At 36.3% G+C, this 534,784-nt stretch overlaps 113 protein-coding genes, 1 long non-coding RNA gene, 6 other non-coding genes and 3 pseudogenes across 186 annotated transcripts in view; 66 read left to right on the forward strand and 57 right to left on the reverse strand.

Moving 5' to 3' along the window:
* Positions 1 to 1,126, reverse strand: part of LOC105969028 (glucan endo-1,3-beta-glucosidase 12) — a 2,007-nt gene extending 881 nt beyond the window's left edge. Inside the window, exon 1 of the mRNA XM_012993750.2 lies at positions 1 to 1,126. This exon is cut by the window's left edge and continues 507 nt beyond it. Coding sequence (XP_012849204.2) covers positions 1 to 871 — 871 coding nt within the window. The 5' untranslated portion in view covers positions 872 to 1,126.
* A 3,609-nt stretch (positions 1,127 to 4,735) lies between these two features.
* Positions 4,736 to 5,490, forward strand: LOC105968573 (small ubiquitin-related modifier 1). Its single transcript, XM_012993202.2, has 3 exons — positions 4,736 to 4,938; positions 5,026 to 5,172; positions 5,264 to 5,490. Exons 1-3 carry the CDS (start codon positions 4,861 to 4,863, stop codon positions 5,339 to 5,341), a joined length of 303 nt encoding a protein of 100 aa, XP_012848656.1. The 5' UTR covers positions 4,736 to 4,860; the 3' UTR covers positions 5,342 to 5,490.
* Positions 5,491 to 6,640: 1,150 nt separating this feature from the next.
* Positions 6,641 to 8,045, forward strand: LOC105968525 (uncharacterized). Its single transcript, XR_001173754.2, has 2 exons — positions 6,641 to 6,992; positions 7,566 to 8,045. It is a non-coding gene; the product is annotated as an uncharacterized LOC105968525 (long non-coding RNA).
* A 642-nt stretch (positions 8,046 to 8,687) lies between these two features.
* LOC105968473 (small ubiquitin-related modifier 2) lies at positions 8,688 to 10,281 on the forward strand. The gene is made up of 3 exons (XM_012993109.2): positions 8,688 to 8,949; positions 9,744 to 9,890; positions 10,008 to 10,281. Exons 1-3 carry the CDS (start codon positions 8,854 to 8,856, stop codon positions 10,071 to 10,073), a joined length of 309 nt encoding a protein of 102 aa, XP_012848563.1. The 5' UTR covers positions 8,688 to 8,853; the 3' UTR covers positions 10,074 to 10,281.
* Positions 10,282 to 11,516: 1,235 nt separating this feature from the next.
* LOC105968956 (small ubiquitin-related modifier 1) lies at positions 11,517 to 13,731 on the forward strand. Its single transcript, XM_012993669.2, has 3 exons — positions 11,517 to 11,873; positions 13,161 to 13,310; positions 13,409 to 13,731. The coding sequence occupies exons 1-3, from the start codon at positions 11,802 to 11,804 to the stop codon at positions 13,475 to 13,477; spliced, it is 291 nt and encodes a 96-aa protein (XP_012849123.1). The 5' UTR covers positions 11,517 to 11,801; the 3' UTR covers positions 13,478 to 13,731.
* An 814-nt stretch (positions 13,732 to 14,545) lies between these two features.
* Positions 14,546 to 17,956, forward strand: LOC105968849 (structural maintenance of chromosomes protein 1-like; annotated as a pseudogene). Its single transcript, XR_016029027.1, has 4 exons — positions 14,546 to 16,295; positions 16,345 to 17,375; positions 17,461 to 17,670; positions 17,761 to 17,956. The product of XR_016029027.1 is annotated as a structural maintenance of chromosomes protein 1-like (transcript).
* Positions 17,957 to 19,304: 1,348 nt separating this feature from the next.
* On the forward strand, positions 19,305 to 22,853 carry LOC105968848 (endoglucanase 11). Its single transcript, XM_012993525.2, has 5 exons — positions 19,305 to 19,728; positions 19,851 to 20,063; positions 20,305 to 20,505; positions 21,045 to 21,299; positions 22,034 to 22,853. The coding sequence occupies exons 1-5, from the start codon at positions 19,486 to 19,488 to the stop codon at positions 22,679 to 22,681; spliced, it is 1,560 nt and encodes a 519-aa protein (XP_012848979.2). The 5' UTR covers positions 19,305 to 19,485; the 3' UTR covers positions 22,682 to 22,853.
* A 2,232-nt stretch (positions 22,854 to 25,085) lies between these two features.
* Positions 25,086 to 27,663, reverse strand: LOC105968782 (GDP-L-galactose phosphorylase 2). The gene is made up of 5 exons (XM_012993448.2): positions 26,895 to 27,663; positions 26,693 to 26,814; positions 26,549 to 26,608; positions 26,179 to 26,421; positions 25,086 to 26,092 (listed from the first exon to the last, which is right to left on the reverse strand). The coding sequence occupies exons 1-5, from the start codon at positions 27,007 to 27,009 to the stop codon at positions 25,304 to 25,306; spliced, it is 1,329 nt and encodes a 442-aa protein (XP_012848902.2). The 5' UTR covers positions 27,010 to 27,663; the 3' UTR covers positions 25,086 to 25,303.
* Positions 27,664 to 34,959: 7,296 nt separating this feature from the next.
* LOC105969206 (alpha-1,3-arabinosyltransferase XAT3) lies at positions 34,960 to 37,106 on the forward strand. Of its 2 annotated transcripts, XM_088811859.1 has the most exons (4): positions 34,960 to 35,179; positions 35,257 to 35,377; positions 35,459 to 35,569; positions 35,658 to 37,106. In XM_088811859.1, exons 2-4 carry the CDS (start codon positions 35,257 to 35,259, stop codon positions 36,821 to 36,823), a joined length of 1,398 nt encoding a protein of 465 aa, XP_088667985.1. In that variant the 5' UTR covers positions 34,960 to 35,179; the 3' UTR covers positions 36,824 to 37,106. The 2 variants fall into 2 exon arrangements, with proteins under 2 accessions (XP_088667985.1, XP_012849411.2); XM_012993957.2 differs by having other exon boundaries at positions 35,120 to 35,377.
* A 1,769-nt stretch (positions 37,107 to 38,875) lies between these two features.
* On the forward strand, positions 38,876 to 40,934 carry LOC105969205 (xylan glycosyltransferase MUCI21). 2 transcript variants are annotated; one of them, XM_012993956.2, is made up of 3 exons: positions 38,876 to 39,257; positions 39,400 to 39,516; positions 39,608 to 40,934. In XM_012993956.2, exons 1-3 carry the CDS (start codon positions 39,167 to 39,169, stop codon positions 40,759 to 40,761), a joined length of 1,362 nt encoding a protein of 453 aa, XP_012849410.2. In that variant the 5' UTR covers positions 38,876 to 39,166; the 3' UTR covers positions 40,762 to 40,934. The 2 variants fall into 2 exon arrangements, with proteins under 2 accessions (XP_012849410.2, XP_012849409.2); XM_012993955.2 differs by having other exon boundaries at positions 38,938 to 39,281.
* Positions 40,935 to 42,125: 1,191 nt separating this feature from the next.
* On the forward strand, positions 42,126 to 45,840 carry LOC148766096 (uncharacterized). Its single transcript, XM_088812161.1, has 3 exons — positions 42,126 to 44,105; positions 44,245 to 44,738; positions 44,828 to 45,840. Exons 1-3 carry the CDS (start codon positions 43,232 to 43,234, stop codon positions 45,611 to 45,613), a joined length of 2,154 nt encoding a protein of 717 aa, XP_088668287.1. The 5' UTR covers positions 42,126 to 43,231; the 3' UTR covers positions 45,614 to 45,840.
* A 7,405-nt stretch (positions 45,841 to 53,245) lies between these two features.
* LOC105968274 (alpha-1,3-arabinosyltransferase XAT3-like) lies at positions 53,246 to 54,436 on the forward strand (the record flags this gene model as incomplete). The annotated part of the gene is made up of 1 exon (XM_012992904.2): positions 53,246 to 54,436. A coding segment is annotated over one exon (1,191 nt), but the record flags the coding sequence as incomplete, so codon positions are not given.
* Positions 54,426 to 56,988, reverse strand: RTL2 (RNAse THREE-like protein 2). The gene is made up of 4 exons (XM_012993485.2): positions 56,512 to 56,988; positions 55,503 to 55,655; positions 54,945 to 55,312; positions 54,426 to 54,777 (listed from the first exon to the last, which is right to left on the reverse strand). The coding sequence occupies exons 1-4, from the start codon at positions 56,908 to 56,910 to the stop codon at positions 54,603 to 54,605; spliced, it is 1,095 nt and encodes a 364-aa protein (XP_012848939.2). The 5' UTR covers positions 56,911 to 56,988; the 3' UTR covers positions 54,426 to 54,602.
* Positions 56,989 to 57,224: 236 nt separating this feature from the next.
* LOC105968813 (cell differentiation protein rcd1) lies at positions 57,225 to 61,208 on the reverse strand. The gene is made up of 9 exons (XM_012993486.2): positions 60,695 to 61,208; positions 60,409 to 60,480; positions 60,205 to 60,294; positions 59,654 to 59,696; positions 59,201 to 59,307; positions 58,348 to 58,470; positions 57,849 to 58,045; positions 57,674 to 57,743; positions 57,225 to 57,582 (listed from the first exon to the last, which is right to left on the reverse strand). The coding sequence occupies exons 1-9, from the start codon at positions 60,851 to 60,853 to the stop codon at positions 57,475 to 57,477; spliced, it is 969 nt and encodes a 322-aa protein (XP_012848940.1). The 5' UTR covers positions 60,854 to 61,208; the 3' UTR covers positions 57,225 to 57,474.
* Positions 61,209 to 62,944: 1,736 nt separating this feature from the next.
* Positions 62,945 to 72,230, reverse strand: LOC105968273 (uncharacterized). Of its 7 annotated transcripts, XR_016028978.1 has the most exons (15): positions 71,677 to 72,223; positions 70,253 to 70,324; positions 69,361 to 69,450; positions 68,994 to 69,036; positions 68,771 to 68,883; positions 68,231 to 68,326; positions 67,468 to 67,658; positions 67,073 to 67,142; positions 66,912 to 66,988; positions 65,421 to 65,540; positions 65,169 to 65,270; positions 64,305 to 64,367; positions 64,083 to 64,176; positions 63,872 to 63,952; positions 62,945 to 63,775 (listed from the first exon to the last, which is right to left on the reverse strand). XR_016028978.1 is itself a non-coding variant. In XM_088811325.1 (11 exons), exons 1-10 carry the CDS (start codon positions 72,070 to 72,072, stop codon positions 65,447 to 65,449), a joined length of 1,242 nt encoding a protein of 413 aa, XP_088667451.1. In that variant the 5' UTR covers positions 72,073 to 72,223; the 3' UTR covers positions 64,691 to 64,894; positions 65,421 to 65,446. The 7 variants fall into 7 exon arrangements, 2 of the variants coding, with proteins under 2 accessions (XP_088667451.1, XP_088667452.1); XR_016028977.1 differs by lacking the exon at positions 65,169 to 65,270; XR_016028976.1 differs by having other exon boundaries at positions 65,169 to 65,540.
* An 816-nt stretch (positions 72,231 to 73,046) lies between these two features.
* On the reverse strand, positions 73,047 to 75,804 carry LOC105969123 (uncharacterized). Its single transcript, XM_012993862.2, has 7 exons — positions 75,414 to 75,804; positions 75,257 to 75,323; positions 75,091 to 75,137; positions 74,687 to 74,774; positions 74,211 to 74,344; positions 73,787 to 73,885; positions 73,047 to 73,364 (listed from the first exon to the last, which is right to left on the reverse strand). Exons 1-7 carry the CDS (start codon positions 75,801 to 75,803, stop codon positions 73,290 to 73,292), a joined length of 900 nt encoding a protein of 299 aa, XP_012849316.2. The 5' UTR covers position 75,804; the 3' UTR covers positions 73,047 to 73,289.
* A 335-nt stretch (positions 75,805 to 76,139) lies between these two features.
* On the forward strand, positions 76,140 to 91,057 carry LOC105968799 (uncharacterized). 6 transcript variants are annotated; one of them, XM_012993469.2, is made up of 29 exons: positions 76,140 to 76,571; positions 76,885 to 77,109; positions 77,231 to 77,261; positions 77,382 to 77,533; positions 78,157 to 78,316; positions 78,931 to 79,027; positions 79,712 to 79,881; positions 80,025 to 80,191; positions 80,680 to 80,868; positions 80,969 to 81,058; positions 81,524 to 81,604; positions 82,398 to 82,541; positions 82,769 to 82,851; positions 83,312 to 83,453; positions 83,566 to 83,649; positions 83,908 to 84,066; positions 84,148 to 84,235; positions 84,583 to 84,660; positions 84,851 to 84,917; positions 84,999 to 85,098; positions 85,794 to 85,910; positions 86,057 to 86,113; positions 86,200 to 86,266; positions 88,741 to 88,871; positions 88,972 to 89,055; positions 89,177 to 89,356; positions 89,462 to 89,602; positions 89,817 to 89,930; positions 90,414 to 91,057. In XM_012993469.2, exons 1-29 carry the CDS (start codon positions 76,458 to 76,460, stop codon positions 90,912 to 90,914), a joined length of 3,813 nt encoding a protein of 1,270 aa, XP_012848923.2. In that variant the 5' UTR covers positions 76,140 to 76,457; the 3' UTR covers positions 90,915 to 91,057. The 6 variants fall into 6 exon arrangements, with proteins under 6 accessions (XP_012848923.2, XP_088668217.1, XP_088668218.1 ...); XM_088812091.1 differs by having other exon boundaries at positions 76,364 to 76,575; XM_088812092.1 differs by having other exon boundaries at positions 76,364 to 76,575; positions 80,984 to 81,058.
* A 5,109-nt stretch (positions 91,058 to 96,166) lies between these two features.
* On the forward strand, positions 96,167 to 97,670 carry LOC105968481 (mitogen-activated protein kinase kinase kinase 18). Its single transcript, XM_012993115.2, has one exon. The coding sequence runs from the start codon at positions 96,222 to 96,224 to the stop codon at positions 97,668 to 97,670; it is 1,449 nt and encodes a 482-aa protein (XP_012848569.2). The 5' UTR covers positions 96,167 to 96,221.
* A 2,788-nt stretch (positions 97,671 to 100,458) lies between these two features.
* LOC105969158 (hypothetical protein) lies at positions 100,459 to 101,612 on the reverse strand. The gene is made up of 2 exons (XM_012993901.2): positions 101,100 to 101,612; positions 100,459 to 100,778 (listed from the first exon to the last, which is right to left on the reverse strand). Exons 1-2 carry the CDS (start codon positions 101,380 to 101,382, stop codon positions 100,612 to 100,614), a joined length of 450 nt encoding a protein of 149 aa, XP_012849355.2. The 5' UTR covers positions 101,383 to 101,612; the 3' UTR covers positions 100,459 to 100,611.
* Positions 101,613 to 102,483: 871 nt separating this feature from the next.
* AT-HF (HIS HF) lies at positions 102,484 to 108,039 on the forward strand. Its single transcript, XM_012993647.2, has 19 exons — positions 102,484 to 102,787; positions 103,065 to 103,147; positions 103,377 to 103,471; positions 103,731 to 103,834; positions 104,126 to 104,295; positions 104,402 to 104,516; positions 104,685 to 104,740; positions 104,822 to 104,860; positions 105,199 to 105,297; positions 105,398 to 105,460; positions 105,648 to 105,710; positions 105,965 to 106,047; positions 106,185 to 106,293; positions 106,381 to 106,434; positions 106,538 to 106,625; positions 106,805 to 106,842; positions 107,110 to 107,215; positions 107,379 to 107,545; positions 107,674 to 108,039. Exons 1-19 carry the CDS (start codon positions 102,595 to 102,597, stop codon positions 107,734 to 107,736), a joined length of 1,788 nt encoding a protein of 595 aa, XP_012849101.2. The 5' UTR covers positions 102,484 to 102,594; the 3' UTR covers positions 107,737 to 108,039.
* Positions 108,040 to 110,023: 1,984 nt separating this feature from the next.
* Positions 110,024 to 111,077, reverse strand: GRP5 (glycine-rich protein 5). The gene has a single exon (XM_088812170.1). It carries the CDS (start codon positions 110,932 to 110,934, stop codon positions 110,245 to 110,247), a length of 690 nt encoding a protein of 229 aa, XP_088668296.1. The 5' UTR covers positions 110,935 to 111,077; the 3' UTR covers positions 110,024 to 110,244.
* Positions 111,078 to 113,676: 2,599 nt separating this feature from the next.
* On the reverse strand, positions 113,677 to 114,731 carry LOC148766097 (uncharacterized). Its single transcript, XM_088812171.1, has one exon. It carries the CDS (start codon positions 114,361 to 114,363, stop codon positions 113,881 to 113,883), a length of 483 nt encoding a protein of 160 aa, XP_088668297.1. The 5' UTR covers positions 114,364 to 114,731; the 3' UTR covers positions 113,677 to 113,880.
* Positions 114,732 to 116,638: 1,907 nt separating this feature from the next.
* MSH5 (MUTS-homolog 5) lies at positions 116,639 to 125,972 on the forward strand. The gene is made up of 34 exons (XM_012993423.2): positions 116,639 to 116,953; positions 117,742 to 117,773; positions 117,887 to 117,981; positions 118,070 to 118,150; positions 118,232 to 118,304; positions 118,951 to 119,014; positions 119,626 to 119,780; positions 119,910 to 120,011; positions 120,150 to 120,177; positions 120,273 to 120,304; positions 120,388 to 120,445; positions 120,731 to 120,817; positions 121,057 to 121,113; positions 121,872 to 121,973; positions 122,101 to 122,145; positions 122,268 to 122,345; positions 122,463 to 122,513; positions 122,592 to 122,673; positions 122,761 to 122,834; positions 122,925 to 123,024; positions 123,266 to 123,362; positions 123,474 to 123,563; positions 123,651 to 123,715; positions 123,808 to 123,866; positions 124,062 to 124,138; positions 124,232 to 124,318; positions 124,526 to 124,587; positions 124,673 to 124,734; positions 124,845 to 124,898; positions 124,999 to 125,084; positions 125,237 to 125,268; positions 125,361 to 125,384; positions 125,585 to 125,700; positions 125,782 to 125,972. The coding sequence occupies exons 1-34, from the start codon at positions 116,918 to 116,920 to the stop codon at positions 125,878 to 125,880; spliced, it is 2,442 nt and encodes an 813-aa protein (XP_012848877.2). The 5' UTR covers positions 116,639 to 116,917; the 3' UTR covers positions 125,881 to 125,972.
* Positions 125,915 to 127,925, reverse strand: LOC105968760 (GDSL esterase/lipase At5g55050). Its single transcript, XM_012993425.2, has 5 exons — positions 127,461 to 127,925; positions 127,262 to 127,386; positions 126,777 to 127,016; positions 126,387 to 126,636; positions 125,915 to 126,279 (listed from the first exon to the last, which is right to left on the reverse strand). The coding sequence occupies exons 1-5, from the start codon at positions 127,741 to 127,743 to the stop codon at positions 126,059 to 126,061; spliced, it is 1,119 nt and encodes a 372-aa protein (XP_012848879.2). The 5' UTR covers positions 127,744 to 127,925; the 3' UTR covers positions 125,915 to 126,058.
* TRNAF-GAA (transfer RNA phenylalanine (anticodon GAA)) lies at positions 127,057 to 127,129 on the forward strand. Its single transcript has one exon. It is a non-coding gene; the product is annotated as a tRNA-Phe (tRNA).
* A 1,957-nt stretch (positions 127,926 to 129,882) lies between the features above and the next one.
* TRNAG-GCC (transfer RNA glycine (anticodon GCC)) lies at positions 129,883 to 129,953 on the forward strand. Its single transcript has one exon. It is a non-coding gene; the product is annotated as a tRNA-Gly (tRNA).
* Positions 129,954 to 132,164: 2,211 nt separating this feature from the next.
* On the forward strand, positions 132,165 to 136,168 carry LOC105968270 (uncharacterized). Of its 4 annotated transcripts, none has more exons than XM_088812596.1 (9): positions 132,165 to 132,744; positions 133,374 to 133,419; positions 133,527 to 133,581; positions 133,678 to 133,723; positions 133,813 to 133,911; positions 134,201 to 134,269; positions 134,364 to 134,697; positions 134,781 to 134,872; positions 134,974 to 136,168. In XM_088812596.1, the coding sequence occupies exons 1-9, from the start codon at positions 132,334 to 132,336 to the stop codon at positions 135,718 to 135,720; spliced, it is 1,899 nt and encodes a 632-aa protein (XP_088668722.1). In that variant the 5' UTR covers positions 132,165 to 132,333; the 3' UTR covers positions 135,721 to 136,168. The 4 variants fall into 4 exon arrangements, with proteins under 4 accessions (XP_088668722.1, XP_088668724.1, XP_088668725.1 ...); XM_088812598.1 differs by having other exon boundaries at positions 132,200 to 132,744; positions 133,530 to 133,581; XM_088812599.1 differs by having other exon boundaries at positions 132,200 to 132,744; positions 133,530 to 133,581; positions 134,784 to 134,872.
* Positions 136,169 to 137,414: 1,246 nt separating this feature from the next.
* LOC105969052 (autophagy-related protein 8C-like) lies at positions 137,415 to 139,648 on the reverse strand. 2 transcript variants are annotated; one of them, XM_012993775.2, is made up of 6 exons: positions 139,511 to 139,648; positions 139,333 to 139,401; positions 138,256 to 138,311; positions 138,096 to 138,148; positions 137,767 to 137,885; positions 137,415 to 137,675 (listed from the first exon to the last, which is right to left on the reverse strand). In XM_012993775.2, exons 2-6 carry the CDS (start codon positions 139,367 to 139,369, stop codon positions 137,578 to 137,580), a joined length of 363 nt encoding a protein of 120 aa, XP_012849229.1. In that variant the 5' UTR covers positions 139,370 to 139,401; positions 139,511 to 139,648; the 3' UTR covers positions 137,415 to 137,577. The 2 variants fall into 2 exon arrangements, with proteins under 2 accessions (XP_012849229.1, XP_088668726.1); XM_088812600.1 differs by lacking the exon at positions 139,511 to 139,648 and having other exon boundaries at positions 139,333 to 139,503.
* Positions 139,649 to 141,318: 1,670 nt separating this feature from the next.
* LOC105968463 (CASP-like protein 2D1) lies at positions 141,319 to 143,354 on the reverse strand. The gene is made up of 3 exons (XM_012993097.2): positions 143,011 to 143,354; positions 142,721 to 142,832; positions 141,319 to 141,706 (listed from the first exon to the last, which is right to left on the reverse strand). Exons 1-3 carry the CDS (start codon positions 143,172 to 143,174, stop codon positions 141,446 to 141,448), a joined length of 537 nt encoding a protein of 178 aa, XP_012848551.2. The 5' UTR covers positions 143,175 to 143,354; the 3' UTR covers positions 141,319 to 141,445.
* A 1,127-nt stretch (positions 143,355 to 144,481) lies between these two features.
* LOC105968936 (Galactosyltransferase family protein) lies at positions 144,482 to 148,186 on the reverse strand. The gene is made up of 11 exons (XM_012993638.2): positions 147,580 to 148,186; positions 147,020 to 147,116; positions 146,856 to 146,917; positions 146,553 to 146,764; positions 146,381 to 146,444; positions 146,113 to 146,185; positions 145,912 to 146,032; positions 145,643 to 145,730; positions 145,404 to 145,529; positions 145,214 to 145,323; positions 144,482 to 145,067 (listed from the first exon to the last, which is right to left on the reverse strand). The coding sequence occupies exons 1-11, from the start codon at positions 147,690 to 147,692 to the stop codon at positions 144,919 to 144,921; spliced, it is 1,215 nt and encodes a 404-aa protein (XP_012849092.1). The 5' UTR covers positions 147,693 to 148,186; the 3' UTR covers positions 144,482 to 144,918.
* A 14,801-nt stretch (positions 148,187 to 162,987) lies between these two features.
* LOC105968571 (heterodimeric geranylgeranyl pyrophosphate synthase small subunit 2, chloroplastic) lies at positions 162,988 to 164,229 on the forward strand. The gene has a single exon (XM_012993201.2). It carries the CDS (start codon positions 163,046 to 163,048, stop codon positions 163,973 to 163,975), a length of 930 nt encoding a protein of 309 aa, XP_012848655.1. The 5' UTR covers positions 162,988 to 163,045; the 3' UTR covers positions 163,976 to 164,229.
* A 395-nt stretch (positions 164,230 to 164,624) lies between these two features.
* On the reverse strand, positions 164,625 to 165,816 carry LOC105968546 (uncharacterized). 2 transcript variants are annotated; one of them, XM_012993175.2, is made up of 2 exons: positions 165,659 to 165,816; positions 164,625 to 165,554 (listed from the first exon to the last, which is right to left on the reverse strand). In XM_012993175.2, the coding sequence occupies exon 2, from the start codon at positions 165,549 to 165,551 to the stop codon at positions 164,973 to 164,975; it is 579 nt and encodes a 192-aa protein (XP_012848629.2). In that variant the 5' UTR covers positions 165,552 to 165,554; positions 165,659 to 165,816; the 3' UTR covers positions 164,625 to 164,972. The 2 variants fall into 2 exon arrangements, with proteins under 2 accessions (XP_012848629.2, XP_088668156.1); XM_088812030.1 differs by having other exon boundaries at positions 164,625 to 165,551; positions 165,659 to 165,809.
* Positions 165,817 to 171,924: 6,108 nt separating this feature from the next.
* LOC105968941 (ARM repeat superfamily protein) lies at positions 171,925 to 175,326 on the forward strand. Of its 4 annotated transcripts, XR_016029394.1 has the most exons (5): positions 171,925 to 172,016; positions 172,111 to 172,222; positions 172,386 to 172,415; positions 172,509 to 174,112; positions 174,212 to 175,326. XR_016029394.1 is itself a non-coding variant. In XM_088812547.1 (3 exons), exon 3 carries the CDS (start codon positions 172,528 to 172,530, stop codon positions 173,923 to 173,925), a length of 1,398 nt encoding a protein of 465 aa, XP_088668673.1. In that variant the 5' UTR covers positions 171,962 to 172,016; positions 172,386 to 172,415; positions 172,509 to 172,527; the 3' UTR covers positions 173,926 to 175,326. The 4 variants fall into 4 exon arrangements, 2 of the variants coding, with proteins under 2 accessions (XP_088668673.1, XP_088668672.1); XR_016029393.1 differs by lacking the exon at positions 172,111 to 172,222 and having other exon boundaries at positions 171,962 to 172,016; XM_088812547.1 differs by lacking the exon at positions 172,111 to 172,222 and having other exon boundaries at positions 171,962 to 172,016; positions 172,509 to 175,326.
* LOC105968942 (napin-1A) lies at positions 174,132 to 174,793 on the reverse strand. The gene has a single exon (XM_088812548.1). The coding sequence runs from the start codon at positions 174,791 to 174,793 to the stop codon at positions 174,302 to 174,304; it is 492 nt and encodes a 163-aa protein (XP_088668674.1). The 3' UTR covers positions 174,132 to 174,301.
* Positions 175,327 to 178,526: 3,200 nt separating the features above from the next.
* LOC105968585 (aconitate hydratase, cytoplasmic) lies at positions 178,527 to 185,951 on the forward strand. Of its 2 annotated transcripts, none has more exons than XM_088811350.1 (20): positions 178,527 to 179,244; positions 180,374 to 180,478; positions 180,698 to 180,858; positions 180,968 to 181,060; positions 181,317 to 181,502; positions 181,674 to 181,835; positions 182,147 to 182,291; positions 182,375 to 182,521; positions 182,621 to 182,673; positions 182,766 to 182,845; positions 182,945 to 183,020; positions 183,214 to 183,399; positions 183,501 to 183,568; positions 183,688 to 183,806; positions 183,929 to 184,050; positions 184,257 to 184,355; positions 184,486 to 184,965; positions 185,082 to 185,180; positions 185,268 to 185,510; positions 185,606 to 185,951. In XM_088811350.1, the coding sequence occupies exons 1-20, from the start codon at positions 178,905 to 178,907 to the stop codon at positions 185,672 to 185,674; spliced, it is 3,033 nt and encodes a 1,010-aa protein (XP_088667476.1). In that variant the 5' UTR covers positions 178,527 to 178,904; the 3' UTR covers positions 185,675 to 185,951. The 2 variants fall into 2 exon arrangements, with proteins under 2 accessions (XP_088667476.1, XP_012848668.1); XM_012993214.2 differs by having other exon boundaries at positions 182,375 to 182,517; positions 182,617 to 182,673.
* Positions 185,952 to 186,137: 186 nt separating this feature from the next.
* On the reverse strand, positions 186,138 to 189,608 carry LOC105968589 (RNI-like superfamily protein). Of its 2 annotated transcripts, XM_088811361.1 has the most exons (8): positions 189,472 to 189,608; positions 188,399 to 188,518; positions 188,178 to 188,314; positions 187,937 to 188,106; positions 187,703 to 187,780; positions 186,884 to 187,028; positions 186,344 to 186,732; positions 186,138 to 186,308 (listed from the first exon to the last, which is right to left on the reverse strand). In XM_088811361.1, exons 1-8 carry the CDS (start codon positions 189,479 to 189,481, stop codon positions 186,269 to 186,271), a joined length of 1,089 nt encoding a protein of 362 aa, XP_088667487.1. In that variant the 5' UTR covers positions 189,482 to 189,608; the 3' UTR covers positions 186,138 to 186,268. The 2 variants fall into 2 exon arrangements, with proteins under 2 accessions (XP_088667487.1, XP_012848672.2); XM_012993218.2 differs by lacking the exon at positions 189,472 to 189,608 and having other exon boundaries at positions 186,138 to 186,732; positions 188,399 to 188,528.
* A 132-nt stretch (positions 189,609 to 189,740) lies between these two features.
* Positions 189,741 to 270,094, forward strand: AUG4 (HAUS augmin-like complex subunit). 2 transcript variants are annotated; one of them, XM_088811357.1, is made up of 14 exons: positions 189,741 to 190,034; positions 190,142 to 190,189; positions 190,287 to 190,412; positions 190,655 to 191,008; positions 191,166 to 191,265; positions 191,644 to 191,689; positions 192,209 to 192,302; positions 192,439 to 192,510; positions 192,665 to 192,723; positions 192,868 to 192,936; positions 193,005 to 193,056; positions 193,286 to 193,363; positions 193,439 to 193,572; positions 270,009 to 270,094. In XM_088811357.1, the coding sequence occupies exons 1-13, from the start codon at positions 189,906 to 189,908 to the stop codon at positions 193,514 to 193,516; spliced, it is 1,305 nt and encodes a 434-aa protein (XP_088667483.1). In that variant the 5' UTR covers positions 189,741 to 189,905; the 3' UTR covers positions 193,517 to 193,572; positions 270,009 to 270,094. The 2 variants fall into 2 exon arrangements, with proteins under 2 accessions (XP_088667483.1, XP_088667481.1); XM_088811355.1 differs by lacking the exon at positions 270,009 to 270,094 and adding an exon at positions 194,241 to 195,205 and having other exon boundaries at positions 193,439 to 193,658.
* LOC105968590 (Translation initiation factor SUI1 family protein) lies at positions 194,647 to 195,205 on the forward strand. Its single transcript, XM_012993219.2, has one exon. The coding sequence runs from the start codon at positions 194,647 to 194,649 to the stop codon at positions 194,983 to 194,985; it is 339 nt and encodes a 112-aa protein (XP_012848673.2). The 3' UTR covers positions 194,986 to 195,205.
* CPK33 (calcium-dependent protein kinase 33) lies at positions 195,039 to 198,282 on the reverse strand. Of its 2 annotated transcripts, none has more exons than XM_088811351.1 (9): positions 198,091 to 198,282; positions 197,244 to 197,969; positions 196,710 to 196,853; positions 196,475 to 196,627; positions 196,172 to 196,284; positions 195,878 to 196,045; positions 195,636 to 195,763; positions 195,438 to 195,537; positions 195,039 to 195,332 (listed from the first exon to the last, which is right to left on the reverse strand). In XM_088811351.1, the coding sequence occupies exons 2-9, from the start codon at positions 197,935 to 197,937 to the stop codon at positions 195,249 to 195,251; spliced, it is 1,584 nt and encodes a 527-aa protein (XP_088667477.1). In that variant the 5' UTR covers positions 197,938 to 197,969; positions 198,091 to 198,282; the 3' UTR covers positions 195,039 to 195,248. The 2 variants fall into 2 exon arrangements, with proteins under 2 accessions (XP_088667477.1, XP_088667478.1); XM_088811352.1 differs by having other exon boundaries at positions 197,244 to 197,951; positions 198,091 to 198,249.
* Positions 202,486 to 204,827, forward strand: LOC105948883 (NEP1-interacting protein 2). Its single transcript, XM_012972133.2, has 5 exons — positions 202,486 to 202,809; positions 203,045 to 203,196; positions 203,517 to 203,600; positions 203,728 to 203,895; positions 204,429 to 204,827. The coding sequence occupies exons 1-5, from the start codon at positions 202,671 to 202,673 to the stop codon at positions 204,549 to 204,551; spliced, it is 666 nt and encodes a 221-aa protein (XP_012827587.1). The 5' UTR covers positions 202,486 to 202,670; the 3' UTR covers positions 204,552 to 204,827.
* LOC105948723 (uncharacterized) lies at positions 207,294 to 208,101 on the forward strand. The gene has a single exon (XM_012971952.2). The coding sequence runs from the start codon at positions 207,371 to 207,373 to the stop codon at positions 207,743 to 207,745; it is 375 nt and encodes a 124-aa protein (XP_012827406.1). The 5' UTR covers positions 207,294 to 207,370; the 3' UTR covers positions 207,746 to 208,101.
* Positions 209,020 to 211,929, forward strand: LOC105948804 (Rho GTPase-activating protein). Of its 2 annotated transcripts, none has more exons than XM_012972032.2 (5): positions 209,020 to 209,551; positions 210,288 to 210,927; positions 211,015 to 211,249; positions 211,500 to 211,562; positions 211,662 to 211,929. In XM_012972032.2, the coding sequence occupies exons 1-5, from the start codon at positions 209,221 to 209,223 to the stop codon at positions 211,749 to 211,751; spliced, it is 1,359 nt and encodes a 452-aa protein (XP_012827486.2). In that variant the 5' UTR covers positions 209,020 to 209,220; the 3' UTR covers positions 211,752 to 211,929. The 2 variants fall into 2 exon arrangements, with proteins under 2 accessions (XP_012827486.2, XP_012827485.2); XM_012972031.2 differs by having other exon boundaries at positions 209,056 to 209,551; positions 210,285 to 210,927.
* Positions 212,399 to 213,701, forward strand: LOC105948722 (1-acyl-sn-glycerol-3-phosphate acyltransferase). Its single transcript, XM_012971951.2, has 5 exons — positions 212,399 to 212,643; positions 212,759 to 212,908; positions 213,009 to 213,107; positions 213,190 to 213,282; positions 213,397 to 213,701. Exons 1-5 carry the CDS (start codon positions 212,419 to 212,421, stop codon positions 213,646 to 213,648), a joined length of 819 nt encoding a protein of 272 aa, XP_012827405.2. The 5' UTR covers positions 212,399 to 212,418; the 3' UTR covers positions 213,649 to 213,701.
* LOC105948805 (AT hook motif-containing protein) lies at positions 214,391 to 218,389 on the forward strand. Of its 15 annotated transcripts, none has more exons than XM_012972037.2 (3): positions 214,391 to 214,540; positions 216,981 to 217,874; positions 217,994 to 218,389. In XM_012972037.2, exons 2-3 carry the CDS (start codon positions 217,008 to 217,010, stop codon positions 218,120 to 218,122), a joined length of 996 nt encoding a protein of 331 aa, XP_012827491.2. In that variant the 5' UTR covers positions 214,391 to 214,540; positions 216,981 to 217,007; the 3' UTR covers positions 218,123 to 218,389. The 15 variants fall into 15 exon arrangements, with proteins under 15 accessions (XP_012827491.2, XP_012827489.2, XP_088667495.1 ...); XM_012972035.2 differs by having other exon boundaries at positions 214,401 to 214,540; positions 216,977 to 217,874; XM_088811369.1 differs by having other exon boundaries at positions 214,401 to 214,540; positions 216,977 to 217,874; positions 218,003 to 218,389.
* Positions 218,494 to 222,451, reverse strand: LOC105948803 (polyadenylate-binding protein interacting protein). Of its 2 annotated transcripts, none has more exons than XM_088811354.1 (12): positions 222,049 to 222,451; positions 221,508 to 221,629; positions 221,257 to 221,408; positions 220,939 to 221,050; positions 220,701 to 220,751; positions 220,580 to 220,610; positions 220,102 to 220,301; positions 219,714 to 219,971; positions 219,476 to 219,577; positions 219,332 to 219,382; positions 219,087 to 219,174; positions 218,494 to 219,008 (listed from the first exon to the last, which is right to left on the reverse strand). In XM_088811354.1, exons 1-12 carry the CDS (start codon positions 222,248 to 222,250, stop codon positions 218,836 to 218,838), a joined length of 1,542 nt encoding a protein of 513 aa, XP_088667480.1. In that variant the 5' UTR covers positions 222,251 to 222,451; the 3' UTR covers positions 218,494 to 218,835. The 2 variants fall into 2 exon arrangements, with proteins under 2 accessions (XP_088667480.1, XP_088667479.1); XM_088811353.1 differs by having other exon boundaries at positions 221,257 to 221,404; positions 221,504 to 221,629; positions 222,049 to 222,392.
* On the forward strand, positions 223,084 to 227,903 carry LOC105948807 (DEA(D/H)-box RNA helicase family protein). The gene is made up of 8 exons (XM_012972038.2): positions 223,084 to 223,614; positions 224,716 to 224,991; positions 225,113 to 225,436; positions 225,928 to 226,119; positions 226,201 to 226,356; positions 226,471 to 226,895; positions 227,053 to 227,210; positions 227,351 to 227,903. The coding sequence occupies exons 1-8, from the start codon at positions 223,246 to 223,248 to the stop codon at positions 227,695 to 227,697; spliced, it is 2,247 nt and encodes a 748-aa protein (XP_012827492.2). The 5' UTR covers positions 223,084 to 223,245; the 3' UTR covers positions 227,698 to 227,903.
* Positions 228,431 to 231,158, forward strand: PAP18 (purple acid phosphatase 18). The gene is made up of 5 exons (XM_012972039.2): positions 228,431 to 228,898; positions 229,290 to 229,958; positions 230,301 to 230,489; positions 230,586 to 230,674; positions 230,759 to 231,158. The coding sequence occupies exons 1-5, from the start codon at positions 228,761 to 228,763 to the stop codon at positions 230,976 to 230,978; spliced, it is 1,305 nt and encodes a 434-aa protein (XP_012827493.2). The 5' UTR covers positions 228,431 to 228,760; the 3' UTR covers positions 230,979 to 231,158.
* LOC105948721 (RNA-binding CRS1 / YhbY (CRM) domain-containing protein) lies at positions 231,370 to 233,383 on the reverse strand. Its single transcript, XM_088811359.1, has 5 exons — positions 232,759 to 233,383; positions 232,160 to 232,287; positions 231,785 to 232,010; positions 231,580 to 231,707; positions 231,370 to 231,480 (listed from the first exon to the last, which is right to left on the reverse strand). The coding sequence occupies exons 1-5, from the start codon at positions 233,330 to 233,332 to the stop codon at positions 231,403 to 231,405; spliced, it is 1,134 nt and encodes a 377-aa protein (XP_088667485.1). The 5' UTR covers positions 233,333 to 233,383; the 3' UTR covers positions 231,370 to 231,402.
* LOC105948720 (DTW domain-containing protein) lies at positions 233,909 to 235,275 on the reverse strand. The gene has a single exon (XM_012971949.2). The coding sequence runs from the start codon at positions 235,273 to 235,275 to the stop codon at positions 234,172 to 234,174; it is 1,104 nt and encodes a 367-aa protein (XP_012827403.2). The 3' UTR covers positions 233,909 to 234,171.
* LOC105948818 (protein FATTY ACID EXPORT 5) lies at positions 235,324 to 237,696 on the forward strand. Its single transcript, XM_012972051.2, has 3 exons — positions 235,324 to 235,837; positions 236,940 to 237,027; positions 237,444 to 237,696. The coding sequence occupies exons 1-3, from the start codon at positions 235,639 to 235,641 to the stop codon at positions 237,514 to 237,516; spliced, it is 360 nt and encodes a 119-aa protein (XP_012827505.2). The 5' UTR covers positions 235,324 to 235,638; the 3' UTR covers positions 237,517 to 237,696.
* On the forward strand, positions 237,955 to 241,071 carry LOC105948817 (cytochrome P450 716B1). Its single transcript, XM_012972050.2, has 4 exons — positions 237,955 to 238,567; positions 238,983 to 239,424; positions 239,509 to 239,696; positions 240,611 to 241,071. The coding sequence occupies exons 1-4, from the start codon at positions 238,073 to 238,075 to the stop codon at positions 240,905 to 240,907; spliced, it is 1,422 nt and encodes a 473-aa protein (XP_012827504.2). The 5' UTR covers positions 237,955 to 238,072; the 3' UTR covers positions 240,908 to 241,071.
* Positions 240,944 to 244,468, reverse strand: LOC105948816 (uncharacterized). Its single transcript, XM_012972049.2, has 7 exons — positions 243,962 to 244,468; positions 243,040 to 243,180; positions 242,586 to 242,951; positions 242,264 to 242,509; positions 242,062 to 242,154; positions 241,493 to 241,693; positions 240,944 to 241,380 (listed from the first exon to the last, which is right to left on the reverse strand). Exons 1-7 carry the CDS (start codon positions 244,268 to 244,270, stop codon positions 241,162 to 241,164), a joined length of 1,575 nt encoding a protein of 524 aa, XP_012827503.2. The 5' UTR covers positions 244,271 to 244,468; the 3' UTR covers positions 240,944 to 241,161.
* LOC105948841 (fatty acid desaturase 4, chloroplastic) lies at positions 244,964 to 246,238 on the forward strand. Its single transcript, XM_012972079.2, has one exon. The coding sequence runs from the start codon at positions 245,160 to 245,162 to the stop codon at positions 246,072 to 246,074; it is 915 nt and encodes a 304-aa protein (XP_012827533.2). The 5' UTR covers positions 244,964 to 245,159; the 3' UTR covers positions 246,075 to 246,238.
* LOC105948842 (Pollen Ole e 1 allergen and extensin family protein) lies at positions 246,552 to 248,132 on the reverse strand. The gene is made up of 2 exons (XM_012972080.2): positions 247,706 to 248,132; positions 246,552 to 247,013 (listed from the first exon to the last, which is right to left on the reverse strand). The coding sequence occupies exons 1-2, from the start codon at positions 247,860 to 247,862 to the stop codon at positions 246,730 to 246,732; spliced, it is 441 nt and encodes a 146-aa protein (XP_012827534.1). The 5' UTR covers positions 247,863 to 248,132; the 3' UTR covers positions 246,552 to 246,729.
* LOC148766100 (small nucleolar RNA R21) lies at positions 249,203 to 249,282 on the forward strand. Its single transcript, XR_016029455.1, has one exon. It is a non-coding gene; the product is annotated as a small nucleolar RNA R21 (small nucleolar RNA).
* On the forward strand, positions 249,504 to 249,580 carry LOC148766101 (small nucleolar RNA R21). The gene has a single exon (XR_016029456.1). It is a non-coding gene; the product is annotated as a small nucleolar RNA R21 (small nucleolar RNA).
* Positions 250,796 to 253,036, forward strand: LOC105948739 (putative serine/threonine-protein kinase PBL23). The gene is made up of 5 exons (XM_088811360.1): positions 250,796 to 251,204; positions 251,423 to 251,604; positions 251,680 to 251,869; positions 251,974 to 252,365; positions 252,569 to 253,036. The coding sequence occupies exons 1-5, from the start codon at positions 250,967 to 250,969 to the stop codon at positions 252,809 to 252,811; spliced, it is 1,245 nt and encodes a 414-aa protein (XP_088667486.1). The 5' UTR covers positions 250,796 to 250,966; the 3' UTR covers positions 252,812 to 253,036.
* Positions 253,809 to 255,854, forward strand: LOC105948888 (hexon). Of its 2 annotated transcripts, XM_088811897.1 has the most exons (3): positions 253,809 to 254,124; positions 254,757 to 255,355; positions 255,470 to 255,854. In XM_088811897.1, exon 2 carries the CDS (start codon positions 254,835 to 254,837, stop codon positions 255,306 to 255,308), a length of 474 nt encoding a protein of 157 aa, XP_088668023.1. In that variant the 5' UTR covers positions 253,809 to 254,124; positions 254,757 to 254,834; the 3' UTR covers positions 255,309 to 255,355; positions 255,470 to 255,854. The 2 variants fall into 2 exon arrangements, with proteins under 2 accessions (XP_088668023.1, XP_012827594.2); XM_012972140.2 differs by having other exon boundaries at positions 254,757 to 255,854.
* Positions 256,809 to 256,880, reverse strand: TRNAM-CAU (transfer RNA methionine (anticodon CAU)). Its single transcript has one exon. It is a non-coding gene; the product is annotated as a tRNA-Met (tRNA).
* On the forward strand, positions 256,944 to 258,237 carry GDC1 (Ankyrin repeat family protein). Its single transcript, XM_012972075.2, has 2 exons — positions 256,944 to 257,290; positions 257,851 to 258,237. The coding sequence occupies exons 1-2, from the start codon at positions 257,000 to 257,002 to the stop codon at positions 258,106 to 258,108; spliced, it is 549 nt and encodes a 182-aa protein (XP_012827529.2). The 5' UTR covers positions 256,944 to 256,999; the 3' UTR covers positions 258,109 to 258,237.
* CHL (chloroplastic lipocalin) lies at positions 258,203 to 260,414 on the reverse strand. The gene is made up of 5 exons (XM_012972074.2): positions 260,136 to 260,414; positions 259,611 to 259,737; positions 259,190 to 259,423; positions 258,684 to 258,974; positions 258,203 to 258,592 (listed from the first exon to the last, which is right to left on the reverse strand). Exons 1-5 carry the CDS (start codon positions 260,198 to 260,200, stop codon positions 258,314 to 258,316), a joined length of 996 nt encoding a protein of 331 aa, XP_012827528.2. The 5' UTR covers positions 260,201 to 260,414; the 3' UTR covers positions 258,203 to 258,313.
* Positions 263,071 to 265,586, forward strand: LOC105948735 (septum-promoting GTP-binding protein 1). The gene is made up of 6 exons (XM_012971963.2): positions 263,071 to 263,759; positions 263,849 to 263,969; positions 264,056 to 264,152; positions 264,283 to 264,322; positions 264,801 to 264,884; positions 265,225 to 265,586. The coding sequence occupies exons 1-6, from the start codon at positions 263,397 to 263,399 to the stop codon at positions 265,387 to 265,389; spliced, it is 870 nt and encodes a 289-aa protein (XP_012827417.2). The 5' UTR covers positions 263,071 to 263,396; the 3' UTR covers positions 265,390 to 265,586.
* On the reverse strand, positions 265,560 to 267,346 carry LOC105948719 (putative F-box/LRR-repeat protein At1g56400). The gene is made up of 3 exons (XM_088811926.1): positions 266,343 to 267,346; positions 266,087 to 266,259; positions 265,560 to 265,991 (listed from the first exon to the last, which is right to left on the reverse strand). Exons 1-3 carry the CDS (start codon positions 267,277 to 267,279, stop codon positions 265,695 to 265,697), a joined length of 1,407 nt encoding a protein of 468 aa, XP_088668052.1. The 5' UTR covers positions 267,280 to 267,346; the 3' UTR covers positions 265,560 to 265,694.
* LOC105948718 (disease resistance protein RPM1) lies at positions 268,922 to 273,551 on the forward strand. The gene is given in 3 exon segments (XM_088811374.1): positions 268,922 to 269,290; positions 269,292 to 270,011; positions 271,366 to 273,551. Coding segments are annotated over 3 exon segments (2,829 nt in total). The 3' UTR covers positions 273,106 to 273,551.
* A 112-nt stretch (positions 273,552 to 273,663) lies between these two features.
* LOC105948814 (tryptophan synthase beta chain 1) lies at positions 273,664 to 276,449 on the forward strand. Its single transcript, XM_012972047.2, has 5 exons — positions 273,664 to 274,090; positions 274,772 to 275,128; positions 275,344 to 275,786; positions 275,864 to 275,958; positions 276,125 to 276,449. The coding sequence occupies exons 1-5, from the start codon at positions 273,755 to 273,757 to the stop codon at positions 276,298 to 276,300; spliced, it is 1,407 nt and encodes a 468-aa protein (XP_012827501.1). The 5' UTR covers positions 273,664 to 273,754; the 3' UTR covers positions 276,301 to 276,449.
* A 174-nt stretch (positions 276,450 to 276,623) lies between these two features.
* Positions 276,624 to 280,091, reverse strand: LOC105948815 (glucose-6-phosphate/phosphate translocator 1, chloroplastic). Of its 2 annotated transcripts, XM_012972048.2 has the most exons (5): positions 279,041 to 280,091; positions 278,656 to 278,881; positions 278,128 to 278,350; positions 277,562 to 277,775; positions 276,624 to 276,981 (listed from the first exon to the last, which is right to left on the reverse strand). In XM_012972048.2, exons 1-5 carry the CDS (start codon positions 279,548 to 279,550, stop codon positions 276,970 to 276,972), a joined length of 1,185 nt encoding a protein of 394 aa, XP_012827502.1. In that variant the 5' UTR covers positions 279,551 to 280,091; the 3' UTR covers positions 276,624 to 276,969. The 2 variants fall into 2 exon arrangements, with proteins under 2 accessions (XP_012827502.1, XP_088667484.1); XM_088811358.1 differs by lacking the exon at positions 276,624 to 276,981 and having other exon boundaries at positions 277,550 to 277,775; positions 279,041 to 280,085.
* A 1,443-nt stretch (positions 280,092 to 281,534) lies between these two features.
* LOC105948891 (F-box/LRR-repeat protein At4g14103) lies at positions 281,535 to 284,265 on the reverse strand. Of its 2 annotated transcripts, none has more exons than XM_012972147.2 (5): positions 284,075 to 284,265; positions 282,524 to 283,496; positions 282,284 to 282,439; positions 281,927 to 282,211; positions 281,535 to 281,789 (listed from the first exon to the last, which is right to left on the reverse strand). In XM_012972147.2, exons 1-4 carry the CDS (start codon positions 284,080 to 284,082, stop codon positions 281,936 to 281,938), a joined length of 1,413 nt encoding a protein of 470 aa, XP_012827601.1. In that variant the 5' UTR covers positions 284,083 to 284,265; the 3' UTR covers positions 281,535 to 281,789; positions 281,927 to 281,935. The 2 variants fall into 2 exon arrangements, with proteins under 2 accessions (XP_012827601.1, XP_012827599.2); XM_012972145.2 differs by having other exon boundaries at positions 282,524 to 283,531; positions 284,075 to 284,185.
* A 1,034-nt stretch (positions 284,266 to 285,299) lies between these two features.
* On the reverse strand, positions 285,300 to 285,986 carry LOC105948717 (aspartic proteinase CDR1). Its single transcript, XM_012971945.1, has one exon. It carries the CDS (start codon positions 285,984 to 285,986, stop codon positions 285,300 to 285,302), a length of 687 nt encoding a protein of 228 aa, XP_012827399.1.
* Positions 285,987 to 287,253: 1,267 nt separating this feature from the next.
* Positions 287,254 to 292,683, forward strand: LOC105948715 (AP-5 complex subunit zeta-1). The gene is made up of 16 exons (XM_088811468.1): positions 287,254 to 287,544; positions 287,664 to 287,804; positions 288,060 to 288,151; positions 288,867 to 288,963; positions 289,211 to 289,254; positions 289,425 to 289,513; positions 289,608 to 289,699; positions 289,787 to 289,933; positions 290,232 to 290,379; positions 290,524 to 290,600; positions 290,830 to 290,901; positions 291,309 to 291,356; positions 291,445 to 291,572; positions 291,694 to 291,850; positions 291,941 to 292,142; positions 292,281 to 292,683. The coding sequence occupies exons 1-16, from the start codon at positions 287,434 to 287,436 to the stop codon at positions 292,328 to 292,330; spliced, it is 1,695 nt and encodes a 564-aa protein (XP_088667594.1). The 5' UTR covers positions 287,254 to 287,433; the 3' UTR covers positions 292,331 to 292,683.
* A 4,332-nt stretch (positions 292,684 to 297,015) lies between these two features.
* LOC148766103 (uncharacterized) lies at positions 297,016 to 298,283 on the forward strand. Its single transcript, XM_088811838.1, has 3 exons — positions 297,016 to 297,785; positions 297,890 to 297,949; positions 298,073 to 298,283. Exons 1-3 carry the CDS (start codon positions 297,357 to 297,359, stop codon positions 298,160 to 298,162), a joined length of 579 nt encoding a protein of 192 aa, XP_088667964.1. The 5' UTR covers positions 297,016 to 297,356; the 3' UTR covers positions 298,163 to 298,283.
* A 1,700-nt stretch (positions 298,284 to 299,983) lies between these two features.
* ETFALPHA (electron transfer flavoprotein alpha) lies at positions 299,984 to 303,088 on the reverse strand. 2 transcript variants are annotated; one of them, XM_088827516.1, is made up of 9 exons: positions 302,926 to 303,088; positions 302,399 to 302,581; positions 301,773 to 301,984; positions 301,512 to 301,675; positions 301,189 to 301,350; positions 300,960 to 301,012; positions 300,563 to 300,703; positions 300,226 to 300,383; positions 299,984 to 300,139 (listed from the first exon to the last, which is right to left on the reverse strand). In XM_088827516.1, the coding sequence occupies exons 1-8, from the start codon at positions 302,998 to 303,000 to the stop codon at positions 300,306 to 300,308; spliced, it is 1,068 nt and encodes a 355-aa protein (XP_088683642.1). In that variant the 5' UTR covers positions 303,001 to 303,088; the 3' UTR covers positions 299,984 to 300,139; positions 300,226 to 300,305. The 2 variants fall into 2 exon arrangements, with proteins under 2 accessions (XP_088683642.1, XP_088683643.1); XM_088827517.1 differs by having other exon boundaries at positions 300,563 to 300,723; positions 302,926 to 303,084.
* Positions 303,089 to 304,023: 935 nt separating this feature from the next.
* LOC105948860 (protein disulfide-isomerase 5-3) lies at positions 304,024 to 310,817 on the forward strand. The gene is made up of 15 exons (XM_012972108.2): positions 304,024 to 304,362; positions 305,878 to 305,968; positions 306,168 to 306,262; positions 306,414 to 306,471; positions 307,235 to 307,419; positions 307,539 to 307,596; positions 307,744 to 307,784; positions 307,896 to 307,970; positions 308,622 to 308,678; positions 308,924 to 308,990; positions 309,160 to 309,303; positions 309,442 to 309,666; positions 310,107 to 310,256; positions 310,352 to 310,429; positions 310,532 to 310,817. Exons 1-15 carry the CDS (start codon positions 304,322 to 304,324, stop codon positions 310,607 to 310,609), a joined length of 1,443 nt encoding a protein of 480 aa, XP_012827562.2. The 5' UTR covers positions 304,024 to 304,321; the 3' UTR covers positions 310,610 to 310,817.
* Positions 310,818 to 311,372: 555 nt separating this feature from the next.
* LOC105948838 (rab GTPase-activating protein 22) lies at positions 311,373 to 316,861 on the forward strand. Its single transcript, XM_012972077.2, has 12 exons — positions 311,373 to 311,955; positions 313,087 to 313,182; positions 313,707 to 313,810; positions 313,996 to 314,168; positions 314,268 to 314,363; positions 314,467 to 314,589; positions 314,930 to 315,018; positions 315,178 to 315,283; positions 315,578 to 315,675; positions 315,873 to 316,133; positions 316,254 to 316,337; positions 316,586 to 316,861. Exons 1-12 carry the CDS (start codon positions 311,866 to 311,868, stop codon positions 316,598 to 316,600), a joined length of 1,335 nt encoding a protein of 444 aa, XP_012827531.2. The 5' UTR covers positions 311,373 to 311,865; the 3' UTR covers positions 316,601 to 316,861.
* Positions 316,862 to 316,876: 15 nt separating this feature from the next.
* Positions 316,877 to 318,984, reverse strand: LOC105948837 (serine/threonine-protein phosphatase 7 long form homolog). The gene has a single exon (XM_012972076.2). The coding sequence runs from the start codon at positions 318,746 to 318,748 to the stop codon at positions 316,946 to 316,948; it is 1,803 nt and encodes a 600-aa protein (XP_012827530.2). The 5' UTR covers positions 318,749 to 318,984; the 3' UTR covers positions 316,877 to 316,945.
* Positions 318,985 to 319,408: 424 nt separating this feature from the next.
* Positions 319,409 to 321,320, reverse strand: LOC105948714 (uncharacterized). Its single transcript, XM_012971943.2, has one exon. The coding sequence runs from the start codon at positions 321,299 to 321,301 to the stop codon at positions 319,535 to 319,537; it is 1,767 nt and encodes a 588-aa protein (XP_012827397.2). The 5' UTR covers positions 321,302 to 321,320; the 3' UTR covers positions 319,409 to 319,534.
* Positions 321,321 to 322,098: 778 nt separating this feature from the next.
* LOC105948769 (COBRA-like protein 10) lies at positions 322,099 to 324,684 on the reverse strand. The gene is made up of 2 exons (XM_012971996.2): positions 323,782 to 324,684; positions 322,099 to 323,719 (listed from the first exon to the last, which is right to left on the reverse strand). The coding sequence occupies exons 1-2, from the start codon at positions 324,350 to 324,352 to the stop codon at positions 322,299 to 322,301; spliced, it is 1,992 nt and encodes a 663-aa protein (XP_012827450.2). The 5' UTR covers positions 324,353 to 324,684; the 3' UTR covers positions 322,099 to 322,298.
* A 387-nt stretch (positions 324,685 to 325,071) lies between these two features.
* LOC105948773 (DDRGK domain protein) lies at positions 325,072 to 327,749 on the reverse strand. Its single transcript, XM_012971999.2, has 8 exons — positions 327,478 to 327,749; positions 327,192 to 327,309; positions 326,253 to 326,359; positions 325,979 to 326,080; positions 325,730 to 325,891; positions 325,584 to 325,640; positions 325,464 to 325,500; positions 325,072 to 325,376 (listed from the first exon to the last, which is right to left on the reverse strand). The coding sequence occupies exons 1-8, from the start codon at positions 327,592 to 327,594 to the stop codon at positions 325,171 to 325,173; spliced, it is 906 nt and encodes a 301-aa protein (XP_012827453.2). The 5' UTR covers positions 327,595 to 327,749; the 3' UTR covers positions 325,072 to 325,170.
* Positions 327,750 to 328,431: 682 nt separating this feature from the next.
* Positions 328,432 to 330,459, reverse strand: LOC105948771 (pectinesterase). Its single transcript, XM_012971997.2, has 2 exons — positions 329,327 to 330,459; positions 328,432 to 329,241 (listed from the first exon to the last, which is right to left on the reverse strand). The coding sequence occupies exons 1-2, from the start codon at positions 330,288 to 330,290 to the stop codon at positions 328,550 to 328,552; spliced, it is 1,656 nt and encodes a 551-aa protein (XP_012827451.2). The 5' UTR covers positions 330,291 to 330,459; the 3' UTR covers positions 328,432 to 328,549.
* A 2,220-nt stretch (positions 330,460 to 332,679) lies between these two features.
* On the reverse strand, positions 332,680 to 334,775 carry LOC105948772 (thiamine thiazole synthase, chloroplastic). The gene is made up of 3 exons (XM_012971998.2): positions 334,168 to 334,775; positions 333,127 to 333,687; positions 332,680 to 332,987 (listed from the first exon to the last, which is right to left on the reverse strand). The coding sequence occupies exons 1-3, from the start codon at positions 334,516 to 334,518 to the stop codon at positions 332,841 to 332,843; spliced, it is 1,059 nt and encodes a 352-aa protein (XP_012827452.2). The 5' UTR covers positions 334,519 to 334,775; the 3' UTR covers positions 332,680 to 332,840.
* Positions 334,776 to 335,461: 686 nt separating this feature from the next.
* On the reverse strand, positions 335,462 to 336,980 carry LOC105948774 (protein translation factor SUI1 homolog). Its single transcript, XM_012972001.2, has 5 exons — positions 336,851 to 336,980; positions 336,403 to 336,511; positions 335,999 to 336,204; positions 335,851 to 335,904; positions 335,462 to 335,718 (listed from the first exon to the last, which is right to left on the reverse strand). Exons 2-5 carry the CDS (start codon positions 336,437 to 336,439, stop codon positions 335,674 to 335,676), a joined length of 342 nt encoding a protein of 113 aa, XP_012827455.1. The 5' UTR covers positions 336,440 to 336,511; positions 336,851 to 336,980; the 3' UTR covers positions 335,462 to 335,673.
* A 1,846-nt stretch (positions 336,981 to 338,826) lies between these two features.
* LOC148766104 (2S seed storage protein 1-like) lies at positions 338,827 to 339,252 on the forward strand. Its single transcript, XM_088812491.1, has one exon. It carries the CDS (start codon positions 338,827 to 338,829, stop codon positions 339,250 to 339,252), a length of 426 nt encoding a protein of 141 aa, XP_088668617.1.
* A 1,590-nt stretch (positions 339,253 to 340,842) lies between these two features.
* On the forward strand, positions 340,843 to 341,627 carry LOC105948729 (2S seed storage protein 1). Its single transcript, XM_012971956.2, has one exon. It carries the CDS (start codon positions 340,932 to 340,934, stop codon positions 341,403 to 341,405), a length of 474 nt encoding a protein of 157 aa, XP_012827410.2. The 5' UTR covers positions 340,843 to 340,931; the 3' UTR covers positions 341,406 to 341,627.
* A 1,808-nt stretch (positions 341,628 to 343,435) lies between these two features.
* On the reverse strand, positions 343,436 to 344,113 carry LOC105948753 (2S seed storage protein 1). Its single transcript, XM_012971980.2, has one exon. It carries the CDS (start codon positions 344,049 to 344,051, stop codon positions 343,578 to 343,580), a length of 474 nt encoding a protein of 157 aa, XP_012827434.2. The 5' UTR covers positions 344,052 to 344,113; the 3' UTR covers positions 343,436 to 343,577.
* Positions 344,114 to 346,277: 2,164 nt separating this feature from the next.
* LOC105948713 (uncharacterized) lies at positions 346,278 to 346,912 on the forward strand. Its single transcript, XM_012971942.2, has 2 exons — positions 346,278 to 346,432; positions 346,528 to 346,912. The coding sequence occupies exons 1-2, from the start codon at positions 346,343 to 346,345 to the stop codon at positions 346,774 to 346,776; spliced, it is 339 nt and encodes a 112-aa protein (XP_012827396.1). The 5' UTR covers positions 346,278 to 346,342; the 3' UTR covers positions 346,777 to 346,912.
* A 2,308-nt stretch (positions 346,913 to 349,220) lies between these two features.
* On the reverse strand, positions 349,221 to 351,499 carry LOC105948795 (polyubiquitin). Its single transcript, XM_012972023.2, has 2 exons — positions 351,298 to 351,499; positions 349,221 to 350,825 (listed from the first exon to the last, which is right to left on the reverse strand). Exon 2 carries the CDS (start codon positions 350,823 to 350,825, stop codon positions 349,452 to 349,454), a length of 1,374 nt encoding a protein of 457 aa, XP_012827477.2. The 5' UTR covers positions 351,298 to 351,499; the 3' UTR covers positions 349,221 to 349,451.
* Positions 351,500 to 351,633: 134 nt separating this feature from the next.
* Positions 351,634 to 354,548, forward strand: LOC105948796 (uncharacterized). The gene is made up of 5 exons (XM_012972024.2): positions 351,634 to 351,779; positions 351,922 to 352,019; positions 352,193 to 352,292; positions 353,658 to 353,840; positions 354,189 to 354,548. Exons 1-5 carry the CDS (start codon positions 351,723 to 351,725, stop codon positions 354,309 to 354,311), a joined length of 561 nt encoding a protein of 186 aa, XP_012827478.2. The 5' UTR covers positions 351,634 to 351,722; the 3' UTR covers positions 354,312 to 354,548.
* A 426-nt stretch (positions 354,549 to 354,974) lies between these two features.
* LOC105948847 (protein NDR1) lies at positions 354,975 to 355,858 on the forward strand. The gene has a single exon (XM_012972091.2). The coding sequence runs from the start codon at positions 355,130 to 355,132 to the stop codon at positions 355,760 to 355,762; it is 633 nt and encodes a 210-aa protein (XP_012827545.2). The 5' UTR covers positions 354,975 to 355,129; the 3' UTR covers positions 355,763 to 355,858.
* A 205-nt stretch (positions 355,859 to 356,063) lies between these two features.
* On the reverse strand, positions 356,064 to 363,388 carry LOC105948845 (F-box protein At5g49610). Of its 8 annotated transcripts, XM_088827523.1 has the most exons (6): positions 360,761 to 360,825; positions 358,274 to 358,348; positions 357,851 to 357,910; positions 356,645 to 357,772; positions 356,511 to 356,551; positions 356,064 to 356,343 (listed from the first exon to the last, which is right to left on the reverse strand). In XM_088827523.1, the coding sequence occupies exons 4-6, from the start codon at positions 357,765 to 357,767 to the stop codon at positions 356,308 to 356,310; spliced, it is 1,200 nt and encodes a 399-aa protein (XP_088683649.1). In that variant the 5' UTR covers positions 357,768 to 357,772; positions 357,851 to 357,910; positions 358,274 to 358,348; positions 360,761 to 360,825; the 3' UTR covers positions 356,064 to 356,307. The 8 variants fall into 8 exon arrangements, with proteins under 8 accessions (XP_088683649.1, XP_088683647.1, XP_088683650.1 ...); XM_088827521.1 differs by lacking the exon at positions 360,761 to 360,825 and adding an exon at positions 363,110 to 363,337 and having other exon boundaries at positions 356,645 to 357,910; XM_088827524.1 differs by lacking the exons at positions 358,274 to 358,348; positions 360,761 to 360,825 and adding an exon at positions 363,110 to 363,251.
* A 217-nt stretch (positions 363,389 to 363,605) lies between these two features.
* On the forward strand, positions 363,606 to 369,191 carry FIE (Transducin/WD40 repeat-like superfamily protein). Its single transcript, XM_012972135.2, has 14 exons — positions 363,606 to 363,971; positions 364,104 to 364,169; positions 364,271 to 364,393; positions 364,525 to 364,605; positions 364,768 to 364,860; positions 364,959 to 365,034; positions 365,746 to 365,825; positions 365,942 to 366,013; positions 366,346 to 366,405; positions 366,493 to 366,589; positions 366,698 to 366,761; positions 366,845 to 366,904; positions 366,998 to 367,073; positions 368,952 to 369,191. Exons 1-13 carry the CDS (start codon positions 363,795 to 363,797, stop codon positions 367,059 to 367,061), a joined length of 1,113 nt encoding a protein of 370 aa, XP_012827589.1. The 5' UTR covers positions 363,606 to 363,794; the 3' UTR covers positions 367,062 to 367,073; positions 368,952 to 369,191.
* Positions 369,192 to 370,325: 1,134 nt separating this feature from the next.
* On the forward strand, positions 370,326 to 372,669 carry LOC105948828 (putative galacturonosyltransferase 12). Of its 2 annotated transcripts, XM_088827546.1 has the most exons (6): positions 370,326 to 370,536; positions 370,683 to 370,738; positions 370,831 to 370,986; positions 371,053 to 371,643; positions 371,720 to 372,022; positions 372,105 to 372,669. In XM_088827546.1, the coding sequence occupies exons 1-6, from the start codon at positions 370,326 to 370,328 to the stop codon at positions 372,387 to 372,389; spliced, it is 1,602 nt and encodes a 533-aa protein (XP_088683672.1). In that variant the 3' UTR covers positions 372,390 to 372,669. The 2 variants fall into 2 exon arrangements, with proteins under 2 accessions (XP_088683672.1, XP_088683673.1); XM_088827547.1 differs by having other exon boundaries at positions 370,831 to 371,643.
* On the reverse strand, positions 372,635 to 375,693 carry LOC105948829 (transcription factor ILR3). The gene is made up of 5 exons (XM_012972065.2): positions 375,242 to 375,693; positions 374,027 to 374,089; positions 373,576 to 373,653; positions 373,331 to 373,493; positions 372,635 to 373,123 (listed from the first exon to the last, which is right to left on the reverse strand). Exons 1-5 carry the CDS (start codon positions 375,376 to 375,378, stop codon positions 372,854 to 372,856), a joined length of 711 nt encoding a protein of 236 aa, XP_012827519.2. The 5' UTR covers positions 375,379 to 375,693; the 3' UTR covers positions 372,635 to 372,853.
* A 1,828-nt stretch (positions 375,694 to 377,521) lies between these two features.
* PNSL3 (PsbQ-like 1) lies at positions 377,522 to 378,704 on the forward strand. The gene is made up of 3 exons (XM_012972102.2): positions 377,522 to 377,936; positions 378,024 to 378,313; positions 378,433 to 378,704. The coding sequence occupies exons 1-3, from the start codon at positions 377,666 to 377,668 to the stop codon at positions 378,529 to 378,531; spliced, it is 660 nt and encodes a 219-aa protein (XP_012827556.2). The 5' UTR covers positions 377,522 to 377,665; the 3' UTR covers positions 378,532 to 378,704.
* A 347-nt stretch (positions 378,705 to 379,051) lies between these two features.
* TRNAA-AGC (transfer RNA alanine (anticodon AGC)) lies at positions 379,052 to 379,124 on the reverse strand. The gene has a single exon. It is a non-coding gene; the product is annotated as a tRNA-Ala (tRNA).
* An 81-nt stretch (positions 379,125 to 379,205) lies between these two features.
* On the reverse strand, positions 379,206 to 380,245 carry LOC105948857 (HSP20-like chaperones superfamily protein). The gene is made up of 2 exons (XM_012972103.2): positions 379,842 to 380,245; positions 379,206 to 379,662 (listed from the first exon to the last, which is right to left on the reverse strand). The coding sequence occupies exons 1-2, from the start codon at positions 380,173 to 380,175 to the stop codon at positions 379,424 to 379,426; spliced, it is 573 nt and encodes a 190-aa protein (XP_012827557.2). The 5' UTR covers positions 380,176 to 380,245; the 3' UTR covers positions 379,206 to 379,423.
* A 1,747-nt stretch (positions 380,246 to 381,992) lies between these two features.
* On the forward strand, positions 381,993 to 386,832 carry LOC105948812 (formin-like protein 5). 2 transcript variants are annotated; one of them, XM_012972043.2, is made up of 7 exons: positions 381,993 to 382,851; positions 383,335 to 383,992; positions 384,077 to 384,761; positions 384,853 to 385,052; positions 385,261 to 385,496; positions 385,586 to 386,469; positions 386,572 to 386,832. In XM_012972043.2, the coding sequence occupies exons 1-6, from the start codon at positions 382,684 to 382,686 to the stop codon at positions 386,450 to 386,452; spliced, it is 2,814 nt and encodes a 937-aa protein (XP_012827497.2). In that variant the 5' UTR covers positions 381,993 to 382,683; the 3' UTR covers positions 386,453 to 386,469; positions 386,572 to 386,832. The 2 variants fall into 2 exon arrangements, with proteins under 2 accessions (XP_012827497.2, XP_088683652.1); XM_088827526.1 differs by having other exon boundaries at positions 382,036 to 382,851; positions 386,583 to 386,694.
* A 126-nt stretch (positions 386,833 to 386,958) lies between these two features.
* LOC105948813 (histone H2A.6) lies at positions 386,959 to 388,068 on the reverse strand. The gene is made up of 2 exons (XM_012972044.2): positions 387,768 to 388,068; positions 386,959 to 387,453 (listed from the first exon to the last, which is right to left on the reverse strand). The coding sequence occupies exons 1-2, from the start codon at positions 387,954 to 387,956 to the stop codon at positions 387,241 to 387,243; spliced, it is 402 nt and encodes a 133-aa protein (XP_012827498.1). The 5' UTR covers positions 387,957 to 388,068; the 3' UTR covers positions 386,959 to 387,240.
* A 4,252-nt stretch (positions 388,069 to 392,320) lies between these two features.
* On the forward strand, positions 392,321 to 394,312 carry LOC105948867 (uncharacterized). The gene is made up of 2 exons (XM_012972116.2): positions 392,321 to 393,424; positions 393,520 to 394,312. Exons 1-2 carry the CDS (start codon positions 392,737 to 392,739, stop codon positions 394,149 to 394,151), a joined length of 1,320 nt encoding a protein of 439 aa, XP_012827570.2. The 5' UTR covers positions 392,321 to 392,736; the 3' UTR covers positions 394,152 to 394,312.
* Positions 394,313 to 395,812: 1,500 nt separating this feature from the next.
* LOC105948743 (NAD(P)-binding Rossmann-fold superfamily protein) lies at positions 395,813 to 397,980 on the reverse strand. Its single transcript, XM_012971971.2, has 6 exons — positions 397,801 to 397,980; positions 397,057 to 397,224; positions 396,749 to 396,966; positions 396,512 to 396,671; positions 396,216 to 396,426; positions 395,813 to 396,111 (listed from the first exon to the last, which is right to left on the reverse strand). The coding sequence occupies exons 1-6, from the start codon at positions 397,931 to 397,933 to the stop codon at positions 395,961 to 395,963; spliced, it is 1,041 nt and encodes a 346-aa protein (XP_012827425.1). The 5' UTR covers positions 397,934 to 397,980; the 3' UTR covers positions 395,813 to 395,960.
* Positions 397,981 to 398,748: 768 nt separating this feature from the next.
* CRLK1 (Protein kinase superfamily protein) lies at positions 398,749 to 401,910 on the reverse strand. 2 transcript variants are annotated; one of them, XM_012972173.2, is made up of 8 exons: positions 401,531 to 401,910; positions 400,634 to 401,006; positions 400,259 to 400,412; positions 400,036 to 400,162; positions 399,830 to 399,915; positions 399,666 to 399,737; positions 399,360 to 399,563; positions 398,749 to 399,286 (listed from the first exon to the last, which is right to left on the reverse strand). In XM_012972173.2, exons 2-8 carry the CDS (start codon positions 400,948 to 400,950, stop codon positions 398,954 to 398,956), a joined length of 1,293 nt encoding a protein of 430 aa, XP_012827627.1. In that variant the 5' UTR covers positions 400,951 to 401,006; positions 401,531 to 401,910; the 3' UTR covers positions 398,749 to 398,953. The 2 variants fall into 2 exon arrangements, with proteins under 2 accessions (XP_012827627.1, XP_088668006.1); XM_088811880.1 differs by lacking the exon at positions 401,531 to 401,910 and adding an exon at positions 401,084 to 401,386.
* A 10,610-nt stretch (positions 401,911 to 412,520) lies between these two features.
* On the forward strand, positions 412,521 to 415,208 carry LOC105948853 (scarecrow-like protein 21). Its single transcript, XM_012972099.2, has 2 exons — positions 412,521 to 412,812; positions 413,207 to 415,208. The coding sequence occupies exon 2, from the start codon at positions 413,320 to 413,322 to the stop codon at positions 414,985 to 414,987; it is 1,668 nt and encodes a 555-aa protein (XP_012827553.1). The 5' UTR covers positions 412,521 to 412,812; positions 413,207 to 413,319; the 3' UTR covers positions 414,988 to 415,208.
* Positions 415,209 to 418,185: 2,977 nt separating this feature from the next.
* On the forward strand, positions 418,186 to 418,939 carry LOC105948763 (desiccation protectant protein Lea14 homolog pseudogene; annotated as a pseudogene). Its single transcript, XR_001172043.2, has one exon. The product of XR_001172043.2 is annotated as a desiccation protectant protein Lea14 homolog pseudogene (transcript).
* Positions 418,940 to 427,087: 8,148 nt separating this feature from the next.
* LOC105948712 (germacrene-D synthase-like) lies at positions 427,088 to 429,685 on the forward strand (annotated as a pseudogene). The gene is made up of 7 exons (XR_016029073.1): positions 427,088 to 427,283; positions 427,524 to 427,803; positions 427,930 to 428,316; positions 428,423 to 428,641; positions 428,794 to 428,932; positions 429,026 to 429,280; positions 429,395 to 429,685. The product of XR_016029073.1 is annotated as a germacrene-D synthase-like (transcript).
* Positions 429,686 to 430,579: 894 nt separating this feature from the next.
* On the reverse strand, positions 430,580 to 433,143 carry LOC148766106 (germacrene-D synthase-like). The gene is made up of 7 exons (XM_088811747.1): positions 432,928 to 433,143; positions 432,523 to 432,811; positions 431,992 to 432,376; positions 431,689 to 431,907; positions 431,382 to 431,520; positions 431,031 to 431,285; positions 430,580 to 430,941 (listed from the first exon to the last, which is right to left on the reverse strand). Exons 1-7 carry the CDS (start codon positions 433,063 to 433,065, stop codon positions 430,657 to 430,659), a joined length of 1,710 nt encoding a protein of 569 aa, XP_088667873.1. The 5' UTR covers positions 433,066 to 433,143; the 3' UTR covers positions 430,580 to 430,656.
* Positions 433,144 to 434,869: 1,726 nt separating this feature from the next.
* OCT4 (organic cation/carnitine transporter4) lies at positions 434,870 to 438,714 on the forward strand. The gene is made up of 2 exons (XM_012972017.2): positions 434,870 to 435,794; positions 437,210 to 438,714. The coding sequence occupies exons 1-2, from the start codon at positions 435,350 to 435,352 to the stop codon at positions 438,367 to 438,369; spliced, it is 1,605 nt and encodes a 534-aa protein (XP_012827471.2). The 5' UTR covers positions 434,870 to 435,349; the 3' UTR covers positions 438,370 to 438,714.
* Positions 438,715 to 440,373: 1,659 nt separating this feature from the next.
* Positions 440,374 to 441,925, reverse strand: LOC105948792 (RNA-binding (RRM/RBD/RNP motifs) family protein). The gene is made up of 4 exons (XM_012972019.2): positions 441,679 to 441,925; positions 441,238 to 441,306; positions 441,016 to 441,122; positions 440,374 to 440,669 (listed from the first exon to the last, which is right to left on the reverse strand). Exons 1-4 carry the CDS (start codon positions 441,839 to 441,841, stop codon positions 440,577 to 440,579), a joined length of 432 nt encoding a protein of 143 aa, XP_012827473.2. The 5' UTR covers positions 441,842 to 441,925; the 3' UTR covers positions 440,374 to 440,576.
* A 967-nt stretch (positions 441,926 to 442,892) lies between these two features.
* On the reverse strand, positions 442,893 to 444,740 carry LOC105948790 (large ribosomal subunit protein uL2). Its single transcript, XM_012972018.2, has 2 exons — positions 444,187 to 444,740; positions 442,893 to 443,414 (listed from the first exon to the last, which is right to left on the reverse strand). The coding sequence occupies exons 1-2, from the start codon at positions 444,624 to 444,626 to the stop codon at positions 443,069 to 443,071; spliced, it is 786 nt and encodes a 261-aa protein (XP_012827472.1). The 5' UTR covers positions 444,627 to 444,740; the 3' UTR covers positions 442,893 to 443,068.
* A 2,230-nt stretch (positions 444,741 to 446,970) lies between these two features.
* BGLU41 (beta glucosidase 41) lies at positions 446,971 to 450,171 on the forward strand. Of its 2 annotated transcripts, none has more exons than XR_016029025.1 (13): positions 446,971 to 447,342; positions 447,456 to 447,522; positions 447,660 to 447,718; positions 447,944 to 448,019; positions 448,134 to 448,205; positions 448,315 to 448,402; positions 448,510 to 448,765; positions 448,863 to 448,978; positions 449,057 to 449,280; positions 449,381 to 449,412; positions 449,490 to 449,557; positions 449,677 to 449,785; positions 449,876 to 449,916. XR_016029025.1 is itself a non-coding variant. In XM_012972124.2 (13 exons), exons 1-13 carry the CDS (start codon positions 447,199 to 447,201, stop codon positions 450,063 to 450,065), a joined length of 1,536 nt encoding a protein of 511 aa, XP_012827578.2. In that variant the 5' UTR covers positions 446,971 to 447,198; the 3' UTR covers positions 450,066 to 450,171. The 2 variants fall into 2 exon arrangements, 1 of the variants encoding a protein (XP_012827578.2); XM_012972124.2 differs by having other exon boundaries at positions 449,490 to 449,592; positions 449,876 to 450,171.
* On the reverse strand, positions 450,055 to 451,809 carry LOC105948874 (Uncharacterized conserved protein (UCP012943)). Of its 2 annotated transcripts, none has more exons than XM_012972125.2 (4): positions 451,338 to 451,809; positions 450,963 to 451,065; positions 450,690 to 450,783; positions 450,055 to 450,599 (listed from the first exon to the last, which is right to left on the reverse strand). In XM_012972125.2, exons 1-4 carry the CDS (start codon positions 451,682 to 451,684, stop codon positions 450,310 to 450,312), a joined length of 834 nt encoding a protein of 277 aa, XP_012827579.2. In that variant the 5' UTR covers positions 451,685 to 451,809; the 3' UTR covers positions 450,055 to 450,309. The 2 variants fall into 2 exon arrangements, with proteins under 2 accessions (XP_012827579.2, XP_088667683.1); XM_088811557.1 differs by having other exon boundaries at positions 450,963 to 451,080; positions 451,338 to 451,801.
* Positions 451,810 to 453,103: 1,294 nt separating this feature from the next.
* Positions 453,104 to 454,174, reverse strand: LOC105948736 (uncharacterized). The gene is made up of 2 exons (XM_012971964.2): positions 453,649 to 454,174; positions 453,104 to 453,426 (listed from the first exon to the last, which is right to left on the reverse strand). The coding sequence occupies exons 1-2, from the start codon at positions 454,073 to 454,075 to the stop codon at positions 453,371 to 453,373; spliced, it is 483 nt and encodes a 160-aa protein (XP_012827418.1). The 5' UTR covers positions 454,076 to 454,174; the 3' UTR covers positions 453,104 to 453,370.
* Positions 454,175 to 456,627: 2,453 nt separating this feature from the next.
* On the forward strand, positions 456,628 to 463,857 carry LOC105948827 (pyrophosphate-energized membrane proton pump 2). 3 transcript variants are annotated; one of them, XM_012972063.2, is made up of 15 exons: positions 456,628 to 456,866; positions 457,315 to 457,630; positions 458,422 to 458,625; positions 459,754 to 459,905; positions 460,052 to 460,199; positions 460,292 to 460,424; positions 460,551 to 460,723; positions 460,936 to 461,056; positions 461,654 to 461,841; positions 462,015 to 462,452; positions 462,540 to 462,704; positions 462,806 to 462,961; positions 463,044 to 463,155; positions 463,241 to 463,460; positions 463,550 to 463,857. In XM_012972063.2, the coding sequence occupies exons 2-15, from the start codon at positions 457,538 to 457,540 to the stop codon at positions 463,647 to 463,649; spliced, it is 2,403 nt and encodes an 800-aa protein (XP_012827517.2). In that variant the 5' UTR covers positions 456,628 to 456,866; positions 457,315 to 457,537; the 3' UTR covers positions 463,650 to 463,857. The 3 variants fall into 3 exon arrangements, with proteins under 3 accessions (XP_012827517.2, XP_088668683.1, XP_088668682.1); XM_088812557.1 differs by having other exon boundaries at positions 456,741 to 457,016; XM_088812556.1 differs by having other exon boundaries at positions 456,790 to 457,007.
* Positions 463,858 to 464,653: 796 nt separating this feature from the next.
* On the forward strand, positions 464,654 to 467,016 carry LOC105948731 (P-loop containing nucleoside triphosphate hydrolases superfamily protein). The gene is made up of 5 exons (XM_088812561.1): positions 464,654 to 464,767; positions 465,779 to 465,873; positions 466,007 to 466,049; positions 466,168 to 466,247; positions 466,344 to 467,016. Exons 2-5 carry the CDS (start codon positions 465,858 to 465,860, stop codon positions 466,754 to 466,756), a joined length of 552 nt encoding a protein of 183 aa, XP_088668687.1. The 5' UTR covers positions 464,654 to 464,767; positions 465,779 to 465,857; the 3' UTR covers positions 466,757 to 467,016.
* Positions 467,017 to 476,161: 9,145 nt separating this feature from the next.
* On the reverse strand, positions 476,162 to 478,612 carry LOC105948852 (indole-3-acetic acid-amido synthetase GH3.6). Its single transcript, XM_012972098.2, has 3 exons — positions 478,090 to 478,612; positions 477,088 to 478,004; positions 476,162 to 476,996 (listed from the first exon to the last, which is right to left on the reverse strand). Exons 1-3 carry the CDS (start codon positions 478,422 to 478,424, stop codon positions 476,410 to 476,412), a joined length of 1,839 nt encoding a protein of 612 aa, XP_012827552.2. The 5' UTR covers positions 478,425 to 478,612; the 3' UTR covers positions 476,162 to 476,409.
* A 9,974-nt stretch (positions 478,613 to 488,586) lies between these two features.
* LOC105948880 (Transducin/WD40 repeat-like superfamily protein) lies at positions 488,587 to 491,774 on the reverse strand. Of its 2 annotated transcripts, XM_088811689.1 has the most exons (5): positions 491,422 to 491,774; positions 491,041 to 491,208; positions 490,002 to 490,486; positions 488,910 to 489,356; positions 488,587 to 488,773 (listed from the first exon to the last, which is right to left on the reverse strand). In XM_088811689.1, the coding sequence occupies exons 1-4, from the start codon at positions 491,714 to 491,716 to the stop codon at positions 488,946 to 488,948; spliced, it is 1,359 nt and encodes a 452-aa protein (XP_088667815.1). In that variant the 5' UTR covers positions 491,717 to 491,774; the 3' UTR covers positions 488,587 to 488,773; positions 488,910 to 488,945. The 2 variants fall into 2 exon arrangements, with proteins under 2 accessions (XP_088667815.1, XP_012827584.2); XM_012972130.2 differs by having other exon boundaries at positions 488,587 to 489,356.
* A 6,416-nt stretch (positions 491,775 to 498,190) lies between these two features.
* On the forward strand, positions 498,191 to 500,961 carry LOC105948907 (transcription factor bHLH123). 4 transcript variants are annotated; one of them, XM_088812560.1, is made up of 8 exons: positions 498,202 to 498,597; positions 498,703 to 498,759; positions 498,793 to 499,351; positions 499,550 to 499,654; positions 499,793 to 499,858; positions 500,057 to 500,122; positions 500,230 to 500,280; positions 500,412 to 500,961. In XM_088812560.1, exons 1-8 carry the CDS (start codon positions 498,284 to 498,286, stop codon positions 500,559 to 500,561), a joined length of 1,368 nt encoding a protein of 455 aa, XP_088668686.1. In that variant the 5' UTR covers positions 498,202 to 498,283; the 3' UTR covers positions 500,562 to 500,961. The 4 variants fall into 4 exon arrangements, with proteins under 4 accessions (XP_012827623.1, XP_088668686.1, XP_088668685.1 ...); XM_088812559.1 differs by having other exon boundaries at positions 498,203 to 498,597; positions 498,700 to 498,759; XM_012972169.2 differs by having other exon boundaries at positions 498,191 to 498,597; positions 498,700 to 499,351.
* Positions 500,962 to 503,716: 2,755 nt separating this feature from the next.
* On the reverse strand, positions 503,717 to 506,534 carry FQR1 (flavodoxin-like quinone reductase 1). The gene is made up of 4 exons (XM_012972126.2): positions 506,253 to 506,534; positions 505,038 to 505,131; positions 504,255 to 504,517; positions 503,717 to 504,146 (listed from the first exon to the last, which is right to left on the reverse strand). Exons 1-4 carry the CDS (start codon positions 506,273 to 506,275, stop codon positions 503,915 to 503,917), a joined length of 612 nt encoding a protein of 203 aa, XP_012827580.1. The 5' UTR covers positions 506,276 to 506,534; the 3' UTR covers positions 503,717 to 503,914.
* A 2,523-nt stretch (positions 506,535 to 509,057) lies between these two features.
* On the reverse strand, positions 509,058 to 509,809 carry LOC105948726 (calcium-binding protein KRP1). Its single transcript, XM_012971955.2, has one exon. The coding sequence runs from the start codon at positions 509,525 to 509,527 to the stop codon at positions 509,162 to 509,164; it is 366 nt and encodes a 121-aa protein (XP_012827409.2). The 5' UTR covers positions 509,528 to 509,809; the 3' UTR covers positions 509,058 to 509,161.
* A 653-nt stretch (positions 509,810 to 510,462) lies between these two features.
* LOC105948861 (G-type lectin S-receptor-like serine/threonine-protein kinase At4g27290) lies at positions 510,463 to 514,001 on the reverse strand. The gene is made up of 7 exons (XM_012972109.2): positions 512,480 to 514,001; positions 512,246 to 512,383; positions 512,030 to 512,160; positions 511,707 to 511,917; positions 511,360 to 511,597; positions 511,123 to 511,273; positions 510,463 to 510,875 (listed from the first exon to the last, which is right to left on the reverse strand). The coding sequence occupies exons 1-7, from the start codon at positions 513,762 to 513,764 to the stop codon at positions 510,567 to 510,569; spliced, it is 2,463 nt and encodes an 820-aa protein (XP_012827563.1). The 5' UTR covers positions 513,765 to 514,001; the 3' UTR covers positions 510,463 to 510,566.
* Positions 514,002 to 514,619: 618 nt separating this feature from the next.
* On the reverse strand, positions 514,620 to 517,985 carry LOC105948862 (G-type lectin S-receptor-like serine/threonine-protein kinase At4g27290). Its single transcript, XM_012972111.2, has 7 exons — positions 516,466 to 517,985; positions 516,248 to 516,376; positions 516,023 to 516,153; positions 515,727 to 515,937; positions 515,382 to 515,619; positions 515,159 to 515,312; positions 514,620 to 515,078 (listed from the first exon to the last, which is right to left on the reverse strand). Exons 1-7 carry the CDS (start codon positions 517,733 to 517,735, stop codon positions 514,770 to 514,772), a joined length of 2,442 nt encoding a protein of 813 aa, XP_012827565.1. The 5' UTR covers positions 517,736 to 517,985; the 3' UTR covers positions 514,620 to 514,769.
* A 2,983-nt stretch (positions 517,986 to 520,968) lies between these two features.
* Positions 520,969 to 522,211, forward strand: LOC105948711 (B3 domain-containing protein At1g05920). The gene has a single exon (XM_012971940.2). It carries the CDS (start codon positions 521,133 to 521,135, stop codon positions 522,051 to 522,053), a length of 921 nt encoding a protein of 306 aa, XP_012827394.2. The 5' UTR covers positions 520,969 to 521,132; the 3' UTR covers positions 522,054 to 522,211.
* A 983-nt stretch (positions 522,212 to 523,194) lies between these two features.
* LOC105948762 (uncharacterized) lies at positions 523,195 to 524,361 on the forward strand. The gene has a single exon (XM_012971988.2). The coding sequence runs from the start codon at positions 523,384 to 523,386 to the stop codon at positions 524,281 to 524,283; it is 900 nt and encodes a 299-aa protein (XP_012827442.2). The 5' UTR covers positions 523,195 to 523,383; the 3' UTR covers positions 524,284 to 524,361.
* A 2,844-nt stretch (positions 524,362 to 527,205) lies between these two features.
* LOC105948734 (uncharacterized) lies at positions 527,206 to 527,822 on the reverse strand. The gene has a single exon (XM_012971962.2). It carries the CDS (start codon positions 527,602 to 527,604, stop codon positions 527,332 to 527,334), a length of 273 nt encoding a protein of 90 aa, XP_012827416.1. The 5' UTR covers positions 527,605 to 527,822; the 3' UTR covers positions 527,206 to 527,331.
* Positions 527,823 to 529,756: 1,934 nt separating this feature from the next.
* LOC105948764 (uncharacterized) lies at positions 529,757 to 531,218 on the forward strand. The gene is made up of 2 exons (XM_012971990.2): positions 529,757 to 530,071; positions 530,437 to 531,218. Exons 1-2 carry the CDS (start codon positions 529,877 to 529,879, stop codon positions 530,941 to 530,943), a joined length of 702 nt encoding a protein of 233 aa, XP_012827444.1. The 5' UTR covers positions 529,757 to 529,876; the 3' UTR covers positions 530,944 to 531,218.
* Positions 531,219 to 531,821: 603 nt separating this feature from the next.
* LOC105948889 (Met-10+ like family protein) overlaps positions 531,822 to 534,784 on the forward strand; it is a 4,106-nt gene continuing 1,143 nt past the window's right edge. Inside the window, exons 1-6 of the mRNA XM_012972143.2 lie at positions 531,822 to 532,736; positions 533,428 to 533,526; positions 533,923 to 534,042; positions 534,157 to 534,323; positions 534,408 to 534,478; positions 534,706 to 534,784. The exon at positions 534,706 to 534,784 is cut by the window's right edge and continues 64 nt beyond it. Of these exons, the coding sequence (XP_012827597.2) occupies positions 531,885 to 532,736; positions 533,428 to 533,526; positions 533,923 to 534,042; positions 534,157 to 534,323; positions 534,408 to 534,478; positions 534,706 to 534,784 (1,388 nt within the window). The 5' untranslated portion in view covers positions 531,822 to 531,884. The remainder of the gene's footprint in view (positions 532,737 to 533,427; positions 533,527 to 533,922; positions 534,043 to 534,156; positions 534,324 to 534,407; positions 534,479 to 534,705) is intronic.

The raw sequence follows: 534,784 nt of genomic DNA on the forward strand, positions 1-534,784 counted from the left end.
CGGCGTTGTCGACTCCGGCGCCGATTTCGTTCTCGTCGCCCTTCGACGGCCAGCCGGTTTCCGATATGACGATTTTAACGTCCTTGTAACCCAAGGCGGCCGCCGCCGCGAAAACGGCGTCGATTTGGGCTTCGAAGAGGCTCTTGTAGAGGAGGCCGTTGTTGGAGTCCGGGTTGCCGGAGTTGTTGCGGAAGACGGCGTAGTCCAGCGGGATGGTGTCGGTGTTGGCGATGTATGCGAAGAATGGGTAAGCGTTGACCATGAGGTACGAACCGGTTTCTTTTAAGAAACTCAGCATCGGTTTAATTACCGGTTCGATTAGTTCGGGTTTGAACGAACCGGAGGAGGAAGGGTATGAATTTTCGAGTGCGCTGAGCGCAATCGGCGAGGACACTTTGATGGAGGAGGCGGCGTTTTTAGAGAGAGAAGCGTGGACGTTTTTCATGGCGGCGACGAGGTATTGGGTGGTGTTCGCCGGATCGACGAAGACCTCGTTGCCGACGGCGATTGCTTCGATGATGGTGTTCGGGTGGTAGGCGAGGATGTTGGACTGGACCCAGGCGTCGGTGAATGAGGTTCCGGCGGCGGCGGAGGCCAGCTGCTCGTTCGGGAGGGCGACGGTGAGGGCGATGCCGGAGCCGGAGAAGGCGGAGAGGACGTCGGAGTTTGTGTCGTAGAGTTTCACTTTGGTGATACCCTGCGCTTTGAGGAGCTGCACCACCTGCGGCGGAGATGGCAGATTGTCGGCGATGCGGCCGTAGTTGATTCCGATGGTGCCGGAAGCGGAGAAGACGGATACGATTGAACTCGAAGAGCAAACGAAGATGAGAAAAGCGCAGAGAAAGTGTGATAACTGTGTGAAAAACTCCATTGCAAAATATTTTTGTAGAAATTTAGAAGAATTAGAGCGCTCTTATATAGAGCGTCGATTTTATTTTTTTACAGTGGTGGAGTTAGTGAGGGGGGTGGGGGTGGTGGGGTGCGCGTGGGGCCCACCCTGTATGTAAATCTGTTTTACTAGCTATTAATTATACCTAATTATGAGTAAACCGAATATTAGGTGATTATTTAGTGTAATTTAAGGAAATTTACCAAAATTAATAATTAGAAAGTTAATATTGGTTTATCAAAATTGTTTCTTGGTGAACGTTGAGGATTTTATTGCAGTTTTTATTAAGTTATAAGATACTACTATAAGATAAGAAGAGAATATTTGGTTAATTAAGAATTTTTATTTGCCTCTCTCAAAAAATTAAAATAAAAATTGAATTTTTATTTGCTTAAAAATATCAAAATAATTAATTAAATAGTTTTATTTCCATGTAAATTAAAAATAAAAAAGGAAAATCAAAGAGCGGAATAATACCCACTAAAAATCATCATGGTAATGTGGTTTATTCTACACGATCCCCACTTAATAAAATTGACCGTGCGATATATAATTATTTACATAAATTAATTAATTAAAAATAATTATAATTACTTAAATAGATTTACGTGATATATTAGCTATTAATCATCATGGTAAATACCTAATACAAAATGTAACTATAGGCTTGGATTTTGGTGGCCTACCTTGTTGTTCGATGTGGTCAATCCCACCGGATCCTTCCCTTTTTTTCAATCAAATCTTATTTATTTTATTTTTATTAAATGATGGTTATTGCATGCATTATTTTTTTTCCCTAATTAAAAAAGAAAAATAAAAAGAAACTGGGAATGATGAAGGCAGTGAATATATGTTGATTGGATTTAATTTACAGGAAATATGAACGTTGGAGGTGCCAGATAGGCATGATTATTTATTCATTATTATATTACGACAAATGTTGTCATATCTAAGATGGGGTCAGTGTACGGTATGTTCTTATTACAACGGGTTTTAGATTCTGACAGAAAATGATATATTCATTTTCTTTTTGTTTTATTTTCTCAGTTTTTGTATCTTTATAATTTTTTTCATATTAAAATCTTTAAATTTGATGTTTTATTCCATTTAAAACATTCAAGAAATTCTTCTATACACTTTTTTTTTTTTAATATCGCCAATTTTATTTATAGTTTCTCTATGCAAAATAACTTGGTGCGACATGAATTTATCAAAATTTATAATGTTATTTCAAATAATCAAACATTAATTCTAATGTAATTGGACTATAAATATTATGGGCTCAACCTCATACGAAAAGATAATGGATTCGATTACATGCACATACCAAATATGCAAAATTAAATTATTGTTGGGCCATCATAAATTTATTTTATTACCGCATACCCTTAATTAGATTAATGTGGTATTGAAGCGTATAGAGATTACCTTGATTATTATTGAGACAATTAATTGATTTTTAAGCACTTTTCATGCTTTATGAAAATCTTCTTTATTTTCTTTACATTTTAGGGTGACTTAAGTAATAGAGAGTTTTCGTGCGAGTAAGGGAGTTGTCGACCCTAATGTATGGGTGTCCCTATTTAACCAATTGAAGATTAATTATCGATTAGGAAAATATATTGACTGCGTCGAATTTCTTACTCACGATGAAGAATGATAGCTTTAACAATATGAGAAAAAAATAAATAATATCATACTAGTAATTTATGAGGTGTTTGCATAAGTTTTTGAAAATAATTTATGAGGTGTTTTTGGATCATAATTCATTCATCAAAAAACTCTGCAAACGCCACCTCTTTATTACTAGACTTCAATATATGTATGCAACACGAAAACTTATCGAACCATCATTTAAAAGTCTTGCCAATAATTAATTTCATGTGTGTTGAATGTTGATAAGTAATTACCCACATACATTCAAGCCAATTGGTCAATCTTGTAACAATAGAGGTTAGCATTGTTGCTTATACGGTGAGAGGTAGATGCTACATTTGACTATATATATACTCGGTGAGTGTTTATCGTAGATAAATCTAATTATAACAAACAACGAAGTATACGTACACTTGAATACGTATAATTAAGTGCAAATCTACGATTAATACTTACCCATTGCATATAACTCGATGATGCATCTAGATTGTCTTATATACATGACTAGTAGTCGGTCTAGAATACTACTAAACAGGGGGCCCCCTCTACTATACCCATTTCAAGTGCAAATTAATATTTAGCAACAAGTCAAATTCGCTTTGAATTCATCACTATAAATTTAGCATAACAAAAATGTAATAGTCAAACCCAAAAACATCGATTGAATGGTTACACGTATGTATTACCAGAAGAAAAATGACAAAAGGGAATGATATAATGAGTAAACACGCTTTTGACGTATTGTTTATTGAATTTAGTTTATCTACTCTTCATTTTTTCGCGTAAAGTTCATTAACTTTTCAATTAGATCTTCTTTCTTATGGATAAAGACAGCGTTAGTTGATTGCAGTTGAGACTTTTGAGGAATGAGATAAACACTATCGAGCCTTTGTGCTCTCATTAATACAATTAAATGTATAAAATAATTTGCAACCACTAGTGAAAACATGTTCACTCTCATATAATAATTTATTTGAGAAGCTCGACTTAAAAAATGTTCGACAATGAAATTCAGAATCGATTATGACAAGCTGAACTATTATCTTTTTTTTTTTTTTTGATAAATAATGTTAATAGTCGACCTCTTTGGCATTATTATATATTATTATTTTCTTAGAAGAAATAAAATAATTTGAGATATCGGGAAAGAAAGCTGCGGCGTTATATTAATGGTTGGTGCAATAAGCATGCATGAAGTCGGCAGTTGTTTCTGTTCACCAAAACCATAACACGCTTATAGGTCAAATTGTGGTTGAAACATATGGATATACTGTAGGCGGTTTGAATTTCGATTTTCTGCGTAGGACATTTCATATTTAAAAATATCCTCAAGGTTCCGATATTTTCAAGTAGGGTCTCGTTTAATTGTCGGGATAAAATCAACCAATTAAAAATCTCCTTCAAGCAAAATAAGACAACATAAACCATGAATTATAACAGAATATATACAGATCAACCCAATAAGTTATTGGGGATACCAAACACCAAACGAAGTTCGACTATTTAGTTAACAACGACTAATCCCCAAACAAACTAGCCCTAGGAGTAATAAATAGTACTAATAGAAATTCTTCAAACCACCTACTTAATTATTTTAAATGCTTATTAATTTTTTTATTTTTTTTTGAGTAATAAATGCTTATGAATTTGTTGTAAAATTTGAAGTTTTTGGGAAGCAGTTAATATTAATTTTTCTAGGTCTATGGGTTGGGCTTTGATTTGCTTTGGACTTTTTATATTTCGTGAGCCTCTTAATTTAAAAAATAAACTTAATGAGATTAGGCCCATTTAGGCATATAACCATGATCACCGGCCTAATCTACAATAAATAATTAAATCAATTTTCTTTAATTTATTTTTTATTGGTTTAAAATACATCTCACTTAAAATCTAGAACCAAAAATTAAACTCCAAACATTAAAATTTTATTAATAAATGTAAAGTTGCTAAATTAATAGGTGTATTTTCAAATAAAGTGAGAGTATTTTGCCTACAAAAAAATCTTGTAAGTAAAAAAAAAGTGAAAATTGGGAGCCGATGATGTAAGGGTGGTTGCGTAATTTCCAGTGGTTAATATCTACATTAATTGCGTTTAATCTGCAGGACAAATGCAGATTCCCCATTGGCTGTTTCCTTTATACACTGCACACGTCGAACAATTAAACGCATGCTTTTACTGTCAGATGAGAATCTAACGCATCCCCACCGTCAATTAAAAAATAGTACTTGACACTGACTTTTCAGTGAAAAGTCAAAACCCTCCCTCGAAAAACCCAGCAGAGTAAAACATCGCCGGCGCCGGAGGAAGAAAAAGGATGTCAACTTCCGGCGAAGAGGAAAACCAGAAGCCCATTGCACAACCGGGATACGTCAACATCAAAGTCAATAGCCAGGTATAACATTAATAAATTTGTAAACTTCAAAAAAATAAAATTAAACTGATGTTGTGTAATTCATGTGTTGGTGAAAAATGAATGAAGGATGGAAAGCAAGTGTTCTTCAGGATAAATAGAAATACACCGCTGAAGAAACTAATGTGCGCATATCGTGCTAAGGAATCTCTGGATAACTCCATTGTCTTCCTTTTCAACGGTGGCCGTATCCGTGAAACGCACACCCCCGATAAGGTCTCTCTCTCTCTAGATTTTCTCTGTTTCTCTCTCTAAGCATTATATTATTATACTGACGGTTTAATTTGTTTTAATATATATTATACAGCTGGAAATGAAGGATGGTGATGAGATAGATGCTATGTCTAACCAGATTGGAGGTGCTACTTCTACTGATCATGCTTAATTAATCATCCCAGTTTCTCTCTCTCTCTCTCTAGATCTCTCTCTCTCTCTGTAATCCATCAAATTTGGCTATTATATATGTTGTATCCATCTTCATATGAACATTCTGGAATATATATTTAATTATCTATTTATTCTAAAATGTTGAAACTTTGACCAACTTTGCCATTCCACGTGATATTGGTATTGTTGTGTGCATTATTTGTATTGCAATTTCACTATTTAACAATTTCCTTATTATATAAAAAAAAAATATTTTGAATTTTTAAGCATTTTAATTAATAAAATATTGTCCCGGAGATATTATCTAGTGACTGCTCAGGCCAAAACCATACTTCTTAACTTCCAACTAGTTCACTGAGGTGGTGCTTCTAAAAGTTTTTGAAAAGTGATTATGAGTTTTTTTTTTCACAATTATTTTTGCTTCGTTTTGAATGCTAGTTTTTACTTCTACTTTTACTCAAATAAGTTGATTTAATCTAAAACATAAGAAGCACTCTTGCAGCAACTTTTCTTTAATAACTTGCTCAAAGATGAAGGTTGATTGTCATGGAATTTGCAAGTACCCTTTAATTTTTAGAAATAAATTAATACTTATCATTAACTTAATTCATAATCATCAACTTTTGTTTTGCCAAAAACATTTGCAAACATCACTGTAATGAAATCTAAAAATGAGCTCATATGCTTAGTGATTTGCATTGAAGTATAAAATGGCCTAGAATTATTTTGATAACTTCCATTTTGAACAAATCGAAAGCGGAACTCGAAAACTCAAAATTCGAAAATCGAAACCGAGACCGAGACCGTACATGTTAAGACATCTAATCATGTACAATGGCATCTATTGTTTATATGTTGTCAAACGTCATCTAACTATTTGCAATGGGCAAAATTTAATTTTGGCCCCAAACGTGACCTTATTGTTATTTTTTTTTTGTAGGTGGAGGGGGGTATGAATTACAATGATTAAATTTGAGTTTTATTTAATTTTGCTAAATTCGTGTTAACTAATGTTATTTAATATATGTTTGCATAACATAAAAAAAAGAAAAAACTAAGAATCAACATAAGTTAATATTTTAATTTTGTGATTACAATTTAAGATTGAATATAATTTTTAGGGGAAATATGCAATACCCCCCTCACGTGGAAAATATTTTGAATTAAACCCAATTGATTTTAAAGACTTTTCCCATAACCCAAATCCCAATTTAAATTAGTGAGACCCCCTCACCAGATATGATAAGACTAAAGTGCCCCTATGCATTAGGGTTTTAATTTTATTCCACATTCTTTTATCACTCTCACGTTCACACGCATTCTCTCTCTATATCTCTCTCTCACACGTTCACTCTCCCTCTGTTCTTTTCTTCTTTTTTTTTTTTTTTCTTTGCAGATCTGTAACGCTATCCTTCGAGATTTACACCAAGGCCATCGTTCTCCTTCGAGATTTACAGGCTGCCGTTCTCCTTCGAAATCTACACCAGGGCCGCCGTTCTCCTTCGAGATTTACACTAGCGCCGCCGCCCTCCTCCCTCTTTTTCACACCACCGCCATTATCGACTCAACCCACCACCGATCACAACGGTCGCCTAGGGTTCTGCCGTCAAACCTCCCAACAAATCACTTTATCTTATATGTATAGATATGTGGGTCTGTGTGTGTGTGTTTTGTATTTGTGTGTGAAATATTCTCTCTCTCACTACCTCTCTTTCTCTCGTGTTTTTTTTCCTTTAGATCCGTCTCTTGTGATTTTGTATGTGGGTCTTTAGATTTGTCTTGTGATTTTTTTTTTCTTTGTATATTTCCCTTGTGATTTTTAGATCTTTGGATCTCTTGTGATTTTGTGTGTGGGTCTGTGGGTGAAATGTATGTGTGTGTGTGTATGTGTGTGTTTTGTATATGTGTGCGTTGTGTGTGTGTGTTTTATGTCTGTATTTTTTTAATTTTTTTTCAGATCTGAAAGTATAGTTTCAGATTTGAACAACAACAGTAATATGACTATAGTCATATTCGAATATGACTATTGTTGAATATGACTGTAGTCGTATTCAAATATGTTCTATTTTATCGTTTCACTCAACTCTGTTTATCTTTTTGTTTTTTTTTTCTGCCGTCTTTTGAGGTGCTTGACTATTCAATATAATGGAATCATAATTTATTAGTTAATGTATTTGGAAAGCTACTCTCTCTTAATTCTTGTGATTTTCATTTTGTGTCAGGTTCAAAATTCACACAATATAAAATACAGTGGTACCGTTCAAGGCTTGAAGTATATATATAGAGCTGAAGGCTTTAAAGGATTGTTTAAAGGCAATGGCACTAATTGTGCTCGTATTTTCCCAAATTCGGCAGTAAAGTTCTTCAGCTATGAGCAGGCATCCAAGTACGGCCCTCCAACAGCATAAATGTTATAACTTCTTTTGGTTATTATGACAGATTTTGCAGTCAGTGCTGATTATCTTTACACTTCTTTGTTTGTGAATTTTTAAGTGCTAGTCTGCTAGATGATTTAATTTTCAGTTCTGATGGTTTAAGAAAGGGTGGATTGATCTTGTCCTACAGAATGATTGGGGAGAATATTACTAGGTAGAAAAGTTATATTCGAATATGACTATTGTTGAATATGACTGTAGTCATATTCGAATATGTGTGGATGTTGATTGGATTGTTTTCGTAAATAATATTTTTTCTAGATAAAACAGCAGTAGTAACATGACTTTAACATGACTATAGTCATATTCGAATATATGACTATTGTGAATATGACTACATCTATCTAAACTTTTCAAATTGACTTGTAATAATAAGATTCAAATTGTGATATTTTGTGTGGATGTCGATTGGATTGTACTACATACATAATCGGAATTTTTTAAATTAAAATGTAAAAAACTGCAAGATAAAGAAAGAATATGACTACAACTTATATAGTCACATATAGTCATATTCAACTATAGTCATATTCGAAGTAGTAAACCTGTGGAGAGAAAAAATAAATCAATTTTTTGTTTAAAAAAATATTTTTATTAAAAAGAAATGCTAAATAATATTCGAAATAATAAAAAATAAAAAATAAAAAAATTCATTTTTTTTATTAGGTTACAGATTTTCAGCAATTAGGAAAAAAAAAAGAAAAAAAAAAGGAAAAGGAATAATTGGGACAAAATGTGCTAATTGATATAAGGGTAGTATTGGGAATAAAATTTCTAGGGGGTTATCACAAAGAAAGATTTAAGGGTCGGATATATCACAATTTATTAGCGATATGAGGGGCTTATCACTAATGACCCCTAATTTTTAATGTAAATTATTTTTATATATTTATTAAATAAAAAAATAAAAAAAGGAAAAGAAAAATAAAGACGCACGGTAAAGCTTAACAGTAAACCCTCATTCAAAAAAGCAGGAGAGAAGAAAAAGGGCGGAATTAGACAAACAGCGGCGTCGGCAACAGTCGTCGTTCACGATTAATCTCCGGGAGCAGAAAATCGTCGCCGGAAAAACCAAATGTCGACTCCGGGAGAAGGTGAAGAAGTGGAAGATAAGAAGCCCATAGTTCAATCTCGATACATCACCATCAAAGTGAATAGCAATTATAAGCAGGTCTCACTTTTTTTTTTTTTTTTTTTTTATATCCTTTTCTCACATTTTCTTTTTTTAAATCCTGATTTTTTGATTATTTATAAATTATCCTCTGTTAATATTGCATGATTTTTTTTTAATTATTAATTTTCCTGGACTTTCCTCTTTATGTGAAAATTAGCAAACCACCATTTCGTTCTTCATCAATTATGGGCTTGTTGACTGATTTTGACCAAAAAAAAAAAAAGAAAAAAAAAAGTGTTCTTGAAATCGAAGGGTGGGGTTGAGGATACATTGCTCTTGATGCACTTAGGAGGTTACATACTTCCATATGAAATAAATTTGATTAAGGTCCCATTTGGCTAAACTTATTTTAAACAGTTGATAAGCTCTTACAGCTTCTTGTCTTACAGTTTAAGAGCTGATAAGTTGTTACGTCTTAATTTTTAATTTTTAAGATTATTTAAAAAAAAAATTACCAAACATTCTGGAAGAGCTTATAAGCTCTTAAACATGTTATAAGCTCTTTTTAACAGTTTATAAGCGTAGCCAAACACCCTCCAAGTCTTGTTAAACCAAAATCAAGAAAGAATGATCTACATCTCCTAGCTAAAGATTAGATTTTTCCTTTCTTCTTTTCATGAAATTGTCTATTTCGCATCGTTTTGAAATTTTTTAATCAAGTGTTTCTGTTGTTTTGATTTTGTTAATTCATATACTTGTTTAACTTGAATAAAATATGACCGTTCGTTCGTTTAAAAAATGTTGCAGAAACAGTAACTTTGTTATTTTGTGTTGTGTTGTGTTGATTGAAGGATGAGAATGCAGTATTTTTCAAGATAAAGAGAAACGTAAAACTGAAGGTACTCATAAGGGCTTATCGTGAGCGACAGTCGGTGGATGACTCCATTGTCTATCTTTACAATGGCACCAAAATCGGAGATGAAGATACTCCCGATTCGGTATCTTTATCCACTCTACTTTCTCTCTCTAAAGGATGCACTATCCCCACGTTTTTAGGGTCATGAGTTTTGAAATGATTTTTTTTCTTCTCTCCCGTTTTTTTTCTTTCCGCACAGCTGGAAATGGAGGATGTTGATGAGATAGATGCTATGGCCGCCATGGATGGAGGTGCTTCAGATTAGAAAATATTTATAATTTAAATTATTGAGTAGCCCAGAATCTTGTTGATGACATTCAACTTTGAAATTGTACGAGTAACTTGTTAGTTTCTTCAGTTATGGTGTCTGATACTCGATCTCGCTTGTTCGTGTTCTTGCCGTTTCTGATAACTCATCTCTCTTTTTTTGGTTCCTATGAGGAATACTGAATGAAGTTATTTTAAACCAAGTATATATCGATCCCTTGTCCTGCAAGGTATCGCCTAGCGGTTGCAGCAAGTGAGCGTCAATTGACGCAAGTTTGAATCTCCATGTTAAAGGTGGCTAAGTGAAGTTTGTCACACATGGTTATTCTGTGGTTTACGCAAAGTATATGCCTCTGTTAAAAAAAAGGCGTTCTATCATCTCCGATTTTATGTTTATATTAGTACTTTATTTGAGTCCAGTCCTTACATTTTTGTTAAATTTATTTTATTGAATTTGAGTTTTGGTGTCATAATGTAGTTTCTGAATTTTCTTTTTATGAAATTAAATTAAATAATTATTTGTTATTTTGTTTCAGAAAAATAGATGTAATTGGTCCATCACTTTCGGCACTTCAGCTCGGCCCATTGCTTCAATTAATTCCTGGGCATGCACCAATTGGCTGGGCCTATAAAAAAATAAAATAAAAAAATCAGCTCATTCATAAATTTAACAGAGTTGACACTAAAAAAATAAAATTTCAATTAATAAATTCAAGATTAATTAGTAAAAGCTCTTTTAAATTTGGTTTATTAACATGAACATATGATCCGTTAGATAATATATTGAATTCAACTTGAACAGTATGAAAAATTGGAGTAAAATACATTCAAAATTAATATATTACTGGTTCTTGTTTATTTTACCCGCATTCAACCATATACGTGCACTGAGTAAATCTACATTCTCGTATAATAATTTGGAAACTATAAGAAAGACGTAAATCGTACTAAGCTAATCATGTGTAATAAGTCTGACCTAGCAACCGTTAATAATGAGATTCAAACTTGAATCAACGAACACAAGCTCACTTGCTCGAACCGATAAGCTATCCCTTGCGGAACAGAAGACCCGACGGTCAAAGAATTAATTTCATGGAGAGGTTAGCAGTAAATGAAGGGTTTAACTCCTTTAAGATATTGCATTGTATTTTTTTTAAAATTGATTTATTTGGGCGATTGGTGTATGGTGTGGTGTACCTATATCTAAATAATAATAATTTGGTTTGAAAAACAAAATGAAACGTCATATAAAATATAGGGACTAAAATGCAAATCGTTGATATTAGAGGGACTATTCGCATACCCCACCCGGGCCGGGCCACCCAAGTATTTGGGCCAAATTCCAATAGATAAAAGATAGCTTACAAATTACGCAGCGTACTTTTCTAGGTCTGAGGATTCGTTCTTAAAGGCGGGGAAACGTAAAATTCCAATCTGACGACATCGTATCGATCCGTAACAGACTTAAATTCCTGTCCGTCCATCACGCATTAGAACCATCTGAACCGTCAAATCAATCCCCCCACATCACCCTCAATTCCTCGGCTACTCCCAATAAATTAATAAAAAAAAAAAGTTTATTCGAAAAGAAAAATAGATAAAAATAAAATAAAAAAATTCAATATAAAAGTGGTGGTATTTTGTGCGTGTCCCATATCAAACACTCAGTCGAAGAAAATAAGGGCAAAAAAACCGGAGGAGAATCAGACTAATCGGCGGCGGAACAATGTCCGGTGTTGAGGAAGATAAGAAACCCGCCGATGGTGCGGCGCACATCAATCTGAAAGTCAAAGGCCAGGTTTTACTACTACCCCTAATTTTCCCGCCGTCGATTTGTCGAACCGAATTTATTCGTTGTGTTTTGTGTTTAATCGTGTGTTTTTAGGTTTGGGAATTGTTGCTACGTTTAATTTTATTCTGACAGCAATTTATTTTTTTAAAATAAATCGTGTAATTGCTATTGTTTGGGTCGATTTTTGCCACTCTTTTCAGTTGTATGGTGAGATTTTGTTGAAATTGAGTAGAAATGATTTCTTATTGGAGGATTTATGGAATGGTTTTTGGTATATGAAGTTGGACTCAGTGGTTTGGAGTTTCACCGATTTTTTCGTGTTTTTGAAAATTTTACGCTTAACAATATGTTGATATTGCTTAAATGCTTTGTAAATCAGAATTTAGGGTTTATGGGGAATCTCAAGTTCAGTGATCCGTCGAAAACCCCATCCAACTTTTTCAACAGAATAAACCTCAATTAGACAATATTTTGAAAATATTGAAGATCGGAGATATTTTATTTCTTAGTTAATTTAGAAGTCTACAGAACTATTACGATATTATCTGGGCATATGCTTTGCTGAGTCTTGTCGGGTCAGAATTCTGGCTATGAGCGTCTTTTCGACTTTGTCTTAATATCTTTTGTTGGGTTATTACTTGGTACTATGTAGTCTCTGTGACTTGTATAGTGATTTATGGTTTTTAAGGATTTTTGAAGTGGTTTTTAAGGATTTGTGAAGTGGTTTTTAGACCTTCGTCTAATCCGGGATGTTCATGCAACTCGATTGTTTTCTTGTAAAGTTGTACTGATTAATTCAGTAGATTATTATGTGTGTCTATAGCTAACTTGCTGCCTCAATATGTAAAAGTTCACTTCTGTTTGGAAATTCTGAATATCATGAGTTTGTCTGTTTTCTTTTTTTTTTTCTCTTAATTTCATTTTGTTCTAACTTGTATAGTGCAATCTTGTGTTTATATTATGCATGCTATAGTATTTGGAAATAATCAAGCTTCTTGAGAAAGAGCTGCACCATACTTGTGATTTAAAATTTAACAAAACACACTGCTGAAAAGTAATTTTTTGAAATTTTCATTGGAAAGTGTTTATCCGTGGCGTTCTTTATCTTCACTGAAAGCACTGCATCATTGCCATACTAAGTTTTATATACTAAATGCTCCTTTTGATTGGTTTTATTGATAAAGTTTCACGATAACTTTGAGATCTTCTAGTAAGAGATGTATCATTTGGTATATTAATTTTTATTTTCTCGAAGCTGGTTATTCAACTTTAATTGGTGATGGTTTTTGGTAGGATGGGAATGAAGTTTTTTTCAGGATTAAGAGAAGCACACAACTGAAAAAACTTATGAATGCCTATTGTGATCGTCAGTCAGTGGATTTCAATTCCATTGCTTTTCTGTTTGATGGGCGTCGCCTCCGTGGGGAGCAAACCCCCGATGAGGTCATCTCTCTCTCTCTCTCACACACACACACACACACAAAAGAATACTTGTCTTAGCAAAATACGGTGAATTAATTATGGAATTTTGCGTTTTTCAGCTGGAAATGGAGGATGGTGATGAGATAGATGCAATGCTGCACCAGACAGGAGGGTATGCAAGCGCTTAAATGGGAGCATAGAAAGAAAGGGCGGAATTGTAATATAAATTAGTTTTTCTCGAGACTTTGTTTTTTAACACATGAGAGTTCTAGATGTTTATGTCATTAGTTTTATTTGGTTTTAAGAAAACATATTATGGTCTATCGACACCACATCCGCCGCTGAAAATTGAACTTGTTCTCCAGCATGGTGTTATTAAGCTACATTGTTTGCCCTGACTCTTTCGTTTCTGTTTGCAATGAGCCCATTACTTAACCATTCATTCCATTTTGTCAGTTTATTGTTCATTGCTTTTTTCTCTTTGCGCAGTAGATAGACAGAATGCTGTGATGGAAACTTCATGAGTTTCGCAAGAAAATTTATGCCATTCGTGATGCGAATGCAACTGAAGTTGAACTAGTGGCTACATTACAGCGGTGGAGCCAAATATAGGTATACGAGGGCTATGACCCTCGGCTGCTTCTCGATTACATGTTCTATTATATAGATTATTTATTTTGTTCGATATGTGTAGCAGCATTGTTTGCCTGTTATAATTATTTTATCGCATATTGGTCCCCCTAGGGGTGAAAGTTGGAAGAACCGAAGAAGTGGATAGGTAATGACATTTTTGGAAGATTTCGGGTGAAAGTTGGAAGTAGATAGGTAATGACATCTTTGGAAGATTTCCATTTTTATGGGAACTACAAAATCACTTTCAATTCCAAAAATCTTGAAATGTCATTATGATTTCAGAAATTTTGGAATTTTACAAAATCACTTTCAAGCATGTCGGACCTTTGACATAGGCAATTTAAGCAAGTAGTGGTGTAAACTAGTCTAGCCGAACATGTGGCTGTTCAAGTTTGTTTGATTTTTTATTGAGCTTTTAAAATTGTGTTTGAACTTGGTTTGATAAGCAATGTTTTTTTTTTTTTTTACGTATTTTGTCATTTTGTTCTAATTGAACTCAAGGTCAAACCGAGCTTCTTAAGTGTTATCAAACGAAAAAATGTTAAAACGAGCTCTGAACAAATGATCTAGAATTGAGTGTCGAGTAGTTTGGTTCGAATTTCAGCCGTATAAGCAAGCTCCTAAGGGCCCCTCAAAATTTTAGGTAACTTTTACAATTTAAACAAAGTTATAGGACTTACTTAAAAAAGGGAAGAAATGTAAATAAACTATATCCGTGATTTAACCCATTTCAGAATCCCGCCTTTGCCGTACAAGTATACTCAACTCGTCAGTTTCTGCGATTATCGCCGCCAAACTGGTAACATTCAAATCCTAGGGTTTCGCTTTCCCCCCAAAATTCCTGAAAATGCCCATCGCCGGCAAAATCATCCGGCTAGAGCTGGAGAACTTCAAATCCTACGAAGGCCACCAGATCATCGGCCCCTTGTACGATTTCACCGCCATAATCGGGCAACAACGGCGCCGGAAAGTCCAATTTAATGGACGCCATAAGCTTCGTCCTCGGCGTCCGCACCGGCCAGCTACGCGGCACTCAGTTGCGCGAACTCGTTTACGCGTTCGACGACCGTGAGAAGGAGGAGCAGAGTAGTGGACGACGCAGGGCACACGTCATGCTCGTGTACCGGATGCCCGACGGGTCGGAGATTGAGTTCACCCGGTCAATCACCGCCGCCACCGCCGGTGGCGGCAGCGAGTACAGGATCGGCGACCGCATCGTGAATTGGGATGAGTACAGCGCGAAGCTGATGTCACTCAACATCCTTGTCAAAGCTCGGAATTTCCTCGTCTTTCAGGGTGACGTGGAGTCCATTGCTTGTAAGAACCCTAAGGAACTGACAACCCTTGTTGAACAGATCTCCGGCTCCGAAGAGTACAAGTGCCGGTACGAAGAACTCGAAGTGCAGAAAGCTGAAGCCGATGAAAACGCCGTGCTTGCTCACCGGAAAAGGAAAACCATTTCAGCGGACAAAAAGCAAAAGAAATTGCAGAAATAGGAGGCTGAAAATCATCTCAAATTGCAAGAGAAACTTAAATTGTTGAAGCGAGAGCATTTTCTGTGGCAACTGTCGAACATACGGAAAGATATCGAAAAGGCGAACGAAGAAACGGATGCAGAAGGCAATAGCCTGAAAGGAGTTTTGCATGAATTGGATAATTATAAAGGTGAAGCAAGGGAAAAGAATAGAGAAACAAGCTGGATATATGAAAGAGATTGAAAAATGTTGGGGAAGGATCACGGAGAAACAAACTAGGGTCGGGCTCGATAATTACCGATCGGAGCTTGTGAAGTTAAAGGATGAGATTTCTTGTATTATGCCGAAAATGAAAAGTATTGATAAGGAGATGAATAAGAAAAAGTAAGAAAAAGGCCTTATCATCGGATTAAAGAGGAGGCCTGGACTAAAACTGCGATACTAAATGACGAGAAAAATGTTTTAGACAGGCAACAGAAATCCGATATCGAAAAGAAGAAGAATTCGGAAGAAAACGTTCGGCAGTTGGGAAATCGAAAGCTGGAGCTAGAGTTGTAGGAGAAACAAATGCGAGCCAGGCTCGTGCAAAATTCTCGATTCGGTCGGAAAGGATAATGAAGAAATCACAAGAGTGCGTAAGGAACAACTCAAGATGAAAGATAACGTTGCGAGATCTAAGCGCAGATATTATGCGTTGAACGCAGAAATGAATGATTTGGAAAATCGGCTATGCGAATTGAGGGCTTATAAGCGTGAAAACGAGAGAGATTTTAGGTTATCTGAGACGGTTAAAACCCTCAAGCAACTCTTCCTCCATGGTCGAGCTCTATAGGACAAGGCAAGAGAGGTACGGGTTTGCTGTCACTGTTGCTATGGGCAGATTCACGGATGCTGTAGTAGTGGAGGATGAACGTACGGGAAAGGAGTACATTGAGTATTTGATAAAACAACGGCTACGCCGAAATGACATTTATACCCCTACGGTCGGTGCGTGTGAAGCCAGTAGCAGAGAGGTTGCGTACGCTTGGCGGGACTGCGAAACTGGTCTTTGATGTCGTTGAATTCGACCGTGCGTTCGAAAAAGCCGTTGTTTATGCTGTTGGAAATACTTTAGTCTGTGATGAGATTAGTGAAGCCAAGCGTCTTAGCTGGAGCGGGCAGGGGTTCTTGAAAGTTGTGACTATTGATGGTACCTTGTTGACTGGATCTGGTACAATGACTGGCGGCACAAGTGGCGGCGGCGGCGTCAAGAAAGCGGAAGCTTTTGCGAGGCTTAAAAGGAAAAAAGAAGATCTGGAGGTGGAATTGGAAAGGCTTGGCTCGGTAAGGGAAATGCAGCTGAAGCAATCCGAAGCGCAAGGAAAAATTATCAGCCTTGAAGAAAAGATACGTTAATCAGAAGTTGAGAAGAGAAGTATCAATGATAGACTGAATAATTTGGAGGCGAAGAAGCAAAATATTGAAGATGAAATTGACAGAATTGTCGGATTTGAGTTCTTCGCTACTGTGTGAAAGCGAAAGGGATAAGGTGGAAGCAGAATTCAGACAGAAAATAGATTCCTTGACGTCTGAAATAGCGACTAGCGGCACGAATATGAAGGCGGTGGTTCAGTACGAGGCGGTGTTGGAAAAGGAAAGAGAGGCGTGCAGAGAATGTGAAGAAGCTAGATACGAACAGAAGAGAGTGAGCGGCGACTACAACAACGTTTAAGATTACGAGGCATGAGTTGTTTATGGATGCTTTTAACCACGTTTCGAGCAACGTAAATAAAATATACAATGAACTGACAAAGAGCAGTAGTAGTACACATGAAGTAGGTGGAACCGCTCATATGAGCTTGGAAAACCTAGACGAACCGTATTTATACGGGATTAAGTACACCGCAATGCCGCCACATAAGCGATATAGGGATATGCTACAATTATCTGGCGGTGAGAAAACTGTCGCTGCACTTGCATTGATCTTCTCCATTCACAGGTACTCATTCATTTTCTTTTATTTTTGTGGTTATTTTTTTTTAATTCGTCTTGTTAAAATGCGGGTGCGATCGATCGGCATGCAGTTTCAAGCCTTCGCCGTTTTTTATACTGGACGAAGTGGATGCTGCGTTGGAAATCTCAAACGTCGCAAAAGTTGCTAGGTTTATCAAATCGAAACCGCAAACGGATGTTGGATCGGGAACCGGATTTCAGAGCATTGTGATATCGTTGAAGCATAATTTCTACGATAAAGCTCAAGCTTTGATCGGCGTTTATCGGGATTCCGATAGAGGGTGAAGGAAATCTATCTTCTGTTGCCCTTGTTTCATTTCTTCAGTTACAAGTTTCTACTAGTTGAAATTGACCAGTTTATGTTGTTCCAGGTGCTCCAGGACGTTGACCTTTGACTTGTGAAACTACCCCGAGTCATGACAAAAAAGTCAATGACATATGCTTCTTTTATCTCCCTCTCTCTCTACATATATTATTACACGTTAGTATTATTAAGTGGTTCAAAAATGGTTTTTTTACAGAATGAAACTAACTCTCTATGTTATTATTTTTTGGGTAAATTACAAACACCCCCCTGAGGTATGGTCAAATTACAAAAACCCCCCTCTTGTTTGGATAATTACATCTACCCCCCTCAACTATGATTTTTTCTTACCTTTATGGTGCCAAATTCAACATAGTCATCTAGATTCCGTGAAATGTGCTCTAGTTTGTACTCTTTGTGTAAAAAATATAGTTTTCGATGCACCACAAACTGATATATACAAGCTAAAAATCACATATTATGGTCATCTTGCTTCATAATGTAGAGTTTGAATGGGATAAAACGGTTACAAAAGTGATAATATTCCATACAATCTCGAAGATTCCATTAAATTTTGATGAGTTGAGGGGTGGTTGTAATTATCCAAACAAGAGGGGTGTTTTTGTAATTTGGTCATACCTCAGGGGGGTGTTTGTAATTTACCCTTAATTTTTTTTTTTCTTTTTTGGGTAATATATAATATATAAACATGGCAGCTTAAAAAAGAAAGGGCCGAAGAATCTGGGCAGGGCCAAGACCCGGGAAATCGTATCTGGTAATCAGCGGTTGAGAATTGGCGGTGACATTTCAAATTGGCCCACGCCATTTAGGTATTGCCCTAGCTACTTCTATTACCCTGTTTCATCTCTCTCCTTTGTTGTCTGTCGGTGGCAATACCAAAAAAATTAAAACACTTTTGCCAAAATTAGATTAGGAAAATCGAATTCACGTTTGAAGTCAAAACGATATTAATAAATAAATTTGAAACGACATTTAACATTTCAGATATATAAATGACATCTTGAGTATGTTTTATGCATAGCATATATTGATGAAATGCATACGGGACAGAGTTCCAAATACTTTTAAACGTAATACTACACGAACGGTTATTTCTATGCTACACCCAACGAATTTTCTTACCATTGATTTACGTACACGAATGTGGGTGTGTGTGTATATGAATGGTAAAAATCTAGTCATTGTATTTTATCAGATGTAGCATAGTATAAACCTGACACGAACATCTACATACTCCATACGGTCAGTTGCACACAAGAAAAAGGTGCATTAATTCGATTCTACAGCTAGTAAATGCTTTTTATTTTTTTCTTTCTCTGAAAAATATAAAATAATGTTGTAGAGTTTGAGTATTAAAATTTATGGAATAAACACAATAGCCCATTCATAAGGTAAGAATCAGAATTTTCCTTTACTGGGCACAAGTGTTAAATTTCACTTTACGCACATGAAACAAAACATTCACAAGTAAATATATATTATATATATAATATAGTTATAAAATTAACATTGACTACTAGTCTGTGTCGGTCAATGCAAGAATCAATTAATTAAACCACCACCCCAACTCCATACAATTCTGACCCTCATTAAGTAACCAAAACACGATTTACTCAACTAATTCAGCCAAAAAAAATGTAAAATTATTAAATTATTATTAATGATCTCATGCAAGAATCCCCCAATGTCACGTGCCTTTCGTACTATATAAAGAGGGCCACTATCAAAGCAGAGAGAGAGAGAGAGAGAGAGAGAGAGAGAGAGAGAGAACATGAGAATTGGTTCAATGGCGGAGAAACGGAGTTTCAAATGCAAACCTTTTACAGTTTCGAATTTCGTCGTTTTGGTTCTTTCCCTCTTTCCGAAGATATCCTCATCTCAATCCTATAATTACGGAGATGCCCTCTCGAAGAGCCTCCTCTACTTCGAAGCCCAGCGCTCCGGCCGCCTCCCTTACAACCAGAGAGTCGGGTGGCGCCACCACTCCGGCCTCACCGACGGCCTCGACCAAGGGGTACTACAGTCATTCCCACCTAATAAAATCACCTTCTCGCAATCAATGCATTTATTTTTTGTACACGTGTTTATTGATTTTGGAATATTTTTTTTAATTAATATATATAAATATTTATGTAGGTTGATTTGGTGGGAGGATATTACGACGCCGGAGACAATGTGAAGTTCGGTTTGCCGATGGCTTTCACAATGACGATGCTGTCGTGGGGCGTCATTCAATTCCGGGATCAAATCGCCGACGGCGGCGAACTCCGGCATGCTCTTGAAGCTATCAAATGGGGGACTGATTATTTCATCAAAGCTCACACTCATCCTAATGTTCTGTGGGCCCAGGTCTTTTTTCTTTATTTTTTTAATTTTTTTTAATAAATATTAATATTTAATCCCCCAATCACGCCGGAGAATTATTTGAACGTGCTATTTTTTGAACAAAAGTAGCAGCAGTAAAAATGCCCCTGATTTATGCGGTGGGGTCCGGAATTTCGAAAATCTTGTTTTTCCGGTGTCGGTTTGAAAAAGCAAAATTTAAGAGGCGCATTCAAGAAATTAAATATTATTTTATTATTTTAATCAGGTGGGTGACGGAGATACCGATCACCTGTGCTGGCAGCGGCCGGAGGACATGACGACGTCGCGGCGAGCATACAAGTTGGATGAGGAGAATCCCGGATCGGAGGTGGCGGCGGAGACGGCGGCTGCCATGGCTGCGGCGGCGATTGTGTTTAGGACAACAAACCCACATTACTCACACCTTCTCTTGGAGCACGCGCAGCAGGTATGTTAGTTAATGCGGTTGTTATACAGCCGTGTCTGGGTTTTATTTTTATTAATAATAAATTATTTATTGGATTATTATTATTAAAATGGCTTTGACGTAATCTTGCTTAACTAAACTGATTTAAAATACAAACTAGGATTAGGAGAAATGGAGAGAGAATGTTTCAAAAATAGAGACAAAGCTCTTCCTTAAACAAAACAATTAGTTTTAAGTAATTATGTGCTAATTATGTGTGTATACTTACTACCTGATAATATCTAGATTAAAGAAAATCAAATTTAAACTATTGCAGTTGATTTATGTATTTTAAAAGCTATCAAAATATAGGTCATGCTTTTTAATTATTAGCACATGATGACAAGTATAGCTATAAATAAAAAATGATCGCTCAGAGTAATTAATGAAAACCGATGCCTAGGCCACAATATCTACTAGGTAGTGTGGTTTATTTGATTTGACGTCGAATCCACTAAAATACACCAGGTGATTATTAACCGTTGATCTATTAATTGTACATATATGTTTGTTATTTGCAGTTGTTTGAGTTTGGTGACAAGTATAGAGGTAAATATGATGAGACGATAGAAGGGGCAAAAGGGTATTACACATCGGTGAGTGGCTACAAGGATGAGTTGTTATGGGCAGCATTGTGGTTATATAAAGCCACCGACAATTCAACATATTTGAATTATGCAATTCAAAATGCCAATGCTTTTGGTGGGATCACTTGGGCCATTTCTGAATTCAGCTGGGATGTTAAATTTGCTGGTCTTCAACTCATGGCCTCTTTGGTAATTATTTTTCATTTTTATTTTATTTTATTAATTCTAAGATTAATAATTGGGAAAATAAGATTAAAAAAAAATGAAAAATAATACCCATCATGCTTCTTATTGATTATTAGTTTAGTTGGCATTCACTTCAATGGGACAAATTGGGTGACCCTCCACACTCAATTGAATCTTGACCTTCTTCCACTAATCAATCACCAACTCATTAATACCAAATCATTTATAAAAATAAAAGGAAAAAAAAAACTTTTCTTTCCCTTCTTGCCCTTTTGCTCTTAGGTAATGGTGAAACCAACATAAAACATAAAGGTCGTGTGATCCTCTTAAAATCTTTTAAATGTATGCTTAGTTGATGCAATGATAAAATTTTGTCTCCGCCACTTCCTATAACAGGAGGCTCATAAATAATATATGTTACACTCAGTGAATTGTACACATAACAATGATGTGAATACATGATCATGACACACTCGATCTTACGAGAAATATATGGATTGAAGATTTATGGATTTCATTGTAGTGTAATTAGTGGAAGTTTGAATCAAGAAAAAAAGCGGCAAAAGGGTCTTGTCCTAATGGAATGATCACTAAGCCTTGTCCCTTAAATGGAATACACACATTAATCTAGTTTTGTTTTTTTTTCTTGCCAATGAATAATTATTTTAATGGACAATTATTTATATTTTTCTTAATTTAATTTTTCAACTTTTTTTTTTTTTTTTGTATTGTTTCAGTTGCCAATGGAAGGTAAAAACGAACAACAAAGGCAAATCCTCCAACAGTACAGGTCCAAGGCAGAACACTACCTCTGCGCTTGTCTGAACAAGAACAACTCCACTAACGTGCAACGCACCCCGGGTGGCTTACTGTACACCCGCCAATGGAACAACATGCAGTACGTATCCACCGCAGTTTTCTCACTCACGGTCTACTCCGACCACCTCCAATCCACCAATCAAATGCTCAACTGCCACAAGGATTCAGTGGGCCCCACCGAGATCCTCTCGTTCGTCAGATCACAGGTGGACTACATTCTGGGCTCCAATCCTGTGGGAGTGAGCTACATGGTTGGATACGGAGCAGCCTATCCCAAGAAAGTCCACCATAGAGGCGCTTCAATGGACCCATACAGAGATAGCAAGGTTTTTGTAGGGTGCAAGCAGGGGTATGATAGTTGGTACGGTCGCCAGGATCCGAACCCGAATGTACTCGTTGGAGCCCTAGTCGGTGGGCCCGATAGTAAAGATGGTTTTACTGATAGAAGGGGTAACTTCGTGCAGACTGAGGCTTGCACGTATAATACTGCCCCACTGGTTGGTGTTTTTGCCAAATTTAATGCACTAGAGAAGAGTAATTCCAGTTCACTAGTTTCTTCCATATAAAATAAAATAATTACGAAAAAGAAAAATGTATAGAAATTCGGGAGTTTCTTTCTTTCTTTTTTTTTTTTTTTTGGGTACAGCCAAAAGGCAAATGTATTTCTACAAGAAAAATATTACCGTGAAGAAATTACAAATACGAAAGAGAAAAGAAAAAAAAAACATTTTTGTTTTTCGTTTCTGGTGTATCTGAAATGCAATAACATGGGCATGGAGATTGCAGCATTGCACACAAGGAAAAATGTATCAAATAATAGGTATAGTTTTTATATATATTCGAAATTATTTCGTGACAATTTACGAGGAGAGCAACAGGCGAAAACCAGGTCTTTAATATCCATCATAAGCTGGAATAATAATCTAGTATATCTTCCTTGGCTACTTGTTTTATTTTTATTTTTTTAAATATTATGATTCCCTATTTATTTTGGTGAATTTTCTCCAAAGTCCAACCAACCGAAGCATTTATGACATACTACTATCTTGAATACCGAAATGAAGCCCAAACTAACAGTCGTTGTTCACCGACAGATAAAAACTACTAACGAAGTTGCAGACAACTACACATGGGTTGGGGGCATCATTCATTGTTCTATCACTTATGAGGTGAAGATTACTAGACATGCCTAACAAAGAATAATTGATAAGAGTAGGGTTCGTGAAAATCGGGCGAAAACATACACCGAATATTCAGGATTTTTGCCCCTAAGTACGTGTTAAATCGTAATTGGAACTTCATCGATCAATGTTTAACTTTCGTATGAGTTCCAAATTCGATGTCTCTTTCGGCATGTGGTACATATGAAATAAATACACACAACTAGTGAACCGTGTAACTAAGAACCAACACTGATTATGCACAACTTCAAACTTAAATTTTTTAACCATCTCTACTAAATTTTGAGTTTATCGAAATAATCGAATCATATTAAAAATCAATTAAATTGTATTAAAATGTACTTTAAAACTAAGCTAACCGTTCATGAATTTCAGCAATTGCGAGGAAGAATCAGTCGCCGGAGCAGAATGATGATTCGGCGGTGGAGATTGGTGGTTAGCATCTTTCCGCTTCCGTGGTTTGTGCATTTCCTCTGTCTCGATCACAACCAACTTTTTCGCCTAAATTCGCCCAATTTTATTTTTTTTAATTTTCTGTAAGATAATTAGAAATCAATTTTCCACCAATCAAAATGTTGCAAACAGTAAAAAAAAAAATATGTAGGAACCTGCTGAATATGACGTGGCGCAATGCCTCTAACGTGCGCCGGTGGATCCGCCGGGCAGCAGACTGGAAATTTCTATTTTGATCCTCTTTGCCCTAGCAAATGAATTTGCTCAGTAAATTATTGCGCGAAACTAAGATCGGAAACAAGAGGAGAGTTGCTGATTGAGTGAAGAAATGAACGGAATAAAACAGAAGGCTGCCGGAGAAGAAGGAAGCCTAATTGACGGTGGGCGACGGAGATATCAACGGTGACGTGACGTCATCTTTGTGATCGTAATTGGGCCAAAAAAACTCAGATTTTCGTGAGGCTGTTTGCTATTGGACAGAGATTCACCGAATTTGGGCCAAGTCCCATGAAAACGGGTTGGGCCGGGTCAAAGATAAAAGAATATGTATATGTACACTTTTCTCCGAGTATCATTTATAACATTTACTTTCAGCCGACTCATCAAGTTTACCCGTAGGCTCGACTCATTTACGACCCCTGTATAATTGTGACATAAATTATACATTATGGGTGCAAAGTGTATTTAATGCTTTTTATAAAAGAACATAATGAGATCAATTAATGGTTGTTTATTGTCTTTCCCATTTCTTTAATCTAAAATCATATAATCGATGGAGGAATATTCACGTGAGAATCATTTGGATTCTCCCTAGTCACATGGTGGTGGTCCAACTCGGACAATGCCCTCAATTATTTCAAAATGAAACCAAAATGTTTAATAGTAACCATTCATTATTAAATTTTATCACTTTAGCAATTCGCTATCACAAAAAAGTATTGACGTTTTTTCTGCAATGGACTCAATTTATCTCTATCATGTCATATAACTTCTCAATCAATTTTTTTTTTTTTACGTTTGTGTTACTAATAACTCAATCATATGATTAAATTTTGCGTTTCTTGATCTTGTAACTGCTCCTATATTTTACGAAGCACCAATTTATGATTTATTTAATATTTATATTATAAATTTTTTATAATGATTTAACTGCATTTGTGATTTATTTAATATTCGAATACATTAATTTATAAAGACGTTAAATTTTAATAAGTTGTTCGCTAAATACAAGATTGTAATCTATAAATACCAACAAAATAAAAATAAATAAATAACAATAATAATAATAATCTGAAAAAAAAAAAAAAAAAAAAAAAAAAAAAAACTAGAATGAATCTCAAGATAAAAGACCAATCTTATAAAACAAAACACACATTAAATAAAAAAACATCCATAATACACAAAGTTTTACATAAAATCCATAAAACCACACTTATAGTACACAAGTTAAAACACATAATCCAACAAACAGAGCAAAACACAGTTTGCATTATTATTCATCCAAATTAAAAAAAAAAACAAGAGAGAGAGAGAGAGAAAACCATTACTTCATCTCTACACATGCACCATTGCAGGTCCACCAGAGCCTTTCAGTGCATCTCCATCTTCACAAGCTTCACCCAAATCTTCAGACGACGCCGTCGTCGCCACCTCAGCTACAACCTTATTCTCCTCGACATTGTTGCAGCAGCTAACGGCTTCAAATATAAGCTCCTTCACTTCATTCAGCCTCTCCTCAGACAGCGACACCTCAGCCAACAGCCTCCACGCGTTTTCCTCGGACGCCCCATCGTAATCCTCCTTCCTCTTCAGCACCATATGCCCACTAATCTCCCACACCGCCGGATTCACCTGCGTATCGAGCAGCTCCGCGCTCACTTCCCCGAGCGCCTGCTTCTCCGCATAGCACTGCGGGAAGAGGAAGACTCGTTTCCCGGAATCGGCGATGAGTACGTTGTGAGGGATGTTGTTCTCTTGCAGGCAGATGCACGATTCAGACACCGCGTTGGATAAGTCCTCGATATTGTCGCCGTGCTCGAAAACGAGGCCCCTGACGGGGTAGTTGAGGATGTAAGAGATTTCGACCCCATTACTTGTGGTGGTTATCTTTTTGGAAGGAGCCCTTTCTATCGGGAAAGGCGTAGCTAAGTAATAGGCTTGGAAGTGAAGGTGGTTGATGGTTGCAAATGCACCCAAGCTATTGTAGCCCAATCGGAAGTAAGGGTTACCCGCTTCGACTGCCATGTGGAGAGCAAGTAAGAAGCTCTCGCGGTCGATCCTCTGTGGCAAGCACTCGAAAATTCGAGGGATTAGCAGAACGTGTCCGTATTCAATCGGACTAACCTGTTAAATCATCAAGGGCGATAATGATTTAAATTACTAAAACAAAAAAAAAAGGATTCTTGATAAGAAGAAAACCGGAAACGTACGTTAATGGCGACGACGCTAGGTGAATTCTCGAGATCGATGGGTGCGTTTGGAAAGAATTGAACATGGTTGTTCTCACTGGGCTCGAATTGAAAGAGAACCTCTTCTTGGCCAACTTTTGTGAAGTTGAACTTGGTTTCGTCGAAGGGCTGCAAGACCTTATCCACACGAAACTCGGTAGGCCTCTTCTTGAGGTGGCGGCCCTCGTTCAGCTGTGCAATAAATCCATACTTGCCAGGTATCACCTATGTAAATATTATTATTATTAACAAGCAGTTCGCATATATGCATAAACGCCACTGGATAATTAATTCGGTACGACTTTCGTTACAGATTAGATAATACGAAGAAAAAGGCGAACCAGAGACAAACCTTGGTTTCGCAAGCAGTGACATCATAGCGGAAAAGTCCTCTCTGCACACGATCCTCCCACTAACATCCAGAATAACCCCAATTTCAGACAACTATTTCACTAAGAGAATAATTTACAAAAAATAAATAACATTAAATTTTTACCTCCCCAAGAAGAAGGGCGTCCAAGAACTCAACAGGAGGCTCTTTGTTCACAGAATCAAATGAACCCTTTTCACAAACAATCTTGTTCGCCTTCTTAAAAGCATACAGTGGCAGCTTTGACCCTAATTTAATCAAGATCGGGGTAAAGTTTGATTCTTTTTACAGCAAAAAAAAAATTAAAAAAATGGAGTGAATAAATTACCTGGAAGGCAGCAGCTCCGGAGGCAATTGCGGCCGCAGCCGGCGCCGCCTTCCTCCGCGTCCTCCTTTTGGTAGTTGGAAACAACAGTAGGAACCCTCTTAATCTTTAGCATCATCTTTCTTACAGAATATACTCCTTAATTCTAGTTAAAAAGCAGACAGATTCGAAAAGCAAAAGCAGACAGATTCTTAATCGAGCAGCAGAACAGAATATAAGCCTACGATAGTTTATATATATATAAGAAAATATATATCTACAGAGGGGGGGGAGGGGAGCTAGCAGACGGAGTGACCGCCGCCGGCGAGGAAGAGGAGGTCGGAGGGGCTGCCGCCTTCGGAGGGGAGAGCGCCGCGTCCGCCGTGCGGCGAAGGGTTGCTCTCGCTCACACAACCCTTTCGTCGTACAGAGCGGACATGTAGTATAGGCCGATTTACGCTTGATATAGCCGTGATTGTCGACAACTTTTTTTCCGGGTTTTACCCCCCTTTTCAATTACAAAGCTAAAGAACAACCCCCACTAGATTCTACTTAAAATCCAGGGTTTCTGCTGATCGAGATTTCGGAATTTATCCGAATTGTGAAGACGAAGGGAAGAGGGTTTCTCGAAATTGTGGAAAAGACGCTCGTCAAATTAAAAGCTAGCTCTCTCTCTCTCTCTCTCTCTATGTTAACAATGGTGGTTTGGTGGGTGAGGTGGATATATATAGAGAGAGAAAGTGTGTGTATTTTGACAGAGAGGATGGAGTGAACGTGGTTGTGGTTGAACCTGACCCTAATGTGCTCTAATTGGTTCGTTTATGCAACTAGACTCTATTCGGGTTACGGGTTATTTAGGTGGATCGGGTTCAATAATATTTTTAAAATTTTAAATAATATTTTTTTTTTGTTAAATTGCACTTAAACCCCTGTGCTTTTGCAGATGATCTCATTGTGCTCATAATATCAGCACATAACTCCCATTGTGGTTTATGGGGATAGCATCTATTAGTTTTTTCCTTAAATTTAATCTCGTATGTCAAACTTCAAGGGGGTCATCTGCAAAAATAAAAGCACAAGGGAGTTATCTGGAAAAAAAAAATACTTTGACGCTTGACACGTGTTGTTAAGTTTGATAAGAAAAAAACTAACGAAAACCTCATCATTAACCACAAAGGGGGTTGTATGCTGATATTACAATGACAAGATGTCATGTGCATTAGCTTGTAACTATATGGGGTTAAGTGCAATTTAATTTTTATTTTTTTTAATCAAACATCCACCAAACGAGATGGGCCCTCAAGGCCTCAACTTGTTTACAGGTACAAATTAAATTAAAGAAGAAAAAAAAAATTCATAAATGTGTTGGCTTAAAAAAAACAAGATTCCCTTCCTTTGGTGGCCCAAACATAAAACGAGGCTTTTTACATATATATATAATCAAATTATAGTACTTATTACTATTTCCTACCAGATATTTCTTATTTAGATATATACAATATGAATATATATTAATAGAGATAATTTCGTTATTATTTCATTTACATATCGAATTTTGAAGGTTTTAGTAAATTATTTCAAAATCCGTGGAATCTCCAACCTATCTCCAATAAATATCAATTTAATCATCTATTTAATATTTTCTCCAAAAAAAAAACAAATCTCTATTTAAATATCCTTTAGAAAACGAGGTTATGAAATTCAAAGCATTAAAAATTGAGTGCAGGAAATAAAGGCTAGTTGGAGTATTTCTTCACCAAACTTGTTTATTAAAGATTCCATCAAGACGTAGTACTGTAGTAGATACAGAAGAATCCAATCCTGCAATTATAAGATAATTAATTACAATTTAATTACAATATTGTGCCTTCTCGCACCTAGCTAGCTACAATCGTGCCATTTTTTCTTTTTTATTTTAATTAGATTTCGGTTAGAAACAAAAATATAACTTTATTTCTAAATTCATACAAAGTTTCTCCAATTAATTGTCAATTGTAAGTGTTCATATTATAGAGATCCACATGTAAACTCTACGTTCTGCATTATAGTAACAAATATTTCATTTTAATTTGTTTTCTAAATAGTTTTCTCTTTTCATATTTGCACAAGTATTAAGAAACACAATAAAATTAAAACAGGATAAACCATAGATCTTTCCCATATTAAACCGATGTGGGACATTGTTTGCACCTCAACAGGTTTAAACAAAGTCGACATTGGTACAAATTACGCATGAGTCTATTTTATGTAAAAATTGTGGTAGCTAGCTAGTTGACCTGGACAATTGTAAAGGCACGTGTGAGATTAATTTTTCATGTAATTTTATTTTTATTTTTCTAATATATTGTTTTAGTGGTGTTGGTGTTGAATAAGTGGCCAATTTTTGTACCTTAATTTTTTTAGGGAGGAAAAGGGAAGATGAACTTAACTCGAATAGTGGTTATATTCCAATATACCTGTTGGTATTTATTAATCTGAATATCATTGTCAATGATACATAAAATTAATAGTTACTTGGCTAAAATAATATTATTAATTACTTCTCTTATGAGCAGCCACCGTACCCGAAATTCATATTATATTTCTTTAATTTGTTTTGTTGTATATTAATAATCACTAACTGCACTTTAAACAATTGCATAAACAAAATAAGTTTATAATCATTTTTCGTGTGACGAATTAAAGCTCGAGGACCAACCGAGATTCGATTATTTTTTATGTTAATTATTTGCATCGATGATATTATTATATGCCTAACTTTTAAGTTAGTAAAATATTTCCATCCCATTAAGTTCGAGTTAGGTAGGGGCATAATGGGAAATTTATATTTAAGCTCAGATGGATGGTGCTGGTTCTGGTTTTTACATTTATTCCACAGGTTGAATCCGGGATATCATACTAGCTAGTTTTTCTGTTTCTTCCTTTTTAATAATAATAATAATAATAATAATAATAATATTGTTTATACTTTCTTTTTCGGGTAAGGAACCAAATAAATATTGTTTATAACTAAATATTGTTTACAACACTAAATTAACAAGAATCAGTTATCAATCAACTACTAGAAAATAGACAAATGCCAACATAATGACATATTCGTTGCTTTCATGTTTTTATTTTTTCGGGATTTTTCGTTTAAATATAATTGAAGGGTTTCAAATAAGCTTTAGATATTAGTCACGTGCAACAAGTTCGATTTGAAAAATGTTGACAAGAGATATCGAACTCGAATTATTAGACATTGCCCTCCCGTTACTTCGCCAACTAACCTCATTTCCAGGCAACTTTTTGAATTTATTTTAAGATTAGCAATCACTAGAACTGCAAAATCCACTTTTTACCAATAGAGATAAAAAAGAAATAAGTAAAAAGAAAAATTCGGAGATTGATAGTCATATTTATATATAATTTTTGTCAACGTCGAATTATTAATTATAGTTTATATTGGGTTTAGCCATCCAATAATAATATATTTAATAAAGTAGTTATGGTAATGTAGGATAGCAGCCATTGCCACGTCTTAATATATTCTAGGTCACAAATAATCTGAGTTTGATAATCATATTTTAAAACAATGAATGTTTATGAAAACTCTTCGCTATCTAATCGACGTGAGATTTGTCGAATTACTTCCAAACGAACTTTACGATATTTGGTCCGGTCGACAAAATATCGTAACAACATGTACAATAACGTACAGATTATCGTTTATTGTTTATTGTTATAGAGTAATAGTACTTTCTAGAAGATTGGGAAAATATGAAATACAACCCTAATTATGTTTTTTTAATCAAATGGTTGAAGAATCATAAATGTTACTATGTTTTAAATTAAATGCTGCATTTCAAAGTTAATATTTGCAACCAAAGACCCACAAGACAACAAAAACTACATATTTGTCCTTTTATTTTATTTAACCTAATTTTGCTTGACAAAATTATCACGAAAACCTCAAACAAAACCTAATCTTCTCGAAAGACTATAATCTTGTTTCCTTATCAGCGTACAGCACCCACGAGCCAATAAGATACAGACAGCTGTCTCCTTGTCTTAGCTTGTCCAATTATATACACGATTCCCAGTTCTTTGGGGGACCTCTAATTTTGCTCAACCCTAATAAGTAATAACCATCCTCATTTATGCTTGATTATTTTTATTTTAAGTTAATATTTTTTAAAAAAAATTGTGATATAAATTTTCAAATTTAATTGAAAAGTAAATAACCTCAAGTTTTTTATTTAATTTTATTTACACATTAGTCACTATTGTTTGAATAATTAATTAATTCACAGACGTAAGATTCCAAGGATTATGGGCCAAGAGTTTTCACGTGAATGAACATGTCTCGTGTTTGTTATGGGTGGTGTGGGACCACGTGCAATGGAAATTATGGATCAAATAGTTGCATTTCATATATAGTGGATAGGATTAAAAAAAATTGATAGTTCATCAATTTTAAAGATTAGGGTACAAAATTCAAAATGGACCATCGAATATTACTTGTTTGATGTTAGATAGATTAATAGTAGTTATATACAAGCTATTCGATGATTCCATTGAAGTTGCTCTTACAGTTAGCAATCAACAATCGTGATTTTACTCTTTATATTATAATTATCACTTACTTACGAGTTTAATCTTCTTAACATACACTCTAGATTAATCAAATGTATATGTTATATCGTGACTCGTATCGACATACACAAGTAATTTTTGGTAAATTATGGATGTTTTAATTTTTTGCAACAGTTCATAGTGTCTACTTAATCTTGATTGTTTTGTGGTTTAATTCACAACAATATATACATACATATATACACACATGGATGTGTAGAATAAGATTCAATGCAAACGAATAAATGTAGTTATGGATGTAAATTGTAATGTACCCAAGTTCAATTTTTTAAAGGTCAAAGTGGCCCAATCTAATGGACTTTAAATAATTTACAAGTGTACTATTGTGTAAGCCCATGCATCTAAATTTTGGCCCAACATGTAATTAAAAAGCATCTAACTTTTTGGTAATTTAGTGGCCGAATTATGAGATTCCATTAGCAAAGAAACAAAATAAGTGGTCATCGAATCTTGGTGTATCGAATATTATTATTAGGTGCGCAAGTGTGCAACTATATAGACATCAATTTGTATTAGTTATTAATAAGTTGTATTAAATAATTGAAAATTTAATTTTTTCTTAAGTAAACTAAAAATTTCATTAATGTAAAATATTTCACTCACAAACATATTATATTTTTGTGTATTTTTCGTAGAGCCCACTTGTATAAGACCAGGCAATAAATGAAACATAAGTGGGAAATAATTGAGATAAGACATCATTCAAAATCACTTGAGAACTTGTAATTTATTCCATACTATGTCATGTAAATTAAATATAGAAAATATCTTCATTAACAATTTAACATTATTATGTGTATCATCAAATAATAATATAAATGCATGATCATCCAAATTCAAAAGTAGGATTATAGTATTACATATAGATGTCCCAGCTGACCTAATTACTTCCACTCTACATCTTTTTAACTAATATTAACAAAGAACTAATAATCATCATTCATCACACTTCGGAATTAGTTATCGATTTGAGTCGACACATTTACTTCAATGAGTCAACTCAGTCGAGTGGTCGTCGTGGGCATGCAGTGGCGGATCTGGTGTAATCCAAGGGTTAATATATAAAATGAAATTAAATTACATTTGACAATTGGGATGAAAATTAAATGGAAATGTTAATAAAATGCATGTTTGAGGGAGTTTGCACTTTGCACATGCATGAATTTAATGGATATATATATATATATATATATATATATATATATATATACTTACATATTTTATATTTGCATGATAATGTACGGATGGGATCGTCCTAGAGTTGCGGATCGGATCCAGTAATAAATAATATAATGTCAAACTTCTTGTGCACGTTCAATCCAGTTCCATGCACAAATATAATTACCACTAAATATTTATTCACCAGTTTTATTGCTGCTGTTAATGTTACACTATCTTAAAATTAATAAACAGAAAAAAAAAATTTATGAACCGGAAAAAGGAAAATAAAAATAAATACGAGATTTGTTCTTTTTTCTTTGATAAGCAAAATAAATACGAGATTATTTAGTCATTGCCGTCGGTCACGTATAATACTTGCAGACTATTGTACGAAAATGAAAACATATACTTTATATGTGTTACGTGTTACTCCTTTTGTAAAATACAAATTTGTAATTATTTTCACATTTTTCAATTATAATAATTGGAACAATGTGAAGGGAAATTCCATATATGCAAACAAAAACGTCAATATCTTAATGCAACTTGCTCACGCTTTTAGTAAATAGCAATCTTCCCTTTTTCTTTTTCTTCTTTTTCTTATTTTTTATTATTAATTTTTTTTTAATTTTTTGATGATTGAATACTCTATTACTTAAAGCGTGTTATTTATACTATGACTAATTCCATTCCTCATTTAAATAAATAAAAGTAATATGCACTAAGTCTATAATGACCAGACACCACTCCTTGTTTTAGAAAAATATATACTTTTCATATTGAAATATTTATTCTTGTCGAATGCGATTTTTTATTTCCATTAAAGAATTATTATAATTTTTTAAAATTACATTTAAGGGATTAGCAATCAAAATTTATCAATTATTATCAAGCAAATTATTTGATTATATATCTGAATTAAAAAAAAAAAATCACAGCATATACCACTAATCAAGCTAAGAATCTCATAGCTGTCACGCCTATTAATAAGAAAATTAAATTCTTAAATTTATTTAAAATATGTATATTAATATAATAATGACAAAGAGCATGCCGATGTTAACATCAACAAATTAAACAGCACCCCTGGCCTTAATTAATTTTTTTTGCCTTATATATGATATTCTAACTATTCCAAAAAATAATAAATAAAAGAGTTCTTCTTCTTGTATGTTCCCCCAACATATAAGAAGGTTGCCTGCCAATTTTTTGTTTGATTATTTTAATGAAAGTGAAATAGGAGAATATTTTTTTTTTAAAATTTTATATTAAAAAGTGAAAAATAAAATGAAGTAATAATCATCAATTAATCATGCTTGTTTTGTTTACTGTCAACATTCAGCAGCCCAATTATTAGTAGATTAAATTAGTATAATTAATTAGCTGATTTCATTTTTAGCTATACAGCCAGTAGTGATACCAAACATTTGCTTCCGTATTCAAGGTAACAACAAAAAATAAAAAATAAAAAATAAAAAATAAAAAATAAAAAATAAAAAATAAAAAATAAAAAATAAACAGAAAAAAGTTGCTAATCGGGGTGTTGATTATGTGCATTAATTATAATTTCTTCATGTGATACTAACGTGGTTTCTGCTAGTTTTGAAGCATTACAATTTTGACTTTTAATTCTGAAATCCCTTAATTAATTTTATGTTTATACTTGTGCACGAACATGGCCTAAATTAAAATATATATAGATTTTTTTTATATATATATATATAACAAATAAAATAAATTGGATTGAAGAAGTCAAGGCACTAGCTACTAGCTGCTCATCCATCTAGCCAGTAACGGACCTAATTTTGGGTCATGGTGGGATTAATTTATTTGACTTTTTTTTTATATATAAGAAAAACTCTATGTTATGCATGTTATTATTTGTAACTTTTTAATTAATTAAATTTTATTAGTATTACTTGCTTGATTAACTTATTTAAATATATGACACTAACAATTGTAGTAGGAAAAATATGCTCAATTTGTAATAGTTCAAGAGCTCATGAGTTGGGCTCGTGTTTATTACTATTAATGTATAATACAAATATGAGCAATAATATAAAAAATTCAGAAAATTAAATTTCTCGAATTTTAGAAAAAATGTATCGATATGGGATTAGCTTCTTCTGCTAAAAATGCAATGTAAACAGAATTTTTACCAATATTAATAAGACTGTAATTTTTTTTTTTTAAGCAGCTTGAAATTAAGATAAGAAGTTTTATTTAATACTATTTTATATTAATCCCGGAAATGCTGGCTACTAAAGAAAATGTGTAGCCAGTGTTCAAAGACGACTCTTACTGGTCAAAATAAAATAAAGATAGTTGGATGATTAATTAATTAATTAATTAAATAATAACAATTATTAAAAAAAAAAACACAAGAATAACAGAAGAGAATAACAGGTTAATTAATAAGGAACATGAAAGTTGAGAGAGGAGTTAAATAAATGATGACAGATCATTAGCTGAGAATAATAGTTCACACTTCAGAGATTGCAGGCTTCATCACAGTACTTAATTCGTCTCTTTCATTAACATGCAGAAATAAAAATAAAACTTTTTAGCTAATTATTTATTTTGTATGAAGATGGAGAAAGAGCCTAAGAAGCTGGTCTTTGGAGCCACTCCAATTTTTCTCCTTCTTTCTCTTCCTCTGCTTTTCCTCGGCGTCGATTTCTTCTTGGGGAACAAAATTCCATTCGATCGATGTAATATATTTATATATATCCCTTTTTTTTCAATTCGTAGCTCGTATAATTGTTAAACTTACGGAATACAAAAATTGTCAGGGATGCAATATTTTTCGATATCGGAAAGCAGCTTCGGAGGCAGAAGAGCGATCAATAGAACAATTGAGGAGCAACAATTCATGAAGTTTCACTTGGCAAGATTAGTTAGAGGTATGTGGTTTTTTTTTTTCTCTCTCTCTAATAATTTACAAAATTTTTATTTTATTGCTAAAATTTTGAAAAACATGGAAAAAAACAGGGGAAGACCGGAGAAATCTCGATGCTACGGGTTTCGCGTGCGACAAATCCGTCCACTCGTACGTATGCGTGTCAAGCAAGCCCGTAACGATTCTTGTGAGCAACATGACGATCTACGTACCGTCCGATCGCGACGAACCAACGGTGGCGGTCCGCCCCTACGCGAGACAAGAAGAAACCCTCAAAGACATCACCCCAGTCAACATGGTCCGATACTCCACAAACACCACCGCCCCGCCGCCGGCGTGCGACTTCCACCACCAAGTCCCGGCGGTAATCTTCTCCTCCGCCAGCACGGGGAACATCTTCCACGAGATGAACGAGATAATCATCCCTCTCTACATCACGACCAAGCACTTCCAATCGCGCGTGCAGTTCATCCTCGAGGACTACAAGCAATCCTTCATCAACAAATACGGCGTCGTTTTATCCCACCTCTCCGAACATGACGTCATCAACCCGGCCGATAACCTAACCGCCGCCCACTGCTTCCCGGCGTCAATCGTCGGATTGAGATACCACGACAACCTCGCCCTGAACTCAACGGAGATTCCAGGCGGATATTCGATGCCCGATTTCAAGCAATTCCTCCGACAAGTATTCAACCTGAAATTCTCGCACGTGTCGCAAATACCGAAACCCAGGCTAATGCTCCTATCCCGCACGAACACGCGGAGATTCCTGAACGAGGAAGAACTCATCGCTCTGATCAAGGAGATCGGGTTCCAGATAATCGTGATCAGGAGATCGAAAATCGTGTCCAATCTAACGCGATTCTCGCAGCTGATCAACTCGTGCGGGGTGCTGGTGGGGGCGCACGGCGCGGGGCTAACGAACGAGATATTCCTGCCAGCTGGCGGGGTTATGATACAGGTGGAGCTTCTCGGAACGGGGTGGGGTTCGGATACTTACTACGGGAATACCGCACGTGCGATGGGCGTGAGGTATTTGCGGTACAGAATAGAGGCGGGGGAGAGCTCGCTGCAGAAACTGTACGGGGAGAATAGCACCGTTGTGACGGACCCGGATTCCGTTTACAGGAACGGAGGGTACAGAGCGGCGAGAACGGTGTTCCTGGATCAGCAGAATGTGAGGCTTAATTTGGTGAGGTTTAGGGAGACGCTTGTTGAGGCGTTTAGTATTATTACTGATTGGGGAGGTAAGTAAATTAGTTAATTGATTGATTAATTAATTAATTAATTAGAGGTTAATTTTTTTATTTTATTTACTGAGGGTAAAAAAGTAAAACCATATTATTGTTTGTGTACATACGAACTACGATGGGTAATTGAAAACGTATTGCCTCCAAAATTTCGAGGCATTACATTTTTTTTTTGGGCAAGTGTGTGCAAGTTAAAGTGGTTTGTAACTAACTGTGCATGGCTAGTAGCTATTGTAGCAAGTAATTTTGCTATCTAGATATTTATTCACGAAAGTTGAATATTTTTTTTTTAATTTATGTTTTCGTAGTGTTACTGTATTTGTCGTTCCGTAATAATTGTCTTTGAAAAAAAAAATGTTCGATATTATTTGTCACTTAGGATTTCCAATGCTGCATTTTTTTTCTTTATATTTTAACTTTATTAATTCAACTATAAATATTAACTCATACTTGTTAAAATGATTAAGGCTATTTTAGTTTTTTAATGCATTTTTTTTTCTAAAATCATGACACATTTATTGACATTCGAATACTTTCCTAAAGCTAAAAACGAGAGTTAATTGGACACAGATGGAGTATTTATTAATTGAATTTCACTATTCATGTAATTTTATGCCAGCTTGAAGCATTAAGTCAAGAAAAAAAAAAGGTAGAGTCTTGATTGCTACAATATGAAGACAATATTCATCTATATTATAGTATAATTTTTACATTCATTGCTTGGAATGTCAGTAATCGTCCATATACCTTTTCTTTTTCATATTGACTAATTTCTAGTTATTGTTACATTAAAAAAAAAACCGTAAAAGAAAAAAAAAACAAATTAAAATTAAAATTTATATGTACATGTCATAAAATAACAAGTAGACATTTTTGGGATTTGATAGAGGTGAGTGAAGCATCTAATCATGATCTGATCTTAGTATAAAAGAGTAGCAAAATTATAGTCAATATAGTTTTCTTGCACGAAATGCCAACATTATATTCCAACCCAACAATATTTTTCTTTTTTTTAAAGGAAAATTACAAAAAAAAAGGTGAAAAAGACAGACGAACTATGAGGCAAAGAGGGAGGCATCAAAATTATTGACTTGAGGATAGAGAAAAGTCTAGATTCTTAATTATATTAAAATCATCGCAAATTAAGGAAAACGTGTCCTCGAAATTTTTAAATCAGACAAACTTATGTAGCTAGCTGTGTATAAATACTATAAATTAATTCAATAAGTGCGGATTACGATCCAAATCTGGTCTTCATTGACATAATACCTTTTTTTTCTTTATTATTATTATTATTATTATTATTATTATTATTATTATTATTATTATTATTATTATTATTATTATTATTATTATTATTATTGACAAGCTAAGAGAACACGCAAGAAATAGGTAGTTTTCATACATTTGATATATTGACAACATTGCCCCCAATAATCCAGCGAATGTAGTTTTCAAGACCAAAAGAAAATTCAAAGTCTAATGAAAAGAAATCAGAACAAAACTTTCCAAAAAGGCTAGTCAATTCACAAATCTCCACTTGTTAATTCTCTAATCCAATTTTCTAATTTTTCCTTCTTTTTACAAATTATTAATTAAAAAAAAAATACAAAAGGCAGGCGGCTCCAAAAACAGGATTAGAATAGAAAAATTGGAATATAATTACGACCACAGCTTAATTAGCGAATACTACTAATAATATTCCTCTTTAATTACCGACATTTGTTGAAATAGAAGATTCAAAAACCGAGGGAGTTGTCTTATTTAACTATATGGATCTCGTATAGCTGTCAAAATAGATTATAAAATTTGGCATTATGTTACACTAAACGCCTGTTAACTCCAATTAAACTTTAATTAATTGTAATTAGCATAAGGGTTAAAAGGCCCTCAAATAATTGTTAAGCATGTGTTTTGTATTATGCTTTGTATGTTACTATCACTCCATCACTAGCCTCAAGTATTATATTGGCTTTGATTACTTTTTCCCCTAAGTGTTTCTACACAAGTTGGCATATGTAGATTAATATAGGTACAAGAAAGATTAATTAATAATTAATGACTCATTAATCCGAGACAAACAAAAATATTAAATAAAAAAAATATGTTCTTGAATCTTGAGCTGTACTTATTTTACTAAATATATGCCTCAATCCTGCAACTTAGTAAAAGTCTCCTCTTTAGAAGAAAATAATAATAATAATATTGAAGATTATTAAACAAACTGTTTTTTTGACATCTCATCAGCTTGTAATTAAATTAATTAATATTTTATTTATTTTAGCAATTTTTTCCATCGTTGAATTAATGCATTATGTGCAAGAACATACACACAAGGTGAAAAAGCAATGGAGAAGGAGCCAAGGAAGCTGGTTTTTCGTCTAACTCCCTGGATTTTCTTGCTTATTCTACCTTTGATCTATATCGATCTTTTATGGGGTAACAATATTCGAATCGAGCAACGTACGGTTGCTTTTTGCTACATGTTTAATTATTTCATCATCATCATTGTATATATCAATATTGAACTCAATGAGTTTGTAATTATTTAATTTTGTTTCGATTTTTTCGGAACTTGCAGGATTTCATTATATCTCCGGTCCCGAAACTAAATTCCTTAGCAGCAGTAGAAGAGATATCACGAACGCAGTCGCAAAACAAGAATCACTCGATTATCTTCTTTCGAGATTAGTGAAAGGTAATTTAGTTAGCTTCCAAATTTCGTGTAATTAATGAAAATTTCCTTTTTATTCATTATATATAATATGTAATTATATAAAATGTAACAGATGAAGATCAGAAGAGTTTCAAAGCAACAGGCTTTGCTTGCAACACTGAAATATACTCCAAACACTGCGTAGCTAATAAACCTCTGCGAATCGACACAACAACAATGTCGATTTTCGTTCCCGATAACCGATCCGTACAAGAGGAAACGGTGATTCGTCCGTACGCACGACAAGAAGACGAAGTTCTTCTCCAAAGCGTTACTCCGGTGAAAATACTGCAGGGAAACATCACCTCACCGCCCTGCGAGTACACGCACGAATCTCCGGCGGTGGTGTTCTCGACGAGCGGCTTCATCGGTAACGTGTTCCACGAAATCAACGAAATACTCATCCCTCTCTTCATCACCACCAGGCAGTTCAAATCCAGGGCTGTGTTCGTCGTAGAGGATTACCGCCCGTCGTTTATGAAAAAGTACGGCGACGCAATTTCCAGGCTAACGAAACACGAAATCGTGAATCCGTCGCTGAATCGGAGCGTCCACTGCTTCCCCGGAGCGGTAGTCGGGCTGAAATTCCACGGCCACCTCTCCCTGAACCCCGCCGAAATTCCGACGGGGCAGTCGATGAAGCAATTCCGGCAGTTCCTCAGGGAATCGCTGTCCCTGAAGTACAGCCACGTGTCACAGATCGGAACTCCGACGGTGATGTTCCTATCGCGGAGAACAACGAGAAGGATCATCAACGAAGACGACGTCGTTTCCATGATTAGGGATTTAGGGTTCCGAGTAATCGTCGTCGCCCGATCGAAGGTCATATCGAACTTAAACGTGTTCTCCAGTATGATTAACTCGTGCAGCGTGTTCGTCGGAGCGCACGGCGCGGGGCTGACGAACGAGCTGTTCCTCCCCGACGGGGCGGTGATGGTGCAGGTGGACCTAATCGGGCTGGAATGGGCGGCGGCGACGTATTACGGTAACCCGGCCCGAGAAATGGGGGTCCGTTATTTGAGGTACAAAATTGAACCGGAGGAGAGCTCGTTGATAAAGATATTCGGAAGCAGAAACCATTCGGCTATTACCGACCCGAAAAAGTTACCGGTTCAAGCCGGGAAGGAGGTTTATCTGAACGGTCAGAATGTAAGAATTAATATTGACCGGTTCAGGGAGACCATGGTTGAAGCCATGAGTCTTGTTACCGGAGATTCACCTCTCTAAAAAACCGGGGTTTCATTATTTTTTTTCAATTTTATTTTTTTAAATTATTCATAAAGCATATATCAGGGCGGGCAATTTTTTTATGTTAACATTTTTTCTTTATATAATATTATAATTGTACAAACTATGGAGTTTTCAGAATCATGGTTTTGGGGTATTTTTGTAATTCGTTACCTCGATATTAAGACAAGTTATCTTTCTTCCTCTAGCATTGAGTAGACAGTTTGAATATCACTAACATGAGTTTGTGCATGCTGTGTATAATTAGTATTTGACCCGGCCCGATCAGCAATATAGTTTACAGGTTATTGCATGAGAGTGTAGTTTATTCGGGTGGTAAAAATAGGATATAACTCACCCGCAAGGGTGGCCTAGCGGTTGGAGCAAGAGAGCTTGGGTCAATTGACCCAAGTTCGAATCCCCTTGCCAACGGTCGCTAGGTCGAGCTTGTCACACATGGTTAGCCTAGTGTGGTTTACATCTCTCGTATGGTTTGCAAGCTATTATACGAGAGTGTAGGTTTACCCAGTGCACCTATATTGTTGGCTGCGGGTTCCTGCATTATCAAAAAAAAAAAAAATAGGATATAACTCTAAGAGTTTGACTATATGTACTCCATTGATTTAGTCAAATGAAGCAAAGGGTTGTAATGTAATTTTCTCAATATGAACTAACTGGCAGTAATATAATATGTCATCAGTACTAATTGTAGGTACACAAATAGTATTTTTATTAATTTATATTTGATATATTCTTTATCAAATTTCATACATTTTTTTTACTAAGCAGCAACAATTGAAAAAAAAAAACACGGAACAACATCAAAATATTTGAATTTCGTTTACCGTGTGGCGAAGAAAAAAAAAATCAAGTTTCTCCATGATACCCAGAAAATCCTACAAGTATATCAGACGCTATCAGTCGTTCTATAACTAATTGGTGGTAACTGTAAGGTGTATTCAACAGGTGCTCATTGCAACTTGAACCATGTCAGATTTTGATTTCAAATAAGATGCTTAAAAAATAATTAAAAACATTAAACAACTCTTGGGTTATTATTTACCTCAAGACTTGCTCTTACCTCCAACTCAGTAGACACATATATGATATATTGTAGTACTAATTTACATTAATTAATAAACGAATCAAGGATTAATTAAGGAAATCGAGGAAGAGACCGAAAACCTAGAATGAGTTGACTAATTTGTTTACCTAAACACCACTGTTCTTTCCCATGGAGTGAAACAGCAACTTCTGTATGGAGAAGTGTAGGAGAAGGCTGCTCCTAGGTGCAACTCCCGTAACTTTCTTTCTCGTCATCCTATTGCTTTTCGCCTGTTTTTTCGTCGGCAACATTCTTCCGTTTTGATTTGGTCCGTAGGTCTTCGTCTTCCTCAAGCCAGCTCCGTCCGTACTCCGGGTGAATAAACCTGCAACGCCGGGAGGGGTTCCCGGCGAGAAAGCTCCGACGATCAAGTCAGTGATCGGAATAGAAGAGAAAATGTATATGCAATATAATAATGATTAGTGTAAAAAATCCCATCCCCTTGTGTGTGTGTTGATTCTCTTATTTATAGATGAGGAAAGCTTGGCCTCCAAGGCTTTCCTTTTTTAGGGTTTCTCTTTTCCCCCAAGTCATGTATCTTGGGCCTGTATTGTCCTGGGCTCGCCTTACCTTGTTTTGGTATTAGGCTAGCGAGTTAAGGTACTCCCACGTAGTTCCGGAGTTCGCGCCATACGACGACTTCGCTCACGGTACCGAGCTAAGACATCATGGGTTCTTCATTATGGGCCTATCGTATTGGGCTTATCCTAATGGGCTTATGTTTATTTGTTAATTGTCAAACAAGCCCGTATCAACTACTCCCCCCTACTCCTTACTTATAAAACAAGTCGGCTTTTCTTTACCTCGTTTTATAAGTACGGAGTACGAGGCATCAGTTCGCACTTCGATTTAGATTTACGTCGGCATACGCAGCCCCTCTTCCTTTCCCTTTCCTTAATTGCTCTGACACCCCGCGTGGTCGGTTCAAGTTCCCTAGGTCATCATGAGAAGATTTCCATCAGCGCTTTTTGTGCTAGGTTCGAGGTAGTCTGCATTAAATCTTGTCCGTTCGGGTGGGCGGTTATGATTGCTTTTTTCTCTTTCCTAGGTCATTACTAGGGGAGTCCAATCGACACTTCTTGCGCCGAATTCGAGGCGACCTACTTTGAATCTCGCCCGTCCGAATAAACGGTTGTGATCAGGGTTTCCACTTTTCCTCCTCCTATAAGTATCTGACTTCCACGAATTTTCAGAATTTTTTCCTCTTCTTCACCTCTACGCTTCCCCTATCCTTGTTTACCTCCGGCGACTTTGCTTCTCGAGAACCAAGTTCTTTCCTATCCGTGCTTGTTTTCTTCTTCGACAAAGGTACTACTTCTTTCCCCCCATCTTTTATTACCCCCGCCTTTACTCTTCGAATTGATAATGTCTGCCCGTTCGCCTGATCCTTTCGGCCAAAAGATGCCCTCTCCGGAGGGGGGTGAAAACCCCGCCTTTTCTATTTCTTCTTCGTCAGAGGAAGGACCCTACTTCTCCCCTTCGGGCAAGCTCTTAGAACGGCCCAAGAAAAGGGGCAGAAAAGAGGTTTCGTCTTCTGCGAGGAGTGGTTCTCCTTCCTTATCTGAAGGACGAGATCCGGATGACCAGTGGGGACCTAGTACCTTGAGCGAAGTAGATCTAGCTAACTTAGTTCGTGACATAGGCCTCCCTACCGATGTCGAGTTAATTCTGCCCTCGCGAGATGATCGCCCTCTAAACCCTCCTTTAGGCTTTAGTACCTGGTTTTCCGAGCAGTTCTACTTTGGTCTTTCTTTCCCTATCTCGCCTTGGTTCTCTGAAATCGCCCAACTATGTAATGTATCCCTCAACCAATTCCATCCTCACGCTATAATCATCATGACCGGATTTCGCATGCTGTGCGCCTGGTCGGGGGTGATTCCCACACCAGCTCGCTTTCGAAGCATCATGGTTTTAAAGAATTCGAGTCCCTTCCATATCTCCATCTCGGCCCGTCCGGGTTTCAAAATACTGATGCCACCTAACAAAACCGATGGGTGGCAAGGTCACTATTTCTTTGCTAGGAACCCTGTTGACACCCCCTATTTGTGTCCTTGGCTCGCCACCCTGCCCGAGAAGAAGAGGGGGAAACCTTTGGCGATTGACGAATGTTTATTAAAAATGATAACCCACTTTCAACCGAGCTACGGCGTCCCGGATAGCCTCACTAGCTTTCCGCCGATGCTTCGCCACTTCTATTTTCACGACAACGGCACGTACTCCCTAACCCGGGAAGATTTAGGTGGGTTTGATTGCGATACATGTCTTTTATCCCGGTTTATTGTGTTATCTCGGATACGTATTTCCGTCGTCTTATTAGTTCCTTGTATATTTGTTCTGCGCCTCATTTACTTATCCTATTTTCCCAATTTTGTGGGCAGATTTAAGGATGAAGAGGATGTTTCGAGGCGACAAACCGGCCACTCGTCCTTCCGAGCCGGAGCCTGGGTTCGAAGCATCCGAGTTCCAGCGCCCTCTGGTCGCTGAATCTGAAAAGCACTCCTCGGAGGAGGGATCTTTAAGACCCAGGCCTCCCAAGAAAAACGCCGCACCTCCTCGCGCCCGAAGTGGACCACGGATTGAGGATTCCGAACCTCCCCGGCGGTCTTCCGCCATAGTTCTGGCCTCGTCGCCACCTCCTCCTCCGACCGAAGAAACGGTGGAAAAAGAAACCGCTCCGAAGAAGCGGAGAACTGACCTGGCCCTTGGGGCGGCTGGATCGTCTTTGCCTGCCGGTTTTGGGCTTCATCTTTGCCAAAACGCGGAGAACGCCATTGCCGCATGTCGGTCTTTGGCCTTTCCCACCGACATTGCCCATTTCGGGCAGATGAGTAAAGGCGACCGTCTCGAGCTACTTCTTCACAACATTACGCAGGTTTGTCTGATTTCGGATTATTCGAACCAATTCCTTAGCTTCATATTTTTATCCAAGGCTAACCTTGTTTGAACTCTTTGAACATGTAGCAATTCGCCATCGCTTTCTCGGGTCCCTTGGGGTGGGATGATGTCTCGCGTGAGGCATACGATAACCAAAAGAAGGAGGTGACTCAACTTCGAAAGGAAGTTCGAGGCCTGAAGGAAAGTTTGGCGATGTCTGAATCGTCGAAGGAAGGGCTGTTCTCCGAGGTGAAGAGGTTGCAGGAGAGGGAGAAGATCTTACAGGCGGAGAAAGACTCCCTGGGCTCTCACGTCGCCAGCCTAGAAGAAAAAGCCAAAGGACTTTCCAACGAGCTGTATGCAGCCGGGGTTCAGGCCTCTACTAATTTCGCCGAGGGGGTGAAAGAAGGACAGAGATTGTTCCCGGGGTCGCCCGAAGGTCTCCGTTTTATCGAGGAGTTCGTTCGTCGTTTCTTTCACCGGTTATGGCGTTCGACTACCTTCACCCGAGAAGCTTCGGGGTTGGCTCGTTTTTTCTTCTCCTCGGCGGTTGCAGCCGTTCGAAAGAGGTTATGTGGCGCCGGCATCGAGTTCCCGTTGGTGGAAAGTGAACTGGCCGAAGACCTTCCCGATGACGTGATCCCGGGTTTTGAGGGGGATGTTAATGAGGATCCTAACTTGGAATGGTGGAGGCCGGTTTACCAGGGTCTCGTTGAAGAGTTTACCCGTCAAGGAGCCATTACGGACTTTGTCGGGGACATTGGGGCCCTTGGAACGGTGGTTAGTTCCGAAGAGGCACAGCCAAGCCTCGTTCCGCCGCCCCCTCCGGATGCTGAGAATCGAAGTGAAGCGGGTGCAGCAGTTCCGAAGTGAAGACCATAAAAAGACTTAACCATTTTTTATGTTTTGTACTTTGAATATGTATTTCTTTAAACATTACGTCTCTTATTTCCTTTGGCCTTGTGTCCTTAACAATTTCTCCGTTTTTCCCATATGCTTGGAATGTCTTTATTCGCTTTTATGCCTGTGTTATTCTGGACTTCAGACTTAGTCTGTCGATATCCCCACTAATCTGCAGTGGCGTTTACTTCTTAAGCTTATCCATTAGTTCAATCTTGTACCATTCCTATATTTTAACTTAGCACCCACTCATAATATTTTGCTTATGAAAACGCGAGTTAACGCCACAATGAAACACGCGAGTTAACGCCCCAGTAAAACACGCGAGTTAATCGCCACAGTAAAACACGCGAGTTAACGCCACAATGAGACACGCGAGTTAACGCCACAGTAGAACACGCGAGTTAACGCCACAGTAAAGCACGCGAGTTAACGCCACAGTAAAACACGCGAGTTAACGCCACAATGAGACACGCGAGTTAACGCCACAGTGAGACACGCGAGTTAACGCCACAATGAAACGCGCGAATTAACGCCACAATGAAACACGCGAGTTAACGCCACAATGAAACACGCGAGTTAACGCCACAATGAAACACGCGAGTTAACGCCACAGTAAAACGCGCGAGTTAACGCCACAATGAAACACGCGAGTTAACGCCACAATGAAACACGCGAGTTAACGCCACAATGAAACACGCGAGTTAACGCCACAGTAAAACACGCGAGTTAACGCCACAATGAAACACGCGAGTTAACGCCACAATGAAACACGCGAGTTAACGCCACAGTAAAACGCGCGAGTTAACGCCACAATGAAACACGCGAGTTAACGCCACAATGAAACACGCGAGTTAACGCCACAATGAAACACGCGAGTTAACGCCACAGTAAAACACGCGAGTTAACGCCACAATGAAACACGCGAGTTAACGCCACAGTAAAACACGCGAGTTAACGCCACAATGAAACACGCGAGTTAACGCCACAATGAAACACGCGAGTTAACGCCACAGTAAAACACGCGAGTTAACGCCACAATGAAACACGCGAGTTAACGCCACAGTAAAACACGCGAGTTAACGCCACAATGAAACACGCGAGTTAACGCCACAGTAAAACACGCGAGTTAACGCCACAATGAAACACGCGAGTTAACGCCACAATGAAACACGCGAGTTAACGCCACAGTAAAACACGCGAGTTAACGCCACAATGAAACACGCGAGTTAACGCCACAGTAAAACACGCGAGTTAACGCCACAATGAAACACGCGAGTTAACGCCACAATGAAACACGCGAGTTAATGCCACCATGAAACACGCGAGTTAACGCCACAGTTATAACTTAAGTAAATAACACAAGTACTTTTTTAACGTGGAAACCCTCCAAATAAGGAGAGAAAAAACCACGGGGCCTAGCCCAGATCGGAAAATGGATGTTTATTAATGGTTGTTTTGCCTGTACAAGGTGTGTCTCGATTTCGCTGGCGTAATTGCCTCGATTTCCTTTATCTCTTTTTTTTTTTTTTTTTTTTTTTTTTTTACGCGAAGAAGCGTTTCAGATGTATTATGTTCCAAGCCCGAGGTAACGGCTTCCCGTCGATGTCTGCCAACTCATATCCTCCGCCGGCCAAACACCTGGTGACTGTGTATGGTCCTTCCCAATTAGCCTCCAACTTTCCCGTGTGTTTTAGCGCGTCCGCTCGTCGCAAGACGAGGTCTCCGATCTGGAATGAGCGGGACCGCACCCCCTGATCATACCGAGCTTTAATCAAGTTTTTACTTCTTTCCATGTGCAAATACGCCGTTTCCCGAAGATCGAAAACTTCGTCCAGTTGTGATCTTAAAGCATCATCGTTTGTTACTTCGTCAAATGCGGCGATGCGGAGCGTGTCCATTGCCACTTCGACCGGTATAACCGCTTCAGTTCCGTAGGTTAACCGGAACGGTGTTTCGCCAGTGGCTGCTTTGGATGTGGTCCGGTAAGACCATAGGACGGAGGGCAACTCGTCTACCCAACTTCCACCCAGCTCGTCTAACCTTTTTTTCAACCCATTGACAATGGTCCGGTTTACGGACTCCACTTGTCCATTGGCCTGGGGGTGCGCTACTGCTACGAATTTTTGTGCAATTTTCATCTCTTCGCACCACGCTCGAATTTTCTTGCCGTTGAACTGAGTGCCGTTGTCCGATACAAGGCTTCGAGGTAGGCCAAACCGACAGCAGATATTTTTCCAAATGAAGTGCATGACCTCGTCTTCTGAGATTTTCGATAAGGCTTCAGCTTCAACCCACTTGGTAAAGTAGTCTACCGCGACAATGATGAACTTTTTTCGACCCGTGGTTTGAGGGAATGGCCCCACCAGGTCGATTCCCCATTGGGCGAAAGGGCATGGAGCACTCATGATAGTCATTTCCTCCCCCGGCTTGTGGATGAGCGAGGCGTATTTTTGGCATTGTATGCAGTGTTGAACATATCGGTACGTGTCCTTCTTCATGCCAGGCCAGTAATATCCGGCCCGGTGTAGTTTCTGCATGAGGGCCCGAGCTCCTCCATGCTCGCCACAACCACCTCGATGCACTTCATCCAGAACATGCGTTACCTCCTGCTTTCCCAAACACCTTGCGTCTACTGTGGTGAAGTTTCTTTTATATAATGTCCCATGCCGTACGTAAAAGTGCCTTGCCTTATATGCCAAACGGTGCTGTTCTCTCTTGGTGCCAGCTCGCTCTCCTCTGAAGTATTTGAACAAGGGTGTTCTCCAATCCGGCTCTTCGTCTATTGTCATTATCCCCGGTGTTGGGGTGGGGGCAATAAGGATAGTGATCTTTCTTTCAATGCAGTCAACGACTGACGACCCAACTTTAGCGAGGAAGTCGGCTCGCTGGTTGTCGTTTCTCGGAATTTGATGCATGGTGCAGACTTCAAAAGTTTCTTGCACAGCTCGGGCTTTATTTACATAACTCTTCATTCTATCGTTTTTTGTTTCGTAGTCTCCTTCGAGTTGATGTATTACCAATTGAGAGTCGGAGTATATTCGCACCACGCGCGCTCCGAGCTCTTGGGCGATCTCCATACCTCGGATAAAGGCTTCATACTCTGCTTCATTATTGGAAACTCGAGGTAACCTGACGGCAAACTCGACTTCCGTTCCGGTGGGATCAATAACTATTATCCCTGCCCCCGCTCCCGAGGTTGTAGACGAGCCATCCACGTAAATTTTCCACTCCTTTTCGATGGGTATCCTGGTGGTTTCTCGGATGAAATCCGCTAACGCTTGTCCTTTGACCGAGGTACGGGGTTGATATTGGATCTCGTATTGTCCCAGCTCGATGGCCCATTTAACAATTCGCCCTGACGCGGTAGGTTGACCTAGGGTCTGCCGAAGGGGTAAGCTTGTGCGAATCACCATGGTATGCGACAGGAAATAAGGCCGGAGTCGTCGCGTAGTGAGGACCAGTGCGTACGCTATTTTCTCGACTTCAGAATATCGGCTTTCCGACGTAGTGAGGATCTTACTAGTATAGTAGATCGGCCTTTGTTGATTATTAACTTCCTTGAACAACACCGAACTGATGGACTCATCGCCCACTGACAAGTATACAAACAGGGTTTCGCCCTTTTCAGGGGTGCTAAGGATCGGCAAGCAAGTGAGAGATCGTTTTAATGCTTCGAATGCGAGCTGGCATTCGGTGGTCCATTCGAACTGAGCTGTTTTCCTTAGTACTTTGAAGAAAGGCAGGCTCTTATCAGCCATTCGCGATATAAACCGAGCTAGGGCTACAACTTTTCCTGCCAAGGATTGGACTTCCTTGATGGAGCGAGGAGGTGTCATCTGAAGTACGGCCTCCACTTTATCTTGGTTTACCTTGATGCCTTCCCGATTAACAATGTATCCCAGGAACTTTCCAGCTTGTACTGCGAATGCACACTTAGCAGGGTTCAACTTCATCCCATATAAACGAAGAGTTGCAAAGGTCTCAGCTAGGTCTGCGAGATGCGTAGAGCGCCTCTTGCTTTTAACTAACATGTCATCCACATAAACTTCAATGTTGCGTCCGAGTTGGGCCCGAAACATCCTATCCATTAATCGCTGATACGTGGCTCCCGCATTTTTCAGGCCGAAAGGCATCACCACGTAACAGTAAGTCCCCGTGGCGGTGACAAAACTTACTGCTGGCTGGTCCTTTTCGTCTAGTGGAATTTGGTGGTATCCTTGCGAGGCATCCATCATACTAAGTAGCTCGCATCCAGCAGTGGCATCTACAAGCTGATCTATGCGAGGTAAAGGATAATCGTCTTTCGGGCAAGCCTTATTTAAGTCCCTGAAATCGATACACATTCGCCATTGGCCATTAGCTTTCTGTACTAACACCGCATTGGACAGCCATGTAGGGAACTGAATTTCCCGGATGTGTCCGATTTCCAGAAGTCGTTGAACTTCCTTCTGTATGATTTCGTCTTTTTCGGTACCGAAGTGTCGCCGTTTCTGCTTGACGGGCCTGCACTCGGGTCGTAAATTGAGCCTGTGTACAGCAGTTCGCGGTGATATGCCGGTCAAATCACTTGGTTGCCAAACAAAAATATCTTCATTCGACCGCAATAACGCTATCAACTCATCCCGAAGAGGTGGTTCTAAATCCTTACTTATCCGGGTTTGTTTCATCATCCCAGGGACGAGGTCGATTGTCATCAATTCGTCCATGGGTTGTACATGATTAACTTTATCCTCTGGATCAACTCGGGGGCGCTTCTCGTCTCCCAAGTCTTCTTTTGTGAGGGTATCACGTCGGCCCTTCTCTGCTATTTTAACCATTTCGACATAACACGATCTCGATTGGGCTTGGTCGCCTCTGACCTCTCCTACCATCCCACCAACCGGGAACTTAAGCTTTTGATGAATGGTCGAAGGGACCGCCCGAAAGGTATGTAACATTGGTCGTCCTATCACGATGTTATATGAGGTCGGCGACCCCTCGACGATGACAAAATTGACAGTTTGAGTGCGTGTTCGAGGTGGAGTTCCTATAGTGACAGGGATTTTAACTTGTCCAATCGGCGTCAGGGACCCTCCTGTAAACCCAAATATCGCTGTGGTGACGGGAAAAACCGGGAGGTCAAGCTCCATTTGCAGGAAACACTCGTAAGATATGACGTCCACCGAACTTCCGGGGTCAACGAAGGCGCGAGCGACATCGTATCCTCCCACGTTAATCGTGATGAGGAGAGGATCACAGTGAAAATCATCTAGGTCTGTTTCATCTTCAGGACTGAACGAGATAGTGGGATAGTGACGATACTTCGGTGTAGAAATTTGGCAAACTTCATGATTATTTTTTAGGCTACCGAGATGACGTCTCCTAGCCCGGTGAGTATCTCCTCCTGTAGGACCTCCTGAGATCATCTGAATGTACCCTCTTTTCGGCGCTGGCGGTGGGGGCGGTGCTCGTGGCGGGTTCCCGAACTGGGCTTCACGTTTTTGCCCCCGAGGTGAATCTATCTTCACAAAATCCCCAATCTTGTTATCCCTGATGAGACGTTCCACTTCGTCTTTCAGATGTGCGCAGTCGTCGGTCGTATGTCCGTATTCGTTATGAAAACGGCAGAAAGTACCCAATGTCGGATCTCGACGGGGGGCTCCGCGAGCGGTTCGAGGCCACCGCAGATCGGCTCTCTTCTCGATCGCGTATAGCACCTGGGATAGAGGAGCTGTAAGGGGCTGGTATGATTGGAACCGAGATCCCTTAGCATCCGGGACAATACTCCGACTAGGAATATTGGCATCCCTGCGAGGTAACATGGGCTCCTTGCCTCTCTTTACTTCGCTGACCCGTACGTTTGTGGCTTGGTGAGATTCCTCCACTTTCTGTTGGCGGGCTTCTTCTAAATTAATGAACCTAGATGCCCTTTCTAATAAGTTATCGAAGTCAGGTGATGGCTCCAGCGCTAGAGCTCGGAAAAATTCATCATCTCTCAACCCTTGTGAAAGGGCCGCCATGAGCACCTCGTCACTGGTAGTCGGGACTTCCAGGGTGGCCGAGGTAAACCGTTTGATGTAACTCCTGAGGCTTTCCTTCTCCTTCTGGCGGATGCTGAACAACGATAGGGAGGTTTTCTTGCACTTTTTCGAGCTGACGAACTGGTTCATGAAGGCCTTAGCAAATTGTTCGAAAGATTGCATGCTCCCGGAAGGTAACAAACCGAACCAGGCCTGCGCAGGCCCGGCTAGGGTGGTGGCGAAGGCACGACATCTCACCCCTTCCGTGAGCTGATGAAGTGATGCCGTATTGTTGAAACGGCTTAGGTGTTCGGCGGGATCCGATGTGCCATTGTACTCGAACGAAATGGGTCGGTAGCTAGCGGGTATGGGATCGTCATCGAGGTGTTTTGCGAAAGGGCTAGACCCCACGAGATCTCGCATTGACCTGTTCCGTAAGGCCTTTAATTCGTTCATATCACGTCTCAGGCTGTCTACTTCGGTCCTGACTCCATGACTGTCGCCTCCTCGATTTTCCGAATAACTGTCGCCTTCATCATCAGTTCGCCCCTCGTTCAGAGAGCGTCTCAGGTCCCTTTTGGGTCGGTTATCCTGAGGTAAGGATTGGGCGTAATTGCGGATGGCCGTGGTGATCATGACTTCTACTTCATCTCGGGTGTACGTGCGCTCATCAGGGGGTGGAGCCGGTGCTGCAGCCGGTCTTTTCGAAGCAGCTCCAGCGCTCTGAAATTCAAAAGAAGGGCTTCCTGAAAAGAGAGGGACTCGTCTCTCTTTCTCGGGCGTGAGCAGGCTGTACCCGGACTTCTCCCTCGAGGCAGGCGGCGGATCAACGCCAGGTGTATCGTGAGCTGCTGCTTCCAGCTCCTTCTGTAGGTTTCGGGTAACCGTGTCTTCTCCTTCCATTTTTTCTCCACGTTCTTAGCTCAGATCTGGACTTCCGGGGGTAGATCTGATTTTTCCCGGAAGCTGTTTTCCCAAAACTTCAAGATTTTCCCACAGACGGCGCCACTTGATTTGGTCCGTAGGTCTTCGTCTTCCTCAAGCCAGCTCCGTCCGTACTCCGGGTGAATAAACCTGCAACGCCGGGAGGGGTTCCCGGCGAGAAAGCTCCGACGATCAAGTCAGTGATCGGAATAGAAGAGAAAATGTATATGCAATATAATAATGATTAGTGTAAAAAATCCCATCCCCTTGTGTGTGTGTTGATTCTCTTATTTATAGATGAGGAAAGCTTGGCCTCCAAGGCTTTCCTTTTTTAGGGTTTCTCTTTTCCCCCAAGTCATGTATCTTGGGCCTGTATTGTCCTGGGCTCGCCTTACCTTGTTTTGGTATTAGGCTAGCGAGTTAAGGTACTCCCACGTAGTTCCGGAGTTCGCGCCATACGACGACTTCGCTCACGGTACCGAGCTAAGACATCATGGGTTCTTCATTATGGGCCTATCGTATTGGGCTTATCCTAATGGGCTTATGTTTATTTGTTAATTGTCAAACAAGCCCGTATCACGTTTCGTCACTTATCCAGTCCGCAAGCTGTAGAGAAGCAAAAGCCATTCGATTCCCTTCTAGCAAGACTTGTCCGAGGTTAGTTTCTTTGTCTGGTTAAACTGCTACTTATTGTTCTTTCAGACCAACAACACTGAACTCGTTCGTTTATGTTCGTTTCTTGTCAGGACGAGATCGAAGAAACCTAGAGACAACAGGCTTCGCCTGCGACAAAGATGAGAACTCTCTTGTCTGTATATCGAATCAACCCGTAATAATCGACACCCGCAACAACATTACAGTTCACCTTTCTTCAGCTAGTTCTGAGCAAAAAGAAACCAATATTAAGCCGTACGCTCTGCAAAAAGACAAGTACCTTCTCCAATACATCTCACCGGTCAAAATCTTGCATGGAAAAAAACCCGTTTGCCAATACAATGACGACGTTCCAGCTGTAATCTTCTCATCCGGCATATCGAGGAACTTATTCCATGAATTCAACGACATCATAATCCCACTTTATATCACAGTTAACCACTTCCAATCACGCGTGCTTCTAATCCTAGAGGATTACAATCCCTCTTTCGTGACCAAATACAGCAAGATTCTATCCCGACTCTCCAGCTATCCTGTAATGGACCCCGCTTCGAACCGAAGCCTGCATTGCTTCCCAGGAGTGATTGTCGGCCTCAAGTACCACGACAATCTAGCTTTGAATGGAGAATACTCGATGCCCATCTTCCGGAAGTTTCTAGAAGAAACGTACGATCTCAAGTTCAAGCACGTTTCCCAGATCAAGAAACCCACAATAGTCCTCATGTCACGCGAGAAAACGAGGATATTCCTCAACGAAGTCAACATGGTCAACATGATGAAACGGCTCGGATTCAGAGTTGTGATCGCCCGAGAGGATGAGGCGGCTGACCTGGACAAATTCGCCGCCACTGTCAACTCGTGTGGGGTTTTGGTGGGGGCCCACGGGGCGGGGCTCACGAACGAGCTGTTCCTGCCAGCTGGCGCGGTCGTGGTCCAGGTGGAGCCGCTGGGCCTCGAATGGGCTTCTTCCCGTTATTACGGCGACCCGGCCCGTGCGATGGGCTTGCGTTACCTACGGTACGAGATTGAACCGGAGGAGAGCTCGCTGGTGGAAATGTACGGAAGGCATCACTCTGTTGTAACAGATCCGGAGTCGGTTTACGCAAAGGGGTACCGAGAAGTTCGTGCTGTGTATCTTCAACAGCAAAATGTGAGGGTTAATATAGTCAGGTTTAGGAAGACAATATTCGAAGCACTTCTATTGGTTAAGACTTAAAACAAAGCGTTTAGCTTTTTATTATTGCTGTTATCAACCATGAATCGATAATCTTACATGTGGGTAGTTTGAGTACTGAATGAAAAGTAGTTGTATAACTGGATTCAATGATCCATTTATATGATATAAATTAACAACTCTAGCCACAAGTCCAATACTAGAATACTTATTTGTACTTGGAGTCCTTTAGAGCAAGAAGCATTGCAGAAGCTGCTGAGTTATCTGCCTCTTTTAGTCGTGACTTTTCGTTACCAATCACAAAAAGAGTACCTTCACTGATTTCAATTTTGACGGAGCTTAAATATCTCTTCTCGTGAGCACGACCAACTTCTCTCTCGATTCTGCACAAACATTTGTGACAGGGATCAAAGATCTAACGTAATGCGAAATAAAGATGAATTAAAAATATATATTCTCATCTTTCACAACTAACTTTTTGCTAAATCGTAAGGAGAAAACAACAAGAGGGGAAAAAACACCAACTTAACGCAAGAAGAAAAAGGCTTACTTGTAATTAGGTTTAGGCCATTTCTTCTTGCCACACAGCTCGTGCAGTTTCTGTTTTGCTCCTTCAATTTCATTGTCCACGTTGAGTTGGTCCGCCACATTCATTATCTCATCAGATTCATAGGACAACTTCAGCAGAGCAGCCTTTGCAGCATGAAGTTTTGCATTCTCTTTTTGCTCAGAAGAAGCCGACTCAACAAATTGCCCGTCAACATATACACTTGCAATATTTCTCTCTCCTTCTCTCCGATACCTTATTTCAACTTTCTTCCCATCCTTTTGACATAGTTCAAAGAGCATTGTAACGGGTTGTGGTTGTTCTTCCAGCTCATCAAGCATAATAATAGGCTCTAGAAGGTCACTAAAGATCTAAACAAAAAACAGAAGTAAACTTATAAGCAACTTAAGCCCGAAATTACACTTTTAATTTGAATATATAATGAATTTTTTATATTTTTCTTTCAATACAATTTTAGCCAATTATCACCACATAGATCATACAATATAATATAATAAACATGTTTAACAATTTAGACAAGAAAACGCAGATAGAACTAACCATCCACATATCCTTCAAATCAAAGTTACAATCAACATATACAGCAGCTGCCACCGATTCCACAATGTCTGCGAGAACTTTTGGTGCTTTAGTAGAGCCCCCGTAAATTTCTGCTTCACCCTCCTGCTCTACCGCCGTCACAAATTCCGCTACCTACAACACAAGCAATGAATGTGGCAAAAGGGACACGATTTCGATAGAGTTCAAACTGGAAAAGTTGGCTTAGTTTCCCAATAAGCACTTGATAATACATCTCAATAAATGGAATAATTCTTAGGTCCACCTAGCGCAATTCACTACCTCGTTACCACCAAAAGTGTGTAGTACACTCGATATACGTAAGAATTTTTAGCCATTATTGAACCAAGTGATATTATCCAATGTAATGTTTTATATCAATAGTCGAGTGCTTATTAGATAACTCATCCAACTTCACCAATTTTCAACTCTAGCAAAGCCATGCCCAAAAGAAGCCACAAATTGAAATTTAAATCAATTATAAAACCATGAGATATTTGAATACTGTGCACAAGAATCGTATAACTATAAGGCCTCGTTTGGTTGGGAGGATTAGCCATGAGTTATGACTAGTTAAATAATTGGACTTTGTTTGATGTTTGCTAAACCCAATAATTTTCCAGGTCGACCCGGAAATATTATTTTATCATGTCCTATGTTTCATATGTTTCCTTCTAGGCCTCGTTTGGTTGCGACCTGGCAAGTTATTGAGGATACCAAACATCAAATAAAATCCTATTATTTAGTTAATCATGGCTAATCTCCCAACCAAATAAGGCCTTAAGAGATTACTTATTGGACCTCCCATAATCCAATGTTACAATTGGATTTAGATACGATTATTTAGTCTAATTTTGGCTAAATTTATCTTATCAACCAAACGAGGCCTAAGAATATTATCAAATTGGGGAAGCCTTTTGGTTCTATCTGCCACATCCGAAGAAAATCGACAAATTCAGAATACAGAGATTTAAAGAGAAAGAGCGGATACATTTTTCCCAAGCGCGGCCACGTTGTGGCGGACGTATTTGTAGAGCTGGTGGCGGACGGCAACGCGCGCGAGCTTCTCGGTGCTGATGTTGGCGGCGCGTACGAGCGAGAGCTTCCCCGGGTCGACGTCGGGGTAGCGGAGGTAAACGTAATTGGAGACGGCCAAGCCGAGAGCGGCGTCGCCGACGAACTCGAGGCGCTGGTAGGAGGCGGAGCCGGTGTAGGAGGAGTGAGTCAAGGCCTCTTCGAGAAGCTTCTTGTTCCTGAAGCTGTACCTGAGAAGATTCTCCACCGCTCTCACCGACGCATCCATATCGGAGATTTCTCGATTCGCCTCAACCTCCTTCCGCGGAGGCGTGAGCCTGCGTTTCTTCGTCGGTGTAATCACCGGCTGCAGCATGTTCGAGGTCTCAATTTTAAAATAGGATTTTATTTTTCTGTTTTCTTTTAACGGTGTTGAAAAGAGTGTTCCTCTCTTTTGATAAAGTTGAGGAGAGTTGTGTCAGAATATATATACAATAATAATTAATGCAATATTCGTTTTATTATTTTTTTGGAAAAAATTAATACCAAAACGGCAGTTTAAAACAAGAGTGTGTAATTACTAATTAACACAATTTGCATCTTGTAATATTTCCAATTGGTCGAAAATTAATTACCTAATATTGGCAAAAAAAGTAATTAATTAAAACGATTTGATATGATAAGAAAACATTTCAAACATTTGACCATTAATATTAATTTCAATTAGACCTTGTTCTAGTACATGAAAATTCATAACAAGAGAGAATAATAATCATAATACCCATCGAAATATTATTGGATTTTGAAGATAAAAATAAATAAATAAATAAAATAACTAACAAAATTGCCGGCCAAAGTAACAAAATCCAGTCATACTAGCATCTGAAGCAACTCTCGAACGTGGCGAAGCTAAACCGTATACGACTTATTCAAATTTGAACTAATTGACCATCATATAATCGAAGCCACCGCCCGCTTGAGCTATACGACCCCCTTGGTTGATATTAACAAACAATTGTTGTAACCATCTTCTTATCGTGGGATCTTCCTGCAAACAAAATTCCCCGTATCACCGTCGATCAACAAAAAAAATGATCATTATTTCACATCACGAAAAATGAAACTAAACTAACACCTACATGAAAGCAGACATTAAACGTTGTATCTTTAAGCTTCTCCGGCACATTATTCCTAAGGACATCACAAGCTCTGTCAAAAAAAAAATATAAAATATTAAAGAAAAATCAAACCATTGATGTATATACACATAAATTTAAATAAAGGAAGATGAGTCGAAAACAAAATTTGAGATACCTCGGATTATCAGACAATCGAAGGTAGCACCTGACAATGTGCTTTAATAGACGAGTAGAAGTCGAAGGGTGGTCAGCAAGAGAATTAACCATGATTGTCAACACCCTACTTAGAGCAAAGAACCTCTCTGCTGAGACACACATGTACTCTAAGCCGATATCATCTAGCAAAATCTTCTGCACAATAAATGTTGCTACCTGCCAACAATCTTTCTCCATATAAAAAAAATATTTAAATAATTAAATTGAGACAAATCAATCAAATGGGGCGGTATCTAAAATGGGATGCCTATGCCCAAAAACTCCGAGTTCTAATGCTGCATTAGATGAAATCATCTAAATTTTGCAACATCTGGTTCTGTTAAAAAGAAAACGATACAAAATCAACATCGACATGAAGAAAACATCATTTTTAATACAGCTGCGAAAAGCAAGCAATGATTTATGAACTTTGATACATAGGTGACGTGATTGTAAAAATTGCTTCGAAAAAACTCAACTGTTTTGGAAAGTTCACTTCCCAACTCCATTGTCCGCAAGCACAAGGGGATAATCTCAGTAGAGAGAAGAAAATTGATAACTTCCATGTCATCAGACTGAGAACCGAAATCGGAACCACAGACCTGTAGATAGACTAATCAGTTTGTAATGAAGAAAAGCAAAACCCCCCAAAAATTAAAAGAAACGGAAAACGAGGAGTAACGCTAACATAGGAACACATCAATGCACTACTGCGTAAGCTAAACATCATCTTGGTCGGATGTATGACATTAAAACGACCTTATAAAGCATATAAAACTCAGTCTTGGTTTGTACCAAGCAAATTAGAAATTTGAATATAAATGAAAATAATAGTGGTACAAAACTTTGTTCTAATTCTGGGAACAGAACAAAATACATCTGTGACGATTAATCAACAAATTGAAGTGCTTGTAGCAAGTTTTCAATTCAAAAGCAAATTCCCGTTCACTTTTCAGCCTCGTATCTTTCCTAGTTAGGTCCTTGTATTTTATGATTAGTTTCTTGTTTGGTTGTTTCCTTCACAAATTCTATGTATCCATCTATTAAAGAGATTTGGAAATTGCATATAGGATGCATATCATAAAGACATTATCGACACGACATTGGTTGTTTATCGAATTCAATCACAATCATCCATGGGAAGGAGAGATGAGAGAAGTACAGAAACTAATAAGCATAACGAGACAAGGAAGCTAGTTATATACATAGCTGACATTATTTCCAATAGATAATAGAGAGCATAAGAGGCAATGAGTTCCTTAAACAGCCTAAGAGGCAAAGCTTACTTTTTGAGAATAATATCAGAAAGTTAAATTGATGAAGAGGGCATACCTTAACCAAGGCACCAATGACTCCTAAACTCGTAAGCCTCAAGTACTCAAAGGACCTATTTTTGCAGGTTGTATTAAGGAAGTGATACAGGTACAGAGGGATGTGGGCTGCAGCAGGAAAACATCAGATCAAAGGCCCCATTTTTAACGTGCTCACCATATATATATATTTAAATCCAGAAAAGACAACAGTTCCATTGACCTCAATTTTACACGTACAACAATGAGAACTATAGAAACTGGAAAATATCAAACAACAAAGACTGAAGTGGAAAGATAAAATCTCATCAGTAATAGTCAAACGGAAGCAAACATAAACTGCTGAAGGACCTTCCAGGCCCCTCCTATCGTGAAAAGTGTCTGAAATTGAAATTCCCTATATAGATACACAAAGAAAACATAGATACAGAAAGAAAACATATACAGATCCATATAATAGAACCACAAAAAATACCATTGAGGAACGACTTTCTAGTATCCGGGTGCGAGGCCACACACTGCAAAACATTAAAATTGTTATGTTAACTCCAACACAAAGGGGAATATTTTTGCATGTTCTGGTCATAAGTTAATTCACTTACTTCTATACAGATGAACAGAACCAAATTTACTAATAATCAAATTTCCAGGAGCTAATATTTTTCTGTTGTGGAAGAGAGTTTAGCAAAAACAAATGAAAAAAAAATGAAGAAGCACGTAGACATAAACATGCCACTAAAATATCCACGTGCAAACAGAACATATATAAGAAGCTACTCATCACTGCAGCAACATTAACGCAAACCAACAGTACGTAAATTCAGTCTCAGTTATACAATGAAAAATGTGTACTTGGTTACATAATATGTAAACAGAAACAAAATCATAAAGAAAGGCAACTATAATAGTTTATTACAGTGGCAAACAAAGTACATTACGATAAACCATCTCATCTACGGTTATAAACTCCCATAACCAGCCAATAAGAAAACCAGAGTTAAATTGCACAAACAAAAAAAATGATACCTGAAGAAGAGCAAGTGCATTGCAAACTCGGTTTGATTGTGTAGAAGATAGGTTTGGCGGCGATAAAACTGGGTAAACAGCAACTATTTCCTGCAAGAGGTCATAAAGATAAAAAATCAAAGTCATACTAATATATTCCGGGACGTAAAATATGCTCAAAATATACGATGAATGAAATAAGGCAATCAGAGCTTAAACACGAACCTGCAGAAGAATAGCCATTATACCATAGGAGTTCCACATGATCGGAGCTAAATCTTGAAACATTTCCCTCTTCTACTTGAACAGAAACAAAACAGTGCGTTAAGACACGGAAAAACAATTTACCAAATGATTAACAAGCAAGGTGAGGCCACGGCCCCCGGAGCACACTTACTTAAAATTTTAAATAGAAAAATCTCAAAACAAATAAATAAATCAAAAAAATCAATACTGAAAAACACAGATAAGAAATGAATTAGGAAATAACGAAAATAAAATGATTGAAAACCTTAGAAAGTTCGTTTAGGGCTTTTTCCCGGAGATCGGGATCGTAGAGGTCTACAATAAGCTGCTCCACCGATTTAGGTTTCCGCTCGGGGGCAACAATGGTGCTGCCGGCCTCAAAGGGGACGGCTTTCGTGTTCAGAGACGGATGAAAGTTTGCCATTTATATTCTCTCTCAGGCCTTTTCGCGCCTTCCGATTTCCGTTTCGAGGATTCTGTAGAGGTTAAAACTGCGGGATATAAGACGTGTTTCGGAGAGGTCCGGCGATGATCACCGGCTGTATGTGCGGTTTTCGCCACGCGCCGCCGCCTGTAAGCAGTAACGTCTTTGCGAATTGATTCGATTCTGCAATGGCAAATGCAAATCAATGTAATGTAACCGTGGAGGACACGATTTTCCCACCGCGAAAATTTCTGCACTTGTGGGCGGTGTTTGCCAAAAGTTTTGCCGAATTTAGAAATTGTTAATTGCGAGGAAAACGTTACATGTATTTTTGTAGTTAAATCAATTTTAGTGTACTCTGGAACAGTGCACATCATACTTTTTTAAGTTTTGTTTACATTTAGCTCCATAATTCATGCAAAATATCTAGAATGCCCTCACTTTGTATTATTATTACAACTACATTTCTTTTCCAATTAGACAACACTACTCATAAAGATGTCGTATTGGCGAACACGTTTTCAACATATTTATTTCCCTCAAAATATTTTTCAAGTATTGTTTATTTCACCAAAGCACATTTTCCAAAAACGTATTGCTACAAGAGCAACTTTAAATTCGAAATCATTGTAAGTTAAAACATTATGAATTCCCGTAGGAAAATCGAGGAGAAATCGATGGCAAAAAAAGACCGAAAGACCAAAGAAAAAGAAAGAATAGAAGAATGACAAATTCTTGTTACAGTAGCCGATGCGTACCATATTTTGACGGTTCAATCTCTTGTTCTTAACATATTAATGTTGAAAAGTAGTTCAACTTGTAGGCTTCGAACGTAATTTACTAGCTGAAAAGTTGAAGGAACATGCAGAAAATAACGATCGTTTAGATGACATTTGTAGATTGAACACACTGTTAGTTTTTAATTGTCTTTTATTCTCAAATTCAAGCAAGACAAGCGAAAGATTTATATTTCAGTATCTTGATAATTTACAAAATTTTGGATAGCATAATAGTGGGGCGACTTATTTTAGCGGATGCAACATTGCGTTGCTGGCATGGTTGCATGAGAGGATCCCTTCTTCGGGGGAACGACGGTGTATGGATAAATTTCCTCGATTTCTTCGATAGAGCGACACAATGATCCCATGTGACGAGCATCAAACTCAGCTAGAGTTTCATAAAAAAAAATTTATTGTTATTATTATTTTTTTTTCTTTCGCCTTTTTGAAAAAGGAGGATACTTGCTGATTCCCCAATTCACAGTGTCTCGAACCCATGGCCAAATAGTCATAGGTGTTTACCAACAGGCTACCTTATCTTGACAGTTTTATAAAATCACAAGGATGAAAGTGAAGAAATTCTATAGATGACAGAGAAACTTAAAGATACCATGAATATATCTACCACCTCTAAGGGTCAACTGATTGCATAGTTGAAAAAGCAAATTGAAGACATAGAAAAAGTGGACACGGAGAATGAAGAAGATGAGGCGAGGGGGAACGAAGAAGTCACAACAACGGTAAACTCAATATATACTCTATATTGGCTGGCTGAATACATGACGTAAAAGCTTATTTTTAGAATTAATTTTTGAATAGTTAGCTTATATTATTTTTACTCATTATAATCTTAAATAAAAAGATGGGGCATAAGTATTTTTTTTAACTGTTATTTATTCTCTTGCAACTTATTTTTTAAAAATTTAAAATATTTTTTAAAAGAAATCATCAAACACTTTGAAAGAGATATATATCATCTTATAAGCACCAAAATACCATCTAATACGAATTAGGACATCAAAATAATTCCTAACAAAGACTAAAAGGGAATTAGGAAATCAATCATACTAAAGACTAAAATACCCCTTCATATCCAGTTTACTCCATAATTCATCCCAAAATCGTAATTTAACCAAGATTGCGCATTGACCTTAATTTTAACAAATATGGTCTGAGGTATCGGAAGCCGTATAGCAATGAACCCAGGAGAGCTTCCTCTGTAGTGTGATCCGCACTTGCTTACCTCAGGCCAAAAGAAGCAAAGGAATAATCGTAAACTTAAAAGAGTAAGCGATGTGCAAGAAAATCCAGATGAGTACACAACCAGGACTACTTATCACCATACCACTGTACAATTAAAACACATTACAAAATAAAATGGAATACGGTCAATAAGTAATGCAGAAACAACTAAATCCAGCACTTGCATCATTACCAAACCGCTGAAGAAAATCCAGTGCTCCCTAAATTCTTCATACTGGTTCGATTTTTCATCATCAATCACAGTTAAAGATTTTTCATCATCAATCACAGCTAAAGATGAACAGCAAAAGAATATGATTTCTTCAGAGTTCAAACAGGAAATGAAAATTTCATGGGATATGTACTAATCAACTTAATTTACATAGTACGAAGACAGAAATGCATAATGACAAAAGATTTTATTGTACCCTTCAGTACACAGAAATGTCCGGATTCCCTACTAGTGAGGGAGTTCGTCATGAAAGAAGTAATAAATTAACATTTACTATAATAACAGCTGTCTTGTCAACTGTGTTCAAGATATAAACTGCTCAAAGAGTTGCAACGTTTTCATAACTAACAAAGCATCAACAATAATTATTCACTTAGCCAACTTAATGATTGCAGTTGCAGAGGAAGTTATCTTCTAAGGAAAGAGATAATATTAAATAAACAGAAGCATTGAGCATCGAGATCTGCATTCTATTTCCCTTTCAGAATGGTAACGGTATATTGCTTTTTGATTCTTTTACAATTTCTCCTCTTTACTTTTTTCCTTTTTTTTTTCTTTTGGATGGGTGGAGATGCAATGTACTCAGAGATAATTATCGTACCTTCAATGATATAAAAAAAAAAAAAACCTGTACTTTCGGCGATTAAACACCCATGAGCAATCATAATTCTGCAATAACAAAATTACACTCTCGTTCATTTGTCATACTGCCAAAATTAACTGAAAATAACATAAATTATCTGAGAAGTCGAGTGTGAACCCTACCACTAACATAGGGATCCAAAGAGTAAACTTATCCCAGCTAAAACTTTCTCTTCTTTTATTTTGTAATTTTGAGTTGCCAAACTGGAATAATGGACAAGAAATTTTAGTGGGTACCAACATTACCAAATAAAAAGATAACTCTGCAGAATTTTTATGAAGATATTAACAAATATTATACTTCATAAAGCTAGCAAGAAAAAAAGAAACTTACGTTTTATATCTTTTATTCAAGCAATAAACAGAACATGAGTCGTGACAAGTAAGATAACCCGATGGAACACTAAAATGGTGAAGGTCTCAGATATCTGGCAAGTAAGAAAAATACCATCCAGTGTTTTCTATCATATATCACATATAAATAATTACAATAATAATTTAGCTCTCAACAAAAAACAAATAAATAAATAAAAAGAAAAGAAAAGGAGAATTATACCTGAGGAGGCAGGAGAACTGGGAAAGCATTTGAAAGAAAATCTGGACCGATCGTACGAACATCCTGAGAAAAATATCAACAATTTACAATGAGCTTTCAGACCAAGTAATGATTTAAGAAATTAAGATCATGTATGCACATAAATTAGAAATCCTAGAGTGGATTATAGAGATTAAATTAAAGCAACCACATTTACAGATATTATGATCTGCAGAAATAAATAAATAAATTTAGATGAACCGTATATTTCACGTGTACCATAAAGCAACTGGATGGGGCTTGCGCATTAATTAAATATGAGATGAGGTTTATTTCCCACGCATAACAAAACCGTAAATTTCAAACTAGAGAATTAACAGATAAACAAATCGTATAAGGGCTTATACCTAGGCCTCGTTTGCTAGGTTCGATTGGCCTTGATGTATTACTAATCAAGGCCATTTCGTAGTATGGCAGAGACTTATGATTTATTATTGGGCCACGACATAATCAACCAACTTGTTTGATAATAGGTCAAGCCAATAGGACTTGATCCGGTATCCACTATAATGATGTTTCTTATATTACAAACGAAAATGGCAAATATAACCCTGCATTTGGTAACACCAATTATTACGAGGGGACAAATTTGGAAAATAAATATTAATCACATCTCAAACTCAATTCACCAAATAAAAAATATGATTAGAATTCACAACTTCTAATACATGCAACCAAACACAAATATAGGTACCAGTACTTGTAATACATGAGTACGTATCCAATTGAATCACATATTCCGTATTAAATGGAGCCCTAATAAATTGGATACATGAAGTTCCCAAAAAGCAATAATCAAGAAATGATATTATTACACCTATTTACCTTATACAGCTAATTTCTTCGTTTTGGCAGTGGTTTATAATTGCCCACGGCATAAATAGCAGATGCCAGATGTCGCCAGGGCAAGTGATAACTGACATTGAACTATACCTCAAGAGTAACATTTATAAAACTAATCCATAATCATATCTCAAATATAACAAGAAAATAATCCTATTGAAAGTAAGGACTATTATAGTCACCACTCTCATATAGATGTAAAAACATGAAACAGCATATTAGGATGAAAATTACCTCCATGGATCACAGTCCACCATTCACTACACTCGAAAAGTTAACCGAATAGAACTAACTGCTCGCCAGAAGAAAATTAGTACAAGCGTTGTCACGACTTCTCGTAATTGCTTCAACGATCTGCATTTTCCAGAAGAGCAATGAATGAGTACCGTCATTAAATTATTAAGAGCAATGCTAGGCGTAATCAAATTTCTAGATCATTAAGAGCACGTGTACGTCATGCAGTATGCGATAATACATAACGTATCCATAATAAATTATATAGAACTTTTTGGACTAGAGACTGTAGATTATCCGGGAAATAATGCTAGGTGCACATTTTACTCCACAAAATCCTCACACGTGGCGTCAAAAAATCAAGTTCCAATATCTATTTGACACAGCTGACTTGACATCAAGGATAGAAATTAATGAGGAAATTGTACTGTGTTTTTTGCTTGAATAAAAGGATATAATTTATTTGAAAAAAACTTGGTTGTTGGCAGAAAACATAAATTAAAACAATTTTGAATTTGAAGCTACAGGGTCCAAGTACAATAAGAATCTAACACAGCAGCATTTTTCTTGCTGGTGATCTTTCTTGTGCAGGAAAAGCAGCAAACTCAGAAATATTTGGAGAAGGAAAAAGAGCGAAGAACTAGTAATCACAACAAATTAACAGAAGGAGATGCAAGCCATAAGGGGTGACAATCACCATAGTTAGAATAGATAATAAGTTTATTGAATAATTTCATTATTATTTAGAGATGGGAAAAAGAGAGTGCAAAAAGATAGAAACGAATATCATACATGTTATCTACCTAAATCTCCTAATTCTTATCTCAATACACCCTCTCAAGTATGAGCATAAATATCAAATGTTAAAATAGGAAATCCAGGGCCAGGTAATAATTTTATTGAATGGTCCTATTCTTATATAGGGATGGGAAAATAGAGTAAAAATAAAAAAAGGGCTCCGAGAAAGTATAAATAAATCTCCTAAATACAATCTAACAATCATCTTTAGTAATATATGTAAATCTAACGGTATATCTGCTTATTCCCACTTCCTAGTAAGGAACTTTCTAATACTAAATCCAACACGGCTCAAAACTAATGGATTTTAAACATGAAAAAGCACTCATACTGAAATATACTTCTAGTTTAGATCATTTCATCTAGGGTAATAAATTTGAGTCATAATTGGAACTTCAACCAAATAAACCATGTTTAGAAAGAAAGAAAAATAAGCCGGTTTAAAGTTGATATGAAATTAGTCCTCACAACATATCAAAGACACTAAGAAAATTTTGTCATTGTTAGCTAATATAATTATGTTTTTAGTTTGATACCTGTGATGGCTATACAAATATTCATGCATCCTTTTGGATTTAAACAGTAAAACCACTTAATTCATGCAAATAATATGAAATAAAACTGATAATTAAACAATGGTTCGGTCAAGCAAGGAGGAAATAGCAACTGCATCCTTATCACAGATTCTCCCACCTAGATGGGTAAGGAACCGGAGGTCCTCGAACATTGTCCAGCAGCTGTTGTAGCAACATTCTTGCCCTTTGTTCTTCCTAGATATATGCAGAGAATAAAGATAAACACTAAAATATAAAAACCAATTTCTGATTATTTCTGTTGGAAAAAAAGATACTCACACGAAGACAGTGATCGAATGTGCCATCGGTAAGCGCCTTCGGGAAGGGATTTCTCATTGTCCAGTGACTTCTGCAAGAATATTTTGACTAAAGCCTTAAAAAAATTAATGGAAGTTACTGGTGATATTAATATTAACATTAAATGATTATACTCTTTTAAGACTTTAGTGCAAACTGGAGGTACTGATATTAGAGTCAGGCAAAATGAAAGGTCCTGAGTTGGCACCCCACCGCCACCCATTTCAAATATTTCAAGTGCAAGATTTCAGGTGTAATTTGTCTCCACTTGAGGGGGCTTATTGGAGCGTATTGAAGATATTACTATTAAATGATTCACTTCACTAACAGCTTAAACTTTAGGTTCAGGTGGTTTACATTAAGTATATGGTTCGTACCTTTCATCATCGAGGAAACGATGATAACACCTAATGACATGATTTAACAGCTGAGCAGAGGGCGCTTCAGCGAGTAAAGCAACCACATTTCCCAGTGCATGACATACAGGAAATAACCGCTTCGGCAGATGACAAATATGTTGGAAATAGTCATTGTTTAGCAAAAGCTTTTCCACAATGAATGCCGCGAACTGCCAGTAGTAACAATTTTGATCAGAAAAACATGAAGAAAATCGAGCAAAATATCAAAGACAAGGTTTTACTATGGCCTGCCGCGGACTTAAAACTTATCACATCTATATATTATAAGGGAACCTCAAAGACTTGGTGACAATTAGAATTCATTTACACCATCATGAAATGCCTTGAATTGGTATTAGTCTAGATGCAGCAAAATCAGCCTGTTAGATCAGCACATTCGATCTAATAAGTACCTTGTATCAGAATTAAACAATGGAGACTCATATCTGAACTGCACACTGAAGCAGATGCTACAAATTTTTTTGGGGTAATTCATTGGTAATTTTTGGGTTTAGCTATTTGGTGAATATCTCATCACTAAGAATGTGTGTTGGGGTAGTTATTTTTGGGATACTTCAATATAATATTGTAAAACATGGGACCTGAATTTATCTTTTTAACCTGTTGTAGGCAAGTGTGGGCAGAAACAAGAATCAAAATACCCATTTTTTTCCATAGATCTAATGTAAAACACAATAAAAACAGTTAAAGCCAATGGGGTAATTTTAGGAAGACACTCAACTGGTTTTGACATAACACTTCCACACTGTAAGATTTGAAGGCACAGCGGCATTATTTCTGAGTAGAGAATGCAATCGATCACTTCTGTGTCTGGAACCTGGTACAGAGGAAAGTGACACGGTCATTAGTATAAGGTGTCAAAGAGCATAAAGACCATAAAGATTCAAAGCAACCAAGAAATAGAGAAGGAAAGGATGAAGAACTAGTAGCAAAGACTGTCCCTCCAAAGAAAACTGCAGCCAACTCATGCACCAAAAAAGAAAAGGACACGTGCATGAAAGATAAACGAGAACTACCGTAATAACTATGAAAAAGTGCAAGGTCTATATAAGCACTAGTACCCTAAGAAATATATGAACAATTAATCTAAAAATGTCAAAGAACATCTTCTGATTATATATAAACTATTCAATCTTAAAATATCGAGACCAATATGAAAAATGTATAAACTATTAGTATTAGAATAATCATCCTACGAGAAATGTATAAGATATTGAAGAACGTAAACCTTCAAAAAAAATGACCGCACAGATTAAAATACCTTCACCAGAGAACACATGGCATCCAAAGTAGCAAGCCTCAGGTGCTCAAAAGGCTCGGATAAGGAATCATCAATTAGGTCGAGGATCGCGCATAAATAATATGGTATGCGTGCTGCAAATATGTCCGGAAATTTTACATATCAGCTATAAACAACTTGAACTTGTACTCAAATCTCTATTCAGATGCATAAAAAGTATAGATAAATGAACCAACAAAAGTACCTTCAGCAAATAAAGGCCTAGTAGTTGGGTGAGAGGTAATACACTGCACCATCCAGATCAAACAGAAGAAATGAGGAATTGAAATAAGTCGAGTTTAGGACAGTAAGTGTACAATACTTAGTCAACTACCACTTGAGTATTTCAACCTTCATTGGCAAACAGAACACTCTTGTTCGGATTATTAGATTACAACATACAAAAATAATGTAAACTGAAAATAATAATATGTTTATGCAAACCACCATTGATCAAAATGTAAAATGAAATATGATACTGTACCTATTAAATCAGAAGAAATATCAGAGAAATAAATTCTGAATACGAAGAATAAATTTTGAGTAAGGATTTCAAAGGAGAAATATCAAACCTGAAGAAGTACAAGCACATTGCACGCTCTGTAAGATTGTTCTGGCGATAGGCATGGAGGAGACAAGAACGGATAGATGTCAAGCAGTTCCTTCAGGAAATGAAGATAAATAACATCAGCCATAAGCAACAATACAGAAGCATTGCAGAATTGTCAAGACATGAAAAGCAAGGAAAATATTTGATAAACTAGAAGAAAATTTTAGAGGGTTCTGCGAAAAAGTTTCCTGTCCAAATTTTAATGCCCTAATAGTTAAAACAGTGTGCAGGGAAATGTAGACAACAATACATGGACTTCCGACTTTTTGTCAAATATAATAAAAACATGATACGCTTTTCATTGTGCACGTATAAAACTTGCTTAAATGTATAACACATTAAGGCCTTGTTTTGGAACTAGGATTGGACTTGATAGACAACATAATCAAGTTTGGCCAAATGTTTGGGTTTTAGGTTTCAAGCCCATGATTGAAAAAAAAAAAGGAAAAAAAAACTACCCAGGTATTTAGCACAAGATCAACCCCTATTACAACACAATCCTACTTTCATCTTCTGATTTCATTAAATTGAATAAGCATGTGTGCACCCATATTTTAAAATTAATGCTAATAACTAATCTACAAACTAGGTGTGTTTTAAACATTTTATAAATAGTCCAATGTAATCTTTATTCCCGAACAATAGATAGTCATATATTACAATATCCATGAATAATGTAATCCTAACCAATCTAACCAATCTTAACAATCATATCAACATTCCCAAACGAGTCCCAAAGGGGAAGGTGAAATTAGCATGTTTCAAGAATGATTTTATGATAATCCCAGCGTATATCCTTACTGAGAGATCTGACAAACGATAAGTAGATGAATGTTTAACAAAAACCTCTTTACCTGAAAAAGTATAGCTATTGTGCCAAACGAAAACCATAGGTAAGGAGCAAGATCTTGGAACACAATTCTCTTCTGTTATAATAGAAAGAGGAACTTTGTTAATCATACAAGCAAATTGAATAGTTTACTTGAGTAGAATTTTTTATTAAAAGATGTATTACAATCCAGAACTACAAACATGGGTAGCATTGAAATAAAACATTAAACAACTTCAGAAAGGTAGCTCTACACTTGATGCAACTGCAATCTGGCTAACTTGGAAGAATGAAAAACGGGATTTTCCAGGATCAAATTGCTTTTAGTCAATGTAAAGAAATTCAGTTATCGAGCTTCATCTTACCGGTTTCGTTTCAAATAAGCTCAATAAATAAATAAGCTAGCGATCTCGTTTCATATAAGCTACATAAATACCTGTTAATTCATATTGTGAAGCAAATTCTCGGTCAACACATACTGTCATATCAAGTGGCTTGTAAAGCTTGTACCGTAAGCAAGCTAAATTATCGAGCTGACTAGAAAAATGATAACAAAACTTAAATTTCACAAGCACTAAATTTTGCAGCAAAAATTTTGCAACCAAGTTAATTAAGTCACAAAAAGGAACGCCAAAAGAAATATATGACATTGCATTTAAGACATGTTAACACAAAGTGGTTCATAAAATATTACTTCTAGCCTATAGGATGCTTGCCTAAAATTTTAATTCGTTATAAATATTTATATTCCTAGTCATATCAAAGACATTAAGAAAATAGCATCTGCACTATCAAGGAAAGTTTTTAATTCAAGTAAATAGTCATTAAGGGATTGCTTGGTCATAATTACAAGAGACATTTAACCCTTAGTACATTTACTTTCAATCATCATGCATAGATCTCGTGAATGTGAATCTGTCAGAACCGATATGCTCTTCGGCAGATGAGGCACAAAGAAATGCAAATCAGTTAAATCAGTTCAGAATTCTTCTATTTTATAAAAGTAAAGAAAAGAAAGAAAAATAAGCCAATACAGTAGGTCACACCAAAGACAAGTTCCATAGTCAAAAATTGTTCACAAACAAATATACCAAGCTGGAACCAATGACCACGGTCAGACACGAAATATATCTAGATTACTTAAATCAGTCGGACCAAATCAATATATGACGCAATATGTAGTCAAATATAACTAGATTACATAATATTCATTTACGGTCAAAATCCCTAAAAAAATCTAAGTTCTTCACTTCCAACCGAGGTTTATGCCCGATCCCGATAGCATATGCAAATTGTGGAATGAAACAAATACTTGATTTACATGGAGTATGAACTGGTAATACTACATTTGCAAAACAAATAATCCCTTAAGCACTCAATTTGTATTTAATTATTCTTAGCGGTTTAAGATGAATTAGATTCGAATTTTTGGGGGAGAAATTTACGAACCAGGCAGAGTTGCACAAGAGCAGCTCCGCGGAGTTCAGGGTCCATGAGATCGAGGATGTTCCTTTGAACCGACCTCACTAGATCATCCCGGCTGGCTTCTCGATATTCTCCTGAGGGAATGACTGAAGGCGGCGCCCCGACGAAATGACCGGGACGAACATACGGCGGAGGCGCGACGGCGCCTCGGTGGGAGGATGGGAAAGACCTGTCGGTCAGAAAAGTGAACGACGAACTAATAAAGTTGGAAGGGATGGGTGCGGGGATGGGGACTGGAGTGGGGAAGGGGGCGGGAATGGGAGGAGGAGTAGGGGACGCGGCGGAGGAAGGAACGTAGATGGGGGTGGTGGTGGTGGTGGCGGCGGCGGCGGAGTTGACGGGGACGGATTTATCGGCCATTTTTTTCTTTTTTTTTTCACTCTTTTTCTTTCTTCTGTGTATTTCTTCAGTGAAGGGTTTTGGAGTTATTTGTCGATGAAAAAAAGGGGATGGGGGGCAAAAAAGCTATACAGTGTTTCCGTTGCAATTTCGAATCACGTTGACACGTGTCTGTCTACACGTCAGCACTCCCGAAAAAGGTATATTTGTACTCTGGGTTATGGGCCCTATCATGGGCCTACTGGAATATGAATCAGACCAGCAAATAATATGGGCCTCTGGAGATTTGAATTTCTTTTTCTCACAAAAAAAATTAATTCTGAATATTGTCAAAATTAATTAGTAAGTATCAAAAGCTAAACTTTAGTAGTGTCTTGATTATAACAATAGTTAATATTATTTTTTTCAGATAGTAATTATTAAATATTTAATTTATTTATTAATCATTTTTTTATAATGTACATTTATTATGTATATAAATAATGGAATGTGATTTACAAATTGTTTTAATTAAATATTATTAATCATAAAATACAGGATTTGTAAGATATAAAAAATGTTGTTGGTGTTAGTGGTTAGAACTTGGTGTGTTAAAATACTTCCATCTGTTATATACTACATATATGAACAATCTTAAACATCTTTACTCCATAAAATTTCTGAGTTGAGAGAAAAACATGTAAAAAAGACATTGTTGAGGAGCAACGTGCAATTAAGTATAATTCATGGGGCGACGTGCTATTTACTCATAATCCAGTTACATTTTGTTATGTTTTAGGGATAAAATCGTCATTTTTAGTCAATATGGCTATAAAACTCGAGAGATGGGCGCTACTAATTTTATGAATAGTAGTAGTATTCAAATAGGGGCTTCAATTTTTATTGCGGCTCTAAATTAGTTCGAAAATTACAAATCAACCATGTTGCTAGTCCTCCTATTTAGTCAGTATGACTTAATAACGATATTCAAACTCTCCTCTCACCCAGTAATACTATTTGTTCGAGCTCGATAAATGAGCTATTATGTACTCTACTGCTCAAAATACGCAAAATCCTCACAAAACCGTTTAGTTATCATGGTATTTGATTTACAAAACATTCGTCATTATAGTATACTCGTGCATATACAAAGCGCAAACCGGTTTTCTTTTTGACCCGTTTTGCTACACCATAATACAATAGTAGGAATGTAGGATCCCAGCCAATGAATATTAATACAGTGCAAACATATAATAAACTCATTTCTTCTTTGAATAGTCCCTTGGTCCGAAAATGGTTGATCCAATTCTCACACTAGTACTGCCCATTTCAATCTGCAGGCACCAAACAACAGTAAAAAAGTTGCCATGTCAATAATCCACCCCGATTTCTCTCTCCGAAATTATTTATTGACAAAAAAAAAAAAAAAAGATAGCCCTGGAATTGCGTCTGATCTCAAGTAGCATTACATTCATCACTCTCGCCAAGCAAAGATGACGAAACTGTTAAAGCTCGTCTCAGTTTTTGTATATGAGTTATGGAATAATACCAGTTGAGATGCAAATTGCACATAGTTCGGTCATTTTTCACATATAGTGTACGACACAAACAAAAAATGTATACTACATTTATAAACAATATCTGCTTGTGAGAAATCAAGGAAGACGTGAACCTTTGATTCTAATTATAACATCAATTAAACTTGTTAAAAGTGAAAGAGTAAAGTAAATTAACATAAGTTGAATCAAAGGCTTACCGCTTTCTCGAAGTCACCGGACATGCCCATTGACAGCTCACACTGAGACTCTATCAATCCTAGTGCCTTGCATACCTCAGCTCTACAGTTATATAAAGTCTATGGCATTGCAACGAAATTTATCCATCAGTATTCTGAATAACGAATAAACAGAGTGTAATAGTGACAGAATTATCAGACACTCGCTAATTATAACACCTTCAACGCAATGGTCTATCACATAGCAATTGAGTCAAAAAGCTCAAGACATCAGTACCGTTTAGGCAACTGTCACAATTACAAATAAATCGTCTATTTATTCCAGAGAAAACAAAAAGGGTGTGGGAGCTAAGATCTAATTTAGGAAGAAAACAGTAACTCATTGACAAAGAAGAATATGTATGTTCTCAGAGAGCAAAAAATCAACGAGGAATATGAATATCACCTTAAAGTTCTCAGGGGTTGATGTGTAATCCGGCATCCCTATTGTCATTAATCCAGAAAACTCGAGGTTCGGGCAGCCTCGCTTGACATGCTTCACAAGATCTAAACATTCTGATGGATCCACACCAGATTTCGCTGTATAATCCATTATGCATGATAATCAGTGCCATGCAAAGATTTGGTTCATAAAAAAAATGCTTTAAACAGAATCCTAAAATTTCGCAAGTTAATTAGAAGTAGCATCCTCAAATTGTTCGACATTAATGTGTATATCCAGAATCATGTTCAAGCAAAAGAATGGAAGTTTCAGTCTTTTAAAGCCAATCAGGAATTTTTTGCAAGCAATATGATGTGATCAATCTGCCATTCTGACTTTAATAGCATGGACAAGTCAAAATTGTATAATATTTCTTCAAGGTCGAACTAATCTTATCCACGGAATATTGCAATTGAAATCCGACATGATTCATTACTCACATACTTCACCGCTGGTGTTCACTTGAACCAAAACCTTCAAAGGCTGCCTTCCAATATTCGAAACTACACGATCAAGATTATTGGCGACCTGTGCATCGGAAAACACCGCAACACTGTGACTGGTTTAATCTTGGAGTTGTGTCAAACTTACAGCAAAAGTAAATTGAATAATCATCAAATGTCTATTGGAGAACAACAACAAAAAGAAAAATATCTAATGCAAAGCAAGATCAAAGGCAAAATTCACCAAGCCAGTAAACGATGGTACGGAATCATATCGTACAGTAAAGTATAATCAAGTACTGTATTAAAAAAAATAAAAAACCAGAACAGCTTTTATTCAGACTGAAAAGCTTTTTTCCATGTTTGAACTATAAAGAAAGCACATAATTAAGCGGTTTTACCTTCTCATTATCAACACCCTCGACCATGGTTAGATTTGGAACAGCAGCTGTGCATAATCGAGACAAATAATTAAATCATTGAATTGATTTTACACACTTAGTATAATTGTATAATTGAATTGAAAAATGCAGTACAGTAATCACTGAATCAATGCTGTGTACATACTCAGTAGCGCTTTCACTTTATTGCTCTGCAAATGCCCGATGAAATGCCACTGAATATCCTCAGGCAGCTGCAAACCCAAAACACGCACCAAAAAAATCAGCAAAATAATCCAAAAATCCGCTCAATTCCGATTGAAATGTCAGAGAAGATTACGAACCTGAGGAGCTTTTTCAATAATTTCCTGGACGTAGTTTTCGCCAAAACGACGGTGCCCGGCGTCGTAGAGTTGGTCGATGAGGGAGGCTGGCTTGGTCTTGCCCACGGCCACCACCCTTACATCATCGGCGCGGCGGCCGGACCTCTCTGCCGCGAGCCTGACGCGGTGCAGCACCGCTCGTAGCGCCGTCACAGTTGCGCCTTCCACTGCCGGAGCTGCCATTGTAGATCGGGATTTTTTTTTTTTATAATTTTTTAAAACTCTTTTTCCACAATGTTTATATATGTATGGAAAAATACAAACCCCAGAAAATAGGAGGCCGAAAATCAGTTTCAACCTCTGTATCAGCTTACTAGATAGATGAGTTTTGACATCAACGTTAACCGGCATAATTTCTTCGGCAAATTCCACTTTCCACCTTGTATTCTCGATCGGGATTATTTTACACCTTTTACTTTCAATTATATCAATTTACCCCTTTTATTTTTAAAATTGTTCCATTATTGTCCTCATCGTTAGTTTTCTGACTTTTGACCTTGACACCAATGTATCATGGTCTGTAAACTAAAAAAAAGCCAACCCCTCTTAGTTGAATCGACCGACTTTCGCTAACACATCCATCTTCCACAATTATCAAATTACTAAATAGGGGTGCAAGAAAGCACTGCAATTTCAAAACTTAGGCAGTCATTTTATATCTACTCAAAGTTATTTTTATAATAAGGTAGATAACATTTATTCTCTATGGTTTAAAATTTGTGCACATGATCTTCTCCTATTTTTAATACATCACACGATTTTCATATATTTTAATATAAGCACATAATTCCTTTTATTTAAAAAAAATCATGGTCGAACATGATTATTTATCAAATAAAATGTAAGGGGTTATACACTTATAGTAAAAATATAAGGGGTTATGTGCAGAAAGTTCAAACTATAAGGAAGTTAAGTGATTATATTAAAACTAGAGGGCTCGTGAGTCAAAGGTTAAACTACAGGGTTTAGTTTCTCGAACGGTGATCTAACTCGACTACTCGAGTGATGGGGCTTGAATTCAGACGGCGAGATTACAGAGCCGAAGAGCAGGCACACTTGCTCCGGCGAACACACGCCGACAATCACCCTCTTTCCTCCCCTTCTCCCTCACCTCTCCAGGTAGGTACGCGTAAAAAAATTTACCAATATTCATTATGATTTTCTACAAAGAGATCGCCATCACTACTTTTGGATTCCGTTAGAGATTAAGAAAATATGAGTTCATCAAGGCAGAACTTGCGATTGTAGAGTAGAATCACTAAGAAAATAAGTAAATGCCGCATATTATTGCCTGTGGTGCTGTTGATTCTATCGAATTCATTGTTTACATAATGCTTTTTGACTTCCTACTGATTTGTATATTTAGCCTTAGTTCGTTCATTTTTTTTTTCCAATTCTATATGGTGATGAGTTTAATGGCACTGGATTGAAGGCGGATGAATCGAACTGTAGAAAAGAGGATTTCTCCGATCCACTCAGGGCAACGGATGGGACAACTGAAATATCGGCCGATGATATTCAGCACGAATATATTAATTATGAGCCGACAGTGCCCCGTGACAGCTCGGCTCAACTCAGAGCAAGGAAGGAATGGACTCCTTTTAAGAAAATTTTGATGCAACGTTTTCCTGTTTCTAAATCAAGTTCTGTATCCATGGTAGGTACCTATATTCACACATTCTTATATTATTCAATTTTATTCTACAGAAACTAAGTACCATTTGTGTTTTGGATGGAGTGACTGATATTAACGAGTTTCTTAATGTTGCTCGCAACAGGGGTCGAATTTGCTTGTGAAGGGTACCAAAGGTCTACTATATTTTGCCATCTTAGTTTTTAATTTTTTTCTCTTTCCTTTTGATTGTTGCGTGCATTTAATTGTTAAGAGATTGACAGCAATTGAGGAATCATTATGAGATTTTCATTCAGGGGAATTGGATGATCAGAAAATATTTGAAGAAGAAGACGTGAAGGTTATCAGCCAGCAGGAGTGTCTCTCAAAGTTGCAAGAACTCAAAGATGAAATCAATCGGTCGTGGTCTGCAGATGACCGTGTAACATCTTTAAGGTTGTCAATCAAGGTGAATTAATGCTAGGGTATTATAGTTTTTTCCCTTAAATCTAGCATTACAACATATATTGCTGCGAATATTTGATACAAGGGTCTTTCAGTCTCAAAAAGAAACATTGTTTTTGTGTAGCCACTTTGTCTGCCATTTATATGGCTGACATCAAATTTTACGATAAGATCAACAGTTAAGATCTGTTCTCTAAATCCCTAAACTCTTAAGTAACCTTGGTTGACTTGTCTTGTTATATTTGGCGAATCGAACCACTTATGTAAAATATCTTATCTATCCATGTTTCTATTACGCATACTTCTATATGTGTGCATGCATGTCTATCACTATTAATGTATATTTATAATGGACTAGAAGGATTTTTTCCATTTTTTCCTATTTGTTTGATTTTAGTTTCTAAAGTATCCAATTTGAACCAAGTTGGTGAAAACAGTAGCCTCTTGAACAGTTAAAATCAGGTAGTGGGTAGGGGAGTTTTACAGATGATCTCAACCCTCCTTGGAGGAATAATGATCAGTAACAGTGTCATAATAAATGACCAGGAAGAAGGCAGGGGGTTATGTGAAGTTCTTATTTTTCCTTTTATCCGTTAACTACATTCTTTTGAAACAATGTATTTGCAGGTTGCAAGGCTTCTAACAGAAACATCTGTAATCCAATTTTATCCAACCCTTTTTATTCTAGCCACTGATATAATGGACTTGCTTGGTGATCTGGTGTGGAACCGCATCAAGCAAAAAGCCGAGTTCACTGAAGAAGGGGAATATATATGCTCTTTACCCGGTTTGTCACGAGGCTATTTAACTTCTTATTTGTTTTTGGTATTATGACGTTGACTTTCTTTAATCTCCATAATTTCTCTTCCGAAGATCACTCTATGCTGCGCTCATACTCACTAAGTCAAAGCACACACAGCTAAACTATGACATAATGGTTTTAGATGTCCCTGTACACAAGAAGGCAATCACCTTTTTAATGGAAAAAAGAAGACCACTGTTTCAATTTGATTGACGAGCGTCTGTTAATTGTTTTTTTTTCATTTCTATGACATCATTTTAAATTGCTGTATGAGTGCTTAAGTTACAGAATCTTCTGTAGCTGAACACATAAGAGGTCAACCTTTTGCATTCTTTTCTCGAAAGGGGGGTTGGGTTGTGGAGTAATGTCATGGTTGTTAAATATCTGGTGAGAGGTAACATGATGTTTTATATATAAGTGAGATGGACATTTTATCCAGTAAAAGACTGCAGATCACTGTGGTGTGGATTAATTGGATCTAACAAGAAATATAGTCAAAATTTGAAATATATGGCCCCCTTTTCCAGATACCATTTGTAACTCAGACAGCCCGAAATTTGTAAGCTGAAAATCCATACATGCCTTCTCGTTGTATGCAGATAACTTCAAAGAGAGTGATATATGCTTTGATGCCAAAGAAACCTGCAATAACTGGTTCAGCAAAATTGGCTCTGTTCGTGAGCTACTCCCTCGCATGTGAAGCCCCTAGTTCTCTCGTTATTTCTGTATGCATTAACAACATCTTTAAGATCTATCTGCTGCTTCCTTTCTGTGAGTTCTATGATAAGTATCCCTATTAACTGTTGTGTGTGAAATAAATGTCAGTGAACATCCATACAGCATGAAGTTGTAGAATTAAAAAAAGGAAATTTCTAAATATGCAGGCAATGAGAGATTTATTTTTTTGGTGAATCAGTTATATAACCTGTATACTAATTGGATAACAAACTAGAGTAGCATTCTGCATTGGCTTTGTATTGAACATTTCCTTGTCATTCTAGATTTGAGTTGATGTATTCAATTTAATATTTGAATTAAGGTTTGTCATTTTGTTCATTATTGGTAGAATTTTCAACAATTTTCTGGTCGCTGTTGCTTCCAAAGTTGTATTGATCATTGGATGTCAAGCACTCGCACAAGGAATTGGAGCAGTTGTCTCAATTCAATTGTGAAGGAAATTACAAAATGTGCTATTTTAAAATACTTTTCTCCTGGCCTTTTTAAACTCTTCCAGGGTTGTAGAGATGACAAATGTTAAAGCTTTGTTTGACCAGTATTGAAAGTTTCAGTGCCTAATCTTTTATCTTCATTATTTGTATGACCTTTATGTTCTTAATTTTTCCCAGGCCTGATAATTATTTTCTAATTATTGTTCTGCAGCTATTTGGAGCTTGCAATATTGCCTTGCTGGCGGTTCCTTGACAATCATCATGAAGATGTGCTTCAACGTTTGGTTATGATGACGAGGGGCATTGCTGATCCACTAGCATCGGCATATTGCCGCCTGTACTTGGTTCAATGTGCTCAAAGGTTGCCAGAACATGAAACAGGTGCTAATTTTTTGTCTTTATGCATGCGTAAAATGGGCGCCTCTATGTGTTCTCTGTAGATTTCTTCTTTATATTCACTTTCCATTTATTTTGTTTAAAATTTCATGTATCTCATTAGCAACTGAAACTGCATCTCGTGACAGGTTTTCTGATCACTTGCATGAATGATATAAAACTGCTGTTGTTGCGCCTCACACCAGCGAGAGAGGCCGTGGATAGGGACCTTTCTGGAACCAGTGAAGTACTTCTTACCCTGATTGAACCCACTATCGAATATATCATGAGATGCTTATTCAAGGATCTAAGACAGGTTAGGCCGGATTGATGTTCATATTCTGCTACTTTGCTGGTCTACTGATATGGTTGGATGTATATGGTGTCACTGGATTCGTATTTCCCTTAAAACCCTTGTCTCTGTTACAGATTTTAGGCACACCATAATTTTAATGGGACGGGCTGCGTAAGATAGAAGGTTATGTTTGTGTGTTTGCTCATTATAGGTACACCAGAATGCATGCCTCTTTAAAGTCTAGTTCTCCCCTTCTGTGTCATGCTGTTCTTCTTGCTTTCACGATGATGTTGGGTGTTTATCTTTAGTTAAAACCATCCTTCATCTTTCAATGTACCTGTTAAACACTATCTATTTTGTAACTGAGGCCTGTAGGAATGGGTTTCTTTAAAGCAATATGCCTTTAGTTTTAGTTTATCTTAGAATAGTTAATTAAATGTGATTTCGTTCTGAAAATGTTTATCTTTCTCTAATATTTTGAATGATTGATCGTGAATATTTTATGGCAGATGGAAATTAATGATATGCTTTTGGCACTTGGCATGGGGATTAACCCATCAATCTTGTCCGAAAATTGCTCGTGCGTCTCGATTATCCTTCATTATGTACTGAAAGAACTTCCAATTGGATTCATTTGTTGCAACGCACTGGAAATACTACATCTGGTCGAGTGTGCTAAAGATAGCTCTTTCCTTCAGGTACATGTCTCAACATTTCATAAAATAATATCTTGTGTTTGTGGTATTTCATATGCACTTCTGGAAGTTATTATCTGGTATATTAACATTTTGCATGCAGTCTTTGAATTTCAAGTTGCTTGGACATAGGCTATGTGAAAGGGTACCTGAAGTGAGCAAGGTCCTTTTGGTAGTGGATAAAATTTTTCAGGTATTATATTATTCTTTGTAGAATGGTATTATTTAGAATGCTTTGGCTAACTTTGCATGATGACATATTGCATTTTTTGGGACTTCCTGGTTTCTGTTTTCCCTATTTTTTGTTCAAGATTAGATCTTTCGATATGCTCCCATTTTTGTTCTTCTGTTGCCTTTTTTTAATTGGATGACTGTTTTATGTAACGTTAGAAATTGCGCCCTGAGCCTCCTGATATTCATATGATATATAACTTCATTTGAATCCTAATCCTTCATGCACCTTAACTCTAGAAAAGAAGGGACAGAAAAAAATCCTCAAGTTCTATTTATATGTCTTTTGTATGTGATGCTTGTCTTTTCTATTTTTCATTTGTCTAATATTTACAGGTATTATTTTCCAACTCGTGAGTTAAAACTGTTCAACTTTTCTATTATCAGGTTTCCATTATTGATGATTTAATTGCATCTACCATTTCAGGTTCTCTCTTGTTATGACAACCTTGATGCATACTTGATGGTTGCAGATGCATATTTGGATATTATCCTGGAGTCTCACTTGGTAATTTCAAGCTTTATTAATAAAATATCTATTCCTTACTGTTTATCTGATCAATATTCTTATATATTCATTATTGTTTTTCAATTAAATTATTGTGTTGATTTTAAATTATTTCCTGACACGGTTGCCGAGAGAAAGTTAGGATTTGGGGTGTGGGTATTTTATTCTTGGCAATTGATTTGGTTTTGCCAGTTCTATGAGGGTAAATGAAGGCTGAAGATGTTTTTGGTACTGGCCTAAGATCTTCAGAAGTATATGCACGAATTTGCTACTTGAATATGCAATTTATGATCTCTTGACATAGTTGTCAAAAAAAGACTGCCATTTCTTTCCCTAACAATTCTCTGGTGCAGTCCGTAATGTCAATAAAGTCATCGAATAATATCTAAAAAAATGTCACTTTGCTGAATGATGATAAAGCGAAATAGATGGAAATGAATTCTTCCCTTTTGATTTGAAGGGCTATCTGATAATGTTTTCCATTGGCCGTTAAGACTAGATAAAATGAGCTGATTGCATGATCCATTCTGGCTGTGAAGGTGACTCGTTCTTATAGGTTTTAGAAAAGCCCCAGAAATTGCAAACTTTTTAAAGATTGATCTCTAGTAGTTCTTCGCATATCTGTTTGAAATAACTTCACTTCTATTTTGATTTTGATTTTTCAACTTGGGAATTTCAAATTCCATATGATTTGAATGCGTTTGCTCCCATTCCCGAGGATGATTCTTTTTTGAATCTTTATATTGCTGGATGACTTAGAGGAGACAACTCCCTCACTCCGATCCATTTTCAGGGTACTTACCTAAATGTTATACTGGATGGAATATTTGAACGTGTACGGGACGAGAAGATTGGTGAAAATGAATTGGTGATCCTGCAGTCAATTTTTTCGAAAATTGTTGCTCATTTTGCCAACATAGAACACATATTAGCACTGGTATGCTTCTGACCTAGTTTAAATTTAATTTTTGTACAGTGTAGGATTTTCTTCTGTGAAATAATGGCTGCGTTTGTTGTTGATGACATTTCTGTTCCAGCTCCCCATTTATTTTTAAATTGAATCAGAAACTCTGTATCTCATGACTACACTACATTATGGTCTTGTGGCATAAGATTCTTATGATCTATTTTACTGACTTGCATTAAAATTTTATGTTTTTATAGAACCATTTTGTTGACATCTTGGATATGATGCGCGGGAGCTCAAGAAACGTTATCAGTACACAGATTCTCAGTATGGCAGCAAGGTACCATGTCTCCTTCGTATTTATTTGATCAAGATGAGTGCAATTTAGTTTTCTGTCGTTGACACGTACAAGCATTGGTTAGGCACATTTGCATGCTTTAATTCTTAGAAATTATTAACAAATTTCGAGCCAAAGCCGTAAAACAAAAGCGGTGAATATAACTCATAAATGAGTTCTGAAGAGAGAACTGCTGGATCATGTGGGGCAGTACTGCACGAACTTAAGCCTCCATGCTTAAATTGTTTTTAGTTGTAGTGTTAGCTGAAGAATGTATCTTGTTTTGCACTTTGGTTATTTTTTCTTCAGTATTTCTGTGTGAATTTGTGCGACTTACTAACAAACACTCATTTCCAAATTGTTTGAATTATTTCTTATATTATATTATACATAAGTATCACTGAGTTTCTAGTCTTTTTTTTTTTGGTTCACTGGGAGCTTAGTTTATTGATAACTTTTACAGGAACAGTCAAATTCGAGATCCAACTGTCATTGAAGTTCTACTTGAAATTGCTCAGGCCTTGTATGATGGCTTAGACTTCTCAAATATGAGAAAAGATGATTATCAACACCCTTCTCATGTGATAGCCCGCTTTGTATATATGGTAACCTACTTTTAGTTGCAAAAAGGTTTTCTCAATAATTTGTAACTCAATAACGATGGCTATGACTTTAGTACGAATTAGTTGCTGACAGATCTGCGCTTGTTACTATTAGGTTGACCATGGCACACAGCTTGAAAGCCATTTAAGATTCCTTGCTCAATGCCGTGGAGCTTTTTCTAGCATTAGTGAACTCCAGGTCTCGTACCTTTTTTGTTGTTACTCTTTTGTGTACTCTCATTACGATTCTCATCAATAACTTGGTCAAATCAATTCAGATGAAATTAATTAAAGATCTTGATGTTTTAGTTGAACAAACTCACATTCATGTTTTAGTTTGTTTACTTGTGTGGACTTTGTCTCACATTCTTTACAGGTTGATAATTTCAATTTGCTATACTGCGCTTGCATAACAATATAAAAAAAAAATCTCATATATATTATTTCTAAAATGCAGGAGATTCTTGTTCATTCCAGCAACAACTTAGCCGTTAGAGCAATGAGAGATGGGAATAGTTGTAACTTTATCAAATCGTGTCTGGCATTCAATGAAGTTACTATACCGGCTATCCCTACTAACTTGAGACAATTGAACTTGTATCTTGAAACTGCCGAGGTCCAATTTCTTCTTCAGTCAAGTTTGCTATCATATCATTGTCATCATATTCTACAATCCCTTCATCTTTCTATGTATCAGGTAACACTACTGGGTGGCTTTATTTCTCACACAGATGGACTTATAGATGCAGCAGTAAATTGTTTGCAAAATGTAGACTCGGTCAACGGTTAGATAAATAACTTCCTTCACCATAAAATACAGCAGTTACTAATTTTTTCCTGACAGAATTTTGCTAAAAAAGGATCTTCACTTCTAAGAGTTGATATTCAGGTGATAGGAAAATTTTATGGTGTTTCATGGCATGAATGTGAAAATTGTTGCTTAATACCCATTACAGAATATGCATGTCACTTATACAATCAGTTGACCTGAGTCTTTTTGCTGTAATTCCTTAATTATCCCTTTCCATGTTTAGTAACTGAAAATTTGCACTACCGCACCTTTATTACATATCTTATTTCAAGTTCCGGTGTAATACAAAATTTAAGTGCTGAATCAGTGTACTTCCTGTAGGCACTCGGTCAATGGAAGATCTCAGTTTGCTCGTTTCATTATTATGCAAGTTATGCTGCATGTTGGTGATGGTTCCAGGTCTTACTTCTACCCATTGTTATATTTTTTAAACTCCACGCAAATTAGGTTTCTTTTACTTACTTTCGCATGTCAACTGCGAACACTTGTTTGTAACAGTAGTGATGTAGGTCTGTCTTGAATCACTGATTTGGAAGTAGCTTTGAAATTTTCACCTCTTTAATTTTCCTTGCATCGTTTCTCACTGAAGGTAACCTTGAACAAGGAGTGACCAGGATTCCCAAGCATATATTGTCTCTCATAGAGTCCCAGTCATGGTGATGCTTCCATCAATTTGTTTGTTGAACTTAGTTTTCATTCTCTCGTTGGTGTTCATCTGTTCTCGATACATATCGCAGGATATTGCCCAGAATGAAGATCAATGTATTATCTTCGGTTATTTACTTGTCAGCAGCATTATCTCAGAATCAACTCCCGTACCATGCTGTCAGCGGACAGGTAATTCTGCTAGATTGTTAGTAGACTTAACTACACATGCATTGATTAAAAAAAAAAAAAAAAAAGAACACAGAAATAACCTCTATAGACTAATAGATCATGGGGAAATAAATTCCGTAGGGAACTGAACCGTAAACCTATCTTTACGATACATTAGGCTTCTAAAGGGATATGGATTAAATGGTAACAATCCTTTCCTAGGGGGGTGTTAGGTAACCCTCCGTGTTATCTGGTTTATAATAGAAGAAAAGGGAAAGTCAATCCATTTACTTGTAAAAAAAGAAACCATACCGAAATGTTGAAGATACTTGTGCTTGAAAGTCAGTTTCTCATCCGATTAGGAGAGACTGAATATTGTGCAATAAGGGATTGCCTCACTTCTCTCGTTCCCTTTCCCTCCATTTTCTTGTTCTTACAGAACGGAAAGACATGTATTTTGCCTCCTTCTGACTTCCTCAATAGCTGAACACTCTAGTTTAATTTCCATCCATGATACCGTGTACGTCTTTTATATAATAACTAAATATATCCTTTGCACTTTGGATGTTAGTCTATACATTGTCTTGGAACATTCTAGTGTAGCCTCGCTCATCTCTTGCTCAATCTGCAATCATATTTGAATACATGTTGGTTGTATTGCTCATTTGCTCACCATAACTGTTTTTTTTTTTTTTTTATATTTAAATTATTTTCAGGTAATTGGTAATTACCAATTATATTTTGATGTTCCGTCTTATCATCAAGAACTGCTGTCGTTGTCTGGCGTAATTCTTCAGGGCCTTGTAAATGTTGTGATGCAAGAGTCATCTGTGGTAAACTTGTCTTTAGTTTTTTTTTTTTTTTTTTTCCTATTATAAGTTCTGTGAATTCTCTGTACTGTATTACTGGTTTATACGAATTTAAGTCATTACATTTGGGGCGATATATTTATCGCAAAATTTTGAATGGTGGTTCTCAGGCTGTTCGTGGGAAGATGGCTCTTGAAGCTAGTAACTGTATAGCTTCTTCCTTCGTGGTAAGTACATGGATATATTTTTTTTCTGGAGGCATTATAATTTAATCGTGATTCTTAATTGTTGAAAATTCTTTGTGCACTCGTAGATGTCGGATGAAGCATTAGAAGCATGCTCAAAATTGATGGAAATTGCCAAGTCTTGCTTGAGTACAGGTGACAAATTTCTGCATTCTACTTTGAAGGTTTTATATTTGAAAAAATAAATAAATCGAGAACGAGATTGAAACAATGTAAAATTTGAATAAGTAACTTTGAGGCGTTATTTTCCTAAAAACCAACATTTTTTATCAATTAAATCAATTACTTGAGCATTGAAAAATGATTCATTTAATTAAACGAGGTTATCAATTTATCGAGGTTGGACTATATATATTCATATAATTAATTCTAAATTGAGAGGAAAGTCTTTAAGACAAATAATGTTGGTCTCTTCCATTTCCTTACCATTGTCAACATCAGGGCTTCACTTTTTCCGTCCTCGTTCCAGAACCTGATCCATTGTTCAACTACAAGACTTATTTGCCTCACCCAGTAATAATTACCTTTTAATTGTCATAAAAATTTGATTTCATTTATTTACGAAATTCAATTTTATATATTTATTTAATATATGATTGTGTGAGCCAGAGCGTGTGTATGTGCAAAATGCATGCAATTATGTGCATGCCATGATTACTTTTCCGAGACTTATGATAAGGGGTTATTCAATTGAAGACTATCGGAGTGTGGCCCCCACATGAGAAAAGGTCTCCACCTATTAATTGGTTGACTTCATGTTTATCACGTCATAGAGTTGAAAAGACTTAAAACGCATAATATATATATATATATATATATATATATATATATATATATATATATATATATATATATATATATATATATATATATATATATATATATTAATCTTTTGATTTTGAGATTACTATATTGGGATGGGAGAGTATGTTCTTTTGAAAGTTCTTAATAGCGGTGTGGAAGCCAGTCTAGGGCTAAAGGTGGCTATGTACCCCTCCTCAAATATTAATTTCTTTTCGTATTATATAGTATATACTTCCTCCGTTCCTAAATAATTGTCACTTTTCACTTTTCACAAGAATTAAGAAACTAAATAAATATATCTTGATTTTAGAAAAATCATATAAAAATGACTAAAACAACCTTTATTATTTAATGATTTATAAGAGAAAATTAATGAATAGAGCTTCATTAATAAGGTTAAAACAAGAAAAATCCATTTAATGCAGTATAATTTATTATCTTTGTATTGCTCATGTAATTTTTAACATTTTATTTTTATATAAAAAATAAAATTAATTATTTTTAATTGAAGTGAACAAAGAAAATAATAAATGAATCCAATAAGTTGGATGACAAACTTATGAATTGTGGCTTGGAATCAAGGGCGAGTACACAATAATTGAAAAACGATCCACTATATTATACCTATATATTTATTTAATTCTAAAAAAATCTAAATTAATTTATAAAAAGTCATAAAAAAAATTTATTTTCATATCTTCTGGTTTTATAAAAAAAAGTTCTAATTTTTTATCGGGGGCGCTAACCTCGGAGCCCTTGCAAATTTGGATTCATCATGTAACAAAATCCTAGACTCGCAAATTTTAGACCAATCATTGTTCCCTATAATTTTGTTCAAAGAGTGCTGAGTCTATTGGTCCAAATTTTCAACTCCATGTAAAAAAAAAGTTTTGAAAATACTGGAAATATATATATGAATTTTCACAATCTATGATGAAAAATATTGTTCAAAATAAAAAATCTTCGGATCCAAATGAAAATTAAAAATTAAAACAGAAATCAAAATCTAACACTTATTCCAAAATTTCAATTCCATGATCAAAATAAGTTCGAAAACACCGGAGATATATATGAACTTACAAAATTCATAATGAAAAATATTATTCAAAATCAGAAGTTTCCGGATCGAAATCGACGGAATTTGAAAATCCGGTTCAAATTTCAACACCTGTACTCAAAGCACAAAATTATAGGGAATATGTTGAAGGGTATTATTAATTAGAGTTTTGACTTTTGACAAAGGGATAAAAAAGAAAAAAAAAAAAAAAAAAAAAAAAGTTAATAGTATTTGTAAAAATGGTTGACTCGCTCTTTCGCCTCCTCTTCCTTCAACTTCTCACATGTAAAACCGCCGCTCCAATCGCAGTTGGCGGATTCAGAACAAGTCAAACTCACTTCCTCCCACCCCACCGCAACGCCACCTGTACACTCTACGCACCATCTTACCTCACTACTCCTTTTACTACATATATTCTTCAAACCTTCTTTCTTATTTTATTTATTTAATTACTTAATTATTATTCCTATGCTTCACACGTTTCCCATTTCTCATATCCTTTTCACATTAGACTCCGAAGACCAAACACACACACACAAAACACACTCTTAGAGAACTCGTTTGATGTGTTTTTGATCATTTTATTTTCTCCTTTTTTCTTTCTTTTCCGGGCAGACCAGATCATATATAATACATAAATTACTGGTTTTTTTTTATAATTTTTTTAATTTCTATAGTGAGATCTGAGTGTAGTGCATGTTGATCATATAATTAATGGGGTTTGATGGAATAATTATGGAAAACGCAGCGTTTGATCATGGCGAGAAAAGGGTTGTCTACGAAATGGATTTCTTCGCCGATAAGAATGACGGGACTTCCAACGTTGAAATGTTCGACGCTGCTGAAACTGAACAAGAGAATCATCAACAACATATAAACGTATGTATATACACTTAATATATTTTTCTTCATCATTTTCTAATTTATACTATTTTTAGTGTGCTTTTATTTAATTTTCGGGTATGTTTTGTTTATGTAGACTGGTTTGAATCTGTTGACAACCAACACAAGTCTCATTGACAAACCCACAGTGGATACTACTAATAGATCTCCAAATTCAGAAGTAAGATCAATATATATATTTATTCTAAATAAATATATTAATTAATTTGTGGATTAATATATGTTATATCCAGTTTTGGTGACTGATCTTGTAATGAGTAGTATTGGTAATTGGGGTGCAGTTTGTACTACTGATGAAGGCGGAGCTTGATCGGGTAAACACGGAAAACGAGCGGTTACGAGAAACCCTAAATCAAGCGAACGACAAATATCATTCCTTGAAGATGCATATCATCTCACTCTTACATCATAAACAAAACCCTAATGATGAAGCTCCAAATAAATCAGAACATCATCACAAGGTTTATTTTTATTTTTTTAAATTTAATTTGATCACTTTCTTATATGTATAATTTATTCACTTTTTTTTTTCTGATTTGATTTGTAAGCCCGTGATCAATTTGCAGAAAAAACTAGGGGCAGAAAGCCCGGAAAAGATTGTAGAGCCCGAAACTGATCCTGAAAAGGATGTTGATCGACACAAAGCTGCAGAAGCCGTCATGAAAAAAGCCCGTGTTTCAGTTCGGGCCCGATCAGAAGCACAGATGGTACAGTACTCAAACATGAATTGTGTGTGTTTTATAAGCTCCAATTACTCAAATGCAAATGGATATGCAGAAAATTAAACCCTAAATTTCTTGACTTGGTTATAATGCAGTCAGTCAACAATATCAGCATTCTTACCTAATTCAGAAGAAAAAATTGTAAAGAAGAAAAAAAGGAAGGATTTTATTTTTTTATTGATTTGAAATTTGCGTGTAGATTTCGGATGGATGCCAGTGGCGAAAATACGGGCAGAAAATGGCGAAGGGAAACCCATGCCCTAGAGCTTATTACCGGTGTACGATGGCCGCCGGCTGTCCGGTTCGTAAACAAGTATGACTTTTTCTTTGACTTTTTTTTTATTATCAATCAAACCCTAATATAGGGAACCGAATATTAATTAACGATGTATCGAAATGATTACGAGAGCTTATTACCGGTGTACGATGGCCGCCGGTTGTCCAGTTCGTAAACAAGTGTGACTTTTTCTTTGACCTTTTTTGTTATCAATCAAACCCTAATTTAATCCCTCATAATCATTTCGATACATCGTTAATTAATGTTCGGTTCCCTATATTGAATTAGTTTGGATTAGAGATGAGATTGAATTAATTCATATTTCGTACCGACTAATAAATATTTAGTTAGTAAGATATTCAATTTCTTAGATTAAATCTTCTATTAAATTTGTTATTTTTTTGGTTATTAAGTACGAATATTGTCACACGAACAGCTTACACTAGCCACTACTATTTAGTCAGTAGAACCTAATAGTAAACGAGCCTTTAACTAATTGATTCATGTGTTCGTGCACAGGTGCAAAGGTGTGCGGAAGACCAGTCGGTACTTATAACCACATACGAAGGGCGGCACAGCCACCCGCTACCGCCGGCAGCTATGGCTATGGCGTCCACCACAGCCGCCGCCGCCACAACATTGTTGTCGGGGTCAATGACCAGTGCAGACGGATTATTAATGCACAACTCAATCAATGTGCCGCCTTATTATTCACAGAATTTGGCCACGATATCTGCCTCCGCGCCATTTCCGACCATCACATTGGATCTTACGAACAATAACCCCGCCTCCGCCTCCACCGCCGCCCCTCAGCCCATGTTTCATGCCCCATTTCAGAGTCATCAAACACAAGAGATTATGAATGCTGCAACAGCGGCGGCAATTGCCGCAGACCCTAATTTCAGCGCGGCACTGGCGGCGGCAATAAGCTCCATTATAGGCAGCGCTCGCGCAAATAGCGATGGCAGTGATGATCGAATAAGTTCGCCGGAGAGTAATATGAGGGATATTGGGAAATAAGAGCTTTTTGTTTTGATTTTGGCATGGTTACCTAGTGATCCAACATACATAAAAATATACAAGAGGTTTGAATTATAATAATATTGACGTTTAAATTTTGATGAACGACTTATTCAATAAATCAAAGCTAGAACCTATATACATGTGATTATGTTGAGGCAAGTTTATTTTTTAATTTTTTATGGTCTTCAATTCTTCATTACTTATCCCCTCATATAATTTTTTTTTTTTGATTATTTAGTCATTTCTTTGGTGAAAAGGGTTTTAAAAACTATTTAAGTAAATTACATTAGGCATATAAAATCTGATTCAAATCAGATGGGAGAAGAGCTAGAGAATGCTGTTAGGGACAACTTATTTTGGACCTAACACTTGCCATTTTTCCATGGAGCCAAGGGCTAAGTTTAATCATCAAACAAGTCATTTGTAGAGATCTTTTGAGGATTTTAGAAAATTTCCTAGACTCGTAAGTTAATATTTCGTAGGAAACCATGGAGTGTTCTAGAAAACATCTCCTAGCCATTATATCAAGTTGACCACTATTGTTGTCATTGCGGAGCTGTAGTTGTATAAATAGGGGTAGCTCGTTCATTTGTAAATCACCCAAAAATCTAAATAATGAAGTATTCTTAGCTTATTTGATCTGAAGTTCAAGTCCGTGACCGATATGCAAGCATATTACAGTGTCCCTCGGTTAAAGAACAAAAAATCTTCATGTTGGATGGCTGAGATGATTTGGAGTCATTCAACGAGCAATCACTCTCCTCTCAAATATAATTTTTTTCTTCAGGATATAAAATTTATAACGACCATAATCTTTTCTTGAGTGGATCTTTTTTATTGTGCTTTGTGTATTTATCAAATTTATCATCTGAACTAATTTGATATGATTACATTTACAAGTTAATTAAATTTATTACTTCACTTGCATATTTAAAAAAGAAAACTTAGGCAAGATAACTACTTGGATGGGACTAATTTGATATGATTACATTTACTAGTTAATTAAATTTATTACTTCACTTGCATATTTAAAAAAGAAAACTTAAGGCAAGATAACTACTTGGATGGGTCGAGAGGCTATCGATGACCTGACAACGATGACCTGACAAGAATTAGTTATTTGGTAAAGAATTGAATGTGATGAGGAAATATAAATCTGAACTTGGAAGTAAGGAATTATGAAAACCAAATTGTCCCTTTCTTCAAGTGTGCAAATCAGTTGCATACAATAACCGAAAGAAACGAAAAGTTGGGGAATTATTCCACAAAAGGAAATCCATCATACCAAAAAGAGCTAGCTAATTCACACTTTGTTTTTTCTTCGTTTCTTGAATCCTACATTTGCAGCTATGTTTATTTTATTTTATTAGTCTTAATATTTTGAATAAAATATCAGTTTAAGTAAGTATGAGATATGCATTTTTTTAATATATTATTTTTAATTTTGTGTTTGGGTTTGCTTGAGGGGTACACATGCATTGAGAAAACCTGGATTTTAAGGTAATGAGTATCACCGCCTACCATTACTTTAAGCACAAGGATCATCATTTAACTGTTAACGCCCACTATACAACCTTTTCCTGCTCGAAATAGTTGGGCGGTTGCCTTGTTTTTTTTTTTTCTTTTTTTTTAAAAAATTTAAAATTAGCCGAGGAATCTTACTTTATGAATGGTTGTTGCAACCTCCTTTGCTACCTTTCTTTAATTTGTTCCTTCCCCACTTGGATATATATCTATATATATTTTTTTCACCTTTGGTCCAGCGCACAGTTTTATTAAGTCTATGAGATGCTATATTTGGTGAAAATTATTCGATGATTTTACGCAATAAATCCTATACAAATAACTATCCACCAATATACATACATACACAGGGGCGGACCCAAGGCTTGTGTTGGGGGCCCCGCCCCTGCAGAATTTTTTTTTTTTTTTTTTTTTTTAATATTTTGGTTATTTATGTATTCATTTATACACTTTAGCTCTCCAAAGTTAAAATTTTATACCATTTTACCCCAAAACCTTTTTTTTGCCCCCCACCCAAAACCCTCTGGATCCGCCCTTGCATACACATGAGTGTGTGTGTATATTATTATGTGCGGATTAATGGTGTAGGATCACCCGATGTATTTCATGTAACGTGTGCAAAACCATCTTTATTATTGAATTAGTCCCTCACAATAAATAAGGTGATTTGTTATTTGGCCGCAATTTATGACCTTTCTTCAATCACTTCTCAATTTCACCAGGCTCCTCTTTCAAAATATTTATGGCATTGAATTTTAGCACCCGTGTTACGAAAATCAATGGAAACAAAATAAGAAAAAAAGAGTTGTACCATGTAAAAAACATTCCACTCAATTTCCATCTGGATTATTGGATTGTTCATAAATGTTATTATGATTTTCACCCATAATATTATACATATACATATTTCATATAAATAAATATAAAATTACTTTCGAAACTAAAATCGGACTAAGAATAAAGTTAAAAATAAAAATGAAAATCCCGTTATGATTTCCTATACCCTCAACACCAATTATCGTTTTTCAATCTTTAATTTACGCGAATATATTTACACACGTGTATAATACGATACAATTCAGTGAAATTCAACGAGCGTACATAAACGCCTAGGCCCTAGCTAGTAGCTAAGGAGAGCTAGTCACAAAATTGATGGCTAATTAACAACCTGTCAATTGCATTTAAACATAATACTATTTCATGAGAGGGTTAGTTTGGTTTGAAAAATAATGAAAAACGAAGATGTGAAATATAACGTGGCTAGTGAACGAGTCACAAACTCAGTGCAAGAAGGTGTGTTTGAACCATGTGCCACCTCGTAACTGCATTCACATCATATTGACTCTTTGATTAATTGTTCGGACAACATACTTTAATCCTGCATTTACTCCTTTTGATGCCTACCTCATTTAAAGTTTCACTTTTATCATTAATTATATTAATTGCGGATGGTAAGCTTAATTAAGTGCCTAATAAATACAGAGGGACTCCTTTTACTTATTAGGACTACTTCTCAAACGTCCAACTAAATATCTATTTATCTTGTTGCCCAATTAGTAATTAATACTCCCTACTTCTCAAATTTATTTATCTTTTGTCAACATTTTTCAATTTCATACTCCATTTGTTACCTTTTAATAGTCGTTTTTAGCTTTGCATACGGATTAAGGATTTCATTAAACGTGTCTTGATTTTATGAAAAATATATGTTTTTAGACTAAAATAACATTATCTTATAATTAATAAGACAGAGAAATGAATTAAAAAAAGATCATTTAAAAGTGTTAATAATGATATAAACTGAAAATTAAGTAATTAATGCAATATTAGAAAATCTAAAGTGAGAGATAGTGTGGAATAAAATATTTAAAAAAAAAAAACAGTTATTATGAAACCGATTGAGTACTATAGAATTCAGTCGGGCCGGGTTCGAGTAATAGGGAGGCCGGAATTGACACGCGGGGAGGCAGGTCCGGGTTCGAACCGGATTTTTCAATAAGCAGCACCAGGACTATACAAAATGAATACGAGCATGATAATTAGAAAAAAATATTGAGACTAAACATAATATATTTTCAATCTCTGAATTCACCTTTTAACTCGTGCTATTAAAAAACAAAGAACTTTATTTAATTTGTGATATATATATATATATATATATATCTCGTGGTATTCGATCGTCCAGCTAATTATAGAGAAGCATTGTTTTGCCGGCAAACAGTGAAATAAATACACAATTAAAAAATTTAATTTGTTGTTCCTCATCCAGCTCAATCTCTTCTGTCCCATTGCTCTACTCACCATTTCAACACAATAAATATCAAATCATGTGAAAATCCCATTTTTTTTGTCCCCCTTTTTTTAATAATTATTATTATTTGCAACCTAAATTAAAAAAAAAAAAAAAAAAGTCATTTTCTCGTTGCTGTCAAATTCATTAATAACCGTGTTGCAAAGTCGAGTGTCCTTGGTAGTTGTACCTAGCATAATCCGAAACAAATGAGATATTTAAAGACCGCCGCAATTGTTTTTTTTTTTTAATTAAAAAAAACCATAAAATAAAAAATAAAAAAAAAAATAGAAAAAAACGGTTTGTTTGGGTTGCCCGGTTCGTGATTGCGTAGTAGTAGTAGTAGAAGAAGCAGCAGCGATGATAGCGGCGGCCAGTGGCACGTGCTCACGTGCCATCATGTGGGACGGCTTCTTTTTCATACTTAAGCTAAACGCGCCGCTCACCGTCGGCCGATTCTCTTTGCCCTCTCTCCTCTCGCCACGTGGCCCTCTCCCAGCTCAAGTATTCTATACCTCCTAATCTTAATTACTTCCAACAAATAAATTAAGATTAAGAAAGATATAAAGTAGTCTTATTCTATAATTCGTCGGTTTCCTTTTAGGTATTGCTTAAGTTTGATTAAAAAAATATTAAATACATTAATGTTTTGGGTAAAGTTGGAAAAACAAATTAGTCTTTGCCTTCAAATACTAAACCGGCACTTAATATATAATAAATAATTCTACCTAAAAAAAACTCTCTCAAATATTAATTCTTTTCTTTTTAATCACATCATTTAATTTTGGACACATTACAACCACCTAGATAATGTCAAATTATAAAAAAAAAATCTTCTTATTTGGATAATTACAACCATCCATTCAACAATGAATTTTCTTACACATTCATCTTTATGGTGTTAAATTTAGTGAAATCTTTTAGATTATGTGGAAAATTCTCCAGTTTATATCCGTTTTGTGCAAAAATACAGTTTTCGATGCATCATAATATGATATTAAGAAATCAAGAGACACATTTTATGATCATATTGTTTCAAAATTTAGAGCTTCAATGTGGTAAAATGGATACAAACTGGAGAATATTCCATATAATCTAGAAAATTCTACTAAATTTAACAATATTATAGAAGCAAACGTGTAAGAAGATTTATAATTAAGGATGATGGCTGTAATTATATAAACATAAGGAGTTTTTCTTGTAATCTGAATTTATCCAACGGGGTTGACCGTAATTTATCCCAAGTATAAATGAATAATTAGATATATGAAAAGTATATTACCGAAGAGAGGAATACTCAAAGAAGATTCTGTCTTGCATAAACACCCACCAAAAAGAGAAATAAATAAATAGTCCATGTTATAACTGTTCACATCTACAGTAATTACATTTTTCCTCATATAAATATACTTCCAACCTTCTCTCTACCGCTCCAACACTTCAAACACAAACAATTTCTTTTTTTGTTTTCTTTTTCTCTCTTCTCTTCCATGGAGTGGAAAAGGGGTCCCATATTAGGCCGGGGTTCCTCCGCCGCGGTGTCTCTCGCCACCACCGCCGGCGGCGGCGGCGATCTATTTGCTGTTAAATCGGCTGATGTTTCTTGTTCCGCGTTGCTGGAGAACGAGCGGTGCTTGCTTTCTCAGCTCTGCTCCCCTTTTGTTGTCAAGTGCTTCGGCTCCGACGTCACGTGCGAGAGAGGTGACGGGCACGTTTACAATCTTTTCTTGGAGTACGTTCCCGGCGGCACGCTTTCCGATCTGATCAGGAACCACGGCGGTTCTCTGGAGGAGGAGGCGATTCAGTTCTACGCGCGGCAAATGCTGCTGGGCTTGGATTATCTCCACCTCAAGGGAATGGCGCACTGCGACGTCAAGGGGCAGAACGTACTGATCGCCGCCGACGGCGGCCTGAAGATCGCCGATTTCGGATGCGCGAAGTGGGCGGAGTGCGGCGGCGGCTCCGCAACGAAATTCGCCGGAACGCCGGCGTACATGGCTCCGGAAGTCGCGCGCGGCGAGGAGCAGAGCTTTCCGGCGGACATATGGGCTTTGGGGTGCACGGTCATCGAAATGGCGACGGGATCTAACCCCTGGCCGGAGATGAAGGACCCCGCGTCAGCTCTGTACAGAGTTGCTTACTCCGGCGACACGCCGGAAGTTCCGAACTGGTTTTCCGGCACCGGCAAGGATTTTGTCGCCAGGTGTTTGATGAGGGACCCCAGAGAACGGTGGACTGCAGCTGAGCTCTTACTGCATCCCTTTTTCGATTCCGTGGGGAAGAAGAACACAGAGTTCGCCAGGAAATCTCCGACGAGTGTAATGGATCAAGGCTTTTGGGATGCTATGGAGGTTTCCGATCCTTCTCCGAATCCGACGGATTTTGCAATGTCGCCGGAAAATTCTCCGGCGGGTCGGATCATGGATTTGATCGGGGATGAATTTTCTTGGAATTTGAATTTCCCCGAGTGGACGGATGAGGGAGATTGGGTGACTGTAAGGGGAGATAAACTCGAAGAATATTGTTCGACGATTGATCAACAGCAAATTGAAGAGACGAACCAAGATAACGAGAGCTTGGTCGATGAAGAAGGGGTGACTCAAACTTCAATCGCCATCGAAAATTCATTGTTAATTAGTTATGTTAATGATGAAATTAGTGTTAATGATTTAATTAGTAGTTTTGAAGTTATTCTTTGTGAGAGTTGGAAAGATGATGATTCTGTATCAACAACTGAAATGGTTATGAATCTTTTTCTGATATATTCAGCTCAATTCTCTCTCTCTCTCTCTCTCTCTCTCTCTCTCTCTCTCTCTCTCTCTCTCTCTCTCTCTCTCTCTCTCTCTCTCTCTCTCTCTCTCTCTCTCTCTCTCTCTCTCTCTCTCTCTCTCTCTCTCTCTCTCTCTCTCCTGTATTTTCTTTCCAGGCATTGTTCTTGATTGCTTGTTTAATTTTGAAGATCGGGTAAATATTTTTATCTATGTTTCAAAAAAAAAAAAAAGTAACAGTCAACAATCCATTAATAAGTAACTTAGAAACTAAATGCTGCAATATGTTTGTCTTGATTCGAAGTTAATGAAACTAGATAAAAGATGTATGCCAAATAAATTTGATTATTATTATTTATTATTATTATTTTTTTTATGCGTGATGACATAAAAAATAGCTCATCCTCGAGGTGCTTTGATTGGTAGTAAAATCTGAAAATACTAGAAAGTTTAAACAATGATTGGGCCATGTGGGATTGGGGACTTTGGATCTCATACAAGCTATTCATAAACACACAAGATTCTCTTTTCATTTACTAAGTTTTGCCAAAAGAAAAAAAGAAAAAAGGAAAATCGGTTTATTAGTGTTTGAGCGGTGTTGGATGGAGAATCCGGTCACAATAAACGGTGAAGGGAAGTTGATGGAGCCAGCATAGAGTCGGGGGGCCACGGCCCCTCCTTAACATTTCTCAAATCTCTATTATTTACATGAAAATATAAAAAAAATCTTGGCTACGCTAATGAACTGAAAGGATTAGACGAGGTCGGGTTGACTATTTGTGAAATGTGAACAAGTAAATGTTGATGGAGTTGGTAAAAATAGCCAACGCGTGGCCTGTGTTCAGACAACCAGTGTGAACATGGAAGACTTCGAGAAGCAGGTAAGAAAATGTTGGTGTCAAAATGGTTGTGCTTTTGGAATTAAGTCAACCCTTCTTTTATTTTAAAATGATTTTTTGTCAATAATAAAAACTTGATTATATAGTCAAGTTGAAAAAAAAACTAAGTCATCAGCACAGACGAGCCCACCTTTGATATTTTCAAATAAAGTTTGGGTGTTAGTACAAGACTTGGATTAGTTAGTAGTTGGATCAAGAATCAAGAACTATTCAAATCTATTAGTTAGAGATATACTAGGTCATTTGTATTTTGTAGGTGTTTGAATGTGGGGGGTTAAGAAAAAAAGGGAAGTTGTGTAAGGTGGAGATGTTGCGACTTATGACGAAACGAACCCGTTTTGTTTTTTATTTTTATTTTTAAATTTTTATGAATATTATAATTATAATAATATTCTTCCTACGGAACAACCGATTCCCAGTTTCCCAACCGTAGAAACCGTAGAAGCGGTCAATTTGGGCGAAGTTCATCGCACGTCGATTGGAGCATGATGAACTTTGTGAAACATGTAAATTTCAGCAAATGAAAGAATTTGAAATTTTACCTCACTATCAAACATATTATGCTGAAATGCTTGACAAGATTTTAGTGATCTAGGCGTGAAGCAAAATTACCACCGGTTTTGACATTCGAAACGTGGAAATTAGCCAACAAGATTGTGATTTACAAGACTGTAATAAGTAATAACCGAAAACCGACATACCCTTTGCTTTCATCTTTGGGCATTAAACAGAGTAGCTTTTTCCCTAAAGCCAAAGTGCTTACCGAAAAAAGCTAAAACAAGAAGGAATACTTATCCTCGGGTCGATTCAGACCAAAGTACCCTGCAACTTTAGATGACACTGTAGAGTATAGTAGCTATGTCAATGCTCACTCATTCGTTTTAACTTCTCTTCTTGAAAAACTTTAGCGGAGAGGAGCCCGAATTTCAGCTCCGCCTCTTTGGTTTTTTTCTTTTCTGTTTTTTTTCTTCTTCACTGCCTATTGAGATTCACCATGTGGTTTTACATCGCAGATTTACACACTATTACACACATAAATGTAGATGTATGTAAAGTAGATATTAGACAATACACGTGTATTGTTAAATTACACTCGGTGAAATCCACGGAGTAAAAATTCAAACCCTATGTTGCCTTTAATTGGGGAGCGGGAGCACACACAAAAGCATCACTTCTTCACATGGGAATTCCACTCACTCAATAATGACTTCATTTCATCCCATAGATTGACTCACATACAACCAGTCTTAGTGCGCTCACATATGAATCTTCTCTTTTTTGTTAGAAAATATCTCAACCATTATACCATATATGCTCCTCTAAGCCTATTTGCATTTTATAAGCATGTACGTTTTATACAACCAAAAAAAAACATTGAAAAAATCGGAACGTTTCAGAAACAGTAAACATCTGTGTCTAAATGCCGCAGTAGTTATCAAGAAAATGTAATGATATGCCAATCACACAAGTACTAGGTTAATTCTTGATCCATATGTTATCCACCTCCGGCTATAAGTTAAATGAACTGTCAATTTGACAGAATTATTTCTGCGCAAAGCCAAATCCCACAAGGAAAAATACACATTTCCCTAATAATCGAAGACAAGGACTCATAATTTCACATGATTGATCATGGTTTATCTTACCAACCAAACAAGGACTGATGAACCAAACAACCGAATTACAGTTCCTATTAAACCTTATCAAGTGCAAAAGCCAGGTCGGTACTCACCAAGGGCAAAAGATAAATGAAGACAATGATCTCCACAGCAGTTCTACATCGAAGGGATTTTAAAACTTACGCCTACTATGCCTTGTGTATGTATACTGTATACCTTGTTTTGCTTTAACCCTTAGAATCAAATATATGCCAGAGCATAATTTCTAATTTCTGACTGGACATATTTACCCTTTAAGACCAAATATTATCCCCATGGCAATGCAACACAAAACTCCGATTTTTCATCCCAACATGCATCACTCCATTAATCATATTTAATGCAAAAGCATATACTAAAACCATATATGCAATCAAAAGAATTTAGGTACGCACATAAAAATCAGCAAATCGTCATTGTCATAATATTTAAAACGAAATAAAATCCCCCCCAAATTAATTGTCTTCCCACCAACATTCCTAATCAATACAAATAAAAATGCCGATTTATTAATCTCGTTCTCCAGTGTATTCCTTATCAAGCTTAGTGTTAAATTTAGTCATCTTCCTCAACAACTTTGTTCTTACCCTTGTCCTTGATCTTCAATTCCTCCGACTCTTGATCCGACTTCTTTATAGCTTCCATATGCTTCCTCAGCATGCGAACCTCTCTGATGTAGTAATGGATTCTGTCGATCATCAAAGCCAAGAACAGAGCAAAACCTGCACTCATCAATTGAAAATTTAGCTTCTCAACATTTGGGGGATTTCAGTATCTACAAATGCTGATATAAAGTACTACGAAATCATCAAATGATTCATATAATAGCTAGATGAATTTCCTAATAAATAACATCAATATCAATATCAAATTACATTAGTGCTCTATTTTCATTTATATAAAATTCAAATGCACTTTGTGAATATAACATATTGATATTTAACAAAAGGGAAAATCATCCAAATATCCAATCATTTTATTTATTGAATTTAATTAAAATTGGCTGAAGACAAAAGGATCAAGGGAAAGAAGAGTGATTTTACCCAAAAGAGAAGCTTCGAGAAGCTGATTGGCCAAGAGAACCTGGTCCGTCGGATTAACGCCGCCAGCTTCGAGAGATCGGTTCTGAATAGTGGTGATGTTGTACAATAGGGACACCATTATCACAAACAAGGTCCCGCCGGCGGTGGTGGCGACCACCGGTCCCCTGCCCTGCTTCAGCCGGTCCAGTAGAATCAGAAGCGGCTTTCTCAGCGGCGTCCGGAAGAGAAGAACCAGAATCACCGCCACTTCTCCGAACACCAGGGCGTACAGAGGCTGAATCATCGTGCCGAGACTGCGGATTTTTTCCCTGGAATTTCAGATGCGATTTCTAGGGTTTGCTTGCTGTGTTCAGGTGATCAGAAAAAAAAAAGATGGTTTCGATGTGGGGTGAAATTGAGTTTTGAAGGACGGGTGGCAAATGGAAATTAATTGGACGAAGAAAAGAATCAGGGATGGACACGTGGCAGTGGCTGGCCCCTTGCCGAAAAAAGCATTTGAAATTCTCTTCTTTCAATCTAAGCTAACATAGGGATTAGGCCATGTTTGGGTGTTATTTTTATTTCGAATATGGAACAAGGGTTTGACTTTTAAGAATTTTTTTTCTTTTTTTGAAATTCGACTTTTAAGATTTTAAGAAATAATAAAATAATATTTATTTGTAGTTTTAGAAAAAAAAAAAACAATTACAATTTCAAATTCTGTCTAAATATGTTGAAAGAAAAGTATTTTGAAAAATAAAGTGATATTTTTTTATATTTTAAATAAAAAAAATTGTAATTTAGAGACAAATTGTTTATGTGGTGTGATGAATGTCGTTTCAATTTTAATAATACCGTTTTGACTCCGCACGTAATTTTGACCATTTTAAGTCTGAATTTTGCAGAATCTACTTAACTTGTAGTTTCTTGAGTTAACTTTCTAATTTAACTTGAATCATCAAAATTGGATGTCGAATTAGAAATGTATGCATGAATCAATGAATGTTGCCCACAACTATGATGTTTTGAGTTATCTAAAATTCAAAATGTAACCCAGTCATGCATAAATTTATCACACGACATCTAATCTAGCTGATTCACATTGCATTAGAAAACTAACTCAAAAGATGACAAATTCCGTGTTCTGAATTTTGCTAAAATTAGATTAGAAAATGGTCAAAATTACTGTCGAAGACATTCTAGATCGCGTATGAATGAAAGAGAAAGAGAAACATCCGAACTTAATTTAAAAAAAAATTGAAATCTAATTTTAAAAAATTTAACAAGTATAATTTTATTTTGGGAGAATAGTGGAAAAGATTTTACAACAGGGCCAAACATAACATAACTTAAGTTATTGGGCTTCCCCAATTTATTGATGGACCCATTGCTTTTAGTTTTAAGAGGGTCAACATATGGAATTGAAAGCCCACTGATGATTCTCACTGAAAGCGCAGTCTGACTTGATTTAACGACCAAATTTGAGACGAGGGTGGCACAAATTGCGGCTAACCAAATGGCGGCGGCGAAAGGGGCGGCGTTCGCTTCTGCTCCACAATTCTCTGCCGGAGGATCATCATCCTCATCCGCTTCCACTTACTCCGGCGCTTCCCATTCTCTGCACTTCCCGCAATTAAACCCTCTCAATTTCAAACCTTCACGAACCTTCTCAATCCGCGCGTCTGCTTCTTCTGCTTCAGATGACTCTGGTACAGTGGTACTCTAACATATATATAGTATATACACGCATTTATATGCCTGAGTATATACGTATATGTATGTGTGTGTGTGTGTGAGAGAGAGAGAGAGTCTGTCGTTTGTGTTTTTTTGTGACTGTAAACGCACGCATATATGTATATCTACTTACGAAATGCAATGTTCAGGCTGACTGTTTGATTACAAATTTCAAAGTCAGTATTCTGCTGTTCTGGTTTCAATTGATTTTTTTCTGAGGTTTATTTTGGTTCTCTGTTGAATTCCCAACAGCGGTGACATTGCTTGATTACGGAGCGGGAAATGTGCGCAGTCTCAGAAATGCAATTCGCTTTCTTGGATGCGAAATCAAAGATGTAAGTTTTGTTTGTTAGCATTTCCTATCCTGCCTCCATTTACAGGTCCAACTATTGATTTTTATGTTGAATTGATATGAATGTAAGAGAAGTCATGAAATGATTTAAGAGAATAGAATTCATTTTTTCGTTGTTGTTTCTGTAAGAGAATTAGAATTGAATAACTAGAAGTTCTAGTTAAAGCTGTATATGGTTTATTTGCTTTTAATATTTATTGTTTTCATTATAGGTACAATCGCCAGAAGATATTCTGAATGCCAAACGTCTTATTTTCCCTGGTGTAGGTGCATTTGCACCTGCCATGGATGTTCTTAACAAGAAGGGGTAAGCTTCTTTATTTGCAATTTATCGTTCCACTTTATGCATTTCAGAATATGATTAAGTTTTGTGTGTGATGATATTTCTTCAGCATTTTTGTCCAATTTGTATGCATATGCCTTGAAATTTGCTGACAGTAGGTTTTTTGCTCTGTTCTGTTTGGAAATTGTCTGTCAGTGTTGTACTTTTTCCAATGAAACCAACTAGCATCTATTTGTAAGTTCGGCATAATGCCAATGAAAACTAATTCACTGAATATTTTTAGGCTGGCTGAAGCGCTCTGTGCTTACATTGAACAAGATCGCCCTTTTCTAGGCATTTGTCTTGGGTTGCAACTGCTTTTTGAGTCAAGTGAGGAAAATGGACCAGGTAATAATTTGATACTCCTTTTGTTGTCATGTAGGCAACGTGTTGCCAAAATATTTAATACCCATCTTCATTTGCTTAGTTTTCTCACGAAAAGTATACTTATGTGGCTAGTGCTGTACTGAGTTATTGGTTGAATTTGGTTCATTTTGAATTGCCGAAGTCGAGTCTATGCTTTTAATTATCTTAATACTAGTGTCTAGTAGGCATTTTTCAATCTAAGACTCTAAGTCGCATACGGTCATGTTTCTCTTCTCATAGTCAAACCAATTTCCTTCACATTTTTTTTTACAGTAAAAGGCCTCGGTTTGATTCCTGGGGTGGTTGGACGTTTCGACTCATCAAATGGTTGCAGAGTACCTCATATTGGCTGGAATGCCATCAAAGTGAAAAAAGAATCCCAGATTCTGGATGATATTGGAAGCCAGCATGTCTATTTTGTTCATTCTTATCGTGCAATCCCGGTAATGTATATTTATCTCCTCTGTCGTAACTTGATCATTGACATGTTTTATTCAGTTTCACACTTCTTTTCTCACACTGCCAATTCCCTTCTTTATTGCTATGCAGTCAGATGATAACAAAGAATGGGTGTCTTCTGTCTGTAATTATGGGAATGAGTTTATAGCTTCTGTAAGAAGGGGAAATGTCCATGCAGTTCAGTTTCACCCAGAGAAGAGCGGTGGTAAGAGTTTCTGACATGTTTTGCACTCAAAACTAGAAATAAATATGGATATATCTCAGCCTCTAGGAGAACAAAAAGGGATGAAATTGAAATGTATCTTTCGTAGTCTGCTTTTGTTTCAACAGTGGAATTATTTGTTGCTTACACTCTTGAAGACGAGTTTTGCAGAAGTTGGGCTTTCTGTTCTGAGAAGGTTTTTGTACCCCAAGTCCGAAAATGCAAAGGTATCAATCACCAGAATATTGTATTCAGTTTCTCCAAGTAATCCACGGAATCTAATAGGCTGATACTTTATGTGAAGACAGGTGCCAGTCAAAGGAAAGGCGTCTAAACTTGCAAAGAGGGTAAGTAATGTAGTTAGTGGTAAAATTGCTCTGTAATAATGTATCAGCAACTCTGTTAGCTCTCTAACCTGGTTTTTCATGAGCAAAGAAAATAACCTTAGTTCTCCTTAATATTTGAGAAAGTGAGAAAATATACATGAAAGATATTTCTACACCATATTTAACGTTCAAAGATAATTGGCTGGCTCCTTGAACCAAATATATTTTTCTTTATTACTTGTGTAATTGATTATTAATTAGCAAACAATTATTTCAGAGAATAAGAGCGTCCAACTTATTTGTACCCGACTGTTCTCTTACAGATGAACATGGCTCTTTCTTTTTTATCAATTTTTCAGGTCATCGCCTGTCTTGATGTGAGGGCTAATGACAAAGGTGATCTAGTTGTAACTAAGGGGGATCAATACGATGTAAGAGAGCAAACCGAGGAAAATGAGGTATTTCCATATATACATGCTTGAAGTTCGGTTGTGTTGTATTATTTTGGCTGTTATTCTACACATTTTTATCCACTTTAATTGATTGTTTTTCTTGAAGGTGAGAAATCTCGGCAAGCCAGTTGAACTTGCTGGACAATATTACAAAGATGGCGCTGATGAGGTATGTTGCTCTTGAACAATCTGACCGGAATTTGCTAACATCTACATAAAGACAAACCCGCAGTAGAACTCATACACTAACAAAATGAGAATATTGAAGTGACGTAGAAAGAATGAACAACCTAGATGAATTCTGCTATTAAATTATACGGAATGATAACTTAGATTTTCTCTTTCACGTGTTTCAGGTCAGCTTTTTGAATATTACTGGCTACCGTGACTTCCCTCTAGGCGATTTACCAATGCTGCAGGTCTGTTATCTTGGTAATGTTAATAATAATAATATGTTTCTCAATGCAGCTTCCTATGTACTGTCATTTGCTTTGGCGAATAGGATAGTAGGACAATGTTTTGACTTTTGAGGCACTGGTATCTAGTTTGTGTTGTCTACTCCTTTTGTTTCATTACAATTTAGTGTTGACCTTGGAAAAATAAAATATGGTTGCTCTTGCAGTAACGGTCGGAGATTTAAAAAATATTGACAGTTGCCTGTATATTCTTGTAGGTACTGCAATATGCTTCAGAAAATATCTTTGTGCCACTCACAGTTGGAGGCGGTATTCGAGACTTTACTGATGGAAATGGCAGGTAAATGTATATCTTGTCTCTACAGTTTTTTGCTCGTGTTCATAGAAAAACATACAGGCTTTAGTTTTGCAACAAAATTTTCTAGTGATAGATTTATTCATATTGATTCGAGTGTTAATTGAGAAAATGCTTCACAGGTACTACTCGAGTTTGGAAGTTGCTGCGGAGTATTTTCGATCGGGTGCCGACAAGGTTTCTATTGGAAGCGATGCGGTTTATGCTGCAGAGGAGTACTTAAAAACCAAAGTACTCCCGTCTTAATCTCTTAAAAATCTTCTGTATATTGTATGTAACTAGAGTACTAGACTTTATGTTGCTTGGTTTTATTTTAAGGTGAAAACTGGAAAGAGCAGCCTAGAACAAATCTCCAGAGTTTATGGAAACCAGGTGAGGTTTATCATCAAACTAGATTTTCGCTTTTTTTTGTTTTTGTTTTTTTTTTTCTGCATAACACAAATATCCTTCATTGTTCTATCTTTTCATAATTTAGGCTGTGGTTGTAAGCATCGACCCTCGTCGGGTATACTTGAAGGACCCCAATGATGTAGAACTCAAGTCAGTGAGAGTTTCAAAACCAGGTAAATAAGTGATTTGTGAATCTACTCTGTTTAGCTTTCTTTTTTTAAGATTTCCACTTATTAATAGCAATTCTTTTACTTCGCATGACGTAGCTTTCTGAAACAGGTAGTCTTGCATGTTTTTGCACACGGTACTTGTACAAAATATGTGCGTAATGGGCTTTTTTTCTTGGTTACAGGTCCTAATGGCGAGGAATTTGCATGGTACCAATGCACAGTAAGTATTTGCTGCTTTATTTGTTGCTATAAAGCAATATTTCCACGCTTTCTTAATCAACAGCCACTGCTCGTTTCATCTTATATGTACTAGCAGCAGATTTAGATATATGATAATCATTAGTCCTGTCTTGTAATCTGATACTCCCCAGTCCTATACCTTTATATAAGGACTGAAGGCCTCCTGATTTTTATCATAACTTTTTTCTTTTTCCTTTTCGAGATTATTTTGAATGCTTGAATTGTTATTTTACTGATTGTTGTGTAGGTGAATGGTGGGCGAGAAGGTCGACCAATTGGAGCATACGAGCTTGCTAAAGCTGTGGAAGAACTTGGGGCTGGAGAAATACTCCTAAACTGCATCGACTGTGATGGTATGCTTTAATGTGCTTTGACTTCAAATTTCCCGATAGTGTTTGTGCATTCTTCGTTTAATATGTAAAATTGACTTCAATTTGTGTTGTATCTACACTAATTATTTTGTAAGAAGATGTGACGTAATTTCTCACCATTTTACCGCGGTCTCTCTTAACTCAGGTCAAGGGAAAGGATTTGATATAGACCTGATTAACCTGATATCAGATGCTGTCAGCATTCCTGTGATAGCAAGTAGCGGTGCTGGTTCCGCTGAACATTTTTCCGAAGTTTTCGCCAAAACAAAGGCATCTGCTGCACTTGCTGCTGGTATTTTTCACCGTAAAGAGGTAAAATTTCAAGAAAGATAATGAGAAACTTCTTTCTATCACATTCCGATATACAATGTATTTAGACAGTTATTTCTCGTGTTATTTTGGCTGATTTAGTTATATTAATTGTTTCATGTGTTTCGCAGGTGCCTATTCAATCTGTGAAAGAGCACTTGCTAAAAGAAGGCGTGGAAGTTAGGTTGTCATAGTTGTGAAATTTAACCCGTTCGAGATAGATATAATCAGTGTCTCAAGGTACTACTGTTTTCATTTTCCGCAGACAACTTTGTCTTGATTTGATTTCTTTGGTTGACTTCATTTTTGTTTTCGACCATATCTTTATACATACCTATGTATGATGTATTATTTCTAAATTTATATGCTCCATTATGAGTGCACTTCGGAAAGTTTCCGGTTGTAGATGTTCATGTGATGCGACTTTATTCCTGTAAACTCTCGACTTTCCTTATTCTTATCAATAAATTAAAAACAGTTTTTTTTTTTCAACAAAATGGAATATGTTCGATTCTCTTGAGGCGTCCGGATAAGATTTCACTATACACGTGTATTGTTAACTATCCAGTTTGCACACATCCACTGATTCACATTTATGCGTGTGCAATTGTGTGTGGATTTACGATGTAAAACTACCCTGCATATTTTATTAGGTGTAGCATCTACAAGAACATATATGCGAAAATTATATATATTTTGAAAATTAAAAAAATAATAAAATTGATCTTATATTAGTTTTTTGAGTTATAAATTATTTTCTTTAAAAAGTAAAGTAAAAGAAAATAGAAAATATTTTCATAAGCTTGATAAAACATGCATAGAATGATAGCTTCAAGAGTTGGTCTTATTTATTACATTGCCTGCTAATATTACAATCACTGATCATCGTTAAACTGCGAACACAACTCCTGCTCGACATCACGGCGTTACCGCTCCAGATCCACCATTCACTCCGCCGCCGCCAGCCCTGTTAACACCACTCAGCCCCACACTTGCATTGTCACCGCCACCTCCAAAGTATCCACCGCCACCTAGACCACCACCTACGCCACCGCCAAACCCCGCATCTATCCCCAGTCCACCACTCCCAATGTTAACATCAATCCCAGCGCCAAAACTGCCGCCTCCACCTCCGCCAACACCTGCACCAAATCCTGGTCCTCTGCCGCCAATTCCACCGAATCCACCACCGCCGCCGCCTCCTTCGCCGCCAATATCCGCAGGATGATCTTCTAGTTTCTTCTCGGAGATACCGCCTTCACCTGATAATAATGTTCTAGCATGAATAGCGTTACAGAGGACACAAAAAAGGAGAAAAAGGATACAAGTAACAGATATCTTCATTGTGAGAATTAATAATGTTAAATCTTGTTTAAATTGAGAGACGTATGGGGGTATTTATATTAGATGATTTGGGCAAATTTAATTATTTATAACCCCCTGAATCTAACTGTATTCTTGTCTGGGTTATTAATTAAGTATATGACTATCATACAAAGATTCTGATAACCACGCATATTGGAAAATGGGCAATGCTGAATAGTTTCTTGGCTTTGACTCAATTAAGTCAACGCACTGTCTGAATTTTGCAATTTGTTTACAACAAAATTTCTTAGTCCCAACAATACATAGATTTTTGGTTTGTCTACAAAGTACAGACATGAGTTTTACGACAGACATTGGTCTTCTTCCAGTTTTATTTGTCGGTTTGAGCTGATGCACACTAATAAAATAACGATAAAACTCTCTCTCATTAATTGTTTCACCATATATCAATTATTTTTCGATAAATTAAGAGTATAAGTGCAAAATTTGAGAAAATACAATATTTGTTTCGTTGGAATCCTGATTTAAAGTTTTTTTTTTTTTTCTTTTTATGGATTAAAAAAGATATTGAAGATTAAACAATCAAACTTTTTGTATGCAGTATTAGAGATCATACCATATATCACGTTATTAACACTAAAAAAACAGTTTTGTATGCAGTATTATAGAAGACCATACCATCACGTTATTATCAATATACCATCACGTTATATTATCATGCACCATCGTTTTTGTAACTATATATAGGAACACAATTTATATTATTGGTATATTTTTGGAAAAAAAAATCTGAAATTTTTGAATTAAGTTTAGAAATTAAATTGGATCAGAAATCAGAAATTCCATTTTTTTTTATATAATTCCAATTCCAATAAAAAATATTGGAAAATATCAAAAATTGGGATTTTGAAAATCGAAATGAAAAAAGTTGTTCGGGAATCGGCGGAAATTGGAAATTTCGTTCCATCTTTCACCCTTAAGAGTGGTAATAGTTAATTTGTTAGTGGCAATAGACCAAAAATTAAAGATGTGACTAAATTTAGAGCCAAAAATTAATTTTGTTTTATTTTACCAAATGGAAAATGAAAGCATTAATTTATTAGACAAAAAATAAAGGAAAAGGAAAATATATATGAAAATGAAATACTACATATAACACAATTTATCATCTTAATTGTGATAGATAAATTTAAATACACAACACAATATTATATATTGAAGAGCTATTGTCTTCATAAATATATAATTTGTAATACAAATTAAACACCAATAGTAAAACAAATGACTCCATGCAAATATATATAGTGACTACGTTTATTAAACGACAACGTTTGATTTTTACTATACGTAGAAACTAGCAAACAAATTAAAGAGCTTCAAGGAAATCCACCTCCTCCAATCCCACCACCAGCTCCTCCGCCAAATCCACCACCGGATCCTCCACCCAACCCACCTCCACCGCCACCGCCACCTCCACCTCCACCTCCTCCTCCTCCTCCACCAGCACCCCCTCCAAGTCCAGATCCACCACCAAAACCACTTCCAGCACCTCCTCCAAATCCAGAACCACCACCTAGTCCTCCTCCACCACCTCCTCCAAACCCTCCGCCGCCTCCGCCTCCAAGGCCACCTCCACCTCCAAGACCTCCTCCTGCACCGGCACCTCCACCAAAGCCAGAACCAGCACCTCCACCTCCACCAAGACCTCCACCACCACCACCTCCGAGACCACCTCCTCCTCCAAGACCGCCACCGCCTCCGAGACCACCTCCTCCTCCAAGACCGCCACCACCTCCGAGACCACCTCCTCCTCCAAGACCGCCACCTGCACCGGCACCTCCACCAAAACCAGAACCAGCACCTCCACCTAGACCTCCACCGCCACCACCTCCGAAACCACCACCACCACCAAGGCGGCCACCTGGACGACGGAAGAATGTCTTTTGATCATCGAAAGAAGTAGCCTTAACAGAGGAGGCAGCAGTTAGCTGGCGTGCAGTGGTGGTGGTGCAAACAAGAGAACCGAGAAGAAGAACGAGTACTACTATAAACTTCGAACTCATCATATTTCAATTGATACCGTAAAAAACTATTAATTAATTATAAGTAGATAATATGAAGATGAAGATGAGAATGGGAGAGTACGTAGAAAACGAAGATTGTATATATAGAGGGATAATCAATTATTAAGAATTAAATGGCGTATCTTCTCATCCATAAACCGCGTATAAGCGATTCCTAATTAATGCAACCACCCGCTGGGCGGAACTTGTATCTATCTATCATTTACTATATATATATATATGATAAATTATTGACTTGTTCAACTTGATGCAAATAACTTTAGTCATATCATGCAAGACTTTTGATACACAACTGCACCAAAAAGAGTACTACTGCCCATTAGCTTCCTTTTTTCAAACCTAGCTGCTGTCTGCCTGGATTTTCAATCATATTATTTATGTTTGTGTGTGTGCAATTGGCATAATTTATATGCACCTGTACGTGCTGCTGTATGTGCATGGAGAGAGAGAGAGAGAGAGAGAGAGAGAGAGAGAGAGAGAGAGAGAGAGAGAGAGAGAGAGAGAGAGAGAGAGAGAGAGAGAGAGAGAGAGAGAGAGAGAGAGAGGGGGGGGGGGGGGGGGGTCGGGTTAACCACATCATATAATTCGTTATTTGTTATTTGTGTTATTAGGGATGATTTCATTTACACGATTATATTGGGTTAGATTTTGAAAGAATTTATGGTCCCGAATTCGTTTAATACAAAGGTGTTGTCTTAAGTGTTATGACACTTGAACAAACATGCAGCGGAAATAAAAAGAACAATACTCAGAATTAAAAATGTTCACAAGTAAATACTTGTGAACTTGCCCTTTACATGACGAAAAAGAATATATTCAAATCAGTATTCCAAGAATACAAATGGAAGAGGTGCGAAAACTTCTTCCTTACAAATGAATCATTCTCATGATCATTCTTACAATCAAATCTAGATACTAAAAGAAAAATATTAAAAATTCTAGATTTCAAAGAATGTACTCATAAGGAGGACGTACAACAGATCCTAGAAACACACTAAAATTCTCGAGATTAAACTTCAGCTCTCTTTTTGTTTCTTCGAAACCTGTACATTCTTGAGTCTTGAGTTTGGTATTTATAGACTTGCCAAGCTTCCACTCCTCAGCCCATGATCTGCAAGAAAACCAACCACAAGAGCACTCAAGAAAGTGGGTTAGTGGGTTAGTTTGGAAGTTAAGATAAATTCCTTAATTTAATCCACTAAGCACTACTTAACCCACTAACTAAAATTTAGTTTAGAGAGTAAGAAAGTTAAAAACACAATGTGGAATTAATCCACGTGTTTCAGATTTCATTTGTAGATCTGATTAAATAATCACCACTAAGTACATATACACATACGATATAGACCTGATTAAATAACCACTCACTAAATATATATATATATATATATATATATATATATATATATATATATATATATATATATATATATATATATATATATATATATATATATATATACACACATATGAGTTTGTGTTTGATTGTGTGTACATTTATGATTAGCTCAATATAAATAATCATGTCTAACATGTAATTACTTTAAATAATTATTGAAACATGTAGTTGTTTAAGGAACTCCAAAATCAATTGATTGTCATTGTGTGTGATCCTTTACAGATACAAATTAATCGAATTAGCCTTTACAAAGGTCTTGAGAGTTGTGATAAAGAATAAATCCAATATATATATATATATATATATATATATATATATATATATATATATATATATATATATATATATATATATATATATATATATATATATATATATAATATATATAATATCTGATATGCTAAATTCCACACAAATTTCACTAAATCAAAAACACAATTGAAATTTTTCTTTCTCTAAAATCTCATCTTCTCCTTCTCCACCCTTCTTCTTTTTCCCTAACTTTTTCACAAACTCACACACTAAAAACGTCCATATCATTCGAAGTTCGAATTTGAGAAAAATCTTCATTTGTTCAAACAAAAATAAAGTTGGAATTTGAGAAAAAAAATCGAATTGATATGAATTTAAATAACTAAAAAGGTATAATGAAATTGAAAAATATTAAATAAACCTAAACTCACTTTTTATGATTATTCACATGAAAGATTAACGAATTTTGAGTGACTTGGAAAAAATTATCATAGAAAAAAGTTAGAGATAATATAAGTAGAGATAATTTTTTTTTTTATTTATGTGTGGGATTTAGTAAATTTTAGTGTGAAATTTAGCATGCCCCATATAATATATACTCCATATATATCAATATACACCAATTATGAAGATTAGGTTAAGTGCAATAATTAGATGATGATCCCCATCCCCTGGGTCAAACATGTTTGACTTTTATCATGACAAAGACACTCATAAGTCATAACTAGGCTCTTATCCACAACTAATTAATAAATAAAAAAAGAGGCAAAATAAAAATACAAAATCTAAGTGGATTTTGTCTTTGTTTTTCTTTTCAATTTGACGTTTCATATTCATATCAAATGAAACTGTTTTACCAAGTCTCCGCAGCTCAAAATTATAATGTGAACTTGGGACTATTTGTCTACGAAATTACAATACGACAGCGTTTGGGAGGAGGTTTTGGGCGTGCAAATTATTGCACCTCCAATGTATTAATTACATGTTAAATAGAGACTATATATATGATCATACTAATGAAAATGACTACATATATATCCTCGTAGTATAGAGAAAAAAACGTACTTTCATTGATGAGAAGACCGCACTTCGGTATATAGTCGGAAAATCGTAACATTACTGTAAAATTAAACTATTTGAGTAAACATAATCAACACGAGAAAATACTATGATTCAGAATTTATGATCATTATTCAGTTTATAAGACTTCTAAAATTTAAAGAACATATTGTATATAGTCCAACTAGTGGTAGCAATATTGCTGGAAAAGGAAGCGCTCAATGCAATCCACCACCACCTCCTGCTCCTCCACCGAATCCGTAGCCACCACCCGAACCTACACCGCCGGCAGCTCCACCACCACCACCTCCACCCCCTCCTCCACCACCCCCTCCCCCAACCCCTCCAGCACCCCCAAAACCTGATCCTCCACCAAAACCTGATCCACCCCCTACTCCTCCACCAGAACCTCCACCTCCACCACCACCTCCCCCAAACCCCCCTCCACCTCCACCTCCAACTCCACCACCGGCACCACCACCAAACCCAGATCCGCCTCCAGCACCAGCACCACCACCCAAGCCACCACCGCCTCCGCCACCAAATCCACCACCTCCTCCCGCCCCAACGCCGCCATATCCCGGGCCGGGAAAGAAATTCTTCTGATCACCGAAAGAACCCTCTGACCCAACAAGCTTTCTCGCACCACCGATGCAAAAAACCGAACCAAGAAGAAGGAAAACAAAAACTCTGTTCACCATCTTCAACTGAAAAATCAGAACTAAATTTTTTTAATCTGATGAATAATACTGAATGCTCATCAAAATCAGGGAGTATATATAGATAGAGATTAATTTCAAAGGTACAAAATTTGTCAAAGGGATGGTTGAGTAGGTTTTAATTAATACGTTCACTTCTTTTGTTTAATCTTCTCTCATCTTTTCTTTTCTATTTTTTTTTTCTCAATCGATAGATAATTAATGCATGCACCACCCCATCTGTATATAATTTCTCTGAACAAAAGTCGGATTTTTTTCTCATCAATCACACTGAATAAACGTCATGTTGTTGATTGCTGTTTTCATTCTTTTGCATGACTTTTTCTTTCAGATGAGAGGATCACCATTTTCAGATTTTGACTTTATTTCTGGAAACGGATGGATTAATTTAGTATTTAATTTCATGCAACTTTTGGAGGGAATTCAGGTGCAGCTAATAGCTAATTCTTGTGATCTTGTATTTACTACTGTTCCCACTACCCATATTATAATAATTATTAATAATAATATTAATATGGGTAATTTACTGCAGCCACACCCTCCTAGATAAAGACAAATTATGAAAATCCCTCGTGTTTGAGTAATTACCAACGATCCCCTTAACTATGGATTTTCTTACGTATCCATCCTTATGATGTTAAATTTAATAGAATCTTCTAGATTCTGTGGAATATTCTCTAATTTGTATTCGTTTTGTGCAAAAAAAATGCAGTTTCTGATGCACCACAATCTGATATTTACAAGCGAAGAGGCACATCTTATGATCATCTTGTTTCAAAATGTAGAGTTGAAATGAGGTAAAACGAGTACAAATTTTAGAATATTTCACATAATTAATTTAAAAGATTCCATTAAATTTGACACCATAAGGGTGAACGTGTAAGAAGATCCATAGTTGATGAAAGTGGTTGTAATTACTTAAATATGAGGGTGTTTTTTGTAATTTAACCTTACCTCAAAGGGGTTTCCGTAATTTACACGAAAAATAATATAGATATATACCTTCACTTTATTTTATCCCCATTCAATTTTTTGCCTTTATGTTAATTGAAGAATTTGGATTCGAGAAAGGATATCGGAAAATTATATTAAATAACATTATTCAATCAACGATTTGGGATGAGCTACTCAAGATAAAGAGAAGTTCCAATGCTCTAATTGTAGAAAATATGGGCAACATTTTAATTAAAGAACTCCCGAGGGACGAAATAAGCAAATATACAACTCTATACAAAAATCGAGTCACTTTAATTGACAAATATACCCTTATGAGCCTACCCAGGCCCGACCGCCCAATACGTATCACGGCCCAGGCCCGCATTGTAAAACTAATTCAATCCAAGCCCACTACAGAAGCGGGCCCACGTGGCACATACCAACCAGACCACAATTCTCCCCTCCAAAAGCACATCACATTATCCAGACTAATGAGAACTGAGCTTCATAAAAATGAAGTGCATCACCTCTCGCTCTCTGCGCTCTCAATTATTTTCCGACCACAAATATAAACACCAAAATGAATTTATAAATCGCAATATTAATTACACCAATCGCAGTTTCTCCTTAGCGTTGTCGTTCAGGACAAGGTCTCTACCGGCAGCCTCTTCTATTTTTCTTGCAGCAAGCGCGCCGGTCGTCGGAGGAAAGCTGTCGGTCCTACTTCAGACAGGGTTCATCTCATTCTGCTAACACGATTTTTATTATTATTATTTTTGTAGGATATAATTTGTGATTTATAAAAAATGTTTGTTGTTGTTGGTGGCAGGGGTGTGTGTTTATTTGCATACTGGGTGGTGAATTTTGCTGTGCCGGAGTTTATAATGAAGGATATTCAGTCCAGAGTGGAAAAGGAGGATGGAGATAATCCATCGGAAGAAGATCAACGGTGAACCGGACAAGTTGGGATAATTCAATTTTTAATTAGGAGTTTTGGTTGAGTAATGATACATTAATGGTACTTACCAATTGTACTCAATTTTATGAATTTTAAATATTCTTTCTGCAAAATTGTGTTGGGTACTTGTTCAGATTGATACATAAACAAAACTCAGGAAAAAAAAAAACATAACTGGAAACTAGCACCAAATTACGTTCACTCAGTCTAAGATATCGTAGATTTACCTGATAACTATACTTAGTTGACTCACCAACATACGCACAATCAGTCAATAAATATTCTCACACTGTGAAGTTGGGTCGATAATTAGTTAACTAATGTACAATGTATACATACATATATATACACGCAAATGCATACAAAATTGATAATTATCGGTGATATACAAATATTATGAGAAATTATACTTGGACAAAGTTCATGAAATACATAATCTTAGAAATAGTCGATTTTTAATTTTATAAAATTTGAACCACCGACTATCTAATTTTGGAATAGAGTTGCGTTGAGTGACTCGAGTCGACCAAAAAGAGCGCGAACGTCTCTGGCATTTTATTTTGCAGATTTCTTCTTCTTCTTCGCTCTCTCTCTCGCTCGCTCTATCTCAGATTTGCCTACGAACATTCAGATCTCAAAGTAATGGAAGAAGTCGACGAAACAGATGCCGAACATCAGGTTTTACTTCTATCCGTTATCTTACAATATATATTTCCGTCGTATGGTTTCGGAATTTGTATATGGGGATAAAATCAATGGAATTTAACTGTTTGTAAACACAATCTCAGTACCGCTTCGTGATTATCTAATTCGACCATTTTTTTTGTGTATTCGACTCATCAGTTTGATTCTTCAGTTCTGCGTTTGGTTGAATAAGAGCAGCGTTTCATTGGTACAAATTATCGTTCCGGAATTTGAGAGATTGAAAATTTAATCAGTGATATATGTAATTCTAACTGCGATCGAGTGAAATTCATTTCTAAAACTTCGTTAGATTCTGTTTTTCCATGCATCCGAGCAATGAACCCTAGAAAAATGTGATGGACATATTTCACAGCTGTAATAAATTAGATTAGATTCTAAATTTCCAGAAGTAATCATAAACTCAATTTTGAGATTCAAAACTAGAAGTAGAATGGAAGGCTTATAGGAGGCAGAGTTAGCGACAAATCTATTAAAATATTTATTAATACGAAGGTGCGACGTAAAACATCTGAGAATTTCAGTTGTTTTTTAAAATTGTTGTTTGAATTGTAATGACTGACTCTATTTCATTTGTTGATAGCTGGATGCAGCCATTAGAGATGTCAATTTTATTTGAAACAGTAGTTAGACTTATACACATTAGTACCTCATTCTTCGTAATTATCTTACTTTAATAAGGTTCGCTGGTATGAATTTATTGATGTTACTGAAAGATTTATTTTCCATGTTTAATAGATTATCTCCCTGGATTTCTGTGACAGGTCTATATGGCGTGCATCATGCATGGTCGAAGGTAATGCTCTTTCTGCATTAAGGCTTTTATTAGGAGGTTGGATATCGTACATCTTTGTCAGAATTAGAGAGAACGTTAAACCGAATTGTTAATCTGAATTTAACTTTTTACAGAGTTGGAATCTCTTATTACGATTCCAGTATATGTCAACTTCATGTTCTGGAGTTCTGGGAAGATGACAATGAAAATTTTCCCTTGGTTGAGATGGGTACATGAAGGCAAAATGTTTAAGTAGCGTGTAGATCTTCTTTCATGATTTTTTCTACATAATATACTTTGGCTCACTGTTGATGTAGTGAAATATCAAGCCCAACCTTGCATCATCTATACTAGCACTAAGAGTGAAGAATCCTTCTTAGCTGCTTTACAAAAAAATGGTACACTGCTCAATAACTTGATATCTCATTGAACTTTCAGCTGCCTTTTTATTTATGTTTTTAATATCATGAGTTAAGCAGATGGGACAGCTGAAGCTCCAACAGTAAAGCTTGTAAAAAGTTCATTATTCAGCTACGAGCAAGCATGGCACAGGTACGGCGACATTATCAGAACTTTGTACTTGTATTTGCATCCAAAATTTGACTAGTTATTATAAAATAAATATCCGGACTCTAGAAACTGTAAGCTGCTGCGCCATATGCTCGTATTGACATCTGAAAAAGCTGTGGTAAACATCGGCATTCCTAATTTGTATATCCATAGGATATCAAATTTACATACTTTATAAAGGGATATCTTGATTGTGAACTTGATTAATGTATGAATGCTAAAAAGAAATCCATCTGACAAAATGATTTAAGTCTTCATGCTAGTTGTACCTCTGTACTTTGTTCTTCTTTTGAAAGATTTGCAAGCTGATCACTTTATTGAAGTACATCATGTGGGATGATATGGTTTATGGACTTTATCAGGATTGTATGTTGATTTTGTGGCCATCAGATCAGAATTAGACTAGATTCTCGTGACTCATGTTTATGGCATCTGATCATTTGTTGATGCTATCGGAAGGCAAAGAGCAGTATTTTGTTGAGGATTGTATCTTATTGTTTTCTGTTCACATATTGCCAGATGAATTTGTGGCATGTGATTTCAACATTTGGAATTTGTTGCCTCTTTCTACCTAACTTATTTTAGTACCGCATTTCTAATTTCTAATTTTTCTTTTGGCATAAAATAGATTGATATATCTGCAAGTTACTGGAATGCATGAAGGGCTGAACATCAAGGAAAGGGTTTCTTTTGTAAGTTGAACAGTTCGAGCTAGATTAATGCATTATTTGCCTGTTTTCCTTTCTCAACTCTGAGGACGTATTTCTGTCAGAGTAGAGATTGTCGTGTTATACCTATCCACTAGATTTATACACTGTTTTTGTGAATGACTCATGTTTTCAATGCATACAACCCATTTACATTAGATATCCTCCAAAGAAAAGGGAGGAATCTGATATTGCATATACTGTAAAGCAACTAGTGAGATAGCAATCATTAGACTGAAGAATGAAGACCTAGAATATCCACTTCTTGTTGAGAACCAACTGTCCTGAAACACCAATATGCCTTATCTTGTTTACTTTCAAAGATAGTTTCTTCATCCAACATCAATTTTATCCATCATTGTTAGCAGATTTCTGACAAGTGTCCTGGTTGTCAGAAATCTTCGTCTGGGTAGATACTAGCCAAATCTCCAATTACATACTTCAACTATATTTCGAAATGAGGTTATATGAACAAATAATGAAAACTTAGCATGAATATACATGTCTCTCGAACTCGTGATGTTAGAGTACACATTGGATCACATTCTTGGTTTAAATTTTGTAGCAAGTAGATATGTTCTTTCGTTTAATTTCAGCTTAGTTCCATGATGGACGTCCGAAGTGATGTTCAAGTTCGTGCCAGTGGGGGTCTTCTTGCCATATTAGAGAATGAGAGGATAGTAGACACCCTTGAACAGATGGAAAGTGGAAACACATCAATTGCAATCAATTCAGTTTCTGAGATTTCACTGTATCTTTTCCATCTTCCATCTTCCTTTTCTATTTAAGGTTAAGTTCTTTCCTTATGCTATGTGTATGAATCTTAGGGGTAAATATGGATTCAATATGATAAAATGTACACCTTAACAAACAAGACCAGAAACAATTTCCTCAAAGTTGATTCTGTTGCCCACGAGGCATTGCAAATTTTTCAGACTGACAAGCATCCGAGCCATATGGGCATTGGCAGATCAAAGGAAGGGTAAATCATGAAACACACTCTTGATGTTTTGTTTGAGTAAATATGCAATTCATAGAACATAGATCAATGGTGGAAAAGCAGAACATTCTGATGAAGTGGAGGTTTAAAAGAAATGTTCACTGGTATTTCTTATTGCAGGTTCTCTGTATATGGGATGATGAATAAGGTCCTGTGAGACTCCTGTCTTTTGTATCATATGATAATATCTAAGATGATGCAAAGAAATAAAATGTTGGGACTGATTCGTTTGCTTTCTTTTAGTGTGTAACGCCAATAGGGAGACGTCTTTTAAGGTAAAATACTTCCCATTGACATAATATTGTCATGACTGCCGTATCTTTGCTTGGTCCTTCACCTAATAGTGTTATTTATCTAGGAGCTGGTTCCTGAGGCCCATACTGGACCTTGAAAAGTTGAATATTCGTCTCGATACCGTATCCTTGTCCTAGTCACATGTACCATTGTTGTCATTTTTGCTTAACTTAATGTGTTCTGTTGATATTAATTTCAAGGTGCTGAGCATGTGCAAAGTACTACAAGGTCTGATAGAATCAAAATATTTTTAGAGGATGAATGTTGTAGTATGATTTTGGTTTTTAGGCATGAATGATGTATCCTTATTAGTACTAATAATTTACATCCACTGCTGGTTAAGCCAAATGTTTTGAAACACGGATGCAGTGCCCTTGTTACTTCAGTGTTCTTCTCAATGAATCAAGATATCTTTCTTTCTTTGCGCTGAAGAATTGTTGGTTTCTTTGCGTCAAACATTAAAGTCTGTGAAAGATATTCCTCACATACTCAAGGTGCAAAAACCTTTACTTAGCTGTCCTGATAAATGTACTTTAGCATTATTATTTATGATCAGTATCATTTAAAATATTGTTAAAATCAAAAATACCTACTATCTCATATGGCAAACCTCATATTCTTCTTTCATATGCTAATTTACACATTACTGCATTATTTTCATTTACTCTATGTTCTTTACCACTTATAGCATCTCTTTCCATGGTTCTAATTCAAATTATTGGAATTGCTTAAGAAAATCAACTCTCCAAGTTCTGTTTGCACAAGTAGTGACTGGACTGCATTGCTAAAGGTACGATACTGTTCTTTCTCAACACAACAAGTTATACCTTCACGATTTTGAAAACTTAAATTTTGGGAATAATTCCAGAGGTCAACATTCCATTCCCCGGAATTTTTTTACATAGATGTTTCTTTGGTGCAAAGATTTGCTCCTTCTTCTGTTCAGTCAATTTTCCTTTTTGATTCATTTCTTCACAGTAAAGGAGGGTTAAGGGTTCAGCTTGCATTTATCATTGCTTCAAATTGTTGAGATGCGATATTGTTCGTTCAAACTAACCACCTTGTGTCTCAAATAGCCTTTTTTCCCGCTTTATCTGAGAATAGTCCATTGTGATACGTTGCCAAGAGTTTCTTCAATAGAAAAATAAGGAAAATGGAAACTAAAACTCAATCATTGTTGCATATCAAATGCCCAGAAGTTCTGAAAGACATAAAATGGCATAGATTAGTATCAAAAAGCACACTCTCAATCTAAATAATTTCTATTTCCAGGACTTAGCGCACTTGATCCATTAAGCAGTTGAAGTCTTGACTGTGTTAAATCAATTCGTATTTCAGTATTCAAAATAATGCAACCTAATAATCTATAATTATGGTCAATGAAAATTTAGACACGGGGCAGCATTTGATGTATAAGGAAGACAGGAACATGCATCAACAGTTATTTCTGGATGCCAATAGTGTGACTCATATGTGTTATTCTTCATGTTCCCCGTTTCGTTATTTTTCTTGTTTGCAAATGTAAGACAATAAGAACTGTGTTTACAGAGCATATGTTCACTGCTGCACATCAATAAGATATTTGAAGTAGGCATTTCTGAAACGCTTCGAGAGCAATTGAACCATTTAAACTTGGATGTCATCGAGAAGGTATTACTGCTACTGATGTTTCTCTTCATTTTCACACCAATTATTCATTTTCTGTTATTGATTTGTTCTTTTACTCGTACCTCGTACCAACATTTTTATTCATTTATTGCATATATTTTCATTGTAGGCTGGTCTTTACATCTCCATGGATCTGGCTTATGTATATGAACTGGTGTGTGTGAATGCTAATAGTTCTTTTTTCTCATCATTAGTCATCTTGGTCTTCGTACACCATCTTTTATTTTATTTTATTTTTAATTATTTTTTTTTTGTGTTTGTTTCAACCTTTTGCAGGTAATTGGAGTTATAGATGTAAATCGAAGTAAGGAAAAAGGCTGGGAGACAATAGTGAAAGATGGTTTCTGCGGGGAGGTAATACATAATCACCGTTATGAAGCATATTAGGGTTTTAGTCTATATCCTTCAGTGCTTGCAATTCTCCTAGCATCTTGTTAGATCGTTGTGGTTTAGTAACTTTATTCCATGCAGTTGGATGAGCTACGGCAGATATATGAGGAATTGCCCGAATTTCTGGAAGAGGTGCTTTGTATTTAATTATCTTGTTCGGTGAAAATGTGGACCATGTACATGACGTGATGACATTACCTGCATTCACAGGTCTCATCTTTGGAACTTGCGCGATTACCGCATATGTCTAAAGAAAAATTCATTCCATGTATTGTCTATATACATCAGATAGGTTGGTTTGAGCTTTTGTGATGGCTTTTATATTTTGAGTTTCGAATCCACAATTTAAACAAACAATTGGTCTTTGTATATGACACAGGCTACTTAATGTGTATTTATGAAGAAAAACTGGATGACAACATACTAGAGAAACTTCAGGATTTTGAATTTGCTGTAAGTCGAAGCTTGCATATCAGTTCTGTCATTTTTCATATAAGGAGGATGTTTTATTTTCAATTCTTCTATTGGATTTAAAAATCATAGTTCTCTGACGAAGATGGAGACACCAAGAAGTTTTTCTATCGCACTGCAAAGACACGAGAACTAGATAATCTTCTAGGAGATATTTATCACAAAATTTTGGGTAAGCTGATACACAGTCTTTCATGAACATGTCTTTAAAATGAGCATAAGTATTATATCAACCTAGACCATGTGTGGCAAGACAATTCCTTTTAACAGCTTTCTTGTCATAATTCTTCTGCTTTTCAAGAGCATGTACTTTTGCATGTAGATACTTGTTTTGATGTTCTAGCGTTCATTTTACTTGATACTTTTTTTTTCTTTTTTTTCTTTTTTCTCTTCTGTTGTTTCTATATTTTAAGACATGGAGAGAGCAATTACCAGAGACCTTGTCATGCATGTTCTTGAATTCTCTGTTCCTTTACTCAAAGCTGTAACTTTTGCAGCTGAGCTTGATTGGTGAGCAAACTTTACTTTTATCTTTGATTAATTTCCCTTATTTTTTCCCGAGTTTCTCTGTGATTTTCCTTTTACTCTACCCTGTCCTGATCTCAATGTGATTATTTCTAGCTCGTTGTCATTGGCATTAGTTGCTCGACAGAACAACTACACAAGGCCCATTTTGACTTCAGAAAGCATGCTTGAAATAAGAAATGGAAGGTTGGAGCAGTTATGCAATATAAGTTACCCATTGGCTAGTCTTAACTCCATTGTGAAGATAGTATGAAGCTTTATTATTGCCATCAGACATGTTTTGCAGGAAATGACAGTTGATACATTTATTCCTAATGATACGAAGATTCTGGATGAAGGTATTTGTGACGAATTTGCCCTTTGAGTTGATCAGATCTAGATTTCTCACTCATTTTTATAACTAAGAGAGGTCATTGACTCGCCGGTTCAGGAAGAATCAATATCATCACTGGGCCTAATTATTCTGGAAAAAGTATCTACATAAAGCAGGTCAGTAAGAATGAACTTCCTCTTTCCAGACCCAACTAGTTTTAAATTTTGAATAGCATAGGGCACTTCATCATCTGCCTATTTTTTATTATTTGAAGCAAGTTTTCTTGGAAAATATGAAATTGAAGATGGCTGAATATCAGTTATTCTCGGTATTTCCTACCTTATTCACTTCTTTGTACATCTACATTTCAGGTCGCACTCATTGTTTTCCTTTCCCATATTGGAAGTTTTGTACCCGCGGATGCAGCCACAGTGGGTTTGACCGATAGGTATCATCCTTGCCTGTCAATCCTTCTCGTTTCATGGGGCGTTTTTTTAAATTATTTCGTAATTGGCAATAATGCTCTCATGCACCAAAATAGGATATTCTGTGCAACGGGAAGCAAGTTTATGACTGCTGAACAGTCTACATTTATGATTGACCTCCAACAAGTGGGCATGATGTTGAGGTATGCTAGAAAATTATAGACAGAGATATCTGTATTGAACTCTTGAACATTGATTTCTTTTACTAGCACTTTTTTCAGTGTTGTGACGTGTGGAGACATTATTGACGAGTGGGAAGAAAATATCGTTTGTGGATTATTGTAGGTGTTGTTTTGGACAGTGTATTACTATTTATAGATTTATCGTTAGTAATAGAATTTTATCTTCAGGCATGCAACTTCAAGGTCCTTATGTCTAGTGGATGAATTCGGAAAAGGAACTCTTTCTGAAGGTTTGCTACTGTTAGAATGCACACCTCTTTGTGCCTTTAGGTTGCAACTATTAGTGCCTAAGATTTGATACTTATCAATTTTCAGACGGGATTGGTCTCCTTGGTGGAACCATAAATTACTTTGCCTCATCTGATAATCCTCCAAAGGTTTGTTATTGTCATCCTCTCTATACGTAAGGTTTAAGAAAGGTGATTTATTACTCCCTTTGTCCGAATTTTGTTTCTTCAGTTTTCTTATTCCCTCGACTTTTCTGCAGGTTATGCTATCTACTCACTTAAGTGAGATATTTGAAAATGGCTATTTACTGGAGGTACCATATTTTGAGTTAATGGTTTACACTCACATAATAAAAAGCTTCTACAGCTGTCTACCTCTGCATTGCTACAATCAATATCATTTAATACCTGCAGTCAAACAAGATCAAGTATTACACCATGAGTGTGCTAAGCCCAGACGACAAAACCACAGAAGTCGATGACATTGTATTTTTATATAGGTAATATTGTGCTGCTTTTGGTAACAGATAGAATCTAATTATTATAAGAAACAAAAGAATTAATATCTCGATGGATTGTTTTATCCCCCTCTTGTTTATATAGGTAATATTATACTGTTTCATCTTTCTTGACTTATTCCTTTTGTTGGCAGGTTGGTTCCTGGACGTGCACTTCTTAGCTACGGTAAGTTGTTGAACCATCTGTTGGAGCCAAGAACAATTTACAATCTCTTTTCTCCAAAATCTTAATAGCCAATTCCATATTCTGTTTTGCAGGATTACACTGTGCACTACTTGCGGGTGCGTTTCTACTTTATAATATAATCTTGAAAAAACGAGATTTTATCCTACCATGGAAAATATATGCATTTAGAATATCATGGTATTGATTCTTAAGCAGTAGGTTTCATATATCTGGAGGATATGCCAATTCAAATTATAAGTTAATTATCGGTGTGCACTGTAGTTTGTTTCAAAGTTTTCTTGATCGATTTGTTTAGGAGTTCCTGAGGAAGTTATAAAGAGAGCAGCATCTGTACTGCTCACAATTGGAAATAATACAAATATTGAGAGACTTCTTCATGATAGTATATCCGCACAGGATCAGCAGTATAAGGTGTATATTGCGTGCGTTTTAATTGAGCCTTTATAACTTTTTTCCCGTGAACCCGTAATGAAGTATGCAAACTAAATGCAGGAGGCTGTGGAGAAGATTTTAGCTTTCGATACCTCAAATGGTGACCTGTCTCTTTTCTTTGAAGATATATTTCCTTCGCAGCTTTACTATCCTCAGTAGTCGATAAAATTGTATTTTGATGATTACACGAACCTATCAGAATTTGCTGCTTCCATATTGTATTGAAAATAAATAAACATTCTTTGCATATACACACAAAGCAAATGCAGAAAACTAACTACTAATCCAAGAATCGAAGGGAAAATTCATAATCCTCACTCATGGATCGTGATAGGTTTTATACAGCAATTAGCTGCTTGAGGGTTATCGGGGATACATAATCTGGCGAGCCAGCAAAAAGCATATCGATGAAAATTCGAGCAGCCGCTTCAGTGGGATGGTAAATGTCCCAGAAAAGATGAGCACTTCTGTTCGAACAATACTGAGAAAGAGGCGTGCAGGGAATCTTTGCCCTCAGTCTTCCCAGTCCGCAGCAAGCAGCTTTCGTCTCACTGAAACCTAAACGCCAAATATATTGATATTTTCTTATAATGTTATCAACATTCTATGATTTTTTTTTTGTTCAAGAAAGAGATTAGAACAGAAAACGAAGTTTGATGTAGTACCGTAAGCTGCTGGACTTTCGATGAAGTTGACGAATACACGATACACATCGAAGTAAGTGTAGTGGAAATCTTTGAGCTCTGATTTCAGAGCAGGCAACATCTGTGTGAGCTCTTCGTTGTACTTTTTCGACCAGTAGTTTACTTGGTTGTTGCATTCATTGGTCGTGTTCTTATATCTTTGCTTGGGCGCGCATCCTATTGGTGCTACTCCAATTACCAAAAATTTCCTTCCTCCTAGACCGTATATTCCCTAGATTTTGTTGACCGATTAGCAACAATGTTTTTTTTCCGGATGAATGAATGAATGCAACAATGAAGTAAACATTCTATGCTATTTTCTAACAATATTTTTTTTTCGAATGAATGAATGAATGCAACAATGTTGTATACCTTGAGCAGTTCTTTGAGGGTGGAAACCATTAGAGTAACATGTTGCTGAGGGGAGTTTTTCTCGGACAGGTCGGAGCCCGTCGTGAAATAGTTAATAATGTCATTGCTTCCAATTACGATGGGAAAGAATGATTTCGATAAGTGCTCCTGCACAGCATTTGACGACCCCATTGCTTTCACTAGAATCTGACGAACACTTGAGAAATGGCCCACTTGGTGAGCCATCGGGATCGTATGTTTCTGTATAGAAATAACCAACATAAGAAGAAATGTCAACAAAGCGGGGATAGCTCAGTTGGGAGAGCGTCAGACTGAAGATCTGAAGGTCGCGTGTTCGATCCACGCTCACCGCATTCAATATTTTTTATTTTATTTTTGGATTTTTATCAAATGTATTCATTTTTTATTTTATTTTTTGGATTTTTATCAAATGTATTCATACAGAAAAATCTAGATATTTTGAGCTAGTACATGATTTCACTTACAATGAGGCTCTCGCCCGTGGTGTTAAAGATTCCAGCTCCGCCTGAGGCAAAGCTTACACCTTTGAGAAAAACATTGTTTGGTTTGGATAGATACGGCGGCGGCGTTGTTACCCCCAATTTCTCCGCTGTAATTAATTTATCAGACCAATTATGAAGAACGTAACAATGGTACGTAATTATAATATATAAAATAAGGTACCAATTATGTCAGCTGCATTTTTGCCGTTGGAGAATCTGCCTGTGGGCTTGTGACCGGGAAAGTCAATACCGTTGTACGGAAAGTCAGCTTTGATAACAGAAAGTGGCAAGTAGTTGTTGTTGCCAACATCTACTAGTGAATCTCCAAACACGTACATTGCCGGTACAACCGTTTGATCAGCTTTCGATACATTACTACTGCACGAAAACAACACCGCCAAACAACATAGAACCACACAAGAAAAAAATGGTGACATTAATTTATCTCCCAAAAAGAATGCCATATATAATTAATTTCAGATATATTTTTCCTTATATGAATTTATTATATATTATATAGAAGAAACTAAGTTTGGGTTTTTATAGGGACATTGGAGAAAATCTAAGGCTGTGCTTGTATGATAGTGAAATGTGAACATGCAGTAGCTGTTTGCGTGTGTGTGTGTGTGAGATATCTGATGAAGACACCTCCTCAATGCCATTTTGACCTTTTTATATAATGTGTGTGAGGTGGACAATGGCGGAGCCAGAATTTGTTGCAGAGCATGGGCTAAATGTTCACAAGGGCTCGGGTGCAGCGCCCCCGGTTTTTTTTTTCCTGAACTATATATTCATAAAAGAATGGCACATATTAAATTAAATAAAAAAAAATGTATATTTTAATTAAATTGGATGAACTAAACTGTAAATTGTCTAAAATATAATTAGTGGAACTCTTTAAACTATACATCACAAATTAGTTGGGTGGTTTAATTAAATTGGATTAGCAATAAATAGTGTATAAAAATGAATAGAATGAATAACTTTTAGCTAGTTGCATTTGAATAGAATGATTTGGATTTTGTGGGACGAATGTAAATTAATGAATCTGTGCATGCCAAACTAGATATTATATTAACTTATGGAAATATCTGAAGAAATTAAATTAAGTATATATATATATATATCTATATTAATAAATATATATACCGACTTAGAAAAAATGAACGTGAAATGGGAACAAATATCATCATATCTCCAGCTGCAGTTGCACATCTCTTCTAGTGAAGTGATGTGGGCCCCGTTATAATTTTTGTTGGCATATGGAAATGTTTTCAATCCATAGAATTTCAGTAGCGTTCCCATTTTGCCCATCAACCAATTTTCAACATGTACATGTGATATACACACGACACAACATACTAATTAATTTCTTTTGATTTCTACATTAATTTAGAGTTATTTAAATTCGCAATTAACAAATATGTCCACATTAATCGTGAGTTTCTCGATTTTTTTTTTTGTCAGAAAATGAGTTTCTCGAATTAATTCCATTATTATTGGAGTATTATTATTATTATATATTGAATTTGAAATCCACTTAATGGCGATATTTTTCAAATCTCAACTCTTCATTTCATGAGTCTCTAACGTTTGATGGAATTCGATTTTTTTTTTTAATTATCATAAATTTCTTCAATATAGCCTCGTCTTAAAATTTTGCATGGTTTTATAAAATGATGATGAATGTGTGTATGTATTTTAGTTACATGTGAACGAAGAATGAAGAGTTTTAAAGATACATTGGAAATATATATGTGAATGGTGTGAATTAATAGTGGAGGTGCATATGCCATTTTGCGTACAAACTCGACCATCATTTTCAGGCTCGCCTACATCTTGTCGACCCCCTAATTTTGAACCAATTAACCAGATAAGAATTGATGTGACTCTGAATTCTTAATTGGGTAAATTACACCCACACCCCTGAGGTATGCTTAAATAACTGTAAGGTCCATGTGGTATCGATAATTACACTCTACCCCCTGAAAGGTAGTTAAAAACTTTAACGGGATAATGCATTGGATACATTATTCCGATAGTGTTCTAATGGATTCTACACGGTTTAGTTTTAATTCTGATAATTATTAAAAATTATAGTTAGAAATTAGTGGAGAAAAAATATTAAAAATAAATAATTACAGAAATACCATTAGGGTGTTTTAGGGTTGCCCATCGTTTCTTTCTTTTATATATAAGATTATTCTTCGATTTTTCTCCCAATGCCATTTAAGCTTGCAAGAAGGGCTAAATGACCTTATAAACTCTTCTAATACTCTAAGCAAAACCCCGTGGTCCCCGTCACTATAATTTGACAACTTATCGTTGACAACAATTTTTTTTTTTTGGGGGTTAATTATGCTATTATCAAAGTGCGTTTTACTTTATATTTTAAAATGTAGTTACGAGCAACCTTATTAAACTATTATTGCTAATGTAAATGTGATGTGCGTTAGTGATTTGAGTGGATCCAGCACTACATAAATTCGAGAGCGTTCCCTTAATTATTGACCCAGCGGACTTGTCTACACCAGGCCAAGGCCCAACTCTGCTCATATGTGTTCATTAATTCTATTAATAAAATTCAATTTCTAAGAACAACAGCACCAGTGGTCTAGTGGTAGAATAGTACCCTGCCACGGTACAGACCCGGGTTCGATTCCCAGCTGGTGCATTAATTGGGAAGATTGCTGTGATGATATCTCTGCGCTACACGTGGACATTGGGTTGCCCACTCGATCAGATCTTCTGGACGAAACACGCGCATCTGAGCTTCCTCTCTCTCTCTCTCTCTTTTATTTTTCTTTTTAAATATCAATTTTTTATATTTATTGATTTTAACTATTTAACCTTTTGTTTTCACCATTTTTTATCCATTTAATTCGTGTTCAAATGATTTAACATTTATCCATCGATTTTCTCTATTTTGATTCTTGTAACTCTTTTCTATTTTTTTTTTTTTATCAAAATTGGATTTCATTTCTCGCATCCTTTTAAATTTGTATTCCGATTCGATCCATCTAATTTATATCAATCAATTTAAAAAAAATAATCATAATGTCCAATAATTTTGATTATATCGTGGTATTCTGATTTTTTTTTCTTAATACTCTCACAATTAAATGATATGGGTGCATTTTGACACACGATATATAATTAATTAGAGACTTAATTTTGTCAATTTTAACATAGTATGGTGCAAATTGCCAATCAATAATACTTATGGGGTGCAAAACGTGATTTGGTGAATTTCTATCGGATATGAATTAGCATCTAATTTGGATCGACCCCGTGTAGGCCCAATGGCTTCAATAGGGCCCATTTCCCCCTCATATATTTTCCAATAATTTGTGAAATGAGTTTTATTTATAAATACTTATATGATAAAATGGTCTCTTATATAATTCTTTTTTCCTTTATATATTGTTGGATTAATTTTTTTCATAATTTTGGATTTACAATTCATCATAACTCTATACATCTACTTGAAAGATTTTTATTTTAGCAATCTTATGTAGTTATGAATTCACCTAGTTAATTCATCTATATTCCCATAATCTCTAATTTTAAGGGGTAAAAAATCTTCATGTTTTGACCTAAATATAGTGATTTATGTCATTTTACTTGAAACATAATTTTTTTATTTTTTTTATTTTATAAATTTAAATATCATTAAAATTTTGGAAAGCATTGTCCACGAATCTCCACAAATTTTTAGTTCATCTTCTAAGATTCTCAATCCTTCCAACCGAATACTTTTGGTTTCGCCCTGCGTAGAACCGTTAGGTTAGGCCAATTCAACTTCATTTGTCAGCTTCGATTTACATTCTTTTTAGTGGTCACTTTTGTGGCTAGCTCATTATCTTGGTTAAAAGACACCTCTTTCTTTAGTAGCGGTGGCCAAGCCAAATCACTCGAAGAGGAATCGTCCGACAGTGTGAAAATCCGGGTACATTTTCTTTTCATAGAACAAGATAGGAACCATCGATTGGTGCATGGGTTGGCTTTTTTTAAACCATATGGAAGGGTTGTAAGCCTCATTCTGATTCAAAGTAGAAGTAGGAGGGCATGTATAAGCCGTTCTAAAAGTCGGGGGCCTAACAAGCCAAAAGGTCTCTCGATTGACAGTTAGCTGATTGCCCATTTTCCAAAATCACGGGATATAATGCACTTTTAGCCTTTCCTTTATCTAGCAAGATGAGATCCGACCCAAGGCAAGGCTCTTTCATAAGATTGATTGGCCTTTAAATTCAAGCATGAATGAGAACCAACTCGATATTTCCCTGGAGGGGAACTATTCTGCAGTTATAGTACATTAAACAATCTTCGATTGGACCTCCCATACACAATAAGAACCATTTGAATCATTACATCATAATACTCATCATCTATTAGGAAAGATCTTCGAATTTACACTACTAAGTGATTCTTTGGTGAAGGCGAAAGCCCCTACCCTAGGACTACTAAGTTTTCGTATTTTAAATTTTGCCAAAATCAGATTAATAAATTGCCAAAATCACGTTAGAAATTAAAACGATATTAATAATATTAAAACAATATTTAACGTTTTAGTCAAAATTTGTACAACAGTAATTGGAGAATGAAGTAACATATTAGTTACAACTTACAAATATTCATCATATTAGTTCAAAATTGCAAATGTTATGTATTCCATTTAATAAATAATAATAAAAATCTCTGAAAAAAGATAAATAGTTGGAAAACAGTCAAATATTATTATAATAAAATGGTATTAATCTGACTGGGGAATGGACTATGGAGTAAATAAAACAATTTGATTTTTAGGCGTGTATCAGCATCGGACTCAGGCTCGGACAAATCCAAACCGAACGAAAAGAAAAAGCAAAAAGCTACAGAACAAAGTAAAATTAAAACCACACCCCCCACACTCTACAGATAACAATTGCAGTAAAAGAGGAGAGAGAAAGAAAAGCAAATAAATAAATAAATAAAAAATCAGAGTGAGAAAGTGGGTGAGGGTTTTTTTTTTTTTTTTTTAGAGAGAGAAAATTGTACAGCGGAAAAAATTAACAATGGGCCAGATAGTGAAGAAGAAGACGAAAGGGAGGCCTAAAAAGGCGGATTCCATTTCCGGCGTCGTCCACGAGGCACCGCCGACGGAGCGCGACCTTCGCCGGAGCCACCGCCGCCGGAATGTGAAGTACTTTTTCGACCTAGACGACTACTTCGACGACGACGACGAAATCTTCGAGAACGACGAGGACCAGCGGCGCAAGCAGAAGCAGCTCAAGCTCCTCCTCAAACTCGAAAGCGGCGGCGAGCTTGCGTCGGCGGCTCCGCAGCCGAGCCGGACGCGGCGCGTGGACCAATTGACCTCATCATTCGGGGAGGATGGTGGCAAACCACCGAAGAGGCCGAAAATTGATGACGAGAACGGTGGAATTAACGCCGGAGTGGATTGTTATAATGAAGAAAACGACAAGGTGATTATCATCACTCTATGCTGTTTCGATTCAGAAATGAAAAAACCCCGGCGGAAATTGGGGAAAGTAGAAGATTAATTGATAGTGATAGAAGCTTGTTGGAAATTGGAATGGTGCATCCTATATATCTGCTTATAATATATATAATAATAAAATAATAGTATATGTACATATAAGAGAGAGAGAGAGAGAGAGATTTTTAATTGGCCCATGCTAGTATGTAGCGTCTTGGTGTATGTATAGGTCAGTGAGTGTGATTGTGTGGGCTGGGGGGTCAGGTGAGAATTGTCTCTGCTTTGATGATATCTATGTATATTTAACGATCGGGTCAACTGCCAAAAAGAAATACTACTAAAATCTTCTTCTCTCTCCTCCTTTCTCTCTCTGAAACAAGCTACAGTCGGAGTGTCAAACACAAACATGTGCCGTATTGTATTGTACGTGCACTCACTCGCGCATGGTTGTCTCTGTTTTCCTGTCTCTGTCTGAGATAATAGCCATTGCCCACCCCCCCTGTTTTCCCTAACCTACACATACAAGGCTGTATTTGTTGGGAGAGGGGTTTCAGATAGCATTTATTAATTTTTCAGTTTTTTTATTTAAATTTTTTTGATGGCTTTTTTTGGCAGGTTAGAGAAAAAATGGCAGAACTTGTTGCTCAAGACTCGGCTACTGGTTTGCTTTTCTTTCTTTGTGGCTTTACTACAAAGTTTACCATTCTTAATCTTGTGAAAGGGTTCTGTTTGATTTATGTTTTCTTTTGGATAATATTGGTACTGCAGCAGCACCATTGCCTGATAAGAATGCGTTGGAGTTGATTTTGGACAAACTTCAGAAGTATGTGATTCTTTTTTTGGCAAACATTTTAAATAATTGCATTATCAGGGCTCTTTGTAATTGTTGAGCACTTTTCGATTTCCTTTTTCTTGGCAGGAAGGATGTTTACGGTGTTTACGCAGAACCGGTTGATTCCAAAGAGGTATATTTTCTGATGTTTGGGTTGTATTACGCCTCGGGGTATGGTGGAATTTCTAAACTGTTTAACCGTTTTTTTTTGTTGTTGTGTAGCTTCCTGATTATTATGATTTGATAAAGTACCCGATGGACTTTGCCACTGTGAGGAGAAAGCTACAAAACGGTTCGTACGAGACTTTGGAACAGTTTGAGGTGAGTGCAGTTGTGTGCTCCCTTGTGCCGTTTTTTATTTATTGACTATCGGGGGTGTAAGGGACAGGGTGAGCATATAAAAAAGAATTCTTTATGAAAAATATTTCATATCATTGGGCTATGATAAGTTTGTCGCATGCAACAGATTGGAGCTATGAATGTTGCGCCAAAAAGTTCGTTTTTAAGCTATGACCTTCATAGTTTAAATACATTATCGTTGTTGGAAGTCTGCCTAATTTTTTTATTCTTTTTTTCTTCTGTTTTGTGAATTCCGTTTGCTGTTGGCCAGCATGATGTTTTCCTCATTTGCTCGAACGCAATGCAATACAACGAGCGGCATACTGTATACCACAAGCAGGTAAAGAGACTGCACTTTTTTTTTCAGTTTGTTGTTTCGACTTTTTAAAGTAGCTGTTCACTGATTTAATATATATATATATATCTCTGGAAAGGCACGGTCAATCAAAGAGTTAGCTACGAAGGAATTTCAGAAGATAAGGTTAAATTTTGTTTGCTCGGAGAAATTTGTCAAGCCTGAGCAGAAGATGAAATACAGCTATACTTTGAATATGCAAACGAATGATTCCGTGAGGAGAATGGTGCAAGAATCTCTCGGGTCCGACTTTTCATGTGGAGCCACTCTTGCCACATCAGCAGATATCCATAATGTTCCAAATTTGCCCCAATCTGTTGGATTCTTTAGAACTGGCAATAGTGATGTTCTTTCTGAGGGCAAATCTTTCTTGAACGACAACAATTTAGATAAGGGTGAAGAATCACTGCCAGGTAACTCGCAAACCTGAATATTTAATCACTTCCAATAACTGATTAGTACTAATCATTCGTGTATTATGAAAACCCTCATGCAGCAGCATACACAAGAACCCCGTTTGCTCATCAGGCGATTGCGTCAGACTCCATCTTCTCAACTTTCGAGGGAGAAAGCAAGCATCTCGTTCCTGTACGTCTCTTTCAGATTTATATATTAGTATTCGCTTATTTTTTATTGCATTGTTTTATTTTTTTGTAACTTCTATTCCAAATTTTTTTCCTCAAAATCAGGTGGGGCTTTATTCGGAAAATTCATACGCTAGGAGCCTTGCTCGTTTCGCTGCAACACTCGGAACTGTTGCATGGAAAGTTGCTTCGAAGAAAATCGAACAGTCACTTCCTCAAGGTCTCGAGTTTGGCAGGGGTTGGATCGGAGAGTACGAGCCACTCCCGAATCCTCTAGTAATGGAAGTTTCTAGAATTTCCGAAACGGAAGCTTCCAAACACCTTGGTGATGGGAATGTTTTTGGTAATAGATTCTGTAGTAGTACAATTGCCAGCTCATCGTCTGCCGTGGCAAAAGCAGCTACCTATTCTCCTCAGCCTAACGACTCGAGCAGTGCCTCTGTAGCTGCGGCCCGCGCATGGATGTCTGTAGGAGCTCATGGGTTTGTGCCGGCTGGCAAAAATGCTAATCTGCACACGAACCAGATATTTCCTAATTCTTCGTATAATTCAACTCCTGATAATGTGGCACAAAATCGAGGAGTGAGAAGTGCTTTTGGAAGAAATGGAATGCATGTTCAACCGGAAAGGAATGATACTCTGCTTCGCGCGTTTGTAGATCAAAGCCCTCGAGCTTTTAGAGTAGGCAACGAAATACAGCAGTCAAGTTGGAGGAATCTTGGTCCACAAATGCACTATTGGCAGAAGCAAGAATTACTTCCTCCAGATTTAAATATCGGTTTCCAATCATTAGGGTCTCTCGGGTTGCCCTCGCTGCTGATTGATTCTCCGGATCTTGCTCTGCAACTCTGAGAATTTTTTATTCAGATAAAAGGAAGAATGTTCGATTTCGCTTCCCAGCTTCTATTTGTGAATGGATTCGGGAGTAAAAAAAGTACAATCTTTTGCTTTAACTGGAAAGAGATGGAAGACTTGTATCATATAACCTGTAGCTCTCGACTTTTGAATCGATCTTTAATTTATTTAATTAGGTTTATCGGTAAGTATCAGATATAGAAAAGGATGATAGATATAGATAGACTTTGTAATTGCAAATATGGATGAATTTCTTTTGTTGTAAAAGCGTTGTTCGTTTCTTTGTTTGTGTTCTGCTTGCAGCTTCTGATTGTAATGCTTATTGTAGTTGGTAGTTATTGCTAACTGTGAATTGCAGAGCAATGGAAATCTGTGTGTAATTATCGTCCCAGATGAACATTTTATTGAAATCTTTTATATATAGAATAACTATCTTATTATGTAAGTTCGATTTGATTTCCTGGTCGAAAAACAAGAAATGACTCTGCCACGACCGATAATTTATTCAAACTCCAGACAAGTTCCCAGTAGATCAATGAAATACTGAACTGAAATTCGATATATCAATGATTTTATAATTCTCGTTTCAAATCTTCAAATTTTAGTCCGTCTTCTATCATATAAAATAAGATTGAATAGAGTAAACCCCTCAACAAAATAGAGTATTAATAAATATATACCACGAATCGAAGGCTTACTTCAAAAAGACATTAACTTAGTAAGGTGAAAATGGAATGAACTTCTCTTAATACCATGACCTCAAACCTTTGATCTTGTCGAAGCCCGAGAAAACGGGATCCGGATGCTTTGTTTGATCTGATCAATATTCTTGTTCGAATTATCGGATGCTTTTGATGATGGCTTGGCGTCTCGTAAGTAACACACGTCACCTTCGCAAACGTACTGGCTCCTCTCCGGCTGCTCAGAAAAGCATCTCCAAATGTAGAACAAAGGCATATCCTATTCTCGATTTATTAACACAGTTTCTGTATTCGCTCCTTCAGTTCTTCTTCGTCTCTTGTATATGTTGGAATCGCTGGTGTTGGGTGGAGAGAGATTTATATACGCGTGAAAAAAGCAAACCAACTATTGGCTACAAGCATTGATTTATTACCAGCAATTCATTGACAAAAGTTGGGAGGGTATTATTAAACGGTCAATAAAAGAAGGCTGTGCATGTAATGAAAAATCCACTTTATTGTTGATATTTAGTTAGTTGTTTGGCCTTGGGAATTTGGTTTTGTCAAGCTGTGTGGATCTACGTTGTGGATTGTCACACGTTTTTCATCCAATAACCAATGGTTTATAAAATCACGTGCTATTGAATTTTAATTAATGTCTTGATTTTGACCAACTGGCAAAATGGCCTTATTTCTGTTTACACGGCGGGCATTTATTTTTCTTTTTTTTCTCTTTTTAAATTATTACGTATTAAATGATTCAAAATTATGGTTCCATCAAGAAAATATAACAAAATCAAGAATAAAAGCCAAACTTATACTGTTAATGGGAGATTTGCTTGGTCAAAATCAAGAAACTGAAAGTCAACTGGGTACGAATCTGGTCTAGTTCACAGCAAAAGCTCCGAGCTGAACCCATCACTAAAATTTGAGAAATTAAGCGTAAAAATAACCGACAAGACGATTAGAATAGAAGAACAAGCAAAGTTAACTACTTCCGTAAAAACTACGTTAATGAGAAACTGGAAAAATATATTAAAAGTCTGCCATAAAATAACCATTCAAATGCAAATTAAGTTAAAACATCATTCTACGAGAAACGGAAATAAATAACTAAAGAGTATGCACAAGTTCCTTCTGACTATATATACACAGCTCAATTGTGCTTTCCATTTCAGACTTCTGATCCAAATGTATTCTCACCACTGTAAGTCATGTATAGGAAACCATCTTCATCTTTGTTTTCCTCATAAATTGATGACATCATCGCCGCTGCAGTAACAACGAGAGGCGCATACGGTTTAGACAATAAAAAAATAAGTTTATAAAGAGTTCAACGCTCTTAATTAAAGATTATCCTTACCAGTAGGAGGGAGGATGTTCTTGACAAAGATAAATATGGCTTTCTCAGCACTGAGCTTAATTCTTTTTCGGACAACGTAAACAAATTGCCCAACTGTCAGATCAGCTGGAACCAGATATCTGCAAAAAAAAAAAAATCATATCAAACGTTAAAAAGCGATTAACAAATTAGGAACACAGAACTGTTTATATGCAAACATTTGGATAATCAATGCCTAGAGTGTATTTATCGACACTCTGCCTAAAGTATAAAAGAGATAGCACTGCATAAAAACTTTCTTGACACGAACTAAATTGTGATACTATAACCAAGTGTTGAAAGGTACTAACTTTTTCTTGTCGATATCAGGTATGTCACTTCTTTCAGCCTTCTCGACAATAACCTGAATTACATGAGATGTAGATAACATTAGCAAATGGTAAAAGAACCAAAATATCGAGCACTGCTAAATAAGAATCCGTTATAAATCAAATATGACTTGTTTAATACCGGAATTCTGTCAGGGTACTTCTCCCTGATGCGAGAAGATTCAGCATGTCGCCTCTCTGCAACACGTTAAAATAGAACAATTAAGTGTCTGATCAACAAACTCCAAAAGCATTAGACTTTATAAAATTAACAAACAACAACACAATAGACACTAGACGAAAAATAATCACAACATTCACGTGTCTAAAACTGCACACATTGCTGCCAAATTTCTTTCGATCGACCATCAAGAAAAAGCCTTTTTATTTTCTTAAAACTTAGAGCAATTACTTGTGTAGTTGTATACTTATATTAGGTGCAAACTCAATAAACAGTGGGCATAATAAGCTGAAGTTCACATGACTTTAAATTAACCCTCCTTCGATATTTTTTTTTAGTGAAAATCGGATTTTTGAGCAATTCCGTTGAGCCCTAATTATCAGAACTCCAAGACAATACAAGATAAGATAGAGACTAATTAATCCAACTCATTCTTTCTGGGGTAGCAAATAAGTTTTAACTATACCATCTACATTCTAGCTAACTAAAACTGACATTGTGGCAAAATTCTTCCTCGGTGAAAAAAGTGAATATCAAATACAACTTCACCTCTTACAGGGGATAGAATTTCTCAATGAACAAACAAAAATTACGAGCACAGAGGGTTTCAAACAGCATCCAATCACGAATCGGTAAAAAAAAAAGAAAATTCCCGGAGGTTTTTCAATTCCTTTAGATCAACACACGAAAACAGCTTACAAATCATAGTCAGTGACAATTCATCAGAGTCAACTCGCATAATTCGACAAAAAAGACCAGATAATCGCATGTACCACAAATCTAAACAATCGGAATAAAAAAAAAACTCAAAATTGAGTCGCTTAACAAACGTAAAGCATCAAAGCGTACAGATCACGCGCGTGTGTACAACGAAACACGAAAAGTTGCGCACAGCAGCACGATTCAACAAAAAAAATCAACACCAATAACATAGATTACAGAATCGATCATCAACGAAATAAAAAATAAATAAAAAAACAGTAATCCGGAAAAATTAGGGTTAGATTAAACGACGATCGGAAGAAAGGAAATCAATACCGAGGGGGTGTTCCAGCTTGAAGGAGGTTTTGGCCATGTTTTCCGTTGAAATCAAAGATATGCTGCGCACTAGGAAGAAAGAATCAAAGAGAAAACACGAAAACAAAATTAGGGTTCTAGAGATACAGGGCAAAGAAATAAAATCGAATATATATAAGGATAAATTAGATATACATACGTGTTGGGGAAGGAAACGATAGAGTTTACTTTTGAGGAGAGTCTGTGTATATATATTTTGGGGGCAATAATTTATGCGTTTGTTTCTCTCTTCGATTGCGTAGGGTTACAGCAATAATTGATTTATTTGGATATGGGAACTTTATGTTAGTACTTAAGCCCCTTGTATTTTAAGTTTTGTACATAACTCCTTTGTTTTTTTAATATAATTATATGATCCTCTTTAGTTTAAATTTTATGCACATGACCCTTCTTTATTTTTAGGATAAATTACAATCATCCATGAGGTATGGTTAATTTATAAAAAACCCCTCCAGTTTGGATAATTACATCTACACCCTCAATTATGACTTTTTCTTACATCTCCACCCTTATGGTGTTAAATTCAACATATTCATCTCCACCCTTATGTTGTTAAATTCAACCACACACAGTCTTTCATGCGTGGCTGCGTATTGAAGAATCAACGAATTTTGGATCTGTATCCACACTGTTCTATTGCAGTACCAAGAAGCTCTTTCAGAGTCTCGTTGCTCTTGATTGCAATGTTTTAATTTTGGTGGCGACAATCCCAACACTTCAACCAAGGGTTGTTGAGTATCATCATTGATATGTTTATCGGGCCAATTCAATGAAACTATAATTTATTTATTTACTGGGTCACGGCGGGCCCAGTTCAAAAGTTATTACTATAAAAGCCCGATGAATTGATATCGACACAATTAAGGAACTATAAATAGAACTTAATTCATTAAATTAAAGTATGTTATATATACTCAAGCAATCCAGCCTGATATGCCTAATTGGCCCAACCCAATGGGCCTACAAATTATTTACCTACTGGGCCACGAGCCCAATATCGAAGACCACTATCACCGAGGCCCAATCACCTTCAAGCAAGGTTTGGGCCCGACAATCTCAACTAAACTATAAATACACATTTGAACTCATTCCATAAGGTACGTCTTATTAACTGAGCAATACTACAATACGTATTCTCTGGACTATTTCTATGATCAGCACATCTGACTTGAGCGTCGGAGGGGTTTCCGCCGGATCAACCCCGGCGTAGTTCACGTGTGTTCATTTCGCAGGTACCTCAGGATCATCAAGTTGTCAAGCTACTGATCTGCTTTGTTCTCCCAGTTCGTTTTCTACACTACCCCAGGTGATCTAAGTATTTAGCATCATCACAGCCATTACCATTCTCTTGACTATTTCACAATCCAAATATCTGACTTAAGCATCGAAGGGGCTTCCGCCGGATTAACCCCCGATGTAGTTCATGTTTACTTTTTTACGCATGAATCTCCAGATTATTAAGGTGTCTCAAGAATTTCTAGCACGAGATTAGTGATCCGATTCATCTCTTCGATTATATTTATTATAGGTGATTATTACACATCATCAACCATATACATCGATTTTTTCAGACATGTGGTAGAGAGCTAAAATGGTGGCAATGTGAATGCACAGAGCTACAGTGGCGTGAAAAGGGGAACAAATGTTGAACAATACGTTTTTTTTTTTTTTTTTATGTCGTAATTTTGGGAAGATCCGAACATGTTTGGGAACTTAAATATATAATGGGAAGAGGAATAATGGGTGTTTGATTATATATACGTATAGCTAAAACCCAAAAGAAAAAATATATATACAAAATCAATTAATGGAGGGCATTTCAGACATTTCAGGTGGAGGGCAACCGAGCTACTTATAATATTGAGGATTGTTCTAAAAAAATGTTATAATTAGAAAATATGATAGGAAATTCGAAACATAAATTAAATCATGACAAAGTAAAAACCATTACAAAACACCAATCCACATATATCACAGTACTAAAACATGAGAAACTTTGTCAGTTGCAAAAGAAAATAAATCGTCTGATAATATATATATTTTAAAAATAAATTAAATAAAAGTCCTAATAAAATTACTGTTCAGCATCTTTAGAAGAAGGTGGATCAAAAGGAGGGTCAAATTTCCTAAAAACCCTGTAAGCAGATATTACAGCAAGTACGAGGAAACAGCAGACAGCGATTACATGCAGAGACAAAGCCAGCTTCACTCTGCTGCAGAATTCGCCGTAAGAATCGCATGCTTGGCTCCACGAAACCACTCGATCTCCATTGTAGGCTAAGTACATAAACTCCCCTTGTGCCGCCATTGATGACATCATCAAGTATGCTAACACCTGTTTTTCACCGGTATTTATTAATCAATGTTATAGTGCAAGGGGACAACACAATGTTAATATTGCCTAGTAGATGCCAACAAGTAGGAGTTGGGGATGTGGGCAGTAAATGTAAATATTAAATATATAGGGGTGTAATTGTAAATTATAATTTGATATATTAAAAAAAAAGTTTATATGTATTTTTATACAAATATATTCAAATAAATACTAGTATTGTCTATCAACTGTTACTCCTGCCGTTCCTGATTCATTGTCGTTTTTCAGTTTTGCACAAGTATTAAGAATCTCAATAAATGTGTCTTGATTTTAAGGGAAAAACACATTAAAAAGACTGAAATAACACTGATCGTTGAATGATGTGATAAGAGAGAGTTAATAGTGAGAGTTGAATTAATAAGATTAAAACAAGAAAAAATGCATTTAATTCAGTATTGGAAATCTAACGTGACAGGTAATATGACGTAAAATCTATTTTTTTTAAAAGACGGTTATTATGGAACAAATGAAGTATGGATTTGTAATTGATTAATAAATCATGTAAATAATTAAAGATATATGCAACGAAAATATTTGAAGTTTTGCTATTGAATCGCGTTTTAATTTATTTATTTATTTTTTAAAATAAAAAAAAAAATAGTAAAGAAAGGGCTAAAAAGTATTGTTTTTTCAAAAAGTGGGGTTTTTAGTATATTGTTTAAAAAATGAGGTGTTCAAAACAAGGTGGGCCCCAGTGTGAGAAAAAATCCATAATGATGCACAACCGTATATTCAAGATTCAGAATTTTGGAAGATGAAATTAAATTGGTCATAGTTGGGAAAAATTTATTGCTTTAACCTACCATCCCTGCTACGAAATTATGCACCAGTGTTAAGCACATGTCTTTCTTTCTTCTTTAATTAATTAATTTTTAATTTTTTTTTTCAATTATGAGATATATGTGGAAATTAGTGGGGGATGGGTAAAAAATGATTTTTTCTAATAATAATAATAAATAAAATAAATTAAAAAACCTGGTCAGTGATAAAGAAAAGCCATGCTTTGGTGAGCAGGCATTTCAGCCAAGAAGAAACAGCAGCAAATAGTGCATATCCACCACATATGGCGCTGATAAAAACCATGTACCTGCAACCCCACCCCCAAAAAAACAAAAATTAAATTAAATTTAGCATAAGAAAATATGAATGTATTAACATATATATATATATATATATATATATATATATATATATATATATATATATATATATATATATAGCGCAATAAGAAAATAAAAAGAAAAAAGAAAAAAGAGAAACTTAACTTGAGGCCAATGAAATGTTTGAACTCCAAATTTCCATAAGTGGGATTATCTTGTTTGGCAGTGAGAGCAATCCATATGCAAGCAATATTGAATGGAACAACAAACAATCTAATATAAAAATCCATTTTTTGAAGGTTGGATGCATCGCTCCCCAGAATTCCCATCTTTCTTTGCTCTACCTACAGGCCAGCTCTCTAAAATGCACCAATGCCAGTGAAGCTTTAATAAGTGGAGAGAGAGTCAGAGAGAGAGAGAGAGAGAGAGAGAGTTAAAAAAATAAATAAATAAAGACTCAATGAGGTAAAGGTTTAGTGAAACCACATGGGCTCTGTTCTACTTATTCTATGTCATAATATTTCATTTAATTTTATATTATATATATTTTACTATCACGTGTGTACAGATTCATACATATTTTACGCACATTCAGATATACGTCTGTGTATAATTGCGTGTATACTAAACGTGAAAAAACTATATTGTATATTTTTTCATTAGGTGCAACACTTGTAAGACTGACTCTCTATTTAGAGTATTCGGCTCCCACAAACTTAAAATTCTAGCTTCGTTAATATTGACTCTAATGTACTATTTTTTTTTCCGAACAATAGATACAAACTCACTACCAGACTGTCTTGCATACTCTGCACCAGGTAAATTTTTCATGGTGCCATAGTAACGTATAATTCATTATTATGCACATAAATATGTGGGGGTTCATGTAAAACCGTAGATTGAATAAATACAAATAAGATATTATTCAATAAATGTATATATATCATAGAATAAACCTCAGACAGGGACTTTGCCCGCTCGGGCATGGCTTAGCTACATTACACTAAGAGACGAGTCACGCTAACGAAAAAGTTTGCTACCGTATATTTTACGCAATATCCGTGATTCGATCGATCATCCTACATTTGGTAAAGAAAATATAATTATGGATTATATTATCTTTTAGGTTTTTTTATTCATTTAATTTTAAGGAAATTCCACTTGTTTGAAGCTTGCCTATTTTAGAGGGTGGTCCTTCTTCCTTTGGCTTTTTTTGATTTTTGTCAAGGCTGTAGTAATTTGGTAGGGACTCATTTTCTGGACTTATTATTGCGTTGCGTGATTAAAGTCTTCTGAATTAATCATGTTATCAGTGAGGTGCCATCTATTCTATTAAAATTTCCTACTTGTATCTTCAGTGGGTGGGGGGAATCATTTCTTTTTCGAATTTCCGATTTTGGAAAATCGGTTTTCACTTTCGATAAAAAGAATCCGAACTGAAATAAACGTAGAAATAAACGTGAATCGGAGCAGGTCGTCTATTTAACACACAATGACGACCCAGCTTACGATAGCAAAACAAACGTCGTCAATTAATATTTTCTTTAGCAGTTGTTATTGATGGATTGATCGATATTTCGTTGATTAGGTAATACAGTAAGTTAAAGATCTCGGGTCGACTGAAATAACGAAGAAATAAACGAAAAAGACGGGATTACACAATTGGAGGCAAAATAGTTAGTTACCTATAAAACGAAGAAAGCAGCGAAAAATACGGACAAAGTAAAGGCACTTATTTAAGAGTTCCTCTAGTGCCTAAAGATACAGTAAAATAGATTACACTTTGCTCCTAAATGCTATATGTATAGTTGCTATACCGAACAATCTCCTCAGGCTAAAAACAGAGCAGATCTCTACCGCAACCTTTCTACCCCTTCACTCGTATTGTACACACTTATATTACACGTAATTCTTTTACGTAACAACAAAAAAAAGAAAACGCCGTAAAAACAGTTAAATTTCTAGCTCCTCTTAAAAAAGCCTTGTCCTGAGATAGGACAATATAACGCATTTTCTTACGTGGCGGAATATTCTTTGGGTGCATGCAGCTCCAAAAACGATACACGATAACGATCAGAAAGCTGTATTCCATAGAGTGTGCTCACCTTCACCGCATCTACGGTGCACCTCTTTTATCCTATCTGCAGAATTGCAGATCCCACTGCAGCTCCAGTCAAACGAAGCGACACAGACGTTGCCTGCCTGAGCCTTCCACTCACAATCTGCATGTTTTCACCAGCATTTTTATCACATTATATATAATTTGCTTTTAACTTTCTATCTCTTTTTTTAATTGAGGAACAATATAAATTATAATTCTGGTAAATGAATATATTTTTTAGCCAAAAAAAAATTTGTTAGCACTTACCAGGAGGTGTTCCACAGCATAATCTTCGGTCATCTATATGCTCGACATCCAATCCAATGAACCAAGCTCCAAGCGAGACATCCTCGTTTGCATATTTGTGCAGAAAATGCCTACAAAATGAAACTAATAAGATACAATGCATGAATATAGGTTATAGATATACAACGAGAAAGGTAAGGGAAATACTCACTGATTTTTCGATATATAGGTAGCCAAATCTCTAGAAATAGCATATAATTGGCCGGTAGCATGACGGAAATATTTGTTTCCTTGCTCGCCAAATTTCCAATACTCGGGTTCGTGATATCTTACTCCCCTATCATGAATAGAATGACAAAACCATAGTGAGCAACAAAAGCTAACATATACAATATAATTACATTTTTTGAGAATTCATTAACAGAATAAGATGAGAGAATCTTTGCTTACTTTTGAGCCAAGACTGGACCGGATTTCATGCATCCTATGTATACCCTTTCTTTTGAGCGGTGCCTAGCTAGAGTTGCTCCCAGCGTGGCTGCATTCAACGCATCATAATGTAATTAGGAAAATGTTCTTCACTACTCAAATAGTAAGTGACACCAACTAATTAAACAAAACAGATTTTTTCAATTGATAGAAATCTTGAATGCAAGTGGAGTGAGATGAATACTTGCTCGATAGGCAAGTTTTCAAGGTACACAGTATTTGCTTCTTACCTATGTTTACATGCACATCATCGTCAACTTTAACGTAGAAATCTGCATCCCAAAGTTGAACAGCCGTGGTAAAGTATGTCTTTGTTTTTGCTGATAGTTCAAGGTATCCTTCAACATGTTCCTGGAAAATCATAATGCACCGATACGTAAGCTTCATATAAAAAAGGATATACATATGAGGTATATTATCAAGAGAAATACCAATCTCATAAAATCTCCATGTTTCCTGTCTTCTGCTTCGATAGCTCTATCAAGAATACCACCTGATGTTGCACTGCCAATCAGAGAATCAAATTGGGAAAGGTGAAAATTAGACGTCATTAAAAATTGAATGCGCAGGCACCATAAGAGTGAAAATGATATTAGGGTAGTTTTCCCATAAAAAAATAATCCGAGCAAAGATTCACAAAAAGTGTATGAATGAAAAAAATTTCCTCAATCTTGAATTAGTAACCTATCTATTCCTTACCTGTGACCAATCACAAATCGAACTATAATTCCCTTTTCTTCCTCAAGCTTTTTTCGTTTATCACCTGAATTCCCAAATGAACAGAATCACAAATTAGAAATAACTTCACCATTCCAATATAATAAATAGAATACAGTTGCAAGGCACAGAAAAGAATGGAAGTACAAAGCACCTTGTAGCATCCAAGTAGCGCGTATCGAATCTCTTCTCTTTCGACTGCTAAAAGCAGTATTTATGCCAACCACCATCACATATTTTCTTTTCTTAGTCAACTCGGGCATTTTCAGGTCTTCAGATATCGGGGAACTGCTTAATAAAGAATCCTGTATAGCCCTTGCTTCAGCTAACTCCATTTCCAAATTTGAAATTGTTTTATCCAACGTGCTGCATTTGATAGGCGGTTATGAATTACGGGTGATTTTAAATCTATGGTGATATAACGAAAACAAACATCCTAGGATCTAAAGATGCTTACTTAATAGCATCGTGTGTCTTCGAAACTTCACCGAACGCATCCTTGGACCTGTCTTTTACATTCTGACATAAACATAAAATGACAAAAGAAGTAAATCTTCTCTGCACATATACAGCAAAAAATATTCCATGGCTAAAGTTCAATTCTGATTAGCAAGTACTCACAACTTTTGGATCACAACCATCTGAAACTAACTTAAGCTTTTCGTCTAGAGTCCCTCTTGATCCTGATACGTCTTTAGCTTCTGGTACCGCCCACATCCTAACAGTAATAAACACAAACACATGAGAGATACATACACAGTGGAAATGCTATTGTAAGTATGACTGATGCTATAATCTTGGATGAGTTAGGCCCAGAAAAATAATAATAAGCTCAAAAGACGGAATAAACGGAAGTTCGATTACATTGAAGTTCCAAGAACTGCAAGGCAGATGGAAAGATTTAACCAACTACATCAAATAAAGCTACATCGAAATTCCGAAATGTATATTCGACTTCAGTGGTGGTCCATCATTATTTAGCAGTGCACTTCACAATTGGATCCCACATAAATTTGAATATGATGAAATCCATGAATGAATTAATGATTATCATTGCATAATTATTTAGGCATCATAGCTAGTTATGATTGCCAATTGCAATTAAAAGAAGTTATATCACTAAAATATGCTTTACTAAGTACTAATCAATTAAAAATTATAAGGGCTCCAAAAGATCAAACCTGTCGGTGAAAAGCATTCCAGCACAGAAGCAGCCAATACAGAGGAAAATAGAAAGTTTCCTTGAAACAACATTCTTAGAATTCGAATCCAATCCTCTGTTCTTCCAAGACATACTGCTAACTTCCCCCTTTTTTTCCGGATTAAATCCCTCAAATTGCTCAAATTAATCACAACCCATCCAAAATTCCCCAAACAAAAAACCGAGCTAATCAACTCAAGCAACAGATCCAGAAGCAGCTCAATCGTCAGAACAACACAAAGATCAGAACAACAAAACTACAAATATCGGAACAATTACATCGATTTAGGGGGAGATCAGGAGAGAGAAGAGTGGTGAAATGACTTTTTTGGGTCAATGAGGGGTCTGTAAATTCGTTTTTTTCTTTTCTAAAAAATGTATGGAGTGTTAATTGACTGTGTGTGAATTTACAGAACAGAAAAAAACTTCTGTGGTAATGGAAAAATGGAAGATGAAGATGAAGAATTGAGGAAGAAGATGAAGTGGGGAGTGGTGGTGTGTGGAATTTCAGAAGAATAGAATTTAGACCCACCGCCCACCCAACTGCACTATGCTTTCTTCCATGCCCCTCTTTTATAATTTTCTTTTTTTTCTTTCTAAATTTGCGGGTATATTTATTAATTAATTCATTAATTAATTAATTAATTAATTAATTAATTAATTAAATTATGCATTAATGATGAACCTTCTCTCCCACCCCCATAGCTCAAGTACAATGTCGGTGAACTGCCTCCAAGACTGACTATTATTATTTCTCTCTCTCTCTCTATTTCTCTATTTTTTATTTATTTCTTTTTATTCATAAATTTCAATTTTATTGTGCTTTATTTTCTCTGATTTTTGTGGAAGAAATGTCATTTTTGTTTTATTTTCGCAAATGTTGCTTCATCATGTATGTTGTGCGGCTCAATTTCACGTCACGTCTCGCAATTCTTTCATTGAATTCTTATTTCTTGTGTGGGTAGTATTTGTTTGGGGGCCGGCCGGGGCTTTATCCCAGCTGAAAAATCTACGAACGCTCAATTCAGCTATAGAAGCATTCAGAGAATTCAAGAGACAGCTCCGGATTTGTGAATTCCGTAACTTTGATTGTGAGTATTATGAGTATTTTTATGGAGAAATATATTTTCATGGGTTTACGTCTTTTAATCAGGCCAACTGAGCATGACTGTCTTTTAATCGGGCCAACTGGACATGACTATGTAGTCAACTTGGGTCCTAGCCAACTTATAACTTATATTATTAATCTGAGTATATTTGGACTTGATTTGTGTATCTTTATGGACTTGTCGATACGTGTCTTTAGACATGAGCCCATCACTATAATATGTTGTTGGATTTCATATTCTAGCCTCGGATTGAATCCACTATCAACTGAACTTTGGTTACATATCTCGTAATAATTTAAATTAGATAAAATTGAATTAATTCACTAATAACTAATTAATTATTTAATTTGCAAGATGTACGATTAACAAGCTTAAACTCATTTAACTTTTACTAAAAGGTCCAAAGCAAGTAAGCCCATGGAAAATTCATGAACAGAAATTGAACTACAGTTGTTCAACATTAATTTTGTGTCTTAAAAAGAAGATAATCATTCCAATTGTGTGTGAAATCTGGATTGAGATCAATGATTAACTGCACACATGGTGCACGTGTAAAAGCACGTGACTCTCTTCTCAATCATGAAATTTTACAGGTCATAGACTTGACCCAACCTGTATTTGGTCAAATTAACACTAGTAATTTCATTTAATTACTGTTTGACCCTATATGCAATAAAATAGATGAGCTTCTCTCCTTGTAGAATATCATTATAAAATTAATTTGTTATTTGTCAATTGTCAAGCTCTTGCAAGTACAGGTGACAAATGTTTGTCATGTACTGATCCATCAACAGTTGCTAGATCGAGCTTGTCACGCATGTATTGGTACGCATGTATTGGTGGAATATAGAAGGGGCTGGGGGGCTGTTGACACCCCAAGATTAAAAAAAAATTATATTTTTAAGTATTTTGGCACTGTATTTTTTTAATATTACTTTTAGGCCTCCAAAAGTTTTTGCAAATATGTATCTTAATCCTTAATTTTTTTGTTTCTTCTCCATATATATATCATATATATATAAAATAAAATGGTGAAAACTTGTATAATTTGAAATAAAATTTATGAATATTTACATATTGAATTTTTTTATCAATAACTCTAAAAATTAATATGAGACGATGCCATGAATCCCCAAAATATTAAGCACGATACATTATTAAAATAATTTGAATTAATTTAAATTTTTTTGTCATGCTTAAAATACGATAAAATTATTATATATGACGTTTTAATTAAAACATATCAATAAAAATTTATTTTTACAATGTCTTGTGAACCTAAAAAAAAAATTCGGGGAGCAACCCCGAACCCCGAAATTTTAGCTAGCCCCCCTACATTTTCATCTTGGTTCCGCCCCTACATGCATGATTATTCTAATGTGGTTTACATCCCTCGTATTCTAATGTAGTTTAGATGCTCGTAACATTCTTTTTTCGCAAATGGTGTTTGTTAGTTGAATGATTATGATAAAATGAAAATCCGTCTGTAGTCACTTAAAATATCGTTGAGGCTTCGTTCAGCCGGTTAAATTAAATTAATCATCTTATATAATTGATATTTTTTTCAGTGACAAGAGAATCACACCAACTCGAAGTGCACTAGATAAATTGCAGTGGAATCATATTAGACTACTTATGTGTGACGAGTTTGACCTAAAAAATTTTGGCAAAACAGTTCGAACTCGGATAAAAACAGATTTCTCTAATTACATCAACAAAATTATATAGTCATTAACTCCTAAGTTGACCTAATCATATTTTAACAATCAAATGAGGCCCTAAAAATCTAAATAAAACAAATAACGATGTTGTCTGCAGTGGGTGACAAGTAGTTCTAGAAACAGCTCATTTGATGGTTCGAGTTGGTGGAATGTGGGCTACGTCTCACCAAACACAAGCATCAAAACAAAAATAAATAAATAAATAAATAATAATAATTAAAAAAAAAAAAAAAAGTCCATGTCGATCAGAATTAAAAAAATGAAAAAGAAAAAGAAAAATTCTCAAAGCTAAATTCAGAAAGAGTAGTTCAGATTGGTTAGATTATTGATTTGGTTATGTATTATTTACGTGTTTCTAGATTTTGGAGAAGATGGGTTGTTTTGCAAATAGTACATACTAGAGGGGTGTCTTTGATATATTTGATTAGCTCTAATACATTGCTAATCGAAACTAATTTTTTTATTATATTGTATCACAATGTTGAGATTCCGATTTATTGTTGACCAACAATGTAATCAACTAATAATTTGTTTGACAATGGATCATGTCAAAAAAGTGTGACATGATATCCACTATAATCATATTTCACTACTTAAACTAAACGTGAATGACAAATATAGCCTCATATTTGGTAGTATTTTATTACTATTAATTTATTATATATGTATATCGATAAATTTGAAAAATATCGCAACTTTTAATACAAGTAATCAACTATAAATAACTAAATATCGATAATAACTCACTTGTACTGTATCATGACCACACATCATAATTAGGGCTCGTTTGGTTAAATTTATTCTAAAAATTTGATAAACTCTTACATTCGATAAGCTGTTTTTAGGGTTGATAAGTTGTTACGTATTAATTTTTAAAGTGCTTGGATTAAATAAAAAATATTTGTACTTATTATAAAATTTTAAATAAAAATGTAGGATTAAAAATAAAACATTAATAATAATCTTTATAATTTATCAAAAATACTTTAGAGAATATAACACAGACACAAGGCTGAGACATCACGTGTATGGCATGTGACTGAAAATGGTTGGTATTTGCTTTTTTGCTTTGTACAACTGTAAGCAAAGTCTATATACTGTGTCTTTACTAGTACTACTACTCCCACTTCTCCTACCCAACAACTTAAAAGCAACAAAAAAAATTGTATGCGTTTAAGTTTTAACAACTCATATTTTTATACAGACGCAAAACACCCGCTATGCCATGTTAAACATGACTATGTTTGCATCTAAACAATTCTACTCTCGGACAAAAGACCATATAGATCGAACCACAAATGGCCATCGAGCCTTCCATCAATTTGCACCATGGGGCCCACACCATCTTTGTTCGGTGCACTGGGTCTCGACTCTCGAACAAAAGAACACCAAGCCTCCCATCCGAAGCTCTTCGAGTCGTCTGCCATTTGCGCACCGGAAGCTCCCCGTATTTGTTCGACATCGAAAATTTTCGGCAATTTCCACCACATGATTAAGTTTGGGCCATGGCTCTGATACCATTGTCGGGGCCCCACAGGATAATATAAATTCCTCAGTAATATGATATTTGATGATGCTGGAAATGTTGGGTTTCGGGCACGCATACGCAGCGGAAAACAAAAATTTTACGTGATTTAAACCACTTTAAAGCACACAAGTACATGCCCGACAAATTAAATCAATTAATTGCGTACCTTTGCGCTTCCAGCGAAATTAAAAACAACATACATGCTAATAAATTTAACCGAATTTAAATCAATTAACATGCTCGCAATTTAAACCAAATAACATGCTCGCAACGATTTAATCGATTACACATAATCACATAAAATCATACAAACACAAGCATGAAATCATAGTTTAAGTTAAACCCTAAAACGAAACTAGGGTTTCGAGTATTTACCTCTTGACGCGTGAGGTAGGAGCGAACGATTCGTCGTGATTACTACGGAAACCAATCCGTAGAATCGGGGCAGCAATGGAGCAGCAGCAGCGGCGGTGTGGCAGCTCACGGCGGCGCGTGTACAGCACGCGCGGTTGTGCGAGGCGGCGCGTGGGGCAGCGTGCGGCTTCGGCTCGTGCGTTGCTCCTCGATTCTTCGATCTACGGTCTTCCTCCTCTCGGATTTCACCTCGTATACTTCGATCTACTAAATCGTGGCACTAGACACGAAGTAGTTAGAATAAAACGGAAAGAAAATAAAGGAGAAAGAATACCGAACAAGAGCCGGCCGAGGAACGGCCGTTTCCGGCGACGGAGCGGCGGTGGTGGCGCGGTGGTGGCCGCGCGGAAGAGAGGGCGAGAGAGAGAGGGTGGCCGATTAGGGTTAGGGTTTTTTGTGTGTGTGTGCTAGGGTTATAAATCATGTATTTATAGTCCCTAGCATGAAACCCTAGCGGGCTTAAGTTGGACTGGGCCCAACAGCTTAAGCTCGTTAGTTTCTTTAATCGCTCGTATCTCTCAATTCAATGATCGAAAAATTGTAACGATTACAATTTCCGAGTCATTATAATTTTCTCGTCATTACGAGTGCCATCTCTTATTTTCCAACTTTCCAAAAGTGGAAACCCTAGTTCAGTGGACTTTCTAAATTTGGAAACTTCCCGATTTAGAAAGTTCACTAACATGTTCGCTTATTCTTTTCCTTTTCTTATTCTCATTCATAATTCCAAATTACGAATGTTGGACTCAATCATATTGACTTCCAATTATGCAAAGATAAACTATTTTATCTCTGACCGTTTATTCAAAGATCTCATGTGCACGAGCAGTGTGACCCTCGATGGTTCAGGTGTAAGCTAGCCGTGGGCCCACAACTCTTTGTGGTCAAAACTCGTCCCCTTCGAGTTACAATTAAGATGAAGCTCGTTTCACCTTAATCACCCAACGAATCAAGATTGGCGTCTAGCAACTACGCGTCATGATTCCCTAGATACAAATGAAGTGCCTGCAAGAACCTTCAGATATAGTTAACGTACAGTACGGTCCCTTCGATTCATATGTCCCGATTGAACTAGAGGCATTGGTTCATCGAGACCTCTTTATATGTTCAATAACGGTGCGATCGTTCTAAGTGTTGTAATCCTTACGTGCATGACTTAAAGAATCGAATTCTCTAATCATCACTTAGTCAGCTCTGGCCAGAGACTTAGAATGAATACAAACTTTCAGAACACACAGGACATCCAAGACTATTCTAGCGATCGAATCCCCGACTACAATGCACAGACCTCCCACTAGATTTCGGACTGCACGAACACTGGCCCTTGGGATGGTCCTCGGTGGAACTCAGGGACAGGTCACGATACAGCTGGTCCTCTAGTGAAGTCACGGTGATGTCTAGGTCATAAGGACTAATGGTGTACAACTATACCATAGATATCTCTACTCGATTATTGGGAACCACTTAGAGATTTCTAGGGTGAGGGAGTTCAGTGAACTCGTCAACTTACGAGCACCCACTTATGCATGCCGATATCACAATACCGTTTACTGATGAGATGCAGTACACATACACTAAGTGCTAGTCTTAATGGGAAAGGCCGATATCCTCATTAGTGGCGTAACCCTTCGACTAGGAACACGTTTAACAGTTATAATACTTAAGTAAATATCTCACGATCCTAACGATCAATTACTAGTACTTGTAATAACTGTAAGGACTATATCTATGCTTGTGACAAAGGGACAAAGATATAGAATGCCAATGTGTTTTATCATTAATACGAATAAAGGTTCGTTTATTACAATAATAAATACGAAAGACCACAGCCACAAGTTGGCTTGTTGGTCACCTACTCTAACAATCTCCCACTTGACCTAAAGCCAACTACCCATAAACCGCAATCCCATCGACTCTCGATGTTTCTCATGGACCGATCTTGGTAAAGGCTTCGTGAAGGGGTCTGCAACGTTCTCTTCCGAGGTGACTCGTTCTACCTTAACTTCACCTCTATCAATGATCTCTCGGATCACGTGATACTTCCTCAGAATATGCTTCGACTTCTGATGAGATCGCGGCTCCTTAGCTTGTGCCACGGCTCCGGTGTTATCACAGTACAACGGTACTGGATCACTAGCATCAGGAATGACACCCAACTCTTGGATGAATTTCCTTATCCAAGTCCCTTCTTTTGCAGCTTCGGACGCTGCAATGTATTCCGCTTCGGTAGTGGAATCGGCCGTCGTGCTTTGCTTGGAACTCTTCCAACACACGGCACCACCATTAAGCGTGAATATGAATCCAGAATTCGACTTTGAGTCGTCCACATCCGATTGAAAACTAGAGTCAGTGAAACCCTCTAATTTCAACTCGGCACCCCCATAGACCAAAAATATATCCTTAGTTCTTCGCAAGTACTTGAGGATATCTTTCACGGCTTTCCAGTGAGCCGGGCCGGGGTTAGACTGATATCTGCTTGTGACACTCACAGCATACGCAATATCGGGTCTAGTACATAGCATGCCATACATTATGCTTCCTATGGCAGAAGCATAGGGCGTCCTTTTCATCTCCTCGATTTCACTAGGTGTTTGGGGACACATAGATTTCGAGAGACGAACCCCATGGGACATTGGCAAGAATCCCTTCTTGGATTCTTCCATGCTAAAACGTTTCATAACGGTGTCTATGTACAGGCTTTGGGACAAGCCAAGCATCTTTCTTGCTCTATCTCTATAGATGCGTATTCCCAATACGTAAGATGCTTCTCCCAAATCCTTCATTGAGAAACGTGTGGACAACCATGCTTTCGTTTGCTGTAACATTCCTACGTCATTCCCAATGAGTAGAATGTCATCAACGTAAAGCACTAGAAATATTACTGCCCTCCCACTAACCTTCTTGTATACACAAGGTTCCTCCGGATTCTTCTCAAAATCAAACTCTTTGATAGTTGAGTCGAATCTAATGTTCCAACTACGGGATGCTTGTTTCAATCCATAAATGGATCGCTGGAGTTTGCAAACCTTTTGCTCACTTCCAGAAGATATGAAGCCTTCCGGCTGCGCCATGTAAATTTCTTCCTCAATATCTCCATTAAGGAAGGCGGTCTTCACATCCATTTGCCATATCTCGTAGTCGTACCACGCAGCTATGGCCAGCAAAATCCTAATGGACTTCAGCATCGCGACCGGCGAAAAAGTTTCCTCATAGTCAACGCCTTGCCTTTGAGTGTAACCTTTCGCTACCAATCTAGCTTTATAGGTCGATACCTTTCCATCCACTCCAATTTTCTTCTTATAGATCCACTTGCAGCCTATAGGAACAATTCCTTTAGGTGGATCTACCAAGGTCCACACCTTGTTGGAGTACATGGAGTCCATTTCGGATTTCATGGCAGTTAGCCAATGTCCCATGTCCGCATCCGATACGGCCTCATTGTATGTTCTTGGATCGCGTCCAAGATCAACATGATCTTCATCATTTTCGAGGAGGAATAACCTATCCGGAATTTTCCGAACTCTTTCGGATCTACGTACCGTAGGTTCAGGAGGTATATTAGTGGTTTGTTGTATTGGTTCGATTACTTGTTCTTGCGTTTGAACTTCACTTTGTGGTTCTTGAACTACTTCAAGTTCTATCATGCTGCCCTTTCTATCGGATAGAAACTCCCTTTCCAAAAAGGTGGCATTTCTCGAAACAAACGTCTTTGCTTCCTTGACATAGTAGAACTCGTATCCCATTGAGTCTTCGGGATACCCCACAAAATAGCACAAGTCGGATTTACTATCCAACTTATCTCCCACTAATCGCTTCACATAAGCGGGACAACCCCATATCCTAATATGTTTGTAATTGGGTTTCCGGGAATGCCAAAGTTCATAAGGTGTGGATTTAACTGCTTTGGTGTTAACTCTATTCAGCAAATACGCGGCAGTACGGAGTGCATGACCCCACAAGTATGCCGGTAAGTTTGTGAACCACATCATTGATCGAACCATATCTAATAAAGTTCGATTCCGACGTTCGGACACTCCATTAAGTTGAGGAGTTCCCGGTGGAGTCCATTGGGACTGTATCCCATTTTCTTTTAGATAGTCAATGAACTCGATGCTCAAGTATTCCCCACCACGATCGGATCGCAGCTTCTTAATACTTCGTCCGAGTTGCTTTTCCACTTCGTGTCTAAAATCTTTGAACCTTTCAAATGTTTCAGACTTGTACTTCATCAAGTACACATACCCATACCTAGAATAATCGTCGGTAAAGGTAGCGAAGTAGTTATATCCACCCTTCGCACTAACACTTAGTGGACCACATACGTCTGTATGGATCAAATCCAAAAGACCTTCGGCTCGTTCCATTACCCCTTTGTAGGGTGACTTGGTCATTTTCCCTTTAAGGCAAGATTCACAAGTTTGTAGTGATTTCACGTCCTCCAAAGAGAACAATCCTTCACTAACAAAATCGTTCATCCTTCTTAAAGAGACATGACCTAATCTAGCGTGCCAAAGTTGTGCGGGGTTTTGATCTATCTCCTTACGTTTTGCTGATATAACGTTAATAGGTATTTCACTTGGATTTAGTTCATATAAGTTGTTTAATAGCCGTCCTTTGCAAATTAAATTCTCATTCTTTTGTATAATGCAAATCGAATTTCCAAAAACAAAAGTAAAACCTTCAATATCTAATACAGGAATAGAAATAAGGTTTCTAATGAGCGACGGAACAAATAAACAATCGTTCAAAACAATAGGAAAACTAGAATCCAAAACATTTAAGTAAATAGTCCCAATGGCTTCAGCAGCAACTCTTGCTCCATTCCCCATCCTTAGGTAGGTCTCACCCGCTCTAAGTCTTCGACTTCTTGTCATTAGCTGCAAATCATTGCACAAATGTGAGCCACAGCCCGTATCCAATACCCAAGAAGAAGAGTTGACAGACAAATTTACGTCAATGAAATACGTACCCTTTTCAGAACCTTTCTGCTTTAGGTAAGCCTTGCAGTTGCGGCGCCAATGTCCTTTCTTTCCACAGTGATGGCAAGCATCATCAACTTGTTTGCTAACCTTTGCTTTGGGGCCCCCACTGCCTTCACCCACTTCGAACTTGCTGTTTGGGAAGGAAACTCTTTCCTTTCTCTTCTTTTGGAAAGAACTCTTCTTTCCAGAAGGAGCAGCAATGAGAACAGACTTCTCTTTCTTAATGGTGGACTCGAAGCTGACCAACATGTTCATTAACTCATCCAAGGGAGGATCTAGTTTGTTCATGTTGAAGTTCACTATGAACGATTCATAGGAACTAGGAAGAGACAACAGGATCAAATCCAACGAGAGCTCGGCCGGGAGGGTGACATCAAGATTCACTAGCTTTTCAAGGAGAGTGATCATTTTGAGACAGTGCTCGTGGACCGAAGTCCCTTCGCGCAGTCTCGCTGTGATCAACTCCTTTGTAGCAGCGTACCTCGATGCCCTAATATTCTCACTATACATGCTATCGAGATGAGCCTTTATATCGAAAGCATGCAAGTGAGACTCATATTTCCTCGCAAGCGCGGGCTCCATGGCGGCTATCATATAGCACCTAGCATGAGTGTCATCTTTCTTCCAAACTTCATAAGTTTCCTTTTCAGCATCAGTCGCTGTGGCAGGTATAGTGGCGGGAAGCCTCTCGTTCAAAACGTAGAGACGCCCCTCAACAGTTAGCACAAGCTTAAGACTACGCAACCAATCTAGGTAATTAGGGCCATTGAGTTTATTGTCGAGGATTGACATTATGGGATTCTTAGACATAATTATCTGAGACATATAGAGAAGAGGATTATTAGAGATTCGCGTTAAATGATTGTTACAATTAAATGTTTGGACTTATGTTATTTAATTGTTCTCCCACTAATTTTATCGAGTTCCACTTCCCTCTAGTAGACAAACGAGAAAACTGATTTTTCTTAATGGGCTTTAGGTCCAATAGACAAATATAACCCGTAGTTAATCTAGCCCGGTTATATTTGCCCAAAGGTAGATCACAATCAATCATATCCACAATATGACCCTAAATTAATTTTCCTCACACTTGATAATGACCTAAGTTAATCTCGCGAATATCAAAATCGTCGTGTGTCAAGTCTAACCTACCAATCAAAGATGCTCATAGAACTCGATTATGCCAAACTAATGCAGTCCCTAGTTAATCTAGCCGACCACGTTAATTCAACATAACCCTTTTCTATGGCTACCTTCATCATTATGTCAATTGAATTACAGCTTACTCTACCATAGCACTCCCCGCTAACACGGCTTACTGCACTATAGTAAAGGGCTACACATAATCCAACCGTTGGCAGAAGGAAAGAAATAACTCAACAGATTGGGTTTTTCTTTATAGCTTGAAATGATTCTTAATTAAAAGAATGAGGGGTTTTGATTAAGTGTTTTATCTCATCAGAAGGTTTTGGATTGGTCTATGTGATTCCTACATCTATGTTCTCTAAAGGTATATGGAAAACGCATATTGTCCTAAGAGGAACATACGACCTAATTTCATAATTAATTACATTAATTAATTATCGAGTTTTCAAAATAATTATAGAACCTCAACTAGCATAAGTCATTCAAATAATGTTGAGGTACTACTAATTAAGTTGAACTTATAATCAATATTATATATGTGTTCTATTAATTGAAATCAATTTAACAATTTAAATTAATTAATTAATCTAACACCTATTTACTAAAATAGATGATTGTCGATCCAATTATCTAATTGGGATTAATTGAAAATAATTTTCCAAAAATTAAAATCAATTTGTTTTAAGTTTAATTTTAGAAATCTGAAATAAAATTTTTTTTTTTTTTTTTTTTTTTTTATTTTTCAGTGGTCCGGTTCGGCCCAACCGGTCTGACCGGTTCGGACCGAATCGGGCCGGTTCTGTCCGGTCCAGCTGACCCAAATCAGTGGGCCGGGTCAGTCGGACCGAGAACCGGTCTGACCGACCCGAATCCACTTGGATTCGGTCAACTAAACCGCACACAACCATCGAACCGGCCGGTTCGGCCGGTTCGATCCGAACATTTAAAAAACCGACATTTTAAAAACAATTTCAGATCCGATTTTCCAATTTTAAACAATTTTAAAGCTGGAAAAATTCTAAACAATATTTCAAAAATATTTTAAACTTACGAAAACTCCCAATTACATAATACGACAATCGCTACTTTAATAAATCGAACATGCATATTAAAACGAACGCAATTAATTGCGCAACGAGCTCTGATACCACTGTTGGGTTTCGGGCACGCATACGCAGCGGAAAACAAAAATTTTACGTGATTTAAACCACTTTAAAGCACACAAGTACATGCCCGACAAATTAAATCAATTAATTGCGTACCTTTGCGCTTCCAGCGAAATTAAAAACAACATACATGCTAATAAATTTAACCGAATTTAAATCAATTAACATGCTCGCAATTTAAACCAAATAACATGCTCGCAACGATTTAATCGATTACACATAATCACATAAAATCATACAAACACAAGCATGAAATCATAGTTTAAGTTAAACCCTAAAACGAAACTAGGGTTTCGAGTATTTACCTCTTGACGCGTGAGGTAGGAGCGAACGATTCGTCGTGATTACTACGGAAACCAATCCGTAGAATCGGGGCAGCAATGGAGCAGCAGCAGCGGCGGTGTGGCAGCTCACGGCGGCGCGTGTACAGCACGCGCGGTTGTGCGAGGCGGCGCGTGGGGCAGCGTGCGGCTTCGGCTCGTGCGTTGCTCCTCGATTCTTCGATCTACGGTCTTCCTCCTCTCGGATTTCACCTCGTATACTTCGATCTACTAAATCGTGGCACTAGACACGAAGTAGTTAGAATAAAACGGAAAGAAAATAAAGGAGAAAGAATACCGAACAAGAGCCGGCCGAGGAACGGCCGTTTCCGGCGACGGAGCGGCGGTGGTGGCGCGGTGGTGGCCGCGCGGAAGAGAGGGCGAGAGAGAGAGGGTGGCCGATTAGGGTTAGGGTTTTTTGTGTGTGTGTGCTAGGGTTATAAATCATGTATTTATAGTCCCTAGCATGAAACCCTAGCGGGCTTAAGTTGGACTGGGCCCAACAGCTTAAGCTCGTTAGTTTCTTTAATCGCTCGTATCTCTCAATTCAATGATCGAAAAATTGTAACGATTACAATTTCCGAGTCATTATAATTTTCTCGTCATTACGAGTGCCATCTCTTATTTTCCAACTTTCCAAAAGTGGAAACCCTAGTTCAGTGGACTTTCTAAATTTGGAAACTTCCCGATTTAGAAAGTTCACTAACATGTTCGCTTATTCTTTTCCTTTTCTTATTCTCATTCATAATTCCAAATTACGAATGTTGGACTCAATCATATTGACTTCCAATTATGCAAAGATAAACTATTTTATCTCTGACCGTTTATTCAAAGATCTCATGTGCACGAGCAGTGTGACCCTCGATGGTTCAGGTGTAAGCTAGCCGTGGGCCCACAACTCTTTGTGGTCAAAACTCGTCCCCTTCGAGTTACAATTAAGATGAAGCTCGTTTCACCTTAATCACCCAACGAATCAAGATTGGCGTCTAGCAACTACGCGTCATGATTCCCTAGATACAAATGAAGTGCCTGCAAGAACCTTCAGATATAGTTAACGTACAGTACGGTCCCTTCGATTCATATGTCCCGATTGAACTAGAGGCATTGGTTCATCGAGACCTCTTTATATGTTCAATAACGGTGCGATCGTTCTAAGTGTTGTAATCCTTACGTGCATGACTTAAAGAATCGAATTCTCTAATCATCACTTAGTCAGCTCTGGCCAGAGACTTAGAATGAATACAAACTTTCAGAACACACAGGACATCCAAGACTATTCTAGCGATCGAATCCCCGACTACAATGCACAGACCTCCCACTAGATTTCGGACTGCACGAACACTGGCCCTTGGGATGGTCCTCGGTGGAACTCAGGGACAGGTCACGATACAGCTGGTCCTCTAGTGAAGTCACGGTGATGTCTAGGTCATAAGGACTAATGGTGTACAACTATACCATAGATATCTCTACTCGATTATTGGGAACCACTTAGAGATTTCTAGGGTGAGGGAGTTCAGTGAACTCGTCAACTTACGAGCACCCACTTATGCATGCCGATATCACAATACCGTTTACTGATGAGATGCAGTACACATACACTAAGTGCTAGTCTTAATGGGAAAGGCCGATATCCTCATTAGTGGCGTAACCCTTCGACTAGGAACACGTTTAACAGTTATAATACTTAAGTAAATATCTCACGATCCTAACGATCAATTACTAGTACTTGTAATAACTGTAAGGACTATATCTATGCTTGTGACAAAGGGACAAAGATATAGAATGCCAATGTGTTTTATCATTAATACGAATAAAGGTTCGTTTATTACAATAATAAATACGAAAGACCACAGCCACAAGTTGGCTTGTTGGTCACCTACTCTAACAGGAAATAGACCACCTTAAATAATTATTGAAGTAGGATGAGCTGAAGAGCATAGTGGATCACAGTAACTTGATGACCTTGAGATACCTGCGATCAGAGAACACGTAAACCAAGCTGGAGTTGATCCGGCGGAAACTACACTCAAGTGTGTGTGGATAGCAAAAGTCGTAGATAGAATACGATCGGTTGTATTTTCGAATGTTGAACGTACCTTAAGGCATGAGTTAAAACCTTTATTTATGCCTCATTGATTGAGCTTAAGTTTAAATAGTTAAAATTATTGGACTCAAATTTTATTTGAAGGTGATTGAACATCGATGATAGTAGTCTTTAATATCGAGCTCGTGGCCCAGTATGTAAATAAATTACAGACCCATTGAATTGGCACATATCAATAATATTCAATTTAGGTCAAACCCAATAAATTTTGTTCTTGAATTTTCCAAAAGGCCACGTACCAATAGAATTGATATCCTCTAATATTTCTCATATTAAAACACTGTAGTACTATGTTTGCACCTCAACAATTCAGACACCATTCGAACACATGCACAGGCCCAATTGCACACAACATAAAAAGACATGGCCCAAAATGCATATACGTCACTATAATTAAGGTTTAAAAACAAATAACTAAAAAACTTAAACATACATTTCTAATATCTTCTTTTGGGGTATAAACAAACCGAACTCGATCGCCAATTTTTTTGAGTCCGAGTTCGAGTGGAATTTGGCTCAAACTTGAGCTCAAGTCGAGTCGCGCATGTCGAACTCAACTCATTTCATTTTTTTTGACTTTTACATAATATCAATATTATTTTTTATTACAAACTGTTTATGAGACGATAGTAAAAAAGTTATAGAATAAAAAAATATAATTGGTAAACTTATAATTTAATTTTATACTATTCCATATTAGTTATCTTTATATTAAAAATGCAATATACGAAATACATAAACTTACGAACAATTAAAGATGGAATACAACTCGAGCTCATCTGAAAGCTTGAGTTCATAAAATTTGAACTTGTGCTCGAACTTTTATTTGAGCTGGCTCGACTCGTTTACACCACTGCTTCAAATTCATGCCCCTTTGTAAATATAGTTAGCTATCGTCTTTCCTGTTCAAAATCCTTCTCCCACAATATTAAGAAAAGAGAGAAGAAAAAAAAAAAATGGCCACGTGTCTCTCGCACTTCAATCACAAAGCAAATTTCTTGTCGAAATCAAAATGGAGTAGTAAAACAAATTATAAGCCTAGAAGAATTATTGCTGCAGCCCAAAACAAATCAGCTTATTGGGCTTCAATTGAGGCCGACATCGATACATATCTCAAAAAAGCCATCCCCGTAAACTCGCCGGCGTCGGTTGTCGGGCCCATGCACCACCTCATCTTCGCCGCCCCAAGGACCGGTGCCGCCGCTCTCTGCGTGGCGGCGTGCGAGCTCGTTGGGGGCGACCGGCGTCAAGCCATGGCGGCGGCAGCCGCGGTGCACCTCATGCACGCGGCGGCCTACACCCACGAGCATCTCCCACTCATGAAGACGGGTAGGCCCGGGCCCGAACCCGAAATCGAACACAAGTACAGCCCGGGCATCGAGCTTCTGATCGGAGACGGTTTGATTCCTCTTGGGCTCGGGCTGCTGGCCGGTTCGTTTCTGGACCGGACCCGAAACGACCCTGACAGAATCGTGAGAGTGATGGTAGAAATCACGAGAGCCGTCGGCTCACAGGGAGCTGTGGCTGGGCTGTACAGAAAACTCGGCGCAACCGATGGGAATTATTATGACTACGAAGTTATGGAATATGTTTGCAGGAAGAGAGATGGGGAGCTGCACGGCTGCGGAGCCGCTTGCGGAGCCGTATTGGGCGGCGGGGCCGAAGAGGAGGTAGAGAAGTTGAGGAAGTTTGGGGTTTACGCCGGCATGGTACGGGGGTTAACGGCGGCGGCGGCGGCGGCGGCGGAGAAGAATCATGGGGTGGATTTGGAAGGGAAAATAGAGGAAATTAAAGAGCTGGCGATGATGGAGCTGAAGGGCTTACGTGGAAGGGAGATTGAGCTGATCTCGAGCTTAGCCATGTTTTTTAAGCTGAGCCGAGGCTAGCCACGTACTCCTACGTGAAGATGGACAAGAATTATTAATGCAATAAGTAAATGTGCTAACAACTAATGTGTTGTTTCAACAAATGAGGAAAGTGGTCGCTTGCAACTAATTAATTAGCTTGCAATTAAGCTTTTAATTAGTACTAATTAATTAGCAACGTCCTTTTTCTATTTGTTTATTTATAAATAAATATCCATATATATATACTATATTCGTGTTGTGTGAATGATTGTATATGAATTAATGTTGAGTTTGATTTTTTTTATTTTTCTTTAATAACAAAAGAAATGAATGTACTTAAATTAGGTACAGTTCCACGTGATGATGACTGTGATTTGGTATTCCATTATATTATTCTAATTGGTGCTTATTTTACATCATAGGGTTGCATTAATTTTCTTGTCTTGTTATGGATCAACTTGAGGGTGGTAAACGAGCTGAGCCGTTCGTGAGCTCGATGAGCCGGCTCGAACTCGTGCTCACGAGCCTTTTTTTAATTCGTTATTGTTTATTTATTTTGAATTTATTTTATTATAATCTAAATATTTTTGAATAATAAAATTTAATAAAAAAAAAATACACAAAATGAGTTTGGGCTCGAGCTCTCGAGCCTGCCAAAATTGACGACCTCGGCTCGTTCACACCTCTATTTGGATATTGGACTCATATATTTAGGTTCAACTTGAAATATTGTAGAATAATAGTACATGTCACAAATGATCTAATGCTTTCTCATTTTATACTACACATCTTTATGAGGCAACATTCACACTTAATTAGACACGGCCACGGGTCCCTCTTGCCCTAGACCCGTCCCGTTGACTACCCTGCATCGACCTGGACCCGAGACCCGACGGGTTTATCCAGCGGATGCACCCGGTGACCCGACCAGAGGAAGCTTCATCAATTACCATTTATCTTAGCACTTAATCAGCCATGTTTTCATGACTTCCTAGTGTACACATATACTAATTAAAAAACAGTGTCTAATTAATAATTAAATATAATTGGGTTGTGATTCAAGAAAACCAGTTTTGGTGAGTACATCATTTCTCACCCTGCTTAAATCTCTGCCTTTGAGTGTTCTTCCAGCTCCTTCACACACCGAAAACGAACACAACCTATCCGCGATCCATTCGTGTGGCGGAATCATATCCCCTTCTCCTTCGTCTTCTTCCTTGCTTTCCCAGCTGGCATCGTCATTCCCTTCGTCATCGGAATTGGCATCACACTGCAGCCACCATGAACAAGAAGAATCTATATTCCTGGAATTATTGTCTATATATATTTTCGACCACCAGTCAGCTGGCCGCCGTATCTTAATCGGGGCCGAGTGTTGCACGATAATTCCATAATTCTCCATGTTGCTGGATCTTGGTCTTGTTCTGGCTAATGATGTGCCGGAATCTTTTCTGATTCCGGTTCCGATTCCGATTCCGATACTGATGCCAGTATCAGAATCTTTTGTTTCGTTATCGAAAACTGCCCAAACATCTCCCTCGTGGAATTCTTCGTTACGCATCGATGTCCAACCGCTGCTTCCTTGGCTGTATAAACCGTATCCAATTTTCTCCATCTCCTGAACCAAAAAAGAAAAAAGAAAAAAGAAAAACAGAGTCAATAATCATTTATATTATTATTATTATTATTATTATTAATATTAAACCAATCAAGATTGATTACCTGTTTTTTCTAATTTATTCTTGAATTGATTATTTTCTAATTAGTAAGACTGCTGCAGCACTATTGAGAATATTGCAAAGGTTGTAACACTGAAGTTGATGACTATATATTATAAAATAAATGGAGAGAAATTAAAAAAGAAATAAAAAGAGTGGCCATTATTTCATTTGATAATAATAAAATTATATTTATTGTGTAGGGGGAGAGTTCAAATGGGATTAAACTTCTGCTAAAGAATTCCCACCTCACAATCTTTTACTATGGGCCCACAAGATTCCTTCACAGTTACAGACTTAGCAGTATTCAACCCACTTTCAACCTATCTCTCAGTTTATCTAAGTGAAAAAAAAATGATCAGATTCATGGGATCTAATTAAGATTCCTTGTAATAAAAAGAACAGCATTTGCCAACCACACGCCACCAGCTGGGCCTCCCATACCATAACCTACGACACTGACTCGGCCACCACACCAAAAGAATCTATCTATATTTGTATAATCTTTCTTTTTTTTTTTTTTTTTTAATACAATCAATTATTTTATTTATATGTATGTTTGGAAGCGTTGATCCAACGGTTGCTTGCACATGCCATGTACGAGTGAATCTTGCTGAGCTCGCAAAATCTGTTTATCTATGATGATGCTAATTACTTAGATCACCTCGGGTAGTGTAGAAAATGAACTGGGAGAGCAAAGCAGATCAGTAGCTTGACAACTTGATGATCCTGAGGTACCTGCGATCATAGAACACATGAACTAAGCCGGGGGTTGATCCGGCGGAAACCCCTCCGACGCTCAAGTCAGACGTGCTGATAGTGGAAATAGTCCAGAGAATACAGTTAATAGTATTGCTCAGTTAATAGGACGTACCTTAAGGAATGAGTTCAAACATTTATTTATAGCTTAGTTGAGATTGTCGGGCCCAAACCTTACTTGAAGGTGATTGGGCCTTGGTGATAAAGGTCTTCGATATTGGGCTCGTGGCCCAGTAGGTAAATAATTTGTAGGCCCATTAGGTTGGGCCAATTAGGCATATCATTAAGCCCCCCACTCTCGAGTCGATGTGGGGGCCATGTTGAAATGGGTGACATATCGTGTCGAGAGTAAAAATTGTAGTAGTCGATGATGTGCGATAACGCGTTGGAGCGTGTGTCGGAGGGGCGTGAATGCGCATTGGTGCATAACACGACCAAGTTGTCGCGATGTAAGTTAATTGAGTCGTCGGTTTTGTCCCGTGATGATGTAGTAGCGAATTATCTCCTCGTGGGAGTTGTCTCGTCGCGGGGTAATAGTGTTGATCGAGTTATCTCCTCGTGGGAGTTGTCTCACGATAATGTAGTAGCGCGGATCAATTAATCTCCTCGTGGGAGTTGTCTCTGGGGTAATAGAATTGATCGAGTTATCTCCTCGTGGGAGTTGTCTCGTGATAATGAAGTAGCACGGAGCTAGTATTCTCCTCGTGGGAGTTGTTATTTATCGACATTGTCAATGTTTTGACGCGTTGCTTGTATGTGTTTTACATATAGCTTTGTGCGTGATGTACTTGAGGAGGGGATCAGGCTCTCAAGATTTTTTTTATGGGGATCGTGCCCCTTGTTAGACCTCGTGGGTCGTAAGTATGTTTGGACCGTGGCCACGTTTTAATGAAGGACCCATCGAAAACAAGTAGATAAATTTGAGTAATCAAGCTGGCCAGGCTATATAGATTCTCATAATATCTCTAAGTGTTTCTAGGGTTGTAATCGTGCTAACTTGAGCTTGCGACTATATAGTGAATTTCGGGCGAGTTGTCTCCTCATGGGAGTTGCCTCGCAGCAAAGTTGTAGGAGCATTGGACGCGCGACTGGGGAGCATGCGGATTCAGGTCGCTCTGTGAGAGTTGTCTCCTTGTTGGAGTTGTCTCGCATCGAGACTTATTACCGAGCGAGGTAGTTCCTCGTGGGAGTTGCCTTGCACTAGGCTCGTAGTGCCGAGCGAGTTTTCTCTCCTCGTGGGAGTTGCCTCGCTGCGGGTTGTGGTAACGAGCGAGTTGTCTCCTCGTGGGAGTTATCTTGCTGTGGTTCTGTAGACCCGAGGGAGTTGGCTCCTCGTGGGAGTTATCTCGCTGCGGGTGGTAGTACTGAGCGAGTTGGCTCCTCGTGGGAGTTGTCTCGCTGTGGGTTGTGGTACCGAGCGAGTTGGCTCCTCGTGGGAGTTGTCTCGCTGCGGGTTCATAGTACCGAACGAGTTGGCTCCTCGTGGAAGTTGCCTCGCTGCGGGTCGTAGGATGGAGCGAGTGGTCTCCTCGTAGGAGTTATCTCGCTGTGGGTTCGTAGACCCGAGGGAGTTGACTCCTCGTGGGAGTTGCCTCGCAACGGGTTATATGACTGAGCAAGTTATCTCCTCGTGGGAGTTGTCTTGCTGCCGGTTGTAGTATCGAGCGAGTTGGCTCCTCATGGGAGTTGCCTCGCAACGGGTTGTAGGACGGAGCGAGTGGTCTCCTCGTGGGAGTTATCTCGCTGTGGTTTCGTAGACCCGAGGGAGTTGGCTCCTCGTGGGAGTTGACTCGCTGTGGGTTGTAGGACCGAGCGAGTTGTCTCCTCGTGGGAGTTATCTCGATGCGGGTTGTGTAGGGCCGAGCGAGTTTGCTCCTCGTGGGAGTTGTCTCGCAAGCCCCCCACTCTCGATTTGATTCAAGAAAGGTACCGGATCATGTCGAGAGTAGATCGGTGATGTAGTATTCCGTTAATCGTTGGCCTGGCGTGGATGAATAATAATTTTTATTTTCTCTGCGGAGAACGAACGCTATTGGGTGGGGCGCATTGGAATCCTTGCGCGATTTGGTAGAGCGCGTTGAGATTCCCACGCGATTTGGTGGTGCGCAGTGGAAGTTGTGTGCGATGAAGTGAGTGGAGAGAGGCGCACACGCGAATTGATGTTCGTAAGACCGAGCGAGTTGCATCGCAACGGCTGTGGAGCGATGTGCGTATCTAGGACACACATGTGGATCGATGTCGCACGGTGGAGGATCACGTGGGTCAAGGTCGTACGGTAGAAGATCACGTGGATCGAGATCCCGAGCGCGAATAAAGGTTCCGCAGTGGAGAAGGAACACACGCACGTAGCGCGGTTGGAGATGTCGGAACGTGCACAGCGCGATTGGCGCGGAATCAAGTTCAGAGTAAATCGGTGTTGTAGTTTTGTCATTGTCGTGGAATAATGATACTAAATATAATAATATTCATTCTCCCTGTTTTTTTTTTTTTTTTTTTTTTTTGTGGCGTAGAGCGCGCTCATGATGGGGCGCGGGGCGCAGACGTGCTGAGTGCACAGGGAGCCGGGCGCGGGCGTGCTGGGCACCCGGGGAGCGGGGCGCAAAGCGCGCGCGCGGGGCAAGGGGAAAGGAACGCGCACTGCGTGCGGCAAGGGGAGTGTGGCGCAAGGCGTTAGGGAGCGGGTCGCTACTGGGCGCGCGTGTCGGGGAGCGGGGCGCGGGCGGGCGCGCGCGTGTTGGGGAGCGGGGCGTCGGCGGGCGCGCGTGTCGGGGAGCGGGGCGCGGGCGTGCATGCGCATCGGGGTGCAGGGCGCGGGCGCACTAGGCGTGCGCGTGTTGGTACGCGGGGAGCGCCCGCGCGGGGCTGCCTGGAAGCGTGGAGCGCGCGCGCGGGGCTGCCGAGAAGCGGGGAGCGCGCGCGCGGGGTTGTTGGAGGCGGGGGGCGCGCGGTCGCGGGCTGCTGGGGAGCGGGGAGCGCGCGCGCGGGGCTGCCGAGAAGCGGGGAGCGCGCGCGCGGTGTTCTTGGAGGCGGGGGGCGCGCGGTCGCGGGCTGCTGGGGAGCAGGGAGCGCGCGCGCGGGGCTGCCGAGAAGCAGGGAGCGCGCGCGCGCGATATTGTTGGAGGTGGGGGGCGCGTGGTCGCGGGCTGCTGGGGAGCGGGGAGCGGGGCGCGCGCTTGCTGGCTGCTGGGGCGCGGGGCGCGTGAAGCTACTCAGTTTTTTTTTTTTTTTTTTTTTTTTTTTTTCTACTTCATCTTCCTCTTTTTTCTTCTATTTTTTCATCTTCTTCTTTTTTCTTCTTCTTTCTTCTTCTGTTTTTACATCTTCTTCTTTTTTCTTTTTCTTTCTTCTTCTGTTTTTTCATCTTCTTCTTTATTCTTCTTCTTTCTTCTGGGGTTTCGTGTGCGCGATTTTACCCCTTTTTTTTTTTTTTGGTGGTTGATGTTCACCCCTTGGGATATTCTATTTTTTGAGTAGGAAGATTATACTCGTCTCTTGCGATGTGATGTGAACCCACTTGGGGTTGAAAGGTAAGGGTGATGCCCAACCTTGGGATGGGTTAACCACCCACTGCAGGATGAGGCGCTCGAGACCTATGGTCTGAGGTGAATGCACACGATTGTGTCGTTGCTTTAGTGACAACACGAGTTGAAGCTTTCGCGGTCGTATGCTGAAGGTCCTTGTCGGTTATCTGAACCGTTAGCGAAGCAAGTAGAAGTTGATATTGTTGAAGTTTCGGCGATCATACGCTGAAGGTCCTCTTTGGTTATCTGAACCGTTCGAGGGGGGGCGCAAGTAGGCCCCCAGAGAGTCGATGACCCCTGGCGAGCAAAATATTTTGGGGACACTATAAATCCCCAGGGAGTCGATAACCCTTGGCGAACGAAATATTTTGGGGGCAGATGTAAGCCCCCAGGGAGTCGATAACCCTTGGCGAGCGAAATGTTTTGGGGGCACTGTATACCCCCAGGGAGTCGATAACCCTTGGCGAGCGAGATATTTTGGGGGCAGAGGTAAGCCCCCAGGGAGTCAATAACCCTTGGCGAGCGAAATATTTTGGGGGCAGATGTAAGCCCCCAGGGAGTCGATGGCGGTGGTGCCATAGGTGGCTCCACATGTGGAGCAGGTGTTGGTATCGCGTTGGGAGCATTTGCTCCCATCGTGGCGATATATTGGGTCACGGCCTCTGTGGCAGCGCGAGTTGAAGCTTCTGCTATCATGCGTTGGAACGCATCCTCGGTTATTTGAACCATTCGAGGAGCAGGGAGTGGTGGATCGGCGAGTGGTGGGTCCCGAGGGGGGATCACCTGAACCTCGCAAGGCGGATCCATGGGATGTGGAGGAGGTGGCAAGCCAGAGCCTCCACGAGGTGGGAGGTCGTTAGCTGTGTCATTTTTTCTCCGAGCAGACGCCTCAGGAGGATTTTGTTGGCTACGTGATCTGGTTTGCATCGTTCCCACAGACGGCGCCAAAATGATGATGCTAATTACTTAGATCACCTCGGGTAGTGTAGAAAATGAACTGGGAGAGCAAAGCAGATCAGTAGCTTGACAACTTGATGATCCTGAGGTACCTGCGATCATAGAACACATGAACTAAGCCGGGGGTTGATCCGGCGGAAACCCCTCCGACGCTCAAGTCAGACGTGCTGATAGTGGAAATAGTCCAGAGAATACAGTTAATAGTATTTCTCAGTTAATAGGACGTACCTTAAGGAATGAGTTCAAACATTTATTTATAGCTTAGTTGAGATTGTCGGGCCCAAACCTTACTTGAAGGTGATTGGGCCTTGGTGATAAAGGTCTTCGATATTGGGCTCGTGGCCCAGTAGGTAAATAATTTGTAGGCCCATTAGGTTGGGCCAATTAGGCATATCAATCTAGGAGCTTCAATTTAACATATTTAGATGAATGCAACGGATCATGTAGTACATTCTCACGTGCAAGTTGGTTGATGGCCCGGGAGAGAGTATTAAAGCATGTCTTGTGTGCAAATAGAGAACAAACGGAAATACATATTATTTCTGTAACTGAATACGAAACGAGAGAGAAAAATATATTAGTTGCCATTTTTAGGATTTTATGAAGCCTTTTCTTTTACTTATTTATTGAGAGCTTGTAATCCATTCGTTGATTCATTAATAAAAGTCCAGTTTTTTATCGTTCCCCTGATGTTTGGTTGTTTCTCAATCAAAACCATGTTAATTCTCTGCGCGATTGAGTGGCTCTTTCAATTTGATTTTACTATGTTCTCTTTAATTTCACAACAATATATTATTTTTGTCTCTTGCAATAATCTAGTAATAAACAATCCCACTTTATGAAATATCAGATTTGTGATTGTCTAAATCAAAATTTATTTCACTAGGCGTTGACAAAAGTCAATAAAAGAAAGAGCAAAAATAGCTAGACCGGATGAAGAATATTCCTCTGGGAGGGGAATATTCCACCAAATTAATGGGCTAAAAAGAAGCCCATATAACATAATAAAACCCCCAAATTTGGGCCTAAAATTACCAATTTGGTTCGAAGAAGCCCCTTTCTTCATTCCAATTTCCATCTCCTCCCGACGGTGTAAACGACGACGAACAGTATCTGCGAAACAAGGCACGCCTCTCTCTCTCTCTCTCTCGAAAATTTATTTGAAATTAGGGTTCAATTCTGCTAATTAGTGGCGGAAATTCGAACAATCTTCCTGCAGTTTTGTTTCAGAACTGATAAACGAATTCGGATTTCGTTGATTTTTAAGTTACCAGCTTGCTTGTTTAGCCAAAAGTGCAATTGTAATACCGATTTTGCACCGATTATGTTTGGTATGTTTTCTCTGATTTCCTCTGATTTTGACATATTTCTGAATTTTGTGAGATTTCATAAAGCTTAATAGATTCCAGGTTCCATTCAATGAGTTTTGGTGGTTGGGTTTGATATTTCTAGTTTTCATCCAAATTTTGATCATATTCTACTCTCAAACTGCAGCATTCGGGAGTCGGGACCTTGTTTAACTGTGTAAGAGTTTTGAAAAAAAATTGCTTCTGAAATTGTCGTTATCTTCTGGAAAATTCACCGCTTCAGCATATAATGATGTTTCTCAACCGATAGGATATATTTTTTTTTTACCATGGAGGGATCAGACTCAGAGGGCAAACAAGAAGAGAATGGCAACAACAGAAATTGGGATGAACTATTACATCTCTTTGCTGATGTAATTGCGGGTGATGACGATTCACTCAAAGTTCAAGCGCTGATCAAACTTGCAAAGATGACAAGATATGCCCATGAAGATATTTTGTCACGTGCTGTGCCGATTTTGTTGAATCTTCTTGAAAGTCCGCCGAGTGACCACCGAGTAGTGATTCAAGAAGCCTCTGCTCATTGTTTGAAATGCATTGCTGCCCAAGGCGAAGGCACATTAGCCAATTTCATCGGCCAATTGGGCGCTGTTCCCATCATTTTGAGACTGTTACCGGATTCAGTAGAGGGTTTGCAGAGGGCAATTTTGAAATGCCTTCGAAATCTCGTGTCATTTTGGTTCCCAAATCGCTTGATTCTAGCTAGCAACAGCGGCCTCGAGATTGTTCTTGCCATGCTGAGTTCATGCTCTGACGATTCGAAGTTGATTATATTGGAAATTGTAAGCGCGCTGTCTCTTTTACGAGAGGTTCGCAAGTCTCTCTGGACTTCTAGAAGAGTCCACCATCTCGTGGAAGCTGCTAGATGTGGCCGCCTGGTGTCAAAAACTAGAGCCGCTCAGGCAATTGGCTTGCTCGGATTGATCAAGAGAGCGCGTCGGAGCCTTGTGGACGCCGGTGCTGTGGTGGCACTTATGGATTTACTCAAGTTTGGAGATTGTAATGTGAAATTGATAGCTGCTAATGCACTCGGTGTGATTTCTTCACATGTTGATCACATTAGGCCGATTGCTCGAGCAGGGGTTATTCCTTTGTATGCGGAGCTACTTCAAGGCTCCGATCATATTGGCAAGGAAATAGCCGAGGATGTGTTTTGTGTGCTGGCTGTTTACGAGGAAAATGCAGTGGATATTGTCGAACAGCTGGTTGAAATTCTTGGAGGAGACAGTGTGGGAGCAAAAGCTGCAGCTGCGGATGTTATATGGGATCTCTCGAGTTATAAGTACTCGTTTCCTGTACTGAAGAACTCGGGTGCTATTCCGATTCTAGTTGGGCTTTTGAGTGATGAGAATGTTGAGGTTAGAGAGAGAGTTGTGGGAGCTGTTGCTCAGTTGAGTTTCAACGAGGTTGATCGAGAGGTTCTTGCTGGCTGTGGTGCGATTCCGCTTTTGATTGGTATGCTGGAGGATGAGTTGGATGAGCTGAGAGATAATGCTGCAGAAGCGCTTGTTTATTTCTCGTTGGACCCTTTGCATGGAGATCGCGTATCCTGTGTTTTGGAGCATCCTTGTTTCTGGAATATGTTTGATAGAGTAATGCAATTGCGTGCCTCTGATGAACACGTGGATGTGTCTTTGTGGCAGACGGATGTAGAGCAACTTATCTGATGAAAATCTTAATGCCTCTTTATAAGTTACAGATGAATACAGAGCAATTCACTTTGGCGGACAATGGCCTTTCTTTGCTTTTAATTTAGTCTCACACCCTGTAGATACATTAATCGCTCGTTTCTAAACATTGTTATTGGTGAAGTTCTTTGGATTGGATGGAAGTATTGCTGAATTTCTTGATATGGTAAATTAATATACCGACCTTATTGCTGTAAATGTTGTTTTTTATTTTAATAATACATAGGATTCTGGAAAGTTGAACTGGTGTTTTACATTATTGCAGAGTCAACAATACACACTAAGCGACTGTGTGCTGCATTATTACAACCAACATTAATCTCTCCAAAGCCAGTGGGCTATTTTCTTGATTTATTCAGACAAAGATGGTTTGGAAGCTGCACTGTGTGGTGGATTTCATGCCGCACATTTGTGGAAGAGATTGCATCTTCTGCTTCATCATCTGCTGCATCACTTCCTCAGTTCCGTGTTGCTGCTGCATCACTTCCTCAGTTCCGTGTTGCTGCTGCTGCATCATCTGCCTCATCACCTGTTTCATTGCTTCGCAGCGGCAGGGGGTGCTCACCCCCCACATCTCGTTGCAGCATTCATGGAGGTGGTCCTCGTCCAGTATGTAACGGGGGTTTGACACGTAGGGCCCACCCCCCATCATTGACTGCATCCATTGCATGCAGCTCTTCATTGGCGGCATCTGTTGAATTTCTCTCTGGCAGGACTGTCTGTGTGGGTTCTCCTCCTCCACCAATGTGGTGGCTATCACCATCGTTGTGTAGGTGGTGGTGGCGGCGGCGGCGGCCATGGCGATCAGGGCGGCGAAGAGGGCGGCGGAAATTCCAAGCTTGGCCATTAATATAATATTTTATATTGAAAATGATTTGTTCGGTGAGGAAAAAGGTGGGTTGATATTTATAGTGGGATTTGAGCATTTGCATGGAGAGAACGTGGACAGAATCGAGCTCCCACGTATGTAGATGAATGCATATGCTGCCATAATTGCTGCTGCTTTTTCCCTGCCTGCATTTACTAGGGGCGGATTTCGGATTTTGACTTATCGTCCGTTTTAAGGTACTACTACTACTACTCAGTTATGAAGGATTTGGGTATACAATTGATTTGATTTGAAAACCATCTAATGTGAAGTGAAATTGCTAGGAATAAATTTCAATTTCAAATTATTTAGAAATTATTAGGATCAGTTTTGCCATATACGATAATTCGTGATGCATATTTTGGTTTTGCTTTATTACAATTTTCAGTGAAGCTTTTTTGCAGCAGTTGCACTTGGAGGAAAATCTTTTAGTGCTCTGCTTTTAATACATTGACATTTCCGAAGTAACTTACGGGGTGGGGTGTGATTATAATTAAATACAGTCTTTAAACCATATCGAATGATACATTGTCGACTCTGGCGATATTCCATTTTCATACACCGTTTGTCTATAGTATTTGATTATGTATGGTTATAAATTTATAGTATATATCGGGATTTATATCTTGACCATGTTCATAAGTTAGTGATATACTATATTTACTGAATTGTTGGATTCAAATTGTGTATAATTACATCAAAACATCGGAAATCGCTCGTGCGTGAGCGTTATACCAATGACCTAAGTTCAAGATTTCTGCAAAGTCAGTAAGCATTTCATTTTTATTAGGGCATAAATAGCTGTAGATTCCCAGCAATGAGCTGTTTGGCTCCAATGGATACCAAATTTTTACTAGTTTATTATAGTTAATGTATATAAGTTATATCTTGATTATTTACTCTTTTTTTTTTTTTTTTTAAACCTTGATTTCGTGGTTAAATAAATGTTTAGAACAATTTATGTTTAGTGTTTCAATGTGTCTGGATTCATTACATATTTATATATTTAATATAAGTTTCAGACATTTGATTAATATTAGATCCAGCAAGTTGTGCCCGGAGAATCAGCACATATCAAGGTTCAACCGTTTTTTTTTTCTATTCGAAATCTTGTACCAAAAGAGGTGAAACTCGTGGTGACTCAACGGTCCATTAGGATAGCGGATCTGGGCCTGGCCCCACAAAGAACTAACCCCGCTAAAAGCTTATCCACAACTGTACAATGACGTTATGACTTTTGAGAAATATATACACACGATTCACAAAGTCAATTTTAGTCTAATCTTTTGGTTTTTTGTATAAACTTTTATAATATATAGTTGTGCACCTCTAGTGTGTGAACTTTGGCACTTGCTAAGTTGACGATTAATAATATGCTACTTTTGGTGAAATACAAGGGTACTTCTTTACATTAATATACACATAAATATACACAAATACCACATTGGTGTGTGCAGATCAATGATAAAAATTCATTCAGTGTAACCTTCACTGAGTGCAGCATATAAATAATCGAATTTTCCCTAGTGGTCCATGATGGGATGGAAAGTGATAATATCTCAAATCCAAGATATCCACTCACCAACTACAATGGAAAGTTTGTTATTTTAGTTCCATCATTGATGTGGTATTAAAAAGGGCCACAAATTGAATAATGGATATTCTTTAAAATAGAAAACGATTTTTTTTACTTTGCACATGCTAGTTTTATGGCAGAGATCTACTTGTTGTTAATAGATTATATGAGTATTATTTGGATAGATATTTTTTCCAAGGTGTTCGTTGATATTCGAGTCAAAATATCATGAAAAAAAATAGTATCGGCAAATTATGATAATTTCTCTCATGTTTGCATAATTACGAAAATTCCCTTAAAATATGTCGTCGTCTCACACAGTCCCTTACGGATATATTACTTTTCGTAAATAAGCGTTACCTCAGTGGGTATTTCGTAATTTGCCCTATATAGTATTTATGAGTTGTTCATATACGGAAGTGCAATTACTTTTTTGATGTTGTTTTACTGTAAATTAGTATTTGATTTGAATAAAGGGGAAATTGGCTAGACACCCCTCATTCTGGACTTATATAGGTGGAGATCCTAACTGTTAGATGAATATAGGTCTAGGTCCTTTGATAAAAAAAAGTAATATAAATAAAATAAAATAATTAGTATATTGACATAAACACCCTTAATTAAAAAGAAAGTAAATCCCATATATCACTCTCTCTCTCTCTCTCTCTCTCTCTCTCTCTCTTCAATCTTACGTATCTTTCTCCACCTATATCTAATCTCTCATCTCTCTCTACCTCTCTATCTCGTGCCTCTCTATCGTGTTTCTCTTCAATTCTGTTGTTTTTTCGTTCGATAAGCATCTTTCGAAGAAAAAATCTGATCAATTTCTTACTCCCTTCCCTTTCTCGATTCCGATTTTTTTTCTTCCCTTTTGAATCCTGCCATAGCTAGAACCTTCAACAAACTATAAACAAATATTTGTCGTTTGTTTTTTGGTTGTGGGATATGTTGCTTGTTCTTTGTTTGGAAAAACGTTTGCTATTTTGGAGACCTTGTTTGTTGTTTGTATTTAATTTCTACTTCTCCAGTTGTTACGATGGAAGGCAATTCATGAGATTCTCGCCCCAATCTTGGGTGGTGGTTCTACGGCAATCGATCCATGAAATTTTGATGCATCTCTTCACCGGTGTTCGGAATCCACCATCTGCTTCGTCCCCAACAATATCTCCGTCTCGGTCCCTACCATCCTCACCGAGAGCTTTGACTGGTTGCACTCAATTGATTGGGTTCATTACGGCGGCAGCGGCGGCTCTAGGATTTGTGACGGAGTTAAGAATGGCGGCAAGGGATTTGGGGTGAGCACCTCGGTTTTTTTTTTCTTTAATTGTTTTCATTTTGCATTTTGCAATTTCGTGTTACATATTTTTTCTCGTTTTCGATTTTTTCTTCAGTTTGATGTTTGTATTTGGAGAAGTCATAGTTAATCATTTTTCTGCAACTCAATAATGCAAATTCTGTAATTTTTTTCCAGTTTGCTGTTTTCTGAATGAATCATTGGTATTTTGTTGTTTGCAATTCAATAATACAAATTCCAATATTCAGTTTGCTATTTGCAGTTTACAGAATCATAGGCGTCATTTGCTATTTGCAGTTAACAGAGTCATAGGTTGCTATTTGCAGTTCACGACAGACGGAACCGATGTCGATTTTAGAGTATGAGTTGTAGAATAAATAGTATATTTTTTTTTACTAATTTATTTAATTTTTTTGTTAATATTTACAAGAGAGATGTTTGGAAATTTGTTTTGATAGAGAGGTTTTTAGGGGATTTGATTTGATTTGGTTAAGGGTATTTTTGACACAAAAAGTATTATTAATTTATTAAAATATGGAAATTTTGACTTGGATTTATACACATAAATTATAATATAGAGGGACCTCTAGCAAATTGCCCCTTGAATAAATTCAAGTTAATGATTTCAAGTTCATACATAAAAACATTTCCAAAATTAAAATGCTAAACAAATTGAAGGCATGTGCGAATTTAATAGTAATTTTAATTAAAAAAAAAAAAACATTTTTTAGTAATAAATAACGTCCTTAAAAAGGCAAAGAAATTAGAATGATGAGCACGTGGGTGCCACGCGAACGTAATGAAGAGTAGTGATAAATCAGAACGATGACGTATTTTACCGTATCTTTCCAAAAACCTAGATCAAGATACCTTAAAATCGCGGGTCCACATTTTCGTCACACCGTCCACCGTCAATCAAAATCCAACGCTCCAAACACCTAATCCCCACCATACAAACCCTGCACCGCCACACACCCCCGCAAAACCACCCCCCTTCCCCACTCGCTAGCTGCCAAAAACACCCATGAAAAACTCCTCACCGTTTCACCTCCGATACATACACACCTTCGTATCTATCTATACATACAGAAACATAGTCATAATAAATATTAATTTCCAGTAATAAATAAATAAATAAATAGGACTTTTCTACTGCTGGCTAGGGTTTTTTTTTTCTCTGACACGCAAAAATAAAATAAAAAAAATAGTATTAATCGAACATGTATTTATCCACACACAGCTATACTTCACCAACCTCGTCTTCCATTTTCAGAGCTTGCAGGGTGCGATTCGCTTCTACTCTCTCTCCGCCTGTGAACCATTCGTTCTCGTCGGTTTCTCGGACCTTCGCCAGGAGTTCGCCGTCGCGCGCGTTTACGCCGCCCTCCAACGTTAGCTGCCGATCGTTGAGCTTCTCGTCGGCGCTTCGGTCGATCCGCTACTCTTCTTCCCAGCGGTGGAGTCACGGTGCTGATTGGCGATCCCCGGTCAGTCTTAGAGCGCAGATCAGGTCTTCATCTCCTGTTCTCGAACGCTTCGAGCGCAAGATTGCTACCATGGGTATGATCGGATTTGTTCCAATTGATTTGAACTTCATTTATACTGACTGAATAGAGATCATATCATTTTCAAAATTTTGAGTTCCATGTTTGTATTGCATGTTCGGTTCTCGGATTCGGGGTCAGAAATGTAAATTATAAGTTACAACAATGTTTGCTGATTGGATAATTCTGTATTATGGTTATTATTGATATGGTGATTATCACGCGAATGTTGATGGATTTGTTTCAGAATTAATTAATATTAACCATGAGAATAAAAAAAATGTTCGTCTAATAGGGGGATCTATGATGGTTTGTTGTGGTTGTATGCATATATAAATAGTTGTTAATCTCGGCAAGTATTTGTGCATTTAAAAGTTAATTGCAGAACTAATGATTGATTATTGTTTTTGTTTTGTCTAAACTTCATCCCGTGCAATTATTAACTGATAGGTGCATGAATGATGATGTCACTTCTAGTTTTTTAGTTGTTTATGATTTATTATATCTGGATTGGAGTTTGTCACAGTCAGTTTACTGATCTTTGTGATTTTTAATAGTTAAATTGCATGGTGGTTTCATGTTAGTAGAGTTAGTTGTGAAGGTTCAATAACACAATTGCATGGATTTCTATCATGGATCGTAGAAATTTGATGGCAGATATTTGTGTGTACTCTAGATTCTGGAATTTGGTTCAAGTCTTCAAGAGATTCTAGTCATGATGTTACAGGTTATTCAAACTTTATTTTCACAATGATAATTTTGTTTGTATGAGACAGAAAGAATTTGGATACAAAGCCTCAAATCCCAACTCTTCATCTTTCACTTCAAAATATTTGCAGACTTGTGCTTTGTTTATTCTCTTTATTTAGTTGACTTCGGTTGACCATGTGGAGTTATGCTCTTGTGTTAAAGATTTATAGTTATTTCAATAGTTCTATTTCTTCTTTTGGGGATGATAACTTTTCAGCTTTATGATGAATATAAGGTACCATGAACAATCTAATTTTCATGTTGATTTTTGTCTCTTTTACCGTAAAGAGACTCGAGTGGTGTTTTTTTCCTGCTCTTATACATGGATCATGTTGCTTTTGTCATGTGTTGTTATCTTATTATTGATGAGGTCTACCACCAATTCATGCTTGCAGCTTCAGAACATCCTTTTAATGGAATTTTATCTGGTCTTCCCAAGCCTGAAGGAGGTGAATTTGGAAAGTTCTATAGCCTTCCTGCTTTGAATGATCCTAGAATTGGTAAGTTTTCTGGGTTTGTGAGTCATGTCCCATGAATTTGAACTTAGGAATGTTATAATTTGTATTGTTGCTGGAATTCTTCAAATCACAGATTTCTCTATGATGCATCTGTATTGCAAGAATTAATGGTTGATATAATGGATGATCTTCTTCAGTTTAATGGTTGATGTCCACTCTTATTATTTATTTTCTTGCTCATCTTATTATCTCTTCTTGCAGACAAGCTTCCATATTCTATCAAGATACTCTTAGAATCAGCTATACGAAATTGTGATAACTTCCAAGTCACAAAGGAGGATGTTGAAAAAATTATTGATTGGGAAAATTCTGCCCCAAAGCAAGTTGAGATCCCTTTTAAGCCAGCTCGTGTTCTGTTACAGGTGAGATGGATAAGAGATGAAAGTAGTGACTGGTACAGAATACTTTATTTACAGCTTCATGTAAAGCGGCTCTGATATCTTGATTTTATTTCCCTTTTTTGCTTTATAGGATTTTACTGGAGTGCCAGCTGTGGTTGACCTTGCTTCTATGCGGGAGGCTATCACTGCACTCGGTAGTGACGCAGCCAAAATCAATCCTTTGGTACACATCTTCTCTGTGCAAAAAATATGCTTCAAAATAGGAAGTTATTTTTATGCAGTCCATGACTTTATTTGATCATAATCTAGAATTTACAAAGTATATGGTATACAAGAAACAGGAAATTGGAGACATGTAGGCCTGCTTGAAATTTCAGTCTGTGAACAATTGTGTGTATAGGCACATTGCATTCTAAAATTTCCTTTGCATAATGCCATCCTGACATTGCTTTTCATCTGTTATACAATATTCTATCCAGGTTCCAGTAGATCTAGTCATCGACCACTCTGTTCAGGTTGATGTAGCTAGATCAGAAAATGCCGTGCAGGCGAACATGGATCTTGAATTCAAGAGAAACAAAGAAAGGTTTGCTTTTCTTAAATGGGGATCCACTGCCTTCCAAAATATGCTTGTTGTTCCTCCTGGTTCTGGTATTGTCCATCAGGTATGATTCAGTTATTTATTTTTTATGTTTATTTATTACAGAACACTTGCAAAGTGTATTTAGGCTTGATATTATATGTATTTGCCTCAATATCTTGATGAGTGATGAATCTAATAACATGTATAACACTTAATATCATTTGACATTGTTGAACTGTTTTTAAAATTTCAGGTTAATCTAGAGTATCTTGGACGGGTTGTTTTCAACACCAAGGGCATTCTGTACCCTGATAGTGTTGTTGGAACTGATTCTCATACAACCATGATTGATGGATTGGGTGTTGCTGGATGGGGAGTTGGAGGCATTGAAGCCGAGGCAGCAATGCTTGGCCAGGTACACAGTATTCTTTTTTGTTTAGAAAACTACTTCTAGTTATTATTATGACTATTTTCCTAAACATCTTTTGTAGAAGCCACATTTAAGGTTAATTTGCTTAACACTCTGCTATGCTTTGTTTTAATTACATTCCATTTTTCTTGGTGAACTGGCTACTTTCTGATTTTTTTGCATAATGTAAACTATATATTTCCTCCCCCCTTTCTTTTTTAAAAAGATAGTTGAGTCTATAGTTATCACATTTTCCCCCCTTTTTGGTATATATAATTGTGTTTCATATCAATCTTACTTCCTTCTGTAATTGTTAGCCAATGAGCATGGTTCTGCCGGGCGTTGTTGGTTTTAAGTTGACTGGAAAATTGCGTGATGGAGTTACTGCGACTGATTTGGTTTTAACTGTGACACAAATGTTGAGAAAACATGGTGTTGTTGGCAAGTTTGTTGAGTTTTATGGTAACTCTCTTCCCAACCTATATCCTTTACTTCTCTCATGTTGGAGAGGTCGATCCCTAATCCATTCATTACCATGTGTGTAGGTGAGGGTATGGGCCAATTATCATTAGCAGATAGAGCAACTATTGCAAACATGTCTCCCGAGTATGGAGCAACCATGGGGTTCTTCCCAGTTGATCATGTCACGCTGCAATACTTGAAATTGACTGGAAGAAGTGATGAGACGGTTGGTAGCACTTACAGTTTTTTTGCCATTTTCCTGTTGAAAATGCATCCACACGTTTAACTTCAAAGGTTGTGGGTGTTGTTTCTTCAATTTGTGTAGGTAGCAATGATTGAAGCATACTTGCGGGCAAACAGAATGTTCATCGACTACAATGAGGTATATTTTCATCTAAGATTATTATTCATAAATTTTCGTTAAGGAAATGAGCTGTATAAGTATGCCTTACTGGAGTGGACTTCATTGTACAGCCTCAAGAAGAGAAAGTGTACTCATCATATCTGGATTTGGAGCTTTCTGATGTTGAACCCTGTATATCAGGACCCAAAAGGTATGCCATGTTCTTAGGATTTCTATTTCTTCACTCTCATTTCATAGAAGTATGCTCTTTTTTTTGGATAAAAAAAATGATTTTTGCCATGTGGTATAGGCCTCATGATCGGGTTCCTTTGAAAGATATGAAAGATGATTGGCATTCGTGTCTCGACAACAAAATTGGGTTCAAGGTAAGATGCAACGTCCTTCTAAACTTTCACCACATAGGTTTTGAACCTGGTTATGCATGACTAATAAATTTTTTGAACGAGTGTAAAATAGAGATCATAATGTTGACCAAGTTGTATATTCATTTTTCTCAATATTCTTATCTATAATCATGTTTTTCTTTTGATTCCAACTTTATTGTCTTTTTTCGTGCAGGGGTTTGCTATCCCTAAGGAAAAACAAGAGAAGGTTGTAAAGTTCTCGTTCAATGGTCAGCCTGCAGAACTCAAGCATGGAAGTGTTGTCATAGCAGCTATTACAAGCTGCACAAACACATCAAACCCAAGTGTGATGCTTGGAGCTGGTCTTGTTGCAAAGAAGGCATGTGAACTGGGCCTAGAGGTTAGTATCACATCATCAGCTGGTGCTTGTTCTCTGTGGATGATTGCACTCTGATTTTGGGGTTCATATAAACAGCAATCTTTTTTATGATTATTTGACAGGTCAAACCATGGGTAAAAACAAGTCTTGCCCCGGGTTCTGGGGTTGTAACAAAATATTTGCTCCAGAGGTACTCTCTAGGATCTTACCAGATCTCATTTTCATATTATGCTCTCTCCTGGTTTATTTGGGTCAGTTAATAAATTACCACTGTACAGAGTTGCTGAATTTGTTTTATACCTCTTGTAGTGGATTGCAGAAGTACTTGAACCAGCAAGGCTTTAATATTGTTGGTTATGGTTGCACAACTTGTATTGGTAATTCTGGGGATCTTGACGAATCAGTTGCCTCTGCTATTGCTGACAATGGTATTTTCCCTCTTCCATTTTCTTTTTTGATTTACTAGTTACTACGCCAAATTAATAAGTTTGTGGGGAAATGAACGGCTTCTTTTTTACATATTGCTGAACTTCTTTTCTTTATTTCCCAGACCTTGTTGCTGCTGCTGTCCTATCTGGAAATAGGAACTTCGAAGGCCGTGTTCATCCCCTAACAAGAGCTAACTATCTCGCATCTCCTCCACTTGTTATGGCTTATGCACTTGCTGGCACGGTAAGCCTTATATTTCTGTTGAATACATCTCTCTATATGTATGTAAATATACTCTCAAGTACACGACTGAACTGATTGGAGGAAGTAGCTACTAAACTGTCATTTAGATACCATTCAATATAATAAAATGGTTTGCTGAAGTGCGGTGGGCTATACGTTTCATTGGAATATTTTCCTGATTTTTCTTATAATGCTGTATTTTTTAGGTTGACATTGACTTTGAGAAAGAGCCAATTGGAACTGGAAAAGACGGAAAAAGTGTGTATTTCAGGGATATCTGGCCCACCAGTGAAGAAATTGCACAAGTTAGTTTTCTTCCTTCCTTTTTTCCGATATTCGATCTGCACATAACATACTGCAATACATACTACAACACGTTATCAGGGATATGATTAGCTACTAGAAAACACAAATTTGAATGAAAATTTTGTGCAGGTTGTTCAATCTAGCGTACTTCCCGAAATGTTCAAGAGCACTTATGAAGCCATTACAAAAGGCAATGAATTCTGGAATCAATTATCAGTGCCTTCATCAAGCCTTTATGGGTGGGACTCAGACTCTACGTACATCCACAAGCCTCCATATTTCGATGGTATGACAATGGACCCACCTGGTCCACGTGGAGTGAAGGATGCATATTGCTTGCTGTTGTTTGGAGACAGTATCACCACCGACCACATCTCGCCAGCTGGCAGTATCCAGAAAGATAGTCCTGCTGCAAAGTATTTGATGGACCGTGGCGTCGACAGAAAGGATTTCAATTCTTATGGTAGTCGTCGTGGCAATGATGAGGTTATGGCTAGGGGTACTTTCGCCAATATCCGAATAGTGAACAAATTGCTCAATGGTGAAGTTGGCCCAAAGACTGTTCACATTCCGACAGGAGAGAAACTATATGTTTATGATGCTGCAATGGTAATAATTGTTGCAACATTCATCTTGCATATGTTTTGTGATTTAAGTAACCATGGCTTATATTACTGTTCTTCATTAGTTGTCTATACTGACATAACTACATGTTTTTTTCTCAGAGGTACAAGTCATCGGGGCAGGACACCATTGTTTTGGCTGGAGCAGAATATGGAAGTGGCAGTTCTCGAGACTGGGCTGCCAAGGGACCAATGCTTCAAGTGAGCAGTATTTTGCAATATTCTGTCAAGTTTTGTGTCCAATCATCTTTTTATTAATACATGGGTATCTCTTGTTCATAAAATTAGGGTGTGAAAGCAGTGATAGCCAAAAGTTTCGAGAGGATTCACCGCAGTAACTTAGTCGGCATGGGTATCCTTCCACTTTGCTTCAAGGCTGGTGAGGATGCAGAAACACTTGGCTTGACAGGTCATGAGCGCTACACCATTGACCTTCCGGAAAAAACGAGCGATATTAAGCCTGGACAAGATATTACCGTGACGACAGATAATGGAAAATCTTTCACATGTACCTTGCGATTTGACACAGAGGTATTCATCTGCCACCTAGTTAATGCTATTTCATGGTTTTCTGTGAAACGAATAAAATTGATGTCTTACGATTCCATTTCGATTGCCTTATGCAGGTTGAACTGACGTACTTCGACCATGGAGGCATCCTTCAGTATGTCATTCGAAACTTGAGCAAACAGTGAAGCCTTACTCTAGCGAAAGAATTTCCGCTTTGTGGTCAACCAGTTTCCTCATCTTTCAGAACACTCGGTCGTTGATGCGGTGAATAATCTCTCAGATGCTTGCTAAGCTGTATTTTCCTTGTCCACAAAGTTTTTCAATAATCGGAGGAAATTGAGATGGTATTTTACATGATTTCAACATAAACGTTGTTTTGCTTTCGGTGAAACAGAAGTACTTATACATGTATGCTATCTATGGATATGAATGATTTTGTTATCATTTTCTATATCTGTTCTACATTACCTCTTTGCATCTCATTATATAGTCGTTTTGCTTCCTCGTGATAGAGCATTAGACTGGTGCACCAACAATGTTCGATACATAGTCCCGCAGAGTACTTGGAAATCATTGTGTAATTGAAGCTCCCACCTACAAGTATACACTGTTTGCTAATTGCGACTCGATGAAATTACATTACTCGGATTTGGCAGGATTCATAAACATGTACCCATTTCGTATTCTACTTGATATAAAAAAGATACTACATTATATTTTCTTATATATAAAAAAAAAATATTGACAACAAAACAAAATCGCAAAGTTATATATTGGTATCATGTGGTTTTACAATGTACGAAATTCATCTCAGGATTTTCCCTTACAGCTTTCTGAGGTTGGCAGACTTGGTAGCCTTTGAAGCAAGTGCTAGCGCCTTTGCTCTCTCATCCATCATCACCCATTCCCTCTCAGCCCGTCTTTGATGCTGCCTTGCATTCTTTGCCCTCTTTGGCGCTAACCGATTATCCCTCTCTACAAACGCTAACCTAAACTTCTCGGCCACTGATAATTCATTAGGAGTCGAAACCGACAAAATAGGAGCTCTCGATGCATTAATCCCCGATACAGCCCATGTTCTTGGATCAATATCTAACACAATCGGGTCATCCAACACAAGTTGCAGTACTGCTTCTCGAGGAATTTCAGTACCCCTGAAGCCCAAAAGTGATGGCTTCGGATTCACTATAATTCGTGGACATTCAAGGGCTAGTATCTCCTGTGTGTCCTTGTCTATTCTTGGCTGCAAAAGGAACGACAAATGGTAAATAGCAAAATAGTATGCTTGCTGAAAACGTGCAAAACATTTAAAAAAAAAAAATGACTCGAGAAGTGGTGTATCTATCTACATAATAAAAGCACGAGAATTTAAAATGCCGGGAAACGAATTATACCCAGACAAGCCAGCGAAGTGACTGTGCACCATGAGTCAACTCCACAGCATCAAGCTCCTCCCAGGATTCCCCCTCCGCATCGTTGATGCTTGGCTTTAAGAGACTCAAGCTTCTGCGAGCAGTGTAATCGCTCCTCGGACAACCTCTGCAGTGATTTACAATACTTTGATTCATTTCCTGTTTCGAGGTCATGTTTCCAGGTCAAACCCAATATATTGGGTCATTGCACCACATACAAAAATGATGATGGTATGTATTATAAACAAAACATTTCAATCGACAGGTTCTCATTTTCAGTCAGAATGACATAGGAACTTTCTAAGCAGACCCCAGATGGTTGTCATGTAACAGGAATTTATTTCATGCATCAAACCGGGAATATGATAACAAGCGCTACGTCGACCGTACATTTCAGCAAAATGTCATAAAGAACGTAAAATTTAACGTTTATGATGGCTGCTAGCCTGCAACATAGGAATCTTGTTGTGAGATTTGGCTGAAATCACGAGGGATAGTTGAAGAAAATTAAGATCGAGTCATTTGATTTAGCCACGCCGTAGAGTTCGAGTGAGAAAGAAACTGCAAATCTTAAATTATGTCATGCGATAGCACATCTCGACAAAGGGAACCTAATAACAACAAAGCAGAGCTATTCTCCATATCCAAGTTTTAATCCAATGGGGCAGTCCAGTTAGGTAAGTACCAACGATGCTCAAAGAAAGTCAACAAGGTAGTCAATAGAAAGGAACAAGTTACGAAATATCATAATTCAATATAACTCAACATACGTAAGTTTAGCTGCTTGGAAAGAGAATATACCCCCATCTCAATATCTCAATCGAATGGCAAAGCTGGAGAAGTTTCGAAACACCTGCTGGCGTGATCATTCTGCACAAACTGGAGAAAAGAAGAAAAAAACGTACGTATCACATGTGTTCGATTCAAAATGATCACAGCATTGTCCTAACGAACAGGAAACTCTTCTCCAGTTGATCCTTAATCCGTATTCCGTAATATAAAGAAACTGGTGTATATACTTAAAGCTACTAATACCTTATATCGACAGCTCTTAGGTTTTGGCAGATGTTCGAAACGTGACAGATCCCGGAATCCGAAACATCCGAACCCGATATATCTAGTATCTCCCATGAACTATCAGCCAAGGCAATCAGAATTTCATCACTCAGTAGTTTCCTTCTTCTGGCAATTGCCACCATTACCATCTGTGTAATGATCAAGTTGTTATAAAACTCAAAAATGACACACACACACACACACACACAACCGAGTGTACCTTAATATCGGAAGGGAGAGTGAGGGCGATCTCCGGCAAGTCATCGATAATGTCCTCGAGATTGCTGCCGACCACTCCCAAACACAAGCTCAACAAGCTCGGCGACGGTTTCCCCTTTCTCGAATTCTTCAACGATTCTGCACAAAAACCCCCCCAAAACTTGTAACAAAAAGTTTCCTCAACAAATCCTCAAAATTCGGAGAAATAATTAAAATACCCACGGGATTGAAGAGAGAAGGCGGTTGAATTCCGCGTCGATTTTGAATTGACGGTATTGCCATCCACCAATTGGAGATTGCGCAGAGAAGTGGTCACAATTTGAGTGGATTCTTTCGCTTTTCCCTTTTCCATAGAGTTAAATGCAAAAACACCCCCTGTGTTTTTCCTAAAGGCCAAAAAACCCCTTGGGAAAAAATAAGTGACTAAAACCCCCCTTTGATTAATAGTCAAAGTCATACACCCCCCTCTATGTCGTTCGTGTCATTCACGCGCTACCAATGTGACTGCTTGTGCGATTTTTTGTGTGAAAAGACACAATTGCCCCTCTAAATCTCTCTTAGTTTTCCTTCTTCCATTTTCAACCAAAAAAAATAAAACAAATAATTACTAAATATAAATAAATTAATCAAAAAAGAACAAAACAAAAAAAAAGAAAAAAAGAAAATTGGAATTTCTTCCTCCGTCAAACTCACGCCAACCCCAAAAATTCATCTTCTTCACTCATCTTCTTCTGCGACGTTGTAATCTTCTTCGCTCATCTTCTTCTCCGACGTTGCAATCGACGTTGCCCAGCGACCGCCGCCGCCGCCGCGAGTTCAGATCTCCTCCAAAGTCGCCGCCAATTCGAGGTCCGGCGAACTCCACTTCGTCGAATTCTCCGACGAATAGCAAAGCCCATCGCAAAATCCTCTCAAACGCAGCTGCCGCTGCAGCCGCCGCTAAGTGAGAGTTGAGTGGGTGAGTCGTGTCTATGTGAGGTATGAGCTGAGAAATTAAAATCGAAAGTGTGCGTTTGCTGTATTTTTTTTTTCAATTGGAGAAGAGGGCTAAATTGAAAGTGTTAGGGACTGAATTGAAATTTTTGAAAATTTCATTTCAGTCATAAAATTCTAGAGGTTGAACATATCTATCTGGAGGGCTTTTTTGTCTTTTCGCAAGCGGTCAACGGACAAAAATAAAAACGGGTCGAGTGTGCTTGATTGAACACTTGTTAGGGGGTTTTTTGTGACATATTTTTTCCCAGGGGGTTTTTTGGCCTTTAGGAATTACACAGGGGGGGTTTTTGCATTTAACTCCTTTTCCATATCGCAGTTTTCTATTTCGGGGAGTTTTAGGGTTGACAGTTAATTAAGCATCGGCCGGCGATTCTATTTCCGCCGACCTCATTTGGAGTGTGTAATTTTCTTCATGGTACCAAATTTGAAATTACTCAAGAGTAATTACCATCTTAATTAATAATTAGCCAATTAATTAATTAATTAATTAATCAAGAATTGAAATAATTGGGCTTGGCCACGAGCCCTAAATAAATCCCCTCTTCCGAAAGCCCAATTTAGAAGCTCCAGAGGGGGGAATGTTCAAAAACTAGTGTTGTCACAAAACGGTGCCGTTTTGAAGGCCGGCGGAAAAATGGAAACTGTTTGTCGAGTATTTTCAATTTTGAACTCGAACTAATTTTTCTGTCCAGAATTAGGGAGATATCGAAGAAAACTACTAGTAGCTTAAACAATGGCGAAAATCTTCGCGACGCAAAATCTTCCGGCGGACGTGAGTCAGGTGATGGATCAGCTGGAGCGCCACTGCTTGGCTCCCGACGGATCTCTCATTTCCAAATCCGCCTACTACGATCTTCAACTCGTAATTCAACCACTCTCCGCACTTCAAAATTTCTTTTTCTTCTCGTGTTTTACAGTATTAATTTGTAGGATTTTTTTTTTTTTTGTTTTGCTGATTTGGAAATGCAGGCCAGAGAAGAAATGTGTAAAGAGAGGCAGCGTTACTTGGAATCCCTGGTAATTATTTTTACCCCTTACACAATTCCGTCCTAATTAACGAGTTTTGGTGGTTTTTATTTGCGTAATTAGGGTTACTGGTGATGTGATTGGGCAGGCGGTGTACATAGAAGCTGTAGCAATGGTGGAGGAGTATCAACAAGCGGTTTCCGTGGCTAGTTTGGGCGGCATTCGTGATCTTCAGGGCCTTTATCCGCAGCTGGGCTTGAGGAACATACCACAGGTTCCAAATTTCTGTTAATTTACCCCACATCTGAAATTTCCATTTAAAAAGGAATTAGGGCAAACATGAATGTGACTTTGCAGAACTTCTGTTAGTTTTGCCTACTTCGCCGTATTCCTTTAGGTATCGGTCGATTCAAGCATATGACATGGAGCTCGAGATTTTGACATGTTATGGTGTTTTGATTTTTGCATTTCTACTTCAGTTTGAACATTAGAGTTGAAAGAGTTAATTCTTTTCAGGTTTATGAAGCTCTTGAGCATCGGATGGCTGTTGCAGAAGCTGCTCAAAGATTGAGGCTTCCACTTATCTCCAAAGACGGAGAGATTCACGAGGAAGAAATTGAAAAGTGGAGTATGGTGTCGAGGAGCTCACTTGATAGTACAAGTACCAGTGTCACAATCAGCTCAAGCACAAATTCAACTAATTATACAAATGTATCTGCTATTGGGGCAGGGGCTCCAACAAATAATCCTTTCTCTGTTGGGGTAAATGATGCATCTGAACCTGAAGTTGGTGGTGTGCCAAATCGATTCCTTGGGATAACACCAGCCTATTTATGGCAAACACAGCTTCAACAAACACCACTGTACATGGTCTGGGCAACCACAAGATTTATTTTTAGTCTGGATTTATTGTTTAATGGGAAGAAAGAAGTGGAATAGATTTATGTCGTCTCAAATTCAGTCATTCTTATAATTTAGTATCATTTCTGCTGACCAAAAAGTTCTTTTGACATATCTGTGAAAGCAGGACATTACAGAGTACCAGGTGTTACTTGCCCGTGAGATTGCCAGTCGGTTGGATGCTAAATGTGATAAGTTAGCAGATGCTATTGTCATAGATGATATTGGTGAGACGAAGTATTTTTTCCATCGAGTCTCTGTACAGTCTTATTATATTCTGATGAATATTGCATGCTTGCCTTGTTTAATATTTGCTTGAATATGTATAAACCAACAACCCTTGATGATTTGAATTACCTGTCACTTCTTTCTAGTATGTCACCCTTGATCCAGCTTGAACCAATCTGTCTCTTTTGTTTCCATATATAACTTAATCCTTAATTTTCTTTATTTTGCATATATGCGCTTTACTGGAAACAGTTTAACTGAACTAATGCTTTAGATATTGCTTGCAATCACAATTGATCCCCCTCCTATGCATATTCGGTTTCATTTTATACTGTGAGGTTCTAAGTGGACTGTCATTTTCTCCTTTTGGTTGTCAGATTCATCAACTGGTCACCAGAATATGACTTCCAGACTTCCAGAAAGGTCTCTCTCTTACCCAGCACTTGCAAATCTCTAAAAGTATTTATGCTATACTAGAAGAATATTTGAACTTGTTTCACCTTTTCTTATTTTTCCCTTCTAAATTTTTATTTGAGGGTAATATTGAGCTTTCTTAGCTGATTTGTGCCATGTTTCAATTCATGTGAGTTTTTAAGTAAAATGCTGCTGATGATCTAGTTCATGTAGCTTAACACAATTTGTACTATCATTCGTTTTTCCCCTTTCCTCTGGATAGTAAGGATTCAAGCTTGAATATAGATTATTTATTCTTCAATTTCCTATACATAAAAGCACCTTTGATTCTGTTCTTTAGACAAGAAGCTGCTCGATGTTTTGTTCAGAAAATTATTGCTTATCATCTTGATGTTATAGTGTAATTATATGTGGTAAATATAATATCCCTACATTTTAATGAAGATCATCTTTACGGGGGTATTTCAATATATGGAAACATATTTCAATGGTTAATCCAGTTTTACAGTCCGAATTCCCATATTACAGGGTAAAAGTAATCATCGAGGAGATTGAAAGAGAAGAATTAGCATGGAGGGAGGATCTTTATTCTTCTGACCGGAAATTTGCGGAGTACTATAATGTAAGGGGGGTTGTGTTGCAGTTCTCTTGTGACGTATTATCCCTGGAATACTTCCGTACCTGATCAAACCATTGAACAGTTAGGTATATTACATTTTTTTGCATTCTACTTCTGATATATGTTTGGTCGACCTTAGGTTTTGGAGCAGATTCTTGCGGTGCTTATTAAGCTTGTCAAAGATGTAAAGCTTCGACATCAACATAAATATGTAAGCTTCTTAATGTCAGTTTTGATAAAAATTTGAACCATCTTATTCGTCAACTCTTAGCACTTTCTGTGAGGTTGCCTTATGCTACATGCTAATTATTTTTATTTTACCCTCTGTAAAGATTTTTACCAGGATTCTGCTCTGCATTTTGTAGGATGAACTACAAAAGACTTGGCTGTGCAAAAGATGTGAGACCATGAGTGCTAAATTAAGGTTAGTCTTCTCTGCTGCTGATCTGGTTCTTGATGTTGAATGTTGATGTTGAAAGTCATTTAATAAATCACCGATATAAATACATTGTCTGTGAAACATGATTTGGCTAACAGCATTATTATTTGCTTTCATTTGTTATTGAAGAGCTCTAGAACATATTCTCCTGCTTGAAACCTACACTAGGGAAACCATTCCGGCACTCCACGAAATTAGGTAAATTATTATATTAATATTTAGTTTACTTTCCAGGTAGTAGTATTAACTAATCTTGCTTTCCATAGGAAATTTCTGGTTGAATCAACTGAAGAAGCTTCACTTTCATATAATAAGGCGGTAAGATTCTTCACTCTTGCAATGTGTTTGTGAGTTTGTTTGATTTACAATTCCACTTTAGAATTTCACTTCTTAAACTATGCTACTTGTGTTTAATGTGAAATTAGATATATTTCAATATATACGCATAAGAAGCAAAAGTCGACCTCGCAAGCAATCCAACCGTGTAGTGATTCTAGGGCTGCAAAGTTGAATTAGAACCAATGTAATCGTTAAATTTCTTTGCCAGGTCACACGACTCCGCGAGTATCAAGGTGTTGATCCTCATTTCGATACCATCGCTAGGCAATACCACGAGATAGTGAAGGTAAAAACGTACAAAAACTTTTCAATTTATTTAAAGATGCTAAAGTTTGGTTCCTAAGTAAGATTTTATTTGCAGAAACTGGAAAATATGCAGTGGACTATTCACCAAGTTGAAATGGATCTGAAGCGTTTGCCTGATCATCCTACCATCTAACGTGTCGTCGTTATATATTCCCTCTTTATGTCGTGTTTGTGACAAATTTATGTGTGGTTATTATGTAATTAGTGTTCTTGCATCAGAAATCACTTTAGGTTTTGAAAGACGGGGCACGTAAATTGTGTTACATGGGTCGAAAGTAGACCTGACCACGGTTCGGTTCCGGTTCCGGTTCCGATTTTGGAGGAACCGGAACCGAACTGAAAAAATCCGGTTCCTTGCGGTTCGGTTCCTAACCGGTTCCGGTTCGGTTCCCGGTTAGAACCGGTAGAACCGCCGGTTCTTAATAATATTTTTATTATATATATATATATATATATATATATATATATATAACTTAAAAAAAACTTTTAAAAATAGTTTTTTTTATATTAAAGTGGAAAGTATATTTAGAAAACTTAATTTTTTTTTTAATTACGTAATTTTTTTCTTAATACTTAAATATATATATATATATACACACGGACATAGTCATAGATATATAGATATATATATATATATAGAGAGAGAGAGAGAGAGAGAGATAGGAAATCAATTTTTCTGTTTCTTTTTTTTCTTTTCAAAAACTGGTTCAAACGGTTAGAACCGCGGTTTTAACCGTCGGTTCTCGGTTCCAAAAATGAGGTTCCAGTTTCGGTTCGGTTCTAAAACCGTTGACCCCGGTTTGGTTCCGGTTCCGGTTCTGGTTCTAACCGAACAGGTGGTCAGGTCTAGTCGAAAGGACCAAAAAAAATGCAACATGCTTAACTCAACTGCGAAACATATAATCGTCAAATGATGAAAACTACCATATCTCCATTTCAGCAACTGAAAAGGTGGATAAGGTAGGGCCCCATAAAGAATTATACTGCTGTACCAAAAACAATAATGTATGCGTTGAATCTACGCGTTCCTTGTCATCGCCAGATCGACTCGAATCTAGTCTGAACAATCCAGACCGGCCATTTCTCGGATCGGATTGAACAACTGGCATAAATTAACCCTGGTGAGAATGACAGGTCAAAGTCAAACCGTGGTTTCACATCCCACTCGTCTTCTATAAATATATGTACACACTACACATCAAACATCTGTTGAGTGCACAATTGGATCATCTCGCCAAATAAATCAAAAGATTAATTTCATACATGGTTGATTTCGAAACCCAAATCCCGACAGCTTATGATCCATTTTCGGAGGCGAAAGAAGCGGGGTCCGCCGGAGCTAAAGACTATGTCCACATACGCATACAGCAGAGGAACGGAAAGAAGAGCTTGACAACCGTACAAGGCCTGGGAAAGGAATTCAGCTACGAAAAAATCCTCAAAGATCTCAAAAAAGAGTTCTGCTGCAACGGTAACGTTGTTCGCGACAAAGATGTCGGGAAAGTAATTCAGCTACAAGGCGATCAGCGCAAAAACGTTTCCCAGTTTTTGCTATCCACTCGTATTGTCAACAAGGATCAGATCAAGATTCATGGTTTCTAATTCAATTAAGGAATCGTTAATAAGTAATTTATTTATTCGTAAACTTGTGTGAATTGATCAATAATCGTAAGCTTTTATTTCGGAACTGTTAGTTTCGTGTTTACACAGTGTAATGAAGCCAATATATTGTAACGAGTATGTGTACACCCCTTTCTCGTGTAATAAATGAATACCAAAAAAAATCATAAATAAATATGAAGAAAAAAATCGAAACATGCAAGCATATGGCACAATTTCTGGCAGACGATTCTTCACGCAGGTTATTAGGTTGTCAATAGATTGCCTTGCTGTTGTGTTGTTCCGGTTCTCATCATGTTACAGAACTCGTCATAGTTAATTCTTCCATCCTGGAAAAAAAAGGTCGATTCATCACAAATTCATAAATAAATAAATAAAACTACATTCTGATCGACGTATTAAAGAAAAAAAAAAGAAGAAGAAAAGAAACTCACATTATCGGTGTCGACTTCAGCGATGATATCTTTAATGGTTGATTGGTCACCCACATTGTGTTCTTGCATAGCAGCTTCGAGTTCGTCTCTTGTTATGAAGCTGTAGCATTGAAAAAAGTTAAAACATATTTTCGATAAAACTAATTAGTTTATATGAAATAAATAATCATCAAAAGAGTTGAATCAATCGGTTCATACCCGCTACTATCTTTATCGAAATATTGGAAAGCTTTGTAGAGATTTTCCTCCCTTTCTAATCTGTGTCTGTGCATTGTAGCTGTAATAAACTCAATGTAGTCTATTGTCCCATCTCCATCCACGTCAGCCTGTCAATGTAATAAATATTTTAAGCACCAGAAGCACTCACAGAAGAGAAGTCTACTTCATGTTATACAATATATGTATATGCATATGTATATGTATATGTATATGCATCTTACAGCATCCATGAGTTGCCTGACTTCAGTTTCGGAGAGTTTAGATCCAAGCCTAGCCAAACCATCTTTAAGTTCTTCGTAAGTAATGGTGCCACTTTTGTCGGTATCCATGTTTGTGAACATTGCTTTCAGCCCTTGAATTTCTTCTTTCGATAGATTTTCTGCTATTACCTATACAATCGGATTATAGAAACACGAGAAACATTACTGTTACTTTACCAGTCAAAAACTGTAAAATACTGCCAAAAATTAACGAGAAACGACAATATCATATATAAAGTGATAAACCAAATTTACCTTGAGCGCAAGTTTTTTAAGCTTGTTCATTGCTCGGAATTGCTTCATCCTAGAGAGAACTGCGCTGTCTATCGGTTTATCAGATGCTTCACCCCCTTTAATCCACGGATGCTCTATTATCAAGTTAAAAAATATAAAAGATTTTTATTATTATCTGCAGAATTATTAATTTATCCACATAAGATAGTTCTCAGTCAGGAAGAAAGAAACACCAAATACGATGCCACCGAAAGAAACGAGTAAAGAACAAAACTTTCGAGATAAAGGAATTTAAAGAGAGAAAAAATTATTATATATATTTACCAAGAACTTCGGCAGCTGTAATACGTTTCTTTGGGTCCTGCGTAAGCATTTTAGACACAATGTCCTTAGCACTATCTGATATCGATGGCCAAGGTTCACTCTCGAAATCCACATGTCCTTTTAATACAGCATCAAATATTCCTCGCTCATTCTCTGCAATTAAATTTTATCTTCGGCTGTTAATTATAAGAAATTTAGCAATTCAGAGAGAAAGAGAGAGGGAGATGGAATTTACCGGCCCAAAAAGGAGGTACACCGCTGAGTAATATGTACAACATGACTCCAGCACTCCAAATATCAACCTCCTTTCCGTATTTCCGACGCAAAACTTCAGGAGCAACATAATAAGCACTGCCAACTACATCTTTGTATACCTTCCCTGCATATTGTAATCAAATTTTACGGTCAACACTCTGAGTTTAACGTCTAACAAAAACTCTGTCTGAATATGGTGAACTGAAATTTATACAACCAGGAATTTTATAGCTTTACGTTCTCTAAGATGAGGCATCACAGATACTATTTAAACGGGCTATTCATAAATTTTTCTTCTTACAAGAGCATATATCATTTTTTACTGTTCACCTTATTTCCATTCAGAAATAAATTTATGCATCACTAATTCTCAAGCTCTGCAACCCAAGGATCAAGTTAATCTTCATACAATTCTCTTTTTTATTTCTTTTTTTTTAATTATCATATTAGTCAAGAAATTTTATTTGCAATTTTTATAATTAAAATTAATAAAAAAAAATTAAATTAAATTTACCTTCTTCGATGAAAACTGATAATCCGAAATCAGTTGCTTTGAGGAGAGCGTGTTCACTATTGTCGGACAACAAAAAATTCTCAGGCTTGAGATCACGATGAATCACGCCCATAAAATGGCAAATGTGAACAACGTTGACTATGCTCCGGCACATGGCGGCCGCCGCCTTCTCGCTGTACTGCCCCTTTGCAATTATCCGGTCGAATAGCTCCCCGCCGGCGCACAGCTCCATCACGAGATGCACGGAATGCTTATCCTCGTACGCGCCCTTAAACTCCACAATATTCGGCTGGCCGCTCAAGTGCTGCATCAGCTGAATCTCCCTCCTCATATCCTCCTTATCGCTCCTCGTCACGAGCTTCTTCTTCGAAATCGACTTGCAGGCGTACTCCTGGCCGGTGGCGATGTCAGTGCAGAGGTGGGTGACGCCGAATTGTCCGCGGCCGAGCTCCCGCCCGAGCGTGTAGTGGATTTTGATGTCCTCGTACGCCTTTCCGAGGATCGTGTGGGGCTTGTGGACCGGCGGCAACGGACTTCCCGGAGCGATTACGTGCGGCAATTGAGCTGCGTATCCAGGTGACATTGTGTACTGAATTAGGTTTTGCTGGCCGCCGCCGTTGGCCGACGATGGGTGCTCCCCGTTGGCAGCGGCTTTCGGTTTCCCGTTTCTCTGATGGCTAAAGCACATCCCCATATCTGCCTGCTGACCTATATGAACTCAAAACCCTAGAAATTAAATCGGAAATTCGGATCGGTAGAAAAAATTGGGGATTTTAATTAGAGAGAGAAAGTGTGAGGATTTCTCGAGCGGAATTTATCAGAAATATAAATTACAATCATCAATTACGAGAAAAGTCGTCTGAATTGGGAACTAGGTCAGCGATTGCAGGTGGTTGAATTCTTCAAAAGGAATCAATCAGCAAAACAACAACGAAGAAGAAGCTGTTATGAAAATGGCAACTGGTGCGAAATCGGCAAGAAGCTGACTTTTAGTTCTATCTGCTCTGTGTTTTTTTTTATTATTTTTATTTATTTATTTTCATGGAATATTTCCATTTATTATAAAATTAATATTTAGAACGTGTCGTCCTACATTTAATTATTATTTACCTCTTCAATCCACCTAATAAATATGATTTCTATATTAATTCATTATTATAATATTAATTAAGACCACGTCTTATAAATATTTGCATAATACTCCCTAGTTATTGTACAACTTTCGTGTTCTGCATGAGGTAAGGTGTAATTACCAAAAAAAAATTCTCATTGTTTGTATAATTACGAACACCCGTGAGTTATTCTCTATCTAATGAATTTATTTTACCAGAGTTAACCATAACGGAATCAAATAGATTCTATGAAATATCCTTAGGACTCTAATTGTATGGTTTGTAAACCAATTTTATTTTTTTATGTATATAATTTTGCTTTCTAAACTTTTTTCGTTTACCATTAACTAGTCATTTTTGTGTCAAAAGGGGTTATGTGTAAGATTTTACATTGCACGAGGGTCCAAATATAAGAAAATCAGAAATTTGAATTTATGACATTTTTTCACTTTTATTTAATTATTTTAATATCTTAGACATATTACTATGTTAATTTGTTAGAGTATTTTGCAACATGTTAGTTTCAGAAGTGCTCATAATTAATTAGATGTTACCTTAGAGTGTTATTGTAATTTATCCAAATCCCTTTTATATTTTGGAGTAGGAAGAAAGATTCCATCTTCTTGTCATGTTGTGCTTTCATATCATTATCTTTACTTTTTTGGATAAAGGGAATCATTTTTTTCTTTTTCTTTTCTTTTTGGTAATATAGTATTAACTAAATGCAAACATATGTTGTTATTGAATTAAAGACAATGATTTGATTAAAACAAGACATGATTTAAAGGGGCCCGGATTTAAAAGTTAAAATTTGCCCCCATTCACAAAAATCTTTAATAATTTTTAAAATTTGCAGGCGTTCGAAGAAAATCTCCTATAAAAGGGTAATTTTGAATTTTATTACTAAAATAAAGGTCATTTAAAAGAGAATTAGAAAGAAAGGGATGGCGTAATAAGAACGTTTTAAAACTCATTGTCGCATCGTGTAAAGTGTGCTTTCTCCATTCTCGTGCATAAGTTTCTTAGAATTGTCTCTTAGTGGTTCGATTAGATTTCGTTTGGGATCGACTTGGTGTACTTGCTGCCCTGATTAAATATTATGCCGCAAATATATACATGCACTGAATAAATCTACTATCGTAAAATTACGTTGAGTAATATTGATGTTAGTTTAATTACAACATGGGTATAGCTCGTGAGGATAAACTAATTAGATCCTATTTGAGATGCTCCATTTGCATAAAAGGACACGTATATATTAAATGTTGTTAGTTAGTTAGTGTTTCCTTTCCATATTTCCGGCAGTTGCAACAGAAAGAAAATTAAATTAAAAATAAATAAATAAATAAATAAGAAAAGCAAAAGCAAATATAATAAAAGGAGAAACGCGTCTTTTGGGTAGTGAAAGACACGTTTCTTGCACGAGCATATTACGTGCGAACATTAACCAAAACAAAAAAGTAGTTCCCGCGAAACCAAATTCTTTTGAAGGGAATAAATATAATTTAAATTGATATAGCACTAATATGCAACTTAATTACTTAAACAAATCCATTTAATTTTATTTTTCGAATCATTTTTACATACCATAGATTCTCCTTTTTTTTTTTAAATTACGGTCACCTCCCTGAGATAAAGTGAAATTACGAAAACCCCCCTTAGATTTGGGTATTTACAATCCCTCACCCCAACTATGAATTTTCTTACACGCCCACCCTTATGATGTCAAATTCAGCGTAATCTTCCAGATTTCGCATGTTCTCCAGTTTGTACTCATTTTTTTTTTTGTAAAAATGCAGTTTCTGATGCACCACAATCTGATATTTACAAGCCAAGGAAAACATCTTATGATCATCTTGTTTTAAAAAAATGTGGAGCTCGAATGGAGTAAAACGAGTACAAACTGAAGAATATTCCACTAAATTTGACACCGCAAGAATGAACGTATAAGAAACTTCAGAGTCGAAGGGTGATTACAATTATCAAAACAGGAGAATTTTTGGGTAATTTGACACTATCTCAGGTGATGACCGTAATTTATCATCTACACTGTCATAAGTTTGACCGTCTTTAACTATATTATGGGGAGTAGAAATTTTTTGATGTATGATCCAATTGTCCTAAAAATTGAGCATTTATAACTGGGCCAGATCTAAGCTGGGCCTAAAAGTAATGTCACAAATTAAATAAGATATTCAGCCCAATTATCCATCCATATGAACTAACTAAGGGCCCGTTTACTAATATGAAAATTGAAAATAATTGTAAATACTGGATTTGATATTTCGATTTATTTCATAATAAGTATTGTTAAAATCCATTCACATGGTGTCATGTCACATTATTGAATAATCACACGATTTTAGTACGAATGGTTAAGAAGTTGTTGGCCTCGTACAAATATTTCATCAAACACACCTATTGACCAGAGTGCTTAATGAATCGACAAATGGAACGTTACGTGGAGTATTAAGAGTTATCAGTCTGTTTATCTATTAAATAAATAAGGTGACTTTGAGTTCCATATTTTAATTATTAAATGATCATGACTGGGTTTTTTTTCTTAAATATATATTTTTTGGATTTTATTTATAAATATATAATTAGAAGAAAAATAGTAATAATATTTAGAGAATTGCTAACATATGTAATTAGGTGTATACAACAAATATTGTGACAGGGAATTGGGCAGGGGCCCATTACAATTCAATCTCCATACCATCTAACATTAAATAACAATCCAATGGATCAAACAAAATTCAAGATTTAAATTGTCATAATTTTTATTTATTTATGCCACTAATGTAAATATCTGATAAAACAAATACGAGATGCAACAAAAAACTCACATCCCAAATCCAATTTATTGAGATTTAAAAATAGCAAAAAAATGAAAATATCTTTGTGACACAATTAATGTGGTGACGTGGAGGCCCATGCATTGGAAGCAGCTTTCTGTGGTGGTTTGCTATTCAGCAGCACACAGATTAGGTACCCTGGTTTTGCATACCGCATATTGTATTTCACTCGGTGTAGGATCTCGTAAACGGTTTTTTTTTATGGATTCAGTTTAATTTATTTAATTTTAGCCAATATTTTGGATTTTATGCAAAATAATAAATTGTGGACGATAATTGGAAACAGTATAACTACAATGAAATAAATAATACCTGAAATAGGAATATTCTTGGACCATCAACTCTATCCATCGTTTTCCTTTTTCCCTTTTTATTAAATTTATAATTTAATTTTTTTTAATCCCTTGGTTTCAAATTGTGAAACTTTTTTTTTTCATTTCGATTTACCACATCCACAATTTTTTTTTTAATCGAAATTAAAATTTATATATACAATTATTGAAAATTCCAAGCATTAATTAGATTTATTTACAAATTTAATTTCATAAAGTTCCGAAAAAAAATCATATAATATTAATATTATAAATTATATAAAAATATAAATACCTACTTTTGATGACTCCGAAACCCCGAATGGAATTTTAGGTTCCAAATTTTAATAATTGGAGTCGAAATTGGAATTAGTGTTTACAATTTTATTCAGTACGGTGAAAACATATCATTCGTTATGGTTACAATAGTGTCGATAGTCCACAATTATTTACTCCTAATTATATGTAGTAGATATACAGTAGAATCTCGATAAATTAATAATCTTGTGTAAATAATATGTTTTCACGGTCCCAAATTAAAAACAATGTGTTAAAAGATACTCCCTACGTTCCTAGACAATAGTCGTTTTTCACATTTGCAAAAATCTTAAAGAACTCAATAAATATGTCTTGATTTTAGAAAAATAGATATCGTTAGACCAAAATACACTTATTTACTAATTAATGTAGATAGAGTGTTGAAGAGTTAACAAGGGCATAATTGAAAATATGTAATTAATATAGTAGTGGAATAGTAAGGTGACATATAATATGGAAAAAAAATACCGTAAAAGTGACAGCTATTTAGGAACGGAGAGAGTTTATCGTTTAATTTATATATCACTAAATTAATAGTAACATTTTTTATTGAATTAATTTATAGAAGTTTAATTGTAATATAAATTTAAAAAAAAAAAAATTTGTAATAAGAATTAGTATCTTAATTAGAACATTAAATTATAATGGGAATCTTAGTTGGATAAATTCAATGCTCTTTCTTTTGTTGTAGTCTAATTTTCCTCTACTGCTTCCCCTCTTTCCTATAAATGCTCACACCACTTCACAATTTCTTCAGAACAACTTTTCCTCTGTAAAAACTCACACTCAAACACAACAATCATTTACACATTAAACCCCGGCAAGAAAATGTTGATTTCTTCTGAGATGATCAAGATTTGGGCTTCCACAATTTCCAGACAGCTCGGTGGATCTCGATCTTGGTTCGTCTTGATCAAGCTGCTCAAGAAATTCTCTGTCGCTCTGCTTACTTGCATCGTTGCTTTAGGTATGTCAGCCTAGATTCACGCTTCAGTTTTTCTTCTTCTGGTTTTTGTTTCTTTGCGTTTCTTCTGGTTTTTGTTTCTTTGCGTTTCTTACGCACACAATAACACCCATCTCTGCGTGTTGTTGCTCTGCGAATCGAACGAGGTTCGGTGTGCACACCACCTGTTTGATGAAATTACCGTGTGAACGAAATTTTGCATCTTGAAAGTTTCATTAATATGTGCTGATTTATGTAGGTGGAGCTATCGTGGGAGTAATCAGCGGAGCGCTAAAAGGGCAGACCACAGAAACCGGTATCCTCCGCGGCGTCGGTGTGGGGGCGGTGGCGGGGGCCATCACCGGCGTGCAGCTGATGGAACTCATACTTAACGGCGAACCATTTTCCAAGGTGAGAACACGTCCCTGTCAGTATTAAAAACACCCACCTGCTTTCTGCAGTTTCTGTCCATAAATATTCAGTGCAATTAACATCTCATCCCTCCGGTAAAAAAATATCTACCTCAAAAAATAAAGACCCCACAACAAACAAAGTTTGTTTATTTTGTAAGATTTATTTAATGCATATTGAATCACTATTCCCATCTCCCCCTTTGATTCTTTACCTACTAAAGATTGTATTTTTTTAAATTAGGGTTCATCAAGAAAATACTTATCACAGTGATTGTTCAAAATGTGATTTTTTTTAAAGAATGGATTTTTGTATTTCAGATAGCACTAATATGTAGTTTGGTGAATGGGAAGATATTCATGGAATGGGTGAGTCCTGCTGTGTTAAAGGCTTATCAGTGGCAGGTAGTTCAATTAAATTCCATCTCTATCTTTTTTTCAATACTTTGGTTTAATTTGTTAGCTGAGGGGTTGTTGATTCAACCAACTTTGATTTACTCAATTATTTTTTTTTTCTTTTTGTGTGTATCAGATTAGCACCATGGAAACGGGGTTGAGGGATATTTCGGACATTTTCGAGATTAATACGATGAGGGGTTTATCTCAGGATGCAATACAGGAGTTGCCTATTTTCGAGTTTACTAGCGCAGAAACTACCGCTGCACCGTGTTTGAATGCTAGTTGTGCCATCTGCTTACAGGTAAACAACTTCTTAGCTACATTTTGGTTTGGTCTTTAAAGCAGAGTCAGAATAAGATCTGAACACTTGCAGTAATAAAATAATTCTTCTGCCCAACTAAATGGTCCCATTTATTTATTCTTTGGGATATTTACAATCAATTATTCATTTTCTTGTCGATGCCGAGGGCAAAACAGTAAAGATATAGTCGTAACTGTTCGTTTTTTTCCTGACTCGATCTAAAAACTGTGCACGAAAAATTCAAACCAAGGACTTTCAGTTGTGGTCCGTGTGAAAGGAGATTAATGAAAGAGCGTTGTAATAAATGGATATTTCTGAATTCTGAGTATTTGTTCCCTCCATCTTTGAACCCGTGTGTGTATTCATTTCCTCAACCAAATTCATTCATTACACAGAATTGTTCGAATATCCTCGTCACGTTCTTGCAAGAGCAATGTTAAAGTTAACGTGCTTCCATTCCGTAAAATAAATTTAAACACTATGCTTCTGTTTTCATTTACTTTTTCTTTGTTTCTTCTCTCTTATGTTATTAGGATTTGAAAGATAGAGAATCTACGAGGTTGCTACCGAGCTGTAGACATTTGTTCCACCTGCATTGCATAGATGAGTGGCTTGCCCGTCAAGGCACCTGCCCGATGTGCAGAAAGGATGTTTGATCGGCAGCAAAAGAGTGAAAAATTAAATTCGCAGTGCCAAGAAAAAGTTAACGAGAGCAGAAAAATAGGCAAGAAGAAACAGCAGGCGTATCTATGGTTGGTATAGATGAACTTGTACGAAGTATATGTCTGTAAGAAACGAGACCGTTGTTCTTCTATATGTATATGAAAGCGAGATCTATGTTTATAAGAACTTTCTTTTGCTGGTTTGTGTTAAAAGTTTCGGCTTTACTCGAAATGCTAATGAGAACAAAACGAGAATCTGTTGCTTGAAAATATATATGATGCACTATTTCTTGTGGGTTTCTTTGTTGGATTGGAGACGGAGTAGTTCGGTTCATAATTACGGGGAAACACTGTAGTTATAGTGGATCCCAATGGTGTTTTGATGTTTGTATCTAATTGATGGTTGTTGTTAAGGAAAACAAATTATGCACCAACCACATTTATTTCAGATCATTGTTTTTTGTTAGGGCTAATTTGAATTTGTACTATATTGTACTAATACAAAATTAACATCTTCGAAGACCGAAAAACACATCGTTTGGGTTCGGGGGCAAATACATCATTTCCTTGACATCTTGCGGATCTTGCAAGTCCTCGGAATGTGAAATTATCGAATTAATCTGCGAGTACTTCTCTTCGAGCATCAATGTAGCATCTACCGGCTTCTCTCGGATCAACTCAACTTGATGTCTTCGGTAACTGCACATATTTTTTTGTGCTCTTCCATGCTGATTTTTCGTCGCCTGAGTTTTTGCAAGAATTGCTCGAGTTTGCTAAACTCAGTACGAATTGTCATCTGTGTCAGTGTGTGTAATTAATTGTGTGATGTGCGAGTATTTATTTAGTGTAGATTTGGACGGTCAACGTCATGTTTACGTCACAACTCACAAGTTCAAAATTGGGTCAAAATTGGGAAAAGAGAAGAGTTTCATAATTGGGCTTAATATGTTTATTGGGTCGGGTCAAGCCCGACCTTTTTAATATCTATTCATTATAGTAGATTCAATTGGGCCTTAACATTCTTGTTGGATCACTTCGGCCTATCTCATGCAAAATTTATTTATTTATTTTTAAATTATCATTTTAGATACTTAATACTGTATTACATGTGAATTTTTTTTTCCTATTTTAACCTGATTAATTCAATTCTAAATATAAACCCTTTTATCACATCATTAAATGAATGATCAAGGTTATTTTAGTTTTTCTGATGTGTTTTTTCTCTTTAAAATCAAAACACATTTATCGAGATTTTTAATACTAGTGAAAAGCTAAAAAAAGACAGTTTATTAGAAACTGGGTGTATTTCTTAGAGCTAAAATATTTGACAATTTCTATGAGAAAAAACAAATAAAAAAAAAAAGTAAAAAATGCAATGTTTGAGAGGTTTAATTGTTTGACTTTTAATGAGGGGAACTGTTGTGTTAATTGATTTAATCCAGTCAGGTGGTTAGGATTAATGTTAATTAAATTCCATAATCATTGTAATAAATCATAATCTGAACACACACGGTACGTACGTACAGATGAAAACGCCAGCTGACAGATTCCGTGGCAGCTATCTCCTTTCTCACACGGAACGGCTCCGTGGTCGGCTAGCTGATAATCTGAGCCGCTGCTTCTCCACGTTGGATAATCCTATCCTCAACTCACGCACGCATACATCTTCATGCATTATTAAGTTTTTTTGTTAAAAACATTAATTCTCTTATACATTTTAATTAAAAAATTACCATTAGTATAAAATTCACTGTCCTCCAAATAATTACAGAATTTAGTTTTAAAGTATTTACAGTTGACTAGGAAACAATCTATAATTTACTAGAAAGAGATTAATAAAGTGATTATTGAGTCGAATTGCCTCTGTGTTATCATGTTCATAGACTCCAATTTTTGGTACGAATATTTGTGTGATCATTTGATGAGATCAAATGGGCTCTTTGGCCAAAGTGGCATTTTTATAAATTTATTTCTCGCAATGGAAATTTTGTTTCCCACAACTTAGCTTTGTGGCCTCTTGATGTAAATTGGTTAGGGTTTGTTTCGTTTTGTAATATTCCCTCCGTGTTTCCTATGTTTGACACTTGTAATTTCTGTTGTAAGTTGTAACTCATGATTGGTTTTCTTATCAAAAAGAAATACGACGAAGATTGAAAATTGAGATGCTACATTCGATGGAATATACATGGCAATTTTTAATCGCTGATGTTGTGAAATAACTTTCTACTAAATACACATATACACATGGATGTGTGTGTTTTTGCGATTATATGCGGATCAACAGCTAATAATCAGTCGGTTGTATTTTATTGAGTGTAGCATCAAATAAAGTGTCACGAGACAATGAACCAATGAAGAAAATTTTGAAAAATGAAAAGGAAAAAAAAAAACACATGGGAAAAAAAATATTTGGATGACTAGGCTCATCATTGACTCCATCCGGGTCAAGTAATCTAAAATGCCCAGTCAAGCTGTCGGTTTTTTACAATATTAAATTTGCACAGTCACCACTCACCAATCAAGCCGAGCCGAGCCACCAGTCCCTTGAATAAAACGCGACTCAGTAGGCGGTGGCGTCACCCAATAAACCTTGAGCCAACCCGAAATAGGTGGACCGGGCCCACGTGGAACAGGTTGTTTGTTCCCGCCCCCACTTTTCCCTTTATATATATATATATATATATATATATATATATATATATATATATATATATATATATACATATACATATCACCCACCCTCATTAATTCAACTCTCAAAATTCTATACATACAATCTCAACAAAAATACACACACACAGAGAAAGACCAGTATGGGAAACTGCATCAGGAAAGGATCCGCGGCGGAATGGGGCGGCGAAGACTGGGGATCGTTCGGGTCGGGCGATAAAACCCGAATCGGGAAAAAATCGGGCGTCGGATCTTCGGGTAAAATGCAAAAGAGCAGTCTTCCGGTAGAAGGCAAAGTCGTTACGTCTGGCTGTATATCGGCATCGGCGACGGCGTCAGATGAAGTAACGGAGGTAAAGGTGAAAATATCGAAGAAACAGTTGGAAACGCTGTTGAAAAAAGCCGACGTCGAAGGGCTGTCGACCGAGCAAGTTTTGGCGCAACTGATGAACGTCGCCGATCAATTAGAGGCCCATCAACGGTCGTGGAAGCCTGCTCTGAAGAGTATACCGGAGTAGATGGATTTTTATTTATTTATTTATTTATAACAAAAGGTAAGAAAAAAATTAGGTAGAATTACGTGCGGAGAAGTTCACGAATGTAGCATACGATAAATCGGTTTATTTGATGCTAAACTCGGTGAAATACATCGGGCGATTGTTAACCTTTGATCTGCACGTAATTACACACATTCGTGTGTATGTGTGTTTAGTAGAAAGTAATTTTACAACATTAACCGTTAAAAATTACTTGGTGTATTTTATCGAGTTTAGTATCATAATTAATAAACCAGGTTTATTAATTAATTGGAGTTGAGGTTGATTTGTTCCTTACTATATTTGTTTATATATTTTGTACAAATGGATTTGATTTATTCCGAGGGTTGAGTGTATAGAATATTTTGTATGTTATATATATATATATATATATATATATATATATATATATATATATATATATATATATATATATATATATATATATATATATATTGGGGAATTGGTAATGTGTTTGGTGCTAAATGCTCTAATTTGTTAGTCTTGATGAGATGTTTAGTAGGGAATTATATGCTACATCAGGTTAATAATTAATAGTGGCTTGAATTCGTAGTAAGTAAATAAAACAAAGATGTTATCTAGGGCGATAATACTTAACATAACGTGTAGCGGAATAAATGAAAGGAAACACAAAGTTTAATATCTACAAGTAAATATTTGAGGACTGCCTTTAAAAGCGAAATGATATACAAACAATATTACAAGAATACACAAGAAATGAAGAAAATAATTCAAAATGCATCCACTAACTGCACATGTTAAGCAAAATATCAAATATTAAGATAATGATTTAGTAGGTTATTGAGATAGAATCATAGAATAAATAATCAATCACTAATCCTTTATCAACAACCACTTAATCCATTATCTAATTTAGGTCTTAGGAAAGTTAAAACATGTGGATTAATTTCATCCACTACTAGATGGAGCTCGTCACGCCTAGTGAGGTTTAAGTCACTTGTATGATTTGCAAACTATCATACGAGAGTGTAAGTTTACCTAGAGCGGGTTCATTCAATCCAAAAAAAAAAATATAATTATTATTATTTGAACACATGATTTTTTAATTTTTTAATTACAAATTTTGGACTTCATTATTCCTCGATGATAAATACCAATTACTCTTATCATTTCAAGGTACACACTATTTATTAAATTATTTAGAAAATTTATGTACAAGTTAATAATTCAAAATATTTCACAATAAATTAAATAGAAACAAAACAAGAATGAACATAAAAAAAAGGAAAGAGGAAAATGGCGGGTTGTTTGTGGTGAATTTCAAGAGTTTTTTTGGATTTGAATTCATACTCTTTCCTATACCGCCGCCTGTTTCTAATTCATCGTCACTTTTAGGCGCCAAATCCCCAATATTGAAAAATCTGAATTCACACTCCCAGTAAAGAATTCCAAAATCACCATTATTCTTTATTGCCATGGCGGATTTCGATTTTCAGCCTCCGTCCTTCTCTCTAGGGCTCGATTTGGACCTCGATTCGGAGCCCCACCCCGCCCCTCCGCCCAATCCAATACCCCAACCAGCTAAACGAGCTTCAATCGCCGCCAGTCTGCGCACAATCGAGGAAGACAACGACGATTTCGAGTCCCCTGTTAGGGTTTCCGACCCACCTCGAGCCTTCAAGAGGCTCCGCCGCGGACCCACTGCCCGGGTCACACCCGAGACCAGAAACCCGAAGCTCCGGGATGGGCGGTGCCACGTGGATGACGAAATTGAAGGATTCTCTTCCGAGGAAGACTGCCCCAGAGGTATAAATAAAAAAAAAAAAAAATCTTTCACATAATTTTTTGTTGGTCGGTTCATTAATTTGGGTTGCATTTGGTGAATTGGTAATTATCTGCAAACTTGGGTGTGTATTCGATTCAGTAATTGGGAATAATTTGCAGATCCAGTATCTTTCTTCGTCTTCTCGAAAACACTTGAGCTTAAGAACGTTACCATTTAGTTCTATATGTGCAAATATTCCCTTATTATCTGGCTTTGATACCGAGTTAATTGAGTAAATTATTATATCTGCGTGATGAATTTCGTACTCTCTGCAACCTAGATTTTATGCTGCAATAGTCCTCTCAGATTGAAGTTATAGTCGTCTTCAAAATAAGCTCGATTTGCTTTGGTTGTGTCAAAGTTAATCATTTCCACCACTATATGAAAAATAAGCCCGATCTGCAATTGTTGCTAGGTATACTTATAATCTTACTGTTCGACTAATAATCAGTTGGATATTCAAAAAGTTGAGTGATAAAAAAGTACTTACGAAGTTGTGTTGCCTCATCCAAAATCACTTTTTTTCTCACTGCATTTATTTGTGAAGTCAAAACCATTTTTCCTTTAGCACATAACCTACGAGTGGCTGTATTAAAAATTAGCACGGTTGCTCTTGATCTGTATTATACTTTTGTAGAGTATGTTGCTTGCTCGCCTATTCTTTGTGTATTTTTATATCGATAATTCCTAAATTTGTCGTGTAATTTCGAATAGCAGGCAGTATTCCTTCGAATTCTGGAGGTAGCAGCTCAAAGCCGTCATTATTTGGACAGAGTGCAGTGACTACAGAATCTGGAAGCCAATGGAGATCAAGAAAGGGGAAAGGAGTTTCAAGTGCTTCGGCTTCAGTCACTGTCGAAAAACGAGGCAGCAGTTTGATATTCCCACAATTAACTGTTAGCCCTTTGAGAAGATTCCAGTTGATTGATTCCGATTCCGACGACCCTCCTCTGAATTCGTCTCCAAAGGAAAAACAATCAGATTCTCTCAAACACGGAGCTTCTAGAAACTTGGGGGCAAAAAAGGAATCAGTTGGCAAGTACGAAAAAGAAGATTTATGGAGAGATTTCTGTTCTGAGAAGAGCACACGCGTTCCAACGCCTGTTTTTGACGAGTTCTGCGAAGAATATTTCACAAAGGCGAAAACGAAGAATAAACCAGAAACTAACTTAAAGAATACTAACAATGGGAAGAAATTGGAAGAGGGTTCTCTTCCTTCTGCTCATTGCTACTTTTTCCATACCGATTCGAGGATTCAGAAGCTAGTTCGTGACCGTTTACCCTATTTCTTCCCCTTGGGAGCAGTGAACAATCAAGAATACACGCAGCAGCAAAATTCACCCGTTATTGATTACATGTAAGATCGTTAACTTTTCTAGGTTTTCTTCGTCCTCCGTTTATACTACTTAAGTTTAGATTTGAACCCATGCATTTTTTTCTCCAGGGGTCAATTTGGTCATGAAGATAATTCGAGGAAAACAGTTAGGAAGAACAGTGCCGAAAAGGGACCGACGAGGAGCAAACGAAATGCTAAAAAATCGCAAGATTCTGAGAATTGGGTGAATCCAAAGAGTGGTGCTGGACTTCAAAAAAATGCTGGTAGCAGAAGGGTACAAGCAGTTAGTGATTCAAGTACTAAATCGAGTGGTCACTGGTACACAGGCTCCGATGGGCGACGAGTAAGTTAAAAATTCATTTTCTAATTTAAATAATCCTCGTACTTTTGAGATACTTAAGCACCACAAGGAGTTAAATACGTATTAGATGATTAAAAATTGGTTCTTTTTCAAGATTAATCTTTACATTATTAACTGCGAATTCATATTTCATATTAATCGTTTAGCTGCACCGGTTTTTATTTTTGTTTTTGCTAGTTTATTATCTCTTTCCTTCGATTGATTTATCATGTAATTGCTATGAATTTATCAGGTATATGTGAGCAAAAAGGGGCAGGAGTTGACGGGTAAAATTGCTTACATGAACTATAAGAAGGTAATTTTGTGATGTTATTTGTGGAAACTAATAATATAATCGATACTCGTAAAGATCTTTGTTAACAATTAGCCGTATTTATGTTCATTGTACTCACAGGAGAGTGGAACAGGGTTCACGAATTCGAAGAAGAAAGGAGCTGCTAAGAAGAAAACTGCTGCCAAGAAATCTACCTCGAATAAGAAATGATTAGTTTTCTTGGTTATTTTCTCGTTTTTATAAACACGATGAGACAAGTCATTTCTTTGATTACCTATGTACAGCTATTATATTGCAACCGGCTGTCATTATTTGAATACGGAATATAGTTCGAAAACGTACGCCACCGATACTTTCGAGTACTGGAACCGGTTTCTAATTCTGTCATTTGTGATTCTTAACTGCATCAAAACACGATATCGTCGAGCCAATCAAATTAATTGACAAATGTCAACAGTTTACGAGTTTTGAATTGTGTGAAGTTACGGACAATGTCTACTCTGTTCGTCCAAAGGGTTTCGTATGGATTTATTCTTAGTAAGCGACAAGTTGTAGAAATAAAACAAGCAAGCAATCTTGAAAGTTCATTCGACGGCTGACTTCGTAACTGGTTGACTTGAAACTGTCATAAATTGTTCCAAACACTCTTTCTAAACCTGATCCAAACAACACCTTCACCATTTTATATTGAAGCTTATATAACTAGTCTCTTTTTTTTTTTTTTTTCCAACGCAAGAACTCGAAAATATTAGTAAAGAGAATTATTCTTCATTCAAAATTATACACAAATTGGCACTAATTAAATTGTTACAGTTTCCAAGTTCCCTAATTAAAATTGGCACTCATAAATTATTTCGGTGCTAGCTTCCGGCCGACCATGGTGCCGCCGCCAGAAGCGGCGGTGAAGGAGGCGGCAGGGAAGCAAGAGGAGGAGGGGGAGTGGGTTTCGGTGTTGATTTCGTGGGTGAGAATAGTGGTGTGCTTTGTGTTGATGATGTTGACTACATTGATATGGGCGGTGATTATGGTGCTGCTGCTGCCTTGGCCGTACCAGAGGATTAGGCAGGGCAATATCTACGGCCATGTCACCGGAAAAATAATGGTAAATGTTTTCGAAATTAGTTACTCACTCAGTCACGAAAATATATATGCACACGCATGCGAATTAATAAAATTGTTAAATAAACATATATAATAATCGCATTTGTTGAGTGCAGCTGTCGATTTTGGGGAATCCGATAAAGATAGAAGGAGGGGAATACTCGAATGAAAGGGCAATTTACATAAGTAATCATGCGTCTCCGATCGACATCTTCCTCGTAATGTGGTTGACTCCCACAGGAACCGTCGGCATTGCAAAGAAAGAGGTTAATTACTACTTAGAATTATATATAATTTCGTAACTGTTTTTTTAATAAGTCGAATATATGTAAATATGGTTAAAAATCTGTTATCTTTGCGCATCAGATAATATATTATCCGCTCTTCGGACAATTGTATGTTCTGGCAAACCATCTTCGCATAGACAGGTCGAATCCAACAGCTGCCATTCGATCCATGAAAGAGGTCCGTCGATACATTATACGTACGTACTTAATTAATAATATGATATGTTGTTGATTTCTTTTATTTAATTTTTTTTGTGCAGGCTGCTAATGCAGTTGTGAAGAACAATCTGTCTCTGATCGTTTTTCCGGAAGGCACACGGTCCAAAAACGGGCGGTTACTACCTTTCAAGAAGGCAAGTATAATTGATTCTTGATCTTGATCTTTCTCTCTCTCTATGTATATAGTTATTACACATTATATTATATATATAATTATTTTCTTAATTTATGGATTGTGGCGGGGATAGGGTTTCGTGCACCTGGCGATGCAAACAGGGATGCCGATAATCCCGATGGTGCTGACGGGCACGCATAGAGCATGGAGAAAGGGTAGCTTGCATGTGAGGCCGGTGCCTCTAACCGTAACGTATCTACCTCCAATCAGGACAGATGATTGGACACGTGACAAAATCGACGACTATGTCGAACTTGTTCGTGATCTTTATGTCGACAATTTGCCCCTGTCTCAAAGGCCTACTTCCGACCAAGTTACTTTGTAGTTTCTTTTATCCCCTTTGTGCTGATTTTTGGCGCGCGATTCACACCGTTTGAATGTTTGTATATATATAAAAAAATAAAAATAAAAACAAAATAAATAAATAAAATAATAATAATAATTATAATTATGGTAATCCCTCGTCTTGATATTTTTAAATATTTTTAGTCCCATCGCCACGTGTTTTATTCGCTGTCTAACTCATTTTCATCCTTCAACTCTATAATCCATCTCATTTGAGCGGTTTGGAATATTCTACTCTTATATTTATTTAATAAACTATAAAGAAATTAGCAAACACTGCAAGAAAAAAAACATATCAAATTTATTAACATAAAATCATAGAAAAAATATATATGAATAAAATTCAAATATGTAAGAGAATATATTTAGACGACATATTGTTAATTACTAAAATTGTTTATAAATTCAAGTCATATCCACAAAATAAATCTAAATGATTCTTTGTATACTTAATATAAATTAATATTTCTTAAACACAGTAAAATTTTAATTTGTATTTTTTCTTGGTTGCAAATATTATTTTTAAATTATTAAATATAAGTATATATATATATATATATATATATATATATATATATATATATATATATATATATATTTTGTATAATTTATCAAAAATAAAACGAATGAAATATTCTATCCAGACTTTTTCCTCACCGGCCGGTAATTATATCATCAAATATTAATAAAAAGTTAAAACAAGTTTGAATTAATAATTAAATTATTCCCTCTTTAGTCTCTACAACACACTCAAACTCTACTGTTCTGGTTCTAGGGCTCTGAAAAAAATTAAATAATTTTAATCTGCATTTCAATCTCTTTATCGATATGGATAATCTCACTCAACGAAATCCCCTCATGGCTTCTCGAAGGTACAACCGTTCTCACGATTAAATATTTAATTTATTTAATTACAACTTAATTTATTTTCCAAATTTCCGAATTTTTTTTTTCTTGTTGCGGCATTAAATTCGTGTAGGTTTTGGGTTTCTGCTATTGTTTGGTGAAATTTTTGTTCGCTTTTTAGTCTAATATTGGTTGAATGTTTTTGGGGGTTTTGTCTGATTGATTTTTGTTTGCTTCGCGGTTTTTCGGAGCTTTTTGAATTTGCTTTTCGTGGGAAGACCATATTATAGTTCATTGTTTTTGTCGAAAAAGGTATAAAAAAAGACGGTATTTAAAAAAAAAAAATAATTATTAAGGAAATTTTATTTGGTGCAGGTTTGCCTGTGTTCTTATCTGTGAAGTTAATACAGAAAGGATTAAGATTAGTCCAAATTTAATGATTCGTCATCCTATACGTAGGAAGTGTTAGCTGTATTTATTGCAATGAAATTACACTAATGATGGTGAAACTTTGAGTGGATTCGGTGAAAAGTCTCGATGTTTTACCCTTTTGCTATTTTCGTATGTTTGAGATTTATGATTATACATTATTGTGTAATATCTATCACAGGATAGTGTATAAATAGAGGTTTTGTTTGGACTAAATATTCTTCATGATTAAAATCTGCCCCTTCATTAAAAACCTTACATTATCTATCAAGTCGTATCCTAATCCCCAAACAAGGCCTTAGGCTAATATATGTGTGTGTGTGTGTGTGTTGTGTGTGTGTGTGTGTGTGTGTGTGTGTGTGTGTGTGTGTGTGTGTGTGTGTGCGCGTGTGTGTGTGTGTGTATAGAATTCTGTAAAAATGAAATACAGTAGGTAGCATACACTTACCAATTATTTGTCAAATTATCACTGTCTGATTGAGATTGTATGTAAAATAGAAATCTTATTTCCAATATGGTAGCATGAAAAATGTGTAACGGCTAGCTTTTTGAAAGTAAAGAAAAGAAAACGTAACGGATGTATCAGTTGACATCTCTACTAGACATTTTGAAAGGGAGATCTGCTAAAAATGAGCAATTTGATATCGAAATTCGAACGTAGTGGATTAAGTGTATATATGCATTCTTTTTATTTCTCATTTTAATTTGTCATAATCAACGGGGATATTTTGTCTCCCATGTACTATGCCTTTTAAATTTATATTGTGTAATGTGCATGTCTTTAAATTGGTTGAGCAATAATATTTGTTACACAAGGAATTAAATAATTAGGAATTAGATTAAATACAACTATGTTAATATTTGTATCTGTAACTTCTATCGAAAATTCGAAACAGGCGGTAAAAGTAGGTAAAAGTGAAAACGGCTTAAATGACTGTCACGTGAAAGTAGGTCGTATGGGATGCTGTCAATAATAAATTTCATACAACCCTCTCATCGCTGTCATATTTGTTTTTAGCGTTGAAAGCTTTCCGTCCATTTAATTTCATTTATTAGAAAATTTTATCGAAATCCTAATTCCCAAGTATATAAATGTGCCTTTTCTGTGAATGGCATTATCATCAGTCTCGTGAAAGAAGCATCCGTTTCATTTCGGCTAGGTTTTCGGGTAAATTTTCCACGATTTCTCTGTATTCAGTCATAATCTTTATTACAGTCGGCATCTATCTTAAAATCCTCAAACACAAGTTTATGATTCCGAATGTAAACATTTATATAGAGTTCTAGAGTCTGCTGATCTCTTTTTTATTGAAATAACATTTTCGATTTGTTTCTTTTAGTGGTATGTCCAATCTGAGTTGTTCTTTTTACTTTTAATGTCAACTTGCTGCTGTTTTTATAGATCTGCTGATTTTTTAGGGATTATATGATTTTTTATTTTTTTGACATTGTACCTTTGCTGTATGATATACTTATTTGTTCCTTGCGAATAAATGAAAATTGATTGTTCCTAATACCTTAATCGATGCTGTTAAACCGCATGACGTTTTGAACTTGATGTTTTTCATTGAGTGATAAATCTTTGTTTAGATCTTTAAACCAGTCGAATAATTGCCTTGATATTTGCCTTATTTAGACACACACACACGCGCGCGCGCACAAAATTAATTGTCATATTTATTTTGCAAATTGCACCTACTGAAGGGGTATTTGTAAAATAAAGACAACCCTGTAAGAAGTATTTCTGACTTGAAACTTAGACGTTTTTTTCCGCTTTAAGGATGACTTTTTTGCTTTTCCGATTCCGATGAGTATCTATAGCTGACAAAATATTACCAATATGTGGTTACTGGTATGGTCAACCAGATGCAGTAACAAACAGTGACATACCTCAAAAGACATAAACGAGGGTTGATATTTCTGATATTATTTGTTTTATGTGTATTCATGAAAAAAAGATGGAATATTGCCGATTTTCTTAAATTAGTTCGTGTTTTTCTTCATGAAATATTCATAGCCTAATATTTGGCTAGGAAGTCAGGAACTCTGCTTTAGTTTCGCAACATGAGTCAAGTCAATCAAGTGGAGACCTCCGGTGGGCCATCATCAGTCCAGTCGGCAAAGAGGAGGCGCGGCCGTCCCCGTAAAGACTCCGTCCAAGCCAACACTTTACCTGCTGATGTGGCGCCAAGTTCTGAAGGGGTCCACCAAACCGCCAGACCTGAATGTGTGGTGGTGGGCCAGGCGGTGACAGGTGTCATCGAGGCAACATTTGATTCCGGCTACTTGCTCAATGTAAAAATCGGCGACTCGGACACAACTTTGAGGGGCGTTGTCTTCAAGACAGGTCACTACGTTCCTGTCACAGCGGCAAATGACGTGGCGCCACATGTGCAAATGGTCAAACGAAACGATTTCCATTTCAATGTGGATAATCCTGCTGTGCGGCAGACATCTGCTTTGGTGCCTTCGAAACGGAAGTACGCACCTAGGAAAACTGCCGCCTCTTCTCCCGCTGTTCCTCATCCAGTAGGGGAGGGAAGCTCCGTGGGACCCGTTGGAGCGGAAGCTTCCGTAGATGGAGACAAGGAGGTGGTGCTCGTGGTTGAGCCGTTGACAATGGTATTACCATCGGGTGAACAGGTTCTTGTCACTGCAAAAACTAACCCTAGCCACCGAGTTGCTGAACAGGAGGTTGACCATGGTTTGTCTAATGAAGGCACTGAGGTTGGACAAGAAGACAAACCTAAGACGACGATTGATAACTCAGGCAAGTCCAAAACCTCGGACATGGAAGTTGAGGGTGTTGAGGAAGTGGTGAAGCCTTTGGCCAAAGATTCTGGAATTGTTTGTGGGCCCGTCGTGGACGAGTCATCACTGGCTGAACCTTTGGTTGACCAGGGAAGTGGAAGGATGACTGAGCTCTTACAGGTGAAGTGTAACTCACTCAAACGACTGGTTGATTGAATATCCGTTTTGGTACTGTTTTAATGTAGTGATTTTTTTTGTCGTGATAATCTAATTTATTTTGGATGCATTTTATATCTTAGGCTTTGCAGGAGACTGTAACAGAGAGCGAGGTGCAAAATGATGAAGCACCAACTCCCGCAGCCCAAGTTGATTCGGTTGATGCAGTGATGAAGGAATCTTGTCAAGAAATCAAAGCGAACGAGGTGTGATGAGAGAATATTTATCAAGAATTGCGAAAAGAATTCATTTTTATTTCTGGGCTGGAGCTTTTAAAGAGTTCTGCATTAGCTAGAATGATGAACTAGCAATTTCCTATTTCCTTTTTTCTTTCTCTCTCTAGTTTTATGGGTAATTTTTACCTTTCATGAACAATTTGTGTAATCTTTCGTTTTTCATTTGAAATTTGGTTGGTCGAGTCGATTTGAACTTGTTATGCACATGTCAGTCAGTCTGAATGGTGATGAGTTCTTGGGTAACCTTTGTAAGTGCAAATTTTGTGTTCGAACAAGAACTAGATTAATGCTGTCTGCCTGGTTACAATCCAGAGTTGGCAAAACCCACGTATTTCAGCCTCGTTCGATTAACAAGAACCGATTCATTAAAATCAAATCGCAATATGTAGTCTCAGTCTACAACCAGAGAATAACAACCAAAAAAACACCTACTATCTAAAGAACCTTTCCATGCCTCTAGGGAAAAAAAAAAGAGAACAATAAATAAAAAATCCTCATGTTACAATGTTCAAATGCCTCGTTTCTGAAGAACAGTGACGTCCCCCCCGGAAAAAAAAAGAAAAAAAAAAAGAATTTGTATGGACTGGAAGTGAAGGAACAAACTATATATATGCCAAAATTTTTGAAGGAGAAGAATGATAAAATCTGAAAGGTGTGTCGGCCGGCCGCTTATAGAGTAGACACGAAATTCAAGCGAACTTGGTATTCAAGAAACCATTTGAACCTGGAACTGCAATAGGCCGTAAAACGGGGAACATAGGCTGTGGCATTGGAATTGAAGTTGTCATTACATATGACTGAGCTCCGTTTCCTATAATTGGGGGATTCATGCACATTTGCAGTGCCTGCGCTGGATTATTTCCTGCCAACACGTTTTCTCGTTAACGATACCCAAAAACATAAACATACGTATATATATACATATATACATTTTACATACCTTGGTGTTTGGTGAGATGAACCGGATGTGGAGTTAACAGAGGCCGTGTATTAGCTGGAGAAAACGCTGCTACACTCTGAGCAACATCCTGAAAAAAAAATTAACCAATAAAATAATTACTAAATGCACGCCGATCGAGACAGAAAAAACTTGAACTGCATCAATCAAGTTTTTCGTAACTCTACCAAAAGAAGGTTAATTCAATTTAATATGAATGGTAAGGAGATGTAATGTGAAAATCTTACATTAGAAATAGGATGCATGCAAAGAAGAGGCCCTACTCGTCCAAACATGGCCTGCGAATAATCGTTTTCAAAACCCTTTATATGTTAGTGCAATGATATTCAAGAAAATGGATGTAAATTAACCGACGAGCAAAATGCGCATACATTATGTGGATTTGGATGAACATAAGAAGGTGCTGTTTGATAATTCTGATACTGGCCGGTATATCTAATGGGTTGCGTCCTGTTCATCACTTGTCCAATAATCTGCAGACACCGTAAATATTGTAAGAAGACTTGGCCAAAATGTAAGAGAAAACGTGCTTCAGTCAACCAAATACACAAAACATCCTTGAATTTTTACAAACTGTATGACAAGAAAACAAAAGGAGGCTATACTTACGGGCTGGCCATATTGCGAATCGCTTACACCATGCTCAAAGGACATATTATTGTATGGAACTAACTTAACGGGCACAGACGAAAAGGCAATAGAATTTGCATCAACTTCTTCTCGTGCAGTAGCCATTGTAGTCATCGTGTAGTTGCTTGGCATGTAAGAAACACTTGCTCCGTTTGCCACTGCAGGAGGAGAGACCGCCGCTCTGTGGTGGAGCACTGACGGAGAAAATACTTTGGCTCCGGGATTGAGCTTCGATTCCTAGAAAAAAGACGAAAAAATTCGTAAAATATGACGAAAGTTATAAGTTTACACTGAATAATTTCAGCAAAGGGAATAATTCGTACGCAAAACTTCGACATTGGAAATATTTAGTGGTGTCCCGTAGTACCTTAATAGTTTTCTTAACACTTGGATTTTTTGGAGGTGCAAATAGAAAGGGATTCGATGACGCTCTGAGCCTTGAATCTGATTTAACATCGGTAACGGGAACTTGTGAAGCAACAGATGCATTTGGTGTATCGTCTGAAGTATGACCGTTTTGACCCTGCTCCTCAATTACTCCTCGTGGTTCTTGTGGAACGGTATCCTCTAAAACAGTGACAGCATCAGTTGATCAAGTTTCGTATCTAGAGACTAAAGATATAAGATATATGTATAACCATGTCCAACATTTGAAACAGAAAATCGAGCAACTAATGGTTAAATAAAAAAAACCCATTTTCTTCTTTTCAATAGTAGAAGATGAAAACGGGTGGTGGCAATAAAGAGATACAAACTCTATATATCTGCAGTCAATTTAAGTACAACTTGATTCTAGGATATTATTATAATATCAAACTTATTCAGGGGAAAAATGGGAAACTCACTGCTTTGACTCGAGCCGTGAACATCAGCGGTCTGCAAAACAAAAGCGAAAAAAAATTATTTAGAAATAATTAGGAGGACAAGACCTGCAAACATTTGATGTAATGAGTTATATCAACATACGGTTCTCTTGTCTTGAATTAACTCAGCAGAAACATTATGTGCTTCTTCTCTCTGCATCGACAAATAATGAAAACAAATTAAACGAGTTAAATGCCCTTAAAATCCAGACACAAATGGATAGCATATACAACCATCAAGAAACAAATAGCATTAGCATGCGATTCAACGTGCAGAGATTTTTATCTTAACTATTTCTTATCAGTAGCCCTATAAGCTATTTTTCATTTAAAAGGTTCACCTTTACAGAATTCACTGTATCCAATCTCTCAATACGATCTTCCGGAGAACTTTCCAAGAGATTTTCTGTCTTATCACTGAAAGGTAAAACTTTCTCTCTTTTGCCTGAAAACCTGCAGGTGGATATTGATTAATTTTTTTTACAATAAATTCAAAAATCACCATGCGGCTTCAAGAATATTATGTCTCAAGCATTAGGTACACCCTCTGAAATAAAACCATGTAGCACTCAAAACACGACAATGGTGTCCTAAATTGGATTTAATTATCGTTTCATTTAGTTTCCATTAGACATGGTGCAAAAGTTGTAGTCTTTTACCTCGATTGACGTTTTTGCTTTTTGTTCGCTTTGGCCCCGTTAGATTTTACGAATGATGCATCCCTATCCAGGGATTCAATATAACCTGCAGCAGCTTCGATGCCATCTCCACCTATGTTGCTCGTAACTCCATTAGAAGGAAGCAGAACTCCCTGAAAATATGCAAACAATTATTAGTCCAATTCTTCTTTTTTTTTTTTTCTTTTAATTGAACGCCAAACCGTAAAGTGAGTAAAGCAAAGGCAACCTGCCTTAGCAACAACTTGGACAAGATCTTCCGACGGAACTACAAGCGTCTCTATAAGAGCTCCGTTCACTACATTTGCGTCTAGGTTTCCCTTCTTAATCATCCTCGCTTTCTTCAAAACAACAGCTAAACCAGACATAAATACATCCATTAGAAAAAAAAAATACTATAATACAGTTGTCAAGATTACATAATTTTGAACTTCCAATACACAATACTCCATTGCAACTGATAACTAAAACAATTATCTGAAGTCTATGCTATCAGATTGAACAATCACCTAGTCAAAAAAGTTTCTTTTTTGAAAATGTCATAAGATTACTATAACTCAAATACAAAAGTCACTAAAATTCAGAGATCATAATCAAATCAAGAATCAGCAGTGAGAAAGACAATAAATTCCTTTTTTTTTTTTTTTTTATCAGAAAACCCAAAACCCATAATTTTATTTTTTTTGACGAATTAGCCAAAACCCTAATCCCAAATTCATCGAGAAATCAAAGAGGGGGCTACGGAAAAATCGGAGAACAGAAACCATAAATTACCATAGTCCTCGTCGACGGATGCGGTGTGGAAGATTCCAGAATAAACGGAGCCATCTATAGCGTGTACATCCACGGGCATCCCGACAATGCACATCGTGGTCAATAACAAGGCATCGCCGATTGAAAGCGACGAGGCCGCCGCCGCCGCACCGCTGTTTCTGTTCTTCCCTTCCTCCCTTAACTCCCCCTTTCTGCAGGCCATCTTATATTGGCGTTTCAGTAATGTAATTAATGCGATTGTCGGAGAAACAATGTTCGATTACGAATAATGTTTGAAGGGAGTGCGGAGATCTGAGAGTTCGGAGAAGTATTATTGAGTTGTTTGCTGCTACGAGAGAGAGCAATGTTTTTTTCCTTTTCTTTTTCTTTTTCTTTTTTTATTTAATTTTATTATGTTTTGTGTACCTTTTTGCGGGTATTTTTTTTCCAGGTTTAATTTTGCAAGATTTGCCTTTTTTTTTTTGTTTAATAAATCTCTGATGTTGATCCTTTTGCTAAATTGTAATTTTTTTTTCCTCCAATTTTGCCCTTGTACAATCCAGTAATTTACATTTCAGGGTAAATTACCGGGCACCCTTGAGTTAAAAGTTAAATTACGAATTTTTTTTGTTTGGGTAACTACAACCATCCATCAACTACGAATCTTCTTACCATACTCGTTTTGTGCAAAGATACAATTTTTAATATACCACAATCTGATATTTATAAGTCAGAAACTAATCTTATGTTCATCTTGTTTCGAAACGTGGAGCTCAAATAGTGTAAAACAGGTACAATACTGAAGAGTATTCCACATAATTTAGAAAATTACACTAAATTTGATATCGCGAGGATGAACGTTTACAAAAATTCATAGTTGATGGATGGCTGTATTTACCCAAAATATGAGGGGTTTTTTCGTAATTGACCCGACGATAATTTACCCTTTATTATAATTATTAAAAGAAAATTTAATTCAACATGAGGGGTCCGTACAACCCATTAATTATAGTGGGGGAAATTCTAATATAGTTAAGTTTTGGGGGCGAAAGTGTTATTTAGCTGTAATATATAAATAACCCAATTTCGTGCCCTAGCCGAGAGCCCTCGTCTTTGTCTGGTTATAAGCAATTCTTAAACCCCTGGCTTTGGCTCCAAAACCCTACTTCTCCATTCTCCGACACTGTTTTTGGCAGAACGCCTAAAATCGTCTGAAAAATGACAAGACCTAAAACGAAGAAATTCAAGCTCCAGAATCGTCTTTCCGAGGTTAAAGAAATTGAGCATCTCGAATCGTGGATAGCTTCGGCGAAACCTGATTCCGGCTCCAACCCACTCGCCCTGACTCCGCCGCCGGACAAATCCCCAATCGGAAAATTACCGGACGGCTCATTTTCTCCGTACGCCGGCGCCGATAGATTCAGGCAGTTGCCACTGTCGAAGAAAACCAAAGATGGATTGTCCGCGGCCGGGTTTTTGAAGATGACTGATATTCAGAGGGCTTCACTCCCGCACTCGCTCTGCGGCCGTGATATCTTAGGTGCAGCGAAAACTGGGTCCGGCAAAACCTTGGCTTTTATTATCCCTGTAAGTTAGACTGAAATAAAGTTGATTTTATTGGCTTTTTGTTTGACTCGTTCACTTGCCAAGTTTTCTGGAATTGTTGGTTATTGATTCATATTAGGATTTAGGACTGAAGATTAGATTTTTATACCGGAATTTCGCATTTAGGTGGATTTGGAAGTTTGGTTCGGATGAGATGGGGGTACATAATTGGGTGCCATGAAAAAGTGAATTTTAAATTGAAAGGAAACATGTCCTATATTAATATCGGGGTCGGGCGGGCAGTTTAAAGATTGACTTTGAATGGAACAATCTTACAGTTCCGTTGCAAGGTTCAAAGTTGATCAATACGCTGCCCCAGTTGATTTGACGAAGTAAAACCATATATCCAAGACTTCAGTAGTTTCTTTTTGCCCCTTTTTTTTCCTGCAATTTTTATCAGCATTGATATATTAAGCTTTATGTACTTGCTGGGAAAAGGCTGGAAACCGGGTAAGATTTGTTGGAATTCTCACTAGCCGTTGAATATTTGAGGTGCCGAATAGATCTAGTTTTTGTATCCTCTGGTACCGATTATTGATTATAAATTGGGTTTTTAAGTTGGAGGAACTGAGTACGTATTCCTCGTTATTTCTATCAAGCTATCTTCCTTCGACGATTAACTTGTTGAGGATCTATCTGTTGACTGCAGTTAGGAGTATACTGGAATATTTTATTTTGCTAGGATGAAATGTTAGACTGGGTAATACTGGTGTTAAGTGATGCGAAGACCTGTACTTAGTGTACGAGAGTACATCATTTAGATCAGCCTGTCAATTATGGTAGCTAAAGGCCAAATACCGTTGATCAACCAAGTAATCCGACTATGAGGCACAACAATCATATTAGGAAATAATCAATTGCGTGCTGTACCCACAATTGCTGATATAAATCCTTTCAATTGGAACATTATCCATCCCCATCTCTTTCTCTTATGCAATGCTTTTGCAGCACTGTTTTGTGGATCTGCATTTTTGTGCTTATCCTGCTTGTGTTTTCCTCTAATGTTGTTGAACAGTCTTATTGTATGTAGTTCCGTTTCTGGAGAATATGAATTTGATGTCATGTTTTCTTGTCATTCTTCAGGTCTTAGAAAAGCTATATCGAGCTAGATGGGGACCAGAGGATGGTGTTGGATGCATCATCATGTCTCCCACAAGGGAATTAGCTAGTCAGCTTTTCGAAGTACTAAAATCTGTTGGGAAGTATCATGGTTTTAGTGCTGGCCTTTTGATTGGGGGTCGTAAAGATGTCGACACAGAGAAAGAGCGTGTAAACGATTTGAATATTTTGGTCTGTACTCCAGGTCGGCTTCTTCAGCACATGGACGAGACTCCAAATTTCGAGTGTTCGGAACTTCAGGTCCTCCTTTGATGATTTACTTCACTATTCTTACTGTCATCCCTCATGTTTTCTTTTCGAGTTTAAGGATTTGATGTAGTATAATGTCTGAGTTGGGTGTAAATTTGTGGCCAGGAAACAGGTGTTAGTTCTTGATGAGGCAGATCGTATTCTTGATATTGGATTCAAGAAAGATTTGAATGCAATAATTTCTCAATTACCAAAATATAGACAAACTTTTTTATTTTCAGCAACCCAGACAAAGTCTGTTAAAGATCTTGCAAGACTCAGTCTGAAAGATCCAGAGTATCTTAGTGTGCACGAAGAGTCTACAACTGCCACTCCAAGTCTTTTAGAGCAGACAGCAATGGTCATTCCTCTTGACCAAAAACTGGACATTTTATGGAGTTTCATAAGGGCACATCTTAATTCAAGGATACTCGTGTTTCTTTCTAGTTGCAAGCAGGTAATATTCTTCCAACTTCTCCTATAATTTGGCTGCATATTCCTCATCTTACATTTCGATGTGTGATTTTGTCTCGACTTTTCCTATGATATTTATTTGTGAACAAAGGTGAGACAACTCATCCGAGGCCAGACTCATGATTCGACTTTCTGTATCCGTGGTTCGTTGTTACACTACACGTAGTGTCATTAACAGTGGTCTTAACTGCCGTTTATCTTTAAGTGTCTGCATGTATTTTGGTAGCTCGAATTTGTCATTTAGGATTGGATGAATGAGGATTTGTTGGCTTGTTATCATTTGAATTCTTCTCGGTTTTAAAAAAGATGCAAGCCCAGTATTGGAACTTAGTTTTACTTTCCATTCTTTATCGAGTTCTCTTCTCTCTTCTGAACCTTTTTCTACTTTATTTTCCAAGCATTTTTCCTTCCTTTTTTCTTGTACATCTAATTCTTCATAACTTAACTTATTGAGGACTTGGTGCTGTACCACAGGTGAAATTTGTCTACGAGGCATTTAGGAAACTACGTCCCGGTATTTCATTGAAATGCCTCCATGGAAGGATGAAGCAGGACAGACGTATGGGAATATATGCTCAGTTTTGCGAGGAGGAATCTGTTCTGTTCTCCACCGATGTTGCATCAAGAGGACTTGATTTCAACAAGAATGTTGATTGGGTTGTCCAGGTTCGTATCACATTAAGCTGTAAATCAAACATCATCCCCCGCAATTTACAACTATCAATTTGATTGTTTGTGCACTTATAGGTAGATTGCCCGGAAGATGTTGCTTCTTACATACACAGAGTGGGCCGCACTGCTCGGTATCTTTCTGGTGGAAAATCCATTTTATTACTTACACCCTCGGAGACAAAGATGATTGACAAATTACAAGAAAAAAAGATTCCTATTAGATACATCAAGGTTCGATCACCTTTTTAGAATTTGTATGATAGCCTTTTGGTATTGCTGAAGCAACTTTTTTGGTTCTAAAAAATGTCCTACTAAATTATTTATTCTTGTATTTATTCGAGACAGGCAAACATGAAAAAAGTGCTACCGGTTTCTGGATTGCTAGCAGCTTTGTTAGTCAAGTACCCGAATCTGCAGCAACTTGCTCAGCGAGCCTTCATCACATATATGAGGTCCATCTATAAACAGCGTGACAAGGAGGTTTTTGATGTCACTCAGCTTCCGATCGATGAATATTCCGCATCGTTAGGTCTTCCAATGACCCCCAAAGTCCGTTTTCTGAAAAGTAAAACCAAGGGCCAAAAAATGTCCAAAGAATTGGTCATTGTTCCAGATAGCACAATTGATGACAATCCAATCGAAATTCCACAACAAAGTTTGAGCAAAGGCAGGCGTGTGGAAGAAGAATCGGAATCGGAGGATGACCTTCTTAAAGAAAACGACACTCCGCGTGTTGGCGATGATAATGCAACTGATACTGGATACGCCATGTATGTTATTGTTTAACATATTATGTTCGTGAATTTGATTATTCCTAGTTGTATCTATATCTTGTTGCAGTTCTTGCTTATTTGCTGTATTGATTTGTTGATCCTCGTTTTTAGTAATTTGGGTTTTTTTTCTTTTCTCTGCATTTGCTTCGTTTAGGACCGGTACGAGGGTTTTAAAGAAAAAGAAGTTGAAGATCAATATGCACAGACCTGTTGGTACTAGGGTTGTATTTGACGACGAAGGCAACACGTTACCCCCTCTTGCAAGACTAGCAGACACCATAAGTGATTCTTCTAAGCTGGACAAGAGCAAAGGTAACTTTTCATTTTTTCCGGTGTTCGATATGCTGATGTGGAGACTTTTGCTATTTGTATGAAATATCCAAAGATTGAATAAAAATATCTTCGTCGAAGCAAAAGATAATGTGTTAATGCACTGATTTCTGTTTTGGCAGTAAACCAACGGTATGCACAGTTGAGGGAAGAAATGAAAGTGGTGGACAAGGACGATAAAGTATTGGACCAAAAACGACGCAAGGAAAAACGTATCAAGCAAAAGATGAAGTTGAAGAGAGGCAGAGATAGTGAAGACGATGATAGAGACAGTGAAGACGATATATCCGAGTCGGAAAACGGGAGGGTTGGTAAAAAGTCAAAGCTCTATTTCGACAGTGACAGTGATGGTGGCGAGGGAAGGAAAGGCAAGGGTAGTAGCAGTAGAATTGGCAATGTTACCGACAGTGTCACTCTAGCGGAGCAAGAGGAACTTGCACTTAAAATTTTGAGTTCGATGAATTCGTAGATTGTTGGTTGGGTTTTTCCGAGCGATGGAGCTATAGTTGTATATGCACTTCAAATTTGGTGGCGAAGGCGAGAAATTTTGCAGTTTCGTAGTTTTTCTTTTCTTACGAGAAACGGTAAATTATGAAAAGTGTACTAAAGACTTCCAAATTTTGTCACATTACAAGAAGATAACATTTAATATCATATTCTATCAATTCTTATAAATCTAGTATGAGTCAACTTAGAGTAATTCAATTCATGCAATGGAGCCTTATGATTATTTACATCAGATTCGTAATATTTGTATGCTTTAGTAGATTATATATACTTTAGGGTTTTGGTGATTACAATTAACGATAACTATGAATCTTCTTACACGTAATCTTCTAGATTCTATTGAATGTTGTTTAGTTTGTACTCGTTTTGTACAAAAATACAGTTTTTGATGCATCACAATCTGATATTAACAAGCCAAGAGAAACATTTTATGATCATGTTATTTCAAAATGTGGAGCTCGAATGGGTAAAACGGGCACAAATTAGAGAATATTCCACATAATCTAGAAGATTCCACTATGTTGACTAGAAAATATTCCACATAATCTAGAAAATTCCACTAAATTTGATTAGAGAATATTCTACATAATTTAAAAGATTCGAATGAATTTGATACCACAAAAATGTAGGTATAAGAAGATTCATAGTTGAAGGGGTGGTTGTAATTAATATTTATTAAAATATGGAGCTCTTTTGGTAATTTGACTGTTGACCGTAACTTACCATATAATTATTTTATTCTTTTTTTCTTTTTTTCTTTTTGTTTTTCTACTGTGCTATCTTATACGTGTGGTATTGAGACACGTGGGAAAGCAAGAAACATTCTTCAACAACAATGTCAGTAAAATGCCAAAATAATCACGGGAACTTTAACAAAGTTTCCCCAATCAAACCGTCTGAATCCAAACAAAAATTCAGTACTCTTTACCTTTATCCGTTCGATTCATGTAGTATTTATAGTTTCATATAAACCCCAAAATCATCGTCATCTGCTGAGAAATACTGACAAAGGATAATCGACGACCATGAATCTGAAACTGTTCTTATTGACGGCGGCAGTATTGGTGGCAGCGAGTTGTGCCACGGCTGATTACGTCCGCCCGCCGCCTCGCAAAGCTATTCATTTTCCTTGGGACGCCAAGGCTTCTCCCGATCCTACACAGGTGAAGTTCAATTTTTTTTTTTTCTTTTTTTTTTTTTTGAATACAAGGGTTTGAGAGATTAAATTCCAGCTCCGATGTTCAATTCAGTTCTTAGATTTTTTTTAAATTCCATGTTTAGGTATATATTTGAATTTTGTGATTTGTTTGACTGGTAAATTCCGGGAAATTTCACTTATGTAGACTGAGATCAATTTATAGCAAGCTTTTGTTGGAAAAGATGCATTCATATCAAAATCTTCTAGAATAAATGTGATGAGAGCTGTTGAATTCAATTAGAGACCTAACTTTTTCTCTGCAACAAAAAAAAAATCGAGGAATTGGTATTCGACGCGCTTTCTCTGTACTTAACTACCGTTTTTTCGTTCCGTCTTGCACGATTTTTCAATTACAGGTTCACATCTCCTTAGCTGGACCGAAGCACATGCGAATCACATGGGTTACAACCGATAAGAATTCACCTTCAACTGTCGAATACGGAACATCGTCCAACAATTACACTTCAAAAGCCGAAGGAGAAACCACCAGTTACACTTACTTACTGTACTCCTCCGGAAAAATACACCACACAGTCATCGGTCCGCTCGAAGACAACACCGTCTACTTCTACAGGTGCGGGGGCCAAGGCCCCCAGTTCCAGCTCAAGACCCCTCCATCTCAATTCCCAATTACTTTCGCAGTGGCGGGCGATTTAGGGCAGACAGAATGGACTAAGTCAACCCTTGACCACATTGACCAGTGCAAGTACGATGTCCATTTGCTGCCGGGTGATCTTTCGTACGCAGATTACATGCAGAGAAAGTGGGACACGTTTGGTGAGCTTGTACAGCCTCTTGCTAGTGCGAGGCCTTGGATGGTGACTCAGGGGAACCACGAGAAGGAGAATATTCCCTTGTTGAAGGATAGTTTTGTAGCCTACAATTCGAGATGGAAGATGCCTTACGAAGAGAGTAACTCTGTTTCGAATTTGTATTACTCGTTTGATGTGGCGGGTGTTCATACTATCATGCTCGGTTCGTATACGGATTACGACGAGTCTTCTGATCAGTATAGGTGGCTGAAGGTTAGTCGAGCCCTCTTTTATTTTCATTCATTAAATTCTAATGTAAAAATCTGTTCTTTTTTGGATAAATCTTTACAGTTGACCCCCTTGCAAAATACTATTCTTACAGTTACACCTTTGAGGGTAATTTTAGTCTTGAAATTGTAGTATACCAAAAAGACACGTGTGCAAGGGTAAAATCAACATTTTTGAATGATTTAAAAAAGGCAATGTTAGACGGAAACAACCCTCATGGGGTTTCTTGAGGGTTTTTTTTTTCTCGTAATTTAACCTTAGTCAAGGGTGTTTTTGTTGATCTAATGCTAACGACAGTGGTTTTGTTTATTGAATTTTCTTGATTAGGCTGATCTGTCGAAGATTAACCGTGAAAGGACACCCTGGATTCTTGTACTTTTCCATGTGCCGTGGTACAACACTAACGAAGCTCATCAAGGTGAAGGTGATGAGATGATGTCAGCAATGGAACCGTTGCTCTATGCTGCTGGTGTTGATGTAGTGTTTGCTGGCCATGTGCATGCCTATGAACGCTCGGTATAGATTACAAATGACAACTTTGTCCTTCATTATCAAATCTTTTTGACCATTTTTTTGAATTTAATTTTTTTTTGATTATTTATTTCAAAACAGAAACGTGTCTTTAATGGTAAATCAGATCCTTGTGGAGCTGTTCATATCACCATCGGAGATGGTGGAAATAGAGAAGGTTTAGCGCACTGGTGAGTTTTTGTCTTAATTAAACAAATACGCGACACATTGTAATGACTAATGAGTCAATAATAAAAATTGAAATAAATTGGCAGGTATAAGAAGCCGCATCCTGATTGGTCGGTTTTTAGGGAAGCGAGTTTTGGGCATGGAGAGCTCAATATAGTGAACTCGAGTCATGCGTTCTGGAGCTGGCACAGAAACGATGATGATGAACCGGTTAAGTCCGATCAAGTCTGGATAACTTCTCTGTCTGGTTCTGGTTGTTTAGCCAAAAAGGATTACGAACTCAGAAAAATGCTCCTGGAGCCGTAAACAAATACTGTTGGCTTTTGTTTCGAGCTTCTCCGTGCTTATATATGTATATGTATGTCATACTCGAGTTTACGGTCTCAGCAGTGTTGAAACGAGTATCACGCATACTGATACATGTTATTATGAGTTCTCACATATCGAATGGTGCAAATTCAATTATTATTATTTTCTTGGTTTTAAGGATAGAGAATGTATATATATAACAGTAATCTATAGAGAATGCCAATACCTCATAATATCAAAATCTCAAAGGCTGCATCATTGTCATCACCAATCTTACCTTTAAAATCCGTTTGATCTTTAATGTGACCTAACAATATTCATCAAGAATCTGGATATATATATATATATATATATATATATATATATATATATATATATATATATATATATATATATATATATATATATATATATATATATTCTAATCACATTCTTTGTTTCCCTTCCAGAGCACAATCTGTTCATCTTTGAACAAGAGAGGAATGCAAGGAACAAGGTCCTGCGCGAGATGATGGAAAATAGAATCAATTGATTATAACTTTTTCTCGAATATTATGAAATAGAGCCTATTTAATTTGAAAAAAAAAAGGTTTCATACTCGTAATTTGACGCCTATTCTCTTACAGTCGCTTGTCCCGACATGAGTACAGTCGAGCCTTACTATATCTTCAGTCTCAAACGCCGTTCTCACTTTCTCCACAACGTTCACATATACACCGTTCCTAGCTGCAAAATGACAAGGACGCCAATTAGTAATTTCTTTGAAAATTATAGAATCTCGGGATTGAGAAAAAGAAAATTACTAAGTTTCATTAGGGGAGGCGATTTAAGGCCTATGTTTCGCTTCTCCTTAGTTTCTTCAAAGGTAAGACCATCAGCAACATTCTTCACCAGCTTGGGATAAATCGGCGACAAAGGCTTCCACAACATTACTGGAATCTGCTCTCTCTGCTTTGGATCGTAGTTACGACCACGGTATATCAAGAGTATATTTATCTGACGGTATATAATCTTTCCTCCAGATTTATCCTACAAGCACACTACTGCAAACCTCATCAGCTAAGTAAATAAAACCAAATATATATACATATACATATACATAGAGAGAGAGATAGAGAGAGTGATAGAGAGAGAGAGATTATGTTGGAAAATCGGAGTTGTAGAGGGTTTTTTGAAACCTCGAGGTGGAAGCAAATGTTATCCATGTCAAGAGTTGGCACACCCAAGCATTTTATTCTCACCGCCTCGGCTTTTTTCCAGTGGTTGTGGATGTCTTCGAGTGTGTTGTGTGTAACACCTCCTTTTCCTAGCATTATCAGAATAAAACCCTTTTCATTTCACGTGATAGGAAAAAAGGCTTCCCAGTAATCCATAACTGAATTGCTAACTGACTAAATGTCGTTTCAATTTTATCGGTACCGTTACAATTTCAAATGTGATTTTCACCGTTTTTCAGTCCGGATTTCGCAAAAGTCGAAACACCAAATTTATACTCCTTTAAGTTGTCTTTCTAATCAAATTTGAATCAACTAGATTGAATAACCGGTGAGGGAGCTATGCATGAATGAGTTGCATCAAATCTAGCTGATTCAAGTGGGATTAGAAACCTAACTAAAATGACTACAAATTTTCGTGTTTAGACTTTTGCGAAATTCGGACTCGAAAATGTCGAAACAAAATTTGAAGTCGAAACGGTACCAATAAAATTAAAACGACATCTAGCAACTCCCTAATCATAATCATAATCAATGAAATACAGGTGAAAACGAGAATTCACCCAAATTGATTTGGCGGGAGCAATTGCTGTGCCGATACTTCTCCACAAGCTCCGCAATCTCCTCCTCGGAGAGTGGATCGCCCAGAACCCTAACGCGCTCCGTCGCCAGCTTCTCCAAGTCCGGTTCCTGCGGCGCCGGGGCACTTGTTCCGGTCCACCTCCGATCGAGTCGACCCGGCCCGAACGGTGAGAATCTCTTGGGCTCGCGGAAACCTATGGGGTCAACACCGGGGCTGATCTCCGAATACGAGTACATAAAATCGAAGGGCAGCTCGGATTTCGCCGGAAAATCGGCGGTGGTGGTGGTGCCGGAATTGATTTCATTTGTGAATTTCGGAGGTCGGTCCTTCTTCTTAGAAATGATTTTTGGCTTGTGTTTCGTTTTGGGGGTTTCAGTTCGGGTGGGAGAAAATGGGGGGTCGTAAGCTTCTTCTTCTTCTTCTGCAGGTGGAGAGTAGTGGCTTAAGAAACGAGAGATGGAGGGGAAAGGTGACGATGGCATATGAGTAAATAATCTGGGATTCAAGGGTAGAGACCGGTGGATTGAGCGACGCCATTGAAAGAACTTGTGCATTCCTCGAGGTTTTGGGTTTTAGCAGAACACCGTTCTCTCCTAATGCGTGGTATTTCTATTTCTTTCTTTATTTGTCGGAGTATTTTAAGTTTTATTGTTATTTTAGGATTTCATATGGTCAAAAAATGGAAATTTGAAAGAAAAACCTATTTCCATTATTGAGAATTTTCGGATCGGAATCGACTGGATTCAGAAATTCCATTTTTCGGTCACCAATCGTACAAATTGCATGATAAAGTTGATACTTGATACTGTGAGGTCTAATTTTTGATAAAAAAGTTGGAATTTTTGAAAATTATAATCGGAATCTAATATGTAATCTAATTTCGTTCCAAAGAAATGAAAAAAAAAAAATAGTGAATCTCGAAATTCGAAATTATAATCATAAAATTTTCAGGTCGTGGCCAACGGAGTTCGGAGTTTCTGTTTCAATTTCTATTCCGTAGTGACAGTTGGTGAAAATTGGTGGTTTGAATTTCTTTCGGTGCATGTATTGTACACCTTATAATGAAAAATGAAATTAGATGTACTATTATCCAATGTCTCGTTTTGTTACCAAGATAAGATTAGTCAAGATAAAATTAAATAATCTAATAAAAACACAATTATTTTATCAGACATCGGGACGTCCAACAAGAAAACTCGATAAGTCATAATAATAACATAATATTTGCGAATTTGCTGTTCTTCTAATGATTCAATGTTGGACTCCATAGAACTCAGCTTAAATCATTCAAGTAACGAATCCGCTATTTTCTCCACTAAGCCTTTATAAGTTCGCAGAAAAAAACGAAAGCTATTACACCACATAACTTGATCAGTTGATCAAATGTTCTTCACTAGTTCTCGGAGATTTTGCTCAACCGTTCGTTCATACACCGCCTTTGATCTCCAACCATGGATTCAAACACGTCCAAAAGACCATCCAACCCCTCGGAATCTCCCCCCACAGCCTTCATTGCATACACAATACTCTCGATTGTGGACAAATATTCCGCCCTCGGTTGATTCCTCACTTCCCTATATAAGCTCAATTTATCTACATTCAACCCTATGTGAGGCAAAAGCCTCAACCAAGGATTCTCGTTGTACATTCTCCTCGCCTTGGCCCATGTTCCGTCCAACACAATCAAATTCTTCACTTCGAAATCCACCGCCTCAGCTTCGATCGATCTTTCGCTCGGAAACAGAAGCACTGATCCACGAGGAACTGCAATTTCAAATTCTTGGATTTCTTTGTATTCATTGCTCTCTTCCAACAGCTTCGTCTGAAGTTTCTTCACGACGAACCCTCGTCTTGTATCAACAGCACCTATATTCGACGCGAAAAGATCATCAAAGCTCGTTTCTCGCCATTTTTCCGGTGGCACTTCGTAATTTCGGAACGAGCGAACGGCTCCGTATTTTCCAACGGTGAAATTGACATTAGGACCGACCACTTCACCTTTCTCAGACCTCACTGATATTTCTCCACAGACGGATTTATCAACATTCTCTCTCCTCGGCATTTCATCGAACACCTGGCTATCTTCATCCAATTTAACCCGACCCACCGCTAAACTTGAGTCCAGCGACCGGATAAAGAACCGGGCTTGAAAATTAACATCGGAGATTGTAATAACATCGACATTCTTGAGCCCGATAGTAGCGATTCTGGTGGAATTAAGAGGATGCTTCGTCTCTAGTGTGTGCCGGAGAATGGTGACGAAAACAGAGTTATCGATAATCGGAGTCTGGAGCCGGTTGCAGAGGCAAATGCGGGCGGGCTTGGAGCATGATGGGCAAGTGGGTCTCTTTGTAGACCCGGATTGAGTTACCATTCCGAAAATCAGGGTTTGAATTGGACGCAATTTTGAGATTTTGTCGGTGAAAGGGTTGAGAAAGGGCCGGAATTGGGGGTTTCCCTGATGCAATCCAATTCGGGCCGGAAAGTAAGCCCGCATTTGACAGATTCCCTTATTTGCCCTTCCTTATCTTCTATTTATTTTTGCAATATATATGTAATCAAGGCATTCTTTAAAGCGAAGCGGAGTGTGGCTCCAACGCGACGATATTGGTAATTTGACAATATTGCCCTCCAATTATTTTAAATGATTAAAGTAAATGGTCAACCGGAGTTGGTCGACGCCACGCCATGAACGTTGACCAAACTCGCGCGTTGAAGAAAAGCTTCCAGTTTGAAGATTTCAAAAGATCAAACAAATTGAAAACCCTTCGATTTTTTCATCCAGATCTCTCAAACTTCTGATCTGAATTTTCCCCCAAAAAAAAGTTTCAATCTCCTTCGCACGAATCAAGTATCGACAATGCACGATTTTTGCTTCACTATTCCGTACGGGCTGCTTCTGGTCTGCGGCGGGGTAATAGGGTACGCTAAGAAGGGCAGCGCAGCCTCACTCGGTGGCGGCGTCGGCACCGGATTGCTGCTCGTGCTCGCCGGTTATGTCAGCCTCCAAGCTTTCCACAAACGCAAAAACTCTTACTTCGCCTTCATTCTCGAGACAGGTATGCTTCGTTTTCAATATTGTGCGTCTGCGTATATGCTTTAATTTGGGAATTAGGTTTGGATTTGTATTGATTTGGAATTGGATCTGCGGGAGAAAAGGAATGTATGAATTAGCTTGTTTGTAGCTGAAAGCACTGAATTTCTACCTTTGATTTACGAATACACGAGATATAGATACAGATCTTCTATTTGTTGAATAATTTGAGGTTTTTTCACCGATTTGAAAACCTTCCGATAGTTTTCTCACTGTGATGTTATATTTTTCGTTCTCCCGGTCGTTACATTGATTTGAATCTTGCTTGTTTACTGATGAAATTGCTTCGGAAATTGCGCTGAGAACTTTGCACCATTGGCTATGATCGAAAATATCACATGGTTATTGGATAGTAAACCAACTTAATAAGAGTTTTTTTTCTTTCTTTTCCCTATGAATGCGTGTGCGTTTATCGGTTACGAGGAAGAATAGAAGATGACTGTTACTCATCTCTTAGTTTGTAAGTATAAAACAGTTCCGTTTTCTAGATGGAAGAAACTTTTAAGATGGCGATTTCTGGAAGAACGAGCAATACCCATGATCGTTTTACTTATCATTAGAGCATTGATGTCGTCAGTATAGGAGGTCTGCGAAGTAGTATATAGGTGTTAATTTACGGTAACAAATCCCGGCCATTATCAACTTTCCGAGCTTCTTAGTACGAACGAATCAAGCAAATTCAACCATTGAACGCACATCGTTTTTATTTTCTTGGTATTTTCTTGTCTGCAAGCAGTGTTCTCAGAGTACCATATTGGCTTTCATTTTAGAAGTATTTCGTCGGAAATATGATGCATGAAAAAAAAATTAGTTCAAGAATTAATAGTAATTTGTGAATTTTCTACTGTGCGTATGTTTACAATCACTGTCCCGATTGGTGCTTTTATATTCAACTGAGTGATCGTCCTCACTTTATATGTCATTTATGCTTTAATAGCAGCAGATCGTTTTCATATCTTTTAATTTTTCATGACTATTACGCTTATTCTGTTCAAAATTTCGGATTGCTTTGATATTGTACTCCCTGTATCTCATTTTTCTTATTTATCCGAAATTTGCTCGAACAGCTATTGCTGGCGTTCTGACCTGGATCATGGGACAGAGGTACATGCAAAGTGGAAAGATAATGCCAGCTGGCATTGTCGCTGGGATCAGGTAACTCAAATGAATTGATGTGCTATTGTGTCTCGTCTTCTATAATCAAACTGCACGCGACGAGTTCCAAATATTAGATATCACTTCTATCACACAATTCCACTAATTTCTGAATCTACGTCACTGAAATGGATTAGATGAACTATGCCGTTTCCTACTTATGACATATTGAAAGAGTTTCGAGAAATGTTATGACGATGATGATATTCCCATTATTAGAAAATAAATGAATTTTATGTAACTAAGAGGCTAAGTCTGAAGAAATTGAGTCGTAAAAGAATTGTATGCCCGAAGTTCCCTAGTCATGGAAGAGGTGGATAATTACAGTATGGTTTTCTATTCTTTTGAACTATTCTATTTCGATTCTACGAAATATCTGATTTTATTTTTCTTTGCTATCTTGTTCTTTTCTGCAGCGTCGTCATGACTGGATTTTATCTCTACAAAATCGCAACTGGTGGGAACCATATTCCACCGAAGGCTGAGTAATGACACATCATCGATAATTTCTTCCCCTGCGTTTTTTCATAGCTAACACTGCAAAAACACTTGATTTGTCGAAATGCATGGCTGGTTAGGCAAAACCATTTTGTTGTTGTGATTTAAAAATGTATTGACTTGTATCAAGAATTCAAGAATCCTCAGCAAACAACACGTCGTTGTTCTTTTCGTGTTTCTTGGTTGAGATTCCTATTAATGGCGATCGCCTAATCCGTCCAAACTCCAAATTAATGCTTAGTTAATTGGCCATATTGATAATTGAAGTAAACAAGATAGATAATCTTTCTTACAGTTGCAGTTGAGTAAAGAAGACAAAGGCTGTCTACTATTTGTCCTAATACTAATGCTATCTAACTTGGAATAATACTACACGACAAACAAAACTCTATACTCATGTAGTAATATTAATTCAGAGAAGGAATAATATGCAACACAAGGTTCCTTTGCAATAAGAGACGAAACTATGAATTAATTGGATTCTTGAGAAACTATATATATAGTTCTTGATATATTTTCATTAAATCATCTATCTACCTAAGAGTTCATGGCTATCTCCCTCCTCCTTCCCCTATTCATATTATCAATCTTTTTCCTCGTTATACGGAAAAGGAAACAACAACCGAGAGAACGGGTCCCACCCGGTTCATTAGGCATACCGTTTATCGGCCAAAGCCTTGACCTTCTGTGGGCCATGAGAGCTAACACTGCAGACAAATGGATGTCCGATAGAGCGAAAAAATACGGGCCCGTTTCGAAGATGAGCCTCTTTGGCAAACCGACGGTTTTCATTCACGGGCAAGCGGCCAACAAGTTTGTCTTCGCAAGTGACGGCAAATTGAGCAATCATCAGACGGAATCTGTGAGGATGATACTTGGAGATCGGTGCCTTTTGGAACTCAACGGGGAAGATCATAAGAGGATTCGGAAAGCTCTTGCATTGTTCCTCAAGCCAGATAGCTTAAAGAACTACATCGGAAAAATTGAGGAAGAAATCAGCATCCACCTCGAAATGCATTGGGTGGGGAAAACCGAAGTTAAGGTAACACTACTTTTTGCATCAATAGTATATGACTATATGTCGCTTTGGAGTTATTTTTAGCCCTCCATATTATCTGTTACTTTGGAGTTCCAATAACGAATTAAATTATTTTTCCTGTTTTACCCTTATTAAAAAAAATCGTTCAAAATTATCTGTCGGTTTAGAATTTCAATGTTGCATTAATTATTGTTTTCTCAATTTTGCCCTTATTAGTCCTATTTAGTTGAGAAAAAATAATGAAAATAAACTTAATGACATGGGTATTTTAGTCACACAATATGTTTTCTCTAAAATCCATGTATATTTAATAGCTTTCTTATTACGTGTAAGAACCTTAAACGACGGTTATTATGGAACGGAGGAACTAACATAATATATGTACTAATTAATCCGTTGCAATATTCAATTTATTAAGGTTTTACCATTGATGAAGAAGCTCACATTCGACATCATTTGCTCCCTTCTTTTCGGTCTCGAAAGAGGAGCAAGGAGAGACGAACTCGTTCGGTATTTCCAAGAGATGATCGAAGGAATGTGGTCGATTCCATTTAATATTCCGTTCACACGCTTCAACCGCAGCCTCAAGGCCAGCCTCAGAGTCCAGAAAATGTTGAAAAAACTCGTATCCGAGAAAAGGACTCAACTCGCAAAGGGTGGCGAATCATCTAATCAGGATCTCATCACTTGCTTGCTCGGCATTCGTGGGGCCCACGGCGAAGAACTAATCTCCGAAGACGAGATTATACACAATGTTATGCTGATCATGGTTGCCGGCCACGACACCTCATCGGTCCTAATTACTTTTATCGTTCGGGTTTTGGCGAATTATCCAAATGTACACGAGGCTGTTCTGAAAGGTACTAACTTCGCCTCGTATTATTTTCGAAGATTTATTTATGAATTCGTTGATGTAGAAAATGATGAATAATGTCTAATTTCAGAGCAAGAAGAGATTAAAAAGGGTATTTCTCATGGATGTTTCTTGACATGGGAAGATCTAGGCAAGATGAAGTATACATGGAAAGTGGCGATGGAGACCCTTCGAACGGTTCCTCCGATATTCGGAGGCTTTCGTGAGACGTTGGAGGAAATCGAGTATCAAGGGTACATAATACCGAAAGGGTGGCAAGTAAGACAAATTCATTTCAAACCGAATGTATAATTAGGGGTGGAAATCGGAGCGGAAATTTTGAATTCCGATCCGAAAAAATTCCCATTTTGGAACAATACTTTTCGTTCCGAGTTCGGAAAATTCCAATTTCCAATTTTTTTCTTTTGGAATGGAATCAGAATTCATATTAGATTCCGCTTTCTTATCCAAATTTAATTTCCGAAAATTCCGACTTTTTTCTTAAAATTACCCTTATACTATCAATATTATTATTTATTTTTCGTAAAAAAATTGACCAAAAAATTGGAATTTCTGAATTCCGGCGATTACAATCCAAAAATTTCCAATTTTGGAAAAGAAAAAATGCATTCCAATTTCTGATTTTTGTTTGGAACGAAATTGGAATTATTTTTCCACCTCTGAGAAAAAAAATGGTTATGTTTGTTAAGCTTTTCAAATTCTTTCTACACTTTCCCCAAAATGAAAATTATCTTTCTACACTATTTTCAAAAACTTTCCACAAAACAAATTCAAATATTTCTCTCTCTAACAAACATGATTTGACCGCTACAGTGAAAATTGTCTTCACTAAAATACAAAATCAAATCACTTTATCTTTTAAATTCTTCTTCCAAAATACCTTTTTCCAACACCTTTCAGACATGATTTGACTTGCTACAGTACAAATTGTCTCCTCCCAAAACACAAACAAACTTTATTTAATTTTCAAATTCTTCTCCCAAAACATCTTTCCCCAAAATAAAATGGAAATGGAAGCCCAAAAGCTTACCAAACACAGCCAATGATTTTTTTTTTCAAAAGAGCTAATTCCATCCCGATCCGTCTAATTTCCACCCCTATGTACGGTCATTTCGCAAAATCTCGGAATTTTGATGACTTGCACTAATTTTTTAAAATTAATATGCATACAGGTATTCTGGGTTACTAGCATGACTCACATGGACAACAATATTTTTCCGGAACCATCCAAATTCGACCCGGCCCGGTTCGAGAATCCAGCATCAATTCCGCCTTACGTTTACGTACCATTTGGTGGTGGGGCCCGTATTTGTCCGGGTTACGAGTTTGCCAAGATTGAAACTTTGGTGACAATTCATTACCTGGTTACTCGATTCAACTGGAAACTCTGCTGCAGCAACAACTCCTTCAAACGGGATCCAATGCCAGAGCCTACTCACGGACTTCCGATTAAAATCACGCCAAAGTAAAATTGCTGTCTATTTCGATAATAAATGTTTCAAGAATTTATATAAGCAGATGTTCAATTCAAATACGAAGTTTGTCACAGTTTGAACAAATCTTACTATATGATTCGTACTTTCGATGTGCATTTGTACAATTGAGGGCAACTTAATATCACTTGTATTTTCTACATTACGTATAAATATTATCAACTCTAGTTATATACAAGAGATGTACATTGTACACAGAAGCGTAATTACGATCTAACCATAGTGTTTATTCAGCAGCCAACTGGTCTGGAATATTCCGGCGGCATCGATGGGCATCTTTCGTTCATGTGAGGATAAGGATCCATTGTATTGTAACCAGGCAATTCCATCCGATATTTTCCTTTAATTTGGCAAAACGGGAGTTTTACCGTGTCCGCGTCGTTATTGCACCACTCGGGCAAACGGGTCGAGTTGTTTTCGAACAGCTTGAGAGAATACGCATCTTTTATCTGTAAAAGAAAAAAAAAAAAAAAAAAAAGATGTCGGAGACGAATTAATGAAGATAATCAATATATATAGATTTATTTTTATGTTCGATGTGGCCGGCGTCATAATACTCACTGTGAACTCGGTGACTTGAATAGAGGTGGCGAGTTCACCGAACAATCCGGCTTCTTTGTACATTTCGAAGATAAAAGCAACGCACGATGTTGACTTTCCGTCAACATAAATCCAATCATCTTGTTCGGGGATTGCCAGTAGTTCACCGAAAGAAGATCCGCGCTTCTCCACTTCGACAAGAATTTCAGAAAGACTAAAGTTCTACACGGAAAACAATTAGATATATTTAGTGTACTATAATGTACTCGTTCCTTCCCATTTAGTTGTCGCACAATTTTTGAGAAAATCAATAAATATGCATGGATTGTACGGGAAAAAAAATATAAAATCACGAAAATACCCTTGTCGTTAATTGATTCTCAGCTAATTATCTTTCAATTAATTAAGAGTGATAAAGGGAAAAATTGATAAACGTGCAATTAATGCTTCATGTGACAAATTATTTGGAACAAAAGCAATTATCCACAGCGACAAATAACACATGCCTAAAATTAATATATATAATATATATATATATATATATATATATATATATATATATATATATATATATATATATATTAAAAAACCTGAGTTCCAAGTCGTTTGTTCAATGCCTCGTTCCATATGTTACCAGCGTACGCAGGCTTCATTTGAGTCCAAACTGTCATAACAGAAGCAACCTGTAATAAAACCAACAAGTTAAATCAGACGAAGAAGCAAAAAAAAATGCAGTTAAAAGTATCGACGAAACAAAAAAAAAAAAAAAAGAAAAAGAAAAAAAGGAAGTACCAAGTGAGCATCTAAAGGAGGTGGATAATTTCCACTAACTGTGTCGATCCAGCTGAATATCAAGTTATGATAACCGTAAGGTTTTCCCGACATGCTTTTGGCATATTCCCATGCAGCTGTCTCGTTGAATACGGCCCTTAGTTCGGGATGCAAAGGAAGCAATGCTATTTGTGGATTCGTGTCGTCTTTTTTCAGCTCGTATTCCCACCATTCATCCCATGGTAATATAGCAATAACATCCTCCCCCTAAAAACCATCAACTTTTACAAATACACATCTTATTCGCAAATTCAAAAGGACGCATCAAAAATCAAACCAGTACCTCCTCGTTTTCGTGTCCCGATTCTGCAACCCATAGCTTCCCTTCGGAATCCCTTAAGCAGACAGCAGTATGGCCCGCGTAAGATCCGGTCACCCACTTTTCTAGGGTTTCGAAACCGCCCCACAACCCTCGGATTTTGGACAGGGCGAGAAAATCGCCAGAGTGGATATCTTCGATAGTAATGTTGGTGATCCACGGTTGAGGTCTTTCTTCGAAGGTGGCACCCATGTGCTTTTCAAGAAACGCAAGATTAGCACTTTCGCCCCACTTTGTGTTTGTGAATAAAGGCACCACCTCCCACATAGCTTGAAGAGTTCCCAGCATTCCCGCTTGCATGAGAAAAATCGAAACTCCCCGATTCTTGACCTGATTTTCATCGAGGCGGTTCGTATTTAAAAAAAATTATATATGGAAGCCAAATTATGATTGGAAAATCAAATTAAGTCCAACTCACGTATTCGAATTCGGCTTGTGATTCCCACTCTTTGAATTCGAGGGTGTGCTCTCGAGATAGAATATAATAGTCCCACGTCACACGATACGGAGTGGCGAATACGTAAAGATCCATACATGTCCAACTATGTGCTTTGCTAACCTGGCAAATTGAAACTAAACATTAACACTCTTACAGCAAAGATAAGCATTAATTGCTATTTCCACATGTAATAGTTTCTGATTCGCACCTTCACAATGCATCAAAAACCAATCTAGAAGAATATGCATTAACTTAAGCCCACCCTTTTTTCACAATTTCCTCATAAATATTCAAAAGGTTAAATTACAGCCACCCCTAAGGTAATGTTAAATTACAAAAAAACCTTTCATGTTTGGATAATTACAACCACCCCTTCAGCTATGAATCTTCTTACACGTCCACCCCTATGATGTCGAATTGAGTGGAATCTTCTAGATTATGTGGAATATTCTTCAATTTGTACCCATTTTACAATATTCGAGCTCCACAATTTGAAACAAGATGATCATAAGATGTGTTTCTTGGCTTGTAAATATCAGATTGTGGTGGTGCATCAGATTGTGGGGGTGCATCATGATGCATCAGAAACTGCATTTTTGCACAAAACGAGTAAAACCAGAGAATATTCCATGGAATCTATATGATTCTGTAAAATTTGACGACACCATAAGGATGGACGTGTAAGAACAGACAAGGGTGGTTGTAATTATCCAAGAGGAGGTTTTTCGTCATTTGACCTTAGCTCCCATATTCTCCCATATTCAAAATAAAAACTTGAACAACAAAATTCCAATATTATCAATACCAATCATCAAATGTAAAACAACCTCGGAAAACAAAAATCAAGAATCACAAGAAGGATTAAATCTAGCAGACAGAAGAATGGCGACAAATAAAAAACCTTAATATGGAGAGTGCCACCCCCAAATTGGGTTCCACTATTGTTGTGAAAAACCAACCAAGCAGTATTATTGTAGAAGCAAGATCCCTTCCAGTTTAAGACGGAATTGTTCGAAACAGAGGCGGCGCCGACAAAGGACGGCAGAAGGTCCGCCGCGTTGTTGAGTTTGTTTAAAATAGGCCAAGAAATTTGTCTGGGCAGAAGGGGTAGTACGTCGACGGGGCGAAAGGGTGCTTTAAAGGCTTGTACTTTCTCGGTTCCGACGAGTACTGCCAGTAGTAGCGATAATATCTGGTGGGTTTTGATCATCTTTGAAGGCGATGATGGAGGAAGATTGGTTTTTTTTTTTTCCCCCGAAAAAAGATCGGTTTTTTTAGTGAGAGTAAAAAAGAGCTGTTATAATTTAAGAAGGTTTGACTTTATTTAATGTGGTTCTTGGCCGGATGAAACTAGGAATATGCTGCAAATTGTCCGACGGGTTTGCTGGGATTAATGAATATGATTGGTGCCTTAAGCTCGAGCCTCGCATTCATTTTGACTAGCTCGAACTCGAGCACTTCGAGTATTTTTTTTTTTTTTTTTTGGTTCGAGCTCGAAATCGAATCTGAGCTATTTTGTGTATTTTTTTAAAGTTTTTATGATATTATTAGAATTCTATTATTATAAATTATAATAAAAAAACCGAAATAAAAAAATGACTTCTAATATCTTTTTATTTATTTATATAAATTTATTATCTATTTCTATATTAATTATATTTAAAAAAAGAAAAGAAAAAAAAAACCTCAAGCCGGCTTGCAAGATCACGAACAAATAAGAATGAGTTCGGACTCGACTCATTGAAAAATTCGAGTTCGAACTTTTGTCGGCTCAACGAGTTCACGAGCCGGCTCAGCCGGTCAGCTCATTTACACCTATTCATAAGTATTATAATAATAAAATAAAATAAAAATATATGTATATATATATAAAACAAAAATACCATTCATTATCTTCACATTTCTTGTGAAACAAAAATTGTTAGAACACAAATTGAACACGATTACTATGCCCCACGCAACGTAAATAGCAACCACATTTTGGACAAAAAGTTGGATTTCTAATTGAAACCACAAATTTCAGTTTCCACTTTTCCAATTGCAAAAAATAGTACAACCATACTTCAAAAACTCCTTGCCGCCACCGCTATTTCTCTTCAATGGCTATTTTGGCTCAACCTGCTCCCTCTCTCAGGCCACATTTGCCGCACCGCCGCCGCGCCCGATTCTCCCATCAAATTTCCCTTCTTACCCGAGTCCATTGCTCCGCCACCGCGCCATCCAAGCCCCGCCGTCCCAACTCCGACAATCTAACCCTCGATCCGACCCTCCTCACTCCGGCAGCGACCCGGCCACCCGTGATTAATGACCCAGCTCTGAAATCAAACTGGTCCCACCGTGCGTGGGTAGCAGGCGGCTGCACCACCGTGTTAGTTTCTCTGGCAAAATCCACTGTTGGTGCGGCCGACTCGCACATCTGGCTCGAGCCAATCCTAGCCGGCTTAATCGGCTACGTGATGGCCGACCTCGGCTCCGGAGTCTACCACTGGGGCATCGACAACTACGGCGGCGCTGGAACCCCAGTTTTCGGATCCCAAATCGAGGCCTTTCAAGGCCACCACAGGTGGCCCTGGACGATCACGCGCCGCCAGTTCGCCAACAACCTGCACGCCCTGGCCCGGGCGGTGGCCTTCGCCGTTCTGCCGATAATTCTCATCTGCGACGACCCGGTTGTGCTCGGGTTCGTCGGAGTGTGCTCCGGCTGCATTATGTTCAGCCAGCAGTTCCACGCATGGGCCCACACGACGAAGAGCAAGCTGCCGCCGTTGGTGGCGGCCCTGCAGGACGGAGGAGTGCTGGTGTCGCGGTCGCAGCACGCGGCGCACCACCGGGCGCCGTACAACAACAACTACTGCATCGTGAGCGGGGTTTGGAACGAGACGCTGGATAGCTTGAGGGTTTTCGAGGCCATGGAAATGGTGATCTTCTTCAAGTTCGGTGTGAGGCCGAGATCTTGGACCGACCCAAACTCCGATTGGACTGAACAATCTGAAGCCACTTCTTTATCATCATAAATAAATCACATTCTATACATATATAAAAAAAATGTATCTTTATCTTTTACAAATGAAATAGGAATAATTGATTTGTAGAAACATTTATCATTTTGTATTATTGATTCTATGGGCTGCTGATGCAAAATAGTTTAATGTAATTAATAAGCTTCTTTGTATGTTCATTTGAATGTTTGTGAAGATCAACTTTGCATATTTCTGTCAAGATGAAACGAGTCCGTTGAGTTCGATTAAATTTAGAAAATAACTGCGACAAAGGTTGTTCTAGTTTCGAGTGACCTTGTCATTCGACCCTAGTTTAAACCCGCATGTCAATTCTTTCTAGACCGAAGTCGTCACATATAGTTAAGTTAAAAGATTATAAAACGGGTGGATTTACGGATCCGCAAGTGTTTTCCCGTTATCATAATTAATAAGCGCCAAACATTGTATTTAACACCGTAACCATTATCACTTTAAAACCACATAATACGCTCGTAGGCCGACAGATAAAATCACTGCATAGCCAAGTAAAGATTGTTCCTTAACATAGGTACGCAAAGTGGCTATATATATATATATGTGTGTGTTCAAATGCTTAAGATATACATCCGGGCTTCGCCTTCTTTTAACCATTTTCTGTAAATTTATTTTTGAGTCGAACAACATAAACTTTCTAAGCACAGTATGCAGGAACAACGGCTTGACGGTATACGAAAGGTCTGACAGTATGGGAATAACCTGAGGGGTGGTTATAGCTGAACTTCACACCGAAGCTACCATCTCCTAAATGCGTGCAGTGACTGTGGAAACTGCTGATTGGCCTGGCTAGACAAGCATCCCACCTTTCGCTCTCCGGCATTGTCTCGGCCACCGTGTATATCCCGTTTGAATTTGTGAACGCTTGATAGTTCAGAACTTCACCCGACTTTGTTATGCAAAGAACTGCCACCTCAGCACCTATCCACAGAAACACGAAATGAAACATAAGGAGGTAGTATATGAGCATATGAGCATATGCATTTGTTTCAATATCTAATTTCCGACAAAATGTTTCCTAGGTTTTTTCGTCATCACATGTGGTCAAAAGATCAACCATGAAGCATATAAGGCGACGAAAATTATCCGACTCTGTGGATGCACCGATGCACAAATAGGTGGTATTTATCGTTTCATAGAAATACGGCCAAGATATGGAACTTCCGTACTCCGAGGGATGCCTAATTGAATTAAAAAAGAAATGTTATCACATATCATAGACTCAACAGAGGATATTGTACTTCGCGATCACTCGTAAACTTGTTCAAAATGAATATCCAACCAAGCAACTAATATACGAATCAGAATGTATGCTTCAAATTCTTTCTCTAGAAAATAAAAAAGGAAATAAATAGCAAACACTTGCATATATTACACCCACAAAACCTAGTTAACTATAACATAATCAAAATCATCGCATTCCAGTTTCAGCAAAGCTCCTATTGGCAGATGAAGATAAACAAATTGGCAGAATTAGATCATCAATTGCAAAAAATGATATGAAGAATATTCCGAATACTGAATCAAAGCTACTAAAAAAAGCAAATTGGAGATTAACCCCAAATTGTACAAAAAAAAAACCCTAAAAATCCATAATCAGAAAAAAGTCTGACCTTGTAGAACATGATCTTCGGGTCCAATAGAAGAGTCTCCACACACATCACAAACCACTCTGCCATGGATTTCACCAGTCCACGAAATCACTCCATCGGCCATCAAAATTGTGAGGAATAGACCCGCAGTCAATAGCCCTATCCAATTGGACTCCATTCGCAACTCAATTGCTGGATCGGAGCTTCTGCGAACTCTTACGGCGGCGAAGAGGTGGAAGCGGTGCTGCGTTCGGCGAGGAGATGTGCTGCCGTGCTTTCCCTCTTTTGCTAGCAACTGTGAACTGTAGTGGCTGCTGTTGGAAAATGATTATTGTGAGTTTTTTCGATTTTTATTTTATTTTTATTTTATTTTTATGTTTTAATAAAAATCTCTCATACAAAAAATATGTGGTCAATCAGTTAGAGAGTAAATTTTGTTGAAATTTTTTTGCAATTAGGGGATTAAATTAGAAGGATTTCGAAAAGATCTATTTTTAAAAGAGAAAAACTAATTTCATTTTGTATATAAAAAAAAGGGTAAATTACAAACACCCCCCTGAGGTATGGTCAAATTACAAAAACACCCCTCTTGTTTGGATGATTACAACCAACCCCTCAGCTCTTCAAATTTAGTGGAATCTTCGAGATTATATGAAATATTATCACTTTTGTACCCGTTTTATACTATTCAAACTCTACATTATGAAGTAAGATGATCGTAATATGTGATTTTTAGCTTGTGTATATCAGTTTGTGGTGCATCAGAAACTGTATTTTTACACAAAACGAATACAAACTAGAGCACATTCCACGAAATCTAGATGATTGTATTGAATTTGGCACAATAAGGGTGGAGGTGTAAGAAAAAATCATAGTTGAGGGGGGTAGATGTAATTATCCAAACAAGAGGGGGTTTTTTGTAATTTGACCATACCTCAGGGGGGGTGTTTGTAATTTACCCTAAAAAAAACAATAGAAATTTTTATTTTTTGAAAAGGGAAATAACAAAAATTGTTCAAAAAAAATTATCGAAATCGAAATTCTACATTTTATTCAGCTATAACATAAACACATAATAAAAATGATATTATAAATAATTTATTTTTTTGAAAAATATCAATATTTCTTTAATTGTTTTTCAAAATCAAAATTGGATCTGAAATTGAAATCTCGTATGTATTTCAATTCGAATCCCCAAAATAAAATAAATAAATTGAAAGAAAAAAAGATACTGAAGCTTTTGAAATTTAGAATGAAAAATATTTTTTTCAAAATAAAAAAAATAAAATTAATCCGGGACAGGGCCAGAAATCTTCTTGTAGCCAAACAGGCTCGGCCCAGAAAATAGGTTCCATTTGCATAAAACCCTAAGCAGAAGTGAAATGAAAACCAAAACCTCCATCCGCCGCCGCCGGAATCCACTTGGAAAGCGAACGGTACTCCGATAATCGGTCGGTTTACTGTTGCATCTTCTCTATTCTTTTCTACTACAATTTGTTTTTATTTTCGTACAAATAAATCCCTATTGATGAACGTTATATATCAAATTAAAAGTAGTGGACTGATCTCCATTGATGATAATCTTGTTCTGAAGGGTTTTCTTTAAAAAATGTTTTATTTTCATTTTGATGTTTGAAATTTTCTGCAATCCCAGTGATGAAATTTTCTCAATTTCTAACGTTAAAAGTAGGCTGATATTATTTATTGATGAGGATTTTGGTTCTGAGGGATGCTTTTGTTGATTTAAAGATGATAACTTTTTTACATTGTTGTGTTATTTTATTGATTTTTTTGATACTATTGTTGTATTTAATCTAATAATCCCTTTGAAGATCTTGCACATATTAAAGTAGTGGACTGATTCTTATTTGATGAGAAAGCTTGTTCTGAGGGATTTTTATCTTACAATATTTTAAATTCTGTTTTTTTTAAGTGATAGTTTATTAATTCTGCATAAAGAAGAAAATGTATATCGATTTTCATTACTTGGTTCACCTTTCTGTTTATTCAATAAAAAAGCAAGAACTTTGTTACATACTTCAAACATTTGCAATAATGAATCTTGAATGTGATTTGTCTGGGTTTTTTTTTTCTTCTTTTCTTTACTGTGAATATCGGACTCGATGTGAGAATGATTTTGGAGACGATGTTCAGAAATTAGTTCAACCGTGTTTTTTGCTGCAGAAAATGTATAGCAGTAATACAATTGAAGTAGCTGATGTGCTATTAATAACTTGGAAAATTAATTTATCCTAGCATCCATCTCTGTATTTTTTTGTTTTACGGAATCAATGAAGTTTTGCAGTGTACAAGTCTAACGGTGAAGTCGGATTGTGGGCCCGGAATCTGCTCGCTCGGGATGAGACATTTGTGAAAACTTTTAGCAAATCTCAATGATCTTCTATTAAGGAAGATGATTGCCCGATGAGATCTTTTGGTGCGCTCGTAGATGAAACTAGAATACTTTCTTCTTCTATTTGTTCATGTCTATTCTCTTTTGTTAAGATAGACTGTAATAAACTCTCCTCATGTGCTTGCGGGAGATTTTAGATTACAGGTAAACCTCTATAAATTTATAGAGTCGGGACTAGCAAAATTTTATTAATTTAGCAAAATATTAAATTATCGAACTAATAATTTAGTAGATTTTTACTTGAGTCAGGACCGGAAAAAATCTATTATTTAAATAAACTTCTTAATTTATAGAGGTTTTACTGTACTTGGAGTCATTTGATTAATAATAATCTTTCTTTTTTCAAAAATAAAATAAAATTACTCCTTATTAACTAAAACATTTAAACTGTATTTGATATTTAGTTAGTTCAATAAATACTTGTATTGACAAAACAATTGTGAAAACAATTAGCTCTTACCTTGAAGAATTCACTTTTTCTTTTTCTTTTTCTTTCTTTTTTTTTTAATGAGAAAATAACATCGGCCAGATCCAAAAATGCATATTATAGTGTAGTAATTTTTATTTTTTGGATAAAAATATTATTATAGGGAAGGGCCTGTGTAATTTTCATTAGTAGTGACGTGGCACTGTCTTATGTAATTAGCTCAAGATCCATTGTCCTAAACGAGTTTGTTAACCAACACCAAAACCATATCCTATGTTTAGAAAATTATTTGATGGATTGAGTCAAATGCATTTTCATAAACATTTAGGCAGACAAAAAAAAAAAAAAATTCGAAAATAAGAAGACCGAAACTACACCGTTGAATCCCTTTACAGTTTCTTGAGGGTCCGACCGGAGAAAGCTTGCAGGAAAATTTTCTTTCATGCAAGCTGGAATCGAACCTTCTTTCGACGGTGTATCCATATTTTTTTTCCTTTTCGAAAATGGTTCGATTGAGGTAACGAAAAAGGAGGAAATAAAAGAAGGGGAAAAAATGTTGAGTTGTTTCTCTTGTTGTATGACACAAGAAAACATCGAGCAAAAGTCGTTAGAGAAGAGCATTCGTGAATATGAGGATACAAAGGCCTTGGCCTCGATCGCGAATATATCCTTAAAAACCGGTAAGACCACATTATTATGTCTTTATTCTTGGGATTTAATGTTTATATATTATCTCTGCTGTCAACAATCGAAAGGGACATAAAATTGTATGTGATTGTGGATAAAGATATCGATTTGAGCAAGTTCTTGATCCCATCTCCAATTTTCTTTTTTATTTTTATTTTCGTTTTGGAAATAGCAAATAAAATGAAAATTGATAAGGCTATTAGATATGCAGATAGCAGCAGGAGAAGGTACTTAGCCGAAGAAATAGACAAACTCGGAAAAAACAACATCTCTGCCGACATTTTCACGTTCCACGAGCTGTCTAATGCCACGCAGGACTTCAACACGGATAATTTGATAGGCGAAGGCGGATTTGGGAGGGTTTACAAAGGCCACCTTGAAAGAAAAGACATTGTAATTAATTCTTCGAACCGTACTTCTAAAATTCATCATCGAACGAGATTTCAACTAATTTTACGTCTTTTTCAGGAAGTTGCGGTCAAACAGCTCGATAGAAACGGTTTCCAAGGAAATAAAGAATTTCTAGTGGAAGTTCTAATGTTGAGCCTTCTTCACCATACGAATCTCGTTAGTCTAGTAGGGTACTGCGCCGAGGGAGATCAAAGAATTTTAGTGTACGAGTACATGGCAAACGGCTCCTTGGAAAATCATCTCCTAAGTAAAAGAAAACAAAAATTCAAATATTTCACCATAATTTTTTTTCAAGAATTTGCCTTGTGCTTATAATCTTGTTGACTATATATAGTTTCTTCTTTTGTGAAGATTTGGCCCCCGATAAAAAGCCTCTCGATTGGGAAACGAGGATGAGAATCGCTCAAGGTGCGGCGAAGGGGCTCGAATACCTGCACGAAACGGCTAACCCTCCGGTTATTTATCGGGATTTCAAGGCGTCCAACATACTTTTAGACGGGGAATTCAACCCGAAACTTTCCGATTTCGGGCTTGCTAAAATAAGCCCGGCCGGTGGAAAGCCCTATGTTTCCACGAGGGTGATGGGGACCTACGGCTATTGTGCACCGGAGTACGCATCCACCGGCCAGCTCACCACGAAATCCGATGTTTATAGCTTCGGAGTTGTCTTCTTGGAAATGATCACCGGTAGAAGAGTTGTCGATAATTCGAAACCGAGCGAAGAACAAAACTTACTCGATTGGGTATGGTCTACATTACCAAAATATTTTATCACGGGTTTATTTATTGCATTCACCACCACCACCATGTAAACTATAACAGTAGAGCCTAGATACCAGCTCTTCTAATCAGTACACTAAAATTGAACAACACACGGAGGTCTTTATTTAGTGACGAGTTTGAAGTTCCGATTATTTTATTTTTTTTTTACGGAAAAATTTGACAGGCACGGCCATTATTTAAAGACAAGAAGAAGTTTCATCTAATGGCGGATCCGTTGCTAAACGGGAACTACCCGGAAAAGGGACTAAACCAAGCTCTTGCGATAGCGGCAATGTGTCTACAAGAAGATGCGACTACTCGGCCTTTGATTACCGACGTTGTTTCTGCTTTGGAATTTTTATTCGTCGCTAAAGGCCAAGAAGAGGCTGAAGATGATGATGATGCTGATCATGATAAACAACAATAGATCTACTACACAAGGTTGTATTATTAAATGTAAAATCATATAGTATTAAGACAATTTTGATTGATATTCATACGACGGTTTGGCGAACATAGCGATTATTATTTAGACTCGATTTTGTAACGTTATTTTTTTAATTCAAATTATGTTAGGGGAGTGAGGGAGCATGGTTTGATTGATTTGCTTTAAGTCGAGTCCCAGAAAATATATTTGTTGATTGATTTGGAATTATTTGCAAATTCTGTTTCTATTGTTTATGATTATGATGATTGATCTTCTTTTATGGTCGCAAAAGCTTCTGAAAAGTAATTCTAAGTTTTTTTTGCCTCATAATCATTTTTGAAGCTCAACTTTTAAAATAAGCGCTTTATAATTAACTTAACTCATAATCAATTTTTGCAAACACCAGCCATACATTACTAGGTTGCTTCACGTTAATCAGCCAAACAACTTTACAAACCGGTAAATTTGCTACCGGTCGGAGTTTCCGGTTCTTGCCGATTTCAATCTGAAATATTCCAATCTAGTAACTAACATTTTCATGCCGATTTTTAAAATTTTGATTTCGATTTTTTTTTAAGTTTCAATCATGATTGGAATTATAAATGCAACTATTAAAGAAATCGAATTTTTTATGTGATTTAATTTTTGAAAATAATTCCAAATGTTCAAAAAATAACTCTTAAACAAAGGTTGCATATATGATGGAAAATACAGTTTTCATCCCTCAAGTTTGCACCAATTTCACATTTGGTCCCCATATTCACAACAAATACATTTGGTCCCTCATATTTGAAAAATCAAACACTTTTAGTCCTTTTCGTTGATTTTCCATAAATACTAATGGAATCAAGTGTGTACCCATAACTGTGTTAACTATCCGACTAATAAATTGAAGTAAATGACAAAAGTGTTAAATTATTAAAACATGAGGACCAAATGTGGAATTGATGCAAATATGACTTTCATTTTTATTTTTATTTTTTCTTGATAAGAAGCAAAATATGAAATTAAACAAACCGAAGTGGGGCAGCAATGTAGGAAAAGGTCAAGGGGAGCCCAACCCAGCCGAGAAACACAAGGATTAAACGAAAAAAAAATTGTCGGATCTTGCCAATAATTTCTTAAATAATCAGACAAAACCCCAAATTCACGTCGTTCGTAGGTGATATTAGATTTCCTCGAAGCGATAATCGGAAACACGCCATTTTCAAGATTCGATTTTTATTTCGGAACTCTGTATCTGCTTTGTGGGCTCTGGCATCAATCGATTCTCAACCCTTTTTTGCCGAAGGTCCAGATAATGGGTTTTGTCGGTAATGTACAATCGTCAGTGATAATGTAGTTTTGTTCGCAGGTTTTAAGGTTTATGAATGTTTATTACATCTGCTTCACTTGTTCATTTTTTATGTGGGGTGGTTGGCTGCTTTTCCCCCTTTGTCAGATTTTTTTAATGGGTGAAATTGATTGAGCCACAGTTCAATTAAAACGATGCAGCGATGTTAGGTGCCTTTTGATTTTGACCTAATTATTTCATTTGGAAACAATCAATCCATAAGCATTGATTATTTGAATTAGGTTAGTTTTTTTTCAGGGAAAAAAAGTCACTATGAATTAATGTTGGTAGTGTACAAGCATTATGAGATGTTTTTTTTTTCGATTCGAAAGTTACTCGACTCTTTGATGTAATTTACCCCTCCTCGTTTTTATCTACTAGTAAAAGTGTTATCTTCAAATGGAAATATCGGTTATATCTCGACGGGGGTGATGCATTTTGCTTATAAAAATGTGAAAAATCGTGTATTGTATGACTATCGTGTTTTTGAGTTCGATGGTAATTTAAACGAAATGTGTATTGTAGAATTAATTATCTGCATATATATATAATGGTGTATCTGCTGTAGTTGAATCAAGACTTATGTGTTTGACAATGCTCTTTTTTTTTCAGGATTTTGAATTGACAAGAAGTCCGTTTTTTTGAATAATAACTTACTACAGAAAATATCCTTACACTAATCGGAACACCATGGTTCAGACATTAGAAGCTATAAGGGGTGGAGGTGGATCCGTGAAAATCGGTACAACTGGCACAATCAGTGCACTAATGACAAGAGAAATAGAATATTCTGCATCAAAAGTTCCTCCGCTTTGTACTTCTGCTCCAACCAACGACGCCACTCCTCGAAAACCGAAACCAAGAACATCATCGGACGAAGCAAGCAGCAGCAGCACAACCACAACCGCAAGCACCATTAAAAACGAAGCGAAAAAGACAAAGCACCAGTCCGTACGAACCCACCAAATTCCGATGCTTGCAGCCGATAATATATCCCTAGACGGAACTCCCGTAAGACAAAAGCCCGTCAAGAAGGGGCCCACGGGTGTGGTCGAGATCGTGGACATAAAATGCGGAAGTTCAGACAAGAACTGGGTGAACCCTATAGCAAATCGGCTAAAGAAACTCGGATTCTCTAAACTATCGTCGGACAACGTTAATTAGCCCTAATGCTGCAACTGCAACTTCTTGATATCGGCTTTCAGATTTCTGTAAGCCAGTTTAGAGAACTTACTCGGTTTATTGCTTTCCTCTACTTCCACCATAGAACACATGCTCGGTATGAATCTCTTGCTCACTGCCCTCTTCTTCTTTGCCGGTTCAAGATTGGATTTTGGGAACTCGCCTCGTTTGGAAGGGTTGTTGGAGCTCGTTCGAGCAGCTAACTCGAGTCGGCTGAAGTATTCCATTTCTTGCATGATGAGTGATCCCACGGTACCTCTTGTCCCTATTGCTACTGGATTAGATTTTGTGGTCATTTTTTCGGGAATTTCTGAGGCGAAGAAGGTGTGCGATATTTCTTGAAGTGTTGTTGTAGGTATTTTCTTGGTCGAAGATTCGGTTAGAGTAGTGTGCATGTTTTAGCTTATGTGTTGTTGTTGCTGCTTTGTGGGTTTATTTTTTTCATGAGTTTCTTTAACTTATAATTGGGAGGTGAGGTGAGGTGAATGTGGTCACTGGATTCATGTGCATGCAATTAAATCAATTTATCTCTCTCTCTCTCTCTCTCTCTCTCTCTCTCTGATATCTACCAACAACTTGTGAAGTATTTCTTTTGTTATTAAGTTTTGGTGGATTTTTTATTACTACTAATTATGTAAAACCTATCATATGCTGATGATTCCGGTGGTCCTAACGACCCTCGATTGGCTGATTCAAACACAGTAATGTGTAAGAACGGATTAAAAGCTAAAAAAGTTATCTATTTTTTATTATTTATTATTTTAATTTTTTAGGTTAGAATTGGTTGGTATATATTTTTAGAATAGTGCATGTTAGAGAGAGTAAATGGTGTAAGTTATGTTGGTTGAAGCAAGTTTAATGCTTTTGAATGTGTTATTGGACCATGAAATTTGTGGATGGTAACACTTATGCTTGTCTTGGAAGGGATCACGAGCGTTGTTCGTCGAAATTGGAACGGAATTTTTGAATTTCGTGATTTAGATCCAAGTGTTTTTGATATATTTTTCATTCCAATTTCCGAAAAAGTTCAATTCTTGATTTTTTTTTTCTTTTTTTTTTTGGAAAAGAAATATGTACATAGGAATATTTTGGAATGAAATTAGAATTAATTTTTTTACTTCGGAAAAAATTTAAAATTTTATCTGATTCGTTCGATTTCGATGCCGATATAATATACAATGAATGATGTGATGAATTGGAGCAGTTGGCAGTGGCGCACACATAAAAAAATTGGAGATACATTCTTTATGTAGTATACATTTTTAGAGAAACAATAGATGAATGTGATACCAATTAGTTGGCTCTTTCCCTTTTTAGGGTCTTTTGGTTTAATCAAAAATATATTCACTTTCTAATGTAAATACTATTTAGTATTTATGCAGTCACATTATTCAATAACTAACATATAAAATATTTATATCTTAAGAGTATCATTTTCCAGCTCTTTTCACAATGATATTTAAAAGAAAAAAAAAAAAGAAATATCAGAGCCAGGTTTCGATCCTGGGACCTGTGGGTTATGGGCCCACCACGCTTCCGCTGCGCCACTCTGATTTTGTTGAAAATACCTCTCTTCATTGCAAATATTAATAGATAAAAAATATTAAAGTTGTCAAATGGATGGATAATATCTGAACTGAAAACTCGAAACAGCAACACAATCAATCGCAACAATGGCGTCAATGATAGTTACATCCCCTTTCCAACCGAAATTATCCCAAAATACCATTTCTTCTTCTTATTCTTCTTCTTCTTCATCATCAACGGTTGGTCCAATTTCAATATTTGTGGGGTCTGTAAGGAGTATCGGATGGTGCAGAAAAAGCGCGAGGAAACTTGGCCCAAGCTGCGGCTCAAGAACAACTTGCTGGTTCAGGTTCGGTAAAAATGGCGTCGATGCTGAAGGTGCCGGTATTTATGGAAGCCAAGCCCGTGATGATTTCGACCGTGATGATGTTGAACAGGTCGAAGTAGTTAACTATTTCAATTGCAGTATCTTCATCTTCATCTTCATAATTTATGTGGATAAGATAAGACTGTAGATTAAGTCTATATAAGCTTCAGTTTAATTTCAAGATTAAGGTAAAAAAAATGAAAATAAATAAATGTGAAGATGTTATGTGAAAATAAATAAATTAATTAATTGCAAGATTGGAAAGAATTAAGGTTTTAAATTTGAGATTTCTATTAAACTACCTGGGAATTATAGTTTCTCATTTGTTGTAAAAGATGGAGGCAACTAAAGGCAGCTGTGGTAGGGGTGTTTATTAAACGAATCGGGTCGAGCCGAATGCATGCTTGTTCAAACTTATTCGAGCTTTCAAAGTCGTGTTTTAGCTTTGTTTGGTAAGCAGTCGAGTCGAACTCAAATGAGCTTTAATCGAGCCGAGCACGAATCGAGCTCGAGTAGATTGTTTTTTTGTACATACTTCATTTTGTTCAGTCGAACAAGTCGGAACAATTTGATGCCAATAATATTTTTTTGTTTTTTTTGTTTTTTTTTTTTTGGGGGTGAAAAAAACAGTACTTCAATTACATGGGGATGCTGGCAGTGGAGGGTACATATGACAAAATGGAGGCTCTTCTGAACCAGAACATTCATCCAGTAGATATATTGCTCTTAATGGCTGCTTCAGAGGGTGACCTTCCCAAAATCGAAGAGTTACTCAGAGCCGGTGCAAATTACTCCGTCAAAGATGCCGATGGTCGCACCGCCTTGGATAGGGCGGCAACTCCCGAAATCAAGGACTTCATTCTCGGTTTCTCCGTTCAGAAAGCATGATTCTCTTTTCAAGTTTTGCGCTTTTTATTTAATGCGACTTCCCGACTTTTACCCTGTTATATGCTTTTAGCCTAAATTGATGAACTGGAAACAATCAGAGAATGAGATATTTATTATTTTTCCTCCATAGATGCTAATATTTGTGCATCATTTACAAAATATACGTACATACATACTTGAAATCACACAGAAGAAAGAGTACACTCTACTTGAAATAAAGCTCAACAAGCTTCTTCAGAGTTTCGAAAACACTCGTCAACGGATTAAACTGAACAGCCCGTCTCAGTTCCAAATCAGGAAATTGGTTTGTCAGAGCTTGTTCCATACCGGACATTGACATCATTGACGCCAGCTGGCTATTCGACATGACCTCACAGTCTTGTGGAGTATCTTTGATTTTGCTAGGATCGTACCCGAAATCGGCTAAAAAAGTTTTGTACTTCTCGATGAATTCCGTTCCAGGAGTAGGCGTCCTCGAGTATATCTGAAAGTATCGTCATTATCAAATTGTTCAAGCAATAAGAACTGAAAGATGTGAAGATACAGAGCATGCAATAAGCTCTTTTTTTTTTTACCTGTATAAAACTTTTGTCCTTGGCTCCAGAAACAAGGGCGTAAGTGTCGTAATCAGTCGCTATTACATCGTAAGGCTCTTTGGGAATGAAGGGCAAAGTGGGAAATCGAAGGTAACATTTCTGCTTGATCGTGTCCTTCGTTTCTTGGTCAGTTTCTTTCATATTCTTATCTTCTTCGGAAATGCATTGAACCCTTCCCCTTATACCTGTAATATAACCGTCCGGCCCTCCGTGAACACAAAACGTATCAACCTGTATGGCAGGTTTCTCCATATCGTATGTATATACGCCCTGAAATTATGTCGAAAGAAATAATTCAGAAATTGTGATTACACTTGTATTTTTTTTTTTTTTTTTTACTTTCATCAAGAGCTTGAAACCCCAAACGTCAAACATTTGACAAAGCTTGATTCTACTGTCTATCAAGCCTAATCATAATTCCGAAACGAAGCCAAAAGTTTATCACGATAACAATGCGGATCTTCTTGATTGAGTTATCTGGTTACCTGAGTGCAGTGGCAATCTTCTTGGCCTTGACCAGCAAAACCACGTTTAAGGGAAGCTACTTCGAACCATCTTCCGGCATATCTGGCTGGATCGAAGTTCTTTGCTGTCATGCCCTTCATCGTCATCATCATCATTCCATTTCCTTCATCACTGTCCAAAGGAAGACTCGGATAGTTGTCTGTAGCACTTGCCAGCTGGCATATATTGTCGGGAGAAAGACTCGTTGCACTTGCCTGCACAACAAAACAACATTAACTCGAAAAATGCTGAAATTTGACTCGTACGACGATTATTGAGGAACGGGGTTTGATTGCAATACCCGTCCTTTAACCCAATGACGAGACACAGCTTTTAATTGGTCGAATGTAAAGGAAAGGTGCAATAACGAAGTGTCGGTATACAGTAAAAAAAAGCACTAACCAGATTCGGCTGAGATAGCAATATTACTGACGCTGCAAAACCTGATATCGCTTGTTTCACTCCAAGTTTAACGGATATAGGTCGGTCGATCGAGCAGTTTGAAACGTATTTGCTCTGCAATATTCCCCTATCGTAATCGAATTAACTACATTAGCGCTCCATGACAGAATACAGATGAGTCCAATAGCAAGAAAAACCTTTGCACAGAGTCCGATTACAATTTTGAAAATCGACAAACATTAACTCGGAGAACTCGAAAGAACATATCGAAATTGTAACAGGAAAACGTCAACATTAGCTTCAAAAATCAGAATCGAAAATCTTCTGATTCCAACAGTAAAACCCCCAAAACCCCAAAGTATCATAATCAAACATAAAAGAAACAGAAACAAAATCGAAAGTACAGAACTAATGAGAAGAAGAAGAGGTAGAGTTAATGGAAAATGATCGTGTTACAAATGGGTAAAACAGGAACAATTTCTGAAGCAGAGAGAGAGAGAGAGAGAGAGGCGATCGGAATTGTACGTCGTAGATAAGCGGCGAGGATAATGCGATTGAGCAATCACAGGCGGTGATAGTGCCGACACCATTTTTCTGATTTGTTTACAGGAAAATTGAGGGATGGGTTTCCTTCTGTTACAAGGACGCCATAGATTTGATTTTTTGTGATTTTTTTGTGTGCGCGCAGAGAGAGATATTAGAGTGATGAAAGTGATTATAAGCTCCTGATTTTAGCTTTTTTACCGTCTATCAACTACTTTTTTGTCTCTCAATCTATCCGACGTCGTTTTACATGTCCTCCTCATTTGGATATTTTTTTCTGCAAAATATTAAAAAGAAAAATTGACCTCCTCCATCCAGCTGTCAGCTGTCGAGAAGTTTGGACATCAAAACATCTCTGAATGAATTTTTCTTCCATCGATTCTAGTATTGTTAGAGCAACTCCAATGCATGCACTACGTAAAGTATCATACTAAAAAATTACTACTTTGATATTCCAAAATTAAAAAATCCTCCTTTAATGGAAGCATTAAAGTGATACTTATATTTTGATACTCAACCACACTGAGGTATCAAAAATATAACTACCCAATTAACCTATCACTATTTGTCACGTGCCATTTAAAAATATAATTATTCATATACTTAAAATTTGATAATCTATTTGATACCTGTGATTGGAGTGAATTTTTTTTCAAGAAATATCAAAGTATTATATCAAGTATCAAGTGAATGTTTAATACTCCAATTTGATATCTCCCCCATTGGGGACAAATTACAAAATCGACTAAAATCGATTAATAAATTAACTATGTTTCTTCTATAGTCGAATTTATTATTGTTAGTATACACTTTAATATTTTAATCAACTACTCAAACAAAGTAGTCGATTCACGTCTATTTTAATCCAGAATTTCGCAAAAAAAAAATATAAAGTAATCTAAAAATTCGAAAAAAACATAACAAGAGGGTTACCACTAAGTATCCCTATAATTTATTTCTACCGATTATGATCTAGTAAAAAAAATCTGATTTTAGAGCAATAGTTTCATTTAAATTCTGAAAAATTCGTTCTTTCTTGTTTGCTTGGAATTGAAACATATTTGAAATTCTAATGATTTATTTTGTTAATTTTCGATACTAATTCCTAAAAATTGAACAAATTGCGCCAATTTGTATCGGACACGTTTCCTATTTCCAAACAAACTTTTTCATTTCAATTTTCAAAATTTTGATTTTGGATTTGAACTATGGGCTTCTTATTTGCAATTATAATCTTGCAGTATATGGGTTGAATTTCCCTCCACCAAGGCCCATCCATACAAACACAGAAATATCCGTCGGGTCGGGTCGGGTCAAAATCCGATCCAATCCCTTGGACAACTTGGTCCTCGATGATAGTGATTTGGGGCTCAAGATTTGGTTTGACTGATACTACATAATGATCCATTAATATTCACATGTTTACTCGAAATTAAGCGAAACATATTCAATTAAATATCATTAACTTTGAATAAAAAACAAATGATTGTAAAAACCGAAGAGAGGTTAATTTTGTAATTTTAACATTTTAGATAGTGTAAACTTTCACTGTTTTATTGATGTGGGGGCTACACGTACGTGTAACGAAGCATAAATGTACCATTGACCTAATCCAATTTATTAAAGATTTGAATGAAATCTTAAATGATTTCATTAATGTGCTGACAAGATTGGATATAATAAATAAAACAATTGAGAATAAAAAAAAAATAATAAAAAAAAAAAATATATATATATATATATATATATATATAAACGGTTGGTGATTTTATTTTTTTTCAATAATTATTATACTTAATATGAGTTTGGTAGTGCTATTTTTAAATATCTCAACCAACTATAGGGCCATAGATTTTAGGCAAAATAATACTAATGTATGAAAATAGTTACGTGGTCTATTCTAATCTGTAATTGGCCTCCACCTATGTCTTTTTTTATATAATTATTTATTCACCATTATAAAATTTTACTTCTTCTCTTCCAAAAGTAGGGGCACAATTGTAATATTTGTTTAACCAAAAATGGCTTTATTGAAAAAAAAAAAGCTTTAAATAATTACGTGTGGTACCTTTCATCCCTTTCTCTAATCTCTCATTATATTTTCTGATTATTATTTTTTAATTGATTAAATGTAACTTAAAATCAATAATTCTCAATCAAGTGCTCACCAATTTACACATAAATGTGTGTATGGTGTTTGTTTGAAAGGGGCACGTTTGGTAGAAAGTCCAAAAGAATTAGCTAACATATATTAAAATGGCCTTGTCATTCAAATTTTCCAAACTTGGATTTTGGGACTTTACCAAATTTGGGTCCTAAACCCTTTCATTTAATACCTCTAAGTTAGTAGCTAATTGTAATAATTGACATTTATCATCTATTATTAATTTAGAGAAATCTTAAACTACACATATTTTAAATCATCAGTAAGTAGAATTATTTGAAAGCGAGCTATAATTACTGTAGTATGTCTCTATTCTTATATTGTCGTTTTCGCTTGACTTGAATGATGTGTATTGAGCGTTTATGCCGGGATAAAATATTGATGTTGCATCACTCACCTTGATGGATTTAAACATGAACACTAGGGTAGATCTTTGCACGCAAGTAGATTATCTAACCACGCAAAGATGAGCAACTAGATCTCTAACTTTCAAAACTAGAGCATGTGAACTAAGTCGGAGGTTGATCCGACGTAAACACCTTCGACTTGCAAGTCAGATGTCTGGATCAAATGTATGATAGAGAATACTCGATCAATAGAACTCATGAGATTTGTTCTAAAGTAGAATATTTTCATAATAATAATAATTATTATTATTAATAAAAGCCAACCAATTGCAAAAATAAAATAAAAAAATATAAATGTATGAAAAATGAGGTGGTCTATTTAAATTGCAAAATGACCTAATTCCTTGAGCAGCGTAGAAACCAATAATAGGCCGGCAAATTGGACTGTTGTTATTTGGTTACCGGTCAAAAACCGCTCCGCCACCCACCACCCACTTCAAACATATCCAATATTACCAAAATGCCACCTCCCCCCACTTGTGACTGACTAATATTACAGGAGGTCGTGTAATTGTCAACTAATTACACCACAAAAATCCACCAACACATACCACTTTCCTCCCACTGTATAATTTACATATTACAAAACCAATAAATCATACATCAATAAAGATCTATCACAAAATACATACACAAAACTATACATATATATATATATATATCAGCAACCACATGGCTACTCAAAAAGCCCACGACGCCACCGGAAAGATGAGTCAGCTTTGCCGGAGAATCGTCCACGTCAACGTCCGGTGGAGCATCGTGGAGAAAGTTGCTATACTCCGGCGGTTCTTGAAGATTATCTGGGACAGGATTCTTGTTTGCTCGGTGAGGGTGCGCGGTAGTACTAGTAGAGCTCGCTACAGGAGAATATTGTCCACCAGAAGAAACGACGCCGTTTCTCCTCTAACGGAACCCAACGGAGAAAACCACGCTGTTATGACGGCGTCCACCAGCGGCTACGACACCGACTCCGATTTGGTCTCCTTGAAGATCAGCTTATTGGGTGATTGCGAGATCGGCAAAACAACTTTTCTGGTAACTAATTAATTAATTAATTATATTATTTATAATAAATTAATAATCATCTTTAACTTTAACTAATTATATTTTAATTAATATATCAGATAAAGTATGTGGGAGATGAAGAAGAAAAGAAAAGTTTGCAGACTAAAGGGGTAAATTTAATGGACAAAACATTGCATATTGAAGGTGCAAGAATTGCTTTCAGATTATGGGATGTTGCAGGTATAATTAATTAATTAATTAGGTTAATTATGGGATTGATTGATTGATTAATTAGTTTTAATTTGGTGACTGTCGGAAAAACGAAGGTGACAGGCGGTCATTTGATCAAGTCCCAATTGCGTGCAAAGATGCAGTAGCAATCTTGTTCATGTTTGATCTTACCAGTAGATGTACTCTCAACAGGTAAACATAAACATAAATCCTTATTAATTACTCCATAATTATTAATGAAATTGTCCTTACTAATTTGATCTTGCTAATTATGCATTAATTGAAACTTTGTTTAATGGGATTAAATGATTAATAAATGCAGTATAACTGGATGGTACAGCGAAGCAAGAAAGTGGAATCAGGTACGAAAATTATTAACTGGGTTTCGCGCTTTTTAATTAGTTTAACTAATAATTCGTTACTTAAAAGTAACACGCTTTTAGCAAATTGGAATACGATTCCCCTTGTGATGGATGATTCTTGCGTTACGAAAAAGTTATTACAAAAGTGATTTTTAGTAATAATAACAGTACTTGGGGTGCAACTTTATTCAGATTTTATTTTCGATATGGCGGTGGCAAATGCAGAACGTATTTTAGTAAGTGTAGGACACTTATTTTGTCAAGTTCTTTTTTCACGTCTGAAGCAGACGCAAAGTTAGTAACATCGCATTCTAGCTAGACGAAACGACATAAAAAAATTGAATTTTGTCAAATTTTCTGATGAAATTTTGTTTCTTGATGCAATAAGTTCATTAAATTTAAAAATGTCTTACGTCTACTAAAAGTCGTTCATCTATTTATCATTTAAAATAGAGGAGGATGTTTATGTTTTGTGCAGAATGCAATTCCAATACTAATAGGGACCAAATTTGATGATTTTGTTCAACTTCCACTCGATATTCAGTGGACTGTCGTCACTCAGGTAATTAATTAATTAATTAATTACTCCAAGAATATTATTTAATATGGTAAATTTTTAGTACTTAATTTTCGAATATTAATTTACGATTTCTAGTAAGGAGTCATTTTCAAGAATGACGTGGCAACTAAAATTGGAATTAAAATCACCCCCCATATGTATATTAAAACAAAAACGTGTTTTGTTTGATTTCAACTTTTATGACCGAGTCGTCTCGGGGTCAATTGTATTTGCCATAAGGAAGAAAACGTGTTGGAGATGGTCTCTGGTTTCGTTTATTATATTTTCAAATAATAATAATTAAACTTTGACTAATTCTGATGGCATACTTGTAAAAATGCAGGCACGTGCGTATGCACGTGGTATGAAAGCGACACTATTCTTTTCAAGCGCAACGCACAACATCAACGTGAACAAGATATTCAAATTTATTATGGCCAAGCTCTTCAATTTGCCTTGGACCCTCCACAGAAACTTGACTCTTGGTGAACCTATTATTGACTTTTAATTTTTCTTATTTTCTCTTCCAAGTAGTTAATTGATACTTTGTCCTAACTAATTAATCATACATTTTTGTAAATAGTTTAATTGTAATATTAGCCGATCCTCTATCCCTTTTTGGTGCAATTGTTGTGCTTGAGATAGTGCAATTGTTGTGCTTGTAACGAAACAAATCAGTTCAATACAATAAACAAGATTTCATTAGTTCAGAACAGTACACTTCAGAATTAGACAAAAGAAGTAATAGTAATAATAATAAATAATAAAACGGGAAGACTCAATCGTCTTTCGACTTATTTATAGTATACCCTATTACACAACATAAACTTGCAAATGTGGGGAGCTAATATGATCCATCAACTTTTGAATATTTTCACGGTAAGTCGATTCCATGTCGATGCCGTCAGCGCCTCTCTCCTTTGATAAACCAATGTGTAAATGTTGTAACACCTTCCCGTATTTCAATAAATATCGTAGCACAGTAATTTCATTCTCGCCCCCCTTGAAACCTTTTACTTCAATTTTCTTTAAGGTGCTCTGCACGCACGCAGGGTACCATAAATTACTTGAGAACGGGTGCTCCCTCATACCATATGGAGGTCTCCAATCCTATATATATAATTACCAAAAAATTAAAAATATAATAATAAACGTGTGCATAGTTAGTACGTATTAAAATGAAAATACATGGATCGGATAATCACCTCGAAAATTTTCTTGGGGCCGATGTCGATAGAAAGAATCTCCAATCTAGGGCAACTATTGAGGAAAAATGTGATCCCATAATATTCTTGGATGTGCAATTGTGTCTTCAAAACCAGGCGCATTACGTTTTCGAGTCTCGGTTGGAGCGATAACGAGTTTTCCGCCATTGGTACTACCTTTAAAACGACGACACTTCTTCACTAATTGTCGAAATTAAAGTAATTAAATATGCATGCATATAGTGTACGTACGTACGTACCTGAAGCATGTAACTGCAGACAGTGAGAACCTTAACACTCCAAACTTCAGACAGCAAATTGTAAAGCATCTCGGGATCACCTTCCTCGTCCCATGTCGGCTGAAGTGAAAAGTCGAAAATAGCCTCCGTCATGGTGCGGTTGTACTCCATCTGCAGATAAATGGAAAGGCCCGAGTACTGAAAGAAACTCAACGACGGAGTGCTCACGGAAATGAATTCGGGCCCGGACAATTTGTCGAGAACCAAGAACTTTAGGTTCGGCGCTTCGATGTCGAAGCTTCCGACGTTCCAGATTCTTCTAAGGATTAGGGTTTCGAGCGATGGGCAGAGCTTGAGAAATTTGTAGAGAGAGGAGCCTGCTGGAATTTTCATCCATGCCAAGCAGACGTTCTTCAGCCCTGAAAAGGTGATGGATTGCGGAACACGGAAGTTGCATGCGGACAATCGGAGGGAGTTTAGCACCGCGTGTCGATCGAGGGTTATCGCGGGAAGATGCGGCGGCGTTTGAGGGTTGACGGAAATATCTTCTTCGTCCCAATCGGGATCGGAGAAATCAAGATCGATCGATGTGAGTTCGTGGTGGTCGACGGCGAACTTGATGCAACGCTGCACCGCCGGAAGGTGGAAGTCCGGCGAGTTCGAAAAGACGAAGCGGTACTTATGGACTTTGGGTTCCGTGTAGTTTTCCGTCCAGAAGCGGAGGAATGCGACGAAATTGCTCCTCTGAGTGGCCCTGGTCTCGCCGGAGCTTCCGGCCTTGACAAAGAAATTCTCGTCGAGGTCTATGTTTCCGGTGGACTGACAGAGGCGGAGCCACCGTTTTGATAGGACTGAGGTTCTTACAGCCTCTTTGAAGGGGAGACAGGTTATAATTATGAGAATGAGAGCATCGGGAAGAAAGGAGAAGCGGTCAGCACTATCGTTTCTGTCCATTTTTTCCGGCGGGGTTAGGGTTTCACTCCGACGATGAGTGAGAGAGAAATTAAACTGGTGAATTTATAGAGACGAGGGAAAGTTGAAGATGGTTTTTTTTTTTGAAGAGGTGCTTTTGATAAAACGTTGCATCGATTTGCAACCGGACGCAACTGTTTACTCCGGCGAGCGGTGGTTTTTGGTCAAAGCAAATAATATTTTTAAATTTTAAAATACAATATTATTGAAAATTGTAGTTTTGGCCCTCTATGTTGGCCTATTTATGGACTTGGTCCTCTAATTTGTCATGTTTCAGTTTTACGTGTAAATAATTTTACAAGTACGTGTTTTTAGTCCTATTTTGCATGAATTTTTAATTTCACGATGCGACAAATAAACGTGACCAATTTTACTTTTGCAAATGCTTAAATTTTATAAATTTGACATCTAACTCTACCTTGATATATAGAACAATGGATCATGTGAGATGATTAATTTGTAGACACTGTTAGAGAAGTATTTAAAAAATTTAACCTGTCCATATAAATAAAATTACGTCGAGTTTGTTAGCCACATTATTAATCAAAGGAGAAAATTCAAAATTCAATGAAATGTGATAATAAATAGAATTGAATGTAAAATTGAAATAGGAAAACCTGAAGGATTACATTCCTAAGCAGTTAATAGAAGGCCAAAATTATAATTTTCCCAATATTTTATATTCAAGAAATATAAATTGGTAATATTATGATATGATCTCTACCAATATTTTATACTAAAACGAAAACTAATTAAGATGAGACAGGAGATTCAATTTTTGAATTGAAGTAGGAATCACTTTGATCTATCTCTTTTGGTGAAACCCTAACTTAGAGAGCTGAGGAAAAACGGCCCCAGACTTCCTCGAAAAAAACCTGTGAAGAAAATGATGAAAATCGAAGAAGAAATTGAAGAACTTAACTAATAATGCAAGAACCTTCTAATTATATTAAGTACAAAGCTTCCTCAAGAAGCTTTTGTGTTTTTAGATATTTTCAGCCAAATCACGCCCCCATGCTGTGATATGGTTGTGGTATATCGCAATATGGTCTCCTCTCTTCTAGAATATGCTAAAAATCTCGGGCCCATATCTCGATATGGTGAAGCTCATATCACAATATAGGTATCGTGTCGACTTCAAACGCTGTTTTAGCCCCTTTTCAGTCCAAAACTGAGAAAAATGCATTGCAACAAAGTTGTAGACTTCGAAATTGACTTTTCAAATCTAGTTGAATCAGCTTAATCGAAGGTCGTATGCGAGAGTAATGCTTGAAACACCTCAAAGTGCCATATTTTAAGGGTGCAGAGTGGGATTAAGCAAAATATAAATAACCTTTTTTTCCCAATACTAGTTGACTTCTCTAAATTAATTATTTCGTGGAAATATAAAAATTAAAAAAACCTTTCCTTCCCAATGGTTGACTTGCTATATTAATTATTTCGTGTATAAGAAAAAAAAAAACTATTTTTTTCACGCAATAGTTGGTTGACTTGCTGCTGGCATTAATTCCTGTTTCCATAACATCATCCTTCCACGATCAAATCGAGGTTCACATAACAGAATTGCTTCACGATATTTTGGCTCCCTCCCTTGATCTTAAAAGAGGTAACCAAATCCAATCCAATGGCTGAGAGCGCAGTGTCGTTTCTTCTAAACCACCTGTCAGAGTGGATCGGCCATGAGAAGCAACTTATCGGAAGTCTAGGCGAAAACGCCGAGTTCATACGAGACGAGATGGCCCGTATGAGGGCCTTCGTAAGGATGGTAGATGAAAAGCAAGAAGTCGACCCCTTGCTCAAGGAATGGCTCAACCAAGTTCGTGACATTGCGTATGACGCCGAAGATGTTTTGGACAAGTTTGTGCTCCGATTTCCAAGCCGCCGGAGAGATGGGTTTTCCGGCCGCATCAAACAGATCTACGCCTCGGTCAAGAATCTGAAAACCCGCCGTCGACTTGCTTCCGAAATGCGTGCAATTCGGTCGCGCCGTGAGGCGCGTTTCGGAAGGTCAACAGAGGTACAGAGACATCTACGGCAGTGCGGCCGTCTCGGGTCGAGAATCCATCCGCGACGAAACGGCGTTGTGGTACGACGGCCGAGGCGATGCGCTGCTGTTGGAAGAAGCAGAAGTTGTGGGCATCGAAAAGCCCAAGAAGCAACTAATCGAGTGGCTTTCTTCGACCGGTCATACTCGCGGGCTCAAGGTGATTTCAGTTGTGGGAACCGGAGGTTTGGGTAAAACAACCTTGGTCAGAAAGGTGTACGAAGATGACGCGTCGGTGAAGACGCTCTTCAGCTGTCACGTGTGGATGAACGTTTCGAGCTCGTTCAAGCTCGACGTGTTTTTGAGAACCATGATCCGGAGGCTTGTCGGTGAAGTCAAGCAACCACCTCCGCAGGGACTAGAAACCATGGATGCAGATGAAATGAAAGAATTCATTTACAAGTTTCTTCAGAGTAGAAGTTACATTATTGTTCTAGACGATATCTGGAGGCTCGACACATGGGAAGCCATCAGATACACATTTCCGAGAAGCGGAACACGCAGCTCCATCATCATCATCACCACGCGGTTTCAGAGCATAAGCCACACCGCTAGTATCGAAAGCAACGGACACGTCTACAATATGGAACCTCTGTCCCGAGAAGAATCAAAGACGTTGTTTTGTAGAAAGGCCTTCTTGGGGAGCTCCTGCCCCAGTTACTTGGAGGGAGTAAATTGCAAAAGGTACCCCTGTGTAATCTCAAACTAGCAAAAACCCCCCTGTGATAAATAAACTAGCAAAAACCCCCCTGTGTTTTTTTTTAAATAGCACACTTGACCCACCACCAATTTAAAGGCTGACCTTGTGTAAATTGACAAAAAAACCCTGTGAAATATCTATTTTTATAGTATTAAAAAAAGCACAAATGAGATATTTCAATTCTTATTTTCTAATGTTCTAACTATTTTATTTTTTATTACTGATAAAAAAAATTATTTTTGTTATATCTTGTAATTAAAAAAATGGAAAGGGGTTTTTTTATTTTTAAAATTATCATATAATTTCTTTACAACTTTTAAATTATTCCTACACTAAATTGTGCAAGAGAAAAAAAAAATTACAATATTATGTATATGTTTATTGACGATTTTTTTTTAAAATATAATATTTCCATTTAATTTGCATACCTAATTTTTAATAATCAGAAAAAATCAAGAAAATAAAAAAATAAAAAAAATAAAAATAAAAAGATAAATCGAATCATCATCATCTTCAACGATTTGAATCCCGATGCCATCTCCAACACCACCACCATCGTCTTCCCACTTAATTATTCAATCCCAACCAGCAAAAACAAACTAGAAAATTCTATCTATTTTTTTTTTCAAGATCCAAAACAAAACAAAACAAAAATTAAAAACAGTGGGAAAGAAGCTAGCTTTGTTTCTGCAAACCTAGCAACAACACAAAAAAAAAAAAAAAATCCACAAAATCCGTTGAACACGAACGCAGATGTGATATGTGGTGAAGAAAGACTCGAACGCCAGTTTGTAATCGGGGTTGTAGGGCTCCGCTAGGCTCCAATTGCCGCCGCCGCCGAAGAGGGCTTCTAAATCAGAGTCGATTAAAAGATTAACTGCTTCCCAAGTCCCCAAATTTCCGGAAGCTCCTCCGATCGTCAGCGCCCTTGTTCGTCCTCATGATCGAGCCTGGACTTACGCGACGGCTATGGTAGAGCAGCACAGCAGAGCAGCCGACGGTGGAGGCTGTGCTGCGGTAGTGGGAGGACGCTGGTCGAATTGAAGTCGGGAAGATGGAGATTAAGGTTTGTGTAGGAATTTCCGGAAAAATCATGAAATTACATATTAATAAAATTTTGGGGGTAATTATGTAATTTCAGATCTAAAAATTCGTCACCAGCTGCACACTCGGCGAGTGTGCAACACGAAAATGCACTAGGGGGGTTTTTGCCTTTAACAAATTTTCATAGGGGGGTTTTTGCTAGTTTATTTATCATAGGGGGGTTTTTGCTAGTTTGAAATTTCACAGGGGTACTTTTTGCAGTTTACTCTACTTGGAGGAGATTGCCGGAATTATATTGAACAAATGCGAAGGTTTACCGCTGGCCATTGTAGTTATCGGCAGCCTCTTAGCTACCAAGAACAACAGCATCGAGGAGTGGAGGAAGTTCCATCGAAGCCTTGGTGACGAGTTAGAAGGCAGCCATCTACGGGGGATGACAAGATTACTCTCCCTCAGTTACTACGACTTGCCTTACTATCTGAAATCTTGTTTCTTGTACTTGAGCATCTTCCCGGGGGATCGTAGTGTTTATATGCTGAGGCTGATTCGTCTTTGGATATCGGAAGGGTTCATACAGCCAAAGGAAGGGAAAACATTGGAAGAAGTTGCGGAGGACTACGTGAAGGAGCTCTTCAACAGAAGCCTGATCCAATTAGAAGAGACACCAAACTATGACATGTCGATCAGAGTTCGAGTTCACGACCTTTTGCATACAATGATCATATCCAAGTCTAGAGAACAGGGCTTCGTAACCATAGCCAACAGCAGACAAAACACGACGCAGTGGCCAGCTAATAAGATCCGACGCGTAGCGATTCATGGTTCGATAGAGGATATCACAGGCATCAAAGGCTGTCAGCATCTCCGGTCCGTGCTAGTATTGGACAATGTTAATACGCTAACTGCGATTACTTTATCTGATTTTCTACGCAATGTTTCTAAGCTACTAAAAGTGTTAGAACTAAGAGGCACTTTGTCATTGGGGAAAATCCCGGATGAAGTTTTCAAATTCTATCATCTCAAGTACCTCGGCTTGAAGTACTCGAAGGTGAAATGCGTCCCGAGATTAATCAAAAAGCTCGAGAATCTGGAGACGTTAGATCTCAGGAATACGCAAGTGACAGAATTGCCGGTCGAAATTCTAAAGCTCGGGCAACTTCGACACCTCATGGTATATAACTTGTACATAAGAAACAGGGGCTACCACCCCTTTGACGATGCACACAGCTGCAGAATCCCATACAGAATAGGTTCCCTTTCGTCCCTACAAACACTTTCAGACATTGATGCTACTCGAGCCGTCGTCGACACCACAGTTGTGAAGGAGATTGGCAAGCTAACGCAGTTGAAAGAACTAGGGGTTATGAAGCTGAGACAAGAGGATGGCAAGGATCTATGCACCTCACTCGCGAAGCTCACGCGCCTCGAGACGCTGCATATAGCTTCAATCCAAGAAGACGAAGTCCTGGATTTGCTGGATCCCGTATCCCCTACTCCACCAATCAGATCGTTGGAACTGAGAGGGCGTTTGATGAACATGCCGCGGTGGATACCCAGTCTTCATGGGCTGACCCGGTTGCTTTTGAGATGGAGCAGGATCGAAAACAACGATGATCCACTGGAACATCTTCAGAATTTGCCCAATTTGATGTATCTCGAACTCAGCCATGCCTATCAGGGAGATGGGATCTGCTTTAAAGCGGCAGGGTTTCAAAGGCTGAAGAAATTGTGGCTTATAAGATTGGAGGGTTTGGAATCGGTGAAAGTGGAGGAGGGTTCGATGCCCGTTCTCCGGGAGCTGTATATTTGGGGATGCAAATTGGTGGGTGAGGTTCCGTTGGGGATTGAGCACTTGTCGGATCTTCAGTACGTCGATTTTTCAGACATGTCCGATGGATTTGTGGCGAAACTTGAAAAGCAGAAAGAAGAAGAAGAAGCGGGTAACTGGAAGTTGGCACACATCCCTAAAATCGAGATATACACTTTAACCGGCGGCGATTGGCGAGGTCGATCCATGTAGATCGCTCTTTTAGGTCATGATTTAACAAAATAAATCATCTTCAACCTCTCTACGACACTCTCCGGCGTCTTCTTGAACCCTAATCTCTGAAACGACGTCGTTTGGAAGCCGGCAGGGAATGATTTGCAGAGCTTCGAGATTCGAATTTTGTAGGTAATTTGCAGAGGTTTGAGATGCAAATCTCCGTCCGTAATTTGCGGAGCTTTGAAATGCGGATCTCCATTGATAACTTGCGAGCTTTGAGATGCAATATCCGTCGGTAAATTACAGAGCTTTGAGCTGATGGGGAAGATGAACAGTACTTTTATTATCAACTCTTTTTTGGGTTGGGGTAATTTTGTAATTTTATGAAAACGAGATAGGGGGCAGTGTTTGTAGAAGATAAACATCAGGGGTTTCTTTTTAATTGTTTTTAACATGAGGGATTTTTCGGCCATTCGAAATTACACAGGGTGTTCTGTGCAATTACCTCAAATTGAATATTCCACTTGCAAATAAAATAGCGCCAGATTGTCTGACGCGAAAATCAGCCACGTCACCACCTACCTACCAAATCTATGCAGATTTTGAAAAAAAAAACAAATTAAACATCTTCATTTTTATACCCCACAAATAATAATAATAATAATAATAATAATCTGAACCAAACATGGCCTTCACAGCTGCTTCGTCATCGTCCTCAGCTAGCAAAACCCAAATCTCCCTAACCCCACATTCCCCACTCACTTCCATCTCGCCCTCCAAATTCAACAAATTTACGCCGCCTTGCCCTCTGAATTCCCGTTCCCCGTCTATTCGTTGTACGCTCACCAAACAGCACGCGATGGTCGAGGATCGGGTCGATCCGGCGGCTCTTCTGCACCGACCCGACTCGTTCGGCCGGTTCGGAAAATTCGGTGGTAAATACGTCCCCGAAACCCTAATGCACGCCCTCACTCAACTCGAGGCCGCCTTCAGATCCCTCGCCACCGACGATGAGTTTCAGGTCCTCTTTTTTCCCCCTCTCCATTTGCTGATCGATAGGATTTTGCTCTGTTGAGATTTAATGGCGGTTCTGATGCTTGATGATTTTTTTTTGTGCTGTTCTGTAATATGCTTTCAACTTGTTTTCACATTTGTTCTCTACTGCAAACTATTGAATACGGTATCAAGTGCACTTATAACTGCTTGGAGACTTATGCAAACCCCAACATTATGGTGTCTAAGATTTATCTGATCAAGTTCAGATTTTCAATTCCTGGTGTAGAAAAAGGATAATGGCAGTGACCGGAAAATGTAATACCTTGAATAAGAAGGTTAAAAATAAGAACATCATGCTGTGTTTGTAGAGTAATCGATAAAGTTGCTGCTAGGTGTTGGAGAAAGAAGTGAGTAGCCAAGTGAAGTACGCGCTAATCACATATAGAGGAAGTTTGTAGATCTACAGATGGCAGCTACTTAGCCAGCTTTCGTATAGCTCACATGATAAATATGTGATGAAACGTTTGTATAATGTAGGATAAAAGAAATTAATAAGCAGCAGCCTGCTGAGATAAAAATTTTATCACCAGAAAATGTAAAAACGAGCAATACGCCTCTGCATTCATTTCAAGTCTTGCTCAAATTATTGTTTTGTCATGCTGTTCCTTGTCATTTAATAGGTGTTTTTTTGTTCCATAAACTGCAGAAAGAGCTTGACGGGATATTGAGAGACTACGTTGGAAGAGAAACCCCGCTTTATTTTGCTGAACGACTTACCGAGCACTACAAACACCCTGATGGTAAAGGGCCCCTTATATACCTCAAAAGGGAAGACCTTAATCACACCGGGGCCCATAAAATCAACAACGCTGTTGCCCAAGCTTTGCTTGCCAAGCGTCTGGGTAAGAAACGTATCATAGCTGAAACTGGAGCTGGTCAGCATGGTGTCGCCACAGCTACTGTTTGTGCTCGGTTTGGGTTGGAGTGTGTTATTTACATGGGTGCTCAAGATATGGAGAGACAGTCTCTTAACGTATTCAGAATGCGCCTTCTTGGTGCCGAGGTCTGTGTTTCTTGTATATTTACCCGTTCTTTTGGATTGTTTCACTCCGCCCCTCTTAGAGTATGAAATTTGCATATGCTCTCTGGTCTTGCATTGGTTGATTAGGAGATGGAGAGGTTTTCAGCTTGATAGACGTACTTGCTTATTCGATAACTCCTGTATTCTTGGATATTGCTAACAGAGTTTGAAACATTATGTATTATCTTATCATGTAGGTTAGGGCAGTTCACTCCGGCACTGCCACGTTGAAGGATGCCACATCCGAAGCTATACGCGATTGGGTGACGAACGTCGAATCAACTCATTACATACTCGGATCTGTTGCCGGGCCCCACCCATATCCGATGATGGTAAGGGAGTTCCACGCAGTGATTGGCAAAGAAACAAGGAAACAGGCATTGGACAAGTGGGGCGGCAAACCTGACGTGCTGGTTGCATGCGTCGGTGGAGGTTCAAATGCAATGGGTCTCTTCCACGAATTCGTTGAGGACAAAGACGTTAGATTGATCGGTGTGGAGGCTGCAGGTTTTGGCCTGGACAGTGGTAAGCATGCTGCCACGTTAACTAAAGGAGAGGTGGGAGTTCTTCATGGAGCTATGAGCTACTTGTTGCAGGATGACGATGGGCAGATAATCGAGCCACATTCTATTAGTGCTGGGTAAAAACCGTAACCTTTTTCTCAAAACATATTTTTCAGTGACCAAGAGTTATTTATTTACAGTGTTGCTTTAATAGACTGGATTACCCGGGAGTTGGACCCGAGCACAGCTTTCTGAAAGACATTGGACGGGCCGAGTATTATAGCATCACTGACGAAGAGGCTTTAGAAGGTCAGTATATTAAAAAAAAAATCTGAAGTTTTTTCGCTCGTCTGCACTTGTATTTCTAGTTGTTTGATTATTTTGTTTTCTTTAGAAGAGGATTTTAAGACAATAGTGTGGTGTGAAGCTGATTTCGAATTAAGGTGTTTGATTAGCTTTTGACTTGTATGTGCAGCTTTTAAGAGATTATCTAGGCTAGAGGGCATTATTCCTGCACTCGAGACATCTCATGCACTTGCTTATCTGGAGAAGCTATGCCCAACTCTTCCTCATGGAACTAAGGTTGTTTTGAACTGCAGCGGCAGAGGCGATAAGGACGTTCAGACAGCCATTAAACATTTAAAGCTTTGATTTTTATTTTTATTTTTAAAAATATTTTAGATCTTTTTGTTGCACGAATAAAGCCTCTTGTAACTTAAACAATAAATGATTTCCTTGGCAGTCTACGAAAGCTGTGATATGCCAGACAGTTTCTCCAAAATCCGATTAAGTTTAACAAACTGTTCGTTTTAATATTCGTATTATGTCGTTTGTGTGTTAGTCGTTGCCATGTTAAAAGAAGGCTCTGTAACAAACCAGAGTTATATGGAACGCAGGATATTTAAATTGACAAATCAATCTTCTTATTTCCGATTCTCTTTACTTGTGAAAATTGAATTCTACGATCATAGAAGTATTAATGCGAAGTTATATTACGCTCAAACATGGATATTCCGTTCCATCGACAGTTCCTCCATTCATTATTCGAACTGAACTTATGATCTAAAAATCGTCTTCTCAACTTGTGAGATATAAATACAAAACCACGAAATGCCGCAAAATATTTAAATTGTATAAAGATTTTTCTTTTTTTTTGGGATAGCTCTCATAATTATTGATTATCTACAAGTGAAGCTGCTGCTCCACTTAGTAAATGTAGTTGGCTACTATATATAGACCAAGGATAAACTGCGCAGGCGCAGTTCTTGAGAGCTTCTAAGCTACTACTTCGTCATACTCGATTCCTACTTTCAAGCGTCTTCATTGCTTCGCCTGTTGAGTAAAACAAACACGTGTCAAGAATCTAAGTGAAACGGGCAACTAAATTAATATACCTTGAAAGAAAAAAAACTTATTCAGAAACTCTGAGGCTATCGGATTAGTCTTGAGCCTGTGATCAATATTAAATTGTAGGATAAAAGCAAAGAGAATTCGTACAATCATAACAAGTTTAAATAATGTGCTTTAGTGCTCAATAGAGACACGAGTAACCACGAAATAAAGAGTGTAAAATAAGGGCAATCGGCTTGAGAACTTCACATAGAAGAATAATTTGGAGGGTAAAATAGGAAAAAATGAAAAAAAATACAAGAAACAAAGACGGAAACTACTTCTTCGGGACCATAGTCTCCAGTGCTAGGGTATCGTAAAATTAAAATTAATTGAGATATAATTAGTCGGTAATTCAGGGTGCTAATGGTTATAGACGCGTGGCTTTTTCAGGAAGGTGTAACAACACGCATTCTTTTTTTAAGTGTCGTTTAATAAACGGGCCGATTTCTTTGTCTTGCACATATGATGAAATGGAGCTATCAAAAAAATCCACGAAAAGCGAAGATATTTAGCGAATTACCTGGGAATACAAGAAAGTTCCAAGAATCGCGATTGCAGCTCCGAGAGCATTGACAGGTTGTACGGGTGTGTGGAAAATGATGATAGACGAGACAATGACGGAAATACGTTTCATTGTGTTTCCAACACTAAAAGTCAAAGGAGATATCTCATCCAATGACATGTACGACACCTGATTGTAGAAATGATAAAATATACTCTGCGCTGCCATCCACCTATTTTCAATTATCAACCACACAAAAAAAAAATCAGGACAAAAAATCGAAAAATGACAAAAATTGCACAAAATTCCAAGAATGCTCCCAAGAATCCAACATCTATAGCGACCCGAAAATTCCAAAATTGACGAATTTTAAGGAAAATACTCAATAACTGTAAGACCGATACATAATACTAACACTCAATGTTTTCATATTTTACGATATTTGACAGATGAGATGTGTTATTCACTTATTCTTATGACTTATCGAATCCATGTAGGCAATACATTATCTTGATGCTAATGAATATATAAAAATAGGAAAAATAAAATAAAAAAATACGAGTAGATGGGAATTATGTTATTACCAAATGATTTGCGGTCCAATTTGAGACATGGCTTGTTGAAAACCGACGGCCCACATCTGAGGTCCCTCCACGGCAAATGCAAACGGGGTAAGAATTAAGAGAGACAGCATAGATAAGCAAGCATAATAGTTCATCCCACTAACGGACTTTCCCTTCATGCCCTTCTTGGAAAATATGTTCCGGAAAACAAACGCTAAATTCGATATCATGGCCCCCATAAAACCTGATAATTGACAGCCATCAACGATTAAATTTTTTTTTTTCAATAAAAAGACAATAGAAAACAACCTAAAAAGATGGGCAAGGGTGTAATTTCCATCAAAGCCCCTTGGAAAACAACCAGAAACTTCCAAAGGTAAGCTACCTACTACATCAAGAATTCATGTGACACAATGACGAATTTTGACTTAAAAACAAGAATCGACAAGCTGGCAAGATTGCTTTTTTTGCTACAACCCCGGTATTTCATTGCAATAATCGAAACATAATCCCAAACAATAATAATTGTTGAAGAATTATTATTATTACCAGTCATGTTGAAGTTGAGCTCGGTTAGAGCGGCAAGACCGCAACCACCGATGATCGGAAGAAGCGATAAATAAACCGAGGGGGGAAACGACTCTCCCAAGATGAATCTCGAAACTAGAACACTAAAAGCAGGCTCACTGCTCTTGATTATGTGAGTGAATGAAACTGCCACCTTTGACATACTCACGGTAGCCGCCACATGCCCAATTGTATGCGCCAACGCAACCTAAAATTAAATTCAACCGAACCCCAATCATCAAGAACAATCAAAGATTCGATTTTTCGATAAAATACACACAAAATAATGTAAATAGAAAGAGACCCAATTAGCATCACAGATCGGAAAATTCACCAAAATTTGCCCTAATTTTTTCTTTTTTCTTACCGGAAAAAGGGTTTTCCAGAAATCGAGATCGGTTTTCGGAACTTCGGTGATTCTGAGGGCCCATGAAATTAGCATGATCAGAGAGCCAGCAGCTAAAGAGAGCGTCGATGTCAGCCATGGAAATGGGTACGCGTTCAGCACTTTCTTGTTGTAGATGTTGAAGATCACGTTCAGCCCCCACCACGTGGCGAAGTAAATCCCGATCTTCAGTTTCCTCGCCGCCTCCGACTTCACCTCCGGCGATTCCAGAATCGGCTCCGATCGATCGGCCTCGTACGCCTTGCAGGTGACCGGAGAAGACCGCCGCTCCTCCTCGTCGACGACTGAAAACGACCCGACCTTCGAGACGTGGAGCGGTTTGGAGAGGGAGATAGTTTTGCTCCGGAGGGGTTTCGCCGCCGCGAGAGACGGCAGCGCCGCGGCCGAGTGATGGGTCGGGAAATTCCTCCTCGGCTGAAGAAAACTCGAGCCGTGGAGAGAGAAAGCTGACTGCTTGAGAGAAGAGATCATGGCTGTCGGAAAAAGTATTGTACAGAAATCAGAAAAGTTTCAGACGAAGATTGAAGAATTTGACAGGGGGGTTGCTTTCTCCTTAAATTAAGTCGACAATTCCAAAGTAATTTTGGTTGTATATGAATATATATATAAAGATGAAGAATTTGTTGGAGGCAAAGGGACAACAAGAAATAGAGATAGCTGTTCACGGCTCTTGTGTGTGTGTAAGAGCCTGAACAACCATGCGTATAAGAAAGAGTCTGCAACTAATATTTATTATTTCTTTCTAGAGAGAGAGAGAGGGTTTTGAAGAGAGAGAGAGAGAGAGAGAGAGAGAGAGAGAGAGTGGGTTTCTTTCTACGTTTGAGTGATAATAAATGTTTTAGGTGGGTGAGTTACGGAGTGTGCTTTGAATTGAAATCTCTGGCAGTAAAGCTCGAAGGGTTTTTTTGGTGTTTATATGAGAGAGAAAGAGATGAGAGAGAGAGAGAGAGAGAGGAGAGAGAGAAAGAGGCGAACTTTATTATTGTGTAAAATTGAGGTGGCGGGCGGGTGTGGAACTTTTCTCAGCTGTGTTGTAATTTAGACCGAGATTCTTGCTACTGCTGCATATCTCACTCCAACAAACAAAAGTTCTTCATCTTTTTTTTTTTATTTTTTTTTTTTATTTTTTTTTTATTTTATTTAATTATTTGAGAAATGAAGTTATTTAATTTGATAATTTCTATTAGGGATATAGAAAAATAAAGGGAAGTGTGTTTGGGTGAAGCTCAGTTTATTTTAGTTACCGTAAGATTAATTTATGGTTTAATTAAATAATTAGATTTTATTGGATGTTTGATTAGGACTGGCACACAATTATAGAAAAAAGGGCTATAATCTTGGCTAATTGTAAAATTATTTATTAATATAATTATTTAATCTTATATTTTATTTTAGAAATTAAATGAGACTTAGTTAAAAAAAATAACATGGCTAATTGTAATTATGGTAATAAAAAATAAAATTAAGGTAAATTATGGCCACCCCTAAGGTAATGTCATTACGAAAAAACTCTCTTGTTTGGGTAATTACAACTACCCCTCAACTATGAATTTTCTTACACGTCCACTCTTGCGATGTCAAATTTATTAGAATCTTCTAGATTACGAGGAATATTTTTCGATCTGTATCCGTTTTACCCCATTCGAGCTCCACGTTTTGAAACAAAGATGATCATAAGATGAGTCTCTTGCTTGTAAACATGTATTTTCATTTTGCACAAAACGAGTACAAACTAGAGAACATTCCACGAAATCTAAAAGATTATGTTGAATTTGACATTATAAGTATGGACGTGTAAGAAGATTCATAATTGACAGATGGTTATAATTGGTCAAACATGAAAGATTTTTTCGTAATTTGACATTAGCTAAGCCGTAAGAGGTGGCCGTAATTTAACCTAGCAATAATAATAATAATAAAAAGGGCATTGTATATGTTGTTGTTGTTGTATTTGGACTTATTCTTTTATAAGAAAATTCCAAAGCTGATGTTGGATTCATTTGTTTGACCCCTTTAATAATACTATAATACTACAACTCTTTAATTTTTTTTTTATTGTGTAATGGAAATAATGCAAAATAAAATAAAACTCCATAAAAAGGTCACAAAAGTGACTTGCGCAGCATCATGTTTTTCTTTTTTAATTATTATTAAATACCAATATTAAAATATGTGTAGGTGACTAGCAAATTATTATGTGATAAAGAAAGATACATCTCCCTTTAACTGCTGACCCTCTATATCATATTCCACTTATGAAATAGCATATTCTGACTAAAGCTCTAAGCTGCCATTAATTACAAGCTTCTTTCATCTTTTATTGTATTTAGATAAAATTATTTAAATTGAAAAAAAAAAGAAAATTATTATTTTTTTAATATCTCCATATAAAGTTGATTCAAATCCATCATTAGTAAATGAAAAAACATGTGAATTTAAATTGGACAAAAGCATGAATAACCAATACAAAAGCTATATATATATCTATATTTTCTGATCAAAAAAGCATCTATGAATCAAGATATGAGCCTCAATTCTAACAAGTATGAGCCTCAATATACATGAATCAACAAAACATTCAAAAAGGCTATATATGACAAACACAAATTCTTTACTCACTTGCCACAAAAAAAGACAGACAACCTTCGACCACGTAACGTATTTGACGTACTCGAAGATGTTCCAATGTCCAAAAACTTGCTCTCTTCCCCTATCAATAAAAACAAAACTAAATAATTATTAAAAAAAATATCAGGTGCTCAAACTAGCCAAATAGAAGAAATTAATTGATTACCACTTTTACGAGAGTAAAAGCGGGAAAAAAAAAAGATTGGAGATTTTTTTTACCAAAAAAAGCTACGTCGTGATTAGTAGTGCACAATGCAAGGAGCCTTTGGGAAGTGCATGCAATTGTTCTTTTATCTTCCATTGGTTCATTTGATCCTTCGAAGAATTTTTGGACCAGTAAACATTCATTTTCTCCAACACGACTGCGTTTTTCAGCAAAAACCTTAAAAACCATATTTCTGTATTAGTTCCACAAAAATTCGTGTAGTCGACTGTCTTGAGACTGGACAAGGCACAGTCCGGCAACAACTGCATCCCCGAATCATCTTCACATTGACCAAGTCCCTGAATTCAAGAAAACAGTTAATTCACTAACTGAGTACCTTTTAAATGATAATGCTGTTGAATTTGGCGTACCTCACAGAAATGAAGAAATTCTAGTTTCAGCATTCGTCGGAGCAATTTAATCAACAGTTTGATCGAATGTTTCCGAAATTCACCCCTCAACTCCAAGAAAGTCAGGTTCTCAAAGTTCGGAAGATTATCCATCATGTCCTCCGCATGAAACAGAGCCTTCACCAAAGAATAGGGATATCGTTAATTATATTTTATTTTTTATTTTATTTTTTTAAAAAGGGCTTCTCGTGAGATGGTTACCTCAATGGTGCCACTGGATATTCTGAGGCTACTAACATTTACGAGCCCACCAAACAACTTCACAGTTCGATGACCAATCTCCCGCCGCCTCCCACTAAGTGTGGGAATGTTAATCAATGCAAGAGCCGAAGATGAATGACCGTAGATATTGATCTTGTTCGATAAGTAGCCACTGTACTTGAAGAATATCAAATTTCCAGCATCAATACTGATCTCACACCCACGAAGATCATCAACAGAACAAAACGGTAAATCGTCAATTATCAAGATCTTGAGCGAAGGTATCGTTATGGAGATTCTCTTGAGATTCATCCACTCACAATCCAACACAGCCAGCTCTTCAAGAAAGGGGCAACTAGAGAACAAACTTTGCACCGTGTTATTATCATTCGGAAACGTAACAAGACGGAGGTGCAATGTTTTAAGGCTCGGAATGGATATACGAGGTGGCAGATGGAGATTGCAATTCATTTCTAACTTTATAACCGTGAGGATTTCATTATCGAAAACACATGCAGGTAATACGAAGGGCTCCTCCACAAAAAGACAAAGATCGAGCTCTTGTACGTTTTGTTTGACTGCGGATAATATCCACTCGTTGACTCGAGATGCACTGAAACACACACGGCACGAGAGCCGGAATCTTTTGACATTGGATTTGTCTCTTTGTAGAAGAACTTTGTCGACGAAGTTCATGAAACACGTCACATTTATTGAATGGCGAAACTCGAACTGACTTGAATATAATAATGAATCATCGAAGTCTAAGATGGGAACAAAAGTCCATAAATACTTCCATCTTTTGGATAACACGGAAGTTGCCACAGCCTCTTTTGTGGGAAGATACGATAGAATGTGATCGAGAATGCAATCGGGTAAAAGGCTGATACTGTCATAACCACCATTAATAGCACTCTGCTCCTCATACACCTCTTTTACATTGAACCTTCCCATCGATTTGCTGTTCATATTTCTATCGAAAAACAAAAAAAAAATCGGTAACAAGTCCTGTAGTTTATTCAATGTAATGATTCTGATCAGCAAATAGAGAAATACAGAAAAAAAAATTAGAACAAATAAGGTTTCATGTAGAAATCAACAGTAAAGGGGCTTTCTGCTAAAATAGAATATTTCCAATTTGAACTTGGAAAAAATCTTCAATCTACATGATTACACATTCAAAGAGCATACATTGGCACACAAAAAAGAAAAAAGAAAAAAAAATTAGACACAGAATTAAGAGAAGCAAAAATCGATGGAATTAAGAGATGCGAAAATCGAATTAAGAAACATTTCTCGAAGAAATGAGCACAGAAAAGCATGCATTTCTATAATCAAATAAAACCTATGGCTGCCCCTGAACCCTACGCCACTCTTCCCCAAATATAAGCAGAACATTCATTATAGAAAGATAAAGTTACTTAGTTACAATAGAAGAAATAAATTACTCATTTGTAAATTAAAGCAAGCAAAACAGAGCTCTGTGTGTGTGTGTGTGTGCGTGTGTGTGTGTGTGTGTGAGAGAGAGAGAGAGAGAGAGAGAGAGAGTACAGGATCATGCTCCGAAGCGGCGGAAGGAGGCGGGGCGGGGGTGGTGGGTGAGGGATAACGTGAAGCGCGTGGATTGTACGAAGCAGCAGAAATGAATAGTGATGCGGCGCGAGCTCCACGACAAATGCGATTTTGGTTTAATTAATTATTTCAAGGAAACACGTTTTATAATTTACGTTTTTACTTCATATAAGGAGACTCACTAAATTCCAGTTACATATAGAAAAAGGAAAAAGAAAACAAAATCAAATAATTAGGATTTTATTACTTGCTCCTTACATTTTACATATATTACTATTTTTGTCCCCTCTATTTCTATATTATATTTTATTTTAATTTTTGAGTAAATTTCTATATTATTTGGGGAACGATATTTTTTGGGGAGAAAAAGTAATGTTTATCCTAATTTTGGAATGAAATTGTACCGTTAAGATTCTATTTGAAAATGTCGGGAGAAGAATTTGAAAAATAAAATATAATATTAAATCTAAGGGTGGTAATTGGTAAACGAGCCGAGTCGACTCGCGAGCCTTATTTATTATTATTATTTTTTTTTTTATTATTTTTTTTTTATATGTTATTTTTATTTAAATAATGTATAATAATATAAAACATTATAGAAATAAATACAAATATTAAAAATATGTATAATTACAATTTAGATTATATATTGTATTTTATTAAAATAATTTTAATAATAAAATAATAATTAAAAAAATATTTAAAAAAAAAGGCTTGAGCTCGAGCTCGAGCTCGAGCCAGCCAAAAGAGGCGAGCTCGGCTCGTTCACACCCCTAATTAAATCCCTCTTGTTTGTTTCTCAATTTCGTCGTGATATTCAACACATGCCGTTGTGGTTATTAAAATCGACGATTCGATTCGATTTGAACCATCTTCAATACAAATCATTGAATATATCTTAAATTTTAAAAAGCCGTACGAGTATAATACTATATTAATATACAGTGCCTCATAAATACGTGTACATTATTTAATATATTAATATTATAACATTTTTAAGGAAACTTAAAATAATCTTACGATTTACGAACAATTTTGACAAAACAATTCTCGATTCGATTCATACAAGCCTATAATAAAAACTAAAAATCAAGGTGCCATTTTATTTAATCCAACATGCAAAAAAAAAACCTAACATACCACAACTACATTTGCATGCAAGAAAGAATACAGAAACACTACCACAAAATACAAAGATCAAAACTCATGCTGGATTTCTATCACTAGCAACACAATCCTCGGGCGAAAACGAGACAGTCCCCTTGTTCAAATCATACGTAAACCTCGTATTATGCTGCTGCATTGCCCCCAACACACTCACCCCGTCACTCGGCACAATCCCGATGCAAAACAAACTCTTGTCCTTATTCAAAAGAAAAACCTTTTCATACCCAACCCTAAAATCCGCGCCACCCGCGAAATGAAACGTCATAGATACAAGCACTTCCTCCACCTTCAACTTCAACTTCGGAACCATTTCATAGCAAAGGTCGAATTTTTGCACCGACTTTTTCTTGAGCTTAAACTTATCGAATCTATAAGCAAACACCTTTTGAATTCTAGCGTAAGCCGCTCGATTAATTTTCGAGAATATAGTGCTTGTGTCGATGACAAAACCCGTGTTTCTCCTAGTGGAGGAAAATCCGTCCTTGTGGTTAATTTTCAGCCGTAAATTTCCGATACTTATGTCGATCAACTCCAACGCGTACGCGTGAGGGTAGTAAAGATGATGCACTAATGGTGTCGTTTGTACTTGTCCTTTACCTTTGATGATGTCATTTCCGAATCGGAGGTACCCTTGTGATTTAGAGCTCGAAAACAAGCAATAGGAGAACCGCCCTCCGATTATGGCGGTGATCTGACTGATTAGCGATTCCGGCGACTTATTCATGGCCAAAACCCCGCCTGAGTTTTTAATGCTCTCTTTTGCGCAACCGAAAGTTAGGTTATTAATGTGCGTTATCGTGTTTTTTATTGTGAAAAACAAGAAATTCTCGCTTGAGGTTTTCCCCAAGGTGGATCCTCCATTAGGGTATGTGATGTTGTAGATGCAGTCTGGCTTCTTTGGTTTGAAAATCGAGTTGTTCTTGCAAATAGGGCTGTCGTGGGGGATTTTCTTGTAGGTACGTGATTTTTTCGAAACGTAGGGACTTTTTCGACATTTTGTCCACGTGAGGGGAGTTGCAAAGGTGTCCAACGTTAGGTACACGTTTTGATTGGGTTCTCCGATACCTAATTGGACCATGAAGTGGTCCCCGGAGTTCTTGAATGGACCCGCAATTTTCGACTCTTTTTCGGAATTTTTGGGGATGAGCTTGAGTTTGAGTCCTATGAGTTCTGATGTTACAATGTGGAGGAAGAGGAAGAAGAGGAGGATAATAAAAATTGAAAATATTTGAATTTTTTTAGTCATTTTATATTATTGTTGGTTCGTGAGAAATAATGATTTTAATTTATTTATTTTTAGTTTTTAGAGGGATGAAGTTGTGGATTGATGAGTGTAATAAATTTGAACATATCTCTAGTTTGGAATTTAAGTTAATTGGACATGTGGAAATATGTTCTAGCCTATAGATAAAGCCATAAAATCTAGAAGGATTTGTTCACAATAAATGTGTCACAGTTAGTTCCGAAAATCGGATGGGTCAAGTTGGAATTAGCACTTTTGAAAAAAAAAAATCAATTTTTTCGAAAGCAAAAAATTAATTGTATTTTAATTTTCAAATACATTCGAAAAATTCAAAAAATTCGGATCAAAATTCTTTTATCCACATATAATATAAAATACATAATAATATTAATATTATAAATGTAATTCTCGGAAAAAAAATCATTTTTTGAATTAATTTTTAAAATATAAATTGAATTGAACTTCTTGCATATGCCCCCTTGTACTTTCAATATAACACATGACCCCCTTATATTTAAAAAAAATATTCTTCCTAATAAGTGGAATATCATAGGAGGTTATGTGTTTATATTAAAAATATAAAGGGGCCATGTGCACAAAGTTCAAACTACAGGGGATTATGTGCTTATATTGAAAGCACGGGGGGTCACGTGCACAAAGTTCAGATTACATGGGGTTATGTGCTTATATTGAAAGTAAAGGGGGTCACGTGCAGAAAGTTCAAACTATAGGGGGTTAAGTGTTATTTACCCTATTTTAAAATTAATGAAAATCTTATATAGACGAAGAAGAAGAACTGGTTCAGTATATAAAATCGAAGCAATTGAAAACTCGCAGCTTCTCAGCAGTAATGAAATTAATAGAGATTTGAGATTTCTGGAGTTGCTGATTGCTCGCTGCAACTCAAAAGTAGTTTCGTGGAGGGAAAATGGCGGATCGTGATAAAAAATGGGATTTTCATCTCCGGTCATTGTCTTCCTCCGCTAGAGATTCCAATTACGCCACCGACCCGGCTTCCGATCCTTCGATTCTTAATTCGGTTGATTTTACCTCTTTGAACTCGTAATCTATTGTCCGATTCTTGTTATGCACACTGGGTGTACGCATTTTGCCGATTTTTTGTCCGAATTTTACTGATTTTTTGTGTGGATTGCATAGGTCAAAGGGGTGTATGAACTCTGCAGAAGCGAGAAATCAGAGGAACACGTTGCGAGGATTTACCCCCAACTGAACAAAATATTTCAGCGATGCGTTGCTTCAATTTCGCAGACTCAAACTTCCAACGGTCTTCTTTTGCTGGTATCCTATTTTCCTTGTTTTTTGCCTGCAAATGTTTTCTTAGATTAGATATTAGAGTGTGTTTAAAGACTCAATGGCGAATTCATGTTCGATATGAAAATTTCTCTTGTTTCCTTTTTAATTCAATGGAACTGCATTGTGATACAAGAGTAGTAGAGTTTTAGTTTGTGAGTTTCTATTATAGGTTCTAGGTCCTTTTTTGTTATGCGTGTTATGCTAATCGCTTGCTTATGATTTACTTCCTCTGCCATTCAGGCGATTCTTCAATTTTTTCTTGATTTTGGAGATAGAGTTTTACATGATGCCGAACCTAGTCTGAGGACATTTTTCCGTTCGTGTTTGAGTCGGTAAGGCAAATTTAATGTACTCTTTTATTGGCTAGAAATGTTTGAAATGAATGGAGATATCATGTAATCTTCCATATGTTTTCCTAAATGGATATCCAGTGACAAATAAAATTCGAAAGATTAATATGCCAATTGCCAGAATTGGGAAATGAAATCTGAATAGAATTCAAGCTTCTGCTTGTACTCGGCATTTCTCCTGGGTCAGTAGATCACGTATAGTTTCACTCAGGATCATTCTTAGATTCCTGTTGTTCACGTTTTGCAGTGTGAAACTCATGTTGTTACCAACGTTGGATATTATTGGGAGCTTTAAATGTGTTTGATCGGCCTTTTCATTATTGATTTAGTAAGACTTAGAAAAAACAACAAACCTTTTTCTTAATAAATTGTGAAAATTCATCTCGGGATGCAGCAGCGAAATTTGATTTGGTATCGTTGTTTCTTTACTTTATGAGCAAGGAACTACCTAACAACTGAAATCTGCAAAAGCTATGAAATCTACCTGAATCAAACCTGTTTCTAAAATCTAAGTGCTTTCTTAGCTACAGTTTGTACTTCTCCTGGCCAAGTAAAAACTGATATGAAGGTCAATTCAACGGTTGTATCTTTTCTCCTTCCATTTTCTACCCTTGTATGCATTCTTTATTCATTATCTTATCTGAAATTATCAACTTGATAGTCATCATACACCTGCCCGTTTCTATTGTTCTTGCAGCGAGTTTGCAGACCCTGTTATTGCTGAAGCAACTCTTGAATTTCTGAGCTCAAACAAAATAAAACATCTGAAAACTTTTGCTTCATTACTCCCACAGGTATTTCTTTGAATCACTGATTATAGATGCTACTGATGTATAATAAATCTATCTTGATTATTTAGTATGTGAAAATATGCAAAGTAACGTTTAGAGAACTTCATTGATTAGTTAATGTTGTAGCCAAGATTTGCATATTGAATAAAGTAAGATATTAGTGAAAGCAGTATATTTGGAAAGGAACTCTTCTTTTCCCTTTCATTTGTCACAGCTTCGTATATGTCTCACATCTATTGCTAATTTGCAGTTTTTCCCCTTAATGCTGAAACTGATTGCATGGAATGGAGAGAAGTAAGTCCTGTATTGTCTTATAGGCTTTAGTTTTCCTTTTCTATAGAATTTCATTGGGGGCAAATGATCTTTATAGAATAAGTTGTGATTCAATTGAATATGTTTGCACTCATTGTCTTTTGACTGCAATTATCTTCTTTCAGTCAGCAATCAGTTTCTTTGTTATGCAGATTAGAAAACTTATTCTTAAGAGTTTTCTCGGGATTCATCTCACCTGGATCCTTGCTCCCCTTGCTTCCAGCCCTTGTAGACTTACCTAGTAAGTTAATCTATCTTGCTTTGACAAAACTATTTTCCAGTTATTTCTCGGCTATACTTCTATGTTGTGATGTATGTCTCTGTGTTTTGTCTAGTATTGGTTGTGGCACTGGAAAAGGTGGAAAAAAGTTCAGGCTCACTTGTAGGAAGCAGCATAGCTTCAATTCAGAAAAGCGCTGCTCCTGAGGTTGTGTGGAACTTTGAGAAACGAGACTAATGGAAACTTTCTTCTCTTTATAACTGATGCACTCACTCCTGTTTGAATTGAATACAGATGCTGCTCGCTCTCATGGATGAGGCATATACTGGGTCAACCATAGCAGACGGAGGAGCAGACTCTGAATCTGAAGATAGCGCTCCTATGGCTGCTTCTGACCCTCTCTTTCTTGATCTCCTCAAGGATGAGAATGATGGTCTTGCAGTATGGTCCTTTCTGTGCAAATGTTAGCATTAAATCAATGATATATATATGTTGTGGGGATGTTTTTGCATAATTTACACTTAGGATATTCACTTCTTACAAATGGGCTTCAAATGTATTCTCTTGTTTGTCTAATTGGCTACGCAATTTTTTTATGGTGCTACGATTTTTTTATTTTTTTACCAAGATTAAGTAGATTACTAGTATGACCTAACAAATTGGGAGAAATGCCTTGGGTATTAAATGTTTTAGTTTATTTGGAAATTTATTATGGTTAATCATTTCTGTGGTGTTTCAGGAGCGTCATTGGACCACTCCGGCAATGAGTGTAGCACTGCAGGCAGTAATTAGTACTCCCCTGTCGAATAGATTGAAAGAAGCACTTAAAATAGCACCGAGGCTTTTGGATTCCTATTTCGCATTAGCAGTTCAGGATGCCAATGATTGTATGTGTGATTTTCTGTATTTTTTTTGGTTGGAATAGGACTTACATCACTGACTTTTGTAGCTTGAGAAACTATTAAATATGAGCAAAATTGATTTTGCTGGACTTCTTTGTTGATTTTGATTTTGGTATACCTCTGTGTCAGCTTTAATATGTGCTTTGATTCCTCTCATTATGGCGAGATATTCCACATTATTTCCAGACAAAATTTTCTCGTACGAGGTAAACTTTTCTTCTTATTTTTCTCACTTCTGTATTTTTATCAACAACAATTTGTACTAGGAAGTCGAGTGTTATTTTTGCGGAATTTTTTTCTCTCTCTATTTTCATGCTATAATGCCGTGCTACTCCAAGATTAAGCATTTTGGTTTAAGTCTTTTATAAATCATTTATCAAGGTGATTTTCTTTCATTATGTGCCACTTATTTTTTTCTCTTATGTACAAGTACAGGTTCAGAGGAGGCTCTTAGAATTCATGCTTGCTGTCTTTCACCAATCTCCTCATTTCATTGCACTTCTTAAGGTATTTTTGACAAATTTCTCTTTAAATTTCATCTGCTCAGTGTCGAAACATGAAACATTGGACGCAATTGAGATAATTGTGTGCTGTTGCAATTTTTTTTGATATTTGGTAGTCGCTCTTCATAATCATTTCAGTTTTGTTTCAACTCGTCTATCATTATGTCATGCCACATTGAGGCACACGCGTAATTGCTTATACATAGTAGAGGGTTGAATTCAGCCTGAGCAGCTCAACATTTAGTGAGAATATTTTGAACAAAAACTCTCTCCGTAGCTCTAATTTTTGACTGGCATTTGTATGTTGCAGAATTGAAGACAAAAATTTGATTTTCTTTTTTATTGGTCGAAAGACAGAAATTTGATGATTTGTAGATCGAAACGGCACTAAATCTTGTACTTATTTTGCAGAAGCCTATAGTGGACAGACTTGGAGAAGCCTATGACAACCCTGCAAAGGTCCAAACCACAAAATTCTCTTTCCTTAAAAATAAATGGTGATTTCTCACTTCCACCACTGACAAAAAAATCTCTTACTCTTGTGCAGACTGAATTAGCATTACAACTATGTTGGGCCGTTGGGGAGTATGGAGGAGGTGGCGGATCCCACAAAGACGAAGCTCGTGAATTGTTCGAAAGTTTGGAATTACTCCTTTATGAAAATCTTTCTTCAAGGTATCTATATATATATATATATATATATATATATATATATATATATGTGTATATTACGTGAATTTGGTATTTGCCAATACTATCTCGATTCTCATATTTCCTAATTTTTTTTTATTGAAAGTCGGTTGGGTTTAGGTGAAACAGCCCATGGCTCCGGCAGTTCTAGTCACAGAAAATCTTCTCAGTCGAGGCTTCTATGTTTTGTTGTGACTGCAATAGCAAAACTAGCCACTTACCATCACGAATTATTACCAAGGGCTCGTGTTTCCTTAGCCAAGGTCATATTTTTTTTAGGACATTGTTTACATTAATTGCCATAGTTGATGTGCTTGTAATTTGGCATAATTTGGAATAAATTTATTTTGCAGGTTGCTCGTTCTCGTATTTCAGACCCGAGAGTGTGGAAACGGGCGCAGGATTATTTGGGTTTGATGAGTGAACCTGCGATATGTTTGTCTGTATTGGGACCCTCAAATGAAGCCGTACAATATCCAGGCACCGTTGATTGGACTGAAGGCCGTAAAAAAATGATTGCTCACATTCCATTTTACCTTCTAGGTGGCCAAGAAGGTAAATAAATTTTACTGCAATAAGAAATCTAAAATAAAATCAAATTGTGCGTCGAACTTCTAGAAATATATTGTAATCGTTTTTTTTAACCCCGTAAGTTGGTAAGTCCTTTTACTTTATACTCGTTCATTCTGGCAGGTCCTCCTTTCCATGATTTCTCGTTCGCGGATATTCTTCCAAGGGAGTAGTTTCGGTTTCCGGTGTTAACCTATATATTCCAATGAGCTGATTTTTTTAAGTTGCAACTGAATTTTCTTTGGTTGGATGTAACATCAAATTACCTTTTTTTTTCGTTTGTGTGTGGATTTTTAGTAACCCACAAGGAATTTTCTTTGGTTGGATGAAAACTACACGAACACTTCGAAGTTTTTCTAGGGGAGTTCGTGTGTTTTCACACGAGGACTTCATTTCTATTTGTGTGATTTCACGCGAAGCCTGAAAAGATCCTCATGTGAAATTCACGCGAGCTCGTGCTAATTATTTTAAGTCTAATAATTTGTTAACTATATTTATCTGAAAACAAGAAATATACATAAATGTTCAGAGTCTCTGAATTTTTAGAGTTGAGAGAGTTTCGGTTTTTGTAGAAAGTTAGAAAAATGAGAAATGAAACTACTGCTCCATATAAGTTAATTTCAGTAAAAGTCCCTCTGCAAATAGCATTTCAAGTGTTACTATTACTAATTTTTAATTCTTATATTTTTGGGTGATGATATTTAATATATCGTACTATATATAATAAATTAAATTGTGACAGATCATCGACAACACAAGACCACAAGATTGATAAATCGGGCGTTTAAAGTGGAAGAATTTGGAATGTCGTTTTAGCAAAGAGACATCAAAATTTGATTTTGAAAACTGCTGAGTTGTATCTCTTTGTCGTATTGCAAATATTTAACACACTTGTATAGCTTTTTTCGAAATGAATACTACTTTTGCCTAATTCTACTAATCATTTTATGTGTAAATTATGGCCGCTCCTGAGGTAATGTCAAATTACGAAAATACCCTTATATTTGTGTAGTTACAACTACTCCTGTCAACTATAAATCTTCTTATATTTTCACCCTTACGATGTTAAATTTAACAGAATCTTCTAGATTCCGTGAAATGTTCCGTACTGTGTACTCGATTTGTGCAAAAATACAGTTTCTGATGCACAACAATCTGATACACATCTTATGATCATCTTGTTTCAAAATGTGGAACTCGAATGTGATAAAACATGTACAAACTGGAGAATATTCCACACAATCTAGAAGATTCCATTAAATTTGACATCACAAGGATGGACGTGTAAGAAAATCCGTTGTTAAATGGGTTGCTGTAATTATCCATACACGAGGGATTTTTTCATAATTTAACATTATCTCAGGGGTGGTCGTAATTTACCCAATTTTTTTTTTTGTTTTTATTATTTTTTGTTGCTATAAAGAATTGGGTTTGGGTGGATATTATGGGCCAATGAGGAATGAGGAAAAAGGGGAAGGGTACAATTTGATGAAAAGGAAAGAATAGAAGAAAAGAAGCCCACAACATTGATTACATTTTGGATTATAACCATTTCTGTGGTTTAATACAAACTCAGAGCCCTCCACCATCTTTATACCTGGATCCACCATAAACAACAATGAAAACTATGTTCACCTGAAACTTGATTATCTCATCATCAAATCACAATATATGTACACTTGTACAAACATATATATCTATATATTATATCTATATATTATACTTGATGAGATCCTACGTCTGATAAAATTCACCATCTGATTTCAAAATCGTAAACTTACATAAATAGCTACCCACTAAGCACACATTCATATATGTGTGTTATTACGTGTAGATCAATAGTGTAAATTTAAATGGTGTATTTCAGCAGGTATAGGTTCTACAAAACCGTATCTACAAATGGTGTTTGATGTTTTCATTGCCACGTCATCATACCATCTAAAAATCACTGACATGTATTATAAAACATTTTTTCACGAAAAATCCTTGTATATATTATGAAGAAAAATAAAATATTAAAAAATGGCAATAAATAATTAATATAATGAAAATTAAAGTGAAGAGTGTTTAACCCTTTAATCCGGAAATAAGTAATAAAATATGTTGACCCTTGCACATAATTCATGTCACACTTTAAACCATCACTTTCTCCGTGTTTCCATAGAAATGATTCCCATCATCCAAACAATTCTTTAATTTCATTTAATGAATTTGCCGGCTGATATATTCTTATTAGCACTAATTTGATCAATTATCACTAAAAGAATTCAAATAAATTAGAGCGCGTTTGGTTAGGCTTATAAGCTGCTAAAAATAGTTTATACAATTTTTACAAGTTTATAAGTTATTCTCAAGTGTTTGGTGATTTTTTTTTTTAATCTTAAAAAATTCAATAAGCTGCTAGATGGCTTTTTTTTTTTTTTTTAAAAGTACTTTTACCCACCATTTTTATTGAAGATATAATAATGAGTAAAAATATCTTATAAACTCATTATCTACAAATAAGACGTAACAACTTATCAGCTCTTACAACATCTTATCAGATTTAAGAGTTTATCAGTTGTTTAAAATTTAGCCCAACGGGCTCGTATATTGATTAACTAGCTTTAACTAATCTTCATTAGTTAATCCAATTTCTTTTACTAATCTTCATTTGTCCATTTTAATCGTCTATCATCATCTGTAATTGAACTCCGTGCACTCGCGCCACATTTCCTCTAATTTAAATATTCGAATTTTGTCCAACTAAATTTCGAACAGTATTTTTTTAATTGTAATTCTTTTTTGTTTTCTTAATTTAATGCAAAATCTGAAATTAACTCTTGGAATTAATTTGTCCCAATGAAAGTAACAAGTACCAGAGTGGATTAAAGTAAGGAGATTTAAAGAAACCAAATTAGGATAAGAAATTGTCGTTGAGCAAAGAAACCAACATGAATCACTCAATTAATTAGACACCAATAATTGATGATGTTTTTTCTATAAATCAAAAAAAATTAAAAATTAATAATTAAAAGATTATAAAATAAGGATCACTCACAAATTTGTTGCAACAAGGTTGACAGTACACATCCTATTCTAATGTCCTTTTAGTTGAAAGTTTAACAGTAGAATGTAAATAACTAACATGAGTATGGGTGCACCACCTATATTGTACACTTCAATTAATTTTCTTGTTTTTTATTTGTTAACCTGGAGTTGGCTGTAATTGTCCATGTGGGCAGGCTCGGGTATGGACAGTTCATAATTGAATGTCGTGCACGTTTTTATGTGCTGAATGCACTTTAAAATTAGGGTTTGCGCCTTTCTTGATACCAATTGGTTTTACGACAACTGATAACGCCTGATGTCACTGACGGTGAGATTGTTAGCTTAATTCTAATCTAACCTTTCTTATTGTGTAATATATATTATATTAGTTGAGAATTTCTCAAATATTTTTTTATGTATGTATTACATTTAGATATTATAATCAAGATAATAAAATCACTATCATTTGTTAGGTTTTTGCCAATATTGTGTCTGTATTCATTTAGGTGTGCTACTAGGGTTTCGTGGTCAGACCTACTTAATTATCAAAATATATAATAGACTTCTATTTATTATTAATTCTCACAAAATAGGTGAATAAATGAATAAATAAATATAATAATTTGAAGGTATCAATGTCAGCTCCTAAAGAGTATGCAATTAATAGTTAATCTTATTTAGTCCGAAGCTCCCAAAAAATTAAAATACTTGCTTAAGGCGATTATATTTAATTAATTTCTTAAGCTATTATTGTAGCTCTAATGTCAATAGATCCATTCTTGATTGGGTCATTTTTTCTGTTTTGGCCAAAATATATTCCTAAATAAATGTGACTTTATTTTAGAAAAAATAAAATAAAAAACACTACAATAACCTTAATCATTTAATGATTTATAAGAAATAATTAATAGTTAGACTTGAATTAATAGGGTTAAAACAAGGAAAAAATAGATTTAATGCATTGTTGAAAATTTAAAGTGACAGATAAACAATTTTTTTTAAACGGGTATTATGAAACATAAGGAGTATTATAATTATGAGAGTAATTGATGAATCATTTTTCGTTTTATTTTAGATGAAAAGGTAAGATGACAAACATGCCCTTGGAAATTTGTTAGGCCTCGTTTGTTTGGATTTTAGTTCTTTGATATTGAATAATTACTCTTGTAATTAGGATTTGTTTTTTTAGCAAAATAGTCATGTACTAGTCTATAGAGGTTTGGTAAAAATAGTCCGAGCTTATTATTAATTATTTTTTCTGTTAAAAAAAAAAATTAAAATGCCAATTTGGTCCTAAAATGCAATAAAATTTTATTTGTGGCAAAAAAAATCTAAAATGCCATTTGGTCCTGTAATTTTTTTATTTTTTTGGGTTACATATCTCTTTCGAAGAACTTTTCACCTCAAAAACATCAGATGCCTCGGAAAAAAATCGAAGATTTTGCACAAAATCGAAGGACCACAAAAGCTATATGCTTCATTTCAATCTCTCTTTTTTTTCACTCGTACTAGGTATCGGTATGTACTTCGATTTCTTTCTTTCACTATCAGTTGCAAAAGTTAATTTTTTTCGTTATTTAAATGTTTATTGTACAAAGATAAAGATTTATAATGTGACAGTATATATGTATGTATGTATGTATATATATATATTTATATATCACCAACAAAACAAATCAAATAAATAATTAGTTAGAAAAATAAATAAATAAATAATTAGAGAGAAATATATAGTACAGGTGTTCATGACCTATGTAAACTTGTTCAACAACATTAATATTAATTCAGAAGAACAAAAAAAAAAAAAAGAATTAATGAATTAATTGATTAAACTGAACAAAGAAAATAAGATTTTGCAAATCTCATGGGATCATAGTTTAATCCCAACACCACAAAAAGGTCAAACCCTTGCAACTTCCATCTCAAACTGTTGGTCAACTCACCCATCTCAACTTCAAATGGGGCCCACAATCAAGATTCCCCCACATTATAATTCACATATTCTTCTTCTGCATAATTCCTTACTCAAATTCTCCATTATATATACATATAGTCCAACATATATATGTATAATTTCCTTATACCCTCATCTCTCTCTCTCTCTCTCTCTCTCTCTCTCTCTCTCTCTCTCTCTCTCTCTCTCTCTCTCTCATATATATATAAATACAAATGGAACCGGCTGGTGTAATTTGTCCTGATGATGGAGATGCAAGAATGGCAGAAGAAGATTCGCCAGAAGAGAGCAGCTGGACTTTCTACATCGAGGGTTTCATGCGCGACGACGACGACAACAACGACAACAATTATTCTTTGTCGTCAGCATCTGAAATGGACGAGAGCCCTTCTCTCGTTTCCGATGCAGCTTCTTCTGCAGTAGCGAAGAAGCTCTCGGGTTATTACAAGTGCGTCTGCCGTAGTAGTGCGGATGACGACGACGACGACGGTGGTGCATGCCGCCTAGGGTTTACTTCAGCCGCCGCCAAAGGCAGCATTAGGAATATGTTAATTAAGCAAAACAGTTTCAAGAAACAGAAAACCAAAGTGTTTATGGATTATGATTTAGAGGATACTGCAAGTTCTCCTGTAAATAGTCCCAAGGTCATATTATCATGCTCATCATTATTATTCTTTATTTATTATTTATTACTTATTTATTATTTATTTTTTTATCATTTTTTGTTTTGGTGGTTAATTAGCTGCAGGTTTCTTATATGAACCAGTTTATGAATGAGAAAGACAAAGCCAAAATTGATGTTTCAGAGGTAAATAAGCAATTTTATGAATTTTTTAAATTTTTTTTTTTTTTTTTTTTTTGAGGAAATGTTAATTTCTGAGCAATTTAATTATTTTATTTTATTTATTTTATTTTGTTTTTGTAAAAAAAGGTGAAAAGAAAGAGTTTTGGCGAGGGTGGGATATTTGCTGTTGAAAGAGAGAGTAACTACACAGACTTGCAGAAAAGGACCTATGATTGATTTATTAGTACTGCAGTTAATTATATATATATGTTTTAATTCATTTCCTTGGTTCAGTTTTCCTTGGTGGTATTATATATGCAATTGTATACCATCATAAATAATAAACTTTTTTTCTCAACCAATTACTTATTTTGATATATATATGCCATGATATATATAACGATGTGTGTGTGCGCGCGCGCGTGAAACCCTTAATATTTGATATTTCAGATGAAAACTAAACTGGTTTATATGCATGACTATATTTTTTTTTTAATAATAATAATAAATATTAATAATAATAATAATAATAATAATAATAATAATAATAATAATAATAATAATAATAATAATAATAATAATAATAATAATAATAATAATAATAATAATAATAATAATAATAATAATAATAATAAAGGGTATTAATTAATTAAAGGGAAGAGTAATGTGTATATGATTGGAGCAATATAATATTTACTGTTTCCAGGCAAGTTCATATATTCTCCTCACAAACAAATAAAATAATTGTCATGTTTCTGACATTAGCAATTTTGATTTGGACATTCGGATATTCTGTTTATGTAAAGTGTGCCTACCCATGAACTATTGAACCTTCCATCCCATCCTTTTTTCTTATTTTTTAATTTTTAATGGAAATAAATAATCAATTATTGACCTTTTAATGCTCTAAATAGCAACTCTGGGATTCTAAATATTTTTGCTCTCTTATAAAATCTACATTCATGTATAATATCTTTTTTTTTTCTTTTACTGCATTTTAGTAACTTGTTCTCTCCATTTTCGATTAACTATCGCTTTCGGAAAAAAGATGTTCGATACCATCTATCTCAGTAGAATCCCAATACTTTGCTCTCGTTAGTCGTTACTTGTAAATTATTTAAAATATTCTCACCAACAAAGTAAATAGTAATAAAAATTAAAGGAATTAAAGGAAAAGTCGGGGAACATGGTGTTTTCATTACCCATGCACATTTATTAGTTTTCTTAACACATTAATACGTATGCCAAAATCTTAAATGGTACATAATTTGATAATTTGAAACCGAAGGAGTATATTGTAGTTAATTATCTTTTTTTTTTCTTTTTTTTATTGTAATTTAAAAAAAGTTATCCATGAGGCTTTCTGGTCAACAAAATCCTTCTTCCTCTCTTTATAATTAACTGGCTTTTAACTTTGCACAAAGATTAAAAATTTCGATAAATGTTTCTTGATTTTAAGAAAAACAAATTAGAGAGACTAAAATAACCTAATAATTCAATGATATAATAAGAGAGAATTAATACTTAAGAGTTGAATTAATAAGGTTAAAATCGAGAATAAAACTATTTAATGTTGTATTAGAAATTTAAAATGACAAATAATATGTAATAATAATATTTATTGAAAAAAAAGACAGTAATTATGAAATTTTTTAAAGACAAAGTTGGTGAATCAATAAACAAAATCCATACCAATAACCAATAGATAATCTTTTATATATAATTCTCATCCTTTGACTATAATGACAAAGCTTCAACTCAATTAATGACATTTATCTACTTATATCGTATAAAGCAAACGTCACTCACCTATATATCTTACTAAAACCCAACATTTAATAAAGCTTAAATTGAAAGGTCATATTCCATCCATTCGGATACCATTAAATAAACAAATAAATTAATTAATTAAATAAAAAATATAAATAAAAAATTAAATAGAAAAATTGTGTGTGTGTGTCATGCCACATACCATTCAGATAATCAAATCATAGTTCATTTAAATGTTAGTGTGTGTGAGGAGAGAGAGAGAGAGAGAGAGAGAGAGAGAGAGAGAGCTGCACCTTTTCACAATACCTTAAAGCCATGTATGTTTATACATGTATTAAAATTTACAAAGATAATAGAGAGAGAACCAAATTAAATTTGAAGCATATGTTAATCATCAATACACCACCAGAATTCGACTAGTTAAACTCCGGAAATCACCTGTAACTGCTCGAACGAAACGACAAAGTCAAACTGCAGCAGTGATATATATGTATAGTCGAAAAAAGGGGAAGAAGGCTATGAATGAATACCTAATCGTACTGAATTATTTATTTTCAACTTTTTTTTTCCAGAAATTGGCGAGTCGAAAAGACCCTCGTCAGTCATCAGTCTACTTTTTGTCCGGAAGTTTCTCTAACAATTCCGGTATGACCTCAAAAAGGTCACCTACAAGTCCATAATCAGCAACCTGCATTTCAAGAACAGGACTAGTCAACTAAGACTAGGGTCTAAATATGCATGTTATTGTAAAGAATATTAGGGTTCAAGCAAATAGTGAACTCGAAAATATATCGACATATTACTTCCATAGTGGCATGTGATCTGGTTAGATTAGGGGTAGGGGGGGTGGATTGGTTTGACCAGAACCTGAAAAATCGGTGCATCGGCGTCTTTATTTACAGCAACAATGACCTTAGAATCTCTTATGCCAGCTAAGTGTTGAATAGCTCCAGAAACACCAAATGCCATGTACAAGTCGGGAGCAACAATTTTTCCAGTCTGACCAACCTGGTACGAGAACAAATCGACTGCATCACTTATATCAATATGAAACGCTCACAAGAATCATGCATAATTTATAGTTTTTGACTTTCAAGTTTTAGTTTTGAGCTCTATATACAAGAAATTTTCAACAATTTGGTGTAATGATACTACATGCTGTTAATCTGTGAAATAAATCACGACATGTTATAATGCGTTTCGATCCAGAAACATTAGTTAAAAAAAAAAGGAATCAGGTATTTCGTAAAATCCACCAAAATACCTGAAGTTCATTCGGAACAAATCCTGCGTCGACAGCAGCACGAGTGGCTCCAACTGCAAGAAATAGGACGTTGAGTTTTTCTAAGAAAAGATGCAAAGTAAAAGAGACTGGATACACAGAAGAAAAATAAAATATATAGATTGTAGAGTTTTAAGTCTAAACTTTAATCCAGTAGAAAATTGACGTAAACAACGGTTGACCCTATAAATGTAGGGCGGTTAAGAAAAACCTGCTGCTCCGAGTTTCTCAGCAAGCTTCTCTATCATTTTGAAATTCTCAGCACTTTTTAGAGCTCGCCCACCAGTGACCACAACACGGGCATTTCCCAAATCTGGGCGTTCTGTATCTTGAGAGGAAATGCTTATGAATTTTGATTTCCCAACTGCATCATCTGAAACAACAATCACCCATTTTCACTGTCACTGTCCCTAAGAAGACGATAATTATAATTAGAAAACCAATTCAGCCGGCCACTCCGTTTCTTCCATGCATGCGAGAAAAAGATGGGAATATTGAGAATATAATTTCTGCTAAGTAAATATTTCACACAACCTTCATCGAGGCTTGATGTATCAACTTTATCAACCGATGGGGCATTAGAAACTGAACCAGCTGAGGCTGGCTTCAACGGAAATGACGTTGACCTAATGATCAGCATGCAAGGGTCCGAACCAGTGTAGCGGACGGTACTAAGAGCATTACCAGCATATATTGGCCTGGCGTAAGAAAGAATGTGTGAGCAAAACTAAGAATGCTGCATTGTGAATACTAATGTGAAAAGAAACTCACACCGGGAAAACAAAAATAAGTCACCTGACAAAAAGATTAGACCCACTGATCTCAATTACGTCAGTGATGGGAGAAACATCAAGAAGTGCTGCTGCGCGAGGGAGAATGTTTTTCCCAAAGGAACCTGATCCGGTGATTATATGTGAGAAGCTGCCTTTCTGTTGCACCACATGCACTAGTTTGGCCCATTGTTCCGCTAAAGGATACGTAAACTTGTCCGAATCAGCAAGAAGGACCTGTACAGAGAATGTCGTGAGAAAATTCAATATCCAAAAAGAGTTTGATGACTTGATTTTCTTCTGCGGGCAATAGTTTCTCTTAGTTCAACCAACACTGGTTTCAATTCCACGCTATGCACCACTATACAGATCTTTCAACTTGCTACTTCTTCATTGAAACAGGTGAATACCCTTTATTTAAGTATCGCTTTTTTATTTTTATTTTTATTTTTTGAAAAAAATCTAAGTTGTAGAAGGTGAATTCCCTTCATAACATTTCTCACTAAGCACACTAAATTCTAACACGAGCCCTTCGCAGCCAATTGACCATACCCCATTCTTAAGTATACAACTCTCCTTAACTTACAACACAGTCGACTGTAATTACACATAGGCAACTAAAGAAACATCAAAATACAAAGCTCGAAATACCTGAGAAATCGAAGGATGGCATGAAGCAGCATGTTGAGCTGCTTCTTGTAAAGAAAGACCTGAACCCGCAAGCAGTAAAGATATCGAATTGTCATCGCCCAACAAGTTAGCAGCCTCCACTGCACTCAGTGTTGAAGCTTTAACAGAGCCTCCATCTTGTTCGGCCAGAACCAGCGTTTTGAGCTGTATAAAACAAGGAAAAAATATACAGTGTTGGAATTGGCACTGCCATTGTGCATCCAAACCCTAGCCTCTAAACAATCAACGAACAACTAGAAAACTAGAAAAATAAAATCCAACACACAGATCAACCTTTTTACTTCTAAATGATCAACTACATGAATTAAACAATCCATGGATTATTAACAAAAAAAAGTAAATTAGACTACAAAATCTCACTTGCATTAGATATAAATCAATAAAAAATGCAAAAAAAATGGGGAAGATGTGCTGCTAACGAGTATCGTGATTAGTGTAAAAACATAATTTCGTGGGGAATTAGGAATAAAACTTAAAGGAGGTCTTACAGATCGAGAGTACGGCGCCACGCGAGAAGAGAATGAATGATTTCGAAATGCTCCGAGCAACGTACGAATTGCCATTTTTTTTTTTTTTTTTTTTCCTTTTTTCTTCTCTTTTGAGTTCTTGGAGAAGATGAAAACAAGAGTAAAACGTCGTCGTTTTGATATTGGCCTAACTTTTTGTCTTCCTGGATTGAGTTGCCACGCAAGCAGTAGAATGCCAAAACTGGGCCTGATAAAAATTTAAACTGGGCTTAATCTCATTTTCGTTAATTGCGATCTAAAAAATTCTCATTTTGAAATAATTGGGCTTAATCTCATTTTGGACCCTTGAAATATGTTATTTTGACGCTTTGCACCCTTGAAATAAACTAATAGCACTCTGCACGATTGAAATACGATAAATTATTCACAATGTACCATGAATTAAATATTTAAAACTTAATGAGAGTAATTTCATTTTTTTATTTTTTCCAGGGTGCAAATAACAAATTAAATTGTTATTTTCTTCCATCCAACATAATTCCAAGCATACAAAATGCGAAAAAAGTAAAATGACAAAGAATTACTGAAACAACTATAATTTCTTATAAAAATAAATTATTAAATTAGTCGATTAATGGATTTTTATGTTATAATTAGTGAAAATAGTTGGTAGACATCTTCAGAAGAAAATATAATTTTCTAATAACTTGATACCGAAATAGCTCAAGAATATATTTTTGTTCTCTCTAGTTTTTGTAAAATATTATTTTGCAAAAAAATAATAATTTAAGGATTAATGAACAAAAAAAAAATTGATTTGACATTTGACATTATAAAAAGTACCACTAAAAATATTAACTTACATTCATTAGCTTTAAAAATTCATTCGGAGTGTATTTTACATGATTTATTGTATTTCGATTGTGCAAAAAAATGCCAAAATTTTATATTTTAAGAGTGCAAAGTGCGATTAAGCCAAATAATTGTGATCATTCCAAAATTTTGTTTTTTCTTCCTTTAAAAAATAAATAAATAAATAATGTTTTCTTAAAATAAGTGAAAATTCGGACAATTTCCACGCCTACGGTGAACGAACGCCGCACCTAAATCAAACGATCCAAGGTAATTTCCATTATTTGACTAATATTAATTACAGAATCAGCAATTTTAGTCAAATATAATATTAATAAAATAATCCCGTTTAAAAACGACTACACACAGTCACACAGTGCACACAATCGTAATCACAGCACTAACCCCCATCAGACGAAAGCTAATGCCTTTTATTCAAAAATCTCACACAGCTGTATGATATTGATAACCCCTGTTTAGAGATCTACTATTTTCCGTTCGTTGTTGGATAATTTTATCGGCATCTTCTCCGTTTCTTCTCGAATCGACGGTTGATTGATTAGCCATGGTTTCATCCACTAAGATCAAATCCGTTGATTTTTACAGGTGAGCTCAGATTTTATGGCAAATTCCATGGGAAGTTTATATATTCACATTTCATTGAATTCTACTGTTATGAATCTCTAATTTATTTATTTTTTAATGTCGAACTTGCTGGCTATTATTATTTTTTGTGTGTATGATACTGTGGAATTTGTGCATTGGGGATGAATTGTAATTTGCGTTTATGTTTGGTTGTTGTTCAGCAAAATTATGTACTTTTTAGTTTTTATGAAATCATGGATGGTCTGCATTTTATTGTATTGGTGGAGCTGGTCTGAGAACAAGCTAACAGGCATGTGTAATTTGTTGGGATTCTTTTTGTTTGATGGTTTGGTGTTAAATTTTGGGAAGGGTTTAGAATAATTACAGATGCTGAAGGTGGATAGATACTTGGACGAAACCTTTGTCGAGTTACAGGCTTGATGTGCTTAGATGTGAAAGACCATTTGCAGAACATTTAAAACCTAAATGGACAACACATGTTGACTTTCTGCGACTCTATTTAGTGCATTGTAAATTAGTAATAGCTTTTGAATACGTTTGTTCTTCTGTTGTTGTTCAACAATTTTCACTTTCTTCTTCAAGGCCATGGGTTTTATTTCCATGTATCTAATCTTGCTGCTGTAAAAAAATGTAGCTTGCTTATGTTTTTTCATCTTTATGGATGGTTCGATGTCGACTGCTTTGTCTAGCGTGCCTGGAAAATTCATGTGAATGCTAAACCTTGTCATTGGATAGTTCTTAGGATACCGTGGGCTTGAATGCTTTGGTTATACCTAGAGCTGCTAAAGCCATCTTAATAACAATAGGCAATAGCTTACCCAAACGACTTCGTAAAATATTTACATCAGTTTTAGGTACAGGTGGATGTAATGCACTCTTGATGCATTGGGGTGAGTCCATAGTGAGAAAGGCATGAGAAATTCCAATCCTCGTGACATTTAGCATGTTATATTTCACTATATGTGGGATTCTGGTAATTTTACATTTTAGGAGATCTGAATATTTTTGCGGGCGGGCTCTTGTTGAAATACGGTGGAAATGTCATAAGATTGCCGTGCTGTGTTAAATTGATGGATTCAAGCTACAACAACATTAGAAAGATATCTATTGCATTGTGAAGTGTGAATCGAAAAGATTGAGCCTGGTATCTGCGGCATGATTAGATGTTCAGATTGTAGTAGTAGATACATATAAATTTAAGTCATTCTGGAACTTTGAGGTGTAAACTTGGGACTTATTTCTAAGATGACTGTCTATCCTATCATAACTGTTATTTTGAGCTACTGGAAGCACATATGAACTGCTGAGTTGATAGTCAAAATCAACTAGTTCTTAAGAGGAACATGTTTGGCATAATTATGATTTGTAGAAGACAGATCCCTGGTAGTATTAGATTCTAATATAGATGTTTCTAAATCTTCTATATAATTGAATATATGATGCTTTGAATATACTACAGAAGTATGATATATTGGTCTTGAAATTCCTTGTTTTCTTATTTTCTACTTTTTGCAGAAAAATTCCAAGAGATTTGACTGAGGCATCATTATCTGGTGCTGGATTGTCAATAATAGCAGCCCTTTCCATGATGTTTTTATTTGGAATGGTAGGAAATTACTCCTCGTTGGCTTGATTACAAGATTCATTACCAATGAACATAGAAAAGGAACATATTCGAAATTGGTTTACATTATCCAACACAACTTTCTTACTTATTAATTGCTGCATTACCATCTCACCAATGCCACACAGTTGAATGCACTCCCCATGCCTTATGACCTTATGATTATGCTGTCTTATTGTAGGAACTGAATGATTATATGAGAGTCAGCACCGCTACATCAGTTGTTGTTGACAAGAGTTCTGATGGGGATTTTTTACGAATTGATTTCAATATAAGGTAGAAATTCACATTTACGAATTGATTTCTATTTTTAACTTTCTCACATCTGTATTGGTTATATCATTTTTGGTAATCAATTTCTTCACTTTGATCGCAAACATCTTTTTTCTTTAATTTCTATTAATAACATCTCCAAATTTTCTTGTAGTTTTCCAGCACTGTCTTGTGAATTTGCCTCTGTTGATGTCAGTGATGTCCTGGGAACAGTAAGTTCTGTTTATTGTTCCTAATGCTCTATAAATATATACATGCATATTTACGAGAGACAGAATAACTTCAGAATGTTCTTCTCGCCAGTTACGTGTTTTGGGTAGCAGATATTTCATGGAGCAATGAGTTTATCATTTTAGCACCTCATTAGCATCTGAGTTGCGAATTTTCACAATAGGGTGGCTAATTGGGCAATAAATACATGATTTTAGTCTTTGACTTCAATTTGGGGGAAGGAGACTAAATTATTGCTTACAAGTGCCAGAAGTATAAATTCTCCTTTACTTTGCAGTTCATAAGTTGGGAAGTCCAGTCAACTAGCTATTCAACGACTAATTTCTGTGTTATAAAACAGAAAACCAGGGTAGACTATATGTTTTTGTTTTGTAAGAAGCATAACATTTAGCGTGCTTGGGAATTGTCTAAGTTTTTTCTTTAAAAACAATTCACCTTATAATATGGCCTTACAACACACCTACCCAAACACACGCATCCAAAGGGATTTGGACCCTCGCCCTTCACCAAACACAAGTATAGGAGAAGCTCCTGGTACCACTAGGTTAAAGCTTAGTTGGTTTGGGATTTGTCTAAGTTACTGTAGAACTGTTTTATTGACTACTGATTTGTTTTTTATATGAAAAAATTATAATGCAGTTCATTTGTTTCAAAGATTTCTATGGCTTCATTCTTCAGTGAAATTATTTTCTTTGTAATGCAGCCAGATTGTTTATTTACTGAACTGTTGTCAATGTTTCTCAGAATAGGTTGAATTTAACTAAGACTATCCGCAAGTACTCAATAGATTCAAAGTTAAATCCTACTGGCCCGGAGTTTCGGTCAGGAGCAGTTGCAAAAGCAATTAAGCATGATGAGCAAGACGATGAAGAGTATGGAGAAGGTTCTGTTACACTAACTGCACGCAATTTTGATAGAATTTCACACCAGTGAGTATATCGGAATTGAGTTTGAATACACTACTTCTCCCCATTTTGTCTTTTGAATTTCATAGGTGATGTTCTTTATTTATAGTCTGCCTAATGCATTGCAAATAAATCTTTGACAGGCATGCTATTTTGGTGGTAAATTTTTTTGCGCCATGGTGCTATTGGAGCAATCGCTTGGTATTCTGAACTTCTCTATTTTTTGTCTTTCCTTAAATTTCTTCTTTCTCAGTCCCTTAATTTGAACTTCTCACTCTGACCATCATCGAGAATGCTGATGGATTCTTAGAAATCCTCTAACACCTCTTCACCCCCCTTCCATTTCAGAAACCTTCATGGGAAAAAGCAGCAAAAATTATCAGAGAAAGGTGTAATCCTCTTTCCTAATAATGTGTTTACTATTTTTTTTATGCTGAGGCGAAGTGACAATCATTTTTTCGATAATCTCCACTTAAAAGCTCATTGTCACTTGTTTATAGATATGACCCAGAAATGGATGGACGTATTATTTTGGGAAAGGTCGATTGCACTCAAGAAGCTGAGTTGTGTACAAGGTAATTTTTAGACAACGGTAATGTTAGTTAATCAACAATTCTTCACTATGACAATTGGGAGGTTATGTTTCCATATTTGGTTACTGAGCAGTTGATCTGTAATTACAGTCTGTTCATTCTTATTCCGCATCTTGAATATGCTGGCTTCTCTGTATGTGTATTATCCAGAAATCCATGGCCATGACAATACATGGTATCCAAGGATATTTCGTCTCCTTTTGGTCAAATCACAAATGTTATGTTTTTAGAAGTTTGTATCTGTTCTTAGGTCATCTTGATGTACTTCCCTTACTTATGTCTTTCTATTATTGTTTCTATATTTAGATGGGTAAATCTAATTTTGAGGGTAACAAGGATCCTGTTTATAGCTTGTTATTTTATTTCAGTCCTATCTTATTACTCGGGGATGAAATCCTTCTCATAAATACAATAGTGTTTTGACTTTCAGTGAGTGAGCTTGACATCTTGGCTTGTCATATCCATTTGCACTTTCTGGTTTGCATTTTTCATTTTCAATGGAGTTCACATATATCCTCCATGATCCGAAGTTCTAGAGGCCTTTCACAATTGCTGAACTAGTTTTTCTTCTTTCTTTTTGGTGCTTCACTTTATCCTATATTCTTGATTAAATTTCTTATTACATATATCCAGGAATCACATACAAGGATATCCATCTATTCGCATCTTTCGTAAAGGAAGTGATGTGAGGTAAGATATCATTTTGTTCTAGTTTATTATTTCCCAGACACTTTCTAGAATTCTTTGGTTGAGTATAAGTTTCAACCATGCCTTAGATTTGGTATTTTGTCAAAGTGGTAACCTGACTATGTTATACAATATTGTCAAATCATTTTGAATATGTTCCTGCAGTAATTAGCTCTTTTATAATTTGAATATCTGTTTTACAATTAACTGCTTGCTTTCTTCTCCCCCCTCCCCTCCTTGGACAACAGGAACGATCATGGCCACCATGATCATGAGTCATATTATGGCGATCGAGATACAGATACCCTAGTGAAGGTGAGTAGGCTTTTAAGTTTTTTATGTCGGAAGTTATTTGGATGCAAACTTGCAAAATCAGAAAATTTGGTGGATTGAAACTTTAATCTGTGTCAGATATTTGCTTACTTCTCCAGAGAGAAATTGTTTGTTTTTCTATAAGAAATTGAATGATTTTCAATCTTTGCAGACAATGGAGGATTTGGTAGCGCCTATTTCTGTGCAGTCACTCAGTGCTTCTGATAGTCCACCCACTGAGGCGAAAGATGATGCAAAAAGGCCCGCACCTTTAGCAGGAGGGTGTAGGGTTGAGGGTTTTGTACGTGTGAAGAAGGTAATGATGCATCATCGGATATGGGGTCGGTTTACAGATTAATCACACTTATATATATATATGCTTACACACACAAAAATACATGTGTTCATAAATATAAAATATATTTATAATCTTTAATTGCTCTTTGTGGTGTAGGTTCCGGGGAATCTTATCGTATCTGCTCGTTCAGCTTCCCATTCTTTTGATGGTTCTCAGATGAACATGTCACATGTTATTTCCCATTTTTCTTTCGGTAAAATGATCACTCCACGTGTGATGAGTGACATGAAGCGGCTCCTGCCACATCTAGGTTTAAGCCATGACCGTTTGAATGGCTTGTCATATATAAGTAATCCGACTGACTCCGATGCAAATGTAACTGTAAGTTCCTCATTTTGACCCCTTTCAAAGTCTGATTATGTTTTCTATTATTATTACATTTACTCCTCTGCGAGTATATTACATATACCCCGGGTTAGATTTGGAAATTCAGAACGAATACTCCATGGAATCTTTAAGATTCCATTATTCATAACTTCGTAATGGTGTGTAATTGTAAGACGGAGAAATAACTCAGAGGGTATTGGTAATTACCAATACCACAAGGCTTTGTAAGTTATTTAGTCTTGCCTCAAGGGGGTGCCCGTAATTCACCCTTAAATTTATCATCTCCCTTTGTTACGAACTTCTACAGTGTCACCCTTAATTTAATGGATCTTTTGATTATTAATCTATCACGATGGATGTCTAACATCAAATGTTAAACAAATTTGGGCATTCGCAGATTGAGCCTTTTGTTTTATTTATTTATTTATTTGCAGATCGAGCATTATCTACAAGTAGTGAAAACTGAGGTGATGACAAGATCTTATAAACTACTTGAGGAGTACGAGTACACTGCTCATAGTAGTTTGTCGCACAGTCATAACATCCCGGTTGCAAAATTTCATTTCGAGCTATCACCAATGCAGGTATTGAGCTTGTCAATGAATTCCTCTCGTTAATGTTGTGTAATACTGTTTCCGATTTTTTATTTTATTCTTTTTCTTTTTGAATCTCATATCAGGTCTTAATAACTGAAAACTACAAGTCCTTTTCGCACTTCATTACAAATGTTTGCGCTATTATCGGAGGTGTTTTCACGGTTGGTGTTCATTTAACCTTCTACATCCCATATTTCCCTTTTCCCATTTTATGGCTATTAGGTAAATCCGAACTCCATTTTTTATGTTTTTTTCTTTTTCAGGTTGCTGGAATCGTGGATTCAATTCTACACAATACTATCAGGATGATGAAAAAAGTCGAACTAGGGAAGAACTATTGATCAAAAGTCGAAATTAGCGAACACTAAGAAAAAACCGATTTCTTTATACACCCTTTAGTCGCAGATAAATTAAATTGTTTAGAATGTAGTTTGTTTTCTAAATTATTTTGCTGAAGGATAGAGCTTTATATATCTACATTTGGTAGCCCTTGTGGAAAATGCCTTTTGAGAGAGAAAATAATTTTATCTTCGATTTTGCATTATCTAACCTTTGTCTGTTTTGCTCATTTGCTTCGCATATTCTACTGCAGCATATGAACTACATTGTTGGAGGTATTAATATTAAATGAAACATTTCATCAATAATTTAAACTTTTGATTGAGGTGGTCATTCAACGTGATATTAAACTCCGATTAAATGAAATGTCCTGAATTCGAATTTCACCTCAACCAACTTTAAATATTTCAAAGTGCATGCCACATGGTTGTTCAAGTTTACGTGAATTTTTATTGAGTTTAAAAGTTATATTTCAACTTGGTTTCATAAACAATCAAATCGAGGTTGAGGGAATGTTGTAAAGAAAGATTAGAATTTTCCCAAGAGGTTAATGTAATATTAGAAACATGAGGGGTTAATGTAATTTAAACTATATTCAAAGGATCTTTCTGACATTTATCCCAACAATAAAATTTCCCATCGGGCCCAGTCAAAGTTCCACTCGACCCGACCCGACCCGTATATCTTCCTCGACGAGCATGGGCGCGTGGTCCGACGCTCCAACCGTCGCCTTTGTGTACATTGCACCCGCGAATCGAGGCGAGTGGTCTTGGTGTCACTTGACCCCCGCGTCGTTTTCGCTGGCCACTCTGACTAGCTTGAAAGATTCTAGAGAGAGAGAGAGTAAAAAGTTAGAGAGAGAGAGAGAGAGAGAGAGAGTAGAAACATAAAAAGTTAAAAACGGTATGTCATTGAACGGGCATTGCTCCGGGATGTATATTCGGGTCGGGTCGAATTCAAAGACCACCGTCTTCACCCCCAACCTCTCTGACAGCGAAACAAAGTAAAGACGATCAAAAGAGAGAGAGAGAGAAATTTCAGTGGTTTTGCATATTAAATTCTCTTGGCTTGAAAGAGTCACCTGAATCTTTGTTAATAGAAAAAAGCCAGCTACTCACTCAATTTTGGGGGTCTTATAGCAGACGTTGAATTGTTGAATTTGATCTGGTTTTCATGTGAATAGCAGCTTAATTTTTCAATACATTCAATTCAATTCGGATTTGATTCCCCTTTTCTCTCCTGCGTGAAATTGTGAAAAATGTGGAGGTCAGGAACTTCAGCTGATTCGTATTATCAGGTGCGGCCTGAGTGCACTGATGATGTTCCTGAAAGCAAGTTCAGAATCAAGGTTTGGCGTTTTTTTTTCCCCTCTTAATTAATTATTAAAAATAAATATATTCATCTTTTATTCATTGTGAGATCTATAAGAAAGAGGATGGGTTATTAAATTGTATGATTTGTTTATGCTTTTTGATGAATGATCCCATATAATATCCTATTCCTCAGCCTGTGATCTGCTTTAAATACAATACTCCTTCGATTTTGGAGTTCATCCATGGATGGTTGACATGATCCCTTTACGAATGATATTGAGTTTATATATCACGATAATTGATATATGTTGAATGACCACCACCACATCCGAAACTGTTAGCTAGGTGAATAAATTATGCTGGATTTTTCGCTGCAAAATTTGATGCATGGTGGCATTACTTTATATAGGAGTTCTTACTTTGAACGTAGAAATGGGTGAAAATAAGATTTGACGAATGGGTAAAAAGAATTGCAGTGTCGATGAGATGAATGGAGAAATTGTTCGACAAACAGTCATGGAAACTCTGTATGTTTGCTGGTTCGTTTTGTTAGCGAACTTTCTGTTTCTCCAATATTCGATTTCAGAGCATTTGGTTATGGTGGGAGAAAGTTTGCAACATCTGAAATAGGAGAGAAGCAATAGTAGACGAATTAATGATGAGATTCTTCATTTTACATTGTAATGCACAAGAACGATGTTTTTTTCCCGGAACAGCATTTCCCAAACAAATTTTCCTTCTGGGGAAGGAATATATTCCAGTAAAATGGAACCAAATGAAGTTTTAGATTTGCAGATGATCAAGTTGATCGCCTAGCTTCTAGGTTTAACTTTCCGGGACATTGTGCATATCCTTCTTAGATTATGATTACCTCAGGGTTTATTTCCATACGCGATGAACGAATTCTAGATATATCTGAACTAGGGAAATAATAGCTTGTGTTGTCACAGCTAGAACTCTGGCTTGTCCATTGGATACTCAACCCTTTTATTAGACTAATTTTATATTACTCTAATGTAAATCTAGATTACTGACTGCACTACTTGGTCTACTGGGATTTGGTGTTTGGATTCCTTAACGAATCTTGTTTGTTTATATTTCCATTTAAATCCAATTATTCTTAACATGCTTTTGTTTCTTAAGCAAGTTTTTTTCTACATAATTAGGTAGGAAGAACTTTAAGTGCGCGGAAATGGAAGTCTGCTTTCTCGACGGAAGGTTATCTTGATATAAGCAAAACACTCGGTCGAATTCATCGTGGGGTAAAGCTTTGCTACAAATTGTGTTTATTTATACTGCTTTCCACGAAGTAAATGTCTCTAAACCTAGTCAGACTGAAAATGAAGATGTCTAGTAAAAATATTATATTAGATTTTAGATTAGTATTAGTTAGTGATCCCACTTTAAGTGGAACATTTGTTGGTCAATTCTCACGATTTTCTTAAAGTTATTTGTGCCTTTTTTTTTGGTTGCTAAAACATGTTATACTTGTGTCTTTTTAGCTATACTTTCTTGTCCCCAGCTTCCATTTTTGTTTTGCCACAATATTTCTTCCTGCTTATGTAAATCGAATTTCGGAGTTGCGGTGAGAAAATGGAAGTTTAATTGATTATAAATATGTTTTTGGACTATGTTTATATGTTTCCTTTGATGTAATCGTTTGAACTGGAAACCATATTTTCAGATCATTTACTAAGATGGGAAATTTATAATGATTCCTTTCAAGTGACTTCCAAAGAAAATTATGATTTTCAAAGTGATTCTTCTCTTCTTTGGCACAAAATAGGGTGTTCACCCGTCAATTAGAGGTGAAGTTTGGGAATTCTTATTGGGTTGTTATGATCCCAAGAGCACTTTTGAGGAACGAGAGCAAATACGAGAACGTCGCAGGTACTTTTTCCTTGCTTTATATCATTCTGCTGCAATGACTTTTTTTTTTCTTGGTAAAGATACCGTGCATGTCCACATATGAAAGTTTTCCCGTCTTTTCTGTTTTTGAGGTATACTAGAACACCCAATATTTTTCGAGATGAATTCAGTAAGTTTTTACATTATTCTTCTGGTGCATCCTTTAGAGTGAAGTATGCATTGTTGAAAGAAGAATGTCATCAAATGTTCTCGTTGGTTGGAAGTGGGAAGTTTGTCACTGCACCAATAATTACGGAAGATGGTGAACCTATACAAGATCCCATCGTACTTCAACAACTTAATTGTGGCAAAGAACATGCATCTCTTATTCAGGGAAACGGTAATGATGGAAACTGAGCTCGTCTCCACCCAACCTAAGAAGTTATGAACTAAACTTATAGCGCAGATCTACTCTAATACCTTCGAATTGTAACAACAGATGCTTTCAGTGGCTCTCAAATGGAAAGACAATCAAATGGATATGGTCCCATGGACAAGAAAGAGATTCAGTGGAAACTTACATTACATCAGATAGGTTGGGATTAACTAATATAACGTGCATGCTTATATTTCTATATATTTTCTTCTCTATAGCGTTTGGCTTAGTACACATACACATTTACGAACTTAAAATCCAGGTCTCGATGTAGTCCGAACGGACAGGACACTAGTGTTTTACCAGAAGCAAGAAAGCTTGTCAAAACTTTGGGATATCCTAGCCGTCTATTCCTGGTTTGATGCAGATGTTGGGTATTGTCAAAGTAAGTCAAGAAAGACCTTAAAAAATTTCATCATGATATCCGAGTAATACAATTAAACATATTATCTATGTATATGTGCTATGCGAGGTGTGAAATACCTTAAAAAACTTCATCATGATATCAAGGAGATTTTCACTTAGAAGTATATTTGTGATACAAGCTTTGCTTCATCATTTTCTTGATATACTAAAATATCAAGATGGAGTGGTTTGGAGTATTAATTAATGAACTCTACATGCTGCTATGTTATCTCAATAAAAGCGCTTTTTTTTTACCAAATATATTTTGTATATGGTAATTGCCACGAAGTGTTTGTTTTGAAGCTTTGCATGCTGAGCAGGTATGAGTGATCTTTGTTCTCCAATGATTATTCTCCTTGAGGATGAGGCGGATGCATTTTGGTGCTTCGAACGCTTGATGCGAAGACTGGTACTATTTCTCTTGTTCTTTTCTGTTTTCATTTATGAGCCTTCTTATTTCAACAACTTAGCAGCATTTTCTAATTCTAGTTTGGTGCAGTTTATGCATTTTTTCTTACCGCTTTTCAGTTGCTTATAGTACTCGTCTTTAATTGAAATTTTATTGAAGCGAGGAAATTTCAGATGCACCGAGAGCTCTGTAGGGGTTGAGGCACAGCTCGGCAATCTAGCTTCAGTAACTCAAGTTGTTGATCCTAAACTTCACCAGCACTTAGGTATAGCGCCTTATCAATTTTCCTCTCACATATTCCGTCTTTGTTCAAACTTCCTATTTTCAGGAACCGCACAACAATTTAAAAAAAAAAAAATTAGAGAAAGGAAAGCGAAGCAGTGTACAGACCTTGAGAAAACAAACAATAGAAGCTCTTTAGTCTTTAGGTGTCATCATGAAAACCATTTAGTAACTATCACATCATGAATGCCGTTACTCTTAGTCTATTATTTCAATTTTGCACTTTACGTTTTATACGAGGAAGTAACCAAAATTTGACTTTTGATTTTACGAACAGAAACTCTAGGTGGTGGTGACTATCTGTTTGCTTTCCGGATGCTTATGGTTTTGTTTCGGCGAGAATTCTCTTTTGGTGATTCTTTATATCTTTGGGAGGTAATTTATTGTATCCTACACAATTTCCACATATTATATTACAAAATCTAAATACATTCAAGTATCCATCAAATTATCCGTCTTCATGCAAAAGAAAAATGAAGTGAATTGAGTAAATTTAATCTTCCTGAAGAGTTTAAGCTGCTAAGCCATCATTAACAGAGAAATTCAGTCATTAACAGAGAAATTTATAACAGATGATGTGGGCTCTAGAGTATGACTCTGATCTATTCTCTATGTACGAAGACCGCGAATCAGCAACCGAAAAATCAGAGGGATCTAAAGGAAAGGCCAAGTCAAGACGGAGACAATGTGGAAAATTTGAAAGAGAGAACCTCAGAAACGGAGGCAAAAGTTCTGCTGCACCTCTTCCTATTTCTGTGTTTCTTGTGGCCAGTGTCTTAAAAGACAAGAGTTCTAAGTTGACAGAAGCCCGAGGCTTAGATGATGTTGTACAGGTTAGCGTGAACAGCTACATTCTTTTCCGATAAATTTATTCTCAACAGACAGACATGTTTTGACGGGTTTTTAGTTTCAGCTAATTTGAAGTTTTTTTTCTCGTATATATCTATTTCCAGATACTTAATGACATTACCGGTAACCTTGATGCAAAAAAAGCTTGCATGGGGGCTATGAAGCTTCACAAGAAGTATCTAAAAAAGGTACGACTACGTTCTTGCTTAGATGACTATTAATTAACACTGGAATCGCACTGTAATTCTACATGCTATATAATAATACATGAAATTATGGATTTGCTGTAAACATAATTACACACACGATCTTTTCAGCAGCCAAACTTGGATTTTCTTCAAAATGCAATTACTTCGGTTTGCCAGCTTCGTGTTCCTTGGGACATTTTTCTTTGTCATAATTTATTTTTGTCTTTTCCACAATAATATTCCTGCAGGCCAAAAATACATGACAGGCGAAAATTTCTGCCGGTGAAATTCAAAGTTTGGTCGTGTCAAGGACAATAACTGCCTCCGTTGCCTGATACATGATCAGCGTGTGTATACTGATGCTAATCAATGCTAAGAGATTCACATCCAGTTTACCATTGATTTTTCTGCCATAGTTGTGTGATATAGAAAGGTGAGTTGTTTGTAAAAATTCTAAATGGAATCTATAAAAGAGCATCAATTTTTTATTTATTTTTTAATTACATGCATTTTTTCCTTAAAAATTCACACACACACACATAAAGAAGTAGAAGGCTACTTTAGATAGACTGTTAATGCCACACAGGAAGAGTATAGAGAAACTTGTGTTAAGTTACAGATTGAATCAAAGGCATATCAAATTTTCCAGATTTTAACAAAGAACACAGCTTTTCAATAGTCTTGACCCTCTCTTCAATTCCAAAGCCAATTGCTTCAAATGACCTGTTTTGAACAACTGGGCTTGCACAGCCGCCACCACCACCGCCAGACCAAATCGTCTCATGATTCCGCATGCTCGAAGATTCAGCTACAGTTTTCTCAAAACCATCATCAGAAAGAGAATCACCCGAATCATAATCCCACGAGCTCTCTACATATTTCCTTTTCGAACCCTTATTACAACTACCCTTTTCATTACTAAAAGATGAAGTGCTCTGGACGGGTGGTGGAGGGACAAATTCGTCTTTCGTCGCTTCTTCCACCGAGCCATCCCAAGTATTCTTCTTTCTCCGGCCAAGGTTCATTTTTCTCCACCACTTGAAGTACCTAGTAGTAACATCGGCCTCAAAAAGGCGAGGCGGTACGTATATCTTTGCATCTCCAATGGGGCGAATATAATCCCTCCAAGCAACATCAGCATTCGCATTGACTCTCGGTACGTGTCCCGGTAAATCTTGATCCATGCCGAACTGCATTGCCACACGGTGCGGCAGATACTGCTCTATGCAATCTTCTTCGAGCCCAACAAGCTCACTCGCCCTCAAGAATCGAACCATCCCCTCCAAATCCTCGTCCATGTCCGAGCCAACTACAGCCCAGTATTCTCTATCCTTGTAGTAGTTCATTTTCAAAACGGCATTGCCAGCTGTCGTCGTGTAAGGGCGCCACTGGAACTCTTCTCCCGCAGAATCCATCTTCACCGAGATATCTTCAATGTTCGATTTCTTGGAGTTACTCCACCGGGCTAATCTCGGTTCGTCTTGTCCGATGTAGATGGGCTTTCTCGGTCTTAGCGATGGGAATCTTTCCCAAGCCCAAACCTGCACAAGTGCCAACGGGGCCGAAGCTAAAATTTTGAAATCGCCATCTTGAGATTGGGCTGATGCCATTCTTGCAGCGGCAACCGCCACTTTCAGCAGAGTCAAGCTCTTGTAAATGCCGGCTAGGACGGCCGGCGCGAGTGCGATTTTAGTCCCTCTAGCCAAGCGAACGCTGATCGGAAACACGCGTCTGATTATGCTTTTGCCCGAGAAGAGGAAGACGAATCTGGAGAGCCAATAAGCAAGAAACGCCTCGTGCTCGATTTCGCTGCAGCTGCCCATGAATTCCGTGATCCACATGTACTGCCCGGCGTTCCTCGCGTTGGTTTTGCAAATTGCTGATCGGGCGTCGAGTAATTTCTGCATTACTTCTTGCGAATTGCCGTCTTCCGGGGAGGGGGCGAAAACCGAATGACCTAGCACGGAGAACCCGCCGAGCACCGCCGCGTCTTCTAGAGTGAGGGTTGCTTCACCCCACGGGAACACCATCGTGTTCGTGGAGGGGCACCATTTGTCGACGAGATTAAAAATCAAATCCTGGTGGCGGTGGATGCAGCATTTGGAACTCACGACGGCGTCGTAAATCCCGGCTTTCCTCCAGGTGGAATGGTGTGCGGAGTGCATCTGGTCGACCCATGTTTTCCAGTTTTCCTGTGGGATTCTCCAGCCGAGGGAGTTTACCTTAAAGGATAATTCTTGGGGTTTGGCGGCGGAGGGAGTTGTTGGAGAATCCAGTGAGGGGGCGGCGACGGGGCCGGCGGTGGAGGTGACGGAGGGTCGGAGAAAATGGGCTGATCTGAGAAAGGGACGGCTGCCGGTCGGAGAAACCATGGACTCCTCCCTTTCTTCCATCACAAGATTATCCGCCATTTCTGGAGATTGAAGGTCACACTGTTGCCCGCTTTCCTGTGTGTTTTGTGTTCATTAATTTTTAGGGAAAATTTTCTATACGCAAATTGCACTTCGCCCCCTCAATAAATGCCCTTTTTGCACTTTTCCCCCTTAACATATAAGTATACAACTCGTTACACTTTGACCAAAAATGTATGAAAAATAAATTTTTGAGAGGGCACAATTTTCTCTATTATGAAACTCCTATTTTTGGTATTTTACTTAAAGTTCTCTCAAGAAATCAACTCTCACTGAGCTCAGAAAACGATCAACAATGGCAGCGATTCGCTTTTCTGAAGTCTCTCTCTCACTCTATACACGAATGGCTTCTCGAGTGTATTCCTTTTATCTCTCTAGATCTTTGAACTCAAAAGTGTTATCTTTAGCCTATATAGCCTCACACTTGAATCTAACAAAAGGTTGTTATTCACAATACAATGTGTTATCTTCTAAGAAACTTCATTATGAATTTATGTGGATTTTTGAAATGATTCATATTGACTCGAAATTAGTTAGAAACAAATCTAATAAACTCTATATTAGAAAAAAAAATTGAACTAAATTATTTAACTCAACTCTCTCAGTACATATATGATCGGTAACCTCTAGGTCCAAAAAAACACTAAATAAACATCTCAATGTCGAAAGATAATCAAATAAAAAATAAAATTAAAATTAAATTATACAAAAAATTGAGACATTTTAAAAGATAATATTTTAAATATCTTATACACCTCAAAAATATGTATTTTCCTATTTACTGTTTTAATGTCTGGATTTTAGTATCAAAGGCAGATCAATTTTTCCAGATTTTAACAAAGCACACATCTTTTCAATAGTGTTGATCCTCTCTTCAAGTCCAATCCCAAATGCTTCAACCGGGCTTGCACAGTCACCGATCCCCGTGCTCGAAGATTCAGCTACAAAACGATGATCGGAGGGAGGAGAAACACGGGAATTATAATCGGACGAGCTCTCTACAAATTTCCTTTTCGAACCTTTGTTACAACTATAAGATAGAGGGCTCTGCCTACGGACACCATTTTCAGCCGCCGCAAATTCTTCCTTCTCTCGATCTTTTAAACCAAAGGCATCGTCGTCGTCTGATAACTTTCCATCCACATCAATTTCGGTTGTACGTCTCCACCCAAGATTCAATTTTCGCCACCATTTAAAGTACCGGCTCGTAACACGGGGTTCGAAAACACGAGGCGGTATGTATATCTTTGCGTCTCCATTAATAGGGCGGATGTAATCCCTCCAAGCGATGTCGGGATTCACATTAACTCTCGACACGTGTCCTGGTAAATCTTGATCCATGCCGAACTGCATGGCCACACGATGCGGCAGATATTGCTCTATGCAATCGGGTTCGAGGCTGACCAGCTCACTTGCCCTCAAGCATCGAACGAGCCCTTCTAAATCCGGGCTAACCGCCGCCCAGTATCCGTGATCATCCTTGTAGATTGTTCTAGAAACTACATTGTGCATGGTTCTTGTTGTATAAGGACGCCACTTGAATTCTTCTCCGGCGGAATCGATTGGCGGGAGACTGTTGCGGATGCTCGATTTCTTCAAGTTGTCCCATCGGGCTAATCTTGGTTGGGTTTGTTTGATGGTAATGGGGTTTGTGGATCTTAGTGATGGGAATCTTTCCCATATCCAGACCTGAATCAGTGCTAATGGAGCAGAAATCATGACTCGGAAATCGCGATTCTGCGGTTGGGGTTGGGGTTGGGGTTGGGATCCCTTTCTTGCGGCGGCGACGGCGGCTTTTAGGAGAGTTAGGCTCCTGTAAATGGCGGCGAGGACCGCCGGTGCTAGTGCGACTCGAGTCCCTCGGGCCAAGTGGACGGCGATTGGAAACACGCTCTTGATTATGGTGTCGCGAGTGAAGGGAAAGACGAACCTCGAGAGCCAGTAGGCGAGGAATGCTTCGTGCTCGATTTCGCTTCCGCCGCCGTCCATGAATCTGGCCATCCATCTGCTGTGTACGGCTTTCTTCGCCGGGGGCTTGCAGAGGTTTGTTCGGGCGGCGAGTAATTTCTTCATTACTTTTTGAGATTCTTCGTCGGCTGGAGGAGGGGCAGAAACCGACTCCCCGACGACGGAGAACCCACCGAGCACCGCCGCGTCTTCGAGCGTGAAAGTCGCTTCACCCCATGGGAACACCGCCGTGTTCGTGGCCGGGCACCATTTGTCGACGAAATCAAAAATCAAATCTTGGTGGCGGTGGACGCAGCATTTGGAGCTGACGACGGCGTCGTAAATCCCGGCGTCTCTCCAGGCGGAATGATGCGAGGAGTGCATCCTGTCGACCCATGTTTTCCAGTTGCTGTCCGGAGTTTTCCAGCCGATGAAGTTGACGTTAAAAGACAAATCTTTGTACTTGGGTGGAGAAGCTGAAGAGTCGAGTGAAGGGGCGGCGGCGGGGCCGCCGATGGAGGTGACGGAGGGTCTGAGAAAATGGGCTGATCTGAGACAAGGGCAGCCGCCGGTCGGAGAAACCATGGACTCCACCCTTTCTTCCATTACAGAAAAGGAAAAAAGTTGCTTGTAAAAGTGTCAGTCACTTTCGAATTTCTCTTTCAATTACTTGTCAGGTGCCGCTACAACTTCCGAAAGGAAAAATAGGCGTTGTGCCCTGCGCTTGTGTCACATCTCTCTCTCTCTCTCTCTCTCTCTCTCTCTCTCTCTCTCTCTCTCTCTTGTGCGTTCCCATGCAATTTTGTCCATTTCATATACAAAACGTTAAACAAAAGCTTCATACTCAATTGTGCCCCCGATGAATAGCTAAATTATGGGATATGTATGAGTTAAGTTCAAATTATGAAAAAAAATATATATTTATATTTGAATAATTACAAACACATTTTTTAATTGTAAATTTTTCCACACGTCCGGTTTTGCGGTGTTAAATTTAGTAGAATATTCTTGATTATGTGGAGCATTCTCCGGTTTGTACCTATTTTATCACATTCAAACTTCACATTTGAAACAAGATAATCATAAGATGTGTCTATTGCCTTGTAAATATGAGATTGTGATGCATCATAAACTGTATTATATTTTTGCATAAAACGAGTACAAACTAACGAACGTTCCACGAATTTTTGGAAGATAACACGGTAATAGTGAACGTGTAATAAAATTCATAGTTAATGATTGATTATAATTATCCAAACAGTAGAGGTTTTTTCGTAATTTAATGTTATATATGTAAGAAGTGTCCATAGTTTACCCTCAATGAATTAGTGAAAATGCATGGGTTGAACCAAAAGCTTGAACAAAAAAGTATATAGACCTGAGAAAAAAAGAACTATACTGGCTAAGAAATTAAAATGTCAATCTGTATATAGTACACTAAGAATGGGTTTTCCATAAAATCAATCGCTACAAACATTTAAGTAATTGCTTTTCTTTTCCCACTGAATGAATTCAGACGACACACACACACACACACAACACACAGAAAACTTGATTCTGAGTTTCACAAAAAAACTTGGCACTACCATCAGACGAAAAGTTCTCAATTTAAGCCGACAGTCAACAGCAGAAACGAAAGAGCCACGAGCACGGCGGACGGAATCAATGCAACACCCGAAAGACGATGGCCCCCACTTCTTTTCGGCAATTCTTTCGGGAGGGCACACTCTTCCCCGTTGAAGTAAACTCTCGTTGGGAAACCATCTCCTTGCGCTACGTTCATGCCCCGAGTACCCTTCTTCGTAAATGAGATAACCGATTGTTGCTTCCCGGGCACCCGGGGGTCCCGGTCGGGGTGTGTCCCGTTCACCTCCCCGACCAGGTAGTTCAGCCCCGGCAGCCCCTGCATGAAGACGGTGCTGTCGATGCCCGTCAGCTTCGTCCCGTTGAAGGAGTAACTCTTCTCGAAACCGGGGAAGGCCTTCTTCAACTGGAACGCCGAGAACCAGTCGGCGAACGCCATCTCGTCCCAGTTGAACAGTGTCATCCTGGCGGTCCACCCGCTCTTGTAGTCGGAGTCGATGTGCCAGTTGATGCTGACACCGCAGTTGTCCGGGCAGGGAAGCTTCTTCGGGATCGCCCGGTGCTTGATCCTTGCCAGCGCCAGCGCCTTGGCCGTCCTGTTGGCGAACGGCACCAACAGGGCGTCCGACGGGAGGAGCATCGCCGGTGCGTTGGCGTCGCACTGGCGCTCGCCGTCGCAGCCGCACGCGCACGTGCTGCACGGGACGGCGGCGTCGGCGTAGTAGGCGGAGTAGGAGACGCAGCACTTGGACTGCCTGGGCTTCGGCCGCGTCATGTTGCAGTTCACCTGCCAGCTGGCGACGGCCGACGTCGTGGCGTCGATCCCGCTCGGGTCCGGGAACTCGGTCGGGTCGACCCTCTGGGGCGCGCCGCACTTGTAGCTCGGGTTGAGTCGGCCCTCGATCTTCCAATTCTGGGGCGGGAAGATCGCGGTCCTGTTCAGATCGGGCGGGAGCTTGAATACGTCCACCTGGAAAATGGCTCTCGACTTCGTCTCGTTCATAGTCTTGGGCAACAAAATGCCGTCCTTACAGCAGTAGGGCAACTTTCCGACCTTGTCGTCGTTTTGCATCTCCGGCGGCAGGTCGGAGATGATGGGTTTCTTCTGGCAGTTCATCACCGTGGAAAAATCGAAATCTTGATAGTACTGTCCCTGAGGACCGTAGATACACTCCGCAGGGTCTTTTCTGTGCGTGTATGCTCCTCTCATGTCGAGGATGAACTCGTTCCTCATCCACTCCCATGTCAGGTTCCACTGGTCCAGACGACCCAACGGGTGGTTGTTGTCAATAGTCACCTGGGCCAGGTACTTATTCTCGTACGCTCTAAGAACATCGTACGTGAAATGGAGGTCGCCGTATTTCCGAGGGAAGAACTTTGTTTTCGCTACCTTCAGTTTGAATTTCGGGTCTTTTTTGCAACACACGTACATGTAACTACCTGCAAACAAACAAGTCAGACCGACTGGTTCTGATACATCTCATGAACAGCTTAAAACGTACCTTTACGCGTGGCTCCAGGACATTTGAACCCATCATTCATAAGCTTCAACGATTTGGGCATCGGAATAGTTTTGGCCGTGAGCCCGAATTGCGTCCCTTTTATGTTGACCTGAGCTTGCATTTGAGTGAAATCCCCGGCTGTGTCTATGGCCGTCTTCAGATCGGTCATTGGGTACCCGGCCAGGGTGGTCCCGTTTTTCCCCACACTGATCGGAAAATCGTCACCGTCGACAACCACAGCCCCATCAACGGAAACCAGCAGCTCGCGATGCTGGAATCCGATGAAAAGCTTCCAGGATTTCAGCTCCTGAGAGCCGGTGTTGAGCACAGTGGCCATTGCCTGGAAAGACCACGCCTGAGCGGAAACGTTCTTGACGAGGGGATACTCCTTTTCCCTTCCCTGGAAAATGTAGGAAGCGAAGATGCCATCGCACTTGTCGATTTCGGCGGGAGGGGTGGAAGGGGTGGTGGTGCCGGGGGAGTCGTAATCTTGAGCATTACATGTCTGGACAATGCCGTTGTAGAACAGGACAAGAAGAATCCAGGACACCACATTCCATGGTATTCTCATGCCTGTAAATAGTTTTATTTTCACGTTTTCCGACAACGTGAAATAGTTTTTTTTTTCTTTTTGTTTGTTGCCAGAAGTTCTAAATCGTATTTATTTTTACTGATCGGAGATGGGGAAGAAAGAGGAACGGGGCTCGCCGATGAGCCGGCAATGTTTGTAAATGGAGGTCACCAGGAAATGCCCCGTTAAAGAGAAATTAGTGATACAAACTTTGCGAAGAAAAACATGTTAGAGACGGTATACAATGATTACAAGAGACACAGATATTTTCTAGGACCTATATTCAGACATCATCCTCTTCCTCTGGTTTTCTCCTATTCTTTGACAGGTCCAGAGAATATTCAGGAATTTCTATTCATATAACGGTTTTTCTGGTATACATAGGTTTTTTTTTTTTTTTTTTTTTTTTTAATTTCTTTAATTAAAGTTTGTAAATTTTAAGTATCTATAAAAACAAAATTACTTTATACTATATGATTTATCTATTTAAAACAATGTAAATTCAAATATCTAATTAGTATTTCATTTTTATTTTGTAAATTGCACATTTTGAGAAGGTAGCTAGGACATATCAGCAATTTCAAAACTTATTTGATTTTTTAATAAAGCAAATCTCAAGAATAAGTTAACATATATACAACGAAACGAATATTTCCGAACTAAATAAGATTTAGGACTCGCCGGAGTTGCAGCACCAAAACATGTTGGAAGACGAAAAATGAAATCCAGATGAAGTGCTCATATTAAGTTTCATCTAAAAGGTACATTTTAATTTGTTCATACACATTAATTAATACTTAACCGAGTTTCTCACGAGATCAAGCAAAAGCTATCTCCTCTATGGGGGTAATATCGTCAACTAACGGGGCTTTTGGTTCTAAATCAATAAACTGATTAGACTTGCTAGCAAGGTGTGAAATGCTAACCCTACCCTCGCGCCTGATGTAATCCGCAACAGCTTTCATTTCTTCCAGTGATATGTATATGTATTTTCCTCTGTCATCCATTACACCAGATAATCTTCCTGTACAAACAAACATACGTATATATTCAACTCCGTATTCAACTCAAATGCTAAAATTTTAATTAAATGGGAAAAGAAACAGCATACCCATAGTCTCGAGTGAGGTTATTCGATTGATACAATCCTGCACCAAACAACAAAGTCAGACCGTATTTATACATTTATTTACATTTTTTGGGGGAAAGAATTCAAGCTATTAAGAGCTACCTGAGTTCGCAACTTGAACTCTGCAGCAATATCCTCCAGAGGAACGCATTTATGCTTCTGCAAAATCAAATTGAAAAGATGAATAATTTTTTTACTTTTGGATCACCTAATCAAGAAATAAATAAACGGGATCTCGCTAAGGTCACCTTGATGTACTCCACAAAATCAAAGAGCAGTCCTTGGCTTCCATCTTGCATTTCGTTTTCTGTTGTACCTTCGGCATCAATAGAAAACTCTCCTTTCCACTTTTCAAAATCCAACGCAGCAGCTTCTTCCTCCTTGGCTTTGCGAGCTATGGCTTCTTCTTCCTGGATAAATTATATTTAAGTACTTCCGAATGACATATCATATCATTTAACAATTTCACAAGACAGTCATAAGTTTCTATTACGAACCAGCTTTCTTTCTTCAGCTTCGCGCTCTTCATCTTTCCTCCTCCTCATCTCTTCATAACGGTCTTGTTTTGTTCTCCTCGAGTCACGTGAAGCATCTTCAGCCTGCAGAAGCAATCATAAGATGACAACACATTTAATGCCAGTCTACTTGGCCCATTTATAAACCTAATTTGAAACATCAAGAAAGTTCGATAGATCTTTCTGGATTAGGTTTTTAACTAGTTAGCCCACAAGGCTGTTTTAGAAGGTTAACTATGGCTCAATAAATCTTCACCTGGCGCTGTGCTTCTCTCTCTTGTCGTTTCTTTTCCTTCTTCTTTGATGCTTTAGCAGTGTAGTACCCATCTGCATCTTCTTCATCGTCGCTTCCATCAAGAGTTTCTGTAGCCACGTAAAATTACAACTTACTATCACATGTGTACAATATGCCTGTAAGTGAGACAACAGAGCAAGTCTTCACACATGCAATTAAATACAGGTGCCAAGTAAAGACATATCTATCAACCTAAGCTAATGCAGTGAAAGTCATCTTTTGTGTATACAGTTATACTGAATATGATGTTAGCTGCATAAAAATAAGACGGAGTCGAAAAATGAAGAGGCAGATCTGTAAATATCAAAAGAGAGAGCAAGAAAATCTCTTAATATCCAGGCAAGCCTCTCTTTGAATGCTTATAAGAACCCTTCACCTACCAGCAGTGAAGCAATTCCTTCACCATAGCAGGCATCTTGTCAAATGATTCATATTCAAATAAAAGACATCAGGTTCCATTAATTGAACAATGCAATAAAAAACTTGTGAACAGGCTCCTCTCATGTTAACATTAACAAACAGAGAGTTTCCTTATTCCCAAAATTATCCCCCATTAAAAAATCCCCTCGTAATTTAGAGTTTTGGGTACGTTTCATTAAGATAACAATTAAAAGCTGAGAATTACGCACTGCTTAGAATGAACTGGCAGGAAAAAAAATGTAACGAGGGAGCTTCGGTAAGAAATGTAAGGGATTACTGGGTACGAACTCGTATCATATTAATCTGATCCTCTCGATATAATATTAACTGTTCAATATCAAAGGAACCAAAAAATTAGTCTTGCCCTATCAGAATTTCATTAATAGAAATTGATAAGAACGAATCAGTACCACAATACGTAACACTAAATTCATCTAAAATGAAGAAAGTTTAATTAAAAAAATAGAAGAGAAAGCAAACCTTCCACATTAGCAACAGCTGATGATGTGCTGGCAGCAGAAGAAGCTGCAGTTCTTCGGCGCATTCGCCCCCGTGGATTACCACCACCAGCCCTAACCACTCTTTCCCCTTGCATTTCCTAAATCAACCCCAAACAAAATAAATTACACAAAATTGTTGCTATTCAAACATAAAATCATCACCGACATTCAAAAACATCAACACTATATTCTCAATTTCAAAATAATGATCAAAGAACCTACTAATGATCTTCATTAAAAAAAATCGGAAATCATTAATTATATACCTGAGGCTCTTCTTCATGTTCGCGAGGGCGGGAATCGACTCGACGTCTCCAGAAATACAGTGGAATCAGAGAGAAAATCACAACCATCATCAATACTGCCACGATTATATCCTCCATTTTTTCTTCCTCGATTCGATAATCGAAATTTAAACAGCTAAAACCCTGACGGAGAACTAAATTAGTTATGGGGAAATTGATTGTTAAGAACAGACGAGTATTCTGCGAGTGATTTTGACGCGAGCTTCTCGTTTCACTTTAACCCAATGTTGAACAATACGACATCGTATCGGACTATCCATCACAGGGATTGCAGACCGGTCGAATCGGGCCGGTATGGGTAATTTGGCCCATTTAGCCCATACAATTCATGATTCACTTGAACTTGGCCCAATATACATGGCCCGAATTTGAACAACATTACGAATAACAACATATTTTAATAGAGTTACTTTTAATTTCGTATTTGTCAAGATATGATTAGTAAAAGCAAAATTATATAATTATTAAATTGTATAAACGGAATATTCATAAAAGAAAATCATGTCATTGAACGATGGGTTCAATATATATGAATCGTATTAATTTATATAAGATTGGATTAACTATCTACTATTTAAGATCTTCGGATTTGTTTTCTTAATGAATCAGCAACCAATTATATAAATGCACTGATCATCAAACTTACATTCTCGTATAATAGTAGCTTACTATTCGCAGCCCGCATGGGTCTAGCTCAACTGGTTCCGGAGGTGGTAAGTTGGTGCAATGTCCTAGGATCTAATCCTGGTAGCCGCAGTGTGGGAATTTCAACTCCAAATGAGGGTTGGTTCCTTGTGGGCACCAGGTCCGGGTCCGCTACCTTAATGGGCCGTTGAGTTACCATTGAAAAAATATTCGAATTTGAATAAAAGATGTTCGGTTTCTTAAACAAATCTAACATTTTTCCAAATCGAATTGACAAATATACAAAAATGTTCATATATTATAAAAGTGAATGTATTACAAAAGTCAACCCCACGCGCTCAGATCACAGTGTTACTCACACAAAGCAACTTTAAATTAAACAGAGTTTTTACAAGCCCTCGGTGAAAGTAACTCCGGTGGAGCCCAACCAATCGCCGCCCTGAATCAACTCCTTCACAGTAAACTTGGTGGCCTCCGCCGCGTCGGTAATCACATGATACCCAGTCCAATTCACCCTCTTGCTTGTCCCAGCACCACCTCCCTTGTTCATATACTCCCCGTAGTACAGCGTCTTCAGAGCAAAATCGCCGCTCCACTCCGCCCACCCCGCCGGATCGATCAGATCTCCGATGGTCGACTGCATCACCACCGTCCTCGAGTACTCCTTCCACGGCCGCCCTAGGTACGTCGGGAACGAACCCTTCACCGGTGCCAGGTCAGCACTCGCAATCATCTCACAGTCCTGGATCGAGGTCCCCGTGTTCTGGTTCGGGTCGGTCCGCCCCTGCGCCGTCACCATGTTCTTCTGGCTCTTCATCGGCTTCCGCGCCACCAGCTTGCACTTCTGGAACACCACCGCCGCGTTGCCGAAGATGAAGTCCACCGTCCCCGTGACGTAGCTCTCCCTGTAGAACTGCCGCAGCGAGTGCGTGTACAGCGTGTCCTGGTACGCGTCGATCCGGCACCGGTTTATCACGGACTTGTCCGCCCCCACCCGCAGCGCCACCGCCTGGTGCTTCTCCGGCCCCGCCGTGTTCTGGATGCAAATGTCCTGCATTATGAAACCCTCTCCAACCGCCGCTGCGTGAATCGGAACAATTCAGTACAAAACAAAACAAAATTAAAAATTAATTAGCCCTAATTTTGACAGGAATTACCAAATTACCAAGAGTGGCGGAATTGAAGGTGGTGGCGCCGTCGACAACGTTAAGATCACCGGTAATAATAGTGTTGTTCATACCATCGCCGATAATCATCAAATTCTTCTTGTTCTTACCAACTTCAACATTCTCCTTATAAGTCCCTTTCTTCACATAAATCACATACCGCTTCTTGCTCTTATCAGGTGCCGCCGCAACCGCTTCCGCCACCGTCTTGTAATTCCCCGACCCATCCGCCGCCACCGTCAGATCAGCTGCCACAGCATCCGACGTGCTCTGCAGCAGCTGCCTCTCCACTTTCGTAATCCACAACGGCATATAATTCTGCCCGAATGACGAAATATCCACTTCGTTGTGATCAAGCTTCGATACTGCCACCGCAAACACAGCCAAAGAAGCACTCGCCCTTTCGATCAAATCCTCAATTACTTCCCCTATATATTGTTTCTCGAAAGAATCGAGCCCATCGAAACACGTGACGTGATTAGTGAGCACACCGCTAAGCCAAGCTTGCGCATTGGCTAGAGACGTCGCACTAGTTTCATTGTTGAGCTCTCGAATCGAATCGAGCACGAGATCAATCGAAAGGTCGATTAGGTGGAGACAATCGGCAAGAGCACCTCGTTCGGTTCGAGCATTCATACGATTCTTGAGTTTCCTCGTCTGTGAGATAGCTCTGCTCATGTGATGGGCTTGCTTGATCAAGAACTTTTGGAGTAAAGTGGTGCCGTCTTGTTGCGGTGTAATTGCGATTGCGCCATTATCGGAAGTAACTTCGGACACGAAATCTTGGCATGATCGGGGATTTCGAGCACGGCTGCACAAGTGTGAAGGGTTTGAATTTGACTGATAATGATTAGGAAGAAGAAGAACAGCTGAGATAATTAGTGCAGAGATGGATATGGTGAAGAAGATGAATTTGCAGTTGGATTTTGTTTTGTGGAGCAGAGGTTGGTTTGTTGAAGCCATTGTTGAATTTCTTGCTGTGATGTTTTACAATCTAATTACATTTGTAGGTTTATATAAAGAAATGGGAGTGATTGGAGTGAAATGCGGAATATTTTAATCAGACAATTGATGCGATTTTTCTAGTCTAGAGATAGTGGCTCTAATCATCAATTAGTGTTTGTTTAACTTTATTTCATCCAAAACAAATAATAGTTTTAGTACGTCTCATTTTGCTGACAAGATTAGTCAAACTAAATATTGTAAGTAGGGGTGAAAGTCGAATGAATCGGATCGAAATTAGCCTTTTCGAAAAAAATTCAAAAAATTTCAGAAGTACAAAATCTATTCCAATTTCAATTCCAAAATTTTCGGAATCTAAAAATTCATTTCAATTCCAAAAAGCCCGAAAATTTCGGAATTTCGGAAAAATATCGGAAATCACATAAGCTTTAACATTTCAAAACTTAGCCAAAATTTTCTAAAATGTTCATAATTTTTCGAAAATAATAGCATCCACGTCAAATTACGAAAAAAACTCATCTTATTTGAATAATTACAATCACCCTCATTAATTATGAATCTTCTTACAAGTTCACTCATGCGATGTCAAATTTAGTAGAATCTTTTAGACTATATGGAATATTTTCCAGTTTGTACTCATTTTATCCCATTTTTTTTGGAAAGAAAAGTTATTTATTAACTAAGCATAGAACACCAACCCAAAAGGTAGTGCAGATCCCTCAATACAAGATGAACCAAATCTAGTCGCAAGACAATGCGCTAATTGATTTCTAGAACGCTTTACGAACGAATAATCACATGACTCAAAAGAACTAGCTATGAGTAGGCATTCCTGAATATACGCCCCAAATCCCATTTGAGATCCACATTTTGAAACAAGATGTTCATAAGACAAGGCTTCTCTAGGCTTGTAAATGTGATACTGTAGTGCATCAGAAACTATACTGTTATACAAAACTTAGTACAAAATAGAAAACATTTCATAGAATTAGAATTACGACTAATCTCCATAACCAAACGAGTCCATAATATATTGTTAATTGTCATGAGTCATGAGTCATGTGACACATTATTGTGACCTGTGACGGAGTATTATATGCAGCGGTATGGAAAAGGCTTAAACATTTATTATTACACAATTATTATTCTTATTATTGTGGGCATAACCTCTATTATATACTCTTTTATTTTATTTAAAAAAAAAATGATAGAGTTGATATGGAAATCTGGAAAGGATTTATCCACGAACGCGAATCGAGAAAGTGCATGATTATGACAGGGTGGAACATTTTCACGTGGACCTCAGATTTAATTAAATTTATATTAATTTAAGGAAATCCATAGTTTTGTTTTAATTGACGGAGTAGAAAACGGAGTTTATCTACAGCAGTCGGAATTTTGTGGATAAGAGTTGACGGAGTGATGCATGGTACATTCAAGTTGCTGCTGTCAATTGATCTTTAATTTGGACAACGTGACAATCAGGTCTGGACTATTGTAGCACATGGAGAATTAGGTATCCATATATCGGTGACAAAACTATTTTAATATTAATTCAAATATGGAAACACGTGGCAAGAGGATGGGAGACCCACCCGGTGATAATCACCGGATACAGGGTTGAATTAAGCTGTATACCCGTTGTTGAGTGCTCGTTTGAACATCGGTTGTTGAAACTCAATGGCCAGAATCGAAGGAAGATCTAGAGCCTTCCAATGGTTTAATCGAACAAGTACGCCTATTATATATGTTGCTGTAGTTACGTATCCAGGCGCGGGAATCCACTCGATGGGATTCCGAGAAAGTGGAGTTCAGGTAGAGTTTTCTACAGTGGCATCTTTTTGTATAAGAGTTTGGAGTTGCTGTTAGTTAGTTAAATGGTCTCGAACACGACAACATGAAAATTAGGTCTCTATACATTGTCGTTCGTAATATCGAACATGTGTTGTGTTCGACATTAGTTGGAGTGCATTCAATTCTGATAATAACAACTGATTTATATAGGTGATTTAGGCCGATAATGGTACGGAAAATCTAAAATCAAGTAAAGCCACACGCCGAATATTTACAAGCTTCACAGTAAAATTCATGGCCTCCGCCGCGCGGCGCATGCTTGAGAGATCAAATGTTGGCATGCTTCGAGATTTAGAGCGGTACAGCACATGTACGAAGGGCTGTCGTTTTTGGTCGGATTATAATTAGGAAGGAGAGAAACAACTGAAATTAGTACAAGTGAAAGGATGGATAAGTGAGGAAGAGGATTCTCCAGTTGGCTATGGTTATATATATATATATATATATATATATATATATATATATATATATATATATATATATATATATATATATATATATATATATATATATTTTAAATAAGCACACAAACACATTGATGGTAGTTTTTTAAGACAAACCAGGAAAAAAGCCCAACCAGATAGGTTCTTACACAGAAACATACTCCAATTAAGGAGCACCACATCGATATCTAGCAAACGAAAGGCTTAAATTTTATTTCGTTCTACCTCAATCACATTTAATTCCTTATTCCGTTCAAGCATCGAGAATTTCAGCATCATCAACCGCAGCTAAGACCATCTCCGGGTGGATGCTTCCTACATTATTAGCCAACCCCAGTGACTGCAACGCAATGTGAGCCGCCTTCTGACCCGATATCATCATCGCTCCGAACGTGGGGCCCTGCGATCAAATCAAATTTCCACATCACTATTATCAAAACAAACTCAAATAATCGTTTACGAGTACAAACATATTCTTAATCGACATTTACCAACAAACAAGTACATGTTTATACATATACACACATATATATACTTACCATTCTTGGAGCTCCATCAATTTCTGCAACCTCCATGCCGGTGACAATCATCCCGGGCACAATTTCTCGGGTAAGCCTAACAATAGCATCCTCGGCCGTATTCATATCCAACGCCTTCATACCAGGAACACTATCGATCATTCCAATACTCTTCAACCTCTTCACACCCGTAGCACCGAACGGGCCATCGTGCCCGCACGAGCTCACCACCACCTTTGCCTCCATGACATTGGGGTCCATGCAAGACTGAGTGTCGTGGTTCATCGACACGAGAGCCCAGTTGGTCACAACTCCGGCGACCCTGCCTCCCTTCACTATCAGATCTTCGGCCGCCACGGCATTGAAGAGCTTCACATTCGGCCTGGCCAGGAGCTTGCTCATGATCGTGGAGGTGAAGAGGGCCGCGTGCTTGATCACCACGTAGTTGTCCTGCTCGTCGTATTCCAAGCCGAGCTCGTCTAGGAAGAGGTGGGCGGGTTTGCGCACCACCATGGCGGAGAAGAGCTGCCCTCCTAGCCATGCTCCGCCACCTGGGCTCACTGACTGCTCGATTATCGCAACCTGTAAATATAATTTTAATCATCAATCCAATCAATCTTATAAAAATCCAATCAACTTTATCAAACGAGGCTGTTTAAAAATGGTACTTTCTTTGTGCAAGAATACATAATTTTTAATCTGTTCTTATAAATCATCAGTAATCCATTATTTTACGAAAATCATCATAAAAAATTCAAGAAACCTCGCCACTGTTAATTGTTCCGGGCTCAACCAATTAAACAGAGAAAATAATTACAGAACACCCTAAAAAAGTTGCTGAAAAATCCGTTCAAATCACCCAGATTATTAATTACTCAGAAAAATTCCCAAATATTTATATACTTACAACTGTTTGAGAAAATGACTCAACGAGAACAACAGTAAAAATGAAAAATTCCCAAATATTTATATACTTACAACTGTTTGACAAAATGACTCAACGAGAACAGCAGTAAGAACGAAAAACCAAAATCGATTTGCAATAAAATTAAAGAGGGGTACCCGAACAGAAGGGTTTTTGCTGAGCTCATAAGCGCAGGAGAGTCCGGCGGATCCAGCCCCGACAACGACAACATCGGTGTCGGCATAAGTAATCATGTCCGTCATGTACCTCCTCGTCATCTCCCGAGAAACGATCGATTCCTTAATCGGAGCAAATCTGAACTGATTCAGATCGTAACCCGGAGGAGAAGAAGCCGACGACATGGATATGGGCGACCCATTTGGTTTGGCGGATCGGGTTGCCTGGCGGCGGCGGCGAACTGCAGGGGAGATGGGCTGGCCGTTGAAGGAAGTTTTGAGGGTGTCGAAAAATGAGGGTTTTGAGGCTAGGGCAGAAGCCATGGTCGCCATTTTTGATTTTTTTTTTTTGACAGTGATAAAAATTGGGATTGTTTACAGTGAGGAAATTATATATATAGAATTGAAGGGATGAGGATGAATTAATGAGAGAGAATCTGGGAGGCGAAGGTTGGGATGAGGGTGAATTAATGGTGGTTTTTGAAATTATAAATGCAGGTGGATTTGGAAGGCTTCTGTGTTTGGTATACACGTGAATGCCATGCACAGGTTGGTTTCTTCAACCTTCTGTGCTAGTACTTATTTTCACTGGAAAAAAAAAATTATATATATATATATATTGTCACTTTAAAATTCAAGTGATGCATAATTATTTGTATTTTGGAGAATTTTTCATGTCCCAAATTATTTATTATTTTAGATATTTTATGAAGTATTAATTGTATTATATTCAATTTTACGCTTTATCATTCATAATTAATTACTAGTAAAACAATGAACTCATAATTTTTCTTGTTTCAAATTATCTATCACTTTAGAATTTAAATGATGTATTAATTACTATTTTCTCAATTTATCCTTATGACTATTGAGAGAAGGGTGTATTTAACGCCAATGATATGTTAGTAATTTTCTATATTTTTACTATAATCTATACAAATTTATTGATATTCTTCATATGGGCAATCCAAAACGTCGTCTAAATCGGGACGGAGGTAGTATCACGAACGAAAGAAGTAATTAGTGAGAACTAATTATCACAAATATAATTTTCAAGAGAAGATAATCATCAAACATGTTTTTATTTAAATTTAAAGATTAAATTTTAAGGTGTTAGGATATAAAACTTATAAGATCCAACTTTTCCGCCAAGTTGCACATGAACAAACATTTGATATGTGGAACTAATTTTGAAGGAATTGTGAAAAATATCGAGATTCGGAAGCAAGTACACAAACAATCATAGTGACGAATATATGCAAACAACACAGCAAGATCACAAATCATATCCATTAATAGAAAAAGACTTACTTCAGTCAACATCACACATTAAACTCGTAGAGAAACACGAAACTAAAACAAAACAGCCAGTACGTAGTATCACTAGATCTTTACGGCTTGTTCAACAAATAGAGCTACTATACACTCAGAGATTAGCACTGAGTTAATATTGCACAGCCACACTACAGATACAGATGCTGCTGCAGCTCAGAAACCATGAATCTTGATATGCTCCTTTTTCACGATTCCAGCCTGTTCCCATAAAATCAGGATTAGCTAATAACATACATCCAAACATATCGAATTAATACGACCAATTGTCATCTTGTCACTATTATTATTATTTTTGTTCATGTTTTAATGGTGAATATGTACGAAAATCACCTGAACAAGAAAGGACGAAACGTTCTTCCTCTGATCACCTTGGAGTTGAATAACCTTCACCAAGATATTTTTAATTGAATATGACTGAATATATAAAAACATTTAAAACGACGAGTAGGGAAGAAAACTTGAGAATAAGATTTCAAACCTGTCCTAGTTCTGGGTCCTGAACAACGGTTCCATTGCAGCAAAATTCTTTCTTAAGATCCTTCAAGATTTTGTTATAGCTGAACTCTTTCTTCAATCCCTGCACAGTTGTTAGGCTTTTACGACCATTTCGTTGTTGTACACGAATGTGAACGTAGTCCTTTGACCCAGCACCGGAATTTTCAGCATTTGCATCAGCAAAAGGATCTAACAATTTTACATGAAAAAACCGAATTACAGAAAGCATAAAGGACCCGTCTTGCATCTAGCTCCGCCCCAAAATTTCATTACATTTTCTTTATCTACTTTATTTTAAAACATTTACATCGAATCAAGGACGAAAAAAATTGCAGCCAAAACAATAATTACAGGGCAAACATAAAACGTTACGCAAATATAGCATACCGTATGCAGATGGAACCTGGATGTCAAGCTCAGACATGAAACTCGGTTGATGCAGCAAATTCGAACCCGGCAAACACGATTTGCTCAAACTAGATTTGAATTATCAGACCTGGTTATATACAAAATAACATGAACCAACAAAATCAGACACTAAATCATTCAATTGAGAGCTTCACTTTTATGCAAATTTATTGATGACAAAAAAAAAATATTAATAAAGCAGATCAAACACTAAACCAAAATAGAGGGCAGCGTGAAGATTGATCCGCATGTATAAACGTTTAAAAAAAAATCCCAATTAACAAGTAACTGATTCATCAACAAAACTCACAAACTAAAAGGGCTAAATCAAATTAACAACCAGATATCCCTAATTATAACCCTAATTTGAACAGATCTGAAAGAATCCGAAAACATAAAGGGGGAAAATGGTGCAATATAAGATTACCTGATCCAAAAACTAGGGTTAGATTGACGATACGGACGGCGATTTACAAACGGAGCCCCAAATTCTGATAGGAGAAGAGAAGAGATGCGCAAGTTTGTGTTCATAGAACGTCGAATAATGAGATTAATTAAAGAAAATTGTGGGGTGTTTACTGCCTGCTTCGCGGTGCAGTTGGTGCACGTGCCTACCCATGCTACGTGGCAGTTATTCATTTGGCGGTGCATTGGTTGAGAAGCACCGTGTGGTTGTTTTAGATTGCGGGGTGATCCAAAAATATAGTAGGCCTCTTTCTAGTCAAAAGAGTTAATAGGCTTTTTGTTTTTTTGGTTATGGCCCATTATAAGAAAATGATGTGTGCTTCAAATAAATTAAAGAGTAAATTTCACTTTCCATCATCCTACTTTCGTTCAATATTAATTTACTATCTTCTACTCTCAGTTGCATCGATTTGCCCCATTGTACTTTGGCTAGATACGAATTTACCACATTCTACTTTCAATTGCATCGATTTGCCCCCTTGTACTTCGGTTCGATATCACTTTACCCTATTCTACTCTCAATTACATCGATTTCTCCCCATGGACTTAAAAATTTGTCTCAATAAGACCCTCGCCATTAGTTTTCACACCGTTGACCTTTACATCGTTTGATCTAAGTTTGAAAATTACAAAAAATCCACCCCAACAGTTTAAATAATTATTATAAAAATTAAAAAAATAAAAATAAATTGTGGTTGGCGTCGTGGACTATATTTTCTCGTTGTCTTGAATTTTTTATTTTTCATTTATTTTTTATTTTTTATTTTTTTAATAATTATTTTAAACTGTGAGGGGTGACTTTTTAGTAATTTTCAGACTTACATCAAACGGTGTTAAGGTCAAAGGTCCGAAAACTAACGGTGATGACTACATTGGGACAATTTTACTAGTACAGAGGGTCAAATCGATACAATTTGGAGTAGAAGGGGGTAAGGTGATATCGAGCCAAAGTACAAGGGGGCAAATCGATGCAATTGAGGGTAGAAGGGGGTAAGGTGATATCGAGCCAACGTACAATGGGGCAAATCGATGCAATTGAAAGTAGAAGCGGGTAAGGTGATATCGAGCCAACGTACAAAGGGGAAAATCGATGCAATTGAGAGTAGAAGAGGGTAAAGTGATATCAAGCCAAAGTACAAGGTGGCAAATTGATGAAATTGAGAGTAGAAGAGGGTAAAGTGATATCAAGCCAAAGCACAATGGGGCAAATCGATAAAATTGAGAGTATAATGGAGTAAAGTGATATCGAACCAAAATATAAGGGGAAATTGGAATTTACTCTAAATTAAATGGTAATATATTTTATTTTGTAATATAATAAAGGGAACATTACGGTCATTCCTGATGTATGACCAAATTACAAAATACTCATCTTGTTTGCGTAATTATAGCAACTCTATCCTTTTAATTTTTTTTACATGAAATTTATGTAATTCGGTTATTTACTGACCAAATCGTATATCCAATTTGGTAAACGATATAAAATGTTAGCGTACTGAAATTTCGGTTCAATTTTATCGATTTGATATCCCTAATTACCCTCTATAAGATATTTTCATAAGATAATACATAATTGAGGGGTAACTGTAATTATACAAACAGAAGGGAGATTTTTGTAATTTAACCATAACTATGTGGCCGTAATTTGCCCTATAATAAAATAACCTATGTCATACTTCAAAATGAGAAATTGATATTAATTAATAAAATATCATGATCCCACTATATATTAATATAATATAATTCAGTGGCAGCATATGCATGAGTGACTTACGTGGAAGGCTCGACCCATGACACGTCACCCCTCCGCCACCTCCACGTTCTCTTCATGCAAATCAAATCCCACTATATATTAATATTAATATTTTTAACAATATATTATATATGTATACAATATTTCAAATAGAACCCTGAGCAGAAATTTAATAGTAAATAATAATGGCAAAACTCGCAATTTTCGCCGGCTTCTTGGCCGCTTTGATCGCCGTGGGCAGCGCCGCCACCACCTACAGGACGGTGGACGAGGAGGAAAACCCCTCTTGCCAGAGAGAAATTAAAGAGATGCCGATGAAGGAATGCATTAAATGGATACAGTCTGAGTTGGGCGGCGGAAGAAGCCCCTTCCTGGGAAGCGCGGTGGCTAACCCCGGCCAAGAGCACCTCCAGGAGTGCTGCGACGAGTTCTGGCGCGTGAGCTCACCGTGCCGGTGCGAGGCGGTGGAACATATGACGAGGCAGATGCAGCAACAGTACGGAACTGAGGAGACGCAGGAAACTATCAGGGAAAGGATGCAGTCTCTTCCCCGCACGTGCAATATCAGATCCCCCACGCGCTGCCGCTCTCCGGCCGCCGTCTTTGTCTGAACAGTCTAGAGCTGTATCTACTATCTACTAGCTAGTGTTATTTATGCATCTGGATTTTTTTTTTCTTTTGTTTGTGTATGTGTTTTTGTTTTCTTGTTGCATCTTCCACCAAGATTTATTTTATATATTATTTAATGGGTTTGTCCCTTATTTTTGGCCCCTTTAAATGATTTTTTATTAATTAAACTACTAATCATATCAGATAACTTTTTTGGCATTTCAATTCCTAATTTAAAGCCCGCAATTAGGAAATTAAAAAATAATAATTTTCTTAATTATACTTTTTCTAGTATTCTCAATCAACAATTTATCCAAAAACAAAGCTATTTCAAGATTAATACACTTTTCATTTCAAGAACTTTTCACTTTCATCTAATCAGAAAGCTAACTCAATGTATTGCAAATTCGTGTTCTTAGTTTTGCCGAATTAAAATCGAAAAATGGTTAAAATTACGTTTGAAGTTGAAATGGCATCATTAACACTGAAACGTTATTTTTCAAATTCCTTCTAAACAGTTTCTGGCTCCAATTCCACAATATCATCACTACAAAAAGTAACTTTTAAGTGGCATCGCAACAACTATTTTTACATGGTTAAGCAAAAAACATTGTCACTATGAGCTTATTATGATAATAAGGTATTACTAATTTTATATAGTGCTTATCATCATGATAATACGGTATTATTACTAATTTTATATAGTGACAACAAAAATTGATTGTGTCACTTCTATATAACGACAATATATATCAAGAATGATCAAAGGGACAATTAAAAAGAAATCATTAATGATCAAGGGACAACATAAAAAACATTAAGTGACAATAAAAAGAGCTATTAAATTTAAAAAATATGCCGTCACTAAATACATGCATGCATACTCACTAGTAGCTCATTTTATTGCCACTTAATCATCTTTCATTTCGCTATATACAATGAATGACACTCCATCAGTGACAAGCGTAACCATCGTAACAATATTGTTTGCCAACCATATAAAAATGTGTATTGTCACAAAATATTATTTCTTACAATGTAAGGTAAATGTGTATAGAGTGTACTGGGGCACCCCGAAACCCCATAAACTTTTATAGGACCCCAGTATAGCAAATGTTGTCCACATTAAATTCTAAATACTATTTAATAAAATTCTAGAATATAATCATCATTATAATTTGTACACAAATTAAATCTTAAATATACAAAAAATCTCCAAATATATACCCTATAATTTCCACAAATGGATCGAATCGAAGAAATTTAACTATACAAAGAAGTAATTATTAGTTACTTTTTTTATGGTGCATTTTGCTGGATTTATCAGTAAATTATGATTATATATTATATTATATGTAATGTAATGTAACTAGCTAGTGCCTAGTGCATGTGTATCTTCGTGGCAACATTCTCAGCATTGCATGTACAATTCAACAGATGGAGAGCTAAACCAGCCCCGTGTAAATAAAAAAGCATGCATCAATATGGCAGCATATGCATGCAATTACGTGGACACTGAATCCTGTCACCCAACACCTGATACCCTCCACGTACACTCCATGCAAAAGCTCAAATCCCACTATAAATACCACCCCACCTTTCCCCTTCCTTCCTCACCAACAAACAAACATCAAATATAAACCATCAACAACTAATTAAGCAATATAATATTTTATTATCAATGGCAAAGCTCGCAATCTCCGCCGCCGTCTTCGCCGCTCTAGTCCTAGTGGCCAGCGCCACCACCTACACCACAACAGTGGTGACAACCACCGTGGAGGCCGAGGAGAACCCCCGGGGACAGTCGTGCCAGACGGAGATCCAGCAGAAGCCGATGAGCCACTGCATGCAGTGGATGGAGTCTCAGATGAGGGGCAGAAGATCATACGGCGGCGGCGAGTCCTTCATCAGGAGCGCGGTGGCGAACCCCCGATACCAGGAGGAGGAGCACCTGGAAGAATGCTGCAGCGAGATGAAGAAGGTGAGCTCACCCTGCATGTGCGAGGCAATGAGCCACATGATGAGGCAGATGCAGCAACAGTACGGAACTGAGGAGGAGATGCAGCAGATGATGAAGGATAAGATGAAGTCTCTTCCCAAGATGTGCGGCATCAGCTCCACCACCCAATGCCGCTTCCGCGCCGTCTTCGTCTGAAGAAATCATCGTCGTCGGTTGATCGAATAAGAGTTAATAAAGATAATCTCTCCAGGCAACGAGTTATGGCCCATCGGCAATACTTGCTTTGAGGGATCGTCTTCGTTTTGTTGTTGTTGTTGGCGTTTTGTAATAATAATAATAATGTAGCACATATCATCGTGTGTGTTACTTTCTCTAGCTTTTGAGTTTAATGCCATCTTTCAAACTTTTTTTATTTTATTACATTGTTTTTACTTTGTCTTGCTCCCTACGCTGTAGGACACGGATACATGGACACGGCGATACACAGATACGGATTGGTATTTTCAAAAAACTAGGATACGGACACGGACACGTGAGGGATACGTGTAAATATAAAAAATATAGGGGTATATTTATAAATAATAAAAATATAGAGGTACATTTATAAATTGTAAAAAATTATGTATAAGTCGTCATCGCATAAGATAATTGCTCTCCCTTGTTGCTCGTCGTCGTATGCTACACTTTTGGAGTTTTGGGTGAACTCACATAGAAAACAGAGGTTAATGTGTATTATAGAGAAAAGAAAATGCGCATTTTTTTTATTAGGGCTCTTTCTTAAAACGTAAGAGAAGTCCCAATTTTTTTAAAATTGTGGACACTGCCCGACATGGGTGTCCTATTTTTAGCGAAATTACGATACGGCCCGACATAGGTGTCCGAGAAGTATCTGGATGTGTCCGAATGTCCGAATATCCAGGTGTCGGATACGGGGACTCTTCACCTTCTAGAAATGTGTGTGCAGCATAGCTTATTGCATATGCCCTGGAAATTTTACATTTAAATCAAAAATATGGATACATAGTTAATTAAATTTATAATTAAAAAGCATACGGTGAATAGGATATATATTACTTTTGGGGTAAAATAAATTACTCTAATAAATAATAATTGATGTGTCTTGTTTCATATTATTTGTCTCTTTGGAAAGGGTTTGTTTTTATTTAAATTATCTATCACTTTATAATTTCAATGAAACATTAATTGCACTTTTTTCAGTTTTATCATTTATTAATCTTAATTAACTGAAAATAATTTATCATAAATATATTTAAGTGATTTTCTATATTTTCTGCTATAATGTATGTGTATATATATATGATTTATAAGATGGGAGAGATTTATAAGATGGGAGAGAGGGAGTAGAAATGGATTTTATTACTCCGATTTAGGTATGGAAATCGGAACGAAATTTCCTGTTTTCGCTGATTCTGATCCGAAATTTTCGATTTTCGCCGATTATTGTAATATATACTACGTCATGTGAAGAGAAAAGGCACGATTTTTTGGAGAAAAGGAATTCAATAAACTGGATCATCCATATACATTATCTTATACACATTATGTTACAGATATTATTTAATAGTCTTTCTTATTCGCATTATTTAGTGATCTCATAAACATACAAGGTATGAATATTCAAATCTATGACAAAATCTAATAATCTATTGAATAAACAAAAGGGGAAATACTATATTATTGTATGTGGCTAATTTAAGCTCATCACCATCCCGTCACGGATTTTTAAGTACATGATTAAATTATAGTTTGCACTATATCTAGATATTTGTGTTTTTTATTATTGTTTGTTTATATCAGTTTTATCAGGATATTTCAAATATTATATACATTATTTATATCAAAACGATTTCAAGATTATTTTTAATTATTTATATCGGAAAATAAACAACATAGAAAAAATTACCCACAAACACAAATGTCTCCTATTCTTTAAAAGTTATTTGCAGTATTTTATACACACACACACACGAGGCATGCCTCGTGATCAATTTGTCATTAAAATTTAAAATTATTATTTAAAAATATCGTGATTAATAATTATCAGCAAGCAGGTACTTAATTAATTTGATAAGCACTTAAACGAAGACAGTTTTCCATATTATTAACATGATCAGTTTATTAGTAATTTTAATTTCCAGGTTTGGGTTTTGGGTAATTAAGACAAGTAAAAATAATAAAATAAAATAAAAAGGTTGCATGCAAGATCGCAGAAAAACATTAACAGATAGCATTAATTAAACTCAGATAGAGAAATTAACACATACGATGATATGTGTTACATTATTCTTATTATTATTATTATTCGATCCATGCATCCAGTGATCGACGACGACGACGACGAGTTGTTCAGACGAAGACGGCGCGGAAGCGGCATTGGGTGGAGGAGCTGATGCCGCACATTTTGGGAAGAGACTTCATCTTATCCTTCATCATCTGCTGCATCTCCTCCTCAGTTCCGTACTGTTGCTGCATCTGCCTCATCATGTGGCTCATTGCCTCGCACATGCAGGGTGAGCTCACCTTCTTCATCTCGCTGCAGCACTCTTCCAGGTGCTCCTCCTCCTGGTATCGGGGGTTCGCCACCGCGCTCCTGATGAAGGACTCGCCGCCGCCGTATGATCTTCTGCCGCTCATCTGAGACTCCATCCACTGCATGCAGTGGCTCATCGGCTTCTGCTGGATTTCAGTCTGGCACGACTGTCCCCGGGGGTTCTCCTCGGACTCCACGGTGGTGGTCACCACTGTGGTGGTGTAGGTGGTGGCGCTGGCCACCAGGACCAGAGCGGCGAAGAGGGCGGCGGAGATTGCGAGCTTTGCCATTGATAATTAAATATTATACTGAATTTGAATTATTGTTGTTGGTGGTGATGGTAGAGAAGAGGAGAAGTGGGTATTTATAGTGGGAATGGAGGATTTGCATGGAGAGTACGTGGAGGGGTGTGAACAGAGTGTAGCTACCACGTAACGTAATGCATGCATGCATATGCTGCCACTGCATACATACAGCTATTACTAATACTATAGCTGTATTTTCCTCTGTATTTATATTTACCGGGGGCGGAAGTTACACCTTACACTTCAATGAAGATGCGCACCTCACAATTTTGTTTGGAACCTAGTACAAAAGTTGATTTCCTTTTTTTTTTTTTTTTTTTTAAGAGGTAAATTAAAGAATGAATTGAAATACAATACATATACATGGTAGGTTATTTCCATCCTACGCCTGGTGAACACTAATGTGGATGTGTATGTATTTGTGTGTATATATATGAATGGTAAAGATCTATTCGGTGTATTTCGTCCGTGTACACTACAACAAATGTATCATTTAATAGCATTTGTTTATAACGTTTACAACATAAGTGCTATGATAAATATTTAGTATTTTTAATTACTAGTGATTTAAAAAAAAAACACTATAGTAGAACTTTGCCGCTATTTGCCAAAAAAAATTGAAAAAAATAAAAACTCTGCCGCGTATTGAAACTCTTTAGCATAGTATAAACTGTATGAGGTAGTAAACAATACCTCTCAATTTAAAAATATATTGAACTAAACCTAATTGGCTTTAAATACTTTTCTCAAACACCCAAATTTTATTCTAAACTAGTGATCAGACCTCCCTTAAAAATGTGTTAATCCTAATTTACCCCTCTCAATAATGATATTATCGCTATCTTCATTATCTCTCTTCTCTCGATCTTTATATCTTTCTCTTCAGATGTATAATTTTCTTTTAAAGATTGGCACAACATAGCTACCGCTCTCATTCTTCTAGATTTACTCCACCACTGTAATCCGCTCACCCTAACCACTAACCACGGCCTCATCCGTCTACGGTTCCACCGTCACGCTCGATAAGAAGGAGAGCACCAATTAGAGTTATGGCCCCCTAACAACGCAAACTCTAGCCCCCACCTAGGGTTTCGCCTTTCCTCATCCCAACCACTTCAATACCACCCAAAAACTCTTGCATATGCCTCCTCACTACCACCTTCGTGCCCAACTGATGCAAATAAAGAAACGCCGATGAGATTTGAGGAAACCATAGAGCGCCGACGAGATTTACACCATCATTGTGAGTGTGGTCGGACTGCCACAGTAGTTATATTCATTTATAGTTCATCTGGGCTGATTTGCCTGAACTCAGAAGCCCACCATTTACTCCCTTCTCTCTCTTGGGCCCAACCATTATCTCTTTCCTCTCTCTCATTGGGCCCAGTCCACTCTCTCTGTTTCTTTCTTGGGCATGCGCCCTAAAACAATAAGAGAATAAGGCAGGGGCTGACAGAGAAGGAGGGACACCTTCGGCTGACCACAGAAGGAGGAGAGAAGAACCAGAGATCGAGAGAAAACACACACACACAACCCACACACACATGAATAAGAAGAAGTGCACCTATATGGTTGGCTGCGGGTTCCTGCATTACCAAAAAAAAAAAAAAAAAAAAAAAAAAAAAAAAAAAAGTGCACACACACCATAAACATACTCACACAATAGTAGTTTAATTGCGGCGGCCAAATTGGCCCAATCAATAGTCATATTCAACTATATGCATATTCGGTGATCATGATTGCTGTTGTTGAGAAAATGTATAAATGTGATTGTATTTGATTTTATTGTGCAATTTTTGATTTTTTGGAATTGTTGGATATAATTAACGGTAGTACATTATAGATGTTTTCTATTTTTTGTCTTTCTTTTATATTCCGTCCTTGTTAGGCTCGTAATCGAGATCGAGGTGAGCACATCTTTGTTGGGCTTGGGGAGTACTGAACCGAGTTTGAACCTATATACATACTTGACTCAAAGTGTGTCTTATAAATTAAAAAATATTGGGATGATTTTTTGAATAAAATAAACATAAGAGAGTTGAATGCAATAAACGAAACTTAAAATCTGATTTAAAAAAAGATAATTGATTTTTGCATGAAAATGGTGAGACAGCAACTCTAAGGGGCTGCCACGTAGCCACCCAAGCAACGATATGTGTGACGTATGAATTATGATTAATGAAGAAATATGAGCTGCTGCTTAAATTCAACAAACTTTCTTTCTGCAGAGGTTTCTAATTTCCTTTCTTTAATTTGTAGCAGTAATTAAATAAAAAATGGGGGGCGGCCACCTCTTGTCTATCTACTCAGCCTCACAGGCATCAAGGATCAAACGCCTAACTGCTAATCTCCCACTCTCAATTATGGTATTTAATTTTTTTATATAATAATCATTCTATCTACATGTTGTATCATTCATGCTTAATTGTTATATTAATTTATATATATATATATGGTGTAGAGATATAACCATGGGAAGAAAGAAAGTAATAGTACCGGACACGCGCCTTCCACGGCGGAGGAGTTCGAAAGAGTTGCGGAAGAGAAGAGCCGCCATGGATTCGCCGCCCAGACGGTGGAGAAGGCGGAGGACGGTGTCGAAGAGGCTACCGTCGCTGATTCCAATTTTCAATCTGTCAAGGAAGCTTTTAAGGACGATACTCCGCCGCCCGGAAAAGCTAACTACCATAAGACAGGCGACGAACGATAAGCTCTATATATGTATGTATATATGATGATGTAAAATTATGTTTTCCTTTTCTGTTTGTGGAAGACAAATTATGTATCTATCACAACTTATCTTCTTGCTTGTGTCTGAAAGTGATATAAGGGCCTCCTGTTGTTGTTAGTATTATTGGAGTCTGACAGCTTATCAAGATCTCATCTCTAACTAGAAATCGATTAAACAAGAGATGCAATTCCATCATGTACAATATTAAGAAAGAAATGAAACGAACAAGACCCGATTCTTCATTCGGATCGATCTTGGTTTGAAATCGAGTTTCTTGTCCGAATTCAGTTCTCCTCCTTGTGATCATCACTTAGCCCATCGGCTACCCTTTTGCTAAAGAACTTCACAACCTGTATATAAAAATAAGTTGGGGGAGACGGAAGAATCGGATAACAAATTTCAAAACAGGGTAACACGTAATTCGACAAAAGGCAAAAGAGAGATCGAAGTCGAATTCGACAAACAGGATAACAAATTTCTGTAAGAGAAGTTAACAAGACTGAATTCACATATAAGTCATCTTAATTCCATGAAAAGTTGCAAGATCGTAGAGCCACATGAACATCAGTATTTGAGGGATCTTAAGACAAGATTATATCATTAACAAACGGAAAGCCTATACGAATGTACCTGGAAGATAATAAGCCTCTGCAGCTTAATAAACGCAAAGTAGAACAAAAGCGATTTCACCGGTCACTCTGTTTTGGCGAGGAAATGAATCCATAGACGTATGACAACAGAAATACTTCCAGGTAGCTGTGTTCAAGCCGTAACACTAAATATGGTTCGAATTAGTTTAATTACCAGGTGCATTCTTTGGTTCACAATACAAAACATCAACTGAAAGATAGCCGATCAGATAGTAAATATTTATGGAATATCCCCGTTGGCTTTCTGTTGCCAATCAGCATGATAAAAAAACCCTGAAGAAACAACAACGGGGATGAGCTCAGATAATTCAAACTTGTATCCATCTGAAAGAAAATAAAAAGGATTAAAATTAGAAAGTGGAAGTAGCTGTGATGTACATAAGCATCGAGTCTGAATGTTCGACGCCCCTGTAGCATCAAACAGAATACCCCAGGTGTGCTTGTTTCTGCAAGCAATGCGATCAACAGCCATATTCAAAGCCCTTGAAGTGGCTGAACATTATGCATCAAAGAATTTAGTTAAATTTGCACGAGTGAGTAGAGAATGATAAAGAGATCAATTTCAGGTACTATAACAGCATTAAGTAAGAACAAACATTATTTAGTGCTGGAGGCCCGATATCCATTGTTTCAAAGGCAGAAACCAACACCAGCCAAACAAAAGGAGAGAAAAGAATAAGGTCATATACCATGAAGAAGGGCAAGATGAAGGCTCCTATATAGCAAGAATAAGCCGAAATCCTTCCACCCTCCAGTCTAGGCTCAGAGATTTGAAGTTACTCCGCACCCACAGTTTCACAAATCACACGTCCCCTTAAACATTTACTTGTGCGTCAACAATGAGAGCAGAAACATTGAAGACACTTTGGACAACTTATCAAGACTCGCAGTTACCGTCAATTCGCATCCAATGATCTTTCTTCTCTTCTAGTTTGCAGAATCATTTAGCTTACAATTGGAAGAATTTTCTCAGCTCTACCTCTATAACACAATCATAAAATCGACAGTAGAGAGAGAAAACAAGAATCTACCCTTTATGCCAGGTACTGTGCATCGAGGAATGAAAACAACAAAAGGATTTGAAATGCTGGTATCCATGAAATTTTTTAAGTCAACCATACATGAGATTAAGGAAGAAAAATCCATTATGTCCCGGTTCCCGAAATTTAAAGAGTAAAGGTACTGTCCTGAAGCACCTGGCGTCGAATGCAATAGGTAGAGTACACTCTGATACTTCATGGTTCGGATAATATTAGTCGACCACTTAATTTCGTTTCAGGCACAGCAATCCCAAAGATTTATGATCACTTTCCAGTGCCATTTCATTTCCAAGAAAAATGCCAAAATACACATTCAATTTTGCAAACTCTGCATAGACTTCAAACAATATAGCAGTAGCAGTATTTCTAAAGCTCATTTCACCAAAAATTCAAAGTCTGTTTAGGCATCATTATTGTCAAAAAGAAGCAGAACTCTTAAGAAGTTTGATTAATTTACAACTGCAGAACCATATCGACAAATCGTAGGTAAATGACAAGAAACAGAAAATACAAACCGAAGCATCAAGCATCGCACATAACAAAAACTCTAGGCAAAAATGAGTGAGACCATACCACTGCAGAGGAAGATAAAAAATCTTCCAGCCATCAATGACAGTAAATTATTTGCTACTCAAGGGAAAAACCACTCTCAACTTAATAAGTTATTGCAAGGTTGAAATCAGAGACGAAACAACTGCAGCAATAGTTGACAATGCAAATTAAAGAGAGCAAATACTGAACGGGGCTTTATTTAACAAAGAAAGTGTGAGCAAATACAGAAGGGAGCTTTATTTAACAAAGAAAATCCCAATCCATTGTCTCAGGGACTAAACCGAATACCAGAATTAGAGCACATAACAGTAACAAAGTTTCAACATAAACCAAAAGGTGGTTTAAGACAGAAAAGAAACGGAACAACAAGATAACAGAAACAAATGATCAAAGGACAAATAGGAGGAGATATCTAGAAACCACCACGGAGACGGAGGACAAGATGAAGGGTGGACTCCTTCTGTATGTTATAATCAGCAAGAGTCCTCCCATCTTCCAGCTGTTTCCCAGCAAAGATCAACCTCTGCTGGTCCGGTGGAATCCCCTCCTTATCCTGAATCTTAGCTTTGACGTTGTCAATGGTGTCCGAACTCTCCACCTCCAAAGTGATGGTCTTACCAGTCAAAGTCTTCACAAATATCTGCATCCCTCCCCTCAACCTCAGCACCAAGTGAAGAGTGGACTCCTTTTGAATATTGTAGTCCGCCAAAGTGCGACCATCCTCCAACTGCTTCCCTGCAAAGATCAGCCTCTGCTGGTCCGGTGGGATTCCTTCCTTGTCTTGAATCTTGGCTTTGACGTTGTCAATCGTGTCGGAGCTCTCCACCTCCAAGGTGATGGTCTTTCCAGTGAGAGTCTTGACAAAAATCTGCATCCCACCCCTCAGCCTGAGAACCAAGTGAAGAGTGCTCTCCTTTTGGATGTTGTAATCGGCAAGAGTACGACCATCCTCCAACTGCTTCCCTGCAAAGATCAGCCTTTGTTGGTCCGGTGGGATTCCTTCCTTGTCTTGAATCTTGGCTTTGACATTATCAATAGTGTCGGAGCTCTCAACCTCCAAGGTAATGGTCTTCCCGGTGAGAGTCTTGACAAAAATCTGCATCCCACCCCTCAGCCTGAGCACCAAGTGAAGAGTGCTCTCCTTTTGGATGTTGTAATCCGCAAGAGTGCGACCATCTTCAAGCTGCTTGCCAGCAAAGATCAACCTCTGCTGGTCCGGGGGAATGCCCTCCTTGTCTTGAATCTTGGCTTTGACGTTATCAATAGTGTCGGAGCTCTCAACCTCCAAGGTAATGGTCTTCCCAGTGAGAGTCTTGACAAATATCTGCATACCACCTCTGAGACGGAGGACCAAGTGGAGGGTAGACTCCTTCTGAATGTTGTAATCAGCAAGAGTGCGCCCGTCTTCGAGTTGTTTGCCAGCAAAGATCAACCTCTGCTGGTCCGGGGGAATACCCTCCTTGTCCTGGATCTTGGCTTTAACGTTGTCAATCGTGTCAGAACTCTCGACTTCAAGGGTGATAGTCTTCCCAGTGAGGGTCTTGACAAATATCTGCATACCCCCTCTGAGACGGAGGACCAAGTGGAGGGTAGACTCCTTCTGAATGTTGTAATCGGCAAGAGTGCGCCCGTCTTCGAGTTGTTTGCCAGCAAAGATCAACCTTTGCTGGTCCGGAGGGATCCCTTCCTTGTCCTGGATCTTGGCCTTTACGTTGTCGATGGTGTCCGAGCTTTCCACCTCGAGGGTGATGGTCTTTCCGGTCAGGGTTTTCACAAAGATCTGCATCTGTACAATTAAACACGGTTAACATAGAAAATCCAACCGTACACAATTTCTACAGTATCGTAAAATCATCTGTAGGTCTGTACTGAAGCACAACAAAATTTCTCAGAGAAAATTATCCGCGCGACGATGATATACAGAACACACTATTTACCCTATAATCTATCCAATCCACTCGAACATCAAAACTACAATCGAACAGAAATCAGACACTATCTTCTCCTCTTGCAACAATCAAAATCAAATTAGATCACAGAAACAGATAAGACTGAATCAATCATAACAAATATCCGATTGATTCTCCTAACAACTCGGTTTAGTTTCAAAATTTGCTTGCATCGGAAACATACAAACCACCGATGAAAGATAATAGACAATCCGAAAAATTAAAACCAAAAACACGAAACATACATCAATCGAAACCAGAGAATCATCAACAGCTACAGAAATAGGAAAAATAAGAAATAATTGTTACCTTATCAATCAAAATCGAGAAGATTAGGTCAGAAACTAATGGATTGTGTGCGAGCGATGGTTCTCTGTAGGCGTTTTTGATGTTGATGATGAAATAAGGAAGAGGAATCGATGCTTTATATAGAGGCAATGGGATTGGAATTAGAAAGTAGAAACCGACTTTAATAAGAAAATCGGCCTGACACGCAAGAATCTTATCGAAACGCGTAGAACAATAGCCAGGGGTATATGTGGAAATATATGGTATCTTTTCAATTAAGTATTAGGGTAAATTACGAAAAACCCCCTAAACTTAGGCTAAATAATAAAAAATACCCCCCACCTATTCGTAATTACAAACAATTCCCTGAGGTTTGTAAATTCTCAAACGAATCTACACTTTCTCAGTTTCAGAGGGGAGAAAGGATCTGAACCCTGTACAATCACATGGCTCCCGTCGCTCCGAAGTCCGGCGATGCGATTTTCGCCAGCGTTGATCGCGTGGCAAGTAGTTTTACTTTCAAAATTCACTCAATTTCTCTAGCTTTTCACTCTCCGATCGTGGACCGTTCATCAGCAATTTGAGTAATTACTTGATTTTTTTCTTTTTTAATTGTTGACGTTGTGGTTAACAAGCGTTTTGCAGAATGCGGAGCTATTCACACTGACGTACGGTGCTATCGTGCGCCAGTTACTCACCGATCTGGAGGAGGTGGAGGAGGTCAACAAGCAGCTCGATCAAATGTGACTTGACTATCTATCATACTGTTTTCGATTCTGTCAAGTTTCAATTTGATTTCAAACGTGATTTTTCTTAGGTTTCTGCAGTAAATGATGTTTTTTTTTTTCATTTGATTTATGCTTAAAATATTAGTTATTTGGCGAAGTGTTTGAGTATTTCTGATGTTGTGTTGCAGGGGTTACAATATCGGAATCCGGCTGGTTGATGAATTTCTCGCAAAATCTAATGTTTCCAGATGCGTGGATTTTAGAGAAACTGCTGAAGTCATTGCCAAGGTACTTGTCCTCTTTACTATTCTCATTCGTTGCTTTTCGGTTAGGTTTTGAGTCGGGGGAATTTTTGAACAAATTTTGAATTTTAATTTGTCTACTGCTTAGAGTTTTTGTTTCTAATTTGCGCGGATTATAGAAAAAAGTTTAAATATTTGAGGTAATTGGGTATAACTGGGACATGATTACGGATTTTGCTAAGCAGTTAGAGTACAATAAAACCTCTATAAGGTTTAAGAGTACGAAATTTAGAAGCCTTTTCTTATGAATTCCTCTGGACATAATTTAAGAACTAGTCAATGAAAAGGTGAAGAATAGTGTGATATGGTTATATCATTTGAAAATGTGATATTTTGTATGATTTCATACTGAAGCATCCTTAAGTTAGATGAGAAGCTGTGGCTTCTGATTCTCGAAAATTGCAACTGTTGTGTTTATGCATGACAAAATACCACTTCTGCAGATATTTATTCAGATGTAATATGTACATCGATGTAAGTATTATTTGTTTTAACGCAACTGCACTTTTCACATACCCAAGTGTGTTTTAAGTATGCAAGCATGTTTCTGGATAGATGTACACATTCTTTTAAACAAGTTTGTTGGCTGATTTACCTGAACCTAAAGTAGTGTTTCAAATGTTTCCTGCAGTTCAAATGTAATTTTTACTCACTCTTTTTTCCTATTATTCTAACACGTGAGAATGAAATGATTTGGCTGGGGGTCAAATGTATGCCTCACATTCGATTAGGAAGTAATAAATTGTAATTTCTGAGCATAAAGGTTACATATTTACCCATAATCTTAGGACCAAGCAATTGAAAGAAGCTTGAGGAGTGCTTGGAGCAAAGTTTGTATGATTAGGTCATTCTCTTGGAGCAATAGAAGAACCTTATTTTCATTCGGCATATGATTTTTCATCTTCCGATACAAGTCATTATGTTGAACCTACAAACGCACTTGCTTAATTTGAGATCTGTATTTTTGTTAGGTAACACATGGACTACTTAAATTAATTTGTTTATTTTCTTTCTACAAAGTGGGGTGATTTTGTTGCTACAGTATGCTTCGGCAATGGGGTGTGTGACGTTAAAAGAACTAGAATTTCGTACATTTAGAATATCAAGTTACCGTAGAAATCATGATTCCCTTTCCTTTACGTGCACACGTTCCTGTATATTAAGCTATCATTAAACAAGAGAAAGAAAGAAGGAAAAAAAGAAGCTAATCATATCCCAGCACAATCCCATGTTTTCTGTTAATGTGTGGATGTGAGTAGGAAATTACGGTGCTTATATGATTGATAATTGTTCTTTGAGTGTCTGTGGTTTGAATTTTTTGATTTTATTTCCTTTAATGTATCACGAACAGGTTGGATTCAAAATGTTCCTTGGTGTCACTGCATCTGTGACGAACTGGGACTCGGAGGGAACAACGTGCAGTATAATTCTGGAGGATAACCCTCTGGTAGACTTTGTTGAGCTTCCCGATAACTGTCAAGGACTATACTATTGCAATATTTTAAGTGGAATTATCAGAGGAGCTCTTGAGATGGTGAGTATTGTTCTTACATTAACATTTTATGCCTATGTTCTATTGTTAGTGGGAATTCTACAATTTGGTTATTTCATAATATAGGTACGGGCTTTACTTCGGTTCATCGAAGAATATATTTGGAAAAAAACACTTTCTACGAATTGGAAACTAGTCAAATTGATGGAATGTGTGCTTTATTCTCGGTCGATTAGAAATAGTGTAGTTAATTCACAAGAATTTGCTCTAGTTCATTAGTTTTTCCAACTTTTGCTTATGGTCCGGCCCAATTCTTGCTGTTTGTAGGATGACTGCACCGTAAAATAATGGAATAACATTGATGACTTTAGTTTTTCTTTCCATGTTTAGGTGTCGATGAAAACTGAAGTGACATGGCTGCGTGATATGCTGAGAGGGGACGATGTGTTCGAGATGCAGGTGAAACTTCTGAAGCAAGTTCCAGAAGAATACCCGTATAAAGATGATGAGTAACATGCTTAATATATATATCTTCTGGTTTTCTGTACCTCAGCAAAGTAGTTCAGGTTTGTAGTACTTTTCTCAGAAAAGTTTTTGGCAAAAGCACTTATTTGGTTGTCGTGCTGATTTTGCTCTATGGATATTTGTAGTTTGTGTTAAATTCAAGAGACTTGAGCTCGAATTCATTGTATTAACCAGACCTATCCTACATAAATTCATTGTATCAAAATGTAGGCAAAGTTAAACTTAGGGTTGAATATTTTTAAATATTACTTTTACAATTTTATTTTATTTTCCTTTCGGAGATCTAATTCTCAAAAATAAATAGTTAGCACAATATGATATTTACAAGCTAAGAGACACATCTTATGATCATCTTGTTTCAAAATGTAGAGCTTGAATGAGATGAAACGAGTACAAACTGGAGAATATTCCAGATGATCTAGAAGATTCCACTATATTTGACACTGGAATGGTGGATGTGTAAGAAGATTTATAATTGAGGAGATCAGTTGTAATCATCCAAAACAAGGATTTTTTCGTAATTTGACCTTACCATTTATTATTTTTTTTCCTAAATCGGGAAAAAAATTACACCAGCTAGCAAAAAAGAGGAAGCTCATCAAGCAAGTGAGCATGTCCCTTCGAAGAAAATGATTTCTCTTCCCCACGAAATTTCTTTCACCCACACATTTTTTTGGGGGAGTGTATATATATATATATATATAGATATACATATATATATATATATATATATATATATATAATCTCTACTTTGCTTTCCATCCACTTACTGATCTTGCGATACCAGGCGTTTCTCCGACGAAGTCATGGCGGAGTACGGCGGATGTTGCAGGTGCTGCTTCAGCTTCATAATAACCTCCGGCTTCGCCGCCCTCTTCATGTGGCTAAGCCTACGGACCTCGAAGCCCGATTGCTCAATCGAAAAATTCTACGTTCCCGCCCTCAACAGATCCGCCGACATTAACTCCACCAACAACCACACCATCTACTTCGATCTCAAGCTCGACAACGGCATGAAGGAGAAAGGCGTAAGCTACGCTAACATAAGCCTCAACTTCTTCTACAACTCCACCCACCTCCCCATAGCCAACTACACGGTTCCAGGGTTCTACCAAGGCCACAAGAAGAACACTCACCGCCGTCAGCTGCTGGAAGCCACCGGACTGCCGTGGGCGGCGGCGCTGGAAGCGGTCTCGAACGGGTCGACGGTGAGCTTCAGGGTGGAGCTGGCTACGAGGGTGAAGTACAAGATTATGTTTTGGTACACGAAGAGGGAGAGACTGGAGGTCGGCGGTGATGTGGTGGTCAACGACACCGGTAAGAAAGTCAACAGGAAGAATATTAAATTGAAATCCGGGTCACCCGGTCCAGCTAGCCATTGGGTGAGGGTGGGACCCTTGCTTATTATTTTAACTTCATTGATTATTGTATTCTTGTAATAAAGATGGTGTATTTTTGTCTAGGTTTTTTGTTTGGTAAAGGCTATATTATTTGTTTGCATATTATTATTTTGAAGAGTTTAATTTCTTTGTTCATTTATTGAAGCTCAACTATGAGTAATTAAATATTAAAATTTAGATCAAATGAATAGTTAATTGATTTATGGAACATTCCCTTTGGAATTGGAATCTTGCTTGAAAACTTTTAGCATTTTATTGTGAAAAATATTAAAAATTAAAAGTATCCCACCACACCACTCACAATAAAACAATAAAGTCTTATTTGGTTGGGGAGATTAGCTATTATTAACTAAATAATTAGACTTTGAAGTTAAAAAACAATCCAACACGTCAAAAAATAAACAGTCAAGCATTCCCATAATCACAAGTTGAAGAAAATCTTCAAAATAAAGCAGCAAAAAAAAAAAAAAAAGGTTGCGATGAAGTCACCGACTTTTACTCCAAAATCAAAATACGAAGAAAGTAACAAAAGACAGCACTCCCAGTGAAGAACTTCTGCATCATCCACTCAGACAATGGCTCAACTAAGAATTGCCATTAACATCATTTTCTATTTTGATCTGCATATACAAAAAAAAAAAAAAAAATTAATAATAATAATCAGAATTAACAGTTCTCCTTTCATCGGTTGCAAACAAGATGTCAGATCTTTTATTGGGAAACTAAAGAGTAGCTGCATTTCGATTTACTTTGGAACGATAAAATGACAAGTAACAAAGTAGCTTACCAAGCGTTCTCTCGCCTCGCTTGTTACTTGCCGAAAATCACCTACATAACAACAGTACAGAAATAAATAAACTCTATTTTTTTTTTCAATTGGCATAATAATAAGTGTAATAAATAGAGGAACTGAGAACTTACATCTGAAGAGGCTTTCAGCATACGGAAGCACAAACGGCTCACATTCTCCAATTTTGAAAACTCCTTCACAAGATATTCTCCAGGTCATTTCCTCCACATTCAGGAAGTGGAAGAAGAAGTGGTTCTCCATATCAGGATTTAGAATAAACAGCAATTCTTTATCAACTGAAACTATAGAGTTGATGCCACCAAGTGAGGCATCTATCAGAAGTGGAGCACCGCCTTTACCACACCAGGTTGATTTACCGTGATCTGTCAATAGCCATATATACACATTACTTTCGTCGTCATCGACACTCACACATGCCAAACTACCTTCGTATTCAGTCAAGAAAGTCAGTATATTGAAAGTTATTGCATCGACCATTTGTACATCTCCTCCTCCTGGTTCGTCAGAAATCACAATCGTTGGTAGCTCAACCCTGGTGATGTTTTCATCCATATCTATCGAAAGAATATAACCAGGAACTTCAATGTCCTCTTCGGACCAAACTAACCAATACATTATTCCTCCAACACATACGTGTGAAGGGAATAAATGGCTAAGAAGATTGGGCACAGGACCTTTCACAATCCCGGAAATTTTTCTCCATTCTCTAGTATCGGGTGTGTAAACTTCGCATTTGCAATTACTGTTGTCGTTAGATTCAGATTCATCATAGAGAAAACGGAAGATTTTGTATCCATTTTTCTTGGTGTCGAAGAGAACTCCAACTGATTCCGTTATTTCAGATGGACTAGTTCCGGGAATTTCTAGAACTTCCTGGGTGGCAGGATTGACAACTTGGATTCCCAATTCATCCTCTCCCACTGATTTAGTGCAGAAGACTAGTCCATTGAAGGAGCAGAGCAATTTCAAAGATGAATCCTCTTCAAGATAAGGAAGGGACACATATTCACTAACTACTCCATCTCTGTCCATCAAAAACAGATCTTCATCGGTGTTAGAGTCCTGACTACCAAGATGCAAAATAAGCTTCGGGTCTTTTGGAGCACAATCAAATTGCAACTGATCAAATGTTGGTTCAGTTATCAACTTATACCAGAACTTGGAAACCAACTTGAATTCTAGCAAACAATCTACTGGAAGTTCTGACACGATTTTTTCCGTGAGTCCTTCCATATATCCTACATTACGGACATAGTCACAACCCACACAAACCCTCATATTTGTATCTTCAGACATGATAATGTAGCTCTGTTTACCTCCTTCTCGGGAGAGCAATGCACCTCCAGGTAAACTGCCTGCCAGTTAAATAGATTGGTCTGCAAAATGGAACATCAGTTAATGATCCGTGCATTATACAGCATTTTTTTCTGCATATTAACAATTCAAAAAAGTAATGTGCTCTCGTTTCTCCAAAGCACCATGTTATAAGGTTGTAGTTCATGCCTGGTGAAAAGGAAGAAGAGGAACAAGTAAACCTGATATCCCCACCATGCATATTATATACATGGCAATGATGCATCGTTTAGAAAAAGAAGAACTGCCTAGTACAGGCAGAGAAGGTAATTTGTTTTCAATAATTTTCTGGCCCTTTGAGGGATGGTTTTACATCAACAAATAAAATTTATTCTTGATTCATTTTCAATGTAGTCTTGTTTACAGAATGTTAGAATTCCAAGTACCTGAAGACCAGAAGCTATTTCAATCTGGTTAAATACAATCTTGTAATTCAAATGAAGCTCATAAAACAATCCAGTCTGAAACCATATCATGAAGAATAGCAAAAGATTTAGACATAAGCACATACATAAAAATCAAAACACAAAAAAAGACGAGATAAAAAGAAAAGAGAGGTAACCAACGATAATAACAGCCTGAATCCAATTTCAAACTTGCTGAGAGTGTATAAAGTATAAGAGCACAGAAGATATAAATCTTTGACTGACTCTTGCATAGTCTTTGGGCATCAGAATTCACAACAGCCAACTCAATCGGATAAATGGTTGAGTTTGGCAACTAGACAGCTAGTTCTGGTCAGAACTAATTTAACCTTGAGTGGACGAAGTTCAAAAAGTTAGGGATTTGGCTAATTTCTTGCCATCCCAAGTTTGTGTAAGTCAGATACACATAATAGACTTGAAAAAATAAATGGACTGACAAGAATCTTATGATTCTATTAAAATAAACATGCCAGACATTTCCCTTTTTCTCAAGACGTTTTAGAGAGATTCGTTTTTGAACTACACTTATCAAGCTGAAGCAAGTCAAATCCTCGATATCATATTCGGGTCCAGTTTCTAAAATTCCTAAACCGAGCTCATGGTAATAATATTCCAGAAAATAGCCTCAATCAATTGGGAGTCTAGACAAATAAACTTGTAGTTCTTATCAATTAGATGTTGTTTGTTGTCAAAGTTAATCAAGAGTTTACTAACCAATCATTAAGATCCAGCATTACATATATTGAGACAATGAATGAGTTAATGAATGGGCGAACAACAGCTACATAAAAGTATATTTTCCTTTGTCCTGGAATACGCAAACTAGACAAAGTTGGTTGAAGTACTCCAATCATTGTACAAAAAGTACCAACTAGACAATATATGTTTTATATAGCGAAACCAATGAACAAAACAGCATTGCCCCAAGATTGAGTCCAGAAGCACAGTTCACCAAAACAATAACACAAAGTTTAAGATTGTCTTGGCATATCATGTCCCAACACATATTTTGCCTCCAGAAAAGGATAAAGAGATGCAAGAATTCGCTTGATTGCTGAAGAATTCGCTCAAGGATTGGCAAATTTTCATTTTTCCTACTATTAGAAATGGCAAAATCTTTAGGTTCATAGAAACAAATAGAAAGAAATTATATTAATTCGACTGTTTTCTTGTTTTATCTTGTGCATCTGCTTATGAGTCCGGGTGTTCATCGGTACGCTAAACCGATCAAACTGTGCCGAAACAAAATTTCGGCACGTGCCGAATACTGAATCGCTTATTTGGTTCAGTATTCAATTTTCTTATTTGAAAATTATGGGTAGGTCGGTGTCCACCGAATAGGGGTACTTTATTTGTAGACATTTTTTTCTACATATTCCTATATAATATTATATTTTACACTAAATTTCGGTATGGTTCGGTGCGGCTTTACCGAATGAACACCCCTACTTATGAGTATGTTCATGTAGTTGATCAGTATGAAAAACGAAAAGATTAGAAATGATCTTTTACTGCTAAAGTTAATCTTGGAGTTCTATGCAGTCCACTAAGGGAGGTCTTCAAGTTAATCTTGGAGTTCTATGAATCTATTGAAGGAGGTCTTCGATAAAATTTTAATGATCGAGCTTCTATTTGGTTGAGGTAGTGCTTTTCTGATAATAGGACTATAAATGGACTAAGCAAAAAATAACAATAGTTTATTATATTTATCCACTAAACCTTCAACATAAATACTACACTAATATCACAATAAAAAAATACTACATTGCACACCATAAAGTCCACTATAATGTAGTTTGATGTTGCACAGAAGAGGAAAAATACGACATTTTTTGTTGTTGTATGTAATAAAATTGTATCACAGATGCCATAAGCAACCAATCTGAAATACACACATCAAGATTCTTGAACTCCACTCATTCAATTGAGATCTCTTCCTTCCACTTTTTTACCTCTCAAATCATGGATCGGTCCATATGGACAAGTGAAGGTATCACAAGGGAGCAGGAGCAAATCTCACAGATTTTTAAAAACAAAAGGAGAAAGAAAATACACAAGGCAAGAAATCTATTTCATAATTAACACATACTCATTGATAATCGCATAACATCAAGCGAAATTAAACACTATCACGAACACTAATGTTGACTTAATTAACCCATAATTCTATAAATCATAAACCGCATGCATGCAGAGCAAAATTCAAGTAGGTATCAGAAAGGAAATTTTGACATAAAATCAAATAAAGTGTACCAAAGGAGAATCCAAAAAGATCTTACATAACCACAAAAATGATGATAACACAGAAAAAGGTAAAAAAAAGAATCGTAGGATTACAAAGTGAAGCTAATGTAAATGCAGCCTGTACCACAGGAGAATCCAAAAGATCTATACATAAGACACAAATTATGATAGCATTAAAAGGGAAAAAGAAAACCGAAGGATTACCAAGTGAATCTATGTAACTTGCTCTTGTTTCGCTTTCGCTGCGGCGGAGAGTTTGTGTGTGTAAAAGATGACTGTAAGAACAGATATAAACCCTAGAACAAGTCATAAATAGTGTTTGGTAACGGACGCAACCGGTGGAAAAGATTAACTGTTGTGTTGGCCCAACGGTTCAATTAATTATGGACTGGACTAATATTTTTTTGCCTAAACCTAGTCCGAAAATCATAAATCCAATAACAACTCAACTTCTGGGGCTGGCCCAAGTCTCAAGTGCATATAAGGACAGTGTGGTGCACAATTAAATTTGGAATTCAATTCAGACTTCGTTAAATCACATACTATATCTCGTCTCAGGACCAAACGTATTGCAAAATGCTAAATCAGGCAAAGATCACTCCATTTTTCCCAACAAAAAGTTGATCTCTCTAAAAACCTGGCCACATAGATCCACAACAACATTAGTCCAATTTCTACACGTCCTGAATGAATCCCATTGGAATGGCTTTCAATCATCACCCAATCTGATTTTTGTGAGCACAAAAGGAAGATTCAGTTTGCATTTTGACTTTGTTAAAGTTTCCGCGACAATGAAGACTCTACTACAACCATCTTCTTAGACCATTATTTTAAAGTTTCATGATGATATTGATTTAGAAAATCAAGATCTGACAAATAGAGAAATTGTTTTTAGTCCAAATTCTTTGTGCTATATGAAAACTGGAATATACCACAATTAGCGAAAGTAGTTTTAGGACTTCGATTGTTCAAAAAAATAATAATTACCTGACTCTCTTAATCTCAGATACCAAGATCATATGAAAAAATAGCAATAAATCTAAGGCCAGTTAACCATAAATCACCTAAGCAGCAGGGTAGAAGCTTAAAAGGTTGTACCTCGTAACAAATTTAGAGATAATTTTGTTCAAAAGAAAATAATAATCATATCACTCTATTAATCACAGATACCAAGATCATATGAAAAATATGGCAACTAATTTAAGGCCAGTTAATCATAAATCACCTAAAAATAAGGCTAGAAGTTCAAGAGTTTGTCCCTCATAAAAAAATCAGGGATAATTTTGCTTCTACTTGTCTATAAAAACATCCAGTAACTGTAGATGTGAAATTAAAGGAAATTGTCTATTAAGGAGTGCAGATGAATCCATTACCTCAAGATGCAGAACCTAGGGTAGGGTGGGGGATTAAAATTTGCTGCAAAGTATTATTTAAGGACAACGAAACATTTTTTTTTTCAATTCTTGCTTTTAACACTAAAATAGGTCTTGTATGAAGAGATATAACAGTTCCAAGCGCTTCCAAATTCATATCTGCGGTAATTGGCTTAAGCAATAGGAACCGATGGAGCGGCACAACTTTGACAAGTATTATCACTTGGCATTACACGAGCGATGAATATATTTGAGCCCATTGAGCTGAAGCACTCATTCTACTCATTGGTGATCAAACTATTAATTCATCATGAATTGAGATTTTTTTTAAGAAAGAAAGAAGTATATACAGTAAAGCATAAAATCACAAATGATCAAACTGAATACCCTTAAATAGAGGAGGTTGTGGTGGTGGTGGTAAGAACTACCATTGAGATTTCCTTATACCTTAATTACCCTGAAACTTCATATATATTATGTTCATCAGAGATTCTCACAATCCATGTATTGAGAATCCCCCTTCTAAAGTACAAAAAAAATTCAATCACGGTATACATTCAATTACAAAATGCTTTATTCAAGAACCAAACAATTTTTTGAGTTGGCTAAGACCCCTTTCCTCCAATACGAGGAAATTTTTGAGACAATAGTCCCTCTAAGCAGCGAATTACGAATCCACATAGTTTTCTGTCTAGACTAAAATTGCATTTCAGATTTACCACATACCAAAACCTAGGTCAAAATTTATCAACATACGTCTAGTTTTCACCCAAACACTATGCGTGACAGGAGAGAGCAAGGAAAAGAAAAAGAGCCCAATCCAAATCATGGATCACTATAAGCAACAACATATAGAAAACTCAAGATCCGACCATGTTCCCATTAAACCTACATACCTAACTTAATTTCTCTTTTCAAACATGTGAAACTTTCCAATAACACAAACATCAACATGCATATTAACCCGCAAGTAAAATTTCCACAATCCTCCAAAAGAAAGTCAATTCATTATGTACAACTAGGGCTACCTAGCTTCAGCAACAAAAAAAAGGGGTCCTAATCTTCCAAAAATTCAATACTGTTTCCACTATACACATACATATAAAGCCGAACAAGAAGAAAAATGAAAACTTCAACGCACTGTTTCCAGTAAATGGCAAAAATTAAAGTGAAAAATCACCTCAGTAAAAGCCGATTCTTCGCGCAATTGCACCTCTTCCCCTGCATGGTACACCCTGCCGAAACCAACAGCATAATTGAGGCAAAAGCTGGATAATGCGAGGGTTTCCATAACATTATAGGGTTGAGGATTCACGGGGAATGGATCTGTATAATGGAATCGCATTGGGTGATAATTTAGCGGATCTTTTGCAGCCAAATTTGATGAAAACAGAAAGGAAAATTGTTCGCGGTTTTTGCGAGTGTTCATGGGTTTTGGTGCTCCTGATTTTTCTAAACCGACTCGGTTAATTTACGGGTCGGGTTATATTAGATAATCAAGCCCATGAGACAGATCCAGCCCATTAATCGGCCCACCTATGTTTGAAAATGACTTAATCCCACGTTGCACCCTTAAAATATAGTTTTTTACACTTTGTACCCTCAAACAAATTTAATAACACTTTGCACCATCAAAACACAATAAATTATGCAAAGTGGAAATACCAGAAGTCGTGCTTTTTACATAACGCGACTTTAGTCAAAAGAATTGGGGGACAACCAGACAGGTATCGCAGTCTCCGCTGCAAGTAAAACCCCTGCCGGGACCGAAACTCGGAGCTGGGTTGCGAAAAAGCACTGAGCCAACTCAGTAGAAGGGAATAACAGGTGCTGCTAATCTGCGCCGGTCGGAGGGTTAGGGGAAAATGGCGAAGGTTCCGTTAGGTTGCGAACCGGTGGTCGGTTCGCTAACGCCGTCGAAGAAGCGGGAGTACAGGGTCACCAACAGACTCCAGGAAGGCAAACGCCCAATTTACGCCGTCGTTTTCAACTTCATCGACTCGCGTTATTTCAACGCCTTCGCCACAGCCGGTGGCAATCGCGTACCTACTCTTACTCCTCTCACTAAGATACATTTCAATTTTATTTGTTTCCTATTTTTATCCATGAGAATTTGTGTGCAAAATTGAAGGCTGTTTTGGTAAATTTTGCGTCATTTATTTGGTGTGTTTCAGGTGACTGTATACCAATGCCTAGAAGGTGGTGTTATAGCTGTGCTGCAGTCATACATTGATGAAGATGTAAGAATTTTCAACTCATTGTTAATTGAATTTGATTTTCTTTTTAACGATAAGCCGTATTCTTAGACGGTATCTGGTATTCCGTTTGCTGTGTAGATCAGAAAGACGAATCGTTTTACACTGTCAGTTGGGCTTGCAATACAGACGGAACTCCGTTTTTGGTGGCTGGTGGACTTAATGGAATCATCCGTGTTATTGATACTGGCAGTGAGAAGATATACAAGGTACATTTTACGGTAAATCTGAATATTGAGCTTCCATAGTAATTTGCAGTCTATCATCAGAAATGTAGGATGATTTTGTTTGGAACGAGTTCTTTTATATTTTATTTCCCTCCTGATATCCGTTTCTGCAGAGCTTTGTAGGACATGGGGATTCAATTAATGAAATTCGAACTCAGCCACTCAAACCATCACTCGTTCTATCAGCAAGCAAAGTAAGTATTTTATTGATCTATGTTTGTATAAGCACCGACTTAATATTACTATTATACCTAGAAATGTGAGATGACCAATTTCTTGTACCGTCTTAAAAAATATGAGGTGAATGATTGCTGTATTCGCTTGAATAAAACTTGTTTAACAAAAATATGGGTCAGGATGAATCTGTACGCCTGTGGAATATTCATACCGGGATATGCATTTTGATATTTGCTGGTGCTGGTGGGCATCGCAATGAAGTACTTAGTGTGGTACGTAAGAATATATATATATATATATTGGAATACGAGGATTATGTGTTGATGTGGCATTTGAGCGTTCTACTTTTCTTGGGCTATGGCTAATGCAGGACTTCCATCCTTCCAACATATACCACATAGCAAGCTGTGGAATGGATAATACTGTCAAGATCTGGTCGATGAAAGGTAGACTGATCCTATCTACTTATTTTACAATTTTCAATACAAAATTACTTGCAATATGATGAAATATGAATGCAGTTGTTCGGAATTTTTACTTTATTTTTGTTTCCAATTGTTAAGAATAATTGCTTATGGTAGTTCAACTGCAACCTAAACTTAACTTGGCAACATTAACAGTCAAGATTTCCAACTTACAACTAAAGCCTAATACGTCCTAAGTACCTTAATTTCTCATCTTAAATGTATGCTAACATCACCTAATTGATCTATTATACTCTTATAAGAACTTTGTAAATTTTAAGAATCATTTGCACCATTGAAATTCGGGAACATGTTAGAATTAAAATAAAAACAGTTTTATGGTCATTTGCACCTTATTTATGTTACCAACATAGTTCTTTTTTCCGTTTCATGGTCATTTTGTGACTGCAAAGTTCAGACTATGTAATTAGCATATGCATACAGTAACCAATCTGTTCAATCTTAGTTGCACAGTTGATGAATCGTAATTTTTCTATATGCCTGTAAACGAGGAGAAAGTATGTTTATTTTATTCTATTATCAGTTGCTTCTCTGTCAAACCTTTGTGCCTAATATACGACTTGCGCTTACCTTATTACTGTGTTGTGATGGGTTCTGCTGTTTAGAGAACATAGTCCTCTATTATTTATTGGTATTAGTTATTATATATTTATGTATTGAACTTTTTTGCAGAATTTTGGACGTATGTTGAGAAATCTTTTACATGGACAGATCTTCCTTCCAAGTTCCCTACGAAATATGTGCAGTTTCCAGTCAGTAATTTTTCTTTTTGCCCTCTTCTCTCAATTTCTCCTTTTCCTTTCATGCCGCTGATCCATATTTTTGCTGTTTGTCATTTTTCTGAATCATATGTCCGTTTTTTCTCCAGATATTTATTGCATCGGTACACAACAATTACGTCGACTGCAATCGGTGGATTGGTGATTTCATGCTGTCCAAGGTGAATTCTGAAACCTTTTCTGCAAAATAAACACATTGTAATCTGGACTCCAATTTAGTGGTATTCTCACACACATTCATATATGTAACTTAAGGAAGACCAACTTTTAAACTCACTTGCGTATGAATTTAGGTATTTTTGTAACTTCAACTGCAATAAAACTAATCCGAGTTATTCGGTGAGAAATGTGATATTCACAATTCACTGAGAAACCGCAGGAAACTAGTATTGTCAGACTCTCCAATAGTTAGAAACAGGAATATGTGGATAATACAAGTTAAGTTAGCCATTTTTGTGCTCCATTGAGAACAACTTGTATTTTCTGTTTGCAGAGTGTTGATAATGAACTTGTACTATGGGAACCGAAAATGAAAGAGCAATCGCCTGGAGAGGTTAGAATCAGTTATTTGGGTTATTTACCTTTACGGTCATACTGAATGTAGGCTTACAGTCGGAGTAAGACAATGATTTTTGTTCAGGGTACAATTGACATCCTTCAAAAGTATCCAGTTCCCGAGTGTGATATTTGGTTTATCAAGTTTTCCTGCGATTTCCATAACAAGTTAGCTGCAGTAGGTAATCCATTCTATTTTATTTTTTGTGATGAATCTCTCGAATACCAATTCATTACAATACAGTAAAATACCACAAAATCTCATTTTATTTCAATTTGACAATGTCCAGGGAATAGAGAAGGCAAGATATATGTATGGGAAGTCCAATCAAATCCCCCGGTACTTGTAGCTAGGTCAGTCGTCACATTTTATTTTATTTTTAATATTTCTTTTACTAACATATTCTCTGAACCTAATTATTTGATTGAATGCTCAGATTATCTCATGTTCAATCAAAATCTGCTATTAGATTGACTGCTATGTCCTATGATGGAAGGTAAAATATGCCAAGCATTTCGTGTTTTTTTCTCAAAAATAGTTATACGACTTTGGATAATGTGATTAGTGTTCTCTGTATGATTGTCTACAGCACAATTCTCTGCTGCTGTGAAGACGGGACGATATGGAGGTGGGATGTGGTAGCAAGTTCTTGAGCTTCTAAAACGGTATTTAATGCTACTGCCCTTAACGGTATTTAGTAACATCATCAGAAAATATATATTTAAGTTACATTTTGATGGATGGAAAATGGTCTGTGATCCGTAGCTTCCTTAATTGATGTTTACCACTTGTAGGATTTTGTCCATCTAATTGAAAACTAAAGCTGTTGATTTATGATTTCTTTTTCAAGGATGGTCTTTTTGCATGGTGTTTTTCGTTTTTTTTTTTTTGGTTCCTATCATTTCTGTATTAATACTTGCAGATTGTATTAAGCAATTTTTCCAATATCTGATCATTGTAAAAATGGAATTTTCTATAAGGGGCTCTTAGATAAACCCCCAATCCCTCCCCAAACATTGCAATAGTAGAGGTCCATTCGTATTTTCCTCGGAGGAACCGGAACCGAACCGAACCGAATATTAGCGGTTTTTTACGGTTCAAAAACCGGCGTTTCCAGTCCTGTTCCGGTTCAAACCGCCGGTTGGACCGGTTTTGTTTTTGTTTTTTGTTTTTTTTTTATAATATATTTAAACACTTGAAAACTGTTAAACACTTGCAAAAATTTTTGATAAAATTATTGTAGACATTTGAAAAGTATACTTATTCTTGAAGTTAAATTTTTAAAAAAATATTTTTGTCCTTTTAAAAAATCCGAATTTTATGATTGTTTGTATTTTTTATTTTTTTATTTCTTTTTAAATCCGACCGTTTGAGAATTTTTAATTTTTTTTGTTTGAAAATTCGGCCGTTTGAGGCCGCCACGTGAAATATTTTCATCTTTTTTTTTTTTGAAAAAACGGTAAGACCTCTGGTTCCTGCTTCGGTTTTGGTCAAACCGGTTCGGTTCTATTTAAAAAACCGTTGACCACGGTTCGGTTCTAGTTCTAACCGTAACCATGGTCATGCTCTCATCTCCATTTTGTTTTTTCTTTTTTTTTTCAAATTAATTTTTGTTTTCTATTTGTTATTTTTTTATTTGCATGTTTAGTTGCACATTCAGCGTATTCTGTTATTTGTAACCCTTATAATTTGGAGTAAACGTACTGAATCAAACCTTCCTCTTTTATCTCTCATTGTGGAACATATCACAATTTCCGAAAATTTTCAAATAAAGATCAAAGAAAATCAGAAGTGAAAAATAAATTCCAGTTCTATGAAGTAAATAAATAAATAATCGGAAAAATTAAAAAATCAAAAACATTAATTTCCAATAAAAGAGGAGAATATAGTTGTAACAAAAAAATTATATTAATTTAGCATAATACTAATTAATATCAATAAATAAATAATTATTAATTTATATATTAACGAATAACTTATTAATTTTATTAATTATTATATTTTTCTTATTTTTTTTTATTTTTAATTTTATAATTATTATCAACTCTACACTGCTAAATATTCATCCAACCAAAACTTCAAATAAGATTTGGTAATATTAATAATATTTAAGTTAAGTTTTAGAGAATTTGTTTTTTTTTTTTTTTTTTTTTTTTGAGACCAAAGTTTTAGAGAATTTGTTAACTATTCAAAGATTCGTATATTTCCATATAATCAGGTCAGGTTTATACTAATCCGATAAGAATTTAAACTCTTCTTAACATATAAAAAGTAAACGTGTTTCAGTGTTGGTAAAAGACTTATTTCCTCTCAATATAAACCCTAATAGCCCTCCTCTTTGCATCACCATCATCAAACACAATACAATATCTCTCTCCATTCTTTCGAGCTCTCGTTTTCTGTTTTCCTCGTCTTGTTCGATTAATTAATAATATAATGGCGGTACGTAGTTCGATCACTTTATTGTTTTTAGGGTTCATATATATATACATGCATCTTTTCGATAATAGACTATTGATGGTTCATATTAAACTTTATTTCAGATTGAGGTTATCGTGAAGCATGCATATGGCCGGTCAGACGTGGACGGTTAAGGTGCAGAGCACGGATACAATAGAGACGTTGATGATTTATATTGGGCTGCAAAACTGTGTATCGACAGAACGTCAAATGTTGTTCTTTAACGGAAAAGAACTTTTTACCGGGACTCTTGCCGAGCACAATATTAAGAATGGCTCCGTCATCGACTTCATGATACTTATGTGAACCCTAGTTTTTGTGCATGCAGGCACAAAGATTGGTTATTGATTTAGTTTATTATATAGCAGAGTTTCTTTATTGTCATCTTGGTTTACGTTCTATGAGACGTTATTATTATTGTTTTAATTTTTATTTTATTTTCTTTGAATAGTGTCTGATTGATTAAAAATCTAGCATGTCTCCACCAGAAATTTAGACAAGAATTTATTCTATAAACTTGAAATCCATGCTCAAATTCGAATTATCAGCTAAATCAATCATTCATGTAACCTTTATTAATTTATAAAGGTTTTACTGTATTTGATAATGTATTTGATAAAGATATCAATTGTAGCCATATTCATGTATAGTCCTCCATTAACTTCTCTTTGTTCCGGTGTCTTCGCAACTTTTTAGGTCTAAAGGAAACTTGAGACGAACGATCGGCTTTACTTGCACACCACAAAACTATTACATTTATCTTTTTTGTAGTAGGAGTATTTTTATTATGAAAGAAGAGAAGAATTATTGATTAGTACAAAAACAAATATTATGCTTCAAATGAAACCCAACAACAACCTCAAGTTCACACCCACCACCCGAGCAATTGACCTCAAGAAAAACACCATCCAATTTTTTTTGTTCTTAATGTATTTATTTTATTTGTTTTTAATGTATTTATTTTATTTGTTTATTATAAAAGAAATTAAAAGAAAGAAGTCATTTTCCATATAGATGTTGTGTTTATATCAAAAGCAGCCAAACCAGAAGTATTTTTCAAATATACTTTTTATTTGGAGGCAAAGTGAAGCAACACACCAAACCAAACCCATAAAGCTCTCTCTCTCTTTCTCTTCAATTCATTACATTCACTACCCCCTTCTCAGTCTCAAGTCTCTTTCTCTCAAACAAACTTCTCTTCTTCGTCTCTTGAAAAACAATATTCGCGAAAAAAAAAAATCAAGAACCTCTGTAAGTATACCTAATAACCTCATTACTAAGCAAGGTTAGGTGAAAGACAACAACCTTAAACACCACAGCATTCTATTTTCTTACATTTGGGGTTCACTTTCTTGGATGCATTATTGCTAAATGAATGTCTAGCTACTGCAAGTGATTTCTTTTGTGGGGTTTATCTCTTTTGGGGCGGAAAGAGAAAGAAGGAAGACCTGAATAAAATGCAGCTGCATATATCGCCGAGCTTGAGGCATGTTACCCTGTTGCCTTCAAAAGGTGTTAGGGAGTTTATCAAAGTGAAGATTGGCTCCAGAAGATTGTCTTATCGCATGGTCTTCTACTCCGTTTTGTTCTTCACTTTCCTTCTCCGGTTCGTGTTTGTTTTGACTGCTGTGGAAACCATTGATGGAGAAACTAAATGTTCCAGTTTAGGTACCTTAAAAGTTTAATATACAGCACAACCTAATTAGTAGTTGCAGTAATTATATGCATATATATGATCATGCAGATCTTGCAAATATTTGATTGCAGATGATACTCTATCACTTACCGAATCATGTATTTACGATCCAATGCAGGTTGCTTGGGGAAAAGATTGGGACCGAGAATCTTGGGAAGAAGACTCGAATCTACCGTAAATATCCTGATCCCTACTTTTCAACAACATGCTTCCATTATTAAGTCGGAAATTTTAACCTGTATAAAAACTTACATGGTTCCTCTCAGGTTCCTGAAGTGATATATCAAGTACTGGAAGAACCTGTTACTCAAGGTGAAATTCAAACAGGTCCAGAAATTCCTCAAACCATGGAAGATTTTGTAGCAGAGATTAAGGATGAAAGACCTGATGCCAAGACTTTTGCGGTCAAGCTCAAAGCAATGGTACGATCAATCAAATATAATATGTCTTCTCCTAATGCAAGAAAATCTGAATTCTTTTTCTTACAGGTCACACTGCTCGAACAGAGGACAAGAACTGCAAAAATCCAGGAATACCTGTACCGCCACGTGGCATCGAGCAGCATACCTAAGCAGCTCCACTGCCTCGCTCTAAAACTAGCAAACGAGCACGCCATTAACGCCAACGCTCGTCTTCAGCTTCCCTTGGCAGAATTAGTCCCGGCACTCGTTGATAACTCGTTCTTTCACTTTGTCCTAGCATCTGACAATGTTCTCGCCACCTCAGTCGTTGCATCGTCACTCGTGAAAAACTCGTTGCGCCCAGAAAAGGTAGTTCTCCATGTAATAACGGACGGAAAGACCTATTATCCGATGCAGGCTTGGTTCTCTCTCCATTCTCTAACACCTGCAATCATTGAGGTCAAAGCTTTGCACCATTTTGATTGGTTCACAAAGGGGAAGGTACCTGTTTTGGAAGCCATGGAGAAGGACCAAAGAGTGCGGTCACGGTTCAGAGGAGGGTCGTCGGCTATTGTGGCGAATAACACGGAGAAACCAAATGTAATTGCTGCAAAGTTGCAGGCACTAAGCCCAAAGTACAATTCTTTGATGAATCACATACGTATACATTTGCCAGAAGTAAGTCTCAACTCTCAACATATATCACATATTTCGTCTGACATTCTTGGAATTTTGATCCTTCGATTTATTGCAGTTGTTTCCAAGTCTCAACAAAGTAGTGTTCCTAGATGATGACATTGTTGTCCAAACTGACCTTTCGGCTCTGTGGGACATTGACATGAATGGAAAAGTCAACGGTGCAGTCGAAACATGCAGAGGAGAGGACAAATTCGTGATGTCAAAGAGGTTCAAAAGCTACCTGAACTTCTCCCATCCTCTGATAGCAAACAGCTTCAATCCAAACGAATGCGCATGGGCCTACGGCATGAACATATTCGATCTAGAAGCTTGGAGAAGGACAAATATAAGTCGAACATACCATTTCTGGCTCGAAGAGGTAACCTGCAATATTAGCTGATGATTTCACACAACCCCATAACCCCATATTCTATAATGTGTACCTTATTTTCTCGTTGCAGAATCTGAAATCGGACCTCAGTTTATGGCAACTAGGAACTTTACCTCCAGGCCTAATAGCTTTCCATGGTCATGTCCACGTCATCAATCCCTTCTGGCACATGCTGGGATTAGGGTACCAGGATAACACAACCATTGCAGATGCTGAAAGTGCTGGAGTCGTCCATTTCAACGGCCGAGCAAAGCCTTGGCTGGATATAGCATTTCCACGGCTTCGCCCTCTGTGGACCAAGTACGTTGACTTCTCAGATAGATTCATAAAAAGCTGCCACCTAAGAGAATCTTAGAAAATATTCAACAATGAAAACTTCTTTACACGCTTTATATACTTGTAAACGAGAGGTAGCAGGACACCCATGGAAAGTTCTGCGAAAGAAGTATAGAGAATCTATGTGCAGGGATGATAACAGCCCCAGGCTTCAAATTTTGGGAACTCTTACTCGGTTTCAAGTTCTTACATGTATCACAGTTCATTCATTTTTTTTGCTTCCGAACATATATCATGATTCATGGGGCAATTCACATGTAAACATTAGAATAAAGTTAAACTGGATTAAAGTTCAACAATCATAATTGATCATCATGGTTCATCGGATACAAGTTAAAAGTTCAACAATCACAAACTGATCTCCATAATTCACCAGACCCAAATAAGACAGTCGACCAAAAACTAATACAGTCAAAAACACTGACAAATTACGTAACAACTAGACCACAAAGAGAACCACCACTACAGGATTCAGTTGCCGACTTAGGCAACCGGTGGGCGCAGTACATGGTCCTGAGATGTATCAATAGAAGCAGGAGGCATGAACTGCCACATGGCAACACCTGGGTAGCTGATAATAGGCACCATTTTGTTGCCCACGGCCTGATTTTGAGCAGCAAATGCAGTCGGAATGGCAGGAGGAGCTGGTAAAAATCCAGGCTGAGGGGTGTTCATTGTCTTTAGCTGTTGCTCAAGCTTATCTTTCTCAGCCTTCAATCTTTGCTTCTCATCACGAAGCTCAGTCTTCTCAGCCTAGGGAAAGAAGAAATAAAAGTAATGAATAACAATAGCACAATTCATCCATCTCCATTGGTTTACAAACCAATACTAGCAAACTAAGCAAAATGTAAAAATTCACAGAGCAAATATAGTAAGTTCTTCCAGAAGGACCAAGTTTCCAGAGTAAGAACATCTCTACCCAAGACATTGTCTAGCATAAGAGTTAAATAAAAAGATTACCTTCAGCTCTTTAATCTTTTCCTGGAGATTCAAATTTGAGTCCTTGAGCTTCTGCGCATCACTTCTTAGCTGAGTTACCATACGAACAGCATCGACCAAAATAGCAGCCTTATCTGTTTTTGGAGGCCTACCGGGCTCAAGCAGAGCACCCAATTCCATAAATCTAAAGACATGATGAAGCAACAACTATAGGTACAGAATAAATGGAAAACCAGCAATGTGAAAGAAGAAGAGAACACAATTACTTGTCATTTAACTTATCCCTCCGCTGTTTCTCCCTGCATGCTTTAGAGCTTGATGGAGCACATGCTTCAGTTCTAGTACTGTGGAAGGATATAAAAATGTCAGACGTCATGTTATTTGGATGAATGAAGGTCTAACGAAAGACAGTTGAAAGCATTCCGGTGCACTGTCAGTAGTTAATTGTTAATTTTCATTTTCAGTGGCTTCTCCCTTTAATGTAAACTTACATAGCCGCTTAGAGTACTAAGTCAGAAATCCAGTGAAATGCACAATAAGAATGAACCCCCAACCCTTCATTTTCCCAGCACTCAACAAAAATAAAATCAAACAGATGCAGCTCAATCAGACTGCTATTTACCTACAACCATTGCTTTGAGATACAGATATCTTTAGGCCGGATAATCAACTTATTAATTACATCAACTAGACAGTCAAGGGACAAAAGCTTCATACCGCTTTTTGGAGCCAGCTTCTTTCTGCATGTCCGATTCCCCAGATGATCCATCAATTTGCAAACTATCAGTATATGAAAACACCAAAAGAAAAAAAATTTAGTGATAAATTTATTTGCTAATGTGAAACAAGTAGGGGAAACAGGAGGATATGAATAATATTCCAAAAAGAAATAGGAAAATGTATAAATAAAGTTGAAATGGTTGAGGATTACGTCTTACATACAATTGAAACTTCATTAGAATTATATCAGAACAAACAAGATCTTGCGCCTTATTAAGTTCTTGAAAGTTCATGTCCCATAAAGTATAAGCCTCTCAAGATCAAAAACATAGCTAGACCCGTAAGACATGATTTATTCACATTTGCCAGCATTGGAAGCAACAAGAAAAAGCATAAAGAAAAAAGAAAACCAAATACATATATTTTGCAAGTCAATATTCATACAAGGCAATCCTTATCCAGAATATATTTAGTCATAATTACCAAGACAAGATGTCTTATCGAGAGAGACCCAAATTTATATTTGCACGAACCAAATATACTACAGTGAACCTTATCGAGAGAGACCCAAAGCTGGACCACTATGGTTTTGCCTCACCTTAAACCTCACAAATAAAAACTTAAGCCATAATTAGAAGACTAATCCAACATGTGAAAACAGAGAAGAGTGAGATCAAATAAAGTAACTAATATCATCTATAAATTGTCTTCCACTTCGTAACCAAAAAACGCAGCATATTACACCATCAATCTAAAGCTAAGTGCACTCAAAAATGTATGAACAAGATTTAAACCCTTTTTCATAATCCCAAACTCAAGAACAAAGTGTGAAATTTAAAATTAAGAAAATACCGAGTAAAAAAAACGCACAAATAAGACAATGTTTTATGATTTTCAGAAGACACCAGAGAGATCGAAATACATGAACACTTGACAAGAGAACATCAGAAAATCATACAAACACGTGGCGTATATGGAAAAAAAAAATTATAGAAGCTAATAAACACCACAAAAAACACGAATTAGCTCGAAATAAATAAACAAACCCCATAACATCAGATGATATTTGAAGCACAGCAACAAATTAGACAACAGTATAACATGCCAAATTGCCAATAGAAAATAAGAGAATCCATCAAAAACTCACAAAAGGCCGGAGACCTGTGAATTACAAATGGGTAAAATTACAGTAACAGAAACTGGAAAAAGTACCTGACATTCGATGATCCATTCAAAGTTTGCATGGGCCAAGAGAATCCAGAATTCGGAGCAGAAAAATTGACATCGGGAACAGGGTTATCTTCAAACCCGTAATCGTACAGCCAATTCGTGTTCTCCGGCGAAACCATAAGTGATCAGTCGCCGGGGAAAAGAGAAATTAATACCGGCGCCGGAGCAATTCAACACAGAGAGACAATGATTGGGTGGGAGGGGGTTTCGGATTTGAGCATTTGGGCGAAAAATGGGAATTGCGGATAGATGATGGCTTTCATCGTGAGTTGAAACTTAATGGAGAATCTGTGGGTGCGTAATATTCTAACCAAATTTATTTCACTGTCTAGTGAATTAAATGTTTTTTTTTCTTTTTTTTTTAGTTTTAGTTTTTTTTTTTTTTTATTCAAATATTATTTGTATTGGTCCATGTATATTCCGCATGCATATGTATGTGATTGTGTGTAAGTCAACATCGATTAGGTTAATTGAATTCGACCCAAAACCTTTTCATGTCGAATGATTTTAGTCAAAATGAGACGAATTGGCTCAATTCGACTTAAAATTACGGGCAATTTGTTAAACTCCACTCCCACTTTCCACCACTGCCATCATCAAAATCTTCCATTCATAGTCACACACACGTGCACACACCACGTAGAGTGACGCGCGTGCCCCCACACTTACACGCACATATAATCACATTCGTGCACAATAGACATTTGAACAGATCTACGTAGTTTGGTTGTTCACTTTGTTTAGGTACATACTTTGAGAGAAAGACGATTGCATATAGGTAAGTATTCTATTGTAGATGACCACTTCACATAACTAAACTTTGCAAATAGATAAGTATTCTATTCGGATTGATGTATAACTGAATCGAGTCGAGTCAAACGCATATTTGTTATTTTTTTTTATATTGAGTTTGAATGTGGTTTAATAAACAAAGATGTCAATTTTCAAGGGATAGCACGTGTCAAAATGGTGTTGGTCAACAATGATGAGAAAAGGGATTGAAGATGAGTGGTGTATGTTTAAAAATCTTTATAAAAGACTATCTCTATTTGTTGTCTTGCCACTATTAACCTTGTCAAACTAATTGAATTGGTATTTGTTTGAAAACTGTATCAAAATTGAAAATTTTAGCCAATTACAATTCCAATTTTAACTTTTTATTTTTATTTTGTTATGGAAAAGTTTGATTATTCATTGGATAATTGGTTATGTGATGGCCGTATTGGATTTGCACCATTGCATCATTCAACCAAACAAATAAAATAAAAAAGATAGAAGACAATAAACAGTACTCCACCAATATTATTAAACATTTTTAATTAGGTGGATTAATTAAGCAAAAAATGAGATTAAAAGTATGTTTAATTGAGCTTTGAATTTGATGAAGAGGTCAGCAATTAGATCCTTAATCAGAATTAACTAATAATTAGGGGAACTAATTAATTAGAAGAGCCACACTAACTGGGAAGAACTAATCAGCTGACAAAAGATGATTGTCACAATAGTTTTTTAACTAAAAAGTTAGTTCTGCTATTTCATGATAATGATGTTATTGCAGCTGCAGAAAGTGATCTCTCTATGTAATAATTTTTAATTTTTTAATTTTATTTGAGTTTGATGATGCTCAAAAGTAGGAATTGGGAAGTGACGTCATTAGTCCAATTATTGCAATTTGTGGAAATCCTTGTTGTTTCATACTCATTTTAGGTGCAGAATGATTCAACTCTGTCCAATAATTGTATCATTAAATGTTTCAAGTATAATATATATATATATATATATATATATATATATATATATATATATATATATATATATATATATATATATATATATATATATATGAATGAGTTAGTTTTAGCTGAAGTCTTATCCTCCATTTTGTACATTTTTATAAAAAATACAGTTAAATATGTATAAATTAATACAATTGGGATTAACAAAATTCTATTACTTTAACGAAATATTAAATAATTGAGCTAATAATTTAGTACATTTTTACTGAATCAGAATCAAAAGAAATTATTATTTAAGTCGAAAACGAAACCGAGTCGGAACCGGAAGAAATTACCGTGAGTTGAAGGATAGTGCTTGTCTTTAGAGCCACCAAAAATCAAATTCCATGACAAAATAATCTCGTAGGCCTCTTCCAAATTATTTGGAATTTTCTCCATTGCACTCTTAGCAAATTATAGTATGGAGGAAATGACAAAACTACCCTCATGCAAGAGATAAAGCAAATTTGATGGACAAACTAGTATCCACCATCCACCACTCTTCAAATGGATATACCAGTAACCTTCTTCACATGACCTTATCAATCTTTCATATTATTATTTTTTTTGTCAAAATAAAAAAATAAATAAAATTAAACACTTTCTCCAGTTCTTGAAAGAAAAGCAAGCTATGGCAACTAGAGCTAATTTCAACGTAATTCCCACTATTTGCAGCGTCGAGAAAATTCAGAAACGAGCTCGAATTGCATGCTTTTTCGATAAGAAGAAGGCCGATGAAGAAGAAGTTGATCGAGATAACTCGGTTCAAACTACTACAAGAAGACTCGCAATAGGAATTTCCACAATTGCCCTTCTTGGAAGCGCCACCGTCGGAAAATCGATTGCAGACGACAATGGCTTTTGGCTCAACGGCCCTCTACCGGTACCATATGCTACCAACAGTACGTATAGTATAACCACATTTCATTTGAATATTTATTATTTATTTTTTTGTAATTATTATATATGTGATTTTGATTTGTGAGTAGAGATAAACAACGAAGAAACGGGGACACGTTCGTTTCTGAGGAAGGGACTCTACATAGCGGATGTAGGGACAAAAGGGAGAATTCACAGGTTGAAGAAATATGCATTTGACCTCATAGCTATGGGGGATTTGATTGAGCAGAGAGATGCATGGAATTACGTTCGGAGGTATTTGCGTCTCAAATCCACTTTCATGTACTTCGATTTCGACGAAGTTATTTCCGCAGCCCCCGTTGACGATAAGAAGTCGCTCACCGATCTTGCCAATCGTTTGTTTGACAATGTCGAAAAGGTAACTTTTTTATTCAAAAACAATAATTTAACAAAAAATCCTTTGAAATTGAAATAAAACACTAAAACTAATGGTCTTTGTTTAATTTTATTTATTTATTTATTATTTTTTTGTGACAGCTTGAGGCTGCAGTGAGAAAGCAGAATTATCCAAACATAGAGTCATGTTATGAAGAAACCACAACACTTCTAGAAGAAGTGATGACTCGAATGGCATAAACCGGAATTTGCGACGAAAAGCTGTTGCTATATATTTGTATGTTTCAGATTTTATGTACTCTGTATTAGTAAATAGTAATTAGGAGAAATTTTTACAATGAGGGGGGTTCGGATTATTGGAATTGTATTGTTTATTTCACAATTTGATTCGATCTTCGATTATTTGTATAAAATTATAAGTGTCGATGTGATGGATCGAAATTTAGCATAACTTGAATTTAAATGATAAAACGACAATCGATGCTACATAAACTCGTAAAATTGAGATTTCGAACCAATTGATCAAATTCATCAAGATAGTACTAGTTGGCCTATCTACAGTTAGCTAAATATGAAGCTGAAGTGTAGTAATAACTAATTGGGTATCTGTATATGTAAATTGAAACCAAATAATTCTGAAGAAAATAATTCGATTTTAAAAGAAAATTGCATTGGAAAAAAGAAAAATCAAGCAAAAAGGATCTTGGACTTGGCATGTTCTACTATTTTTTGGGCCTGAAAATAAGGTTAAATAAAAAAATGGAGATGCGGGGTATCGATCCCCGTACCTCTCGCATGCTAAGCGAGCGCTCTACCATCTGAGCTACATCCCCATTGAATGATGAATGAACAGTAATTTTGCATTTTCTATGTTTGTGGTTTCCGTTTAACTTGCATTAGATGACCATCAAAACTTGCAGTGAATAAATTCCTCATAATATATCATAGTACATGCATCCACCAAAACAGACTGAAAATCAATCATGTACATACAACCAACCAATTTATACATACACACACATCTTGAGAAAAATACTCTGTTTCCTTTATGTGACATTCGATTTGTACAAAACAAACCGAAAGTCTTTTGTGATCTTAATATATATATATCTCCTATAAGCTATGGCTAGTTTCAGTTTGGAGGTGCATCAACAGTACACTCTCTAGTGTTTTTCGGAATCTTGATCTCCAAAACTAGGTCGTTTTTGACACGCGCCTCCGTTTTTCTCCAATCGGTTTGCTCCGGCAGCTCAATCCTCCGAACATAGCCGTACTCCCACCAAAGGCCGCTCTTCCACTCCCTTTTTTGCCTCCATTGCCCACTTATCTCCATAATCTTCCCATTCTCGATACAAACTTCAACCGTGTTACCTAATAATAATATACATATATCACCAATTAACGAGAGAGAGAGAGAGAGAGAGAGAGAGAGAGAGAGAGAGAGAGAGAGAGAGAGAGAGAGAGAGAGAGAGAGAGAGAGAGAGAGAGAGAGAGAGAGAGAGAGAGAGAGAGAGAGAGAGAGAGAGAGAGAGAGAGAGTTGAAAAGTCACCAGGGATTTCTGCTCTCAAGACAAAGTCGTTATCCGTTTGAGACCAATCGATGTTTCGATGGCTGGAGCTATTATGGAGATTGGGTGGCATTATTAATGAATCGGATTCGAACTCCCAAAGTGGGAAAGCATCAGAAGGATCGAAGAATTTGCCGAACAAGAGAGGGCTGAAGAAAGATCCTGCACCGAAGATCTTGTGCACCACCGTCGGATTGTCTAATAATTTGCTCGTTATAAAGTTTGCAAATCCATCTTCTTTCAATGGATGGCACCATTTATTATGTGGGGTCGTTTGATCTTCGATTTGAATTTCAACTTGCTTGTAACTGCTCATTCAAATGCTCTCTCTCTCTCTCTCAGAAATTGGATATGTTCAAGAAGAGAGGTTGAGATTGCTAATGTATTATATATTATTATAGATATATATTTGAGCTAAAGGGAATATATTCTTAGAGAATATGTGAATGGCTGTAAAGAAGAAGGAATATCTTTCTTTCTTTTTTTTCCTTCCTTTTTCTGGATGATTCTCCACATTAGAAGAAGCAACGGTGACGAAACGATCAATCGCACCAGATAAAAATTCCTTGGGCACTCACACAAGATCACACAAGTGGCACTAATCTTCGATCGGTCTTTATATATATTTATATACGATGTCGTTTATATATGTATATATATAGGAGACTGCCGTACGTACGTATATTTGTATAGATTGCAAATGCTTTAGAGAATATATAAGATGATGCATTGTTGTATGTATCTGATATTATATATGCCTGAATGATTCACCTTTCACTATAATAGAAGCAGAGCACACATGCGAGCCGGTATGACCGTTGGATGATGAGATTTGAGATCAATTCCCGTGATTAAATAAGAAAGGATCGTTGATTGAAGCGATCATAATAAATCATAGACGAATATAGAAATTCTTATTTTTCATGGTAGCTTTTAAAGGAATTTAAGGAGTGTCAAGTAAGCAACTAATTGGATGAACACTGTAAGATTGAGTACATGTTGATAACAGACTAACTAACTAAGTTGAGGTGGAGCTCGATGATTGGTCGTAGGAGATCAAGGTAGGTGAGCTGAAGACTTTGATGAGAAGCTGACCTCTGAGAGAAATATAAAGAGGATGAGAAACTGTATTCGATTCGATTAAGAGAAAGAACGCATTATAATTGAGATAGAGAAATAAAGATCGTGCATGTTCCCTCCATTTTTATTGTGTTTGCAGTTGAATCATTCTATAGCTCATGCGTAATTAGGGTTTTCAATTTAACTTGCGTGTGGTTTGATCTGATCATATATAGTTTATTTGTGCTTAATTGAGCTTGATTATCTACGAATTAATTGCTTCCAAAATTATCAAGACAAAACTTGAGTATCTAGATAATTTTTTTTTTAGAAACGAGAGTATCTAGATAATTAAAAAAGCCAAAATCCAATAATCCTCTAAAAAGTTATTCACCATTATTATATGATTCTTGACTGATAATCTCACCCTCATAAGTATGTGCTTTATACATAAAATAATTAATTAACTCCATAACCTTTTCATTTTTTTATTTACTATTTCGTCAGCAAAATTCAGCCAATGAAGAGAGTGATTTATTCGAGCTAGATGTTTATTCATAATTCATCAATATTTTATTCAATTTATTTCTTTAAGATATAAAGGTGTCAGCACCCATTAGTGGAACCAAGCTACACTTTTTGTTGCAGATACCTACCCCCATTTATTTATTCACGTTTATTTATTTATTTTTATTTTTATTTAAAATATGTTAATGCCCACCTAAAATATATAAATATAAATTTTCATGGTCAAGTTTAGGAGAAGCAATAATTGAAAATAAAAACCAAATCCAAACATTAAAAACTTTATAAAAAAAAAGTGCCAAAATGAAATCAAAATAAACTTTAGTACATTGCAGTACAAACAAATGAAATCAAGATTTTAAGTTTGTGGGGCTGAATGCATTAAAACTTTTATAAATAAAGGCCGAAATTACTAACTAGAATTCGAGAATTATGGGGGTCACCTGTAGATATGGTCAAAGTCAATTTATAATAAATAATATAAAATCTACTTAATCAATGTTTTATTATGTTAATAAGATTTAAGAAGTAATAATTATTAATTATTCCATATAGAAACCCCACGTTAATTGACTAAATAAACCCCCAAGTCAAGAAAGGGCGGCTCCTCCGCCGTCTGCTTCAAATTTGTGTGACGGTTCAGTAAAAAAATAAATAAAAATTAAAATAAAATAGAAATTCCGATGAGCTAGTAATTCCGATAAACCTACAGAAAAACCCACAAACGAAACGGAACAAAGAAAAGCTGCCATAAAATAATCAGTAAACCTCTGTCAACTTTTTTAACACTTCTTCTCTCTCTTGGGTCAACTCACGCGCTATTTCTTCCCATCTGTGTCTTTTGGGTGGATCTGGTCTTAACGTTATTAAAAGTTAAAACCCCCCCAACGCTAAGGAATTTATCTTCTCTCTAGATTCAAGATTTATCCCTTTTCTTGGTTTTTGTCTGGCGTTTTGGGAATTCCCTCTTCCTTCAAACTGTGATTTGAACTTACTTTCGAGCTTTTCCCAAGTGTAATTTTTTAGGAGAAAGATTGGATTTTTTGTGAAGTTAAGCATTCGGATCAATTGAAAAAGCTGTTCTTGAGAATATTTAAGTCTTGTTTGGCTTGAACATGGTGTAAAGGTTTGACCTTTAGACGTTACACGTGGGACTGGGAGATGGGGAATTAGTAATAAAGGGGGCTTTTGTTGTAAGTAAATGTTGTAAAGATTTATCTGCATACAATTGGCAAAAGAGATGAGGAATCAAGAAAAGAAGAGAGGAGTTGTTTGTTTTGTTGCATCTTTTGTTCTTCTGCTTTTCAGTGTACAACAAGAAGCAGCACGTGCCGAAAGCAGCAAATGGGATGAACATAAGCCCTTGCTGAGTTATCTAGTAGACTCTGGAATGATCAATCAGGAGATGGTAATTTTATCTCTCTTCAACTCACTCTTTGTTTATTTAACTTGATTTTTTTTTTTTTTTTTTTTTTGTGGGGCATTTGAGAAATTCTAATTTATTCGAATCCGTATATGGTTACTAGATCGAGTGATGATCTTTGTTCGCGGAAGTCCGAGTATATGCAGTTGTCTTCTGTTTTGTTGTTTTTTCTATCGAATAATGTAGTTTGAATCTGCTTAGAATAAGCTCTTTATATGTGATGTAACGAAGTCGTTAAGGACTTCCGTTTTTCGTATTTTTGTTGTTGATAGTTTGTCTAGGCTGTTACATGATTCTTATGTCTCGATCGTACTTCTATACATTTGAGAAAATGCAAGTTTATTTAGTAGAGAGTATGATCGATTTTTCATTTACATGAAATTAGAGAAAAACCCGATTTCAGTACCGAATGCTACTTGTTCTATGAAATAAATGCAGAGCGTAATCTGATGGAACTTCTTATTGCAGGCTGAGTTATTACGGGTTAATTGTATGGTAGAGTTGGTGAATGCCCAGAAAACTTTACAAGATCTTGAATTTCATTCGACAAAAGATCGATCAAGTGATAGTATCGAATTCTTGAATGGTAGGTTTTCAAGAAAGAAAATCCACGAGACGGTCAATTTCTTGCTCCCTCAGGTCAACCAAATCCTCGTAGACTGCGTAAAGGGGAAAACCCACATGCACGCCGAATCCGGAGAGGACAAGAGTTTTGACGAAACCTGGTACACCAGATATTTATGGTTTCTTTTTAACCGACGCTCCGTTTCCAAAAGACGATCATTAGCAGAGACATTCGACGGTGCACCTGCTCCATCACCGCTAGTTGCTTCGCCTAGTCCAGCACCTTCGATTACAGCTACTCCACCTTCGCTTCCGTTTTTCCCTCCAGATTCTAGCGGCTCGAGTTTTCAGCCTCCACCTTTTGTTGCTAATGTAGGGTCGAGCGGTGGAAAGTCGAGCAAGAGAACGATTGTTATCGCTGTGGTTGTAACTGCAGTTGTGACATTTCTTCTTGTTGCTCTGTTCTTTCTTTTCTGCCGTAGATGCTTTAAAATGGGGGCTGGACGGGGTAGAAACGACGAAAGGCCTCTTCTCAGCTTAAGCTTGAGTGAATATTCTATTGGTACATTATCTCATCTTGCATCTCATCTCTTTTTATTTTTTATTTTTTGCTGATTGTTTTTTTTTTTTTTTTGGGTTTTATTAGCCTCTCCACAGAAGTTGTTCGGTTTAGGAACGTCAGTGAATGAAGAAAAGATCGGTAGTCAGTCATTCAACAACAACAACAACAAATTGAACCACAATAAAACTAGCGGAAGCTTCTACGTGGAATCAAATTCTCTGAGCAACTCCAAAGTCGAGACCAATGGGGTGACGCCACCTGGACTGGCCCCACTGAGGCCGCCACCTGGAAGGATGGATTCACCTAAACCAAATCGGGGTAATGCTGCTCCTCCTCCTCCACCACCACCCACTGCTCCTGTACCACCACCTCCGCCACCTATGAATACTTCTTCTGGTGGCCCACCTCGTCCACCGCCTGGCCCACCACCACGCCCACCTCCTGGACCATCTGCACCACCGCCTCCTAGACCTCCTGGTGCTACCACTGGTCCTCGTCCACCACCACCTCCGGTACCTCATGGTGCTACTGTTGGTCCTCGTCCACCACCACCACCTCCTGGTGGTGGTGTGCTGCCACCTCGACCGCCACCTGCTGGCTTGAAACCGCCACGGCCCGTGCCCGGTCATCCATCCACTTCTGCCTCGATTGACGAGAGTGAGGCTGGTGGTGCTAGTAAAGCAAAACTGAAGCCTTTCTTCTGGGACAAGGTGTTGGCTAACCCTGATAGTACCATGGTTTGGCATCAGATCAAAGCCGGGTCTTTTCAGTAAGTCTATTTTTTCCCCCACATCCTTTTTGTTATTTCGTGTGTAAAATTAATCTTTTTGAATAAAAAAATAATGTCTTTTTATACATAGGTTTAACGAAGAGATGATAGAAAGTCTGTTTGGCGCTGCACCTGCCGCAAAAAGCAAGAATGAAGGGGGCAAAGAGTCTTCATCGCAAGACGTACCCCACTACGTTCAAATAATCGACCCCAAAAAGGCGCAGAATCTATCGATTCTGCTCAAAGCTTTAAATGTGACTACGGAGGAAGTTTGCGATGCACTAGAAGAAGGTGACTTTTTTTTTTCCCCCTTCTCATTCTATTTGATATTTAAGGCAGATAATCGACTAGAATTACGTTGTATGGCAGAGTGTCGATTTCTGAAAGTATAATTACGAGCTAGTGGTCAACTGTTTCTTGGCCATGCTATTTTTTATTCTTTTTTGGGTAATTTTGCGTCATTAGAAAACACTGCTAATCTTTTCGACTGAATCATCAGGTAACGAACTTCCACCCGAGCTTATTCAAACTCTACTAAAAATGGCACCCACGACCGAAGAAGAATTGAAGCTAAGACTCTACAACGGCGAGCTTTCTCAACTAGGGACCGCGGAGAGGTTTCTAAAGGTCCTCGTAAATATTCCATTCGCATTTAAGAGAATGGAATCATTATATTTCATGTGCACTCTTCAAGAGGAGACATCAACATTAAAAGACTCCTTCCTTATCTTGGAGGTGAGACACATATTTAAAAATCACGTCTTTTTATATACTTCTCGCAAAAAAATTGCGTACTTATTACGGGTTTGTCCTCAATTTTTCAGGCTGCATGCACAGAATTGCGAAAAAGCAGATTGTTTCTCAAACTTTTAGAAGCTGTCCTAAAAACGGGAAACCGTATGAACGACGGAACATTCCGAGGTGGGGCCCAAGCGTTTAAGCTGGACACACTTCTAAAGCTAGCAGATGTAAAAGGAACAGATGGCAAAACCACACTATTGCATTTTGTTGTCGAAGAAATAATTAGGTCAGAAGGCATAAGAGCCGCTCGAGCAGCAAAGGAGAAGAAGGGAAGCATGTCCAGCATTAAGTCAGACGATTCTCTAGAAGATTCCGACCAAGATTCCGAGGATCATTTAAGGAATCTTGGTCTCCAAGTTGTCTCTAGTTTAGGTAACGAACTCGAGAATGTAAGAAAAGCTGCGATCTTGGACACAGATAGCATAACGGGCACAGTATCCAAGCTGGGCCATGCCCTAGTAAAAGCCCGCGACTTTTTGAACTCAGATATGAAGAATGTTCCGGAAGAAAACGGGTTTCACCAGATTTTGAAGAATTTCGTGCAGAATTCGGAGGTTGATGTGAGGTGGTCGCTCGAGGAAGAGAAACGGATAATGGCACTTGTTAAGAACACTGCGGATTATTTTCACGGGCATTCGGGTAAGGACGAGGGTTTGAGATTGTTTGTGATTGTGAGAGATTTTCTAATCATTTTGGACAAGGTTTGTAAAGAAGTGAAGAACTCGCCACGTAAGCGGAGTGTGGTGTCGAAGAAAGAAGATACAGTGGCGGCGGCAGCCCCACCGGACATACGGCAGAGTAGTAGTACTATTACAGATCACAGGCAGCTACTTTTCCCTGCCATTGTTGATAGGCGAATGGATAATTCGAGTTCAGACGATGAATCGTAGTTGTTTAGATAGAGATTGTAAGTTATTTTATTTTTTTTATTTTTAAATTTTTATTTTTTTATAAAAATCTTTAAAAACTCTAATGGATGTGAAAGCTAACAATGTCTTTCATCTTGCAGAGGTGTTGCAGAAGGGTACAAGAGTATATGCTCTTATTCGAGACTGCTCTTTGTGATGCGTTTGGCTACACGATTTTCTTATACGGGCCTCGGTAGAAAAGATTATTGTCCTTGCTCCATTCTTATGTGTTGTTGTTTACCTTTCTTTTCTGCTTATTCTTTGTATTCTATATTCTTATTGACCTTCATCATTCAAAACTAGATACCAAATCATTCTAAAACCCCATTTTCCCAATGTACAAAATTTCAAGTGATTCATAATATTGTGTACAAGTATATATATCTATGTATTTGTTATTTATATATCTATACTTAATATACCAAGACAGGATAATTCTTTTATAAATATTGATAATTAAATTCAAAAGAAAGAAAGAATGGGGGAAGTACAAGACAAACTTCACTTCTTTGATTCATTCATTCAATATCCATTTTAAAACAAGAAACAGGGCTTCTCAATCTATGTACCAAATCTAACAGAAACAATCGACCTACCACAAACTAAACTAAAACATCAAAAAAATAGGAATAAAATTGAACTGGGAAGAACACAATGAGAAATTAAACACCAAAACCCTAATCATAAAACTAGCAATCAAGAAACTACTACTGCTGCTGCAACTTCTTGTTCCAAAAAAAAAAATATGAGAAGATATTTTTCAAAGCGGTTTAATCATCATCTGCAGAGGGCTTTGAGGAACCACCAGCCTTCTTGGGAAGAAGAAGGTTGTGAATGTTGGGCATCACTCCACCATTGGCAATTGTTACATCTCCTAGAAGCTTGCTCAGTTCTTCGTCATTTCGGACAGCCAATTGGATGTGCCTAGGCACAATCCTCGTCTTCTTGTTATCTCTGGCTGCATTACCTGCCAATTCCAGTACCTGTAATCGAACAATAATTCCACTTTTAGATTTTCCATGAAGAGAGAAAAAAAAAAGTCAATTCGAACCCTAGATAGTTTCAAGGTAGGTAAATCCACTCAAATCGAGACCCAAATCTGAAAAATTACGCATAATTTGAAACGATGTGGATTTCAATTGTGGAAAAATCATGTTAATTGAGATTTCCCCCAATTCAATTCGGAAAATTAAAAAAGGACCAAAATACCGAAACCCTAGATTCGAAAATCGTGGAAGTCCGAAATTGAGAATTCAGAACAAAAGTGGTGTAAAAATCCTTTATACAAGATAATTACCTCAGCGGCGAGATATTCGAGGACAGCGGCGAGGTACACAGGAGCTCCGGCGCCGACACGCTCGGCGTATTTCCCGGCCTTCAGAAAACGGGCGATACGGCCGACGGGAAATTGGAGCCCCGCTTTGCTGCTTCTCGATTGAGCTTTCTTCGCCGCACCAGATCCGAGCGTCTTGCCACGACCAGCCATTACAATTTCTGGCGAAGCTTGAAAATACGAAATGTGAAAAGGGGTTTTTTTTTTCTCTTTGTTCTTGAGGAAAGAAGGAATTGGGGGAATTGGTAGAAGAACGTGGTAGTCGAGTGATTTATATAGAAGTGCCGCTGTTCGAGATGACCAATAGCGTTGAAGTACGCGGATCGTCGATTCTGACCGTTGATAAGGGGAACAATTGGACGGCTGGATCTGAAAACTGATTGTAGATGCGGATTTAAACTGCGTCATAACAAACTATCAAAAAAGACCGCCTAAATAAAATTCTTTTGTTTAGGTTTGCGAATTCTCTCTTCTTTTCATTTAAAACTACAATTTACGTTTCTATCCCTATACTTTTCTTTATTATTTAAGGAATTACACGTACTTCCCTGTATTTTGGTTTAATTACAGCCAAACCATCTTTCATTTGAAAAATTACGATTACCTCCATTGAGTTTTTCTTTTGAGGCACCTACCTTCCATTAAGGGCATCCACAGTGGGGCTCTCCAAATACACTCTCCAAACTATGGGATCCATATGCCACATATTCATATTTATGCTCATTAACAACTCTCTAAGACATGGGTCCCATTTATACACTCTCCAAATTATTTTTTGCTCCAATGAGTACATTTTAGTACTCTCTAAAATAGCTATGTAAATATTAAATTATAATAAAATATTCATTATTCAAATTAAAAAATAAATTAAAATTTATATATTTTAATTAATAAATCATATAACTCTTGATTAATTTAAATTTTAAATCATGCTATCTTATCTAATATTTTATTATGTTTAATTATGTTATGAGTTGCATTAGTTTGTTTATTTTCATGTACATAAATTAATTTTTAAAACTTTATTTCATATTACTAAAATATTACAAAGTTTATTAAAATTATCATATTTTTAATACATTGATTGACAAAGCTTGTTATTTTTAATTATTATTAGTATTTAAAATAATATAAATGAAAAATAAGAAAATAATAAAAAAATGAAAAGGGAACACATGGTCCCACCATATGCTCCTTAAACCACTGCTAACTGTGGAGAGTCATCTAGCAATTCTCCAAATTTGGAGAGCCACAAAGAGCGGCACATTTCACCACTGCAGCACCACTCTATCTCCAAATTTTAGAGAGGATTAAAAATCTGACACTAACAGGGCCTTTAGAGAGGCCACTGTGGATGCTCTAAGGTTTGGTACTAGCAACAAATTTAAATACCCATCATTGATTTTTTTTTTTTTTTTTTTAAATATATATTTTACCCTTTACTGAATAATTATATTAACCTCCCATAAGGTTTAATCTAATAACACAGCGGCCCCTAGTATTTTAAAACCATTGTAGAGACCTCCTTTAAAGTTTAATCTTAACCAATAATTCAATTAAAAACATTATTAAAACATATATATTTTTTAAAATAAAAATATATAAAAAATGAGAAAAAAAATTATTTGACATTTCTTTTTACCACGGTGCAGTTCCGCGGCATTGTGGTATATCCACCTCGTCATTGCATTTTTTCTCTCGTAAACTATTAAACTTTCAAGTTTAATAGTTTAATCTTACCTCTCTTAAAGTTTATTATCCAATATTTAATTCTATTTCGTCGTTAATTAGTAATAAATCAAAGGACCATTTTTGTGGTTTATTAATAATAGGGTAAATTACAACCATCCCTCTAAGGTATGGTCAATTTACGAAAAACCCCCTATTGTTTGGATAATTACATCTACCCCTCAATTACGATTTTTTTTACATCTTCACCCTTATGGTGTCAAATTCAACATAATCATCTACATTTCGTGGAATGTGCTCTAGTTTGTACTCGTTTTGTGTAAAAATAAAACTTCTGATGAACCACAATCTGATATATACAAGCCAAAAAACGCATACTATGATCATCTTGCTTCAAAATGTAGAGTTCGAATGGGGTAGAACGGGTACAAAAGTTATAATATTCCATATAATTTCGAAGATTCCACTAAATTTGAAACCGCAAGTGTGGACGTGTAAGATGATTTATAGTTGAGGGGTGGTTATAATATCCAAACAATAGGGATGTTTTGTAATTTAACCATACCTCAGTGGTGGTTGTAATTTATCCTTAATAATATTTAGTAAACATAAAAATATTAATTTATCAATTGGGCCTATAAGCCTACTACCTCTAGTTGGGCCTGGCCTTGCTTCTTGTTAAAATTCAAAAGAACTTCAAATAAAATTCAGGGTGGAAATATAATGTATTAACATGTCAAATCTTGAGCTATTGTTTTTTATTTTAAAATTTTAAAATTTTCGATAGTAAAAATTAATTCCAACTCCATCTAAAAAGAATTCGAAAATACTAGAAATTAAAATTTTGAAAAAATGGAATGAAAATACATTGTTCCGAAATCAATTAGAACTTGACGTATTTGTTCAAACCAGTATTATTATTTTTTAAATAAACAAATTCAAACCTATTAGAAATTGAACAAAACATAAAATTTGGGGGAAGCTACAAGCTAATATATTATTATATTAAATAAGAAAATAAATTAAAATTTAAATGATAAAAATCCAGCAGAGATTGTGAGTGTTGGATGCATAGAACAAACTTGTTTGATAATTAAAGGCTATATGAACATCATTAAAGTGTCCGTCTACTACTCCTGCCTCATAATAAATAAATAAATAAATAAATAAATAATAAATAGTAAATTAATAACAAATGCGATTCATATAATATCACCTCTTTTATTAAAAGTTGTCACATGCGATTTCACCCCTCATTGTGTACTTCTTGTCATTTTGTGCGCATATATTTTTATTTTTACATTAAAAGGAGAAAAATATAATTATACGGATGTGAATATAATTTTATTAGCAATAAAATTATTGCTAATATTAGAACTTACTCCAATTAACAGAAGTCAAAAAATCATGGGAAAATTATTGGCCGCAAAATGGAAACAATTTGAGATGGGGAAAGAGCAAACGTCTTTGTTGTTTTACATTATTATTTTTTGTTGTTTTGTTATTATTATCCCCATCTGATATACAAATAATATCGATCGTCAATATCAAATGTATCTTAGTTATTCTACACATATTTTTATCGCTCGTCGTAGACACATACAATTTCTTTAGTGGGTAGCTATGTACTGAGAACCAACAAATCTAAATTATAGTTTCACACTTTTATGCTGATGATTCTAATGGCGACAACATCCTGGCACTACAACCAACGGTTGTTGACTATCATCAGATACATCAATTTCTTCAGGCGTGGGGAAGATGTGCGGAATTACGGTTGCGCAAAAAGGGGGACAGAGGTTGAACATGATGTCTTTCGATTTTTTATCGTAATTTTGAGAAGATTCAGACATGTTTGGAACTAAAAATATATTTTGAAAGGAGAGATAATGGGTGTTTGGTTACATATATAAATAAAATGTATGGAAGAAATGGAAAATACAAAATCGTTTAAGAAAGCACATTCTAGATATTTCAAATGGATACGAAGCTAATTGTAACCGAAATTTAAAAAGACAAAATTCACGCAGATCCCGGAGAAACTATAATTTCTCCTCCAAAAATAACTTCTCAGCCTATGGGGGTGCAATATTTAAAATATAGCACTGATAACTATTTAATATATGAAACTAGTCGAAAGTAATTTACGAGCAAAAAATTCAATAAATATATTTGTAATTCATTTTATAATTGCTTCAAAATCCAAAGAAATATCCCAATCCATACTAGTGTAAATATAATTTCTCTTTTATTTTCTTTTTTCCCTTCTTTTAATGAAAACAAAATGTTATATTCACACTTACTTCGAGCTTTGGCATTCATAATGGTAATCCCAATTCAAAGAAACTACAACAATCGATGAATGGGACCAATAATTATTTCAAGTATTTTATAGTGCCTCTATTTCATCATTTCTTTCATTATTTCTTTATTACAAACAAAATTAAATGCAAAGTCGCCTAGAAAAGGGTGTTCAAATGTAATAATTAGCTCTCATTAATCGAGATTAAGATGCATATTCAAGGCTTGGAAAGTTGGATGTACAATTTACAGATTTACCATTCTTAATTAATTTTTTTATTGAATTTTTTATTTATTTCAAGAATCTATTTTTTTTAATTATATCAATCAACAAGATGATTCTTTTTCAATTCAATCTCGTGAACAAGTTTCAATTCAAATTGAGGTGACCATTAAAGAGAGGTGTCAGTCAATTTCAATTTTTCAATCGCACCCCTGTCACTTTCTAAATTCTCACTTCTACCCCCTGCACTTTTCCACTTTTTCATTTTTGGCACATAGTTAAATTTTGTCATTTACTTTGCGCCACGGAAACCAGCCCTTTTATCCATCCATCACCTCACTTGTCATCTTCTTCTTAGACCCAAAAAGATTCTTTTTTTTTTTTTTTCTGAATTGAATTTAATTTCAATTTCCCCCATTGTTGTTTTACAGACACCCCCATTAATTTAGGTAATAAAAAAGCAATCTTTTTTATTTATTTTTCCTCCAATTTTTCATTTGCACTTTCTGCACATGAAGCAAGAATTACATGTTCTTGGAAACAAAGTAGAGTAGCCCTTTGGAAAGTGATTTTCTTGAATATTCATTTAGGGTTTATATTAGTACTCCTGTCTGAAAATGAAAAAGGCAGTGGCAAAAAAGTAATATTAATGCTAGTAGTTTATCTCTGTTCAACACTATGATCAAGAATCTCTGAAACATTGAGCAAAAAAAGAAAAAAATGGGGGAGAAGAAGAAAGATACTCCGGCAACTGTTTGGTTTTCCTTGAAGAAATCACTGCACTGTAAATCTGAGCCGTCCGATGTGCACAATCCGAAGACCCGGAAGCAATTGACCGCAATCCTGACCCGGAAAACCGGCAGATCGGGTTGTTCCCGGTCCATAGCGAATCTGAAAGATGTGATTCATGGCAGCAAGCGTCATTTGGAGAGGCCGCCTAGCTGCAGCCCAAGATCCATCGGCAGCAGTGAGTTTCTCAACCCAATTGCCCACGAAGTCATTCTCAGCAACTCCAGATGCGAGCTCAAAATCACCGGTTTTGGCGGTTTTCACGACGGGTTCAGCGGCGGTGACGGCGGCGGGGGTGGCGGCGGCGGTGGTGGGTCGACGTATGTGGGAACTTTGAGGCCTGGGACGCCTGGTCCTGGAGGCCACCCAACAATGCATTACTTCAACCCTTCTTTCAAGAACTCTGCTGCAACGCCGCCGCGGAAGGCGGCGGCGGCGCTTTTGGCGGAAGGAAGAGATGGGTTTGGCGGCGGCGGCGGCGGGGGTGGTAATGGTTTGCTTCCCTCCCAGAAAAGGGCTTCCTTTGATAAAGAAAGCAATGGTGTCACTTGCCACAAGTGCGGTGAACACTTTATCAAGTGGGAAGCTCTTGAATCTCATCACCTCTCCAAACACGCCGGTAAGAATTAAATTTCTTCATGTTTAATTTACTCTGTTTTGTTTTTTTTTTTTTTTTTAACTTTTTTTTAATTTTAATGTTTTTTTTAATCTCAGTAACTGAATTAGTGGAGGGAGATTCATCGAGAAAAATAGTCGAAATAATCTGCCGATCGAGCTGGTTAAAATCCGAGAACCACTCCGTAAGAATCGACCGTGTCTTGAAAGTCCACAACATGCAGAAAACCCTAGTCCGATTCGAGGACTACCGAGAAGCCGTAAAAATAAAAGCAAGCAAACTCCCCAAGAAGCACCCCCGTTGCCTAGCAGACGGAAACGAACTCCTGAGGTTCCACGGCACCACCATAGCATGCACCCTCGGCACGAACGGTTCATCGAGCCTCTGCATTTCGGACAAATGCTGCGTTTGTCGGATTATCAGAAACGGATTCTCGAACAAGAGGGAAATAAAAGGCGGTGTGGGAGTTTTCACGACCTCGACTAGTGGAAGGGCTTTCGAGTGCATAGAAATGCTGGATAACGATGTTTCGATTAGGAAAGCTTTGATCGTTTGCCGTGTAATCGCGGGGAGGGTTCATCGGCCGTTGGAGAATATACAGGAGATGGCTAGCCAAACGGGGTTCGATTCTTTAGCAGGTAAAGTCGGTATGTATTCGAATATTGAGGAGCTTTACTTGCTTAATGCTAAAGCTCTTCTTCCTTGTTTTGTTGTTATTTGCAAAACATGATAACAAATGAATATGAAAAAAAAATGAGAAAAAAAAAACTAAGTGTTGATATATCTTTTTACCTAGATTTTGTACCTAGGTTTTATGTAATATTTTGAGCATTATGTTTAATGTTGTTACATTGTTTTGCTGGGAATTGATTGGAAAAATCTTTTCTTGGATATTTTTTTTTAGATTTTGTTTTGAAATATTTAATGTTTGTGTCAATATATTGAATGTGAGACAAATGACAGGAGAAAGAACATTGAACTAACTTATGTGATATGCCCCCCACTAAGACAATGAAAGAATAATTAAGGCGTGACAAATGATAGTTTGTGTTTTGAGTGATCTATTTTTTTAAGAAAAAAGAGAGCATAAATAGTATATAAGGCTAGCAATTGGGCCATGTGAGCTGAGATTGAGCTGACTCGAACTCGCACAACATCGAGCCTCGTTACTATAAGCTCAAGTTCATATACCATTAGTCCTCATTAGTATGCTCTCGGCAAATTTTCAGGTTTATATCGGAATCATTACTATAGAATTGTAATAAGTAAATTGAACCATAGTAGGCTCGAACTCAGCTCATAAATAAATCGGGTCTAGTAAATGGCTCAAATTCGATCTGGCTCACTAAAAAACAAGATCGGGTCAAATATAATCGGATCGAGCCATTGCTCGTCCTACTCGGATATCCAATTGCTTATAAAGAATAAAAAATAGAAGGAATCATTTGTTTCTGTGGGCTACAATCCTATGTGATTAATTTATATGCAAAATCTTGAAATCCTCCAAAAATATATATATATATATATATAATTATCAAAACAATTGCGTGTATATTAACAAAAAATATTTGTGGCAACAATGCAACAAGTGTAGGGAAGGCATGTGGTCCTAGTTGGAGTGTTTAGTTAAAAATATTGGAAAATAAATAAATAAATAATCTTGAAAATAACAGGTCATGTGAATTTTGCCTACTGTCCGAGAAATGTTTTCATTTTGTCTGAAAATGGATGTTTTTATCGGTTTGTATAAACTGCTTTTCCATTGGATATTTGGATGCTCTTTGTTTGTCAGTTTTAGACCTAGTTTGAAACCCTGGAGATAAGATCAGGGAAATAGAAATAAATATTTCAATATTTATTATATATTGGTCTTATTGTATTTTATTTTATTTATTATATTCTTAGGAGAAATATTCAGTAGGTATATTTTCATTTCAAAGATTATTATTAACCAGAAATTTCTGAAAACAGACAGTTTCTGAACCAATGAAATCAAGAGCATTTGAATTCAAAATTTCCCAGATATACAGAAATATTTGCTGGATTTTATTGTAATTTTTTTTTTTGATTTGTTTCAAACAAATAATGAACCCCTCTGCTCTGCAGCAAAATCTGAATTCACTGTAGTAAATGTAGTAAATACCATGTCCCTACAAGAAATCCAATTTATGAACGTATTCATTTGAATTCAGAAATTTAAATTCAAACCTGTGTTTTTATATATGTAATAAATGATTTATTTACAAGCAGATGGCATTCAATGCTGACTTACACCATTCAGAGCGTTGACCAGTTGCCACTACTCTTGTTTTAAAAAATCCACTGTTTTCCAGCTCTCTCACATCAGATAAATTTGACATTGTAACGATGAACATGTAAGACAACACATAGTTGATGAGGTGATTGTAATTACCCAAATAAGAGGGGGTTTTGTAATTTGGCCTTTCCTTAGGGGGTTGGCCGTAATCTGCCCTAATTTATTGTAACAATTCATTCATACAAAAAAAAAATGCAGATGTAGCACAAATTTGAGCAACATCTATCTTGAAGCTAAGAAACCACAATCTACACAACTCACGACAGTATGATGTACAATATCTTGAATGCTATAATCGAACTTAAATCCCATGTCTCTAATTCTCTGAGACGAAATCTTACTAGGCGCTGAATCCCGCTCCATTCCTTCAATCCTACAACATTTATAAAAAAAACACGAGATTCATCGGTCATAAATTCAAACTCTAGTACGCGTACGAATTCAAGAGGAGAATTTACAAGACTAGCAAGTAGCAACCTCTGTGAATACGAACAAGGGTACTCTGCGGTAAGAGTCCCAACCAGTTCAGACAGCACGCAACTCTCGGTACAGCATATGTATCGCCCTCGAGCATTTTCATGCTCCATAAGAAATATATGCGCACCGCATATATCTTCAATGTGAACCAATGCAATGGATCCCATTCTTGAGTTCACAGAAGCCAAGATAGGTAGCAGCTTCGGATCACCTTCTTGACCGGTCAAATACGAGATTAAGTGACTTTGTCTATTTGTCAAATTGAAATATTAAAACATTGAAATTTAACGTTCAACCTGTAATTGGGGAAAGCAGAACTTGAATGCTTGCTGGAACTGTCGGAGTGAGAAACGGACCGCCCACCGTTGTTGTGATTACCGATATTATATGAATGCCGTTCTCCTCTGCAAACTGAAATGCTGCCTCTTCTGCGTACAGCTTCGAGAGTACGTATACCTGATGAAAAAGGCAACTAAAGTTGAAAAAGCGAGTATATATATCCGGAAAACTGAAAAACGGGGAAAAAAAAATACCCAGCCGCTTGATTTAGTATTTAGGACATGATCAACACGTGTCTGGCAAGATTCATCGACAATCGGTAACCATCCTCCGGAGCTGTCTTTTGCAGTCATTGTGCTTACGGACGACGTAAAAACAAATCGCTTAACAGTGTTCGATTTTAAACAAGCTTTCAGAATGTTCAATGTTCCTCTAATAGCTGGATCTATGACTTCTGTTTTAACATAGCTGTCTTGAAAGAGGAAATTCAAGCCAATCAACGCGAAAATTTTCGAATAAATTTATTTATTTTGATAATTTCGAGTTTTCGGCCGGACATTACCGGAATCTCTTGAAGCTGGCACGTCGAATTCCATCGAAGCTGCAACGTGGAAAACACCGTCACAGCCTCTTACGGCATCGTCGAAACTTCCATCTTCGTGTAAATCAGACTTGAAAAGACTTAATCTACCCCCATCTTGCCAAACCTTGAACAAATGAGATGCCTTCTCTGGAATATACGATCAGATCATGGTAATTTGTTTATAAATGTTAGAGAATTTACGAATTTCGGGCTTCGGGGTAGCGCCCCCGAATTTTTTTTTAGGATCACTAGACACTGCAAAAATAAGTTTATATTGATATGTTTTAATCAAAATGTCATATATATTATAATTTTATCGTTATTTAAACATAAGACAAAAAAATCTAAATTAATTCAAATTATTCTAATAATGTAACCTATTTAGTATTTTGGGGATTCATGGCATTAGCTCATATTAATTTTTAGAGTTATTAATAAAAAAAATTCAAAAATATATAAATATTCATAAATTTTATTTCAAATAATATAAGTTTTCACCATTTTATTTTATATTTTCATATTAATTTGATATATATATAAATAATTATGAAGAAGAAAACAAAATTAAGAATTAAGATACATATTTGCAAAAACATTAGGGACCAAAAGTAATATTCAAAAAATATAGTGCCAAAATAGCTAAAAAAAATTCTTTTTAAAAATATTGGGGGGAGGGTTTTCAACAGCCCCTTGTAAGTTCCGGCTATGGTCTCAGGTAATTACCAGGATTGCGGACGGCGGCGTGAACTGTGTGGCCTCTTAGGAGGAGAGATTTGACGAGCCATGATCCTATGTAACCTGTTGCCCCCGTCACGCAGTACGTCATCTTCCCATTCATTTCATTCCTATCCTCCATTTTTGAGCACTGAAGAAGCGTTTGATCTGAATCTGTAAGTAAAAATGGTCAATGCTTTTTACTGAGTTCTTAATATATTGTTAGTTCCTAAGGCTGTGTTTGGTAAGCTTTTGGGCTTTCATTTCCATTTTATTTTGGGGAAATATATTTTGGGAGAAGAATTTGAAAATTAAATAAAGTTTGTTTGTGTTTTGGGAGGAGACAATTTGTACTGTAGCAAGTCAAATCATGTCTGAAAGGTGTTGGAAAAAGGTATTTTGGAAGAAGAATTTAAAAGATAAAGTGATTTGATTTTGTATTTTAATGAAGACAATTTTCACTGTAGCGGTCAAATCATGTTTGTTAGAGAGAGAAATATTTGAATTTGTTTTGGGGAAAGTTTTTGAAAATAGTGTAGAAAGATAATTTTCATTTTGGGGAAAGTGTGAAAAGAATTTGAAAACCGTAACAAACATAGCCTAAGTTGTTCGATATTATTTTAATCATATTTTATTTGGTAAATTACGTTCACACACCGATTAGTCCCGCGGGAAAGTCAAATTATGAAAAGATCCCTCTTGGTTTGAGTAATTATAATTTACAACCATCCCTCAACTATAAATCTTCTTACACGTCTGCTATTGTGGTGTCAAATTTTGTGGAATCTTCTAGATTTAATCTATGAAATATTCTTCAATTTGTACCCATTTTATCTCGTTAGAGCTCCACATTTTAAAACAAGATGATCATAAGATGTGTCTTTTCGCTTGTAAATATCAGACTGTGATTTATCAGAAACTGCATTTTTATACAAAAATATAATACAAATTAGAGAATATACCACATAATCTAGAAGATTATATTTCACGGTTTGATATACATAACATAAACTTGATGGAAACTCAATACAATCCTGTCAAAAAAGATTCACTATATATTACAGTATTCTCATTCTAAAATCCTACATTGCTGAAAATATGCTACAAATAAAAAAAAAATCCGAATCAAGTAATTTAAAAAAGAAAAAAGAAAAATGGTCATTTAAACATCGATGGAATCGGCATTACTACTGTCCAAAGATTCGGCTCGTTTGTGTCGAGGCAAAGGACTAGTAGACCTTTCTAATCGCGGCATATCGAGGATGACGACCTCATCTTCCTTGTCACGCTTCCGACTCTGTCTGTGTCTGAATTTAAGAATCTTCGAAAGCACCTGAACAATGTCTCTCATACAAGGCCTTCTCCTAGACACACGGCTCACGCACTTGTGTGCAAGTACCGCCACCTCATTCATCTCTTCCACATCAAACTTACCCTCCAATCGTGGATCCCCGATTTCTTCCCATCCATCTTTTCCCTCCGTATTCATAGCCGCCTATTTAAACCAGTATAATTAAAAATAAAATAAATAAGAAGCGAAAAAAATCTTCGAGAAAAAGACGACTTACTAGCTCAACATGCTCCATAAGACCTTGAAGAGGATTTCTTCCTGCAATGAGTTCAAACAGCAATACGCCGTAGCTGTAAACATCGCTCTTCTTTGTGAACGAACGTGTTGATATGTATTCCGGGTCGAGGTATCCGAAAGTTCCTTGAATATTAGATACATGCTTGCTAACCATCTCTTCTCTCGATAGTCCAAAATCAGCCACCTTCATAAATAGCACGTCATGAGTACATTATTAGCTGATTAAATATTATATTCCGATATAATGAAAACTGGAAAGAAAAAAAAACTACCAACGGAGACGTACCCTAGCTCTCATGGATTGGTCCAACAAAATGTTGGATGATTTTATGTCGCGATGTATTACAGGAGGAACTGCCTGAAGTTGATAATAAGATAATCGAGTAAAGAAATGGAGAACGTATAAATATTATAATATTTGGTTTTGACGAATAGACTTATTAAACTTACACCATCGTGTAGATATTCCAAGCCCCTGGCCACATCGAGAGCTATTTGAATCCTTAATTCCCAATTCAACGGTTCGAGTTTCTGATCTGAAGAGATGATCAAGAAACGTGTGAATATGGATATGGATATATGGATTCCAACACAAATTATAGTCGAATTCGCTCCTCTCTATCAAATTCATATCGATTATAAGTATATTAACTCACTATATAAATGAGATGCCAAACTTCCTCTGCTCATGTACACGTATATAAGCATGTGTTGGTGTTTCTCCGCACAGTAGCCGACCAAGTTCACGAGGTTTCTATGATGTAATCTCCCCAACAACATAACCTGCAAAAAAATAAGTCGAACAAGCACGTAAGAAATATACGAAAGCACGTCCTCACTTTTTCTAGAAGGTTTTTACTTCTCGAAAATCAAAAGTACCTCAGTTTGGAACTCTTTCTCCCCCTGCTTAGAATCTGTAGCAAGCACTTTAACCGCCACAGTCTCGCCGGTCAACATCTGAGCTTTGTAAACGGGACCGAACGACCCTTGACCGATTAATGTCGTGAAATTGCACGTTGCTTTCTGCAGGTCCCTGCTCGTGCATCAACCAATATAAATTCGATTAAAATTTGAATGACCATTCAACATCTACAAGAACTGTCTAAAACATAAAATCAAGAATCACGGGTAATCAAACTTAACGACCATGTACACCATACAAAAAAAAAAAAAAAAAAAAAAAACCGACTATCTTAATTTTTCAAGAATATGCAATAGCTCCTCGAAGAGACGACACGAAACGATTTTACGTACTTGTAAGGGTATTCCATTATACCAGATGCAGAAATCACACTGGACTTCTTAATTCCCCTGAGCCAAAACGACAAGCCGTTCTGTACAGTAGACTTTGGCGACTCGGTGCCCATCGAAGAATCTGACAATACGGTACAAGAATTGGCACCATTCGCGCGAATAGGTATGGTTGCAGCCCTTCTAGAACTGCTGTTTCCGATCTGCGAACGCTGCCTATGGTAATACCTAATGCAGAAAAATGCAGCTACAGCCGAAGCTGCTCCGATAACAACCCCGATCGATATTCCAATTATCAACCCCGACGACTCCCCTCTCATATCTGAATTCCCAATTCAACTTATGTTATCTATTGATAAATCATCCATCCATAAATCTGCAAAAACGGAACTCATAACAAATCAGCTCATAACTTAGCTACTAGAGCCAAAGGACACAACCCCATGAACAGACATTTCATCAAACACAAGCAACGCGGAGTTTTCGGGTCTAAAACTTTGAAAATTGAAAGTCCATTCGCATCAAAAAATTCAGCAAAAGGCGGCTGAATGCAACGACTGGAAGATCGGGAAGCTTCAGTCAAAATTTCAATGGAGTTGCCAAAACGAATAAAAAGTCAAATCTCAATCTCTAACACACATAACATAAACACATACAAAACAAAACGCTACAACTGAAAATAAACCCAAAATAATTTGGTCGTCGCAAATCAGAACAACCCGGATCGAGCATGGAAATAAACATAAATACGCCCCCAAAACGAAAAGGGAAAAATGGAAGTATAATTGCTAAAATTAGCGACGACAAATTTTTTTTTTTTAATATAGATGCACAGAGTAAAGTACAGCAGCAGAATTTGAAAAGAGAATGTTGCAACGAGCTGGCATTACTGTTTCTTACCCTCTTTTTTTTTTACTGTGTTCTTCTAGGAGTCCCGCTTGCATCAAATCTTTGTTCCAGAGCTGAAGAGTTGGGAGCTGATGATTTATTTTTTTTATTTTATTTTTTTTCCGTGGGTGAAAGCGTTTGCCGGAATAAAAAAAGAAAAAGTGAAATCTGCGACGGATGTAAGGAAGAAGAAAGGAAAATCAGAAGCAGGGGTGGGTGTGAATAAGATACAAGCAAACGAACGCGAAATCTGACAGAGGAAAAAATCAACGGCGACTGACGACGGAATGCAGCTGCAGCATAAGCCCTGCGCTTTCTTTCCTTTTTTTTTCTTTTTTCTCCTGGAATTTTAAATTTGGTTAAAGCAAATATATATATATATATATATATATATTATATTATATATGTAAGAATGATATAAAATGATGAAATGGCAATGCGCGTGAAGTATGAAATGAGGAGTTTCTCTAATTTCCCAGACTGCCCTTTTGGTGTTTGATTATAAATATCTTATTTTGGAAATTTTATTATTTTTCTTTTCCATAATTAATTTCGTGTGACCATACGATCATCGACACTGATTCTTTCATCAAGTAATGGCTCGTTTGGCTAAATTTATTTTAAATAGTTGATAAACTCCTACATCTGATAAGTTGTTTTAAGATTTGATAATTTGTTATGTCTTAATTTTCAAGTTAATTCTTAAAGTATTTGGTTAATGAGCTTATAAATTATTTTTATTTATTATAATATTTTAAATAAAAATGTTTGAAGATGTACTTTTAAGGAAAAAAAAACATTTGTTCTCTAGCAACTTATTATACAAATTTTTAAAAATATTTAAAAAAAAAATTCAAACACTTTGAGAAATCATATAAATTTTTAAACATCTTATAAACTTTTTTTTAATAGATTATAAACTTAGTCAAATAAAGGATTTACACACCAATTAACAAAAAGTATTTTACTTTGATAAAAGCCAAAATGAATTTGGTAGGTTGTGGACAATGAAGGTCAATTCGGTAATATCATCTTCAACATTTTTTTTTTTCTTTTTCATATACATAACAACTCATTATTTTCTCATTCAAGGTAATATCGATTTTCATATCAGTGAAGATATTCGTTTCCTCATTAGTGAAAATTGACACAAACTAGAGTTATTTTGGACAAACCAAATCAAAAAAAATTAATAATAGATATTAAACATAGATTATTTATTTCCTATGGTTAATGTATGTGGGATTATTTACCTAATGTGATGGGAGCTGTTAACTAAATTCATTAAAATTATTTCACCAAAAAACGTCTCATTTAATTTATTATTAATAAAGCGCCCACACAATTTCTCCTTGATATATATCATATATTTAACATATGTATATATATATAATATTTTATACAAGGCCACATGTAGAGAGATGCTTTCTTTCGTGAAACGTTAATTATCTAAATAATCGTAATTAATTATGATCTTGATTAGTGAACACCTAAAGTTAAAGTAAGTACTTGGAGTTATCTAGATTGTAAACTAATAATTTATTTAATAATTCTCTTCTTGTACTTGGAGGGTGATAATAGCAATGTTAGGTTTGATTTTAAGGTGATAATTTGAAATTTGGAGCAGTCAATAATACATGAGCAGTTGATTTTATGGTTAAATCGGTTTTTTTTGTAATACCTACTAATCAAATGTTTACCTAATCACTGCTTAGTCTTACTGAACTTGTTTTAAGAAATAAAAAAAAAAAAAAATAATAATAATAATTATATACATGGCTGTGGTTGAATTTTTTACCACGTCACCTTTTTTTTTTTGCCCTAATCCAAAATATTGTCCAAACTCATAAGTTGACCATGAGCAATAGGGTCTTATTTTAAGGAGCTTACCAAAAAAATATAAAAATTATTTAAAAAATACGTATTAATTAAGTTAGTATTTATTGTTGAAAAAATTAGAATGTCTTTAAATTAGTTTTTTATGCAACTACGTGGCATTATATTTAATAGCATTTGTAAGATAGTTGAAGAAAAAAAAAGATGATGCAAGTTGAATAAAGAATAAGAGGGCGGAGTGGCATGGATCTGGGTGAAATTCAATGAAGCTTCTCTCTCTCTCTCTCTCTCTCTCTCTCTCTCTCTCTGAGCAATCTTCAGACAAAAGATTTGTTCAAGACGTGGGTGGAAGTTTATATAGAAGAAAATCATATACAATTGAATTAGTTCTTTAAATATTAACATAAGATCATAAAAAATCTAGATAAATAATTCTTTTTATATTAATATAAATTAATATTTCGTAAAAATAGTAGCTTTGTAAGTTATATATATCTTTCTTGGTGATAAATGTTATTTATTGAATTACAAAATTGATTATTTATAGAGAAAAAAAATTTCATAACTTATCACAAATAATTACGACAATGGAATATTTCATACGTTTCAAAGAAAAAAAAAATCTGTTAGAGTTAACAAGTTTATACGAGAAATGATAAATGAGATGTAGTATTATGGCGATGAAGGATGAAAATGAGACATTGAGATATGAGGGACTAAAGTGTAACTAAATATCAAGATAACGGACCATTAATGAATTTAGCCCATCATATTTCAATTTCTAATTCGATTGCAATTTCAAAATATAGTTTTGGAAAATTCGTTTTTTTCTTGGTGAAAATACTTATTTGGAAAGGGTGTATTTGGTATTCCACATTTTAATATTCTTTTACTCAAAAGAGTTAAGGTGGAACGGTGGGGATTAATGGCAGAATGTTTTGACGGGATTGCCGATGCTCATATTGCTACCAAAATAGGGGACAATCTGCCCCAACTGATTTAATTTTGTCGTTAACGTGAAAACATAACGGAGTTACAGGAAAAAGCCGCAGAAACGGGCAACTGGGCCAAGGAACCAAACGGCGTTTAAATTACTTCCATAAACAAAATTCAATTTCGGCCCACCACCATCTCTACACGTCTTCCATTAGTGCTACATAATATTATTTCTATTAAATTTAATAAAAAATCGAATAATGAAAAAAATGAATTCTATTTATTTAATTTAGAGGTGACAATCACAAATATAAATGCTTGAGCTCAAAGACAAATGTGCTTATCGGTAAAGAGAACATCAGATCTCAGAACATGTTAGGAACACGTGTGCGCACGTGCGATGTGCTCCATGCTTATTGGTATCATGTGCCAAAACACAAATAATGTTTTGGATAATTGCTTGACGCCGAATTATCAAATATCATTTTTTTGTCCAAATAATAAATAATTTTATTTTTACTTTTCATTTTTGTCCAAACAAAATGTTCGTATTTATTTATTTATTTTTAATTTATTTCTAATTTTTATGAGTATTTCACTATTTTGCCCTTCACCTTTTATTTCGACAGTGGTGTTGCAGTGATGTGGAGTTGGGCTGGTTGCAGTACAAATGTCAACTGAAATGTGGGCCTGGGCCAACTTCTTACACATATTTGGGCTTAATAGACCTAATTTTCTCAATTGTTAATTTTCGATGAGAAAATATATAATGCTTCATACATTTCAATTGATGCTTAAAAACCAATTAAAAACAACAAATTATGTACCATGGTTTGTTCTATGCTACATTCGATTGTGAAAATTAAATATAAAAAAGTTATTCTGTTTGTTTCATTGAATGTGGTACATAAGAGACCAAGTAACATCGTTACGAGGAGTTGGGCCCAAATGATTTATTCATTTTGGGAATGAGCCCAATCCTCAATCCACTTGAGGCAACCCAATCTTGGTGTCAGATCACTCGCTCAATCAAGTTCTATTTAATGGAAGATTTTCTGGACTTTTATCTTGACCGCCTACTTGGGTAGTTAATCATGTCCGTCCATCTGATCCTTTAACTAAGGTCTACCTTCTTCATGTGTTCTAAACCTAGTTGACTTTCACCACTTTGTACTCTCTCTCTTCTTGTACCTTTGTCATTCTTCCTCTCCTTTTGTTTTTCATCGGTGACTTCTGAGTCAAACACCACTTACGATGGCTGACCTTGACTCTGAGGTGAATTCTCCACCGATGATCGATGTCTATGCCTTTATAGATAGATTTTGTAGATAGAAACAAGGCGGGGTGACACACAGATCAGTTCCTTTCCTTTGCTTTGGGTCTTTATTCTTCTACGAGTGAGAGATAACACTCCCGGTGAGGAAAAAAATTCATAGATTTCTGAGTTTGTTAAAGATAAATTAAATACTTGTTTTCTGAACTGGTGAGCCAAACTTAGGGTAAACTTTCGGCGAGTTAGTGAGTCTCTGAGTTGAGTAAGATGAGGTGAGATAAGCTGAGTGCTTGATACAAATTGTTGCCATCGTCAACTAGATTTCTGAACATGGATTGAATTATTAGATACTGAGCTGGTGATGAACAAAAACAATTCCATGTGTTTGAATTACTAATTGTTGATTTATATGCCTATAGAAATCAGTTGACCTAAGTTGTAACAGTTAAGTTGTGGAAACAATATTTAGTTACAACTGTAAATCTTGTGTTGGCACAGTTATACTTTACTTAAAGTAAATAAACAGAACACAAGAATTATTGTGGTTCAGACACAATTGTGCCCTACATCCACGTGGACCTGCAAACACGATTTCACTAGTTCAGATTTACAGTGTACATTAATAGGACTTATTAAAAACACTAAAGACTCCCTCTTTATGTAATATGTCGTTCTTGTACACAACTCGAACTCCGTGTTTCTTCCAACAGCAGCTCCACACCGCGTGCCTAGAACTCCTTTCTGGCCTGAACTCCCTTCAGTGACGCGGTTGATCTCCCAAGAGATCTATACAGCCAATCTGTATATGTTGACACATCCAACGATGGCACAGTTCTGTTCAGCAGAACGTTTCAGCGATTCTTCAAAGCAACGGAGTGATTTTTCTCCCAATGAAAGTGTCGCGGTCTTTGTGAGGTGAGGAGCCTTATATAGGCGTGAGATCGGCCTCAAAAGACCTGTCTTCCAAAGGAACCGAATAACTAGGAAACATAATCCTAGTCAATATCTAGTTCTAATCTAGATAACTATAAAAGATTCCTAATAAGAGTAAAGTACAAGGAAATAAATCTAAGTCCTAAATTATTACAAAGGTAGGACTCTAAATTTTCAAAATAAACATGGGAACAAATCTTTAGCCAATCTTTACTTCCCAAGTGAGGCGGATTTCTTCCTTCATGGAAATCTGGCGCCAACACTAATGTTTGTTATCTTTTATATGATAGTATATATTTGCAACCCTTGATCCCCATTCCTATTGGTTATTCTCCGAATCATGCACCCCATCCGCCCACCAAGTGTATAATGATTTCAGATTTGAATGTGGGGCTAATTAAATAGGTTGAATTTGATATATAAAAAGATTGGATCACTTCTTAGATATCAATTGTCACGTGACCGCAACGTTTGTATCTTTCGTGTAATGTTACTATCTCCAAATTCAACTCTTTAGAAACAAAAGTCGGCTGAGAATAATCAAAACACTCATTTTATGTGGACGATTCGTCTTTGGCTATTCCAAATAATCAAATTTTTAACACCAAAAAAAAAAAAAAAAAACTTTAATTCCATCAGTAATTTCAACAATGAAAAAAACTTTTCAAAAATTAGCAATAATAAAAACATTTTTTTGATGTATTCATAGTTGGATAATCTCGTGAGCCCATTAAAACGACCCAGTTATCCATCCATCTGGGCCCAGTCAAATAATACTACATTAATAAAATAATAATATAATTAAATTGAGAACATGTTTATAATCAATGATTTATTTGGGTTTCCCACGTGGAAACGACCCAGTTATCCTTGGCCCTTGGATTTGGTTTGACCAAAGAGTTTTTTGACCGACCAGATTAAACACTCCCAATTGCGGCTTATAGGATTTACACAATTAAAGCATGCTTTAATTTAACTAGTTGATGATTGATATTCTTGAAAGCACGTTCTTTTTGCGTCGATAAACCTTTAAGCATTTTTTGGGGAAATTAAGGACAATTTTTATTTTTATTAATTATTATATTTCTAACATTACATAAACAGCAAACTGAATATACATGGCAAGTACCATGCATTGTTGCACTAATATCTTACACGACTTTTTAATGGTAAATATGAAATATTCATACAATTAATTCCCTTGGAAAATTCTTGCAAGAAAACAAGTGGATGATGAAAAGTATATTACATTATAGCTAGGTTCTAGTTGACTAGTATATGAGTCCCGAACAAAAACAACAATGGATTCTGATTGATCGTCTGTCTAGCTAAAAATAAAATTAGTCGAGATAAAATTATACAATATTTTTTTTTTCAGAAACCAATAATATCATTTGATTATTAAGTGAAGTTTTTATATTTTTTTTGAAGGATAATCTTATTATCTATCAAATGATGACTAAATAAAATATGCCGAATCGAAGAATATACAGTTAAACATTTATAAATTAATACAATCAGGATCACATAAATTCTATTAATTTAGTGAAATATTTAAATTATCTAGATAATAATTTATCATGTTCTCACTAAGTTGAGATCGGATGAAATTATTATTTAAATGAGAGATTATTAATTTTTCGAATATTAATTTATCGGAATTCCATTATATATACTTGGTTTCTTGGTCAACGTAACACAATAAGTTTCAATTAAAGACTCTTTTAATTAAAAACAGATAGAAAGTTTGATTGAAAGTGCATGTAATTTCCTCGTCAGTCAGTATGCAATTTATTTATTTTATAGACCACTTTCGTCAGTTGACGTTCCCATATTTTAAATAACTATTTTTATTAAAAAAAAAATTGGGTTTTCTGAACTCCAATCCATTTAATTTCCTTCTTAATTCCGTTGATAATTCATTGATTTTCCTCATGAATTGATTGATATATTAAAATTGATACTTATATAATTATGAATAGAGGTGACAGCGAGACGGAACAGATTGGAAGCAGGAAAAAAGATTCAATTTTTTTTCGGAAGCACAAAACTACTTTCAATCCCAATTTCATTTTTTTAGAAATCTAGGAATTCATTCCGATTTCAAAAGTTTCGGAAATTTTAGAATTTTGAAAATCATATAGGTTTTAGTAATTTCAAACAAAAATTGATTTTTTGAGTGAATGAGTGGAAGAAACGAGCACAAAAAGGGAAATTAGAGCTCTAGTGAACGAGAATAGAGAAATGTGGAAATTATAACTTAAGCTGTTTCTTTCCAAATTGAACCAACCTTTTCGATCAAACCCGACAAAAAATAGAAACTACGTTTCAACTTTCATCTCTACTTATGCAATACGCACCGTTTCCGGTTCCGTTTGACAATTCGGATATGAGGAAACCAACTAAGCTTTAGCCTAGTGGGGTAACGCGAGCCCCCCCATAATGGTATATGGTTAGAGGTCGGGGATTCGGATCACTTTGAGCGCATGTGTTGTAAGGCCATACATTACAAAATTAATTTTTTATTCGTTTTAAATCCAATTATTTCAAGAAGTTGTAAGAATTGGAGTAGTGTAGCATTAAAATGTGTGTAGAACTATTTTTAAATGAATATAAATGGTAATAAAATCTATAATTGACCAACTTTTAAGAAGTGAATAAGGTTAAATATGTGGCTAAAATGGTTGAGTTGTGACAAATTGAGAATCTATAAAGACACTAGTTGAGCCCAACTAGAGGACCCCCTGTCAATTGTCATGCCATTTTTTTTCTAGGGTCTTTATATATTGTTATGTTAATTTCTTAGTCATACGATGGAATGTTCAATACTTCTATGTGGCCGATTTTTTTATTATTAATTTTTTTTTAATCTTTCAAGTTTGACTTCAAAACATTAAATAGTCAACCAATTTGACCTATGCAAGTAAATTGATTTTCTAAGTAAATACCTAAATACTACTATTTATCAGTTATTATTCTAATTTCTAATATCATTTGATTCCATGTTCCATAAATTGATTACCGAAGGATTTCTGGATATTAATCAAGAATTATATGCTATAATTATAAGTCATAAAATAAAAGTATATAATTATTTTGTCATGGAATATTCCTTAGAATCTGTCATTAGATATATGAATAAAATTAACCCTCTGATTGATTGAATCCATGACCAAAGAAACAAATTAAAATAAAGCTACAAGTCAATGATGAAAAAACTCAATTTGGGATTATGAGAGTGAAGGGTCACCACATATTATTGTTACTATATTTATTTATATATATATAGTTAAAAGACAAATCTATCAATTCCCAATTGATATATTGATATAAGCCAAACACGACGATAGATAATAATTAATAATTAGATATAGAACAAAAGTTGGATAGTGATGTTTCAATAATACTATCTATAGACGTTTCATATTACCAAATCCCACCCAAAAATAATTATTTTTATTTAATTATTTAATTTTTAATTGTGAACTGAGGGGAATACCATGCATGAATACAATTTTTTTTTATTTAATTTTCAGCACTATTATTTCCCACTTTATTGAGGATAACATAGTATATATATATATATGGTACTTTTGATGAATTAAATTGAGCTTTTTAGTATAGCTTAGCCTGGATTGAATAATTGCTTGTTGCACTCATTATTTTCATGGTAGTGGGGAATGTACAGTTCATTATACTTTCACTCATCAAATCATGAGTTTTATATATATATATATATATATATATATATATATATATATATATATATATATATATATATATATATATATATATATATATATATATATATATATATATATAGTTTAACGTGCAAAGGAATCATCACATTGTAAAGGTTTAAAGGAGAATATTAATTGAAGTCATGTGATTTCCAGCTTCATATTAATATATATATATTAATATTGTTATATATTTACATTTATCTACTAGATTTCTCAATATATCTACTTCAAGGTATATTGATTAATAATGATTACTTTTAATAAACGAATTAGGTTTGTTTGCAACAGTTTATATAAACAACTTACAAGTTTTTTTTTCCCCTCATAATTTTGTTCCTAGGTGTTTGCAAAATAAGCTGTTTTAAGTTATTTTCTAAAAGGACCCTACACCTATTTTTTCTATGTAAATTTTCATTTTTAATATGTTTGTAAATACCGAAACTTTTAAGCATTTAACCACCTAATTCACAATTACTAACTTCTCCTTTAAATAAGCTTGTACAAACAGTAAATAAGATAGTATTATCTATTAGTCGTTTAAAGTTACAATTTCACCAATTTGGATGTCTTTGTCACATTTGATGTTCTATAGTTTATTCCAAAGAATAAAATATGCAAGAAATTTATCAAAATTTCACTTTAATTTATTCGTTTATTTTAATATTATTTTTACATTTCATGGACACCCACTAATTACAGAGTATAGATGCTCCATAAAAGTTAGCCATGGTGTGGAGAGGATTGTGTTATTGGATGGAGTTTTCATAATTAATAAGCATAACATAGAATACTATTATCTATTTTAAATATTAATTAATTAATTTCTTTTTAAATATATTATAAATCAGATTATAGATATTTGTTTATAATTATATCACTCTTAATCTGACTGCATTTATTTATAAATAATGATAATTTATTTGAGATACTCATAATATCTAATCAATTAAATATCTGTAATATATTTTACAATCTAACTCCAGAAACTATATACACCTTAAAATAATGTGAACCCTTCATTTATAATAATAATTTTCAATTAAAATAACTGTTCAGCCCTTTTTCTTTTATTATTAATTTAATAATTTAATAAGAATAAAATTAGATTTGAAGTATGGGTGGTTTCCCATTTGGGCCAAATATTGGGTCCCACCGAGTTTCAAAGCGGCTGTGGCTGTGAGGGACAGTCAGTCATACCGCGTTGCCACGTCAGGTCAAAATGGTCAAAATTGTGGAGATGTTGATCCCACGTGTCAACATCTTTCTTGGTCAGACTATTACACCCGTCAACTGCTGCGTATGCCACCTCCTTACGTCACGTTTGTGTCACGTGACGGTCACCTCCCCTTTCAACGGCTCGGCTCGGCTTATGCTTCCACGCTGTTCCATAGTATGCAAGTCCCTCACCACAGCGCGTGACGACATCTACACTATTGGTTTAAAGCTTTTCATTTTATCTACAATAATAAATAAATAAATTGAAAATTGTTGAAGAGAAATATTTTTTCTATTTTTTTAGGAAAAAAATCAAATTTGACTAGGGTATATACAAGTTAGATATCGAGGGATGCAAGAGTCTTCCAAAGTAGTGTGGTTCGACTCCGCAGCTAAAGTATGAGCAAGATGGTTGCCCTGTCTCTAAAAAATTGAGAAAAACATATTTCAGAATACAATTTGTGATATTCACAGTTGAAAATATCCTTCGACATTATAAGTAGTAAAAGACAATTAATTTGGCTCTGTATTTGTGTGATTAATAATAATATAAGTTGAGGATGGATTTGAATCCACTATTGCCAAAGGGTGACGCACACCTACCTTCAAGTAAGTCGTTTGCCATAATTTATAAACATTTTATACTTAAAAGACGTAACTATTTGAGTTATATTTGTGAAAAAGAAAAAAAAAATGATTTTCATAATAAGGTTGTTATTGATATTCACGACTAGTTAAACAATATGATCGGAATTAAAAAAAAATCCTTATCTAACAAAAAAATATAATGAAAAATTAAAAATAAGTTTATAAAATATATTTCACTTTGCCGTATTTCAATAAAAAACACATATATTTAAAAAAATAAAAACATCATAGCGGTATAAATCCACGCTGTCAAGTTTACCCGCGTGCTGTCCACGCACAACATCAGGGCGTTCCCCTCCACACACTACAAAGCAAAGCTGATGAGCTGTATGTAAGCCAAGCCGAGAGAATGTTTCTCGTAGCGTCGAACGTGTGGTCGGCGGGGATACTTAACTCCTTTCAATTAATCGTCAGCGACGCCGTCAATTAAATACAAAACCGTACACTTTCAGTCCCACCCCCCACTATCGCCGTTACCGTTAATGTACATCTGGAGTTTCCGCTCACCATCCCCTCAGTGGGTGTGGGGTTTTGCTTCCTATTTATAAAATCTCCACCTTCCATTTGTTCATTCTTTCGACTCATCCTTCATTAAATCTTTTCTTTCTTACAATTCACACCCTGATAATTAAATATCTCACAGTTATACCCTTTTTCTCTTTGCATAATCCGAGACCTGATTTTGACTCGTCTTTCTGCAACAACACCAGGTACTACTTCGTTTTTCATCTCTTTTGCTTTAAAGGTTTAATCTTTTTTGCTTGATTTCTCGATGTTTGTGGTCTGAATTAAGAATCTTGTGTTATAAATGGAGGTGTTCATGATTGAAGTAGTAAAAGCACTCTTCTTTTTTTTTTTTTTCTGGATCTGTTCTTCATTTTCATATGTTGTCTGAATTTGGAATAGTTAAATGGTATTGGATGTTGTAAAACCTAATTTAATTCAACCCTGTCATAAAGGTGGAAACAATAAATAATTAAATACTAATTCCTATTTTGTTTCCATTCGTTAATGTTTATCTTCAACTGGAATATGCTGTTTAATTTCCTTTCTTTTACTGTCCAAAGATTGAGTTTTTAATTAATCTCTCCCCTTGTTTCGCAGGTTGTAATACTTTTCTTCAATTCAACTTTCTTGAAATCACAAGAATTTTGCTAAAAAATTCTTTAAATTGAAAAAAAAAAAAACAGTCAAGCAGTCAATGCTTGTTACATAGGATGGACTCTCGTTATTCCGGCTACAGTTACAGTTCCTCCGGCACAGACCTACCGTACTCCTCGTACCCTGCAGTTTCCTCCATACCGACAAGACTATTGAAATTCGATTCAAGAAACTCGCCCAATTCGCCCTTGTCCACGCATTTCGAATCCGAAACCCTAACCCCACTCAGCGACAGCCAAGGTTCTACCGACAATCTTTCCGAAACTACCCCTTCGTCGAATTCTTCACTGGATTACAGCACCTACCTCCAACAATCAAGAACCTCTCACACACCTTATTTCCCTCCAAATGCAAACAACAACAACAACAGCAACAACATAAGACATGCTTTGCTGGAGCTAGAGAGCGCTCTCATGGCACCCGATCTCGAAGAGGAAGTGACGACATCCGGCCGCAGTAGTAGATCAAGAGCGTGGAGCCAAGAAAACCAAACCGAATCGCCACATCATCATCACTCGTTCGACCAATCCCACCTCGAGAAACGCCGAAAAGGGATGGAGGACGATTTCCCACCGCCACCACACGTGGTGGTGCCGCCTCCTAATAATCTCAAGCAGCTGCTAGTTGCGTGCGCTCGAGCTCTACACGAGAACAGAATAGCCGAGTTCGAGAGGCTGGTGGAGCTTGCTCGCGCTAATGTCTCAATCAGTGGTGAGCCGATCCAGCGCTTGGGCGCGTACTTAATCGAGGGCTTAGTTGCGAGAAAAGAATCTTCCGGAACAAATATCTACCGAACCCTAAAGTGCAACGAGCCCGACAGCAAGGACTTGCTAAACTACATGCACATCCTATACGAGATATGCCCGTATCTCAAATTCGGCTACATGGCAGCCAATGGGGCAATAGCCGAAGCATGCAAGAACGAGGATCGAATCCACATCGTCGATTTCCAGATCGCTCAAGGCACTCAATGGATGACTTTGTTACAAGCCCTAGCCGCACGACCAAGCGGGCCCCCACATGTTCGAATAACGGGGATAGACGACCCCGTTTCGAAGTACGCACGTGGTGAAGGCCTATCGTTGGTCGAAAAACGATTAGCCGCGATTTCTGAGAAATTCAAGATTCCCGTCGAGTTCCACGCAATTCCAGTATTCGCCCCCGATATTACTAAAGAGATGCTTGATGTGAGGCAAGGGGAGGCACTGGCGGTGAATTTTCCACTACAGCTCCACCACACACCAGACGAGAGCGTCGACGTCACGAACCCACGAGACGGGCTTTTGAGAATGGTGAGGTCGCTCTCACCGAAAGTGGTGACGCTTGTAGAGCAAGAATCGAACACGAACACAGCTCCGTTTGTGCAGAGGTTTGTGGAGACATTGGATTACTACTCGGCTATATTCGAGTCGATTGATGTGACGATGGGGAGGGATAGGAAGGAGAGGATTAACGTGGAGCAGCATTGTCTGGCGAGGGATATGGTGAACATTATCGCGTGCGAAGGGAAGGAGAGAGTTGAAAGGCACGAGCTTTTGGGGAAGTGGAGATCGAGGTTTATGATGGCGGGGTTCAGGCAGTTTCCGTTGAGTGGGTACGTGAATTCGGTTATTGGAGGGCTGTTGAGGTCGTATTCCGAGCATTATACTTTGGTGGAGAAAGACGGAGGGATGCTTCTCGGGTGGAAGGATAGGAATCTTGTTTCGGCTTCTGCTTGGCATTGAGAAGAAATACATAGTGAATTTGTAGACGATGTTGTTGTAAGTTACGTTATAAAGACCCCTCTTTTTTTCTTTCTAGTATTTATCTGAATAAGTATGATGATTATAGAATAGTTTCATTTTGGTTACTGGGGAATTGTAGGTTGTAAGATTTGTGTCTGTCTAAGGAATTGAGCACTGTCTATGAATATACATATTTCGGGTTTATGTCCCGACATCTCCAACATGTTTTTTTTTCTGCCGATGATTTGTTCTTTGACAAATCGGGTCGAAACCATTTGACGGACTGAAAACACACTTTCTTGACTTTATTTTTTCTGCTTTTGTTGATGACCGTGGAGAGAGAACAACAGCCAGTAGTAGTCGATTCGAGTTTGGTTGAGTTGTGAAAACTTGTACTCGTCCATGTAGAGAATACCGAGTCGATAATCGGGAAAGACAAGCGAAGAGACGGTGTAAGAGTACAATCACTAAAGCACAATTAAGCAATGTACAAGTGAGCTGAAAAGGGATCTTGAACACACCTCTGTATAATTATTGATAAATCAAACTTTAGGCAGTTGAGATTATGAAGTGATGCTTTGTTCCCCAGTCAAGTCTTTTGCAACAACTTCTCAATATTTAACAGATAATGGAGAGGTGCGTGCAAATGGTGACCAAGAATATATATATGGGGCAAATTACGGTCACCCCTGAGGTATGACTAAATTACGAAAAACCCTCTTGTTTGGGTAATTACAGCAGCCCTTTCTTTTAAATATTTTTTTCATAAATTTATATAATTCGGTTATTTAGTGAATCAAATCGTATATTCAGTTCGGTAAACGGTATGAAATGTTGGCGTACCGAAATTTCAGTTCGGTTTTACCGATTTAACATCCCTAAATTTACCTTTAGAAGGGTATTTTCGTAAGATAATACATAGTTGAGGGGATATCTGCACATACCCAAACAGGAGGGGGTGGCTTTCGTAATTTGACCGGGGCGGCCGTAATTTGCCCCATTTATATATATATATATATATATATATATATATATATATATATATATATATATATATATATATATATATATATATATATATATATATATATTATGAAATAAAATTTGATATTGTGGTAGCAGGTTTTGTCTGAATTGTTTTGGTCAATTCAAAAGGGCCACCTTTTAAGATTTATAATGCATTCTATGATTTTACTTTTGAATTGTCATAGGATATTGTTAGAGAATATTATATTATAGTAATATTAGGATTCTAGTATGATTGGGTTACCTAGATTAGTTATGATTTAGTTACCTAGTCAAACTCTATTACCTTGTAATATTTCTCTATATATATTTCATGTAATCAACCCATAACATAATGGGGGTTTCTATTCTATTACGTATTATTATTTCTCTCCTTCTCCAATTCTATTCTTCCTATATGATATCATCTCTAATTCTCCAATTCTTCTTCCTCTTTTCTTCTCCATGGCCGGCGACCACCACCTCAATTTCTCCCCTCCCCCGGTGGTGCATCATCTCTATCTTTATCAGTTCTTCTTATTATCCGACATCTTCTTCTTCTTAGTCGGTTAATCTATTTTTTCTCTCTTTCTCCAATTCTATTCTTCCTATATGGTATCAGAGCACCAGGTTTAGGTTTTTTTAACCTAGCCGTCTTCCTTCTCCATGGCGGTGAAAACCTAGCCGCCTTTCTTCTCCATGGCGGTGACCACCCAATTTTCTCCCTCCCCCGGTGGTGGTACTCTAATATTTTTCTTTTTTTTTTCTTTTTTTTTTCTATCTTTTTTATGAACACCACCCAAAATTTCTCCCTCTCCCTCCCCCGGTGGTTCTCTATCTTTTTCTTCTTCTTCTCCATGGCCGGCGACCACCAAACCAATTCTCTCCCTCTCGGTGGTGGTACTCTTATCTCTATCTTTCTTTTTCTATTTTTTTCTATGAACACCACCCGAATTTTCTCCCTCCCCCGGTGGTGTATCTTCTCTATCTTTTTCTTCTTCTTCTTCTCCATGGCCTAAAACCTAGCCGCTGCCTCTCTTCTTCTCCATGGCCGGCGGCCCCTCTCATATCTTCTCCCTCTCTCTCTCGATTCATACACAAAAAAAAAAAGTTCTTATTTTTCTCTGACCCGTTATTATTATTATTTTTTTTATATCAATTGGACAGATATTTCCACAGAGGAATTCTCTAGCGTTGTGTTTCGCGGTTTATGTCCAGTCTTCGCGTTTGAAGTTTCCAGTCTTCACGTTTGAAGTTTATTCGTTTTGAAGTTCATTCGTTTTGAAGTTTATTCGTTCCGACTGCGGGAGCGTGCTAGCAAGTGATTGTCCAGTCTTCACGTTCGTCACGTTTCGACTGCGGGGGCGTGTTAGAGAATATTATATTATAGAACTCTTGTAATATTAGGATTCTAGTATGATTCGATTACCTAGATTAGTTAGGATTTAGTTACCTAGTTAAACTCTATTAGCTTGCAATATTTCTCTATATATATTCCATGTAATCAACCCATAACATAATGAGGGTTTCTATTCTACGTATTATTATTTCTCTTCTTCTCCTTACTAGAATCCTAATATTACTATAATATAATATTCTCTAACAGATATAATGTCGTTTTATAAGGGTAAATTACAAAAACTCTTAGCTTGAATTATGAAACACCCCCACCTATCCGTAATTACTAAAATCCCGCGACATTGATTTCCGTCTTACACCGACTCTATTATAGTGTGAATTTTCACGAAATCTCTTTTATTCGAGAGAATATTCTCCAAAAAATACTGATTTGACCCCTACAAACGTAGAACAAATCGAAAGTAGCCATGCACAAATGTTTAAAAAATGCCGATCTACGCTATGATGGTTCATACTAACAATCCAGAAAGTATAGTGACATTGCAATGTGATGTTGCATAAAAAGAGGTTGCTTGCATAAGGTATCACAAGATCACCGATATTTAAAAGACTATTCTCGGAGATAGAATCAGCATTTTCAGAAAATATTCCTTGAAATACCATACAAGGGAAGATGGGGTGTTTTTCATAATTCAGTCTAAGTTCAATGGAATTTTTATAATTTACCATTTTAATAATGTATAAATGGAAAACAATCGCAATGATCAGATCAGTGAGATCACCAAAACCAGATCATCAACACAATTCAATCTGCACGATATTGCCACTATTCATTGACTCTTTCAATATAAATTTAAAATAACATATATATCCGCCGCTCCGCCGTATATAAATACACACATTGATAGATACATTATACATATATACAGAGAGGAGTTGAATTGAAGAAAAATGGGGATTGTGGAGCAGGCCAAGAACTTCGTCGCCGAAAAGGTGGCACAGATGCCGGTGCCGGAGGCCACCGTCGAAGACGTCGATCTCAAGGGTTTCGGCCTCGACGGAATAACCCTCCTGGCTAAGGTTTCCATTTCCAATCCGTACCCCGTTCCGATTCCCGTCGGAGAAATCAGCTACATCGTCAGCAGCGCCGGCGCAACGATCGCCTCCGGTTCAGTGCCGGACCCTGGATCGCTCAAGGCCAACGGCGAAACCGTGCTGGATGTGACGGTGAAGGTGGCCAGCACCGCGGTTGTCAGCCTGCTCCGGGACGCCGCCGCCGATTGGGATATCGATTACTCGTTGGAGTTGAAGATGATCGCTGATTTTCCGGTGATTGGTGACGTCACCATTCCGGTGTCGTATCAAGGTGTGTTGAAGCTGCCCACGTTTGCTGACCTGTTCAAAGGGAATTCTGAACCGTCAGCAGATGCAAGTGCTGTATAATTAATTAATTATCAGTTTTTTAATTCACTTGTTAATTTGTTTTAGTCATTTGGAGAAGTTATTGAATGTATCCATTAAAATTAAATTATATTTTTATATATAAATATAAAATATAAATGTTTTTATATATGTTTGATCCCTTTGTTATGAGTTATGACTTGTGATCTTGCTTGGACGAACATAGATTTGAATATTGGGCAAAAATAAACATGGGAGAAATTACAGTTGTCATCTCTGAAGTTTGCATTGATTTCACACTTGGTCCTTAATATTTACAAAAACCTATATTTGGTCCCTAATTTTCAATAATTTCAATTTGGGTCATTTCCGTCATTTTATCACTAGTTCGCCAGTTAAGGCATCATGGACGCGCCATTAAATTTGTTAGTACTAACGGAAAATTGACGGGAATAACTAAGAGTTTGGAATTTTTAAAACATAAGAAATCAAATGCGTTTTTTTTGTGAACATGAAAGATAAAATGTGAAATCCATGTAAACTTAAGTGATAAAAAAATATGTATTTTTCCCATAAAGGAAATCTCCTGAATATATGTATGTACATAGTAGACCATATACTAAATATTGTTGGAATATTTCTGCCACAAGTGGATGTTTGCTGATGCGAGTTGACTCTCTCCTTAAGATGAAATTTCCCCGCAACGGTGCTAACGGTCTGAACGGAAATCGTCTCCCAAGATACAACGCCAAAGACTTGGAATATGAGCACTCAAAATCCCAAGCACGACGAACTGTACTATATGTATAACTTTTTGAGAGAATCTGTATTAGGTAGGCTAAATATGCAGTAGACTGTTTTTGGATTGAAGTGAGGAATTATGGGAAAAACGGGGTCTGTTTATAATGTTTGGAAAGTAGTGTTCTTTGGAGCAAAAATGTACATAAACATACTGGTTGAGCCCAAGATATGTGTTGTTTCGACTAAGGAGTTTTTGGGGCCGAATGGTTGCACCACTTCGAGTTGAGCCGATTGGTTTGCATTTGTTCGGCCGCACCAATTCAAACCAGTCATACCATTCGAGATGGGCTTCGGGTAAGGAGAGTCCAATGGGTTGACGGCCCATGTCCTATTCAAACGAGTCAGACCATACGAGATGGGCTTCGGGTAAGGAGAGTTCAATGGGTTGATGGCCCATGTCCTAATGTTTTTGGCCCAAAAAATAATATGGTGGGTTGGGCCTAGACCCAAATCCAAATTTGATCCGTACGAACAAGCGAGTTGAGACGGCCGTTCGGCGGCGCGCGCACGATTCGAAACACATAACATATAAGGTGATGTTTGGTTATTTTTCCAATGTGAATTTCTAGTTTTCAAAATTTCTGATGGAAAAAGTAGATGTATTGGTTTATGTGTAGAAAATGGGAATATGTTTGGATGGAGTGGTATTTTTAGTTTTATGTAGGTGTAGAAATGAGAATATGTTTGGTTGTGGTGAATTTTCTCTACGAAAGTACGTGCAAAAGTAGAATATTATTATTATTATTATTATTATTATTATTATTATTATTATTATTATTATTATTATTATTATTATTATTATTATTATTATTATTATTATTATTATTATTATTATTATTATTATTATTATTATTATTATTATTATTATTATTATTATTATTATTATTATTATTATTATTATTATTATTATTATTGAGATGGGAGAAAATATGGAGGAGGGAGAAATAGGTCAGTAGGTATTATTATAGGTTTGAAAAGTGGGAAAAATATGAATAGTGTATTTCTATTGGAAAAATTGTTAAGAAAAATAGGAATTAGTAGAATATAATGATTGAGGATTAATATTATTATTATTGTTGTTGTTGTTGTTGTTGTTGTTGTTATTATTATTATTATTATTATTATTAATGAGATGGGAGAAAAAATGGAGGAGAGAGAAATGGGTTAGTAGGTATTATTATATGTTTGTAAAGTGGGAAAAGTATGAATATTGAAAAAATTCTTAAGAAAAATTAGGAATTTCCAATTGATAATTGTCAAACTAACATAATACCAGTTTTATGTATAGCATAAAACTGGAAATTAAATTTGGAAATAGAAACAAACATGCCCTAAGCCTTTTCTCCCAAGTAAAGTTGTATATCCAAAGGGCGTGACCTTTAATCTCAATATTGAGATATATAAATAGCTCGGTACTTCTCTACTTTTCCAATGTGAAAATCTCACTTTCCTTATATTTTGGACTAGTAATTTTTCATTACCACAAAATTGGTTTTATGCTAATCTAATCCAAAAGTTGATTTATATAATCAATTAGACCATACAATAACATTGATAAAAGGGCAAATGGCAAAAAGGCCCATCACATGGGACTTAAATGCATTTTAGTCAACAAAAAAAACAGTCTCTCAATTAAGCCCATCCCCATGTCTTTAGTGTAAAATACCCTCAATCATATAATTCTTTTCAATTCCACCCATTATGCTCTAATTTCCTTAATATTACACATTGACCCCGAATTTAAACAAATATATCACATTAACCCCCAAAACTTTTTTTTTTCAGAAAATAATTTTTTTTCTAAAATGTTTTTTTTTCCGGCCAGATCTCCGGCGTTGACTTTTTTTTTTTTTTTTTTGAATTTTTTTTTTTCCTGAAATTTTTTTTCCGGCCGGTCAACCACCGTTGACTTTTTTTTTTTTTTTTGAATTGTCTTTCTTAGAAAAAAAATATTTTAATTAATATTACTGTCTTGGCTACTAAATTACTGTCTCAGACAGTAATATTACTGTTTGGGATAGTAATATTATGAATATTATTTTTCCGAACAGTAATATTATTAATATTATTGTCTGAGACAGTTAAATTACTGTTGCAGACAGTAATTTAACATCCAAGGCAGTAATATTAATTAAAATAATTTTTGTAAGGAAAAAAATAATAAAAAAAAAAGTTAATTAACAGTTAAATTACTGTCCCCGACAGTTAAATAACTGACGGGGACAATAATTTAGCAACGAATACAGTAATATTAATTAAAAATATTTTTTTTAAGAATAAAAAAATCAATAAACAGTTAAATTACTGTCTCCGACAGTTAAATAACTGCGGGAGACAGTAATTTAGCAACGAATACAGTAATATTAATTAAAATATTTTTGAAGAAAAAAAAAAAAGTCAATTAACAGTTAAATTACTGTCTCCGACAGTTAAATAACTGCCGAAGACAGTAATTTAGCAGCCAAGACAGTAATATTAATTAAAATATTTTTTTAAGAAAAAAAAAAGTTAACGCCAGAGACCCGGCGTTCAACGGCAATTAACCGGCCGGAAAAAAATTTCAGGATAAAAAAAAAATCAACGCCGGAGACCGGCGGTCAACGCCGGTCAACGGCGGCAACCGGCGGTCTCCGGTTATGGCGGGTCAAAATTAAAATTAGGGTTAAAATTAGTTAATTGATGAAATTGGGCTAAATTGGGGTGTAAATCATGAAATTGGAGTTAAATTGGGTTTCAATGAATTGGGGGTAATTTTGGTATATATAAAAGGATTTTCCTTATTTGCAAATAAGTTTGAATGGGCTCGATTTATTTGAAAGATAAAAAAGTTCGATGTCCCTCTTTTAATTAAGTGTCCTTGTCATGAGCCTATTTGCCATTAACCCTTGATAAAAAAATGTTCATGACACCATTTTTAACCAATTTTCCCAACAAATACTTTTATGATAAAATTCTAAAAATTGAATTCAGATTATTCCAATAATGAAACTTTATGATAAAACACATCAAGAAATTGTATGTTTCCAATTAATCAGTAAACATAATATTGATCTTCTTTACTCACTACGCGTAGTTTTCAAATCGTAACGGGCTCAACGAGTACACTTGTTATAATTTCTTTCGTTTTCGTTTTGGAGTTGGTATATCCATCTTCGCCATTGTAAAGAAGATCGATCATACGAGTGAGATTAAGAACACGCAAAACGATTGGTAGATCAGAGGCTGCATTAATACTAAGGCAAAAGTACTAATATCAAATTATTAATTCCAAGATCAATTAATTAATTAAATAACCCGTATCCTACGATGTCGTCCATTAATCTGGCGACGGTGCATGATGCTCGTACAATCAACGGTTCAGATGTGATCCAATCAAAGTGTTCACTTGTGACTATATTTTCTTCCATAACAACCAACGATAGAGTAGACGTTGTTGCCATCATATATCCAGCGCCTACGATTGCTACCTTCATATACTCTTCCATCGTACTCGGCATATACTTACTATAACACCATTTTGCTCCTTCCATATATGCCCTCATCAATTTTTTCATCTGCAAATTGCATTTAGATGCTACACCTTGTTATTTATATCGGGGCGATTTGAACCGTAGATTTGATTAAATAACTATATACCCACCAAGCACACATAAACATGTGTATGTTTGTTATATGTGTGTGATTACATGTAGATCTACGATTAAAATTCACTCAGTGTATATAACCAGATGTAGCATCTAATTTCCCTACTCTTATATATATATATATATAAAGTACACGCAAATAGGGCTCAAGCTTTAATTAGTTGTTTAAAAAATCATTAATTCATGGTCTCATAGAGGATCTCAATAGTAATTTACAGTAACAATTAATTAGACCAACTTACAAGCTTTATTATATGATATATGAAAAATATCCACGTCAATAACGTGTATTACTGGTCGGGAATCTTAAATAATAAATTTGACTCGAGCTCGAAAAATATGGCGAGCTCGATTTGTTTAAACCCCTAGACTCAAGACATTTTATAAGGGGTCGAATTTTTTTTCCAAAATAATACAATAGAGGGTGTGATAATTTATTTTAGAGAAATTCACAAAAAAAAATAAAAAAAATCCAAAATAAGTGAACATTTATAGATTTTATTTAAAATAGTATATGTTTTTTATGAAAATATTTTATATTCTAATAATAAATATGAAAAAAATATATATATATTTGTATAATAGTAGGGAGAAAAACAGAAAAATTGAAGGATCCAAAATTTATACCGTCTTTACGAAAAAAAATTATATTTTGAGTTTTTGACTTCTATATTGGGTGCAAATTTAGACCGGATGACTTGTTTTAAAAGAAAAACGGATGCTATAGGATGATTGACACGTGGATAGTTTAAATAAAAATAGGATTCTAATAATTGGAAAAAAAAAACAGCATAACCTGTAACCCATCTAACCCTAATTATAATCAGCATGATTTATAAGAGTTAAGATTTAAGAGTGTCACATGTCAAAAAATTAGTGGAATCCAATTTATATTAAATATCGGCTGATCCGCTCAGAATTTAATCTCTTTTATATTATATATTATTTTAACTTTTAATAACAAGAATTAAAATTTTAAAAAAATAATATAATTTTTATTATTAAAAAATGTCAACTAAGTAAACTTAAATTCACCGACCAACCTATTTATAAGTGAATCGGTTAAAATTATCAGTCCAAGTACATGGTCGATTAATTATCATGATCGAAAATGGTCGATTGACTGATAAAACCGACACGGTTTCAACTGGTATGTAAAAGTTTCTCGGCCCCGGTGCGATCTAAAATATTGTTAAAGGAGTAGAACTATATATATATATATATATATGAGTAAACTGCAAATACTACCCCTGTGTTATCTTGAAATAGCGAAAACCCCCCTGTGATAAATAAACTAGCAAAAACCCCCCTGTGAAATTTAGTCAAAGGCAAAATCCCCCCTAGCTGATTTTTTAGACTTGAAATGACAAAATTGTCCCTCAAAATGTATTTATATATATACATATTATATGTATATTTATTCTTTTTAATTTGTTTGTTTAGAAATTAAAAAAAATAGTAAACAACTAAATTGATTATTTTTTAAATAAAATAATTAAAATATTTATAAAATATAAGAATTTATTAATTGCAAGACTCCAGGGGTATTTGTGTCTTTTTATATCAAGTCAACCCTCAAATAGTTCCATAGGGGGGTTTTTGCTATTTAAATAATTTCATGGGGGAGGTTTTTGCTAGTTTATTTATCACAGGGGGGTTTTTGCTATTTCGAGATTACACAGGGGTAGTTTTTGTAGTTTACTCATATATATATATATATATAGCTAGTGATAATAAAGTATGTAAACAAAAATCATGTTGTTGATTAAATGATTCAAATATGTGACACTTGTAACTTAAATTAACATTTCTTTGGTAGGTGGAAAAGGTGCACAATAATCCATGCATTGCATGCTCAACTAGGCTAACGTACACTTAACTTAGCTCAGAAGTAGCGGTACGGAGGTGTTTATATATTTTTATTTAATTTAAATAAGATTTTCATGGATCACTTCTGTATTTAGTTATTGTGCATAATTTGTTGGGTTATTTGCAAAGAGCATCCCTGTATTAAAAGAATTAGCAAGTGCCCCACGTGAAAGTTTGTTAAATTCATGAGGCCCTTACAAGTTGATCGTGCGCAGTGCGCTTCGCACACTCGCCATATATGCGACTAAGGGTTTTTTTTTTTTTTTTTACTTGAAAAGACCTCATACCCTTTCAATTAAATTTTTTGATAATTACAAATTCACCCCAAAATAAAACTTTCAAAATTTCAATTAAGTCATAATATTTTCAAAAACAATTAAAGCCCTCTTCATCCTCATTCCACTACCAAAAAACCGGTCTTCGCTACTTTCATCTGCCTCCCCCGATCCTCCTCAAAATCGCTTTTTTACAAATTGTTAGGAAATTTTAAAAAGTTTTATAACTGATCAATGATCGTAAAATACAATTTTTATTGATAGATATTCTAAAAATAATTTAACAAATGTTCAGAAGTTTTAGGTTAATTAGAGAAAATGATTCAAATTTCAGCACACATGCATGTACGTACGTACGTACAATACTTATAAACCCCAGCACTTAATATAAACTATTAATTATATGAATAACCTTCTAATACAAGATTCGGATAAGAAAAAATAAATATTGTAATTTACATGAGATTATTCAAAAAAAAATCACGATCTCTTATAATATTCACCAGAAAATACTGTTACAACCCCAGTTTCTGTATCATGCATGCATCTGTAAGTTTTTCAAGATTCAGACACGTAAGTTATAATTAGAAACAAAATTAAGAAATGTTAATTAATTAATAAAATATCTAAGCAGATAAAAAAATTTAGATTCACAAAACATTGCAAAAAATAAGTTTATATTACTAATTTTTAATTAAAATATCATATATATTATAATTATATCATATTTTAATCATCACAGAAAATTCTAATTAATTCAAATTATTCTAATAATGTATTGCACTTAATATTTCGGGGATTCATGGCACGATCTCAAGGCATTGATAAAAAAAAAATCAAAAACAAGTAATATTCATAAATTTTATTTAAAACAATACAAGTTTTAAGCATCTTATTTTATATTTTTATATTAAATATGATATATTTATCTATAATTTATATAAGATTATGGAGAAGAAACTAGAAAAATAATGATTAAGACACATATTTACAAAAACTTTGGGGAGCCAAAAGTAATATTCAAAAAATAAAATACCAAATATCTAAGAAAATATATATTTTTTTGGGTAAATTACACCCACACCCCTGTGGTATGCTTAAATAATTTTAAGGTCCCTATGATATCGATAATTACACTCACCCCCTGAAACGTAGTTAAAAACTCTAACGGGATGATGCATTGGATACATTATTCCGATATGATTCTAATGGACTATTACTTTTAGCAAGTGGTGGAGATAACATAGAGTTATGGGGAGTTATGGGGTGACATGGCTCCCACAATATTTCTTAAATCACGCATAACTCTTTGTTGTCTCCACCACTTCCTGAAACCAATAGTCCGTTAGAACTCTATCGTAATAACGTATCCAATGCATTATCCCATTAGAGTTTATAACTACGTTTCAAGGGGGTGAGTGTAGTTATCGATACCACATAGACCTTAAAGTTATTTAAGCATACCTCAGGGGTGTCGGTGTAATTTACCCTATTTTTTTTCTTGGTGGGTCAACAGTGCCCCTTGCAATTACCGCCCCTGAGCACATTAATCCACACTCAAGCAGGCGAGCTTACACACTAACTAATTAATGTTTAATTTAGAGCGTCTCTGACTAATTATATATATAATATTGTTTTCGAAAATTAGGGTTTGTGAAAATAAATTAATTAAAAGTACTGCACCTAAATTTCCAAGTACATGGTCTATAAATAGCAGCAAAACAAATACTACATCGTACCAAACAACTATCTCTCTCTTTGCTTTTATATATACTTCTTCCAGTTATAACAAGAAATAATGTATCCATTGAATATTACATCAGCTGTTCCGACCTCACCACCAAACATTAATATTAATCGATGTCGTATATCAGATGCTCGTCGATCCGTCACGTATCATCCATCTGTTTGGGGAAACCATTTTCTCAGATACACTTCTCATGTAATTAATTACCCTAATTATTTTTCAGAACTTGTTATTGCGTTACTTATTTCGGTCGTCGTTTCTAATTAACTGTCGTTTTTAGAGATTTTTTTACCTTTTTTTTTTCCTTATTTTCTGTCACTTTATAATTCCAGTACTATTGATATGCATTAGCTAGTAGCTTAATTATATTATTATTCTTTTCTTCATATATGTTGCCAGTAATTAATTCTGTAATTAATTATTAATTATATGCAGGAAATATCTGTTCCGGAAAAGGAAGAGCTCGAAAGACAGAAAGAAACGGTGAGGAATTTGCTGACGGCAGCACAAATGGAAGATGATTCATTAGTTCATAAATTGCAACTCATTGATGCAATCCAACGGCTAGGAGTGGCTTATCATTTCGAAGATGAAATCGAAAAATCACTACGACGCATGTACGATAGCGGCGAAGACAACACTAATAATAACGATCTCCATTTTGTTGCTCTTCGCTTTCGTTTGCTTAGACAACAAGGTCACTATGTGCCATGTGGTGAGATTTTAAAATTAAATTAATATTGTTTTAGACTATATATAATGACATAATATTAATTAGTGTGATAAATCTCTGACCATGCATGGTTAATAATTGATTATCTGTTCGTTAATTAATTAACAGATGTGTTCAACAAATTCATCGACGAAGAAGGGGATTTCAAGGAGTCAATAACAGCAAATAATGTGCAAGGGGTTTTAAGCTTATACGAGGCGGCTCATCTTGGAATAGGCGGTGAGGATATTCTCGACAAAGCGATCTCGTTTTGCACGTCTTTTCTCGAGTCGTATTTGGTCGATCAAAAGAACAATAATATTTATCTTGCTAAACAAGTTAGTGAGGCTTTGGATAACCCAATTCACAAAAGCGTGATTAGATTGGGAGCCATGAAATTCATTTCAATTTACCAAGAAAACGAATCCCACGATAAAAAACACTACTGAATTTTGCGAAATTGGACTTCAACATAATACAAAAGATACATCAGAAAGAGCTCGGCGTTCTTACTAGGTACGTACGTAGTTGATTAGCATGCCAATGTAACAACAAATTAATTATTATTATTACACTATGTATAGTGTAATTTAATTAATTAATTTGATTGAAATGATTGTAGGTGGTGGAAGGAATTAGACTTTGCAAATAAGTTACCATTTGCAAGAGATAGAATGGTGGAATGCTATTTCTGGATCTTAGCAGTCTACTTCGAGCCGAAATACAATGTTGCAAGAACAATACTAACCAAAATAATTGCTTTGGCTTCGATTGCTGACGATATTTACGATGTCCACGGAACCCTAGACGAACTCGAGCTTTTCACCGATTTCATCCAAAGGTAAATCAGATCAATTAAATTTGCATCTCAAAAAACTTATTTTATAAGAATAATAATCTAATTAACTATTAGCAAATAATTAGATATTATTTGATTTTTCTTCCCGATTATTTTTTTGTTTTTTATATATATTTTTGATGTATGATTTCTAGTTGGGATGTTAGTGCATTGGAGCAATTGCCTCAGTATATGAGAATATATTCCACAGCACTCTTAGATGTTTATGATGAGATTGAAGATGAAATGACAAAAATAGGCACATCATACCGTCTCCATTATGCTAAAGAAGAGGTAATAATCTTGATCGATACCGAACATATAGCTACAATATATAATTGAATATTTCGGGGGGAAACGATTAACCATGAAATTTGCTACATGCAGATGAAAAAACTGATGAGGGCATATTTGGAAGAAGCGAAATGGTGTTACAGTAATTACACGCCAAGTACGATGGAAGAGTACATGAAGGTGTCACTCGTAAGCGCTGGATATATGATGGCGTCTACGCTATCGTTGGTTGGTATGGACGAAAATACAGTCACAAATGAACACTTTGATTGGATCACATCTGAACCGTTGATCGTACGAGCATCAAGCACCGTCGCCAGATTAATGGACGACATCGTAGGATACGAGGTAATATAATGTATAGTGTAATTATAATTCACTAATTAAAATTTAATGTTTGGAATTATAAATATTTGAATTGTAGTAATTTAATTTTGAATGATATTTTTTTTGTACAAAAAGTGTGAAGAGAAAATATCAGCAGTGGATTGTTACATGAAGGAAAACGGTTGCTCGAAAACGGAAGCTATTGCGGAGCTTGGAAAGCAAGTGAAGACAGCAAGGAAGGATATAAATAAAGAGTGCATTAGTACTACGGCCTCCGATCTCCCAATCGTTTTGCGTGTTCTTAATCTCACTCGTCTGATCCATCTTCTCTACAGTGACGAAGATGGATATACCAACTCCAAAACTAAGACGAAAGAGATTATAAAAAGTGTACTCGTTGAGCCTCTTTCGATTAATTGAATGTGTGCGTAATTTGCTTATTACTGATTAAATTGTGTTGTTTTTTTCTGCATAATTAATTTCCGGGAGGTATTAGCATTTAGCACAGACCTCCCTTGTGTAATGTTTAATTGCTGGAAAAGTCCTCATTTAAATATATTATCAATTATTCCGTTTGTATCATTTTATTTATTTCGTCTGCTGTCCCTGCAGAAATAAGTGCGTTGATTTTAAGGAAATGACTATGCTATGCTCATTAAAATAAAACATAAAACAAAATAAAAAAACAAACTATCTTCCACGTGTCCTTATCCGTCCCAATCTACATCTCTTTTCCGCCACCCACCATGGTCGTCTACACTCACAAATTCGAAGAATTTGGTAGCCATGTAAACCTATAAGGCTATAACCGGAGAGGACACCGGAAAAATGTGAAAATTTGAACTTTTTTGGTGGATTTTTTTTTTTCCTGAAAATTATCGAGGAGGGCAGATATTTTCAGGGATTTTCGATGGTTGTTGTTGGGTTTTGCGGAAGAAAAACGAGCTTGAAGCTTAGAACTTTTTCCACTATTTTTTTGGATCCAAGATCTAGAGAGAAGAATGAGTTTAAATGTGCTCTACAATCCTATCATCTGAATCGTCTTTATCCGCTGCCGGAGGTTTGCCCTTCCTCTTTATTCAGCCGTTTGTCTAAATGGGAAAATTGCACTTTATTCCCCTATCTTAAGGGCGAAGATGATTTTTTGAAACTTGAAGGGACTGAATTAAAAATGTTGAAAACTTCATTCTAGGGCTTAATTATTATCGAAATTAATAATTTAAAGGGTATTTAGGTCTTATCACTTCAATAACCGAACCCCGGTCGCATATTATGCGAGTAGGCAAACTCGTAGAGGCTTTATTGACTTTGATTAAATTTCATAGGGATTCATGCTAATTATTTCAAAAACAAAAAACAACACAATTTAATCAGTCTTAAGCAAATTACACACACATTCAATTAATTGTAAAAGGCTCAACGAGTACACTTTTTATAATCTCTTTCGTCTTAGTTTTGGAGTTGGTATATCCATCTTCGCCACTGTAGAGAAGATCGATCAGACGAGTGAGATTAAGAACACGCAAAACGATTGGGAGATCGGAGGCCGTAGTACTAATGCATTCTTTGTTTATATCCTTCCTTGCTTTCTTCACTCGCTTTCCAAGCTCCGCAATAGTTTCCGCTTCCGAGCAACCATTTTCGTTCATATAACAATCCACTGCTGATATTTTCTCTTCACACTATTTTTATATATAAAAAAAAACAGTTGATCAAAAGTACTAAAATCAAATTATTAATTCCAAGATCAATTAATTAATTAATTAATTACCCCGTATCCTACGATGTCGTCCATTAATCTGGCGACGGTGCATGCTGCTCGTACGATCAACGGTTCAGATGTGATCCAATCAAAGTGTTCCTTTGTGACTGTATTTTCTTCCATACCAACCAACGACAGCGTAGACGCCATCATATATCCGGAGCTTACGACTGCCACCTTCATATACTCTTCCATTGTACTTGGCATATAATTACTGTAACACCATTTTGCTTCTTCCAAATATGCCCTCATCAGTTTTTTCATCTGCATGCATATTGCATTTTTAATTGTTTTTCCTGAAATATTCAATTATATATTGTAGCTATCTATATGTTCAGTATTGATCATCAAGATTATTACCTCTTGTTTTGCATAATGGAGACGATATGATGTGTCTATTTTTGTCATTTCATCTTCAATTTCATCATAAACATCTAAGAGGGCTCTGGAATATATTCTCATATACTGAGGCAATTGCTCCAATGCACTAACATCCCAACTGGAAATCATATATATAAAATAATAATTATGATAAATATATCATCAAAAAAATATTTTTTTTGGGAAGAAAAATCAAATAATATCTAATTATTTGCTAATATTAATTAGATTATTATTCTTATAAACCAAGTTTTTTGAGATGCAAAGTTTAATTGATCTGATTTACCTTTGGATGAAATCGGTGAAAAGCTCGAGTTCGTCTAGGGTTCCGTGGACATCGTAAATGTCGTCAGCCACCGAAGCCAAAGCAATTATTTTGGTTAGTATTGTTCTTGCAACATTGTATTTCGGCTCGAAGTAGACTGCTAATGTCCAAAAATAGCATTCCACCATTCTATCTCTTGCAAATGGCAATTTATTTGCAAAATCTAAATCCTTCCACCACCTACAATCATTTAAATCTTTAATTTAATCTGCATTTATTAATCTAAATGCAAATTAATTGATTAAATTACACTATACAACGTACCTCGTAAGATCGCCGACCTCTTTCTGATGTATCTTTTGTACGATGTTGAAGTCCAATTTCGCGAATTGCAATAGCGTTTTATTGTGGGATTCGTTTTCTTGGTAAATAGAAATGAATTTCCTGGCTCCCAATCTAATCACGCTTTTGTGAATTGGGATATCCAAAGCCTCACTAACTTGTTTAGCAAGATAAATATTAATATTGTTCTTATGATCGACCAGATACGACTCGAGAAAAGACGTGCAAAACGAGATCGCTTTGTCGAGAATATCCCCACCGTTTATTCCAAGATGAGCCGCCTCGTATAAACTCAAAATTGCTTCGATGTTATTTGCTATTGACTCCTTGAAATTCCCATCTCCATCCATGAATTTGTTGAACACATCTGTTAATTAGTTATTAAAATGGATAAAGTTAATTAGTTAATCAATAAACTATATATGTATATATATTATGATGATTTAATTGAGAGAAGTTTCACTTAAATAATATAATTAATGCATGAGTGTAATTAATTAGTTAAAATCTCACCGCATGGTACGTAGTAGCCTTGTTGTCTAAGCAAACGAAAGCGAAGAGCAACAAAATGGAGATTATCATTGTTGTCTTCGCCAACGTATTCGTAAGTCTCGTATATGTAACGCAACGTTTTTTCGATTTCATCTTCAAAATGATAAGCCACTCCTAGTCGTTGGATTGCATCAATGAGTTGCAACTTTTTATGAGGTGATGATGAATCATCTTGGATTTGTGACACCAACAAATTCCTCACCGTTGCTTTCTGGCTTTCGAGATCTTCATTTTCAGCCACAGATATTTCCTGCACAAATAATTAAGATTAATTAACATGTATGTAACACAAATCACCAAAATTAATAGATTAACATAGTTAACTTATAATGAAATCTCAAATTAAATTAAATTAATTAATTATACCGTGACATAAGAAGTATATTGAAGAAAATGATATCCCCAAACAGATGGATGATAAGTCACGGATCGACGACGAGCATCCTCCAAACACGCATTGCTCGGTGAAATCGGAACAGCTGACGATAATTGAGACATTTGCATATATATTTTAATTACACTTGAACTAGCTAGCTAGGAAAATATATATTAATAATTGTATTATTGTTTATAATTATTTGATTGTATTAATTTGAAGCAATATGGTGTAGGTATTTATATATACCTATCTGCACACACATTTGAAAAGCAAAATAATCAATCATGCATGGCAGAATAATATAATGCCACACGAGTAAAATATTTGAAACAATGTTCAACACATTGATGGATGTTTAACGTTAACGGGGCATATGATATATCAGACAAATAGGCTGTGGTCCTCCCCCAGATTTTTTTTATAAATTATTAATATTGAGTTTTATTTTTATTTTTTTTCTAAATTTTTTTTTCGACATACTATTAATGTTATTTGATTAATTTAATCAAATATTTATTTCGTAAATTTTTTATAAGATGATATCAAGCATGCATGTTTAAAAAATCATGCAACAATATTTTGTTAACATTATTAGTCGATAGAATATTTTTGTCTATTATAAATATAATGTTCGAAAATTTATATGTTTTACATCATTAAATTAACAAACATATATAATTCAATTGAATATTTATATGTGATGATCTGTCGAAATGAGTAGGGTCATTTTATATATATATGTCAAGTCCATGTCATAAAAGCCGTGTTAGATTTGGATCATGGAATTACTAAAACATGTTTGGCAACGTAAAACGTTTGGAACATTGAAAGTGACGGAATATTCTCTTGGACAAATTAATAATCACATTTTCTTACAAACAAATTAAACCTAAATACGAGTCACGTGATCTCACTTTCAGGCGAGAACTCTCTGACGCTCAAGTCAGAAATCGTGAAAAGAGAAACTAAGAGCTTGTGAGAACTCAAAGAATATAATATTACGTATCTTGATTAATGAGCTTTGTAATAATTATAGGAGGAGATTAAAGAATTATATTAGAATTAAAAATCGAGGAACTAGCTAGTAATCGGACCCTAACAGTTGTGACTATATATATATATATATATATATATATATATATATATATATATATATATATATATATATATATATATATATCTATTTAAATTACGTTACTTCGTTTACTATCTTAGCAAATAAAATTGTTATGTTAAAGACCACGCGAATTTTAAACTTGTGAGAACTGAGAGAGTATTTATTATTATTTTTATTGAAAAAAATTAAGGGGCTTAATTCTTGTTTGGACCTAACCAGCATAATAGGCCCATTATAAAGATGACAAATAATGGGATCTGGCCCAATACCATATTAACATATGATCTTGGTCCTAAATTGAAAATAAATAAATATACCGCATTTTTTAATCAGCAATCTTCAAAATATATTTTAATTATTGTAACAGGTTTGAAATTCACCTTGTATTATATATTCATGGAAATCATTCCCTAATTTGTTTTGTCACACACAAATTTTAACATTAAAAAATGAAAATTATTTAAACTCACCCTATATTAGAATCCTAAACTCGCCCCTCTTGAAACAAATTATTGTTGTCACTAAATATAAGTTTTTTTAATTTACATAATTTCGGTGTATATTCGACCACCAATAATGAAATTATGGCTTTGCCGCTGATCTCACGGGTAGTTCATTAGACTTATATTTAGGTAATTTTGCTACTTAGTGATTTCAAATCCTTAACTTATATTCAAATAAATCATCACGGTCGTTTGCAATAAACTTAAGAGACGCTACATCTGGTCGTTTTTTACCATAGGTTTATATAAATAAACACTAAGCACATATACATATAGGAGTGTGTGTTATACTATATGTAAACCACATCTACAAAATCGTTTGACGTACATCTCCTTTTCAATGAGTTTGTTTTTTGTAAATCGTTATCCAAATTTTAGATTCAATATCTAATTTTTCCTTTTCTCTAATTAATCCCATGTACAAAGGTATTTCCCATATTGCCACGTAGGCACTTGCTAGCCACCATAAGTATCAAACTGAACCTCTTTTAGAACCTTCATATATTCCTAGGAATATTACTTCCATTGTATTATAAATATAATATCTTCTCAAACAATATTTGCTTTATCCCAAATAGCAATCTCGACATCCAAACAAGACAGAAGAACAACGGCTGGATTTCATCCACGTGTCACTTTACCATCGATAGAGTCCAATGATTAAAATATACCCATTTTAAATAACCAACAGTCATTTTCCAGCTCAGCTCCTACTTATACATATAAAGCGATAAACGCTATTTTATTTTATTCTCCCAAAATTCCTCTATACCAAAAACGAACCGGAAAATGTCGAAAAACTCAAAGAATCCCGAATCATTGGTTCCCTTCGAACCGGACCTCCGTTCGCCGCTGCTAGTACCGGCGGTGGCGGAGGAGAAAGATTCTATGGAGAGGCTATGCATAGACGACATGCTGAAGAAATACTGCGGCGAGTTCGGGTGGTGGCAGCTGCGGCACTTCGTGCTGACGAACATGGCGTGGGCGCTCGAGGCGTTCCACACCATGGTCGTCATATTCGCCGACCGTGAACCGTCGTGGCGGTGCACGGCAGGCGGCGCCGCCGCCGGAGGCTGCTCGCCCGAGGCGAAGAGCGTGTGCGGGATGGAACCCGGTTCGTGGGAGTGGGCCGGCGGCCGAGGAAGCTCGACGGTGGCGGAGTTTGGATTGATTTGTTCGGAGAAATACAAGGTGGGGTTGGTGCAGGCCTTGTTTTTCGGCGGCTGCATGATAGGTCAGTTTTTTTTTTCTCTTATCCTCTCTCTCTCTCTCTAGAATCTAGGATTACCGATCGATGAATATGTCGTTAATTACTTTAAAACTCGTAATTAAGAACTTTAATTAATTATCACTAATATAAATGTTTTTTTAATATATATAATTTAGGATAATGTTTTTAATTTATTAATATTTCAGTATATAAAATTAATCAAACTATAGATATGTATGCACATACACGTGTCTATCCAAGTTCAATTGTTTTTTTGTAATTAATGGGGTGATGATTGTCGAGTTAATTGACACGTACCTTGTGGGAATTTTTAATGATTATTTGCATGATTATTGGAAATTGACCTGTCAGGACTATATTAATATTCTGAAAGTTTTTTAATTCAAACTCCAAAAGATAACGAGGCATAAATTGTAGTAGCATTAGCTTTTAAAACAAAATTTATTGACAACAATAAAATGAATCAAATCCCAAAATAAATTTTATAATATACTATTGGGCAATGATCAAAAAAAATATCTCTTATTTGCGTAATTACAATTATACTTCAGCTACGTATTTTTTTTTAACGAAAAAACTCTTCAATCGCCTAAAATTGAACGTGAAAGACATTACATAACTGAATCGGTATTTTTGTTATTTAATTTGTCTTATATTATAAGATTAACGTGCCACTGATAACATCACAAAAGATAATCAAGAACTGCCTGGCCGGATTTCTTGACTACTTTTTCATCATCTTCCCAATTTTATCCATTTATATTTTGCTTTCTCTAACAAAATTTCTGTTATTGCCTTCACTTTTTCTGTTTTCAACTATTTTGTTTATGGTAAATTACATCCACACTCCTGAGGTATGCTTAAATAACTTTAAGATCCCTGAGGTATCGATAATTACACTCACTCCCTTGAAACGTAGTTATAAACTCTAATTGGATAATGCATTGGATATGTTATTACGATAGAGTTCTAACGGATTATTGGTTTCAGGAAGTGGTGGAGAACAACAAAGAGTTACGAGTGATTTAAGAAATATTGGGGGAACCATGTCACTACATAACTCTCCATAACTCTATGTTACCTCCACCACTAGCTAAAAGTAATAGTCCATTAGAACCCTATCGGAATAATGCATCCAATGCATTATCTCGTTAGAGTTTCTAACTACATTTCAGGGGTGAGTGTAATTATCGATTCCACAGAGACCTTAAAGTTATTTAAGCGTACCTCGAGGGTGTGGGTGTAATTTAAATTTTTTTTAAAATTGTTCTACTTTTGTGTATTGAATGAATATAAAATAAAATTAGATGGTGCAACTTTTAATTAACTAGATAGTGCAACTAATTATCCATTAATACAAATCATAATTATTTAAATAATTAAAAATATTTGTTGGTATATGTAATTTGTTTTATAAGGTGCTGGAGTATTCGGCCACCTTTCAGATTCAAAACTGGGAAGGAAAGGCTCTCTAATAGTAGTATGCCTCTTGAACGCCATTTTCGGATGTCTGACGTCACTCTCTCCAGACTACTGGATCTACGCCCTCCTCCGCCTCCTCACCGGTTTCAGCACCGGCGGCGTCGGCCTCTGCGCCTTCGTCCTCGCCACCGAGCCCGTCGGACCATCCAAGCGCGGCGTCGCCGGAATGTCCACTTTCTACTTCTTCTCCGGCGGCATCGCCGCCCTCTCCGGCATAGCCTATTTATTCCGATCATGGCGGTCGCTGTATCTCGCCACCTCCATTCCGTCGATCCTCTTCCTTTTCTTCGTCCTCATTCCTTTCGTCTCCGAGTCACCCAGGTGGTACCTCATCAGGGGCAAAACGGGACTCGCCATGCAAACCATGCGCAGTATCGCCGAATTGAACGGAAACTTTCTCCCCGACGACGGCGTAACCCTCGCCATCGACGAGGACGCGAACGGGAAAACCGGAAACGAATCGGAGGAGGAGGAAGAAATCGCCGGTGGATCTATTCTGGACGTGCTCCGTTCGCCGTTGACGCGGATCCGTCTTCTACTCGCGGTTTCTATCAATTTCTTCTGCTCGATTGTCTACTACGGGCTGAGTTTAAACGTGGTGAATCTCGGCACGAATATCTACCTGAGCGTTTTCCTCAACGCGGTGGGGGAGATGCCGGCGTTTCTTTTAACGGCGATCTTACTCGACAGGTACGGACGGAAGCCGTTAGCCATCGGGACGCAGTGGTTCAGCGGGGGGTTTTGCTTGGTCGGAGGTTTGATAAAGGCGTTCGGAGTTGGGAAAACGGCGAGAATGGTATGTAGTGTAATGGGGATATTTGGGATGGCGGGGACTTACAATTTGCTGTTTATTTACACGGTGGAGCTTTTTCCGACGGTGGTGAGGAACGCGGCGTTGGGGTGCGCGACTCAGGCGGCGCAGATGGGGGCGATTCTGGCGCCGGTGGTGGTGGTTTTAGGGGAGAGGGTTCCGTTTCTGGTTTTTGGGGTGTGTGGGATTGTCGGAGGTGTGTTGGCGTTTTTTCTGCCGGAGACTTTGAATAGGCCGTTGTATGATACCATGGCCGGAATTGAGGAGGGAGAAGGCGATGCTTGAACTCGAGTTGACTTAGATGTTACACCTGGCTATTTACGTTACATTTGGTGGATTTCAACTGTCGATCGATATATAATCACACACTCGTGTATATGTCTGCGCTGAGTGAATGGTTATTTAATGACATCTAGATTTGAAATCCATTTAGGCTAGTAAATAACTAGATGTAGTATCAGACTTTCGTTTATGTGACATGTTAACAGTTGGGTTCTTGATTCTTGTATTTAATTGTTCTTTTGATTTTAAAAACGAAAAATGTATTATTAATGTGTTTAATTAGCTGTTTATTGACCAAAAAATAAATAAATAAATTAGTGGTAAATTCTTACCACATTTTCTTTTTAAGTGAAAGAGGTTTCAACTTTCAAGTGTTCTTAATAATTTAGACTTTTGAGAGAGAACATTTCATTATCAGATTAAAGAAACGAAATTTCGATACATTGTACATTGGTCATTGAATAGGAATTTTTACATTAAAAAAAAAATATTGGAAAAAAAAAACCTGCACATACACACATCATTAGAAATACAGGAGGATCCCAATGAAAGAGAAACTAAGTTAGAAATGCTGTACAAATTCCTTGTTCCAGGTACGAAGACAATTTCTTTTGTGGTATATGTGCATAACTGCAAACTGCCTGGAAACGCGTCAAAACATAAACGGCATCGGAGCGAATGGCGGCATGATGAGTTGCGTTCGTCTGAAAATAAACAAATCCATGATTTTATTCCACAAAATATATCATACTCGAAATTACAAAATCAATTATTATAAGGGATGTGATAGATGTCTTTAGAGCTTTAATAATACCGTTCATGCACAAATTTGTCATACGGCATCCAATCTAGCTGACTCAAGTTGGATTACAATATTAACTCACTGAATTACAATTTTTGCATTTCGAATATTACCAAAATCAAATTAAAAATTAGAGATCGTGTTGTTAATTACCTGACAGGATAGTTATCTAGGGAACGAGCTCTCCGCGGCACGGAGGAGGAAACCTTCCCCTTGAGGCTTCTCCGCCATCTCTCCGCCGGCCGTTCCCCGTTATTGATGATCCTCTCAGCCACCAACACATTATCTTCCGAAATCGACGACAGAGATGGCCGCCATTCACGGCGGCGGCCGCCCCTCCACCGCCCTGATCTCCTACGCCCTACGCGGCGGCGATTTTCCGGCGCTGGTACGAGCAATCTCTTCTCCTCCTTCCCCGCCGAGAATGAGCCGCAGCACGAGATGAATTCAAAGAAAAACTTCATATTAATTATTATTTTTACATTGACACACACACACACAAAGAAGAGAGAAGAGATAAAATTGAGCTTCTAAATAGCTAATTGTTATTTCTCTTCTTTTCGTGTGTGCATTTCGATGTTTTGATCGGAGATCGGATTGGTTATCTTCTGCAAACTCGTATCTAGAGATTTTATTTATTTATTTATTTATTTAGATAAATAGGGTGGGCCAGGGTTGTCGCTATCTTGAACAAGGTGATTCATGCGCCACCAAATCATGCTCTCAGTTTTAGTGGTGGAGGGAGAAATAATTTGATATTAATTTTTGGTCAAACATAAGATTAGCCAAATATTTATTGGATCGTTCAATAAATAATTTCTCAGATAAGTAAATTTAGAGCATACAAATATTGGGACTAGATAACATTTTATAATATCGAATTATTTAATTAATCATAACTAACCAAAAGAAATATTATTTGAGTGATTTAAGACAATTACTCATTTTCTTTTAGTATATTATGCACAAGGGTATTGTAGATATTACACTCGATGAAATACACCAGATAATTTTGCGTAAGCATATCTATTCTTCCTAATTTTTTGGGCTGACACACGAAGATGATTGAAATATTTATCACTAAAGATCAAAAGGGCAAATATGTCAACCACCATCTCGTACTCCTTGGTGGTTTATGCACTAATTGTAAAGATCAATGACTAAACCATGTTTATGACCTAATTAATCTCACTAGCACAAGAATATAAGTTATGAAGATCAACATATAATGGTGAAAGGTAAGTTCATGTCATGAAGCAGTTCATTATGAATACAGCAAGAATATCCAAATATCAACCTAATCATCACACTCTAGTTTATCTATAATTTGATAACAAAAACACATATAATTCGAAAATAAATAATAGCTTGGCTCAAAGAATTGCATCTTTATTACGTGGGATTTGAATCACCATTGACCCTGAGGAGATCCGTTGTTTATAGGCGGAAGAGGAGCTCTCGGTCTTGCGTATTCCGCAAAAATAACCCAACCGTCCAAAAACTACAAAACAAATTATGCAACATAATAATAATATTAAACAACAAAAAAGAAATACAATGCTAATTTAGACGACCAAATCAATCACAAGAGTAAATATATGGAAGGGCATCGTTTGTGGTCACCAAACAAAAGGTGAAAGTCGAAAATCGGAAATGATAGCCGAGACTCAAGATAATCAAATAAATGGCCAACTACTTCGTAAACCCACTCTCTCGAATTGGTACCAAAACGTAAGTATTTTTAGTGATTTTAATTATTTGTCTAAAACATAGTTCTAACTTCTAACAGCAAGAAGCATATATTATTAAAAAAAAAAAAAAAAAAGTTGGTAAAATATAAAGCTGACCTGGCCATCCATGCCTTTGATCCCTTCAGCAGCTTCATCTATAGTCGGATATCTAACAAAACCGAAACCCTTTGAGTAGCCAGATGCACGATCAGTCACCACTCTAGCTGCGAAAAAGAAAATCGACGTCAACCAATTTCACTCATTTTTATTTTCTTTCTTTTATTTCAAAATCTCAAATTACAGTCCCAAATGTTAACAAGAAAAGGAAAGAGAAAATACCGTCGACCACAGCACCAAATTTAGCAAAGGCATCACGGAGCCCTTCTGTTGTAGTACGCTTGCTAAGCCCTAAACACCATACCAAACAAATCTTACGACGGCGACCGAAATAAACGAACATTATTTAGAATAGCAACGGATAAAAATGCATCCAACACACGAATTGCAGAAAATCTCATCAATATTGTAATGGCTACCATTAACACTAACAGCAGAAAAATGCGAGTAGAACACTCTTCCATGTTACACACCCACCAGTAAATTAAAAATTGCAATTTGACATTAAAAATAAAAATAAAATAAATAAATTAACATTCCGCCGTAGCACCCAAAGTCATATAAAAACATTATGAACTTAGGTTTCAGAGGCGAATCATTCATTTACCATAGAGATTAGTATCTGATTAGGACTTAATTGTGTTTAGAGATCATAGAAATTACCGGAGACGAAGAGATTGGTGGAGGGTTCGGCGGGAGGAGGCTTCTCAACTTTAGCCTGGGGCTGATTGAAGGGGAAGTTCGAAAAAGATGAATACAGAGCCCTAAGTCCGATCTGAGATGTGGCGGTCGCCGCCGCTCTAGTCGCCGCCGTTCTCATCGCCATTTTCTGGGGTTTAGCTTTTATGCGTCAATGGGGGCAGGGTTTAAGAGAGATTTCCTTCAGAAATTGGAAATGTTGCATTTTTCGCAAGAAATTGGCTATAATAATAGTACCGACAACTATATGGGCTTTAATTAGCCCATAGTAGATCGGCCCATGCGTCATTAAGATTAATGGGCTTCCGTCTGAAGGTAGATTCGAAGTTGTTATTCCCACAAAACATTTCCGACGTGCACTTGCCGTGGTGTTTCGGTTTTCGAAACGTGGAAACGCGTGTGTGTGGAAGTTTTCTTGCATTGTAGATTCCGTCTCTATTTTATTTTTTAATTTACCATACTGGGCTTGAGTTTTCTGTTGAGCTGAGTTTGAACTCGTTTCTAGTTGTTCACCCTCATCGGGCTGAGTTTTACGAAAAATGCTGAACATGTTTCTTTTTCTCCAACCACCCCACCCAGCTACAAATTGTCTTACATGTTCACTTATATGGTGTCAAATTTAACAGAATTTTTTAGATTTCGCGGGATGTTCTCTAGTTTATACTCGTTTTGTGCAAAGATGCAGTTTTTGATGCACCACCATCTAATATTTATAAGCTAATAGACACATCTTATGGTAATCTTGTTTCAAAATGTTGAGGTCGAAGGGGTAAAACGGGTACAAATTGGAGAATATCGCACATAATCTAGAAGATCCCACTAAATTTGACACCGCAATGGTAAACGTATAAAAAAAATTATAGTTGAAGAGGTAATTTACCCAATGTATAATACTAAAAATATTATCTATATCATTAAAGGTTTATAATTAAACTTGCTCAAATATTCAAAACTCACAAATCAGTGTAAACATTAGAAGACAGCAATTCTTTATAATTCTAAAAAGCTTGACATCTTATTTTCTTTTTGGGATACAATTCTATAAAACTAATTGTCTTAGGTTCTAAATTATCAGCAGATAAAGCAAATTCTATATGATAATTTTTAGAATTAATAATATTTATTGAAACAATCTATTTTAATACAGAAAAGATAAGAGAGGAAAATACATGCTAAACTTCAACAAAATTCAAACAAGTACTGAAATAAAACTTAAACATATCAAGATTCCAAACAAAACCGAGTATATCCTCAAAATAAGAACATAGAGTTTGAACATGCAAAACATAATTCATATTAATCCGAATAAAAGACAGCAACAAAAACCAATTCTCCATCACTAAATATTAAGAGTCTAAGAACCCTTGTCGGACTTGGCAGCAGTGGCGGCAGCTTGACCACGAAGACGACCAGTTCTTCTGGCAGCAATGAGACCAACCTTTTGCCCAGGTGGCGCATCACGACGAACGGTACTGGCGTGACCAATATGCTGGTGGTTACCACCACCATGGGGATGCTCCACTGGATTCATGGCAACACCACGCACCACAGGCCAGCAGTTTCTCTTGACTCTGTATTTGTGGTAGGCGTTTCCAGCCTTCAACATGGGCTTCTCTGTCCTTCCACCGCCAGCAACTTGGCCAACCATGGCACGGCAGCCACTTGGCACAATCTTCTTGGCTCCAGATGGGAGCTTAACCCTGCCAATATTAAACAATTAGTAAGAACTATAAATTCGACAATAATAACATAATGATCTAATGTGGTTTGACAAGTAATAATATATGAAGCACACAGATGCAAAATGAAGTGATACCATAGAACAAATTATGATCGATTATAATAAGTAAAAGTTATGCAAAATGAAGTGACACCATAGAACAAATAATGATCGATTATAATAAGTAAAAGTTCGGTTCGCCCAAAACAGTTTTAACCGTTTCATCACATAAATGAAACCATATAGTAGTTGCATACAAAAATATTGATTGCTTTTGTCCATTTCAACAAGCTATGCCCATTTCACAACATTACAGTGCTCATATAAATTCAACAGGTGCAAATTCACAATCATATGGGAACAAACAATCAATAAACATTTAAATGAATCAAATATTTGGTGTTCATATTTCAAGATGCATTAAAAACAGGACCGGGAATTTTAATTAAGCATATGAATGATATTGAGTCACACCAGCCCCTATTATAAATCACAAAAATAAAATAACAACATAATACATAATCGTGTACAGCATAATATTATCCAATTCAATCAATGTTAACAATCCTTTCAATCCTCAGTGCAAAAGCAAAAATTTATCACAGCAGACAGAGTACGAAACATGAACACTGAAATAAATCTACAAATCAAAAAACAAAATTACCCCAAATCACCAAAACGGACAAACCTAAGTCAAATTAGAGAACATGGCAATTAATTCAAGTACATGAAAGGGGGAAATGAATATATACCTAGTGGTGCCATTGTCAGGGTTGTGGGAAATGACAATAGCATAGTCACCAGAGCACCTAGCAAAAGAGCCACGATCCCCAACGTGGTGCTCGACGTTGCAAACAACAGCTCCCTCCGGAATAGATCTGAGCGGAAGAACGTTTCCAACGACCAGATTCGCCTTCTTACCGCAGTATATGAACTGCCCGGTGTACATGCCCTCGGCGGCGACAAAAAGCTCCTTTTGGTGCTGGAAGCGGAACGGGTGGCGGAAGGTGACGCGTGCAAGCGGCGCGCCGCGTCCGGGATCGTGGATGATTTCGGTAATGACTCCCTTTAGGTAGCCATTGCGCTCGCCGAAGTCGAGTGACCTGAAGCGGGCCGGGCCCTTGCGGTGGTGGGTGTGTGACTTGAAGATGGAACCCGCTCCCTTACGCTGCGCCCGGATAACGCGACCCATTTCTGTAGAACTGTTTAGGGTTTTGGTGGTGGTGCGGAGGAGGACGGCGGGAGAGTGGTGAAGTGAGAAATGGGGGAGATAGATAGATATATGGCTTTTAGGGCAGACCTATTTGTGCTGGAAATTAGGGTTTGCTAAAGGGGCTTTTCTTGGTTGGATTAATGGGCCTTACTCATTACCGGTTTCTTCTACTCCTCTTCGGCCCAATTGTTAATTACTATTGGGATTAAATTTTAAAACTACTTCTAATTGTTCTTTGAAGAAAATTAAGCCCAAAATCATCCATCTATTAGATTATTACGGTATTGCCATCAAATCAAGCTTCAAAATGTATTTACTTTTTATTTTACTTTTTTAACCTTTTATTTTTGTCTTTGTTTAATTTGGCGAAATTCAACGCTTACCAATAGCTATCGGTCAACCAACTATACAAATAAAATTTTATTAAATATTTTTAGTTTCTAAATTAAAGGCGTTGTTTTTTTTCTTTTTTGGTAATATTGGCACTAAAGTTTGAACTTAGAAATAGCTTTTTTTGATTTGGTTTTAATTATTGTAATTATTATGAACCGATAAATGAGTATGACAATATGATATTATAATAGAATGTGCGTATTTAGACTGAGTTCGAATATCAAAATTGTATTTTTTTTTTTTTTTTTGTTGAATTGCTATTAATTATTTTCAACAGATAAATGATGGTGGCGACGTGGTAGATACGCAGAATATGCATATTTTTAAATCAAATTTTTGATTTGTTTTTAAAGTGAATTAGATGGCGGTACACACATCAACCAACCTATTTCGTAACTAAATATTCGATTATCAATCATCAACCGTCCCTATATTGGTTTTAAATTTGGCAAATATTAGTTTATTGAATGGATCGATTTATCAAACCAGTGATCGACCGACCCAACTGAATCTCAGGTTTACTTTGAAATTCAGTGAGATGGGTTTTCGTATACGCTATTTCATGCAAGTATGCAACACTTTTGTGCCTCAAAATTAATAGCAATACGGTAAAATACTAAAATACAAGAACTTCCGAGTGTACATAGAGATGCATGCTTATCGTTTTGGACATAATATTTTATTTAAAAAGAATTAATTTGTCTTAATCTTTGTTAATCCACACGTTTCTTCTCTCTGTGTAATACATTTCGGCAGTTGGCACTCGTGAAATGTATTAAAAGAGAAGTAGCCAAATAGAGGAGGATTCAACCAATGAAATGTGGATAGATAAACACTCCAATTAACTAATGAATGTGGTTATCTTCTTCCATCCTTACACATCACAAGGTTCATGAATGCATCCCAATTTAGACCTATTTTTTTTATTAGTATTAAATTTAAAATCTAGCGTTCAAATACTGCTCATTTCTAGTTTTTTATTCATAGTAGGGTAACGGTGTAAACGAATCTGATCGAGTTGAACGCAAGTTCATTCAGACTTAGTTCGATATTTTTTAAAAAAATAAAAAATTGGACTTTATATTTGAGTTTGGTTTTGGAAACAATCGAGTCGGGTTCAAACAAACTTTAATTGAGTCGAACAAATCGAATTTGAGTGGTTAATAATTTTATACATGTTTTGTTATTTTCCTACTAATCGAGCTCCAGTGCAAACTCAACTTCGGATATAGCTTACTAAAAGTAAATATATGTTAAAGTTTAGTTCATTGTGTTGGTAAATCAAGTTCAAGCAAACTTTTATCGATCAATCTCCAATCGAGTACTGGGTGATTTGATTTGCTTTTCGGTGCTAACAATAATATTTTGGGTAAATTATGGTCACCCCATGAAGTAAGGTTAAATTATGGAGAAAAAAAAACTCCTGATATTTGGGTAATTACAACCACCCCTTTCAACTATGAATCTTCCTACACGTCTGCCTTTATAATGTCAAATTCAACATAATTTTCTAAGTTCCGTGGATTGTTCTCTAGTTTATACTCATTTTGTGCAAACATACAGTTTTCAATGCACTATAGTCTGATACTTATAAGATAACAGACACATCTTATGATCATCTTGTTTCAAAATGTGGAGCTCGAATGCGGTACAAATTAGAGAATATTCCACATAATCTAGAAGATTTCACTAAATCTGACACCGCAAGGATGGAGAAGATTCATAGTTGAAGAGTAATATCATAGTTACCTAAATAAGAGGGGTTGTTTCGTAATTTAAGATTACCTCAGGGTTATGGCCGTAGTTTATCCGAATATTATTAATGAAATATTGATATTATAACAATTGACAAAAAAAGAATTAATGTGTATATATTCCAATCGGCAGCTTGATATATATATAACGTGTAAGCAAAAGGCAGAGATTCCTTAAGACACCGCCAACTTCAGAGCTCCCCCAATCCCACACCGCAACACAAAAATCCCTCAATTTTTATCCATTTATTTATTTATTTATTTTACTTTGCTTCCAAAATTCATCCTTCCATTATACAATATATGCTTGTAATAATAAAGCAACAACAAACATAGTATTTAATGAGCTAATCAATTAATTAGCCATACATTCTTCCTACGATCAAACAACGTTAAATTCATCAATGGCTGCTGCAGCTGCCATTTTAGTACTACTTTTTTCTGCTTTACCATTCTTCTTCTTCTCTGTGAAGTGTGATCATCAGTCAATTAGCAGAGCTGATTTTCCAGTTGGATTCACTTTTGGAACTGCTTCTTCTGCTTACCAGGTTCCACAACACTATATATATAGTACTTAGTTTAATTAACTTTCTCTTATTTTTTCATGTTAATTACATGTTAATCGTGATTAGTGATGATTAGTTAATTGGTGTTTTACCAGTTTGAAGGAGCTGTTGGTGAAGGAAATAAAGGAGATAGCATTTGGGACACCTTCATTAAACGACCCGGTTCTTATTATTTACTACTTTCCTCCAATCTTAATTAATTTATTAATTATTTTTCAAAATAATGTTGCAAATATGTATTAATTATATATTTATATATTCTCATAATTTTTTTTATTTTATTTTCTCCAAAAATGCAGGAAGAATATTGGATTTCAGCAATGCAAACACCGCCGTCGATCAATATCATCGTTTCGAGGTCAATATTATTATCCATGAAGATGGATTACTTGATTTCAAATTAGCTTAATTATAAAAATCTGTGTGTGTGTGTGTGCGCGCGCAACTGTTCTATAGAGTGCACAATTGATCATTTTCATGAACTCAAAAGAATAATAGTACATAAATCTTGTGTAAGAATAAGAATATGTTTGGTGACAGAATAATATATAGTGAAATGGATGTTTCAACCTTCATATGACAGAGTGATATAGTGTTGATGAAAGATTTGGGTATGGATGCTTACAGATTCTCCATATCTTGGTCGAGAATTCTTCCAAGTAAGAAATACTTCAAGCATTACCCAAAATTAATTATATATTCCCTCCTAATTATTAGGCTAACACGTAATCGAATCACACTTACGGTTTTTAGTATGTTCGAATAATCGACAGATGGAACAGGGGAACCCAATCCCCAAGGGATACAATACTACAACAATCTCATAGATGCTTTACTTATAAAAGGTTCGACGAGTATAATCATTTCCGAACTAGTTGCATGCATTTCCATATATCTTAATCATTATTTTTTTTTTTAATTTTTTTTTTTTAAATCGGCTCTTAATTATGCAAGGAATCCAGCCGTTTGCAACTCTGTATCACTGGGATCTTCCGCAGATTCTTGAAGACGAATATGGAGGATTCTTGAACAACCAAATAGTGTATGCGTCATTTCTTTTGTGTGGCATTATTGGTGTTTATTATTATTAATTTGAAGGGCTAAATAATCGAGCTTAATGTTTGTAAACTTGTATGTAAATAAACGCAGTAAGGATTTCGAAAACTATGCTTGTATCTGTTTCAAAGCTTTTGGAGATAGAGTGAAAAATTGGATAACTTTCAACGAGCCTCACGGTTTCGCAATCCAAGGCTACGATTTGGGGGTCCAGGCCCCCGGTAGATGCTCTATCCTCGGACATTTGATCTGCAAAACGGGAATATCTTCCGTCGAGCCTTACATAGTAGCCCACAATATTCTACTGGCTCATGCTGCTGCTTATCGCACCTATCAGACTCGTTTCAAGGTATTTCATTTTTTTTATGACGATTAATAACAACAATATTTAAAAATAACAAAACAAAATAATAAAATTATGTGTTTGATTAAATTTCGTATTTCAGGAAAGGCAAGGGGGAATAGTCGGGATAACATTGGATGCTAAGTGGTACGAACCAATATCCGACAGTGACGAGGATATAGATGCTGCAGCTAGAGCCTTGGATTTCGGACTCGGATGGTAATAAAAATTAAATTTTTAATTGAAACTATATTTTTTTGTACAACAAACGATAATTTACGATTTTTTCTAGTTCAGGTTCCTTGATCCACTTCTACTTGGGGAATATCCTGTTTCGATGCAGAAGTTAGTGGCTGAAAGATTACCTAAAATCACTAACGAGACTTCCCAGCTTCTGAAGGGATCTTTGGATTTCGTCGGCATAAATCATTATACTACGTTGTATGCACGTAATGATAGAACTCGAATTCGTAAGTTCGTTATGCAGGATGCCTCATCCGACTCTGCTGTTATTACCACCTGTAAGATTCCGAAACAACATAGTACTTCCAATTTTATTTTATTTTCCAATAGCAAATCATCTATCGGCATTGAATTATTATTATTTTTTTTCATCTATAGCTTCAAAACACGGAATCGCCATTGGAGAACGAGTAAGTAATGATAAAAAGTTTTTCAGACATAATTCAGTTGGTAATTAATATTCTTACATGTCGATTCACTCTTTCAGTCTGCATCTCGTTGGCTGCATATAGTCCCATGGGGTATTCGGAAACTAGCTAACTACATTAAAGACAAGTATGGGAATCCAGTAGTAATCATAACCGAAAACGGTGATTTTCTATTTTTTTTTTTTTCAAAAGCGAAAATATGAAATGCCGTTGAAATATCTTATGCTATGATTTTGATAAATTCAGGGATGGATGATCCTAATAGATCTCATGCGGAGTTAGAAAAGGCTTTGCGAGACGACAAGAGAATAGATTATCACCGAGACTATCTCTCAAACCTATCTGCTGCTATAAAGTACCGACAGTAAAAATGTCGTATTTCTGCAAAATTACCCCAATTTTTTTTTAGGGTTTTACAATAATGGGATTCATGTTCTTTATGCAGGGAAGATAATTGCGATATTCGTGGCTATTTCGTTTGGTCGTTACTCGACAACTGGGAATGGAACATGGGATACACTGTTAGATTCGGCCTCTATTATGTCGACTTCAAGAACAACCTCACCAGAATACCAAAGTCATCGGTCAACTGGTTCAAAAACATGCTAACAACAAAAGAGTCGATTTTCGAATGACAATTAAATGTTATCCAATTACTGTACATCTGTAACATAGAACGATGTGCATTATGCAATTCTTGAAAGCCATAATAAGCGCACTTTATTTTTTTACCTACAAAAACTACACTTATTATTCATCGTCACCAACAAAACGACACACATAATAAGAAATCTTGTCTCCTACCTTAATAGTACTTCCACCCAAAAAAAACGAAAAAATAAAAAAAAAAAATCCGTTTTTTTTACTTGAAAGATGAGATTAAGCTCGGTTGAGAAGAATGACCATTATAGCCATGACAGCAAGTCCCATAAACGAAGCTTCCATAACAGCGTCGGCAGTAGCAGTACTTCCATTGACACGTGCAAATAAGAAGCTGGTGGCCTTCCCCTGAGGACCAAAGAAATCTTTGAAGTAATCAGACAAGCTGCTCATCATATCAACAACGTTAACCTTGACCTTTTGGACAATATCCATGAGTGCACTATCTTCTGCCTCAGATTCTGCGTAGTCAGATTCAGATGATTGATCCACGGTCGAACGGCTCAAACCTTCAACAGAAATTACAAACAATGATTGTTATCACGAGTGGTTTGTTAAGTTTCTATAGATTAAAAAAAAAAAGTTAGCAAGAATCGTACTTTGATTCTGTGACTGCACAAACTTCTGAAGCTCTTGGTTGTGTAATACAGCGTTCCAGACATTTGGATCGGATGCGATCGAAGCGACTACATTCTGACAACAGCAACAGGTTTTCATGTCATAATTAATCACTTGTTGTGTGCCTAAATTTTAACATATCGAAAGCTAATTGGTAACAGGTAATATTAGCCTTCTTATCGATTTAGGTTGAAATCTTAATATCGAAATCTCTAATCCAATAGTAAAATGTGAAGCTCAAAGGGGATGCGAACCTGGGCTGCGGTGCTTTCGTGTAGAAACGTAAACGCCTTAATAGCATGGGCTGGTACTGCCGGTGAAACGGAATTCTCAGAGGCTTTCTTCTCTGCTTGTAAGCTAGATAGATAGTTCCTCAAAATTGAGAAATTTGGTATCAGTAAATTGTAGACATTCCAAAATTGAAATTATTTGGATTTGGGTGGCAACTACAATAGTTCAACTGAACTTCAATAAAAAAAATTGTTGTTCAAACACTTATGATCAAAAAATTAAATATAACAGATAAAATTGGTTAACCTAATTATCAAATCGTAAAATTAATCTATAGAAATATGATCAACAATTAAAAAAAAAAATCATTTTGAACTGAGAGAATTGAGGGAACATACTTTTGAAGCGCGAAGGCGAGTTCGGAGGTAGCCGCTTTGGCTTCCTGATGAGTCGGAGCTCCTCCGACGACCACCCTCTGCGTGGTGGCGGATTCGCCTAATATCGCCTCCTCTTCTCCGCCGGCGAAAACCCAGTCCTCTGTCTCCGGAGACGGTGGTTGCACGCCACCCAGGGACAGGGATGCAGCCGGCTTCACGTCTTCCGCCAACGCAGCACGGGAAGAAATTGCCGATCGGGTGGCGGAGAAGAACGGGTGGTGCTCCGACGAGGTGAAGCCACGCAGGCCACCGTTCCCGACCGTGATTCCCGCAACCTTCGCCGCTGCTCTCATCGCGCCGCCTCCCATTTGTTCAGATTTGGTGGTGGTTAATTGGGGAAAAAGAAAATGAAGAGTGTAACAGAATGAATTTGTATTTATGAGTTTGACAAGGAAATGCCTCTCTCGCCGTTGATATAGCGCCGAGTTTGGAACGACGTAATTATAATAATAAATAAACAAATAAATAAAAAGATTAATTTCGGGGCAAGCGCGTGATGACACGTGTTCATGTATTTACATATATATATAGATTCAAGTCAAAATTGGTCAACCCACATCCCTTGGCGATACAAGGTAAGGTAATTGGACTCATTAACTGAGCCCATAGAGAAATCCTAGAGTTATGTTATATTTCGGTATTTGATTATAACTTTTTTCTTTGATACATCTTTTTGTTGATAAATAAATTGTAAAATTTTAGCTAATAATTGCATTTCTGTATTACCTGCATTAGTAAAATCAGACTGCACATTACTCAATTCCATGGATTACTTTCAGATTTTAAATAAAACCTTAAGTTCTTCTTTCCTCTCTTCTAATTGTGAATCCATAATCTCTAATGTGATATCAATTATATACTTTTAGAAATCTCTTTAGCCGCAGTTTCCAATCGGTTCTTCCATTTCAGGATCTTATTATGAACAAATATTTCATCTCATACTGAATAAGATTATATGGAAACTTTCAGTTCAATAGCCAAATTTGAAATTACACTGTTAAAGTTGTTATTGCATTAGTTTTTGACTTTTTTCTCATAAATTGGCATCTGCATCAGTTGTAAATAACTCACTGCGTCTTTCTTGTTTTTGTGATGGAGGAGGGTTTTCGTATTGTTGACTCTTTTTTTTCGCTAATCATGTTAATACAGTTCGATTATTGATTTAAAAAAATAGATTTATATTTTGAGAGTTGTATTCTCAAACCAATATTCTTGAGAAAAAAAAAAAAAGCGTCATAACCAATGACAGATTTATTTGGCACATGAACTGATGATTCACATGATGGGCAGTGTTTTTGGATAAAAAAGACGGTGTTACATATGATCCGGACAAAATTATGATCCAATGACCAAATAACCAAGCCATGGCCCAATCAGCCGCTGTCAGATGCCACGTGCGGGGCCCACCTTTACTCGACACACTTATTTTTCTCTATTATTATATATATTTAATTAAAAGAAAAGAAAAAAACTCTAATTTAAATGGATCCAATGAACATTATCAAATCCGTGAAGAATGGGGCCCATTTTTAGCATCCCTTCTTTTGAAAAAACCAATACATATCAGATTTATTTGCCCAAAGCCCAAGAGGCTAGTGGTAACTATTATCTATTGTAGTATTCATTCATGGGAATAAAAATCATGTTTTTATTATTTATTTTTAATTTAAATAATTAGTCTTGACATAAATAAGATTTAAGACAAACAGCATACAATTTCATAATTACTACAAGCGCCATACCATAAATCGTGTTTTAAACGATTATGATTGAATATTATTAGCTGAATTAAGTGCTCAAGGTACCATAAAATAGACCCGATAAAAGTTAGAAGATTAGCATTTCTAGCCTAATAATCAGGACATCTGATTCCCAATACCAAAAACATATATTAATTCCTAAATACTAACTAATGATTATAATCTATTAAAAAAAATTACTTTAAAATTTTTAAAAAAAAAAAGAAAAAAAAAAAACCACAAGTAGCAGTTTCTTTATCTCCATGCTGCAAATGACTTGTCTTCCCCGGCGGCCACCTTCAATACTCCACCTGCATTTATTTACAAAAACGACATGCTGTTGGAAAAAAAAAATCAAAAAAACCCACCGAATTAAATATGAGTATTAAATTCAATTTTCTGTTATTTCAAAATTAACCCAACTGACAAGCCACCACCACCACCTCAGCATTAATTAAGGAATTCAAAAGGACAGTGTGATTTATGAACAACACGCAGTGAAGGTGAAACTCGCCGGAGAAAAAAACACTCACTTTTGGCGCTGCAGTCCGGCGGATCTTCGAAGAGAGAGAGAGAGAGTTGCTTGTGCGCGAGTCCGATGTCGATGAGTATGAGGCCCGACGAGGGATCGTCGACGATGATATCTTTGACCGGAAGCCATAGAAAGAGCTCCTCCTGCGAGAGGCCTTCGACGCCGGTGAGGCTGCCGTAGGTGAGATTAGCGCGTACCTCGCTCTCGTAGAAGGCCATGGTGTCGAATTTTGTCAGGCACGGACCGTCGAGGAAAACCTCGAGCAGTCCGTCGCCGGAGAAGGTGAAGGACTTCACCTCCTTCGGGAGCAGGCCCGCCGGCAGCCCCATCGATTTTAGGAGATCGTGGATTGAGGAGGAGTGAGAAAGTGGAAGAGAGAGAAAGAGGAGAAAGAAGATTAGAGAGTGGTGATTTCGTATGAACGCCATTACAGTGTGTGTGTGTGTGTGATAGTGAGAAAAATAGGAAAGTGAATCAGTGATTGAGAGGGGTTTAAGCAGTGGTTTTGGGGGCGAGGATTTTTCGGAAAATAGAAAGACTCCTTTTTTTTTTCTTTTATTAAATACAAAAAATAAATTAAAATGGGAGTTCAATTACTAAATCGCCCTTACCTATAAATATCATTTATGAGATGCATAAAATTGAATTAAAATCAGTAGCAACTAACAAAATTTTATTAATTTACTGAAATATTAAATTGTTGAATTAATGATTTAATAGGTGCTTACTGTAAATATTATTTAAATAATCTTACTGTATATATCATATAAAAATGTCTGACCAATTGGGGGAAACAATTAATTATTTGATTTCCGCATATGAGATTTTATCTCTGCAAAATGTTTGATGAATAGATTTAATCGCTTTTTCAGTTAATGATTGCTAGAGTCAATTGGGTGGGTCGTCAAACCAGCTAGATTCCAATAACAATTAACACTTAGGTAAATGCCAAATGAATAAAATGGCTCTTGTTTCTAATTTAATAAAATAAATAATAAATTTTCAAGGAATTTAATATATTACTAATATGTCTGTATATATATATATATATATATATATGTTTTTAAATTAGCAAGATAGTTTTATAATGAATTTACTAAGTCGTGACATGGCCCCAAATCATGATAATTAGTGCATGCCAGCATTAAAAAAATAGTTTTTTTAAAGTAAACATCAAATGTGTCTAATTCGGTGGAAACCAACCAATGGGAGTAGGCAGCGGTCAACTAACGGCGGACTTTCTAATCACCTTTGAATATTTCCGTTAATTCAAATTTTATTTTTGTCGTCAAGTATAGTGTAAAAAAATTAAAAATAATGCCATCACAATCAGCGAGGGGCGTTTTCGTCATAATCACATTTTACAATAACATTTTTAACAGCTGAGAACTTGTGATTTATAAATAAAAATAATATTAAATATTCACTTAATTAAAATTTATCAATGCAGCTGGTAGAGATTATTCAGCACTAAACTCTCTAACAGTTAAACTAACTACCTTGTAAATCTCTTCTCCTCGTATCTCTCAAATCTCAACAACTTTGAAACTTACTGCTCACATTTTTAGTCATAATTTTACATCATAATGCATTTGTTAAATTTTTTCACTAACCTGATTTTGGGCTTCTTAATTAACAAAATTGGGCTTTTAGTTTGTCTTTCATATTGGGCTTGAAGCCTTTTTAGTCCAATTTTGCCTTGGCTCAATTTGTCTAATTAACCAAACACGTGACAATTAGAGAATTTTTGAGATTGTTTGGGTTGATTTTCCACTTCTACACCCATCGTGCATTATTTGTGATTATTATGCTTTTTGTGATATCATGTTCTTCATTAATTAATTGAATTGGGTCAAATCCAATTCTAATTAGAAACAAAACCATGTATTTAAGCTATATTATGGCCTAATATGGGTAACAAATTGATATCCTCTATTTATTTTCTTAACATATAATATAATGTTAAGTTGTATTAATTAAGGGATTAGCAAAAAAAAAAAAAAAACCATTTTGAAATTGCATTGAGATATGTTTATTCTTTGGAAATAATTAGTTATACCAACCCTCATTAGGAGAGTTGGTACCTAGCCCTTACCAATAGGGTAACGGTCTAGGGTTCGAGTCCCCCCACCCCTATTTCCCCTTGTAATGGACTTGAATTTACTCAAAAAAAAAAATAATTAGTTATAAACCCTCATGTTTTTTTCTCGAAATTCTAGACTACCATATTTTTTTTTTGAAATTCTGGATTAAACAGGACGTAGATCGACTATGTTGTTTGTGTAGTTGATTAAAATATTAAAGTGTATATTAGAACAAAAAAATTAATTCACCTACAAAAGAAATATAGTTGATTTATTAATCGGCTATAGTCAATTACATAAATTGTCACATAACAATGCTAAAATGAATAGAAGAAAAAACATGGTGTATCAGAAGGACTCGAAAGAGCACACACGAGCTTGGATGTCTGAAATGATATGTCCATATGTTGATCGTTCCTCTTAATAGCTGCAAATTGCTGTAACAACACGATTAGAATCTCCCTCAATAATCACTTAGTTCCACGACTTATCTCGTGCGTACTTCACTGTTAATAGAGCGGCTTTAGCTTCAACTGCGATTGGGTCCAAAAATTGTCTTATACAAGTCGAAAATCATCCAACACATACAACATAATGTGTTATAGCAATAATTCTATACCAATACATCCATCTTTTATATTCACAGCCGCATCGAAATTAATTTTAAGTTAGGAGGAGCTTTCATGCTTTAATAATAAATAATACTATAGTATTGAGTATTGCATTGCATTTTGATATAGTAGTAAAATTATCCACTAAAATGTAATTCAATATAATATCAATATATTTATAATCCATGAACAAATAATTTATTCATGAGCAAGTGGTTATAAAAAGAAATTAAAAAAAAAAGCCGACCGGGGTTAAGATAAAACCGGTCTTTACTCGTACGCACCAACGATAAAAAAGAACCGTGACCTGGCAAAAGTAGTGCTTGACGTGGCAGCAAGCGATTGGGTCTTTCATTAGTCGTGACATGTAATGTATAATGGATCAGAGCGGAAGTGGTAAACCCAGCAGCACTCACAAAACCACCCCTCGACGACTGAAATTCCGCCGTGGACTTCCGAATCAGTTTTATCTCGCACCCCCCAGTCTGAAAACCCTAGCCATCCCATCCCAACCACGAAATCTCGTAATTCTCTCGATTTATTTACTCTACTAATTTTCGATTGTTTGTATGATTTAGCTAATTCGTATTCGATTTTATCGATCAGAACTGTGTGCGCCGATAATTCCGTTTTTTTTTAATCACTGCGCACCCTCTGATTTATATGTAATGCTGGTAAACCGTGTCTTATTTGTGGTGATATGATCCTATTTATTTATTTATTTTTATCATATTTTTTTGGGTTCATATGCATACATGTTTGTATGAAGATGATTTAGAATGCAGCATGCATTTAGCTTCACGGATAGAAGTTTTCCTTTTCGTTTTAGTTTGTAAAGATTTTAAATTGGGACCAGCTTTTTTGGGGCTATTCTTCCCTTTTCTGTTTGGGGTTAATTCGTGTTCGTGTTAGTCATCATTGTCAATACTTGATTATTCAAAAAAACTGATAATGGTGTGGAATGTGTTTCAGCAAAAACAAGAATTGCTTGTGGATAATTTGATGTAACAAGGAATCCGACGACCAAGAGAGAAGCGTTTATTGGTTTCCCAACTTTACCTACTTCTTTAATCCCACTGGAACTTTAACAAAATCCAAGATACAGCGACCAGGGTCCGGGGGCGAGTTGCCCCAGAGTGGCGAGTTTAACCCTTTCCCTGTAGCACGGAGGGTGAACTCCTTCCAAGCTGTTTCTATGGATGACGATATGGAGACTGGGAATTTGGGGCTTTATCAGGAAAGGCCACGCACATTCCCCAACATGCGTAGCAAACCTTACACACCTTTGGTAAGTGCATCCAGTGTACTGGTGTATGATCTATGTGGCACATATTATTACAAAGTTACTTTTATATGTACTCTGATTTGCTCAATTTGAACCTCAGTCGAGAAAACAATTTTGCTCTGTGTGTTCAGTTGCATGTTATTTGCCTTTTGATTGTGGTCTTAAGGCTCAGATGAAGGGAAATTTAGAGAACTAACATAAACGTACTGAAAATATGCACTTATCCATCAAGACTGGGGTATAAAGGTTTCTATATCCCTATTTTAATTGCATGCATGGCAATATAAGGGCTTTGGACTGCTCATTCTGTTTGTAATTTAAGGATATGCCGTTCGATGTCACCTGGATGGATCTTCCATCATCTTTTGCAAGAGACCTCATCTCCAGACCACATAAAAATTTGAAGTTCAAGAACAACAAAATAATTTGATCTAGAAAAAATAAAAAAACTAGTATTCTTTCACATTTGCAGTAAAAAGAAATGACTGAATAGGTTTGAGATGAAAAGACAAGTAGAGAACCATACCAGAAAGCTGTAATAATATCATGGCTTATCCGTTTCACGAAGTAATTATTGTATATGAATTAAGAATTTTGCTTTCTTTGCTGCACAGGACTAGTCACTAGAGTTTCGAAATTTAACTGATAATGGCTAAAACACATTCGGATGAATTTGAGGAATTGCGAAGATGCGTTTTGATTTTTTTCTTATGCTTTTCTTTCTATTGATGTGATTGCACGTATTTTTTTCTTGCACATCTTTCTCCATTTCTGACTGCAAATGCTTTATGCAGATCTTTCGTCTACTCATGAGAATAAATAGTCGAGTTCTTTTGGTGCTTCTGCTCTTTGGACTTGGATTTCTATTTTATATTGGTGCAAGAACCTCACCGACTATTGTGTTTGTATACTCAGTCTGCATAATCAGTTTTATCGTGTCTATATACCTTACTAAGTGGGTACTTGCTAAGGATGAGGGGCCTCCTGAGATGGTTCAGGTAATTTTTTTTCTTGCTTAATACTACTACATTTGCGTCCTATGTTCCTTTCATACGCACTGAATTCTTGTTCTGCTTTCTTTCTTAATATTCTTGGCAAGAGAAAGTAGTGGTTAATAAGTTATTTTAGTGAATTTTATGGTTGAATAAAGTAATTTTATTATGCCGTTGATTGCACTTTACTTATTATTTTCAATTTTAATACAATAATTTTGGGTTTCTGTTTCTTTGTTTGGTTTGATACCCACTGTTCTATTTTTTAGGATTTATTGCATCTGAAATCTAATTCGCTGTCTTTGCCTGTGAAATTTAATACTGAAGGCATTTCTGTCTCTAATTTGAAATTTCACTGTTTCAAATTCTTAGGATTTACAGAATCTGATTGTTTGATTTTTTTGTCTTTCGCCTTGAAATTTGTTAAGGAAAGTTTTGGTGGCTTTAGAAAGTGTTCAATAAGAGTCTAGTGGTTGAGACAATATACGTGAGCTCCTAACTGGGAGTTGGGCTGAAGGGTTAAGCGCGCACGCATATATATATATATATATATATATATATATATATATATATATATAAACACACACACACAAACATATAATATGTATTTGCCGCTATTGTAAATGCACCATCTCGGTCTTGCCCTTTAAATTTTTTAATGTGCGGTTGAAAGTTCTTTGAAACTAAATAAAAATGAAATTTTGTTATTTTTGATTTTACACTTCCGCTTTGTGGTTAGTATGAGCTATAACGATGTGTAATCTTAAACATGGGCAATAACATCATGCATAATTGGAACGGTCCTCGCATTATGCACAACACTTGCTTGTCCAAGAAAAAGTTAGATCTCATTCTCTTTGTTGGTTAAACATGACATGTGCCTTCACAAACTTTTTCGATCTATTATACATGTATATATGAATTTTTGAAAAGCGTTGTCTTTGTATGTGCTGATTGGCTGGAGACACGAACAGAGTCTTTAGCTAGCTAGCTTCTTAGTTCATATAGATCAATGCCTATCATTTTTCCGTTTCAGGCTCTCTTTCCAGTAAACTTAAAAAAGTTCTATGCATTACAATGTGGAAGTTTTTTCTTTTGTTTCATCCTTCCACCTTGTTGTTTTTTACTTGCTAGATATCAGAAGCTATACGTGATGGTGCTGAAGGTTTCTTTAGGACTCAATACGGAACTATTTCAAAGATGGCTGTTTTACTAGGACTAGTAATCCTTGTCATTTACCTGTTTCGCAGTACAACTCCTCAGCAAGAAGCTTCTGGTGTGGGGAGGTAACTATTGATTTTTGATTTGGTATATGGTGTTCTCCCCTGTTTTAAGAACCCACCCACCCACCCACCCACCACGCACTACATTTTACGCTAAATTTATTGGAGTTCCTAGCATTAAATGATGTGTTCTGCCTGTGATGATGCAGGACAACAACTGCTTATATTACTGTTGCTGCCTTTTTCCTTGGGGCTCTTTGCTCTGGTCTTGCTGGCTATGTCGGGATGTGGGTCTCTGTACGTGCAAATGTTCGAGTCTCAAGTGCAGCGAGACGATCTGCAAGAGAGGCATTGCAGGTTTTTTTTTTTTTTTTTTCCATCTGGACATGTTTACTCACGTGCGGCTTAAAATGCATTTATATTTGATGAGTTGGCATCCAATTTTTCAGATTGCTGTTCGTGCTGGTGGTTTTTCTGCTTTGATTGTTGTTGGAATGGCTGTCCTTGGTATTGCTATTCTTTATTCCACCTTTTATGTTTGGTTGGGAGTAGATTCACCAGGTGGCATGAAGATTACTGACTGTAAGTAACCACTTCATTTTGATCCACCCTAATGAACTTCAAAATTTTGCTATTTTGTGTGTCCGTGTTTCTATTTTCTTTCCCACAGATTTGCCACCATATCTTGACTCTTATTTTTTCTTTCAGTACCTCTTCTTCTCGTTGGATATGGGTTTGGAGCTTCATTTGTTGCACTTTTTGCTCAGTTGGGGGGTGGAATATATACCAAAGCAGCTGATGTTGGAGCTGACCTTGTTGGAAAGGTGGAGCAGGGTATTCCCGAAGATGATCCACGTAATCCGGCTGTAATTGCTGATTTGGTATGAAGGTTCCTATATTATTATTTATTTCAAGCTACATATTTTATTAGACTTTTTGGATGGTCATATATGTAGAGAGAACTTCGACTTGGTAGATAAATATTTTTTTGGACTTCATATTATTAGAATTTGTATTCATCATATATGATAAATTCTGCCTTGTGTATTATTTATTCATCGTGATGGATGTTTTCATCATTGACTAATTCAAGGTTGGAGACAATGTTGGTGACTGTGCTGCTCGAGGTGCCGATCTGTTCGAAAGTATTGCTGCAGAAATAATTAGTGCAATGATATTAGGTGGATCAATGGCACAACGCTGTAAAATTGAAGGTAAATGGATGAATCTGTTATCTCGTGCAAACATGTTTTGTAATCTATCTAAGAATTATACAGTTTTTTGTCATTTTCTAAAAAAACATGTGCTTCTGGGAGATAGCTGATTTTGTAGTTTTCACATGAGATAGCATTTCCATAGACCTGACATTGTTATCCTTCGGCGTGTTGATCATATTTTGAGGTTAACTTGCCTCTCATCCTAATATTGCCATTAACTTTTAAGTTTCAGATTGGTGGATTTTCGTGTATATGTCTAGCTTTATATATTTGGTATTGTCATTTTTAAATCTCACTATTTAACTATCTTTCGCTCCAAATTAATGTTACTGAAAGAGCATTTTTTTTTCTTTTTTTCACTCCAAAGTCCAAACTATGTTTCAAAAAACATTTATCTTGGGTATTCATTTTGTGAATTATTTGTTGTTACTTAAAAGTTAAAATTGAGCTATGCTTTTTAGATGTAGCGTTTAGACTTAATTGATGTCGACCATGCAACTGGGCAATGATGTTGAATATTGATTTTAAAATTTTGTTTGTCTTCTTCTTACTGATGAATGTAACAGCGACTTATATATGTCATTTTATATGCAGATCCATCAGGTTTCATTCTGTTTCCTCTTGTTGTTCACTCATTTGACCTGATCATATCATCAGTCGGAATCTTTTCTATTCGGGGTACACGTGACTCCGGAGTCATTAGTGTTCCGGAGGATCCAATGGCAATTCTTGAGAAAGGATATTCTATAACAATAGTCTTAGCTGTTCTGACATTTGGTTTGGTAAAAACATTTCTCCTCTCTTTTGTCTCTGTTTATTCTCTTGACTATAGAAATGCAAAAATGGATATCAATTAGGACCTGTCTACTATTGTTTTGCCTATGGTTTGTGTGTGTTTCTTTCCTTCTGCATCTTTTAGTTGCTCCATCTTGTGACCACTGCTATTGCTTCGCAGTCCACACGCTGGATGCTGTATACAGAACAAGCACCTTCCGCGTGGTTTAACTTTGCCTTGTGTGGTCTGGTTGGGATTACGACGGCTTATATCTTTGTCTGGATCACAAAGTATTACACTGATTACAAGCATGAGCCTGTACGCACATTAGCACTTGCTAGCACCACTGGACATGGAACCAATATAATTGCTGGAGTTAGTTTGGGTCTGGAATCAACAGCTCTTCCTGTTCTCGTTATTAGCACGTCTATCATCGCAGCATATTGGCTGGGCCAAACTTCGGGACTGGTTGATGAATCTGGAAATCCAACCGGTGGGTTATTCGGAACAGCTGTTGCCACTATGGGAATGCTCAGTACAGCAGCGTATGTTCTTACGATGGATATGTTTGGTCCAATAGCTGACAATGCTGGTGGAATTGTAGAAATGAGTCAGCAGGTACTTTTGCTATTCTTCTAAGCAAGTGCGATTTTCTAAAGTACCCTTTTTATGTTAAGATTTTGATGCCACACTTTCCAATTACAGCCTGAAAGTGTTCGTGAAATTACCGATGTTCTTGATGCGGTTGGCAATACTACAAAAGCTACGACCAAGGGATTTGCGATTGGATCTGCAGCACTGGCATCTTTTCTTCTGTTTAGTGCTTACATGGATGAAGTTTCTACCTTTTCCCACCTACCCTTTGCTCAGGCAGGCAAACTTTCTCTTGCAATATTTCTAATCGCTGTCTCTTTAGTTACCGCACAGGGTATTGCAGATTTTGTTTGATCTTCTTGAAACTCGCATTACAGGTCGACATTGCCATTCCCGAAGTTTTTGTTGGTGGATTATTGGGCTCTATGCTTATATTCCTATTTAGTGCGTGGGCCTGTGCTGCAGTTGGTCGAACTGCTCAGGAGGTAGTTAAAGAAGTGAGAAGACAATTCATTGAGAGGCCAGGGATCATGGTTCGTATCCAAACTTCTGTGGTTTTTTTTTAAATTGTTAATAATAAACATCGAATAATTAAAATTTGCTTGTTTGTTTCAGGATTATAAGGAGAAACCTGATTACGGTCGGTGCGTATCTATTGTTGCATCTGCTTCTTTAAGGGAGATGATAAAGCCTGGAGCATTGGCCATTATATCACCCATAGCTGTTGGTAAGTATTCTGCTTCTTCTAGAACATTCCTCACTTGGTTCTAGAATATTCATGTGGAGGGTTTCATTCGTTTTTATTTCCCCAGGTCTTATATTCAAGGTACTAGGGTACTACACGGGGCATCCCCTGCTAGGGGCAAAAGTTGTGGCTTCGATGTTAATGTTCGCCACAGTTTCTGGTATACTAATGGCTCTTTTCCTCAACACATCTGGAGGCGCGTGGGATAATGCAAAGAAATACATAGAAACAGGTGCCCTTGGAGGCAAAGGGAGCGAGTGCCACAAAGCCGCTATCACCGGTGATACGTAAGTGTTATTTAATTGAAATACAATTGTTTCACTCTTCCAGTTGTTAAGTATCGTATTTTTTATCGGGTTTTCGTTTTTGTTTGCAGTGTGGGGGACCCGTTCAAAGACACTGCAGGACCATCTCTACATGTTCTGATAAAATTGCTGGCTACAATAACTCTGGTAATGGCTCCTGTTTTCCTGTGAATTGTTTGTTACTCCACATTATTCCCGGGCACACCATTTTTCTTCTTCTCTCAGATTGGATATAGAAATGAGTTTTTTTCCGGTTTAATGTAATTGATGGTGCCTGCTGCTCAAAGTAAAGTTAATTTTAACATCAACCTTGTTTTTTTCTAGCTTTATTATATGAATAAGAGATTTTATTAGTGGAAATGCTCATACTTTTTCTTGACTGATGTTTGGTTTTTTTTTAACATTTCGTCGTAAAAGAAGAAAACGTAAACTAATTTCGTCTTACTGTTGGCAATCATGATAATGAGAGTTTAATAAATGTGTGATATCCTTTTGCTTGCGATTACTACACTGTAATTTCTTCGAAAAAGTAATATTTGTTTCGTAAAGTACTCCGAGTAGCAAATTATTGTATTATTAATGTACATTGTATGAAAAGTTGGTGCTAGAATCACATTTTCACCAAGCTCTCTTCACTTTTTCTTTGGGTTTTCACTTCTTTTTTCATGACATCAGCTTTGAATTTCTTCCTCGTGCCATTTAAAAAAAAAATATACTAAAGAATTCATGACGAGTACACAGTAGAATTTAATGAACTCATTAATATTTTAAATAAACCTATTTTTTAATGCTTATTTAACTAAATTATGAGATTTTCTAACAAGTCTAAATCCTTCAATTAACACCAATAAAAAGTCTACAGAACACATTATTAAGACCAACAATGACTATAACATAGTTTCAAAAGTATTTTTTATTTATTTATACCAAAACTTATTGCTATCGATTATTTAAAAAAAAAATAAAAAAAATTTAAGGCTATCGATTATCCGGCCCATTAAGGCTATTTATACAATTTGTAATAAACAATTAATTAAATTTTAAAAAAATATTACTAATATTACCAATATACCCCTACAAAATCCACGAAATGTTATGGATTACTGTACTGTGTAATGTGTATATCGCACGTGCTTTATGAACAAATCTCGCGAGATTTTGCAGTCCCCGCGATTTATTGCGAGGTGAAGAAAAGCAGGAATAGTAATGTGAATTAGAGCGTTGATTACTGAGAAAAACCCATCGACGGATTTCATTCTTCTCTCTTACAAAAATAAATAAATTATCAGGTTCTTCTTCTTCTTCTTCTTCTATTCTAATCTCTGCTCACTGCCTGTTGTTTTAATTCTTGATTAAGGGTTTATTGTATGATTTATCTGTGCCTTTTTATTGTTGTTGATTTTTGGATCTTTCATTTCCGTGCTTTATTGTTTTTCTTTTCTGTAATTATTTTTATCAACATAAATTCTTGTCACAAATGGAAAATTCATATATATTTTAATTCTCGTAAAACTTTAATGATTCAGATTCTTGAATGCACTGGGCTATGGCAATTTCTGTATCATCTAGCAAAAGAAACGATCTTTTTTGCTGTTTTTGTCTGAGAATAAGAGAAAGGGTAAATTACGGCTAACCGGTCAAATTAAGAAAGAATCCCTCGTACTTGAGTAATTACAAGCTCCCCTCAACTATGAATCTTCTTACACGTCAAACTCAAAATAATCTTCTAGATTCCGTGAAATGTTCATCTAGTTTGTACTCGATTTATGCACCACAATATGATATTTACGGTCCAAGAGACGCATCTTATGATCATCTTGATGTGGAGCTCGAATAGGGTAAAACAGGTACAAATGGGAGAATATTCCACATAATATAGAAGATTCTACTAAATTTGACACTCCAAAAGTGTACTGTAAAAGATTCATAATTGAGGGGTGGTTGTAATTACCCAAACATGAGGAGTTTTTTCGTAATTTGACCTTACCTCAGGGGATGGCCGTAATTTACCCTAAGAAAAAAAAGAGCTTATTTCTTGAGCAAAAGTTGTTCCTTTTGCCTATTTTGCTTGTTTAGACAAGAACATTTCAACACACAGCCACTAAAAAATTATATTACACACTGATCAAAGTAATGTAATTTTCTTGCGTCCTTGTGTCCTAAGCTAATAGCATGTTGATGTTTATGGGACACAAAAACGAGACGGGGTTGAATCAAATCCAGTTGATCACTTGTTTACGTTTTGCTCTGCCGCCACTTTCATCGACTTCCTAAGTGTCGTTTCATTAATCAACTTGCAGGGTACCGATTCTTGTGTTCAGCTAGGATTTACGGCCTTATTGTTTCTTCAAACGTACTTCATCGGTTGATGTTTGAGTTATGGCATCCGATAAAGGTTTCTTATATATTTTTTTTGTTTGTATAAATACTAAAAAAAGCCTGATCGAAAGATGTATGTGCTTAATTTTGAATTTTGATGTCATATATCCATTTTATCCCACGATGCACGTTCTACAATTATTTCACAGGAATCGCCATTGTACTTATGGGAGTCAGCGGTGCTGGAAAATCGTTAGTACATTCATGCTCTTATTATTATTATTTCTTCGTTTTTGTTAAGTTTAAATTGTTAGCTTAAAAATCATTAGTATATTCAGCCTTAACTCCATCTTTCGTTTCTCCACTTCAGAACCATAGGTGCAATGCTGGCAAACGAGATAAATGGTACCTTTCTTGATGCAGATGATTACCACCCACAGTCAAACAAAGGTAGGTTTTCTCTCGATTAGAGGGGCGTTTTCGTCATTTGCGTATAATAATATAATCGTTTTTTTTTTTCAACTCCCCACACCTTAAAAAAAACAGACAAAATGAAGAATGGCATCCCTCTTTCGGACGAAGACCGAATTCCTTGGCTCGAAACTCTGCGTGATGCACTGAGGGCGAGCTTGGTGGATGGCAAAACCGTGATTCTTGGGTGTTCTGCTTTGCAGAAGCATTACAGAGAAATTCTTAGACGCGGGGACCCACATTACGTACCGGGTTCTTATGTATGTGGTGTAAGATTCGTTCTGTTGAGTGTTGGTGCTCAAGTGCTTGCCGATCGGCTGGAAAAAAGAGCGAAAGAAGGGAGGCATTTCATGCCAGCTCATCTCTTGAAATCCCAATTGGATTTGCTGCAGATTGATGAATGTGAAGGAATATTCCAAGTTGATGCTTCGTTAGATCCTCGTCAAACTCTGAGAGCGGTACAAGCTTTGCTGCAAATGGATGGATAACGAACACAATCGGGTAATGCTACAAAATTGTATCCTTGGAAAGTTGACGTATAACAACACGATGTAGTCGAAAAACAAAAACAATATTCATTTCATTTGATTGAAGTACCGAATTAATCAAAAGAAATGATAAAAAAAAACATATAGAAAACGAAAAATTATGATATAGAGAATAAAATACATCATCTGAACTAAATGGTACAATTATCTCGTCCGATCCACTCAGATCCTTAATACTAAACTTAGTTATCAATGTGGTATTTTTATAGTGCACAAATGCATCGACATAGCCTATAATCATCTAATACGTTGCGAAAAAAATGCATATTTTTCATTGTTCATATGAAATCACTGCTACATATTCTACTATGTACATATGAGCTTCATGATAAGTTATGTAATAAGACTAAATTGCCCTTCCAAGTAATTCTCTTGTTATTGCTTGCTCTCCTTAGAAAAAAAGGAAAATAAAAACAAATTGGCCGAATATATTGGACTTACAACACACGCACGCACGCAAACAGCTGAGATCGAACTCGTGACCTTCCACCTGTGAGAATTAATGTTTGATTGAATTTTTTTCAAAATAAAAACAATTAATATGGCAAAAAAGTAATTTATGCAATATTAATATTTCAAAGTTATATATATATATATATATATATATATATATATATAAAAAGGAAATAAAATGGGAGGAGTATATAATGTGAACTCGGTTCGGCCTACCGCCTACCCCATTATTGAACCAAGGCCCAATTAAAACATGGGCCAGAAACATTTTTATTATTCACAAGTCCAAGTAGTTTATGAAATATTATACCTACATCCTTTAAATTGAATGCAATTACACATATAGACCCCTTCAAGTTTGAAAAATTACACATACCTCCTTTATCATTTGATTTTAGTTATACTTAAGTCTTAACTTCATCTGAGCATTGACTTTTTATACCCTTGAGCAAATAGTGAGTAAATTGTAAAATATTAAATAAACCTCACTTAAAAATTAATTTAACTAAAATTTTATTTTGTACTAAAATATTTAAAAGCATTAGAAATTAATAGTATTAAAAACTAAAATAATTAAAAAAATATTACAAAAATATCATAAGAGTTTTTTGTAGATTGCTCTGGCTCTGACGTATTACTTTTATATATAAGATTCTTGCTTGCGTAATTATCGATAATTGCGTACACGATTTGTTTAGTCAATCAAACAAACAAGTCATAATAAATATTTCACGATTAGTTCACCCCTTCTTTTATCTTCATATTTTTTTTGTCTTGTTTTCTCATCATCGTATCATTGATTATTATCCTGAATTAAACTATTTTATTAATTCAGTCAAACCTATATTGTTTGTTATACTCCTTCTTGTCTTAATTAATTGTTTCTATTTTGCTTTATTTATTTATTTACTTATGTTAAATTTGTAATATTTATTTTTTAAAACTAAAAATATGACACTAAAACTCAGCAGTCACGAAAGCTACTTCTGAACTGACTAAAATTGCGTTATATATTTTCTTTATTAATTTATGTCAACCCTTGTCTCCTCATCAACATTCTTTATTTACAAACAGTAATTTCCATCATTTTCGGAATTAATTATTAAATAAACACAAAATAATTATAAACTAATATATAATTACCCCCCACTATATAAATACCCTATGTTGGGACTGACAAGACAAGAATCAGACCTTCTGAAACTGGATAATGTTATCTAATTCTGTATCTATAGTTGCCAGTGCTGAATGAAGAATCTCAACCCCAAACAAATTATTTAATATTACATGTGAAATTTATACGACCGACCAGACAATAAAATTATCGATCGAAAGAAGTGGGTCGATTTAGGCCGATAAAACCGATTAATGTCCAGCCCTATAATAGGCTACGAATTTCTTCACTAAAGAAAAAATTAATCAAAGTTATGTATATGATAAATTTAATAGTGAATATATTTGAAAAAATAAATAACGAATCATTGCAAGACATGCTACAATGTGCTTCCAAAGTTTTTGTAAATATATACCTTAGTCCTTCATTTTTTCTCCATAATTTTATATAAATTATATATATCTGTTATATTTAATGTAACAATAAAAAATTAAATGATTTAAACTTGTACTGTTTATAATTTATGAATATTTACTTATGTTTGATTTTTTTTTATCAAATACCTCTAAAAACAATCGGGGACGATGTCAACGAATCCCTAAAATATTAAGTGCAAAATATTATTAGAATAATTTAGATTTTCTTTTTATGCTTACTTGAAATATGATGAGATTTAATATATACTATTTTAATTAAAATTTAGCAATATAAATCCATTGAAATTTATGAATATGTACTTACTGGTTCCACCATTGATTGAAATTGTAATACTAGTTGGTTAATCTACTTGAGAAGAATAAATTAATAACACTATGAATTAATTATTGTTATGTTAGGTCGACCGCATTAAAATATGACTAAAATTAATTAATTAAATTTTTTTTTTTTTGTTGTTGATAAAACGCACATTTAATTCACAAGACATATCAACTACCCTACCCACCCAATTATTATTATCTTCAGTCTTCACTACCAATAAGGGCCAAAAAAGAAAGATTATTATTTATTATGATATAAAAAGCAAATTAGAGAATTAGGAGAGGATGAGGTACGTACACATAGTCATACCACAACATAATACATATACACTGTTGATGACGAATATCGGGCCCAATATTTGGGCCTCAATTGGAGGCCCGACAAGCAGGAAACAAGAAGATATATGTCACGTGCGGGTGGGACTTACCGGTCAAAGTCAGCATTCGTGGGGTGCCGCACGTGCCGATGTCCAATGTCTTGTCAGCGGCAGACACGTGTGAGGTGACACATAAAGTGTGCTTTCTAAGCCCCACCCGAATTATGGCCCCACATCCACTGTGTGACAATTTCACGTGATTTTTTTCATTTAATTTTTGTTTTTTTGGCAAATATACCCGGGAATTTGGTGGATGTGTTTCATGTTTACCCTAATTCGTCACTCATTTAAAATAATATCTATATTTCATTTATAAAATATTTTATTTTTTATTTTTGGGTGCATGCATTCCTCATTTTAGGGGGTCTTTGCATTTGACTGAAATTTTAATTATTGATTTATAATGTATGGTGTGCATCTTTGTTTGATTACAGCGTAATAGTGACAAAGGAGATAATATATTCAAGGGCTTAGTCAAGAACAATATCGTCCAAGAAATATACAATTAATTTCACTTTTTTTTTTAATAAAATACTATTGTAGAAGTTTCAAGAATTGACGGGTTAGTTGAGTATGATTAAGTTGAAATCATTCACAAATCTTATCAAAATTGTGGAGGGTATCTATGGAAATCGGACGGAATTATCGGAAATGGATATTTTTTAAAAAGATAGAAAAATATTGTGAAAATTTTCATTATCTGAATTTGGAACAAAAGATTGTAAACTAATGTAATTTGTGAAATTTCCGAAATTCCGTTGATTACGAGGCATTCCGAAATCAGAAAGTATTTTTGCATTCCGATTTTTTAGGAACGGAAATTGGAAAACGTTTTTTACTTTAAAAAAAGATTGAAAATTTTCAGAAAAAGCCATTTCCGATCCATTATGTCCGATTTACATGCCTAAGTCAAACCTCTATAAATTGTCGGGCCAAGGGATAGGGGCTTTGGGGGTGAAGGATTTCGCCTTTTGGTACAACATCTATAAATTAATACAGTCGGAACTAGCAAAATTCTATTAATTTAGCGACATATTAAATTATCGAAGTAATAATTTAGTATATTTACCGAGTTAGGATCGAAAGAAATTATCATTTAAATGGGCCTATTAATTTATCGAGAAATGAGCTATTATCTTGTTTTATTAAGAAACTTATTGAACCTCTGATAATTTAATTATACAATCAGGCCAATACTATGATTAATTAATTAATTAATTAATTAATTAATTAATTAGCATGATGTAAACCTTTTAGTGAGTCTTGAAACAGTACATGTGCCCTTCTTTTATCCATTTTAAACTTCCATCCAGACATATTTTTTTCGAGTAAAAAAGCAATATTAATTAAATGCCAAATTCAATAAGTTTCTGTTTTAAGCATCGCATTATTGGGCTAAACATAATTACAATTTACACACCTAATAGCAATTATCCTATCCTTAATTGCTGGCTCATTATTATTTTATTAGGGTAAATTACAAACACCTCCTAGGTATGGTCAATTTACAAAAAATCCATATTGTTTGGATAATTACATCTACCCCTCAACTATGTTTTTTCTTACACCTCCACCCTTATGGTGTCAAATTCAACATAATCATCTAAATTTCGTGGAATGTGCTCTAGTTTGTACTCGTTTTATGTAAAAATACAGTTTCTGAATGCACCACAATCTGACAATCTGATATATGCAAGCCAAAAAACACATATTATGATCATCTTGCTTCAAAATATAGAGTTCGAATGAGATAAAACGGGTACAAAAGTGATAATATTCCATATAATCTCGAAAATTCCAATAAATTTGAGAAGTTGAGGGGGTGGTTGTAATTTACCCTTTTAACTAACTTTTAACATCATCATTAAGACATTTACCAATCATACGTCCTGTGCATGAATTCTTTAACAGCAGCGGGATATTATTGCCGTTAATTCACAGTAGCCATCGCCGTCAACGTCATTGTTGCTTGGATTGTCGCCAGAAAAGCAAAGCTCTCACTTTCTCCATCAAACGTTATTTATTATAAATAGAAATATATAATTTTTCCGTTTTCTCCACTGTTATAATTTATCATCAATCGCATTCAGATCCCTCATTTTCGCTCTTATTGCTTATCACAACAGTTCTCCTGATGTCACGATCCAACGGTCAGGATTTGGTGGGAATTTGTTATATATTTTTTCACACATTATTGTATATAAATGTACACACTGAAAAAAGGGATCCAGCTTCAGAACTGTCCAAATTATTTGAACAATTAAAAAAAAAATTATTAATGGAACAATAGTTGGTTTAATTCAATGTCAAGCAAACACATATAAAATCACAAATTGCGACGACGCGGTCGGAACGGACAAATTTTAGTTAAAATGTTAACAAAAATATAATTATGTTAATAATATTGTAGAATAATATACAAATTGTCATGAAAACTCCAATTCCAATTTTAGATCAATTCATTAAACCTTGAGAAGTTTAAAAATGCCAAACAATGTAAATAAAATCATAATTAAGGTTCTAATTAAGGGTGAAACTTGTAAAGTAATAATTGTTTAATGGAAGTATAACTAACCATATCAATTACTTAATGAGGTTTTAAATAATCTAGTAGGATAAAGTTAAATTGTAAAATAACATTAAAAAAAAAGTTAATGGTTGACACCAAAATAAGTGGAAAAAATAGAATTAAAAGAACGATTTAGGCAATGTTTGGTTGAGTTTTGATTTTGTTTTCATTCATTCCCCTAAACAAAATTATACTTATTACACTTCTCAAATAATTTTCTCAAAACAATTTCAAAAGTTTCTCTCTCCTTCAGACATGATGTGACTGCTACAGTAAAATGATTTGACTGCTACAGTAAAAAAATGTCTTCACTAAAAAAAAATATCACTTCATCTTTCAAATTTTTTTTTTCTAAAATACTTTTTTCAAACACTTTTAAACATGATGTGACTGCTACAGTGTATTTTGTCTCTTTCCTAAACATAAACAAACATTACTTTCATTCTCAAATTCTTCTCCCAAAACACATTTCCTCAAAATGAAATCAAAATAAGTTTAAAAACGCTTCCAAACATTGACTTATTGTTTTATAAAAAAAATGAGTTTGGAACAAGGAATCGGAATAGTGATTGGACAATACGTTGTTAGATTTGTGGAATATGAATGTGGAACGTGGAATGCGGATTGAAGACAAGATTTTAACCTCACTTTTCTGAAATAAAGTAAATAGGACGAGAAAATTGGAATTCATTTTTCCAATTCCACCAACTCCAATTTCTCACATTGATAGAGCTTGTCGTGTGACTAGTTGTTGTCATTGCTCCAAGACAAGCTATGCCTTCACTATCAAGGCAGTAAATACGTATCCTTATACATATATATACACACACGCAAATACTACGCATACTGTACGATGATGCGTTAATTAGACGTATTCATGTTTAAGTATATACATTAACACATTTGAGGCTTGCAAAGTTTTGAAAAATATATAGAATTAAAACTTATTACCTTTTAGATATATTATCAAATGAATTTTATAAATAATAAAATATATATTCGATTCGTTTCAGTTTCAGTTTCGATTAAAATATGAACAATTTTTATTTTTTGAACCAATCGTTTTGTTATCATCATACATGATTTACGAATGACATTTTAATCGAACTATTCGTAAATTTTCATTGAGTTTTGCTATAACTAGAGAAACCGATAAGTTATAACAAAATTAGAAGATTTAATTTGCATGAAAATAATTAATAATGGAAGTAAATTACAAAAAAAAGGCGAAAATCCACGTGGAAAGGTTGTTATTGAGTAGAGGTGGGGCCGAAAGCTGACTGGTTCCGCAGTTAATCGGTGGCGATATTAAGACAAAAGAAAAGACGAGTAGCAAACGAGTGAGATCAGGTCAACGGACACCTGTCAGCGACCCAGAGGTTTGGTCCCCTGTAGATGCACAATCCCCAGCTTTGCCCGAATATATATATTTTCCCGGATTCTACGCTTCTCATTGCCTTATTGTGGCCCCCACCAACAATGGCATTTATGAAATGTATTTGTTTGTCTATCTTCTTCCCAACTCTTCCTTTCCCATTATTTTTACAAGGAATTAATTTGAAAATCAACTATTAACTAGTGATAAAAATCGGAATGAAATTTTTGAATTCTTTCAACTTCGACTCGAAAATATCCAAATCGTATTTTTCATTTCGATTGTATTTTTGAAATAAATAAGATAACTCTATGTATGAAAAATATTAATATCAGAGGGTCAAGTAAAATAAAACATTAGAAAAAATTAATTCGTATTATAAACTATATGTTGTATTTTCTTTTATCATAAAATCTCTGTTCATTTTTTTTTCCTTCGTGTGGTTTTATTTATTGCTTTTGGTGAACTCTCTATTGTTTTTTCTAGCATCTTGCTGCAAAAAAATGAGTAATATAGAAAAATATTGTGAAAATTTCAATTATATCCCAATTTGGAATATGAGATTAAAAATTAAAGTTATTTCCAAAATTTTTGAAATTCCGCTGATTCAATGCATTCCGAAATTAGAATAAATTTTTGCATTTCTTGTTTTTTTTTAATAATAAAACTGGAACTCATTTTTTACTTTCGAAATAAATTGGAATTTTTTTAGAAAATGATTTTCGAATCCATCCGATTTCCACCCCTATTATTAACATCTGCTAGGTACGAAATTCCGACATTTACTTAAACCAACAATATACTAGTCCTAAAATTCCAATATTAAAAAAAAAAATTATATCTTATACATGAAGCGTGCATATGGGAGCAAAAAGATTATTACTTAATTTAGTATGTTTCTTTTCGTACCAGCAATTGAAATATTGTTAGATATGAAGGTTCCAAAGTCAAATCTGGGATTGTCAACGTAAATATGTAGAGAGATTCTCTCAATTATTAGTAATTAAGGCTAATTAATTAAGAAACCGCCACTAGCTTATCTAAATCCAAAATCATGATTCGAACCATTTTTTTTTTTTTTTTTTTGCTGACGATGGAACCCTCATCCAAATCATATAAGTAAACCTATAACCTCGTATAAAAGTTTGCAAATCATACGAAAAACGTAAACTACACTAGATTACTTGTATGTGACAAACTTGACCTATCCACCGTTGACGACGAGTTTCGAAATTAGATCAAATGACAACGCATATATTCTATCCAAGAAATAATTATGAATAGTTTGAAAATAATTACCCTTTTCCATTTTATTACACCAGCTTTTTCACATCACAGCTTTAATAAAAGAAAAATCTGTTTCTGCAGTTTTTTTTGTAAATTTTTTATTATATTTAATTTAATTGGTTAAAGTGTGTCGAAAGGGTATTGGCCAGATTGAGAAGAAAGTGTGAAGAAATGTGAAATAGTTTGGGACATAAATGCAGAGGCAAAAGCGGGGAACAGTTTCTGAATAAGAATCGCATCATATATTATTTATCTTATCTGTCCTTTTTTTTCCCTCATATTATCGTTTTTTGTCTCTTCATCTAATCTATATGTTCAATCTCATCAACTTTTTCTCCGGCCATCATCTCCCGAACCGGACCCGGACCGGTTCAGTCATGCATGCATTATATTCTTGTGCTTGTAGTTGTAGTTGTACCTCTTTTCTGTTTGCTGTCCACACCAGATTCAGACAACCACCGGCCACCTGCTTCCTTTTTTGCATGCGTACACAAATTGTTATATATAATTGTTTTTTATTTGAAACACATACACATGATTTATTAATGTTTTTTGAATGAACAATTTATATAAAAATTTAAGATGTTAATTACTTCCGTGAATTATTTAATATTTGTACCTGAAATAATATGTCAATTAAGTGTAATTTTGCAATGTCGTCAAAGCAAATTATCGAAATTGTACATGTTTAATTTATTAATTAAAATGTTATATTACGTGTTTAACGAGTCATTTTGTAACTTTCAATATGAAGTCGTCGCCAAACACAAAATTTGCATTAATTTCTACATAAAATCATATATCGTAAACGCATAAAATCCGCGGTAATCGTATTGAGTTAGTATATACCGATGGATTGCAAGTATATATGTATAGACCGCCATATTTACGGGACATCTAATTCGTATAAATAATATAATTATATAAATTAAATTTATTTTATGTACTTTCATATAATAATACTAATGCCAATGCAAAAGCACACTATAGATTATACAGAACCTGAACAAAATTAACTAATAATTAATTTCCATGCCATGTTGGCAAAAATCAATTCATAATTAATAATCTGTTTATTTAATTTCTCCCTGGTTTTTAGGGGGCACAATTGACTGGAAGGAGTGAGGATGCTTGCAAATGATAAAGTTACTATAAATGTATAGCTAGTGTACTTAATTATAAGAGAGATAAAGTAGGTTAGCTTTTCAAGAAAATTATGACTCCATTAATTAATATTAATTAATTAAACAAACAACTGTGATTTGGTCTTCTGTTACAGTTTTTAATGTACAACTCATGAGATTTCAGTGGCCATGAATCCTGCCTGGAAAGAAGATGAACCAATCCCCATTTTTGCAAACAAATTAAATTGCAAGCTGGCATTTTCGCAAATTTAATATAATATATAATAATAAATTGAAAAAAAGACTTAATTTCCTTGAAATAGGAACTGTTTTTGTACACCTAATTAACACAATTCTACCACATACTAATTAAACAACCGTTAATTAAACCACTACAATGACAACAACATTAAAAAAAAAAAAAACATAAAAAGATTGGTTAATTAATAAACTTAAACCTTAACTTCTAAACAAAATGATGATCACATAATATTTTTTTTTTGGTTCTTGATGATAATAATAATTCATGTGGTTCATCAATTGGCATTGCTCCATTGCTTGAGGCCTGGTGTAGTCCATTTCGGGCACTTGGGGCTGAAATAGCAAGCGACGACCCTCGAATTCAGCAGCTCGACGATCGGCGCGAATTTCACGCACCTCGGCGTTTTGTACTGATTAATCGAAGCGCCTAAGCTGATAGCATAATCCATGAGCTTATCAAAAGTCCCGCTCTCCACAATCTTGATCTCGAGGGGTCCGATCGCGTCGAAATGCCGGTTCTGTCGGTAGACGCTGTCGAGGGACTCTTCGATGGTGAGGCAGCAGTCCTCGTAGACGGATGCCGGGATCTGCGTGGACCCAATTTGGCTCAGCTCCCAGTAGAGGACGTAGTGGCCGGGGATCGTCGCCGTGTCGGCGTAGCTGGTGTACTCGGTCAGACGGGAGTCGAACGGGATCAAGTGGGTAACGGCATTTTTAACGGCGTTCTGCAGCTCGACCTCGTCGGTTTTGTCGGTGTCTATGCTTAGGACAACGTTCTTGCGGCAGACGAAGTTGAACTGCGGCGCGTTGTTCTTGAATCCGGCCACGCGCAGCACGTCGCCAACTCTATACCTGTACAAACCTGCAAATTCATAAAATAAAACGAATCACTATCAAATATATAAAGTACTACAAAAAAAGAAAAAAAAGTAAAAAAAGAAATTTGTTGTTACCAGCATATGTAGTGACGACGAGTTCATATTCATGGCCGAGTTCGACATCGACGAGGTCGACGAGTTCTTGCTGCTCTTTCTCGTTAAGGGATTTGGGCAACGGCATGCCGTTGTTTCTAGAAACGGGTAAGAACTCGTAGTAGCACATGGTGGGGATGAGCGTGTACGCCACGTCACTGGGTTTGCAGAGCGGGTTAAGGTTAACGCCGAAGTAGCACTCCGACGAGGCGTACATTGTGCAGACGAGCGGGAGACCGTCGCTGTAGTAATCCAGCGTCGGAATATACTGTGACATGGTTCCGGTGACGATCACGTCAATGTATTTAGTGTTCGGCCAGATCTTGGTGATGATCCCCTGCCAAGATTCCTTGCCGCACTCGGCTTCGATGAAGTCCGCCAGTTTCGGGTCGGGTTTCAGGATCCGGGTCACGGCGTCCCTGACAGACGGGTCGGTGATGAGGGAGTTGACGGTTCCGGTTCGGATGTCGTGGGCTAGAAGGGCCCAGTTCTTTTCCAGGAACCGGATGGCCCGGATGAAGCCGGAGGCGAAAACCGCCCCGACCCGGAGGACTTGGTTGTTCTGATAGAGGCCGCAGAGCATCTGGGAGTACATGCTCTGGTAGGAATCCGGGCAGAGAATAGTTTCGTTGGGGGAGGTGTAGTTTGTGTAGGGATCGAAAGGCCTGTCTTTGAAATGGGAGCTTTTGTAGTAACTGGTTAAAACGGGTCGGGCCGGTAACCCGCCCGGTGTTTTGGTCTCGCATTTTACGAACAGGAAATACATCCCTTTCCCTTTGTCTAGACCCGGCACAAACTGGCTCATCACCGGCATCAGCAGGCTGTACAGCAGCGATCTACGCCCTAGCTCCTCCTCTATTGTCGGCATCACTTTTCTCTCTCCGGCAGACGTCCCAGAACTATTTATACATGTATATAAAAATAAAAATGAAAACCCACATGCAAGAATGATGGAATATATCCCACATGTGAATAAATGAATACCTGGTTAAGAATTCGGAGATGGGATCGGAGCAGAGGATGGGGGATTTGTCGCCATTGGCGATGCGGTTGATGTCGGGGAGAATATCCTCGTAGGTGATGACAGGCATGATTTTCTTGAAGGTATCTCTGTCTGTGTTGCCTCCTTCAAAACCATGTCGTTTTAAGTACTCCACACCTGCGTTTCTCGACAGTATTTCAGACAGCACCCGCTTCTGAACCTCGTCGGCGTTTGTCGTCACTTCCTCGATGAACTCCAGCTTTTTGTTGTTCTCCACCACCACACTGTTGTAGCTGGACACGTGTCCTTCATTTTGATCATTTGGTGCCTCTGGCATTTTTTGGTTCTCAATTATTTTTACACACCGTCTCTATATATGTATGGATATATATAAATATGTAAGTATATATGTAGAGAGAGAGAGAGAAGTAGAGAGAGAGTGCGGGAAAGGGAGGAGGAAGAGGGGAGATATATATAGAGGGGAAAGAAAGAGAGAAAGGGGTAGGGGGTGTACATGGTCCACGTATGTAGTTTTTTAAAAAAAAGTGCAAATAATGGGAAGTTGGATGGCTTGATTGTGAATATTGATTGGACTTGGTGGCAATTTCGGTAATATTAATTCTTATGTGGTGAGGGGCATGCTTTATTCACTCACTTGGACATAATACTTTCGTGCTACATATTATTTGCCTCTGACAATTCTAGCACTGTACCAAGTACTGTCTGCTTGCCCTTTTTTCCCAACTCTGCCCAATTTCTTTTTCTTTCTTACTAATTATTATTCATCTTTATGTAAAAAAATAAATTACAAAAGGGTGTAATAATTTAGATATATGTTTGAATTATTTCCGACCTTATCCTATATACTTTATGGAAGGATGAACTTCCTATGTTAAATCAGGTTATTTACGTCGGCTGATTATTATTAATCGTGAGATTTACACATAATCACACATGCCTTATATATTATATATAGTTTAGTGGTTATTTAACTATCTCTACAATTAATAATTGTCCGGTGTAGCATATAAATCACTCCCCTTGTCTGCATTTTGTTACTTAATTAGACTATTTAGGGTTAACAAGTCATGATGTATAGAATTTGTTGAACGGTTTTGCATTCGTTCAAATATTAGGCCATCTTGTTATATGTCACGTACTATTGAAAAACTTGAAAAAACACCCATCTTATAGTTATCCCAAACGATTATTCTCGAATTGACTGATATAAATTCAACAAGGTCCAAATCAAATGGCCTAATAAGTGGGACGGAGTCTCTCGATAAATAAAATTCTAAATCGGTTAAAGTAAACGAGGTGTACTATGGGTGAGTTGCGTGGAAGTAACCTTATTAATCAAATGATTCAAAACTTGAATTAATAAAAGACCACATTTTTAATGTGAACAAATTCTGCAAGACCACGAGATTTTATGGTTAATTAGTTTTATGTATGCATCAAAAAATAATTAAATAGAAAATAAAAAAAAAAATTAACAAATTAGGTTTTATTAATAAGAAAAAAAGAATAATTAAAAATCATTGGGGTTTGGTGAAAATGTAATGGTGATCTATAAGTGGTGGTGCGCGCGCATGGTGTGCTTGTCGTATTCGTTTGCATAGAAAACCGGTCACCACCCCCATCTAATATCTTCAAGTGCAGGAAATTAACCGGCAATACCCGGTTCTCCCGCTCTCTGGGTGTACTTATTACATGCGTGCTTGTACTGCGGGTGTTCCTTTTCAAACCGGCAGCCTCTCCTCCGGCTTCGTTTCCCCGGTAACACGATAACTAACGGGGTTATTTTATTTATTTATTTATTTATTTATTGTTTTCACTTTTAACGGCTTGCAGACTTTGTAACGGTTTTCTCATCCCACTTCACGTGGTGTTAGTTCATACGAACGGTACACGACAGCTGGCACAGCTGGCCGCCAAATGGCATTTTTGTTGACACGTAATTTACATTACATGGTTTTCTTTATAGATATTTGTTTTTAATTTTCTTTTGAGAACTAATTTTATTTATATGTTAAAAATTATGTCCGCGTGTGTGTGTTTTCAATAACAGCTAGAAGATGTCCAAATTCCTAAAATTGCATGGTGCAGAATATAAGTCGTGAAAATGATGTGAAATTTGTCTAATTTTGTGCCGACCATAATTAACATAAATTAAATCTCAATTATGCCTATGTATTGAATCCTCTTAGCAGATAGGACCCTTCTCCAGTTTCTTCTTTATTAGTGTTTTTTGCTTGAATTTAAATTAAAACATTATAATTCATCAAAAAAAAAAAAAAAAAAAAAACAGACAAGTCCACCAAATGTCTAGTAACATGCAATACTTCTGTGATTTATTTCACAATGATGAGCAAATTAATTATAAACCCAATAATATAAAATAGCAATCTCAAATATAACAATAATATAAAAAAAACTCAGAACACCTAATTATGAAAAATAACAAATAAAAATAGATGTAAAAAAAAAAAAAAACTAATTGAAAAAGTATAGTTTGACTAAGAAATAGTATATACAGTAGATTACAAATTGAGCCCTGTGCAGCAACATTCCTGACATATTCGCCAAAATACAAAAGAATTTTTGTAAATCCCGAAAAGAAATTGCTTTTATCTACAGCAACTTTACTTCAATAATTGGTCCAAAACATAATCTTTTGAGTTATTTAATAATAATGTGTACTCCACGTACATTTTCCCCTTTTTTTTATCTTAGATTTTTATCAATCACAAATCAGATGATATCTCTTGCTGAGAATTTAAGGCCAGCCAAAATAAATAAATAAATAAATTAATTAATTAATTAAAATTAAAATCATAAAAATCTAAGAAGTCAACGAAAACAGTATCCGGGTCAGATATTAATATTATCACCGAAAGTTGCACTAGTGATTAATAATTAAACTTCGATTACCGTTCAAGACTTGCACTAATAGTTTTGTTTTATTTTAATCCTCCAAGAGAGCTTAGTGCCTAATTGCTACGTTTTCCAAATTTTCAAAACTATTTATTCTTTCAAATTCGATTTAGCGCTTGAATTTTGTTTTTTTTAATGGCAAATTGCGGCCACACCTTAGTTAATGTTGAATTACGAAAAACCCCTTTATTTTTTGGGTAAGTATAAGGCCCCCTCAACTAATTAAGTATTGTCTTATTAAAGAATTCCTCGTTCAGTAGGTAAAACTGACACAATATGCGTGAACGTGTAAGCCAGTACATAGTTACTGTGGTTGTAATTATCCAAATAAAATAATTTTTTTTTAAATTTTAATTTACCCTTTCTTTAGCGAAAATATTGAGTTCTTATTATACCGTCGTCCGTGATAATCACATTTTTATCTCACTAATATATTATTATTTTTAAATAAAGTGATGTGATGAGTATTTGTGGGAATGTTTAATTAGTATGTGACGAAGCAACCCTAATCCTTCATTAATGCTGAATATTATGTGGGAGACAACTACACTCTTTAAAATCTTTGACCGTTGACTAATTTCATACTAGTAGCATGATTTCTATAATTTTTAATTTTGTTAAATTTAATTTTTAGTTATCTTCTTTATAATCCTTCCGACATGCATTTAACACCTCGAGAGGATATCATGCCCAAATTAATGTATTTCTATTTACTCCACTGTTCTTTGGAGGCCTTCAAATTCTGGAGAGTAAATCATGCCCACATTTCCAACGACGGAGCCAGCATTATCGGGGGTCATGGCCCCTCCATATTTTTTAAATCTCTATTTATTTATATAAACAAAAATATCAATATCTTCTGTACGTAGTCGGTTCATCCGAATTTAAAATTCTGGCTCCGATACTGTACATTTGTGTAAGAATTATTAAATATAATAAGATGTGTGCTCAAAACAACACTTATTTCAAGAGAGAGGGATTAAATAAATAATTCAATTTGCGTGAACATAGTAAAAATGGATTGGGTAATTAATTAAACAAGTGCGTTCAAATCCGAGGAAGGGTTTTGCTGAAATCAATGTGGTCAATTTATTAATTAAAGATATATACACACTTTGATTTATGCTCACTCCACCACCGCCGTCTCGGGTTAATTACTTATTAGCCACTCCGTTGAAGTCAATGGTTTTATCTTTATTAGCATTATAAAAACCCTAATTTTTTACTTATTTATATATTTATTTTAATTGAAAAGAGAATTTGCAGTCGCTCTAAGTGTCTTACATAAATTAGCCATCGAGTAGCGGCCAATAGCTCTCAAATTGTACGATTCGTTCAAGAAATGAAGATCATATTAGACTACCGTTGAAGTTACTTATTTGCTTTGCAGGATCTTCGATCGACCTGCAACCTTCGATCCCTTAAGACACGTTGCAAAAACCCCTACTTTAGGACTCTTGAGTTGATCCATCGACCTTGAAGCAGCATCATAGTGTCACATAAATCAAGCAATTATATATAAGTAAATCTAGCCAGCTGTTTTTATTTGATGATGGTGTTAGATAATAAAAAAGATAAGTTTATCAAATTCTTGACAAACACACGTTCACACAAGATTAAATATGCTTAACTTAATATACTTTTCCCCCCCACATATATCAAAAGGTAAATTGACTCAAGAGACCAAATTATGTGGTCCCTATATTTGTGTAACCATTTTAGTGTGACAGTGTTAGATTTTGCCAAGTATTAAATAATTTTTAAATTCAAATTAAAAAAAAATATTAAAGAAAATGTAATCACCATATCGCAAAGGCAGGATCGTGCCTAAAAAATGTGACATTGTGGATTAATCAATTAAAGTACGTAGCTTAGACTTAATTTTGAGTGCTAATTGTGTGTGCATCCCTTTTGTCACATGCAATCTCTTGATTCGAATTATTTAATTGCTCACTCATATATATGTGGGAGGTTTACATGTATATTAAAGACTAGTTGTAATGATGATATATCAATGATTTTGTGTGTTGCAAAATTGTTTCTCATTGATTAATGTATTAAGGTGGGGCCGTTGGTCTTTGGAGAAGCTATACATTGAGTATATTTTAATTTTTACGCACAATCAATCTTGTGTGTTAAATAATAGTTTCTTCTGGTCCCGGTTTGGTAAAGACCTATTAAATTATTCCTTCGATAATTTAATATTTTGCTAAATTAATAGAATTTTATTAGTGCGGAGTGTATTAGTTTATAGATGTTTAACTGTATGTAGCACGGACACAGAAACAACGATATGGAAAAACAGAAAAACGGACAGAGAAAATTACATGTCTTATAAATGGGGATACGGGGACTTGGAAGAAATGTGTGGAATATTAAAAGTATAGGGGTATATTTATCAATATGCTATTTAAACATAAATAAGGTTTTATTTATGTATAAGTTCTTTTTATACATATCATACAAATATATTCAAAATCTATATTATTATCAACTATCAATTTGCAATTAATCATTAAATCGTGTAAATAATTAATTAGGAAATTAATATATATATATATATATATATATATATATATATATATATATATATATATATATATATATATATATATATATATATATTCTCTATTCAAACATGTCATAACTTTTCAAAAATTGCAAAATGACTCATAAGTTGTCCGCCAAATATCCTCGACTGTCGGACACGAAACGTTTTCGAAGCGCGAATTCCGATAGAAAGTTGAAATTTGTATACTACATAGCACGACAACAATCAATGCATTAACATGTTACAATTACAAGAAATGTATTATCTAAATAAACAAACTTATAGATAAATTGGCAAGGAATCTCTTTGCAAGCATGCGGATCGACCGAACAACCAAACAAAATTAAGAAAAAGGGGAATTAGTTTAGTGATTATTTTGTATTTAATAAAAAATAAAATATTTTGGGAATCAATTACATCATGTCATTGTATTAATTTTGAAATGTGAAGAATCTTGTTGGTAATTAATATTATACCAAAACCAGGGTTGGGTTTTGGATGTTAGAAAATAGGACAATTGAATAATTGATATTCGAAACATATATAACAAATTAGAAAAAAGAAAAAAAAACAAATATCTTGAAATTAGTGGGATGTCATATTCCATGTCTTGTAAGTGCCTAAAAAAGATCAATTCTTCATCTGTACTTGCATTTTTTTCTTTTGGTGTTTTCTTTTTTTTTTTTTTTTTTCTAATGAATTATCCTTTTATTTATTTATTTATTATAATTAATATAAAAAAAATATTTTCATAACTTCTTTTGATTGATAGTGAAATATAGGCGCGAAGCGAAAGGGAATAATGGGTGGTATCTTTTCTTCCAAAGTGACGTGGTGTAATTTTTGTAGTGATAATGGGGTTTTTATTCTCTCTTTTATCTTTTTACTGTTTCTGCACATTTGTCGGTCAAGTGCTCCCAATTAATGGTGCCATCCTTGTATTATTGGTACCTTCAACATTGCAATATACTGGAGTTAAGTCAAACTTTAATTTAATTTTTTTAATTAATTAATTTTATTAATAAGAACACGCGGCCCTTGACCGGTCTTAACTAGTTATTTTAAGGTAAATTACGGCCACCACCTATGTTAATGTTCAATTATGAATAACTCCTTATATTTTTGTTAATTACAACTATCTCCTTCTCAACTCTAATTTTCAACAGAATGTTTAGATTCCGTGGAATGTTCTCTAGTTTGTACTCTTCTTATACAAAAATATAATGCAGTTTCTGATGCATCACAATCAGATATTTACAAGTCAAGAGATATCTTATGATCATCTTGATCAAAATGTGAAGCTCGAATGAGGTAAAACATGTACAAACTGAAGAATATTTTACATACTCTAGAAGATTCCACTAAATTTAACACCACAATGGTAGAATGTAAGAAAATTCATAGTTTAGGGAATGATAGTAATTATCCAAACATAATGAATTTTTGTAACTTAACTTTACCCAAGTGGATGGCCATAATTTACCCTTTATTTTATAATCATTCTAGAAATTACATATATTTAAGGAGAATGAAATTTAAAGGGCCTTATACCAGCTTGTCACATATGATTATTGTCTAGTTGATTTATATGTTACGTAGTTTTTTTTTTTTAGTAAATACTAAACCTCTTATGGTTGACTACGGGTTATTCGTTATAATATATATTAATCTAAAATCTCCATACAAAAAAAAAAAAAAAACAATAATTAGGAGTTGTTAGAAGAAATTAAATAATTAAGCATCAACCCGACAGCAGTCACCAAAACATGTACAACTTGGTCGATCGCTAATCCTTTTTACAAGATGATTTATATTTGACAAATCCTCATAAGAGGGACCCTTACATAGGTAATCATGTCTGTACTGTAAGCTTGGTTTAGAATTGAAACACAAAATTATTTACTGCATTATTAGTTATAACAAATATGTGTGAATGTTGTCTAAAATGAAATGGTTTCTTGTAATAAAGAACTTCCTAAATAGGAAAGGGAATTTAACAAAATCATTGCCCCTTTTCCCCCAAATTCAATAATAAAATTTAATTATTAATAAATTAAAAATAAAATTGAGGGCCAAGCATTATATTAAGCATATGCATGCATGGTGAGCCTTGGAAAGAGGCCACAAAATCACATGGCAAATAGCAAGATTAAAATGAGTTTGTCCCTCACTTTACAAGGTAAGGATTGCAAGACTTTTTTAGTGATAAATTTAAGTGTGTTGTAATGAATATATATATTATATATATTCATTATGGACTAGCATGTAGGAGGGGATAGAACCATTAATTTAAAAGTTGATAATTACATGACAAGATGGATCAAAAGTATAAATGACTTAATTAATTAATTAATTATTATTGGAACATATAAGTGTTTGTTTGTTTTTGTGTGAGTGTGTGTGGATGTGATTCTAAAGCCTTTTTTAATGCATGTCAATTTAGTTAAATGCATGCTTAATTATATTCCCTAATCAAACAAAAAAAATATTAGGGGTTTAATTTTAAAGATTAGACGTAGAAAAATAGACCGAACGGTGATTGGTTCGATAGAGATAAAACCCTTTAAGCCCATCGTTTCGTGTCTCCGGCAAGGGACTCCGGTGGGGCCGCCTTCGTGAGGAAGAACAAGCCCTTGACCACCCAAAGTACCCTTATTTTAAAAGGTGTGCAAGATGATTGAAGTCATATGGAGAGGTCCATATATATATATGTATATATGTATATAAAAAACTTGTGCTTTACTTTTAAAAAGGTTTGTGGATTTTTGCTTTTGGAGTTTTCTTTAAAATTATTTGCTGTCAAAAAAGATTAATTTGTGTTGAGACAATTGATATAGATGCAGAGGCAATTGTGGAATGGTGATGAACCAGGGAATGTGGGGAACACATTCATGCAAAAGTTGAAGATTTTTATTTTTTTATATAAAATAAATGTATGGATATAGAGATATGTATATAGGTATAGCTAGGGTTAATATTGCATGACTATGTTTGTGTCACACTATATATATTACCCATTATAAACAGTTGTAAAAGGGGTGGTGGACCTTTAATTTGTTATGTTAGAAAATTATGCCGGGTTGTCTAGATAGTGGTTTGTCACACGGGCAATAACGATGCTACACTCGGTGATTTTAACCAGGCACCCTAATTGATAAGATTCACACAACGAGTTCAGTTATATATATATATATATATATATATATATATATATATATATATATATATATATATATATATATATATATATATATATATATATATATAAGTGTATTAATGAAGAGAACTCTATAATGTCAACCAATCATAATATTGTGTTCATGGTTTTGTTAGTGTATTTATGTGTTTTTTAGTAAGTACTGCGTGTTTTTGATACATTCTAATGTGCGAATATTGTAATGTGTACTTTCATGAGCATATACGTACGTGCACTTTTGCGCGAATATATTTATGCGTAATTTTGTTAGTGTGTTTCAGTGCACAAAGCGTAATCACAAATTTCATTGAATTTCAGAATCAATTCATGGAAAACACATAAACAAACAAAGACATACATACATGCAACAAAAGTCAAGGTGTGACACATTTAGTGATGGATTATTTGATTTGAAGTTGCAAAAATTTTGAAATAAAATAAAATAGAGTATTATGGTCCCTACGTATAAGTGGCTGAGCAGCTACAAAAGGAAGGTAGTGTGTCATGTCTCCCTTCGAATCACTCCTCCAATCCATCAAACAATGAATTTGCATTATTGTGTTTCTTTCACCTATTATCCTTTTGCATCCCCCCTCTCTCTCTCTTCCCTTTCTTCCCTCTTCTAGAGAGAGAAACACACTTGGATCAAGATCACCCCTCTGCCCCCACAACATAAATCCTTTTTTATAAATAGTTAAATACTCTCTCTCTCTCTCTCCTCCATATATATATATATATATATATATATATATATATATATATATATTTATTGAATAGGTTGCGAGTATCTAGACACAGGCCTGGCTGTAAACCATTGTCATATGTATAAAAAAATAATGTGTCATTAATTAGAAAATTCCACTGTTTTTGTTAACTCGTTGTTTCAGATACTATCCACAGTGTCTCATCATTGAACAGTAGGTGATTCTGATTTAAATGTGTCACTTTGAAATCTAGTAGAATATTACCCGAATCCATTTTAGTTCATAAAATATGGGCCCGTGGATCCGGGCCCATTTAAGTAAAGGAACAGCTGTATTCATTTCTGGCCCAATATTATCTCCAATCTTCCCCCATCATATTTATTTCTTCCCTACTTTTCTCCTCCTCCCTTTTTTTTTTCCCCGAGCACATGTTCCTATGTGTTTTGCTCCCCCACCCCCGAACTCCAACTCCACCCCCCACCCACCACCACCACACAAAAAGCATGGGTCCCACCTTTGGAGTACATCAATGGGGAAGATATAAAGGGGCTTGATAGAAGCGGAAGGACTTTTATACGTTGCAGAGTAATTTCAAACAAGATTTCGAAAAACTCATAAAATTTAACAAATTTTCTCATTTTCAATCTTTCAATCTCTTAGATTGCTACGTCTTTTTTGATTATATCAACTAGCAAGCGATTGTAAACCAAATGAACAATAATTATCCCGATTATCACGGAGATTTTTCATTTAAAAAAATGATTATTCCATGTTGGTCAACACATATTCCTGTGTCTCAGATTCCATGTTGAACAACACAAAAAGAAAAGGGGAAAAAAAATAGTACACTTGAGATTTTTTGGGTTGAAAGAGTTTGAGAGAAGTAAGATTTTCAAATATGAAAAGTTGAAAATGATTGAATTTCAAATATTTTGTGAGAAATAGGAATCGAACCCTCACTCTGCATTTCGCCAACACGAGCAACAAACCATCACTTCATATCATTTACGTCCTTTACTATTGTTCTATGCCCCACGAGCACTACAACACATACCTGGGGTTAGGGTTGATGTTGCCTGTTCCGAATTTAATAAAAATGGGCACCAAAACAAAACGGACCTCAAACTCGAGAACATTTTATTTATGCACAAGAGTCAATGCTCCATCTAATCATCTTCCTGGAGATGGGGTCACTACACTGTGCCATTGCACATCCGACAAATTTCTCCGTAAAAAATGTCGATTTGATATTCTGTCGCACTTCACACACCTAGAATCACTCACTCCTGATTTGATTGCTACAACTCAAGTACCGTAGTCCGTAAACAGTTTTGGCAAACAACAATTCAAGTACCATAAACATACATTGCTAAAAAAAAAATCAACGAGAAATTCACCAAGAAAACACTAAAATTATTTAACAGAAATTCATACCACAAACGAAGCCCACTCCAAAATTAGCCTGGAAAATCAGTTCACTGTGGGCCCCTTCCAATTGTGACAGCTGTCTCGTTCGAGAACCGAGATTTCGCCGTTCCAGCTACAACTAGCAACGACATCTGGCAGGGTAGGATGGAATACAACATCTACGCATGCTTGCTCGTATGCCTTAGCCTTTTTGAGGAGCTTGCACGTTTTGGAGTTGTAAAAGTAGATGCATCCATCGGACGATCCTGTGGCTACCGTATTTCCGTCAAGACTGAAATTGCATTTTATAGGGAAACCAGAAACACCGTGACTTTCGTATCTCTTGTACTTTTCTAGTCTGAACGGGGGTTTTGTGGAGAATATAGCAATGTAGTTTCCGTTGGATTGGGCAATAAAGTAGGGCTCGAATGGGTGGCGTCTGATGCACGGGCATGTGTATGCTTCGGCATATACCTGGAAAACACCAGTGTTCAGGGGGTTATTGTACAAATAGAGTTCTGTTAGAACTAGAATTCAGACCATGGTAGAGTATGAAATATGAAGGCTCTGTTTGGATCACACAGAATGCCAAGTAAAAATGCTAAGTGAAAAGATAAAAGAACTAGGTAAAATAGATTTTCTATTTGATTATGAGGTAAAATGATTTAGGGAAAAGGGCGAAAACACATTGTGACTAAAATAACGAAAATACACTTTCCTAGAAAGAAAAAAAAAGCGAGGAAAACTACATGTAAAAGCCTTTAATTATAATTCCTCTGTCTTAAAAAAACACCCAATTATGGGATTAGTTCACCTCCATGGCAGAACCTCAACAAACACGTCTGCTTGGGTAAAGAACATGATTTTCAACAAAATCAATTTCTTCATCATTTTCCTTTAGGAACCAAACCAACATACTAGCTATTTTAAAATTCTTTGTGTCGCTTTTGCCTTTGCATTTTTATTTTCCTCATTTCAAAACAAAGCCGAAATGTTACACCATTTGAAACTTCAGAAATTAACCAAGAGTTTTATGAATTTTAATTGTTAATTTAATATGCAACAAAGTATGCTAATTAGCTAAACGATCACTGAGTAAGATACACCACTGTTTTTTACCTGATTGGATAATGGAACCTGCCGTGAAACATCCCAGACAATAATCGAATTTTCACTGAGATTAGTTCTGGACACATCGCTCGAGGTGATTAAATTCTTGCCATCAAGTGTGAATTCTACATCAAGGATTGGCCCAAGATTTCGTACAAATTCATGGACCACTGTGCCAGCTCTAGTATCCCACAGTTTAAGGAGGCCTTTCGATCCACCGGAGAGAAAAAGGTTGTGGTTGTCTGGAGAAAATTTGACGACTTGTACAATTTGATCCTCCTTGAAAACCCGAACCTCCATTCCCTTTTCAACGTCAACCAATCTTGACGTGCAATCATAGCCACAAGAGAGCACGGACAATCCCTGCTGTGACCATTTCACATCTTTCACTGCTGCACGGTGAAAATTGAATATACGTGCTCGTTTTTGGACGTTGCTCCATACATTCCATATGGATACAGTATTATCCATTCCCGCAGATGCAAGAAGATGACCTGGAGACTAAGTTTTTAGAACAGATCAGAAACGCGCAGCAGTCAATCAGATTGATGTGTCAGAGAGTCTCCAATACTAGGATAGTTATCAATTCAAGAGAGAAAAAGAACCAATGTCCACCATAAATTATATATTGGCGCGATACATTAACGAAATTACGTTTTAATCTATAAGTCCGACTTAAGATGAACAATCATAAGTCACTACATTTGCACACCACTGTTCTACGATCAAATGTGCGTCACCAGTTGGCCACTACATCCTAAAATCTTTTTCTTTATTTTCGAACTTTCTAATTAAAGGAAAGATCAACTTCCAATCGTAGAGAGGGGCAAATGTACCAACAAATACATTCTCCATAAAGCAAATGCAAATAAGGAATTCCCTGAACAATATAACAATTAAATCCAAGAAATGCAACTAAAATTTGATTCGTATCGAATATAATTAAATCATGTTTCGCTTACAAGAAATATGACTTCTCAAAACAAATACTGGCAGAGGGGGCCAGTTGGGGGTAGAACAATATATATCGGCATTTTTAAGCACTTACCATGAGTTACAGACCATTGCATAGCATTCACAGATTTAACGTGGCCATCGAGAGCTGCAGAAAGCGACGGAGGTTTTTGGTAGGAGGCCACACCGTTTTGCTTCTTCCGATACCTCAGCTTTGTCGAAATACTATGCGGTACATCTGAATCTGAAAGGCTTCCCAAAACTGTGAGAAAACAACAATAAATAAATTAAAATTGACATGAAATTAGTCATGAAATCTTACAGAAACTCTTTCAACGTATGTAGGTGTTTGCCGATTTTCAATCAAATTATGTCGAAATCAATTTTAACAAAAAATGTGAGAATTCAAATTAATCGTATCAGAGTTTGATCAAACTAACACGACAGTGGGAATTAGAGTAAAAAAGGAGCGAACCTTGTGAGGTGTGGACGCAATTAGGGTTCGGTTCAGTCGGTTTCGCATCCGCAGCAATGGCTGCTCTTTGTCGCTTAGATATGTAACTTCCAGGTATCGAAGCTTCCGCGGGGAAACTCGGGCGGCGAAAAACGGGCATCTGGATCGGATTTGCCGAATATGTTTCCCGTCTGGAACGTTTCGTAGGAGGCGGAAACGGATTCGAGTGTTCGGACCGCCCTCCGGCAACGGCAACTCTAGCGCCGTCGTCATCATCGTCGGAAGCAGATGCGTACGCTTTTGACAGAAGATCCATATAGGAACGGGGCTCCGGTTTTCAGCGACCGTGAGATTTGACATTTGAGGTTTTGCATAACTGGTCCTGCATCTATCGGCCCATTTATTTTCGGCCCAAATGTTTGGATCAAATAAAATGTTGTAGATTTTTTTGCCAATTTGATATATAAATTTCATCGTTCAAATTCCCATATACTAATTTTCAAACTACATGTTGAGCCTAAACATAGTTGGTAAAATAATTATAAGAATTATCATAATGATTCAATGGTCTTACATAAGGATTGGGCTTGATATACAATATAATCAAGTTCTATCAACTAAGACCAAGACGAAGGAAATTCCGATCGAGAGAGAGCCCAACTGCTCTAGGAGACCTGCAAAAAGAAGTGCCGGAGAAATTTTTCTCGACGTTAGCACTTCGGCGGTCTAGTGAGTCGGGTATAGTGGAAAACGATGCATCTCTCACAGAGGTAAATAGTGGTGTACTAAATGTAATATATGGAGAAAATGAACATGTTTTTCCTTGTGTTCCACGGTTTGTATTTATACGTATCATGGAGATGAGTCTAGTGGGACCTATGTCTTATCTAGTCACGATGCATATACGGAGTGACATGACTTGCTGCAAGCTCGTTTTACCTACTGAAGACGATCTAGCTTCCTCTTATTATGACTTGGGTCGTTTTGTGGTTGCTCTTAACTACTCTAAGCGAATTTGTTGTTATTTGATGGGCCTTTTTTTAGTCACGTCACGGTGCAGAATTTCCACCCCTATTTTTGACATTGGGCCAAATGTAGTCGCGTCTGCTGTTTACATATGCCCTATGTGAGAATATTTAGTTAGCAACTGACAGTTGTAGTGAATGAGACGACCTTATTCTTGGATCGCCCTTAAATTTCATGTAAGACTTTTCAGTCAATATGGGGCCCTTAAAATATTATGTAAAGCTTTTCATTCAATATGGGTCTTTGGACAATCGTACCTGTCTCAAATAGTAAAACCATAAATCCCAAATATGGGATAGTCTCGTATTACATTATCATAGAAAATATAATTATTTCCTATTCAATCAACCTTGTGAAATATTCCCAAACAAGGCCTAAGTTTCTTGGACTCCAACCGCTAGAACTTGAGCTTAAATTATGGGCTAAAATCAATTCCAGATATAAATTCAACAGATTAAAACCATCAAACCAAATAGCCCAAACAATCCAAACGCCAGAATGGGGCAAGCCCAATCAGTCCAAAATCAGAAGATTTAATGAATTATAAAAGGAATCAATAAGAACCGTTGATATACAATTAATGATGACAGCCGCAGAAAGATAATCTGTCTAGGCCCGGCCCGACTGCCATAAATAGATATATTTTTCAATGACCGAGAAATGATGTCATGCTGCCGTGTCCATCTTAAAACCATAAAAAAAGATAATTTCGTACGTACACAGGTTTACTTTTTACTAATGATAATTAGTAATAAAATTAAGTAATAATAGTTGAACTAATTAAGAAAACTTATTAGAAGTCAAATCCCAAGAAGATTATTCTTTCCCGACAACGCTCCTGAATGGATCTGACTGAACAAGACGAGATGTTGGCATCTGGACGTTGATATTTCTCATAAGTCAAATTCAATGGCATCAAATATATATCAACACTCACTTAATAAATTATTTTATGTGATATATATATGCATCACATGAAATTAAAGTGGAACCACATTCGTCCTTTTAATTTGCATAAATAATAAATATCTTCTTCCGTACAACAAATTTTTCATCACCAATTTTGGTGAGTAACTATTTTACTTAAACCCTAAATTCAGAATAATAGACAAAGGAATTTGGGTATTTGACCTTTCAATTAAATATGATTAATTCTCAGATATTAATTGATCTCTTATTACATTTGTTTAATAATAATTTTAACTATGATGAATTAGTAATGTGTGACATGACCATATTATAAGAATATTTAGTTAAAGGTTTAAAGTTTGGTGCAATTCTAGGTAAGTGATCGAGGGGCGGACTCATGATACTTTGTTTGGGGACGATGTTTCTGACTATAGTTTAGTGATGGAAAAGTTAAGAATTTGAGATTGAATTTTTTTGTTAGACGTCTTTAAAAAAGTTACTGAGAAAATGTTTATGAATTTTTTTATAAGAATGATACAAATTTAATGATAATATTTTACTATAGTATGATTAGTGATATGGCGCATATAAATATTAGAACCTAATAATATTAGGTCTATCTAGATATAGAATATAAGAACCTAATAATATTAGGCCTATCTAGTCTAGATATCTAAATGAGCAAAAGCTCCCTTGTTTGTTAACTAGATTACGCTCCTAAATTTTAATTTGCGAAAGCGCATTTTGCGATGGCTAATGGTGATTAATGTGATCAATGACTGCAATTAAGGTGGTGTTTGCAAAAGTTTTTGAAAAGTGATTCTAGACTTTTCTGGGCTCAAAATCACTTTTGAAGTGCTGCAATACTAACATTTGCTTCTACTTCTCTAAAAATAGGTTGTTTAAGTTATAATTTGAAAAGCATCTTTGAAACTTTTTTTTTTTAGTTGATCTTCCAGTATAATTGCGAACGCCTTAACTTTTAAAAATAAACACTTAATACAACGTAATCACAATTATTATCTTCTACTTTTAAGTAAGTTCTTACAAACAAAAGTCAACCACATGTTTGGTTGACCCTCCCTCCTTAGCATCTTCTTGAATTTCGTAGAAATTCAACAATAAAGTCTCTCTCTCATTTTTCATTTATTGGAGAAATAATTTAATTAAAATTTCTTTTTTCTAATGAAAAACACATTGGCAATGATTGCAGAGACAGCCGAAATGTACGCGGGGTGCGGTACTCTTTTTACAATTTTCCTCTCGACTTTTGAGTTGACCCTGAATTTTAAAAAATGGGTGATTGCAAATTGCAATGGAATTTGTACAGCATTCCAAATTCAACAATTAGTGGACATGTGAAGAAAAATAAAAAAAGTCTTCACTCGGTTTTTTTTTCTCCTGGCTGTTGATTAACTCACGTGTGTGACATGTGATGGAAAAAAATATCTGGAGTTGTGTGGTCATCACTTGTTGTTGAAAGATTTCGAACCCTTGTCTCCTCTTTGTCACCTTCTGAACCTCAATCTTATGTCACCATTACGTCAGATATACATAAACTCAATCAAATTTTAATATATCATTTGAAGTAGGATTAGTTAGTGGGGAATGATTATCATTGGAAAGCCTAATATGATTATTGTTGTAAGAAAAATATAAATTTACATCACTTATATATTTTAGAAAAAATAAGATCGATATACTCGATGTTGTATCATTTATAATTTGAGTAATTAGTGTAGGATGCGAGGCGTTGGTTACTGCACACAAGCTGGTGATTGACGAGAGATTTGTTGCCACATGAAGAGCAGTCATTTGCATGCGATATGAATATAAATGAACTAAGTTAAAAGTTGTTCGAACAAGAATATTTCAAGAGAACTTAAACGTATAAGTGAAAACTAACGTAACCTGAAATTAAGAGTTAGATATTTGTAATATAATTTAATATTAAAAAAAATAATCACTGGCTATGCTAGTAAAGTTAGGTTCTTTAAGAACCTAGTAATAGAATCAAGACAAAGAAAAATATAATTGAGGTTTACTATCAATCAAGAGTGAATGCTTGCAGGAGGAAACCTTAGCATATCTGTGATTTTAATTAAGAATTAATCAAAGAGGTTAAGATGGGAATGGTTGGGCGTTGGGAGGAAACCTAGTATGCTGGAAATTATTAATTAATTACTACTTAATTACAAGTTGCCACTCATTATGACATATCCAAATGTACTATTGCACAATACATGTATATGTCTTCTATCAAAAAAAAAAAAATACATGTATATGTCATAGTCTAATATTTTATTATATTTTTAAATCAATACAATGATCTTATACATGAACAACCATATGAATAAAACACGAGTGCAAATATTCATTAACTCTTTCTTTCTTCTTTCTCCTAATAATGAATGAATCATCAACCAATTATATATATATATATATATATATATATATATATATATATATATATATATATATATATATATATATATATATATATATATATATATAGATAGCTAAATCTTCACTCATAATTAATAGATTCTTCATTTTTGCAAACTACACGACATATATACCACACTAGTGTATATACATATATGTGTGACAAACTCAACATACAAATTACGGAACAATTATGTAAGTAAAGTAATTATGTCTACATGTTATGAAATTCTTCTAGTATTACTATTGTGCAATACATAATTATTTGAGTTGAAATTTTATTAAACGTTATGAAATTCATCCTATATTCGTGTCAATTTTTTATTATCTTCCCGAGTTAACCTTTTAAGTTTACTCTCTGATCTTGAACTATTTTTCTCAAAATTAACTTTAGCGTCGGAATGTGCATAGGCGCTCAAGTTCCAGAATTTCGGGTGGACAGAGCAATTTTTTAACGATCAAGAATCAGAGAAAGTGTTCTAGAACAACCAATTTTAGTGAGGATTAAATCGATTTCCACCAAATGATAATGCTGCAGAACTATAAACTATGAAACATTTTCTAATTTAGGATACTATTAGATTCGTTTTGAAATGGATAAGATGAAATTTGCAAGTAAATAGTAGTAGTAATTAGCCAAAGATGGTTGTAGGTGTGAACGCGAGTGGGTGGACTAATGAGTAATTAAGAGAAACAAATTAAAGGGTTGTGAAATGATTAGCATAGGGAATGTTTTTGTGTAGACGGTCACTTTCAGGCTCTGACTATTAGGTCTTCTTGCTGGGACCCACCCACCCGCACGCGCAGCTTACTCCGGTTGACTTTACTCCCGGAAATTAAAATTAAAATAAAAATAAAATTAGAAAATGGTTAAGACGGCACCGTTTCGGTGGCACGTTTCCGTCACGGCGGAGGCCACCTCCACCCACTAATTTTTGCCTCTTGCATATATTATTAGCTAATTTTATTAAATTATAATATTTCGTTGTTGGTGGAAAATGAATTGACTCCTTTTTTAAAAAAAGAAAATTATTTAGGTCTTTCAGCTGACTCCCCCATGATTGATAGTTTCAAATAGTTTGAACATCAATTTAAATCATATGTTAGAAAATTATAATTTAAAAGAAAATTTTGAAAAATAAAGTAATTTTAGTTAGGTGTTTTAGTGAAAATACTTTTTAGTAGTCAAATTATGTTTGAAGTCTTCTAAATAATAATAATAATAATAATAATAATAATAATAATAATAATAATATTAATTTATTATTATTATTATTATTATTATTATTATTATTATTATTATTATTATTATTATTATTATTATTATTATTATTATTATTATTATTATTATTATTATTATTATTATTATTATTATTATTATATTTTTGAAATTCTTTTACAAACATAGTGTATTTTGAGAAATACTCCAGAAACTCAAACTTGTATTCAACTAGACTATATATATAGTAGTTATATTGATCATATAATATAACAATACTCCATTTTTTGAACTAGTTTTGTTTACTTAAAAATAGATTAAAAAAAAAATCAAATGTTTTAATTATGATCCGAACTGTCTGATTTCCACACTTTCGAATCCGTCAAAAATTGATGTAACTTCCACCAAAATCGCATATCAACCCCAGGATCAAGGGCGAGTCTACACTTTGGCAAGGGTGTAGTCGAGCCCACCCTCAATTTAATCCCCCAAATTTTATTATTTAGCACACCAAAAACTCAAATTTAGTGCCAAACAAGTCCTAAAAATGAAAAAAAACTTCTTCCCCCGACTCCAAAAATTTGAGCCTTCCCTATAACAAATTGTTAGATTTGTAAGTAATTAATTCACAAAGTGTAATTAATATAATTATGAAAAAATCTTAATTAGGTAAGTGTATACTTAATGCTAAAACGTACAGATAGATTACGAACTTTATAAAGCAGTTCATCAATTCTATGTAAATTAAACCTACTTAAAAGTTGATTAATTATACAAGGGAAATTCCTTAAGCAATGCATTATTTTTTGTTCTTATACATATATATATATATACATATATATATATATATATATATAATGACGTGTAACTTTTTGTCTTGTAACACCAGTGGTATTTTGACTCGACAATGTCCAAAACAACTGATACAATTATAAAATTTGTGAAATAAAAGTAAAACAATACAATATTATTAATAGAAGCACTATTGGGTATCGATAAAAGACAAAATAAAAAGAAAAATAAAAATAATATATTTTTATTTTATTTAATTAATTAGCTAAGCAGGGGAATTTGCTTTCAAGATGACCTCTCCTTTACTTTTGTCAAATCACTTTGTACAAAAGTCAACCACAAATTCTGGTAATTTTATTTCGTATATATATATATATATATAATATATATATATACTGAAATGCAGCTAATCGGATTCATTTCATTTTTATATATAATAAATAAACATCAAGAGAGAGAGAGAAATAACTGAAAAATCAGAGGTGAGCGGCTATGGCGGATGAATTTCATCTGGGAAGTGGAAACTGGTGGGATAGTAATAATACATCAAGAAACAGATTTGACGGCGGCGCAACGCCACCGGTTTCGATTTCTACAACGTTAAACTCCATCGCAAGTTTCGGTTGGCCGACAGAAATGGTGGAGATGAAGCCCAGCGGTGGATCCCAGTTGTTGCAAGGTGGCGCCCATGATCAATCTTCCGCCGCCGCCGCCGCCTGCGGCGGCGGTTTAGCAAACCCTAACTTGCAGATGATGGGGTTGGGACTGTCTTCTCATCAAGGCATCGATTGGAACCAAACTTTATTGTAAGAATCTATATATATATATATATATATATATATATACATATAATATATGTATTTTTGTTTGATTTTAATTTAGATTTGGTGATGAATTAATTAACGCAGTAGAGGTGAAAAGGCGGAGAGCAGTTTCCGATCAATGCTTGAAGAAGATATGAGTTCGAATACAGCTGGCGGTTTTGAGCAGTCAGGAGCAACTACTCAAGAACAGTGGAGATCGCAGAAAGTATATTCCGATGGTTCTCCGGCGGCGGCGGAGGAGGAGTCATCTCTGAATGATTACAAGCAAATTAATATTCATCGGGGTTTCTCGTTGGACGTCCATCAACACCACCACCACCACCAGCAGCTGCAGTTCAGCCACCAGGCAAGTTCGAACGACAGCACAATAACGACATCACATAATTTAAACAACTCCGGTAGTACTTTTCCGGTGGATTCCGCCGCCGCGTACGGCTTGTTGCTGTCGGAAAACCAGCCCATGAACTATCAGTACCCGTCTGGCGGCTACGGCGGCGGCGCGTCTGATATAATTCCGTCCTGGAATAAATTCCCTCAGTTCTTGAGACAATCGCCGCCGCCCAAACAACAGCCGCCGCCGCCGGCGTCGTCCGGCAGCCATTTGCATTTCACTAACAACGCACCTTTCTGGAATGCATCTTCACCGGCTTCCGCCATGTCCGAGGCGGCTCGCTCGAGCTTTTTTCCGGCGGCCTTACAAACTCAGATTCCTCCATCTTTCGATGAAAAACCAAAGGTAGTAATTAAAAACTCAAAAAAAAAAAAATATCATTAATTAATTCCACCGCTGCATGATAAATTTACGAGTCCAGGGTTTCATTATATATTTTTTCTAGTTTTCACACACACACATATATATATCTGTAGATATAATATATATGTGCATGAAAATTAATTAAGAAAAAACTTATGTTGGTTTTGTCAAAAAATGAAGACGTCAGAAGCGCGGGAATCAAGTACGACGACGAAGAAAAACAACACAGAAACATCAAATAAAAGACCGAGAAACGAAACCCCAAATCCATTACCAGCTTTTAAGGTATTGATCATGTATGAAGAAGCTTGTAAGACAAGCTTCATCAACTTTAATTTAATTTACTTTATTCGTGTGATACACGATGATGATGATGATAATACGAGCATGTCGATCGGGTTTGTTGTTCTTGACTATTATTAGGTGAGGAAAGAGAAGATGGGAGACAGAATAACTGCACTTCAACAATTAGTCTCACCTTTTGGAAAGGTATAATTCTAATTTTATTCAATTCAGCAAGTGTTACTCAAAAAAAAAAAAAAAAAAATTCAGCAAGTGGCCGGATTAATATATACACATATGATATATGATTAAATTCTTCGATATATATGCTAATTATTAATTAATTAGCAACATATTTTGATGATCATATGATATACGATTGAATTCTTCGACTATTTTTCGCAGACTGATACGGCTTCTGTGCTTTCCGATGCTATCGAATACATCAAATTTCTCCACGAACAAATCAGCGTAAGCATCTTATAATTTAGCACTATCAAATTAATATTTGTTTCATGTTTTTATGTATATATTCGTTTCAATAATTAACTATCTATATGTTTATGTTAAATTATCAGGCGTTAAGCGATCCTTACATGAAAAATCCAGCATCTACACATCACCACCAGGTACATATATATATATACACATTGAAAAAAAATATTTTATTTAGCTAATATAATTAATCTTTGTATGTAATTAATTTGCTAGGCCACTAAAATAAAATAAGTTCATTTAATTAATTTTTATGTTCTTACAGAAATCTGAAAAATCAAAGGATCAAGAAGGGCCACGTCAAGATCTGAGAAATCGAGGGCTATGTTTAGTACCGGTATCGAGTACTTTTCCGGTGGCTCACGAGACAACGGTTGATTTTTGGACACCTACATTTGGAGGAAGCTTCAGATGAGAATCTTTTTTTTCTTTCTTTTTTTAATTATTAATAATAATGATTTAGAGGCTGATGAAGGTAACAAGAAAAGAGATAAATGCTGAAAGAGATGGGGGTGAAAATGATGAAAAGGATAAAAAAGACAGGAAATTTAAAACTTTTGGGCCATGGTATTAACAGGCAAAAAGATGCAGCCCCTGGCCAAGAATATTATTGTTAGCTAGGGACCAATATAATATTATTGTATGCAAATATTAGTTATCAAATAATTGAAGAATTATGATTAAAGGGTTGGTTAATTAGGAATTAAATACATATTATTTATTAGTTTAGAGATCAATTTTGTTGTTGTTTGTAGCTCATGATGTTTATCACAATGAAAGAATAGAAAGTAGCTAGCTAGGTTTTGGTGTATGTATATTATTATTTTGCATACATCTGCTGGCATATATATATATATATATATATATATATATATATATATATATATATATATATATATATATATATATATATATATATATAACACATACACACAACTTTAGTGTTTTATTAATTTAATAATTTCCCTAAATAATAATAATAATAATTAAACAAATGGAAGGAATAATTGAATTCAAGAACAAGAGTGATGAGCAAGTGTGTGGGGAGATGATCTGATTGTAAAAAATCTAAACTTTAGAATTGTTTATATATATATATATATATATATATATATATATATATATATATATATATATATATATATATATATATATATATATATGAGTGGAAGTCAGAAGGAGTCCCATTGGCCCCTCAACTTTTTAGGGTTTTCACTTAATTAATATATATATTCTTTGTTGAAGAAGATAGGGAAAAGGATATAGACAATTGAGGATTGTGGAGCTATCAGTTATGCCTTTTTATTTTATATATATTATCATCCAATTGTCACATTCACCTCCTTTCATTGGAAGCTAATTAAAGCCAATTTCCCAAAAAAAAAAAAACTTATCTAGATTAGTAAAAACCAAGCAGCCTTCAATTAGAGGTGTTAACGAATCGAGCTGGAGCCAAGTTTGGTAGATTAGTACTTTTCGAACTAGAACTGGAGTTCGAGACGAATTTGACGAGTTTTTGTTGCCTAATCTCGATCAATCTAGAGATCTAGCTCAACTCACATTTTTCAATTATTTTTTACATTAATTTTTTTTTTGTTATTATAATGAAAAATAAATAATTTTCTTTTAATTTTTATATGTAGTTAATATTAAATGTATATATATTTTTAATTACAAAAAAAAAAAAACCAAATCTGCGACCGAACTTGTGAGCTTATGAACAACTCAAAACAGATTCGAGTTCGTTAATCGACTTGGATCATCGTGCTCACGAGCCGACTCGACTCATGCATACGTACCACCCCTAACCTCATGTGAAACAACTATGGTAAATCGCTTTGGGCATCGAATTCACAACTGAAAGGTAGGAATTTTTCTATATAATCATTGGCAGCATATGATAATCAATATTAATATTATTTGTTGCTTGGGAGAAAATATTTTATTTTAAATTATTTGTTAACTACACTATTTCAAATGAAAATTTTATTATACCTTTTTCTAGTTATGCCCTTGAAGTTCTTTTCATGAGTAGTGATATAATTAGGTTATTTTTTCTTGAAATCGATACACATTTATTAGTTTTCTTACGCGTGCACGCATCAAAACAATATAAAAATGTCAAACACTATTTTCCATGAAAAAAGAGATAGTCCATTATACAATTATAAATACACAAGTTTGTTATTGAGCCGGTGTAAGAATGTAATAAAATTTGCACTTATAGTAAATTCATGAATAATCAATCAAAATGTGTAAATTCAGATTTAAATGTACTTTCACTCTGACAGAAAATCTAGTAAATATATTTTAAACTCCAAGAAAAAAGGACATGCAGTAAATCCTTCAAACCTAAAGTACATTTAAACGTTGTTTCCTCGGAACGATATATATATATAGCTTATCATTTGATATAGGCACACCTACAACATATATATATATAGCCATCAACTACTACTACGGAATAATATATATATATAAATATATAATAATTAGCTTTACTTAGAAGCATAAATAAACCCAAAAAGAAAGCATGATCACTACAAACTAATCATGATTAGCCCTTGAATTAAACAGCATCATTTGGGATGATATATATATATGACAAATCCAGATATTTCTTCTAATTATAACTTGTACGTATAAAGTTTTGGCTGTCTAATTGTTAAATATTCGAAAGCTGGCACCACTTTTAAAAGGTGTTACTTTTAATCGTTTGGCCTGGAGATGCTCTACTCATTTTCCCTTTTTCAATTTTTTTTTTCGTCAATTTGAAAATATATTAGTTCATCTGCAATGCAATGGTGTATTTATTATTGTTTAGCATCGATTCTTGTTCGTCTTGTGTTGTCATATAAATGTAGAGAATCCGCAACATGTTAATTGTTGGACTTTAGGTGAGTGAGATATTCAATTATAATTAATTATTTATTTTTGCACCCATTATTTTATTTAATTTGATACACGTCATATATAAATCAATGACGTTACCTCATAGGCCCAACAAGAAGAAAGCCCATAAGTGCATTCTTTGTTGCAAGACTAGTATTTATTTACAAAAAAGAAAAGTTTAAATTACCGTCACTCCATGAGGTAAGGTCAAATTATGAAAAACACCCTCATGTTTGGGTAGTTACAATTACCAATTAACTATGAATCTTCTTACACGTTCACCTTTATATTGTCAAATTCATTATAATTTTCTAGATTCCGTAGAATGTTCTCTAGTGTGTACTCGTTTTGTGCAAATATGCAATTTCTAATGCACCACAATATGATATTTACAAACCGAGAGACACATCTTATGTTCATCTTCTTTCAAAATGTGGAGCTCGAATGGTGTAAAACATGTACACATTGAAGAATATTCCACATAATTTAAAAGATTCCCTTAAATTTGACACCGCAAGGATGAACGTATAAATAGATTCATAGTTAAGAGGTGGTTGTAATTACCCAAACATGAGGGCTTTTTTTGTAATTTGACTTTACCTCAAGGGTGTGACCGTAATTCACCCAAAAAACGAAAAAAAGTAAACAAGCTTCACAATTACCGAAAAAACACAAGGGTTTAGAAATTGTAAGATATTAGGGACAAAGTTTGGACATTGGCATAACCAGCCAAGAATTACATTTTTCAATCTTATCAAATATATATATGTCTTTTGAGTATTTGAATAGGGAAACCAAAAAAAAAAAAAAACAAATCACAAGAATTATAGCAACAGAAGAATAGCAGTAGTATCTGGAAAGAAGAGAGGAATTGTATTAAGCAGATCCCTTGAGTTTCTTGGTAATGGTGGCAATGTACTTGCCTTGATGGAAAGCCTGCTCCAATTCAAGATCCGACGGCTGTCTTAAACCATCACCAGCAAAAGTACCTGCACCATAAGGGCTTCCACCTTTCACCTTCTCCATTTCAAACATGCCTGCTCCAAACGTGTACCCGATCGGTACAAATATCATTCCATGGTGTACTAGCTGAGTTATAGCAGTCAATCTGAAAATCAAAATAAAATCACAGGCAAGACAGTTATCAGACATATGTGTTTGTTGAAACTAGGTGATGAGTTATTTACAGTCTCGGCAAATATTAGGGACTACTTACGCCGTAGTTTCCTGTCCACCGCCTTGAGAGCCGGTGCTGTAGAATATTCCGGCGGGTTTTCCAGCGAGTTGTTGTGCCCTCCATAGGCCTCCGGTAGCATCGAAGAATGCTTTGAACTGGGCAGCCATCATTCCGAATCTTGTGGGAAAGCCAAATATGAAGCCGTCACCTTCTGCAAGTTCACTGGGTGTGATAATGGGTACTTCACTTTTTGGTGGTGCACTCATTTTTGTCAGAACATCCTCTTGTAGTGTCTCGGGCACCTATCATATTTAGAAAAACTTATGTAATCAACTGTAAATTTCCTGTCATTTTAAATAGGAAATTAACTGCTGCACAGAGAAGCCGATAACCTGGTGAAGGATAAAGAGGTGAAGATGTTTCAAAAAAATTCAAGCTTACGTATGATATTATTAGATGAAAGAAAACCTCATGAGGGAAGTCAGTTTTGTACTTCTCGGTTTGTTTACTTTTGCAATAGTATGTGGTTACGCAATTTGTTTACTTCTATAATCATCTTATTTTCTGAACTTATGCTGAATCAAAATACTAACCTTTTACTCATCCTGCATTTTTATCTCAGAATGCTTGTTGAGAAACAGAGGTAAGGGAAGGTCAAAATTGTAGATTCAATAGATATTCTAATTAAGTATATGTTATCTTAAAACACGTAGCTCAATTCGACCATCTTTTAACATGTTAACAGCAAAACACACTTCTCTTAGCGACTATAATCATTTTGCAGAATATGCACGGAATATGTGAAATGAAGATAGTTCCTACCTGCCATAATTTGGCCTCAACTCCTTCAACAGATGCAGCTCCCTTCTTTATCTCTTCAGCTAGTTTCTCCACATGTCCGTACATCGAATAGTACCTAAAAGCATTTAAAGTTAGACAATCAAAGTAACTAGAAATAATCACCAGAATCAAGAACTTGGGTTTTCTCACAGCAAGGAACTATATGTCGGAATAAATGAAATTCTACCACCAAAATATTCATAACCTTTTGACTCAAGCAATGGCATGTACTCGTCATATGAAAAGCTTTAGAGAGTGGTGAGGTTTGATAACAACTTTAACTTTAACTATAAACTACTATTTGATGATTTCGCGTGAAATTCTAAACATTGAAAATCAATGACAAAAATCGCAGCCAAATGGTATTCTGGAAATGACGAAATCTTGAGTTTTCAAGAAATATTTCTAGAAGTTCTATTTAATTTTGTTCTTCGCAAATAGTAGTTTAGTTCGAAACTCTTTTAGGCTTTCACTAACTCGTCGGATGAAGTGCAGTTAGTAATATCAGAAGCATAAAAAGATGTATTTATAAAAATGGACAAACGAATAAGGTATATTGCCCTCGAAGCTTAAATAATCTATGATATGGAAAGGAACAAACCAACCTAACTCAGCTGAATAATAGAATCATTATAGATATTGAATGAAGAACAATGATTTTATAACACTTGATAACTAAACATTCTTCCATCTATTTACTTGAATAACAACTATGAACTGGAAGAAAATAAATTCGACTTCCATAAGTGCATTACTGTCAAGACAGTATTTAGCCCAAATGTCAATATGCAGCTTTCAAACGTATTATCCCCAAAACACACACACACACACACACACACACACACATAATCTCAAATGAATTCGTTTGAAATTCATCAAACTATGTACTAATCCGCGACTAATTTTGCCAGATTCATTTCGATTATTCGGTCTTCTAGACTTCAATTCATTAATTCTTTCAGATAATCAACCCAGAAGAATTCAAACAACGGAAACACATAACCGCGAAATCAACAACGTAAAACATTTCCAAAATTCATCCGATCGCAATTCGACAAATGAAAAGGCTAATCAACAAAGAGAAACGCAATTAAAGCATCAGGAATTCACGATTAAGTTCTGGAGGAAAAAAAAGACAGTGGATCATGAATAAAAGGAATAAATATAACATAATTATATTCCAAATTATATACTTACACAATGTAAACTTTGGTCGCCATTGTCGACTCAATCGCTTTCTGCTTCAAAGGTTTTTCGTTTTTTTAATCTTTTTCAGCTGTTTACAAAACAGAGAAGGAACCCTCCTTATTTATACAGTGGTAGAGAACTAAACCCACTGGATTAGTTCTATAAAACAGCGTTTAGTTATAATTAACTTTAATTAAAATTGATCAATTAAAAGTAATTGCACAAATAAAAGAGTGACACGACGTCGTTGGACTCATTTGAAGCTGAAGCTTTGTGACTCTAATGATGACTGGTTGCTGTCACGCCCATAATCATTTTATTTATCAATTTATTTATTTTATTTTATATTATTTATTTAATTTGTTAATCTTTTTGATGGGGTTGGTTGGGTTTTCAATTATTTGAGCATGGACCCTTTTTGTGGTTGGATGATGTTAATTGACTTTTTGGGTTGGGTTTAGGTATGGACAAGAAATTGTTTAGTGCATCACAGGTTGCATGTTGACCAAATGCTATTTTTAAATAAATAAACATTTTTTTTACAATTTAATACGATTTTACCAAATGAATAACTCTATTAGTAACATTTGAGCTCCTAAGAAAAATATTATTTATCTAATTTTGTCTGTGCAAACAAAATTTTGTTCTATGAAGTTAATTATTTAAGGTTAAACTTCATGTTTCCCTTTTACTCCTTTCCACAAATTAAAACTTCAATTGCCTCCATCTTCGAAAAATTTAAATTTAATGTACAAACAATATTTATTTATTTATTTTTCATTTCAGACATTATGATTTTATATATGCAATTTATGGTGGCCAGTTAGATGTTTGATCGCACCCCCATCTTTTTAGTCTGTCAAACAGAGAGTTCAGTGGATCGCAACAAGTAAAATGGGCCAAGAGTGAGCGTCAGTCTCGAACATAACTCGCCCAGTGAAGCATGAAAGTCGAAATGAGCCAAACATTCGCCATATGGGCCGTTATAGATCAGGTGGGCTGAGAGCTCGCCCTATGCTCCCAATGCATCTGAAGATGTTAAGGGAAGGAGCAGTATGTGGCGATCTGGTCCTACGACCATTGGAGGGTGCGATTCAGATATATCCTCCACAAATAGATAAGAAAAACGTGTAAATTAGGATGAATGATTGAACAATCAATGTAAATCTCGAACGACTAAAGAGACTTTAAATTATGAAATAACCATAGCTAGATAGTACCCTATATAAACAAATGTATCAACTCCTATTAGGGTTCCGTTTTGACACAATCGATAACATACTTCACACTTTCTCTCCAATTATCTCTTTCTTTAATTATTCTCTTGTCGTTTTGTTCATCCCACCGATCATAAATCCGACGATAGGTGGGCTTTTCTGACGTTTGAATGAGTACGATTGAGAAGAAAAAGGTGTTGAGGGTGCAAATCTTGCACTACTATAACAATTTTAAGGAAAAATAAATCCGCGTATAAATATTTTGATTTTTATCCCTTTTTCGTTTAGAATTATTGTAATACCAATTTTCCCGTATCATCGTTTCCGTGACCGTGATACGTAGATCATGATTCTCATTCTAACAAAGGGCCCACAAAACAAAGAAAGAACAAAGAAACGGCTTTTGCATCAAGAAGCGTTGCACCCTTTTTCCACAATGATTTCAGGCCTTGTTTGGCTTGCTGCCAAAGCCAAATAAATATTATTTGACAAAGTAAAACTTATTTAATTTTCCCCTCTGCTTATTCTTTCTTCCATTCTCATTCTGCCTATGAATCATTGTGTTCTCACATGGCTGTCTGTACCATAACAACAAACTTTTCTTACACACTTTTCCACGCACTGTTTATTTTTACCTTGCAAGAAATATTTGTCATTGCATTCCCACGTAGCCAAACAAATCTCAATATATTATATTACTCTAAAGTTACATTGATATGATCATGTTTCCCCTGCTTTCCTTGCCATTCAAACAATACCAATTTAGTACAATTTGCACCAAAATAGAGAGACCCCTTGTTAAGAAAGATTGTTCGATCCCCACAACTTTATTATCATTTTACGAATAGTTCTCGGTGGACAAGGCCTTAACTAGTCTAATTAAATTACGATAAAACCCTTGTTGTGTAGATGATATGGGTTATCTCGCCCATATAGGTCTTGTTTAAGTGAATAAGATCAACTACACATAAGGGTCAAGAAGGGCAGCCCAAAGATAGAAACTCAGTCCTGCTAAAAGGGTATATAAAACCCTAGAAAGGAGAAAATGTCGTTCACACATTTCATCGTACGGCAACACGAGGTAGAGCCACAAGGTGTTATGGTGAGATCTCGGGTCGGCATTTTAAGCGAGCTGAAACTTATTTAACTTAAAAATTGTAATGAAGTTTGCTTCTCAAGGAACGAAATATCTATGAATAGGAGGTTCACTCAAACTCTTACTCTTTAATGTTCTTTTGCTAAAATACATAATATACATAAAATCCCTCTTCTGAACTTCTACACTGGAAAAACCCTCTCGGTATTGCAGAAACGACAGCCGATCGAGATTCTGGTGATGTTGGAAACTCACGCAAGAAGAATCAAACAGACATCGTCCTAATATTACCAGAGTTAAATTCAACAAGAAGGATAGGAAATGAAACAAGAATCATAGTAACATCTATGATAACACCAATGCATTATAGACAAGTGTAATTATATGGGCATCTAGATCATGGTTTTTGATATTGATGATATAGAGTAAAATAATCAAATATAAAGAATATCACATGGTAACTGCATAAAAAAGATACTAATTTGAGACAATTCAAACAAATTCGAAAGAAAAAATCAGCTCATCAATAATTGAATTACATTCTGTCAGAGGATTGGATTTATAATTAATTAGAAGAAAGAAAAAAAGATGATTACAGAGAAAAATTAAAAAAACGAGTCTTGAAAGCCATGATCTTGAAGAAGAGCCTCCTCCAACAGAAACTGAGAGTGGCCCATCAAATCAGGGCTTAATCTGAACATGAGCACACAAAACTCCATCTGATTGAGCGCCCCATCTCCATCGAAATCTCCTTCTTTCATCATACTGCACAGATCTTCATCGGACAACTCCTGCAGCCCTAATAAAGCTGAGTTCTTTTTCAGGCTGTCGAACGTTATCACACCCTTGTCGGAATCCATCAGCAGCTGAAACCCATTGCATAGCTCCCCAATCAATCCGTCCCCGCCGAGCTTGTCCGCCATTAGGGGCAGGAAATCTTCGAACCCGGATTGCTCTAATTTTGCAGCCATTTATTTGTAAACAAAAAAAAGTGGGATTATTCTTTCGAGGGATTGATTATTACTGGGATTATTACGAGGGATGATTGCGTTTTCAAGAATGGGGATTGGATTGAATGATATATAGAGGGAGAAGGGAAAGAGGGGGTTTCGGAGAAGGAGACAGGGGCATTATTGGAAGAAGCGTAGGTTAGGACAACTAAGATATAGTTGGCTATCATCAACGCAGAAATGACGTGTTTGCTTTGGTGGTTGGATTGGTTTTTAATGCACGAAATTGCCTTTCACCTTCTTCTAAATCTTGTATCCTATGGTCTGGTCTGTGGAGGAAGGCAGTATGCCGTATGGGACGGTCATATTATTATATTTCAGGGGTATATGTGTCATTTTATCACCTAAGAAATGGAACGTGTGATAAAGCCATAATAAACTATACAGAGGCCGGTGCTAAAAATTAACAATATTTTTTTCTTTTTAGTTAGGTGCTCAAATTCCCCATGATTTATTATTGGGAGACATATATTTTTTACCCCTCAATTTGCACAAATTTCACATTTGGTCCTTATTATGTTAAAAAAAAAATCAAATTTCCATCATTTTTTTTGTTAGAACTAACGGGATCAAGCGTGTGTCCATGACTGCCTTAACTGACGAAGTAACGGTAAATTAATAGAAATGACCAAATTGTTAAATTATTGAAATATGAAGGACCAAATGTGTGTTTTTTTTAACATGAATGACCAAATGTGAAATCAGCACAAACTTGAGGGATGAAAACTGTAATTTTCCCAAATGATATAGACATTGGTCATTTTAAAATATATTTTGCCCTTGTTTAGTTGTATTATATACCCTATATAATATGTATTCTCTATACTTTGAAAGCTCAACTATATCTATTTAAGTATAAATAAGATATTTAATCTTTTAATTACAAAAAATAGATATTTAACATTTTACCTATTTCTAATTTATTATTAATTAAAGGAGCAAACAAAATTACAATCTCATTACAATCATAGTATAGTATGTATGTTATGACAAGTGGCAACTATCTAGCTTCCAATAGTGTAATAGTGAATTCATTCGAAGAGCTCGTAACAACCGTGCTCGTCGTATTTTCGGTACCGAAAACATTTCTTTCGGCGAAAAAGCCAGGCTGTTTTGCTTTAGGCAGAACACCGTCACTTCCCAACATCAAAACGACCGACGACATGCTTGGCCTATCTTCCGGACTTTGTTGCACGCATAATAGCGCCACGTGTATTAGCCGTAGTAATTCAGACACGTAAATCGAGTCGACTATAATATTATTGTCCACCAATTCCAACGACCTCCCTTCTTTGTACAGTATCCATGCCTTAAAACATATTTAAAAGAGATTTCAATTTTATTACATTAGTAGTACATCATAACATCGATAAATTAATAACCTCGTTTAAATAATATTTCTTTTTTGGGTCCCGCCTCAGTAAAAAAACCTTCTAAACTATTAGTTCGATAATTTAATATTTCGCAATTAATAGAATTTTGCTAGTCCCGACTGTATTAATTTATAGAGGTTTATCTGTAAATAGTAATATTAGTTATTACAGCAAGATACTTACATGTCCAAGAAGGTTATGGTGGTGATCTCTGTGATGAAACCCTCTGTTTCTCCGCCCACTCACGATTTCGAGCACTAAAACACCGAAGCTGTATACATCCGATTTCAACGAGAAAAGCCCATCCACAGCATATTCCGGCGACATATAGCCGCTGCACATGATTATTCGTTAATTAAATAAAAACTTCCAAAAAAAAAAGAGCAATTAAAATTGCAAAAAAATTGAGATTCTTCTCACTATGTTCCGACGACTCGATTTGTGTTGGCTTCGGTCTCGTTCCCTCCAAAACTTCTGGCCATGCCAAAATCCGATATCTTGGGATTCATTTCACTATCTAATAATATGTTACTAACTTTGAGATCCCGATGGATAATTCTTAGCCGAGAATCTTGATGAAGATACATTAGCCCCCTAGCAATACCGTTTATAATGTGGAACCGTTTTGGCCAGTCGAGCTCTTTACTCTTTGCTTCATCTGTTAATTAATTTTATTTTTAATTGCATGGTTAATAAATATTTTCTGCTGGGATTGGTTCTTTATAACTTTTTTAACTATATTTGTGCTTATAAGGAAATGGGCTCACCAAATAGGAACAAGTCGAGGCTTTTATTAGGCATGTACTCGTAAATCAGCATCTTTTCGACTCCTTCGATGCAGCATCCTAATAGCTTCACAAGATTCCGATGTTGAAGCTTGGCTATGCAGATGACTTCATTCTTGAACTGGTCAATTCCTTGCATTGAAGTTTGAGATAGCCGTTTAACTGCGATTTCCTTTCCGTCATCCAGTATCCCCTAAATGTAATAAAAAAATCTGTATTATGCTTATGATGTTTTAATTCTCCTTATTACTTTGTCATATATGTCCTAAAAAAAAATCAAGAAAGATGTGTACGCATATTTTAACCTTGTAAACGGGTCCAAATCCACCTTCCCCAAGCTTGTTGCTAGTCGAGAAGTTATTTGTAGCTTTAGTAACAGTCGATAAGTCATATATAGGCAGCTCTAGGTCTTCCTCGGGACTCTCTTTACGCCCTCCTGCAGTACGAGAATCATGGACAATGTAATAAAACCGAGTCGTTCAAAAGTAGGCAAAAACGCCTATAGAATGTTATATACAAACCTTCTTCTGTCAGCTTCTGACCGATCTTCTTCCTTCTCCAAATAAACAGCACCAGGCACAGAACTAGCAGAACAACAACCCCCAACGATGTCAAAACCGCAATTATTACAACCGTTTTTCCTTTCTTTCCGTTGGAATCTGTAACATTTTCAAGAATCATTATGTGTGTTATGTACATTCAAACAAAACAAGAAAAATCTTTAATGGGGTATTTTAAAAAAATCAAAAATTCACCTAATTCAGAAGCAGCCATTCGAATATAAATCACCTGTTCTTCCCCCGACAACAGTCGAATATCAATCAAGTCGCCAAACCAATGCAAGCAACCGCTTCCCTCTCCCCTTATATCCAAATTCGAGTAAGCCGTACAAGTGCAATTCCTCAAGCACGCACTCCTACACTCTTCAAGATTCAAGCTTTCGTTAAACCAAGTGAATCGAGAATCGGGCATTTTAATCCCAGAGTAACCCAAAAAGACATCGTTCGGACAGTCCAACGGAGTCCTTCTTACGCACCCTCCCGACCAATCAGATCGAACCCAACCCTCTTCGTCTCTCGGCACAAATCTGTCCAAACACCCACAAGCAGGAGAATTTCCGATGTTGCAACTCCCATGCGCGCCGCACAATCTGTAAGTATCGCATATGTCTGCGGGCAAGTTGTAATAGACGACCCATTCTTGGCTCCGGTCAACCCAAGTCAACCGTTGACCCACCCCACTCTGGCTCAACGTGAACCTCGAAACAACCGACCTGTCCAGCGAATCCTCTCTATAGTACACCACTGTACTATTCATGAACAGTCCAGCCGTGAAAGTGGGGTTCCGTCTCACGCTGGGAGTCCCGCTGAACCGCATGCCGTTCCACGGTCCAAGCCTATGCAGCACGGTGCTCCCTCTGTTGATGACCACTTGAGGGTAACCTGTAATATCGAGACGAAACGAGAAATCTCCCGGAGATGGATTTTCTTCGGTTTTCCACGACGAAATGTAGCGTTCTCTGCCCGTGATTAAGTTCCAGCCCATGTCCATGGCCTGTAAGAAGGTGTTCGTCGGATAGTCGAAGCTCTGCCAGAGGTAATTCTCCGGCCGATCGTCGTCCGCTTCGCGGATGACGAGGTTTCCTGAGTCGAGCAATTGAGCGAACGGGTGGTGTGCGGTTCTCGAAGTGTTGGAAGACCATATCGTTGCGTTGGTGCTTTCGTCCCGGAGAAGTAATCGGCCGCCGGAAATGAGTTCTAAGGCGGCTGACGCGATATTTAGTACAGGGTTTTCTCTGTTGGCGACCCAAATCGGAGTTCTGACTGTGACATTCTTGTACCATATTCCAAGGTAATAATTTGTCGAGTTCCCTGGTCGGAAAAATCCCAGTTCGAAACTCTCCGCCGGCGAAATGATTGTATCGCCGTCTCTAATGATCTGAGTTGTGTTTATGGTGTCATTTGCGCTGGATATTCCATGGATGGAAAGGAAGCATGATAAGTGAATTAAAAAAGATGAAATTACAATCGATCTTTTCATGGTTCTGCTTTAGGGATTCAGGCGCCAAAAGTGTAGTGAATAATTGAAGGAGAAAATGCTGCAAATATTGTTTCATTGTCTGCAGAATATTGTGAAAATTCTTCTGATTTGATTTAAATTTGGTCCTGGAATTTTCTTGATTAGAGAAATGTGGAGGTTTTATTGGTAAAACCAACGTGTCTGACTTGAGTGGCAATGTCGTTCAAAGTCGGCCGTATGTTTGAAAAACTGGCAAATATTGAGGTTGTTCATTTCTATACGATTATGTCAATCATGATTTGTTCGACCTACACCTAGTGATAAACATTTGGTGGGTCTTCTGCTGCCACGTGTCTCCTTTTTGTATTTTTATAATATATTTTCCGCTAGGGTTTACCTTTGTTTTAGAAAAATAAAAAAAAACAGAACACGTGCCAGGAGAAGACCCACCCAGTATTTATCACCGGGTATAGGGTCGAAGGAACCGTAAAACAGACACAAAAAATGGCGATAAACATGTAAATAGATAGGGAGTTAACAAAAATATTTAAAAATTTGATATTCAAACATATTTCTATTTTTTTAGAAATTGCAAAATAGTCCATACAAGTTTCCGACACAAAACATGTCCGAAACACAAAAATATTAAGAAATTGAAGTTTCATTGTTACATGGATTTCAACTTTTCTACAAATTTTATTTAGTAAAAAATTGAAGTTTCAGTGTTACATGGATTTCAACTTTTCTACAAATTTTATTTAGAGAAATAATTTAGAAATTCATGACTTGTGACTCATGATTATGTGTGCTGATTTATTTTCTCTATCTATACTTTTTTTCTTTTTTTTATTGATTTGTGTTCACACCTGAGAGAAGTTTCATGGCCGGTGCTGTAAGTTCTATTCAATATTTTTATAGTCTGCAATCTGCATACAATAAATGTGTCGATCCTCTGAAACAAAAAAATAAAATAAAAACAATAATGCAGCGATCCTCTCAACCGAAAGCTTCATATATTCATCCTAGTTAACGCCCGTGTGGCATCGTGATAGTGATTTCATTGTAGGAGCTTGCTGTATTGGAGCTCCGGTTACTTTCCGTCAAAGCCGTATCGATTTCTGTAAAAAATCCAGGGTGGTTTGGGTGAGTCAGCGCCACGTCACCGGTCAACATTCCGACCGCTGAAGTCATGCAAGGTCTATCTTCCGGGCGATGTTGCACGCATAATAGCCCTACATGAATCAATCGTAAAACTTGTCCTAAATTATCCAACTTGTTCGCACAACTCGTGTCAACTAATTCGAGTGACCTTCCTTCTTTGTGCAGCGTCCACGCCTGTTTTTTTAATCAACTTAATCATATCAACTTATCGACCTTATTATTACCAAAAACGTACGATAAAAAAAAAAATTTACATGTCCGAGAAGGTTGAGGCCGCGATAATCCCCACGAAAAGATCCACTGTTTCTCTTTCCACTAACAATTTCTAGCACAATTACACCGAAGCTGAACACATCCGATTTTACCGAGTACCTGCCATGCATCGCGTATTCTGGCGACATATACCCACTGCATGGCAAAAAAATAAAAATGTTAATTAAACCGGAATTAATTAATGATGTATAAATTCACACTTACTATGTTCCTACAACTCGACCGGTCCTATCTTCCGTCTCGTTTCCTTTGAATCTCTTAGCAATACCAAAGTCCGATATTTTGGGGTTCATTTCACTATCCAGCAATATGTTGCTTGCTTTAAGGTCCCTATGGATTATTCGCAAACGCGAATCTTGGTGAAGATACATAAGCCCTCTCGCGATTCCGTTCACTATATTGAATCGCTTAGACCAATCGAGCGACGTTCTGTTTTCTTCATCTGCCGAAAAAAACTTATATCCTTATTTAGTATCCGTCTCGCACGTTTCTTGAATTTATAATGGAATTTATTCACTAGCAATGGATTAAAGGAATTTAATTTCTCACCAAACAGAATCAAGTCGAGGCTTTTGTTAGGCATGTATTCGTACAGAAGCATCTTCTCGTCTCCTTGTATGCAGCACCCTGGAAGTTTCACGAGGTTTCTGTGTTGAAGTTTGGCAATACAGATAACTTCGTTCTTGAATTCGTCAACTCCTTGGTCGGAAGTTTTCGATAGTCGTTTGACCGCTATAACTTGTCCATCTTCTAAGGTGCCCTGAAATCGAGACAAATAATCATTGTCGTGATTAACAAGAGGTCCTATTTGCCGAAATTATATTCATTCATGCGTAAAATGTTACCTTATAAACAGGTCCATATCCACCCTCTCCAATCTTGTTTTCGATCGAGAAGTTATTAGTAGCTTTCGAGATTGTAGACAAGTCGAACAACGGCAGTTGAAAGTCTTTATTTTCGGTTTCCGTATGGATTCCTGCAAAACAAAGTACACGGAGATACAATCGAGATGCTGATTTAATCTTCGTCTATTATTAATACAAAACACACAAAACATCGTATATTCTTACCAACTCTTTCCCCCGTTTTGTCGTTCTTCTTCCTCTTCCAAATGTACACAAACACACTCAAACCGAGTAGAGCAATTCCGACTGCTGTCAAACTCCCGATTAGCACTTCTTTTCTCTTGCCATTAGTCCCTGCAATGCAAACAATAATACACAATCTAATAAAACTAGCAAACAATTTTCTTTTTTTTTTATGTTTTAACAAAGAATCTTACGCATACCTAATTCAGACGAAGCCATTCGGATGAAAAGATCCTGTCCCCCTCCAGACAAAACTCGAATGTCGACCAACTCCCCGAACCAAAGCAGGCATCCACTTCCTCTTCCGCGAATATCCAAACTCGTATACGCCATGCAAGAGCAATTCTTTAAGCACTCAACTTTGCATTCGTCGAGACTCATAGTAACGTTATACCACGAATCTCGTGCATCCGGCAACTTAATACTCGAATACTTCAAGAACCCTTCGCCAGCTGTGCAATTCAAGCCCGTCCTCCTAACGCACCCGTTCGTCCAATCCGCCTTAGCCCAACCACTCGGATCTTTCGGCACAAACTTATCCAAGCAACCGCACACGGGAAATTCGCCGATATTACAACTCCCGTACGCTCCGCAAAAACTGTAAGAATCACAGTTATCCGCCGGAAGGCTCAAGTAACGGACCCACTCCTGAGTTTGGTCAACCCATATCGAGCGCTGGCCCACGCCATTCGGATTCAGACTAAACATTGTAATAGCTGACCTGTCGATAGCGTCACCCCTGTAGTAGACACCGTCCTCGTCCATGTACAGCGTGAACGTGAACGCGGGGTCGCTGCTCACGTCGGGGGACCCGCTAAACGCAATACCGTTCCACGGTCCTATTCTGTACTGAATGACCGCCCCCTTTTTCGTGATCAGCTGCGGATATCCGGAAGGTTCTAGATGCAACGTGAACTCTCCGGAAGCCGGATCCTTTTCGGATTTCCACGACGATAGATAGCTCTCCACACCGGTGATATAGTTCCACCCGAAATTCATACCTACTAAGAACGTGTTCGAGAGGTAATCGAAACTCTGCCAAAGGTAATTCTCCGGCCGAGCATCGTTTTCCTCGCGTAGAACGAGGTTTCCGGAGTCCAATAACTGCGCGATCGGATTGTTCGCCAGCCTGGACGTGCCGGAAGACCATACGGTTTCTTCGTCGACGACAAGAACCAAGATTCCCGGTCGGATCACCTTCAAGACAGCTGAGGTGGCGTTCCTCAGTGGGGTTTGTCTGTTGGCTACCCAAATCGGGGTCTTCAACGCGATGTTCTTGAACCATATTCCGACGTACCAATTTCTCGAGCTTTCTGGACTGAAAAAGCCGAGCTCGAAAATCCCGCCGGGTGAAACCAAAGTGTCTGCATATGTGATGCTATTAGTCATATGTATGGTGTGATTTGCTTTGCAAAGTGTGTGATTTGGCAGTAAGGTTGAAATGAGAAGTATGATGCATATGTTGTTCATCTTTTTCTTTTCTTTTCTTGCAAGTTACATTAACATGTCTTTTTGGGAATTCTTACCCGGGGTATAAAACAGAGAGAGTACAGATCTCAGTTTGAAGTAGTTAACTCTGTCTGAAAACATTATATTTTTTGTTGACTTTGAATTTTTGATGGGCTTGAAATAGATGAGTGATATATGATGATCAACTGTATGAATAAAAGAATAGTATCATACATTAAAAAATTCCTTTGCGGCTACTAAATTTCCAATCTTTTTTTTAAGTGCTGAATTTTGATTTTATTAATTATGAAAATGGGGAGACTTCTATAAGTCCAAGTCTTCTCTTTGAAAATTAATAAAATAAGGGTGCTACTATTTTCACAATTTTAACTATTGTATTCTTCATTTAACCATGAGGTAAATTATGTCCAACTTTGAAGTAAAGTTCAATTACGAAAACACCCCTTATGTTTGGGTAGTTACACGTTCACTTTACTGGTGTTAAATTTAGTGATATCTTCGAGATTATGTGGAATATTTATCAGTTTGTATTCGATTTACCTCACTCGAACTCCACATTCGGATTAGATTGTGTGCATCAGAAACTGTATTTTTGCACAAAATCAGTACAAGTTAAAGAACATTCCACAAAATCTAGAAAATTATGTTGAATTTGACGACGCAAAAGTGAATGGGTAAGAAGATTTCGAGTTGAGGGGATAATTGTAATTATCCAAACATGAGGGGGTTTATCGTAATTTGGCCTTTAATCATATAATTAACAAAAATTGGCAACTATAAATTGCAAGATTTCTCGTTCCACGACCAATATATGAAAAAAAAAAAAAAAAAAAAGTAATAATAGACTAACAAATTAAATATCGAAAGAGATGCAAAATCCAATCCAGTTATGGGCTGGGCCCACTTCTATTTTGGGCCTGGTGAATTATTGAAATTCCCAATTGGGCCCATCAAGTATTCAAATACGCAAATTGCAAAGAACTGATTTTGATTTTCTTTTTGGGGTCTTTAGCAATAAACCCCTTGGATGAGTAATAAATGGTGATATGTCCAACCCTTAAATCTTTCTTTGTGATAAACCCCTATAAATATTAATTCCAATACTACCCTTCTGAAATTAGAAAATCTCCTACTCAAAAATAATCCATCCCATTAATACACGTCCCTTTCCTTAAATAATGCCAAAATAATAGTAATTTTTTTCCAACTCAATATTCAAATCCCTTGAAATTAGCCAAATAATTAAAAAAATAAAAAACCACCTTAATATACTCCATAAAATCAGCCAACAAATTAAAAAAAAAAAAAAAATTGCTTCTTCACATACAAAATCAAAACCCACGTGCAAGATGAAGTTTTTTTTTTTAATTATTTTTTTTCATATTTTTTTAATATTTTCTTAAATTCTTTTAAACGAAAAACTGATTTTTTTTCCCGACAAGTTTACTACGCCGAATATGACTATAGTTGAATAAGATTATAGGCATATTTTCTTAATTTTTTTTAACGAAAAATTGATTTTTTTTCCCCGACAAGTGTACTACGCCGAATATGACTATAGTTGAATAAGACTATAGTCTAATATGACTATATGTGACTATATCAACTGTAGTCATATTCTTTCTTTATATTGCATTTTTTAAAATTTTTAACTTCAAAATTCCAATTATATAGTGAGGTAAAGTGATGTTTATCAAATTATATAAAACAACTAAAATTCCCTATTGTTTAGGGAAACAATGCAATCAACATCCACACAAAAAGATCACAAAAAATCACAATTTGAATCTTGTTATTACAAGTCAACTTGAAACGAGAATATAGAACATATTCGAATATGACTACAATGATATTCAACAGTAGTCATATTCGAAAAATACATAAATATGACTATAGTCATGTTGTTGCTACTGTACATATTTGAACTGTATTTTCAGATTTGGAAAAAAAGAAAAAAGAAGGAGAAATTGAAAAATACATAAATAAAAAAATTGATAAAAAATCATTATATACATATATATCGACTCCACTAACTCAAGTATGATTATAGGCTCCCTCTCTCTCTCTAATATTTAAACACACACAGTCACAATGAAAAAACCTTAAATGCCAAAAGTAATCATGAGTTGCTGAGAAACTTCCAAGAACACGAAAACAGAAAGTAGCAAAAAAAATCGAATAGTCACATTCGAACCAGACTGTAGTCACGTTGATGTTGCTGCTTCAGATCTGGAGAGAAAAAAAAAAAGAAAAAAATTAAAAATAGCGAAAGGAAGGTGGTGTGATATGTATGAGGCGACAACATGAGTTTTTTGGGAGGTTTGATACCGTAGCAAGTCTTGACGGCATTCGAACCAGACTGTAGCCAAAAAAAAATTGAATAGTCACATTCGAACCAGACTGTAGTCACGTTGATGTTGCTGCTTCAGATCTGGAGAGAAAAAAAAAAGAAAAAAATTAAAAATAACGAAAGGAAGGTGGTGTGATATGTATGAGGCGACAACATGAGTTTTTTGGGAGGTTTGATACCGTAGCAAGTCTTGACGGCATTCGAACCAGACTGTAGCCAAAAAAAAATTGAATAGTCACATTCGAACCAGACTGTAGTCACGTTGATGTTGCTGCTTCAGATCTGGAGAGAAAAAAAAAAGGAAAAAAATCGAAAATAACGTAAGGAAGGTGGTGTGATGTGTAGGAGGCGACAGCATGAGTTTTTTGGGAGGTTTGACACCGTAGCAAGTCTTGACGGCATTCGAACCAGACTGTGGCAAAAAAAAAAATCGAATAGTCACATTCGAACCAGATTGTAGTCACGTTGATGTTGCTGCTTCAGATCTGGAGAGAAAAAAAGAAAAAAATCGAAATGAGAGGTAACGAAAATTATGTGAGAGAACGAGAGGAGAGAGAGATAACGAAAGAGAGAAATCTGGAGATTTAAAGAGAGAATTAATGTAATCCTACAATCACGTGAGAGGTTATGAAAAATAAATATTGCAATTATTTTAAAAAACCTACCTATAAGGGTAGTTTTGGCTTATCACATTTATTGAGGGGGTTTCACTAATTAAGATTGAATTTTGGATTTGTGCAAAAGTCTTAAAAGTCAAATGGGTTTTACTCATAATATTTTCCATTTGAGGGGGGTATTGCATATTTCCCCTTTCTTTTTTCGCTACCTGAACTACATACGGGCAAATTAAACCAGGCTGCCAATTCTGACTCAATTAGGAAAATCTGAAACAGCGTAACAACGATTGAGTTATAGTAGGAAAGATTGAGTAAGGGCAAATCGGAAAATAACAAAGATTCTTTAATTGCATGAATTATATATAAGGAAAATCCTAGTTCTATACCATCTTGGAAGCCACTTAAACCCCCTCTCTCTCTCTATATATATATGTATATACATCGGTCTTCACTTTATCAAACGCATATTCCAACTTTCACGAAATATTTTCTTTTTCTGTTCAATTGGAAGTATATTGACTTAAGGCGAGAGAATTACGAAGAAGATCGATCGATGGCGCGCGATACTGCAAGATTCGACGCTTTGGTTAAAGTGGCCCGCCAAAGATTACAAGAACTCATCGAAGCAAAGAAGCACGCCCGATCGAAATCCAGCACGTCGACGTGGTCCCCTCCCCAGCGGCCAAGAACCAAAAGAATAATTATCGAAGACAAGCCTGCAGTACTAATTGAAACCGCCGATGATGATTGGAAAGTAGATCAAGATGAAGAAGAACAAGAAGAAGACGAGGAATATTCCGACAACAAGTCGAAGAGAAGGAAGTTGTCCGATAATATTCCAAAGAAGAAAAAAGAACCAATCGGGAACGGGCCCCACACACCGCCGCCTCTGCCAGAAGAATACAAGATGGTGATCCAAGAAATTGGCAGAGGGAGAAATATAACGGAGGAGATGAAGCTGGTTATCCAAAAGGGATTGTTCGAGACAGATTTGGCTAAGGCGAACAACAGGCTATCGATCCCTTTCACGCAGGTTCTTGATCATAGTTTCTTGACGGACGAGGAGACTCACTTTCTTACGACTCGCGACGGTAACAACAAGATGAAGTTCAAAGAAGTCACGATTATTGAGCCCTCGTTGGAACGGGATAAAGTGAAGTTGAGCAGATGGGATATGAACAAGGCCAACGGCAAAAATACGTCTTCGAATTACGTAATAAACGGAGCATGGAGACACGTTGCGGAGAGGAATAATCTTAAACCTGGGAATGTGGTCCAGTTGTGGTCTTTCAGGATCGATCACGAGTTGTATCTTGCTCTTGTCAAGATCCCAAATAATAGTAATAATTAGGGTTTTTTTTATATAATTAATTTTGTGATTTTGGAGTTTGAATATGGTTCGATTATTATTGGATCATAAGTTTGGGGTATTAGGGTTTTCATTATTTGTTTATTGAATAGGTAAAGAACAATAAATCCTGGTTAAGTCTGGTCTATATTACGATGAAAACGGCAACGTATCGATCGAGTTTGCCTAATTAGTTATGTTGATGTTGTTATAATTTTAATTTCTTCTTGCTCCTATATAAATTTTTCACTTTCTTGTTTTTTTTCAATCGTTTATTTGACAGGTAATTAAATTATGGTAGATATTAATTAATCTTCGATCGATCTTCTTTCACGTGTAATCGGCACGTTTACACCCGTTAAATAAAACTTATAAGTAATATTTTGCATTCATGCATGTTTATATTATACATCAAGGCATAGATCAGTAGCTAGTCATATTAAAACTTATAGTTGATATGTTGATTATTGTTATAAGGATGTCCAGTGGCACTGTGGCAGAACACAATTTCTCAAAAAACTAATTAAATATTAAATAAACTACAATTATTTAATTAAGGATAAATTACAACTACCCACGAGGTATATTAACTTAATAAAAAAATCTCATGTTTGGATAATTACATTTACCCCGCAACTATGAATCTTCTTACGTCTCCAAGTGAACGACATAATCATCTAGATTTCGTCGAATGTTTTCTAGTTTGTACTCATTTTGTGCAAAAATACAGTTTCGGATGCACCACAATCTGATATATACAAGTCAAAAACCACATCTTATGATCATCTTGCTTCAAAATGTGGAACTCGAATGGAATAAGACGGGTCCAAATTTGAGAGTATTCCATATAATCTTGAAGATTCCACTAAATTTGGAACCGTAATGGTGGACGTGTAAGAAGATTTATAGTTGATGGGTGGTTGTAATTACCCAAACATGAGGAGTTTTTTCGTAATTTGATCATACCTCTCAAGTGTGGTGTAATATACCATTTAATTAATTAATTGTATCTAAAAAATATCCAAAGAGATACAAAATCCAATCCAGTTATAGGTTGGGCTCACTTTTATTTTGGGCCTAGTGAATTTTTGCACTTCCCAATTAAGATTTTGATTTTTTTTATATTTTTTTGGCTTTGGGTACAGGTAACGGGCAAATTAATCAAACTAGGCTGCCAATTCTAATTCAATTAGGAAAAAATCTGAAAACAACTAAACAAAGATTGAGTAAGGGCAAATCCGAAAATAAAAAAGATTCCTTAATTGCATGAATTATATATAAGGAAAATCCTAGTTCTATACCATCTTGGAAACCACTTAATCTCTCTCTATAGATGCATTCATCATCCCATTACTATCAAAACGTATATTCAATTATTAACAAGCTAAGGCTATCGAGAGAATTATTAGTAAGAAGATCGATGGCGTGTAGAAAATTCAGACGCGATGAAAACAACAGATTCAAGACTTTGGCTAGATTGGCCAATCAAAGATTACATGAATTAATGGAAGCAGATGAGATGAAGAAGAAGAAGAACAGAAACAAAAGAAAATTCAGGAGCAAGCCTGTATTTGAAATCCCCGACGACTTCGTCGATTGGGAAGTAGAATACGAAGAACAACAAGAACAAGAAGAAGAAGAAGAAGAATATTCCGATCGCAAGGGATCGGCGGCCAAGAGAAGGAAGTCGTCGTCCAATAATAATAGTCCGAAGAAGAAAAAAGAATCCAGCGGAGAAGGGTTGTCGTCGTCACAGCCACCGCCGCGTCCTCTGCCGGAAGAATTCAAGGAGGTGATAAGAAGATTAGCGCAAGGAGGAAAACGTGTATCGGAGGAGAAGCTGGTTATCGAAAAGGGATTGTTCAAGACAGATTTGGCTAAGGGAAACAACAGGCTGTCCATCCCTTTCACGCAGGTTCTTGATCATACTTTCTTGACCGACGAGGAGACTCATTTTCTTACGACACGCGACGGCAACAACAAGATGAATTTCAAAGAGGTCACGATTATCGAGCCCTCGTTGGAACTGGAGAAAGTGAAGCTGTGCAGATGGGATATGAACAAGGCTAACGGCAAGAATACGTCTTCAAATTACGTATTGAACGGAGCATGGAGTAACGTTGCGCAGAGGAATCATCTCGAACCTGATGATGTGGTCCAGCTTTGGTCTTTTAGGATCGATCAAGAGTTGCATCTTGCTCTTGTCAAGATCCCACATAATGAAAATAATTAGGGTTTTTTATTTTAATATTAATTTTGTGATTTTGGAGTTTGATCATCAGATTATAAGTTTTCGATATTATTAGGGTTACGTTCATTGTTTTTTTTTTTTGGATATTAGTATATAGGGTTCATTGTTTGTTTGTTTTGGATATTACTAGCATATTTTCCCCGTGCGATGCACGGAATATTATTTCAAAAGTGAAAAAAAAAATCGATTTAATACAAAATAAGAAAATATAGTACACTAACATTGTAAAATTTAATAATGTAGTATTATTCATATTTTATATAACATTAGTTTTTTTAAATTTTACATATTGAGATTTATAATCCAAATATATAGATTAAGATTTAACCATTGAGGTAGGATTTTTCACGGTTTAGTTTCAGTTTTGATAATTATATTGTTAAAAGTTATAGTTAGAAATTAGTAGAGAAAAAATAATTAAAAATAAATATTTACAAAAATACCATTAGGGTTTTCTTAGGATTGTCCAGTGTTTCTTTCTTTTATATATAAGATTAATTAGGGTTCATTGTTTGTTTTGGATAATTATATATAAATCCTGATTTAATTTGGTCTGGTCTATCATGGATGAAAAAAGCTATAATATATGTATCAGCCTTTGTTAATTTTTTTTTTTTGTGTGTGTTCTTCTTAGCCTATATATGTTCATGTTCTTATATATATATATAATTTGTTTTCTTGATCCTTAAATAATTTCCAGTCTTGCATTATCATTAATTGTTTGTAAATATTATTCAAAAGTTAGTGAAGAAACCAAATATCAAATAATATTATCGAAGTATTTAATTGATTAATTAATTATGACTAAAACTTAGAATTCTCACTTCGAGAGATTCTATGTACAGTTCAAGCGTGGCAATTTATCAATTTACCCCTTGAATAATGGGCGTGGTCTTTCTCTTCACCAAACTCTTAGCTTTGTTAAAAAAAATGAGTGGTTCGAATGTCGAGTGTGTATATATTGAAACAAGTTACGATATCACCAATTTACACATCCGGTGATTTCCACGCACATTAATATATGTATTATTTGTTTTTAAAATAAATCACATAATAGAACCGTTGGAACATAAATTTTGTACCCTTTTGTAACATATCTAACAAAGATGATTCTTTCAACATAATCCAACAGATTTATAGATTCTAAGTGTAAAAGATCGATCTCTCAAAGGAAACAGAAAAAAGTGTAAAAGATGGAGTTATTAGAGTTAATGTCTGATTATATATGTTGGTAAATTACAACAACTTCCCTGAGTTAAATTCTATTTATCAAAAAAAAAAAAAAAAATCCTCTTTTTGAGAAATTACATCCACACCTATAAGATTGTACATTTCTTACATCTAACCCCCTATAAAAGGGTGTTAATGTAAGAAATCCACAAATTGCAGGGAAGTGATGTAATTATAAAAAAAAAGGCAAATTAGGACCACCCATGAGTTATGGTCAAATTACCAAAAACCCCATGTTAAGGTTATTACAGTCATTCCTAAACTATGTATTATCTTACAAAAATACCCCTCAATTTAGGGATGTTAAATCGGTAAAATTGAACCAAATTTTCGGTAAACCAACATTTCATATCATTTACCAAACTGAATATACAATTTGGTTCGGTAAATAACCGAATGACATAAATTTGATGTAAATATGTTTAAGAAGAGAAGTGACTGTAATTACTTAAACAATAGGTTTTTTTTTTTGTAATTTAACCACACCTCAGGAGGTTGGCCCTATAAAAAATGAGATTTTTTTTGGTAAATAGGCCTTAACTTTGAGTTTGTCTGCTATAAAAATTTGAATCATATGGGGATTTTGCCAATAAAATAACATGATTAAAAAACAGTTTGCCCCCTAAACTATGACCCATTTTGCGTTTTGCCCCCCAAACAATTTTTTTTTGCACATTTTTACCTAAACTCGAATTTTTTTTGCATGGTGCCCAAAAAGTGGTATATTCCGGCAAAATTCACCGGAAATCTGTGCACGCGCGACACATGTGAAATTGATAGGGTTAAATTTGTCTATTCACTCGCATCTTGACTAAAAGTTTAAATTTTCCTTTTTCTTTTTTATCTCTCCTTTTCATTTTTCATTTTTTTAATCTGCCAAATCTCTTTCTCTCTCTCTCTAATTCTCAACTTCTGTAAAAAAAATTATTCTTGTTCCCATCTTGCTTAGCCCAAATTCCTCCTCTGCGCCGCCTCCAATTCCCACTCCTTCCGCCGTTGGAATTCCCCTAATCAAGTCTACCAAAGCAACCCAGGACCCAACTCCGACAACGAGACCTATCGCCCAAACCCCAGCCCACAACCTCCCACCATCCCGTTGCGAAACGACTCCATTTCGGCGCCGGCAGACGAGGCTAATGGGGATGTGAAGCCGGGGAAGGAGCCCGTCAAAACGGCGGCGGCGGAATCGAAGAAGGAATGAGCAAAATTTGGAGTCTAGATTATTTTGATTGACGAGATGTTTGAAGACACCCTCGGCGGAATCGAAGAAGGAATGAGTAAATTAGGAATGAGAATCAATTTCTGTAAAAATTTTTATTCTATGTAGAATTGATTGAAAATATTTTTATGGATGGAGATGAGGTTTAATTGCTACTTTCGTTGCTCTCTGTTCTTTTGGCATGGAAATGGGTCTGGGAGGTTGTTGGGGAAGAAGATCACAATTTTTTTTTTTTTTTTTTTTTTTTTAATGATTAATTTATATTTAATATATAGAATTTTAGTGAATAGACAAATTTACCCCCGCAAATCACACGTGCATCGCACATGATATAACATTCCGTCCAAAATTGTCGGAAAATTGAGTTTAAGGGGCACCGTGTAACGGACTAATGAGTTTAGGTAAACCCGTGTAAGTCTTTTTTGTTTGGGGGTAAAGTGCAAAATGACCATTAGTTTAGGGGGCAAACTGCTTTTTACTCAAACAACATTATGTAGTTTTTTAGCAATTGGATATTACACAGGGGTACTAATTGCAATAAACCCGTAAAAGTTTGGGGGAAATTAAATTAAAACTGAATTTCAATTGGGACCCCAACAGCTCAAATACATAACTTTTCTAAGCGACTCCTCAGATTCCTTCAATCTGTGCTCCTTCATCTTCATCGAAACCATTGAAGAAGAAGAAGCAGAAGATATTTTCTGAACCTGATTTGTGTAAGATTTGAGGTTGTTCTTCGTACGTTGTTGAATAACCCTCGCCGCATAGTTCCATCTGCAGAATCCTTGATCCTTCAGCGCTTCAACTACTCCGATGCTTGCTGCAACTAACCACGCTCTCCTCGAACTACTCATTCTTCAATTTCACTGCTTCAGATTTATATGTTATTTGTGTTTTTTTTTAATTTGTGTGTGTTTGTGTTGAAGATTGAGTGGGAATCAGCTGTGATATATATAGAGCTGGATTGGATGGGTATGTTTTAGAGAGAGAAGTTAGAGAGAGAGAGAGAACATGGTTTTAGTTTTTGCCAACAGATAAGGAGGAAAGCTACCAGTTTTGTGGGAGTGGTGGTGGTATTAAAAAATTGTTTTTGTGCCGTTGAATTTGGACATGGAAACAATTTGTATATATTAAATAATTTTATAAAGGGTAAATTCCATTTTAACCCCTTGTACTTTGGTTTGATATCACTTTACCCCTTATACTCTCAATTGCATCGATTTGCCCTTGTACTTTGGTTCGATATCACTTTACCTCCTTCTACTCTCAATTCATCGATTTGCCCCCTTATATTTTGGCTCGATATCACTTTACCGCCTTCTAGCTACTCTCAATTACATCGATTTGCCCCCTTACTTGAAAATTTGTCTCAATGTGGCCCTCGCCGTTAATTTTCAGATCTTTGACATTAAGACCGTTTGATTTAAGTATGAAAATTACTAAAATGTCCAGTTTAAGTAATTATAAAAAAAATAAAAAAATAGAAAACAACAAAAAATAAAATAAAAAATTCAAGACAGCGAGAAAACATAGTCCACGACGCCAGCCACAATTTTCTTTTTCTTTTTTTTTTATTTTATTAATAATTATTAAACTGGGAGGGTGGTTTTTTTGTAATTTTCAAACTTAGATCAAACGGTGTTAAGGTCAAAGGTCTGAAAACTAACGGCGAGGACCACAATGAGATAATTTTTCAAGTACAAGAGGGCAAATAGATGCAATTGATAGTAGAAGGGGGTAAAGTGATATCGAGCCAAAGTACAGGGGGCAAATCGATGAATTTAGAGTAGAAGGGGGTAAAGTGATATCGAACCAAAGTACAAGGGGGCAAATCGATGCAATTGAGAGTATAAGAGGGTAAAGTGATATCCAACCAAAGTACAAGGGGATAAAGTGGAATTTACCCTTTTATAAATGCTACATTTGATAAATAAATAAATTAGGTGATTTTTTCAAGGGATGTAATAAATGTCGTTCAAGCTTTAATAATAGCGTTACGATTTCAAACGTGATTTTGATCATTTTTAATTCCAAATTTTGCAAAACTCGAAAAAATAGAACTTGTAGTATTCTGAGTTAGTTCTATAATCCAACTTGAATCACCAAAATTGGATGTCGGACGAGAAAGATATACATGAATCAATGGATATTGCCCACAACTTTGATGAATTGAGGTATCTAAAATTCAAAATGTAACTCATTCATGCATAACTTTGTCACACGACATCCAAATAGCAGATTTAAGTTGGATTAGAAAGCTAACCCAAAGGACTACCGTTTTCGTGTTTCGAAATTGTCAAAATCAAAATAAAAAATATGTCAAAATCAAGTTCAAAATCAAAACAACATTTGTAAATTTGAAACGACATTTAACATTTCAATTTAATTTAAGGATATGTATCAATTTTTGTCCCAAATGTATTAATTTATAGAGGTTTAACTGTAATTTCTAATATTGAGTCAGTTTTAATTTTCAAAATAATTCAAAATTTCTAATTTCCATAAAATTAATATCTGCTAAAATATTAAAAATGGAATAAGAATTGTAGGACACTAGTATTATTATTTTTAATGTCTAGTTAATAGAAATTAAATGTATTATTTAGAATAAGGCTTTAAATTATTCCAGAAGTTAAAATATCGTAATACTAATATATTAATTTTTGGGCTTAAAATATCATAAGAAACTGATGTAGGGTGCATTGTGCCATGAAAATTAAAAATTAAGGGTGGGCATTACCAGTTTTGAAATGTGAGGGGGCAAAGCGCTAATTAGGGCTAATTATGTGGTGCAAAACGTAATTCACCCCAAAAGAAAATCCATTGTTCCTAGTTTTACTACACTTATTCGCACGAGATATAAGGAATATTATCGAGTCAGTAATAAATTACAATAACTGCCTTATTTCCCTCACGCCGCATCATATACCATTCAAAACACACACGTTCCTTCTTTCTCTCAAACACCACTTCACCCACCCACCCCTAAATCTACGCCACTATTCTTAGCATTCCAGATCTCTCTCTCTCTCTTCTCTCTCTTCTCTCTCTCTCTCTCTCATGTTATTTATAAACCGGTAAAATAAAGTTTTCCTGATCAGATATTATTTTTTCAAAGTAAAAAAGATGGCGCCATCGATGGAATCCTTGAATAACCGGTGGAGGAGGAAGGTCTTCGCGTGTTTCACCTCCCCCGCAGACGAGGATGCACCGCCGGCGTCTCCGCCTCCGTCTTCCGACGACGAGTGCGGCCGAAGAAGGAAGACTTCCCGCCAAATCTTTTCCGGTTCGCTCAAGGCCGCTTTCTGCAAATCACCTCTTGTAAGAAACTCCGCCTTTCCCGTCAACTTCATCATGTTCCTATTTTGTCGTCTATTTGCCTTTAATTTTCACATTTATTTATTTTTTATTTTTTTATCTTCCTTCTAATAAATTGCAGTAAAAACTCGATAAATTAATACTTTATTTGAATTATAATTTCTTCTTCAGATTCTGACGTAAAAACGTACTAAATATTTAGTTGGATAATTTAATATTTCGCTAAATTAATAGAATTTTGCTAGTCAAGTCCCGACTGAATTAATTTTAATTTATAGAGGTTCAATTGTATGTGAATAACTTGGTTAATCTTCCCCCAATTTTTGTGATATATATTAATCTCTGCGAAATCGAAATCAAATCAACAGGTGAAGAAATTCCGGACAAGAAAATCCAAGCATCCATACAAAGATCAATTATCCAAGCATCCATACAACGATCAATTATCCGCACCCGAAGAAATTTTCCAGGACAATTCCGACCGTTCGTCTTTATTTTCGTCCTCCTCCGTTTCCTGCGCATCTTCGATTTCGTCCAATTCCAGGTCAGGATCCAGAAGAATCAACGAATCAGCTTCCCTCGATTTGAATCAGACGAGCGAAAACCTAAAAATAGCGTGCAGCAGCAAATGCAGCTACAGTTTCGCTACTGGGATGTACGTTCTTCTGGTTTGTTTAGTAGCTCTGGTTTTGGGGGGGAAGGCTTTCGCCATAGTCACGTGCACTTCCATGTGGCTTTTCTTCGCCCCCTGTGGCGGTGACGACGGAGGCCGTTCTGTAAACAGCGGCGGCAATGTTGTGGAGTCGACAGAAGAGTACAAGAAGAGAGTCATCATGGAAGGGTTGCTGTGGAGGAACCGTACTAGGTTGATTTAGTTCTTAGCCTTTAGGGAGGATGATATTTTTGAAGAACATATGTGTATATATATATATATAAAATCATTAATTATTTAGTTGTAAGGATTGTATGTAGAGATTGTTTGAGGGATGGTTGATCTTGTCTTGGCCTTTCCTTTCAACTTCTTCCACTAGTGGAGGAGTGAAGTTTTTGCAGCATTGGGTTAGATTAATTGTTGTGTAATCGGCTTTTACCAAGATTCTTGAAAAAAGCTTGCATGCTATGTTATTTATGTATCAAGAGTTTTTTTTTTCGTTTTTTTTTTTTGCTTTCTCCTTATAATTTTGCCTTCCTTTGTAGAAAATAATAATAATAATAATAATAATAATAATAATAATAATATTTATTGTCCAATAAAATCTCTTGAATTTATTGTACTTTACAGTTTAATTATGTTTTACTGCATGATATAGATTCAAGAGAGTTTTATTTGATATACATGTGAATTTTCACCAATTGATCTCCTACATGAGTACTATAATTGATTAGAAATTAAAAATTGCTCTCTCTTACATTATCATACAAGAGAACTATATGACTCGGTAGAAATTAATGTCTAATGCAAAAATAGTGTAAGAACATAAATTATTTATTCAATTTCAATGCATGGTACTACTATATATTCGTCCTCATTTACATCACTTTTTGACCACTTTCATAGTATTTGCAAAGATAGTATTTGCCTATTAAGTGCATTTAATTGTAACATCTAAACGTGTTTACTGATTTAAGAAGAAGAAAAAAACGTGTACGAAAATAGCTCAGTTATTCCATAGAAAAGATTACATTGATTCAACCGCATTAATAAAATAATTAAATAAAATATAAATTTTATAGTATAGTATTCGAACTGGTAGTGGAGGGTAGTATTTTGTTGGTTGAATTCATCAGAGATAAACCCTCCAAAAAAAAAAAAAAAATGGCTGCAAAAATAGCCTTCCTCCGTCCTCACCGTCTCCCATTCTTCACATTCAACTCGCCGGCGCGGCCCATCGCCAAACCCCTATTCATTCCCCTCCACTCCTACGCAACCAGCACCACCGCCGCCGCCGCCGCTACTGCCTTCTCAAATCTCTCGTACGGTCCCTCACTCCATAAAGGCCACTCCCCTTTCCCCCTCGAATTACCAAAATACCACACCTCCGGTGAGAATGTCACATCCCTCGACGAAGCCGCCTTCACCCGAGTTTTTGACATTTCCGCCCTCAGAGTCCCCTCCGAGATATGCTCCACGCTCGAACACCGCTTCCGCGGCCACCTCCTCAACTGGCCTCGCATTAAGAACATCGCCAGAGTCTCCGGCGACGAAATCGACGACGAAACCAAAAACATCTTGCCTAACTCGGATAACACAGCGGAATCCGAAGCTGAAGCTGAAGCTGAAGAACTGGTTGCATTGAATCGGAGGATTTACGGGAAAGCGGAGGGGGATGGGGAGGAGTTGAATTCGGTATTGTATCGAGATAAGCTCGCTAGAACTTTCAATTCGCAAGGGTACATTAATTTCAGGAATTTAGCGAAAATTTCTAGACCTAAGAAGAAAAAGAAAATGATGGATGGTGGGGAGAAAAGAGGGATGAAAGGGGTTGGGAGAAACGACATGGCGTTCGTTGAGGTGGTTGAGTGCGAGGAGAGCGATGTTGATGATTTTAGCGGGTTATTGGGTGAGGATTTTGGGAAGCGGCCGAAGTGGAGAGGCTCGACAAGGCTGCTGCTGTTGGATGAGCAATATGCAAACAAACTGCTCGAGGAATTGCCTGAGACAATCAAGGTTTATGTTCTATAGAATTTTGCTACTCAATCATTTCGTATTTGTTATTGAGTGGCCAGTTTGTTGGAAGTTCAGTGGATGTATAGTGTGTCCTGTTTGCTCGGTACTTATCTCGATATGTGGATATCTTGCTCGAATTTTGATTAATTAATTCATATTGTAGATTGTGTGTTATGGTATTTAGATATACTATAGCACTGACTAGTTAAAATCATTTTGAATTACTGTACGTGACATATGATGCAGACAATTTTATCTTGTTTGGTTGTGACTTGTTCTTGCGTTTAAGGCAATGCCCAATCCATATGTTTTGCTATTAGCTAATGAATGCTGCCGATATAAACAGATTGTGGTAGTCGTATTATGAATCAAAAGCTGCCGTTTGATTGAGATAACTCACAGGGATGTAGGAATTGGAGTTCTAACTTCATATGCTCAAAGAAGGAAATTCAATATGTTCAAAAGGAAAAAAACACTAAAGTTGTACTTATGTATTACCGGATAATAGATTTTTTGTTGTACATTCATCTTACGGAGTCTTTACTCTTGTTATATATCATTAGTACCGCGTTAGTATGTCTAGTTTTGTTTTGGGAAAATTGCACTTCATTGATATAGATCTGGTATCTTCTTTCAGTTAATATATGCTGCAATGAGGTATCATATCTTGTATTTTGATTTTGTTTTTCAGGTAGCTTTTCAAGAACATGATGGACAGTGTACTAGGTCCGCTTTTGAACTTGTGAAATGCAAATTGACTCTGCTTTATGATTATTGGCAACTCAACGAGGTATTTCACTTGATCTCCTTTTGTTTTTAGCTTAATAGTGCTTTTTGGCTTCAAATTTGAAAATTGTCTTACTTTTTTTTCAGTAGTTGTTCATTTACTTTATTTTTCATGCTAGCGGAAATAAGATAATTAATTTTGCTGGAAACTCTCTCTCTCTCTCTATATATATATTTTTCTTCTTGTCTTTGGTGAATGTTCTTTTTTCCTTCCTAAAACCGTATCTCCTACTGCTATCTATAGATGAACATGAACTGCAAAGTAAAAGATACTGTTTGCTGGCATAAGTTGGGTCAATAGGGTAGTAATATGCCGATTAATAAGTGGCCAGTTGGTGTTGCGTGTATCCAATATAGTCTATGTAGACATAATACGTAGTATGTATTGCATTCTTTGCAGGTTTTGGAGGCTTTGCTCCCGAAAGGCACGACTATTCCTTCAGCTTTTGAAACGGTTGGCCATATTGCTCACCTGAACTTGAGAGATGAGCATCTTCAATATAAACATCTTATCGCAAAGGTACTCTCCACTCGTAGTGCAACTTTGGTATTATATGGAGTTCAGTTTCGTCTTGTAAGGTTTCTCTGACACCTTTTGTGGACCCCCCTTTTCTATTAATGATGTCCACCTCAGGTAGTTTTGGATAAGAACAAACCCAAGATAAAAACAGTTGTAAACAAAGTTGATGCTATTCACAACGACTATAGAACAATGCAGCTCGAGGTTTTGGCCGGCAATAATTCCCTTGTGACAACACTTGTGGAAAATGGATTGCGTTTCCAGGTTGATTTAGCCTCAGTGTAAGTCTAGAGAGGACAAAATATATGTGCGCTTGAAATGCAAAGTTTTAATTTAAATCTAATGTTTATATACTTTTTGTGTAGATATTGGAACTCAAGGCTTGCAACTGAAAGGCAGAGGCTCCTCAGTTGCTTCACGTACAGCGATGTTGTCTGTATGTTAGTAGATAATACTGAATTCTTACTTCTTCAGTAATTATACGCTTATCCAAAATTAGAATGCATGACTAAATGTTGATTGAAATTGGCCTGTGACTAGTCAACCTGATGTTAAATAATTGAAACCCGTTTCTTGTAAAGAGAAGATGGAAATCTCTGCTACCTTATCCAATTTTATAGCCCTCCCCGTTATGAATGTATTGTTTTGTTTTCATCTGTACAGGTGATGTTTTTGCTGGAGTTGGTCCCCTTGCGATCTATGCAGCAAAGAAAGTCAAGCACGTGTACGCTAATGATTTGAA

The sequence above is a fragment of the Erythranthe guttata genome, chromosome 13, assembly GCF_056151865.1.
Source record: "Erythranthe guttata isolate IM_541 chromosome 13, IM_541, whole genome shotgun sequence".
NCBI lineage: Eukaryota > Viridiplantae > Streptophyta > Magnoliopsida > Lamiales > Phrymaceae > Erythranthe > Erythranthe guttata.

Excerpts from the sequence above, each read along its gene's own strand:
- LOC105968573 (XM_012993202.2), top strand. The coding sequence starts at position 4,861 with ATGTCAACTTCCGGCGAAGAGGAAAACCAGAAGCCCATTGCACAACCG. Across the intron at positions 4,939-5,025 it reads ACATCAAAGTCAATAGCCAG|GATGGAAAGCAAGTGTTCTT; the intron begins GTATAACATTAA and ends AAATGAATGAAG. Across the intron at positions 5,173-5,263 it reads AAACGCACACCCCCGATAAG|CTGGAAATGAAGGATGGTGA; the intron begins GTCTCTCTCTCT and ends TATATTATACAG.
- LOC105968473 (XM_012993109.2), top strand. The coding sequence starts at position 8,854 with ATGTCGACTCCGGGAGAAGGTGAAGAAGTGGAAGATAAGAAGCCCATA. Across the intron at positions 8,950-9,743 it reads TGAATAGCAATTATAAGCAG|GATGAGAATGCAGTATTTTT; the intron begins GTCTCACTTTTT and ends TGTTGATTGAAG. Across the intron at positions 9,891-10,007 it reads ATGAAGATACTCCCGATTCG|CTGGAAATGGAGGATGTTGA; the intron begins GTATCTTTATCC and ends CTTTCCGCACAG.
- LOC105968956 (XM_012993669.2), top strand. The coding sequence starts at position 11,802 with ATGTCCGGTGTTGAGGAAGATAAGAAACCCGCCGATGGTGCGGCGCAC. Across the intron at positions 11,874-13,160 it reads ATCTGAAAGTCAAAGGCCAG|GATGGGAATGAAGTTTTTTT; the intron begins GTTTTACTACTA and ends GGTTTTTGGTAG. Across the intron at positions 13,311-13,408 it reads GGGAGCAAACCCCCGATGAG|CTGGAAATGGAGGATGGTGA; the intron begins GTCATCTCTCTC and ends TGCGTTTTTCAG.
- LOC105968848 (XM_012993525.2), top strand. The coding sequence starts at position 19,486 with ATGAGAATTGGTTCAATGGCGGAGAAACGGAGTTTCAAATGCAAACCT. Across the intron at positions 20,064-20,304 it reads CTAATGTTCTGTGGGCCCAG|GTGGGTGACGGAGATACCGA; the intron begins GTCTTTTTTCTT and ends TATTTTAATCAG. Across the intron at positions 21,300-22,033 it reads TTCAACTCATGGCCTCTTTG|TTGCCAATGGAAGGTAAAAA; the intron begins GTAATTATTTTT and ends GTATTGTTTCAG.
- LOC105968782 (XM_012993448.2), bottom strand. The coding sequence starts at position 27,009 with ATGATGCTAAAGATTAAGAGGGTTCCTACTGTTGTTTCCAACTACCAA. Across the intron at positions 26,815-26,894 it reads CCGGAGCTGCTGCCTTCCAG|GGTCAAAGCTGCCACTGTAT; the intron begins GTAATTTATTCA and ends TGATTAAATTAG. Across the intron at positions 26,422-26,548 it reads TCACTGCTTGCGAAACCAAG|GTGATACCTGGCAAGTATGG; the intron begins GTTTGTCTCTGG and ends ATATTTACATAG.
- LOC105969206 (XM_012993957.2), top strand. The coding sequence starts at position 35,251 with ATGAAGATGGAGAAAGAGCCTAAGAAGCTGGTCTTTGGAGCCACTCCA. Across the intron at positions 35,378-35,458 it reads CAAAATTCCATTCGATCGAT|GGATGCAATATTTTTCGATA; the intron begins GTAATATATTTA and ends AAAAATTGTCAG. Across the intron at positions 35,570-35,657 it reads CTTGGCAAGATTAGTTAGAG|GGGAAGACCGGAGAAATCTC; the intron begins GTATGTGGTTTT and ends GGAAAAAAACAG.
- LOC105969205 (XM_012993955.2), top strand. The coding sequence starts at position 39,167 with ATGGAGAAGGAGCCAAGGAAGCTGGTTTTTCGTCTAACTCCCTGGATT. Across the intron at positions 39,282-39,399 it reads CAATATTCGAATCGAGCAAC|GATTTCATTATATCTCCGGT; the intron begins GTACGGTTGCTT and ends CGGAACTTGCAG. Across the intron at positions 39,517-39,607 it reads TCTTTCGAGATTAGTGAAAG|ATGAAGATCAGAAGAGTTTC; the intron begins GTAATTTAGTTA and ends AAAATGTAACAG.
- LOC148766096 (XM_088812161.1), top strand. The coding sequence starts at position 43,232 with ATGTCTGCCCGTTCGCCTGATCCTTTCGGCCAAAAGATGCCCTCTCCG. Across the intron at positions 44,106-44,244 it reads CCTAACCCGGGAAGATTTAG|ATTTAAGGATGAAGAGGATG; the intron begins GTGGGTTTGATT and ends TTTTGTGGGCAG. Across the intron at positions 44,739-44,827 it reads TTCTTCACAACATTACGCAG|CAATTCGCCATCGCTTTCTC; the intron begins GTTTGTCTGATT and ends TTGAACATGTAG.
- RTL2 (XM_012993485.2), bottom strand. The coding sequence starts at position 56,910 with ATGCTGCAGCCGGTGATTACACCGACGAAGAAACGCAGGCTCACGCCT. Across the intron at positions 55,313-55,502 it reads ATTTGAAGGATATGTGGATG|ATCTTTAGTGACCTTCTAGA; the intron begins GTTAGTTCTATC and ends TTTTTTGTTTAG. Across the intron at positions 54,778-54,944 it reads TGGCCTAAACCTAATTACAA|AATCGAGAGAGAAGTTGGTC; the intron begins GTAAGCCTTTTT and ends ATGTTTGTGCAG.
- LOC105968813 (XM_012993486.2), bottom strand. The coding sequence starts at position 60,853 with ATGGCAAACTTTCATCCGTCTCTGAACACGAAAGCCGTCCCCTTTGAG. Across the intron at positions 60,295-60,408 it reads TAATGGCTATTCTTCTGCAG|GAAATAGTTGCTGTTTACCC; the intron begins GTTCGTGTTTAA and ends GACCTCTTGCAG. Across the intron at positions 58,046-58,347 it reads GAAGTGAACTTTCCAAAACA|GTAGCAACATTTATTGTGCA; the intron begins GTTGAGTTTTTT and ends GATTGTTGGCAG.
- LOC105968273 (XM_088811325.1), bottom strand. The coding sequence starts at position 72,072 with ATGGCCGATAAATCCGTCCCCGTCAACTCCGCCGCCGCCGCCACCACC. Across the intron at positions 67,659-68,230 it reads GAAGTGTTATGTCAAAACCA|TTCGCGGCATTCATTGTGGA; the intron begins GTTGAGTGTCTT and ends TACTACTGGCAG. Across the intron at positions 66,989-67,072 it reads CATTCGATCACTGTCTTCGT|GAAGAACAAAGGGCAAGAAT; the intron begins GTGAGTATCTTT and ends GCATATATCTAG.
- LOC105969123 (XM_012993862.2), bottom strand. The coding sequence starts at position 75,803 with ATGCCGGTTAACGTTGATGTCAAAACTCATCTATCTAGTAAGCTGATA. Across the intron at positions 74,345-74,686 it reads GAACACCAGCGGTGAAGTAT|CGAAATCTGGTGTGGATCCA; the intron begins GTGAGTAATGAA and ends TGGATTATACAG. Across the intron at positions 73,365-73,786 it reads CCGGTGACTTCGAGAAAGCG|ATTGAAATGGGCAGTACTAG; the intron begins GTAAGCCTTTGA and ends TGGTGCCTGCAG.
- LOC105968799 (XM_012993468.2), top strand. The coding sequence starts at position 76,458 with ATGGGGCTTGAATTCAGACGGCGAGATTACAGAGCCGAAGAGCAGGCA. Across the intron at positions 84,236-84,582 it reads AAATGTAGACTCGGTCAACG|GCACTCGGTCAATGGAAGAT; the intron begins GTTAGATAAATA and ends TACTTCCTGTAG. Across the intron at positions 89,603-89,816 it reads CCCGATCAGAAGCACAGATG|ATTTCGGATGGATGCCAGTG; the intron begins GTACAGTACTCA and ends ATTTGCGTGTAG.
- LOC105968481 (XM_012993115.2), top strand. The coding sequence starts at position 96,222 with ATGGAGTGGAAAAGGGGTCCCATATTAGGCCGGGGTTCCTCCGCCGCG.
- LOC105969158 (XM_012993901.2), bottom strand. The coding sequence starts at position 101,382 with ATGATTCAGCCTCTGTACGCCCTGGTGTTCGGAGAAGTGGCGGTGATT. Across the intron at positions 100,779-101,099 it reads TCTCGAAGCTTCTCTTTTGG|GTTTTGCTCTGTTCTTGGCT; the intron begins GTAAAATCACTC and ends TGATGAGTGCAG.
- AT-HF (XM_012993647.2), top strand. The coding sequence starts at position 102,595 with ATGGCGGCGGCGAAAGGGGCGGCGTTCGCTTCTGCTCCACAATTCTCT. Across the intron at positions 102,788-103,064 it reads TTCTGCTTCAGATGACTCTG|CGGTGACATTGCTTGATTAC; the intron begins GTACAGTGGTAC and ends AATTCCCAACAG. Across the intron at positions 103,472-103,730 it reads GATGTTCTTAACAAGAAGGG|GCTGGCTGAAGCGCTCTGTG; the intron begins GTAAGCTTCTTT and ends GAATATTTTTAG.
- GRP5 (XM_088812170.1), bottom strand. The coding sequence starts at position 110,934 with ATGATGAGTTCGAAGTTTATAGTAGTACTCGTTCTTCTTCTCGGTTCT.
- LOC148766097 (XM_088812171.1), bottom strand. The coding sequence starts at position 114,363 with ATGGTGAACAGAGTTTTTGTTTTCCTTCTTCTTGGTTCGGTTTTTTGC.
- MSH5 (XM_012993423.2), top strand. The coding sequence starts at position 116,918 with ATGGAAGAAGTCGACGAAACAGATGCCGAACATCAG. Across the intron at positions 121,974-122,100 it reads ACTTGGATGTCATCGAGAAG|GCTGGTCTTTACATCTCCAT; the intron begins GTATTACTGCTA and ends TTTTCATTGTAG. Across the intron at positions 122,674-122,760 it reads TGTCTATATACATCAGATAG|GCTACTTAATGTGTATTTAT; the intron begins GTTGGTTTGAGC and ends TATATGACACAG.
- LOC105968760 (XM_012993425.2), bottom strand. The coding sequence starts at position 127,743 with ATGGCATTCTTTTTGGGAGATAAATTAATGTCACCATTTTTTTCTTGT. Across the intron at positions 127,017-127,261 it reads CCACGGGCGAGAGCCTCATT|AAACATACGATCCCGATGGC; the intron begins GTAAGTGAAATC and ends ATTTCTATACAG. Across the intron at positions 126,637-126,776 it reads CCCTCAAAGAACTGCTCAAG|GGAATATACGGTCTAGGAGG; the intron begins GTATACAACATT and ends AACAAAATCTAG.
- LOC105968270 (XM_088812596.1), top strand. The coding sequence starts at position 132,334 with ATGGGCCAGATAGTGAAGAAGAAGACGAAAGGGAGGCCTAAAAAGGCG. Across the intron at positions 133,724-133,812 it reads AACCGGTTGATTCCAAAGAG|CTTCCTGATTATTATGATTT; the intron begins GTATATTTTCTG and ends GTTGTTGTGTAG. Across the intron at positions 134,698-134,780 it reads GGGTGAAGAATCACTGCCAG|CAGCATACACAAGAACCCCG; the intron begins GTAACTCGCAAA and ends ACCCTCATGCAG.
- LOC105969052 (XM_012993775.2), bottom strand. The coding sequence starts at position 139,369 with ATGGCCAAAACCTCCTTCAAGCTGGAACACCCCCTCG. Across the intron at positions 138,312-139,332 it reads CAAGCTGGAACACCCCCTCG|AGAGGCGACATGCTGAATCT; the intron begins GTATTGATTTCC and ends AACGTGTTGCAG. Across the intron at positions 137,676-137,766 it reads GAACATCCTCCCTCCTACTG|CGGCGATGATGTCATCAATT; the intron begins GTAAGGATAATC and ends TTGTTACTGCAG.
- LOC105968463 (XM_012993097.2), bottom strand. The coding sequence starts at position 143,174 with ATGGGAATTCTGGGGAGCGATGCATCCAACCTTCAAAAAATGGATTTT. Across the intron at positions 142,833-143,010 it reads AAACATTTCATTGGCCTCAA|GTACATGGTTTTTATCAGCG; the intron begins GTTAAGTTTCTC and ends GTGGGGTTGCAG. Across the intron at positions 141,707-142,720 it reads TTTTCTTTATCACTGACCAG|GTGTTAGCATACTTGATGAT; the intron begins GTTTTTTAATTT and ends GGTGAAAAACAG.
- LOC105968936 (XM_012993638.2), bottom strand. The coding sequence starts at position 147,692 with ATGTCTTGGAAGAACAGAGGATTGGATTCGAATTCTAAGAATGTTGTT. Across the intron at positions 145,731-145,911 it reads TGATGTGCATGTAAACATAG|CCACGCTGGGAGCAACTCTA; the intron begins GTAAGAAGCAAA and ends CGTTGAATGCAG. Across the intron at positions 145,324-145,403 it reads ACCTATATATCGAAAAATCA|GCATTTTCTGCACAAATATG; the intron begins GTGAGTATTTCC and ends TTCATTTTGTAG.
- LOC105968571 (XM_012993201.2), top strand. The coding sequence starts at position 163,046 with ATGGCCACGTGTCTCTCGCACTTCAATCACAAAGCAAATTTCTTGTCG.
- LOC105968546 (XM_012993175.2), bottom strand. The coding sequence starts at position 165,551 with ATGGAGAAAATTGGATACGGTTTATACAGCCAAGGAAGCAGCGGTTGG.
- LOC105968941 (XM_088812547.1), top strand. The coding sequence starts at position 172,528 with ATGGAGGGATCAGACTCAGAGGGCAAACAAGAAGAGAATGGCAACAAC.
- LOC105968942 (XM_088812548.1), bottom strand. The coding sequence starts at position 174,793 with ATGGCCAAGCTTGGAATTTCCGCCGCCCTCTTCGCCGCCCTGATCGCC.
- LOC105968585 (XM_088811350.1), top strand. The coding sequence starts at position 178,905 with ATGTATTTATCCACACACAGCTATACTTCACCAACCTCGTCTTCCATT. Across the intron at positions 181,503-181,673 it reads GTTCTGGTATTGTCCATCAG|GTTAATCTAGAGTATCTTGG; the intron begins GTATGATTCAGT and ends TTAAAATTTCAG. Across the intron at positions 185,181-185,267 it reads CCAAGGGACCAATGCTTCAA|GGTGTGAAAGCAGTGATAGC; the intron begins GTGAGCAGTATT and ends TCATAAAATTAG.
- LOC105968589 (XM_088811361.1), bottom strand. Across the intron at positions 186,733-186,883 it reads CACTTCGCTGGCTTGTCTGG|CCAAGAATAGACAAGGACAC; the intron begins GTATAATTCGTT and ends TTCCTTTTGCAG. Across the intron at positions 186,309-186,343 it reads CTAGCACTTGCTTCAAAGGC|AAATCCTGAGATGAATTTCG; the intron begins TACCAAGTCTGC and ends AGCTGTAAGGGA.
- AUG4 (XM_088811357.1), top strand. The coding sequence starts at position 189,906 with ATGGCGAAAATCTTCGCGACGCAAAATCTTCCGGCGGACGTGAGTCAG. Across the intron at positions 191,009-191,165 it reads AACAAACACCACTGTACATG|GACATTACAGAGTACCAGGT; the intron begins GTCTGGGCAACC and ends CTGTGAAAGCAG. Across the intron at positions 193,364-193,438 it reads AATACCACGAGATAGTGAAG|AAACTGGAAAATATGCAGTG; the intron begins GTAAAAACGTAC and ends TTTTATTTGCAG.
- LOC105968590 (XM_012993219.2), top strand. The coding sequence starts at position 194,647 with ATGGTTGATTTCGAAACCCAAATCCCGACAGCTTATGATCCATTTTCG.
- CPK33 (XM_088811351.1), bottom strand. The coding sequence starts at position 197,937 with ATGGGGATGTGCTTTAGCCATCAGAGAAACGGGAAACCGAAAGCCGCT. Across the intron at positions 196,854-197,243 it reads ATCAGTTTTCATCGAAGAAG|GGAAGGTATACAAAGATGTA; the intron begins GTAAATTTAATT and ends TACAATATGCAG. Across the intron at positions 196,628-196,709 it reads TGTACCTCCTTTTTGGGCCG|AGAATGAGCGAGGAATATTT; the intron begins GTAAATTCCATC and ends ATTTAATTGCAG.
- LOC105948883 (XM_012972133.2), top strand. The coding sequence starts at position 202,671 with ATGTTGATTTCTTCTGAGATGATCAAGATTTGGGCTTCCACAATTTCC. Across the intron at positions 202,810-203,044 it reads TACTTGCATCGTTGCTTTAG|GTGGAGCTATCGTGGGAGTA; the intron begins GTATGTCAGCCT and ends TGATTTATGTAG. Across the intron at positions 203,601-203,727 it reads TAAAGGCTTATCAGTGGCAG|ATTAGCACCATGGAAACGGG; the intron begins GTAGTTCAATTA and ends TGTGTGTATCAG.
- LOC105948723 (XM_012971952.2), top strand. The coding sequence starts at position 207,371 with ATGGGAAACTGCATCAGGAAAGGATCCGCGGCGGAATGGGGCGGCGAA.
- LOC105948804 (XM_012972031.2), top strand. The coding sequence starts at position 209,221 with ATGGCGGATTTCGATTTTCAGCCTCCGTCCTTCTCTCTAGGGCTCGAT. Across the intron at positions 209,552-210,284 it reads CGAGGAAGACTGCCCCAGAG|CAGGCAGTATTCCTTCGAAT; the intron begins GTATAAATAAAA and ends AATTTCGAATAG. Across the intron at positions 211,250-211,499 it reads CAGGCTCCGATGGGCGACGA|GTATATGTGAGCAAAAAGGG; the intron begins GTAAGTTAAAAA and ends TGAATTTATCAG.
- LOC105948722 (XM_012971951.2), top strand. The coding sequence starts at position 212,419 with ATGGTGCCGCCGCCAGAAGCGGCGGTGAAGGAGGCGGCAGGGAAGCAA. Across the intron at positions 212,644-212,758 it reads ATGTCACCGGAAAAATAATG|CTGTCGATTTTGGGGAATCC; the intron begins GTAAATGTTTTC and ends TGTTGAGTGCAG. Across the intron at positions 213,108-213,189 it reads CCATTCGATCCATGAAAGAG|GCTGCTAATGCAGTTGTGAA; the intron begins GTCCGTCGATAC and ends TTTTTTGTGCAG.
- LOC105948805 (XM_012972037.2), top strand. The coding sequence starts at position 217,008 with ATGAGTCAAGTCAATCAAGTGGAGACCTCCGGTGGGCCATCATCAGTC. Across the intron at positions 217,875-217,993 it reads GGATGACTGAGCTCTTACAG|GCTTTGCAGGAGACTGTAAC; the intron begins GTGAAGTGTAAC and ends TTTATATCTTAG.
- LOC105948803 (XM_088811354.1), bottom strand. The coding sequence starts at position 222,250 with ATGGCCTGCAGAAAGGGGGAGTTAAGGGAGGAAGGGAAGAACAGAAAC. Across the intron at positions 220,611-220,700 it reads TAATTCAAGACAAGAGAACC|ACCGCTGATGTTCACGGCTC; the intron begins GTATGTTGATAT and ends TTTGTTTTGCAG. Across the intron at positions 220,302-220,579 it reads TCACGGCTCGAGTCAAAGCA|AGGATACCGTTCCACAAGAA; the intron begins GTGAGTTTCCCA and ends TCACTGTTTTAG.
- LOC105948807 (XM_012972038.2), top strand. The coding sequence starts at position 223,246 with ATGACAAGACCTAAAACGAAGAAATTCAAGCTCCAGAATCGTCTTTCC. Across the intron at positions 226,120-226,200 it reads ATGTTGATTGGGTTGTCCAG|GTAGATTGCCCGGAAGATGT; the intron begins GTTCGTATCACA and ends GTGCACTTATAG. Across the intron at positions 226,896-227,052 it reads ACTGATACTGGATACGCCAT|GACCGGTACGAGGGTTTTAA; the intron begins GTATGTTATTGT and ends TGCTTCGTTTAG.
- PAP18 (XM_012972039.2), top strand. The coding sequence starts at position 228,761 with ATGAATCTGAAACTGTTCTTATTGACGGCGGCAGTATTGGTGGCAGCG. Across the intron at positions 228,899-229,289 it reads CTTCTCCCGATCCTACACAG|GTTCACATCTCCTTAGCTGG; the intron begins GTGAAGTTCAAT and ends TTTCAATTACAG. Across the intron at positions 229,959-230,300 it reads ATCAGTATAGGTGGCTGAAG|GCTGATCTGTCGAAGATTAA; the intron begins GTTAGTCGAGCC and ends TTTCTTGATTAG.
- LOC105948721 (XM_088811359.1), bottom strand. The coding sequence starts at position 233,332 with ATGCACAAGTTCTTTCAATGGCGTCGCTCAATCCACCGGTCTCTACCC. Across the intron at positions 232,011-232,159 it reads ACATTTGCTTCCACCTCGAG|GATAAATCTGGAGGAAAGAT; the intron begins GTTTCAAAAAAC and ends GTGTGCTTGTAG. Across the intron at positions 231,481-231,579 it reads GAATAGGCGTCAAATTACGA|GACCTTGTTCCTTGCATTCC; the intron begins GTATGAAACCTT and ends CATCTCGCGCAG.
- LOC105948720 (XM_012971949.2), bottom strand. The coding sequence starts at position 235,275 with ATGCGGGCTTACTTTCCGGCCCGAATTGGATTGCATCAGGGAAACCCC.
- LOC105948818 (XM_012972051.2), top strand. The coding sequence starts at position 235,639 with ATGCACGATTTTTGCTTCACTATTCCGTACGGGCTGCTTCTGGTCTGC. Across the intron at positions 235,838-236,939 it reads CGCCTTCATTCTCGAGACAG|CTATTGCTGGCGTTCTGACC; the intron begins GTATGCTTCGTT and ends TTGCTCGAACAG. Across the intron at positions 237,028-237,443 it reads GGCATTGTCGCTGGGATCAG|CGTCGTCATGACTGGATTTT; the intron begins GTAACTCAAATG and ends TCTTTTCTGCAG.
- LOC105948817 (XM_012972050.2), top strand. The coding sequence starts at position 238,073 with ATGGCTATCTCCCTCCTCCTTCCCCTATTCATATTATCAATCTTTTTC. Across the intron at positions 239,425-239,508 it reads ACACGAGGCTGTTCTGAAAG|AGCAAGAAGAGATTAAAAAG; the intron begins GTACTAACTTCG and ends GTCTAATTTCAG. Across the intron at positions 239,697-240,610 it reads TAATACCGAAAGGGTGGCAA|GTATTCTGGGTTACTAGCAT; the intron begins GTAAGACAAATT and ends ATATGCATACAG.
- LOC105948816 (XM_012972049.2), bottom strand. The coding sequence starts at position 244,270 with ATGATCAAAACCCACCAGATATTATCGCTACTACTGGCAGTACTCGTC. Across the intron at positions 242,155-242,263 it reads CTCCTTTAGATGCTCACTTG|GTTGCTTCTGTTATGACAGT; the intron begins GTACTTCCTTTT and ends GTTTTATTACAG. Across the intron at positions 241,381-241,492 it reads TTCAAGTCACCGAGTTCACA|ATAAAAGATGCGTATTCTCT; the intron begins GTGAGTATTATG and ends TTTCTTTTACAG.
- LOC105948841 (XM_012972079.2), top strand. The coding sequence starts at position 245,160 with ATGGCTATTTTGGCTCAACCTGCTCCCTCTCTCAGGCCACATTTGCCG.
- LOC105948842 (XM_012972080.2), bottom strand. The coding sequence starts at position 247,862 with ATGGAGTCCAATTGGATAGGGCTATTGACTGCGGGTCTATTCCTCACA. Across the intron at positions 247,014-247,705 it reads CGAAGATCATGTTCTACAAG|GTGCTGAGGTGGCAGTTCTT; the intron begins GTCAGACTTTTT and ends TTCTGTGGATAG.
- LOC105948739 (XM_088811360.1), top strand. The coding sequence starts at position 250,967 with ATGCAAGCTGGAATCGAACCTTCTTTCGACGGTGTATCCATATTTTTT. Across the intron at positions 251,205-251,422 it reads GAATATATCCTTAAAAACCG|ATAGCAGCAGGAGAAGGTAC; the intron begins GTAAGACCACAT and ends TTAGATATGCAG. Across the intron at positions 252,366-252,568 it reads AACAAAACTTACTCGATTGG|GCACGGCCATTATTTAAAGA; the intron begins GTATGGTCTACA and ends AAAATTTGACAG.
- LOC105948888 (XM_012972140.2), top strand. The coding sequence starts at position 254,835 with ATGGTTCAGACATTAGAAGCTATAAGGGGTGGAGGTGGATCCGTGAAA.
- GDC1 (XM_012972075.2), top strand. The coding sequence starts at position 257,000 with ATGGCGTCAATGATAGTTACATCCCCTTTCCAACCGAAATTATCCCAA. Across the intron at positions 257,291-257,850 it reads ACCGTGATGATGTTGAACAG|TACTTCAATTACATGGGGAT; the intron begins GTCGAAGTAGTT and ends TGAAAAAAACAG.
- CHL (XM_012972074.2), bottom strand. The coding sequence starts at position 260,200 with ATGGTGTCGGCACTATCACCGCCTGTGATTGCTCAATCGCATTATCCT. Across the intron at positions 258,975-259,189 it reads AAGATTGCCACTGCACTCAG|GGCGTATATACATACGATAT; the intron begins GTAACCAGATAA and ends ACATAATTTCAG. Across the intron at positions 258,593-258,683 it reads AGGACAAAAGTTTTATACAG|ATATACTCGAGGACGCCTAC; the intron begins GTAAAAAAAAAA and ends CGATACTTTCAG.
- LOC105948735 (XM_012971963.2), top strand. The coding sequence starts at position 263,397 with ATGGCTACTCAAAAAGCCCACGACGCCACCGGAAAGATGAGTCAGCTT. Across the intron at positions 263,970-264,055 it reads CAGATTATGGGATGTTGCAG|GTGACAGGCGGTCATTTGAT; the intron begins GTATAATTAATT and ends GGAAAAACGAAG. Across the intron at positions 264,323-264,800 it reads AAGCAAGAAAGTGGAATCAG|AATGCAATTCCAATACTAAT; the intron begins GTACGAAAATTA and ends TGTTTTGTGCAG.
- LOC105948719 (XM_088811926.1), bottom strand. The coding sequence starts at position 267,279 with ATGGACAGAAACGATAGTGCTGACCGCTTCTCCTTTCTTCCCGATGCT. Across the intron at positions 266,260-266,342 it reads CAGTTACATGCTTCAGGTAC|TACCAATGGCGGAAAACTCG; the intron begins GTACGTACGTAC and ends TTTTAAAGGTAG. Across the intron at positions 265,992-266,086 it reads GCCCCAAGAAAATTTTCGAG|GATTGGAGACCTCCATATGG; the intron begins GTGATTATCCGA and ends TTATATATATAG.
- LOC105948814 (XM_012972047.2), top strand. The coding sequence starts at position 273,755 with ATGGCCTTCACAGCTGCTTCGTCATCGTCCTCAGCTAGCAAAACCCAA. Across the intron at positions 275,129-275,343 it reads TGCGCCTTCTTGGTGCCGAG|GTTAGGGCAGTTCACTCCGG; the intron begins GTCTGTGTTTCT and ends CTTATCATGTAG. Across the intron at positions 275,959-276,124 it reads TGACGAAGAGGCTTTAGAAG|CTTTTAAGAGATTATCTAGG; the intron begins GTCAGTATATTA and ends TTGTATGTGCAG.
- LOC105948815 (XM_012972048.2), bottom strand. The coding sequence starts at position 279,550 with ATGATCTCTTCTCTCAAGCAGTCAGCTTTCTCTCTCCACGGCTCGAGT. Across the intron at positions 278,882-279,040 it reads TCTGGAAAACCCTTTTTCCG|GTTGCGTTGGCGCATACAAT; the intron begins GTAAGAAAAAAG and ends ATTTAATTTTAG. Across the intron at positions 278,351-278,655 it reads GCTCAACTTCAACATGACTG|GTTTTATGGGGGCCATGATA; the intron begins GTAATAATAATA and ends GTCAATTATCAG.
- LOC105948891 (XM_012972147.2), bottom strand. Across the intron at positions 282,440-282,523 it reads TATCCAGTGGCACCATTGAG|GCTCTGTTTCATGCGGAGGA; the intron begins GTAACCATCTCA and ends TCTTTGGTGAAG. Across the intron at positions 282,212-282,283 it reads AATTTCTTCATTTCTGTGAG|GGACTTGGTCAATGTGAAGA; the intron begins GTACGCCAAATT and ends TCTTGAATTCAG.
- LOC105948717 (XM_012971945.1), bottom strand. The coding sequence starts at position 285,986 with ATGAATAAGTCGCCGGAATCGCTAATCAGTCAGATCACCGCCATAATC.
- LOC105948715 (XM_088811468.1), top strand. The coding sequence starts at position 287,434 with ATGGCGGATCGTGATAAAAAATGGGATTTTCATCTCCGGTCATTGTCT. Across the intron at positions 287,805-288,059 it reads CCAACGGTCTTCTTTTGCTG|GCGATTCTTCAATTTTTTCT; the intron begins GTATCCTATTTT and ends TCTGCCATTCAG. Across the intron at positions 288,964-289,210 it reads TTGCTTCATTACTCCCACAG|TTTTTCCCCTTAATGCTGAA; the intron begins GTATTTCTTTGA and ends GCTAATTTGCAG.
- LOC148766103 (XM_088811838.1), top strand. The coding sequence starts at position 297,357 with ATGGAACCGGCTGGTGTAATTTGTCCTGATGATGGAGATGCAAGAATG. Across the intron at positions 297,786-297,889 it reads CTCCTGTAAATAGTCCCAAG|GTTTCTTATATGAACCAGTT; the intron begins GTCATATTATCA and ends AATTAGCTGCAG. Across the intron at positions 297,950-298,072 it reads CCAAAATTGATGTTTCAGAG|GTGAAAAGAAAGAGTTTTGG; the intron begins GTAAATAAGCAA and ends TTGTAAAAAAAG.
- ETFALPHA (XM_088827516.1), bottom strand. The coding sequence starts at position 303,000 with ATGGCAATTCGTACGTTGCTCGGAGCATTTCGAAATCATTCATTCTCT. Across the intron at positions 301,351-301,511 it reads TACATCAAGCCTCGATGAAG|ATGATGCAGTTGGGAAATCA; the intron begins GTTGTGTGAAAT and ends TTGTTGTTTCAG. Across the intron at positions 300,704-300,959 it reads TTGTTCCGAATGAACTTCAG|GTTGGTCAGACTGGAAAAAT; the intron begins GTATTTTGGTGG and ends TTCTCGTACCAG.
- LOC105948860 (XM_012972108.2), top strand. The coding sequence starts at position 304,322 with ATGGTTTCATCCACTAAGATCAAATCCGTTGATTTTTACAG. Across the intron at positions 307,785-307,895 it reads GCAAAAATTATCAGAGAAAG|ATATGACCCAGAAATGGATG; the intron begins GTGTAATCCTCT and ends ACTTGTTTATAG. Across the intron at positions 309,304-309,441 it reads GTTTTGTACGTGTGAAGAAG|GTTCCGGGGAATCTTATCGT; the intron begins GTAATGATGCAT and ends TTTGTGGTGTAG.
- LOC105948838 (XM_012972077.2), top strand. The coding sequence starts at position 311,866 with ATGTGGAGGTCAGGAACTTCAGCTGATTCGTATTATCAGGTGCGGCCT. Across the intron at positions 314,590-314,929 it reads AGATGTTGGGTATTGTCAAA|GTATGAGTGATCTTTGTTCT; the intron begins GTAAGTCAAGAA and ends CATGCTGAGCAG. Across the intron at positions 315,676-315,872 it reads ATTCTTTATATCTTTGGGAG|ATGATGTGGGCTCTAGAGTA; the intron begins GTAATTTATTGT and ends AATTTATAACAG.
- LOC105948837 (XM_012972076.2), bottom strand. The coding sequence starts at position 318,748 with ATGGCGGATAATCTTGTGATGGAAGAAAGGGAGGAGTCCATGGTTTCT.
- LOC105948714 (XM_012971943.2), bottom strand. The coding sequence starts at position 321,301 with ATGGAAGAAAGGGTGGAGTCCATGGTTTCTCCGACCGGCGGCTGCCCT.
- LOC105948769 (XM_012971996.2), bottom strand. The coding sequence starts at position 324,352 with ATGAGAATACCATGGAATGTGGTGTCCTGGATTCTTCTTGTCCTGTTC. Across the intron at positions 323,720-323,781 it reads TCCTGGAGCCACGCGTAAAG|GTAGTTACATGTACGTGTGT; the intron begins GTACGTTTTAAG and ends GTTTGTTTGCAG.
- LOC105948773 (XM_012971999.2), bottom strand. The coding sequence starts at position 327,594 with ATGGAGGATATAATCGTGGCAGTATTGATGATGGTTGTGATTTTCTCT. Across the intron at positions 325,641-325,729 it reads ATTTTGTGGAGTACATCAAG|AAGCATAAATGCGTTCCTCT; the intron begins GTGACCTTAGCG and ends TTGATTTTGCAG. Across the intron at positions 325,377-325,463 it reads AACCTCACTCGAGACTATGG|GAAGATTATCTGGTGTAATG; the intron begins GTATGCTGTTTC and ends TTGTTTGTACAG.
- LOC105948771 (XM_012971997.2), bottom strand. The coding sequence starts at position 330,290 with ATGGCTTCAACAAACCAACCTCTGCTCCACAAAACAAAATCCAACTGC. Across the intron at positions 329,242-329,326 it reads CTTCAATTCCGCCACTCTTG|CGGCGGTTGGAGAGGGTTTC; the intron begins GTAATTTGGTAA and ends CGATTCACGCAG.
- LOC105948772 (XM_012971998.2), bottom strand. The coding sequence starts at position 334,518 with ATGGCGACCATGGCTTCTGCCCTAGCCTCAAAACCCTCATTTTTCGAC. Across the intron at positions 333,688-334,167 it reads GCAAAAACCCTTCTGTTCGG|GTTGCGATAATCGAGCAGTC; the intron begins GTACCCCTCTTT and ends TTATATTTACAG. Across the intron at positions 332,988-333,126 it reads TTGATGGAGCTCCAAGAATG|GGCCCCACGTTCGGAGCGAT; the intron begins GTAAGTATATAT and ends ATTTGATCGCAG.
- LOC105948774 (XM_012972001.2), bottom strand. The coding sequence starts at position 336,439 with ATGTCTGAGCTTGACATCCAGGTTCCATCTGCATACG. Across the intron at positions 336,205-336,402 it reads CCAGGTTCCATCTGCATACG|ATCCTTTTGCTGATGCAAAT; the intron begins GTATGCTATATT and ends TAAAATTGTTAG. Across the intron at positions 335,905-335,998 it reads AGGACCCAGAACTAGGACAG|GTTATTCAACTCCAAGGTGA; the intron begins GTTTGAAATCTT and ends ATCTTGGTGAAG.
- LOC148766104 (XM_088812491.1), top strand. The coding sequence starts at position 338,827 with ATGGCAAAACTCGCAATTTTCGCCGGCTTCTTGGCCGCTTTGATCGCC.
- LOC105948729 (XM_012971956.2), top strand. The coding sequence starts at position 340,932 with ATGGCAAAGCTCGCAATCTCCGCCGCCGTCTTCGCCGCTCTAGTCCTA.
- LOC105948753 (XM_012971980.2), bottom strand. The coding sequence starts at position 344,051 with ATGGCAAAGCTCGCAATCTCCGCCGCCCTCTTCGCCGCTCTGGTCCTG.
- LOC105948713 (XM_012971942.2), top strand. The coding sequence starts at position 346,343 with ATGGGGGGCGGCCACCTCTTGTCTATCTACTCAGCCTCACAGGCATCA. Across the intron at positions 346,433-346,527 it reads ATCTCCCACTCTCAATTATG|AGATATAACCATGGGAAGAA; the intron begins GTATTTAATTTT and ends TATATGGTGTAG.
- LOC105948795 (XM_012972023.2), bottom strand. The coding sequence starts at position 350,825 with ATGCAGATCTTTGTGAAAACCCTGACCGGAAAGACCATCACCCTCGAG.
- LOC105948796 (XM_012972024.2), top strand. The coding sequence starts at position 351,723 with ATGGCTCCCGTCGCTCCGAAGTCCGGCGATGCGATTTTCGCCAGCGTT. Across the intron at positions 351,780-351,921 it reads TCGCCAGCGTTGATCGCGTG|AATGCGGAGCTATTCACACT; the intron begins GCAAGTAGTTTT and ends AGCGTTTTGCAG. Across the intron at positions 352,293-353,657 it reads CTGCTGAAGTCATTGCCAAG|GTTGGATTCAAAATGTTCCT; the intron begins GTACTTGTCCTC and ends TATCACGAACAG.
- LOC105948847 (XM_012972091.2), top strand. The coding sequence starts at position 355,130 with ATGGCGGAGTACGGCGGATGTTGCAGGTGCTGCTTCAGCTTCATAATA.
- LOC105948845 (XM_012972087.2), bottom strand. The coding sequence starts at position 357,830 with ATGTCTGAAGATACAAATATGAGGGTTTGTGTGGGTTGTGACTATGTC. Across the intron at positions 356,552-356,644 it reads TGCTGAAAGCCTCTTCAGAT|GTGATTTTCGGCAAGTAACA; the intron begins GTAAGTTCTCAG and ends GTTGTTATGTAG. Across the intron at positions 356,344-356,510 it reads GCGAGGCGAGAGAACGCTTG|ATCAAAATAGAAAATGATGT; the intron begins GTAAGCTACTTT and ends TTGTATATGCAG.
- FIE (XM_012972135.2), top strand. The coding sequence starts at position 363,795 with ATGGCGAAGGTTCCGTTAGGTTGCGAACCGGTGGTCGGTTCGCTAACG. Across the intron at positions 366,014-366,345 it reads GTGATTTCATGCTGTCCAAG|AGTGTTGATAATGAACTTGT; the intron begins GTGAATTCTGAA and ends TTCTGTTTGCAG. Across the intron at positions 366,905-366,997 it reads GCTATGTCCTATGATGGAAG|CACAATTCTCTGCTGCTGTG; the intron begins GTAAAATATGCC and ends GATTGTCTACAG.
- LOC105948828 (XM_088827547.1), top strand. The coding sequence starts at position 370,326 with ATGCAGCTGCATATATCGCCGAGCTTGAGGCATGTTACCCTGTTGCCT. Across the intron at positions 370,537-370,682 it reads AACTAAATGTTCCAGTTTAG|GTTGCTTGGGGAAAAGATTG; the intron begins GTACCTTAAAAG and ends GATCCAATGCAG. Across the intron at positions 370,739-370,830 it reads GAAGAAGACTCGAATCTACC|GTTCCTGAAGTGATATATCA; the intron begins GTAAATATCCTG and ends GGTTCCTCTCAG.
- LOC105948829 (XM_012972065.2), bottom strand. The coding sequence starts at position 375,378 with ATGGTTTCGCCGGAGAACACGAATTGGCTGTACGATTACGGGTTTGAA. Across the intron at positions 374,090-375,241 it reads AATGGATCATCGAATGTCAG|TTTGCAAATTGATGGATCAT; the intron begins GTACTTTTTCCA and ends ATATACTGATAG. Across the intron at positions 373,494-373,575 it reads AGGGATAAGTTAAATGACAA|ATTTATGGAATTGGGTGCTC; the intron begins GTAATTGTGTTC and ends TCATGTCTTTAG.
- PNSL3 (XM_012972102.2), top strand. The coding sequence starts at position 377,666 with ATGGCAACTAGAGCTAATTTCAACGTAATTCCCACTATTTGCAGCGTC. Across the intron at positions 377,937-378,023 it reads GGTACCATATGCTACCAACA|AGATAAACAACGAAGAAACG; the intron begins GTACGTATAGTA and ends ATTTGTGAGTAG. Across the intron at positions 378,314-378,432 it reads TGTTTGACAATGTCGAAAAG|CTTGAGGCTGCAGTGAGAAA; the intron begins GTAACTTTTTTA and ends TTTTTGTGACAG.
- LOC105948857 (XM_012972103.2), bottom strand. The coding sequence starts at position 380,175 with ATGAGCAGTTACAAGCAAGTTGAAATTCAAATCGAAGATCAAACGACC. Across the intron at positions 379,663-379,841 it reads CTTGAGAGCAGAAATCCCTG|GTAACACGGTTGAAGTTTGT; the intron begins GTGACTTTTCAA and ends TATTATTATTAG.
- LOC105948812 (XM_012972043.2), top strand. The coding sequence starts at position 382,684 with ATGAGGAATCAAGAAAAGAAGAGAGGAGTTGTTTGTTTTGTTGCATCT. Across the intron at positions 382,852-383,334 it reads GAATGATCAATCAGGAGATG|GCTGAGTTATTACGGGTTAA; the intron begins GTAATTTTATCT and ends TTCTTATTGCAG. Across the intron at positions 385,497-385,585 it reads ACTCCTTCCTTATCTTGGAG|GCTGCATGCACAGAATTGCG; the intron begins GTGAGACACATA and ends TCAATTTTTCAG.
- LOC105948813 (XM_012972044.2), bottom strand. The coding sequence starts at position 387,956 with ATGGCTGGTCGTGGCAAGACGCTCGGATCTGGTGCGGCGAAGAAAGCT. Across the intron at positions 387,454-387,767 it reads TCGAATATCTCGCCGCTGAG|GTACTGGAATTGGCAGGTAA; the intron begins GTAATTATCTTG and ends GTTCGATTACAG.
- LOC105948867 (XM_012972116.2), top strand. The coding sequence starts at position 392,737 with ATGGGGGAGAAGAAGAAAGATACTCCGGCAACTGTTTGGTTTTCCTTG. Across the intron at positions 393,425-393,519 it reads TCACCTCTCCAAACACGCCG|TAACTGAATTAGTGGAGGGA; the intron begins GTAAGAATTAAA and ends TTTTAATCTCAG.
- LOC105948743 (XM_012971971.2), bottom strand. The coding sequence starts at position 397,933 with ATGGAGGATAGGAATGAAATGAATGGGAAGATGACGTACTGCGTGACG. Across the intron at positions 397,225-397,800 it reads CGCCGCCGTCCGCAATCCTG|AGAAGGCATCTCATTTGTTC; the intron begins GTAATTACCTGA and ends CGTATATTCCAG. Across the intron at positions 396,112-396,215 it reads CCTTGTTCGTATTCACAGAG|GATTGAAGGAATGGAGCGGG; the intron begins GTTGCTACTTGC and ends TAAATGTTGTAG.
- CRLK1 (XM_012972173.2), bottom strand. The coding sequence starts at position 400,950 with ATGAGAGGGGAGTCGTCGGGGTTGATAATTGGAATATCGATCGGGGTT. Across the intron at positions 400,163-400,258 it reads AGAAAGAGTTCCAAACTGAG|GTTATGTTGTTGGGGAGATT; the intron begins GTACTTTTGATT and ends ATTTTTTTGCAG. Across the intron at positions 399,738-399,829 it reads TGGAATATCTACACGATGGT|GCAGTTCCTCCTGTAATACA; the intron begins GTAAGTTTAATA and ends TATCAACTTCAG.
- LOC105948853 (XM_012972099.2), top strand. The coding sequence starts at position 413,320 with ATGGACTCTCGTTATTCCGGCTACAGTTACAGTTCCTCCGGCACAGAC.
- LOC148766106 (XM_088811747.1), bottom strand. The coding sequence starts at position 433,065 with ATGCAAATGTCTCAATTATCGTCAGCTGTTCCGATTTCACCGAGCAAT. Across the intron at positions 431,521-431,688 it reads TTCACCGATTTCATCCAAAG|TTGGGATGTTAGTGCATTGG; the intron begins GTAAATCAGATC and ends TATGATTTCCAG. Across the intron at positions 431,286-431,381 it reads TCCATTATGCAAAACAAGAG|ATGAAAAAACTGATGAGGGC; the intron begins GTAATAATCTTG and ends ATATGCATGCAG.
- OCT4 (XM_012972017.2), top strand. The coding sequence starts at position 435,350 with ATGTCGAAAAACTCAAAGAATCCCGAATCATTGGTTCCCTTCGAACCG. Across the intron at positions 435,795-437,209 it reads TTTCGGCGGCTGCATGATAG|GTGCTGGAGTATTCGGCCAC; the intron begins GTCAGTTTTTTT and ends TTGTTTTATAAG.
- LOC105948792 (XM_012972019.2), bottom strand. The coding sequence starts at position 441,841 with ATGGCGATGAGAACGGCGGCGACTAGAGCGGCGGCGACCGCCACATCT. Across the intron at positions 441,307-441,678 it reads CACCAATCTCTTCGTCTCCG|GGCTTAGCAAGCGTACTACA; the intron begins GTAATTTCTATG and ends TATGGTGTTTAG. Across the intron at positions 440,670-441,015 it reads TCAAAGGCATGGATGGCCAG|TTTTTGGACGGTTGGGTTAT; the intron begins GTCAGCTTTATA and ends TTTGTTTTGTAG.
- LOC105948790 (XM_012972018.2), bottom strand. The coding sequence starts at position 444,626 with ATGGGTCGCGTTATCCGGGCGCAGCGTAAGGGAGCGGGTTCCATCTTC. Across the intron at positions 443,415-444,186 it reads CCTGACAATGGCACCACTAG|GGTTAAGCTCCCATCTGGAG; the intron begins GTATATATTCAT and ends TAATATTGGCAG.
- BGLU41 (XM_012972124.2), top strand. The coding sequence starts at position 447,199 with ATGGCTGCTGCAGCTGCCATTTTAGTACTACTTTTTTCTGCTTTACCA. Across the intron at positions 447,719-447,943 it reads ATCAATATCATCGTTTCGAG|AGTGATATAGTGTTGATGAA; the intron begins GTCAATATTATT and ends TTCATATGACAG. Across the intron at positions 448,403-448,509 it reads TTCTTGAACAACCAAATAGT|TAAGGATTTCGAAAACTATG; the intron begins GTATGCGTCATT and ends AAATAAACGCAG.
- LOC105948874 (XM_088811557.1), bottom strand. The coding sequence starts at position 451,684 with ATGGGAGGCGGCGCGATGAGAGCAGCGGCGAAGGTTGCGGGAATCACG. Across the intron at positions 451,081-451,337 it reads CTCGCCTTCGCGCTTCAAAA|GAACTATCTATCTAGCTTAC; the intron begins GTATGTTCCCTC and ends CTCAATTTTGAG. Across the intron at positions 450,600-450,689 it reads TGTGCAGTCACAGAATCAAA|GTTTGAGCCGTTCGACCGTG; the intron begins GTACGATTCTTG and ends TTTCTGTTGAAG.
- LOC105948736 (XM_012971964.2), bottom strand. The coding sequence starts at position 454,075 with ATGGCGTTCATACGAAATCACCACTCTCTAATCTTCTTTCTCCTCTTT. Across the intron at positions 453,427-453,648 it reads GCCGGACTGCAGCGCCAAAA|GTGGAGTATTGAAGGTGGCC; the intron begins GTGAGTGTTTTT and ends AAATAAATGCAG.
- LOC105948827 (XM_012972063.2), top strand. The coding sequence starts at position 457,538 with ATGGATGACGATATGGAGACTGGGAATTTGGGGCTTTATCAGGAAAGG. Across the intron at positions 460,425-460,550 it reads TGGCATGAAGATTACTGACT|TACCTCTTCTTCTCGTTGGA; the intron begins GTAAGTAACCAC and ends TTTTTCTTTCAG. Across the intron at positions 461,057-461,653 it reads ACAACGCTGTAAAATTGAAG|ATCCATCAGGTTTCATTCTG; the intron begins GTAAATGGATGA and ends TTTTATATGCAG.
- LOC105948731 (XM_088812561.1), top strand. Across the intron at positions 466,050-466,167 it reads GTCAGCGGTGCTGGAAAATC|AACCATAGGTGCAATGCTGG; the intron begins GTTAGTACATTC and ends TCTCCACTTCAG. Across the intron at positions 466,248-466,343 it reads CCACCCACAGTCAAACAAAG|ACAAAATGAAGAATGGCATC; the intron begins GTAGGTTTTCTC and ends TAAAAAAAACAG.
- LOC105948852 (XM_012972098.2), bottom strand. The coding sequence starts at position 478,424 with ATGCCAGAGGCACCAAATGATCAAAATGAAGGACACGTGTCCAGCTAC. Across the intron at positions 478,005-478,089 it reads ATCTCCGAATTCTTAACCAG|TTCTGGGACGTCTGCCGGAG; the intron begins GTATTCATTTAT and ends ATGTATAAATAG. Across the intron at positions 476,997-477,087 it reads CGTCGTCACTACATATGCTG|GTTTGTACAGGTATAGAGTT; the intron begins GTAACAACAAAT and ends ATGAATTTGCAG.
- LOC105948880 (XM_088811689.1), bottom strand. The coding sequence starts at position 491,716 with ATGGATCTTCTGTCAAAAGCGTACGCATCTGCTTCCGACGATGATGAC. Across the intron at positions 491,209-491,421 it reads TTGCGTCCACACCTCACAAG|TTTTGGGAAGCCTTTCAGAT; the intron begins GTTCGCTCCTTT and ends GTTTTCTCACAG. Across the intron at positions 490,487-491,040 it reads GCAATGGTCTGTAACTCATG|GTCATCTTCTTGCATCTGCG; the intron begins GTAAGTGCTTAA and ends CTTAGTCTCCAG.
- LOC105948907 (XM_012972169.2), top strand. The coding sequence starts at position 498,284 with ATGGCGGATGAATTTCATCTGGGAAGTGGAAACTGGTGGGATAGTAAT. Across the intron at positions 499,352-499,549 it reads CTTTCGATGAAAAACCAAAG|ACGTCAGAAGCGCGGGAATC; the intron begins GTAGTAATTAAA and ends CAAAAAATGAAG. Across the intron at positions 500,123-500,229 it reads TTCTCCACGAACAAATCAGC|GCGTTAAGCGATCCTTACAT; the intron begins GTAAGCATCTTA and ends TTAAATTATCAG.
- FQR1 (XM_012972126.2), bottom strand. The coding sequence starts at position 506,275 with ATGGCGACCAAAGTTTACATTGT. Across the intron at positions 505,132-506,252 it reads GCGACCAAAGTTTACATTGT|GTACTATTCGATGTACGGAC; the intron begins GTAAGTATATAA and ends AAATGCTTTTAG. Across the intron at positions 504,518-505,037 it reads TTGAGGCCAAATTATGGCAG|GTGCCCGAGACACTACAAGA; the intron begins GTAGGAACTATC and ends TAAATATGATAG.
- LOC105948726 (XM_012971955.2), bottom strand. The coding sequence starts at position 509,527 with ATGGCTGCAAAATTAGAGCAATCCGGGTTCGAAGATTTCCTGCCCCTA.
- LOC105948861 (XM_012972109.2), bottom strand. The coding sequence starts at position 513,764 with ATGAAAAGATCGATTGTAATTTCATCTTTTTTAATTCACTTATCATGC. Across the intron at positions 512,384-512,479 it reads AATGGCTGCTTCTGAATTAG|ATTCCAACGGAAAGAAAGGA; the intron begins GTGAATTTTTGA and ends AAAATGTTACAG. Across the intron at positions 510,876-511,122 it reads ACCATAACCTTCTTGGACAT|GCATGGATACTGTACAAAGA; the intron begins GTAAGTATCTTG and ends ATATGTTTTAAG.
- LOC105948862 (XM_012972111.2), bottom strand. The coding sequence starts at position 517,735 with ATGAACAACATATGCATCATACTTCTCATTTCAACCTTACTGCCAAAT. Across the intron at positions 515,938-516,022 it reads GATATGGACCTGTTTATAAG|GGCACCTTAGAAGATGGACA; the intron begins GTAACATTTTAC and ends TCTCGATTTCAG. Across the intron at positions 515,620-515,726 it reads CCTCGACTTGATTCTGTTTG|ATGAAGAAAACAGAACGTCG; the intron begins GTGAGAAATTAA and ends TTTTTTCGGCAG.
- LOC105948711 (XM_012971940.2), top strand. The coding sequence starts at position 521,133 with ATGTATATACATCGGTCTTCACTTTATCAAACGCATATTCCAACTTTC.
- LOC105948762 (XM_012971988.2), top strand. The coding sequence starts at position 523,384 with ATGCATTCATCATCCCATTACTATCAAAACGTATATTCAATTATTAAC.
- LOC105948734 (XM_012971962.2), bottom strand. The coding sequence starts at position 527,604 with ATGAGTAGTTCGAGGAGAGCGTGGTTAGTTGCAGCAAGCATCGGAGTA.
- LOC105948764 (XM_012971990.2), top strand. The coding sequence starts at position 529,877 with ATGGCGCCATCGATGGAATCCTTGAATAACCGGTGGAGGAGGAAGGTC. Across the intron at positions 530,072-530,436 it reads CTTTCTGCAAATCACCTCTT|GTGAAGAAATTCCGGACAAG; the intron begins GTAAGAAACTCC and ends TCAAATCAACAG.